The 576,716-nt window shown below is 40.8% G+C and overlaps 4 protein-coding genes, 1 long non-coding RNA gene and 3 other non-coding genes across 24 annotated transcripts; 4 read left to right on the top strand and 4 right to left on the bottom strand.

Moving 5' to 3' along the window:
• Window positions 1-93,149: 93,149 nt before the first annotated feature.
• On the bottom strand, window positions 93,150-172,945 carry FAM81A (family with sequence similarity 81 member A). 7 transcript variants are annotated; one of them, XM_043920745.1, is made up of 9 exons: window positions 172,848-172,945; window positions 148,345-148,441; window positions 146,979-147,252; window positions 126,859-126,977; window positions 112,065-112,194; window positions 110,365-110,471; window positions 101,646-101,781; window positions 99,887-100,082; window positions 93,150-95,431 (listed from the first exon to the last, which is right to left on the bottom strand). In XM_043920745.1, exons 2-9 carry the CDS (start codon window positions 148,362-148,364, stop codon window positions 95,307-95,309), a joined length of 1,107 nt encoding a protein of 368 aa, XP_043776680.1. In that variant the 5' UTR covers window positions 148,365-148,441; window positions 172,848-172,945; the 3' UTR covers window positions 93,150-95,306. The 7 variants fall into 7 exon arrangements, with proteins under 7 accessions (XP_043776680.1, XP_043776677.1, XP_043776676.1 ...); XM_043920742.1 differs by having other exon boundaries at window positions 148,374-148,441; window positions 172,848-172,923; XM_043920741.1 differs by lacking the exon at window positions 172,848-172,945 and adding an exon at window positions 165,322-165,546 and having other exon boundaries at window positions 148,374-148,441.
• On the bottom strand, window positions 147,857-147,929 carry TRNAG-UCC. Its single transcript has one exon. It is a non-coding gene; the product is annotated as a tRNA-Gly (tRNA).
• A 57,383-nt stretch (window positions 172,946-230,328) lies between the features above and the next one.
• Window positions 230,329-443,282, top strand: MYO1E (myosin IE). Its single transcript, XM_043918799.1, has 28 exons — window positions 230,329-230,722; window positions 324,199-324,342; window positions 334,199-334,288; window positions 337,410-337,504; window positions 355,173-355,260; window positions 359,347-359,436; window positions 363,566-363,697; window positions 366,802-366,936; window positions 368,865-368,997; window positions 374,369-374,565; window positions 377,991-378,071; window positions 378,366-378,452; window positions 380,739-380,825; window positions 381,964-382,131; window positions 383,117-383,202; window positions 385,605-385,686; window positions 390,880-390,986; window positions 394,926-395,024; window positions 402,226-402,370; window positions 406,290-406,404; window positions 406,611-406,780; window positions 408,145-408,290; window positions 417,236-417,382; window positions 419,033-419,190; window positions 421,513-421,605; window positions 423,979-424,180; window positions 437,767-437,936; window positions 442,215-443,282. The coding sequence occupies exons 1-28, from the start codon at window positions 230,720-230,722 to the stop codon at window positions 442,289-442,291; spliced, it is 3,327 nt and encodes a 1,108-aa protein (XP_043774734.1). The 5' UTR covers window positions 230,329-230,719; the 3' UTR covers window positions 442,292-443,282.
• Window positions 230,730-241,402, top strand: LOC122704304. The gene is made up of 2 exons (XR_006343828.1): window positions 230,730-239,282; window positions 240,754-241,402. It is a non-coding gene; the product is annotated as an uncharacterized LOC122704304 (long non-coding RNA).
• On the top strand, window positions 377,088-377,159 carry TRNAC-ACA. The gene has a single exon. It is a non-coding gene; the product is annotated as a tRNA-Cys (tRNA).
• Window positions 443,283-449,167: 5,885 nt separating the features above from the next.
• CCNB2 (cyclin B2) lies at window positions 449,168-473,550 on the bottom strand. Of its 2 annotated transcripts, none has more exons than XM_043918801.1 (9): window positions 473,378-473,550; window positions 471,362-471,490; window positions 471,144-471,257; window positions 461,096-461,266; window positions 460,636-460,794; window positions 458,771-459,007; window positions 458,334-458,474; window positions 450,900-451,010; window positions 449,168-449,454 (listed from the first exon to the last, which is right to left on the bottom strand). In XM_043918801.1, the coding sequence occupies exons 1-9, from the start codon at window positions 473,399-473,401 to the stop codon at window positions 449,428-449,430; spliced, it is 1,113 nt and encodes a 370-aa protein (XP_043774736.1). In that variant the 5' UTR covers window positions 473,402-473,550; the 3' UTR covers window positions 449,168-449,427. The 2 variants fall into 2 exon arrangements, with proteins under 2 accessions (XP_043774736.1, XP_043774735.1); XM_043918800.1 differs by having other exon boundaries at window positions 449,168-449,441; window positions 473,378-473,549.
• A 15,576-nt stretch (window positions 473,551-489,126) lies between these two features.
• RNF111 (ring finger protein 111) lies at window positions 489,127-572,071 on the bottom strand. Of its 10 annotated transcripts, none has more exons than XM_043919497.1 (14): window positions 571,694-572,071; window positions 540,387-541,282; window positions 524,708-524,834; window positions 521,620-521,783; window positions 518,573-518,767; window positions 511,142-511,461; window positions 506,957-507,218; window positions 501,876-502,224; window positions 500,360-500,512; window positions 498,829-498,955; window positions 495,016-495,108; window positions 493,691-493,786; window positions 492,542-492,669; window positions 489,127-490,775 (listed from the first exon to the last, which is right to left on the bottom strand). In XM_043919497.1, exons 2-14 carry the CDS (start codon window positions 541,261-541,263, stop codon window positions 490,658-490,660), a joined length of 3,009 nt encoding a protein of 1,002 aa, XP_043775432.1. In that variant the 5' UTR covers window positions 541,264-541,282; window positions 571,694-572,071; the 3' UTR covers window positions 489,127-490,657. The 10 variants fall into 10 exon arrangements, with proteins under 10 accessions (XP_043775432.1, XP_043775437.1, XP_043775441.1 ...); XM_043919502.1 differs by having other exon boundaries at window positions 492,542-492,645; XM_043919506.1 differs by having other exon boundaries at window positions 492,542-492,645; window positions 500,360-500,485.
• Window positions 499,896-500,002, top strand: LOC122706086. The gene has a single exon (XR_006344327.1). It is a non-coding gene; the product is annotated as a U6 spliceosomal RNA (small nuclear RNA).
• Window positions 572,072-576,716: the final 4,645 nt, after the last annotated feature.

Below are 576,716 nucleotides of genomic sequence, written 5' to 3'. Positions count from 1 at the left end.
GCCTCTACCCTAATGAATGAATCGTTATAAAATGTTTATGGTATGCTGTATTACAGTTATATTCATAAAATTGTATTGAAAACTGTTACTTTTTTTTAAGCCACTCACCTGTGATGACAGACTGATATGCTTTTTTTCCCTAAGGGAAAGAGAATGCTACACTATTCATCTGCTCACTTTTTCAAATTGTTGCTCATCTCCAAACAAATTTCTAATATACTTATTGAAAAAATATAAGTGGACCCACGCAGTTCAAACCCGTGTTGTTCAAAGATCAACTATACTGCTAGAATAGTTCCCTTGTGCTACCTAGTCTATCTTATAAGTTAAGAAACTACAGATTAGTTCCTCTTTTTGTTCCGTCTTTTTTCCTTACTACTACCCTTAGTCTTTATTACCTAAAAATTTAAAACAAACAAAAATATTTAAATCAATATGACCATGTTTGATCATGTTATATACGTATGTAATATGTATAGTTTTAAAATTAGATGGATTTATTGGTGAATCTTTTCCAGGCAATGTTTTCTAATGACAGTGAGAGAAATATATTCATGTTATATCAACTGAAAAAGAGACAGGTTTTTTTGTTTTTTGTTTTTTTATTGGCTGAGTCATGTGGCTTAGAGGATGTTAGTCTTCCAACCAGCGATCAAACACAGAATCTCCACGGTGACAGTGCCAAGTCCCAACCACTGTACTGCCAGGGAATTCCCAAGACAGACATTTAGCTTCATCAGACAAAACTGAGTATGTGAGCATTTGAGATTGGATATATTGACAGGCCATGTCAATAGAGGTAGACAAAATGACTCAAATAAACTGTGTCTTGTTTTATGTCATAATTTAAGAATATATTTACAGATAAGATGATATATCTTGGAAAGTTTCAAATTAACAGTAAATAGAGGTATAAAAAGGTCAAGATGGGCTAATACGTTAATAAATACTGAAGCTATATGATGGTTTCATCGAGGCTTGTTTTACTATTCTGTCCATTTTTATGCATGCTCAAACTTCTTCATAATGAAGGTTTTTAGGAATACATGTAATGTGAAAGGTAACATCCAATGTATTGATGCAATGCTGATGTGATTACAGCTGTCAAAAACTATTTCTTGGAGATTTATAATTACATGTACCAAAGAATAGAATAGGAATAGACAAATCTGAATTTTAACGTAGTCTCATTTTTAAAAAATCTAAAATATAACTCAGTCCAAGCAAAATTTTAGTAATACAGGTTTAAACTATCAAAGTAAAAATTTCAAGAAGTTTAACACATGACATAAATTAATAGGGAGCCTATGTCAAAGACATACTTAACTCATTAATAAGAGAATCAGTAGAATATCAGAGCTGATTCCAAGGAGGATAGGATGGGTAAATATATAATTAAAGGAAAAAAAGAATGCCAAAATAAACCTTCTGGTCAGTGTTGTAAAAGATAAATCAACTGTAAGCTTTCAGGTTATCTTTTCTAACAGACAAAATCTTTTTCATCTGTTCAAGGCAAAAATCCACAAGTTAACACTACTTTTATGGACTCTGGGCCCTAATCAGTAGGAAATAGCAGCCTAAAATCTTGTCTCTCAGTATCAGATGATTTAGCAGGTGTGTCAGACGATGCTTAAAGTGACTAATATGATTTTGAAAGGGTATACAGCACTCTTTGCCTCATTTCTCAGTTTTACATGGTTTTTCTATTTTTTGTTGTTTTTGAGTTTTGTTTTAAATTCACTTTTTCATTTTTTATTGGAGTCTGATTGCTTTACAACATTGTGTTAGTTTCTGCTGCCATAGTTTTTCTTAAGACCTCCCTCTCCAACAAACATGAAGCTCTACAGTTCTTTGGGTCATCAAGTCTCAATCAGAAAATTAGGGACTGGATTCCACACATTATCATTTCGCTTCAAGTTCAGTGAAACTGGCAAGGATTTATTCAATGTATTCTTTGTGCCCCAGTTTCTATTCCGGGTTCCAAGTTGCCAAAATAAAGAAAGCACTCCCCTAGCCAGTCTGGAGACGCAAGAACACACGCACCCGCATTCCACCTGCAGGGTCCCAGTGTGCACGTGAGTTGACGTTTCCAGCCTCACCGGGCATGGTTCCGACCTGACCTGCCTCACAGGTTGGTTCTCGTGCTCATTCGTGTCAAAGGTTAGGAAAATGCCTTGAAACAATAACAGACATGAGCATAATCTGGTGTTACTGTCATTACTCATTCATATTGGCCTAGAGTCTAGAACTAAGTTTGAAAGTGTTAGTCGCTCAGTTGTGTCCAACTCTCTCTGACCCCATAGACTGCAGCCCACCTGGCCCCTCTGTCCTTGGAATTCTTCAGGCAAGAATACTGGAGTGGGTAGCCATTCCCTTCTCCAGGGGATCTTCCCGACCCAGGGATCAAACTCACATCTCCCGCATTTCAAGGCAGATTCTTTACTGTCTGAGCCACCAGGGAACTACGTTTATCCCCACTACAAATATGTCAACGGGCTAGAGGGTCCCCCTTTACTAGGGCCTGGTAAGGATCAGCATCACCGACTCAATGGACATGTATTTGAGCAAACACTGGGAGACAACGAAGGACAGGGAAGCCTGGTGTTCTTGGGGTCACAGAGTTGGACACAACTTAGCAATGACGACAAAGGATCAGCTGCAGAATCTAGTGAACAGATCTGTATTGGAATTTACACTTTTCATGTGTCACACCTGTTTCCCCAGGCTGCACCAGTCTTGGGGTAAAAATAAAATTTTTAGAAGTCTGTCTCTGGTTCCAGTCCCACAGGCTTTGGGGACCAGGACCACCACTCTTGGCCCTTTAAAGTCATCCCTGGGGGTGTGTCCTGTGCTCACTGGGATGTCAGATTCTCCTTTCTTGAACTACTCTTTTGAACCATCTCCAGACTGAAGAGCTACCTGCAAGAACCTTACAGCTTCCACTGTAGCTAGAGTCACCTGTTAACAGCACTGTTGCCCAAGCCAAGTCCCTGTCACCCACTGCCTCTGAAGTTACTTGTGCCTTTAAAGACACAGACACCTTGCTGGTGCTGAGCTGAGAACAACCTGAGCCAACATTGTTAGGAGCCCCTGCCTCCAGTGTTTCACCAAGACCTCACATTTTGGCTACTGCTGGCAAAGGCAGTGCAACCGTGCCAGCACCATCCCTCTCTCTGATCGACACCCAGGACTGGCTACATAATTGCACAGCCTGGAGCAAAATGATAATATAGTGTCCCATGCGAAAAAAAATTAAGACTATCAAGACAAAAAAAAAAGACTATCAAGACAGTGACAGCATTAAATCAAGCACAGGGCCCTTTTGAGTGCAGGGTCCTAGGAGATGGCATAGATCACAGGCCCACATAGCTGATCCTGCTGACACTTTGAGACTATCTTAAAGATATTTCCCAAAGAATTAATTGCTTCCTTCACCAGCGTGCCCCAAGTGTTAAACTGAGCTTAATGCTAGCTCAACCTCTTCAACATTGTGTCTCTAACCCAAAAAATCCACTCTTTTGGTTTGGTTTGTACCATTGCTATAAATAGTTGCTGTTTCCTGCCATCACCCTCTCCACTGGACCCAGGCGCAATGTTGCAGTGTTGTACTCTCAACTCCCACGCCTCTTCGCCCAATCCCACGCCCAGCCACAACCCTGCACTTGAATTTCTCTTTCCTTGAGGTGAGTTCCTGTCAGCAAATCTCCTCAGCCTTCTGCATGTGAACTTACGGTGACCACGTGCACCCGCCTCCAGAGGAATCAAGCTCCCAAGACTCCCAACACAGTGACTGATGCACCCAACAATTCTGGTACCTTAATAGCTGGAAGCCGCAGAGACCACTATGTCAACACTGCCAGGAGTGTTACATTTAAAGGAAAGGCAGTATTCAGTTTTGGTGCTAAAGTTAATCTTTTATTTTGGAATACTTCGGGGCTATTCTGGAGTTGCAAAGTAAATAGACAGATCCTGCCCAAGAAGAGGCGGCTTGAATCTAAAGGGGTGTCATCCCTGAGGGTAGAGCTACATATCCAGAGGGATGCTGAGGATGGAAGGGGAGGATTTCTTCCTTCCTGAGTGTGGTACTGTGATTTATATTAAGAAATATATATTTGGTCTTCAGCCCCTTTTCTGGCACTGGGATCCTAAAACTCTTAGAATTTTCTAAGTTTTTAGAGTGGCAAAAGTGTCTTTCATTGTGTTAATGAAGTGACTTTTGAAAGGTTGGGGGCTGGGGGCCAGGAATACCAACCATAAGATTAGAGACAGTAAAATTACCATATGATCCAGGAATCCCACTACTGGGCATATACCCTGATAAAACCACAATTCAAAAAGATGCATGTGTATGGTTTTAGGAAGTGTTCTAATTTCATTCTTTTGCACATAGTTTTCCAATTCTCCCAGCACCACTTATTGAAGAGACTATCTTTACCCCACTGTATACTCAGAATGGACTAAAGACCTGAATATAAAACCAGAAACTATAAAACTCTTAGAAGAAAACATAGGCAGAACACTGTATGACATAAACCATAGCAAGATCCTCTATGACCTACCTCCTAGAGTAATGGAGATAAAAACGAAAATAAGTGGGACCTGATTAAACTTGAAAGATTTTGTATAATGAAGGAAACTATAAACAAGGTGAAAAGACAGCCCTCAGAATAGGAGAAAATAATGGCAAATATAACAACTGACAAAGGATTAATTTCCAAAATATACAAGCAACTCATGCAACTCAATACCAGAAAAAAATAACAACAACATAATCAAAAAGTAGGCAAAAGACCTGAACAGACATTTCTCCAAAGAAGACACATGGCTAACAACTACATGAAAAGATTTTCAATATCACTTATTATTAGAGAAATGCAAATCAAAGCTACAATGAGATGGTATCACCTCACACTGGTCAGAATGGCCATCATCAGAAACTCTACAAACAAGTGCTGGAGAGGGTGTGGAGAAAAGGGAACTTCCTTGCACTGCTGGTGGGAATGTATATTGATACAGCCACTATGGAAGACAGTATGGAGATTCCTTAAAAAACTAGAATAAAACTACCATACAACCCAGCAGTACCACTTCTAGACATATACCCTGAGAAAACTAATATTAAAAGACACATGTACCCCAGTGTTCACTGAAGCTCTATTTCCAATAGCTAGAATTTGGAAGCAACCTAGATGTGCATCAACAGATGAATGGATAAAGAAGCTGTGGTACATAAATACAATGGAATACTACTCAGCCATAAAAAGTAATGCATTTGAGTCAGTCCTAATGATGAGGATGAACCTAGAGCCTAGGTACAGAGTGAAGAGAGTCAGAAAGATAAAAACAAATACCATATTTAACGTATATATATGGAACCTAGAAAGATGGTGCTGATGAACCTATTTGCAGGACAGCAATAGAGACGCAGAGGTAGAAAACAGACTTATGGATACAGGTTGGGGGAGGAAGGAGAGGGTGAAGTGAAAGGAGAGAGTAGCATGGAAGCATATACACTACCATATGTAAAACGGATCAGTTCAGTTCATTCACTCAGTCCTGTCTGACTCTGCGACCCCATGGACTGCAGCACGCCAGGTTTCCCTGTCCATCACCAACTCCCGGAGCTTATTCAAACTCATGTCCATTGAGTTGGTGATGCCATCCAACCATCTTATGCTCTGTTATCCCCTTCTCCTCCCACCTTCAATCATTCCCAGCATCAGGGTCTTTTCCAATGAGTTCATTTTTCACATCAGATGCCCAAAGTATTGGAGTTTCAGCTTCAACATCAGTCCTTCCAATGAATATTCAGGACTGATTTCCTTCAGGATGGACTGGTTTGATCTCCTTGCAGTCTAAGGGACACTCAAGAGTCTTCTCCAACACCACAGTTCAAAAGCATCAATTCTTCGGTGCTCAGCTTTCTTTACAGTCCGCCTCTCACATCCATACATAACTACTGGAAAAACCCTAGTTTTGACTACATGGACCTTTGGTGGTAAAGTAATATCTCTGCTTTTCAACATGCTATCTAGGTTGGTCATAGCTTTTCTTTCAAGGAGCAAGGGTCTTTTAATTTCATGGCTGCAGTCACCATCTGCAGTGTGTTTGGAGCACAAAAAAATAAAGTTTGTCACTGTTTCCATTGTTTCCCCATCTATCTGCCATGAAGTGATGGGACCAGATGCCATGATCTTCTACAGAAGGACTCACAGGAGCTGAGTCAGAGAATGACTATTATCCTGTGAAAATGACTATTATCAAAAAGTCTACAAATAACAAATATTGGCCAGGATGTGGAGAAAAGAGAACCCTTGTGCATTTGTTGGTGGAAAGATAAAATTGGTGTAGTCACTATGGAAAACAGTATGGAAGTTTCTTATAAAAAAGTTAAAAATAGAACTACCATATGATCCAGCAATTCCACTTTTGGGTATTCATCCAAAAATTCATCCAAAAAGAAACTAAAAATATAACTGCAATCCCATGTTATTGCAGTATTACTTACAATAGCCAAGACATGCAAACAATCTAAATGTTCACTGTTGGATAAATGGATAAAGACAATGTACGATATAGCCATTCCCTTCTCCAGGGGATCTTCCCGACCCAGAGACTGAACCCAGGTATCCTGCATTGTAGGCAGATTCTTTACTGTCTGAGCCACCAGGGAAACTCATATATACATCACACATGATGGGAATATTAAGCCGTAAAAAGAAAATCTTGTGTTTATGACAACAGGGATAGACTTTGGGGGCATATACTAAGTGAAACAAAGAAAACTGAGAAAGACAGATACTGTATGATCTCACTTACATGTGGAATCGAAAAACAAGTGAAAACTCCAAACCCACAGATGCAGAGAACAGATTAGTGGTTATCAGAAGCAGGGAGTCAGGGATAGGCAAAAATGGATGAAGGGGGTCGAAAGGTATACACTTTCAGTTATAGAATAAATAAGGCCTGGGGATGCAATGTACAGCAGGGTGACTACAGTTAATAATACTGAACTGTATATTTGAAAGTTGCTAAGAGAATAAATTTTATAAGTTTTCATCACAAGAAGAAAAATTGTGTAACTATGCATGTCAACTAGATTGTTGTGATGATCATTTTCAATATAACATATAATAAATCAATGTTGCACACCTGAAACTAACATAATGTTCTAGGTCAATCATTTCTTAATTAAAAAAGAAAGATTTACACATGTTACTGGATCTGGAAAGAGCTTACGTATGTCCAGCTCCGTAAAGCAGGATTAAGTGGCGCTAATAGCTGTTCTAAGATCGGAGGTGGGAGAAAGCAACAATAAAACTGTTTACCATCTCTCTTTCTATTAATAATTTATTGACCAGAGATATATTAATATGTCTTTTGTTACCCAAAAGTTATTGGTCCAGAGTGTTTCAGTATTCACTCATATAACAAATCACTGGCCACAGGCATTAGCTTCTACAAAAATCCCACAGTCAATAAGGCGTTAAGGGGCTTCCCTGGTAGTCCAGTGGTTAAGAATCCGCCTTGCAATGCAAGAGACTCGGATTTGATCCCCAGTGTGAGAAGATCCCACATGCCTCAGGGCAAAAAAAACCTGTGTGCCACAACTACTGAACCCATGCGTCACAACTACTGAAACCTATGTGTCTAGAGCCCATGCTCCACAAGAGAAGCCACGGCAGTGAGAAGTTCACACACCACAATGAAGAATGTACCGCACTTACCACAACTAGACAAAGCCCACAGGCAGCAACAAAGACTCACACGGCCAAAAAATAAATCTTTTTAAAAAATAATAATGTATTAAAAGAAGGGCACACTCAGCAATGTTTTTAATGACCAAAATGTTATTTTTTGATAAACCAAATAACTTATAGCCATACCTTGAAAATTAAACTCTTAAGCACTACATGGCAATAAAATAAGTACAGACACTATTCTGCAAAGTAATGAAAGCAATTAAACTTTTTAATTTTTACCTAATTTAGCTACTTGATTGAGGATAGGGGATGGCAGTGAGATGGGCAAAGAGCAAGGCTGGCCCCTGATTCTGGCTGCTGCTTCTTTGGAAACTTCTCTGAGATCTGACCACAGTGCTTGCAGGTGCCAGCTCAAACCCCAGTGGGTACCGGCCAACCCTCAGGAGGAGTGGACCAGAATAGGAGATGCCTACTTGCCCATTCTCCTTTTGCATCAGCAGATCCATGCTTTTGTCCTGTTTTCTGCAGTGACTATGATAAACGTGCCCACTCTGAGCTGGGAGTGCTGCCCTCAGAACAAGCAGAGGCTCAGGGACATTGATGGTGCTGCCCAGTCTTGCCCCCACCCCCAAGTCAGGGGCTGGGCACCAGCTTCAGGATGTGTGATTCTGGGTACCCTGAAATAGAGTGGCATGGGCCTGGTTACAACTCTTGGACTTGAAATCCGCATTTAGTTACCCTGAGTTTCCCCCTGCCTGTCCTCTATCAACTGATTCAATGCTCCTCCATCCATGGCATTTCCCAGGCAAGAATACTGGAATGAGTTGCCATTTCCTTCTCCAGGGTATCTTCCTGACCCAGGGATCGAACCCACGTCTCCCTCACTGGCAGGCAGATTCTTTACCACTGAGCCATCTCAGAAGCCTGATCCAATGCACACAAACTCTAAAACAGGAATGGAAAAGGAAATGTATCTCAGGTTAGCAGATCTGCTCCTGTACCTGGAAGGGCTAGAGGAGGACAACCACAAGGGCAAGCCGAGTTTGGACTGAAGAAACTGATAAAAGAGGCAGCCCCAGGCTTTCTGACTTCAGCCCCAGACTTGGCCACCACGCCAGCTGGTGAATGGGCCCCTCTGCAGGAGCTCAAGACCAAGAAATGGGCTGGGCTGCTCTACGTCTGCTGGGGAGGGAATCCTGAACAGCCTCCCCTAAAAGAGTGGTTCCCAGAGGAGTGTCCCGTTAATTGTAAAGAAATAATCTGGCCCTGTTGAGCAGTTCTACAAACAATGAACAAAAGAACAAAGACAGAACAAGAAAGTTAAAATCATCTCTAAAGCAACTATCCAGGCCCCATCTGTTCTGTTCTCATCCTTTCAGGTGCATCATGGACTGAGGGTGAGACCCTGGTGTTCCCAGATGGATAAGGAACCTGGTTCCCAACATGAGCTGCTTTGGCCAGCTGACTTCTGCTGGGAAGAATGAGGAGATCTGGGAAGGCTTCCCAGGGAATATGACTGCCTGAGACATTGGAAGGCAGTCTGACCATGGGAAGGAGGGAAGGGAAAGGGCTTTCTCGACAGAGGGACAACATGTGGACATCTCTGAATGTATGAAGACAGAGGGAGGCTTTCAGTAGGACAGATGACAGGAGGCTGAAGATCTTGAGCTGGGACAACAGCCACAGATGAGGCTGGCAGTGTGAATCAGTAGCTTGTTCATGAGATACCTTTTAGGCTAAGGTGAGAGGTTTACCTTTTTCCCTCTGTGACAAGGTGACATAGTAGAAGCTATGTAACTACCTGCCTGTTGGTGGGGTGGATATACACCTGAGTAAGACTAGAGCAGAGGACCCAGGCAGGAGTGAGACTCCTCTCTGGAGTGAGACTAGCTCTCAGTGAAGTAAAGACACCTGGGAGAGCGACACTATCAGAACGTGCCTAACACACTCACAGAGCTAGGCATGGGGCCATGCACATTACATGTGTTGATCATTTATCCCCACAGCAAGCCCACGAGGAAGGCACCATTACTAGTATTTTGTTTACATTTGAAATGAGGCAGAGAGAAGCTGAACAATCTTCCTTTGCTGCCCAGCAGTGAGGACAGAGTCAGAATCTCAACCATTACATGTCCTCTCCTGAAGGTGGGAAACATGGCCATCAGATTCTAGAGATGGTTGTTAGGAGGCAGAATTGATAGGACTTTATGGTGGATGGAGGATGAGAAGAGGAAGAGTCAAGAATGACTCCCAAATTTCTAGCTTGGGTATCTGAATGGAAGGTAATATCTCTCACAGAAGATGGTCCACATGGAGGGGTGGGGAGGGACTTCAAGGAGGAGAAGCAAATGCTTCTGGAAAGTGATAAAAGTCTGAAAAGTCTGAAGGGTTTATGGGAGATCTTAGGAAGGGCAGAAGCATTGGATTAGCTGAGAATGGGTTAAGGGGAGGAAGCAAGGTAGAGAAATAGAGTGTGTAGACCACTCCATAGATAAGCTTGGCTATGAATAGGGAAGGGAGCGAAATGTCCCATGAAGAGGGATTTTGCTTTCACTTTTTTGTTACTATGACAAGACCCGAGCAGCTCCTACCTCATGACAAGAGGGACTATGAATGGGCTGAATGGGTCAGTACAGAGTGAAGGATTCTGTGCCGTGTGGTGATTCCTGTTTTATCTAGAAGAGGGGGGTGGTGATAAAGCATTTTACAGATCTGTTAGATGATCAAGATCATGGTCTGTGCAAGACCACACAGGCTTCTCAACCTGTGTTCTTTCTGTTACACAGATTAAAAGGTTTCTTTTGCTTTTTCTCAAACAATCAGCTTTGAAATGTTACTTTCCATATAAAGTGGAAATATAATATTTAGCCTGTAAGTTAATCTTGTTTCATGGATTGCTTCCTCTTTTAAGAGAGGACTTAACTTCAAACAGGTTTGGGGAGAAAGTGTACTGCACAGTATTTGAAATAAATTGTTCTATTCTGGAGATTGAAAGGCTTGTCTACTGAGGGGGATGAGGAATCACTTATGAGTTTTCGATTGCAATGCAGACTTTAGAAATTCACTTACAGAAGAGGTCAGTCAGAAAACAAATATCATTTATAAACACACATATATGCAATCTAGAAAAATGGTATTGATGAACCTATTTGAATGGAAGGAATGGAGATGCAGATGTAGAGAATGGATTTATGGACACATCTGGGGAGGGGAAAAGTGGGACGAATAGAGAAGGTAGCATCAACATATATACACTATCATGTTTAAAATGGATAGCTGGTTAGAAGTTGCTATATAATACAGGGAGCCCAGTCTGGTGCTCTGTGATGACCTAGAGAAGTGGGAAGGGGAGATGGGAGGGAGGCTCAAGAAGAAGAAGGTACATGTATCGTTACGGCTGATTTGCATTGTTGTACAGCAGAAACCAACACAACATTGTATAAATTTAAAAAAGAAAAAAAAAAAATTCTCTTACAAGTTGTGCACCAAAAAAACTCTAGAAAAAATTAGAAGTTTCTCCATTTTAGATTGTATTAAATAAAAAGAGAAAAAAGTAGAGAGTCAAACTAAAGATCATGGAGGCTATTGGTTTGGATGATGTTTTTAACCTTTTATAGTGAGAGTAGGGGACAGACTCAATGACCAAGAACCACAGTCTGTGTGGTAATATGTCCAAATATAGATAGATGTAACAGAATCTATCCTAGATTCCTAGAGTAATGGAAATAAAAACAAATAAGTGGGAACTAATTAAAATTAAGTTTTTGTACAATGAAGGAAACTATGAACAAGGTGAAAAGACAGCCCTCAGAATGGGAGAAAATAATAGCAAATGAGACAACTGACAGAGGATTAATTTCCAAAATATACAAGCAGTTGATATAACTCAATACCAGAAAAACAAACAACCCAATCAGAAAGTGGGCAGAAGACCTAAACAGACAGTTCTCCAAAGAAGAAATACGGATGGCTAAAAGACACATGAAAAGATGCTCCACATCACTCATTATTAGAGAAATGCAAATCAAAACTACAATTAGATATCACCTCACGTGGGTCAGGATGGCCATCACCAAAAATCTACAGACAGTGAATGCTGGAGAGGATACGGAGAAAAGGGAACCCTCTTGCACTGTTGGTGGGAACGTAAACTGATACAGCCACTATGGAAGACAGTATGGAGATGCCTTTAAAAACTAGGAGTAAAACTATCATATGATCCAACAATCCCACTACTGGGCATACACCCTGAGGAAACTATGACTGAAAGAGACACATGTACCCCAGTGTTCATTGCCACACTATGCACAATAGCTAGGACATGGAAGCAACCTAGATGTCCATCCGCAGATGTGGTACATATATACAATATACATATGATGGAATGTGACTCAACCATAAAAAGGAACACATTTGAGTCAGTTCTAATGAGGTGGATGAACCTAGAGCCTATTATACATAGTGAAATAAGTCAGAAAAACAAATGCTGTATATCAATGCATATATATGGAATCTAGAAAGAAGGTACTATTTGATGAACCTATTTGCAGGGCACTAATAGAGATGCAGCACAGAGAACAGAGTTGTGGACACCACAGGAGCGGGGAGGAGACGGTGGGACAAATGTAGAGAGTAGCATGGAAACATGTATACTACCATATGTAAAATAGACAGCCAGTGGGAATTTGTTATATGCCTCAGGGAGCTCAAAGCGGGGCTCTGTGACAACCTAGAGGGGTGGGAGGGGAGGGAGGTGGGAGGGGGTTTCAAGAGGGAGCGGACACGTTGGTGTATGACAGAAGCGAAAGTTGCTCAGTTGTGTCTGACTCTTTGTGACCCCATGAACTATAGAGTCCATGGAGTTCTCTAGGCCAGAATACTGGGGTGGGTAGCCTTTCCCGTCTCCAGGGGATCTTCCCAACCCAGGGATGGAATCCAGGTCTCCTGCATTGCAGGCAGGTTCTTTACCAGCTAAGCCATAGGTATGACAGAAACCAACACAATATTGCAAAGTGATTACCCTTCAGTTAAAAATAAACATTTTAAAGATAAAAGCAAGGAGAAACTAAAGTTTAAAAAAAATAACATTTTTAAAAAGTCATTCTACACATAATTATAAAGCCTGATCTTTTCGCTTAGAACTAAATGCTAGGCAATTCTTCACAGCCTGGGGGCCACTTTGTAAACATTATTTGAATGACAGTATGAGATCCCAGGTCAGAGACGTCGTAGCTCATTTCCTCATTCAAAGGGCCCCTACTGAGCAGTATCTGCCATCTGCTTGTTTGCATAGTCAGGTGGAGACCAGGGGCTTGCAGCTGAGAGGAGTGGGGGCCTCATCCTCTGAACAATACAGTTTCTTTGACTGACTGGTCTTAAATTTTACTGGGTTAAAGCAATTAAAAAAAAAAAAAAAAAGTCAACCAGCAGGAAAATGCCAGGTTTGATCATTCAAGGACTATAATGTCTCTTTTTTTTTTTTTTTTCCTGTCTTCTAGGTTTCTGATACAACAATTATTTGTTAAAGCTCCCATGGGCTTGGCCTGGCTGATAGTTTTGGACAGGCTGAAGTATTTCCCTTCACAGCTTTCAGTAAATAGGGTAATAGATTTACTTTCCCTATGTTGTCCAAGAGGAAAGAGTTAGACACGGTCAAACATGTCAAACTCCTGGTCAAACAAATTATAAAGCACCCTGCCAGATGCTACCTCCCACTGCACTGCAGGAATTCTTCCTCATCCCCCGCCTCCCCCCCACCCCCCCCCCCCCCCCCATCCCTGCCAAAATAGGCTGGACCATGCTTAGTCATAAAGCCTAGTGCTCCTGTATTGAGCCTTGGACTTGCTAGGCTACCCTTCCTCTCCATTTTGTAGGCTTCCTCCAAGTTCAAGCCCTTCCAATGTAATTTCACCAGGCTAACATATCATAGGATTTAATTTAATTGCTGGGAGCAATTTTTCTGAGCTTCCATTTCTTAATTTATAAAAAGGGAAGAATGTTACTCAGTCATATTATTCCAGGGATCTGAAATTACGTTTACTTCTGCCAAGAGAAACGATGATGATAAGGAAGTGTTTCCACATGAAAGTGACCTTGATATCCTCAAGTGAAGGAGGTTGACGTTTCTTATCATACATTAGTTTCAGTACTTGGCCTCACAATGCCGAGATAAGGACACTGGACCACTAAGAAGCCATGCCACTCCATCTAAAAGGCTGGTGTTAGGATGAACTAAATCCAATGAGAAAGGAGCCACTGTACCACTTCTGATGCAGCAACTGTGGGGTTTTCAGCGCCCTGGCCACACAGCACCCACTGCAAGGCACCCCCTGCTGGCCCAATGCTGTATGACAGGCACCAATGCAGGATCAGAGTCCCTGGGTTCAAATCCGGATTTGCTACTTCTTAGCAGTATGACTTTCTTGGAAGTGTTACTTAACTTCTCTGTACCTTGTGAAAAAATGGAATATTTCCTGCCATATCAGTAAGCAAAGGATGTCACAGTCATCAGCAATTGCAGCCCTTCTCTATGTGAGCCTTAAGGAAACTCAAGATGTAAAAACACAGAATACTGACCCCAGATAGTTGAGGTGCATATGAAAGGAATGATTTCAGTGAGCACAGACTCTTGCATCTTTCCATACATAGAAGAGTGCTAAGTTCCTTGAGATATCTGGTTTTCATTAATTAATAATAATCCTTTGATGTTCCAACTACCTGCCCGTTGTTGCAATACTCCTAGTTCTTCCCCTCACCTCCTTGGAGCAGTTTCTCAGAGCTATATGAATCACTGTCTTCCCAGGTTACAGTCCTATTTTGCCTCAAATAAAACTTAACTCACAACTCTCACATTGTATATTTTTTTAAGTCGACACTTGGTTTCCTCATTAAGAATGAGTTCTGGACTTCCCTGGTGGTACAGTGGATAGGAATTTGCCTTCCAATGCAGGGGACATGAGTTTGATCCCTGGTCCCAGAATATTTCACATGTTGCGTAGTAACTAAGTTCATTCACAATTACTGAGCCTGAGTACTGAAACTACTGAAGCCTGCTCACCCGAAGCCTATGCTCTGCAACAAGAGAAACCACTGCAATGAGAAGCCCACGCACTGAAATGAAGAGTTGCCCCTGCCCACCACAACTAGAGAAAGCCCATGTGCAGCAACAAAGATCCAGCACAGCCAGGAATAAGTAAATATTTTAAAAAGAATGAGTTCTACTTCACAGAGCTACAGTGAAAAATGAATATATGTGAAACCCTAAGAGCAGTGCAAACAATAGCTGGACACAAAGAAATGCTTTATAGATGTTAGTTTCTAATAATTAGATGCTGTTTTGAAATCTAAGTCAACTCTTTCCTTCTCTTTGAAGAAAAGTCCTTTTCTAGAGAAGCAGCAGTGAGTAAACCATGTTCCAGGGAAACCACCATTTACTTGGCCATTCAACAAATCAATATTGAGCACTGAGCGCTCTCAAACTTTAAAAATATGGAGGGGTTATGGTGGAGATTACTATCTTGCTAATAAAACTTGCTCTAAATCTAATCTGCTTAATGCTTGTTTAGTGCTTTTTATGGGCTAGACATTGCAAAATGTTTCACTCATTTAGTTCCACAGCAATCCTATGAATATGTTGCTGTTATTCCCATTTCACAGATGATAAAATAGAGGCTTAGAGTTCTCAAGTAAACTGCCTAGATCAGTCAAGGAGGTGAGAAGAAAGGGCCACTTCAGTGTGTGTCTATCTTTAGCAAAGGGAAGCATATCTTATCCCTGTTTGTACCACTCAGAGCCTTGCATATAGCAAGCTCTCCAAAGTATTTTTGGAGTCATTAATTTTGGATAGTGCTTTAAGAAAACCTAAACTTCACAAATTTTTACTTTTGAATAATACTTGTCAATATATCCAGCAAAACGCTTATTTAATAAATAGCTCTAGCATAATTAGTTATCCACCTGGAAGACAAAGTTAGACCCATACCTCATTCCATGTACAAATAAATCAAAGTTGATTAAAAGTTTTAATATAAAAATGTTAGAAAAACAAAGGATATTTGTATTGCTTAAAGGAAAGGTGAATAAAAAAAAAAGAAAGATAGGTAACACAGATGCTATAAATAAAATCTTAAAACCTCGAGACTTAACAGTCTAGAAGTTAAACATTTTAGTATGGCAAAATACACCACAGGCAAAGTTAAGTAACAAACAGTAAGCCAGGGAGAATATGTTCATTTCACATCCATAAAAATTATCTCTTCTCCATGACAATTAGAGGTTGCTGTGTCCTGCTGAAATCTGCAGGTGTATGTCTTGTGACCAGTCCATGGTATCTTATCAGGTGGGTACAGAGATGGCGGAGTAGAAGACCATGCACTCATCTCCTGCGAGAACACCAAAATCACAAATAGCTGCTGAACAACCATAGACAGGAGAATGTTCGAACCCACCAAAAAAAGATACCCCATATCCAAGGGCAAAGGAGAAGCCACAACAATTGGTAAGAGGGAGCAATCGCATTTAAAATCAAACCTCATACCCACTAGAGATGCTTGGAGGGCACAGACAAGACCTTGTGTGCACCAGGACGGAAGGCAAAGAGCAGTGGCCCCCATAAGAGACTGAGACAGACCTGACTTTGGCTGTTTGAGGGTCTCCTGCAGAGGCATGAGTCAGCAGTGGCCTGCCATGGGGACACAGACTCTGGCAACAGCAGTCCTAGAAGGAACAGTGTGTGCATAAGTCTTCTTAAAGAAGGTCGCCATTAGTCCCAATATAGAACCGGGGTGGGCGACTCACAGACTTGAGAACAATTATACCAAAGAAGTTCTCACGCTGCTCTGAAAGTTCTAGGCCCCACAGCAGACTTCCCAACCTGGGGATCTAGCAAAGGACTGAGTATCGCCAGGAATCTGACTTTGAAGGCCAGCAGGATTTCATTACAGGACTTCCAGAGGACTGGGGAGACAGAATCTTGGAGAGTATGAACAAAACTTGTGCACACCAGGACCCAGGAAAAAGTAGCGTGACCCCACAAGAGACTGAGCCAGATTTGCCTGTGTGCTTAAGAGTCCTTGGCAGAGGCGTGGATTGACAGTGACCTGCCCCAGAGTCAGGGCACTGATTACAAAGGTCTTGGGAGGCCCAAGGTCAGGCAGGCTTAACTCCTTTTGCCAACCCCTATCATAGTCTGGCCTCAGGCCAAACTACTGGGAGGGAACACAGCCTCACCCATCAGCAGTAAATTGGATTAAAGACTTACTAATCATAACCTTGCCCACCAGAGCAAGACCCAGATTTCCCCACAGCCACTCCCTCCCATCAGGAAGCTTGCACAAGCTTGCAGTGAAAAATGAACCCTCCTCCCCTCCCCCATCAGTGGGTGCCCAATATGCTACTGGAGAAGAACAGAGAAATAGCCCCAGAAGGAATGAAGAGGCTGAACCAAAGCAGAAACAACACCTAGTTGTGGATGTGTCTGGTGGTGAAAGTAAAGTCTGATGCTGTAAAACACAATATTGCATAGGAACCTGGAATGTTAGGTCCATGAATCAAGGTAAACTGGAAGTGGTCAACAGGAGATAGCAAAAGTAAACATCAGAATTTTAGGAAACAGTGAACTAAAATGGATGTAATTGGGCAAATTTAATTCAGATAACCATCATATCTACCACTGTGGGCAAGAATCCCTTAGAAGAAATGGAATAGCCCTCATAGTCAACAAAAGAATCCAAAATGCAGTACTTGGGTGCAAAAAATAATCTCAAAAATGACAGAATGATCTTGGTTCATTTCCAAGGCAAACCATTCAATATCACAGTAATCCAAGTCTATGCCCCAACTACTAATGCCAAAGAAGCTGATGTTGAATAATTCGATGAAGACCTACAAGATCTTCTAGAACTAACACCAAAAAAAAGACGTCCTTTTCATCATTGGGGATTGGAATGCAGAAGTACGAAGTCAAGAGATACCTGGAGTAAGAGGCAAGTTTGGCCTTGGAGTACAGAATGAAGCAAGGCAAAGGCTAATAGAGTTTTGCCAAGAGAACACACTGATCATAGCAAACACACTCTTTCAACAACACAAGAGACAACTCTACATATGGACATCACCAGATGGTCAATACCAAGATCAGATTGGTTATATTCTTTGCAGCCAAAGATGGAGAAGCTCTATACAGTCAGCAAAAACAAGACCAGGAGCTGACTGTGGCTCAGATCATGAATTCCTCATTGCAAAATTCAGGCTTAAATTGAAGAAAGTAGGGGAAACCACTAGATCATTCAGGTATGACCTAAATCAAATCCCTTACAATTATACAGTGAAAATGACAAATAGATTCAAATGATTAGATCTGATAGACAGAGTGCCTGAAGAACTAAGGACGGAGGTTCGTAACACTGAAGAAGAGGCAGTGATCAAAATGATCACCAAGAAAAATAAATGCAGAAAGGCAAAGTGGTTGCTGAAGAGGCCTTCTGAGAAAAAAGAGAAGTGAAAGACAAAGGAGAAAAGAAAGATATAGCCATCTGAATGCAGAGTTCCAAAGAATATCAAAAAGAGACAAGAAAGCCTTCCTAAGTGAACAATGCAAAGAAATAGAGGAAAACAATAGAATGGGAAAGACGAGATCTCTTCAAGAAAATTAGAGGTATCGAGGGAACATTTCATGCAAAGATGAGCACAATAAAGGACAGAAACAGTATGGAACTCAGAGAAGCAAAAGATATTAAGAAGAGGTGACAAGAATACCCAGAAGAACTATACAAAAAAGATCTTAATAACCCAGATAACCACAATCGTATGGTCACTCACCTAGAACATGAAGTCAAGTGAGTCTTAGGAAGCATCACTACAAACAAAGCTAGTAGAGGTGATGGAATTTCAGCTGAGCTATTTCAAACCCTAAAAGATGATGCTGTTAAAATGCTTCACTCAGTATGCCAGCAAATTTGGAAAACTCAGCAGTAGCCAAAGGACTGGAAAAGATCAGTTTTCATTTGAATCCCAAGAAGAGCGATGCCAAAGAATGTTCAAGGTACCACACAATTGCACTCATTTCACATGCTAGCAAACTAATTCTCAAAATCCTTCAACTTAGGCTTCAACAGTATGTGAACTGAGAACTTTCAGATGAACATGCTGGATTTAGAAAAAGCAGAGGAACCAGAGATCAAATTGCCAACATCGTTGGATCATAGAAAAAGCTAAAGAATTCCAGAAAAACATCTACTTCTACTTCATTGACTATGCTAAACTCTTTGACTGTGTATATCACAACAAACTGGAAAATTCTTAAAGAGATGGAAATACCAGACCACCTGACCTGCCTCCTGTGAAACCTGTATGCAGGTCAAGAAGCAAAAATTAGAACCAGACATGGAACAACAGACTGGTTTCAAATTGCGAAAGGAGTACGTAAAGGCTGTGTATTTTCACCCTGCTTATTTAACTTATATGCAGAGTACATCATGAGAAATGCCAACCTGGATGAAGCACAAGCTGAAATCAAGATCGCCAGGAGAAATATCAATAACCTCAGATATGCAGATGACACCACACTTATGGCAGAAAGTGAGGAGAAACTAAAGAGGCTCCTGATGAAAGTGAAAGAGGAGAGTGAAAAAGCTGGCTTAAAACTCAACATTCAAAATACTAAGATAATGGCATCTGGTACCATCACTTCATGGCAAATAGATGGGGAAACAATGGAAACAGTGACAGACTTTTATTTTCGGGCTCCAAAATCACTGCAGATGGCGCCTGTAGCCTTGAAATTAAGAGACTTCCTCCTTGGAAGAAAAGTTATGACCAACCTAGACAGCATATTAAAAAGCAGACATTACTTTGCCTACAATGATTTGTATAGTGAAAGCTATGATTTTTCCAGTAGTCACGTATGGATGCAAGAGTTGGACATTAAAAGACTGACCACCAAAGAACTGATGCTTTGAATTGTGGTGCTGGAGAAGACTCTTGAGAGTCTCTTGGACAGCAAGGAAATCAAACCAGTCAATCCTAAAGGAAATCAATCCTGAATATTCATTGGAAGGATTGATGCTAAAGTGAAGCTGCAATACTTTGGCCACCTGATGCGAAGAGCTGACTCATTGGAAAAGACCCTGATGCTGGGAAAGATTGAAGTCAGGTGGAGAATGGGATGACAGAGAATGAGATAGTTGGATGGCATCACTGACTCAATGGACATGAATCTGAACCAACTCTGGGAGACGTTGTAGGACTGGGAAGCCTGGCGTGCTGCAGTCCATGGCGTCACAAACTGTCAGACACGACTGAGGGGCTGAACAACAATAGAGATTGTAGGGCAACGCACTTCAGTGGATATATAAGATACACAGAGTAAATTGTTTCCTATTTTAATTAATTTATTTGATACTTAAGGAACTTAATTCTATTTAAATCATTTAGAAGCAACTGGGATTTTCTTAAGTGTTTTAACACACATGTTGTCTTTAACCTGGTTGATCAGCATGGCTATCCATCTCTGGCTCTATCTGCAACAATTTTCCTCTCCCTCATTCCTCACCCACTAGCCTCATTGCTATTCCTAGATGTTGTTCTAGCACCTCCTGCCTCAGGACTTTTTCATGTGCAATCCCTCCCTTTGGATACTCTTGCCCCACATACTCTCTTGCTTGATGCCTATTCCGTTTATGTCTACTTTCAAATGTCCCCTTCTCAGTCAGCCCTTCTGCGTCCACAAGGGCAGGGACTCTGTTTGCTTCTGCTGTGTCCCCCGTGTGTAAAGCAGTACCCTGGCCATAACAGGAACTCAAACAAAAATCTGTTAAGTCATAGAATTATCTTTTTCACTTAATTTGATTCTTATAATAACAAGATCTGTTTATCCAGGATATTTACATTTCTTGATTTGAATGTAATACACACCCTCTTTTTTTCTTTTACATCCCTCCAGCTCAACACACCTGTCTCCCTGAAGCATATAAAGTTTCATCCTTGCCAAATGTGCCAATGTGAATCAACCACTATAGAGATTTCGCTGTCTAAATAATTCTCATGAAGCCAGCACTTGCAACAAATACTATTGCAATATGACTCATTCTCCTTTCCTCTGGTTGATGATAAAAAGCAGTCAATATGGAAATTTTAGCAATTTACCATCTGTTAGCAAGTTGTCTCATAATATTCTGTCCCGTGATGATTCCAGGTTAAAGAGGCACTTCATTACCATTTCCTGCAATAATTTCCACCAAAAGGTGAAGTTATCCTGCCCCATTCCTGTGCTGACCTGCTGGCATACCATGGGCAGGACTCACAGCAAGCCAGCAGGTCCCAGTAGGACACAGTGACCTGCGTGTTTTACATCAGATTGGAGAAGGATAAATGCTATTTTCATCATCCAGCCCAGGACAAGGTGTAAATAAAACATACAAAGTGGTTTAAAATCCTTGTTCTCAAGATGTAAAAATACAATAGGAGATTCAAGTTATGAAATCATGAGGCTGCTTGTTATAATGAAAGTTAGAATGAAATAGATGTTAAATAGAAGTTCAAACACTGTGCTGGGGAAAGGTACGCTGAGGGGAAAGGAGAAAAAGTTTTGTGCTTAAGGATGAGGACGCTTGGGTTAAATTGTGGTAGACTCAAGGGTGTGGAGGGACTTCCCTGGCAGTCCAGCAGTTAGGACTCTGAGCTTGCACTGTGGGGTGAGGTGAAGGTCTGAAACCTGGTTGGGGAACTAGGATCCTGCAAGTCATGCAACATGGCCCAAAAAGGGGAGGCTGGAGAGGAATTTAAGATACAATAAAGAAGGGATGATTATTGGTGAAGTGGATGATAACAAGTGCTGGGGTAGACAGGACAGTCTCGGGCAAGGGGGAGGATGACTTCCTCCTCTGAGACATGGGGGCATGAGTTGAAAAGAACGCATGGGGATGTGGTGACCTCTTCTTGAGGAACAGGAAAGTTTATGCCACAGTCTTCTCAGAGAAGTGGAAGGCTAGGTCACTGAGAGAATGAGGAAGGAAGGAGTGAAGAAGGAAGGCTAGGTCACTGAGTGAATGCACCAAGAAGAATGAGGTTGCAAATGAAGATCTCCCGAACAGCTGAGGGGAATAAGAGAGTAGCTGAGGGTAAAGAAATGAACCCAGCTGCATTGAGGGGTTAGCTAAAGAGTGATCACCTAACTGTGTAATGAAATCAAGCCATGTGGTTATGTTTTGGGTTTTGGTTTTGTGTTTTGCCAGCACTATCTCATCAGTTTGTGTGCAGCTAGGCTGACCTGGAGTGAGAAATCGACTAGGCTCCTGAAAAGAAAATTAAAGGGTGAGAAGAAAGGAGGAAGTTCATGAGAGCAGAAGAAATGAGCATGAGGTCCACACTGGACAGGGAAGCAAACTAAGCCAGCAGGGGCTCAGGCTTTGAGAGAAAAAGGAAGACTTTAAAGGCACCGGAAGTTGAAATGCTATCACAGAGCAGGTCTAGGGGGAAGCAGCATGTAGAAAAGAGAGAGGTTCACCTTTGCAGAAAGGGGCTTCAGGGTTTGTAATTTCAGATTCTGCAAGGGGATCTGTCCAAGCAGTGACCTGCTAACATGGAGAAGAAGAAATATGGTGGGGCCAGAATGCTGGATGAATGAGTTACTCCTCCAGTCACTGGGGTCACCCAGGATGACTGGTAAGGACTAAGTACCAGGCATGCCTGAGATCCAGGGGCCAAGATGCTCGAGGCATCTGGAGGAACCTGGAGGTATGAACAGCCTGCAATACAGCAAACTGGTGCTGTCATAAGAAGTGGTGATCAAGTCACCATCTGAAAGCAGAAATGAGGAGCAGAGACAGGGTGCTATCTTCCTGGCTTCAACATGCAAGGACTATGAGGTTGGGGGAAATTGTTTTTGTTTTTGTTTTTTTTAATGGCTGAGCACACAGGGAAGAGGGAGGACAGTGACCATAGTGGAAGGGTCAGCTTGGGTAAGGGACCCAGACCGCAAGGAGAAGCCCTTCACCTCGACACTTCCGACCCTCATAAACACGCCCCTTTCCCCCACCACCACCTTTAGCTCCTGACTCCAGCTGCATCACGGGGTTCCTTCAAGATTCCCTTTGGTCAGAGGATTTCAGTGGTTGCATCATGCTCTTTGCCCAACAGCCCCCAGCATTCACGTTTTGGGTCCAAGTGATAGATTTGAACTCGACAGAGAAAAACTTTCAAGTAAATACAGCTGTCCAACAAGGATGAACTTTCCCGGAGTAATAACCAGAGGTGTCTGGATACCACTCCATGACCTGTAGCCCCACTGTTGGGCATAGCTCTTAATAAGTTAACTATGAACAAGGAAATGTTCCTGAGAAAAAAGCCTAGAAAGACTCAGAGAACCACCTGTCCTCAAGCACCTCACACCTCTTCTCCCGCACCCAGGGACTCCCTGCTGCCTCAGTGTGTCCACACGGCCAAGGACTGGAGACTCTGGCAATTAAGGTGCTAACAGGCTGCAAGGAGGTCATACTGGCTAGCATTTATAAGGATCAGCTTTGATCTCAAATGCAACTGTGCTCTGATTCTAGCTCTGCCACACCCATTCTTGAGCAAATTTCATCATTTCTATAAGCTTCTGTATCTGTACCTCTAAAGTAAGAAAATTAAATACTGTTTACTTCATATAGGGTTTTTGTGACCATCAAGCACAGTTCCAGAACCAGACATACGGTCAATAATCAGTAAATGTTGAGTATTATTATTGATACTATCCCATTAATATCAATGTTGTTATCATAGTGAATACACATATCTATATGCATTAATACTCATACATGTATATACATCACACAGCAGACCTTCTGGGAATGTCTGCAAAATGAATGCTCATGTCCTCCAGGGACGCATTCATCTAGCCATAGATATTAGTGATTCTGAGAAAATGTATTTCCTCCATTTGCACATGAAAATTGAGTGTTTTCCATAGATACCTCATTTTTCCATTGGACAGAAGAGTCAAATAGGTCACCCGTCTTTGCCCTCACAACTAAGATCTATGATAAATTCTGCCACAGTTGCTTGCTGCCTGGTTCTCATACCTTTGGACCAACCACCAATCATCTCACTCTTCACAGTCCTCACTACAAGGGTTCCTTTCTGAAACAGCAGGGCTATCAGTCTCTCTCTCCAGTACCATGTTGAACAAAATTGTTAGGAGTACAGTAAGTCCCCTACATATGAATGAATTCTGTTTCGAGAGTACATTCATAAATCCAATTTGTTCATAAGTCCAAAGTCAGCCTAGATACCCAACTAACACAATCAAAAGGCAAGCAGCAATTTCACTCACACCTGATATTGATGGAACACATGTTCCCATCTCTGAAAGTCTGCAACTTGAAGGTTCTTATGTAGGGGCTTACGTAGATATTCTTGACTTGTTCCTAATCTTGGGAGATAAACATCGAATCATCTGCCATTGAGTATAATTTTAGCAATAATTTTAGTTTTAGTTTGTTTTTTTTAAGAGGTTTGAGGATGACTAGTATGCTGAGAGTTTAAGCAAGAATGGATGTTGGCTTTTGCCAAATGCATTTTCTGTAGCTATTGAGATGATAATGCTTTTTCTTTGGTCTTTTAACATGATGAAATACACTGATGTTCAAATGTTATTCAAACATTAGGCCAAACATGAATTTCTAGATAAACATCACCTGGTCACAATGTAGTATCCTCATTATATACTGTTGAATTTGTTTTTCTAACATCTTGATAAGAATTTTTGCATCAATATTCATATGAGATATTGCTGTGATTTTTTTTCTTCTAGTGTTTTGTCTTGTTTTGTAGAAATGCTAGCCCTACAGAAATTTCAAGTATTGCCTTCTCTTCAATTTCTGAAAAAGAATGTGTATGTGTGTGTTTACTCTTCATAGCCCCACCTGCCCCTGGGAAATTCCAGGCATTAATTATCAAGTGTATTGACTGAGTTATTAGAGGCATCAAGAAGAAGAGTCAAGAGCAAAGATCATTGCTGTTTATTGGTTTTACCTAAGATTCATAAACATTTTGAGAACTTTATAATTCTTTCTGATAAATCAGCATTTCTGCATGTCTTTAATTTGGGGCAATATTCAGGGACCTCAGTTTCTGATACTGACCAAAATCCCACCATCTATAACTCACAACTCTAGCATTCAAGGTTCAGAAAAATGGCAATGCTGGGAACCTGTTGAGCAGTAAGTCTTGCTCCCTTGGTCTCCCTTCAACTCTCCCAAAGGCATCCAAGACTTTAGTACAGGGCTAAGGATGCAAGAAAAGGACACATAGCCGCTGGACAACCTCAGTTCCAATGTTGAATCCCTGAAAACTCACATCATGTGGAGCAATTAACGTTTACCAGAATTTCCCATCCTTTGTTTCATGTACACACATAAGCCCATCCCAAATGTTCTGTGACTGGTTGAGGGACAAATTTCTTCAACTCCCAGCCCCTCTCCTTTGGAATTCAAATCTGTGCATTCCTCTCTCATCAGGTGTCTCTTGCAGTCTAAAATGTCTCATGTTAGCATCTTGATTTCCCCTTCATTTACAAGCCCCTCTCCCAACCAAATCAGCCTCTCTTCCAGATCTCCCATCACTAACGGGTACCAGTGGCTTTTAAGAGAAACCCAAGTCATTCCTGGAACCCACTTTTTCCTAATACCAATGTACCACCAGGTCCTCTCAATGCTACCAATCAATGCCACATTTCCTCAATTCTAAAACAATGAGATATTCCTAGAAACAAAAGTGTGGTGAAGATTAAATTGAATAACAGAGAAATTGCTTAACAAATTAAGTGTTCAGTATCTACTCTATTTTTTCACCACACACATCAAATAGCTGTTAGGCAAAGGGGTGGGCTCCGTCACTGAGGTTGTGTCACTGATAACTGTCACTGCTCTGCAGCAGTTTGGCTGGGCAGCACAGATGTTCCTACAGCTCTTACCACATTTGGGGGACACTGCACAACAGAATTTCTAATTTGGATTCTTCATTCTGTCCTAAAGTGTCTTCGACACAATTTACTTAAAGGAAACTTGCAAAAATTTAGTGTTAAGAACTCCCTTACACCCTTCTTAAGATTCTCCAAGTTTAATATTTTGTTTGCTTTTCTGAACCATTTCAAAGTCAGTTATAAACTGGTGAGATGGTGCTTCTTTACCCCTAAAGGGATCTTCCCAACGCACGGACTGAACCCAGGTCTCCCGCATTGCAGGGGATTCTTTACCAGCTGGGCAACCAGGGAAGCCCCGGTATTACCTGAGAGTCCTCCAAACCTGGTAAGACAGTAATCCACAGATGTAAGAAGCCTTACCAACCTTTAGCAGAATAAATTTTAAAAATTCTTTTCTAGACATGTGATTGAATACTGCGGAGAACCGAAAGCAGAAAAAATCTTAAAATCTAGAAGCAGTCAGAAAAAAAAAAAAACTTATTGTTTTCCGAATCAGCTAACATGATAGAACCTAAGGGTTAGAAACCAAGAAATAATGAAAAGATATCACCAAGCTTCTGAAAGAAAACAGTATCTAACCTAGAATGTTGTAATCAGTGAAAGTATCCTTCAAGAATTAAAAGAGTTTTTTAAAACAGCACTGAGAATGTTATTGGGTGATCGCTCTAAAGGAAACATTAAATAATGATATTAAAGCTGAAGAATTCAGTCCCAGGTAGAAGCAAAGAAATGACAAGTGGAACAAGGAAGAAAAAAAACAATAAATCTAGATGAATATAAAACAGTAAAAGCTACAACTCATGGGGTTTTAAATGAACTAGAACTTAAATATTTGACAAAAATAGCATGCAAGTTAGGTGGGATGTAAATGGACTCAAAGTGACTTGAAGGTCCTAAGATTACCAGCAATAAGGTAAAAGCACCAATTACCATTAGTTTTCCAAATTGATATATAGGTTCACTGAAATCAATCCCAATAAATAAATCTCAGCCTTTTTTTTTCATAGAAAGTATCAAGCTGATCCTAAAATTCATGCAAAGGACTCAAATTAGCCAAAACAACTTTGAAAAAGAACAAAATTGAAGAGTTCACACTATCTGATTTCAAGATTTATAAGGAAGCTACAATATTGAAAACAAGCTTAGTATTAGTATGAAGATAGAAAGATGGATAAAGGGAACAGAGTAGAAAACCCATGTACATATGAACTGATTTAAAAACAACAACATATGTCAAGCCAGTGCATTGGAGAAGGATAGTCTTTTCAATAAATAATCCTCAAATAATTGAATATCCATATATCAAAAATAAATAAATAAGCCTGGACAAATACCTCAAAATCATACAAATGTAAAGTCTAGAACTATCCTATCTACAGGAAATCACAGAAAATCCTTGTGACTCTGGATTAGGCAAAAATTTCTTCAATAGGGCATTGAAAGCACAATGTATAAAAGAAAAATGATAACACTGGACTTCAAAATTAAGTATTCCTACTCTCTGCAAGACACTGTTACACTGTTAAGAGAATAAAAAGACGAACCACAGACTAGAGAAAAGATATTTATGAAGATATTTTAAAAGGATTCGTATCCAGAAAATGTTAGAATAAAGTTCTCAGCTCAGAAATAAGAAAACCACCTAATTTTTAAAAAATTTAAAAATAGGCTGAAGATTCAGACACTTCACTAAAAAAAAAGATACACAAGTGGCAAAAAAAATAAAAAGCATATTAAGATGCTTAATCATTAGGAAAATGTAAATTAAAACCCAAATACCACTGTACCCCTATTAAAGTGGCCAAAATTAAAAACATTGGTCCTATTAAGTGTTGTTAAGAATGTGGAAAAATTGGAACTCCCAATGGGAATGAAAAATAGCACAAGGAAAACAATTTGGCAGCTTCTTTAAAAAAAGAAAAGTAGAATTCTGTATCACCAAAACTACCATTTAATAGAAAAACCTGTGATCACTTTTTAAAATCCAGATGCGTATCAGAATTATCTTGAAACTTTTTGAAAAATACAAATGCCCAGTTATTGCTTTTTTTCTCCAAAGCTACAGATATGTTTCTAATGAGCAGCTATGTTTAAAAAACTGGACTATATGATGATCTTTTATCTAGTTTTTTTATTTGTTTTTTTCATATTCAGTGCTCCCATTTCATTTAGTTTGTGTTTTCCAATTACTGCAACTCTTTTTTATGTCTTTATCAAGTGTAGTACAAAAGCTTTCAAATACATACATGTAAATAGTATGTATAAAGTATGTTTTTCAGAAAACTTATGAATTTTTGCCTAACTGAAAAATTCATGACATTTTGATTCCACTTCTATGACTTAGCATGAATAGAATGCTAGATTTCTAATTTTTAAAAAAATAGATATGCAACAAGCAACAAAGATTTACTGCATAGCACAGGGAACTACAGTCAATATCTTGTAATAACCTATAATAGAAAATTATCTGAAAAATAATATGTGTGTATATGTATAACTGAATCACCCTGCTGTGCACTTGAAACACTCTTAAGTCAACTAAACATCAATAAAAATATATATATTAAGCAAAAAACAAGAAGCTTATATGTATTAATGCTAATGGAACAATTTTTTTTCCTAAGACCTTGCACAAATCTAAAAAAAAAACCAAATTACTATGCTGAACACTTGAAACTAATGTAATATTTTAAGTCAACTGTGCTTAATAAATATTTTAAATGCAAAAAATATATATATATATATGTTGTCCAGACCTTAGAGTTCTATGTAGACCTTAAGACCAGGGACTGAGTCCCTCTGTGAATGTGAAGGGCACCAAGATGAGTTAATAAGTGAAAAACTCAAGGCACAGTAGGATGTGCTGTGTTCACCCTGTTTGGGTGGGGCCATAAATGACATGCTTTTATGTGCCAGAGGATTTCTCTATAGATTCAAACTTAGGCAGTGTGAAGGAAACGTGGTTCACGTGAGCAAACTGTTAGGGGAAGCACACTGATTGAAACCACCCACCCTGGCCAGGCACCGTAGTAACCATTTGCATGAGTTGTCTTATGACAGGAGATCCTGATAAGGAATACAGAACTAATAAGCCACCGCCAACCGGAAGAGTTCGGGGAAGGTCAAAAGGAAACACCGCGTGTCTGTCCACTTCCCAGAATCCCTCTTGCTAGCATCCATCTTGGCTGAGCGATGCGTGCGCCACCAGGAAAGACTGAATTAGAATCATTGGCCAAAGACTACCTGGAAATGAATCCCATCACCATAAAACCCAAGACTGCGAGCCATGCGGCAGAGCAGTTCTCCTGGGTTCCCTTACCCTCCTGCTCTCCACCCGGGTGCCCTTTCCCAATAAAATCTCTTGCTTTGTCAGCACATGTGTCTCCTCGGACAATTCATTTCCGAGTGTTAGACAAGAGCCCAGTTTCGGGCCCTGGAAGGGGTCCCCCTTCCTGCAACAAAACCAGCTCATGAAAGAAGCTCATGAAAAAAAATTTTTCATTTTAGTGCCATTTTGTTCAGTCTGAATTTTACCTTCTACTAATCTTCATACAATTTAAGTCAAAATAGATAATGCTATCTACCTCATGAGCTAATTAAAAATACTAAAAGAAGTTGTCTGTATACAACTATTCTGTAAAGTCTGACTCACCAATATCAATGTTATTATTCTTAAGAGAACCAAATATTTATTGGACTTTAATCTAAAAATAAGAATCACCTGAATTAGAACTTTCACCTTTAATATTTTTGATGGTTTGAGACAGGAGACCAGTCACCATCTTAAAGTGCTGTGTGGGCCACCAAAGGTTTGCCCACTGCCCAGGTCACCACCCTGAGGCCATATTACCATCTAACCAGGCTCTCTGCTCCCTTGACTCTAGCTCTTCTCACAGTGGTTACAGGGAACAGCTCAAACTCAAGCCACATTATGTCACTGTTCTGCTCATGACCTTCTAATGGTTCTCACATCAGTTCAGTTCAGTTCAGTCACTCAGTCGTGTCCACCTCTTTGCGACCCCATGAATTGCAGCACACCAGGCCTCCCTGTCCATCACCAACTCCCGGAGTTTACTCAAACTCATGCCCATCGAGTTGGTGATGCCATCCAGCCATCTCATCCTCTGTCGTCCCCTCCTCACATCAGCCAAAGTCAAATTTCTTACAAGGCCATTCCACCATCCACCTCATCCCTTCCACATTTCAAATCACTTCTTCCACTCCTTTAGGCGTGGCTCCAGCCATGGGTCTCTTGGCTGCTCCTGGTCTGCCAACACTCCCTTCCTCAGAGCCTCTGTTCTTACTCATATTCCATTACCTGTACCTGCATCCCTGGTTACCTTCATGGCTCACCCCTGCAACTCAGGACTCAAATGTCACCTTCCCAGTCACTTCCATGTTATATCCCTTCACACACACACACACATACACACACACACACACAAATATACTCACTCATGCCCTGAGCCTCTTTCCTAGTTTATTTACCTCCCTAACCCTTACTATGGATTTCCCTTGTGGCTCAGATGGTAAAGCATCTGCCTACAATGCAGGAGACCCGGGTTCAATCCCTGGGTCAGGAAGATCTCCCGGAGAAGGAAATGGCAACCTACTCCAGTACTCTTGCCTGGAAAATCCCATGGACGGAGAAGCCTGTTGGGCTGCAGCCCATGGGGTTGCAGAGTCAGACACGACTGAGCGACTTCACTTCACTACGCTTACCACCATATCTTTTACACTTTTTGTTTATTGCCTCTCTCCTCTTACTGCAAAGTTCACTCCATGAAGCAAGGAAAGTTTGTTTGTGCCCAGTACCTCGAAAAGTCTGTGACATGTAGAAAAGAAAAAGTGAAAGTGTTAGTTGCTCAGTGGTGTCCGATTCTGCCACCGTATGCACTGCAGCCTTCCAGGCTCCTCTGTCCATTCTTGTCTCCAGGCAAGAATACCGGAGTGGGTAGCCATTCCCTTCTCTAGGTTATCTTCCTGACCCAGGAATTGAACCTGGGTCTTGTGCATTGCAGGCACATTCGGTGGCTCAGAGGTTAAAGCGTCTGCCTCCAGTGTGGGAGACCAGGTTTGATCCCTGGGTCGGGAAGATCCCCTGGAGAAGGAAATGGTAACCCACTCCAGTATTCTTGCCTGGAGAATCCCTTGGAAGGAGGAGCCTGGTGGGCTACAGTCCACAGGTCGCAGAGAGTCGGAAATGACTGAGCGACTTCACTTTCACTTTCTTTCCCATCTGAGCCACCAGGGAAGCCTGATTGCTCTATGAGATGAAAATATCTCCTGCCATATTAATAAACAAGAAATGTCACAGCCATCAGTGATTTCTGGCCTCCAAATGTGAATGAGGGCTCCCAAAACTGGAATCCAGGGAATGCTGCCACTCCCCGGGGTGATTTCTGAGGAACTGGGGGAATGCAGAAACAAGGTGAACAAGGAAACAAGGTTGGCCCCGGGGAGCTGAGGTGCATATGAAAGGAATGACTTCAGTGAGCTCAAAGGTTTGCATCTTCCCATAGGTAGAATGCTAAATTCCTTAACTTGATATCTGATCTTTGATGTTCACACTGCCTTCACCCTTTGTTGCAAACTTGTCTGTGGTCTGACCGCCCCTCCTGCCTCCTTGGAGCAGTTTTCTCAGAGCTGCTGAGATGCTATCTCCAGGCTCAGAGTCCTAAACATTCCCCCCAAATAAAATAACTCTCTGCTTTCAGGTTGTGACCGTATTTTTTAGTCGACAGTTCTGGCAACCAACAAGAAGTGACCCAGAGCAGGTTTCTCTCCTCCATTATTCTGAACTCTATTAGAAACCGGAGCCATGGTACCAGCCCCTTGTGTCCATCCGCTTCCTTGGGAGTTTGGAATGGATTTGAGTACTCTCCTGGTCCTTGGATGTCCTATATTGGTTGAGATCCTGAAGTTTTTATATGGTGGGGTATAGCAGGTACCTCTCTAAGGTACCTCTCAGGAAGGTACTGGGAGGAGGGGCCACTGGGAAGACACTGGGAAATACCCATCCAGGATCCAGATACTGGGTGGGGCTCGGTTGGAAGATACCAAGACAATTCAATTCCCACACAGATGAAAGACACTAGGAGGGGTACAGACTCAGTTAAGAACACCCAGGGCAACCAGGGTTGAAACATACCAAGAAAATACCCGCCTGTGGAAAGGCACAGGTGGGGACAGGCTGGGTTTTACCAACAAACACCTGGGGCTCGGTTGAAAGACAGAGGTGGCTCCATTATAGAAAGACATAGGAACAGAGCTCACACTTGCAAGTACCTAGTTAACTGAGGAAATGAAATCTTGCCCTAAATATTGAGGGGGCACTTTAATGCATATACAGTTAAAAATTAAAAGCTGGCTTGGTAACAGCTTAAATAAGGCCTTCTATGGGGGAAGCTCATATTTCTCTGTGTCTCTGAGCTGTGAAGGTCCTATCTGATCTTCCTAAGTTGTTTGATTGTGTGTGTGTTTGTTTACTGCTGTTCAATGTATCGGACTCCTTTTGACCCAGTGTACTGCAGCATACCTGATTTCATGGCTGGCATACCGTGAAACACAGCTGGTTTGTTTATTAGGCCTATAAGACATCTTTCTGTGTTCTTAATTGGTGATCAAATGATGGATCCTTTTAAAGTTAGAGAAACTAACAAATTATTAAATCTAGAGCACTCTCATTGTAAACAACTCTTTTGTTGGTACCTAGAAAACAAAAGTCTAATTAACCTAAGAACTTTTCTTTTTTTTTTTTTTTTAATTAAAAAAAACTGGTTTAGGAAGCATCATAGAGGCCTTCTCCTCAATGGGGCTTACAGATGCTAATAAGAAGGATTAAAAAAGTCAACAAAAAACTTAGGGAAAAAACAAAAAAGGTCTATTATTTCAATGAGGTAAAAAATTTTCTTTTTAAAAAGGAGTTACCACAAACAAATTTTAAAAAATTCTTTGGATGGTTATTTAGAATGGGATAAATAAAATAGACATTTATGTGATTAAAGTAAGATTTGATATCACTATACTAACTAAAGTTAATGAGCCAAGAGGGACCCCCTACTGGTCCCCAACATTAAAAGCTAAACAAGTCTATTCTGTTTACCCCAGTTTTAAGTTATATATTTTAGGGGCTAGAAAAAATTTACACTGAGATATCTGATCAGTTATTTTGGGACAGTTAGGCTAAGGGCCTGACTTCCTCGTCTCTATGGGACTCTGGGGATCCCTGAGCCTTTTATATAAAAGTACGTAAAATAGGGAACAAAAAGAAAAAGGCTTCTAAACTCTCCCCTAAGACCAAGCTTGTTGATTGGATCCTTATAAAAACCAAAGGTATAGAAGTTGGCAGAATTTAGATAAAGACATGAAATTAGAAGATGCTTGCACAGCACTGGTTACAATAGCCAGGACATGGAAGCAACCTAGATGTCCATCGGCAGATGAATGGATAAGAAAGCTGTGGTACATATACACAATGGAATATTACCCAGCCATTAAAAAGAATTCATTTGAACCAGTTCTAATAAGGTGGATGAAACTGGAGCCTATTATGCAGAGCAAAGTAAGTCAGAAAGAAAAATACCAATACAGTATATTAACGTATATATATGGAATTTAGAAAGATGGTAATGATGACCCTATATGCAAGATAGCAAAAGAGACACAGATGTAAAGAACAGACTTTTGGACTCTGTGGGAGAAGGCGAAGGTGGGATGATTTGAGAGAATAGCATTGAAACATGTATATTACCGTATGTGAAATAGATTGCCAGTCCAGGTTCGATGCATGAGACGGTGCTCAGGGCTGGTGCACTGGGATGACCTTGAAGGATGGTACAGGGAGGGAGATGGGAGGGAAGGTCAGGATGGGGAGCACATGTACACCCATGGCTGATACATGTGAATGTATGGCAAAAACCACCACAATACTGTAATTAGCCTCCAATTAAAAAAAAAAAAAAGGCTTGCTCCTTGGAAGAAAAGCTATGACCAACTAGACAGCATATTAAAAAGCAGAGACATTACTTTGCTGACAAATTTCCACCTAGTCAAAGCTATGGTTTTTCCAGTAGTCACATATGGATGTGAGAGTTGGACTATCAAGAAAGCTGAGCACTGAAGAATTGATGCTTTCCAACTGTGGTGTTGGAGAAGACTCTTGAGAGACCCTTGGACTGCAAGGAGATCCAACCAGTCCATCCTAAAGGAAATCAGTCTTGAATATTCATTGAAAGGACTGATGCTGAAGCTGAAGCTCCAATAGTTTGGCCACTTGAGACAAAAAGTCAACTCATTAGAAAAGACCCTGATGCTGAGAAAGATTGAAGGCAGGAGGAGAAGGGGACGACAGAGGATGAGATAGTTGGATGGCATCACCAACTCGATGGACATGAGTTTATGCAAGTTCCGGGGGTTGGTGATGGACAGAGAGGCCTGGTGTGCTGCAGTCCATGGGGTCACAGAGTCGGACAGGACTGAGTGACAGAAGTGAACTGAAATGACTTATATAAACCTTTAAAGATGTGATAAATGAAAACTCTAAAGTTATAAAACAGAACTTTGTAAATTACATTTCAGTTTGATAAAAATCTTGCCACTGATTTTAGTAACTTTAGGTGACAAAACCATACTTGGAAAAACTAAACAGCTGCCTTTGCCTCACAAATATATAAACTAAAATAGAATAAAGGCCACAAGGACCTAGACTAAGCCCAATTAAGAAGGCAAGACCTGCAAGATCAAGGAAAAAAAGAAGTGGCAGTTTTAAATCTAAACTGCTGAGAATGTTTCCACTGCTGCTGCTAAAGTCACTTCAGTCGTGTCCGACTCTGTGCGACCCCATCCCTGGGATTCTCCAGGCCTTTTAAGATAGTATGCCTTAATACCTGAATGATCAACTGAAGGTATGTCAACTGTTTGTCACTAATAAGTTTATATCAATATTGTAATACCTAAAAGCTTCATATCTAAGCTTTTAGTAAAGCCATGAGATCTCTTGTTTATGTCTATGTACACATTATAAATCTCTCTACTTCTAAAAGGTATTATTAGATTTGGATTTATAAAGACCTCTTTTTAATTTTAATGAAAAATGCTTACACTTAAAGAAAACTGGCCAAGATGACTTACAGGTTCACATGAACTGGGAAATATTCAATATTACGTTAAAACCTGATATTAATGTTTAAGTGTGTGGATCTAAATTAATATAAACTTCATTAAGAGTCATCAAAATTAAGTATAATACTTTATTGTACCTAGGTTTAATAAATAAGACCTGACTAATCCCTTGCAAAAAAGTAACTGGACATGATAAAACTTCTAGGTAAATGTAAACGAGATAAAAACTTTGGGATAAAAACTTTAAACATATTTTATAAATGTCTAATTAATATGATCCTTCCAGATGTTTAGTAACTTAAGATTCTAAAGCTGTGCCAATTTAAGCTAAGTGATGAAAATTTATTTATTTAAAAGATACTGAGACATTAATTACTAAAAAAAAAAAAAACCCAAGAAAATTAAAAGTATTTGAAAATATGAATGAAAATGTTTGGTATCACCTAAGATGTTCTCTATAAGAAAACAAATGTTTTTAAAAATTATCACTGATGTTCAAGCTCACCAATTTATAACATGCCAATGTAAAGACAGTGCATAATTACTTATTTCTTAGTTTTATTAAAATTAAGGTTTTAAGAGTTGAGGATTCTAATTTAAACATATATTAAAGCTATTAAAAATAATACAGTAACTTCAGAATACCGAAGAAAATTAAATGTATGTTTTCAATAAAAAAGATATGAGAAGTGAAATTACATTTTAATTGAAAATAAACTAGTTAATTTTCTTCAGGTAAAAAAATGAAAGACAGGCTGGATACAAAAAGTGATTAGAGATTATAAGAGAAGTCCTGAGGAAAAAATTCTATACATAGTCAGGATTAATTAAATTTAGACTGAAGTTAACTAAGCTAATACAAGACTAAAAATGTTATTTCTAAGTGCTCCTTTTCATAACAGATTTTGTGAGTTTCTGTGCCCTTAAATGATCTATTTTCTTTGTGACCTTGGTTAAATAAATAGGTATTGTTTAAGTGACATATGATCCTATATTTTAAAATCTTTTTGCTATTTCTAACAAACTTTCCAAATATCAAAATCTAACAAAGCTTTTTAGCCTCCAGCTGACTCTGGGATTGATGCTTCGAAGAAACATCTTTTAGGAACCTCAGAGACAAATGTCAATCTAAGTTTATTTGGTATTTTTAATTCAAAAACATTGTCAAGTGATTAAAAGTAAATTTTAGGTTGTAATATATAGATAAATATCATTAATACAGAATTTCAAAATTTGTATGAAATTCCTAACATCTGACACATCCTGATAAAATATTATCAGTCATAATTCTAGTGATTATACTAAAATGTTTTATGTTGCAAAAATATCCAAGTTACCTAACTGCACTATATTCAAATCTTTAACCATGAAAATGGGCCGTGGCACAATTGGTAGGGAAGCTGCTTTTAGAAAGAGTGATTCCCATCTGGAAAATCCCCTCTGAACTACATAGTGACAGAGGGACCCATTTTTCTGGATAAATTGTTAAGGAAATCTGTAAAATCTGGCCAATTATGCAACATTTCCATTCTGCCTATCACTCTGGCTCTTCTGGGTTAATGGAAGGAGAACTGGGACAATTAAAACTCAGTTGGCTAAAATTTTGGATGCTTATTCTTTCCCTAGGCCTAGGGCCCTCCCAATGGTTCTCCCTCAATCTCAGATCCACTCCTTTGACAAACATCATTTGTCTCCCATTGAAATTATTATAGGGAAACAAGTGAGATTAGATAAAAGACTATATAATCTTATATTACTTAAGGCAGATATATTGTATTATTACAAGAGTTTAATCAAATTATTGACAAGTCATTCTAAACTAGTTTCTAAAGCTTATTACTGTAAGCTATCCTCAAATAAAGATCAGATGTCCCATGATTTACAACCAGGAGATTATATGTTCAAAAAAAAGACATCATTTAAATGAGTCCCTCAGACCTAGATGGAAGGGCGCTTATCAGATTCTTCTGACTAGCTCATGCATAGTAAAATGGAAGGGCTTTGACTCTTGGATTCATATGTCCCACCTAAAAAGGGCTTCTGCACCAGACTGGTCTGTGGAGAGAACTGCTGACATTCAAATCACCTTAAAACAATACTCTGATAATAAGGAAACACCAACGCCAGGATGACAAGAAGATGACATCGGAAACAGACAACTGTCCCAAGATACTGGACCTGACCCATATGATTGCTCTTAAGTTTTCCTCTTAGTTTCTTGGACTCTTACACATAAGTCATGGGTTTTTTTTCCCCCTATCATGGGCACAATCTTATACAAATTTTAGAAATCAATCAAATTGTTGGGTTTGTGGCAATTACCTGCATCCAGTACTTCTGGTTTACCATGATGGTTTTCTCCCTTCCAAGGCTCTGATTGAATGTTGCTTAGAAAGTTTATTTTAAAAGAAAGGAATTATAGTTCTGTCTGTCTGGGCTACTACTGATAACACTAAATGGGAACCACTCTCTCGGCCAATCAAACATACTTGTTATAACCCTAGCCATAAATATGAATTTTCCCTTAAGTTTACTCTAGCTCAGTCAAAACAACAGGCTAAATTGCAGTCAAATAATATAAACTCTAGACTAATAGCAGGGACACGTCCTCAGTTATGGGGTGGATTTATCTGGCTAACACCAGGCTGGACGGAGGTTCGTGACATTGTACAGGAGACAGGGATCAAGACCATCCCCATAGAAAAGAAAGGCAAAAAGGCAAAATGGTCGTCTGAGGAGGACTTACAAATAGCTGTAAAAAGAAGAGAAGTGAAAAGCAAAGGAGAAAAGGAAAGATATTTCCATTTGAATGCAGAGTTCCAAAGAATAGCCAGGAGAGATAAGAAAGCCTTCCTCAGCGATCAATGCAAAGAAATAGAGGAAAACAACAGAATGGGAAAGACTAGAGATCTCTTCAAGAAAATTAGAGATACCAAGGGAATATTTCATGCAAAGATGGGTTCGATAAAGGACAGAAATGGTATGGACCTAACAGAAGCAGAAGGTATTAAGAAGAGGTGGCAGGAATACACAGAAGAACTGTACAAAAAAGATCTTCATGACCCAGATAATCACAATGGTGTGATCACTCACCTAGAGCCAGATGTCCTGGAATGTGAAGTCAAGTGGGCCTTAGAAAGCATCACTACGAACAAAGCTAGTGGATGTGATGGAATTTCAGTTGAGCTATTTCAAATCCTGAAAGATGATGCTGTGAAAGTGCCGCACTCAATATGCCAGCAAATTTGGAAAACTCAGCAGTGGCCACAAGACTGGAAAAGGTCCGTTTTCATTCCAATCCCAAAGAAAGGCAATCCCAAAGAATGCTCAAACTACTGCACAGTTGTGCTCATTTCACAAGCTAGTAAAGTAATGCTCAAAATTCCCCAAGCCAGGCTTCAGCAATACGTGAACCGAGAACTTCCAGATGTTCAAGCTGGTTTTAGAAAAGGCAGAGGAACCAGAGATCAAATTGCCAATATCCGCTGGATCATCGAAAAAGCAAGAGAGTTCCAGAAAAACATCTATTTCTGCTTTATTGACTATGCCAAAGCCTTCGACTGTGTGGATCACAATAAACTGTGGAAAATTCTGAAAGAGATGGGAATACCAGATCACCTGACCTGCTGCTTGAGAAACCTGTATGCAGGTCAGGAAGCAACAGTTAGAACAGGACATGGAACAACAGACTGGTTCCAAATAGGAAAAGGAGTACATCAAGGCTGTATATTGTCACCCTGCTTATTTAACTTATATGCAGAGTACATCATGAGAAACGCTGGGCTGGAAGAAGCACAAGCTGGAATCAAGATTGCTGGGAGAAACATCAATAACCTCAGATATGCAGATAACACCACCCTTATGGCAGAAAGTGAAGAGGAACTAAAAAGCCTCTAGATGAAAGTGAAAGAGGAGAGTGAAAAAGTGGGCTTAAAGCTCAACATTCAGAAAACTAAGATCATGGCATCTGGTCCCATCACCTTATGGGAAATAGATGGGGAGACAGTGGAAACAGTGACAGACTTTATTTTTGGGGGCTCCAAAATCACTGCAGATGGTGACTGCAGCCATGAAATTAAAAGACACTCCTTGGAAGGAAAGTTATGACCAATGTAGATAGCATATTAAAAAGCAGAGACATTACTTTGCCAACAAAGGTCCATCTGGTCAAGGCTATGGTTTTTCCAGTGGTCATGTATGGATGTGAGAGTTGGACTGTGAAAAAAGCTGAGTGCCGAAAAATTGATGCTTTTGAGCTGTGGTGTTGGAGAAGACTCTTGAGAGTCCCTTGGACTGCAAGGAGATCAAACCAGTCAATCCTAGAGGAAGTCAACTCTGAATATTCATTGGAAGGACTGATGCTGAAGCTGAAACTCCAGTACTTTGGCCACCTCATGTGAAGAGTTGACTCACTGGAAAAGACCTTGATGCTTGTAGGGATTGGGGGCAGGAGGAGAAGGGGACGACAGAGGATGAGATGGCTGGATGGCATCACTGACTCGATGGGCATGAGTTTGAGTAAACTCTGGGAGTTTGTGATGGACAGGGAGGCCTGATGTGCTGCGATTCATGGGGTCACAAAGAGTCGGACACGACTGAGTGACTGAACTGACTGATGAAAAGAAGAGAAGTGAAAGCCAAAGAAGAAAGGGAAACATACACCCAACTGAATGCAGGTTTCCAGAAAATAGCAGGGAGAGATAAGAAAGGCTTCGTAAGTGAACAATGCAAACAAATAGAGGGAAACAATAGAATGGGAAAGACTAGAGATCTCTTTAAGAAAACTGGAGATACCAAGGGTAAATTTCATGCAAAGATAGGCACAATAAAGGACAAAAACAGCAAGGACCTAACATAAGTAGAAGAGATTAAGAAAAGCTGGCAAGAAAATGTGGCACTGAAGTATTAATGCTTCCAAACTGTAGTTCTAGAGAAGACGATTGAGAGTCCCTTGGACAGCAAGGAGATCAAACCAGTCAATCCTAAAGGAAATCAACCATTAATATTTATCAGAAGGACTGGTGCTGAAGCTCCAATTCTTTGGCCACCTGATGCAAAGAGCTGATTCACTGGAAAAGACCCCAATGCTGGGAAAGGCTGAGGGCAAGAGAAGGGGGCGACAGAGGATGAGATGGTTGGATGGCATCACTAGCTCGATGGACATGAGTTTCAGCAAAGTCAGGGAGATAGTGAAAGACAGGCAAGCCTGGCATGGTGCAGTTCATGGGGTCGCAAAGAATCAGACATGACTTAGTGACTAAACAATATGGTAATCTAATCCTAAAGGGGCCCCTATGCTGGAAACAAATAGATCATACCAAGAATGCTACTGCTAAGTCGCTTCAGTCATGTCCGACTCTGTGCGACCCCATAGACAGCAGCCCACCAGGCTCCCCTGTCCCTGGGATTCTCCAGGCAAGAACACTGGAGTGGGTTGCCATTTCCTTCTCCAACATACCAAGGATAATCAACCTAACAACCTTAGAAAATTAGGCTAGGCATCTTATAAAAACTGCCAAGGTACCACTTCTCTTAAAGACAGTGATTGACATGGAATAGATTGGATCAAATGTACAGAAATATACCCGCTGGCACCTAACAGGCTTCAATGACATTGTGGGTCTGGTCTATGACCCTGGCTTCCACCAGGCTGGCTAGGAAGGTGTACTTTAGGATTCCTTTGGGCTCAAGGCTACTTATGTACAAACTTAGATGTGATTCCAGCAAATTTACTGTCAATACGAACCCAATGGGCCAGGGGATTTGTATTTCACTGGTATGATCACTTAGCAACTATTTTTGTGTCTTTAGTAGGACTGGAAAGTGTTAGTTCTCACGTTGAAACCTTAACAAATTTCTCTCAAAAGGCATTAACTGATAGCAACCAGATTATTAGTCTACTAAATTCTGAAATCACTATGATGAGAAAAGCTGTCTTACAAAATCATATGGCCCTTGATATCCTTACAGCACCTGATACCAGATAAGTCCTCTAATGGGTGATGTTTTAGGAAGATGGTTTGGTTCTGAAACTTCATGGCTTAAATCCCTATTTGTAACTTTAATCACATTACTAGCTGTATTACTTGTAATTTGTTTATTTTATAAGGTTGTCTCTAGTATTATATGAAATATAACCAAAAAAGACCATATTTATAACATAAAATAACTGAAATAGTGTGGTTGTAGATATGGGAAGAGGCAACAAGGGAGATATCTCCTGGATCCTATTAGGTTACAAGACAGAGGATCCAGAGAATCTTTTATTATTTATTAATGGGCCTAATTCAGAAATTAACACCTGGAGTGACTTATCAGTGAGGAGCTTCATCTGATCTGGGATGAGGCTCCCAGCACCCTGGAACCAAAAAAAAAAAAAGAAAAAGTCATGAAATATCTCCCAAATGTGGTCAAATTTATGACTATGGGGAGGGACTATAAAAATATCTCCTGCCTTATTAATAAACAAGAAATGCCACTGCCATCAGTGATTTCTGGCCTCCATATGTGAATGAGGACTCCCAAAACTTGGATCCAGGGGATGCTGCCACTGCCCATGGTGACTGCTGAGGAGCTGGAAGGAATGAAAGAAAAAAGGTGAACTAGAAAAGAGACTGGCCCCAGATAGCTGAAGTGCATATGAAAAGAAATGACTTCTGTGAGCACAGAGGATTGCATTTTCCCATACAGAGAATGCTAAATTCCTTAGCTTGATAACTGACCTTTGATGTTCACACTGCTTTCTTTCTCCCTTTGTTGCAAACTTGTATATGGTCTGACTTCCCCTCCTGCCTCCTTGAGGCAGTTTTCTCCAAGCTACTGAGATGCTGTCTCCAGGGCTCAGACTTGTAAACATTCCCACCCAATAAAATAATTTTCTACTTTTGTTAGAGGAAGCACACTGACTGGAACTGCCCAGCCTGGCCAGGCACCATAGTAACCATTTGCGTGAGATGTTTTACAACAGGAGGTCCTGCTAAGGAACACAGAACTAAGAAGCCACCACCAACCAGAAGAGTATGGGAAAGGTCAAAAGGAGACGCCACATGTGCAACCACCTCCCAGAATCCTCCTCTCTGGCATCCATCTTGGCTGAACAAGGTGTGCACCACCAGGAAGGACTCTGAGTCAGAATAATTGGCTAAAGACAACCCGGAAACTAATCCCATCACCATAAAACTCGAGATTGCAAGCCATGTGGCAGAGCTGTTCTCCTGGGTTCCCTTACCCGGCTGTTCTCCACCCAGGTGACCTTTCCCATAAAATCTCTTGCTTTGTCGGCACATGTGTCTCCTCGGAGAATTCATTTCTGAGTGTTAGACAAGAGCCCAGTTTTGGGCCCTGGAAGGGGTCCCCCTTCCTACAACACTTTCAGGTTGTGACTACATTTTTTAGTAAACAGCTCTAAAAAAAACATTAAAGAATGATCGTAAAGCTGGAGAATTCAGTCCCAGGTAGAAGCAAGAAATGAAGACAGGAACAAGGAAGAAAAAAACAATAAATCTAAATTAATATAAAACAGTCGCAGCTACATCTCACGGGGTTTTTAATGAACTAGAACTTAAACATTTGGCAAAAATAGCATGTAAGTCAGGTGGGATGTAAATGTACTCAAAGTGTCTTAAAATTTCTAAGGTTATTAGTATAAGGTAAAAGCACCAATTACCATTAGTTTTCCAAATTGATATTTAGGTTCATTGTAATCAATTCCAATATAAATCTTGGCCTTTTTGTCAAAGAATCAAGCTAATTCTAAAATTCATGCAAAGGACTCAAATTAGCCAAAGCAACTTTGAAAAAGAACAAAATTGAAGACCTCATACTATCTGATTTCAAGACTTATCTTGAAGCTACAGTACTGAAAACAAGCTTAATATTAGTATAAAGATAGAAAGATAGATCAGGGAATAGAACAGGAAAACCCATGTACATATGAACTAAGTTAAAAAAATAATAATAACATATGCCAAGCCGGTGCACTGGAGAAGGATAGTCTTTTCAACAAATAACCCTCAAACAACTGAGTATCCATATATCAAAGAAGAAGAAGAAGCTTGGACACATACCTCTAACTCAAAATCATATAAATGTAAAGTTTAGAATGATCCTGTCTAGAGGAAATCACAATCTTTGTGACTCTAGGTTAGGCAAGAATTTCTTCAATAGAACATTGAAAGCACAATATATAAAAGAAAAAATGATAAAACTGGACTTCAAAATTAAGTATTCCTTCTCTCTACAAGACACTGTTAAGAGAATGAAAAGACAAACCACAGACTAGAGGAAAGATATTTACAGAGGTATTTTAAAAGGCTTCATATCAGAAAACTAAACCAAAAAATTCTCAGCTCAGCAGTAAGAAAACTACCGAATTTAAAAATAAGATAGGCTTAAAATCCAGACACTTCACCAAGAAAGATATAAAAGTGGCACACTAAGATGCCTAATCTTTAGGAAAATATAAAATAAGACCACAGTACCTCTGAACTCCTATTAAAATGGTAAAAATTAAAATGATTGGTCCTATCAAGTGTTGTTAAGAATGTGGAAAAATTGGAACTTCCAATGAGAATGAAAATAGTACAACTGATGAGAATGAAAAAAAATGGGGCAGGTACTTCAGAAAACAATTTGGAAGTTTCTTTAAAAAGTTATATACCTATGATATAATCCATCCATTTCATTCCTACATATTTACCCAGAAGAAAGGGAAATACATGTCCATACAATGATTGTACACAAATGCTGATAATAGTTTTTGTAATAATAAAGAAAAAAAGAAAAGAACCCTGAAAACAACTCCAGTGTCCATCAACAGGTAAATGGACAAATTGATAAATCCCAACTGATATATAGTGATGGGCTTCCCTTGACCCATGTTGTCCAAGGGTCAAATGTGTATCCTGAGGATCTTTCCATTCTCAGAAAATAAACTCCCTCTTGCTTTTTATAGCTATAATGTATTCTTACAGCAATTTACCATAATTGATTTTAATTAGCTTTAAACTCTACTGATGGACATGGAAGTATTTCTATGACTTGGCAACAATTTACTGCAAGCAATGCTTTAATAAATCTTATCCAGCTGATGGCTCAGCTGGTAAAGAATCCTCCTGCAATGTGGGAGAGCTATGTTTGAGCCCTGTGTTGGGAAGATCCCTTGGAGAAAGGAAAAGCTACCTACTCCAGTATTCTGGCCTGGAAAATTCCATGGATTGTATAGTCCATGGGGTCACAAAGAGTAAGACACAACTGATTGATTAAGTACCTCACTGTGTATCTATAGTGACAGGGGCTTCCCCTGTAGCTCAGTGGTAAAGAATCTACCTGCAATGAAGGAATCACAGGAAATGCAGGTTCAATTCCTAGTTGGGAAGATCCCCTGGAGCAGAGTATGCAACCCACTCCAGTATTCTTGCCTGGAAAATCCCCATGGACAGAGGAGCTCAATGAGCTACAGTCCATACAGTTGCAAAGAGCTGGACATGACTGAAGCAACTCAGCACAAACAATGCAGTCTACAGAGACTGGTATCTTAGGGAGGGAAGGGGTGAGGAGGGAAAGTGAAGCGATTACCAAGGGACAGGAGAAAACTTTTGGGCGTGATGGACATGTTCATTCAATTGATTGTGGTGATGGTTTCACAAATGTTGACAATCAAAATTTAAATTGCACACTTTGAATATCTGCACTTATTTTATGTCAGTTATCCCATAGTAAAGTTGCTTAAAACTACATTAAGGTATCATTTGTTCCCTATTAGATTGTTAAAAATTAAAATATGACAAAACACACAGTTCAGACTGTCCAGAAGGTAAGGAACTCTCTCTACAAAGAGCATGTGACGCTAATTATCAACATAAAAATTATACCTCATCTGACCTGAAGTGCTACTTCTAGGAACTCATCCTATGGAAGGAAGTATGTCAATATGCATAACAGATGTATTAGGATAAGATTTATTGAAGCATTGCTTGCAGTAAATTGTTGCCAAGTCATAGAAATACTTCCATGTCCATCAGTAGAGTTTAAAGCTAATTAAAATCAATTATGGTAAATTGCTGTAAGAACACATTATAGCTATAAAAAGCAAGAGGGAGTTTATTTTCTGAGAATGGAAAGATCCTCAGGATACACATTTGACCCTTGGACAACATGGGTTTGAACTGCTGAAGTCCACTTGTAGGTGAAGTTTTTTCAAGAAATTTAAATACCTGTTTTTTCATTTTACAAATGAACACACAAGTCAACTGAGTATGTGGCAAAGTTTGTTTGATGAGAGACCACAGTATGTGGAACCACAGAACCAGAGTTTGAATCCTGATTCTGTCAAAATTACTTCAGCTTCCTGCCCTTGAGTGAGTCATTTTTCAATTCCTTCATTTTTGAGACAGATTTTCAACTGGGGAGCAGGCACCCCTAATCCCTGCAATGTTCGCAGCTCAATTATACTTTTAAAGGACAAGGTACAGAACAATATGCATATGTTACCAAGAGAAGAAAGGGAGGCTGGAAGAATGAGCGTGAAGACTAGCCACAAAGGTGAAGATAATATTTGCAATATAACATGACATTTCTTTGCACAGTGAGGGAAAAAAGACAAGAAACTCAGAGGAACAAAATGATAAGAGACCAGGTATTTACAAGAGAGGATATCCAAATGGCCAATAAACATGAAAATGTGCTGAGCTTCATGTGTGACAGGAAAATCCAACTAATATCACCACACTGCTGATTGGCTTCAAGTTTTAAAGAATAACAGCAAGTTTTGGTGAGGATGTGAAGTAACAAATTCTGCTACACTGCTGGTTGGACTCTAAGTTGATGCAACCACTATAAAGACACTTTGGTAGTATCTACTGAAGGGAAGATATTCACACTCTGACTCAGCAATTCCATTCCTAAGTATATAACCACCAGAAATGTTTGTACATGTTCACCAAGATACACATACAAAATTATTCTCAGGGGCCTTAACTTCAACAGCCCCTGTAAATTCTGCACACTTAGTTTCAGTGCAAGGGGAGGGTTTTCCACACACCACCAAGCTATTCTCCAATCCCAGCTGTGTGTCCTACCACTCAACTCAATTCTGACACAATCTATCCAGTGACAGTATCTAATTCCACAGGTTAAAGACTTAGTCCCACAAGACAGCCTTCTACATCATATGATACTTAGAAGCCCACATTAACTTCTGACCAACTGGCTATAAATTAGAGGTTCTGCAACCCCTTCCTTGGGTTCAATTAATAAACTGGCTCTTAGAAATCAGAAAACCAGTTTACTCACTAGATTTCTGATTTATTATCAAGGATATTAAAGGATACAAATCAAGAACCAAGTGAATAGGTATACAGAGTGAGTCTTCAACAAAGTAGCTTCTGTCCTCATGGAACTTTAATGCCTGCATGGTGGCATGTGGAAAATCTCTGATTGCCTAACCTGGAAGCTCTCCAAAACCCCTCCTTTTGTGTTTTTGTGGAGGCTTCATTGCGTAGGCACTGTTGAGTAACTTATTGGCCATTGGTGATTGAGTCAATCTTCAACCCCTCTCCCCTCCCTGGAGGTCTTGAAACATGGGAGGTGGAGAGGAGACTGAAAATTCAAAAGCTCTAAATACATGATTTCTTGCCTGACAACTATTCCCTATTCTTAAGGTTCTTCCCAAAAGTCAAGTCATTAATGTAAAACCAGTTGTGGTAGAAGGGGTCTTGTTATGAATAATAAGACACTGATTTTGCCTTTATGAAGCTACCATGAACAAGGGAACAAATATTAGAACAACAAAAAAAATGCTGCCATTGTTCTTATTCCTCAGAAAATTCCAAGGGTTTGGAAAACAATGAGCTAGGGACCAGAGACAAATACCAAATACATATTTGTTATATATCACAATATCATAGCCTTAAACAGGAAACAACTCAAATATTCACCAAGAGTAGAATATATAAATTGTAGCATATTTACATAGTGGAATAGTGTACCCAGCAATAAAAATGAAAAACCATAGCTATGTACAATATGATCTTAAATAAAATGAGCAAAGAAGCTCATTATAAAAGGATATATAACATACCCATAAGCATATGATGCTATCCAATAATTCCACAAACACCAGTGTTTAGAGATGCATGTGTGCTCAGTCACTGAGTCATGTGTGACTCAAAGTGACTCCATGGACTGTACCCTGTCGGGCTCCTCTGTCCGTGGAATTTTCCAGGCAAGAATACTGGAGTGGGTTGCCGCTTCCTACTCCAGGGGATCTTCCTGACCCAGGGATGGAACTTGCTTATCTTGCATCTTCTGTACTGGCAAGTGGATTCTTTACCACTAGTCCCACCTGAGAAGCCATGTGATGTATACATAGGTGATAAAACTATAAGGCAAGGATGTGTTGACCAATTAATTAGGATACTAGCTACCTTGAGGGACAGGTCATGATGTGGAGGAGAGGACTGACTCATGTGGTGTTGCAGTGTTCTATTTCTTGACCTGGATAATAATTTCACAGTGTTCACTTTGTAATAACTTACCAAAGCATTATACATTCTGCTCTTTTCTGCATGTCACATCACAGTACAAGTGGTTAAGGTATACACTGAAAAATCCTACTGCCACCCACCCTTTTCCTCTGCCATGCAGTTCCCATATCCTCTCTGATGTGGAACTTCTCTAATTCCTTTCCTAATATAGGAGCATTTTTTACATGGATATACAGGTCATGTCCTGGTAGCTCATTTGGTAAAGAATCTGCCTGCAATGAAGGAGACCCTGGTTTGATTTCTGGGTCTGAAAGATCCACTGAAGAATGGATAGGCTATTCATTCTAGTAAATTTGGGCTTCCCTAGTGGCTTAGTTGGCAAGGAATCTGCCTGTAATGTGGGAGACCTGGGTTTGATCCCTGGGTTGGGAAGATCCCCTGGAGAAGAGAAAGGCTACCCACTCCAGTATTCTGGCCTGGAGAATTCCATGGACAGTCCATGGGGTTGGAAAGAGTCTGACATGACTGAACGACTTTCACTCACAGGTTATATCAATATTTTATTATTACAAGCCTAGTATTGAACCCTACCTTGATATTTGTCACCTGGGTTGTTTGCTCTTTTAATTAATAGATCTTAGAGATCCCGCCACATAAATATTCTCTTCTACAGCTGCATAGTTTTACACTGAATCTGTGTACCAGGGCTAATCCTTTTCTGAAAGACATTGGTTTGTTTCTAATCTTTCTCTATTGCAAAGAATGCTACAGTGAGAATCTTTGTATACTAAATTTCACGTGAGTGTGCATATATCTAGAGGCTAAAGCCCCCCAAAAGTGAATTGCTGTAATGAAGAGTGTGCATTTGTAACTTTGATATTGTCAGCATGGAACCTATTTGCACTTCTACCAGCCATGTTTAAAAATGCCCATTTCCCCACTGTCTTGTCAATACTGTGTGTTACTCAATGTGGTAATTTCTGCCAGTTTGGTATATCAGCATTGAAGGAGTCCTTGGGCCTAGAGAAGAAAACAACGGTCTCAAAGGCCCTTGCTGAATCATCTAAATTTGGGGAAAACAAATCCAAATTTTAAATCCCGCCCTGATGCTCCAGCCAGTTGCATCTACCTGGGACTTATCAGCCCCTGCCCAAAACCTCCCACTCCCCTGTTCAACTACAAATGCCAGCTCAACTAAAGATTACCCAAAACATCCCACCCGACTAACGTTTCCCTTATCACTTCCACAAACCTCCCTCTAAATATGAGGCCTCCCTGATCCCTCTTACACTCAGCCTGGTCGTTAGACCGAATGTCACCCCTCCTTAGCTGAAAAAAGGTAACCTACATCCGTCTCTCCTTCTTTTCTGCTTCAGCCCAAACTAGGGCAACCCACTCCAGTATTCTTGCCTGGAAAATCCCATGGATGGAGGAGCCTATTAGGCTACAGTCCAGGGGGTTGCAAAGAGTCAGACACGACTGAGCGACTTCACTTTTCACCTCCGTCTCTCCTTTTCTGCCTCGGCCCAAACTATACCTTACAAGCATAGTGTTATTCTCTAATTATGTGTAAAGTTGAGCCTCATCTTTCCATGTATTTTAGAGCATTTTTGTTTCCTTTTCTGTGAACTATTGTTCACTGTTCATGTTCTTTGCACATTTTTCTTATGAGTTTTATTTCTTTTCTTCTTGGTATCTAGGAGTTCTTTCCATACTGGGGAAATTAGCTCTTTACTCTTATTCTGTGAAATGAGTTGGAGCTATTTTTCCCCATGTCGCTATTTGCTTTTCTTCTTTTCTTAGTGTGTATGTTTTGCCAATTGCAGATACTCTCTCTTTCTCCTACTCTCCCTCCCTCAAAGTTATATACCTTCTCCTTATGGATTCTGACTTTTGAGTCACATTTACAGAGATCTTCCCCACTCTAGACATATAAAGGAACTTACCATATGTTCTTCTAGTACATTTATGATTTCTGTTTTTAACGTTTAAATCTTCAACCCACTTAGAATTTATCTTCATGAATAAAGTGAGTTATGTATCCAACTTAATAGTCTCCTAGATTATCCCCTACTATCTTCTGTTTAGTCAATAATTCATTGTTAACTACTTCAGTTCCAATTCAGTCACTCAGTTGTGTCTGACTCTTTGTGATCCCATGGACTACAGCACGCCTGGCCTCCCTGCCCATCACCAACTGCCGGAACTTGCTCAAATTCATGTCCATCGAGTTGGTGATACCATCCAACCGTCTTATCCTCTGTCATCCCCTTCTTCTCCTGTCTTCAATCTTTCCCAGCATCAGGGTCTTTTCAAATGAGTCAGTTCTTGCATCAGGTGGCCAAAGTATTGGAGTTTCAGCTTCAGCATCAGTCCTTCCAATGAACACCCAGGACTGATTTCCTTTAGGACTAACTGGTTGGATCTCCTTGCAGTCCAAGGGACTCTCAAGAGTCTTCTCCAACACCACAGTTCAAAAGCATCAATTCTTCAGCACTCAGCTTTCTTTATGGTCTAACTCTCTCATCCATACATGACTACTGGAAAAACTATAGCTTTGACTAGACGGACCTTTGTCAGCAAAGTTTCGCTTAATATTTTAAGTCTCCCAAAGTAAAATAAAGAATTTATTGTACAGAAGAGATTTTAACTTATCCACATTCTATGCCCTCAAAGTGCCAAAGATACACAAGTATCTCTTCATCTCTAAGTGAAATGAAGGAAAATCACACAGATTCCCCTGCCAAGTGGCAGGAAAGGTGTAGCCTGAGTGATAGGCCAGCCTCCAAAGCCCTAAGAATGCCAAGTCAGTACTGTTTTCCAGGCTTCCAGATGAATCAACTGAGGTTGCACCTGCCTTTCACCGAAAACTCATGGTTGAGAAGTTCCACTAAATTCCTCACAAGATTATGGTAACCAAGAAGCTGGTTTACAACACCAAACAACTCATTTCAATTCATTCTTGCAATGCATTCCTCGCCCCCCAACCTCCCCCTTCCCCTACCCTCCCACTGAGTTATTCAAATCCATCAAAATATTATACAATGGCCAATCTCCATTGAAAATACATGTAGTTAAAAAAGGTTGTGATGACATCATGAATACATTGTTCTCCCATGAGCTTAATAACCATACCAGGGTCACAAACAAAGGCAATATCAACAAGGTTAGATGACAAGATTGGGAAGGAATGCAAGAAAATAATCTTGAAAGAGGCCAGATAGCCCAGAGTTTTATTTTCTCCAAAAATATTTTTTACTTATCTCCCTCTCTCTTGTTTAACCAACAATGTCGTGAGGCAAATCCATGCTATCCTCTACTTAGGTGTGGTTGGATCTTGTTTGAAGGACATGTCAACTAAGAGGTAGCTAAAGTGAAATGCCTTCTTTCATTTCTGTGGTGTAATGGGAATGACAATGATGGAATAGTCCAAAACTTGGGTTTTGCTCTTTACTCATTGAGTGACCAAGAACAAATCACATAATCCTTTGTCTGGTAAGAAATTGCTCAGTTTTGTCTGACTCTTTGCAACCCCATGGACTATACCCTCCAGGCTCATCTGTCCTGTCTGTACTGGAGTTGAAGAAGGAATTCATAGGGCCTGGACTCCATCTCAGGCCTGTCTGTGCTGATCGTGCTCGGCCACCTCTCCAGTAGACTCTGAACTCTCTGCTTAGTGCCTGTGGGAACGACAATGGAAGGGTAAGACCCTCTCCGGACAGGGGAACCTTGAAGATCATATCCAGGTTACTCATCATCTAAGAGAAAACAGACACTAATCACCCCTGCCTCCGGACACTATCTATCAGAATGTAAGCACAGGCTTATCAGTTATTAACTATTTGGAGTGTAACTTCGAGCTTATTGATTATTGACTGTTTGAACACATAACATGTGAATGATGGGGTTATTGTAGTTGTATTTACCCTTCCTTTGTTTATGTAAGTCTCAAGGGAATTGGGGTAGTGGGTTTGGACACGTACATATGGGGTATAAAAGATTTTCACAAATGCTGGTCGGGGCCCTTGGCTAAGAGGAGACTCTGCCTTGGGCCCGCCGGTGTAATAAACTGCACTCCACTATCTGCATTGTCCTTCTGAGTGAGTTTGTTTCCCGGAAAGCATGGCTATAACAGAGCGGGTTGCCATTCCCTTCCCCAAGGGACCTTCCCAACTCAGGGATTGAAGGCAGGTCTCCTGTATTGCAGGCAGATTCTTTACCATCTGAGCCATCTGTGCTACATGGTAAGTGCTATGTAAGTGTAAGCTAATCCTTGGGTTTTGCTCTTTACTCTGTCAACTTAAAATATAGTCACATCCTGAAGTAGAGAGTATTTTATTTGTTGAAAAATCTTAGGACTTCAAGCCCAGCAGACAGAATCCCAAGTAGCACAAGAGGAGGAGGGAGAAGGAGACAAGGCTATATATAAATCTGCAACAAAGGGGGCAGGTAGTCTAAACATCAATAATTATTGTTAAGTAAGGAAAACCAGATAGCAGGTTAAGGAATTTTGCGTTTCCTATGTACGGGAAGATGCAAGAGTCTGGGGTTATTAAAGTCATTTATTTCATATGCATCTCAGCTATCTAGGGCCAGCATCCTGCATTTTTACAGAAGTATTCTCTTTCTTGAATTGCCTTCAGTTCAGTTCAGTCATTCAGTCGTTCAATCATGTCTGACTTTTTGCGACCCCATGGACTGCAGCACGCCAGGCCTCCCCATCCATCACCAACTCCCAGAGTTTACTCAAACTCATGTCCATCAAGTCAGTGATGCCATCCAGCCATCTCATCCTCTGTCGTCCCCTTCTCCTCCTGCCTTCAATCTTTCCCAGCATCAGAGTCTTTTCAAATGAGTCAGTTCTTTGCATCAGGTGGTCAAAGTATTGGAATTTCAGCTTCAGCATCAGTCCTTCCAATGAACATTCAGGACTGATTTCCTTTAGGATGGACTGGTTTGATCTCCTTGCAGTCCAAGGGACTCTCAAGAGTCTTCTCCAACACCACAGCTCAAAAGCATCAATTCTTCGGTGCTCAGCTTTCTTCACAGTCCAACTCTCACATCCATACATGACCACTGGAAAAACCATAGCCTTGACTAGACGGACCTTGGTTGGGAAAGCAATGTCTCTGCTTTTTAATATGTTATATAGGTTGGTGATAACTTTCCTTCCAAGGAGTAAGCGTCTTTTTATTTCATGGCTGCAGTCACCATCTGCAGTGATTTTGGAGCCCAAAAAAATAAAGTCAGCCATTGTTTCCACCGTTTCCCCATCTATTTCCCACGAAATGATGGGACCAGATGCCATGATCTTAGTTTTCTGAATGTTGAGCTTTAAGCCCACTTTTTCACTCTCCTCTTTCACTTTCATCAAGAGGCTCTTTAGTTCTTCTTCACTTTCTGCCATAAGGGTGGTATCATCTGCATATCTGAGGTTATTGATATTTCTCCCAGCAATCTTAAGTCCAACTTGTGCTTCTTCCAGCCCAGCATTTCTCATGATGTACTCTGCATATAAATTAAATAAGCAGGGTGACAATATACAGCCTTGACATACTCCTTTTCCTATTTGGAACCAGTCTGTTTTTCTATGTCCAGCTCTAGCTGTTGCCTCCTGACCTGTATACAGATTTCTCAAGAGGCAGGTCAGGTGGTCTGGTATTCCCATCTCTTTCAGAATTTTCCACAGTTTATTGTGATCCACACAGTCAAAGATTTTGGCATAGTCAATAAAGCAGAAATAGGTGTTTTTTTTTTTTTTTTTCTGGAACTTGCCTTAGGGCTCTGTAATCACTGATGACTGTGACATCCTTAAATTCTGTAAGAAGTGGCCGGCTTGTCAGGATGGCTCAGGAACTCATGGCTACTGCTTGCTGGCATGGCTCAGAAATTCACATTTGGAGGGTGAGAATCACAGACAGCTGTGACATCCTTGTTTATTGATATGGCAGGAGATATCCGACTTCATGAATGTGAGTTTGAGCAAACACTGGGAGTTGGTGATGGACAGGGAAGTCTGGCATGCTGCAGTCCATGGGGTCGCAAAGAGTTAGACACAACTGAGCAACTGAACTGAACTGATCCCATTTCACAACTCATTGAATAGCCTAGAATAAGGCACTTAATCCTTTTCCAAACCCAAATTTCTTCTGTAGCATCAAGTAAGAGCTCTTTCATCTACAGCCACTATTGGATTGAGTTAAATGAGCTTCTGTGGAACAAAGGGGCTTTTCAAAACACAGAAGGATTTAGACTGTGTGGATAGAGAAGAAAAACAAGCCATATGCCCTAACCCAGTAATTCAATATAGAAACTGCCAATCTTGGGAGAGTATGGAAGTCATAGCCAGGGCAGAGTTGGAATCGGAAGCCTGACTTCCCAATACCAAGCTCAGTGCTTTTTCCAAGCTGTCATGTTACAAGCCTTCAGCAGGTTGACAGTGAGGGTGGAGCATATCAGTCAGTCACACAGCTCAGGCGTGTCTCCACACCTGCACCTGCCACTAACATTGTACCTTAGAACAACAGCCTCACTCTCTCTGGGTCTTGGTTATCTTTTCACAGGAAAGAGTTGGGCTACATGCCTCTTTAGCAATGACATTCTAAGGAGTGACCCAGGGCCAAAACACACACACACACCCCCTTTACCTGGCCACAGAAAGGTCTTTGCAGTTCTATGAGTTCCCAACCCAACCTCATCTTCTAGGACTGCTCATTGCCTTAGATCAAGTCAAGTCCAAATACCTCTTTTTAACATTCAAAGCCCTGCCATTACCAAACTGCCTTTCCCACCTGAACATAGCCTAGTGTGATCCTCACAGTCCCCATATGTTCCTGCTACTTCCCACCTCTGTGTTTTGATTTATTCTATTCTTGAATTGCCATCATTTCCACACTGTTTTCAAGACTCTGCCTTTCTTTAAGGTCGGAGGATGATGGAAAGGATCCTGGTTCACCTGACCTACCACATGCATGTGCCATGTCACCAGGGTGTGATGCTGTGGGAGACCCTGTCCATACCCTGTTCCTCTCACTTTGCCCATAGTGTTCAGAGACATGCCTCCAAGCACAAAGCAGGGGCTCCACTACAAACACTTTCTGCTTTTGAGTTTTAATTTTTTATGTGTACTTGGGGGAAATAAGGATCCAGAGAAGGGATGGGATTGGCCTAACATTACACGACTGATCAAGGACATATCCAAGATAGCTGAGCTGGAAAGGAAGCCTGGATCCCCTGACTTCTAACCAACAAACTTGATTTGTTTTTTCCCCCTATTGATGAGTTGAATAATTTAGCATTTAAATTGTGTGCATGTATGTTTATTAGGGTTCTATTTTTAAGAGTAAAAAAGTCAAAGCCACCAAAATAAGAATATAAATGGAACCATTAGACTATAAAAGCTTATGAAGTCATTAAAACATTTTAATAGAGTTATCTGGAATCTTTAAAAAATTATTTAAAAAGTGATTTATTTTTAATCTTTTGGCTACTTTGCATGGCAATGGGGGCTTTAGTTTCCCAAGGGATAAGAACCGTGTCCCTTGCATTGGAAGTGCAGTCTTAACTTCTGGGCCACCAGGGACGTTTCTAAAAAGGATTTGGAGCATAGGAAAAATGAGATAGCATGCATAATTAACCAGGATATGTTGTCAATGAAACAAGTGTAGGGGAATGTGTGAAATAATTCATCTGCATAAAAAAGAAAGCATACACATTCACACACACGTATGCAGGCACACACCAAACACCTGTATTGGAAACCAATCTAAATTATTATCAGAGCTTTACTGCACTGGGAGAAGTACATGGATGCCAGGGTCCAGCCCCAGCAGGATCCAGGGGTACCCTCAGGATGAATGGCGTCAGCAAGAGAGAGAGAGAGAGAAAGACCAGACCAGGGTGTGCAGCAGAGTCTGGCAATGCTTTATTTTTTACTGTAGCTTTTATACCCTAAATTAGTACCTTTTAAAGGGGAAGATAGTTTAACATTACATCAACTTGTCCTTCACGAAGCCAGGGTGTTTCCTGCATACTTCTTTGTTTATGAGGGTCTTGTACATTATCTTCTGGCCTTGGGTCCTATTAACATTTTATGCAAGTCAGGTGAATGTAAACCAATTTTCCATTTCTGTGGTGATCTTAACAGAAAAGTTACAGTCTCATATGGTAACAGTACAGCATATCACAACATAGCAGAAGTATAAACTTGTTAACATAAAAGTCAATTCTTCTGCAGAAGTTGTCAGTTGAATTTATCTAAGAGGTTTACCCCACACAGACTCTGCGACTTCAGTGAGGCAGCCTCTGCCTAGCACTCCTGGCTAACAATTAACAGCCATCTCATTGTTACCACACTGGGGCTAAGCATTTATTTTTCTAGATCTTTAACTATATTAACAATGGTTTCCATAACACAACCTTAGCACATAAAGAGCAAAAACACAACAAGCAAATGTTAACCCAATAGCCACTTCTGGAATAATTTTTCTTGTGTTTTCTAATAGGGCTTCCTCACTCCCCAAAGGGCTCTATGTCTATTAGGGCCTTTATATTATCAGGTTCTTTATGCTGTTTTATGATTAGGGTATTATATGCAGTCATGCATATTAGTACTACGGGCATAGACACATTTGCTAAACAAACTAGAATGTCAGCAAAGGAGTTTAAATTGAAACACTCCTTTCATCCTGGATAATCTCATAAGGTACCACCACCTGGGAAACTTATTTAAAGTTCTAAATTGATTCCTATTTGTAAAGAGATCAGGGAAGGCCTTCTGCCTGTGTCACAGAAATTAGGGAGTAGTCTGTTGAAGCAAGCATCAGAAAGACAGATATCATCTTTAAGGTGAGTGCTGGGGGCACCTTTTCGGAATCCCTGAAAACCTGATCAGCCTTGTCTGTCATGTTTTCTCCTTATGATCTTGTCATGGGTGGGATCTCGTGAGCTGGCTCCCAGCACATGGAAATTTTTGCCATTTTTTGTACTTGTGTAGAAGGAAATGGTAACCCACTCCAGTATTCTTGCCTAGAGAATCCTGTGGGAAGAGGAGCCTGGTGGGCTGCTGTCCATAGGGTCACACAAAGTCAGACATGACTGAAGCAACTTAGCATGCATGTGTGTATTGGAGAAGGAAATGGCAACCCACTCCAGTATTCTTGCCTGGAGAATCCCAGGGACAGAGGAGCCTGGTGGGTTGCTGTCTATAGGGTCAAACAGGGTTGGACACAACTGAACTGACTTAGCAGCAGCAGTATGCATACGTGTTTTATAATGAACATGCACTATCTTCATAGTCAGAAAAAATAAGGATCCATCCATTTGGAAAGTTAAAATGCAAAAAATCTTAAAATCCATTTGGAGACACAAAAGACCCTGAATAGGCAAAGCAATTTTTAGAAAAATGTAACCAGAGGAATCATACTTTGACTTCAGATTACACTACAAAGCAACAGTCATCAAAACAGTATGACACTGGCATAAAAACAGAAATATAGATCAATGGAACAGACTAGAAAGTCCAGAAATAAACCCACACACCTACGGTCCATTAATCTAGGAAAAAGAAGGCAACACTATACAATGGAGGAAAGATAATCTCTTCAATAAATGTAAAACTGGACAGTTCCATGAAAAAAATTAATGAAATTAGAACATTCTCTAACACCATACACAAAAATAAACTCAACATTCATCAAAGACTTAAATATAAGACTGTATACTATAAAATGGATACTATGTTTCCTTAGAGGAAAACATAGGCAGAATACTCTGACATAAACCACAGAAAAATCTTTTGATCCATTGGAAATAAATGGAAATAAAAGCAAAAATAAACAAATGGGGCCCAATTAAAATCAAAAGCGTTTGAACAGCAGAGGAAACCATAAAACAAAACAGAAAACTCACAAAATGAGAGAAAATATTTAGAAACAATCTGACTGACAAGAGATTAATCTCCAAAATATACAAACAGCTCATGCAGCTCAATACTAAAAAAAAAAAAAAAGGAAAAAACCCAATCCAAAAATCAAGCAAAAGATCTAAATAGACATTTCTCTAAAGAAGACATACAGATGGCCAACAGACACAAATAAATTGCTCAACATTAGAGAAATACCAATCAAAGCAATGGAAAAAAAAAAAAAACAGCTACAATAAAGTATCACATCAGTGAGATGGTCATCATCAAAAAGTCTACAAATAATAAATGCTGAAGAGAGAAATGTGTGGAGAAAAGGGAACACTCCTACACTGTTGGTGGAAAATTAGATTGATACAGACACTATGGAGAACAGTGTGGAGGGTCCTTAAAAAGACTAAAAATAGAGCTATCACATGATCCAGCAATCCCACTCCTTGGCATATATCTGGATAAAACCATGGCTAAAAAGGATATGTGCACCCCAATGTTCACAGAAGCACCATTGACAAAAGACATGGAAATAAACTAAATGTCGATCTATGAGTTAATGGATAAAGAAGATGTGGTACCTATATAATGGAATATTACTTATTGAAAAGAATGAAATACTGCCATTTGCACCAACTTGAATGGACCTGGAGATTATTACACTAAATGAAGTAAGTCAGACAAAGACAAATATCATAATATCACTTATGTGCAGAATTTTTTAAAAAGCTATAAATGAACTTACTTACAAAATGAAAACAGACTCAAAGACTTTGAAGGAAATAACAGTTACAGGGAAGAAGGGATAAATTGGGAGTTTGCAACTGACACCTATACACGGCTACATTTAAAATACATAACCAACAAGGGCCTATTGTGTAGCACAGTAGCTCTGCTCAATATTCTGTAATAACCTAAGTGGGAAAAGAATAGATACTTGCATAAGTATAATTGAATCACTTTACTGTACCCCTGAAACAAATACAACATTTTTAATCATCTATACTCCAATATAAAATAAAAAAATTTTTGAAGAAAATATAAAATGTATAAAGAGAGAGAATTCTTTGATAGCTGTACATCCCACCCAGTAGAGGAGATAACAGAGAGAATGCAAACAGGCGAGTGCCTCAGCATCGAGACTGTCACAATCTCTCTACTAGGTGAATTCAGAACTGACAGCTTAATTGCTCCCCTAGTTTAAAAGCTTCCCCATTAAGCCCTTAGCAACTGTGTCAGAAGATCAAAGCCATCTTTTAGTGATGGAACCTGAGGACAGCAAGGAGGAGAGGGCTACAAATTTCCTATGTGGCCCCTGGAGAGTCTGAGTGTCCTTCCACATTATTTCTAACAGATCAATTTGCTTTCTGCTCCTCTTACTCTTAAGGATGATTTCTTAGTTATGGTGGGAATTATTAACACAAGGAACTGACCCAACACTTGAGGCTTACTTAGTTCTCTCACTGATTGCAAAAGAAAGGAGCAGTTACCTTCTCTTACTGAACCAGTTTCCTCTTTTACAAAACGGCACTAACTCTGCTTATCCCCTGAGATTTCGTCATGTTATTTATAATATGTGCAAAAGGATTAATCTCCAAAATATACAAACAGCTCATGCAGCTCAATATAAAAAAAACAACACATAATCCAATAAAAAAAAATGGGCAGGAGACCTAAATACACATTTCTTCAAAGAAGACATTCAGATGGCCAACAGGCACATCAAAGGAAACTCAACATCACTAATTATTAGAGAAATGCAAATCAAAACTGTGATGAGGTATCACCTCACACCACTCAGAAAGACCATAATAAAAAATTCTACAAATAATAAATCCTAAAGAGGTTGTGAAGAAAAGGAAACCTCTTGCACTGTTGGTGGGAATGTAAATTGATACAGCGACTGTGGAGAACATTATGGAGGTTCTCAAAATATTTTAAAATAGAACCAACATATGACCCAGCAATCCCACTCCTGACCATATAACCTGAGAAAATCATAATTCAAAATGACACATGTACTCCAATGTTTATTGCAGCACTGTTTACAATAGCCAGGACATGGAAACAACTTACATGTCCAATGGCAGATGAATGGATAAAGAAGATGTGGTACATACATATGATGGAATATTAGTCATAAAAAGGAATGAAATCGGATCATTTGTAGAGATGTGGATGGACGTAGAGTATGCCATACAGAGTGAAGTAAGTCAAAAAGAAAAACAAATATCATATATTAATGCATACATGTGAAATCTAGAAAAATGGTACAGATGAACCTAAATGCAGGGTAGGAATAGAAATGCAGACATAGAGAATGGACATGTGGACATGGGTTGAGGGAGGAGAGGGTGGACAAATTAGGAGATCAGGACTCAAATATACACACTATCATGTGTAAAATAGATAGCTAGCGGGAAGCTGCTTATAACACAGGGGGCTCAGCCAGGTGCCTGTAGTGACTTAGGTAGGTGGGGTGGGAGGGAGGCTCAAGAGGGATGGGGTATATGGATATCTGAATATATATAGCTGATTCACGTTGTTATACAGCAGAAACATGACATTGCAAAGCAATTATACTCCAATTTCTAAAAATCTAAAAGAAAAAAGAAGCTGGCTTCTGGTTCAAGATGGCAGAGTAGAAGGATATGTGCTCATCTCCTCTGTGAGAGTACCAAAATCACAACTAGCTATTGAACAACCATCGACAGGAGGACACTGGACCCCACCAAAAAAAGATACCCCAGGACCAAAGACAAAAAAAGAGGCCACAACAAGACAGAAGGAGGGGAGTAATCATGATAAAGTCAGGTTCCATACCCACTGGGTGGGTTACCCACAAACTGGAGAACAATAGTACCAAAGTAATTCTTTCACTGTCGTGAAGGTTTTGAGCCCCACGTCAGGCACCGTAGCCTGGGGATCTAACCTTGAAGGCCAGAAGGATTTAACTATAGTCAACCAAGTCCAGGAAGCACAGAGTCCTAGGCAGAATAAACCCAAGCAGAAACACACCAAGACACATAGTAAAATCAAACTGGCAAAAATTAAAGACAAAGGTAAAATATTAAAAAGCAACAAGGGAAAAACAAATAACATGCAAGGGAACTCCCACCAGGTTATCAGCTGATTTTTCAACAGAAATTCTACAAGCCAGAAGGGAATGGCATGATATATTTAAAGTGAGACCTACAGTCTCACCATAGATGAGAAGACCCCAGAGCCAAGACTACGCTACCCAGCAAGACTCTCCTGCAGATTTGATGGAGAAATCAAAAGCTTTTGAGACAAGCGAAAGTTAAGAGAATTCAGCACCACCAAACCATCTTTACAACAAATACTAAAGGAATTTCTCTAGGCAGGAAACACAACAGAAGGAAAAGACCCACAGAAAATAAACCCAAATTTTCTTAATTGTTTTATTAAGAAAATGGTAATAGGATCATACATATCAATAATTACCTTAAGTATAAATGAATTAAATGCACCAACCAAAAGACATAGACTGGCTGGGCAATGAAAACCTAACCTGTGCATATATGTACTTTCACTTACCACATCACTCTGCTTGACCCTCCAAATTGTATGTAATTATTTTATATTGTAGGTTAATCATGTTCCCATTATGGCTTGCATTTGTAATTATCTTTTTTTTTTAATCTAGCTCCTGATTGTGAAAACTGATATCTTTTACTATTGTGATTATGTGACTGTTATTCACTTAATACCATTGTACCATGATCTGTCAACAGAAAACTAGACTTCTGTATCACCAAAACTACCATTTAGTAGAAAAATCTGTAATCACTTTTTAAAATCCAGATGCATATTAGAATTATCTTGGAATTTTTTGGAAAATACAAATGCGCAGGTATTGCTTTTTTCCTCCAAAGCTCCAGATGTGTTTCTAATGAGCAGCTATGTTTAAAAACAACTGGACTATATGATGATCTTTTATCTAGTTTTTTCACTTTTTCTATTTCATAGCCAGTGCTCTCATTTCATTTGGTTTATGTTTTCCAATTTCTCCATCTCTTTTTTTTTTTCTGATGTTCTTTCTCACGCCTTTATCAACTGTAGTAGAAAAGCTTTTGTGCGTGTGTGTGTGTGTATAGTATGTATATATTTTAAAAACTTATAGAATTTTTGCCTAACTAAAAATTTGACATTTTAATTCCACTTGTTTAACTCAGTATGAATAGAACGTTAGATTTCTAATTTTAAATAAATAGATATGCAACAAGCAACAAAGGTTTACTGTATAGCACAGGGAACTATAGTCAATATGATAATAACCTGTAGTGGAAAATAATCTGAAAAATAATATATGTGTGTATTATAACTGATTGACCTTGCTGTGCACGTGAAACATTGTAGTTCAACAATACCTCAATAAAATACATATATTAAGAAAAAACAAACAAAAATTAAAAGCAGCTTATACAGATTAATGTTAATGGAATAACAAATTTATTTTTTAAGACTTTGTACAAATCTGAAAAAAAACAACGAACCCCTGTGCTATCCACTTGAAAGAAATGTAACATTTTAAATCAATTGTACTTCAATAAATAAGCTTTTTAAGCGCAAAAAAAAAAAAAAATATGTTATGTCCAGACCTTGGAGTTCTGTGTAGATATTAAGACAGGGGATTGATTTCCTCTGTGAATGTGAAGGGCACCAAGATGAGTTAATAAGTGAAAAAACTCAAGGCCTAGAAGAATGTGCTGGGTTCATCCTGTTTGGGTGGGGATATAAAAGACATGCTTTTATGTGCTAGAGGATTTCTCTATAGACTCAAACTTAGGCGGTCTGAGGGAAACATGGTTGACGAGCAAAGAAGCCTTTTTCATTTTAGTGCCATTTTGTTCTGTCTGAATTTTATCTTGTACTAACTTCCATACAATTTAAATTAGATAACACTATCTACCTCTTGAGCTAATTAAAAAGACTAAATGAAGCTGTCTATATACAACTTTTCTGTAAAGTTCTACTCACCAATGTCAATTTTATTCTTCTTAAGAGAAGCAAATATTAATTGGAGTCTAGTCTAAAAGTAAGAATCACCTGAATTTGAACTTTCATCTTTAATATTCTTGATGGTTTGAGACAGGAGACCAGTCACCATCTTAGGGTTGTATGGACCACCAAGGTTGGCCCATCTCCTCCCACCTCCCCTCCACCGAGGTCACCACCCTGAGGCCATATCACCATCTAACCAGGCTCCCTGCTCCCTTGCTCCTAGCTCTTCTCCTCACAGTGGTTACAGAAAAACAGTTCAAACTCAAGCAGTCACTGCTCTGCTCATGACCTTCTAATGGCTCCCATGTCGGCCAAAATCAAATTCCTTACAAAGGTCTTACATCATCCACCTGCCCCTTCCACATTTCAAACCACTTTTCACACTCCTTTAAGCATGGCTCCAGCCATGGGTCTCTTGGCTGCTCCTGGCCCACTGACACCCCCCTTCCTCAGAGCCTCTGTTATTGCTCGTATTCCACTACCTGTACCGGTGTCCCTGGTTACCTGCATGGCTCACTCCTACAACTCAGGACTCATATGTCGCCTTCCCAGGGCAATCTTCACTGATCCCCAACGTCCATGTTATATCCCTTCACACACACACCCGACTCTGCTTTCCTGGTTTATTTACCTCCCTAACATTTACCACCTTTTTTTTTTATACTTTTCATTATTACCTTTCTCCCCTTACTTCAAAGTTCATTCCACTAAGCAAGGAAAGTTTATTTTGTTCGTCCCCAGTCCCTAGAACAGTATGTCACACATAGAAAAGAAAAAGAGAAAATGTTAGTCACTCATTCCTGTCCTACTCTTTGCAATCCCATGGACTATAGTCTGCCATGCTCATCTGTCTATGAAATTCTTCAGGCAAGAATTCTGGAGTGGATTGCCATTCCCTTCCTCTGGGGATCTTCCCAACCCAGGGATCAAACACTGGTCTCCTGTACTGCAGGCAGATTCTTTACCCCTGAGCCATCAGGGAAGTCATGACACATAGGAATTGCTTGATAAATCTTGTTTTACCTAATTATGGCCATGGGGAGAGTAAGTAATGAATTAAGCTACCGGTCAGAAGAAAAGATAAGAACTCAAGTAGTTAGTTCAGACATCGTCTTGGGCAGGGGAGGGGGATTCTTTTTAAAATTGGCAGGGGGTGTTACATGATGAAAGCAGGAAGAAAACCATCTCAATGAGATAATAGAACTGTTCACTTAATTGGTAAGATTTTAAGGTCAGACATGAGTCGTGCAGTTGCTGAAGTTCATAAAGGGCTTCCAGACAATATCCAGAGTACAGTCCTCTGGAGTGGAGATAAGGAAACATTCTTACAACAAGTAAACACAGAATCAACACAGTCATTAGGATAAATACCGATACTGTGTGCTGATTCATGCTGAGTATGGCAGAAACCAACACAATATTGTAAAGCAGTTATCTTCCAATAAAAAGAGTAAACAAAAGTAATAATTGATAAAACAGGCAAGGTTAAACATTTACTCTGCGCTCACAATAAATGAATTAACAGATCATAGATCGGGAAATATTGGGGCATTTCTTGAATAAAGTCAGATTAGAAGCAATAATTACTTCTCTTTTGATCACTTCACTGGGGTGGTTTCCCCTGGTGTCAGGGTTGCTATCAGTTTTACTGACAGTTTACTGACAGTTTACCCACCCAGCTAGTGGCTCAGGCATGTGATTTTATTGCCCTGATCACATGAAGTTCCTGAGAAATGAACAATGGAAAGACCTCTAAGACTCAATGAGTCTTCTTGGGACAGTATAGTCAGTCACAAAGAGGCAGGACCCCTACTCTTGTGAGTCATGAGGAAACCAGAGGGGCCTCCAGAACTTGAATGTGAGATAAGACCATTAGATATTCCCAAACAACCCAAGCCAAGAAGCTGCACTTCCTTTAACACACCTGTGCAAATCACCTATGGTCATCCAGGCCACCGTGGGAATGTTCTTTATATTTCATGAGGTTGGATATTGTAAATAAAAGGGGTGATCTCATTCTTGGAGAAGAGTCATTTCATTCTGCTGTGAGCAAAACTCTACTCCTCTTGCCACTTATTTCCAACCTTCTCTTCAGCCTCTTCTATCTCCTGCCCTTCCCTCTCTGTTAGATCCCAGTTGTATTTCTCTCTCACTTATACTTCTCTCCCAATTCCCAATGACTATCACACAGTACATGACACCTTTGAGTTGGAGGGTCTTAGTAGGAAAAAAAGAAAGGTGGGGGTTGGGGGGCAACTGGTCTATTTATTCTGGATGTCATTCATACCTAAAAGCCTGAGCAAGTCAGTGATCAGTTCATTTCTTATTGGAGGATCAAGTAAGAAAGGTGATGCAAAGATATGAAATGGACAAGACGTAATGTAGAACTGGAATGGAAATATAAACCGATCTGAATGCAGAGCTCCAGAGAATAGCCAGGAGAGATAAGAAAGCCTTTTTAAGTGAACAATGCAAAGAAATAGAAGACAATAGAATGGGAAAGACTAGAGATCTCTTCAAGAAAATTAGAGATACCAAGGGAACATTTCATGCAAAGATGAGCACAATAAAGGATAGAAAGAGTATGGACCTAACAGGAGCAGAAGATGGTTAAGGAGAGGTGGTTAAGAATACAGAGAAGAAGGTCTTAATGACCAGGATCACCAAGATGGTGTGATCACTCACTTAGAGCCAGACATCCTGGAGAGTGAAGTTAAGTGGGCCTTAGGAAACAACACTATGAACAAAGCTAGTGGAGGTGATGGAATTCCAGCGGAGCTATTTCAAATCCTAAAAAGTGATGGTATTTCAAACCTTAAAAAATGCTGCATTCAATATGCCAGTAAATTTGGAAAACTCAGCAGTGGCCACAGGACTGGAAAAGGTCACTTTCATTCCAATCCCAAAGAAGGACAATGCCAAGGAATGTTCAAACTACAGCACAATCACACTCATTTCACATGCTAGCAAGGTAATGCTCAAAAACCTTCAAGCTAGGCTTCAACTGTATGTGAACCAAGAAATTCCAGATGTACAAGCTGGATTTAGAAAAGTCCAAGGAACCAGAGATCAAATTGCCAACATTCCCTGGATCACAGAAAAAGCAAGAGAAATCCAGAAAAACATCTACTTCTGCTTCATTAACTACACTAAAGCCTTTGATTGTGTGGATCACAACAAAGTGTGGAAAATTCTTAAAGGGATGGGAATACCAGACCACCTTACCTGCCTCCTGAGAAATCTATATACAGGACAAGAACCAACAGTTAGAACCAGACATGGAACAATGGACAGGTTCTAAATTGGGAAAGGAGTATGTCAAGGCTGTATATATATAAAAATATATAAAACTTTAAATAGAAGGAAAAAAGACCAAACATTTTATAGAAAAATAAAAGTCACAGAGAAAAATCAATTGATATAAAATGATATAAAAATGACACTTAAATATGTGAAACCTATAAGCAGAAACCTGAGAAACTGTATGCAGGTCAAGAAGCAAAAGTTAGAACTGAACATGGAACAACAAACTGGTTCCAAATCAGGAAACGTATACATCAAGGCTGTATGTGGTCACCCTGCTTATTTAACTTATATGCAGAGTACATCATGCGAAATGCCAGGCTGGATGAAGCACAAGCTGGAATCAAGATTGCAGGGAGAAATATCAATAATGCCAGATATGCAGAATACACCACCCTAATGTCATAAAGCCACGAAGAACTAAAGAGCCTCTTGATGAATCTGAAAGAGAGTAAAAATGTTGGCTTAAAAATCAACATTCAAAAAACTAAGATCATGGCATCCAGTCCCAACACTTCATGGCAAATAGATGGGGAAACAATGGAAATAGTGACAAACTTTCTTTTCTTGGGTTCCAAAATCACTGTGGACAGTGACTGCAGCCATGAAATTAAAAGATGCTTGCTCCTTGGAAGAAAAGCTATGATAAACCTAGACAGTCTATTAAAAAGGTTTTAATTTTTCTGACAAAGGTCTGCATAGTTAAAGCTATGGTTTTTCCAGGAGTCATGTACTGATGTGAGAACTGGACCAAAAAATTGATGCCTTTTAACTGTGGTGTTGGAGAAGACTCTTAAGAGTCCCTCGGACAGCAAGGAGATCAAACCAGTCAATCCTAAAGAATACCAACCCTAAATATTCTTTGGAAGTACTGCTGCTGCAGCTGAAGCTCCAATATTTGGCCACTTGATGTGAAGATCTAACTCATTGGAAAAGACCCTGATGCTGGGAAAGATTGAGGACAGGAGAAGTGGGCAACAAGGGATGAGATAGTTGGATGGCATCACCAACTCAATGGACATGAGTTTGAGCAAACTCTGGGAAATAGAGAAGGACAGGGAAGGCTAGCATGCTGCAGTCCATGGGGTCACAAAGAGTTGGATATGACTGAGTGACTGAACAAACCATCTATTCAAGAAGTTCCTCATAGGTAGAGTTTCTTGCAGACTTTGTGGCAAAGAGCAGACATGTTGCTAGCCCAGGACAAGCCATGATATTTAATCAACAGCAGGGCTGAGAGTACAAACTTCAGAGGGCGACTGAGATGGGTACTGGAGGAGACAGCTGCTCTCCTCCTCCCATAGGAGAACCAACAGAGCCTTCAGAAGTCAATCTAAGTCAGCATAAACAGGGGTGACTAATACCCACTGGAGCTGGGCTACAACTGTTGCCTGGAAACTCCAAGCAGCAGGTGCAATAAAATTTTTATCAACTTCCTCCTAAGAACAAGGTGCCCAGGGAACATGGAGGTCTGAGTAAAGCTACTTCCTGGTGAACCTAGACTGGGAGGTAAATGAAATCTAATGCTGCCTTCCTGGGATCATAATAATCAGTTAAAACATGATTAAAAGCAAAGGCTTTTGAAGGAAAGTTATTGTCTGGAGAACAATAGCCCTTTCTTCTGGTCTGTAAGGGTTTCTACATGTCCTAGCAGTTCAGGCACCTGAGCAGGAAGAGCCCTGCCCCCGCCACCCACCCCCCTCACCACACACAAATGACCCAAGCCTCTGTGAGGCACCTGAGGGCAATGGACAAGCACTCTGGGTGCCCCAAGGCTGCACCTTGTAGCGGGGAACCTCAAGCAAGTCGTGTCTCTGAGGTACAGTGTCATCTCCAAATGGGGAGTTTCATGAGGATTTGATGAGATTATAAATGAGAGGAACAGAGCACAGTTCATCATGGGAATTCATTCAAATCACAGGCTCCCTTTGCCTGCCCCTGATCTACAAAGACCAGAAGGGGCCCCAAGCAGGGCCCACAGCACCTCTGACTGCTTTTCCACGTGACTTGCATTTCCCAAGTGCTGGCTAGAGAAGTCTGAAGCTCCCCAGTCTGTGCGTAAGGCCAGGGAAACCCAGCTCAGCCCACACACTGCTCTGGCCCAGGGCATGCACAACCTAGGCGAAGGCCCTGGGCAAGCCTCCCTGAGGAAGGTTGGGGCAGCTCCACACCAGTATCACCGCAAGGCCTGAACACTTAGTGCAAGTATTTCTGTCTCTCTACTAAACACAGAACATGCAAGGTTGCCTAAGAGGTTTCGAGAAAGATACACAGGAGCTCCTTCAAGGAAAAGGAGAGCTTTTCTGGGTGTTACACAGGTCAGCAAAGTCCCCTCCAGGTCTCAAGTAGAAGACCAAAGAGGGAGGGCTCAGGCTACAGCCTCCTGGACACAGGATCCCCACCCTCTGCGGCCTCTGCCCCGTGTGGCTCTTGGCCTCACTCACAGCCACCTCCCAAGGTAGTAGAAGCCAGATTCAACTGGCAGATAGCAGGACAGAGAGGGGAACCAAATTGCTGCAAAGATGAAGCCCAAGAAATAAGATCCAGAAAGTCAAGCTGCCAACACCTGTAAAGCCACCTGGTGCTCAGACCTCTCCTTCCTTCCAGGTCTCCCTGGGTGGCTTCACTCAGCTTCTCCTGCTCACTTCACAGGAGCAATGAACCCACACTGCTTGAAACAATGGACTCTAGTCCTTCCACACAAAGACCTCGTGGTGCTACCGTGTACCTCCCCTTTCTAGAGCTGTTTCTATCTGAAGCATTAGGACACTCCAATCCGAGCTCCCCTTCTCTGGCTGGTGTGATATAACCACCTCGCAACTTCACTCCAGTTCTTGGCCCCACCTCCCATTTCTTGCTCCTCATGTTCACACATCGTGCCCCAGGTACCAGAGCACAGCAGGATGGGCCTCAGGACTTTGGGGTCACCCCTGCTGGATTTGGAGGTATCCAGAGTCTCCTCTCACACTCCTGTGTGAAATATGTCTCTCCTGTAAGGAAGCTGAATTTGCCAACCTGTAATACATCTCTTTGACATATTAATTGTTCTAAGCTTGTCATTTTCTGAGAAATAACATGGGAAGGGCTCTGAAAATATATAGGAGTTTCTCTTTTGTGAGAAACTCCATTTTAAGGGGAATCTCCATTTTTAAGGGCAACTGTCTGTCTGTACCTGGAAGAGAAGGATGACCAATTCTCTAGAAACTGATCAATGGAGAAGGCAATGACCTAAATCCATATATCTTGTCCCTGTTTACTGTGCTTTTCCTGGTCACCTCCCATAACTGACTCTCCCCAACCTCCACATCCTCCTGCTGTTCAAGGTGAGGGTTTCAGCCATTTTGATGAGTTATTAATTTTTCCCAGTTTCTCTCACATACCTATGTTATTAAACTAAAATTTATTTATTTTTAATTGGCAGATAATGGCTTTACAATAGTTGTGTTGGTTTCTGTCATATCTCTTATTATTAAACTTTTATTTGATTTTTCCTCTGTTAACCTCTCCAATCTCAATTCAATTCTTAGACCAGCACGAAGAACCTAGAAGGGCAGAGTAAAAGACCTTCCTCCCCAGCACCACTCTTTGGGCATCTCCTGACACAGGTCTGGTTTTTATCAGTTTCAACCCAAAATACTGCACCTCTCCAGACTCCAAACTCAAGTTCTGATACGTCCCGCCTCAGCTCCACAGGGACTAGGTCCCCAGGTGACGCAACAATCCTACCACTTCAACTCCACAGACTCACAATCTCAGAGCAGCAATACAGCTCAGAAGTCATCACATCTTTACAGTCTTTGAATTTCTTCTGCCATAATGGAGGGTGACCTCCTTGAAAAGAAGTGTAGCCCCCACAGTCCCAGGGGGAACCAACCAACCACCCTTGCTGGACAGAAATGAGTCCCCCTGATATCCCATGTCATCCTTTGGATGACACGTTGTCCCTCAGTCCCCTCCTCCTCCTGAAGCAGCCTGTCCAGTGTCCAAGTGCTTACCTGCCTTCTCCTGTTCTTTCTCCTCTCCTCCTGGCTCCACATCCTCAATTTGTTTCACACCTGCTCAGATGCCTGTTTTGAATCCCCTCATTAGCTTCATTTCTCTTTAAATATACCCTGAGCTCCACATGCTACTTGCACCTTGACTGCATGAAAATCACCTGGCCTCTCCCTAGCATTCCTGCTTGGGTTCCAAGGTCTGGGATCTCACTTGGGATGTTTCTATTCAGAATCAGCTGGAGCTTGTTAGAAATGTAACTGCTACAATCTGAGAACTGGCTTCAAGGAGATGGAAACCAATTGACTCTGAAACTAATGATTAACTGTACTTTAAAAAAATCAAGATAATGCTGATTAGACCATTGGATGATCAGTTTCAAGATGACCATCAGAGTTAACTGTGCTGTTTCTGAATGTAGCTCCCTCCCTCTGCCTACAACCTTGAGACTCTACTTTAAAAGCTCTTGCCCACTGATTGTCAGGGGGAAACTAGCCGTTGGACATGAGTCTGCCGTCCTCCCCATCTGCCCACCTCTGAAATAAAGCAACCCTGACTCTTAAGTATTGGCTTCTGAGGAGCGAGCAGATGGACCCAGTTTTGGTAACAACAATGCTGACTCTTTTTGAGGCAGTACAGAGAAATTATTAGAAGCGCTATTCTGCAGTCAGGCAGACCTGGAATGAATCCAGAGTCCAACTTAATTAGCTGCATGATCTCAGAAAATGTACCTAATTTCGCTGGGCCTCATTTCTTTGTGAGTAAAGTGGAGCCGAGACAACTACCAACTAAAGTTGAATTAAATGAGAAGAGGCATGCACAGTTCTTAGCACAGCACCAGCCCAAGTGATAGGCAGTGGTTCACTGCAGTTACTAATACTGACGTTAAAACTTAATATTTTACATGTGCAGCTGCTACACCACAGGGACTCGAGGTATCCATGGAGGTTTCCCTTCACAAGGAACTCCAGTTTAACCAATTCTGGCTAACCTAGGCAGAAGAGAAGTGCATCACAAGACATGCCCAAAACTAAACACAGGAATGGAGCCAGCTCCAGGGGTCTCACTGGGAAACTTTCAGTGGTGTCCTGGGAAGGATTCAGTCTCAACAGCATCCATGAGCCACTCAGCTCAGGGTTCAGGTTTTCAAGCCAGTGTCTGCTCTGGTCAGCCAGGGTCACCTGCCCTCTATGTGGTAAGCAAGGGTCCCTGTAACTTAGACTCCCAACAGGACCACCAATAGGAAGCTCATTCTCCAGAGAAATCAGACTGTCACCTAGAGAAGGTGGAGGCTGGCCAGACAAAAGGAGATGTCCACTTCATCCCATTAAATCTTGGATCCAAAGGCAACACCACACATTTATCCTTACTATATTTTTATATTATTTTAATATTTATTTTATTATAGTTTTTTGGCTGTGGAGCAATTGGGATCTTAGTTGCCCAACCAGGGATTGAACTGATGTCCCCCAAAGTGGAAGCTCAGAGTATTAAATACTACACTATCAGGGAATTCCCACTACATTTTAAAGATTTTTTTTACTTATTTATCTTTGTGCTGGGTCTTGATTGCTGCAAGGGGGCTTTCTCTAGTTGCAGAGAGCAGGGACTACTCTCTAGTTGCCATTCAGGGGCTTCCCACTGTGGTGGTTTCTCTTGTTATGGAGCACAGTCCCTAGGCTCACCAGCTTCTGTACCTGCAGCACGTCAGCTCAGTAGCTGTGACCTGTGGACTCCAGAGCAGGTGCTCAATCGTTCTGGCCCACAGAGCTAGCTGCTCTGCAGCCTGTGTTATCTTCCTGGACTAGGGATCAAACCCTTGTTCCCTGTACCAGCAGGAGGATTCTTATTCACTGAGCTGCCAAGGAAGTCACCCACTACATTTTTTAATGGAAGTATTTCTTTCTTCTTTGAGTGTTTTCTAATGACAGTTTTCCTGAGATCTAATTCGCTCTTAAAGTGTACAATTGAGGGGACTTCCCTGGCAGTCCAGTGGTTCCACTACAAGCGGCATGGGTTTAATCTCTCCTCAGGGGAACAAAGATAGTGCATGTTTTGTGGCACAGACAAAAAAAGAGAATGAAATGACAATTCAGTAGCTATTAATATATTTACTGAGTATCACCACCATCCAATTCCAGATCATTTCATCACCCCCCAAAAAAATCCCACCCCATTAGCCATCACTCCTCATTCCTTCTTCCCCACATACCCTGACAACCACCAATTTATTTTCTATCTCTAAAGATTTGCCTACTCAGGACATTTCATAGAGTGGAATCATATTTGTTTGTCCCTTTGAGTATCAAAATTTCATTCCATTTTTATGGCCAAACAATATCCCATTGTATCAATATACCACATTTTCTTTATCCATTCATCACTGGATGACCATTTGGATGTTTCCAAATTTTGTCTTTTATTAATAGTACTGTTATAGGGGACTTCCCTGGTGGTCCAGTGGTTAAGACTTTGCCTTCCAATGCAGGGGGTGCAGGTTCGATCCCTGGTCAGGGAGCTATGATCCCACATGCCTCATGGCCAATGCCAAACAGAAACAGTATTGTAACGAATTCAGTAAAGACTTTAAAAATGGTCCACATTAAAAAAAAAAAATCTTAAAAGAAAAAATTAATAGTACTGTTATGAACATTATTGTACAGATTATTGTACAATAGAATGTACACTAAGCAACTATAAATATCCACATAAGACAGATATTAATTTATGTCAATCTTATTTCACCACCTCATCCCCTAGCAAGTGGAAGGGATTACGTGCAAGTTTACATAGCTATAGACCCAATTCAGCTTTTTGTACATATGAGTGGCTGTCTTTGATAGCGTGTCCACCTTTGTCCTATCAGCTGTGACCAGGGGCATAAACCATCGGGGCAGAAGATTGTGGGCAGAACCGTATCATGTAAAGAGTTGTGGCAAAGACGACACCCAAACTGACATTTCTAGAGTAATTCAGAGGTGATCAAGCTACAGAAGGACTCCTGAATGTAAATTTTTCAATAATGAGTGTTTCATATATTTAGTGTTGTTAATTTGCTGATGCTTCAAATAGAAACACCACCATCCACTTTTATATTTCAATACACGTTCAGTGGGCAAAGGCCCATCTAATCAAGGCAATGGTTTTTCCAGTAGTCATGTATGGATGTGAGAATTGGACTATAAAGAAAACTGAGCACCAAAGAATTGATGCTTTTGAACTGTGGTGTTGGAGAAGACTCTTGAGAGTCCCTTAGACTGCAAGGAGATCCAACCAGTCCATCCTAAAGGAGATCAGTCCTGGGTGTTCATTGAAAGGACTGATGTTGAAGCTGAAACTCCAATACTTTGGCCACCTGATGCGAAGAGTTGACTCATTGGAAAAAGCCCCGATGCTGGGAAAGATTGAAGGCGGAAGGAGAAGAGGACGACGGAGGATGAGATGGTTGCATGGCATCACCGACTCAATGGACATGAGTTTTGAGTAAGCTCTGGGAGTTGGTGATGGACAGGGAGGCCTGGCGTGCTGCAGTACATGGGGTTGCAAAGAGTCAGACATGACTGAGCGACTGAACAACGATTTATCCAATAATACTTACTGATTACCTATTAATTACTTGTCCTTTTTTAGGCATTAGAACAAATTTATATTTTAAGAGGGATTCAGGGGGCTTCCCGGGTGGTTCAGTGGCTAAGACTCACAGCTTACAATGTAAGAGCCTCAGGTTCAATCCCTGATCAGGGAACTAGATCCCACATGCGGCAACTAAGAGTTCGCATGCTACAATTAAAGAATCCCTCATGTCCCAACTAACACTCAGTGTAGTCAAATAAATAAATAAATATTTCCTTAAAAAAATAAGGGAGTCAGGACTAAGGGGATGGGGAGGATCACCAGAAAGAAAGGACTTCTTACTATTAAAAAGCATTTTGAATCTGAGACTAATGACTACCTGCGAGGCTTTATTCAAAGGGCCAAGCACCTACAATGAGCTTCCCAGGTGGTTCAGTGGTAGAGAATTTGCCTGCCAAGCAGGAGACTTGGGTTAGATCCCTGGATTGGGAAGATCCCTGGAGAAGGAAATTACAACCCACTCCAGTATCTTGCCTGTGAAATCCCATGAACAGAGGGGCCTGGCGGGCTACATTCCATGGAGTCTCAAAGAGTCAGACACAACTTAGTGACTAAAAACAACAACAAAGAGTTTTCCTGTTTGTGTATAGCTCAGCAAAGTCCCCTCAAGGTCTCATGTAGAAGACCAAAGAGGGAGGGCTCAGGCCACAGCCACCTGGACACAGGATCCCCACCCTCTGCAGCCTCTGTCCTGTGTAGTTCTTGGCCTCACTCCCAGATACCGCCCAGGCTGGTAGAAGCCAGATTTGACTGGCAGACACCAGATCCACACCAGGACAGAAAGGGGAACAAAATAGGTGGAAAGAACGAGTGTAAGAAATAAGATCCAGAGAGCCAAGCTGCCAACACCTGTGAAGCTGCCCAGAGCCCAAACCTCTCCTTCCCAAATCTCCCTGCGTGGCTTCCCTCAGCTTCTCTTGCTCACTTCACAGGAGCAATGAACCCACACTGCTTGAAACAATGGACTCTAGTCCTTCCACACAAGGTCGTCATGGTGCTACCGTGCCCCTCCCCTTTCTAGAGCTGTTTCTATCTGAAGCACCAGGACACTCCAATCCGAGCTCCCCTTCTCTGGCTGGTGTGACATAACCACCTCGCAACTTCATTCCAGTCTTGGCCCCACCTCCCATATCTTGCTCCTCACGTTCACACATCATGCCCCAGAGCACAGCAGGACGGGCCTCAGGACTTTGGGAGTGGCTTAGAGGGTAAAGCGTCTGCCTGCAATGCAGGAGACCCGGGTTCAATCCGTGAGTTCGGGAAGATTCCCCTGCAGAAGGAAATGGCAACCCACTCCAGTACTCTTGCCTGGAGAAGGAAATGGCAACTCACTCCAGTACTCTTGCCTGGAAAATCCCATGGACAGAGGAGCCTGGGAGGCTGCAGTCCATGGGATCCCAAAGACTCGGACACGACTGAGCGACTTCACTTTGTGCTGGATTTGGAGGTGTCCAGAGTCTCCTCTCACACACTCCTGTGTGAAATGTGTCTCCCCTGTACGGAAGCTGAATTTGCCACCCTGTAATACATCTCTTTGACATATTAATTGTTCTAAGCTGCTCATTTTCTGAGAAATAACATGGGAAGGGCTCTGAAAAACAAATAGGAGTTGCTCTTTTGTGAGAAACACCGTTGTAAGAGAAATCCCCATTTTTATGGGCAACTGTCTGTCGGTACCTGGAAGAGGATGACCAATTCTCTAGAAACTGATCAATGGAGAAGGCAATGACCTAAGTCCATATACCTTGCCCCTGTTTACTGTGCTTTTCCTGGTCACTTCCCATAACTGACTCTCCCCACCCTCCACATCCTCCTGTGTCTTCAGCTGAAGATGCTACTCAAGGTGAGGGTTTCAGCCATTTTGATGAGTTACTCAATTTTCCCCAGTCTCTGCCACTTACACGTGTTACTAAACTTTTGTTTGATTTTTCTCCTGTTAATCTCTCCAATGACAATTCAATCCTTAGACCAGCCTGAAGAACCTAGAAGAGCAGAGTAAAAGGCCTTCCTCCCCAACACTGCTCTTTGGGCATCTCCTGACATTGGTTTGGTTTTTATCAGTTTCAACCCAAAACACTGCACTCCTCCAGACCCCAAACTCAGGTTCTGACATGTCTCATCTCAGTTTCACAGGCACTAGGTCCCCAGGTGACCTAACAATCCTACTCACTTCAGCTCCACACTGACAATCTCAGAGCAGCAAGACAGCTCAGAAGTCATCACATCTTTACAGTCTTTGAATTCCTTCTGCCATAATGGAGGTTGACCACTTTGACAAGGGTAGCCCCCACAGTTACAGAGGAAACCAACCAACCACCCCCACTGGACAGAAATGAGTCCCTCTGACCTCCCAGGTCATACTTTGATGACACGTTGTCCCTCAGTACCCAGCCCCCCCCAAAGCAGTCTCTCCAGGATTGAAGTGTGCACCTGCCTCCTCCTGTTCTCTCTCCTCTCTTCCTGGCTCCACATCCTCAATTCCTTTCACACCTGCTCAGATGCCTCAGTTTTGAATCCCCTCATTAGCCTCATTGCTCTCTATTTAAATACACCCTGAGCTCCGCATGCTTCCCACTCCTTAACACGCATGAAATTCACCTGGCCTCTCCATGGTGTTCCTGCTGGGGTTCCATAGGTTTGGGTGGGGCCCAGGAGTCTAAATTACTAACAAGCTCCAGGCGAGTCTGCTGCTGCTGCTCACCACTCTGATTAAGAAGACTTCTACTTGGGATGGCATTTCTACTTGGAATTATCTGGCACTTGTTCGAAACCTGACTCCTGGACCCCATCCAGATCTCCTGAAGCAGAATCTGCATTTTAACAAGATCTACGCGTGTACAGTATGCCCTTCAAATTTTGAGAAAATAGAAGTCAGCAACCACGCCTGCATAGTAGAATCACAGGAGAAATTGGAAAACCATCCGTGGCGCAGGAGTACTGCTGACACATTACATCACTGTGTGGGATCCAGCCATCAGTGGTTTTAAACCTCCTCGGGTGGTTGTAACATACAGCCAGGATTGATAACTCTGCCATCGGGTGTCCTAAAGTGCAGGCTCTCCCTTGAGACCACTGCCAGGGAAAGGCTGGAAGTGCTCTGCCACCATGAACTTCTTGGGTCACAGCCTGAGGTCCCATTTGACTAGGGCAGCCCTCCACACTGAAACAGAACAAGACCCAGTGGTCCTTCCTCCCCAGTCCTCTGCCTGCCTTTTGCCTATGGAAAAGTGTTAATCAAAATAATTTAATCAGAGAAATGAGAAAGTGCAGAAGCAAAGCAAACAGTCAAACAAGACCAAATAATAAAAGTTTAGTCATTAAGCAAAGTATAGGATCTTTAGTTCTTCTACAAGGGCCCTAGATAATATTCTGTGCCATACGCTTTGAGCTATTTAGTAGATACTGAAAGCAGGCAGAAGTTAACTACATGATAACAAAACTGTATCCATGATGTGTAATTCTCAAAACTCCAACAAGTTGGGCTCCAGCAGTACGTGAATCGAGAACTCAACAGACATATAGGTTTAGTTTAGAAAAGACAGAGGAGCCAGAGATCAAATTGCCAACATTCACTGGATCATAGAGAAAGCAAGCATATTCCAGAAAAACATCTGCTTCTGCTTCATTGACTACAGATATGCCTTTAACTGTGTGGATCACAACAAATGGTGGAAAATTCTTCAAGAGATGGGAATACCAAACCACCTTACCTGCCTCCTGAGAATCTGTATGTGGGTCAAGAAGCTACAGTTAGAACTTTACAAGGAACAACTGACTGGTTTAAAATTAGGAAAGGAGTACAGTAAGCCTTCATATTGTCACATTGTTTATTTAACTTTTATGCAGGGTACATCATGCAAAATGCCAGGCTGGAGAATCACAAGCTGGAATAAAGATTACTGGGAGAAATATCAACAACCTCAGATACGCAGATGATATCACCCTGATGGTAGAAAGTGAAGAGGAACTAAAGAGCCTCTTGATGGGGGTGAAAGAGGAGAGCGAAAAAGTTGGCTTAAAACCCAACATTCAAAAAACTAAGATCATGGCATCTGGTCCCATCACTTCATGACAAGTAGAAGGGGAAAAGGTGAAAGCAGAGACAAATTTCATCTTCTGCGGCTCAAAAATCACTGTGGATAGTGGCTGTAGCCATGAAATTAAAAGATACTTGCTCCTTGGAAGAAAATATATGACAAACCTAGACAGTGTATTAAAAAGCAGAGACCACTTTGCCAACAAAGGTCTATATAGTCAAAACTATGGTTTTTACAGTAGTCATGCATGGATATGACAGCTGGACCATAAAGAAGGCTGAGCGTTGAAGAATTGATGTTTTTGAACTGTGGTGCTGGAGAAGACTCTTGAGAGTCCCTTGGACTGCAAGGAGATCAAACCACTCAATCCTAGAGGAAGTCAACTCTGAATATTCATTGGAAGGACGGATGCTGAAGCTGAAGCTCCAATACTTTGGCTACCTGATGGGAGTGAAGAGTAAAAGTTAAAATTTGACATAACCTCCTGCTCATTCTGCCTCTGTAACTCAGCTTGCTCCTTGCAAAGTCTGGATCACGTAGGTCACATAGTCTCAGAAAGCAGGGACTTACAATACTAGGAACTGGAGTTTATCTCACTCACCCTTGTCCTGTTCTTTACAATTGCCCAGCCCCTGCAAACCTGCTTAATCATGACTGTTCATGTAAAGGTCAGGCATCCCCCTCTGCAATTTGACTGCTTTTCCCTCATGCATGAAACCCCTTAGTTTAAACCAGTGTATTAGCAGCTAGTGTTGCCCACTATAGTCTGTCTATAAGAACTGTTAACCCCTTTGTTCAGGGCTCACAGCTTACAGTGTTAACTCCTCTGGGCCCACCAGCGTAATAAACCTGAGTTCTCCAACTCTCCGAGTGTAGTGCTTGGTTTCTCAACTACTGGTTTCTACAACAGGAGGGCCAACCTACGGGAAAAGACTCTGATGCTGGGAAAGATCGAAGCCAAAGGAGAAGAGGGTGGTAGAGGATGAGATGGTTAAATAACATCACCAACTCAATGGACATGAATTTGAGCAAACTCTGGGAGGTAGTTCATAACAGGGAAGCCTGGCGTGCTGCAGTCCATGTGGTCACAAAAGAGTCAGACATGACTTAGTAACTGAACAACAAAAACAACAAAAAAGCTGCAACAGTTCTGAGAACTGTCTTCAAGGAAATGAAAAGAAATTGACTCTGGAACTTATGATTAACTAAACTTTAAAAAATCAAGATGACACTGATCTGACCATTGCACGATCAATTTCAAGATGACTGTCAGAGCTGACTCTGCTGTTTCTGTATGTAGTCACCTCCTGTCTACACCCCTTGTGGATGCGTGCCAGGTAGCTTCAGTCGTGTCCCACTGTGACCCCATGAACTATAGCCTGCAGCCTCCAGTCTCCTCTGTCTATGGGATTCTCCCAGCAAGAATACTGGGGTGGGTTGCTGTGCCCTCCTCTAGGGGATCTTCCTGACCCAGGGATCGAACCCGAGTCTCTAATGTCTACTGCACTGGCGGGTGGGTTCTTTACCACTAGCGCCACCTGGGAAGCCCTCTACACTCCTGAGTCTCCCCTTTAAAAGCTCTTGTCCATTGATTATCAGGGAAAGTTAACCTTTGACATGAGTCTGCTGTCCGCCCCATCGGACTGACCGTCTCTGAAAAAAAGCAAACCTTCCTTTCTACCAAGCCTGCCTCTCAAGTATTGGCCTCTGAGCAGTGAGCAGCCAGACCCCACTTTCCATAACAACAATGCTGATTCTTTTTGAGGCAGTACAAAGAAGTGGTTAGGTGCACTACTCTGGAGTCAGACAGACCTGGATTGGATCCGGAGTTCAACATTAATTAGCTGCATGATCTCAGAAAAATGTACCTAATTTCTCTGGGCCTTATTTCCTCGTTGGTAAACTAGAGCTAAGACAGTACCTACCAACTAAAATCATTGTGAATGCTGAATTAAATGAGAAGAAGCAAGCACAGTTCTTAGCAGAGCACCAGCCCCACATGTGATAAGCAATGGTTCACTGCAGTTACTAACACTGATGCTAAAACTCCTGGTATTTTGCATGTGCAGCTGTTACACCACAAGGACTCAAGGTATCCATCGAGGTTTCCATTCACAAGGAACTCCAGTTTAACCAAATTTGGCTGATCTAGGCAGAAGAGAAGTGCATCATAAGACATGCCCAAAACTAAACACAGGAATGGAGCCAGCTCCAGGGGTCTCACTGGGAAACTTTCAGTGGTGTCCTGGGAAGGATTCAGCCTCAACGGCATCCATGAGCCACTCAGCTCGGGATTCAGGTTTCCAAGTCACAGACTGCTCTGGTCAGGGACAGAGGGAAGGGGCCCTGTAACTCAGGCTCCCAACAGGACCATCAGAAGGAAGCTCATTCTCCAGAGAAATCAGAGACTGTCACCTAGAGAAGGCGGAGGCTGGTCAGACAAAAGGAGATGTCTACTTTATCTCATTAATTCTTGGACCCGAAGGCAGGACCACACATTTACTCTTACTGCATATTTATATTATTTTTATTATTGTTTTTTTGACTGTGGGGCATTTGGGATCCTAGTTCCCCAACCAGGGATTAAACTCATGCCCCTGCAGTGGAAGCTCAGAGTCTTAACCACTGAACCACCTGGGAAGTCCCACTACATGTAGGAGGGAGGGCTGTGTTGGGTTAGCTGGGGCACATGGGCTCTTCTGTTGCTGTGAGCTGATCAGTAGTTGTGGCTTGAGGGCTTAGTTCCCCCTCGGTATGTGGGATCTTAGTTTCCCAACCTGGGATCAAACCCACATCCCCTGCATAGGAAGATGGATTTTTAACCAGTGCATCTCCAGAGAAGTCCCCCCACTACATTTTTTAATGGAAGCTATTATTTCTTTGAATGTTTTTTTTTTTTTTAATAATTTTATTTATTTATGATTTGGCTGCACTGGGTCTTAGTTGTGGCACATGGGATCTAGTTCCCTGACCAAGGACTGAACCCTGGCCCCCTTCATTGGGAGCTTGGAGTCTTAGCCACTGGACCACCAGGGAAGTCCCTGAATGTTTTTTTAAATGACATATTTATTGAGGTCTAATTCACTCTTAAAGTTTACAATTCAGGGCACTTCCGTGGCAGTCCAGTGGTTAGGACTCTGTGCTTCCACCACAGTGGGCACAGGTTTCATCCCTGATTGGGGAACTAACTCCTGTTTGCCAAGTGGCACTGCCAAAAAAAAAAAAGGGTAGAATTCAGTGTTTTAATATATTTACTGAGTATCACCACCATCCAATTCCAGAACATTTCATCACCCCAAAAAGAAACCCCATTCCCATTAGCCATCACTCCTCATTCCTTCTCCCCAACAGCCCCTGACAACCACCCTACTCTGGACATTTCATATGAATAGAATAAGAATATTTGTCCTTTCATGTATCAAAATTCTGTTCCTATTTTATGGCTAAACAATGTCCCATTGTACGGATACACCACATTTTGTTTATCCATTCAGCACTGGACAGCCATTTGGGTTTTTGTCCACCTTCTGGCTATTATGACTAATACTGCAATGAATATTCTTGTACAGATTTCTATACAATAGAATCTATACTAAGCAGCTGTAAATATCCATATAAGCCAGATATTAGCTAATTTATGTCAATCTTTCTTCACCACTTCATCCCCTAGCAAGCGGAAGGGATTACATGCAAGTTTAAATAGCTATAGACTCAACTCAGCTTTGTTCACCTGTGGTTGACTGTCTTTGATAGGGTGTCCATCTTTGGTCCAATCGGCTATGACCAGGGGCACAAGTTATCTGGGCAAAATATTGTGTGCAGAATTATTTCATTTAAAGAGTTGTGGTCAAAGTACTCACCAAAACTGACATTTCTAGAATAATTCAGAAGGTGACCAAGTCACATAAAGATTCCTGATTGTAAACTTTAGGATAATGAGTGTTCCATATATTTAGTGTTATTTGTTAATTTGCTGATGCTTCAAATAGAAACACTACCATCCAGTCTTATATTTCAGTATGTGTTCATTTATCCAACAGTGCTTACTGAGTGTCACTTGTCCTTTTTCTAGGCATTAGAATACGTTTATATTAAGAGGGATCTTCCCTGATGGTCCAGTGGCTATGCTTTGAATGCTTTGAATGTAGGGGGTCCTGGTTCAATCCCAGGTCAGGGAGCAAGATCACATATGCTGCAACTAAGAGTTCATATGCCATAACTAAAGATCCCCTATGCTGCAACTAAGACCCAGTGTAGTCAAATAAATAAATAAATATTAAAAAAAAAAAAAAAAAGGTATTCAGGACTACGGGAGTGGGGAGGATCACCATGCAAAGAAAGGACTTCTTACTACCAAAAAGCATTTTCAATCTGAGAGTAATGAGCACCCACGAGGTTTTATTCAAGGAGTCAAGCCACCTACAGCTACCTACAACTGGCAGGAGAAAACTAGCAAAAGGAGGTGTTACAAAAATATCTGAGAAAGGCAGCAGGAAAAGTGAGACAAAGGGAGAGGAATTTTTTTTCAGGCTGAACCACCTGTGTTTTTCACACTGATGCTATAACGGAAACTTCTCCTTTTTCATTCTCCCTTCCTCCCCTCTACATGTTTGCAGGGCTGTGAGATGCAGAGCTAAGTGAATCTGTGCAGAAGGCTCTGACACACGAATTCCTCCCCCAGAAGCTTGAGGGATGTAATAGGTTGTAGTAGGAAATGCATTAAACCTGGCATCAAAGAATGTATGGGTGCTCAGCCTTCCTCTGCCAGCTGTATGACCTTGACCAAACTTCTCTGAGGTTTATTAACAGGTTCCCTATTTGTGAGATGGAAATAGTAATCTCTTACTCATTAGATTGTGGTCATAATAAATGCGACAAACAATTTTAAAGTGTCCAGCACATAGCAGATGTTCAATTAAAATGACCAACTTTGCTCTTTTTTAAATCTAAGAATGAGGATAATAATAGTAACAGTAATACAGGGGAATTATGAGGGCTAAGTATTTTAGACAGTGTTTTGTAAATTACGAAGTCCTACACATGTAATCAGGTCATCATTCTTTAAGAAATTTGACAGTTGGGGTGGTAGTTATGGGGTGTTAGTTTTTCTTTGTTGCTTCTTTAAAATCTACCTTATTGCTCCATCTAGTAATAGATTTTACAGCTCTATAATTTCTATAGTTTAGAAAAAGAGCCAAAATGAGGTTGAGCTGAAATGATTTCTTGAGTCTTGAGCCAGAGAAATTTATACTGTCTGGCTTTCAGAATGCCTGTTTAAGACAGGTCTGCCATAAAATTTATTTTTCACAGTGTTCAGAAATAACAGTAAATGAGATAATGTTCAAAAGTCACTTTCCATAGAGCAAGTGCTCAATGAATGACTAACACAGTTGATCCCCCAAATTTTTGCCTTCCATTTAGAATTTTACCCCAGACACAGACCCTTTAGAAAGACTAGGTTTTTAAAAGTTCATTAGTGTCCAGTGGTAAAGAATCTACTGCCAATGCAGGGGACACAAGTTCAATCCCTGGTCCAGGAAGATGACACATGCCTCAGGACAACTAGGCCCATATGCTGCCAACTAGAGAAAACCCACGCAGAGCAACAAAGATCCAGTGCAGCCAAAAATAAATAAATGTTTTTTGAAAAAAGAAAGATGATTTTAAAAGTACATTAATTAAAGTTAATTCATTTCACTTTTCATTCATCAAAGACCCTAGCCCATCTGGAACTATTCATTGGAATTTCTTAACTAGTCTATAGCAGGAAGCTGCCCTACAAGGAGCTGTTATAATGGGAGACAATATAAGAAAGCCGAAAAAGTTAGTAAATCCACACATCTTCTCATAATTAGCATCTGACTTCTCTCAGACATTTTGAGGTATCTGGGGAAATGTGACAATGCCTTCAAGTAGATCAAAGTCTGGAGTATATCCAGGTATATGTAATGGGATAATACTCTGAAATAAGCTAATTTACTAACTGTGTCATTTGCATATCCTTACATTTCACCTGTCCCCTCTTCTACAGAAGTATCCATTGGCCAAAGAGGGAACTGGGACAGTGATAGCAAGGATGCCAAGAGAAAGCAGTCCACATTGAGTTTTGAGACCCAGAATAGCTATCTCGAACACCCAGACAACTCTCAAAAACCAGGCTTTGTTATGAGAAAGAGTTTTCTAAATTTAACTCTTAGTAGGAGCATGGGCCATGGACTTGGTCATAAAGCAAACTGGCCTCCATGGCACAGAAAGAATATGCCTTCTACCATCTGGCCTGGAGTGAGGAAGATGAGGCTGAGTGGGGACCCGGTCCGGATAGGAAGCAGATACAGGAAGCGCAGCGCTCTCTTTCATCCCAGGGTTGGGGGGTGGTGTGAGGAGGAAAGGGGACAGCTAACAAACATGCCATCCCTTTTCTCCCTCTTGGGGTGAAACCTAGAGGTGGAAAACTGGCCCAAATGCCCACATGTGTTTGAGGAAGCTGAGAACACTGTGGGGATAGCAGACGAGACTGAGGTCTGTGAACTGAAAAAAAAAACCCACAACCTAAAATTTATGTTTTTAAGTGTTGATTTATTTACTTATTTTTGGTGTGCTGGATCTTCATGCTGCATGGGCTTTTCTCTAGCTGTGGTGAGCCAGCTTCTCATCACAGTGGCTTCTCTCGTTGTGGAGCACGGGCTCTAGGACATGCGGGCTTCAGTGGGTGTAACACAGGCGCTCAGGACTTGAGCTTCCCCGGCTCTAGAGCACAGGCTCAGTAGTTGTGGCACAGAGCTTAGCTGCCTCACAGCACATGGGACCTTCCTGCATCAGGGGCTGAGCCGTGTACCCTGCACTGGCAGGAGAAATACCACTCAGCCACCAGGAAGCCCAAGAGTTACGTTTTACTTGGTGGACAAAACTGAGGACTTAAGCCTGGGACATAACATCTCAGATAACTGAGAGACTGTTCCAAAGAGGCAAGGAGGGGAGCCAGGATATATAGGAGTTTTTGACCAGGTAATCAGGACATCAAAACATTACTGTAAGTTAAGGAAAACCAGGTATCTCAAAGGAATTTAGCACTTTTCTATGTATGGGAAGACACAGAGCCTGGGCTTTTTGAAACCTTTCCTTTGCTATGCACCTCAGCTCTCTGCAGCCAGGATTCTGTTCGTATCCAGACTCTCCTCGGGGTGCACTGACAAGGACACCCCCAGTGGCCGACTGCTAGACGGGGCTGGGGGGGGGGGGGGGGTCGTGCCTCCTTCCCGAGTCCCGTCAGGGCTCTCCTTCTGGGTGGATGCAATGTAAAGGTTTGGTGGCTGCAACATTCTGACATGGCAGGCAATATTTTTCAATCACAGGTTCTTCCATAAGAAACTCATCATGTGGCCCTGTCCAACATGGTTTGGGAAGCAACAGAGCAGCTGTTGGACAGCTCCTGGCTAGATGCTAGAGTGCTCAGCTGAGGGAACTGCTGGGAGACCTGCCGCGGGGGGCAGGGACATAGGGACTGCTCTGTCCAGACTTCTGGGCAGATACAAGCATCAGCCTGATGTGGGACACACCCAAACAATCTTAGCTAATAGAGGTGGTGTTGGCTTATCAGCAAGCACAAGCCCGGAAGTTCCAAACGTCGATGCAAATACTCAATCGACGATCTATGAAAGAAACAGAAGAAAAGAGTTTCATTCAGCCTGACTGAGGACTACAGCCCAGGAGTGCAGGCTCTACCTAGAAAGACAGCCCTCTGGAGAAGCATGGTTTTCTGTAGAGCTTTATATCTTGTCAGAATGAAGAACATCAACGATGGTAGAGGTATTAACATATTCTTTAAAGGTTTCAAATGAAACAGATTAGCACATATACAGCAAGTCAGTGTGATCTCGATACCTGGGAAAGGAATCTTGTCTTTGAAGGAGTACTAGCCTGGACACTGTCTGGGGGGCATTCATCCTTACCTTCACAGTGGACATACTTTAGTTCCAGATCACACATTCTTCTCTGAATGGCTAAAGCAGATGTAGAATGCATTATAAAAAGGCTATAAGACAGGCCATTCTCAATACCCGAATTCAATGGTAAACATTTCTTCCATCACAAAGATCTTCATGGCACTGGAGGAGAAGCATACCTGAATTCAAGCCAGACCATGTGTAAACCAGAATGAATTCCCCATACCTCACTGGGTGAACATTTCTTCCATCGCAAAGATCCTCATGGCACTGCAGAAGCACATCCAAATTCAAGCCAAACCATGTATAATCCAGAATGAATTCCCCATATCTTCAATGCGTGAACACTTCTTCCTTCACAAAGATCTTCATGGCACTGGAGGAAAAACACACGTATGATGGGGCAGAGCACGTAATGATCCCAGGTGCAATTTACTCCTTACACATTACGTCAGCGTGGCACCATTTGGGAAGACAGAAGCCTGCCTAGGATATATATTTCATGCACAGAATTTACTACAGAGAACTGGTCATCCATGGTATGGAAACTGAGAGGCCAAAATAGGGAACAATGAGGCAATCAGAGATGATAAAGCATGAAAAATAAAAAAGCTACTATTTAGCCAGAAGGCCAACACATTAGTAGCTAGATGGGTATGGAATGCCCGAATTGTATAAAAATAAGAAGATATAGGTGAATTCTTCCCCTGGGTAGCTGCCTGGCTTCCTGCTTATTTCCATCAGGCCTTTGCATCTGAGCAAGGCCTTCCCTGGCCATCCTCTTTTAACTGGCATCTCCCTTCCTGGAACTCCCTATTCCCAGCCGCTGCTTTATTTCCCTCCAAAGTGCTCACCATCAACCGACCAGCTTGGCATTCACTTGCCTGTTGTTTTTTTTCTCCCCAGCCTCACCACACACTAGGCTTGAAACTTTATAAAGGCAGAATTTTTGGTCTGTCGCATCCACTGCCACATCCCAGCCAGTGCAGAGTTGGCCCTGAGTCACCATTAAGGTTACAGCTTGTCTACAGGAGTCATGTGTCCTCACCTGCAAAGCCTACTTCTAATTTCTCTGGTTTCCTGTTCTAGAAAATGAGCGCTGAGCTCAAGGATCTCCAAGGGCTCCTCCACAGAGGCATTCCTTGGTTCTGGGTTCTTCCGATTGGAACACATTCCCTACGTGTGGAATCTGAAAAATAAAACAAACATGACTATAACAAAGCAGAAACAGACTTACAGATATAGAGAACAAACTAAGCAGTTACTAGTGGTGAGAGAGACCAGGGAATTCCCTGGTGGTCCAGCGGTTATGGCTCCATGCTTTCACTACTGAAGGCCCAGGTTCAATCCCTGGTCAAGGAACTAAGATGGGCTTCCCTGATAGCTCAATTGGTAAAGAATCCGCCTATAATGCAGGAATGTTCGATTCCTGGGTTGGGAAGATCTGCTGGACAAGGGATAGGCTACCCACTTCAGTATTCTTAGGCTTCCCTTGTGGCTCAGCTGGTAAAGAATCCGCCTGCAATGCAGGAGACCTGGGTTCGACCCCTGGCTTGGGAAGATTCCCTGGAAAAGGGAAAGGCTGCCCACTCCAGTATTCTGGCCTAGAGAATTCCATGGACTGTATAGTCCATGGGGTTGCAAAGAGTCAGACATGACTGAGCAAGTTTCACTTTCATTTTCAGTGGGGAAAGGGGAAGGGCAAGATAGGGGTAGGGAATTAAGAGGTACAAACTACTATGTACAAAATAAATAAGCTACAGGGATATATTGGACAGCAAGGGAATACAGCCAATGTTTTATAATAAACATAAATGGAGTATAATCTTGAAACATTTTGAAACACTATGTGTACACTTGAAACTAATATTGTAAATAAACTATAGTGAAAGTGAAGTCGCTCAGTTGTGTCCGACTCCTTGCGACCCCATGGACTGTAGCCTACCAGGCTCCTCCGTCCACGGGGTTTTCCAGGCAAGAGTACTGGAGTGGGTTGCCATATACTGCAATTTAAAAACAAAGTTTTCCAAAAGTTATTCTATTAGAAAAGACCATGATGCTAGGAAAGACTGAAGGCTAAAGGAGAAGAAGGCAGCTGAGGATGAGATGGTTGGATAGCATTACTGGCTCCATGGGCATGAGTGTGGGCAAACTCCAGGAGATAATGGAGGACGGAGGAGCCTGGCCTGTTGTAGTCCACAAGGTGGCAGGGTCAGACACAATTTATCAACTTATCGGCAACAAGAAGTTTCTATTCCTTCCACATGGAGGCAGCAAAGGACAGTGAAGGGCTGGCCAGGTGGTAAGCTCTGTCTAGGATGCCAGCAAGTGATGAGACAGCAAACATTTTCATCCCCTTCCATCCCGCTCCCCTAGGGCCTCCAGAGTCTCAGAAAGGAGTCAGAGCTTAGCTTTCTTTGTGTCCCCATCCTATCACCAAGGAAACTGGGTCACAAGTTTAAAAATTAGACCAAGCATGACAATTAGGGATAAAAACAGACCAGAGCCCCCTAAAGCAATCAGACGAGCCTGAGATAAGCTAATAACAATCTTTGAGAAGTGAATTTAGCCACAAATTTCTAGACATCTGGGCAGGGCTGGGCTTAGGATGAGGTAAGTGAGCCCTCATCTCACTCACCAAATGTAAGGAGAAGAGCAGCCCAAAGATAATAGTACTTTTGTGCAATATTTCTAAAAATAAAAATTAACCAAAAACAACAAAAACACCATGATGCACAAACGTAAAATATTTAAATAAAACTACATAAAACATGTATATGGGGCACATAATTTTCTTTCTGCCTTGGTTCCAAAATAGCTTCAGACAGCATGGTTTGAGAGGGCTTGAAATTTTGTTCATTGTGCATTTTTTGGCATTATTTTTGACTTTTAAAAAATATTGCATTAACATACTATTTATCTTAATTACAGAGATTTTGGTTTCCCTTTATATTTTCCACTTTGGCTCACCCTAATTCCAGGCCTGCCAGGGGCTTCCCAGATAGTGCTAGTGGTAAGAACTAGCCTGCCATGCAGGAGATGTAAAGAGATGCAGGTTCCATCACTGGGTCAGGAAGATCCCCCTGGAGAAGGAAATGGCAACCCACTCCAGTATTCTTGCCTGGGAAATCTCATGGACAGAGGAGCCTGGAGGACTACAGTCCTCGGGGTCACAAAGAGTTGCAAACGACTAGAGCGACTCAGCATCCATGCAGGTAAGCGAGGCCTGCCAGGGCTGTCTCCCTAGGGGGCATCAGAGTCACTCAAGCCTCCTGGCTGGCAACTCTTGCAGCGCATCCTCCATGCCTGGGATGTCCTGGTGAGGACCTGTCAGAGGCGCAGCACCCAGACGGCAGCCCTGTCCGTTGGCTCACATGCCTTGCCTCTTCCCCTAGAGTCCAGCATCAGCCTCTGGATCCTTCTTGACTCAGTCCAGGCAGCAGTATCTACTGATCAGAATGGCCAGATGAGACAAAACCTTAAAAGGACCTGGGAAATCATCTCTATCAGGGACAACTGACATAACGTTGTAAAGATGAGGCTGGAGGAAAGTTCCAGATCCAAAGCTCATTTCAGGCTGACCAATGAAGGTACAGAGTTGTGGACAGAGATGTCAGTTGAAAAGATGAGGAAATTATTGCTGTAGATCAGGGCTGTCTGATAAAACTTTCTGTGACAATATAAATATTCTATATCTGCACAGGACAATACTACAGCCACTAACAACAGGCGGTTACTGAGCATGTAAAACAGGGCAAGTGCAATTGAACAACTGAGTTTTTAAATTTATTTAATTTGGACTAATTTACACTTAAATTTGGGCTTCCCTTGTGGCTCAGCAGTAAACAATCCACCTGCCAATGCAGGACACTTGGGTTCAATTCCTGGGTCAGGAAGATCCCCTGGAGAAGAAAATGGCAACTCACTCCAGCATTCTTGCCTGGGAAATCCCATGGACAGAGGAGCCTGGTGGGCTACAGTCCATGGGGTCACAAAAGAGTTGCACACAACTTAGCAACTAAACCACAACACATTTAAATTTAAATGGTTGACGTGACTAATGGCTATTGTATTACAGCGCAGTTCTAGAGCAGCGATCCTCAAACTTCACTTGCTTTGGATCTTCTGCAGGACTTTACTTAAAGTAGACTGCTGAGTCCATCTTAGAGTTTCTGATGCAGTAGGAGGTCTGGGGTGGGGCGCCGGAGGTTACATTTCTAACAACTTCCCAGGTGATGCCAGGTGATGCTGCTAGTCTGGAGACACATTGAGACCACAGACCCAGAGAGAATTATGATTCCAATAAGCTATGGGATTATTAAACCAATCACATTATGTTGTGGGTGTTGGCTTGCACATGTGCGTGCTAACTCGCTTCAGTTCAGTCACTCAGTCATGTCTGACTCTTTGCAACCCTATGGACTGCAGCACGCCAGGCCTCCCTGTCCATCACCAATTCTCGGAGTTTACCCAAACTCATGTCCAATAATGGAGAAGGCAATGGCAACCCACTCCAGTACTCTTGCCTGGAAAATCCCATGGATGCAGGAGCCTGGTAGGCTGCAGTCCATGGGGTCGCGAAGAGTCGGACACGACTGAGCAACTTCACTTTCACTTTTCACTTTCATGCATTGGAGAAGGAAACGGCAACCCACTCCAGTGTTCTTACCTGGAGAATCCCAGGGATGTCAGAGCCTGGTGGGCTGCCGTCTATGGGGTCACACAGAGTCAGACACAACTGAAGCGACTTAGCAGCAGCAGCATGTCCAATAAGTCAGTGATGCCATCCAACTATCTCATCCCCCGTTGTCCCCTTCTCCTCCTGCCTTCAATCTTTCCCAGCATCAGGGTCTTTTCAAATGAGTCAGTTCTTCGCATCAGATGGCCAAAGTATCGGGAGTTTCAGCTTCAGCATCAGTCCTTCCAATGAATATTCAGGACTGATTTTCTTTAGGATGGACTGGTTGGATCTCTTCGCAGTTCAAGGGACTCAAGAGTCGCTTCAGTCGTGTCCAATTTTTTTCAACCCTATGGACTGTAGCCCGCCAGGCTCCTCTGTCCATGGGATTCTCCAGGCAAGAATACTAGAGTGGGTTGCCATTTCCTCTTCCAGGGGATCTTCCTGATCCAGGAATCAAACCTGTGTCTCTTACATCTCCTGCACTGGCAAGCGGGTTATTTACCACTAGGGCCACCTTGGAAGCCTTGGAGCAAAATGGCAGCCTGGGCTTTGGAGAAAGATAAGACTCAAATCCCTGCTCCTGCTCTAATAAGCTGTATGACCTTCCATAATCACTCCATCACAAATGGAAATAATAGTACATACCTAATAGGGTAATTACAAAGATTAAACACGATAAGGTATATATGTCATTTGAAGTTTTCAAGGTCATTCCCTGCTCTGAAAGATACTAACAAGATTATATATGTGGACAATGCAATTTGTAACATAATTTGTGACATTTCCACAAAATAATTCTGTCAAGATTTCTGAGTGTTGTTAATTATTGTGTAAAACAAATTACCCTAAAATGCAGTGACTTCAAAAAGCACATATTTATTACCTGGTAGTTTCTGTGGGTCAAAAACTTGGATGTGGTTTAGTTGGGTATTTCTGACTCACTGTCTCCCTTGAGACTGTAATAAAACTGCTAGGGCTGAACTCTTACCTGAAGTCTTTATTCAGTGGTTGAGGAATCCATTTTTTTAAAAAATATTCTTGTGGTAACTATACATAAAATTTACTATTTTAATCAGCTTTAAGGGTACTGTTCTATGTCATTAAATACATTCACATTGCTGTGTGACCATCTCCACCATCCAACTCCAGAACTTTTTCATATTCCCCACCTGAGACTCTGTACGGATTAGATATTAACTCTGTTTTCCCCACCGCACCCCTCAGCCCCTGGAAACTATGATGCTACTCTCTGTCCCTTGGACTTTGACTTCTCTAGGTGGCACAGTGGTAAAGAATCCGCCTGCCAACGCAAGAGATACAGGAGACACAGTTTCAATCCCTGGGTCGGGAAGATCCCCGAGAAGGAAATGGCAACCCACTCCAGTATTCTTGCTTGGGGAATCCCCATGGACAAAGGAGCCTGGTGGGCTACAGTCCATGGGGTCACAAAGAGTCTGACATGACTGAGCATGTACACAGGTACCTCAAACAAGTGGGATCATAGGATATTAGCCCTTTTGTGACTGGTTTATTGCAGTTAGCAAAATGTCCATGTGGTAGCATGTGTCAGAACTGTCTCCCTTCTTATGGCTGAATAGTATTTCATTGTCTGCAAACACCAGGTTTTACTTATCCATTCAAGTGTCAGTGGACACTTGGGCTGATACAATCTATATACAAACAAGTCTCAAATGCCAACCAGCCATCTGGGCGCAGCCCCGCCTGTTCTGCTTCTCAATTCCCGACTAGAACTCTGGGCTCTGCACCCTCAGCCTCCCCATCTACCTTCACCCTTCCTCACCTGGAGTGTGTCCTTCCCAAGCTCTGATCCATGGGTAAGACCAACTAACTTAAGGATCTGCCCAGCCCTTCCCTACATTTAGAGATTGTCCCTATGCTGATCCTGGGTACTTAACATCTTCACCCTGGTTGTACTGTTTTTTCCTGTCTCAGGCTAGGATATCACTTTCTTTGGAGATTAATCACTGCCCATACAGTCCCCACAGATAATAGGACACTTTGGACCAAACAGGGATCCCCATATATTTCCTGTCTCACCACCAATATTAATCCCCCAGGCCCATTCTTCACCACTTGATACCCAATGTTGCATAAATTACTTCAGCATTTTGAAAGTGATAAACCAGCTCCTTCTTTTAAATTATTATAATGCCCACTCTACAGATAAGAAAAATGAGGCTCAGTGAGGTTAAGAGACCTGCCCAAGGTCACACAGCAGTAACAGAAAAACTCCACATAGTTACCACTGAGTTTCCAGGATGTCCTGAGTGGTATGTGATCTTTTTTTTTTTTTTTTCCAGGCTGAAAGCCTACTGGGATGACCACAATTTACAGGGATCTGTCTTTCTTACTCTGCTCTGTACTCACCCAATACAACCCATCCCCAAATGCACAGAGCCACTACCTAGGACAGCTAAAGACAGGAGATGAAATGCCTGTGATACTATAGTCCTGTGGCATCAACTACCCCACCTTCACTGAAACAACCAGAAGAAGATATCTGACCAAGCAAAGGTAGTAAGACTGCCTCTCTTGTAGGCTCTGCTCTTCGAATCTGTGACCCCCATGGACTGGGGCCCACCAGGCTACTCTGTCCATAGAAATTTTCTAGGTAAGAATATTGGAACAGGTTGCCATTTCCTACTCTACAGGACCTTCCCAACCCAGGGATCAAACCTGTATCTCTTCCATCTCCTGCATTGGCAGGTGGATTCTTTATCACTGAGCCACCTAGGAAGCCCTTGGAATTGGAGCATTAATATGCAAAAGGACTCAGATGGCAGAACTGTAAGGTTACACAGAGATGGGGTTGGAGTTAGTGGTCTGGCAAGTCCAAGTTATGTGGGAAGCAGGGCTGTATCTTGATAGAGGTACGGGAGTGCACTGGTTAGGTATCCAGACTGTGGAAGTAAGCTGCCTGGTTTGGATCATGGCTCCCACTTACCAGCTGCAGGATTTGGGAGAGGTAGCTTCGCCTTTACATGACTCAGTTTTCTCATCTGTAAAATGGGGAAACAAACAGTATTCAACTCCATGCACTGTTGTTATAATGAAATGAATGAATACCCACCAAGGTCGCAATGTGGGCACACCACACACGCTGGGAACGCCCACTGCCATCATTCCAGAGCTGAGATGGCACCCCGAGCTCCGGAGACCCAAGGATGGAGCAGCTCCCTGCGACTTTCCAGGTCCCAGCAGGTCTGCCAGGACTCAGAGCACTTTATTTCAGCCACCAAAATGTTTCCCCAGAAAGCAAGAGATTTCCTACCGTATTTTACCTAATTTACCTCCCACGAAAGGGCTTTTAAGAATCATACACCACATTGATTTGGAAGTTTTATTCTTTTTATTGCAAATTTCTGGTAAAGGAAAGTACAAGGAATCTGATTCTCATTTAAACTTTGGTGAAGAGAGGACATGGAGCTTGGGGACTCAACACGTGAGTCACCTGGGGGCCTCTGACACGTGAGGCTGCCTGCATCCCCTTCCAGAGGTTCTGACTTAGTTGGTCTGGGGGAGCAGCCCAGGCACTGGTAGCTTTTCGAAGTGCCCAGGTGATTTCAATCAGCCAGAGGGGAGAATCCCTGCCGAACTCCCGACATAGGGGGACAGAAGCATCACCCAGTCACGTCACCCCTTGACCTTAGTCCTGCCAGTTCCCCTCCTCCCAGATGTGACATGTGCGAATTCCTCCTCCTCAGGGCCCCCAGAGGAGAGAGATGCTTGAGGAGCCGTGGCTGTCTGTGCTGTGGTCTGTGCTTAAGCCAGGAGAACTATATAAACACGGTTACTCGATCACAAAGAGAAACTCACTTTCTGATTGCAAAAGAGCATTAACCTTTTTGTTTTTTCATTGTTAAGTGGAAGCAGTCTTCCTGAATAGAGATGGGGAGATTTGTGACAAAATAAGGACATATATGTTGGATGACATATTCTTTGTATGACTTCTCAGGTACATATTAAAAAAAAATTTTTGTCAAGCCAATGAGGGTAAACTATTATGTACTTTAGCAGCATAATTTATATGGGTAAACAGTAATAGCCAGTTACAGATTTCATTTACAATTTATTCTAAAATAGAAAATGCTTTAATTTTCCTGAGTCCTTGGCAGACAAAAAAAAGTTTTCAAAATTTTCAAAGTATTCCTGTTTCCTTCTTCTTGGGCACCCTCACAGTTTGGAACGGCATGTGTCTCACTGTTAGTTTTTACATATATAGGTGAACAGATACCACTGGTGCCAATTTCCAACGACTAATCAAATATGGCGATTGAAAATAAAACACCCATCATCTACGAAATTGCTCAAAAGGAACATTTCTTGACATCATTATAAATGCAGTATCAATTTGATTTTCTGGACATACAAAAGTATGAATTTCTATTCCATTAATGATACTGAATGATTAACATCTTAACAGTGATAAAATTTTTAAAACATTTAAAAAATACATAGGATCCCATTTTTACATCATAATTCTGATGTACTATTGTGCCTTCTATTTTGTCTGCAAAACTTCTATAGGGTACAGTGCACTGATGTGATAAAACCAAGGCACAAGAATACAGTTACAATAATTGTATATAAACCTTTAGCACTCTGTGCCAATTTTGGAAAAATTTAGAGAGGAGATCAAAAAGCTTGAAAAATTTTCACATCCCATGTGATTAATGAACAATCAATTACATAATAAACAAGCTATTACCACCATTCCATTATTGAATATATGGCTATCACTATATAGGCTGTGGATAATTGAAAAAAGCTTTCAGTATTAAAACCTGGTATAACTAGGTGGTTGATACAGATAATTGTGCCTTGCATTATCTAGATAACTGTCTTAAGTTTCCATTTTAATTTGTAATCTATATGGCAGTTATCAATTTTTAAACTATTTTCACTGCATAAGTGGTAGATTCTTTTCCCAAATGTTAAATCCCCTCCCTCTACAAAAGACAAAAGATTTACAAGAAGAGAACCAATATAAGAAATGCAAAGACAACAATAATAAAATCCAAATATGGACTCAAAGGTTGAATTCTAATCCATCAAAACATTCTCTTAATTTAGAGTGAGGAGCAACACATTCCCAAGATGATTCATTAGTTTCTTAATTTAAAAAAATCACCATGACATTTTCAAGAGTAAAGTCTTGGCTAGAGAGCATCACGAATCAAAGGGAAACTGTTAAGTCTTTTCATTCATAAAATGAAGGGGATAAAAGCCTTTTAAAATCCAGGGAGGGGAGGCTATTTGCTTGAATTTAGGTAAGTGGAATAAAGTGGTAAAAACTGTATGTAATACTTTTAAAGAAGAGTGTTTTCAAGACTCAAGGTAAACATTTAGACCCATGAAAACACATTTCTTGGCACATGCACGCCATGAACGGAACAATCCTGAATGTAGTGACAGCCTGGCTACAGAGGTATCCAGCTTCTGGCCCCACTGGCAAAACCACCTTTGAAGTCCATGTCCCGAGTCCCTTCACATGGGAGCTTCTGGCTTCTGCATCTGTTGGATTTGCTTCTGTAGCTGGTCCTTGTCCAGCTTCATCTTGGCTTCGAGAACTTGCCTGAGGGATCCTATGCTTTCATAGATGGCGGTAAACCCTTTAAGAAAGGGTAAATTTCACAAGAGTTAATATTAAAAAAAAAAAACAAAAAACGCTGTATCAAATCCTATAGCAGATAGCACTGCTTGATTTGGGCAAAAATTATCAATAGATTCTCAAAGTACTGGAATAAAAGGTTAATAGGAAACAGGATAGTTACAGGGTTTCACAGTGTCTCCCTACAGATACAAAGGGAAACATGAAATATTACCATAGAGAAATATGACAGACACCACTTTAACCAAGGGTCAAAGCTATCTTCACCAACACTGGGAGGATCCAACATTATGTACCCCCGATGAGAAAACCCCAGGAAGAAGCCCTGGGCTCTGCACGCTAACACAGATCACTTCAGCACTGTCTGCACATAAGTGCTCTCTGACCCAAGAAGCTAAATTCTGTGACTCCATTAGTAGGATGCTCATGGTTTTCTTTCTTCACATTGATTTTGGAGGAGGGATTTCAGTACTACCTCATGACATCATTACTGGAAGCAGAGTCCTTCAGTTTCAATCTGCTAAAAAAGATCAAGTCCTGAGCCTCTGGAGTGGGGGCACTGACTCTAAGACCCTAGACTATCAGAGAACTCCTAACCCTAGCGAGTATCAAATAGTGAGAACTCCCACAAAGGAAACCACTTGAACACAAGACCTGACATCACCCAACCACCAGTAGCACCCTGTGCAGGACGCCTCATCCAAACAACGGACAAGACAAAAATACAAACCCAATCATCAGCAGGCAAGATTACCACCTCACTCAGCCCTGCCCATCACAGAGGGGGAAAAAAAAAAAAACCAACTCAGCACAAATCTCACCCTATGTGAAGCTTACACAAAACACTGGACCAAACTTAGGAGGGGAGAAACCAAAAGGAAGAAAGAATTCAACCTTGAAACCTAGGAAAAAGAGACCTCAAACAATAAGTTTAAAAAAAAAAAATAATGAAAAGCAGAGAAATACCGCACAATTGAAGGGACAAACATGAAACAGAGAAGTCCAAATAAATGAAGAGGAAACAAGAAAACTCCCTGGAAAAGAACTCAGACTAACGAGGGTAAAGATGATCAGAAACCTTGAAAACAGAAAGGAGAAAAGGCAAGAATCAGTTAACAAAGACCTAGAAGAACTAAAGAACAAGCATACAGAGACAGACAACACAATTACTGAAATTAAAAATTCTCTAGAAGGAATCACTAGCAGACTGTCTGAAGCAGAAGGATGGATTAGTGAGCTGGAAGATAAAATGGTGGAAATAACTGCTGAAGAGCAGAATAAAGTAAAAAGAATGAAAAGAGCTAAGGATAGTCTCAGAGACCTCTGGTAAGATATTAAAGGCACCAACATTTGAATTATAGGGGTCCCAGAAGAAGAAGAGAATAAGAAATTGTATCAGAAAATTTTTGAAGACATTATAGTTAAAAATTTTCCCAACATGGAAAAGGAAATAGTCAGTCAAGTCCAAAAAGCCAAAGAGTCCCATACAGGATAAACCCAAGGAGAAACACGCCAAAACACATACTAGTCAAACTAACAAAGGTCAAACACAAAGAAAGAATATTAAAAGCATCAAGGGAAAAGCAACAAGTAACATACAAGGGAAACCCCATACACTTAACAGCTGATCTTTCAGCAGAAACCCTGCAGGCCAGAAGGGAATGGCAGGATATATTTAAAGTACTGAAAGAAAAAACCCTGGGAAGGACATACCACTTCTGCAGCATGTCTGTCCAAAACACACAACCTGAGTCGAATTAAAAAGAAGCAAAAAGACCCAAACGGTGGGACGTTTTACAAAATACTGGCCTGTGTTCTTTAATGATGACAACCTTACTGTGAAACTGATCCAGATTAAAAGAGACTAAATAAGAAACATGGTAACTAAATACAATGCAAGTGATTCTGGATGAGAACCTGGACTGGGGATGGCTTGCTGTAAAGGAAACATGGTGAAATTTGAAAATTTAATATTGAAAAATGTTTCATAAATAGTACATTGTACTATACTTGTTTAGGGCTTCCCCTAGTGGCTCAGTGGTAAAGAATCTGCCTGGCAATGCAGGATATGAAAGTTCCATCCCAGTGTTGGGAAGATCCACTGAAGAAGGAAATGGAAACCCACTCCTGTATTCTTGCCTGAGAAATCCCATGGACAGAGAAAACTGGCAGACTACAGTCCATAGAGTCAGAAAAGAGTCGGATACAACTTAGTGACTGAACAACAACATAGTTGTTTAAGAGAATGTCCTTGGCTGATTTATGTTGATGTATGGCAAAAACCACCACAATATTGTAAAGTAATTATCCCCCAATTAAAATAAATAAATAAACTTTTTAAAAAAGAGAATGTCCTTGTTCTGAGGGTATATACTTTGAAATAGTAAAGGGGTAAAAAGTATTCTGGTTTCTGCAACTTACTCACAAATGATTCAGGGAAAATTATATTCATTCACATTCACACATACATATACATTAAGCAAATTTCAAAATGTTAACAATTGCTGAATCTCCACTCCAGTGGGAGTGCAACCCACTCCAGTATTCTTGCCTGGAAAATCCCATGGACTGAGGAGCCTGGTAGGCTACAGTCCATGGGGTCGCAAAGAGTCGGACACGACTGAGCTACTTCACTTCACTTTACTACGGTTTTTATAAATTTGAAATTACTTCAAAATAAAAAGCAAAATAGAAAAAAAAATTCTCAATAAAATTTATATTATTCTGTATTTCTATTGCTTTTTAACATCTTATTTACTAGAGAGGTATTAATATGTCTTTTGTTACCCAAATATTACAGACTGAAGACATATCAATATTCACTTACTTAACAAATCACCAGCCACAAGTGTTAGTTTCTGCAAAACACTCCTGGTCAATAATATGTTAAAATAAATGTCAAAATTATCTTGTCTTCCTTAGCAAATTCAGAATTTTCTCTCAGAAAATTTTCTTTATGCAACAATTCAAGAAAAAGAAGTATAAAAATTACTTATTAAATATTCCCTAGCAGACCCATAGTTAGGACTGGACACTTTCACTGCAGAGGGCCCCAGATTAATCCCTGGTCGGAGAATTAAGGTACCCCAAGTCATGTGGCACAGCCAAAATAATATATATATCCTTTATGTATAGAAAGATAATATACATAAAAAAGACTTCTGGATAATAGAAAGGTTTTTTAAAATACACTTTGTGTTTTAAGATTTTCCACTAAGAAATCTGTTTTCATAACAAGAAAATGTTTTTAATTTTTAAAAGGCTCATATGTATTTCTTATCACCATCTCATTAACCACCAATGAAATAGTCAAATATCATATTCTACTAGCCCAAAATACCAAGAAAGAAAATTCACTTTTATCTCCACAAAGTTCTAAAATTCATAAATTTAATGGCAGCTTCTCCTTAAATAAAATAATTAACCTGCAATGGTTAAATAAATATTAGCTGTTTAGTTGTGCCCAACTCTTTGAGACCCCATGGTGGTTACAACAAAATTATTCTTGGGATGGGGCTACTTTTCTTCTTATGGGGCCAAAATAGAACAACTCCATGAAGAAAATTCACAGAACCAGAGGGACAGGAAGGAATCAGGAGATAATTTAGCTCCCCTTCCCACACTACCCAACTGTCTTCTCTTTCCTGACCATGGTCAAATGGCCTTCACTTAAATACTTTCAGTAAAGAACTCCCAGGCTCACAAAGCACCCGTGTCTTTCCAAGACTTCTAATGGTAGATACTTCTGCTTCATAATATGTCTTCAGGTAACTTCTGATTATTGGTCCCAGTTCTGTATTCTAGAGTTCAGAGTATAAATCTAATCCCTCTTGGGACTTCCCTGATGGTGCAGTGGCTAAGACTCCGAACTCCCAATGCAGGTGGCCTGGGTTCAATTCCTTGTCAGGGAACCGTATGCCACAACTAAAAGATACTGCAAGCTGCCACCAAGACTTAGGGCAGCCAAGTAAATACATATTTAAAATGTAAATCTAATCCCTCCTTTATCTGGCAGCACTTTAGAACTTGAAATCAGCTCTGACACTGTCTTCCAAACATGTGTGAAGAATGAGGCCTGTGGGCTTCTGAGCAGAGGAACACCATTCACTGCCATGGTGGGATACTGCCAGCAGTATAAAATAAGCCTTCAAAGGCCTCTCAAAGATATATGCTTATTTCTGAGGCATACTGACCTTGGTTATGATCAGAAAAGAATCTGCAGATGGTACTAAAGCTATGTATGCAAGCTAAGCGATTTTAGGTTTGTTCGCCTGTCTCTAGAGGTCTATCTGTCTTCATGTCCTTGCAGTTGAAGCAACATTTTAGTCCTACTTGGAAAATTACCTAAGGACATTCCATTATCCAGGTCTGTAGGTAGTTATAGGGGGATACTAATTAGCTGACTTTGAGATCATACAGAAAATGAAGCGCGAGAGCTGTTTTCTTATCGACCTACCCGCATCAACCTCGGCTTTCATCTCCTTCAGGTCTTCGGTCATCTGTAACTCAAGCTTGCTGATCCGCCCATGCACCTTCTCCTCCTCCTGTTTTGTCCTCTGTACCTCCATATTTTTCTTCTGACTCTCTTCTATTTTGTCCAGTCTGGCTGACATCTGGCTGAGCTTTTTCTCCATGTCCCTTTCACTGGCTCCCTGAGATCCATGATAAGAATGGCATGTGATTACTCCAAAGGGTCTGTATTGCATTCACATCAGTCATAATATCATTTAAGAGCAATCTGCAGAGAACAGAATCAAAAAGGTTGCTTGATGCTCACCCCAATATCCACTCTCCCCTTTTTCCATAACAGATCTCCAGTTTTCTGCTGGGTATAAGGTCACTCAGAATACAGATTACCTTTTCTATTGTCTCTTGAGTTTGGTGTAGCCATATGATTAAGTTATGGGTAATGAGATATAAGTATAAACATATGTGGCAACTTCTAGGAAAAGTTAAAAAAACACAAATAGCTGAGACATAAATAAAAAACCTCTTTCTTTCTTCTGTTCCTGGAATTCAGATGTAATGGCTGGAGCTCCAGCAGCCATCTTGAACTATGTATGCGAGGGTCACTCTCTAGCACTGGTAGAGACTTAAGCCAGAAAGATCATGGGTCACTGAGGATTGATGAGCTACCATAACAGCCCTGCAATCCCTGTACCCAGACTTCTTTTATGTGAAAGATAAATAAGCTTCTATCATATTAAAGTCACCATTATCCTGGAGTTTGCTAGTTATTAAGCCAACTCAGAAGTAAAAATAGTGAACCAAAGACACGGAAGACTACAAATCAATCAGTAGATCTGACAAAAATATGGAGACATGTAAAGAAATAGTTGAAATAGAACATTTTCTTTCCTTTTCTCTCCATCATGCTTGGTTCTTATGAGAATCTGGGTCTGCAGGCAAGCTTTAGAGGCCAGGACTACAAACACCAAGCTGTAAGTGGGCTAAAGCATAACAAAACTCTCGTGATGCGCCCAGTGAACAGTCTGCAATTCAACAGCTCGGCATCAAGAGACAGCAGAGCCAGAGATACAATCTACACCAGTCACTTATGCTCCATCCAAGTCCAAGGGAGAGGAAGCAGTGCAAGAAAAGAGAAGGAGAGGGAGGTCAGGCTAGATAACCAAATCAAAAAACATTTGCTTTCCAAGTACTGACACTGAACACTATAAATGCAAGGCTTTCTTGGTATGGTTTTTGAGGACTTCTGCAAACCTTAGGCCTACAGGAGAGTGGGGTGAGATGAGAAGGAACACAGAAAAGAAAACTGGATTCTGCTTAGATATTGTCCTGTGACACCTCATGCTGGGTTTATTGTGTGATGGAGGGGCCTAGAGGGAGAAATCTAGTCAAAGCGGCTTTTACCAGACCATGAAATTAAAACTAAGATGAAGTATGTAACTGCTATTTTTATTTAGAAATGCAGCTGGACAACTTGGTTCTTTAAGATCTTGATTTGGATTTGTCTTAGTTGAAAGTACTGAAATTTTCTATTATTTTTCTTTGTTAACCAAAACAAGTCAAAGTGCTCTCTCTCTTTTTAACAAAGAATCAGTATGAACCATGGAGAGAGATTATAAGGCAAGAAACAACCATTAACAGCTTAATGTAATGCTAAATAAATCAAACATAAGTTACGAGGTATTATTCAAACATTGCAGGTCTCACCGAATAACTTAACTATGTTATGGTTGAACATCAACACCTACACTGTTTTCCTTAACAACCAAGGAAAGCTGATCGATTTTCTGCAAAAGTTCTTTTTCTATCCGTTCTTGTTCCTGTTGCAACCAATTCCGTGCAGATAAAATCTGGTTACTGAGTTCCTCAACTGTACCTTTAAATCTAAAATAAGAAAAATTAGCTGTTAGATATAAAACAACTTTAAAATGACATCAAACAACCTCAGTATCTATCAAATCTCTTGGAAATATGTAAGCATTAAATTCACTTCACTCAGAATTACATGTTTACCTTTTTCATAGACTTGCACTTGGCACTAAATTGAGAAGGAAGGAGAAGAGGAGGATGTAACAGAAAAGCACCTGATAATACTCCCACCTATATGGACCTGGTAGCGTGAGTACCAAGGTATCACATACAGAGCCACTCCGAATGCTGACGTTTGCAGTTTAAAAGGTCAGGCTACTCCTGGCTCAAAGGACACAGTAGCCTGGCTCTCTTCTAGGCTCCTCCTTGCCCAGGACTCTTCCTCCTTCTCCGTCTTTTCTCCCAGGACTGGAGTCTGGATCCCTTTCTCTCTTATGTTCTGCAAATTGCTCTTGGCCCATACAGATATTTCTTAGTTTAAATCAAACAGAAAATTTTTTAAAAACTCAAATTTCCATTCCTATAGTCCTCTCCCTTTCCAAATATCTTAAAATAACATCCCACACTTGCTGCCTCCCCATTTAAATTATTTTTATTATGAAAACAATAAAAGTACACAAGAATATATGTGACTTAACAATAAAAATAATAAAATGTACCCCCTCCCCATGGTTCAGTTCAGTTCAATTCAGTCACTCAGTCGTGTCCGACTCTTTGCGACCCCATGAATCGCAGCACGCCAGGCCTCCCTGTCCATCACAAACTCCCGGAGTTTACTCAAACTCATGCCCATAGAGTCAGTGATGCCATCCAGCCATCTTATCCTCTGTCGTCCCCTTCTCCTCCTGCCCCCAATCCCTCCCAGGATCAGGGTCGTTTCCAATGAGTCAACTCTTCGCATGAGGTGGCCAAAGTACTGGAGTTTCAGCTTCAGCATCAGTCCTTCCAATGAACACCCAGGACTGATCTCCTTCAGGATGGACTGGTTGGATCTCCTTGCAGTCCGAGGGACTCTCAGGAGTCTTCAACACCACAGTTCAAAAGCATCAATTTTTCGGCACTCAGCTTTCTTCACAGTCCAACTCTCCCATCCATACATGATCACTGGAAAAACCATAGCCTTGACCAGACGGACCTGTGTTGGCAAAGTAATGTCTCTACTTTTTTTTTTTTATGTCTCTGCTTTTTAATATGCTATCTAGGTTGGTCATAACTTTCCTTCCAAGGAGTAAGCGTCTTTTAATTTCATGGCTGCAGTCACTATCTGCAGTGATTATGGTATTAGTCCCCAATTCTCTGCAATATCTGTTCTCCTCTTCTTCCCTACTAAGAAACCCTCAAATGTGATCTGAGTCTGCAACTACCTAGTTAAGACTACACTTTGCCCTCCTGGCAGCTGTGTGTGGCCATATGACTAAGTCAGGCAATGGAACATGCATTAAAGTGATAAGTACACTTTCTGGTCATATCATCAAAAACAAAGCTTCTCAGTCTTACATGGGCAGGAAGTCAAGCCAGCAGCCCTGCCCAACTGTGGAGACCCACCTGACCTAGGGGCCTGACCACAGAGCACAGCAACTTTTATAAATTCATTTATTCTAACAGTTCTTTGAGGGAGTCTTTAGAGTTTTCTCTATAATATCTGCAAGCAGGGATAACTTCGCTTCTTTTTTTGTTTTGAATGTCTTTCATTTCTTTTTCTTACTTAACTGCTCTGGCCAGGACTTCCAGCATGATGTTGAACAGAAGTGCTGACAATGGGTATCCTTGTCTTCTGATATTAGAGAATAACTTTCAGAATATCATCACTGAGTATTATATTAGTTGTGGGCTTGCCATATGTGTCTTTATTATGTTGAGATACGTTCTTTCTATTAATATACTCAAATTGTTGAGAGTCTTTATTATGGTGTTGAATTTTGTCAAATGCTTCTTCTGCATCTGAGATGATATCGTTTTTATCCTTCATTCTGTTAATGTGATGTATCACACTGATTGACCTGTATACATTGAAACATCCTTGCATCTCAGGAATAAATTCCACTTGATCATGGTGTATGATTCTTTTAAAATGCTGTTGAATTGGTTTGTTAGCATTTGCATCTATGTTCATCAGAGATATTGGTCAGTAATTTTCTTTTCTTGTAGTGTCTATCTGGTTTTGTTATCAGAATAATGCTCCTCATAAAATGAGTTTGGAAGTGTTTTCTTCAACTTTTTGGAAGAGTTTGAGAATGATTGGTATTAATTCTTCTTTAAATGTTTGACATAATTCACTCATGAAGCTATCCAGTCCTTGACTTTTTCTTTGTTGAGAGGTTTTAGATTGTTGATTTAATCTCCTTACTCATCATTGGTCTGTTCAGATTTTCTATTTCTTCATGATTCAGTCTTAGAAGGTTGTTTCAGAAGTTTATTCATTTCTTCTAAGTTATCCAGTTTGTTGACATACAATTGTTCATAGCAGTCTCTTATGATCCTCTGTATTTCTGTGTTGTCTGTTGTAGTATTTCCTTTTTCATTTATAATTTTATTTATTTGAACCTTCTTTTTGTTTTGGTTAGTCTAGAGAAAGTTTTGTCTGTTTGGCTTGATCGTTACTTTTTTTAATTTTCCCCCAATTTTTTCCTGTTGTTTACTATTCTCTCATTTATTTCTGGTCTATCTTAATCATTTCCTTCTTCCAGCTATCTTGGGTTTAATTTGTTCTTCTTTTTCTAAAATTCCTTGAGGTATAAAGTCAGGTTGTTTATTCAAGGTCTTTCTTTTTTCTTAATGTAAGGATTTAACACTGCAGATTTCCTCACAGAACTGCCTCTGTGGCATCCCATAAGTTTTGGTGGACTTCCCTGGTAGCTCAGATGCCTGCAACGCAGGAGACCTGGATTCAATCCTGGGGTTGGGAAGATCCCCTGGAGGAGGGAATGGCAACCCACTCCAGTATTCTTGCCTGGAGAATTCCCCTGGTGGGCTACAGTCTATATATGCTGGGTTTCCATTTTCATTTGTTTCAAGATTTTTTAAAATCTCCCTTTTGATCTTCTTTGACCCACTAGTTGTTCAGGAATGTGTTGTTTAATTCCACATATTTGTGAGTTTTTCAAATTTACTCCTGTCATTAATTTTTAGTTTCATACAACTTTAGTTTGAAAAGCTACTTGACATGATTTCAATCTAATTTCTTAAGACTTGTTTTGTTGCCTAATATATTATCTATCCTGGGAATGTTCTATGTGTACTCCAGAAGAATATGTATTCTGCTGCTGTTGGATGAGATGTTCTATATCTGTCTGTTAGGTCTCTAGTTGGGCAGGGCTATTGCCCATGCTCTGAAGTACAGGTGGAAGGAGACTGTTGGCTGGGCTCAATGGTCAAGTGATTCTACTAGCTGGACTCTGAGGGTAGGCAGGGCTGCTGGCTGGGTTGCACAGTCAAATGGAGCCACTAACTGAACTCTGCCATTCCCTCTGGTCAGGTGGGGTCACTGTGTTCCCTGGTAGGGTGGTTGGACCCCCATGATAGGGCTTCAGGCTCCACAATTGGGCAGCCTGCTAGTTGTGCACCACTGGTAAGGAAGGTCACTGGCCAGAAGCCCTGGTCAGGCAGGGCCACCAGCTGTCCTGTGAAGTCAAGTGAATCTGGAGGCTGTGCTTGTGGTCGAGTGGGATTGCTGTCTGGGCTCCCTAGTCAGGCAAGGTCACAGGCTATGCTCTGCTTTTAGGAAGTGTTGTTTGTTGAGTTCCTTGCTAGGGCAAGGCCAAAGGCTCTGCTAAGCAATAAAGTGGGGTAATAGGCTAGGTTCCACTTCTAGGTAGAGTTCTAGGCTGGACTCCAAGGCACCTGGGTCACTGTTAGGCTCCCTGGTCAGGGAAGTTACATTTTATTTTCAATGACTATATTTTCTATAGTCATTTGGTTGTTTGTCAATTCTGACTTTTTATTTTTTGGCCACACCATGTGGCTTGTGGGATTTTAGTTCCCCAACTAGAGATTGAACCCAGGCACTCAGCAGCAAGAGGACAGAGCCCTAAACACTGGGCTACCAAGAAATCGCCCTGACTGTTCATTTTTGGTAAGCTCTTATTCCTTAGCCATATTTTCAAAAAGTGTGTGTGTGAATACTCACACATACACATACATACATATATACACACACATCCATTTTATCCTATAATTCCTATATATGCAGTATTTAAGAGTCTGATTCTGCTTATTGTTGCTTCTTCTCACTCTATTACTTATGTGATTTTTTTTTCCTTGTGTTGGTCTATAATTTCTGATTTACATTTATGTTTCTTAGAACTTAATCTGCCTGTGGGGAGCCTTGAAGACTGCATATTTGTATTTGCTTCTGCCAGGCATCTTAGGCTACTACCAAATAGAGATCATTCTAAGATAAAAATATCTATTCTGGTTTCTTCAAGGTGGTTGGGTAATGTGAATTCCAAGTCTAAATCCACATAAAGGTTGTACTGTGGTTTAGAATTTTTTAGAAATATCTCTTATACTTCTACTCAGAATCAAGACTAAGACAGGTAAGCTTCTTTATGAATTCTCTGCAGAATGTTTTTTTCCCCTAGTTCATCCAACCAGGGTTCTATCTTTGGGTCTCTAATCTGTCTTTCTCCCCCACAAAGGCCCCAGGCTTAGTAACCTTTCCTCTGTGAACAGCCTTTGTGTCTAGACTTCTGGACTTTAAATTGTAAGAAGAAAAATGAAGATGTTCATGTCTGCTGACTAGTAATATCTGCTAACGAGAGAATTCACAGAGAAAAAAAATACTAATATGTTTATTTTCTTCCTGTATGAAGGAAGGAAGGGGACGGGAGATCATTCTGCACTTGGGAAGCTTGTAGGATCTATGAGAAAGAGTGACATAACTCAGGAATGATATAAATACAGACAAATAGAGGAAAGGAAACATGGTTTCTGTAAGGGAATTCCTGTTAAATCATCAATGACCTTGAAGTAGTATTAAGCATGGAGATAATGAGATAGAAGAACCACAGAATGATTAATTTAAAATTTCCAGAGACTTCCCCTGGCAGTGCAGTGGTTAAGACTCTGAGCTTCCACCGCAGAGGTAACAGGTTCGACCCCTGGTCAGGGAGCTAAGGTATCATATGCTGCATGGTGTGGCCATAAAAATAATAATGATAATAAAAAATTGTCACAAATCTCTAACAAAGTCATCTTCTAAAAACTATAATAGTCAAATACAAACACACACAAATAAACATATATGGTCACTAGGGGCTCTGCTTTGGCAGGAAATTTGCCAAGCTTGCGAAGATTCATGACAGGGAAAAGTTTATGGTTCTATGATTGAGCAGAAGAGCAGCAGATGAGTTTCACTGGGGGCAAATCCAGTTTAAAGTGTCACTGAAACACAATGCAAAGTATAACACCATACAGTGTCCTAACTAGACAGCTCAGCTTCCCCGAGCACAGACCTCTCTCATCTAAACGCCTACAGTGCCCCCAGTCCACAACTCGGCTTCAGCCCTTGTGATCCATCTTCCAACTGCAATCAAGACCATTTTAAAAAATAACATAAATTTGACTATATCACCCTACCTGCTTAAAATCCTTCAATGGCTTCTTGTTGCTCTAGGGAAAGAAACAGGAAGTCCTGACTGTGTGAAGTCCTGTATGCTGGCCTGCCTCCTCTCTGGCCTCATTCCCCACCCTCAGGCTCTATCCCAGCCCCCTCTACACTGTGCATATCCTGCACGTCACACTTCTCCCATGACAGGCTCTTCTGCCTCCTGGGTCCTCACTGCACTGTTCACTTTGTTGTTCAGTCACTAAGTCAAACCCAACTCTTTGCGACCCTATGGACTGTAGCATGCCAGGCTCCTCTGCCCTCCACTGTCTCCTGGAGTTTGCTTAAACTCTGTCCATTGAATTGGTGATGCTATCTAACCATCTCCTCCTCTGCCGCCCCCTTCTCCTTTTGCCTTCAATCCTTCCCAGCATCAGGGTCTTTTCCAGTGAGCTGGCTCTTCACTTCAGGTGGCCAACTACTGGAGCTTCAGCTTCAGCATCAGTCCTTACAATGAATACTCAGGATTGATTTCCTTTAGGATTGACAGGTTTGATCTTGCAGTCCAAGGGCTACTGAATGCCATTCATTCTTCAGCTCTCACTCAGACCACCACCTCCTCAGGAAGGCCCTACAACCAGGCCTCTGTCACTCACCCCAGCAGCACTACTATATTCGTTTCCCCCAGCTGCTGTGACAAATCACCACACACTTGGTGGCTTAAAACAACACATTTATTCCCTTTTGGTTCTGAAGGCCAGAAGTCTAAATTCAGTCTCACTGGACTAAAGTTGGGGTGTGAGCAGAGGTGGTTCCTTCTGAAGGCTCTGAGAGGAGAATCATTCCCTTGCTTTCTTCAGCTTCTAGTGACTGCCTGTCTTCCATGGCTTGTGGCCCTCCCCCATCTTCAAAGCACATCACACTACAATCTCCGCTTTCATTGTCACATGGCCTTCTCTCCTGATTCTGACCCTCCTGCCTCCCTCTTATAGGGACTCTAGAGTTACATCAATAATGATGATATAGATAACATTGTATCATCTACTCATCTTAAGACCCTTAATCACATTTGCAAAGTTCCTATTTGCCATTTAATGTGCCATAATTCAGCAGTGGCCACAGGACTGGAAAAGGTCAGTTTTCATTCCATTCCCAAAGAAGGACAATGGCAAAGAATGTACAAACTACTACACAATTGCACTCATTTCACATACTAGCAAAATAATGCTCAAAATTCTCCAAGCTAGGCTTCATTACTACGTGAACTGAGAATTTCCAGATGTTCAAGCTGGATTTAGAAAAGGCAGAGGAACCAGAGATCAAATTGCCAACATCTGCTGGATCATAGAAAAACCAAGAGAATTCCAGAAAAACATCTACTTCTGCTTCATTGGTAATGCTAAAGTCTTTGACTGTGTGATTCACAACAAACTGTGGAAAATTCTTAAAGAGATGGGAATACGAGACCACCTGACCTGCCTCTTGAGAAATCTGTATGCAGGTCAGGAAGCAACAGTTAGAACTGGACATGGAACAAAAGACCAGTTCCAAATCGGGAAAGGAGTACATCAAGGCTGTATATTGTCACCCTGACTATTTACCTTATATGCAGAGTACATCATGAAAAATGCTGGACTGGATGAAGCACAAGCTGGAATCAAGATTGTGGGAGAAATATCAATAACCTCAGCTATGCAGATGGCACCACCCTTATGGCAGAAAGTGAAGAACTAAAGAGCCTCTTGATGAAAGTGAAAGACGAGAGTGAAAAAGCTGGCTTAAAACTCAACATTTAAAAAATAAAGATCATGGCACCTAATCCATCACTTCACGGCAAATAGATGGGAAACAAAGGAAACAGTGACAGACCTGATTTTCTTAGGCTCCAAAAACACTGCAGACGGTGACTGCAGCCATGAAATTAAAAGAAGCTTGCTCCTTGGAAGAAAAGCTACAACAAAACTAGACAGCGTATTAAAAAGCAGACATTACTTGCTGACAAAGGTCTGTATAGACAAAGCTATGATTTTTCCAGTAGTTATGTATGGATGTGAGAGCTGGACCATAAAGAAGCTGACGGCAAAGAATTGACACTTTCAAACTGTGGTGTTGTAGAAGACTCTTGAGAGTCCCTACAACTGCAAGGAGATCAAACCAGTCAATCCTAAAGGAAACCATTCCTGAATATTCACTGGAAGGACTGATGCTAAAATTGAAGTTTCAATACTTTGGCACCTGATGTGAAGAACTGACTCATTGGAAAAGACCCTGATGCAGGAAAAGATTGAAGGCAGGAGAAGGGGACGACAGACAATGAGATGGTTGAATGACATCACCAACTCAATGGACATGAGTTTGAGCAAGCTCTGGGAGATGGTGAACAGGGAAGCCTGGTGTGCTGCAGTCCATGGGGTCACAAACAGTTGGAACGGTTGAGTGATGGAACAACAACAATGCCATAACATATTCACAGGAATTAGAACATGGTGATATTTGCAGGAACCATTAATCAGCCTGCCGCAACCATGTACCTTTCCTTTAAAGCATGTATCACCGTTTAGTAATAACATAGCATGCACTCATTTAAGTGATTATTCCATTGCTGCTGCTACTCTAAGTTGCTTCAGTCATGTCCGATTCTGTGCGACCCCATAGACGGCAGCCCACCAGGCTCCCCCATCCCTGGGATTCTCCAGGCAAGAACACTGGAGTGGGTTGCCATTTCCTTCTCCTGATTATTCCATTAACAATCATCAACTCCCTAGACTATCAGCTCCACAAGGGCAAGAACAAAGCCTGTTCTTCTTCAGATTCTCAGCACCCAGGCCATGTTCATCTAGGCCCAGAAATATTTATTGGATGAATAGATGGATTATTATCCAGTCACTAAAAATAATAATTAGGAAGGTAAAGTGGTAACAGGCTACAAGGAAATCTTCCCTGTGAACTTCCATTATGGTTTTCACCTTGTACAATAAATAAAAATCAAAAGGGAAAAAACTATAGTAAAAAGAACATCAACCAAAACAGATTTTTCTAGGTTGATTACTCACTTAGTATCCAAAAGCTGAAGTTGGTGGTTACTATCTCTGTGGGACATCTTCAGTTTGGTGCTCTGCTCTGATATTGACAAGTCCACTCTGTTTAAAAGCTGAGAGATCTGGAAAAGAAACTTTGCTTGTAAATACCACATCAAACCTTTTCAGAGGTAATTCCAGAAAACATTAGTGATGTGTATTCTCATCCATGGCATTAAATTCAATCTAATGTGATATTCATTTAGGAGTCCACCTAATCGCACCACTTCCATTTCTTTATACAAACCCATCAAAAATCAAGACCAGGGGAGTTCCCTGGTGACCTAGTGGTTAAGATTCTGGGCTTTCACTGCTGTGGTCCAGGTTCAATCTTTGGTCAGGAAACTGAGATCCAAACAAGCCACAGGGCACAGCCAAAAAAAAAAAATCAAGACCAGAAGCACTGCCAAGCTATTCATCATGCAGTGAGCACTCAACCACAGGTCTCTGTTGAGCAAGCCCAGCTCCTGCCCAGGACCAATACTTCCACCTGCTGGCACAAAATAGAAGTCATTTTTACCTTGGAATTTCTATCATTAGTGTGGCTACTAGTCATAGAGGATGGAATTCTTATCACTTACAAAACCCATTAGGTCTCAGATTTACCTCCAGATGCAGGCTAAGTTATCAGGAAACATAATTTTTCGGCTTTCCAGGTGGAGCTAGTGGTAAAGAACCCACCTGCCAATGTTGCTGGCATTGGCATGTAAGAGATGCAGGTTCAATCCCTGAGTCGGAAAGATCCCCTGGAGGAGGGCATGGCAAACCACTCCAACATTCTTGCCTGCAGAATCCCCATGGACAGAGAAGCCTGGTGGGCTACAGTCCATGGGGTTGCAAAAAGTCAGACATGATTGAGTGACTAACACTTTTTCTTTTTCTTTTTTTTCATTCTAATAAAAGGGGGTACCTAGTCAATTTATTGGATTAGACATATTTGTGTCCTAGCTGCCTCCGATAAGGATCCAAAGCTGTTTCTGTAAAAAAATTAATTATTATAAAACTATGAAGCGGAATTCTCCAGGCAAGAATACTGGAGTGGTCTCTCTTCAAATGAAGAACAGCAAGTAAAACAGACATTGTAGAGAAAGTCCTAGAAGACAGGCCCCATTATGGCAAAGGAAAACTTCTAAGTAGCCAAAAAACAAACTGTGAAATGCCAAGAGTTTTGCTTTAAGAAATTAACCTGTGAATTGCAAGGTGGAATACTCTGAAATTTATTAGCTAGCCAGTCCTCTAGCTTTGTTCTAATCTTTCCCCGTATACAAACTATGCGATGAGGCAGCCCATAAATCCTATGACTAAACTATTTTCTGAATCAAAAATTGGGATTAGTGGCCTGTAAAAGCCTGTAAAACAACACTTCTATCACTTACCTGTCTAAGACATGGTTTTGGAGATATAAGTTAGAATTTCTGGAACATATTGTTTGAAGAATGAGGGAAAAGAATACTTAAAATTAGGAGCGTACTGACAAATCTTGGCATTTTGGTTGCATTCTTACAAAGGGCCACTCCAGTGAAATAGAAGGAGGAAGAAGAAGAGGGATGCTTATGCTGAGTGCCCTGACTAGTTTCTCCTGCAGGAAATAATTAAACCCATGTTATTCTTAGATAAGAACAAATACCCACTTTCAAAAAGCTACCTAAAAAAAAGCTACCTGAAACAGGTCATACCTGTCCCTCTGCGTCTTTGATTTTTGTTTCCAAGATAAGTTTGGCAGCTTGCTGCTCTTTGTTCAAGTGCTGGAGGCCCTCATAGGTCGTTTTGTGCTCGGCAGAGAGTCTGGCTATGCTGGCGTCACATCTATCCAGATAAACAACAAAGGAAATTCTTATCAAAGTTTTAAAACATGTGTTGAAGCTTCCTTGCATACTATAAAGTGTATGACCCCACTGAGAGAAACTACACTATGAATCATCCCTTTTAACAGAGATTTGGATGAATTCAGAGAGCTGCTCACATTATGGTTTTTAAGTTAAACCACAGGGATGTTGCTCAATAAGACTAGAGATGTAACCACTAACACAACAAAGGCTTTACGATGCTCATCAGTACAAAATTGAATATGCAGTGAAAGCCCAGTAACAAAAAGCTTACAGAGTGAGCCAGATGCGGTCTGTCACTCTATAACGCCACCTCCACCTCTCAAGTTCGGGGTCTCTGGATTTTGGAGGCAACTTCTACCACATCTGAAAGTACTATTCCCATTTTACCAAACCACCTATAAGGCTGTGTGCTTTGAGTGTGCTCCAGAGCATGGGAAAGTTCTGCAGCTGGTCCCAGGTGCTCTGCCCTTGAGCCTTATGACTCGGCAGTTCTAAAGGTATGCAAGGTATCTGTGGTAGATAATCTAGGCTATGAAGCCTCTGTCAAACCCTAATAGGGGAGTCACAGAATGACCTCCTAGGAATTGAGAGCAAAGTCATGTCCTGTTCCAACACAATCATTCCTGCTTTGAGAAAGACCTGCCAGCTTGCTACTGGGCTCCAGTAGACACGACACCCCTAAGCAGGGGTCACTGGGGGACCAGGCAATCTGGGCAGCCCATTACGAACACCAAGCCACAGACGTGAGCACATGGGCAGGACGCCATCTTGGAGGGGAAGGGATAGGTAGACATCAAGCCTAATGGTCCTAAAGGCAGAAGTAAATTACATGAGCCTGGACTCCTGTGGCTTCTATTCTTACTACTGCCAGTTTTCCTTCAACTCACATGTATGGCCTCGGACCAAATGACCTTAAAATATATACATGTTAGGTACTCAAAAATGAAAAATAGATTAACATCCATCAAGAGAACTCTATTTTTTTTAAGTAGAGATAAAAAAAGAACAAGGGGTTAAGAGAAAAAAATGAGAAATCCTAAAAGTAAGCTAAAATTTTCTTAGTAGACCTGACAAACTCTAGACTAAACATGATTGAAGATAAAATCAGCAAATTATAAGAAAGTAGCAAGGAGCCTGCTCAGAATGAACCAAAGCCAGACAGAGATGCAAAACATGAAAAAATAGTGAAGGAAGATAGAGGAAAAGCAAAGAGATGCTAACATAAGTCAAAGGGAGGTTGAAGAATTTCAAAAGAAAAAATGGAGAGAATGGCAAAGAAGCAATATTTCAGGTGTGAGTGCTGTAGATTTTCTAAGACTGAAGAAAGACATGAGTTTTAAAGTATTCAATGAATACCAAGTGGCATAAGTAAAACTAAACAGACTATGGTGAAATTCATATAACCCAAGATAAAGATAAAATCTTAAAAGCTACCAGATACCAAAGACAAAATGATTTTTTTGACTGACTATAAGATTGATAGCACACAATAGACACCAGAAGACAATAAATATCAGAAGATATTGGAGAAACAGCTTCTAAGGATTGAGGGGAACAAATCTATCATCCAAGGATAAGTGCAAAATAAAGACGTTTCAGACATACAAAGATTAAGAAATGTATCGCCCACACACTCATATTGAAAAAGTCATTAAGTAATGTACTTCAGTAAGAAGAAAAGAACACCCAGAGAGAAGGAGTAGGATGCAAGAAACAACAAACTGAGAAAATTTCTGGAAAATTTAATTTTTTGTAGACTCTGAAAAAAGTAAGCTACCAGCTCAATTACTTCAAACTTGTTGAGATTTTACTTGGTAATGACTCACATTTTCTCCAAGTTGAACAGCCTGTTTAGTAATCATTTGGCTAAAATGCTATAATCCTCTTTGGAAATAACAGAAAATGTATTAGGATAAAAAATTTTTAATATTGATGGAAATATTTTTAATATTTTGAAATACAACCTGAAAAACTGCATATATACATGTGTAAATTTCAATATTCATAATAAAATAGACACAAAGCAGCAATCATGTCACTATCCATCTATACTGGAAATATTTTTAACATTTACTGCCCAACATTGGAGTTTGTAGAATTAAGCTACATCACGGATTGCAGGTGAATAGTGAATTTTACAAGCTTTCTTGAGGGCAACTTGGCAGTATATACTGCAAATCTTGAAATATGAATATATTTCAATGTACCTTGTAATCTAGGTATTAACCCCAAGGAAACAAAAGTGTGAGCAAAGAAAAATCAAACTAAATTCTGTATAAACTCCTTGTACAATTTCCTGCTATTCTAGGATAAAACCAAAATCCTTTAAAATGCTTAGAAAGAGTCGGTCCCAAGCCACCTACCTCTCTGCATCATCTTATATATTCTGTCCCTTTTTCCCTCTGTACTCAGCCACACCATTACACTGCAGGCCTTTGAACTTACTTCACTCCTTCCCCACTTTAAGGCCTTGACCCAGGCTGTTCTCTCTGGATGAAGTCTTCTTCCTTGACCTTGTCACCTGATTAGGTACTATACATTCCTCAAGCTAAGCACAATAGTCACTTCCTTACGGAACCCTTCCTGGAGATCAGGTATAGCAATTAAACACTTTCCAGATACCCCACATTTTTCTTTTGCTGAACTTCTTATAATTAAAAGGTATTACTATTACTATCACTATTATTATCATTTTCTACTTGCTGTTGTTGTCCAGTCATTCAGTTGTGTCTGTCTCTTTGCAACCCCACGGACTGCACCATGCCAGGCTTCCCTGTCCTCCACCAACTCCCAGAGCTTGCTCAAACTCATGTCCATTGAGTCCATGATGCCATCCAACCATCTTATCCTCTGTCATCCCCTTCTCCTCCTACCTTCAATCTTTTCCATCATCAGAGTTTTTTCTAACAAGTCAGGTCTTCGCATCAGGTGGCCAAAGTATTGGAGCTTCAGCTTAAGCATCAGTCCTGCCAATGAATATTCAGGACTGACTTCCTTTAGGATTGACTGGTTTGATCTCCTTGCAGTTCAATGGACTCTCAAGAGTCTTCTCCAACACCACAGTTCAAAAACATAAATTCTTCGGTGCTCAGATTTCTTTATGGTCCAACTCTCACACCCATACATGACTACTGGAAAAAACATAGCTTTGACAAGATAGAATTTTGTCAGCAAAGTAATGTCTCTGCTTTTTAATATGCTGTCTAGGTTGGTCATAGCTTTTCTTCCAAGAAGCAAGTGTCTTTTAATTTCAAGGCTGCAGTCACCATTCATGGTGATTTTGGAGCCCAAGAAAATCAAGTCTGTCACTGTTTCCTTTGTTTCCCCATCTATTTGCCATGAAATGATGGGATCAGATGCCATGATCTTTGTTTTTTAAATGTTGAGTTTTAAGCCAGCTTGTTCACTCTCCTCTTTCACCTTCATCAAGAGGCTCTTTAGTTCCTATTCGCTTTCTACCATGAGGGCGGTGTCATCTGCATATCTAAGGTTATTGATATTTCTCCCAGCAATCTTGATTCCAGCTTGTGCTTCATCCAGCCCAGCATTTCCCATGATGTACTCTGCGTATAAGTTAAAGAAGCAGGGTGACAATATACAGCCTTGATGTACTCCTTTCCCAACTTGGAACCAGTTCATTGTTCCACGTCTGGTTCTAACTATTGCTTCTTGACCTGCATACAGGTTTCACAGGAGGCAGGTAAGGTCGTCTGGTATTCCCATCTCTTAAAAGAATTACTATATTATCATTTATCTCTAATTCCTGTTTCATGACATGCACTCATCATTGGCCCCTGTATGGCTCACTTTCAGTTCAGTTCAGTTGCTCAGCCATGTCCAACTCTGCAACCCCATGGACTGCAACATATCAGACCTCCCTGTCCATCAGCAACTCCCGGAGTTTACTCAAACTCATGTCCATTGAGTCGGTGATGCCATCCAACCATCTCATCCTCTGTCGTCCCCTTCTCATCCTGCCTTCAATGCTTCCCAGCATCAGGGTCTTTACCAATGAGTCAGTTCTTTGCATGAGGTGGCCAAAGTATTGTAGTTTCAGCTTTAGCATCAGTCCTTCCAATGAATACTCAGGATTGATTTCCTTTAGGATGGACTGGTTGGATCTCCTTGCAGTCCAAGGGACTCTCAAGAGTCTTCTCCAACACCACAGTTCAAAAGCATCAGTTCTTCGGCACTCAGCTTTCTTTATAGTCCAACTCTCACATCCATACATGACTACTAGAAAAACCATAGCTTTGACTAGACAGACCTTTGTTGGCAAAGTAATGTCTCTGATTTTTAAAATGCTGTCTAGGTTGGTCATAACTTTTCTTCCAAGGAGCAAGCATCTTTTAATTTCATGGCCACAATCACCATCTGCAGCTCACTTTATTCATGGCTCACTTTATTCAGTTAATTATTTTTAAATAACTGCTCCTATTTTAAATCCTGTATCATCATTCCCTTGTTCTCCTTTTAAGACTGTATTGCACACACATATACATGTCTATGTATCAATATATATACACGTATATATTTCTTAAAAGTATGTGTATGTATTAGTTGAATTCAACTTTTACAAAAGCCCTTATGTCATATGTAATATTTTGATACTTATTGTTTTCACTTATTGCTAAGCTTCAACTATATTGTTAAACACTACAGTAATTACTCATTTTAACTACAAAATAACATTCTATTGTTTGTTACAATTTATTTTCCAAACTTCCACTAATGCGCACTTTGGGTTATTGCAAGACTGCTATTTTGAACAATGCTGCTATGAACATACCCTCCTGGGGTACAAGTTCAACAATTTATCTTGGGCATAAACTGATGGATCTCAAAGTATGTGGATGTTCAGCACTGAGAGGCAATATCAGACCTCACTAGTTTATACTCCCACTAACAATAGGTAAGAGATCTTGGGCACCTACACCCTCTCTGATGCTTGGCATTTTCAGATATTTTAGATGCTAATCTACTGGGAGTGAGAAAGCATATATTGCTGCTTTTTAAAATTTTTATTTCAATATCAACCAATGACACTGAATCTCCTCACATGTTTATTGGCCATATCTGTTTCTTCTTTGGTGTCAGTTCATGTCTCTTACCCATTGTTACATTGGATTGTTTGCATTATTCTTAACTTGTACATATATTCTTGATACAACTTTTTACTATACAATGTCTTCCTCCATTTGTAACTTCTCATTTTCTTATTTCAGAATGATGAGCAACACTTTAAATTTTAACATAATCAAACTTCTGAATGCCTTTTATATCAAGAAGAAATCCTCCCCTACCAAAAGGTCTAAAAGATATTTCTCTATATGTTTCTATTAAAAGTTTTAAGTCTTATGTTTAGCATTTAAGTCCTTTAATCATCTGGTATGAGATAGGGAAAAAAATGAATCTTTTTTGAAATGGACAATAAATTTTCTAGCTCCATTTACTTAACAGTCTCTCCTTTCTCCACGGATCTGCTATGCCATCTACGACATATATCAAAGTCCCATACATGTGTGATTCAATTCCTGGACTTTCTATCCTATTCCATTGTTCAATTTCTCTATCGCTAAGCCACCAACATAACATCTTAATAACTACAGTTTCATAGCAAGTCTTGGTATCTAGTAGGGTAATTCTCCCCTCTTTGGTCACCTTCATAAGTATCTTGAATGTTTCTGACTCTTAACTCTGATCACAAACATTAGGATCATCTTATCAAGTTTCTCTATAACACTCTGGGATCTAATTGGAATTTCATTGATTCTAAAGATTAATTTGTGAAAACTGATATTTTTAAATATATTAAAGACTTTCTAACCTTGAATATAATACCTGTTTCTATTTATTTATGTTTTCTTCTTATTTCTTAACCAATTTTTTTTTAATTTTCAAGAAGTCTTGAACAATTTTTGTTAGATAAATGCCTAGTTATTATACATTCTCTGATTTTATTTTAAATAACATCTTCATTTTAAGTATGTTTTCTAGTTGTTTCCTATTGGTTTATAGTAAGGAAACTGATCTTTGTACCTTAATATAAGTAACCACCTTGCCAAATTTACATTAACAGATTAAGAGAGAAAAATAATCTGTGATTTGAATAGATGCAAAAACATTTGAGAAAACTCAATACAAATTATAAAGATTCTTAGTAAATCTGGAGTGCAATAAAACTTCCTGAATCTGATGAATCCATGATTAATCATCATCCAAAAAATGGAAAAACTCTGGGAGTATTCTCATTAAAGTTGAAAACAAGAGAAAGATGCCTATTGTTACAATTTCTAATTAACTGTACTGAAGATTTTACCTAGTACAAGATGACAAAAAAAAGAGACTAAGGATATGAGGATCAGAAAAGAAGAAATTAAACTGCCAATATATGCAGATGATGTGATTATTTCTATAGAAACGTCCCCAAAATCTACAAACCAGAATCATAAGTGAAATAAATAATTATTTTGCAACAATTTGCTTAATGTCTATCTCTCCTATTAGAAGGAATATAAACCACATTTAAAGAAGAAGGGCAACTGCCTTTTCTATCATTAAAACCCTAGTGCCAAGCACATTGCCTTGCTTGTAGGAGGGGCTCAATAAATACTTGCCAATGTATGACTATAAGGAATATTTACCATGTACCATGCACTGTCCAAGACGCATAATATTATGCATGAATTAAACATGAATTTATGCACGAACTAAATGTTAGTTCATTTAGTCCTCAAAATCATCCCCACTCACAAATGATGCTTAAAAACAATATCAAATACAGACCCCTCTTTTTAATTTTGAGCTCAAAATTTTTAAGCAAAACATTATCTAAATTATATTTGGGGAAATCTGAAGTTTTAAATTACCATGAAATAAAAAAATATTATTTTCCAATTCAAATAGCAGCTTATTGGATGGAAATTCATCAGGTTGGAAATCTGTCACATGGAAATTTACATCATACCAGTTCATCATCTTCACAAAGCAGCTCAAGGGACAGACTCTGTTTAAAGAAGTTACTTGAAAAGGTCTCAAAATGATCCTAAAGCCCACGGCTCACAGATTTGCACCAGCTTTAGCTTGGCTGCCATATTTTGTCTCACTTGGAAACACAAACACTACAACATTGTTGTCGTTCAGTCACTCAGTCGTGTCCGACTATTTGCAACCCCACGGACTACAGCACACCAGGCTTCCCTGTCCATCATATCCTGGAGCTTGCTCAAACTCATGTCCATTGAGTCGATGATGCCATCCAAGCATCTCATCCTCTGTCTCTCCTTCTCCTCCTGCCCTCAATCTTTCCCAGCATCAGGATCTTTTCCAATGAGTCAGCTCTTCACATCAGGTGGTCAAAGTATCGGAGCTACAACATACATTTCCATTAATACAGGAGTGGCTAAATATCTTAAATTATGATACATACATGGAACAGAATACCCCATATCTAATTAAAAAGTAAGTCAGATCCATGTGCATACTGGAAAGAGGCCCACAATATACTGTCATGAAGAAACAAGTGACAGAATAGTATGTAAAAGTGCAGGTGCAGTAGTTGTGGCACACGAGCTTAGTTGCATGTGGGATCCTCCTGAACCAGGGATCAAACCTGTGTCCCCTTCATACAGCACATTTCACAATTCATATGGAAACACCAAAGACCCCGAATAACCAAAGCAGTCCTGAGAAAGAAGAATGGAGCTGGGGGAATCAAGCTTCCTGACTTCAGATTATACTACAAAGCTACAGTCATCAAGACAGTATGGTACTGAAACAAAACCAGAAATACAGACCAACAGAACAAGATAGAAAGCCCAGAAACAAACCCACACACCTATGGGTACTTTATTTTTGACAAAGGAGGCAAGAATATACAGTGGGTCAAAGACAGCCTCTTCAATAAATGGTGCTGGGAAAACTGGACAGCTACATGTAAAAGAATGAAATTAGAACACTTCCTAACACCACATACAAAGATAAACTCAAAATGGATTAAAGAGCTAAATATAAGACCAGAAACTGTAAAACTCTTGGAGGAAAACATAGGCAGAACACTTGATGACATAAATCAAAAAAAGATCCTCTATGACCCATCTCCTAGAGTAACAGAAATAAAAAGTAAACAAGTGGGATCTGATTAAACTTAAAAGCTTTTGCACAGCAAAGGAAACACTAAGCAAGGTGAAAAGACAACCCTCAGAATGGGAGAAAATAATAGCACATGAAACAACTGACAAAGGATTAATTCCCCAAATATACAAGCAGTTCATACAACTCAATACCAGAAAAACAAACAACCCAATCAAAAAGAGGGAAAAAGACCTAAACAGACATTTCTCCAAAGAAGACATACAGATGGCTAACAAACACATGAAACATCACTCATTATTAGAGAAATGCAAATCAAAACTACAATGAGAAATCACCTCACACCGGTCAGAATGGCCATTATCAAAAATAAATGCTACAAACAATAAATGCTGGAGAGGATGTGGAGAAAAGGGAATACTCTTGCACTGTTGGAGGGAATGTAAACTGATACAGCCACTATGGAAGACAGTATGGAGATTCCTTAAAAAATTAGGAATAAAACCACCATATGAGCCAGCAATCTCACCCCTAGGCAGATACCTTGAGGAAACCAAAACTGAAAAAGACACATGTATCCCATTGTTCACTGCAGCACTATTTACAATAGCTAGATGTCCATGGAAGCACGCTAGATGTCCATCAACAGATGAATGGATAAAGAAGTTGTAGTACATATACACAATGGAATATTACTCAGCCATAAAAATGGATGCATTTGAGTCAGTTCTAATGAGGTGGATGAACCTAAAACCTAATATACAGAATGAAGTCAGTCAGAAAGAAAAAGATAAATACCGTATTCTAAGGCATATATATGGAATCTAGAGAAATGGTACTGAAGAACTTATTTACAGGGCAGCAGTGGAGAAACAGACATAGAGAATAGACTTATGGACATGGGGAGAGGGGAGGAGAGGGTGAGGTGTATGGAAAGAGTAACATGGAAACTTACATTACCATATGTAAAATAGATAGCCAATGGGAACTTGCTGTATGGCTCAGGGAACTCAAACAGGGGCTCTGTATCAGCCTAGAGGGGTGGGATGGGGAGGGAGATGGGAGGGAGGTTCAAAGGGGAGGGGACATAGGTATACCTAAGGCTGATTCATGTTGAGGTTTGAGAGAAAACAACAAAATTCTGTAAAGCAATTATCCTTCAATTAAAAAATAAATAAATTTTTTTTTTTTTTTTTGATAGTGGAGTGCAGTTTATTACACCGGCGGGCCCAAGGCAGAGTCTCCTCTTAGCCAAGGACCCTGACCAGCATTTGTGAAAATCTTTTATACCCCATGTGTCCAAACCCACTACCCCAATTCCCTTGAGACTTACATAAACAAAGGAAGGGTAAATACAACTACAATAACCCCATCATTCACGTGTTATGTGTTCAAACAGTCAATAATCAATAAGCCTGCAGTTACATTCCAAATAGTTAATAACTGATAAGCCTGTGCTTACATTCTGATAGATAGTGTCCGGAGGCAGGGGTGATTAGTGTCTGTTCTTCAAGATTCCCCTGCCCAGAGGGGGGTCTTATCCTTCCATTGTCATTCCCACAGGCGCTAAGCACAGAGTTCAGAGTCCACTGGAGAAGTGGCCAGGCACGATCAGCACAGACAGGCCTGAGATGGAGTCCAGGCCCTATGAATTCCTTCTTCATTCGCCCCTCTTGATGCTCTTAGTTTCCATAACAAGCATCATTTATTGAGATATATTGTACCTTAGCCCTCCTGCCACCCACATGAGAGAATGCTGTCAACCTCTGGGTTACAAAATTCACAAGGCATTGTAGGAAGCAGGGCCCACAAAGCAGTATGATCAAGATTACTATAACAACAGTTCATTAGACATGGCTTTCACTTGATTTTGCATATCCTCCAAGGCAGCAGATACATCTTCAGACAGGTCAGGGATGTACACACCATTCACCAAAGTCCCTCCTTGGGCTGCTGTGAGTATGTCTAATGCCATCCTATTTTGAATTACTGCCTTCCTCATCTGAATCTGTTCTTCGTTCAAAGCTTGAATGGCTTTACTACTGTCTAAGAGGGCCTGTTTAATAAAATTAGTTAAGGCCTCTACCTTAACCATGATATCCGTTGTCCCTACAGAGGGTATAAACAAGGCAGCAAGATAGTCATACCATTGGAACACAGATCGTGTCCATCTTGCATGCAGATAAGGCAGGTTTACTGGAGGCTGGTGTAGGCCAGGCTTAATTCTGCCATGGGCGAAAGCAAATCGTAATGTGCAACGCCGCACCCAGCCAACTGGTAACCATGGCCATAAGTTAACATTACAGCATACTAACACATATATATGGAATTTAGAAAGATGGTAACGATAACCCTATATGCAAAACGGAAAAAGAGACACAGAAGTACAGAACAGACTTTTGAACTCTGTGGGAGAAGGTGAGGGTGGGATATTTCAAAAGAACAGCATGTATACTATCTATGGTGAAACAGATCACCAGCCCAGGTGGGATGCATGAGACAAGTGCTCAGGCCTGGTGCACTGGGAAGACCCAGAGGAATTGGGTGGAGAGGGAGGTGGGAGGGGGGATCGGGATGGGGAATACATGTAAATCTATGGCTGATTCATATCAATGTATGACACACAAAAAAAAAAAAAAACTTAAATTCCCAGGTGCCCATGAATGCATACATACTGATAGAGTGCTTTGGGTTTTGGGGTTTGGCTTTGCTTTCTGCTAGTTATTAAATTGCAGTGAAAGGCATTTGCATGAGCTCTAGTTCCAGTTTGATCTCTTTCAATCAACAGCAATAAAGCTAATGTAAAGTTGAAAAAAAACAAAGGCAATGAAACTTAAAACACTGATTTCCCATCATCCATGTTATGGTAATTATTATATATAATTATTATATGTATACATCATTAGCCCTTAAATGCTGGTGATGATTTAACTGAATCAGACTATACAGCAATTTACATCCTAGGACATTGTCAAAAACAGTAGAGCATAATGGATACATACTACTATATATAAATAGGGCGCCCCTGGGGACTCAGGTGGTAAAGAAACTGCCTGCCAATGCAGGAGACTCAAGAGATGCAGGTTCGATCCCTGGGTAGGGAAGATCCCCTGGAGAAGGAAATGGCAACTTATTCCAATATTCTTGCCTGGGAAATTCTATGGACAGAGGAGCCTGGCAGGCTATATATAGTCCATGGGGGTCACAAAGAATCCCACATGACTGAGCACGCATGCATCGAGATATATAAAATAGATAACCAACAAGACCTACTGTATAGCACAGGGAACTATACTCAATATTTTGTAATAATCTGTAAGGGAAAATAATCTGAAAAATATACATATATATATACACACATATGTATAACTGAATCACTGTGCTATACATTTGAAACCAGCATAATATTATAAATCAATTATACTACAACTTAAAAAAGAAATATATTGGGGATACTGGGTTGTATAATAATACAATAAAAGCAATTTTTAAAATGATTAAATTGCAAAGAAGAAAAAAGTAAGTAACCAAAGGAGAGAAAAAAACAGAGCAATCTGCAAGGAATCAGTGGAGCCTAAGATTTGGGTGTGTTACCAACAGAGGCAGGCAGCTTAAATAAAATGTGAAGGAAAGAGATGGTCACAGAGAGCCTTGTGAAAACTGCTATCATCACAGGCTGACTGTGCAGCCTCTGAGGATCGGCATCAATCCTGACGTGAGAGGCTTCATGTTGTGGGAGAAACAGACATCACTAACATAGTGCAGCTAAGTCACTTAACCAAACAAACAAAAACAAGCCCAAGGGCATCACCTTCCAGGACTGCTACAATATACTACCTAAACGTCCAGTTTTTAGTAAAAGTTATAATATATACAAAGCATATTACTCAACAGCTATACTCCTAGGTATACACATCCACGAGAAATGAAAACATATAACCACACAACCTCACATGTGAATGTGCATAACAGCATTATTTATAACAGCCAAAAAATTTTAACTTGATGATGTCCAATCTGTTTTTTTTTTCTTTGCACCTGGACTTAATCTGAGGGAACCTGCACGCCTGCCTCCGTACACAGGTGTTTTTCCTCTAAAATTCTGATACCATGCAAACAGATCTCAGAGAAGAAAGTGGAGGGAGCCACTGAGTCTTGGACAAATAAAGATGGTAAGCCAAAAAATGGACCAAATGTCCCAGTAGGAACAGAAAAGCTAGACTCCAGGCTTTGGCTTAGGGAAGAATGGGAAACTCTGAGAGAGTGCTGCTTAGGTGTGTTCTGCTTAGTGAAGTAAGGGTGTCTATCATTTCCGTAGAGAATTATCTTTGCTCTTTCCTGTTGGCTCTCCAGGGAGGTTATCAGGGTCTGTTTCGTATCAATTACTTCACCAGTGGATCCATGAACACTATAGACTAAAACCTGAAATAATACTGCAGCCTGGTAATCCAAGACTATCACTTAAAGAGTTCATATCCTTTAACACCATGACACAATTATAGCAAGAAAGTTAAAACTTTCCCAAGGAATTATTTCACATGAGTTTGTTTCAACAATCAAAGTCTCATTAGCATTCCAGAAGAAAGATGAATAGAGCCACAAAATAAAGCAAAAATATGTGGTGCTCACAACACATTATTTTGACTGTTTCAGAGTAAAAGCATTTGTTACAGAGAAGGAACAAGCTGGGTAGAGATGTTAATAAGAAACTGCAGAGGAAAAATGTAAAATTCCTGAAAGTATTTCAAAACAATTTCTCCATTTTGTAATTAGAACCAGTGTTGCAAGGATAATTTCATGGCCACTGCCCCTGAGACAATAACAAGTCCTATCTGCTCTATATTCACTCCATCTCACGTACACACTAAGCCTCCTCCATATATCACCTCACTCAATCCTTATCTGCAACTCAAGTGACTAGGAAAATTTCTAGAGTTCTGAAGTTCCTACTCTGCCTTGCAGCTCTGAAGCTCTTTAGATCCTCCCAATTCTGAGAGGTATAACTGAGCTGGGGTTTCTTTTCAGCTGATCGCCACAAAAAAAAGCTTCAAGTCCAGTTAACAGTGATTTTCCAAATCTTTAATTCATCCAAATAAACATTTATTGAGTATCTACTGTCTTCCAGAGACTGTTCTATGCACTGAGGTTACAAAAAGATAAAGTACTCCACCCCAAGGTAAGAGAGAGACTCAACAGCACAGAGAGTGGTAGGTAAGTTCAGGAGAAAGGGATCTGGGAAAACTTCCTGGAGGAGGTAAAACTTAAGCTGAACTTTAAAGGCTGACTAGAAATTAGAAAAGAAGGGGAGAGGGCAGGTATAAGAACAGCAATCACAAAGGCACAGATGTAGGAGAGCCTGATCCAATCAGGGAATAACAAGCAGTTGATTACTGCTGAAAAATACAGTGCAAGGGGAGAGAGACATAAGGTGGTCAAGGGGGTGTCTGTCACCAAGGGCCTTTACAGAGACTGGAGTTCACCCAGATGAGGAGAGAAATCACACAAAAGTGGCAACCAGGAGCCCTCTGCTATAAGACTGACGTTCATCCAGCAAACCTGAATTCACAGGCCCAATATTCAGAGTCCTTTAAGTTTTGTTGGCACAAATACCCCCTAAAACCCTGCCTGGTCCAAAGAGACCTTGGATCCTTTCCTCCCCACTCTGCAGACCACCCTCACTTTCACGGCAAGCTGATTCAAATTGCCTGTTAACTCCACGGCTCCCGTGTACACTCATGCTTGACTCTTAATATCAGCAGAGGGCAGAAGAGGCCCGAGAATGCTTCAGAGACTGTGCATTTCTGACAAGCCCCCGGTGACAGGGACGCTGCTGGTCAGTCCATGGGGCACTTTTTCAGTAGTGAGTCCCTGGAACAGCACTCTTCCTACTACCTTAGAGGAAACGTCTCTTTTTCAAGTGTACAATCTACCATGGACCAATACTTTCAGAAAAGGTAGTAAAAAAGAATAATGAAAAGATTAAAAAATTTTATTTATTTTTTATTGAAGGATAATTGCTTTACAATATTGTGTTGATTTCTGCCATACCTCAGAGAAAGTGAAATTTTAAAAAGACACACCAACTACTGTAAAGCAACTATAGTCCAATAAAAATTAATTTAAAATAAGAAAAAATAGATGTTAGATTTACTTTACTAATAAAATTTTTTAAATCAGTTAGTCCTGATCATCTTAGCTAATAAATGAGATATGTAAAACGCCCCCCTCCAAAAAAAAGACACACAAACTTTAAGTTCCAACATTGTATTATTGGGCTCAATAAATATAACATTAATCTAGCAAATAACACAGGTCAACTGAGCCCTCCGCTCATCACCTCCCATACACACAGCTCCAACTACAGAAGTACAGTTGAATCAGGGCTACTCAAAACAAGGTCTAACTTCCACCAGTAGATTTTATGGGCAAAGGAGACAATGTACTAGAAGACAAAGACTCTGCTTTGGCGCTTCATAAATATATTCCCTATTAAAATGAAGTTGATGGAAAATCACTCGATACACAGAGATACAAATACCTGACTACCCACCTGGCCACTCTTCCCCGGAGATCTCCCAGGCCAGAGAGCTGCCTCATCTCCAGGGTCTTTAAGGCAGAATTAGTTCCGTAGCTAATGTTGTCCCGGGCACGGATCTGCTCCTGGAGTACCTGGGCAACACACAAAAACACCAACGAGGTCAGCCGGGAACTCACAAGGTACCACAGACGCATTTGATACTCCTGGCAAAAATAAGAATGTTTAACTCCTTTCAGAAGAGGCTCCTTGGTAAGCATCACCTGATGTACACATCCACAGAGAACCAGGGGCTTAGAAAGAGACCTCAGAGATGTCACTCAGACCAAGGTCCTGCAATTACCAGTAAAAACACTGAGACTCAGATGTCAGGTGACTGGATGGATCTCCCACCATAGGCAGAAGCAAAGCTGAGACTAGGAGCCTGGACTCGTGGAAGGTGGTACAGAGGTCTTACCCCACTCCAGTGTGCTTTTTGACTGTCGTTGTTTTAGGCAAACAATCCCTAAATCTGCGAAGTAATGAATCAAGAAAAAGGGGCAAACAGTAACAGCAGACAAAGAGGTTCAAATGTCAGTCCCTCTAGCTGTGTCATCCTGAGCAAGTGTCTAGAGCTTTCTGAGCTTCCTTTTCCTCATCTGTTGATAGTAACGGTGACTATACTCTTAAGGCCACTTTATGGGAAATTACATAAGATAATGCATATAAAGCACTTAGCACAATGCTTAATACACGGTAAATACAACAAACGCTAATGATTCTTTCTAGTACCTATTCGGTAACAATATTTATACTGGAATGGTAGAATGCATCTCAGAGAAAAGACATTAAATGAAAGCAGAACTGCTGAAAGATGGAGTGACCCAGCACAAAAGCATGACTTCAAGGAGCATCCATCCCGGGAAATCTGCAAAGGAATGATGGCGATGAAGAGGACACCCCTGAAGTTTATTGAGCACGTCCTGGGAGGAGCCTGGGGCCGCACTACATGCTGATATGCACAAATCCACACAGAGTTATGAGGGAGGTACCCTCAGGATCCCCGTGCTATCCACCAGGAAGTGAGGCATCAACGGCTGAACTGATACATCTGGAGAGCAAGTGGCTAGCTGGGACTGGCCCAGGCCTCCTGGCTCCGGAATCCATGCTCCCAACCATGCTGCAATGCTGCCTGCCAAACCAGCAAAGAATCTTGAGACTGAAGCACTAAAGAGAGACAGACAAGAAAACTTGGATCCGAGGAACAGGAGATCCCTCAAAAGCAAAAGCCTCTATCAGATGTTTCTCTGAACATTTCGTTATCCTTTTGCTCATCCCTTTCTTTCCCTTCCCTCCTCCACTCCCCACATTCTGTCCTCCACACTCCCTGCCCCACTAACCACTCTCTTTCTGTCTTTCCAGAGAAAGCTTTTGACTTCTCAGAGTATCCTTCCCCTTTCAGTCATTTTTTAAAAAATTTCCAATTTGTCTGATGTCAGCCTAAGTATTTATGAATTCTCTTTAGCTTTCTTTTTTAACTTTTGGTTTTAAATTTTAAAAGATGAGCACCACGTTCCTTTAACTATTTCTTCCCTAATAATGAAGATATTTTCCCTTTAGTATAGCATTTGCTGTGTGCATAGTTTGGGTGTAAAGTGTTTTTACTCTTTTAATTTCAGTTTTGAATTCCTCTTTGGCCTAAGGATATCTAAGTACCTTTAGAATTACTTAGAATTTCTTCATTTTCAAGTTTTCTTTTCATCACTTTTATTATTTATTTCTAATTGTATTAGTTTATGATCAAAATTATGGTCTGTAATATAACTAATTTTTTAATGTATTAAAATTTTCTTTGTCACATATAACTGATTTTTCAAAAGTTCCAGGCAAAAAAAACTACTCGAAGAACAAAAGTTTCAATATTGCATATTAGACTGAGTTTCCTGATTCCATTACTCATTTTCTTTTTTTGTTTTAAAGTTTTTATTTATGTGGCTGCACCTGGTCTTTGTTGCAGCATGTGAACTTTTGGTTGCAGCATGTGGGATCTGATTCCTTGAGCAGGGATGGAACCCAGGCCCCCTGCACTGGGAGCATGGAGTAGTCTTAGCCAGTGGACCACCAAGAAAGTACTCATTATTCATTTTCTCTAAATCTTACCTATTTTTGCCTACTAGATCTTGAATTCTCTCACTGTAAAATGTCTTCCTCATGTTCTCCTTTCATTTGTAATGCCGTTTACTTTATTTAGCTGCCATTTTATTTGGCACATACAGATTTAAGATCAAAGTGGCCATGGCCATTATATAATAACCTTCCTGATCTGATTTAGGTATGCAATATTGCTTCATCTTACCTAATATTAAAATTGCTACTATACTTGATAAATAATAAAGCAAATACTTGCTTGGTCTAATTACACTAGGCACTGTTCTAAGTGCTGTAGGTATGTTAACTCGTTTAATCTTCGCAACACCCTAGGAAGGAGGGACTGTTATTCTCATTTCACAGATGATGAAATCTCTAAGTGGTCAAGTAACTTGCCCAAAGCCACAGTCAACACATGAGGGAGCTGGGATTGGCACCAGGAGTCTGGCCCCACTGACTGTGCTCTCCATCATGACGTTACGCTGCTTTCTGTTTTTGTTTCTCCCTCCATCTCACTTAAAAAAAAAAATTGTAGTTGATTTACAATGTTACATTAATTTCTGTTGCACAGCAAAGTGACTCAGTTATACAAACATACATATATACATATTTATACATATTAATACATACACACACATATATAACGTGTTCATATTCTTTTCCATTATGGCTTATCATAGGATATTGAATATAGTTCCCTGTGCTATACAGCAGGACCTTATCGTTACATCTCACTTTATATTTACAATTTACGTTGCTTTTTGTTGTTGTTTCCTTTCTCCTTTCCCCTGTTTGGCCTGGTTTAATCAAGTTACCAAGCATTACCTTTTCTCCCCTTGTTATCTGGGGAGTGTCCCTGGCCATCGATGGTCATGAATGGCTCAGCTCACCTTTCCCAACCTTTGTAACCATATCTGTACCTACTCCTGGCTCCTTCCCTGCACAGCACTGCTCTCCTCCACATAAGGCACACCCACCCTCCTTCACCCTTCACCCAGGATGACTTACGTGGAAGGATTCTTACTTTTGTCCCCTCTTGTTCTTCCCCACACCAACCATTCTTTGCTAAAATAATTCAGTACTTCTAGTTGTGATACAATTAGAATTTTGCTTGAATGGCCCTTCTTTATTATCTTTTTTTTCTTCTTCTTTCTCTTTTTAAGGCTTCTGTTAAATTTATCAATACCCATTTACATGAAATGATACGGGTTTGGGGTTTTTTTGAGTATAGTTGCTTTACAATGTTAGTTTCAGCAAGATGAATCAGCCACACCACACAGCATTGAGTAGAGTTCCCTGTGCTATACATTTAGTTCTCATTAGAAATGATAGGTCTTTTTCTAAAGATCACCAATTATCTTTCGTGTTTCTCCTTTTCTTTTCCCCCATCTTAGGATCTCTGAGCACCATCAGAGATGTGTTTTGGTTAGAGCCCTTCCTCCAGCATTTTCCTTAGACCAGACACTTGGATGAAAGACCCTCTGGATCCCTGCTGTGTCTGTTCTCTTCCTCCCTCATGGTGAAGGATGGGTGATAAACTGAAAGGGTATGAAATTCTTGACATAAATGCCTTTCCTCCTGGTGAACTGTGAAGCTGACAGGAAGTCTAATGCTTCGTTCCCTAAAAGTACCTTGGCTCCTTATGCCTAGATGCTCGTTTTTCATCTTCGGAGTTGAGGATTTTTATCAGGAAAAAAACTGTGGATTTTTAAAAAAATTCATTTCTACCTAGAACTCATTGAACATTTCAGTTTGTAGTCTCAGATTTACCTTCAACTCAGGTAAACATTCTTCTTCTATTATTGTTTTTTCTCCCTCTGCTTTTTGTCTCATTCTGCAATTCCTATTATTCACATGCTGGCTGTCCTGGATCCGTCCTCCAAGTCTTGTATCTTCCCCCTCATGATTTCTCTCTCCTTGTGTCTGGCACTGATTTTTCAGCACTTCATCTACTTTTCCTTGTAGGCAACTAATTCAATTCATAAAAGCAGTATCTGTGTCTCTACTGAGTTTTACAAATTTAAGTTCAAGGAAGAAATTTTATGTTGTATTCAGATCTCCTTAATCTCTGTCTTCTTACTCAATTGGGGCTGTTATAACAAAATACCTTATAAATAATAAACAGACTGAGTAACTTATAAATAAACAATAAATATATTTTTTTTTTGCAGTTCTGAAGACTAGGAAGTCTGAGATCTGGGTGCCAGCATATACTATGAGGGCTCTCTTCCTGGCTTCCTGACAGTTACCTTCTCACTGGGTCCTCACATGCCAGAAAAACGGAGCTCTACTTCTTCTTATAAGAGCACTAATCCCATAAGGGCCCCACACTCATGATCTCATCTTAAACCCAGTTACTGCTCAAAGGCCCCACCTCTAAATACCATCACGCTGAGGTTAGAGCTTCAAACATGAATTTGGTGGGGGCCACAAACATGCCCTGATTATTTTTCACTCAAGATCCACCTGTTTCCTACTTCATTTAGGTCTGTTCTAATGACTGCGCTTATTCTTCCTCCCTCTGGGTGCTGGGCCCCCTTAAGTGTGACATCTCTTTTTGTTCTCCACTCACTGGAGTAAGGTTAGTGCAAGGGTATGGTGGAAGAAGCTGAAGAGCTAGAGGTGCAGCCAGGGCCCTCACAGAGCCAGCATCCAGGTGAGGAGCCAGGAGGAAGCATCTCTGCATCCTCCTCTCCGAAGCCTGCTTAGCCTGTGAGGGCAGAAGACCAGCTCAGCCACAGGGTGCACAAGCCCAGGGAGACTGGCCTTCTCTCTCTGACTCCTAAACCACCGTGTCCAGGACCTCACTCTCGCGCTCTCTCAGGCCAGGTCTCTACTGGCTCCCTCAGGCCTTCCTGCCTGCCCATCCCAGCTGTTCAGGAAGGTGGCCCTAAAATTGGGGATAGGAAAGAAGGCACACCAAGTCACTGACCTTCCTATTACCTCCTGCACCAATCTAGACATTTAAAGATACATTCATGTATAACTACTCGGTTGCTACCATTTCTGGAAATTTGATGGTTTCTGGTATCCTGACAATTTGCAGTCTAATTTGCAAGTAAACAGGCAAGCTTCATTAGAAAATATGTTTATGCCTTGCATAAACTGCTTCTGTGCTCCCTTCTATCAACTATTTTTTAAATTCAATTTATTTATTTATTGGCCACACCATGAGGCATGGGAGATCTTAGTTCCCCAACCAGGGATCAAACCTGTGCTCCCTGAAGTGGAAGCATAGAGTTTAGCCACTGGACCACCAGGGAAGTCCCACTATCAACTATTTTTCAAGTATAACATATATGCAGAAAAGTACACTTACATACATGTTTTTAAGGATTTTCAAACTTCCTTGTAAAAACAGAAATAAGGAATATAAGGATTCTGCATTTTCTTTATTGGAAATCTGGCTGAAGTCACTATAGACTGAGTAACACTGATAGTGACAGTAAAAAAAATTTTCACTGAAAGGAATTTGGAACTGCTAGACCTATCTTATTTGCTGTAGCTTCCAGCTTTTTCTGAATGAACCTGCTCAACAGAATAGAAGAACGCAAACCCAGTTACAATCACCTGTGAATAATAAAATGTTAGTCATCAGAACACATTCTTGCAAGAAAACTTGAGATCTGACTAATCTGGATCTGACACTCTCCCACTGATGAGAATGTGCTGGTAAGCTCCTTCTCCTTTAAGAGGAAATAATGCTTATTGTTACAGTTAATAGAAAGTTAATACTTATTTTTTGGTACATAATGCTTCAAATCTTTGCTTCTAATAAGGCTTATGACCATGGATTCTCAGCCATCTTTGGGGTGTGTAAGGATGCCCATGTGGCCTCTTAAACACACATGTTTCTGGACCCCACTCCCAGGAAACCAAAGCAAGGGCCCAGAAATGTAGAAGGTCATGGTTCAGAGACCCCTCCTGGAGAAACACTGCTTTAGACACTGTACAAATGACAAAGGCTCCAACCAATAATTTTATTTGTTTCTCAATCAAAAAAGTCACCAAGCAGGGCTTCCCTGGTGGTCCAGTGGCTAAGAATCTGCCTTGCAATGCAAGAGACACAGGTTCAATCCCTGGTCTGGGAAGATCCCATGTGTCACAGAGCAACTAAGCCGCTGTGCCACAACTACTGAAGCCTGTGCTCCACAACAAGAGAAGCCACCGCAAGGAGAAACCTCCACACCACAATGGAGAGTAGCCCCACTAGTCAAAATTAAAGAAAGCCTGTATGCAGCAATGAAGACCCAGCACAGCCAAAAAATAAAACACATAAATAAATCTTTTTTAAAAAATCACTAAGCAAAGAACATGAGTGCAATTCGCAAAACAGGTGCTAAAAATAAATGACACTTTTTTTTTAAACATCCAGTCTTTCCTTAAGCAAAGAAACAGGAAATAAAACCATACCATTATCATGCACCACTATGCTGCCGATAAGGACAGTGCAGGAGGCTGTGCTTATGCGGGGACAGGGGGTATGTAAGTCAGAACTCTGCACTTTCTGCTCAAGTTTGCTGTGAACCTAAAGTGGCTCTAAAAAGTGATATCTACTTAAAAATAAAAAAATTTAAATCATACCATTTCCATCTATTAAAGAAGTAAATACTTTAGTAAATTTATAATTTTAAAATGTATATCAAAAATTGAAAATGCACAGTTGGCCCTCATGCTACAACTTTCCCAGAGCACAGTCCTTCAAAAATATATTCATAATGTTCATAATCTTTGACAAGTTCTTGAAATAAATCTTAAAACAAACAATCAGTATTATGACAAAAATGAATGCACAAAGATGTCTTTATGGTGTGATGCACAGACCAAGTACTTTACAAGGTATCTACACGGTATATTATTATGCAACCGGTAAGAGGTTCATGGAGTGCTCTTAGAAACCAGAGAAAATGTGTACAATTTACTATTAAGCAAAAAGAAAGAGTATACATAAATACACAGCATGATTCCTGCTGTGTATAAGGTACATAAAAAATAATACTAGAATATTAACACCTCACTTATCTCTAGGGTTAGATTATGGGTGATTCCTTTTTTTGTGTTTTCCACAATGTGCTTACATTATTTTTATAACCAGAAAAAAAGTGAGTGTATGTGTGTGGGTGTTAATGCTTAGAGTATATGTGTGTGTGCTTTAATGCTTAGAAAAGCCCATTTAACTTTCATAATTCTTATGCAGATGAATATTATATTAGAAGTGTTTTCTTTGAATAATACAGAGAAGAATTACGTCTGAAATTAACACAATATTCACATTACTGAAAAGTTAAGTGAAAACAGAAGACATTTGAGAGCTTATTACTTAAAAAAATTTTATGATGAAGTCTAAGAGTCAGACATGACTGAACAACTGAGCACCCACACATGATGAAGCCTTAGAAAAACAATCCTTCTGTAAAGCCAGAAACATTCTCTAATTTGTCATTTGGGGACAATATATCATCATGATATGTTTACTTTAAAAAGCATATCATCAGCTCTCCATTATTGCCAATTCAATTCAAGAAACTCTTTTCTGCAGGCCTACTATGTGCTGAGCACCAACCCTGTCTTCAGGAAGCTCAGTTGTAGCAAGTAAGACTACAGGGTGGGAAGTACATGGCCTAAATCCACATGAGTAGAGAGAAGAGGCCAGTCACCTGGAAAAAGTGATGTCCTGAGTCTTCATGTATTTTTTCTAATATGTGGCCTATCTTTAAGGATGATCCCTTGCCAGAGGCAGTAGGAAAGGCCTGCCCTCACAGCATTCTATCATGCCTTTTATGCAAAGGAGATACAGACCCCTGACCAGGGATCTCACCACAGACGGGCTAGGGGTGCCTAGGAATGACCAAGAAGAACAGCCCTCCATGTTTTTCTTTCTTCAACTCTCCTCAGATTTGTGACAACTTGGAAATGAAAATATAACTCCAAAATCCCATGAAGAAGGACCCAATTACAGTAGTACAGAGCCTTATAAGACAGCATCTCCTGACAATGGCTCTTTAATTTTCACACTAGGACTTAAAAATCCCCAGAGTTCCAGCCTCGTATATCAACTGCCTTCTTGGCACGTCCACCCGGATATCTGATGCGTGTGTGCTCAGTCAGTCATGTCTGACTCTTTGTGACCCCCACGGACTGCAGCCCTCTAGGCCTCTCTGTCCATTCTCCAGGCAAGAATACTGGAGTAGGTGCCATTTCCTCCTCCAGGGGATCTTCCCGATCCAGGGACTGAACCTTCATCTCCTGCGACTCCTGCATTGCAGGCGGCTTCTTTACCACTGAGCCACAGGGGAAGCCCTGATGAACCCCTAAAACTTGCCAAGTCCTAAGCAGAAGTCTTTCTAACTCTAATGTACAGGAAGTCCTATCAGCGCCACTTCCAAGACAGACACAGCACCCATCCACTTCTCTCCATCTCTACCCTGGCTCCCTAATCCAAGCCACTCTGGATGCCCCCTGCCCCCATTCTAGCTTCCCTACATTCCCTTCTCCAGGCAGCAGTCAGAGTGATCTTTCTGAAACACAAATTAGTCTGTGAGCAACACGAGGGCAAAGGTTTTTCATCTGTTTTATTCACTAGTGTGTCCTCAGTACCAAACATATGAATGATTTCTCTAAATTCTTTTGTTTAAAATTAAGTAACGGCTTCCCATCGCCCACTTCCTCCCACCCCCCACCCATGACACTCCAGTCGCATTGGTCCTCTTTCTGCTCCTCTAACATGCCAAGCTTCTTACACCTTATGCCTTGGAACCTGCAGCGCCTCCTCTCTGGAATGTCCTCCTCTGTGGGTGTCTCCTCCCCCCACCCCATCACCTTGGCTGGGCTGGCTCTCCTGTCAGTCCAGTCTCAGTTCACATGTCACCTCATACCCCCACCTAAAACAGCCCCACCATCACTCTCCACCAAATTACCTTTTCAGAGCCCCAGACTCAGGCTGAAATTACCTTGGCCACTTAGGGTTTACACCTATAAACCCCACTAGAATGTGCAGCAGGCCTAAAAGCAGGGGTCTTGTATGCCTGAGTCACAGTTTTAGCCTTAGTCCCTCACATAAGGCCTGGCTCCCAGTAGATGGCTGAGTAATTTATTAATTATTTTACCTCCATGTTCCAGTATTTGATCATCTACACTGAAGGCTCAAAGACTCTATCTAACTTGTGCCTGGAGCTGATTAGGCCCTCAAAGATGGAGACAGACAAGCTAAAATGTATTACAGACAGGGCAGACACCAAAACACCAATTTGTTAATTTACATGGAAAATCTCTATCAAATATTCAGAACTAAACAAATATTCAAACTCCATTCACTATCTTCTCCCCCTAGAGTCAAGCCACATGACAAGCCAAGTCTAGTGGGTAGAGTTAAAAAAAAAAAAAAAAGAATTTGGATAATGTGATAGTTAATTATGTCAGCTTAACTAGGCCAAGGGATGCCCAGATAGCTGGATAAACATTATTTCTGGGTGTGTCTGTGAGGGTGTTTCCAGAAGAGATTAGGATTTGGATTGGTGAACTCAGTAAAACAGAAGGTCTTCCCCAACTTGGGGAGGCATTATCCAATCCACTGAGTGTCATAATACAAAAAAAAGGAGAAGGAAGGTGGAATCTGCTTTCTGCCTAACTGAGCTGGGATACTGGCCTGCCCTCAGCACTGCTGACTGTCAGGCCTTCAGACCTGGACTGAAGTGAATCCACACTACTGTCTCTCTGGCTCCCGAGCCTTGGAATTACACCACCATCCTTCCCGTACCCCAGCTTACAGATGGCAGATTGGTGGAACTTCTCAGTCTCCATAATCATGAGAGCCAATACCTTATCATAAATATATGCTACTGGTTCTGTTTCTTTGGAAGTCACATACTAATACACATGACAATCATCAATGCTATTCTACTAATATGTCTGTTCCAATGGGACAAGACGATAGAGCTACAAGCCGAAATTCCCTTTTTAGGTAACTATATGAGGTCCAATGGCCAAGGTTCTCTCCTGTGAGGAGGTACACTAGTGAGGAGACGGTACACTAGATTCACAATGAACCAAGTTCCTGTCTGTTCATCCAACTATACGTTAACATCATTTGTCCACACCTCTGCTGTGACATGTTAATAAGGGCCCCTGTGCACTCATCACTTGACTTTAGCAAACTCTTCAACAGCCCATTTGCAATTTATTAAGACAGAAAATTATGTATCATCTAGTGAATTAAATGAGGGTTTGATACATTTTCCCATTTCCCAACTCAGTCAAAGAGAAACACTCCAAGTCAGCAGGACATTATGAAACCTGAGCACATGGAAACCAGAAGGTCTTCAGATTCTAACCAGCTGGGTAGCAGACCCCACTGCTTGGCTCCCCAAAGGCCAAAGACACAATGAAAGCCCCGAGGGGACACAGGGATCCCAAATACTTCCCTAAGCCATCAAATCAGCAGGAAAGGGAAAGCTCACCCTCCCCTCCCAAAAAAAGGTCCACGGACTGCTTACCAGGACTTGGCTCCCAGGGACTGATTTGAGCTTAAATCAAAAACAGTATAGATAATCCAGACATGTATAATTCATAGTTGACTACATTACCTCTTCTGAATTTATGATGATCATAATTTGTGGAAAGTTTCTGAGGAATACATAATTGATAACATACTCCATATAGCAATGCAAACTGCCAATGGAGACAATGAGTCAGGATATATTAAAACAATAGATCCTTTTAGTCAATATTTATCAGGCACCCACTAGATACTAGCCCACAGGAGTCATCTGTTTTGATATTGGTATCTGCTGAAAGAAAATGGGCAATAACTATAGGGTTCTCAAAGAACCAAGGACCCCAGAGCCTTTGATTATGAAAGATTTCTTGAGCTCCTACAATGTGCTAGACACTATAGAGGTGCTAAAAATAAATTAAGATTCATTTCTAGTTCTTGAGGATCACATAAGCCAGTGGTTTAACAATATATTTTACTTTTCTTCTTGTATATAACTGTGTACAGAGCCACATGATAATCATAAAGACTTATTGAGCCAAACTTACCAAGATAGAGTATTTTCTTAATATTTATTTATTTATTGGGTTGTGCTGGGTCTTGGCTGCAAAACACAGAATCTCAGATCTGCATTGCAGCATGTAGGATCTTTAGTTGTGACATGTGGGATCTAATTTCCTGACCAGGGCCTCTTGCATTGGGAGCACACAGTTATAGCCACTGACCACCAGGGAAGTCCCAGAAGGCAGTATTAACATATCTCAATTCAACTAGCTCCATCAGGAGCCTGAAGTGAGCTGTACCTGTTGAGAATGGTTTCAGCTTTAGTTTTCTAATACAAAATCACTCTGTGGGACATATTTTTACAAAACAAATACCCAGTAGATTTTACTGAGTGAACTGGAAAACCAGTGTGAACCAGTGATGAAAATAACCTAAAAACCAGGCAAGGACTTCCCTGGTAGTCCAGTGGCTAAGAATCTGCCTTCCAATACAGTAGTGGTTGTTGTTAGTCACTAAGTCATGTCTGACTCTTTTGTGACCCCATGGATTGCAGCCCACCAGGCTCTTCTGTCCACAGGATTTCCCAGGCAAGAACACCAGAGTGGGTTGCCAAGCTCTCCTCCAGGGGATCTTCCTGACCCAGGGATCGAACCTGTGCCTCCTGCTTGGCAGGTAGATTCTTCAACACTGCGCCACAGGGGACATGGGTTCAATCCTTGGCCCAGGAAGATCCCACATGCTTGGGGTCAACTAAGCCCATGCACCACAACTACTGAGTCCATGCTCTAGAGCCCAAGCTCTGTAAACAAGCAACTACCGTGAGAAGCCCGTGCAACACAACTCGAGATCTTGTAGCCCCTGTTTGCAACAACTAGAGAAAACCCACACACAGCAATGAAGACCCAGGGAAGCCAAAAGAGTATTTTTTAAAAAGGCAATTTACAGAACAAATTCATTAAGGATCTACAGACAAAAAATATACCTTTCATATCATTTAAATACAATTTGAGTATCTTCACATCTCTTTGCTTTAAATGTGCATATCGCCTTTACATAGCCTCCATGCTTCCAATTTTATGTTGCTTATAAATAAAGACTTACTTTTAGTACTTTAAAAATTTTAATCTACACTATGATTTCATTTTAACAGAGTGTGGCTACAATGTGGCAATTCTGATGTCTCATTAAGCATCTTAATTTTAGTTATGTTTGGGTAAACATGCTTAGGCTCACAATATATAAAAACTGTGTAATTAGTGTTTCATATAAAAGTCTATTAAATTTCCAAACTATCTTCTGTTACTTCATAATGATATACAGTTATTACTAGTTATAAAAAAGTAAGTGCTCATATATGCAAAGTAAAATTTTTTTCCAGAAATAGATTATCTTCAGACTTCCCTCTCTAAAATGGAAATCATCTATTCATTTGCAAACTACACACTCCAAAAATATATGTAAATGGAAGAGTGCTGTCTGGTTAAGGAAAGAATAATCATTACTCAAAATGTGTTTCAGATGGAAAAAACAGAAGAACTGAAATTACCATAAACCCCCATTGTAAATTATTTAAAAAATCATCTTAAATACACATTAAAGAAAAATCATGTTAAAAACATATCTTAAAGAAAAACAATTAGCAAAAGCCTAAATGATTGATGATTTTGGATTTCTAGGTATGCTTGCTATTAACTCTAATTATCTAAGCAGTTCAATGAACTCACACCAAAGGAAAGAGAGGGTAGGGTATAACTCAGTGAGAACTTCATCTTTAATTACTTAGATTTATGAAGAAATTCTTCCTGGGGGTGGGAGGGGGAGCCAAGGGTAGAAATACTCAGAAACCAAAAAATGACTGAATAGCACTGCCTGTCACATTTGCGAGTTAGTTACCTAAGATCAGAGTTTTAGAGGAGCTTTTAAGAGGCAAAGTAGAGAAGTGAAAGGAGCTCATTTTTAGAGTTTAACAGTCTGGGTTTAGATCCTGAGATCTAAGAGAAAGAAAGGCAGAGGAACCAGAGACCAAATTGCCAACATCTGCTGGATTATAGAGAAAGCAAGGGGATTCCAGAAAACATCGACCTCTGTTTCATTGACTACACTAAGGCCTTTGACAGTGTGGATCATGACAAACTGTGGAAAACTCTTGGAGAGATGGGAATACCAGACCATCTTACCTATCTTCTGAGAAACCTGTATGTGGGTCAAGAAGCAACACAGAATCTTATATGAAACAACTGACTGGTTCAAAATTGAGAAAGCAGTACAACAAGGTTGTTTACTGTCACCCTGCTTACTTAACTTATACACAGAGCACATCATGAGAAATGTCGGGCTGGATGACTTACAAGCTGGAATCAAGGTTTCCGGGAAAAATATCGACAACCTCAGATATGCATATGATACCACTTTAATAGCAAAAAGTGAAGAGGAACTAAAGAACCTCTTGATGAGGGTGAAACAGGAGAATGAGAAAGCCAGCTTAAAACTCAATATTAAAAAAACTAAGATAATGGCATCCAGTCCCATCAGTTCAGTTCAGTTCAGTCACTCAGCCGTGTCCAACTCTTTGTGACCCCATGAACCACAGCACGCCAGGCCTCCCTATCCATCACCAACTGCCGGAGTTTACCCAAACCCATGTCCATTGAGTCTGTGATGCCATCCAACCATCTCATCCTCTGTCTTCCCCTTCTCCTCCGGCCCTCAATCTTTCCCAACATTAGAGTCTTCTCAAATAAGTCATCTCTTCACATCAGATGGCCAAAGTATTGCAGTTTCAGCTTCAACATCCGGTCCCATCACTTCATGGCAAATACAAGGGGAAAAGGTGGAAGCAGTGACAGATTTCCTCTTCCTGGGCTCTTAAATCACTGTGGATTGTGATTGCAGCCATGAAATTAGAAGATGATTGCTTCTTGGCAGGAAAGCTATGACAAACCTAAACAGTGTATTAAAAAGCAAAGACACCACTTTGCCAACAAAGGTCCATAAAGTAAAGGCTGTGGTCTTTCCAGTAGTCATGTATGGATATGAGAGCTGGATCATAAAGAAGGCAGAGTGCTAAAGAATTGATGCTTTCAAACTCTTGAGAGTCCCTTGGACAACAGGGAGATCAAACCAGTCAGTCTTAAAGGAAATCAACCCTGAACACTTAATGGAAGGACTGATGCTGAAGCTCCAATACTTTGGCCGACTGGTTAGAAAAGACCCTGATGCTGGGAAAGATTGAGGGCAGGAGGAGAAGGGGGTGACAGAGGATGCGATGGTTGGATGGTATCACCAATTTAATGGACATGAACTTGGGCAAACTCTGAGAGATGGTGAGGGACAGCGAGGCCTGGCGTGCTGCCTTCCATGGGGTCACAAGAGTCGGACATGACTTGGCAACTGAACAACAACAGAGATCTCAGAGAAGTCTCTTCACTTCCCAGGGCCTTGGATGCATCACTTGAAAAGGACACAGTTTGCACAAAGGACCTCAGGGTCTCTTCTAGTTCTTTTTGCTACCAGAAGATCTGCAATGGGCTTCCATCTGAACTGGGCATTTATTCACTTAAAAAGCATTCATGGCATTTTGTTCCAAACATTGTGCTGGACAATGTAAAGATGAGAAGACAAAGTTCCTTTCTTTTTGAAGGGCTCCCACTCTATCAAGTGATATAGACATGCAAAGAAACAATGCCAGACTTATTCAGTAAATGCTGTGATAACAGTGCCAAGTGCTGCATGCCCAGGGTAAATTAAGGGAAAAAGAATTGAGGCCAGGGAGGGAACTGGTGGTGAAGGCTTCCTAGAATGAAGAAACTATTAAACAGCACCGGGGGCTCAGCTGAGGTTGGAAATTACATATTTGAAATGGTTCTGATTGTTGGATTAGTACACAGCAGCTACCAAAGGGGAAGTTATCCCCCAGATATCCCATAGCTGCAGCTTAAGTACTATCACCTCTTTTGCAGACAGAAAAAAATTCTAATGGTAGAGTTATACTCTCTGCTTTTACCTGAGGATAGTACTGCAGAATGGATGGTTTCCAGTCTCTGGTCTGTCCACCACCCACATAAGCAAAGAGAACCAAGCAGAGTACCCACAGCAAAATGAGGGGTATGGGAAGAATGGGGAGGTCACACCATCTTCTAACATGAAACATGAGGGTTTGCAATTTTTTGCAACACATTTCTCACCACTGGTAGAAGGATCAGGGATCTGAGCATCATTGTTTCTCCCCAATCACTTTGATTTTATCCATCACCCTTTATAGAATGGAGTACAGCAGGGCAATCAGCCTCCTAATATATCTCTCTCTTTTCAAAATGGAAATGTTTAAGTTGGGGTTCTTCAATCTTGAGAAGATGCCAACTTGGGCCTGCCAAATTATTCAGTCTCAGGGATAAAACTGCTTTAGCACTCAAATATAATACTGGAAAGATCATTCTAAATATAGACACCACTTTCTGAAAACAAGTAAATTATCTGCAGCAATCTCTTACATGTTCTATGCCTCTTGGATACCATTAGCGTTCTTTGGCTGCCAGCAACTGAACCTGATTCTGGCTTAGGTAAAAAATCTGGAATTTACTGGAAGGCTATAGGGGAGAAGTGCATACAATCAACAGGGCAGCTGGGGATCCAGACTGAGAAAAAGACACAAAAGGCAACTCCTAGGGCCCAGGCAGTAGGACCACTACCTAGCATCCCACAGGTACAGCTGCTGGAAAGATACTCATGTCCTTGGAACACTCTGTTCAGGTTTCAGACTCCAGGAAGTGAGAGTCTCAATGCTCTGGTCTATGTTATGGACTCCAGTCCTCATTATCTAAAAATGTGATAAGGCACTCTGATTAACAGCCATCTTAGCCTGTATCCAATGGAATAAAGGTAAACTCCAAAGGGAAAATAAAATGCTATGATCCAAAGAAATTGAAATGGATGCCATCAGTCACCAAAGCAACAAAGATCAACTCCATCCCCTTATAAAAAAAAACACATGGTCCTTTTCTTTAAACATCAAAACCAGCATAGACCAGAAATTTTAGAACCCTGAAGACAAATGTACTCCAATAGGATACAACTCTGAGTAAACCTCTGTCTTTAGTAAAGGTGTGCTGTAATCTGCAAAGACAGTGAAAATTGTTAATCATGTGGTACTCTAGGTTCTCCCTTGGGTATAAGCTGAGTGAGACGTCTCAAAAAAGGAAATCAACTATGCACACAATAGTCATAAGGAGCTGGAACCGCTATATTAATATCAGACAAAAGAGACTTGAAGACAAGAAATATTGCTAAAGATAGAGACATCTTATAATGACAGAAGAATCACTGTATCAGGAAAATGTACACATTATAAATGCATGCACATATAACAACAAAGCCCTGAAATTCCTGAAGCAAAACTGACAGAACTGAAAGGAGTAATAGGCAATTCAACAATAAAAACTGGAAAAAGTCTCAGGACTTCCCTGGTGGCCCAGTGGCTAAGACTTCACCTTTCAACGCAGGGGGTGCAGGTTTGATCCCAAGTCAGGGAGCTAAGATCTCACATGCCTTGTAGCCAAAATACCCAAAACATAAAACAGAAGCAATATTGTAACAAATTCAATAAAGACTTAAAAAAAAGAAGATGCACATCAAAAAAATCTCTAAAAAAAAGTCTAAATAAATTTAAAGAGATTAAAGATATACAAAGTTGTTCTCTGCCCACATTAAATTAGAAATCCACAAAATATCCACTAAATATAGGGAAACCCCAAACATTCAGAAATTAAATAACATACTTCTAAGTAACACATGTACTAAAAAAAGAAATCACAAGGTAAATTTTATGATACTTTAAATTGAATGAAAACAAAACCACAAAATACCAAAACTCATGGAAGCAGCCAAATCAGTGCTCAGAGGCCACATTATGGCTTTTAACACCATTATCAGAAAAGAAAGATCTCAAACCAATTCTCTAAGCTTCTACCTGAAGAAACTAGAAAAGCAAACTAACCTAAAATAAGCAGAGAAAAATGAAATAACCTAGAGTTGAAAGCAATGAAATAGAAAACAAAAAAGCAAATATGAAAAAAATAAAACCAAGAGCTGATGCTTTGAAACACTGAAGACAATATTAACACAGCAATTCTCCCCAAACCGATCTATACATTCAAAGCAATCTCTGTCAAAATCTCGGCAGAGTTTTTAATGGAGCTAATCCTAAAATTTATAAGGAAATACAAAGGACCTAAAATAACTGAGACAATTTTGACAACAGCAAAGTTGGAGGGCTTACACTGTATGATTTCAAAATGTACTCTTAAGCTAAAAATTAAGGCAATGTGGTATTGGCATAGGAAAGCCATACAAATCAATGGCATTCAGAAATTAACCTTTAAATTTCATGATCCATTCATTTTTGACAAAGGGGCAAACAGGAAAATGATCGATTTTCCTTGGATACCCATGTGAAAAAAAAAATTAACTTAGATCTTTAACCTCACTTCATACATGAAAATTAATTCAAAGTAACTCACAGACCTGAAAATAAAAACTAAAATTAACTTTTGAAGAAAACAGAGCACAAAAGCCTTATGACCTTGTGTTAAGCAAACAGTTCTCAAGACACACCACCAAAAACGTAAACCTTTTTTAAAAAAAACTTGTAAGTTGGACTTCATTAAAATTTGTGCTTCAAAAGACACCATTGGGAGAATGAAAATAGAAGCCACAGAATGGGAGAAAATATTTTGCAAATCTCCTATCTGATATGGGACCTGTATCTATAATATACAAAGAAATCTTACAATTCAATAATAAAACAAATAACCTAATTTTAAAATGGGTTCTGACAAATGTTACAACATGGATAAATCTGGAAATCATTATGATAAGTGAAATGACCGAGACCAAAAGGACAAATACTGTATGACTGCACTTATGTGATATACCTAGAAAAGGGACAGAAAGCAGAATAGAAGTTACCCAGGGCTGAGGTGAAAGTGCAGTGGAGAGTTATTGTTTATATTTACAGAATAGAGTTTCTGTTTGGGATAATCAAAAAGTTTTGAAAATCGACAGAGGTCATGGTTTGCATATAACATTGTGAATGTAATTAACGTCAGTAAACTGCACACTTTAAAATGGTTAAAACAATAAAAATCTTACCACAATAAAAACTAATTTTAAAAAATGGCAGAAGACTTGGGTAGACCCTTCACCAAAGAAGACGCACAAATGACCAATAAGGACATGAAAACATCATTAATTATTAGGGAAATGCAAATTAATAGCACAATGAAATACCACTACACGGCCACCATAATGACTACAATCAAAAACAGAGATGATAGCAAGTGCTGAGGATGAAATAGGGAAACTGGAATCCTCACACATTCCTGGTGGGATTGTAAAATGGCAGAGCCACTTTGGAAAATTGTTTGGCTACATTTTAAAAAGTTAAACATAAGCTTACTGCAAGACCCAGCAATTCCACACCTAGTCATCTACTGAAGAAAAATTAAAATACATCTCCATACAAAGACATGTTCACATGTTCACAGTACCTTTAGTCACAACAGCTAAAAACTGGAAACAATCCAAATGTCGATCAGCTGATAAGTGGAAAAACAGAAAGCTGTATATCCATATAATAGGATATTATTAGGTAGGTTTAGTCACTAAGTCATTTCTGACTCTTGCAACCCCACAGACTGTAGCCCACCAGGCTCCTCTGTCCATGCGATTTCCCAGGCAAGAATACTGGAGTGGGTTGCCATTTCCTTCTCCAGGGGATCTTCCTGACCCAGGGATCGAACCCAGATATTGAACCCAGGTCTCCCACATTGCAGGCAGACTCTTTACCATTGAGCCACCAGGGAAGTCCAATAGGATACCACTCAGACATAAAGAGAAACGAAATACATATTTCAGATACATGCGAGAACATGGTTGCACCTCAAAAAGATTATGCTAAGTGAAAGAAGCTGGATGCAAAAGACTTCATATTGTAAGATTCTATTCATAGGAAATGTCCAGAAAAGACAAATTATCTATAGAGACAGAAAGCACACTAGTGGCTGCCTGGGTCTGGAGTAGAAGGAAGGATTACCCGCGAACAGGCTGATAGAAATCTGGGGAGTGATTGAAATGTTCTATAACTGAACTGTGTTGATGGTTGCACAATTCTATTAATTTACTACAAATCATTGAATTGTACACTTACAATGGGTAGACTTCTGTGGCTTTTAAATTGTACTTCAGTAAAGCTCTTAAAATAAATAAATACAAATCTGAAACTGAAAAAAAATCTTGATTTCAGGAAGCATAATTAAAATACTATCTCCATGACATAATACAAAGGTTTTCCTTAATCTAGCCATATAACTTTTATTTGTATATTTTCAAACTACATGTGTAAGATACTGACATTGCTCAGTGATGTTAGCCCGGGCCCTAAATGATCTTAAGCTTTCTGAATTAAATTCTGTGGTCCCTGTGATTGCTCAATAAATAGCAGTAAATTTACAAACTCTAAAAATAGACAATACTGGCCTTTTCTTGGGCTCATTTCAGAGAAAAATAGAGCAATAAAAGCGAGCCTGAGAAGCAATTCAAATCCCCAGATTGTCTGAGTAATCAACTGTATTATATATAATCATTATGACCTAGAAACATTTCATCTGAAGCAGCAAAGGCTGACCCAGTAATTGATTTAATAGCTGTCTTCAACGACATGAAGGGTTTTACAGGGAAACTATCCGACGAGTTCTCCTCTCTTTCCATTGAGAGCCAAACAAAACAAAGTGATTTAGTAATCAGCAAGGTACACAGAGATTAAACACAAATAACACTGACAGTAACTGCTACCAGATACTGGAATATACTTAACATATTTGTTCAAGCTGTTTCCTTGGCAATCATTAAGACTGGACAAGACAGATGGCTGTGGTGTGATGGCAGAAATGCCTGTGAGGGGTCATCAGGTGTGGGCAGATCTGTCTGTGGGAATGCACCATACTTCCGCATGCCATACCTCGATATCCCGATTCAGTTGCTTCACTATGGCAGTGATGTTTCTGATGTGCTCCTCCAAGAAAAGCCTGGCCAAGCGGTCGCCTCCCCCTTTGTTCTGCATTTTCTGCAAGCTGCTGACGATGTCGTCTTTGATCCGGAAGGCGTGCTCCACGAGCGCGGCCGTGGTTTTCTCGTGGCAGAGGATCCTGTCTTCCAGTTGCTCCACTAGGCTAACGGATGAGTAAGGTGCCATGGTCAGGGACTGGCTGTGTCGGGGCATCGTTCGAACTCGCCTACAGAAGGGAGCCCCACATTACTAGGTTGTCAGTTGGGGAAAAAGTCATTTTTAAAGCCAGATTCAAGACTTCCCAGGAAAGGCAGATTATCTATCCTTACAAACTAAATGAAGATTTGCAGCAGAGTTTCTGCCCCAAAGAGTTTTCTTTGTGAGACAGGCAGCATCTTTAATCAACGGTCCACAGAGAGTCAAGTGTGCTGGTAGCAGGCTCCATGCCCTCCCATGCAGCAAGAGGCTGCAGGATCAAAGCTTATTAGCAAAATCACTGGACCTGCTTTCCTTCCCCCTTCCCCTAGAGCAGTGGCTACAAACTCAAATGCCTACAAGGGTCAAGCTGCGGATATAAATGAGTGAAGCATACCACACAGGATACACTAGGGCATGGCAGGGACTTTGGAAAACTGAAAGGGGCATTCCTCACCTAAGGGAGCCACAATTCTGTTCCACCTGTGAATAACCATTTGGGAATGCAGATTCATTCTTCCAGATCATCTGATATTTCAAGAAGAACAAGGAAATTTGGGCTTGCATGTGAAGTCACCTGATTTTTATTTTATTTATGTATTTTTGGCCACGCCACAAGGCATGTGGGATCTTAGTTCCCCGACCAGGGATCGAACCCGTGCCCCCTGCATCGGAAGCACAGAGTCTTAACCACTGGACCACCAGGGAAGTCCCCACCTGATTTTTAAAATGTTAACAACTCATTTAAAAAGTATTTAAGATGATCCAGGCCAAAAAATGTATTACTTCTATGAGCCAGTTTTGGCCTATGGACACCCAATTTGCAACTTCTCATTTAAAAGTTTTAGTGGAGATATCAGCCCATAAGCCTCCAGAGGTACATTTTATTGTTAATCAGAAGTACGACCGTAACGCCGGGCTGCCGTGAAATCTCCACCGGTCACAATCACTGAACGGTCCATAGTGTCCTACAAGTCAGAAGCTGGGGAGGGGACACAACAGTACTACTCTTGCCCTTAAGAAAACTCATTCTTGGATATAAAAGAAGCTGCAAGGCTTCTTTTATGATGACCATCATGCCCACTATCAGCCCTCATGGAATTGGTGGAAAGAAAAAGTATACCTTAGATGCATATTTTCCATATATTATACCTTTCCTCGGTGACAAGAGAAGGAAATACAGTGCTCCGTTGGGCCATTTTCTTTTTAATAATTCACATCTGTTGAAAAAATAAGCATTAAATTATTTAACAGTTTATATCTAGAACATAAATGACCTTGGAGATTTCCCTGGTGGCTCAGACAATAAAGAATCTGCCTGCAATGCTGGAGACCCAGGCTCACTTCTTGGGTGGGGAAGATTCCCTGGAGAAGGGAATGACAACCCACTTGCCTGGAGGTATTCTTGCCTGGAGAATTCCATGGACAAAGGAGCCTGGTGGGCTATAGTCCATGGGGTAGCAAAGTGTTGGACATGACTAAGTGACTAACACATACATACATACAAATCTTATTATTAAGTTACTAAAGGCATCAAAAATTATGCTGACATGCTGATCAATTATATTATTAAATATCTTACATATGATAGAAACAGAAGATGTCCTAAAATTAGGAGAAAAGAATCAAGAATCAAAGTACTTTTGAACTTAATACCATAAGCCCTGCTGGACAGATCAACATGCGTGCGTACATGCTAAGTCAAGTTTCCTAAAGTTTTCTCACCCCCATATCTGCATCTCAAGTTTGAAAAACCACTTTTATAGATACAAGATAGTTTCTTCAACAGACTTAAGTCAATCTTGTACTTCTCCATAGAGCCATACAGAAAACTATCTTAGGAATTTATCTCAGCAAATTTAGTAAATTCCATAGCAAATTACAAGCATTATTTTAAAAAATAATCTTAATAGAATAATGCATGATCAACGAGGTTTAATTTGGGCGAATTTATCTATCTACTAAGAGGATGAAATGATACTCTTCATTAAAACTTTAAAGCTGTTATAAGATATGATCATTCACATTACATCAGGGGTATATAAGGAACATTTGATCATCACAATGCATTAGAAATCTGAAAAAATTAGAGGTTTTAAAAATATTTCATTACTTAGGTTTCTCAATACTGCTGTTAATTGCCTTAAAACAGTGAAAGTCTAGTAACTATGATAAGATTCAGTAATTAGTTCTCATTTAGATGCTGGATTGAGAAATGCTTTTCTGATTAAAATCATTGTTTTGGCATCATCTACCCAGTATGTTATTTTTAGAGTTTCAAAATGTGAACTTTTCCCTTTCCTGGACAAATAACTTTGAATTTAAACAAATTACATTTAAGAAAAAAAAGTGTTCAATGCCAAACAAGCTATGATGCCAAAAGAGCTCTTCAGTATTAAAGAAAATAATTTGTCATTTAAACTACAAAAATTATGCCAGTGTGAAATATGTAGAATCACAGAATCTTTACAATTTTAAAGTTGTAAAATATCTTAGTTGAGATATTAATCTAAAGAATAACCCAACCTAAGAGACATTCATTCATCAGAAGGACTGATGCTGAAGCTCGAATACTCTGGCCACCTGATGCGAAGAGTCAACTCACTGGAAAAGACCTTGATGCTGGGAAAGACTGAAGGCAGGAGGAGAAGGGGATGAAAGAGGATGAGATAGTTAAATGGCATCACTGACTCAATGGACACGAGTTTGAGCAAGCCCCAGGAAATGGTGAAGGACAGGGAAGCCTGGTGTGCTGTGGTCCATGGGGTCGCAAAGAGTCAGACAAGACTGAGCCACTGAACAACAACAAAAAAGAGACATTTGGCATCTACTATATAGCCAACTAACCTAGATAGAAACAACAAAAATCCCCTCCCGGAAGGGCTGTCTAGGCTACAGAAACAGTAGACATCTAAAGCAACTTGGAAACAAAGAAGCAAGTGGCCAACTAACCACAAGAACAAAAAAGCACAGGTAGAAAACACTAACTCATAACGTTATATTCAGGGACTTCCCAGGTGTTCTAATGGTTAAGAATCCACCTGCCAATGCAGGGGACATTGGTCGATCCCTGGTCTGGGAAGATCCCACATGCCTTGAGGCAACTAAGTCCATGCAACACAACTACTGAAGCCCATGCACTCTAGGGCCCACAGGCTGCAACTATTAAACCTGTGCACCCTAGAGCCAATACTCTACAACGAGAGAAACCACCGCAATGAGAAACTCACACACCACAACTAGACAGTAGCCCCCGCTCAATACAACTAGAGAAAACCCCTGCAAAGAAGACTCAGCACGACTATAAATAAATATATAAACAAATATTTTTAAGTTATAGTCACTGTCATGTTTAGTTCAGTTTAGTTGCTCAGTTGTGTTTGACTCTGCAACCCCATGAACTGCAGCACACCAGGCCTCCCTGTCCATCACCAACGCCCAGAGTTTACCCAAATTCATGTCCATTGAATCAGTGATGCCATCCAACCATCTCATCCTCTGTCATCCCCTTCTCCTGCCCTCAAATCTTTCCCAGCATCAGGGTCTTTTAAAATGAGTCAGTTCTTCGCATCAGGTGGCCAAAGTATTGGAGTTTCAGCTTCAACATCAGTCCTTCAATGAACACCCAAGACTGATCTCCTTTAGGATGGACTGGTTGGATCTTCTTGCAGTCCAAGGGACTCTCAAGAGTCTTCTCCAACACCACAGTTCAAAAGCATCAATTCTTTGGTGCTCAGCTTTCTTTATAGTCCAACTTTCACATCCATAGGTGACTACTGGAAAAACCATAGCCTTGACTAGACTGACCTTAGTTGACAAAGTAATGTCTCTGCTTTTTAATATGCTGTCTAGGTTGGTCATAACTTTCCTCCCAAGGAGTAAGGGTCTTTTAATTTCATGGCTGCAGTCACCACCTGCAGTGATTTTGGAGCCCAAAAAGATGAAGTCTAACACTGTTTCCATTGTTTCCCCATCTATTTCCCATGAAGTGATGGAACCAGACGCTATGATCTTAGTTTTCTGAATGTTGAGCTTTAAGCCAACTTTTTCATTCTCCTCTTTCACTTTCATCTAGAGGCTCTTTAGTTCTTCTTCACTTTCTGCCATAAGGGTGGTGTCATCTGCATATCTGAGGTTATTGATATTTCTCCCAGCAATCTTGATTCCAGCTTGTGCTTCTTCCAGCCCAGCGTTTCTCATGATGTACTCTGCATATAAGTTAAATAAGCAGGGTGACAATATACAGCCTTGACGTACTCCTTTTCCTATCTGGAAGCAGTCTGTTGTCCCATGTCCAGTTCTAACTGTTGCTTCCTGACCTGCATACAGGTTTCTCAAGAGGCAGGTCAGGTGGTCTGGTTTCCCATCTCTTTCAGAATTTTCCACAGTTTATTGTGATCCACACAGTCAAAGGCTTTGGCATAGTCAATAAAGCAGAAATAGATGTTTTTCTGGAACTCTCTTGCTTTTTTGATGATCCAGCGGATGTTGGCAATTGGATCTCTAGTTCCTTTGCCTTTTCTAAAACCAGCTTGAACATGTGGAAGTTCTCGGTTCACATATTGTTGAAGCCTAGCTTGGAGAATTTTGAGCATTACTTTACTAGCGTGTGAGATGAGTGCAATTGTGTGGTAGTCTGAGCATTCTTTGGGATTGGAATGAAAACCGACCTTTTCCAGTCCTGTGGCCACCTCTGAGTTTTCCAAATTTGCTGGCATATTGAGTGCAGCACTTTCACAGCATCATCTTTCAGGATTTGAAATAGCTTAACTGGAATTCCATCAGCTCCACTAGCTTTATTCATAATGATGCTTCCTGAGGCCGACTTGACTTCACATTCCAGGATGTCTGGCTCTAGGTGAGTGATCACACCATCGTGATTATCTGGGTTGTGAAGATCTTTTTTGTACAGTTCTTCTGTGTATTCTTGCCACCTCTTCTTAATATCTTCTGCTTCTGTTAGGTCCATACCATTTCTGTCCTTTATTGTGCCCAACTTTGCATGAAATGTTCCCTTGGTATCTCTAATTTTCTTGAAGACATCTCTAGTCTTTCCCATTCTGTTGTTTTCCTCTATTTCTTTGCACTGTTCACTAAGGAAGGCTCTGTTATCTCTCCTTGCTATTCTTTGGAACGCTACATTCAAATGGGAATATCTTTCCTTTTCTCCTTTGCTTTTTGCTTCTCTTCTTTTCACGGCTATTTGTAATGCCTCCTCAGACAGCCATTTTGCTTTTTTGCATTTCTTTTTCTTGGCAATGGTCTTGATTCCTGTCTTCTGTACACTGCAGTATTATTAAAATAATGAAGATATGGACACTACCTAAGTGTGATTAATAAATAAAATGTGAAGTACACACACACACACACACACACATATATGTATGTGCAGTGAAATACTATTCGGCCAGAAAAAAGGATAAAATCTTGCCATTTGCTACAACACAGATGGACTTTGAGGGCATTAAGCTAAGAAATAAGTCAGAAGGTGAAAGACAAAAACTATATGGTCTTTAAATCTTAAAAAACAAAACACATAAAAATCATACCAAACTTACAGATACAGAAAACGGAATGATGGTTGCCAGAGGTAGGCACTTGGGAGCAGGCAAAATGGATGAAAGGGTCTAAAGGGTCAAACTTCCAGCTATAAAATAAATAAGTCATAGGAATGTAATGTTAGCATGGTGACTGCAGTTAATAATACAGTACTGCATACTTGAATGATCCTAACAAAGTAAATCTTAAAAGTTCTCATCACATACATACAAAACTTTGTAACTATGTGTGTTGATACATAAGACTTATTATGGTGATCATTTTGCAATATATACAAATACCAAATCATTTTATTATGTACCTAAAGTTAATATAATGCTCTATGTCAATAAAACCTCAATTTGCAAGTTTTTAACAACAACAAAAAAAAACCATGGGGAGGAAAAAAGGGAGAGCTCTTTGTTTTCTTCCTGGGTAGCAGCCAGGTCAGCAAAGAACTGATGAGAATGGATAGGATTTCCCAAAGTAGAGAACAGAGAGACTGTGCCACACTTTCTCTCCTCCACATTCCAGCATTATCTCTATGTCCTTTATTCTCAACATACTCTGGCTTAACTCCTTCTTCAGCCTCATCCTAGGCCACTTCATACCATAGTCGTCTCCTCCAGCCAACTCTAACCTTCTGCATGGCCACACTCCCCACCACTGTCCTTTAGCATGTAATGCACTTCACTACCACCATAACTTTGCCTGTGTGCTATATCAGAAATGCCCTTCCCATCCCTGCCTGCCTAGAAAACTCACCCCCATCCTGAAAGATCCCACCTGCCGTTCAAGTCATGAAATGGCTTGTCTGTATTCTTCAGCTCTTTATCCTATGAGTTTTATGTTTTATTATTTTCAGCTGTTAGGCAGTCTGTCTCCCCCTACTTATATGCCACTTAAGGGCATGTATCAAACCCTTTTTTCTTTTTTAAAGATCGTTTGATGTGGACCATTTTTAAAGTCTTTATTGAATTTTTTGCAATATTGTTTCTGCTTTATGTTTTGGTTTTCTGGCCATAATGCACGTGGGACCTTAGCTCTCCGACCAGAGATCGAACCCGAATCCCCTGCATCAGAAGGTTAAGTCTTAACCACTGGACCACCAGGGAAGTAAGTAGCTGACCTACAAGAATCTACACAAAGAGAGTATGACTAGCACTCCAGTATCAGAAACTGCAGCAAGTAAGGCATTAGAGTGGAGGTGATGGCAATCCACTCTAGTATTCTTGCATGGAGAATTCCATGGACAAATAAACCTGGCAGGCTACAGTCCATAAGGTCGCACAGAGTCAGACAGGACTACAGCAACTTAGCGGGCATGCACGCACGCAAGGCATTAAAGAATACGGTTCAGTTAAACGTACAGTTGGCTTCTCTGGTGGCTCAGTGGTAAAGAATCTGCCTGCAATGCAGGAGACCTGGGTTCAAACCCTGGGTCAGGAAGATCCCCTGGAGAAGGAAATGGCAACCCACTCCAGTATTCTTGCCTGGAGAATTCCAAGGACAGAGGAGCCTCACAGGCCTCAGTCCATGGAGTCGCAACGAGTCGGACATGACTGAGCGACTAAAACATAACACACACAGTCCTCAGGGCTCCCCTGGTGGTCCCCTGGAAGTTCCCTTCCAGTGCACTGGACTCAGGTTTGTTCCCTGGTTGGGGAACTAAGACCCCACGTGCCATGGAGCAACTAAGCCCACTCACAACTACGAAGCCCACGCACCACAACGAAGACCCCGAATGCCACAGTGAAAATCCCGTGTGCCGCGGCCAAATAAATAAATATTTTTTTAAAAAAAGAATCGTCCTCTACTGAGACTCCACCCCCAACATTAGCCACTCAGTATATTACCTGTGAATGAATGGAGACCTTTGCAAGGCCCTTTTCCGAAGGTCATTTCATTCACCTGGAATTATCCTGCCTGAGCAGACCCCGTCCATCATACACCCTTTCCGAAAAACAAGTCTATCCACCACTCATTGCCTGAGATTGCTTTTCAATAACACACCTCCCTGTAACAACCCAAGCACTGTGCACTCTCCATGACAGAAAATGTCACGAGGCATGAGCCTACAACACATACTGGGGTCTGTTCAGAACTGGGGCCCCTTTCATGAGTGTGGCAGATGTGTTTATCTGTCAGGTCTCTTGGTTGGTTACTGTTCTTTTTGGAACAATGCGATCTGTATTGCCAATAAGTAAGAATTCAAAATAAACACTGGATTTTGAATTGGATTCAAAGTCATTGAATTGTGACATCTCAAATATTCTTCCCAGATCTTCCCACTGTCAGTTCTGCCCACTGCCTGAAGTTTTCAGCTCCTGTGCATTTTATAAATCTGCCCTCTGGCACCACGAGTGGGTCTGCAATATGAACAGGCAGGTCTAGGTGGTACACTGTTTTGATTGTGCCATGTTTCATTGTTACAGTAACAAACTCCAGTTTATGAGGTTAGAAACTTGGGAAAATTTAGGGAAGGGACAGGTAGGTGAAGCAAGGACAGGAGAATTAAAAGAAATAAGAAAAAACAAATGTCACTGCCTAAAATGTGCAATATATCAATAGAATTTGGAGGTTCACACAAGAGTAAAGGAAAATGCTGTTATCTAAACCAAAACACTTACTTGTGGTTAGGAAGATTCTGGGTATATACATATGTGTATATAGTCTCAGATACATATATATGATATTTTAATGACAAAAGGAGACATTAATGCCAAGCAATAGTTCTATTTTTCTAAGCAAGATGACACTAGAGTATTATTTTAATGCAAAATGATACATGAACAAAAATGACAATTTTTACAGAAAAATTAAGTTTTTCAGTTTACTATTAAAATACAGCACTGATATGTTCTACCAAGCGTCAGAATTTTTTAAAAAAAAAGGGCAAAGCATTTATGAATAAAGTGGTTGTAATGTGGTGGTGGAAAAAAAAAAAACCTGATTTTCTTATAGTTAAAAATAGTGAAAGGATAGAGGGCGGAGAACAGTGGAAGGCATGTCTAGGCAGATAGGTGGGAGTATTCCCTAACTGATCTCAGAGGCCAGGCTCAAGCAAGGACTCTGTCCTGGTGCAGCGAGGAGTGGTCAGGGACAGAAGGCTCAAGGGTGGTGAACGGGCAGCTGCGAGAGCATCTCAAATAGGGGAGAGGTCACAGTGGTAGATGCTGTACCAGAATCCAGACTAGGAGGCATGGGATGGGGCCAGGGAGGGAGCAGGGATGGAGGATCCCCCCAGAGCCCCTTTCCTCCTTTCTCCCCTCTGCCTCCTGTCCTTGGATTTTCTTTCTCTTTTTTCCCACTCATTCCTCTCCCTTCATCTTCCTTGCTTCTCTTTCCCCCTTCTTCACTTCCCCTTTCCAGGGGCCAGTTTCCTCCCCTCCATGTCTCTCCTCTCCCCTCTCCCTTCCCACAACTACAGTCTGACATACCTTTCCATCACGGGAGACAAGAGTGATGGGGTCAGGATGGTCCTTACTTGAAGCCTGGCTCCCCCAGTAACTATATGATCCTAGCAGGCTGGCCTCCGCTTATCGGCTTGGGGACACAGAACAGCTGCTCCCTTTTGGGGGTGACCCCTAGTCAAGCACTCAAGCAGCGTGTTTATGGACATTAATGGAATTCACCCTAACAATCACTCCTGAATGGACTGATCTTATCACCTCCATTTAACCAGAGGGAACTGAGACCTACAAATGTTCAGCAACTGGCTTGAAGTCACAGGAAGGAAGACACCAGGGATCTGGGCCTAAGGCCCCCGCCTCTTCATCAGCAGGCATCATCCACAAAGAGGTGGCAGGGTGTCAGGAACAGTCTGGCCTCAGGGCACTTGATATGCTTCCAGAAAGGGCTCTTCCTTTCTCTTCCACAGTTAATATCCCTTCATCACATCTGATAGAAAACATATCTATCTTTAAAACTAAAACATATAAAAAGTTCAGCAAATAGTATTCATATGCTTAAAGTAATGCTGATTATTTTGGGGAGATTGTGGGGGAAATCATCAGGTACTTGCTATCACTCTTTCATTTGGCCAAAGCTATTTATTTCTCCTGGCACAAATATATGCTGAGGTTACAGCTGGACAGACACCACGCCACCATCACTTGTATTTTCAAAACCAGACCAATACACACACACACACACACACACACACAGAATGCCATGCAACACACATACTTTCTGTGAAGAAATTTGGATAATTTCAAAGAACATCTTTCCTTAATGTGAAAAAATGCTTTTCATGGTTAATAAAATAATTTTAAAATATCAGTTCAGTTCACTCAGTTGTGTCCGACTCTTTGCGACCCCATGAACCACAGTATGCCAGGCCTCCTTGTCCATCACCAACTCCCAGAGTCCACCCAAACCCATGTCCATTGTATTGGTGATGCCATCCAACCATCTCACCCTCTGTCATCCCCTTCTCCTCCTGCCCTCAATCTTTCCCAGCATCAGGATCTTTTAAAATGAGTCAGCTCTCTGTATCAGGTGGCCAAAGTATTGGAGTTTCAGCTTCAGCATCAGTCCTTCCAATCAAGATTCAGGACTGATCTCCTTTAGGATGGACTGGTTGGATCTCCTTGCAGTCCAAGGGACTCTCAAGAGTCTTCTCCAACACCATAGTTCAAAAGCATCAATTTTTTGGTGCTCAGCTTTCTTTACAGTCCAACTTTCACATCCATACATGACTACTGGAAAAACCATAGCCTTGACTAGATGGAACTTGTTGGCAAAGTAATATCCCTGCTTTATAATATGCTGTCTAGGTTGGTCATAACTTCCAAGGAGCAAGTGTCTTTTAATTTCATGGCTGCAACCACCATCCACAGTGATTTTGGAGCCCATAAAAATAAAGTCAGCCACTGTTTCCACTGTTTCCCCATCTATTTCCCATGAAGTGATGGAACCAGATGCCATGATCTTAGTTTTCTGAATGTTGAGCTTTAAGTCAACTTTTTCACTCTCCTCTTTCACTTTCATCAAGAGGCTCTTTAGTTCTTCTTCACTCTCTGCCATAAGCGTGGTGTCATCTGCATATCTGAGGTTAGATATTTTTCTTGGCAATCTTGATTCCAGCTTGTGCTTCCTCCAGCCCAGCATTTCTCATGATGTACTCTGCACATAAGTTAAATAAGCAGGGTGACAATATACAGCCTTGACGTACTTCTTTTCCTATTTGGACCAGTCTGTTGTCCCATGTCCAGTTCTAACTGTTGCTTCCTGACCTGCATACAGGTTTCTCAAGAGGCAGGTCAGGTGATCTGGCATTCCCATCTCTTTCAGAATTTTCCAGTTTATTGTGATCCACACAGTCAAAGGCTTTGGCATAGTCAATAAAGCAGAAATAGATGCTTTTCTGGAACTCTCTTGCTTTTTCTATGATCCAGTGGATGTTGGCAATTTGATCTCTGGTTCCTCTGCCTTTTCTAAATCCAGCTTGAACATATGGAAGTTCATGGTTCACATATTGCTGAAGACTGACTTGGAGAATTTTAAGCATTACTTTACTAGCGTGTGAGATGAGCGCAATTGTGTGGTAGTCTGAGCATTCTTTGGCATTGCCTTTCTTTGGAATTGGAATGAAAACTGACCTTTTCCAGCCCTGTGGCCACTGCTGAGTTTTCCAAATTTGCTGGCATATTGAGTGCAGCACTTTCACAGCATCATCTTTCAGGATTTGAAATAGCTTAACTGGAATTCCATCGCCTCCACTAGCTTTGTTCGTAGTGATGCTTCCTAAGGCCCACCTGGCTTCACATTCCAGGATGTCCGGCTCTAGGTGAGTGATCACACCATCGTGATTATCTGGGTCGTGAAGATCTTTTTTGTACAGATCTTCTGTGTATTCTTGCCACCTCTTCTTAATATCTTCTGCTTCTGTTAGGTCCATACCATTTCTGTCCTTTATTGTGCCCATCTTTGCATGAAAAGTTCCCTTGGTATCTCTAATTTTCTTGAAGAGATCTCTAGTCTTTCCCATTCTGTTGTTTTCCTCTATTTCTTTGCATTGATCGCTGAAGAAGGCTTTCTTATCTCTCCTTGCTATTCTTTGGAACTCTGCATTCAAATGGGTATATCTTTCCTTTTCTCCTTTGCTTTTCACTTCTCTCCTTTTCACAGCTATATGTAAGGCCTCCTCAGACAGCCATTTTGTTTTGCATTTGTTTTTCTTGGGGATGGTCTTGCTCCCTGTCTCCTGTAAAATGTCACGAACCTCCGTCCATAGTTCATCAGGCACTCTATCAGGTCTAGTCCCTTAAATCTATTTCTCACTTCCACTGTATAGTCATAAGGGATTTGATTTAGGTCATACCTGAATGGTCTAGTGGTTTTCCCCACTTTCTTCAATCTAAGTCTGAATTTGGCAATAAGGAGTTCATGATCTGAGCCACAGTCTGCTACATAAATGCATGAAGAACAAATTGAAAATCACCACTCAGTAACTGCCGATGTTTATATCAGCTTACCTTTTTTTGAGATCTATTTTCAGGATATATATAATTTTTCCTTTTTGAAAAAAATGACATCCTACTCTATAAGTACCCTGAATTTCCTAAATGATACTATATCCTGAACATTTTTGTATCAATATATGAAGATACATATCAAAATTTCTAATGCCTGCATAATATTCCATTAAATGGACATACTGTCATTGTTAGGCAGCTCCTGACTGATGGATATTTACACTGAAATACTATTTCTAATTAGGGTTTGTTTCAACTTTTTGGTCTCTTATTTTCCCTTGTTCTATGAAATAACACAGTTAGTATTAAAAAGTCAGTGGGGCAAATTGCAAGCTACTTCCAAAACTGAAGTTTAGATGAGACTCTGACCATGAAACCTGAAGAATCAAGAAGGGATGAAGTCAGCAGATCTGTCAGAACAACCCAAGATCTTGCCAACGCTTACAAGTGAAACATGGCAAACAGTCACCACACCTGTGATCACTGGCTCACTATCAGTCTTGGGCTCTATGCTGTGAGCTCCATGGGAAGCTGTGCTGTCCACAGCTCAATCCCCAGCACCCGGCGCGTAGCTGATCAATAAGTGTTTGCCGGGTGAATGAATCTCAAGGATAGGGGACTAAAACGAAGTCATTTCAAAATGCTGAATTTAATCAATTGAATTATATTCTGACAAAAGAAGGAATGTGCAACCAGAAAGGGAGATGGTACACACAGCATGTCTAGGAAAAGCAGAGTACAGAGGCAAAACTGATCAGTGTTTCCAAGAACCTGGGGCAGCAGGAAGAACCCTCTTATGGAGAGGGATGCATTAAGCTCTCAGGGCTCAGTGACATGGACCACTAAGAAGATCCTGCTCACTCCTCCTGCCCTGAGCCCACACTCATCAAGCACATCATTTAGTTTCCAGTGTGGACGTGCATAAAAGGAAAAGACACAGGAATCAGCAAACTCGAGGCCCAGGCTAACAGCCAGTTACTCTTATCATGAATTAATACTCTGACATGACACCTTTGATGAGACTTGGACTTGGGTAAGTCAGTCGTCAGTCTTCTGAAATCTGAACGTCTCTGACTGTCCTAACAGGGCTGAATATTTAAACCACGATGCTGAAACATGCTGATCACAACATGGTACCTATTGTGAAAGCCAGGCTTCAATGAAGGTGGCCCCCACACTCCTCACTTTCAGGAATTCATACCAGTGTAAACCCTCCCCTGAGTGTGGAGGAACCTGGGACTTGCTCTTAACCAACAGAATACAGCAGAGACCAGCTGAGTGGCAATTACCTGGTCTCCACCAGCAGGTGTAGTCACCTGGGATTATGACACCAAATTATATAGGGTGTGGTTCTGCTTACTGGGAAGAGAATAACTATGTCATAATCTAACGTTTAAGTCTGTTAATAGATATCTAAATGGTTTCCTTGCTTAGAATAATCTCAAAAGGATACTGTAGAAAGAATAAGAATTTTAACAGGTTTTTTTTCTAACATTGGCTCTGTTGTGGCCAGTAGAAGCAAATTATGAAATAAATCTAGTTTGCTGCAAGAGATGAAAACACAAGAAATACCAATTTATCCCATCAGATTGGCAGGTGAAGTGTGAACAGGAACACATGGGACACACTAGGGACAACGGGAACACCAGGTGGGAATATGAGTCAGTACCATGACTTTGGAAAGTAATCTTCAAGATCTAGGAAAGCTGAAGATACACAAACCTCATGGCCCAACAATTTCACTGCTAAGAACTGCCCCAAAAGCTTCTCACACATGTCCACAGGAGACCTTTAGAAGAATACTTAAGGCAGCACTGTCTTCTAAAAGCAAAAAAGTGGGCAGAGAGGGGAACTAAACACCCATCATTAGGCAAGTGGATGGATAAACTGTGATAGTCATGGAATGAAAGAACTAGTAGTTGTGGAAAAATTGGATTACAATGACAAGTCCAAAATGAGTGAATCTCACAAGCATATTAAAAAAGCAAGCTGAAGAAGGATATGGACACGATGATGACATTTTAAAGGTTGACATTTATGACATCATAAAGGTTTAAAATGTGCCAATTAACCTGCCAAATCTATAATATCTAACGATGAACATGGAAATGACCAACGCCAAATCAGGGTCATATTCATCTCTGAGTGGGAGACAGAGGACGACAGGAGGCTTCAACTCAATGTATAACATTTTACTTCTTCAATTTATTTGCCATTATATCACTGAAAAAGAAAGTACTTCCTCCTGCCCCCTCCTTAAAAAAACACAAATCTGTAAAGATCATGAGCTTGAAGGGAGTCAAACTGTTAGTCCTTCAAGGACATGCACAGAACTCAAACTTGCCCTATACATTCTGGGGAGCACCAGATTAGAATTACAAGGCAATGGTATCTAATCTCCATCAACTCTCTACCCTTCATGCCTTTTTCCATACTTAATATGTGATCTTATTTAGACATTAACATTTCTATAAACACCTATTGGTTAAATGTCCACCTATAAAAGAGCAGTAAATTAAAATGAACTGTGGTGTTGGAGAATACTCTTGAGAGTCACTTGGACTGCAAGGAGATCCAACCAGTCAATCCTAAAGGAAATCAATCCTGAATATTCATTGGAAGGACTGATGCTGAAGCTGAAGCTCCAATACTTTAGCCACCTGATGGGAAGAACTGACTCACTGAAAAAGACCCTGATGCTGGGAAAGACTGAAGGCAGGAGAAGGGGATGACAGAGGATGAGATGGTTGGATGGCATCACCAACTCGATGGACATGAGTTTGAGCAAACTCTGGAAGCTGGTGATGGACAGGGAAGCCTAGCGTGCTGCAGTCCATGGGGTTTCAAAGAGTCGGACATGACTGAGCAACTGAACTGAAATGAAAATTAAAATATGGCACATCCACACAAAAGGATATCTATAGCTATTTAAAATAATGGTTACAAAGAGTATGAAGTAACACGGAAAAGATTTACTACCTATCATGTTAGGGTTTTTTTTTTTTTTAAAAAAAGAACAAGATTTGAAAATGGATTTTCAGTACCATATAGAACCATAACCAGGGCCTAGAAACCGAGCTTTACTCCATGGCACCACAATTTAGGTGGTGCAAACAGTTTATTTAGAGGACCCCATAAATTTTTAAGTTCTACCCCTGCCACCTCCCTCTCCTCTACCTCCCCAAAGTGGGGCACTTGCCCAACCTGGGGCCAGCAGAGATAGATAAGTCATCAAGGACAAGACACCTACTGCCCCTCCCGGTGCACAGGCCACCCTCACCTGCCTCCATCCCTCTCCCATCGGACACCCCGGGCCCCTCTCTGCACGCCTGCATGCTCCTGTGAATTGGGGCTGCTTTCCCAACCCACACCTGTGGCCACCCTGTGCCACATCACTAATACTGTTCTGTGGTGTGAAGAGCCCGTATCTGAGCAAACAAAGTGTTTTCAGTAAAAGGAAGAGGAAGAGGGCTGTGCAACTGAGGCCAGAGATTATGACTTTCAAAGCCAAAGTATCCAGATTGATAGGAGGGTCAAAGAGCTTTCCATAAATTAAGACAGGGTGCAGACTGGGGGAATGTCTCTGAATTATGTGCATAAATAAGCACCCCCTGTCTCCTACTTAAAGACAGGCAGTTTCCCTCTCCCAACACCTGGCCAGAATTTTGGAGAAGAAATGAGCATCTTTACTAAAATATACTGGGTTGGCATACTTTAGGAGGTAGATGCAATATGGTTTTGAGATGGATCTGGGGGAAATCTGGGTAAGTCACAAAGGATGGAATGTTATAAGGCTTTGCATGTGTGCATGCTAAGTCACTTCAGTGGTGTCTGACTCTTTGCAACCCTATGGACTATAACTCACCAGGCTCCTCTGTCCAAGGATTCTCCAGGCAAGAATACTGGAGTGGGTTGCCATACCCTCCTCCAGGGAACTTCCTGACCAGGGATCGAACCTGTGTCTCCAGCACCTCCTGCATTGGCTTGTGGGTTCTTTACCACTAGTGCCACCTGGGAAGCCCATCAAAAAGCCTTACATAGCCTCTAGGATGCTGGGCATCCTCACACCAAAACGTCCCTCTTTGGACACATTAGGTCAAGGGCAAATGAAGCTTACCTTACACAGCCTAACATTTTTTTCAATAGCACATTACCCCAGCAACCCAGAAATCCCTCAGTCATTCTGGAGACTGTGGCAGGGGTTCCAATTAGAAGTCCTATTGCAATAATGTTTTGTTTTTTTTTTTAAATAGTGGAAAGAAATAAATCAATATATAAACAATGGCACTGGGTACATTTCTATTCTACTTTTCCTTCTTTTCAAAATACTTCAATGAGTATGCTATTTTCAAGACAAAACTTTAAGTAAAAATTTGTTGCATAAAAGAATGAACCAATGAGAAGACACACAGACAAAAACTGCAGAAATTGCCCATTTCCAGCTATCAAAACCAAGGAAACATACCTGATCCTGCATTTAAAAGACAAAATGGTTTAGTTAAAGTAAGTTTACTGTTAAATTTTTATTGTGGTTAAAAACATATTAAAAATTTACCTTAAACATTTGTAAGTTTACAGCACAGCGTTAACTACTCACACAGTGCTATACAACAAATCTCTAGAACTTTTTCATCTTCTAAAACTAAAATTCTGTATCAACTGAATAACTCCCAGTTTGCTAATTTGTACCCATTCCCTGTGGGCCAACGCAGGAAACTTAAGAGACCTGGCTCAATTCCTGGGTTGGGAAGATCCCCTTGAAGAAGGAAATGGCAATCCACTTCAGTATTTTTGCCTAGAGAATCCCACGAGAGGAGCCTGGCAGGCTACAGTCCATGGGGTCACAAAGAGTCGGACACAACTGAAGTGACTTAGCACACACCTGTGGGCACCAAATGAGACTTGAGCCCAGGACCCTCATTAAAGCCCTCATGGAGCCCATGATCACCCGTATTTCAGGCTTTGGGCTGCCCAGGGAGAACCACCAGCACAGCATTCCAAATGCATTAGGCTCCAGGGAGAGGATGAGATTTCCCCCCTACCTAACTCTGCCACAGGGTCCCAAGGCAGATATTTCCAATTGCTTTTGTGCAAAAGGCCTTGATTCCACTTCGCAAGAATTCTTCCTTTCCCCTCCACGCTAGTGCATTCACCAGAATTCTGTTGAGAGTGGAAAGGTGAAACGTGGCTGTATTTCTGACCCCTGCAAAAACGAACTTCAAAATGTTCAAAGCATTTACAGTGGCCTTCTGGTCAAGGCAGGGACCACTGCATAACTGATGGGATCCCGTAAATATGCAGCACACATGTGACCTCTGGCAGGTCCAGTGGGGATTATGAGTGGAAACTGAAATCACCAGGACCCCTGGAACCCAAGGAATGGCCATGATGCTGCTCTAGTCACTCTGCACAGCTTAAAATGATGCTAACAATTTTAGGAGATCCCCTGCAAAAACAGATTGGTTTCTGTTCCCATCTATTAATAACAGCTATTTTGAAATGCTATTTAAATCTTCTATTGTTATTTGAACTTCTCCTGGATTCTGGCTCCCCAGCTGAGCTGCTGGGGGGCACCAAAGACTACATACCCTGTAAGTCTGTAACCCCCGGAAGTCCAGTACAGTGTCCCTCCACAGACGCTGATAAACATTTCTTCATTTGCTGGTTCCTCCTTTGTAAGGCCCATCGTTCTAATTAGCCGGTGGCCCTGCCCAAGTGACATATCGATTGCTGACTCAAGATCCCTTCCAGCTGTGAGCTCGGCAGGCTGCTCAGGGTGCCCTGCAATGAGGATGGGCTCTCACCCATGCCCACACCCACACCACAAGTGCGTTCGTATCACCTTTCAGGTGTTTTAGTATGATCAACAGCTATATTTGGCAACTTTTCTTTCTAGCATTACAGAAGGCATTAGAGAAGACACATTACCAAGTGTTAAAAAGGGAATCTGCCAAATGCACCAGCTAGAACAGAAAAAGTATTATTAAAAACCAGCGTAAACTCCCTCCCTCCTAAACCACCTCCACCTCCGATGCATCCAGGATCGAACAGAAGAAGGGAAGGCATCATGACTCTATACTCACGCAGACACAACGCTAGTCGTGACTCCAGGGTTCTACCCGACACGAATCTCTGGCTGAAGAGCTAAGGATTGGGGATGGGAAGAAAGATCCAGCCTCCGGTCTCTGCCCTTTTCCTCACACACAGCGGGAAGGGGCTGGACTTCTCTGCTGAACACAGGGGTCTGTGAGAGACTCTTTTATTTTGAGGAATGACTTGAGTTCAGCATATTAATATTATAACTATTTTAGAGAGAGCATGGAAGGCCTCCTGAGCTCTTCTAGAGATAATTAAAACCAGGGGGGGGAAAGAAAAATGAAATAAACAAAAAACGAGCTGAAGGCACCAGGGGTTTCTGAATAACATCTTCCTGGTAAAACAATTTTAAGAATTTCATAGTGCAAAAGCAACCCTACTCATTCTCTCCCACATAAGCACGCCTGTTATTCCAGCCCCACTCAGCCAAGCCGCAGGATCTCTTGCCTTCACTTCTGTAGCTACTCTGTCCAAAGACGTCATCCACACAAAAGCATTCTTAGGACAGAAAAAAGGCTGACCGCAGCCAGCCAGTGAGGCACACCACAGGGAGGAATCCTGTGGTTCCAGTAACCTCCAACTCACCATCCTGCAATCAGATTGTTAAGCACAAATACCAATTTTGCCTTAACAGAGACTGAAAACTTCAGGTCTTTCAATGTTTATCAACCAGTATGTTCCCGGTAATCTTCTTGCTGTAGCAGAAAGATAATCAAATAAACCATTTTTAGGACTTTCCTGGCAGTCCAGTGGTTAAGACTCCGTGCTTCCACTTCAAGGGCACAGGTTTGATTCGTGTTGGGGGAACTAAGGTCCCACATACTGTGTGGCAAAGAAAAACCAAAATTTCATTATCACTGATAACTACATTTTCAAATACCAAGAACTACCGACGCTTGGGGGTGTGTGTGTGCTCAATCACGTCCAACTCTTTGTGACCCCATGGACTGTAGCCTGCCAGGCTCCTCTGTCCATGGGATTTCCACTGAGTGGCCATTTCCTGTTCCTCAGGATCTCCCTTACCCAGGGGAAGAACCCGGGTCTCCTGCATTGGCAGGTGGATTCTTTACCACTGTGCCACCTGGGAAGCCTGACCCTTGAAGAGGAGGGGATTAAAAAAAAAAAAAAAAAACCCCACTGAAGTACAAAGCCATTGTTTTATCCTTTTTCACCTGTTTTTATGTTAAAAACCCACGGAATGTCAAATGGTATCCAAGAAGTCAAAAAATAAAATCATCAAACTAGGGAGAGGGAAGAACACAGAAGATTTATTAAGAGATAGGAACAGGCAGAAAGAGTGAAATAAGGAAGAGGAGACAGTGAAGGGAGTGTGGAGGGAGAAAGCCAGTGCTGGCGGGAGCAGGGGAAAAGAGTCAGCCAGACAATAGGGAGGAGAGAACAGGTGGTTCCAGGGCTCGAGGGAGGATGTGAGCCTGAGAAAGTGCTCCTCACACATTCCGCTGCTCACTTGGGGTGTGAAGAAATAGATGGGCCATTTTTAATACGCTGGTAGGTTTCTCTACTCTTTTTCAAGCCAATCTGCCCTCTGTTTGTCTTGACACGTAGATGCAAAGTTAAGATGTCATCGGGAGAGAATCATTTACTCCACTTACAACATGGAAATACCTTTCTGAATTATGTATCATTTTGCAAAGAGGCCTTATTTTGAGCCCACACCCACCTGACTCCTGGAGTAAAGCAGAGGTTTCACACCCACCACCGTGTACCACATGGCAGATAACTCTAAGGTCAGCCTGCGCCTTCACTTAATGATTTTAATCAAGTCAGTTAGTCCAGTCAACAAATACTCATTGAGCCTCTGCAGTGCTGAATAAGACACAGCCCCCGCACGCAAGAGCTTCGCTTCAACAGGGAACTAGAACAGACAAGCCACCGCGCAGGAGTGAGGAGGCTCCTACTAGCTGAGGGGTGGGGCTGCCTCCAGGCAAGAGGCAGGATGGGTTTGAACTGGGCCAGCCAGAAATGCATTTGAGAATCAGGCAGGTGAGTGGAATATTCAAAGGGGTGGGTCAAGTGAAGGCAGGACAGGCTGAGAAAGGGTGGAGGGAGGAAAGAGCAGAGGAAGTACTGCCTGGTGAAAACTACCACGGACCTGGGCTCCTGGTGGTAAGCCATGCTAAACGGTCACCACGACCACGTACAGAGGCCTTGACTCCACAACAGGATGGAAAGGAGGAATGGAAAGGAGGGGACACAAGGAGGGAGATGCTGCAGGGAGCACTGCAACACTCAACAACCGGCTGGATGTAGGGGTGTGAAGAGCAGAAAAGTCAGAATAACCCAAGAAAGCAAAAGCAGGTCACAGAGAGCGTGATGACAGCACGGAAATCATGTCAGTGCCCCAAGAGGGAGATGGTAAATCCCTTTAGGATGCTTCCCTGATGATGGATAACCTGGATCTACCCCCAAGAGAACTCCAAACCCAAGTTAAAGGATATTCTACAAAACCACCAGCCTTGCCCTTCCAAAGTGCCGAGATCACGAAAGACAAGAGAATGACTGAGAAACTGTCCAGAATAAAGGCAGTGAACAAGGCAAGACAACTAGAAAAGCACAGGGTCCTGGAATGGACCCTGGACAAGTAGGAGGCTTTTTTTTTTTTTTTCTTAAGATTTTTCCCCTTCTTTTGCTCTAAAACATGTTATTAGGACTTTTGGTGACACTTGAATAAGGTCTATAGAATAGACAATAGTACCAATAGAATCAATGTTAATGTACTAATTCTGATGCTTGTTATGTCAGAAAATGTCTCTCTTTTAAGGAACTATACACTGACATATTGGAGAGGGACGTAAAGGGGCATCATGTCTATAACTTACTCTGAAATTTCAGGAAAAATGACATATATGTGCGAGTCTGTGCATGGTGTGTGTGTGTGTGTGTATGTGTGTAGAGAGACAGTGACTGCGTGAGAAAGAAAAAGCAAGTGTGGTAAACAGTTATAGAATTTTGGATGAAAAGTATACAGGAATTATTTAAATCTTTCTTGCGACTTTTCTGTAAATCTGAATTATTTCAAAATAAAAAGTTAAAAAAGGAAAAAAGATTAAGGAAGCTAGGAGGAAGAGCTCTTTATAGACAAAATAGCTGGGTTTCTGGGTATTATATTCTGAATGGGGCTTCCCTGGCGGCTCAGTGGTAAAGAATCCACCTGCCAATACAAGAGACACGGGTTCCATCCCTGATCTGGGAAGATTCCACATGCCGCGGGCAATTAAGACTGTGAATCACAACTACTGAGCCCGTGCTCTAGAGTCTGAAAGCCACAACTACTAAAGTCCGCACGCCCTAGAGCCTGTTGCTCCACAACAAGAGAAGCCACCGCAATGAGAAGCCCATGCACCGCAACTAGAGAGTAGCCCTCGATCTCCGCAACCTGGGAAAAGATCGTGCAGCGATGAAGAACCAGCACAGCTAAAAATAAACAAATAAAATCCTTTTTTAAAATTCTGAATGAAATTCAGAAGGCAGGGCTGGAAACGGAAGTCTGAAGGCATCTGGGGGAGCTGAGCAAAACCTGGCTAAAAGCGGAACTGGAAGGCTGGGACTGAGTAAGGAGGGACCAAAGAAATCAGAGAAAGGGAATAACAAATGGACCAAGTTCCCAAAAGAGGCAAGAAGGAATGGGGAAAATCCAGAGGATGGAGCATGCAGAGTACACAAGTTAATCGTGGGTAAGGGACTGATAGACATTTTCTTCCTCAGATGAAGAAAATAAAGAAGGTCAAAGAAGAATTAAGAAAGAATGCTTAAGGACTTCCCCAGTGGTCCAGCGGCTAAGACTTCACACTCCCAGTGCAGGGGGCTCAGCTCAGGGAACTAAATCCCACATGCCTCAATTAAAAGATCCCGCATGCTTCACTAAGACCTGATGCAGCCAAATAAATAACTAATATATATATATATTAAAAAAAAGAATGCTTGGGGTAGTGAAGAGGGTACAGTGGAAACTTACATTAAAGCAGAGGGCAGTTAGCTCCAATGTAAACATCCTTAATCTCATCAATGAAAAAAAAAAAAAGGAAGGAAACCGACTGGATGTTTAAGGAATGGAAAAGTCTGGCATCACCTCTAAAGAAATGCAGCTGGGATTTTATAAAAGATGGATTTCTTTTTTAGCAGAAAAGTAAGACCTAGGTGAAATTAGAGCTAGCATAAATCTGCAGTGGAACCAGTGCAAAGGTCTTTGTGATAACTTGGAAGATAACATGGCAGACTGGGAGAAGAAAAAGCAGATGATGAGGGTGATTTTGGACTGACGACTGGAATATGAGAAGCCCAACATGTTAAGAGAAAGGATTTGGGATTCCAGACAAAACCAAAATGGCTGGAAAGTATATCCTCCAAATAGAGAAACAGAGCCATAAAGGATTGGAACAGCAAGTGGCCAAGGGACCAGAGTCCTCAGTGATGGTTAGTCTGGTGTAGTAGGTGGGAAAAATCAGCCAAGAAAACTGACATCCAAGTTGCAGATCTTGAAGGTGGAAAAAATTCCCCTGACTACACAAGTCCAAGAAGTGAGCCACTGATATGGAAACGAAAGCCACAGGAGTTGATATGAATGACCTTCAGGAACTCAGTGAATTAACAGAACCTCAACATAAACACCAAAATCACCGGCAAGAGACAAGGTAGAAAAGAGAATCAAGTAATTAATCATGTTTGTTTGTTAATTTTTTTGTAGCATCAAGTGAAATGATTCTGTCGACTTAGAAAAAATGTACAATGTGAGAGTTTCGAGTTGAGTTTTATTTGGCACAGAAAGAGGACAGCCCGGGAGACAGTACTTCAGATAGCTTTGAGAAACTATTCCAAAGAGGTAGTGGGAGAAGGTCAATATATGTGACTTTAGTGAAGTTTTCCTGGTGGTTCAGAAGGTAAAGGATCTGCCTGCAATGTGGGAAACCTGGGTTCGATCCCTAGGTCGGGAAGATCCCCTGGAGAAGGAAATAACAACCCCACTCCAGTATTCTTGCTTGAAGAATCCCATGAACAGAGGAGCTTTGCAGGCTACAGTCCATGGGGTCACAAAGAGTTGGACCCGACTGATCAACTGGCACATCAGTTCACTTTTTGGTAAAGGAGGAGTTCACACAAACAAAAACTTATCTTTGCAAAGGTTTTCTGCTAGTCACAAAGAGTTGATGTCACCATGAAGGGATTAAGTGCTTTTCTAAATATGAGGAGATGTAAGGATTAGGCCCATAAAATCAGTTCCTGAAAATATCTAACTATCCGAAGACCTGTTCTGCTAGTTTTCCCAAAGCACAGACTGCCTCATTCCTGTTCTCCACCACCACCACCACCACCCGCCCCCCCCCACCAACTCCCTTTAGGGCATGTCGGAGGTCACATAGTTGCAGCAGCACTGGTTTCAATCCCTACAGCAGCCGATGGCAAGTGCCCTTGGCAAGCACCAATTTGTAGTTAATTCCCAAACTCCGGTGTATATCAGAATCACCTGGGGAGCTTTCTTTTCCCCTTCCCATCTCTCCTCCCCCTCCTCTTCCTTCTTTTAAGGTTTTTTTTTTTTTTTTTTTTTTTTTTAAGGTTTGTTTTTAAAATTAAAATGTTTAGGTCCTCCCAACCTTGATGATTCTAATGCGCTATGTTTGGGAGAGTCTGCAGTGCCATGTTTTTCAAAGTGCTCCAGGTGATCCTGAAGAGCCACTAGGCTGGGCAAGCACTGACCCAGACAAGAAGGAGGGTATGGAGCACAAGCATATGGCAGGAACTGTAGACAGAAGACTGTCAGGGATGGGTTAATGGTTTGGAGGCAGCACTGGGAAGCAAGAGAAAACCCAATCCCTGCCCCAGTGAGATGAGAGAGGGATGTTCTGAGGGTAGTTGTTCACTCAGCCTCTGGAGCTAGGGAAAGGACAGGAAATGGACTCAGCTGCAGCAAAATGACCACAAAGGCAGGTGGCTGCAGGAGGTACAAAAACAAGAGACTGAAAGGCAGGCTGGAGAGACACACAGGCTAGCAGCCTCAGGACAGGAGGCTGAATAGTTTGTTACTAAGGGATCCAAGGGTAATGAGGTGTGATTCATTTAAGGATTCCTAGGGCTTAGTGGCAGGATTCTTGGGCAGTAATGATTTGGTATCTGAATGCTATCAGATTTCTAATATGTAAACCATTTAAGATTACTAAACCTTCGGGTAAACAAGCTCGCAGAAGCATATTCATTAACATTGAAAAATCTGTCTTCCCAGACCACATTTTTATACAGATGAAATCACACTGGAAGGAATATCAAGGTTTGCTTTGGAGCAGAAAGCCAGACAGGGCACTGCCTCCCTTCCCTCTCCCAGGAAGAGAGAAATTCGTGAACTGAGAATATAGAAAGGGGCCCCAGCCAACGTCAAGGACAGAAGAGGTGATAAAACTGACTGAGTCTCGGGAGCGCTACTACCCACCCACCCCCAACATACCCCGGTGGGCAAATGCTAGGGAGGTTTCTCAGTAAAAGCCTAGTTACCTTCACAAATCCAACTCATTAAAAGAACAAGCAGCAAACGTTCACCCTTGCTTCTCAGAGAGCTGCACTTTTGTGGATTCAAATCATTCCAGCATTATTTCTGCTTACTCCTATGAAATAATTTCTAACACTGACACACAGACTTTAAGATGAGGGCGTGAGCGCAGCCACACAAGCACGCGCGCGCACACACACAACCTCGTGCATACTGAACAAATGACTCACTTAATTTGCTGCTGCCTGCCACTATTGGGTTTTGATTCTACCTGTTCAAATACAAACTTTCCTATTAGATTAACTACAGGAAACAAGAACTCAGGAGCTTTAACCCTGCTTTTCTTCACGACTTTAGAGCACCCAAGAGGCTACCCGGGCATCATGAGAAGCCACTCTCTAATCAAGCCACTGCTTTCTCTCCACAATCTTTCACAAAACGATAACATATCTTACCACTGTGAGAGCAAATTAATGGAAACTCCTGGTAGAATTAGCGTGGCTAAGGCTTGTATGTCCGGCACCTGCAGTACTTGGGGGACCCTTCTCAGCTCACAGTACCATGGCAGCACCCCGGAACTGCAAAGAACCCGAGCCCCTCCTTTTAAAGATGAGAGAAGGGTGGGGAGGGGGCAGAGAGATGAAGCCACTGAAGGTCACTCAGCTCTGAGTAGCGGGACAGCTGACTGGGAACACTGCCCCCTGGCAATGTGTGCTCCACCCCAGCGCCCCCAAACAGTCCCTCGGGGCTTCTGCTGGTGTGCCAGCATGCAACCTCCCCCGGCCCCCGCAAAAATGCAATGCCAGTCGCGCCCGGTGCCCAACTTCATCCATTCGCGTCAGCATGCAGTTAACCCTCTCGGCGGCAGTAGGTCACATGGGCCACGCTCAGCTCTCTCTCGCCCAAGCCTGGCCCACCTCACCCCGGGGGCCGTCCCAAGGTCACCGGCGGGCCCCGGGCGCTCCCGCCACGGGGGACGGGAGGCGGCCGGGCGGCGGTCCGGGACGCCGCACTCACCGGCGCGGGGGGCGGGCGCGCCGCGGCTGCCCATGTCCTCGCCGGCGCGGCTGGGTGCGGCGGCCGCTGGCGCGGGCTGAGCGGGGCGCCCGGCTGCGGGCCCGCGCCGCGGGGAGCGCCGTCCAATCAGCGCGCGCCTGCCGCCTGGCCCGGCGCGCGGCCCGGCCGGGTTCGCGGCTCCCGGGGGGCGCGAGCCGCCGCGCGCCGCCCGAGCGGCTTCCGGGCGCGTTGCCTGGACGCGGTTGCCGTGGCAGCCCGAGCTGGAGGCTTTCCCCGCGCCCGCGCCCGGCCCCGCGGCGCCGCCCCTCCTCCCTCCGCGTTCCCACACCCAAAATAGCCTCTCCTCCGGCTGCTGTTTCCCACCCAGCTCGCAGCCCAGCGACTCCGAGTCGGCGGGCGGGGATTTCGCTTATTGGAAAATAAATCCTGTTGTAGGGCTGCTTGACTTGAAGGCAGAGGTGTTGAAATGGTGCCTGATTAAGATAATAGCCGTGGTGGCTGCAGTGTAATTCTCTTCAGAGCCCTCACGTCCCCTCTTTAAGAAACCTCTTTCCCACAAACAGCGTTATTATCTCCCCCCACCCTCTTTCTTCCACATCGGGGAGAAGTTATTTTATGAGGCCACTGTCTGGGAAACAGCTTGTGCGTTGACGCCCCACCTGTGCAGGGGAGCTAAGTAACCCTCGAGGCGGCCAAGTGACATCTTAATGAATCACCCTGACACTCGCCACTGGGACCAGGGATGGTGTCTCATTGCAGCAGACGCGAACCCAAGAAAGATCTGTCACCGCCCGTCTTCTTCACCTCCCTTCCTTCTCCCTTCTACCTCATCCCCTTCCCAGGGCGTCCTAACTCTTTCCAACCTTCCTCTCAATGTGGATTCTAAGCAGGATGCACAAGCTGATCCACTCAGAATTTTGCTTCCTGTCCGTGGGCGGGATGTAGCGGAGTTGGGGACCCCCACCTATGCCTGCCTCGCCACCTCCGGTTCACCTCTCTTTCGCGTCGCTAGTATTTACCTAGTACGGGTGTTCCTATCCGTCTACCCCACCAGTCGCAGCCTCTTCAATCCAGGGAAAGGAGTAGGACTTGGTAGACAGACCCTGGGCTGTGGAGTCAGGCTGGGCTATTCTGGAATCCTCTCTCCAGCAGTGATTTCTGTGTGGTCTTGGATATTCCGTTTCCGTACGTATAAAAAGGAATAATGTCCCCATAAAGGGTTAATGCATCCGTAACATTCAGGGAACAATGTTTATAGGATGCTTGTCAAATGCTGGAAACTGTGCTTAGTTAGCCCTGATACATAATGGTGAAGAAGAAAAAGAGAAACAGATTTCTGTTCTCATAGAGCCTACAGCAAGAGACACATCAGTCAAATAACAACAGACACCCTTGAAACTGCTATTGCCATAAGGAGAGTGCATGACCTTGAGACCTGTGGTGTGGAGATCTGACCTGGGAGAATTCTTTTAGCTCAGTGATTCTTCTTTCCTTTTTTCCCTTTGATTCCCACTGCCTGGCACATGGTATGTACTCAGTAAATACATATGGAATTCAATGCTATGTCATGGTGATAACAGTATCACGCAGTTTCACACTACGTTTTTGCCACTGAAAATATATTTGAAACATACATAACTGGCTGCTATGTCTGGAAAGATGTGCAGGTCTTATCGGAAAGTACTCATTCAAACCCAGAGCCCATCATGAAGAGTCTCAAGAAAGGTTCAAAGTGTTTCTCGCCTGTCCACATGGGGTTACCCGTAGTAAGGTGTGCATCTCAGATGGGCACTTGAAAGTCCTCTTTGCCTCATCCCTCTCCCCTTACTATTCCACTCTCTGCCCTGGTCCCAGCTCCATTCTACCACTTCCCTTTGATACAGAGCTGCAGGACACCCATTCCTGACTTCCTAGGAGAGAAGCTGCATCCTTAAAATCCTCAGAGTAGAGCATCTATAAAACAGAGAAAACTCTCTCCTGTACTTCTGCTGCCTTTGAAGTGTAACTGTGTTTTGTATTTGCCACAAGACCATCACTCTCAAGGGTAGAGAAGAGGACCTGGTAAGTGAGGGCCGTTGCTACATATAGACACCATTTTATTCTGACTTTTTAAAAATCATATCAATTAGCATAAATAGAATCCAAAATTTTAAAAGATTCATTAGTAAGAAGACACTTAATTGTAGCTCTTTCAAACTCTGAATTCCTCAATAGGAATCCTGAAGTTTCATAGTAGCCTTGAATTAGCACCATGACTTCCCACTTCTGACCTTTTTTCACCCCTGTTCAGGTGACATGTTTTGAATCCTGAGGAGACACAGTGCACAATGATTTAAGCCTACCTTATTTTTTTCCCAGCTCAAATTATTTCTGTAGGATAAATTTCAAAGAACTATCTGTTTTTCCAGAATTGTTTGATTGTGACTCACTACAGGAAATGGATTTTTTGCATTAAAAAACTGTGTATTACAAATTATTTAATACTGGCAAAGATTACCAAAAATAATTTCATCAAAGAGGACAGTTTTATAAACTTCATGGCTAGCGTACTGTTCACCAAACAGTTATTAAATACATATAACAAGTGCAATATATTTTGCTAGATGCTGTGGAGATTTTTTTAAGTGACTCATGGGATCTGAGTTTCCTGACCAGTGATTGAACCCATGTCCCCAGAAATGGAAGCGTGGAGTCCTAAACAGTGGACCACCAAGGAATTCTTACAACTGAGTTCTGGTCCTACCTGTGTTTTAGCATCCGAAAAAGTCATGAAGATACAATATAAGGGGCTTCTCTGAGGCCAGTGAACAGGCTCATCCAGGGACAGGTCACGGGATTGTATAGGTCAAAATTGGTATTTGTAAAAAGGCTGGAAAACCCGCCAAGTATATGGTGAGCCCTGCAGGGCGATTAACATTTTTATCTTCTAGGCAGCAATTCTCAACTAAGGCTTATAACTCAGTGGGGTGACAAGATCCATTGTGAGGTGTGTCACACAGTATTCTTCACCAATAATAAAGTGCCAAAGGATTTACCCACAAGCAATGGTCATATGTAGGAACCAGAAAGTGGACGAGGGTTCCCACAAAAAGAACAATGAGGAAGAATAAGAGACATTAGGGATGATCTCAGAGAGGCTCTGGGGGGAAAGGTTCAAGGTGACAAGTCCCGCAGAAGTCAAGAAAATTTAGGGACTAGAAGGTCACTGATGACCTTCATGGGTATTTTTGAGTTATCAGACTGCTGTGGGTTAAGAAAAGGCTGGCTGCTAGAAAAATGCAGGAGCAGGTGTGGGTCACACCTTAGAGAAATTTGAAGTGCAGGGAGGGTGAGAAATAGGTCAGGAGAAGGGTTTTTGGTGCTAAGTGAACATTTTCATGATAGGAAAAAATAGTCTTTGCATATATGTATTATTGGACTCATGAAGAAATAGCACAATACATCACTTTGCACTAACTCAATCTAAATTCTGCCACTAATTTCATCATCACCATATCCACTTCCTTGTTAAAAATCTTTCATCAAATAAGAAAAATCTTACATTGAACAAAGGTGGGGTTCAGACCTTGGGACATTATTCTGTTAATAACCAGTTAATAAAATATGTGTTATTCCTGATGGCTTTTCTTTGGTGGCTTTCCTTGTTGATAATAATAACACCTTAGAATTAAGGAAATCCCTTGTTTTCCTCTTTTATATGTAAAAATAATGGATTTTTTATATGCTTTGAGTAAATTGTAACTGACATCTTTATTGCTAATAACTTCCCTTCATATGTTGGCTAATTCTCTCAAATATTATGTTTTGCTTCTGAATTCGTTGGTACCTATCCATCTCACAAGGGTTTTTAAAGTAATTATAATTAGAGTACAACCAGCAAGGAAGCATAAAATATTGGAAGATTCTTCCTAATAGTGTTAACTTAGGAGATATCATCTTTGTCTTAACTTAAGTAATTGCTGGTATACATAGAAGGGCAAAGGCAGCCTGGATTGTGTTGAAATAGCAAACAACTGAGCTTTAACATGATACGAACTCACTAGAAAGTGAAATCTGGAATAAAGGAAAATTTATCTAAAGAATTTATGGCCAGAAGCTCTACAATAATTCTATAATTAAACTGATTCATCCCAAACTCACTTCAGTGGCAAAGGGAGTCCTATAGAAAATTCCATCGCAAGGACTTCCCTGGTAGTCCAGTGGTTAAGAATCTGCCCTGGCAAAGGAGACACAGACATAGAGAATAGATTTATGGACACTGGGGCCAGGGGCGAGGAGGAGAGGGACGAGTAGGGAGGAGAGGGTGGCACAAATGGAGAAAGTAGCATAGCAACATATACACTACCACGTGTAAAATAGACAGCCAGTGGGAATTTGCTGCGTGACTCAGGGAACTCAAACTGAGGCTCTCTGATAACCTACAGGGGTGGGATGGGGTGGGAGGTGGGAGGGATGCTCAAGAGTGAGGGGACATATGTATAACTATGGCTGACTCATGTTGAGTGTATGACAGACACCAACACAATATTGTAATTATCCTTCAATCAGAAACAAACAAAAAAGAATCCACCCTGCAGTAGAGGAGACACAGGTTCAATCCCTGGTCAGGGAACTAAAGTCTCACATGCTATGAAGCAACTGAGCCCACACACTACAGCTACTGAGCCTGGGTACCAGACATGAAAATCCAACATGACGGGGTGAAGACCCCACAAGCCACAACTCAGACCTGATGCAGCCCGATAAATAAATCAGTTAGGTTCAGTCACTCAGTCGTGTCTGACTCTTTGCAACCCCATGGACTGCAGCAGGCCAGGCCCCCTGTCCATCACCAACTCCCAGAGCTTGCTCAAACTCATGTCCATCAAGTCGGTGATGCCATCCAACCATCTCATCCTCTGTTGTCCCCTTCTCCTCCTGCCATCAATCTTTCCCAGCATCAGGATCTTTTCCAAAGAGTCAGTCCTTCACATCAGGTGGCCAAAGTATTGGAGTTTCAGCTTCAGCATCAATCCTTCCAATGAATGTTCAGGACTGATTTCCTTTAGGATGGACTGGTTGGATCTCCTTGCAGTGCAAGGGACTCTGAAGAGTCTTCTCCAACACCACAATTCAGAAGCATCAATTCTTCAGTGCTCAGCTTTCTTTACGGTCCAACTGTCACATCCATACATGACACTGGAAAAATCATAGCTTTGACTAGACAGACCTTTGTTGGCAAAGTAATGTCTCTGCTTTTTAGTATGCTGTCTGGGTTGGTCAGAGATTTTCTTCCAAGGAGCAAACATCTTTAAATTTCATGGCTGTAGTCACCATCTGCATCTCCATGCACCATGCACCAGTCACCATGGTGCATCTCCAAAAGCACCATCTGCTTTTGGAGCCCAAGAAAATCAAGTCTCTCACCATTTCCGTTGTTTCCCCATCTATTTGCCATGAAGTGATGGGACCCGATGCCATGGTCTTTGTTTTTTGAATGTCCAGTTTTAAGCCAGCTTTTTCACTCTCCTCTTTCACCTTCATCAAGAGGCTCTTCAGTTCCTATTCGCTTTCTACCATGAGGGCAGTGTAATCTTTAAGCTTTTCTGAAGTTTCGAGTCACAATGGTTCAGTTAAGTATAGTTGAGCAAACATGTTTATTTACTGTGTATTAACCAGTCAGGACAGCATAGTTAAGAAAATGGAACCCCACATAAGCTGACACTTGTTTCAGCTTCTCTGCCAAGTAGTACATTACTAGACAGTGATCCTCACAGGTAGGAGAATTAAGAGACAACTTTCGGTTCTGTTCAACAACGAAAAAGAAATGACAATACCTACTACTATATAACAATGCACACCACATACATGATACATTATACAGTACCATGCTAAGCCACATTGAAACGAGGCAAAAGAAAAATCAAGACTACCAATCCTATACTTGTTGAAATTTTTGATATTTTGTTCATCACTGATTTTTGGTGTTAATTGTCAATTTTCAAAGCATTGCATTAAAATTTTATTTATCTTCATTACTGAGTGTTTTGGGCATCCCCTTAAATTTCACACTTAAGTGCCTTACCTCACCTGGACACTATCTAGCTCTGATGCTATAATAGCCAGTGTTTATGTGTCAGGCCCTAGGCTAAATGCTTTACCTATAGTATTTAATTTATTCCTTGCAACAGCCATGAATAAAACTGAGACTTAAAGACATTACTAAGTCTTGTCCAAGTCCCAAAGCTGTTTACCACTAGAAAGAACAAATACACAGATAAAGATACGGAGGCTCTGTTTGCATGTAAGTTTCAGATAATTCATCTGTAGCTCATGGGTAGATAGGAGTCATGGCTGAAAAGGTAGTTACTGTGTCTAATGTTTAGAGTATAACTAGAAAGACTCCTGTTGGGATTTGAAATATTAGATTTCTAACAGTGGAAATTTCATCATAATAAAATATTTGATAGGGCTCATAGATCAATAAATTAATTGGCAATAATCGTGATTCATGGGTGGGATTTTCAGATGTTGGTATTTGATGTTCCTTATTTGAAATATAATGACAATTTTTCATGTTATTGACCATAGTCAGATTTCATGTAAAAATAGTGATAGAGAAAACTAAATAGATACAGTATACATTTTAAGTACTATTTGTGTGGAATTTGAAGTAATATATGGTGGAATTTGAACCTGGGCACTTCTGATGCCACGGCGTGTTCTTTAATCAAATTCTGGATGGCCTCCCGATGACCACATCAGTCTGGAAGGGAACAATGCACCACAAACTTCAGTACATAAAGCATATGGAAAAGTGAATCATGAACAAATGCTGTTTTTGTTCCCCTTTTCTTCCCCCAAGGATTGCACATATTAGAGAATATGAAGAGTAACATATAAAAAATTGTATTTGGGGGAGAACAAATTAATTTTAACACTCTAATTTCTTACACCTTCACCCAGGTCTACGCTGGAAAAGAATGAAGATTTAGTGTCATTTTCCAAATGAACCTGATAAAAGAATCTTTAGTTTGATATACAAAGAACCAAAAGCATTTTGGGATTTGAGCATCTTCTTAAATAATGAAACTCAACCAAGAGCTTTATGAGTGCATGCTTGCTAGCAAAAGGTACACAGAGTGATTTTTTTAAGTCCTAATTGATAGATAATACACATTCTGTACTTTAATATTATCTGATTGCTCTTAAAAGAGAAATATCAAGTATAGTCCTCTTTGTTTCCTCTCTAGCATTTAGATACTTTGTTTTCATGTACATATAGCAGATTTCCCAAGGTAACATAAATGAGTTTTAGGATTTTCTAACAAAAGCTGTAGCTCCCCCCACCCCACATAGTCATGTAGCAGGTTTTCATCACTACAGACTCAGGAAGCAACTGTCTACTCTCCTTAGAATCATAAATTGTAAACTTAACCCTTTTTTTCTTTAGGAGGATTCATGCTGTGAACTTCCTGAACACTATTGGTATGTGTTTAGACTAGTTACTTAACCTCTCTTTGACTCAGTTGCATCATCTGTAAAATGGGGGTAATGTAGTGCTTACCTCATTGGGTTCTAATTGAGATCAAAAGCACTAATTTATGTAAAAAAATTTAGAACATTTAAGTTACTATTTTAATGTTGTTTATTATACTTAATATCATACAAGTTTTATTATTACTATTTTTTCCAAGGACCCAATCAGAAGAGTGGAAGTCTAATTAATATTGGCTCAACTATTTTATCTTACATATGCAGACAGAAGTTGGTAATTAATCTGGTTGACTCACACCCCACACTGTTTTCTGATGTTGCTTGTCTTGGAACAATTCTAAGTTATCCTTCTAGTGTCAGCCACATCCCAAACCATCTCTTTCCCTTGCATGAAACTATCAAGCCCTAGTCAAGTGGATGGACAGTTCTAACATCCTAGATCATTTTTGGCTGCACCTAACACAAATGCCAAGGTCTCCTCTAAGAACAATGAGTGAGATTGTCACAGTACAGTTTCTGCCTTATTTATCTGAATCCTTCCTGCCCCACCTATATGATTCAACCAAATTAAGCACACACCCAGGCCCTTGAAAATGGAAAGAGGCCTATGTATTTGGTGCCGTGGGAAAAGTACAAATGGCATCACTAGTCCATCCTCCTTCCTCCCACTGCAAATTGAAATCATTCTGCTCACAATGGACATCTCTGAGGCTGAATGTAGCCAGCAATGACTGAGGAGTTGACAAATACAAATTTCTTGCTAATTCATTATAAGTTTAAGACACAAGCATACATAGTACCGGATCTATTTTTTTTTTTTTAGTGCTCCCAGTTTATTACTACCAACCCATCTCCCTCCACCCCCACGCACGCATGCTCAGTCATGTAACCCCATGGACTGCAGCCCACCAGGCTCTTCTGTCCATGGACTTTTCCAGGTAAGAATACTGAAGTGGGTTGCCATTTCCTTCTCAACATAGTACCTAATCTTAATATAATAAGTTTGACATTTCTTTTTCCAAAGAAGAGCTTACTCTCTTTCCAAGGGGAGGAAATAATAATGGTATCTGTAGAAAATTTTTCACAAGAAATATCAGCTCTCCTTTTATTAAATTGAAAGAGAGAAAATTATAAGTAAAGCTTTAAAAAAAAACTTCAACACAGGCATTTTTATGACCAGTATTGGATGACAGGCCAACCAATCAGATATCCCATAGCAAGCCCTTTAAAGTTGCAGAAGTTACACAAGAAAATGTCTTATAACTGAAGGATGTGATCATCTAGATGAAAAGAGTCACCAAGTCCCTCCAAAGGCTTCCCTTGTGGCTCAACTGGTAAAGAATCCTCCAGCAATGCAGGAGACCTGGGTTCCATCCCTGGGTTGGGACAATCCTCTGGAGAAGGGAAAGGCTACCCACTCCAGTATTCTGGCCTGGAGAATTCCATGGACTATATATAGCCCATGGGATCGCAAAGAGTTGGACATAACTGAGCAACTTTCACCAAATTCCTGGGACAGTGAATAAAAAAAGACTCATATCAAGGCAATTCATTGTGAAATATCAGGCCACCAAAGATAAAGACAAGATCCTAAAATCTTCCAGGCTGTAAGAGCCACATACAAAGAATCAGAAGTCAGAAGCACATTTTGGTAGTACTATTACCAAGTCCAAGCTCATTCTGCTCACCACATGACAGGCCAATAAATTGGGAGACTCTGTTATTGGAACAAGGAATAACGACTTTAATTAGAAAGCTAGCAGATGGAGAAGATGGCAGACAGCAGCTCAGAAAACCATCTTCCCTCAGTCCGAATTCAGGCAACTTTTACAAACAAGGGGGGAAGGGGCGGGGCCCACTACGGCACCAACCAATGGCTGAGCAGGACCGCTAACGGTCACTTGTTGACAGTTGCTCACTAACTGTCGCTTACCTGGGGGAGGGGCCCACTGTGGCGCCAACCAGTTGCTGAGTGAGGCCGCTATAATAGCTGCCTCATTGCCTCTGCAGGACAAGCAGAAAGATGCAACTCCAGAAAGCGGCTGGTCTGAAGGACCCTGCTGTTGCAGAACGTCCTCCTCCCGCCCTCCGTGGAGAGAGGCATGCAAGCGGCAGAGACCACAGTGACCATGCAGAGGCAGTTGACATGCTTGTTAACCAGGATCACTGTCTGAAGCTGCAGGTGTCGTGGGATCAGCTCACCAGTGGCCCCAGCGGTCAGCTTGTGCCAACGAGGAGGCCTGGAAGCTGGTGCCCTGGAGCAGAGCTCCCACCTGCCCGTTTGCATAGTGGGTGGGTGGTGGGAGCAGGTTGGCCTAGTGGGCTAGGTGGAGCCTAGGGTCAGCAGCTCCTGCCTCAACAGAGCACTGAGAGTGGCACCAGGGAGGGAGGAGGGAAGGGCCGTCACATCTGGGTTCAGGCTGAGGAAGCCACCTCTACAGTAACACCGGAAGCAAGATCAGTACCTGTAAAATTCTGAGAGATGCATATTTCCACTCTAGAATTCTACATCCAGATAAACTATCCATTGAGTCTGAGGGCAAGACAAAGACATTGTCATACATGCTTCTTCCCACAAATGTACCCCATCTGCACACTTTCTAAGGACTTTACTTAGAAACGTAAACCATGTGAGAAAGTAAACCAAAAATTCACACTATATATAAAATAAACAACAGGGATTTACTGTACAGCACAGAGAACTGTATTCAATATTTTGTAATAACTTATATGGGAAAGGGATCTAAATATATATATATATATATACACATACATATACACACACACATATATATATAACTGAATCACTTCATTGTACACCTAAAAAATTAATCAAATAAATAAAAATAATCTTAAAAGAAAGTAAACCAAAAAGAAATAGACATGGGTCCAAGAAGTGGAAAATCCACTCCAAAATAAAATTCTTAGGATTATGACAAAAGTTATCCCAGGACTGATGTCCACTGGGTCTTATGGAGACCAGTTAGTGAAGACTGAAGCAAGAAGTAGAACACCACAGGGAAGATATTTCCAAGAAAATGAAAGAGAGCTAGAGAGAATGTGTGAGAGAAAGACAAAACAGATTACCTAGTATGTTTGTACCACAGTGAAAGGACTTATAATTCTATCAAAAAGTTTATAGATGAATTAGAAATGCAAAAAGAACTAAAGCAATGGCCAAAGAAGGCAATTATTAATATGAAGAGAAGAAAAAAAGTTGTACAACCATACATAGCTCAGCTGTGAACAACAGACATAATGTAAACTTTGATTACCAGTTTAACCAAAACCTGGTACATTGCCAAATTGGGAAGATTGGAGGAAAAGCATATGTGGCAGAAAGTCCATAGACAATACCTAACTGTGAATAACCAAGAAACATCATATAAGCAACTTTTAAAAATTATTTTTATTGGAGTATAGTTGATTTACAATGTTGTGGTAGTTTCAGGTGGACAGCAAAGTGAATCAGTTATGCATATACATATATCCCCTCTTCTTTAAATTCTTTTCCTATATATGTCATTATAGAGTATTGAATAGCGTTCCCTGTGGTATATAGTAGGTGCTTATTATATATTTTATATATAGTAGTATGTATATACCAATCCAAATCTCCCAATTTATCCCTCTCTTCCTTCCCCTCCTGGTAACCAAAAGATGGTTTTCTACATCTGTGACTCTGTTCTGTTATGTAAATAAGTTTATCTGTACCATTTTTAAAGATTCCATATATAAGCGATATCATCCAGCCTGACAATCTCTAGGTCCATTTATGTTGCTGAAGCATCGTTGACTTTATAAACTAAATACATATATTTCTTTGATGCAAAAAAGTTAAAGGAAAAAATCCAGAATTATGAGAAGAAAATTATATGGTATTTTAAAAATACATGTACCTATTATTTTGAAAATCTTCAGGTTATTTATTTAAGAGTCTTATTACCGCCTTTCTTCCTAGGACATAATTTCTGTATTTCTATTTCAGACACTTTCAAAATGTGTGGTTAGCAAACCACAATTCTCCCCTTTAAGAATGGCATTATGAAATCTTTTTCAGAGGACGTAAGACACTAATTTAAAAGCCAATTTTGTTCAAAAGAACATAAACCCATTGACTGCATAGTAAATTGTTTCAAATTTATTTTAATAACTTTCTGACAAAAACAATCAGTATATGGCTTTTCCTATCAGTTTTAGCCCATTAAAAATAGGCTAGTCAAGGTAAGACCTATTTTATTAACACAAAAACATTTTCCAGATACATAAGAGTATTCATTTAAGGTGTGTGTGTGAATATAATAATGTTTTACAGCAAAGAAAAAGGAAAAACTTATTTTAGTTAGCTTTTTATAAGCTTTACAAATAACAAAAAGCTAGGGGACTTTTTTCCATTACTCAGATAATGAAAATAATTGTGTTCTGAATGTATATTACATGCATTATCATGTAATAGAAGGGTTCCAGATTTCCATGTGAAAGACTTGGGTTCAAATTTTGGCTTCATCTCTTACTCACTGTATGATTTTGGACTCATCATTTAATTTTTTTGAGCCTTAATTGCTTCATCTGTTGAGAACCTAGACTGTAATAGGTACTATTTTAAGCATGGGGGTATAATAGTCATGTGTATTCTATACCGTCATGAAGTTTATATTTTAAATGGGGAAGATACTAAGCAAGCAAAGCAATTTTAGAGTAATGAGGCTCCTGGAGAAAATCAAAAGAGCCATAGGGAGACTTCCCTGGAAGTCCAGTGTCTAAAACTCTGCACTCCCAATGTAGGCCAGGGAACTAGATCGCACATACCTCAACTGAAAAAAAAAAAAGATTCCACATGCCACAACTAAAAATCCCACATACAGCAACTAAGACCTTGTGCACCCACATATATAGATTTTTTTTTTAAGAGCCACAGGATAGTGACCGCTGTAAAGCAATGTCAGCCAATTTAAAAAGGAGGGCTAGCATGGCCTTCTCTGGGGAGCTGGTATTTGACACCTGGATGATCCAAAGTCGTGATTTCAAATCCTGAAAGACGATGCTGTGAAAGTGCTGCACTCAATATGCCAGCAAATTTGGAAAACTCAGCAGTGGCCACAGGACTGGAAAAGGTCAGTTTTCATTCCAATCCCAAAGAAAGGCAATGCCAAAGCATGCTGAAGCTACCGCACAATCTCACACGCTAGTAAAGTAATGCTCAAAATTCTCCAAGTCAGTCTTCAGCAATACGTGAACCGTGAACTTCCAGATGTTCAAGCTGGTTTTAGAAAAGACAGAGGAACTAGAGATCAAATTGCCAACATCCACTGGATCATAGAAAAAGCAAGAGAGTTCCAGAAAAACATCTATTTCTGCTTTATTGACTATGCCAAAGCCTTTGGCTGTGTGGATCACAATAAACTGTGGAAAATTCTGAAAGAGATGGGCATACCAGACCACCTGACCTGCCTCTTGAGAAATCTGTATGCACGTCAGGACGCAACAGTTAGAATTGGACATGGGACAACAGACTGCTTCCAGATAGGAAAAGGAGTACGTCAAGGCTGTATATTGTCACCCTGCTTATTTAACTTATGTGCAGAGTACATCATGAGAAACACTGGGCTGGAGGAAGCACAAGCTGGAATCAAGATTGCCGGGAGAAATATCAATAACCTCAGATATGCAGATGACACCACCCTTGCGGTAGAAAGTGAAGAAGAACTAAAGAGCCTCTTGATGAAAGTGAAAGAAGAGAGTGAAAAGGTTGGCTTAAAGCTCAACATTCATAAAACTCAGATCATGGCATCTGGTCCCATCACTTCATGGCAAATAGATGGGGAAACAGTGGAAACAGTGGCTGATTTTATTTTTCTGGACTCCAAAATCACTGCGGATGGTGATTGCAGCAATGAAATTAAAAGATGTTTACTCCTTGGAAGGAAAGTTATGACCAACCTAGACAGCATATTTAAAAGCAGAGACATTACTTTGCCAACAAAGGTCCATCCAGTCAAGGCTATGGTTTTTCCAGTGGTCATGTATGGTTGTGAGAGTTGGACTATAAAGAAAGTTGAGCACCGAAGAATTGATGCTTTTGAACTGTGGTGTTGGAGAAGACTCTTGAGAGGCCCTTGGACTGCAAGGAGATCCAACCACTCCATCCTAAAGGAGATCAGTCCTGGGTGTTCATTGGAGGGACTGATGTTGAAGCTGAAACTCCAATCCTTTGGCTACCTGACGTGAAGAGCTGACTCCTTGAAAAAGACCCTGATGCTGGGAAAGATTGAGGGCTGGAGGAAAAGGGGACGACAGAGGATGGGATGGTTGGATGGCATCACCGACTCGATGGACATGAGTTTGAGTAAACTCTGGGAGTTGGTGATGGACAGGGAGGCCTGGCGTGCTGCTGTTCATGGGGTTGCAAGGAGTCGGACATGACTGAGCGACTGAACTGAACTGAACTGAACTGATCCAAAGTCAGTTATGTGAAGATCTAGGGGAAGAGAATTCTAGGCAGAAGGAACAGACAGTCAAGAGGGGGCTTGGCAAGCTTGAGGCTAAAAGAAACCTGGAATGGCTTAAACGCAGAATGGGGGTAGGGGGGCAGGGAGGGTTGTTTACTGAATGAATTCAGAGGGCATTGTGTGCAGGAGCTTGAAAGCCACAGGAAAGAATTTGAGTTTTATCTGAGAAGAGAAACAAAGGACAGTTTTAAGTAGGGGAATAACCTGATATGATTTGCTCTGACGGCTGTTCTGAAAATGAATTACAGGAGGGCATAAGAGAAAGCAGAGAAACTATTTTAAGCTATTGTGTGTATTGTAATGAGGTAGGATGATGGGTGGATTACAATGGTTGCAGGGGAGATGGAGATAGGATTGTACTGATTTGGAATATAATGTAAAGATAGAGTTAAACTTATCATGAATTAGGGATGAAGGAAAGAAAAATTCAGTTCAGTCACTCAGTCATGTCTGACTCTTTGCGACCTCATGGACTGGAGCACGCCAGGCCTCCCTGTCCATAACCAACACCCAGAGCTTGCTCAAACTCATGTCCATCAAGTCAGTGATGCCATCCAACCATCTCATCCTCTGTCATCCCCTTCTCCTCCTGCCTTCAATCTTTCCCAGCATCAGGGTCTTTTCCAATGAGTCAGTTCTTCACATCAGGTGGCCAAAGTATTGGCACTTTAGCTTCAGCATCAATCCTTCCAATGAATATTCAGGACTGATTTCCTTTAGGACAGACTGGTTGGATCTCCTTGCAGTCCAAGGGACTCTTGAGAGTCTTATCCAACACCACAGTTCAAAAGCATCAATTCTTCAGTGCTCAACTTTCTTCACAGTCCAACTCTCACATCCATACATGACCACTGGAAAAACCATAGCTGTGACTAGATGGACCTTTGTTGGCAAAGTAAGGTCTCTGCTTTTTAATAGGTTGGTCATAGCTTTTCTTCCAAAGAGCAAGCATCTTTTAATTCTGAAGGAAAAAAATTAAGGTTTTTTTTTTTTTCCCCAAATCTGAGCAGATGGGTAAATTTTGATGCCATTTATAAGATGGATATCTCTGTGGGAGGATTAAGTTTAGGGGTAGAAATCAAGAGTTCAGTTTTAGTCATGTTAAGTATGACAAGCCTATTAGATCTCCAAGAAAGAACTATGCTGGAACTATGAGTTTCAACTCTGGGGGAGAGTTTGAGCAGAAAATATAATTGGATTAGCATTAGCATATGGGAGGTACCCACAGTCAAGGGACCAGATAAGATCATATAGGGAATACTGACAGGCAGATGAGGAATTGTCTGTGTTCTGGAACCAAGCCCTGAGACAGAGAAAAACAAACTATATGCTGGAATCAACAACCAAGAATCCAGAAAGGAGACTGAGAAGGAGGAGCCTGTGTAGATGAGAGTCAGGGAAGGATGGTGATGCAGAAGGCAAAGAGGAGTTTCAACGAGGGCCAAAAAGTTTCAGAAGGTGCCAAAAGAGAATGAGTTTGGCAACATAGAGGTCAAAGGAGAGAGACCTTGATGAAGGCTGTTTCAATGGAGTCAGGGGGATGGAATCTATTTGAGCAGGCTGACGAAAAGATGGGAGATGATTGAAGGAGTGACCACAGACAATGCTTTGAAGGAGGCTTGCAGCGAAGAGGAGAAGAAAAACAGGAAAGTAACCAGAATGACTTTTTATTTTGTTTTTTAAAACAGAAGACATTAGAACAAGTTTCCTTTCTGATAGTGGTGATCCAGGAAAAGATCACCTGGATGATGCAAGAGAATCATGATTTTAAAATCCTGACAGGACTTCCCTGGTAGTCCAGCTTAACCACTTCCCAACACAGTGAGAGTGGGATCAATCCCTGGTTGGGGAATTAAGATCCCACATGCTGTGGGGTACAATCAAAGAAAAGTTAAAAAAAAAAAAAAAGACTCCTAACAGTTGAATAATTAAATAGAAGTCCAATAAATTGTATGAAAAACCTCCAGCAAAACTCCCTTTGAACAGTTCCATGAAGATTTCTAGGGCTTCCCTGATGTCTTGCTGGGTAAAGAATCCACCTGCACTGCAGGAGACACAGGAGACTCGGGTTTGATCTCTGGATTGGGAAGATCTCCTGGAGGAAGATATGGCAATCCACTCCAGTACTTGCCTGAAAATTCCCACAGACAGAGGAGCCTGGAGGGCTACAGTCCAAAAGGGTGGCAAAGAGTCAGACATGACTGAGTAATCACATGCACACAAGAAGATTTCTGGTGTTTTGTTAGCTTTTTCTCATTCCTTGTTTTTAAGCATTTAAACTTGAGTTTACATGTATCTAGTTTACATGTATCTAGTTTTTTTGAGAGTTTAACTTTCTTTATAATCCATACTTGTCACAGATAATAAGTCTGTGTCCACATGAGGTATTATTTTGTTGTGATTAAGAGATCGAGTCCTGGAGTGAGATTGGCTTGGATTAAGCCTCAGCTCTGCCACTTGGTAGAAAGAGGAGCCTGGCCGGCTACAGTGCATGGGGTCACAAAGAGTCGGACACAACTGACCAGCTAAGCACAACACAGCACTGGACTGGGTAGCTGTGTGGCCTTGACACACGTTAACTAAAATCTCTGAGCTTCAGGGGTATTTTCTATCACTAATAATAATACCTAGTTCATTAGGTTATTCTGAGCTTAAATAAGAAACTATATGAAAAGTGTCTGGCATGTAGTAGGCATTCCATAAATAATAGCTAATATTATCATTACCACCTAGGCAAATAAAAAACAAAATGAAAAAATATTCATCTAGTTAAAATGTTTACAATATTCAGAGTTAATAATTTGCCTAAAGAATTCAATAAATGACAGGAATTTCTTCTGAATCACCCAAGTAATCTTTACTTTCACACAGCTTTCAAAAGGTAAGTGTTAATTGTTTTGGGGACTAGACAGAGGTGGTTTCACCAAGCATGAATGTACACATATATTGTACACTTTAATACATGAATCACACACTTTCAAATGCTTGATTTTGCTTTCATGAATTTTACCTCAATGTTTTTAAGAGTGTGCAGTGAATACCTGCTATGTGCAAAGCACATACTGTGTGCCTCTATCTTATTTTGTTTATGAAAATGTAGCCACAATGTGGGCTTCCCTGGTGGTGGCTCAGATGGTAAAGAATCTACCTGCAATGCGGGAGACCCAGGTTTGATCCCTGGGTCGGGAAGATCCCCTGGAGAAGCCACAATGAACTTTCTTTTCCTTTCTTGGTCAAGAACATCAAATAAAAGCAGAGATGGGTGATACATAGGTGGATGGATGGATAGATGGATAGATAGGTAGAAGATAGACAGGAGACAGACAAATGATCAGGGTTTAATGGTTTAGAGTCTATCCCCAAGGAAAGAGCTGAAAGACCTCAATATTTTTTTCCCAGGCAGGACCAAAGGCCCCAGATGTTAGCTAGAAATAAACATGAGGGATAGTCAAGCATAAAGTCCAAGAAGGGCACATTTTCAAACAAGGATTTAGATTGATGTTTTGGATAAGAGCTAAAATTCAGGAGGGAATCCTGCAAGGAAAGGAGACTTGGGAAAAGTCTCAAGCAGCACCAGGGAGAGCTCCCAGCCAGTAGGCACTTCTGCCTACTTAAGAACAAGCTACCCATTTTCCTTCAGAAACTCAGGTCTTCCTCAGCTTGCTCTGCTTTCAGTACAGGGCTATCCTTAAATGGGAAGGAAATCTACAGAAGAGGGAATATATGTATAAGTATGACTGATTTACTTTGCTATATATAGCAGAAAGTGACACAGCAATGTAGAACAGCTATACTCCTTTTTTTTTTTAATGGCAATTAAGAACAAGCTACCATTTTTTTAATGGCAATTAAAAAAAAAAAAAAACTGGGTCACCTAAAACCTTTCTGATCTCCAATCATAGGGACCACATCTGCTTGCGCACAAGAAACTTCAGTCAAGCTTTCAAGGACCTGCCTCTCCACAGAGACCTAACTCTATTTAGAACATTGCTTCCATGGTGTGGTCTGTGGACCAGGAGCACCAGCACCATTTCTGTGTTAGAATGGAGACCCACACGCCGATGAAACTGAATCTGCATCTTAACAAGATTCCCAGTTGATTCACATGTTATCTCAAACACTGAGAAGCATTTGTCTGGCAAACATGACTCCAGCAGAATCAGGGAGACTCTTGAAGACCTTTGCTTTTTTCACTGGATAAGAAACAGTGGTTCAAGAGGCAGGAACCCTGGTCATTGGAACCACTGGAAAAAATCTAGAATTTTTGTTCCAAAAGAATCCTAGTGATGTCTTGCCATTTGGAATTTATAAGGAATATCTATTTGATTATATAATAACTCATATAAACAACCAGGAAGACATGATTAAAAGGAAGAAACAAATGGGAAAATTCTCTCTAGGCTGATATTCAGCATGCAACAATATGCAACAGATATTCAGTACAAAACATATTTATTTTTCCATTAAACTCAGCTGTACTAATTTAAGAGACTTTCCAAAAATATCAGTTGCTATTTAGCCTCCCTTGGTTAAGAGTTGTTTAATTTTTCTATAGACAATGGAGTTGATTCTCATCACCACAGAAGGGAGAACAGAGTGTCATAAAGTTGCAGAAGGATGTCCCCACTTACACATGGTTACAGTGCTATGAGTAGGGGACACTGTGACTAAAGGCATGTTCTGGTCATATAAACTTAGAGGGATATGATGGGGATTGCTAGAATCTGAACCAGAAGCTGTATAAAGTGATGTGTCTGCTGCTTGTGTTTGCTTTTTGCATTTCAGTTTCCCAGCAGGAGCATTTTTGTCCTGTTTCTTAGATGCCAGTCCCCAAGGAGTGATTCTCCATTTTTATCTTGCAATGGACTTTCTAGGTCATCATTTCAGGGAAACTCTCTGTGAATCAATCAAATATGCACCAGGCACTTGCTCTGAGTCCAGTTCCAGGCTGAGGAGTGTGAAGGAGGGAGAAGGGGTTTGGGGAGTGAGACCAAAAGTGTATTTGAGTTCCACGATTCCTAGCCTTGACAGGTTTCTTGTCTTGCTGGATTGAGTTAAAATAAAAAAGATACACACACACACACACACACACAAATGACACACACAAACAAAAAAACCCAGAAACCACTGGGAAGAAATGAAAGAGTAATACAGTACTAAATTACATGGTTCACACTTTGAGTGCTAGAGAAGGTCAGAAACGATGGAGTTCTTTTCTTCTGAAAAGGGAAAAAGAAAGCTTAAAGTGGGCTCTGATGAATGCGTGGCATTTTAGTGTATAGAAGTGGGATTAGAGAAGTTCCTAGAGAGAAAAAAGGAGAGTAAAAATGAGCTATTTAATATCTCTCCATCTGCCTTTTCACTTCCCTAAATGGGAAAAAAAAAATGATAGTATTCGTTTTGATTGATTCTTAGGTTTTTATGTGAATTAAATGAGATTATGCTTATAAATGTTTACATCCAAATAGTTAATCAAACAGATGAAATTATTTCAGTAACTGAATTATCAGTGGTGATTTGAAACCAGAATATCAATTTCTCATGACTAACTAGAGAAAAAATAACCCAAAGACTTGTATCAGTCTTCTACACAAGGTTTTTTCCTGCAGTCAGTATATCCAGAAATCAAATTACAAATCAAAAGGAGAGTGATGATCCTGATAATATTGACCACCATTTATTGTGTCCCAGCGTCTTGGGCTCTTTGTCCTCATGACCTTGCTGATTCATCACAGCAGTTCTGTGAGGAGGAAGCATCACCACTACTCTGCGTTGGCCAAGTTTCACAGCTTGTAAGTGATGGCCCAGTGGTTAAGGCTCTGCACTCCCAAGGCAGGGGGCCTGGGGTCAATTCCTGGTCACTGAACTAGATTCCACGTGCCACAACTAAGAGTTCATATGCCACAACTAGGACCTGGCACAGCCAAATAAGTAAATAAAATAACTTTTGAAAGGAATCATTGAAAGAAATGGGCTTTCCTGGTAGCTCAGCTGGTAAAGAATCCACCTGCAATGCAGGAGACCCCAGATCAATTCCTGGGTCAGGAAGATCCCCTGGAGAAGGGATATGGTACCCACTCCAGTATTTTTGGGCTTCTCTGGTGGCTCAGCTGGTAAAGAATCTGCCTGCAATGCAGGAGACCTGGATTTGATCCCGGGGTTGGGCAGATCCCCTGGAGAAGGGAAAGGTTACTGACTCCAGTATTCTGACCTGGAGAATTCCATGGACTGTTTATTCCATGGAGTCGCAAAGAGTTAGACACAACTGAGCAACTTTCACTGTATTTCATAGAGAAAGAAACATTATTTATTAAAGTTTTCCCTACCTTGCCTCTTGTTAGCATAAACAACATTTGGAGGAAAAAATAGCTGAAAAAGTGAGGTGGTCCTTATACTAGTCTTGAGAAGCACTTTTGCAGCTTATGAGCTATCAATCAGACTACATTCTAACAACCTGTTTCAGCTTTCTTAACTCACTCTTGGCAAGACTAGATTCCAGAGAGATCACAGAACTACTGTGCTTCTCCCTGTGAAGTAGAGAATATTGTTTTCTAAAAGAGGAAACATTTTTAAGTTACAGCTCATGAATTTGATGGATTGTGAAAATCAGTTTGGGTAAGTTACCAGGCACCTTTTCCCTGCATTAGGTAGGTTTTCTGTTGCCACTGTTCACTGCCTCACCTCTGCAACTAGTCCATCAGCCCAGTCTTAGAACTACCTCCAAGCTCGTATTGTATCTTCGATGTATCATGAAGTTTATTCTAGAATGTTCATTTGGTTCCCTAGCAGAGAAAGGCTTAATGGCTTTCTGGTAAAGCAGAATGAGTTTTTGGCCTTTTTTTTTTTCCTATAGCTAGGTTTATCACAGAATAAATTTAACACTTAGAACTTGAGGAGATGATATTTAGAAAATCAAGTAAATATGAAAGGGGAGATGAGGGAATTCTCTAGTGGTTCATCGGTTGGGACTCCAAGCTTCCACTGCAGGCGGCACGGGTTTGGTCCCTGGGTAGGGGGACTAAGAGCCTGCATGCTGCACTGCTTGGCCAAAAAAAAGTGGAGAGGGAGATGACAAGTTGAAATGATGATGGAGCCACTAACTCATCATCCACAGAATTTGGGGGATGGGAAACTACTGAATCGAGATGCTGGAGATCTCAGCATTCATCCATTTGGAACTGCAGTGAGCTCCACTCATGTTTTCAACCTATAAAGTCTCCAGTTTTGATTTTCCTTTAAGTTATTTCCCAAGATTCTTCAAGTGTAATGACAGAAGCTCCTCTAGCCGCTTCACTACACACTCCCCGCCCCACCCCCCATCAACTCTTTCAGTGGTTCTGGGCACATCACTTGGGAAGACACACATGCAGAAGCCTAGGACAGTGGTTTACAGGCTCTTCAACTGCTTACAAAGAATTTTGAAAAACTACAAACCCCCACATACATTTTAAAGTTGACATCTCAAAATTTTCACCATAAATTCAAATAGTTGCAAAAGATATAATTTCTGGCACAATAACATTTTAGAACTGAACTGTTCCAACACACTTTGGAATGATTCCAATATCCTCTAAGCACTAAAGCTGTTTGAAATGTACCCGATAGGGTCATTATAAAGACTCAAGGACTTAAGAGATGACAGTGCCCTGGACATGATGAATACTATGCATTTGCTATGTGTATGTGGGTGTGGAGAGAGGTGGAGAGGGGTGGCAAGATGTTAGCTGTTAGTCTTAGGAGGGGTGGTAGCAGGTGATTTCGATGTTTCACACCACATCTCCTCAGCCCATGTTTGAGTTCATGCACTCCTGTGGGGCATAGTGTGCTGTGCTGAAGACTTTTATCTCTCACATGGTACACAGCTCTGCTTCACTACCAGAAAGCTCTTTCCAGCTGAAAGGAGTTTGCTAAACTGATGCTTAGACACAACCTGCAACCTGAGGCTGCTGACTTCCTCGGATTCAACATTCAACCAATGGGAGACAGGAAGCAGTGGAACAAAGCCCCAGTCCCCCCCTCCATTCTCTGATGAGACAACTGTGAAATGTGTTGTACAATTTCCCAGATGGTCCCCCAGCAGGACTGAGCCCAAGTGGCCCACTGTCTTATTAAAACACACATTATTGCTATTTTTCCTTTCCTGTCTTTTCAAAGTAAATAAATAGATTTTTAAAAAATGTTTTAGAAAAGCAGCCCCATGGTATGGTTGGGCATTGTTCCTGGTTGTATGCTCTCTAGCCTGTTCTATGGCCCTCCTAGAGTCTCTGTAAGCTACAGAATGTCTGTTTATAAATCTATTTCTGCTTAAAGAGAAATCTTCGGTATGTAGTAACAAGAGGTACAGAAGAATGGTTCTGAAGGAGTAATCATTCTGTCATTTAAGGATACCTCCTCTTTCCACCATTAAAAAGTTACCATGAATTTGGTGGCTTATCATGACACAGATTATTATCTCACAAGTCTATAGGTAAGAGGTCCTATATAAATTTCACAAATGGAGGTGTTGGCAGAGCTGCATTCCTTTCTGGAGTCTTCAGAAAAGGCTCCCTTCCATTGTCCTTTCCAGCTTCTAGGGGCTGCCCACACTCCTTGGCATGTGGCCACTTCCTCTACTTTCAAAGCCAGCAACAAATGGGTTGAGTCTTTTTCACATGACACCTCTCTGGTCCTCTCTCTGCCTCCCTCCTTCACTTTGAATAACTCCTATGACTAGATTGGCCCCATCTCAAGATTAACTGACTAGCAATCTTAACTGCACCTGCAACCTTAATTCTCTTTTGCCATGTAACACATTTTAAAGTTCTGGGATCAAGAACATCTTTGGACATCTTTGAGAACACCACTGTTCTACCTCTCAGAGCCTCAAGACAGCTTGATCCCCATCTCCCTAAGAATGACAGGATCACCTGGGAGGAAGCTGTGGCTTCCCAAACCAATGAGTTTCCAGGTCTTTTCCTGAGAAATGAGCATAACCATCTACCTGTGACCTAAGTAAGAACTCCTGCATGCAAATAAGGAAGAGCAGGTAATGGCTTAGAACTCTTCAAATTTAGGCTTAGATAGAGAGATTTTGGGGTGTTCTCAGGTAACTCAGTGGTAAAGAATCTGCCTGCAATGCAGGAGACCCAGGTTTGACCCTGGGTAGGGAAGATCCCCTGGAGGAGGGCATGGCAACCCACTCCAGTATTCTTGCCTGGAGAATCCCATGGACAGAAGAGTCTGGAAGGCTACAGTCCATAGGGTCGCAAAGAGTCAGACAGAACTGAGCAACTAATGTGTTCACTTCTTTCACTTCAGAGAGACTTCTGTATGCTTCCAGGTTTATATGTCCCCTAAAATAAGGAAATTAAGCTTGCATCCTTAGGTTCATAAAGTGTAATATGGTTTATTCAAATACTGACAAGTCAGTTTTGAGGGCCTGGCTACAGTTCAGTCACCTCCTCTCTCTGAGCAGTCAATTAAGTCCACACCCCAACCACTTCCCCTATCAGGTGTTCACGCTCCAAGCTGCTATGTACCATACTAGTCACTCCAGGGCCAGGTACCAGACAATCAGGGACAGCCCCTGTGCCCCAGAACCTGCTGAAATTATTCACGTCAGCCAATGTTAGCCTCGCTTGTTCCTTCTCACAGAATCCACAATAAGGTGCTTGCACATGGTTCTGCTTTCCTATGTCTGTGGCCGGCCCCAGTATTTCCCCTGAGTGGCCCTGGAACGGCTTCTCATTTCTCCCCAGGGAGCTGTGAGTGCAGCAAAACTGTAACACTCTTTCCAGTTGCTCTCATGATCCCTGTCTGGCTTCACTCAAGGTAATACAGTTAAAACAAGGGGTAAGTGTGTTTAATCGATTTTTATCACTTTAAATTTTGATTGGGTCTTCCTTGGAAATCCAATGCAGAGGGGACAGGTTCATCCCTGATGGGGGAACTAAGATCCCACATGCCGCATGGCTGAGCCAAAGAAAAAAAAATTTTTTTAATTGATTTTTCTCTCCACAAAACGTTCAGAAAAGATCTTTCTCACTGGGTTCAAGGCAAATTTTAATACCAAAAAAGGGAAGTCCAGAAAGCCTCAGCAGTTCTGCTGAGGGCACCCGTCTGTTCTCTCACCCCTGATGCTAGGAGATCTGCTCAGGCCACTCCATAGCAGATGGCAGGAAAGAAAGGGCAGGGAAGGATACTGACTGCAAAGCGGTTCTTTGGAACTAGCTTTTAATTGGTCCACAAATCAGCCTCCAGGGTAGGAACAGGAATTCTGACTGGAAGAAATGTCTCCTCCTCACAAAGAACCCAGACTGCTTCTAAGATCCACGATACTCCAGCAAGTCTTTCCAACAAAACTCCTACAGTTCCTTCCCCATCACAAATGCTGTACCATCTGCCCCAAACTTCCAACCTTTTCTCTTCACCTTGCATATCACAGGCCTCTTTCCACTCAGGAGCCCTAACTCTCTCCAACATCATCTCCATACTCAGGGGGCAGCAGAAAGCTAAATCCGTGTACACGTCTAGGCAACCAGGCCGTGAATTCAAAGCCCTCCCCCTGATTGCTCCCCTCCTATCTCACTCTGTCCCATTCTCCTCCTTCCTCTTCCTCAGTGTAGTCTCTTCTCTCTCATTTTTCTCCTACCCACTCAAGCAAGGGCAGCAGCAGATTCCACCCAGAGGCAGGGACCCAGGAGGGACACAGACAAAGCACTTGATTCCTCTGGTGGAGAGAAGTAGAGAGATGGTCACTTTTCCTACACTTGTGTCTCTACCTTGCTCTGAAGGAGACGTGGTGCAGTTGTGACAAATCTGTTATGTTTGAGGACTGCTATAGAAATTCCCTAAGGGACTTCCCTGGTGGTCCAGTGGCTAAGACTCCCAAGGCAGGGAGTCCAGGTTTGATCCTTGGTCAGGGAACTAGATGCCACATGCTGCAATTAAAGATCTCACAGGCCACAAGAGAAATGGTAGATCCCACGAGCTGCAACTAAAACCTGTCGCAAATAAATAAACAAATATTTTTAAAACAAGAAATTATCATTAATACTTGGAGTAATTTCCCTCCCCTAGTCTTGCTTCCAGCTGAATTCTTACTGGGAATGCCAGTGTTCTCTATGGGAAGATACATACATAACACTATTTCTGCTGAGGACCTAGGTTCATTCTGCTTCTTCCAGGCCTCCAAATCCAGTTCCGGGCTCCCCACAACCTCACAGCTCCAGACACCCCTCGCTCCCGTGTGTCCCCTGCCCCAGTTACCCTTCCCAAAGCAAATCCCAGCCATGTTCTGTGCTCTGTCCATGCCCCTCCCTACCTGTGGGACTGAGATTTGTGTTCATTCATACAGCAGAACTCATTTCTAACTTTCAAGATGGTTTCTTTCTTCCCAACACAGGATGTGGGAACATTTCCCAGGTTAATTAGTTACCTATTTCACTGCAGGTCCTGGGTTACCAGAAAATACCTGAAATTCTTTCTCCTTCAGCTACTGTGATGGATTCTCAAAGTCCCATCTCAGATCCTCCTTCCCCTGTGCACATTCATCCCCTGCCCTGGGCAGGGGAAGCTGGAGGTGGGGAGAGTATTGCCTCACCCTGCTTATTTAACTTATATGCAGAGTACATCATGAGAAACGCTGGGCTGGAGGAAGCACAAGCTGGAATCAAGATTGCCAGGAGAAATATCAATAACCTCAGATATGCAGATGACACCACCCTTATGGCAGAAAGTGAAGAAGAACTAAAGAGCCTCTTGATGAAAGTGAAAGAGGAGAGTGAAAAGGTTGGCTTAAAGCTCAACATTCAGAAAACTAAGATCATGGCATCTGGTCCCATCACTTCATGGGAAATAGATGGGGAAACGGTGGAACAGTGGCTGACTTTATTTTTCTGGGCTCCAAAATCACTGCAGATGGTGACTGCAGCCATGAAATTAAAAGACATTTACTCCTTGGAAGGAAAGTTATGACCAACCTAGATAGCATATTAAAAAGCAGAGACATTACTTTGTCAACAAAGGTCCATCTAGTCAAAGCTATGGTTTTTCCAGTGGTCATGTATGGATGTGAGAGTTGGATTATAAAGAAAACTGAGCGCTGAAGAATTGATACTTTTGAACTGTGGTGTTGGAGAAGGCTCCCTTGGAGTGCAAGGAGATCCAACCAGTCCATCCTAAAGGAGATCAGTCCTAAGTGTTCATTGGGAGGACTGATGTTGAAGCTGAACTCCAATACTTCAGCCACCTGATGCGAAGAGCTGACTCATTTGAAAAGCCCCTGATGCTGGGAAAGATTGAGGGCAGGAGGAGAAGGGGACGACAGAGGGTGAGATTGTTGGATGGCATCACCAACTCAATGGATATGAGTTTGAGTAAACTTCAGAAGATGGTGATGGATGGGGAGGCCTGGTGTGCTGCGGTTCATGGGGTTGCAAAGAGTTGGACATGACTGAGCAATTGTACTGACCTGAACTGAAGAGCTGAGCAGGTTCAGCTAGCTCCATTGCCAACTCTGTAACCTTAGATCAGTTCACTTAACCTTTCCAAACCTCACTTTCCCAAAAAAATGGGGCCAGTGATAATAGTACTGATACTATTTTCTGTACTAATAACAGTATGATATTGTTTTTGTAATAATTTATGTCCTACAGTAATAGTATTTTTTCACACCGTGTGACTTGTGTGATCTTAGTTCCCCATCCAGGGGTCACAGCAGTGAAGGTACCGAGTTCTAACCAGAGGACTGCCAAGGAATTCCCCCACTACAGTAACAGTGAATAATTTCTGTACTATAGTAATAGTACTGATACTATTTTCTGTACTAAGAATTTCTACTCTTACAGATATAATTAAAAGCTGCACTACTATTAATTTAATAATAATAATTCTATATAACTTCTATGCTAATAATATCTGTACTAATAATACTGTTTTCAGTAGAGTGGGGCTAATAATACCACTGATTTTATACAGTTATTCTGAGCAATATATGAGATATACAGAGCATGACAGAGTGATGCTTAATAAATGCCAGCTACTATTATTGCTGTTCTTGTTAGGCTTCTAGTCAGTCTCCCTGCAGTTCCTGCACTAGAGAAGCTTATGAATAAAACTTAAAACTGCCTTGTTCATTTGAGCAACATGGATGGGCCTAGAGATTATCATACTAAGTTAAATAAGTCAGATAGAGAACACAAATATCACACGACCTTATATATATAGAGCCTCAAAAAATAATACAAATGAACTTATTTACAAAGCAGAAAGTCTCACAGACTTAGAAAACAAACTAATTCCCCAGAAGGGGAATGAGGGGGAGAAACAGTCAGGGAGGAATGAGGGGAGGAATGAGGAGGAGATACAGATAACAAATAATAAATATTTGTTATTTGGGGTTAACAAATACACAGTTCTCTATATAAGATAGATAAACAGCAAGGACCTACTGTATAGCACAGGGAATTATATTCAACATCTTATAATAACCTATAATGGAAAAGAATATATTCTTTTTAGAGTCATTCCATTATAGTTTATTATTAAGACATTGCATATAGTGTGTGTGTGTATATATGTGTGTGAAGTGAAGTGAAGTTGCTCACTCCTGTCCGACTCTTTGCGACCCCATGGACTGTAGCCTACCAGGATCCTCAGTCCATGGGATTTTCCAGGCAAGAATACTGGAGTGGGTTGCCATTTCCTTCTCCAGGGGATCTTCCTGACACAGGGATGAAACCCGGGTCTCCCACATTGTAGGCAGACGCTTTACCATCTGAGCTACCAGGGAAGCCCATATATGTGTGTGTATGTATGTATATATATATATATATATATGTATGTATTTAGTCATGTCCAACTCTTCACAACCCCATGGACAGTAGCCCACTAGGCTCCTCTGTCCGTGGGATTCTCCAGGAAAGAATACTGGAGTGAGTTGCCATTTCCTTCTCCAGGGGATCTTCTTGACCCAGGGATTGAAGCTGGATCTCCTTCGTCTTCTGCTTTGGCAGGTGGATTCTTTACCACTCAGTTCAGTTCAGTTGCTCAGTCGTGTCTGATTCTTTGCAACCCCATGGCCTGCATGGACTGCACTCCAGGCTTCTCTGTCCATCACTAACTCCCAGAGCTTGCTCAAACTCATGTCCATCAAGTTGATGATGACATCCAACCATCTCATCCTCTGTCATCCCCTTCTCCTCCCTCCTTCAATCTTTCCCAGCATCAGGGTCTTTTCAAATGAGTCAGTTTTTTGCATTATGTGGCCAAAGTATTGGATCTTCAGTTTCAGCATCAGTCCTTCCAATGAATATTCAGGACTGATTTCCTTTAGGATTGATTGGTTGGATCTCCTTGCAATCCAAGGGACTCTCAAGAGTCTTCTCCAACACCACAGTTCAAATGCATCAATTCTTCAGTGCTCAGCTTTCTTTATGGTCCAGCTCTCACATCCATACATGACTATTGGAAAAACCATAACTTTGACTAGACAGACCTTTGTTAGCAAAGTAATGTCTCTGCTTTTTAATATGCTATCTAGGTTGGTCATAGCTTTTCTTCCAAGGAGCAAGCGTCTTTTAATTTCATGGTTGCAGTCACCATCTGCAGTGATTCTGGAGCCCAAAAAAATAAACTCTCTCACTGTTTCTACTGTTTCCCCATTTATTTGCCATGAAGTGATGGGACCAGATGCCATGATCTTAGTTTTCTGAATGCTGAGCTTTAAGCCAACTTTTTCACTCTCCTCTTTCATTTTCACCAAGAGGCTCTTTAGTTCTTCTTCACTTTCTGCCATAAGGGTGGTGTCATCTGCATATCTGAGGTTATTGATATTTCTCCCAGCAATCTTGATTCCAGCTTGTGCTTCTTCCAGCCCAGAGTTTCTCATGATGCGCTCTGCATATAAGTTAAATAAGCAGGGTGACAATATACAGCCTTGATATACTCCTTTTCCTATTTGGACCAGTCTGTAGTTCCATGTCTGGTTCTAACTGTTGCTTCTTGACCTCATACATATTTCTCAGGAGTCAGGTAAGGTGGTCTGGTATTCCCATCTCTTGAAGAATTTTCCACAGTTTGTTGTGATCCACACAGTCAAAGGCTTTGGCATAGTCAATAAAGCAAAAGTAGATGTTTTTCTGGAATTCTCTTGCTTTTTTGATGACCCAACAGATGTTGGCAATTTGATCTCTGGTTCCTCTGCCTTTTCTAAAACCAGCTTGAACATCTGGAAGTTCACGGTTCATGTACTATTGAAGCCTGGCTTGGAGAATTTTGAGCATTACTTTACTAGCATGTGAGATGAGTGCAATTGTGCAGTAGTTTGAACATTCTGTGGGACTGGAATGAAAACTGACCTTTTCCAGTCCTGTGGCCACCTCTGAGTTTTCCAAATTTGCTGGCATATTGAGTACAGCACTTTCACAGCATAATCTTTTAGGATTTGAAAGAGCGCCACTGGAGTTCCATCACCTCCACTAGCTTTGTTCGTAGTGATGCTTCCTAAGGCCCCCTTGACTTCGCATTCCAAGATGTCTGGCTCTAGGTGAGTGATCACACCATCGTGATTATCTGGGTCATGAAGATCTTTTTTGTATAGTTCTTCCAGGTATTCTTGCCACTTCTTAATAACTTCTGCTTCTGTTAGGTCCATACCATTTCTGTCATTTATTGTGCCCAACTTTGCATGGAATGTTCCCTTGGTATCTCTAATTTTCTTGAAGAGATCTCTAGTCTTTCCCATTCTATTGTTTTCCTCTAGTTCTTTGCATTGATCCCTAAGGAAGGCTTTCTTATCTCTCCTTGCTATTCTTTGGAACTCTGCATTCAAATGGGTATATTTTCCTTTCCTCCTTTGCCTTTAGCTTCTCTTCTTTTCTGTCTTTTTAGCTTCTCTCTTTTTTGTGAGGCCTCCTCAGACAACCATTTTGCCTTTTTGTGTTTCTTTTTCTTGGGGATGGTCTTGATCACTGCCTCCTGTACAATGTCACGAACCTCCATCCATAGTTCTTCAGGCATTCTATCAGATCTAATCCCTTGAATCTATTTGTCACTTTCCCTGTATAATTGTAAGGTATTTGATTGTAAGGGATTTCAGTCATACCTGAATGGTCTAGTGGTTTTCCCTGTTTTCTTCAATTTATGTCTGAATTTGGCAATAAGGAGTTCATGATCTGAGCCACAGTCTGCTCCCAGTCGTATTTTTGCTGACTGTATAGAGCTTCTCCATCTTTGGCTGCAAAAATATAATCAGTCTTATTTCAGTATTGACCATCTGGTGATGTCCATGTGTAGTCTTCTCTTGTGTTGTTGGAAGAGGGTATTTGCTATGACCAGTTCATTCTCTTGGCAAAACTCTGTTAGCCTTTGCTTGCTTCATTTTATACTCCAAGGCCCACCTAATCACTTTTCTGTTTACCTGAAATTTTGTAAATCAATTATACTTCAAAAAAACTGGCTTGTTTTCAGGTCTTGGAAAAGAAAGGAACACCTCTGAGAGATGGGGGAAGAGGAGAGCATCACCTTGCCCTGAGGGCTTCATGAACTCACTTCCTTTCCACCTCTGGAGAGAATTCATTCTTGGAGAGAGAAGTGGATATGAGAGGGGGTCGGAAATGACTAAGTGGTCATTGGCAGGGTTTTTTTTCTCTCCCTGGGGGGAACGGAAGTTTCATTCAGAGGAACAGGGATGGTATTGGGAGAAAGGAAAGGGTTCAGCTCCCTCGTTTCTCTCTCCACCCGGGAAAGGAATTTAGGTCTTCGCCCCAGAGAAAGACGTCTCAGGAGTAATGGAGGGTCTGGAAGCAGTGGAGCAAGATCCCTAGGGAGACCGAGGTCTGGAGTAGAAATAAACGTTACAAGTGTTTATGGCCATAGTGGGTGGGAATTGGGGAGAGAGTCAGAGGAATTGACTCTTTGCTATTGTCTTTCATGCTTCCGCTTCCAGGGAGGAGCTTCCTTACTGGGTACAAGCTGGGCTGGTGCACTGTAGTTTGGTCCCCTGGATTATGTTTTTCCAATAAGATTTGTAGGGTTTCATTTCACTCTCTGCATTTTATTTAAAATGGAAACTTTCCTGAAACTGTTTCGAGTAGAATTTCATGAATTAAGATCAAAGATTCCACTTGTTTGAAGAAATAAGAAAACAGAAAAATCAACACATATGATTCCCCTACTTTGATTTTCTGCTCCCAGCCTGGCAGCACCCAGGTCTGCCTCCTTAGAAGCCAGGACCAGTTAACAAACATACACTTCCCCTCCAGGCCTGCTGCAGAAGTGGAGGTACCATGCCTTCCTTCTTGGGTTTATCCTCAGCACACCTCTGAACTGAATGTTGAGAAATGATAACCAGTCTTCACAAAACAAGTGTGTTTTTTCATAAAAGATAATGCAGGATGATTTCATTTATACAAAGTATCTAGAGAAGCAAATTTTTAGAGATGAAAAACAGATCAGTGGTTGCCCAGTGCAGAGGGTGGGAGGGGGATTACCTGCAAATAGGGATGAGGAAACATTTGGGGCAGTGGAAACATTCTGAAACTGTGGTATGGTGATGGCTGCATTCAATTGCCAACTTACAGTGGGTGAATTTTATGATATGCAAATCTTACCTCAATAAAGCTGTTTTTAAAATAGTGTAGGTAACTGATTTAAATTAGTGTACCAAATAACAGTGGTTAGTATCCATATTACGGTCCTGACTACTTGCAAACCATGTGAGTTGGAGAAAAGTAGTTCACATCCCTCAGCTTCAACCTCCCCACGGGTAACCCAGAAGGTGACAATGCATGTCTCTTAAACAGAACAGCAATTAAATGGGATAATTTGCAGAAAACATTTAGTTCTGCAGCTGGCACAAAGCTACTGCTTTTTTTTTCAACCTTTTATTTTGTGTTGTTGCTGTTGTTCAGGTGCTAAGTCACATCCAACTCCGAGACCCCGTGGACTGCAGCATGGCAATCTTTCCTGTCTTTCACCATCTCCCAGAGTTTTCTCAAACTCATGTCCGTTGAGTCAGTGATGCCATCCAACCATCTCATCCTCTGTCATCCCTTTCTGCTCCTGCCCTCAATCTTTCCCACCACCATGGCCTTTTTTTGTTTTGGGGTATAGCTGATTAACAATGTTGTGATAGTTTCAGGCAAACAGCAAAAGATTTCAGCCATACATATACATGTATCCATTCTCCCCCAAACTCCCCTCCCATCTAGACCGCCACATAACACTGAGCATAATTCCATGTGCTATATAGTAGGTCCTTGTTGGTTGCCCCATTTTAAATATAGAAGCCACTGCTTCTTGAATATTATATGTTATCCAGAACTAGAAAGGTAGGGAATGCCCTACAGGTAAGTGTGAATATTAATCTCTTCTTGACTTGGGAGGGAAGTTCATTCTGGATAATTTAATGAGAATGATCTAGAAAGATCTACCATAGCATTGTCTCCAGTCTCTTAGGCCCACCAATGCCTCTGTGTCCAATGGTTCCTCAGTTCCACCCTCCCTTTCCAGGAGTACCTGGACATTCTTTCACTTCGTCGTGGGTCATGTTGTGAAGGAGACAGGAACGAGATTTCTGACCAGGCATGCAGAGAGAGCAGATGCTCTAGGTTCCTTGCTGACTATCCCAAGCTGTTTGCCCTACCAGGTGCTCTGAGGGAGATGAGATTGAGGCAACGAGATGTGCACAGAGTCCTTATCTCCTGAGAGATGCCTAAAGGAGCCCAGAAAAGTCATATCTGATTTGACTGCTGAGCTCAAAATAAGATAACTGGAGTTTGCCTCTAGAAGAGGCAGTGCAGGAGGAAAGTGGGTGGTCCCAAGACCAGTTGGGAGGGCTTGTTCTCTCCTTGCGTGTGGAGGACACTTTTTCCTAAAGTTCTTAGGGACAATGGACAGAATGAAGCAGCAGACATTCTTGGACAAAAGAGGCATATGGTTGCATCACGCACACCTTCACGTTTCTCATTCCCACTCTGCAGCTAGAGTGGAGTAAGAGGAAGGCATGGTGACAAGAGACGAGTTTGGGGCAGTGGTCAGGGCCCAGACCAGTTGGCCTCACTGGCCACAGGAAACATGAATTTCATTCGCGGTATGATGGGAAGCCATTTGGAGGAGTGTTTTGGGGGCAGGGGAGACAAGTGATGTGACGTATAGAAGCTCATTCTGGCTATGGAGAGAACAGACTTCTAGGTGCCGGGATATTCTCACGGAACTACTAGTACAGAATTCCACACCAGAGTGGACAGCCCCTTCTACCAAGAAACCCTAGTGACTCTCTCTGAGGGGGGAAGAAATATGAACCATGGGTCTCACATTGCTGGAATAATGAGATCTCTCCTGCTTTCTTGTCCCAGTGGGTCTTCCATTTCCTATTTAGGTTCTCCAGTGGATGTGTCTCTCACCTCCTCTCCAGCCTCAAGAATAAATGGGTTATTTGTTTGTAAAGATTTACCTTTAGAAACAATCTAATCCCCATTAATTCTCTGGTATTGAGTCTTGAAGAAATTGAAGAAAACTTTTATTGTGATTTGGAGTAAATTTACCATATAAAATGTTTTAACATGGAAAGAATTAATTTTTTCCCCAAGTGCCATGCATGCTAAATCTTTCCTTTTTTTTTTTTTTTTTGAAACATCTCTACAACTCTAATCAGATCTTCATTGCTGGACTAAAAGAAGACCGTGGGTAAGGTTTCCTGTGGATGTGTGCTAAGTCACTTCTGTCATATCTGATTCTTTGCAACCCCATGGACTGTAGCCACCAGGCTCCTCTGTCCATGGGATTCTCCAGGCAAGAATAGTGGAGTGGGTAGCCATTTCCTTTCCAGGGGATCTTTCTGACCCAAAGATTGAACCCTAGTTTCTTTTGTCTCCTGCACTGGTAAGTGGATTCTTTATCACTAGCACCCCTGGGAAGCCCAGGGCTTTCTAGCCAGATGCATTTGTCCATAAAATAACCCAGAGAAAGGTGCCTGTTAGTTTGCTAAGGTGGCCATAACAAAATACTGTGTGGCTTTAACAACAGAAGTCATACAAATATACATAAAGGCATACAAACTGTGTGGCTTTAACAACAGAAATTTCTTTGTTCACAGTTCTAAAGGCTGGAAGTCCAAGATCAAGTTGCCATCATGGTTGGGTTCTGGTAAGACCTGTCCCCTTCACTTGCAGATGGCCGCTTCTTGCCATGTCCTCACATGATCTTTTTTCCTATGTACAAGCATAGAGGGGGAGCTCTGGTATCTCACCTGGGGACCCTATGTCTGTGGCCTCCAATTTTCAACCACATTTTCATCTAACCCAAGGTCACATGCCTCACACTTGAGAAGTCCTCATGTTGTCAATGCCACCTCCATGAGGGTCTCAAACTCAGTGTTCCCAAGGGAACAGAAGACATATATATCAACAGAAGTGAACTTTATAAGCCAAAAAACATTCAAATGCATTTAACATTTTCAAATGGTAAAAAATGTTGAACATCCTTTTAGCCAAACAAAACACTTTTAAAGTACTAATGCGGACTGTAGGCCATTAATTTGTAACCTCTGATGGGCATAATGGATGTGAAGCTTGTTTCCAAGTGTAGGCTGTTGGAACAGAAGAATTCAAGCAAACCCGTCTTCCTGAAGGTAGCTCTCCATGGGCAGCTCGCCTGAGACCCTTAACCCTCAAATCCCTGCTGGAGCTTGAGGCAGAAATGTTCTGGGTCTGCAAAACAGTTAAGAGATGTTAAGATAACAGCACCACTGTTGATGTTTAGTTGCTAAGTCATGTCTGACTCCTTTGCGACTCCATGGACTGTAGTATCCTGAAGACCCAAGAGACTCCAGCACAAAAGCTTTTATTGCCTGACTAGAGTTAGGGGTTGAGATGAAAAACTGGTCTGAAGTCCCTTCCTGCTTGTCTTCCTCAAAAGAAGCAGACTTCTTTATGTTCTGCGGATTTATCTCTGTCTTTATAATATTAAATTCTCCCTAGTGCCTCCCTAGTATTTCCATTTTTCATTGTGGCCACATATTGAGACACAGAGTAAACTAGTTAATGAAAAGGTAAAATCAGGAAAAACTCCCCCAGTCTTAGGGTTTCATAATAAATAGAACCAGATACTTTATCACATTATATTTGACCAGTGGTACAGAGCACAGTTTTGAGTACTACTTTCTTTGTCATGATTTGATGCTTGTGCTTCTGGTTCTAGAGCAGGGGTGGACTTGTGGACCCCTATGGGTGATCCAGCTGGGGAGACTGTTGATGGAACTGCAGCAAGTGTGAAATCACAAGGCAACACGTGTATAAAAGGGAAGAAATAAGGGAGGATGGTTCTTGGCAGACTGAGAGCTTAGGAACAACCTCCCCAAGAGAGCCACCAGAGCAGAGAAGGGAAAGATGACGGGCATCCACCGGGAGAAAGCAGGAGCACACAGCTTGCAGGAAAGCGCTGAGACAGGAGGCAGGGCAGAGGGTTGTCCAACCCAACTGCTGACCTAAGTGGCTGGACTGAAGGGAGATGGGAGGGAATGGCTCTTGGGTGGTGGGAGTGGTGTGGACTTGAGAACCCAGCGCTGCACTGAACACAGGAAGAAAACCCCAGCAGGGACAAAAGTGGCGAGGAAGGGGGACTATGATCACTTCATGCTGTGAATGATGACAGTGCCTGTGACATGTTCGGGTAGTAGAGGGTCCAAGTAGGTTCAGGGCAACCAGATTGATAAGCACTGCAGTAAGTCAGGAGCACTTGGCAGTAACTTGGACTAGCCTGGGGTAGTGAAGCTGGAGAGGAGGAGGCAGATGTGAGAGCTATGGGGTGGGTGAGCTGTTGGATGTGAGGGGCAGGCAAAAGTGGGGAGCTCAAGTAACTCTCCATTTTCTCACAGAGAAACGGAGTATCTCAAGTGAGGAGACACTTCGAAGGTACATTCCTGGATACAGGAGACATTGAAGAGGAGTGAACTTGGGCAGTAAAAGCATGAGTCAGTCTTGGACAAGTTGACTGGTAAGTGGCTTTGCATCCCCCAGTGACCCCTTGTCACCCAATTCACAGATCCTGTTGGTCATGGCTGTGACAGTAATGGAAGGAGGTTATCTCCTAGGTGTGGAGGGGCAGACCAGAGCCTCTTGGGGAGCTCTCTCCCTCAACCCCTCACACACTCTGGAGCCTTGTCAAGGAGTCCACTGAGGACTCACTTCTCATTCTTAATTTTTCTGCTCTGAAGGGAAAACAAAAGTCCTTCACAAGGATATTGTGTTTTGTCTGCTCTTCCGTTTCCTGCCCTGGAGGGGATGGCCACTCAAGGCAAACTTGGAGAATCAGACAAAGCAGGAGACACGGGAGAAAGCCAGGCCTCTGGGAACGTCACTGGAGAATGAGGACAGGCCTGGGGGTGGAGTGTCTTTCAATCCCTCCAACATGACCAGCTTCCTCTCCCTTATAGCCTCTTACATGCAGTCCCTTCCTCTGAAACACTCTTCCCTTCCTCCTCTCCTACATCCCTTTTGTCTGGAAGAGTCCCTAATCATATTTCATTCACTCTGTGCTCAGACATCCTCTTTTTCAGAAGGCCTTTTGTGATGTCCATGGTTCAGTGTCTGTGGCCAAGACTGCTAATAATATCACCCAGTATCCATTCTCTTCTTTCTTTCTTGGTCCCAAAACCCCTAATTTTTAAGTATAGGGTGCTTGGGCTAAAGACTATTTCCCAGCATCGTTTTGCAGTTAGATGTGGCCACCTGGCTAAGTTTTGGCCATGGACACGAAGGTGGAAATGTTTGCAACTTCCCAAATGTGATCTTATAGAAAGGGAATATGCCTTTCTTCTCCTCCCTCCATTTGATGGAGGGTATGATGGCTGATTCTGTGCCACCAAACTGTACCATGAAGACAAGTAATACAGGCTTACTTATCCAAACACAATGCTGAGAACCACTTCAAAGGCGGCTTTCCAGTCTTGGGTTCACAGCGTCTAAGTGAGGTACTGATTAAGACTAGGTCCATTTCTTCTAGTGCAATTTCTCTCTCATAATATCTGCCTGCAATGCAGGAGACATAGGAGGAGTGGGCTTGATCCCTGGGTTGGGAAGATCCCCTGGAGGAGGGCATGGAAACCCACTCCAGTATTCTTGCCTAAGAATCCCACGGACAGAGAAGCCTGGTGGGCAACGGTCCGTGGGGTCACAAAGAGTCAGACAGGATTGAAGCAATTGTGCACACACAGCACACCACCAATAAACCCACAGACCCCGAGGGGAAAAGTGCACACACAAATGTTGTTATAACTGACATCTCCTACTCTACATGTCCTGATGTAGCATTTGGCAGATCAAAAATAATTTTTAAAACTCTGACGGTTTGGCATTTGGGACATCGAAAGCAATCTGGAAAATCCTGGTAGCGTTTGTGTCTCTATCACTAGCTTCAGAAACAGATTGTCAGGATGGTGTTCAGTAAGATCAGAGGAGTGAGTGTCTCCAGTTAGATCAGCTCAGCGGTAGCAGCGTTAATGAGAGTTTGGTGATACACTCTTTCTCAGACTCTAGCAATAAGTCTATGCTGAAAATTCAGCTTTTTCCCGCAGAGCCTTTCAGTGGTCAAATACGATGTAATGGTGTTTCACACCCTTACACCAAGGGTTTATGCTTTAATTGGCTCACTTGCTATTGATGAAGGCTTCAAAGCATAAGCAAAAGTAGTAATGGCCAAGACCTAGATAGAAGCACTAAACCTGGAGACTATCTTAGAAATCTGAAAAATAATTGCACATTATCAACAGAATAATGCCCAAATATCTAGACAAATCTGATAATCTTAAAGGTTGAGGTCCCAATTATGCTGCATTTTGGGGCTTCCCTGAGCCAGCAGAAGCTTCAATAACTCTTATCAGAGGACAAATGTTTATTAGCTTAAATGACTAGTTAATTCAACATGTAATAGCCCATCTGATTCTCCTTTTCCAGCTCCAAAACCATAGTCACATGCCATGGCTTGGAACAAGCATCTCTTGTTTACAGCTCTGGCCAAAGGACCTCCCTAGTAGCCTCACTCCCCAGAGTATGGCCACGAGACTTTTGCAAGTTTATCCTCGAGCCCAAGGGTCAGAGAGTCCAACTTGGCAATATCTACTGATATACAGTCATCAGAAAATTCAAGTAAAAATAAAAAAAAGGAAGGCAAAATAATAATGCTGCAGGAACCCAAATAAAATGACTTATCTCCCTTACATTACATGAAATCTTCCTTTCCCCAGCAACAGATTGTGCTCCTATTACTCTGGTTAACAACCCTCTGCCTACCTGGCTCCAGAGATCACCCTGTAACCCTTGCGACAGGGCTCTCCTTTCCCCATAACTGATAAAGAGAAAGTGGGAGGGTAGAAGTTTTGTGCTCATTCCTCCATTTATCTCTCCAACCTTGAATTTGCAGTGAGGCAGTGGGGCGGGCGCTCCTCTCTGTGAGGGATCTATGGCTTCAGCACCACTGAACAGAGACTAGATTCACCATAGTGGTACAAAGGCCAGACGTGCCTATTTGACTGGCTAGAAGTCTCTCTTAGAGCATGCTCAGCAAGAACCAAGTGTTTCCTGGAGGTAAGATTGAGATAGTTTTGGCTAAAGCTGTTTCTCTGGTTACATGTCAGCTCCTGGGAGTAATTTGCATGAAACTTGTAAGAAGTGCATTTTCAAGCCCTGAAAACACAGTATTTGCCAGATTTAAGGTAAGGACTTTGGTCAACCAGATTTCTGCCTGCTGAGGCTCTACCACCACCACCTTCTAAGAACCAATAAGTCAACTCCAAGGTTAACATTTCAGAAGAAGCTGGGTCTACAAAGGCATTCAGCAACCTATGCTAGGAGGACTGGGAATGGGATGTCAGGACCCATGGGGTGGAGAGGTAAGATCGAAGGCAGCATTGGTTAACTAGAGAGTCAGTGTCCTGGAGTCAGCAGACCGAAGGTGAGTGAGTTTCTTCATCTTTAAAATGGAGTTAATGAGAGTACCAATCAGAAAAAGTGATTGTGATAGCTGAATGAGTTAATGAATACAGCTCAATCTGCATATTGGCTAGCATACAGTATATTCTTGACAAATGTTAACTGTCTTCATCATCACCATCTTTATCCTCATGGTCATCACCATCATCTTGGCTTTTCTGCTTATTATGTATGTGACCTGGAACAAATTTCTTAATATCTCTAAGTTTCATATTTTCATCTTTACATTGAAGCTAAAAAATACTTATCTTCAAAGATACAGTGAGGGTAAAACTAGATGATGATGCACATAAAGCATCTAACACAATGCATGGCACATAGTAGGTGTTCATAGAGTGGGTATTATTACCTAACTGGCTGTAAGATTTTTTAATATTATTATTATTTTAAATATTATTTTTATTTATTTATTTATGTGGCTGCACTGGGTCTTAATTTCTGTACTCTTGATTTTCGATCTCCGTTGTAGCATGCAGGATCTTTAGTTGCAGCATTGGAACACTTAGTTGTAGCAAGTGGGATCTAGTTCTCTGACCAGGGATTGAATCAGGGTCCCCTGCACTGGGAGCTCAGAGTCTTAGCCACTGGACCAACAGGGAAGTCTCAAAACACTTCCTTTTTTCTTGCCATGCCTCTCGCAGCTTGTGGGAACTTAGTTTCCTGACTACAGGTCGAACCTGGAACCCAGGCAATGAAAGTGCTGAGTCCTAACCACTGGACCACCAGGAACTCCCAAGGTATTTCCTTTTTTGATTGGTAGTGAAGAACAGGGATTCTGACACAGATGTGTCAGGAAGATACCAGAGTCTGCCCAGTGGGAAAGTTCTACTGGAAGAAACATTCTAGTTTTCAATGAGAGTCTTTCTTTATATTATCTCCATGGCACAATGTGACATCTCTCTAAGGCTTCAGACATCCTTGAGTGTTCTGTCTCACACATTATGGAGATTTTGTATTTGAAGAAATCAAAGAAGATTGAAGATCTGAGGACTCACGGATATAGGGTGGCCAGGTTTAGCAGATTTTTTTTTAAGTGTCCTAGGGACTTCCCTGGCAGTCCAGTGGTTAAGACTTCACCTTCCAATGTAGGGAGTGTGGGTTCAATTCCTTGTCAGGGAGCTAAGATCTCACATGCCTTGCAGTCAAAAAGTCAAAACATAAAACAGAAGTAATATTGTAGCAAATTCAATAAAGACTTTAAAAATGTTTTTTAAAAAGTGTTTTCTATTTTATCTGGCAGTCCTACATGGATGTCAATTTATCTTCTTGTAAAATCCAACCTAGGGGTTGACATACATTTTGTGACTTTCTGTGATGTCACAAAATTCATATTCCAAATCTTTTCAGAGAGACAAAGATTCTATAGAACTTGCATTTGATTTCTCAGGGTTCATGACTATCAGGGGGCTCATTTACCAGGAATCATGTTAGACATGATTGGAAAAGATCCTGATGCTAGGAAAGATTGAAGGCAAAAGAAGAGGGTGACAGAGGATGAGATGGTTAGGTAGCATCACCGACTCAATGGACATGAGTTTGAGCAAATTCCGGGAGATGGTAAAGGACAGGGAAGCCTGGCATGATGCAGTCCATTGGGTTGTAAAGAGCTGGACATGACTTAGTGATTGAACAACAAAATGTTGGGCACACGTAGAGGCAAAATGGACCCTGGAGGTTATACTCCAGTACAAAGGTCCTGAGATAATTTCCTCAAGATTTCTCTTCATTATTATTTCTTGTTATTATCAGTCAGTTCAGTTCAGTTCAGTTCAGTCACTCAGTTGTGTCTGACCCTTTGCAACCCCATGAATCACAGCACACCAGGCCTCCTTGTCCATCACCAACTCCCGGAGTTTACTCAAACTCATGCCCATTGAGTCGGTGATGCCATCCAGCCATCTCATCCTCTGTCATCCCCTTCTCCTCCTGCCCCCAATGCTTCCCAGCATCAGGGTCTTTTCCAATGAATCAGCTCTTTGCATGAGGTGGCCAAAGTATTGGAGTTTCACCTTCAGTATCAGTCCTTCCAATGAACACCCAGGACTGATCTCCTTTAGGATGGAGTGGTTGGATCTCCTTGCAGTCCAAGGGACTCTCAAGAGTCTTCTCCAACACCATAGTTCAAAAGCATCAATTCTTCAGCGCTCAGCTTTGTTTATAGTCCAACTCTCACATCCATACATGACCACTGGAAAACCCATAGCCTTGACTAGATGAACCTTTGTTGGTAAAGTAATGTCTCTGCTTTTTAATATGCTATCTAGGTTGGTCATAACTTTCCTTCCAAGGAGTAAGCGTCTTTTACTTTCATGGCTGCAATCACCATCTGCAGTGATGTTGGAGCCCAAAAAACTAAAGTCTGACACTGTTTCCACTGTTTCCCCTGTTTACCCATCTATTTGCCATGAAGTGATGGGACCGGATGCCATGATCTTAGTTTTCTGAATGTTGAGCCTTAAGCCAACCTTTTCACCCTCCTCTTTCACTTTCATCAAGAGGCTTTTTAGTTCCTCTTCAATTTCTGCCATAAAGGTGGTGTCATCTGCATATCTGAGGTTATTGATATTTCTCCTGGCAATCTTGATTCCAGCTTGTGCTTCTTCCAGCCCAGCGTTTCTCATGATGTATTCTGCACATAAGTTAAATAAGCAGGGTGACAATATACAGCCTTGACGTACTCCTTTTCCTATTTGGACCAGTCTGTTGTTCCATGTCCAGTTCTAACTGTTGCTTCCTGACCTGCATACAGGTTTCTCAAGAGGCAGGTCAGGTGGTCTGATATTCCCATCTCTTTCAGAATTTTCCACAGTTTATTGTGATCCACACAGTCAAAGGCTTTGGCATAGTCAATAAAGCAGAAATAGATATTTTTCTGGAATTCTCTTGCTTTTTCGATGATCTATCGGATGTTAGCAATTTGATCTCTGGTTCCTCTGCCTTTTCTAAAACCAACTTGAACATCTGGAAGTTCATGGTTCATGTGTTGCTGAAGCCTGGCTTGGAGAATTTTGAGCATTACTTTATTAGCGTGTGAGATGAGTGCAACTGTGCGGAGCTTCAGCATGCTTTGGCATTGCCTTTCTTTGGGATTGGAATGAAAACTAACCTTTTCCAGTCCTGTGGCCACTGCTGAGTTTTCCATATTTGCTGGCATATTGAGTGCAGCACTTTCACAGCATCATCTTTCAGGATTTGAAATAGCTCAACTGGAATTCCGTCACCTCCACTAGCCTTGTTCATAGTGATGCTTCCTAAGGCCCCCTTGACTTCACATTCCAGGATATCTGGTTCTAGGTGAGTGATCACACCATCGTGATTATCTGGGTTGTGAAGATCTTTTTTGTACAGTTCTTCTGTGTATTCTTGCCACCTCTTCTTAATATCTTCTGCTTCTGTTAGGTCCCTACCATTTCTGTCCTTTGAGTAACTACCAAATTAATGCTATTCAGCTCAAAATCAGGATAGTATACTGACTTCCAAGTGTTGTTTTTGGTGGAGATGACAGGAATAGACTTAAGAGAAGGGTAAATATTATGGACTTTCCATCTCACCAACTGCTGTACCCTGAAACATTGTCTTCCTCAGAGTAGGTCTTGATGTAATGCCTTAGTATTTATGAATACCTCTCTAGAATTTTTGTGTCCAGTCCTTATACCATTCCTGGCTGAGATCACATGACTGGCCTTCACAACAGAGTCTTTCAGAGCCTAGTAGCTAAAATGACAGTTTGGCAATCCTTATTTTCAGAATAGCATATGGGAACCCCAGAATCTCTGCCCAACCATCCCCAAGCTAGCTTTTAGGCTCAGAGCAGGCCTTTTCCAGGTCAGTCAGTCCTTTCAATGGTGACCCCAAGCCCAGTATGTACACAACAGGCTTAAGGAGTTTTAACAAAGAATAGGTGTCGAGGGCAGTGAAGGAAATTGGGTACATGGGTTGAGGAGTCCATATGAGTATGCAAGGGATCCCTGCTGATGTGAGGAAGGTCGGAGCAGAGAGTGGGAAGAGAAAGGGAAGCAGGATGAGGACTGAAGTAAGGCCTGGCTCTCCCTATGCCGCCATGTTCTGGCAACAAACTCTGAGGAGTCCAAAAATTCTAAATTCAAATTTGGACTTCCAGGTTGTCCTGAGGTATTTTTGTCAAGGTAGGAGGACAGAACATATTTTATTTGTTAGCTTGCTTTATAATATTTAGACATATGTTTTGTGAGCCTCCATTTGTGCTCTTGTCTTAGGGCCTACCACACCCCTATACCCTTCTAGAAAAGCCTTCACAGCCCACACAGCTCAGTGGTCCAGCTGAACCCACATGCTGAATAGCCTTGCATCTGTCTTACTTTTCAGACTGCCCTATTTTAGCTCCTAAGAGTGGTTAGCTCATACAGGCCTTTGAGTTAAGGATTCATCCTTATGGCCACATTTTTTTGTGTGTGTGTGTTTTTTTTAGTTCTATCAGTTTATTGCTACCAACCCATCTCCCTCCACCCTCATTCACACGTGCTCAGTCATGTAACCCCACGGACTGCAGCCTGCCAGGCTCCTCTATCCGTGGACTTTTCCAGGCAAGAATACTGGAGTGGGTTGCCATTTCCTTCTCCTCGCCACATGTTTTGTACAAACCCTGTATTAATTTCCATGTCCGTGTCACTTAGGACATTAAGAGTATAAGGTTTATCTGGCTTCCAGGGGCCATTATATTAATTCAATTGAACTAGGAGCCTTGGAAGGGGCTTCCCAGGTGGTGCAGTGGTAAAGAATCCACCTGCCAATGCAGGAAATAAAAGGAAATAAGTCAGAAGGATCTCTTGGAATAGGAAATGGCAACCCACTCCAGACCAGAGGAGCCTGGTGGGCTACCGTCCATGGGACTGCAAAGAACTGGACACGACTGAGCACACACGCACCCAGGAGCCTTAAAGACAGGCCTGAAAAAGATGAGGCAGTTCATATTTGGCTGACAACCTGATTTTCTTTTTACTCGGCAGTGTTGTGCTGGCTGAAGAAGAGAACAATGTCTGGCACAACAGGCCCCAGGAGGCAATTTGAGGGGGAAAGAGGATGAAGCCACTGCTAGGAGAGAGAATTTTGTTTTTTGGCCAAGCCAAGTAGCATGAGGGATCTTGGTTCCCAGATCAGGGATCAAACCTGAGCCCCCTGAAGGGGAAGCCCAGAATCGTAACCACTCTCCTTAAGAAAGAGATTCTGAAGAAAAATTAGAAGTACACACAGGTATTTTTAGGGAAATTTTCTATATGTTCTGAGGAGCTTGCTGAACTTTTCTAAGAAAAGTCAGTGAACTCTCTCCACTATTCAAGACAGTTTATGGATTTGGATTTGTTGTTTTGGAGAAGGTGACTGAAGGATGGGACCTGGTGCTGAGTATAGCGTGAAGACGATCTTGGAATGACAACAGAAGCTGTGAAGGGCCCATTCGGGTTAACTAAGTAAAAGGAATATTGACCATTCGTTTCTCTTTCCCCAGAGCTGATTGTGTGAAGGCTTTAAAGGACCTATGTGATGACCACATAGCTGCGATTGAACCCAGGGGCAGTGGCCACAGGCTTACCCCGGGCTTCCTGGAAGATGAACTAAGAGCGGGATGAGCAGTGTGCTTGGCCCTTGTCCACCACACTCTCTGCTTTTAAATATATGCTTTGGTTGTTTTCTGTTTTCCCTATAAAAGTAGTTCAGGGTCATGAAAAAAATTGGGAAATATAGAAAAAGTTAAAGGAAAATAAAAATCATCCATGGTCCTGCCATCTGAATCCCGTCAATGTAAACATTTATTATACTTCCTTCAAGGCTTTTTTTCTTCTTTGTAAAGATGGTGTTTGTATGTGTGTGTGTGTGAGAGAGAGAGAGAGAGAGGAAGAGAGACTGATTTTAACATAATTGGATTCAGTTCCCTAAAGCACTGTTTTCAAGGCAACTGGATTAATGTGATTAATGTAAGTTCTAAAATGAGTCATTTTAGGATTACTGAGCAACTTCATGAGGTTTGGTGAAAACAAAGTTGATTTTCCTTTATCTTGTCATCAGGAATCACCTATTCTAATCTTCATCTGCTTTTTCATGGTCCAAATTCAGTAAAACATGAACATGGATACAAATTAAGAGATGTAATGGTGAGAAATACAACTGAGGCATGATGAGCTGTTATGACTTTAACACTTAGCAAATTATTACACAAATCCGAGCCCCTTACTCACAAGAGACCTATTTATGATTAAGGTTAAGGGGTTAAAAATCAGGTTTAATCATTTGAATTTTCTGCTAAGTCTTGCCACAAAATGGATCAGGATTAGATTTTTGTGGCATAAGTTGCTTCATATTTCTTGGTGACTTTTCTCCAAGATGAGCAGTAGATGAGATCTGACAAACCTGAGAATGGAATATCAGTAGTATATCAGAAGTTGCATTTTATATTGAGCACAAACTGGGAAATCAAATTCATTTTGCCATAGTTTCTAAGAGACAAAAATGGACTCTCAGCTCATTTTCTCAGAGAGTGTGAGAAAATGTCCTGGGGAGAAACACTGCCAGTCAACTCTATTAGCTTTCATACCCCTAGGCTTTTGCTTGTGTGTGTGTGTGTGTGTGTGTGTGTGTGTGTGTGTGTGTGTGTGTGTTCTCAGTCATGTTCAACTCTTTGTGACCCCATGGACTATAGCCTACCAGGCTCCTCTGTCCATGGGATTTTCCAGGCAAGAATACTGGATTGGGTTGTCATTTCCTTCTCCAGGAGATCTTCCTGGTCCAGGGATCAAATCCAAGTCTCTTGTATCTCCTGTATTGGCGGGCAGATTCTTTACCACTGTGCCACATCCTAAAACCTAGATCTGTGCTAATGCACCATCTTTCTAAATCAACACTTAAGGCCAGCCAGCTCAAATGCCAACACTCCAGGAAGCCCTTCTATGTTTTCAAAATCTTTTGTTTCTATGACCCCTATTTAGCCTTTGTATTATTCTGCCATGTGGAACGATGTATTTTGCTTGATGATATTTTAAAACATTTCTGAGTAATATGTTTACAGTGGTTCAAAAAACAAACCGCATAGGCCATCATTAAAAAGTCTACAAATAATAACTTCGGAGAGGGTGAGGAGAAAAGGGAATCCTCTTACACTGTTGGTGGGGACTGTAAATTGGTGCAGCCATTATGAAAACCAGTATGGAAGTTCCTCAAAAAAACTAAAAATAGAGTTGCCATATGATCCAGCAGTCCCTTTCCTGGCCATATACCCAGACAAAACTATAATTTGACAAGATATATGCACCCCAATGTTTATAGCTGCACTATTTACAATAGCCAAAACATGGAAACATTGAGAATTTGGCGTTAGTAGATGCAAACTAGTACACATAGGATGGATAAACAACAAGGTCCTACTGTATAGCACATGGAACTATATTCAGTATCCTGTGATAAACCACAGTGAAAAAATATGAAAGAGATTATATATGTATAACTGATTCATTTTACTGTACAGCAGAACTTAACACAGCATTGTAAATCTACTACATGTCAATAAAATAAAATAAAATAAAACGCACCCCTCCCCCAAACAAAAAATCAAGTAATATGAAACATATCCAGCATACAGTCTTTTCCCTGCCCCTGATCCCACATCTCACAAACACGTCTGTAAGTTTCTTGTGTCTACTCCACATTTTCTTCACGTGAATCACATTTTCTTCATGCAAACATGAACAAAACCTATTATTTCCCCATCCCTGTTTTCTTACACAAGAGGTAGCTTGATAGACATCCTATTCTTGTTATATTAATACATTCTATTCTTAGATATACATAGATTCTTTAGATATACATACTATTCTGTACTTTGCTCTTTTCATTTTAACTTATCAATGCATCTCGGAAATTATTCCTTATCAATTCAGAAAGAAATTCCTCTTTCGGTTTAAAAAGCCTTTTATTTATTTTTTATTTATTTATTTATGTCTGTGCTGTCCTGTGCTTAGTCACTCAGTCGTGTCTGACCCTTTGTGACCCCATGGACTGTAGCCCTGCCAGGTTTCTCTGACCATCGGGATTCTCCAGGCAAGAATACTGGAGTGGGTTGCCATGCCCTCCATCAGGGGATTTTGCCATGCCCTCCTCCAGAGGATCTTCCCAACCCAGGGATCAAACTCAAGTTTCCCGTGTCGTGGGCAGATTCTTCACTGTCTGAGCCACAAGAGAAGCCAAAAATACTGCAGTGGGTAGCTTATCCCTTCTCCAGGGGATCTTCCCAACCCAGGGATCGAATCGGGGTCTCCTGCATTGCAGGTGGATTCTTTACCAGCTGAGCTACCAGGGAAACCCGATTTTTGTTTGCGCTGGGTCTTTGTTGTTGCAATGGTTTTTTCTAGTTGCGATGACCAGGCTTTTCATTGTGGTGGCTTCTCTTGTTGCGGAACATGATCTCTAGAACACTTGGGTTCAGTAGTTGTGGCAAATAGGCTCAGTCACCTAGAGGCATGTGGGATCTTCCTGAACCAGGATCAAAACCCATGTCCCCTGCATTACAAGGTGGATTCTTAACAAATGGGTCATCAGGGAAGTCCTTTAAAGGCTTTTAAAATTTTAAAAATTCTATTATATATGTCTCCTAATATATTTCACCAGTACCACGAATGATGGACAATTTGGGTTGTTTCCAATCTTTTGCTACACCAGTGATGCTTTGAAGACATATGTTAATTTGCATTGTGTATGTACATCTTTGGATAAATTCCCCAAAGCAGAATGGCTAGGTCAAAGATTGTACAGTTTTGTAATGTCGCTAGATAGTGCCAAATTGCTCTCCATAGGGTTTCTACCTATTTATACTCTCATCAAAAAAATAGAAGAAACCTGTTTTTCCACAGCCTTGCCAACAGAGAGACAAGGAAGGAGAGAAGGTTTAGGAAAGAATGGTTTGGTATCGAAAACAAGAAGACAATTAGATGAAGACTGCAAAGTCACAGACAATGTCAGACCTGACCTCTCCTCTGAGGTTTAGCCAGTCTCTCTCAGAGATACCTGGCGATCTCTCCCAGAGATCTCTGTTAAGTCCAGCTGAGCATGTCTAACTTGGAATTCACTAAAACTGAAGCTTCCTCTTGTCTACCAATGGACTCACCATTTTCTCATATTTAAAACTTTGTAGGAGGAGAGGGTATGGGTGACTAGGTTTTCACTTTTTCCTTTAGAAATTCTGAATTCATATGCTTTATTTTATAATGTGAAGCATGTATTTCTTTTGTAATTTAAAACCAGTGATAACGTACTGTGAACAAAATTATGAGTCTAGTTATCTTTTAGTCTTTATTTATCTATTCAACCACTTTTTATTCTGCCAGCTGTTTTTTTCCCCTTTTTCTTTTCTTGCCGGGTGCTTATGGTTTTAACTAGCTTTACAAGGCAACTGGCTTCCCAGGTAGCATTAGTGGTAAAGAAACTGCCTGCCAATGCAGGAGACATAAGAGACCCAGATTTGATCCCTAGGTCAGGATGATCCCCTGGAGGAGCACATGGCAACCCACTCCAGTATTCTTGCCTGGAGAATCCCATGGACAGAGGAGCCTTGGTGGGCTACAGTCCATGGTGTTGGAAGAGTCAGATAAGACTGAAGTGATTTAGCAAGCATGCATGAGGAAATTAATCAAGAAAAAAACCATTATTCCTACTTTATAAGTATTTCTAAGCACCCTCTTCCCTGGCACCACTTTCTTACCCACTCCCAGTTTTTAAACTGAAGAGAAATTAAGAAAAAAATCTCTTAATGATGTGTTTAAATAATAGTTATTAGACCTGGGATACTATTTTAGGGCAAATTTATAAAGTTAGAATTTATAATAGCTACATGGTATTTTAATGTGCTATAATACTCTGTGGACTGTAGCCTGCCAGGCTCCTCTGTCCATGCGGATTCTCCAGGAGTGGGTTGCCATGCCCTCCTCCAGAGGATCTTCCCCACCCAGGGATTAAATGTCTCATGGCTCTTATGTCTCCTGCATTGGCGAGGGGGTTCTTTACCAGTAGCGCCACCTGGGAAGCTCATAATATATATTAATACTTTTCAATCCACTGAGGTCCTTTAGGTAACAAAGGTGCACATTTATATCCATTCTATACCACTTGAAGCAAAATTGTACTTACTATCTTAAATTATAGAAACTTACAACTGTCACATTCTTGGTCAAATATATAATTCATTTGTTATCAATGTGTTATTAAAACATCCTTAGATGGAAAGCTATCATCGGCTTTTATCATGTCTGGCTTTATTTTGGGATTTCCAAAGATTTAATATAGTAAAAGGGAAAGTCCATTTCCTAGTGCCCTTGATCTTTGTACATTCACTTTTGTACAGATAAGGACACCGTACATTAATGTAGCTGACCCACGTTTCCTATATGGCACCAGGCGATAAGCCAGGTAACAAAGGAACATGTTGATGGATCTCATGTAGTTGCTTCCTGCTAGCTCAGCTCACAGTTGGGTTCCCTCTGTACCAACATCTTTATCAACCTTGTAGCCTTTATTCAACTGTGTTCCTACTAAGTTTCATTTAGCTGTGTTGCTTCATCAAAATGTGTGAAATATGAGGAAAATACAAATGCAAGCAGCAGTCAGTGGAAGTGCAGTTCTCATAAACGTAAAACAATTGAGATACAGAAGGAAATCAGGTGGTGAATCTTTAGCCTCAATAATGAGGACTCATACTGAGAACTCCCTATGCCTTAGTCACTATTCTAATCACTTCACATGACTTAGTTCATTGATTCTCACAATATGTGGGATACAAATGATGGAGGCATTATCATTCCCTGTGTGTTTTCTTTTTGTTTTTTTGGCCATATGGCATGTAGGATCTTATTTTCCTGACCAGGAATGGAACCTGGGGCCCCTGCAGTGGAAGCACAGTCTTAACAACTGGACCACCAGGGAAGTCCCGCATTCCCTCTGTTTTTACAGATAGGGAAATCTATCCACTATCCATAGGGAAGTAAACAGCCTGACCCAAATTGGAAAGCTGCCTTCCAGACTTTGATAGTCAGCTCCACTCAGCTGGGATGTGCTGTGCTTAGTCGCTCAGTTGTGTCCGACTATTTGCAACCCCATGGATCATAGCCCACCATGGGGATTCTCCAGGCAAGATATACTGGAGTGGGTTGCCATGCCCTCCTCCAGGGGATCTTCCCAATAGGGATCAAATCCAGGTCTCCCGCATTGCAGCAGATTCTTTACCAGCTGAGTCACCAGGAAAGTCCAGGAATACTGGCGTGGGTAGCCTATTCCTTCTCCATGGGATCATCCAGGAATTGAACCAGGGTCTCCTGAATTGCAGGTGGATTCTTTACCAGCTGAGCTACCAGGGAAGCTGGGATGGAGAAACTTAAATTTAAAGAACATCCACTAGATTTTGGAATCACAGATCTAAGAGACAAGACACAATTAGGAGTTTTAGACTATATTTTAGCTCTCTGGAAATGGAACTCTCTCCTTGAAAAACACAAACCTGTTTTTGAATTTGATACATCTAACATGGGTGTGTATTTTCTGGAGCATGTTGTGTACTGAAGTAGGAAGCCCTTGTGGTGTTGTATATGTTTTTGATGCAAGTAGAAAGATGTGAATCCCATGGGGACAGAGTATTTGTCTAACAGTTCTCCAGCACCTACAATGCTCAGCAAATGTTTGTTGTGGTGGTGGGTGAACGGAGTAGTGGTTTGGAAACCATGCCACCAACATGTGGAACACCAACATCAAGAAGCACTCTACTGGGACTTCCCTGGTGATCCAGCAGCTAGGACTCCATGCTTCCACAGCAAGGGGCCAGGGTTCAATCCCTGGTCAGGGAACTAAATCTTGCACATCAGAACTCAAATATCCTGAGTGTCCCAACTAAGACCTGGCTCAGTCAAATAAATAAGTAAATATTTAAATTTTAAAGAAGGACAATTTTTTTTTTTTTTTAAAGAACCACTCTACTGAAGTAAATCCCCCTGTTGATAATGGGGGAAGCTATGCATGTGTGGGGCAAGTGTATGGAAAATTTCTGTACTTTCCCCTCAATTTTGCTGTGACCCTAAAGCTTCTCTACAAGATAGTCTGTTTTTTAATCTTTTTAAGACAGTCTGTTTTTAAAAAATGAAATCCCCCCAAGTGTTTGTAACAATATCTTGAAAAATATGTTATCGTAAACACACACACATCTATGTGTATATACAAATAGTTATAAGCATACATAAACACAACTTATAAGTGCATGATAATAAAAGCAAAACATATGTCTCATCTTAAATATGTAACTACATTTATTTATAGGTCTATGACAATAAAATTGAAATAATGGTTGTTGTAAAACCTATGCATTTTTTTTTTTTTGCCGGTTTCCTGAAGCTTGTGGAATCTTAGTCTCCTGACCAGGGATTGAACTCAAGCCCATGGTAGTAAAAGAACTGAGTCCTAAACACTGGACTATGAGGAAATTCCCTCTATGCATTTTTTTCTTTTGAAGAGGTGAGTAAAACTTCCCTCCTGGCTTCACTGAGACAACTGTGTATGAATTAAAGGAGCAGTCAGTTGTGGGTGGCAAACAGCTGCATGCCCCAGAGTGCGGGTATTCTCTCCTTAGAGACTGTCCCCATTCACCATCTCCTCTTTTTTATATATTTATTTACCTCTGCTGGGTCTTAGTTACGGCACACAAAATCTTTTTAGTTGCAGCATGCGGGATCTAGTTCCCTAACCAGGGATCGAACCCAGGCCCCCTGCATTGGGAACGCAGAGTCTTAACCACTGAACCACCATGGAAACCCTCACCATCTCTTTTTAATAGGGCATAGCTCCAGGGCACCTCCCTTGTGACACCACTTGCTTGGAATGTGATTGTACAGATACCTGGTCCAAGCGGAGCTTCCATAGGCTTTCCAGTGACCTATGGACAGGGTGGTGTGGTTTGAAAGGTTGAGCTGGTTGAGTTGGATTCTTTGTCTCCCTCCCTTTCTTTCCCTGGAACTTGAATCAAGAGACCAAGAGGGAAGTTTCCAGTCAGTTGTGGGCAATACAGCTGAAAGGTGGTTTGGGGGGCTGAGCCAGGATCACGACAAACGAGAGACACTTTGCAAGCTGAAATTATGGAAGGAGGAGCAACCATGAGTAAGTGGGAGAAGCTAGAAGAGACACAGAAGAACATCCACCCTTGCTGAGAAGCCAGGAAAGGACAGACAGCATATACAGCCCTACCTTTCTTTGTGTTTTTTCCCGGACTCTGGGGCATATATACCTTTAAAATATTTTTCTCACAAAACAACCCGTGTCCCTTTTTTTTTTTTTTTTTTTTGCTCCTTGTTACTAGAGGAGACTAGATTGAAACAGCAGATAGCAGGAGAAAAAAGTCTCTGACATGGAGGGTATAAAATAAAAACTAAAAGACAGGATAACTATACAAGTACAGCAGTCCAGGGACATAAAGTATAGTGGCAAACAGTGGTTCCATTCAATAGTCCCCAAGGACCTCAGCTCAGTACAACCCTGTGAGATAATCAATATTTATAGTGATGACCTTGAGTCTTCAAGCACAGGCTGCTTCACATTCAGCATATTTTCAAAAGGCAATAAAGCATGTAGAAAAATTTTCCTTCAAGTTGAAAAAAAGTTTTGGGGCTTAAACAAGGCAACGCTCATGCAGTTATGTGTCATTTTTCAGTTTGTTAAAGGCATATACTTATTTACATATGCCTTGCCTTTTCCAGCAAAGATTAAAGATGACGTAAAAGAAAACACAAATTTCAACAAGATAGCATAAGTTGACAGTAAGCAGGAAGACGAAAGAAAACCAGGCTGTGGTCACATTGTTGATCCAGGAGATTGAGTTATCAGCAAAGTTCCCTTCTGTGGATCACCTCACTCCTTGATAGATCATGGGACATCATAACTAGTATTACTCATCATTCAATCATTTAAAAATCTGGAGCAAAGTCAGGACTTACCTTCCGAATGTAAAAATCAAATTGAAACTGGGAGAAAGAAAAAGAGGAAAATATTGGCTTGTATCAGAGAAAATATAATCATAAATTTATATAAATGTGCATTTAGTAAGCTGTCAATTTAAATGTATGTTTAAGTAATTACTGTTCCTTTATTTTGGTAAAATAATTGTTATATTATAGTAAAAATTATATTAATCAGAAGTAGCATCATATTATATTATCCCACTGTTGAAATTCTCTGCTATATCCTTTTCACAAATCAATATTAATATATCAGAAGAACAAAGAATGTTTGAGTTAAACTCTCTATATAAAGGTAATTCATATTCCCATAAAAAAGCAAGAATATTTTTAGAAAACAAACTTATGGTTACCAAAGGGGAGGAGGGGGGAAGGATGAATTAGGAGTTTGGGATGAACATATACACACACTACTATACATAAAATAAACAACAAGGACCTACTGTATAGCATAGGGAACTATATTAAACATCTTATAATGCCTATAATAGAAAAGAATCTGAAAAAAAATAGATAGATAGATATGTATAACTGATTGACTTTGCTCTATACCTGAAACTAACACAACATTGTAAATCAACCATATCCCAATTTAAAAAAATAATAACAAATAAATAAGTAACCAGCAAGAATTTTTCCAGGATCCTGGTTTGGACAGGCTCCTAAGGTGGTGCTAGTGGTAAAGAACCCACCTGCCAATGATGCAGATATAAAAGATACACGTTTGGTCCCTGGGTCAGGAAGATCCCCTGCAGAAGTGCATGGCAACTCACTCCAGTATTCTTGCCTGGAGAATCCCATGGATAGAGGAGCCTGGTGGGCTACAGTCCCTAAGGTTGCAAAGAGTTGGACTCGACTGAATTGACTTAGTACTAACATTTTAATATGTGCTTCCATTCATACTGGACCTGCATAAGGGGAAATTTTTTCTGATGTTCATTCCTGTTACAGAGTTGCTGCTTAGAAGATAAAAGTTTCAGAATTAAACAAATTCATATAGATTTGACGCACAGCAGCTGAGTGATGATATCTTGGGCAAGTTACTTCAAATTTTTACCTTAGCTTCTTAACTGCAAATGAAGTTGACAAGGTTGTATGGAAGATAAAATAAGATACAGTAAGTACTTAGCTCAGTATGTGATACCACCTGAACCTAATAAATGATGCCTGTTATGGTAGAAACACTGATAACCCAGGAGATCTCACATTGATGTGACACAAGCCTCTTATTAGCGTCTTATTAAAGAATTCTGCCTTCATTTTCCCATTAACACATTTTTTTCTGTGCTGTGAACGCATTCTGATGTTCTTTTATGAAACTCATTTCATTGCCATATATTATCTTCTTACTAATTATTTTCTAAAATACATGAGCAGTGATTTTTCTTTCACTAATGGATTTGTCTGGGGATCTGCACTTTGTATTCATCTCGATTTTTTCCTTTTGTTCCTTTTCATTTCACCCCAGATAAAATGCAGATAATCATGCCAACTTCTGTATAAAGTCTTATCTGACTAGCTCCATCATGTGTCTAGAATGAGTTTTACAATTTTGAAAGTTTTCACTTCATTGCTATTATGATCTCAAACAAGAATAAATATCTGGTGAGATATTACTGAGTCCTCTAAAAAAAAAAAAAGGCATAAATGAAGGAAATTGGAAAACCCTTCATTTTAAAAAGTGAGGATTTTTTGGGAGGTGAAATTTGGCCAAAAATCTATGGTGACCATGAAAAGTCTGACATTTCATTTCAGACTTAACATCAATTTATTTTATAATTAAGGGAACTGAAGCTCAGAGAAATTAAGATCTTACAGACAGTTGAGTGGAAAAGCCAGACTACAGATTCAAGTTTATGTGCATGAAATCTCATATTCTAAATACTGCCTAGACATAAGCATTAATCTATATATTTATATTTCAATCTGGAAAGAATTATATTACACAATCATGAAAAACGAACACAAGCAGATATCTTCATTGAAGTTGCACCTACTAGAGCTGGGAATTCTTCTTGAAACTGGAAAGAGACTATTAGGGCAAATAAAAGTAAGCACTTACAAAAAAAATCTCAGGGACTTTTCTGGCAGTCCAGTGGTTAAGACTTCGCCTTTCAATGCAGGGGGTGCGGGTTCAATCCCTGGTCGGAGAGCTAAGATACTACATGACTTCTAGCCAAAACATAATACAGAAGCAATATTGTAACAAATTCAATAAGGACTTTAAAAATGGTTTACATTAAAAAAAACACTTAAATGCTAACACAACTGAAAAACAGTTTCAGGGTAGTTTTAGATAAATCTAAGGCTGATAAATTGGTGATGGATTCCTAATAAGCTCAAATTTCCCTTTTGGTAACCTCTGTTCATTAGTGTTGTGTTTTTTTTTTTGTTTTTTTTTTTGCTGCTCCACTTGGGGATCTTAGTTCCCGGACTAGGGATTGAACCTGGCCCTGCAATGAAAGCACAGAGTCCTAACCACTGGACTGCCAGGGAATTCCCTATTCATTAGTTCTTTTTTTTTGTTTTTTTAAGGCTTTTAGAATGGCTTTATTCAAATATTATATGCAAATAACACATAAAGAGTAATATATGGATTGGTTGTATGAAAAGAAGGACTATTCATAGAAAATGAAAATTAAATTTAACAAAATATTTAAGTTGAAGTGAAATAGTTCATGTTTGGAATAAAAGTTTTAGTGTTCTTTTTCTCTTTGAATTACTATACCCTGTTCATTAGTTTTTAAGATACTTGCTCATATTTTGAAGCTGACATGCCCCTGAGACATGGATTTACCTGAGAATAATGAATCATATCTGAATATACTTAGCCAATGATCACACCTGTACGGACCTAGTACATAATGAGTGCTCAACAGATGCCTCCTGGGTTTCCTGTCCAGTCTGTGCTACAGAATGCTTCCAGATCAATTATCTAACCTATAGCTTCAAATATGGTAGTTCCTTGTACAAAACTACTTTTACTTCTTATTATATTTGTATCTTTCCCGTAATTATTTATCATTTTAAAATTTATCTTTTGTCTCCCGCCTTCTAAAATTGTAAGCTTGATAAAGTCAGAGACCACTATATTCATAGTGGCCATGATTAGGTCATTCAATTACATCTATTTGCCTTCCTGTGTAGATGAGGACAAGAATTTGGTCAATGATCTTTCAATTTTTAAGACAGAGATATAATTCACATACTATAAGGTTCACCCTTTTAAAATGCACAATTCAGTGGTTTGTATTGTAGTATATTCACAAAGTTGTGCAACCATCACCACCATCTCCAGAATATTTTCACCAATAAGGAAACACACAACTATTAGCAATTATTCCCACACATGACTGAGTGACTTTCACTTCACTTCACCTCTCTCCCCAGTCCCTGGAAATCAATGTTATCAATTTCTGCCTCTATGGATTTTCTAATTTCATATAAATGGAATCATATAATACGGCGTCTTTTTTCCTGGATTCCTTCACTTAATATTTTCAAGGTTCATGTTGTAGCACGCGTTAGTACTTCCTTTTTAATAGCTGAATAATATTCTATTCTGTGGATATACTACATTTGGTTTACCCATTCCAGACAAGAGGATTTTTAACATCCATTCCAACTCGAGGATCCTTTATTCAAGTGAAGGGTTACCACCAAAGTTCATGAAGCAAATCACAGTGAATCATTATGCTTGGTAGTTTTTCTGTGCCCTGAAGTTTTCAAATCGTACCTAACACAGATCCAGAGAGGACTGTCTTGTTATGACCCAGCATGTTTACTTCCTGAACCCAGAAAACAACATCAGGTTCTCTAATTTATTTCAGGATTCTGCTTCCCACCCCCACCCCAACCGTCTCCTCACTGCCCACCTGATTTCTTGATTGTAATGCAAATTATCATCAGCAGATCTGTGCTGACTGAGACTGGGTGGGCGTTCTTCCCACGCCTCTATCCCCTGTCCTTGGGCTTAGAGCCTGTGCAGTTTCTTCGCCATCAAAAACGCCCCCTCCTCTCCTCCCCCTTAAAAAGCCTTCCTTTGTTTTCCAAGGAAATTCAGGTGAAAGAAAGGGTGGGGGAAACGATATTTTTGACTTTCCTCACAATCCAGACGTTGGAAAGAAAAAGGATTTCCTTTGGGCTGCTGCCATGACTCTGATCTTTTATGCTGATAAAATATTTCCTTCTTCTTCTAAAAAAAAAAAAAAAAGCTATGGGAAAAAATACACTTCAACTATACTTACTCTAACTTTAGCGTTAAAAAAAAAAAAAGTTTTCCAGTTTACTCTTCTTTCACAGAGCGGTTTTCTTCCTACCAGTTCAGGGATTGCAAGAGCGAGCGAGCCAAGTCAGCAGCGCTTTTTGGAGGCTGGCGTGGAGGAGGACTACAGGATCCAGAGGGCTTTGGAAACTCCAGCAGCTCCAAGCTTGTTGGCTACTACGGTTTCCCTGAGGAGTGACGCTGTGAAAACAAACCCTGATTGGTCAGGCCAGGGCTGACTTCTCCATTTATGGACAGATTGCCCTGCCCGAGCCGAGGCTCAGCCAGAGGAGTACGGAGTAAGTGGCCGAAGAAAGAGGAGCAAGGCAGGGCAGCTCGTGGGACGCGCGGAGAGCATTGCACTCACCTAGGCGGGGCGGCGAGCGCCGGGTCTGGGTGGACCCTGGTCCTCCACAGGATGCGCCCCGCCTGCTAAGCAGCCTCCTGCTCGCCTTCACCTACCGCCGCCGATCCCCCCTGGATGGAGTGCCCCCAGGGTTCCCATTGGTTCCTGTGAGTGCTTGGGTTGTCGAGAGCCTGTTTTTTGGCGAAGGGAACCAACTTTTGAAGTTCGCCCAGGAGACTGCGTTCCAGCCCCAGCTCCCCGGCAGCCGGACCCGGCAGAGGCGCGATCGCGGCGCGAGTCACCATGGTGAGTTGGCCGCGCGGCGTCCCGGGACGCCGGACCCGGGGATGGGGCGGGAAGCCCGGGCGCGGGGCACCCACCTTGGGCGCGCTGCCGAGGCCGGGAGTGGAGAAGGTGGACGCTGGAGTCGGCACGTCGCGAGTCCCGATTTCCTGCCGCTTTTCCTCCACCCGGGCTGGGGGAGAGGGAGTGGGGGGCCAAGGAAAACTTTCTTTCAAGTCGCTTTCGGCGTCGCCAAACTTTTCGAGGTCGGTTGGCTATGGCTGCCAGCTGTCGGAAGCCGGGGAGATCCGCGTTCAGGGGCACGGCCCCCCGGGAGGGGGTGGGCATCGCTTTCTCCAGGCTGGGAAGGTAGGAGCGGCCCCCCCGCGGCACCGGCGCCACGGACCCCGCTCCTGCCCGGCCGCCCGGCAGCGCCGCAGTTGTCCCGCTGGCATCCGCGCGCCGGCGGGGGCGACGCGGCCGCACAAAGGCAGCGGGGCGCCAGGTAGGGCGAGCACCTGGCGGTGGGCAGGCGGCGGCGGGCGAGGGTGCCTCGGGGCAGCGAGAGCCGCGCCGGCCTGAGCTCTCCTGCGCGCCGGCCCGGAGGGTCTTTGCATCGAAAAGGCCGAGTAAACACCACCCTCCCCTTTCTCCAAGTGCGAGGTGGCTGGCACTTTTCGGGTGTACAGCAGACGGTTTCGCAGGGGAGGAAGTCGAGTTTTTTGTTCTTTTTCCTTCGGTACTTGGGAAATTGATGGAAGTGGCTGGCTCTTTTTCTGACGCGTTTCTGACTTTTCCTCTACCCCCCAACCTCCCGCCTCGACTACCCCGCCCCCCATAACCTTAGCCACATCCCTTGGGCTTTGCCGTGGTGTGTACTTTCTTTCCAAAGCACAAAAGCAAGGGCTCTATTTTGAAGAGATTGGCAGTCCATCAGCGGAGGGGAAGGGGGAAGTTCTACCCCAAGGCTTCATAGTTTCCACACTTGCTTCTTTTCAACTAATCCGACTTAGGACTTAGCTGGTCCTCTTCTGGTTGTTGTTTTTTTTTCTAAGTGACTGTGAAAGTGGCGCTAAGTAAAAATGATAACCCGTGCAGGACTAATTTAAAAATCTCTATCCTGCAGGAGTTGGGGGAAATTAGCGAAGGCACATAGAAACTTACACACAAGTAAAAGGAGCACTTGATCCAGTGCTGTGTTTATTCCAAAGAATGATTAAAAACAAACTCACAAAAATCTTTAAAGGGGCACCCTTGACCAAAGCTTTTTTTTTTTTTTTTTCCCACTTAGTCCAAAGTTATGTCACCCTTGTTTCTACCTAAGAGGATACTTTATCTGTAAATAAAAGTTCCCTTTCAGTTTTAGGGTTTAAGAAGTCAGCCCACCCCACATTATTTTTGGAACCTTTATAGAGAACCATTTACTTAAACTGTGTGTTAGGGTGGAGATACCTAAATTGGGCCACAGCCTAATTGGCTACTTAAATTTAAGGAGTATGAGTCTTAGTACTTTAGAATTGCTATAATTATTTTCCATGGTTAAATATTTCCAAAAAAAAAGAGAGAGAGAGAGAGAAATCAATGTATTTTATGTCAAGAGCTTAAAGAATCTTACTGAATTTAAAGAGCTGAGTGGTACCTTGAGAAAATTAACTTTACCTTAGTTGACTCATTTTTCTGCTGTAGAGGCTAAAAAGTACTGTGTGTGTGTGCTTAGTCACTCAACCATGTCCCACTCTTTGTGACCCCATGGACCACAGCTCGCACGCCAGACTCCTATGTCCGTGGAATTCTCCAGGCAGGGATACTGGAGTGGGCAGCCAACCATTCCCTTCTTGAAGGGATCTTCCGGACCAAAACCCCCAGGGATTGAAGCCGGGTCTTCTGCATTGCAGGTGGATTCTTTACTGTCCAAGTCACCTACTGTAGGATGCCTTTTCTAGGGACCTTAGAAACTGGTCGCTCAATTCAGTCCATTGCTGTTGCAGTAGGTGGATGGTGAAGTGGATGCAGAAGAAACATGTTCTAAGGAAGAGCTGTTTCCAGAGTGTGTAGGGTGTCGGTTGAAGGATGGGGTGTGACTTACCTATTGATGGGTTCCCTGCCAGCAGCACAGATGGCAGTACTCTAGGCCGCCAGGAGACTATCAGTGCATCAGATACGGTTGCTGAGGCCACGATGCCCTGACGGAAAAGTTGAAACAGCTGGCTGTCTTGAAATAGGAGCTGTGCCATCAGTCACTCCATCTACTGGATCTAGAATAACTTGGCGAAAATGAAATGAATCATTTCTTCACTGGCTTGCAAAATTAAGTCTGTGTGCTAGATTTGTGAAATTGCCTTAGAACAGAGCATAGGCAGCTTCGATAGAAACTTTAGTTATTATGTTTACGATTTATGTAAGACCCCCTTCCAGCTAAATGAGGCATTGATTTGTGTTTCACATCTGTCTGCCCAGCTGCATCCCTCAGCTGCTTAGAACAGGAAGAGAAGGGACATTGCCTCCAGTGGGTGTGGCTCAGTATTAGGGAGAGTATAATTGACCAGGAGCTTGGCACCTGTACTGTGGATTTTCTCCCTCTCTCCCTCTCTCTCAGATATCTTAGGAAATCTGGTAGCACTTTAGGAAGGCTTTCCACTTGTACCCAAGACCCTCCCAAGGCTCACTCAGTTGTGACTCAGGGTGAGTGCCATTTTCTGACTCATGAACAAGGTATACAGCTTACAGTTTATCTCATATCTTCCTCCTGAAACCTCACTTTGGGACACTTTTCTCCATCTTTGGAGAACCAAGAACAGTACCAGGCAATAGCAAATTTGTTTCTTTTTTTCTTAGGTGACTTGAATGGGGAAAAAGAAGATAAACACCAAAAAATCTCGGCATGTCTCTCTATTTATTTTGTACACATTGGTTAAGAGGGCACAACAGTCTCCTTTGACTTTAATCAAAATACCCATCTAAGATTTCCTTTGTAGAATCTGGCTTTATCATCAGCCACAAAGGAAGTTCTGCTTTTGGACTGTCTAATGAACTAGACCCATGTGTGTGCCTCTGCTGTGTACTTCAGAGCTAGAAGCTATAATTCATAAGGCTTTTGTGACTTAGATATACTGACATATTTAAGTACATCTGAATTGGCCATCACCTCTGAATATGTTCAGGATACATTCCCTTCTCTTTGCTTGCATATTACTTCTGAATAAATTGCAGACATTATACATAAAAATACATAGGAATAGACTTATGAACCTTGAAATCTGGTGAAGCTGACTACAAGTTAGGTAAGTTCCTTTGAGTGCAGGCATGGCATGTTTGACATTTAAAAAGTCTGGAATCCAATCCAAACATGTTTTCTGGGAAGGTAACCTAGTCCATTCCCACTGATTAGTTTATCAGATTTCTTGTAGCCTCCCAGCCAAAGCAATACAACACTCAAAAAAACAAAAATAGAAAGGAATGGAATGAAGCCCAGAAAAGTTGTTTTTTTTTTTTGGCTGCACCATGCATCATGTAGGATCTTAGTTCCCTGACCAGGGATTGAACCAGCATCCCATGCAGTGAAGTGTGGAGTCTTAACCACTGGGTCACCAGGAAAGTCCCCAGAAAAGTTTTGATGGAGGTAGATTAGGGCAAGAGTGGATGCAGAGATTGTCTACAGGCTTCTGTGGATGGGCCTGCCTAGTAGGAAATGTTTGGCTGCCCAGTGGGGCTATGGATGGAGGGGATGGAGAAGTGGAGGAAGCAGGCTGTTGCAGAAGCTGAAAGCCACTTCCTCCTTGGTTTTGCTGGGGATTTCAGCTTTGTCAGTGGATGCAAACTCAAATGTCTGCAGAGGCCAGGATATGGTTTTTGATGGGGTGAAACTGGCCTCTGGAGAGTAAATATAGAACGTATGCCCATTGGAAGAGGCATCATTACTTGATCCTAGGCTGTGGTTACATTGACCACATCACCAAATTGTCTGCTTTTTCAAGATAAGCTGAAAATCCAGATTTTTATGCCAAACCTGCTGGTTTTTAAAAGTGTGCTGATGGTCGCTGAGAGGCCAAACAGGTCAGCTGTTTGCAGCCACTCTGTCGTAAATCTCAAAGCAGTGTTCTTACAAACCACCATGCTTCCTTTCATTCACTTACCAGTGGGAATGTCTAAACTTTAGCCACATTCCCAATAAAGGCATTAGATTTTTACTGACACATCCGCAACTTCCCACTCCATTTCCCTTAAGAGAGGGAGTTTCCTGGTGTTTTCAGCCCGTGGACTCTCTAAGCTATCAGGCAAGGGCAATCTGCATTCAGCTGCAACCATTTGGAGCTAGCTAAAAACACCTGTGTAGAGCTATGAGTGGTGAGGCTGTAAGTTGTCTTAACACTTCAAATCCCTTCTCCAATGGAAAGGCACTACTATCTCCATACTATGTGATGGACCTCTTTTATCACTTCTTTCCCTGTTGCATCTCATGAATTCGAGGTCTGTTTCAGGGATTCTTGAGTGTGTGTGCATGCTCAGTCCTATTTGACTCTGCGACCTTATGTACTATAGCCTGCCAGGCTCCTCTGTCTATGGGATTCTCCAGGTGAGAATACTGGAATGGTTTGCCACTTCCTCCTCCAGGGGATCGTCTTGACCCAGGAATGGAACCCGCATCTCCTGCTTTAGCATGTGGACTGTTTACCACTGAACCACATGGGAAGCCCAGGTTTCTCTTTGAGGCTAGATAATGAACATTTTCGTAAATATAACTGGAAATACAGCCTTTTGCCCTTGACTTAATTTCACAAGCTCATGTGACATGAAATTAAAGAGTACCTCGAATTTCCTGATGAGGAGAGGACTGAGTCTCATTACTTGGTAAGAACCTGAGAAAGGTCTTTTCATCAGCTTCAAAAAGCAGAAATATTTTGAAACCTCTGTACAAATGCAGAGCTTCATTGTGAACTTCATTAGGGATCATATAGAAATTATGTACAGTTGTAATTTTCCAATTTGACTCATCTACTATTTTTTTTAACAAGGATACAGCAACTTGTGTCTTAATCAGTATGTGATTAAAATGAGTTTCTCCATGGTCAGGTTTTAATATTTTACTTTTTTAAAACATGCTGGGACTTAATATTTACAGAACAAATAGAGGGTTAAACGTTAAATGCCAAAGGTATTAAAAATAAACAGCTTGGCCTTGTAAGCACATTCTGTAATAATAGTAAGCAAATTTTGTGTTTTGAATTTCAACTTACAGAATTTGTTTTGGCAGAGATGAAAGGTTTGGGGGCATCTTAGTGAAGTATTTTTGTACATATCTTTATGACAACCTTACTTCAGAGAAGTAGAACTATGAGCGGGTTCTACTTAGACAGATTGTCCCTAAAAATAAGGACATGGACTTGGACACTATGCATCTGGGTAAAGTCAGCCTTCCTTTCTGAGTTGCCACCGTGGGAACATTGTTTAAGGCATTTCCAAATGGTCATTTAAGAAAAATTTTTTACTTTCTTTAAGACCTAAAATATTAGTATCCAGCCTGATCACCCATCTTGGTCCCTCTTAGCTGTTGCCAGAAATTACATTCTGCCTCAAAGGGTGAATAAACTGATCCTGGAGATGTGCGGTATCATGTAACATAGGCTCTGGGGCCCTGAAAGGAGGTGGTTCCTCCTCCTCAGTGCTGTAAGAACTGCTCCAAAGGAGGCCACACTGTCTTGGGTGTTTTGAGTTCTGATGTGTTTGTTAAAAATTCATCCATGTGACTTTATAATCATACTCTGCATTGTAGAAAGTGAAACACATTTTACATTGTAGAAAGCCCAGGAGAGAGTTGGAAGAGTCTATCCTAAACCCTTTTGCTTGGCTTCACAGAAAGATCTAGAGGGGTTAGACAGCTTCAAAAATCTCAGAGCTAGGTTTTGGCTGATCTGGTGCCAGAATCCAGGTTTTCAGATCCCAGCCTAATAAGACTTTCTCCACCAAACCACTGTGGTGGATTAGAGTCTAGGCATGACTAGGTAATTTTCTTCCTGGGACTCTTCAAAAAAGCCTGCTTGGAGATGGAAGATTGCTCTTTATTTTTGATTCATTACTGTATCAACTTTAAGAGATTATAAAAAAATTAATTTAGAGGAATTCTCCATAATACCAGTACCCTAAAGGTAATGATTTTCATGTCTTTGGGTTTCTTTCCAAACTATCCAAAGGCACATTATTTTTATGTAGTTGTAATTGTGGGGCAAATACACAACTTGTGTTCTGTATTTCCCCATTTATTATATACTATAAATTCTTTTCCTTGGTAAGCATATTGGTCGTATTTTGGTGGTGGCTTGAGAATCCCAGGTAGCCTGATTACCCAACTTGAGTCCTGACTCCAGAGATCTGTCTTCCAGATCCACTGCTGACTGTTCCTCCCTGCCCTCATTAGAACTGCCCTGGTCAACGCTGGGCGGCTCAGCCTCCTGACCTGCTTTAAACCTAACCTGCTGTATAGTTCTCTTTGGTTTTAAAGTCTGAAGCCAGGATGGGCTGGCTTGGTGTATACTCCATACTTGGTGCTCTTGACCCGAGGTGGGTACCATTTGTGTTCCCCTGAGATTGTGATGCTGGCACTTAAATGTGCCACAGCAGTGGGTGCTCAGGCCTCTGACGCCTGCTTGGCAGCTATGAGTTCCTCTGTCAGAGGACCCAAGTGGTTGAAGACAAGGAGCTTTGAAACCCAAAGTAGAGAAGACCAGTATTTGCATAGGAGGTTAGCATACATGCTTGATAGGTAGGAATCCTTATCAAATACATTGGTAACCCTTGGAAATCAAAGATGAGTTAAGCTCTGCCTCTGCTTCTGAGATACTCATAGACCAGTGGATAACAAAGTGTGCTGTTTTTATTTTCTTTTTAAAAAAATATTATTTGTTTCCTGTGCTGGGTCTTATTTGGGGCATGTGGGATCTAGTTTCCTGACCAAAGATTGAACCCTGGCCCGCTGCATTGGGACCTCAGGGTCTTAGCCACTGGACCACCAGAGAAATCACACAAAAGACTTTCCTATAGGTGATTTCATCTCATTCTTACACCAATGATGGTTTTTGTTGCCATTTGACAGTAAGAAAACCAAACTGTGGTGAGGGAAAGGGAATTGTTTAGGACCATTCCACTTACATGTAATGAGCCGGGTCTGCTAACTTTATGCTCTTTCAAAAGCAACTGAATATATTGTCTCTGAATTTGAAATTTCTGGGTCCGGATATCTGTATAACACTTCATTATTTTACATACTCCTGAGGAAAAACAAGGTTGATTTAAAATCCGTTTTAAATGTCTGAGCTGCTTAATGTCCTTGTTTGTGGATGTTTGTATGTCACCATGTTTGAGGACTAGATGATACCACACTGGGATCAAGCATAAAAGTAAAAGAGAGTCATACTGGAAAGTTGTCTGATCTCAGTTAAAAAGTAGAAAATAAGGGAAATAAGCAACTATATTCCTAACTGAAAGAAAAAAAATTTTTTTTTTTAAGAAAATAATGGAAACAAGATAACCACAAGAAATTTAGCCCTGGAATCCTTACGTACATGACAAACAAAAAAATAGGATAGCATATTATTAGTTTTAGTAATTTAATTGGTGTGACCAATATTCGATGTTGACAGTGATTTAGCACAATATTACTTGGTAATAGAATGATTTGGACAGTATTGTCTAAATCTAAAATTTTCAACAACAAAAAAATTAGGGTTGTTTTTAGTGTCTCAATTAGATATGGACCTTTGCTACACAAAATTTTGGATTTGAATGAAGAAGCATCTATTAAGCTACTTTGAGTATGATAAAGATAGCACCTCCAAGACTTGGGAGTGCTCTGATGCAGAAATATGTCTGCCAAATTATGGCAGTTCTCCTTTCTCCCATCAGATTGTCAGAGATTCTTAACATTTGGGGGTGTTCTGAGGCCCTCTGAAACTATGTTGGAAACTATTGATGTGTTTCCTGACAGTGTTTGTAGTAACAAGAACAACAACAACAAAACCCAACCAAACAAAAAGACAGGAGCAATCTAAATGTCCATTAGTAGAGAAATGCACACATGCTGTGACTTATTGATAACAGGGAGTCAATATGGATAGATATCACAAAGGTAGTATGTAGCGAAGAAGCAAATTGTAGAAAGATACATGTAAAGTCGTTTAAGAAAAATTTCAGAACACAAAACAAGGCTATCTATATTGTTTGGGGATATATATTCACATATGTATATATTTATGTGTATGTTCTTTTAAAAATGTAAATTGGACTAGAGAGATATCAAATTCAAGCTGCTGAAGTAGGGAAGGAGGAAAGAAGAGAACTGAGATGAGTAGACTAACATTAGAAATGTTTTATTTGCTTTATTAAAATATAAAGCAAATGTAGAAAATAGTATTAATTCTGGACTGTATGTGCATAAATACTTTTTTAATTCCTCAGAGTGTCAACATCTTTTTACAGTTAAGAAGAAGAAAACCTACATAAAACAGAATTCTTCATTTAATTTTAGGAAGTTCATACACCTCCAAAGTCCATACAGTATCATTCCCAGAGTCTTAGCAAACTTTGTCTTGAGGTGAGTATTTGGGAAGAGGCATTTTGGAGTCTACGTCAGGTTGTTTTAATGACAGCTGACATACAGTCAAATCAATACTGAATTATGTAAAGTTCGTTAGGAATTTTGTCCCAGGATATTCAGCTTTTCTTAAGCATCTCTTTTTCACCTCTTCAACTTAGTGTGTCTGCTAAGTTTTAATATAATTAGCCACCCTGAACTTGGTGGTTGAAGTAGTAAAAGTTTATTATTTTCCATGATTCTGTGCATCGACTGTGGAGTTCTGGGCTAGATTGGCTCATCAGCTCCCTGCGGTCAGCTGGTGGCTTGACTGGGGATGGAGTAGCTGGGATGGCCTCACTCACATGTCAGGTACTTGGCCCGGGTTCAGCTGGGGCAGTGGAGATGTCTTGGCCACCTGTCTCTTTCACAATGGGCTAGTCCTGGCTTGTTGACAAAGCAGTGGTCACAAGGTTTCCAAGAACAGCCAGAGAGAAAAGTGAGTCACAGTGCACCAGCATTTTTTAACCTCTGCCTGCGTCATGGTTGATACTGTCTCATTGGCCAAAGCAAGTCACACGGCTACCCTCAGGGTTAGTGTGGCTGAGGACTGCCCCGGGGCTCAGACACTGTTCCTACCCTCCACTTTTTCTTTTACCTTGTCTCAGTTAGGTGAATACATTGAGGCAGGAATAGATTCAGTGCAAATCCAGCTTTCCCTGCTGATCTGCTGAACTCTTGTGTATGACGGAAGCCCCCATTGCTCCTGATAACATCCACTGCTATTTTCCCAGAGTTGTGGTTGTTGTTTAGTCATTAAGTTGTGTCTGACTCTTTGCGACCCTGTGGGCTGTAGCCCACCAGGCTCCTCTGGCCATGAGGTTTCCTAGGCAGGAATACTGGAGTGGGTTGCCATTTCCTTCTCCAGGGGATCTTCCTGACCCAGGGATCAAACCCTCATCTCCTGCATTGGCAGACAGAGTCTTTACTGCTGAGCCACCAGGGAAACCCTGTTCTCCCAAAGTACAAGGAATTCAAGCTTGTATTATGGAGTCTCAGTATGATTCTTTTAAAGTTTACTTTTGGCAGTGCTGAGTCTTCGCTGCTGCGTGGGCTTTCTCTAGTTGTGGCAAGCAGGGGCCACTCTCTAGTTTCAGTGCATGGGTTTCTCATTGCAGTGGCTTCTCTTATTGTGGAGCGCAGGCTCTTCTAGGCACATGGGCTCGGTAGTTGCAGCTCCCAAGCTCTAGACTGTGAGCTCCCTAGTTGTGCCTTATGGGCTTTAGTTGCCCCCCAGGCATGTGAGATCTTCCCAGACCAGGAATAGAACCTGTGTCCCCTGCCTTGGCAGGTGGATTCTTAGCCACTGTACCACTGGGGAAGTCCCTCAATATGATTTTTTAATTGGTATTTCTTTTTAAAAAAAAAGCAAAAGCAGAAACTAACAACAAGAAGAAAAATTAAAAAAAAAATTTTTTTTTTTCTGTTAAAGGGAGCTTTGTGAAAAATAAACATTTCACAATTAAGGCCAAACTTGGAGAGCAGTGAATCATGCCAAACCAGACTGGATTGGATGGCCTGTTGGAAATAACAGTGGACGATACTGTTTGGAACAGGTGGGGACAATGCTGTTCACTGCCTAATTCTGCCTTTTTGGCCAGCCCTTCGTTGTCCATGTGGTGAAAGACATTCTTCACACATAAAAATACTTTTTTTGTCTTGGATGAAAGTCGTGTCTTCTGGATTATATGATGGTTCCCAGAATAACCCATATTGGTGTCACCTCCTTATTCTATGTGCCACAGACTGTGCTATATGGGTGCCTCAACAAGCTGTGAATCGAGTAGGATTAACTTAACTTTGTGCACAGATTTCAACGACAAAAAAATCCATTAACCTGTGACACTTTCACTTTGATTTTTCTCTTCTCTTTTTAAATGGAAAATTTTTAACTACACTAATGGGGAGAAAATTAACTGCCTAACTTATTTTCTCTACTTTGTCAATGCGATGTATCACATTGCTTTGCAGATGTTGAACCATCCTTGCATCCCTAGAATAAATCCCACTTGATCATGGTGTATGAACTTTTCATGTATTATTATTATTTCTTTTTTTTATTCTTCATCATTTTTTTTTTTTCTCACAGCTTGCAAGATTTTAGTTTCCCAGGGATTGAACCCAGGTCCTGACAGTGAAAGCACCAAGTCCTAACCACTGGACTGCCAGGGGAATTCTCTTTTCCTGTATTACTGAATTCAGTTTGTTAGCATTTTGTTGAGGATTTATTAGCATAATGCTGGCCTTATCAAATGAGTTTGGAAGTGTTCCTTCCTCTTCTATTTTTGAGAAGAATTTGAGAAGGATTGGTATTCATTCTTCCTTAAATATTTGGTAAAATTCACCAGTAAAGCCATCTGGTTTTGGAAATTCTTTTGTTAGGTTTGAGATACTGATTTAATCTCCTTATTAGTAATTGATCTGTTCAGATTTTTTGTTTCTTCATGATCCAGTCTTGGTAGGTTGTATGTTTATAGGTTTCTTCTAGGTGTCCTCATTTTTTGACATAATTATTCCAATCTTCTTAACTATCTCTATCACACTGGCATTTAAATAAAGGAAAACTCAGCTCTCAGCTCTTGGTACTATCTTCTCTTCAGGTTGGAAGAAGGGGTGTATTTCGTAACCAAAGTAAGTAGCTTTCTTTTGACTCTTTTGGGCTTTTTTTTGGGGGGGGGGGAGGGGGGGCTTTCTTTTACAGAATAATGTAGACATCTCCAGTCGCTGGGTGGCCTCATTGTATCCACAAGAATATCTTGCGCTGATATCTCAGCATTCATAGTTTTGGTGTGCAGGGCAGGGGTGGCCCCCCACTCTACAATCCTAGCTCTACTCAGGCACTACCTAAATTTAGATAGGATTTGCAGGGTCAATTCATGCTTATTTGTCACTTCATTTTTTCTGATATGTGCCTGTGTCATGGTGCTGGCTATGCAAATAATAATTGTTTCTTTCAATAATTAGATACCTTTAAACTTAGAATATCAAGATGAGAGTTGTCCCAGAAGGAGTTGAAGGAGAAGGGAGGAGGGAGTCTAGGAAATTGTACACTGAAGTTTGTGTCTATATCCATGTGTACATTTCTTTTCCTGGGAAGAAGAATTCTTAAGTCCCTAAAGTGGTCCATGGCCCACCCAAATGACTTTCTAAGGTCCAGGAATTTAAGTAGCCTGACCAAGTTCACCTGGCAAGTTAATAGAAGAGGTGGCCTTAGAGTACAAGTCTCGTGTCTAGGATCTTGCTCCTAAACCTGCTTTTACTGGAAATGTTTGAAAAGCTAATGTAATAATGCTTTAGAGAGAAGGAAAGTTGAAAGTACTGAGTTAAAATAACTTTGTAAGATTCCTAGAGATACTTTCCCAATTTACTGAGATTAAACCAACATAAGTTACCATGAAATAATGTTCGGTATTATTTGTTGGCAACTAATTTGATTTTTCAGAATGGTTGTAAAGCATAAAAATAGTTACAGCATTAGTCTTTTATTAGATTTTTATATTCTCTTGTGATCACGAAGAGAAATATGTCCAGCACAGACCTCAAATATAAATCAAGGGCATAATGGTTTGACATTTATGTAAACACTCAAATGCTTATTGTTTCCCTGATGAGGATTCATTATTATTATAAAATTAATATTAGCTAATTGAGGACACATAAGAAGAAATTGCTGGACTCTAATAACTTGACTCTGGAGCAGAGTTCTGTGTTCTGTTTCTGTTTTGTAGGACTAGCACTTGGGGTGTAAGAAAAAAATTGGAATTGTGGTAGCCTCTTCCTTCTAGCTTTCTCTTCCCTGCCCCCAAGCCCTAACCACATTCTCCATCTATCTTGCATCCTGAGCGGAGGAGGGTTGCAAAGAGCAGAAATGTAAGCAAGTGAAAACTATATAAACGAGCACATGTTATTGAGGCTGCCAAAAGAAGGGGAGCACTCTCCTCCCATCTTGGAACCCTCTTGCTCCTCCTCGAAGGAGAAAGAGGGTTTAGCACTCAGCAGCCAGTGGGAAATGAGCATCATCTGCTCTACAGAGACAATAAGGCACTGTCCTCTTGGGGCTATGAATATGAGTCTTCTTCAGTTTTTGCAGTAGTTCTATTTATGACCTTTGGCAAAGGTGTGTTTTATGTAGGCTAAGATGTAATGAATTGCAAAATTCTACCCCCTGCCGAGTCCTATGCATTCCACCTGTGCAATGTGGCTTTCACCTGCCCTTTTTGCCTTGTCTCTCACTGAGGTCTCCTGGCCAAATTCTTCTACTTGCTGTGCCCCTTGCAGACTTGGATAATCTCACCTTTCTCTGGCTAATGTGTGGCAGCCATCAGTTCCTTCCCCAATGGTTTAAATCTCCTTGGAAGTCAGCCCCACTTCCACCTTCTTGAGTCTCCTCGTTGGAAGATATCTTCAAAACCCCAGAAGTGTTGATCTGCAAAGATCTCCTGACTGTTTATGGACATTTAATCTTCCCTTCTGATCAGCCACTTCTCAGGTAGAGTTGTTTCTTCTTCATCTTTGTGTTCCACCTCCATTTTGGGACTTGGGATACTCAGTGCTTCCCTCGTAACTCAGTCAGTAAATAATCTGCCTGCAATGCAGGAGACCCAGGTTTGATTCCTGGGTTGGGAAGATCCCCTGGAGAAGGAATGGCAATGCACTCCAGTATTCTTGCCTGAAGAATCCCATGGACAGAGGAGCCTGGTGGGCTACAGTCTATGGGGTTGCAAGAATCGGACACGACTGAACGACTAAAGCACACACGCACACATACTTGGTGTATATAGTACTGTTTTTAAATGTAGTATTGGAGGAGAAATGCTTGCATTTCCTTCTGCTGTGAGTTATACATTTGTTCAAACTGCTCCCTAGGCTTTTATCTTGAGGGACAAAAGTAGAGTGCAGAACTGCCAACACAGTGAAGCAGTCTTAAAATGCATGCCAGTGAACTGCAGCTCTTAGCCATTCAGCTAATGGAATGAAACAGGGGAGGAAGGGATCCATGAAAGAGCCGTGCCATTCAAATGTCACTGGAGCTTTGATTTTAGTGTGAATGCTGAAGTTGTCTGATGTGTCACTCCTCACTTCATTCAGCATGTCCTTTGGAAGATGGAATAGTGAGGACAGAAAGGGGAAGAAGCAGAGAGATGCTTCAAAGGGCACCTGAAAGGAGAGCCACTCATTCACCAAAAGCTGGGGAGTCATTCTGCCCATCATCATGGCTTTCTTCACTCGCCAGCCAGCTATAATGTTGAAACCAGGGCAGACAGCCTTCCTCCTGCAGCTCTTTCAGAGTCTGTGAAAATAGTTCTCCCGGAAAGCTACATCTATTGTATAGGTTACCAGTGATTTTCCTAAGTGTAGATGTTTGAGAAACAGGCAGAGATAGTAGATGGGAGAAGGAATTGAAAAAGTTGAAATGGGATTTTGAAGCAGACAATAGGCTTTTTTTTTTTTTAATTGCAGGTGGTTTTGGAGGATGGTCTGAATGAGGATATTTGAAATTCATGGGGCCTCCAAATTCAGACTGTAAATTCAGACTGTCCTCATGAAATCTTTGTACTGGAACTCATCAACCAACAAAATGGACAGATAGGCACCTTTTGAGCTTTGTGGAGTATAAGTTTTCCATGTTCAGTCAGCTCCAGGTGGATGGGTGAGGTATTCTAAGCCTTCCAGAGTGTAGAAGGGACCTCCAAGATGGGGCAGGAGAGAAGGGGAGAAGTCCGGTAACTTACAGAGTCTGGGAACATATGTATTGTGATCACCAGTTAAAACACTTGGAGTGAGGAGATTTGGGTGGCTTGCAGACCAGGAACTCCGTGGATGAGACAGGCAAGATAAGTTGGGGCCCTTCTACCAATGGGAGATTTTTTAGTGATATTATTTCAATAAATATACTTATTGTTCTGTCTTACTGGGCTGTAAACTCCCTGAGGGGCCACTGCATAACGCTTATTTTTTTATGTTTTCACTACCACTCTTGATATCTGGCAGGTAGTAGCATCAGAGACTTTGTTGCACAAAACCAAACTTCCCACTAGGCCAAAATGGTACAGAGGGTTGAATGGTTGTAGCGATGCAGGTGCCAATGAATTGATGAGTGATTTAAAGTAGGTGATTAACTCATTGCAAACTAGCAATGTTTCCAAGATAAAAATAGCCCCCTGGAATAAAGTCAGTAGGGCTTCCTTTTGTATTTTCTTTTAATAGAACAGGATATTAACAAGTTGAGCTTGGTTTCTGTAGAAAAAGCTGGGTGGGCGTCTTCACCTGACCCTCACTCCTTTTATTCTAGCCTTCCTTCAGCTGGCATCAGAAGAGGCGGGGTGATTGCCTAAGGCCACACAGCCAGTCCCAACTTGTTCCCTTAGGGGCTGGTGCAACTTTGCAGCCAGAAATGGGGACAAAATTCACCAGGCCCCTTTCTAAGGAAAAGTTCCCATCTCCAAATGGAAACTTTTAATATCAGGTGTGACTGGTGACCTCTGTTTAGGGCTTTTCTTCACTGTTGCACGAGAGTGGTTAGGCAGGTTTTGGTGATATCAGATTAACATAGGGTAAGAAGGATTTTCTTGTTCAGCTATGTAAAATTTCTTGAGAAAGTTTTTGTCTATCCTGGTTGAAAGAGGAGTATTTAATGCCTTTGTTTTTCGATAGTCAAACTATAACCACTCACCTTGCCCAAGAGGGATCAGGCTTTGCTCTTCTCCAAAGGCCAGATTGTCTCCTAGGAGACATGCTAATAGCTTAATTGTTTTGTTTATTTTGCTCCTTACAAATTCCAGTACCTTCATTTGCATTGAGAGTTAGAACTTTCCAGTGCCCTGGCATTTCCTTGGGGTTTAAATGGCTCTAGATATTTGCTCTTAAAGTTTTTTTGAAAGGTTGGTCACCCTTGGTGATAGTTGTGGCTTTCTCTAAATATGAGTTTTTCTGGGTATAGGGTGGGGAAAGTGAGAAAAAGGGAGAGAATTTAAAAAAAAAATTATACACTATATATGTTACAACAAACTGTAGATTATTTTGGAGCCAGATATTTATGTAATTATGTTCACTTGGCTCACTTACTTTGGTTTTTGGGGTTAAAAGATGAATACTTGCCAGGGAATGTTGATATTTATCCTGGCAAAACCAAACCTGTGGTTTGCTTTTCAAAATGTAGAAATGTAGAGAAGCTTTGCCTCTTCACCTGAGACAAAGAATTCCAAGTGTAAAACTGTTCTGGTTCATGTAGTAAATACATTTTTCTAAGTTTATCACACAGCTGTATGATGTATTTCAGGAGTCATTGTCAATGCAGGGTGGAATCTGACTTTTGGGAAAAGGAAATTTGATTGTTGAAGAAGCTTAAATACACTGGTGTTGGTTAAACCTAGGTATACTGGCCTCTTTAGAAAAGAAATGGTTTCTTTCCCTGCAGACTGAAGTTTGGGAATTTCAGAGCTGGGAAATCATGTAGTAGATCTTAATGTTATAAATCACTTGGACAAATAAAGGATAATGCCATTTTGGGATGCATTTGTAGTTATGCAAGATTGTTGTTGTTCAGTCTCTAAGTTGTGTCCGACTCTTTGTGACCCCATGATCTTCAGCACACCAGGCTTCTCTGTCCTTAACTATCTCTGAGCTTGCTCAAACTCATGGCCATTGAGTCAGTGATGCCATCCAACCATCTCAACCTCTGTCACCCCCTTCTCCTCTTGCTGTCACTCTTTCCCAGCATCAGGGTCTTTTCCAATGAGTTATCTCTTTGCATCAGGTGGCCAAAGTATTGGAGCTTCAACATTAATCTTTCCAATGAGTACCAGGGTTGATTTCCTTTTGGATTGACTGGTTTGATCGGCTTGCTGTCCAATGGGACTCTCAAGAGTCTTCTCCAGCACCACAGTTCGAAAGCGTCAGTTCTTCGGTAGTCCGCCTTCTTTATGGTCCAATTCTCACATCCATACATGACTACTGGAAAAACTATAGCTTTGACTACACGGACCTTTGTTGCCAAAGTTGATGTCTCCACTGTTTAATACACTGTCTAGGTTTGTCATAGCTATTTTTCCAAGGAGCAAGCATCTTTTAATATCATGGCTGCAGTCACTGTCCACATTGATTTTGGAGCCCAAGAAATCTGACACTGTTTCCACATTTCCTCCATCTATTTGCTATGAAGTGATAGGACCAGATGCCATGATTTTTGTTTTTTGAATATTGAGTTTTAATCCAACTTCTTCACTCTCCTCTTTCACCTTTCAGAGACTCTTTACTTCCTGTCCTTAGAGTGGTGGTATCTGCATTTCTTTTTTTTTGCATTTCTGAGGTCATTGATATTTCTCCTGGCAATCTCGATTCCAGCTTGTGATTCATCCAGCCTGGGATTTCTCATGATGTACTCTGCATAGAAGTTAAATAATCAGGGTAACAATATATAGCCTTGATGTACTCCTTTCCCAATTTGGAACCTGTCCGTTGTTCCATGTCTGGTTCTAACTGCTGCTGCTTGTCCTGTATACAGGTTTCTCAGGAGACAGGTAAGGTGGTCTGGTATTCCCATCTCATTAAGAATTTTCCACAGTTTGTGGTGATCCACACAGTCAAATGCATTGGTGTAGTCAGTAAAGCAGAAATAGATGTTTTTCTGGAACTCTCTTGATTTTTTGATGATCCAGCAGATGTTGGCAATTTGATCTCTGGTTCCTCTGCCTTTTCTTAATCCAGCTTGAACAGCTGGAAGTTCTCAGATCATGTAGTGCTAAAGCCTGGCTTGATGGATTTTGAGCATAATCTTGCTGGCATGTGAAATGAGTGTAATTGTATGGTAATGTGAGCATTCTTTGGCATTGCCTTTCTTTGGAATTGAAATGAAAATTTACCTTTTCCAGTCCTGTGGCATCTGCTGAATTTTCCAAATTTGCTGGCATATTGAGTGCAGCACTTTCACAGCATCATCTTTTAGAATTTGAAATAGCTCAGCTTCAATTCTGTCACCTCCATTAGCTTTCTTTGTAGTAATGCTTCCTAAGGCCGACTTGACTTCACAGTCCAGAATGAAGATTATGCAAGATTACATGATGATAAAGACTTTTTTCTAAGGCTTTTCTAGTTTCTGAGGGTTTTCTGTCTTCTGCATTCTTAGTAATTCCTTCTAGAGACCTTAGCACTGGGGGGATGGGGCAGGTAGGTAGGCTGTGAATTTAACAGTTATCTACACCATTGAAGAGTAGGGAATCTGCTATTGAAATTAACAGTTATTGTGGAGCCCCTCTGGATCATCCAGTGTTTGTACCTCTTTTGAGTTAAGTATTATTTTCCTTGGGCTTCCCAGGTGGCTGCAGTTAAGAATCCTTTTTGCCAATGCAGGGAGTGCAACAGATGAGGGTTTGATCCCTCGGTCGGGAAGATCCCCTGGAGAAGGAAATGGCAACCCACTCCAGTATTCTTGCCTGGAAAATCCTTTGGCCAGAGGAGCCTGGCAGGCTATAGTCCACAGGGTTGCAAAAGAGTCAGAGACAACTGAGCACACATATAGACACAGATTATTTTTCTTGGTTTACAGAAGAGGAAACAATATGTGAGTGAAGTAACCTACTCAAAGTCATTCATCTGAAAAGTATCAGAGGAGGGATTTAAATTCAGGGTCATCTGAATCTGAGATCTGCTTTGGAGAGAAGCTGTCTATCCTAGACACGTACTCAAGTACATCAAGGCAGCCTGGGCATCACTTGGGATGTTAGAACTGCAGAACTTCAGCCCACCCTGTCCTCCCACTCCCCAGACCTACTGATTCTGAATCTGTATTTTGGTAAGATTTCTAGGTGATTGCAAAGCACTGCATTGGAGCACTGCAACCCAAGCAAGGTCACGTGATTGTAAACCCCCCCCCCCCCCCCACCCCGGGAAATCCTGATGGCTGTCCTCCAGGACATCATCTCCCAAGGTTAAGGATGCAGTTGAACACCTTCAGCTTTCAGGAATGTAATCAATAGTCTCTAATTATCCTGCTGAAGCAAAAATGTCAGGGTTATGCTCAGGGGTGGGACTGAGGGAAAAGGTTTTTCCCAGGCAGTTCCGGAGATGGCTGTCCTGAAGTAGACACATGGGAATGGTGGTTCTCTGCAAAATGCCTGGAATGTCTCCTCTAGGCCTGCTGTTGATGTTGAGCTTACTGCTCTTACTGATTGCTTTGAGGACCACTGCATTTGTCAGTTAATGACATGTCACTATGAATTAGTCTGTCTAATCTTCTAAAGCTGCCTGAGAGCAGATTTTATCAGGCTGGGGAAGGAAGAAAGAGACCCTGACTGGGGAATATCAATAGCACTGAAGAGAGCCTGAGGCAGGATATAGATGGGCTCCAGGTTAGAGTGCTCAGCCTCCAGAACATTCCAGCCCTGAGGCTGGAGGAAGTGTACCTAACCTTCCCCTCCTAAGTGGTTTCGCTTTTAGAATTCCCTCAGACCCCTAGACTGGAGACATTGTCTGTTGTCCCTCTCCCTTCCAGATTCCTGTTGGTTCCCAAGCCCCATAAGTATGTCTTCACATGGCTCTGTCTTCCTCTTCACAGCTGTTGTGCTAGTTTGAATCTGCATTGTCTTACACTGGGACCATCCAAGAGTTTCTTAAGTGGTCTTCACTCTTCTCCCTGTAATTCGCAGAAACAGCATTGCCAGAATCATCTTCCTGGTAAATAGAGCTTTGCACCTGTCACTCTTACTCAAAAATTCTCAGCTCCTGCTGAGAATAGGCTTTAGCCCAACATTCAGTTCTGTCTCAAATCTATTCCAGGCTGCCTCTGTCCAAGTCTTATTTTCCAGTAGTCCTTCTGGAATATGTAAACTTTATAAGGGCCACCCAAATGCCTAGACTGCAGTATTAGCTCCTAGCATAGTGCCCACATTCAGTCGCTCAGTTGTGTCTGACTCTCTGCAGCCCCGTGAACTATAGCCTGCCAGGCTCCTCTGTCCATGAAATTTTCCAGGCGAAAATACTGGAAGGGTTGCCATTTCCTCCTCCAGGGGATCTTCCTGGTCCAGGGATCCAGCTTCAGCCTCTTGCATCTTCTGCATTGCAGGTGGATTCTTGACCACTAGTGCCACCTGGGAAGCCTGCCTGCATGCTATAGGTGCTCAGTAAAAATTGATTGGATGAATGAATGATGAGCTGATTTTCATGTCCATATTGTATAGCCTGGCTGGAATATACTCCTTGGTCAGGCCAGTTTCCATGATTGGACTTCCTTTCCCTTTCTTGTCACTTATCAAAAACTTTGAGGTCCAAATAAAGCCTCATTTCCTGGAAAACCTTTGATTTGGCTCACCAGTATCACTCCTTCTTCTCATGCTCGCCCAAGTCTTGGAGTTATTTATTTGGTACTTAATAATATGTAATCTTGCATTGCTCTCTGTGTGTATATGAGTCATACTCTCCAGAGAGACTGTAAGTCCCTTGAGATCAGAAATGATTTATGTTTCTTTGTATACCTCAGAGGGGCTTCCCTGGTGGCTAAGTAGTAAAGAATCCCCCTGCTGATGCAGGAGATGCGGGTTCGATCCCTGGATCAGGAAGATCTCCTGGAGAAGGAAATCGCAACTCTCGTATTCTTGCTTGAACCATCCCATGGACAGAAGAGTCTGGTGGGCTACAGTCCATGGGGTTGCAAAAGAGCTGGACATGACTTAGCAACTAAACAACAACAGTACCACTCAGAATTTACCATCTTTCCCTTTGTTCTTTTGTGTTCCTGTCTGCCCTCCTCATTCCCTGGTCATTCACAGCTTTTCCACAGCACTTGTGTGGAGTATTATGGTTGCTTGTGGATCAGGCATACTCTCCCGTGAAGGAATGCCTATGATCCCTGGGGGCAGAGATGGTATCGCCTAGTTAGTTTCTCTTTCTGTCATCTATGGTTTTTTGACTGATGGATGCTATGAACTTTGTCCTTTTTGATTTTTATGTCCCTTCTGTTTCTTCTGCTCAGTTCTTAAAACTCCAGTTTTCTCTTTTTGTTTTTTTTGGCCGTGCCAAGACATGTGGGATCTTGGTTCCCTGGCCAGGGATTGAACTCATGCTCCCTGCAGTGGAAGCGTGGAGTTTCAACCACTGGACCACCAGGGAATTCCCAAAACTCCGGTTTTCATACTTCAAGTATGCTCCTAGCAGTTAATGCCACCGTGACTCACTGTGTCCTCTAGCAGGGGTGTGGGGATGACTCAGGAGCCACCTCAGGCAACTGAGGTAGATTTGTTCCACCCTGAGCCAGAGGCAGGAGCCTGCCTGGTGATCGGGAAAGAGATGTTTTCCCCCTCATTGTTTCCTGGCACTGAGGACAGAGGAGCCTGGTGGGCTACAGTCCTTGGGGGGGTCACAAAGAGTCGGACACAACTTAGCAACTGAACAGCAACTACTTCAGTTTAATTTATTTTAAAAAAGGAAATGAGAATAGTTTTCATTCTCTTTTCTGGTGGTAATACATTGAGTATTACTTAAAAAATAATTTTATTTATTCATTTTTGGTTGTGCTGAGTCTTCGTTATAGGCTCCTCTCTAGTTGTGGGTTTCTCATTGCAGTGGCTTCTCTTGTTGCATGGCTCTAGGGTGTGACCTTCAGTAATTGCAGCTCTTGGATTCTAGAGCACAGGCTCAACAGTTGTGGTGCATGAGCTTAGCTGCTCCGAGGCATGTGAGCTTTTCTGAACCCAGGGATTGAACCCATGTCTCCTAGCAAATTCTTTACCACTAAGCCACCAGGGAAGCCTACATTGAGTATTAATAAGAACATTGCTGGGGGATGAACTGGGAGTATGAGATTAACATATGCACACTACCAATACAACAATTTTACCAATACAGGGATTTTTTTCTGTACAGTGCAGGGAACTATGTTCAATATCTTGTAATAAACTATAATAGAAAAATCGAGGAAAAAAGTGCAGATATATACATACGTATATAACATCTGAAATTAACATGATATTATAAATGAACTATGTGTGTGTGTGCTCAGTTGCTCACTTGTGTCTGACCCTTTGCAACCCTGTGGACTGTAGCCCTCCAGGCTCCTCTGTCCATGGGATTTCCCAGGCAAAAATACTGGAGTGGGTTGCCATTTCCTCCCCCTGGGGGATCTTCCCAACCCAGAGATCAAACCCATGTCTCTTTGGTCTCCTGTATTGGCAGGTGGATTCTTTACCATTGCACCACCTGGGAAGCCCCAAATGAACTCTGTTACCAAAAAATTGAATATTATAGCATGCTTCGAATCCAGTCACCAAGAGTATGTGAAGTTTCACAACCCTATCAAGGCTGAAGCTTGATACTAGATACCCCTTCTCCTGGCTCTCCTGCCTCCCCCCAAAGCTAGAGACAACTATCCCCAATATAGTTAGTACATTAGCATTTTTCAAGTCTTGGCTGACTAGACTTTAGGGAAACCATACCACTTATCTCCAGTCTCTTAACAGGCAACATATAACTCAGAGACAGTTTGTTAAGGAAATACATCCAAATTGGGATCAATTGAGTAAGGTTAGAAATGTTTCAGGGAAACAGGCACATCTCAACTTCCTCTGCCCAGCTTCAGACTTTGACATCTACTGATTTGGGGAGGAATGAATGGCAGGGAAGAGAGATCACAGAATGAAGTTTATTAGTAATGTATTTGTTGAATTTGGACAGGTCAGCTTGGCTGTTTGAAAAGTTCTTGGCAAAATGTCTCATCACCCTCCTCTCTAATTGGCTGGGTAATATAAAGTAGGCTTATTGTATTTGAATTTTCTGAGTAGAATGAATTCAGTTCACCCTTTTGTACCTGATGGATTGTTGGAAGTTCATTACCAGCGTGGGAGAAAGACATCCTTCTCTGCTTTATTCCCAGGCTGGGAGAAGGAAGCACAGCCTTGTCTAGAAGCATGATGAACACATGATTATTTCCATTTCATACACATGACAAAAGTCTTATAAGTTGGAAGATTATAATTGCAAGAAATAGTGGGAATTTGCTGTCTGACATAAGGAGCTCAAATCCAGTGTTCTGTGACAATGTAGAGGGGTGGGATGGGGTGGAAGGTGGGAGGGAAGTTCAAGAGGGAGGAAATATATATATAGCTATGGCTGACTCATGTTGATGTACAGTAGAAACTCAACACAATATTGTAAAGTAATTATCCTCATTAAAAATAGATTAAAAAAAGACAAAAATAATTGCAAGAAATAATAAGGGAGGCATATATGTGTATATAGTGTATGTGTATATATACATATATATATATGACATATAGTATTTACTATAGTATTATAGTATACTAAGGGAGTTTCCCAAGTGGCGCTAGTGGTAAAGAACTTACCTGCCAAGGCAGGAGACGTGGGTTCAATCCCTGGGTCAGGATGATCCCCTGGAGAAAGAAAGAAACCCATTCCAGTATTCTTGCCTGGAGAGTCTCAGGGACAGAAGAGTCTGGTGGGTTACAGTCCATAGGGTCGAAAAGAGTTGGACACAACTGAAGTCACTTAGCATGCACGCATGTGTAGTATAGTAAATACAGTATGTATAGTAAGTACATATATATATTTAAATGTTCATATGAGAAGTTATGGGGGACGATGCAGTAGTTACTAACCAAGTAAGGTTTCTGATGATCCTTTTTTACTCCTCTGCCTGGGTGCCCCCTCTCCATACCCAAGTCTTAGACAACTTTCTAGGTCAAGGCTCCACAAAATCCCATTCCCTTAAAGAAGTCTTCCCCAGCAGACTCCTCTCTCTCCCATATATCCACGGCACGTTGCCTGGGATGCTCTTATCTCATACAGTGAGTTTACCATGTATTAGAACAGTCAAGATTCTGTGTCTTATTAAGGTGTGAAACTCCAGAGAGCAGGGATTGTTTCTGGGCATGGCCAGTGATCTCAGTCCAGTTAAGAAGCACCTGTGGATCTTTTTAAAAACTGTCAATCCTGGACCAGTTGAAATCGAGGTTCCCTGGGGGTGGAACTCAGGTGCACTGTATGACTTTTCAAAGCTTCCTGGGTGACTCTAAAAGAAGCCAGTGCTGAGAGTCACTGTGAATAGATATTTAAGAATTGATGACTGTGCCATAATTTGATGCAATGTCTAAAGCTAACTGACTAGGCTGTATTTTTGCCATGCTGCAGCAAATGACTGAAATTAAGAGGCTTGGGGCCTTTTTTTGGTGTGAAGGAGAGGGATGGGGGAGAAATTTGTTTAATACAGCTGACTTCCTTAAAAAGGAAAATAGTTCCCAGGGGACTTTACAAAAGAGGAACCATTGTGTGTACAACACCTGGGAGCCTTCAGTGATGGCAAGGCTGTTGTAGCCTGGTGAATGCCTTGTAACCTGAATCTTTCATCCCCCCTCTCCACTTTGGTGGTGTACCCTGGACCAGAGGCCTCTGACATATCGTGGGGTATCACATTCACCTGGGGAGGTGATCCAGCAGGTTTGGGATGAGGCTCAGGAATGTAGTTTTCACAAGGGTTCCAAATGATTCCACTTTCCCTGTGGCTGATCTGCAACTCTCTGGAAAATACTGGAGGTCTGGATTCACAAGCAACGGGTCTTTTTCTTTGTGGAGGTGGTGGTGGTGGTTGTTTACCCTGTTGTCTTTCTTACCCCCAAATTATATAATCATGTACATATTTTCTCTAGAATGTTTCTGTATTTTCGAAGTTGAACTCCTTGTGTCATCTGAAATTTACTAATCTGGCATGAGGGGTCATATAACTTTTTTCAATGGATATTTAATGGTTCTAAAAATAAGTTATTAAATAATGCTGTCTTCATGCTGTGTTCTGAAGTGCCACCTCTATCCTATGTTAAATTCACATGTGCAATTTGTTTCTGGCATCTTCTGTTCCTTTGACCCTTTTCTGTATTCTTGAGCCAGTTACCAATACCAGACTATATAATTACTCTAGTTTTAGAATATGTTTTCATGTTTGTTTGGGCAAGACCTCCTTAATTATATTCCTTCTTAAATGAATTCTTGGCCATTCATCTTCATTTACTCTTCCAGATAGAATTTATGATCAACACGTCAAAGTTCCAGAAGAAAATCTCTTTAGAACTTAGACTGTAGTTTTATAGGCTATGGAGGGAATTTGGAAAGGTGAACATTTTTATAGCCACATCTTTTTAAATCTATAAACACAGTGAACATTTCCATCAGTTTTTTTCTTTTAAGATCTTCAGTAGATCCTATGTTTTTTCATACATGGTTCTATCACATTTTTTTTTTTTATATATAATTTTTCTGGCCATACTGCATGGCATGTGGGATCTTAGTTCCCCGAGCAGGGATTGAACCTGCATCCCCTGCATTGGAAGCACCAAGTCTTACCAACTGGACTGCCAGAAAAGTCCCTTACATTTTTATTAAGCATATTATTGGTATTTTACAACTTTTGCTCCAAGTTTGAATGGGATCTTTTCTATAACATTGTCTTTTGAAAATGCTAATAATTTTTTTCATTTTTCAAAATAATTGAATGGATATCATGTCACAACCCACAAAATTAAAGTAAGAATCTCATTTACTTGAGTAAGTAGAAATTGTAGCGTTTGGTTCATTCTGTTTTTAATGAATGTATGTTGTTGTTAAAAAATGAAAATACCAGCCACCAATGTCTTAGGTATACTCTTTTCTTAGTTCTTTTTTTTCATTAATAGAGTGGCTTGGACCATTAGGTCATCATTCTGAAGACTCATAGTCTATGGGTGCAGAAGGGGCAGAAGAAGCTGGACCAAGTGTTTTGGTAGCAGGACATACTCTGCAGTTGTACTTCTTAATAGATCCCTGATAGTGGCCAGATGCTCAATGATGCACCTCCTCTTCCTAAAGATCTAGAAAGCACAGTTAAAAGTGAAAAGAGGAGAAATATTGCAATTCTGCTTAGCAGAATGAGGGCTTTAGAAGTGGGAGCCAAACTTTTGCTAAGAATCTCAGTAGGAAAAAAGACTCCAGGAATCAAATAATTCTAATTATATAAAAGTGTCTTGCGTACTATAAAGTGATATTCAAATGTGTTAGGAAGTACTAAGACCACGTGTTTTTAGCTACATTTGAAAGACTTTCCTGGTGATCCAGTGGTTAAGACTTTTTTCTCTCTCTTTTTAAAATTTATTTATTTAATCAGAGGCTAATTACTTTACAATATTGTGGTGGTTTTTGCCACACATTCACACGAATCAGCCATGGGTGTACATGTGTTCCCCATCCTGAATCCCCCTTCCACATCCCTCTGGGTCATCCCAGTGCACCAGCCCTGAGCACCCTGTCTCATGTATCGAACCTGGACTGGTGATCTATTTCACATATGGTAATATACATGTTTCAATGCTATTCTCTCAAATCATCCCACCCTTGCCTTCTCCCACAGAGTCCCAAAGTCTGTTCTTTACATCTGTGTCTCTTTTGCTGTCTCGCATGTAGGGTCATCATTACCATCTTCCTAAATTCCATATACATGCGTTAATACACTGTATTGGTGTTTTTCTTTCTGACTTACTTTGCTCTGTGTAATAGGTTCCAGTTTCATCCACCTCATTAGAACTGATTCAAATGCATTCTTTTTAATAGCTGAGTAATATTCCATTGTGTATATGTAGCATAGCCATCTGCTGATGGACATCTGGGTTGCTTCCATGTCCTGGCTATTGTAAACAGTTTGCTTCATGCTTCATGGCTTCAATCTCTGATAAGGGAACTGAGATCCTGCATGATGCAGGGTGTGGCCAAAAAAAGGAGGGGGCGGGGGCTTTCAGAAAATAAACAAGCCAGTTCTGGAAAAAGCCTGGTCCATCTACCCCAGAATTATTGTCTTAGTTTTAGAGGGAGTTTTATGTGAAAGCAGAGGAAACTGCAATATAACTCTTTAATCCAACTATTTGTCTGAACCATGAATAACACTTAGGAAGCCTTGGGATTCTGGTAATTGGTGAATGTGCTATCTGTTCTTAGCGTCCACGCAGGATAAATTAAATACCCCTCCAATTGCCAAGTGAGGGCATGGGAGAATAGTGTCCCGTTATCAATAATTAGTCCCATTCCTGGTGCCTCTCTTTGCCTTCCCTTGTTTTTCCTCAATCATCTTGTATTGTAGGGAATAAAAAGTAGTTTGGCCATTCTTTTTTCTGATATTAAGATAAAAGCTGAAAATTAATGTTTAACCAATTGGGCTCTGACAACTAGTAGAATCAAGAGTTTCATGTGTAAGTAGTAAGTATTCTTTGTACCCAAGAAAGTACTTTTTTTCATCTTCATATTTCACATTATATTCACCTGCTGTGAAATAAGTAATGTCAGATTTTGTTTTTGAATGTTGATTTTCTTTTTAAAAAAAATGTTAGGAGAAAATAACCTATAAAAGTATTGAATCGCTATGTTGCACATCTGAAACTAATTGTATTTTAAGTCAACTATACTTCACTTTAAAAAAAAGATTTGTAAGGAACAGAAAATTTTAAAAATCATTGATTAAAATGCTAGGATATATTTTAGGAATTTAAGAATAAAAAAGGAAAGTTTAAGAAATCATTACAGAAACAATGTATGCATTAAAAGATAAAATTGGTCCAGGAAACTGACAACCTATTTCTTATTACTGGGAAACTTATGGGGAGGAGAGGGTAACCATTAAAGACTTCCTAAAACAGAAACAAAGAGTTCCTGGAACTTATATTTTATTTAGGATCTTTGATTCTATCCTTGAATAGACTTCTACTGTGCATCTCTACTGAAGTGAATTTAGATGTCAAGATGGTTATAGAACTGGTGAGTTCTATAACACTTTTAATGGATACACAGTTTTTCTAAAAAGCAGTTTCAGAGCAGAGAAAATAATTTTGATTTTTTTCCTATGGGGTTAATGAATCTCAGTTAAACATAAAACTAGAGGCATTTCACTCATGAATATAAATGCCATCCACTTTAGAATTTTTGAGGTAGAAGATACTTTCGAGACACCTACATCACACCTATCATTTTTTAGGTGAGAAAACAGGTTAGAGTGGCCGAATGCTTTTATTTAAGGTCGTAGTTTGGTTGCACCTCTTCCAAAGGTTGTTTCTTTACTATGCAAAGTCAGAATAGCGCCCCCTCAGGAAGGGTGGGAATTAATAGTAAGTGAGGGTGTGCCTCTGCCCACCATGGGCTCTGTGTGGATTATCTTCTCATTTTATATGAGAAAAGAATCTGAAAAAAGAATGAATATGTATATAACTGAATCACTTTTCTGTACAACTGAAAGTGACACAACATTGTAAATCAACTATAATCCAATCAAATAAAAGAATAAAAACACCCTGCGTTTGCCAACTGAAGGATATTTTGTTGTCTCTGTTGTTCAGAAGAGAAAGCTGTAGCCCAGGGAGATTACATGGTTTGTGCTAAGAGCCAGTTCTAGTTCTGTTTATTTTTGCTTTTTTTATGCTACTTTTCTTTTGCAAAGTTCTGTGCTCTGCTCGGGCTTTCCTGGTGGGCTAGTGGTAAAGAACTGCCTGCCAATGCAGGAGACCCAAGAGACTTGGGTCTGATCCTTGGGTCCTGTCCTTGGGTTGGGGAAGATCCCCTGGAGCAGGGCATGGCAACCCACTCCAGTATCCTTGCCTGGAGGATTCCACGGACAGAGGAGCCTGGCGGGCTACAACCCATGGGGGTGCAAAGAGTCAGACACAACTGAGGCAACTGAGCGTACACACACATGTCCTGCTTAGGTTTTTTTCAAATCCAAATACTGCATTTTTGAGTACCATTCCCTGATTGCTTTAGGGAGAGCGCTTCCAATGGACTAAACACATTTAATAATGCACTGTGGCTTCTAAACTCCCCTCTCTATGGGGGAGAAGTGTCTCTTCTGTCCACTTAATTAAGCCTCTCTTAAATTTTTTTTATTTTTAATTTTTGTATTTAAAAAATGTAATGGAGGTACAGTTGATTTACAGTGTAATATTAATTTCAGGAGTACAAAGTAGTGATTCAAAATTTGAAGTTACTATAAAATATTGGCTATATTCCTTGTGTTGTATAATGTATACTGATAACTTGCTTATCTTTTACATAGTAATTTGTACCTCTTAGTCCCCTACGCCAATTTGTCCCTCCTCCTTCCCCCTCTCCATTGGTAGCCATTAGTTTGCTGTCTGTGTCTGTGCATCTGTTTGTTGTATTCATGTTTGTTTTATTTTAAAGATTCTGCATGTAAGTGATGACATACAATATTTGTCTTTCTCTATCTGATTTATTTCACTAAGCGTTATCTCCTCCAGGCTGATATATGTTGTTACCAAAAGAACAAATTTTATTCTTTCTTTACGGCTGAGCAATATTCCATATATATACCACAACTTTATCTGTTCATCTGTTGATGGATGCTCAGGCTGCTTCCATTTCTTGGCTATTGTAAATAGTGCCATGTGAACATTGGAGTGCATGCAGCTTTTTGATTTAATGTTTTCATTTTCTTGGGATAAATACCCAGGAGTAGAATTACTGGATCATGTGGTAGTTCTATTTTTTCTTCTGTTCTGATTTCCATAGTGGCTGTACCAATTTACATTCCCACCAACAGTGTACTAGGTTCCCTCTTTCTCCACATCCTCTCCAACATTTGTTATTTGTGGTCCTTTTGATGATAGCCATTCTGATAGGTGTGCGGTGATATTTCATTGTGGTTTAACTTGCATTTCTCTGATTAGCAATGTTGAGCATCTTTTCATGTGCCTGTTGGCCATGTATATCTTCTTTGAAAAAATGTCTATTCAGGTCAGCCCATTTTTTAAATCAGGTTGTCTGCTTTTTTGATATTGAGTTGTATGAGCTGTTTATGTTTTGAATGTCAACCCCTTATTGGTCATTTCATTTTGCAAATATTTTCTCTCAGTCTGCAGTTTTGTCTTTTCATTTTGCTTATGGCTTCCTTTGCTATGCAAAAGCTTTTAAGTTTAATTAGGTCCCATTTGTTTTTTCTTGCTTTTGTTTCCTTTGCCTTAGGAGACAGATCCCAAAAAATATTTCTATGATATATGTCAGAGGGTGTTCTGCCTGTAATTTCTTCTAGGAGTTGAATGGTTTCTGTTCTTATATTTAGGTCTTTAAACCATTTTAAGTTTATTTTTGTATATGATGTGAGAAAATGTTCTAATTACATACTTTAACACATAGCTGTCCAGTTTTCCCAGCACCACTTATTGAAAAGACTCTTTTTCCCTATTGTGTATTCTTGCCTCCTTTTTCTTAGGTTAATGAACCATACATGCAGAGGTTTATTTCTAGGCTTTCTATTCTATTCCATTGATCTATGTGTCTGTTTTTGTGCCAGTACCATATGTTTTGATGACTGTAGCTTCGTAGTATGGCCTAAAGTCAGGGAGCTTGATACCGCCAACTCTGTTCTTCTTTCTCAAGATTGCTCTGGCCACTCAGAATATTTTGTGTTTCTACACGGATTTCAAAATTATTCAAGTTCTGTGAAAAATGTCATTAGTATTTTGATAATGATTGCATTGACTCTGTAGATTGCCTCGGGTAGTATAGACTGGGCCTCTTTTTTTTTTTTTTCTTGATTGTCTGTCATGAAAAGTTAGACATTTTAGAAATTTCTTTTTTCCCCCAAATAAATTGCTTCAAATTATTTTGCAGACTGTGGTCATAGCTCTTCAGTATGAAAATAGATGAACTGATGAATAAAAGTGACATGCTAGTTTGTGTTCTTGGTTCTTTCATGTCTGTTGATTCTTCTTGCCTATTAACTGGCTGCTCTCAGGCCTGCTAGTATTTATTGAATCTAAGCATTATGTTCCTTTAAGGCTTTTCTGAAACACTCCCTTGATTCTTATCCCCAAGTAAAAATTAAACAGTATAAAATTAGCTGTAACTTTACCTTAAAGTGTCCAAGTAAATAAGAAGAAAGAAGTAGGAAAAGGGCAGTTATTTGCAAAGATGACTGTAAATATATTATCTTCTCCTTTCATTTGATGCTACACTGTAAAAAAGCAGTGAGTTGAGGTCATAGAGATCCACCCGAAGTCTGACCTTTTCCTGTCTGGGGAATTTTCCTCCTCCCTCCAATGGTGCACAGAAAGTAGGCTACCGAGAGAAAATGCAACAACACAACATTTTAGAGAACTAAACCTCGATGAAACAGGTTTTATGTGAAAGATTTGCATTCCTTAATTTCAATATTAGGCTAGATTTTTCAGATTCTTAACCCCAAGGCCTCTGAGTGATACATGAAGCCAAGGAAAGCCCTCTTTCCATATTTCAGCTTAGCCCTGTCCACGTCTGTCTGTACTTCCGCCTCGCTCCTCGGGCTTTCATGTTCACCTCTGTGTGTCCTTGGCACTGAGTCTGGTGTATATAGCAATGACCTCTTTTTCCTCTTGCAAAAAGATACTCTGCAAGTCCAAGTACATTTATTCCCACTCAACTAATGTAAATACCATACACTGAATTCCACATCTTTATTTTTTGCACATCTTTATTTTGGTTGCTCTATATTCAAATTTCATCTTTCTCCAGGTGAACATATTTTAAGGGAGGAAAAAATCCTGGATGTTGACCAGGAAGTTGCCTGGAAAGGCAAAGAGAAAAATAGATGAATCAAAATAAGGAACGCCTGGGAAGGGAGCCTAAAGTCCCTAGGCCCGCCCTACAGTGTCTGTTGGAAGAGGCGTTGGCCTAGAGGTCAAAGAAAAGCTTTACAACTTGAGAAATACTAAGCCCGCAGCACAGAATAGATCTTGTCAAAGATCTTCCACCTCAAGTAACTAAGTGACTTTCTATCTCTGACTGCACTTGGGAACCAGAAAGTCAGTTGAACATTTGGTTAGAGAATCAGTCACAGGGGAACAAATGTCTCTTATTACACATAAAATCTATGTTGGAGCACAATTAATTCACAAATACTCATTAGACCCACTGGAGGGGAAGACCCCAGAAAATTTTGATCTAGCAAGCAGTGATAAAATGGAAGTTGAGTGTAGTGCCCATTATTGCTAGTTCAAGATGTATAAAATGCCACTGGCATTTTAAAAATAGGGTGTTTAAAAAAAATAGGGTGTTGTCTTTATTACTGGGTGATCCAGTGGCTAAGTGCTGCACTCCCAATTCAGAGAGCCCAGGTTTGATCCTCAGTTAGGGAACTAGATCCCACCTGCCACAGCTAAGAGTCCACATGCCACAACTAAGATCGAAGATTCCACATGCTGCAACTAAGACCTGGTGCAGCCAAATAAATATTAAAAATGTGGTTCATGCCCTGAGAACTCCCCCACCCTCCTCTATACCCCGAGGCCTAACAGCCAACTGGCCAGGGGTCAGCCTGCCAACAGTGCACCCACAGTAGGTACCCCACCACAACAGAAGGGCCCACCCAGTCCATGTAGGGAGCACCCCAAAAGCATATGGCTTTGGTGACCAGAGGAGAGAGTGGAGGTCTCCTATATATGGCCACTCCTCCAAGATCCAGACACAACTGACTGACCTGCCCCGGAGAGATAAACACTGAGAACTGGGCAATATGAGGAGACAGAGGTGTATGTTCCAAACAGTGGGTCGAGACAAAAGTTCAGAAAGAGAACTATATGAAAGTGGAGATAAGCAATCTACCCAATAAAGAGTTCAAGGTCATGATCATAAAAATGATTACCCAACCCAGGAGAAGAATGGATTAATGTAGTGACAGTGTCAACAGACACAATATAGAGGAGAACCACAGGTGAATTAATAGAGTAACTGGAATAAAAATGCTGATGAGATTTTCATAGCTACACTCCTGGCTTTGGTCCCCTTATATGGCTTTTCCCTGGCATCCTAAGTTTGTAGCCACAGGATTTTGGGGGACCTTCCCCCTTCTACTGGGCTTCCCCAATGGCTCAGCTGTAAAGAATCTGCCTACAATGCAAGAGCTTCAGGAGACGTGGGTTCAATTCCTGGATTGGGAAGATCCCCTGGAGAAGGGCATGGCAACCCACTCCAGTATTCTTGTCTGGGGAATCCAATGGACAGAGGATCCTGATGGGCTACAGCCCATGGGGTCGAAAAGAGTTGGATATGACTGAAGTGACTGAGCATACACACACAGACCTCCTACTAGAAGGAAGTGATTACAGGTTAGAAGGGATTGAAACTCCCCGTTGCCTTTCTCTGGTCAGCAGGCCAGGTGGGAGTTGAGCACAACTTGAGGAGCAGAGTTGGCCCAGTGCTTTTTGGAACGTGCTTAGAGAGAGGGTTCTGAAAATAGAGAGGGAACAATTTTCTGTTTCCCAATTCCCACTTCATAATTCAGCAGATGGTGTGCCTTCGCCATCTGAGGTTTAATACAGTCCTCTCACTGACCGACAGGTTGAAAAAGAAAGTTCGCTGGGCACCAATCTGGGAGTCAGGAATGGACTGAGTACATTTCAACTCTCCTTTGAAGCAAAAGGAAAGTTTCGACGCTGACCTAGTTTACATGGCTACTGTTAAAAAAAAAATTATGTTAGTGAAAATAGAAACAGATGTAAATAAACGAGGCTACAAATTCCTAAGTCATCTCTTAATTTTTTTTTTCCCCAAACTTCATTTTATTTGCTTCACCTCACAATGCAATGGTTGCTAGAGGCCACTTTAGTTACACTTAGTAACTGAATCTGCAATACCACAAAGCATTACTTCCTTCAGAAGGACTTAATTTGATTAATTTATGCTGTGACATTTCTCAGTTGAGTAGGAGGGGAAAAGCTAGTGTACTTTATCCGTATTACCCACATCATGGATGGAGAAATGTAAGGAGAGTAAGTGATTTATGTGCCTTACTACTTGAGTGAAGATGTTTCTAAGCTTAGGTTTTACCTTGTTCTCTAAGAACTTTATGAGCAAGATATTTTGGATTATGGTGGTTGATGTTCTTTAAGTCTGGTTGCTACTGCTGAGTCGCTTCAGTCGTGTCCGACTCTGTGCGACCCCATAGACGGCAGCTCACCAGGCTCCCCCGTCCCCGGGACTCTCCAGGCAAGAATACTGGAGTGGGTTGCCTTTTCCTGCTCCAATGCATGAAAGTGAAAAGTAAAAGTGAAGTCGCGTCTGACTCTTCGCGACCCCATGGACTCAGCCTACCACGTTCCTCCGTCCATGGGATTTTCCAGGCAAGAGTACTGGAGTGGGGTGCCATTGCCTTCTCCAATTAAGTCTGGTACTGCAGGCTAAAGCTCTATTTTCTGCCAAATGTGCAAGAGCAGAATGAAACCATGTGCTTTACATTATAAAAATGGTACTGATGGATGTTCATGTTTAGAAAAACCATCATCAAGATCACCATCTGTAGATATGGATAACAGAACCCTTTGCTGAATAAAGCTGGTTTCATCATAACTGCTTACCTTTGTGTGTCTTATTTTTCATATCTCTAGTAAACTAGATTTGGTTAGACCAACTATTAGGTGGAAATTTGTAGTTTGGCGCCTGGCTCTTGTCATCTTAGAGCAATTTCCTCAGTTTTCACGTCTGTAAAGTAGAAATGTGCATAGTATTCATAAAAATAAATCATTTTCTAGAGTTGTTGTAAAAGTCAAATCAAAGTATCTGGAAGTATATTGTAAGTTGTAAAAAAAAATTTAATAATTGTAAGGATTTTACAAGCATGGATTTGCTTTAAAACAGGAGAATTCTTAGGAAATATGCTATATGAATTACTGAAGGTACCAGAGAATTTTCCAGATGGTCCAACATGTGTCCAAAATTCAAGTCCTATTAAGACACATATTTTAAAAATAAAAGACATTTGTCATGGCATTCCCAGATCTAGATTTAAAAGGATATAAGTAAGCGTTGAATAATTTTTTGTTTTTGTTTTTAATCCAGGAAAGAGCTTCAGGATTTGCTTTTTCTTTTGGTATTTGCTGGATGTATTTGGGAAGAGGAATAGCAAATAGAAGTCACTGCAGGACTGATCTTTTTGTGTCATCAGTGAGATTCCCACACCACAGAACCAGGAGATTTTCACCAGAGAAGGCACTGTAAGCCTGTGTGCAGAGAGCACTGCATATATTTTAGATGACAACTTGAAACATTCTTCCATATAAAGTAGGGCCATTCATCATTTCAAATGATGAACTTTTTCCCCCCACATTCTCAACTCATTCACATTTATTAGTTTCTCTGCACCCCCCCCCCCAATTATATTTGCCAAAGTTTGTTAGTAAATAAATACTCAGGCTGTTGAGCTGTGGCTGTGCTCCGGGGCATGGAGTGTGATAGTTTTAAGTGCAAATCCATCCTAGCATCCAAGCAGCCAGGAAAAACAGGTGCTGGACTTCAAAAAGATCTGAAAGCAAGCCTGACTGGGTGTCATCTAGTTTTGCAGCCCCAGTCATCATGAGGCATGTGGATGGGACTGCAGTAAAAAGCAGCCCACTTTCAAAACTAAGTGGATTTTTTTATTATTCATATTCAACATAGGTCTGTTGATGCAAAAAACATGCTTTCCTGATGTGGCCACTGAATCATCACTTGCTTCTTTCACAATCCCTAAAATCTTGTGTTCTGGTGGTATTTGGCAGATCCCATCTCAAACTGCAGCAGCTAGTGCTGGCCAGTGAAGTGTCTGAAAATGGTTTCAAGTAATTTCAACAAACTCTTTTGACAGTCCACCTGCTCACTATGTAGAAAGAATAGTACGTGTGTCTACCAAGTTGTGCCACATCTCGTTGTTCTTTCTTTTTTAATTTTAACATCAAATTTAAAAAAGAAATACTTTGTTTAATAACAAAAGTATAAAGCCATGAGCCAGGCAAGAAATGAATAAAGGTTATTCTACTTGTGTCCTACGTAAGTGCCTTTTTTTTTTTTTTCTTTTATAGTTTGGCCATTGTGGTGTGAATATTCTCTTTGTATTGTATTTTTCTTATAAGAGATATTAAAGGTGGTTAAATCTTTATACTAGTAGATGTGTCAAGACTTCCTCAGCAGTGTTCACAGCTGGGAGGTGTTGGTAGATGTGTTTTTTTGCAAATAAGCTTCTTATGTCTGCTTAGTAATTTCCAGGTTTCTGAAAGTATAACCCATAGATGACATGTATGGGTGGCTAGAGCAAAATGATGGAGTTATTTGTGCCAGCCTGATAAGTCAATAATTCTAATAGGTAAGGTTAACGAGTTGGCAAGTTTCTCTCAGATTCCCTACTATTCTTGACCCTGCCAACTGGGCCGAAAAGACCTGGCAGTGTGAGGAGAAAGGGCTGCTGCTTTTGCCAAGTGATTTTTTGTCTAGTCAACTTACAGAGCCCTAACAGGCTTTGGAGAATATTTGGATGAAATTGGTGGCAGTTTTATTGCTACCATCTGATCCTGCTTTGGGCATGAAACAGTTTCTGCCACTTTGTGACCAATGGGAAAAAAATGCTATTCAGTTCAGTTCAGTTGCTCAGTCGTGTCCGACTCTGCAACCCCAGGGACCGCCTCACGCCAGGCCTCCCTGTCCATCATCAACTCCCAGAGTTTACTCAAACTCATGTCCATCAAGTCGGTGATGCCATCCAACCATCTCATCTTTTGTCGTCCCCTTCTCCTCCCGCCTTCAATCTTTCCCAGCATCAGGGTCTTTTCAGATGAGTCAGTTCTTTGCATCAGATGGCCAAAGTATTGGAGTTTCAGCTTCAACATCAGTCCTTCCAATGAACACCCAGGACTGATCTCCTTTAGGATGGACTAGTTGGATCTCCTTCCAGTCCAAGGGACTCTCAAGAGTCTTCTCCAACAGCACAGGTCAAAAGCATCAATTCTTCGGCGCTCAGCTTTCCTCACAGTCCAACTCTCACATCCATACATGACCACTGGACCATAGCCTTGACTAGACAGACCTTTGTTGGCAAAGTAATGTCTCTGCTTTTTAATATGCTATCTAGGTTGGTCATAACTTTCCTTCCAAGGAGCAAGCGTCTTTTAATTTCATGGCTGCAGTCACCATCTGCAGTGATTTTGGAGCCCAAAAAAATAGTCTGTCACTGTTTCCACTGTTTCCCCATCTATTTGCCATGAAGTGATGGGACCAGATGTCATGATCTTAGTTTTCTGAATGTTGAGTTTTAAGCCAACTTTTTCACGCTCCTCTTTCATTTTCATCAAAAGACTCTAGTTCTTCGCTTTCTGCCATAAGGGTGGTGTCATCTGCATATCTGAGGTTATTGATATTTCTCCTGGCAATCTTGATCACTTAAAAATGCTGTTACTGTAATGGAAAAAGTTGACATTCAGTAGCAGTTTCCTATCTTATCTCAGAAATCATCTAAAGTGTCATAACTTTGAAGAGCAAAGCATTCTACTGATGTTGCTTGGCTCTGAGGCATTGATTACTTATTTTCAGTTGAAATGATACTGTCCATCATGAGCGTGAGCAAGAGGAACTAACAGAAGGGAGCAGTGAAGGCATGTGGAGGTCCCTGTGACCCCGACTTCCACTGGGGTCTTATAGTTCTGCCACTCTATGGGTCCAAGGGAGACAGAGGGCCTGTCCTGTTAACCACTTTTTCTCCAGAACTTAGAGTAGCACCTGGCGTAGACTAAGAGCTGAGTTTGTTGAATGAATGAATGGAGAGAATGAAAAAAACCAAATAGAAAAGACATTCTGGAAGCCGCTGCAAGAATAAGCAAGTCACATACTCAATTGCATTTTATGTTTTTTTTGTTTGTTTGTCTGTTTGGTTGGTTGCTTGGTTGGTTGCTTGGGTTTCAAAGGCTGAGAAATATAGGGAAAAGCTCACCAGACTCTAGTCTTTTGGTTTTGTTTTTATTTATTTACCTTTATTTATTTATTTCTGGCTGGGCTGGGTCTTTGTTGCTATGTGAATTTTTATCTAGTTGTGGCAAGGAGGGGCTATTCTGTTGTGGTGCACAGGCTTCTCATTGTGGTGGCTTCTCTTGTTGTGGAGCACAGTCTCTAGAGCATTTGGGCTTTAGTAGTTGCAGCATCTGGGCTCAGTAGTTGTGGCTCCTGGGCTCCAGAGCACAGGCTCAATAGTTGTGCCACACAGACTTAGTTGCTCCACGGCACGTGGGATCCTACCCAACCAGGGATTGAACCCATGTCTCCTGCTTTGGCAGGCAGGTTCTTTATCACTGAGCCTTGAGGGAAGCCCCCAGACTCTAGCCTTCGCGTGGTGGTTGTTTGTGATGTGGATGGAGTGAGGGCATCCTTTCTCTATTCTAGCATTTCTTTTTTTTAATTAATTTTTAAAATTTTATTGACTTTTTGAATTTATTTTTTATTCTAGCACTTCTCATGTTGTGTCTTGAATGTCACCATCGGTCACCACTTCGTCCCTTTGTTGCTGCTGTTCTCTGCTGCTCAGAGATACCCAGCATTGGTGGACATTTAGATGATGTACATTTTTGTTAAACACTTCTGCTAATATTCCTTTTTTTTTTTTTCTCTTAATATTCCTGTTCAGTAGATTCTGTGAGGCAAGATTTGCTGGTTCATGCCTGTTGCACTTTTTAAAGATGTTTCATAGTTGTTTTCCAGAAAGGTTTTGCCTATTTACATGCTCACCATGGGCATAAGTGAATAGTTATGAAAATAAGATAACACTTTGAAATTATTGGAGCAGAGTTTCAAGTAACTAAAAACTACTTGTAAGCTCACAAAAATTTTGAGGACGAGAGATTCTTTTTATTTCATATTCCCTACCATACAGTTAACTGATGAGTTGTAATTGATCTTTCTTTTTTTAAAAAAAAAAAAAAGAAATTTATTTATTTGGCTGTGTCAGGTCTTAGTCACAACATGTAAACTCTTAGTTGCAACACATGGGATCTCATTCCCTGACTAGGGATTGAACCTGGCCCCCCTGCATTGGGAATGTGAAGTCTTAGCCAGTGGACCACCAGGGAAGTCCCTATAATTGATCTCTTGAGTCAGGAAGCCTCTTTTATCCTCTTCCCCTTTACCTCAGGCATATATCCAGGGGATTTCAGAGGAAGAAAAAGTAGCCCTTTTCTATGAGGATGTGCTGATTTCTGTGTTTACTTAGATACATGGTGAAAGCTTAATAGGTATTAAACTTGTTCTTGTGGTTCAGCTTTCAACAACTAACACTATAGAAATAAAGAAAAAAAAAGTAAGAAAACTAAAGGCTGACATTAAGGCAAGAAGAGAGTACCTCTAGAAGGAAGTGGGAAACCAGGTTGTTCAGAGGAAGAAGGAAGGACACACCACCAATGGCAAATTGGTCTAGTGTGTGGGGTGGTGTGGGTTTGGTAGCAGGAAGTCTTAGTGTAGAAAATTGGTAAGTGGATGTACTAGAAAGGAGATAGTGATGCACTCAATAGGTAAAACAGAAACTTGTAAGGCGAGATGTGGGCTAGGAAAAGAGGATTTCAAATTTGAAAGATATGTGACATTTCTTAGAAGCTTGTACATCGGTTGTTGAGGTTACCATGTATGGCCAGTCCAGATAAATTAGACCACTAAGTCATCATGGAAAGGAAAGAAGAACTGGGGACTCGTATGTCTGCCCAGCTTAGCTCCTTTCTAGGGTACCGTGGTGAGGGGAGCTTTCCCGGTGGCTCAGCAGTAAAGAATCCGCCTGCAATACAGGAGACACAGGAGATGTGGGTTCAATCCCTGGTTTGGGAAGATCCCCTGGAGGAGGGCATGGCAACTCACTCCAGAATTCTTGCCTGGAGAATCCCATAGACAGAAATGCCTGGTGGGCTGCAGTCCACAGGGTCACAAAGAGTCGAACACAGCTGAAGAGACTGAGCATGCATGTCCGTGGGGGCTGGGTGGACAATAAGGTTAGGTTTGTCTACATAATAGGAAATACTCGATTAAAAAACAACATGGAGCTACTCTTGACAATCAAATTGGCTGTATTCAGTAGGATGCCAAAAGAGTCAGTTCCTGAAATCTCTTCTGTTCTGTGGTAACATGAGTGATGGGGAAGTTTAGCTTATGTGACTTTAGCATTAGGGTAATGACAGTTCTGCTGTGGATTTACAGGACAGGGGCTACTATAACCAGAAGTACCTGTAACTAGACTTCTGGTGCCATTCAGGTTCATCCCAGTTCTAACGAGAGTGAACAGCACCACCCCAGTGACAACCCAGTAATGGCAGTCCTGAATCCGCATGTTTAGTCATTTGGGCCTGTGAGTCATAATAGGAATATTGAGTTTACTTTTGATTTTGAGAAGGTAAATGTGTTTGTTAGAGCTATAGAAAAACCCAGAACTCATTTCCACTACATTGGCTCAATTCTTGGACATTGTAATCCTATCACACACTCTGTCTCACACGAGAAGCAGCAGCAATTAGGAGACTTTGAATTCTTTACCCGTGACTTTGAGGCAGGTGATTTAACCCCTCTGAGAACAGTTCCTCATCTGCAACATGGAAATAATGTCTCCTTCTGCTTCCAGTCACAGGGTTATTTGCCTGCTAAAAATGGCAAAGGAGGTAAAAGTTAAAGTACTGTAAAATTGACAGGAACTTTTTGATTTAAGTTAATTTTTACTCATTTGTCAGTTTTTTATTGAGAGCTTAGATTCTGGGCTAATAAAAGAGAGCTCTTAGCTTCATTCCATGTGAATTATCCCTGTGTTATCCTTACTTTAAAATTAGTTTTTGTGTTTCCTTCCGCCTTTTTTGAGAATCACTGTATCCTTCAATAATAAAATAGAGCTGGCAGTAGAGAAGTGAGGCCGTGAAATTATAGACTGGTAAAGCTGGAACTAGCTAGCTGTGGGTGAAGAGAAAAGCAATTGGATTAAAATAACTCTCATCAAAAAAAAAATAATAATAAATAAAAATAACTCTCATCAAGTTGAAAATGACCAACAGGTCTAACTCTAACAGGATTATTTACATTTTTTTTTACTGTTACTCTAAGTAAATTTCTAATTGTGGAGGATATGATGTGTTGATAACTTGGGACTCAAATTTCTTTCCAGCTCAGTGTTTTGGGGGATAAGGAAATGATGTGTCTATACAGTTTTCCACTAAGGAACAATTTGGGGCTGACATTGACATTCAAATAGATTGCAATTCATCCAAGAGGAAGTCTCTCCCATCTTTTTCTTGCCATTTGAATAAACTGTACCTCCTCTTTCATCTCATCCTAAAATATGAGGCGATCACTGGGTTCCAAGGCACTCCTCTTCTGACATGTTGCTGACCTCTCGTTACACATATCAGAGTTCTTCCCTTAGCTTAGGGATGTGCTTCTATTAATTGTGGACTGGAGTTTGAAATGAAAGGTGGCTGTGATGTAACAGGCTTGCCACTTCTCCAGGTATTTCAGTCTCCCCACAGTGCTTCCACAACATACTGAGCACCACGGTGGACTGTGCAAGGCCGCATGCATACCTTTGGGATTTTCCTTTTGGGATTTGGATTTCAATTTGTCCTTCTATGTCAGTCAACAAACTTCTTTAAAGAGTCAGCTAATAAATATTTTGGTAAACAATATGGTCTCTGTCGGAGAAGGCAGTGGCACCCCACTCCAGTACTCTTGCCTGGAAAATCCCATGGACGGAGGAGCCTGGTGGGCTGCAGTCCACGGGGTCTTGAAGAGTCGGACTTGACTGAGTGACTTCACTTTCACTTTTCACTTTCATGCATTGGAGAAGGAAATGGCAACCCACTCCAGTTTTCTTGCCTGGAGAATCCCAGGGACGGGGGAGCCTGGTGGGCTGCCATCTATGGGGTCGCACAGAGTCGGACAGGACTGAAGTGACTTAGCAGCAGCAGCATGGTCTCTGTCACAGCTTCTCAAGTCTGCCACTGTACATGAAATCAGCCATAGAGACTACATACATGAATGAGTGTGACTATGTTCTAATAAAACTTTATTTACAAAGATGAGCAGTGAGCCATTTGACTCACATCTTGAAATTTGCTGACCCCTGTTCTATACATTTCCATGAAGATAGAACAGATGCACTTATAACATTAAACACAATTCATTTATTAATTTGGGGTATTAATTTATAAATATCCTAACCTTGACTCAAAATTTTTTTAGGAACTTAACTGTAAAAGACTGTAATAGTATTATTTCTTTACACTATACTTTTGACCCTTGAACAAAATGGGTTTGAACTGCATGGGTTCATCTACAGTATGTGAAATATATATATATTTTCCATAAATATATATATTAGAAACATTATTTTGAGATTTGTGACAATTTGAAAAAGCTTGCAGATGAACTACCTAGCCCATAAATTTTGAATAATTTTTTTAAAAAATTTAGATATGTCATAAAGGCATAAAATATAGATAATAGTCTATTTTATCATTTACTACTATAAAATATACATGAATCTATTCTAAAAAGTTAAAATTTACCAAAATTTATTCACACACTTACAGACCATACATGTGCCATTTGCACTTGAGAGAAATATAAAAAAGATGCTATCTTCAATCATAACTGCGTAAAATTAACTGTAGCATAGGCTTTACTATTGTAATAATTTTGTAGCCAATGTTAATCCACTGTTTATGGGTAACAGGTAAGGCTTCCAGTCAACAGTAGGCTACTCCTAGTTAATTTGATGGGGTGAGGGGGGAGTCAAAAGTTATATGTGGATTTTTGACTCTGCAGGGGTCAGCACCCCTAACCCCTGAGTTGTTCAAGGGTTCACTGTAAGGCCTGGCTATGGATTTTAGGAACATTTACTTTTCTCAAGTATTTACTTTTCCTCAGATACTTTCTCAAGTATTTACTTTTCTATGTGCTTAGCCTAGCATTTTTCATGCTGCAGTGTCATTTTAAATTAAGGCCATGGACCTAAGGCCAGCTATATACTATTCAGCCAGAAACTGGTAAAAGGAAGAGTGAAAAAGGGATGAGAGAGAAAAGTTAACCTTAAATGATCCTTGAAGTCAGCATCAGATACCTTGAGAAAGAAGCCACCACTGCTTGATTTTTAAGATCTTCAATTACAGTTCTTTGATTCTTAACCTTGAAAAAAGAATTCTACTGCAACCATTTCAAGCCATGTGGAATATCTATTACTGCTTAGGAATTTACTGTGGTTTTTCATTGATCGCAGCCCCAGACTCTGGAATATGTATTAATTTATTTGGGCAAAGAGTGCAGGAATCCACATGCAAACTAAAGTGAACTTTCTGCTGAAACAGAATATTGAAGCTGGGAATGATTAATTCTTCAAAAACGAACCATTGGCATGAATAAATATTGAATTCAAGACGGTTATTTTGGGGAGTGTGCTTTTTAAAGTACGGAGGTATTCTAACCAACTTCCCATTAGAAAGGGAGGGTATGTTCCCCCCATGAACAATATTTGTTTAGCATCATTAGTAAATTATTAATCTGCATTCCAGTGTTACATGTTTGAAATACCAGTCCTGCCTGTCTGTGCTGGATTTGATCTCATTAATCAGTAGAGTGTTCTGGGAAGAGAGGGAATGACTGTGGTTTGCTCTTTTGAAGACCTTAAGATAGAATCAAAAAGCCTTGGTTATACAGGAAGGAGGCCTGTCTAGTGCTTGACAGCTGGCAGTTTCCACATCGAGTCATGTGATGCCATGAACTTGGAAGGAACACTAGATTGTGGGAAAGTTTGGGTGGGCTTCCTCCTCCCTCTGATTTGCAGATGTCCTAGAATGTCCTTCAAAGTGTTTCTGCAGCTCTTTTGAACAGATGTCAAAATCTCTTTTCGTTTGGAGCTACCCCAGATATTTATATTCTTTGGTCCGTTTTCTTCCAACTGTGCATGTGTAGGGTTGCTATTGGGGCATCTAATGAATTGGACTGGTAATAAGATTCCAGGGAGCTCTGCCTCTGGCTCCACACCACTTTCTAACTGTGGCACAGTGGGTGGGTCACTTATTCTCTCTGGTTCCCTCCCTGAAGGGAGGTTATGACAGTATATACATCACAGTGTTATTTGAGGGTTATAAGGAATAACTCGTGCCATTTGGCCTGAGGTGTCCTCCACTAGAATGTAAGCTCCTTGGGGAAGCTGTATTCCCAATGCCCATAGCAGTGCCTGGTACACAGTAGGAGTTCAGTAAATATCTGATAAATAAATTAATACTGAGCACTCAGTAAATGCTAGTTATTATAGTCATTATTGATAATATTCTCATACTTACTATTACTCATCTTAGCCTCATATTTAAATGTCATTTTGAGTCCCTCCTTACCGTCTGCTGATGACAGGAACCTTGATGAAGCAGCTGTGGTGTTAGCACAGTGCTGGGTTCGGATCCTGATCTGCCCTATGTGCAAAGTTGCTTAATCTCTCTGAGCTAGTTTCTTCATCTGTCAGTTCAGTCCAGTCGCTCAGTCATGTCTGACTCTTTGCGACCCCGTGGACTGCAGCATACCAGGCTTCCGTGTCCATCACCAACTCCCAGAGCTTGCTCAAACACATGTCCATCGAGTCGGTGATGCCACCCAACCATCTGTCTCATCCTCTGTTGTCCCCTTCTCCTCCTGCCTTCAATCTTTCCCAGCATCAGGGTCTTTTCCAGTGAATCAGTTCTTTGCGTCAGGTGGCCAAAGTATTGGAGTTTCAGCTTCAGTATCAGTCTTTCCAATGAACATTCAGGACTGATTTCCTTTAGGACTGACTGGTTTGATCTTGCAGTCCAAGGGACTCTCAAGAGTCTTCTCCAACACCACAGTTCAATAGCATCAATTCTTCAGTGCTCGGCTTTCTTTATGGTCCAACTCTCACATCTGTAAATGGGGAGAATGGTGCCCTCACAGAATTTAAGTGTGTGCTGTATCTCTGCCTTTGTTTTCATGACTATATGGTCATAAACAATCTAGTACTTACTCCATTTCTTGGATGTTCACATGCCCTACTGCTTAATCCTGTAGGCGCTATAGACTCCACACTGGAGCCCACTGTAGACGGCCCAGTGTATGGAGGTCTAATGAAGTCCTTTCCCCGGGAAGAGCCATGTTGAGATTTGCCTCAAGTGGCCAGGGATTTGTCTCTCCACCTGGCTCAAAATATCTATGTTTGGATCAGACTCACCTCTGGGCAGCTGAAATTGTGTATGTCCTTTCAGTTTCCATGATTTGTTTTCATAAGATACTGACAATAATGCTACTTCATGTTCTGTGGGTTGGAGTGATACGAAAAACACCACCACCTCTAGGGGTTCCCAGAGGTTGTAAAATGAAGTTTCTCACACCCTTCCCAAAACGTCTGGTCAACGTCTTACCAATCATCAACCCAGTGCAGGTTGGTTCCTTTCCAAAGCCTGAAGTCTTGATGGTTTGAGCCTGGGAATGGGATCAAGTTCTCTCTCCTCCTACGGAATCTTTTCATCCAGGCCACGCTCTGGGAGGTAGCCTACGTCCAAGTTGAAGCCACTTCGCCAGTGTTAGCAAATGCACAGCTCTGCTCCTACCTCTGATCTTTGGTTTGAGCAAAGACCAAATTCCACAAGGCCTTTTAGTGCCTGACTGATACCCAGGGGTGAACTTTCTCTCACCCTCTTTGTTGATATCTCTGTCACCTGGACCTTTGCCTGCTGGATATAGTGTGACAGAATTGGACATCATCACAGCTGCTCCTGTTGGAACCAGCCCATCACCCCACAGTCCTACCACCCTGCTTCCTCTCCTTCAGAGGTAGGAGCCTCCAGGAGGCTTTGCCCTCTCTTCCTCTGCCTCCTTTCAGCAAGGGGTGAGCTCCCGCACTCTTGTCCAAAGTGCCCATGCTGTTGGGCCCACCCCCATCCCCTCAAGAAAGCTCCCATGTGCTGGGGAGGGACAGGAAAGAGGATGTCCCTGTGGCTGACATTCCTTTGTCTGCTGGCCCAGGATGTGTCTAGAAGTGGCAGCCCTCCCAGCCTTTCCCTGACTTCACTCTTTCCCGCACCCCTCATGTCCTGCCATCAGCACACCTTCTTCTGCTTATAAAGATACTGCAAATCTGACAGCTCTGTTGTCACTCCATAGCTGCCACCCTAATTCATAGACCATCACTTCTCAGCTAGAGTGGTGTAGGATATTTCTAACTGGTCTTTCTGCCTCCATACCTGTCCTCCTGAATTTTCCAGAGTGTATTCTTTTTTTTTAAATAATTTTATTTATTTTTGGCTGTGCTGCATCTTCGTTACTGTGATGGCTTTTCTCTAGTTGCAATAAGGGATGTTCTCTTTAGTTGTGGTGTGTGAGCTTTCTCACTGCTGGCTACTCTTATTGTAGAAGATGGGCTCTAGGGCTTGGGGCTTCAACAGTTGTGGCTCCCGGGCTCTAGAGCACAGACTAGTTGTGGCACACAGACTTACTTGTTCCATGGCATGTGGAATCTCCCTGGATCAGGGATCGAACCCATGTCTTCTGCCTTAGCAGACAGATTCTTTATCTTAGAGCCACCAGGAAGGCTCCCAGAGTATACTCTTTTTACAGTAAATAAATGCAAATATTTATATAATGCTTACAATGTGCCAGTATATGAGTAATACTTAGGACTGCTGCTGCTGCTGCTGCTAAGTCACTTCAGTCGTGTCTGACTCTGTGCGACCCCATAGACGGCAGCCCACCAGACTCCCTGTCCCTGGGATTCTCCAGGCAAGAACATTGGAGTGGGTTGCCATTTCCTTCTCCAGTGCATGAAAGTGAAAAGTGAAAGTGAAGTCTCTCGGTGTCCGACTCGTAGCGACCCCATGGACTGCAGCCCACCAGGCTCCTCCAACCATGGGTTTTTCCAGGCAAGAGTACTGGAGTGGGGTGCCATTGCCTTCTCCAAATACTTAGGACTGCTGCTGCTGCTGCTACTAAGTTACTTCAGTCGTGTCCGACTCTGTGGGACCCCATCCCTGGGATTCTCCAGGCAAGAACACTGGAGTGGGTTGCCATTTCCTTCGTCAATGCATAAAAGTGAAAAGTGAAAGTGAAGTCGCTCAGTCGTGTCTGACTCTTCACGACCGCATGGACTGCAGCCTACCAGGCTCCTCCATCCATGGGATTTTTCAGGCAAGAGTACTGGAGTGGGGTGCCATTGCCTTCTCCGATACTTAGGACTAGATTTCCTTAAAAATTTTACAAAATAACATCGGTGAACAGGCATTGAGTTTGGCAGTGCGTGGCAGTGACCCGGGACTGCACTTGTATTGGGTGCATGGGGATGTGAGGTAGACCCTTGTCCCCCACAGGATGAAGGACCAGACTGGGGACTCCCACATAGAGCTGTATGCTCCATGAAAGAGAGAGGTGGAAAAACAGCTCCCCTGCAAAGGGAGATGATCCCACCATGGCCGTGGTAGTTCCTTTCCTACTGAGACGCCGTGCAGCAAGCTTCCCCAGCCCCAAGTGCCAGTTCCTAAGGGTTGTTTAGTCACTAAATTGTAGCCCGCCAGGCTCCTCTGCCGTGGGATTTCCCAGGCAGGAATACTGGAGTGGGTTGCCGTTTCCTTCTGCAGGGGGTCTTCCTGACCTAGGGATTGAACCTGGGTCTCCTGCATTGGCAGGTGGGTTCTTTACCACTGGGCCACCAAGGAAGCCCTATGTGTAGATGATTGCTGAATCCCAGTGCTTATAACCTTCCTGCTGTCCTCTTCTTTGTTCTCTGAGGAGTTCCCTGACTTGCTGTCTTACAAACCCTTTTTACATCAATGAGAAGTGGGCAGAATCTGAGCCACCCAGCCAATAAGAGGTGGACTCTCAACTGGATGCTTTTGAATCATTTTCCAGTGTCCTTTCTAGCATATTGATGAGGGAGGAATTTATGCAGTGATAACATCTTTAATTAAAGCATAGGTATAAAATAAACAAGTAGCAGTGAATATTTTATTATTATTTATTTTATTTTAGATTCTTTTTCTTTTGTAGCCACACTGTGTGGCTTACAGGATTTTAGTTCCCCTGACCAAGGATTGAACCTGGGCCCTTGGCAGTGAAAACACCAAGTCCTGACCACTGGACCAGCAGGAAATTCCTAGCAATGCATATTTTAACACAAAAGCAAAGTCCACAGACAAAATCAGAAGGATAAAATAAAAATGTAAATCCGTTGTGTAAGATTGTGTAGGAATCATTTAGACTCAGAGAATTATTTAAAAACCAACAGATATCACCAGCTGATGTGATGTTGAAAAACATCTTGTGACTTGAAGTTGGAAGGTGGGTTCAGTCTGACCACCCAACCAATTCTGTGCAATTTTCCAGAGGAAGTGAGAATTATTTGTGTGCTGAGAGAAATACATAGCTGTCTGGGTTTTTCTTTTTTCCATATAAGCACTTGATAATAAAAAAATATACCCAGTAGAAGAGGAATGAGATCTTTGAGTTTGATGAGAGTTTGGTGTTTAAAGTATCCGACACCATGAAGAACGTGTGGTGACTTTTTTCTTCCTGTTACTTGGGAAGTTCCAATTGTTTTGCTTTTAGAAGATTCCTGATGCTTCCACATTCTGATTTCCTGGACGGCCCTGGTCACAGGTCACAGAGGTCAGAGCTGGAAAAGGTTGTGAGTGTCCATCCATGTCCCCCTTTTGACAGGAGAGAGGATCAAGGCCAGATACCAGGATACCAGGAGATCAAAAACTTGCCTAAGCTGATGCAGGGTCAGGACAGATTTGGTGAAAACAGACACCAAGCTTCCTCACTCGGCAGCTTTCCCCCAGCCTCAATCAGGTTAATTTTAACTAATTTTATTAATTTACCAAAAAATAAGGAGGGTATGATAGGTTAGCTTTAAAAATGACTATTAGTATGCTTTCATGTTAAGAAGCTTACAAAATGATTGGACATGTGCATCTTAGTACCTGTTTTCTAAAGGCTGTATTACTAGATTGCACTGTCAGACACTAGGAAATCCGAGTTGAAATGGTAAATCGTCTCCAGTCATGGTTTCTCTGGGAGCTGGGTGCTGATCAGCTGATCTCACACCCTGCTGACTGGGACTCACTACAGGAATTTAAGGCCTTCAGTCAAGCTTTGATCGTTTCCACAAAATCCCTGGTTATGTAATTTGTAGATTTCCCCCCCCCCCCCAGTAGAAAAGGAAAACTGAATTAGTTTAGATTGTGAAACCCTGCTGAAAGGGGAAGATATTAATAATTCTCCAGGCTAAAGTGATATCTTTGTAAAAAGTCTTAGAATGCTAAAAATAAAAGCAAATCCAAGTATTATTTTAAACTTGTAACTTGCAGTTGAAATAACCTGGATTGTCCTCAAGACCTTCCTTGCTCCCTGATAGAAGTAAAGCCCTAGGAATCTTTTAACATCTTTGGGATATAAGACTCCTTCTTAGTCTGAAAGTTTACTCAGCAGTCAGACCCAAGCAGGTGCAACACTTGGGCATTCGTTCAACCAATAATTCTGAGGCTCTGGTCCGTGTTGCTTTCTGTGTGAGTTGCTCAGATAGGAATAAACAGTCAGGACACAGCTCTCATCTACCTGGGCTTCAGAGAGAACACTCATGGTTTGGGGAACTTGGGGAACTCTGTGTGTCTGCATCTCTGAGATGCTTCTTCCCCACTTCTCACCTCGAACCAGCCCAGATTCTCCACTCTCCTGATCACTCCCCTAAACCTGCCAAATTCCCAAGATAAGACATCCTGAGTTTCTAAGACTATTCTCTCTTAGTCAACTCAGGATTAAACATTTTTTTTTCCCTTTTAAAATTTTCAACTCTTCTATCACAGTTCTTTTATTATTATTATTAGGCCATGTTGTGTGGCTTGCAGAATCTTAACTCCCTAACCCGGGATTGAACCCAGGCCCACAGCAGTGAAAGCATTGAGTCCTACTAGACCTCTAGGGAATCCCCTACAATTCAGGATTTAACTTATTTGACCAGCACTTGCATTTTTGTGTGTTCACAGTCTAGGGACACTACATGGTAACTTTAGTGTGGGTTTTCTAGTGGTTTGGATGTCATATACTCTGCCTCATTGTCCACATAGATATATGTACTTATCTGACTTTGTGCTGTGTTCTTTGACCTCAGAAAATATAGTTACCCTACCTTCTCCCAACCAAGCCTTCTTTTCCCATTTATCATTTGTAGCCAACACGGGTCCTGTCTTTTCCCACTATCTGTTCAAGTCTTTTCCACTTTTTATAACCTCAGCCAGTGTGAGGTTGGTGATGTTGGTGCCAAGACTTGGTGATGTTGAAGCCAAGCTATGAACTCCATGAAGAAAATAGGGTGATTGACATTATACTGGAGTGGGTAGCCTTCCCTTCTCCAGGGGATCTTCCTGACCTAGGGGTTGAATCTGGGTCTCCTGAATTGCAGGCAGATTTTTTTACTGAGCCACCAGGGAAACCCTAGATATATGTACTTGTCTGGCTTTGCGCTGTGTTCTTTGACCTCAGAAAATCTAGTTACCCTACCTTCTCCCATCTAACCCTTCTTTTCCTACTTATCATTTGTAGCCAACGTGGGTCCTGCCCCCTAGGACCAAGGCCATGGGTCTTGCCCCACTTCATTCAAATGTACAGGTGGGACAAGGGGAGATTCCCTCTCCTGCCCCTTTACATGTTGACCACAGATGTCTCTAGGATTCTGTTTTCATCCTGTTTTTGGAAGCTTCCTCTCCCTCCAGGCAGCCAGCAGGGGCTCCTGGGGTCAGAGAAGTCACAGTGGGCACACGATGTTCTGAATTCAGAACACCAGAGTCCTGGAAGCTTAGTAATAATAGAAGGTGACAATCACATCTTCTTTATCTATTCCTCTAAATGCCCACAAACAGAGGAATAGATAAAGAAGATGTGGTACATTATACATTGGAATATTACGCAGCCATAAAAAGGAATGAAATTGTGCCCTTTGCAGAGACAAGAGTGAACCTCAAGATTGTCATATACAGTAGAGTAAGTCAGAAAAAGAAAAACAAATATCATATATTAACACATATATGTGGAGTCTAGAAAAATGGTGTGGACAAACTTATTTGCAAAGCAAAAATAGAAATACAGATGTAGAGAACAAACAAATGGATGCCACGGAGGGAGGGGGTGGGATACATTGGGAGATTGGGATTCACATACATACATAACTGTATAAAACAGGTAACTCATGAGAACCGACTGTATCACACAGGGAACTCTATTCAATGCTCTGTGATGACCTCAATGGGAAGAAAATCCAAGGAAAAAGGGATACATGTATACACGTGGCTGATTCACTTTCCTGTCCAGCAGAAACTAACACCACATTGTAAGGAACTATACTCCAGTTAAAACGACAACAAGTAGAAGGCGACAACCTCCCAGATACTCTTGTGGGCCAGCCAGATCACAACCCTGCTACTTTCCCTTAACCGTGAGTCCCCGTCCTCCATAGCACACACCAGAGCTGATGCAATGCACACGGCTCTTAGCCGTATCACCCTTAATTCTTTTTTGTAATTTTATTGAAGTGTAGTTTATTTACAATGTTTTGTTAGTTACTGCTATATAGCAAAGTTACTCAGTTATACATGTATATATTTATACACATTCTTTTTCAAACTCTTTTCCATTATGGTTTATGACAGAGTATTGAATATAGTTTCCAGAGAGTGGGTAAACAATAAGGTCCTACTGTGTAGCACCCTTAATTCTTGAATGGGAATTTTAATTCTCATGTTGAAACTGTTTATGTATCATGTTCAGAAATGACCACATTTCATCAAAACTAAGTCTCCATTGGTTTATTTTTTTAAGAAACTGATGTTTATTTTCTGTCAACTGTTTCCATTTTCTGTTGCAATTGATTTTTAAGAAGCACCATTTAAGATGTATATTTAGGAAAGAAAAATGCTACTGACTTGTCATCAATTTTAAGGTACAGTCTGATTTCAGCTATGTTAAAAAGCAAAGACAAAACAGCGTGCTTTTCTCCCTTCCCTTCCCCACCAATGTGCTTCTTACAATCAATAAAATCTGGGTCAGGACTCACTTAGATTTCACTTTCCCCTCTGACAGAACTACTTAGATTGTTAAAATAGCCAGGTAAGCAGGACAGTTTCCTTTCAGCCTATCACAGACTCTCTGACTTCCTTCTCAACTGTGCTCTGTAAGTACTTTGAACTTGAAGAACACTTAACTGTTCTCTCAATTGGTCTCGATTGTTTATTTAACCACAAAAGGTTTGGATTTTTATGTCTCAAAGTGCTGTGGATTTTTTTTCAATTTCACCTTTTAAAACTAAAAAATAGCTCATTAAACTAAATAGCTCACTTAGTTTTTAAAACTAAAAAATAGCACATCAAGGTCAAGTGAGCTTGACCTTTGACACGACCTTTGACCTTGTCAAAACCACTTGTAGGTATAGATACAGCTTCACTGTGACAGTTTCTTAAGCTGTAAAGGTAATGTGAGCTATGTTTAGTCACTCAGCCGTTTCCTACTCTTTACAACCCCATGGACTGTAGCCCGCCAGGCTCCTCTGTCCATGGGGATTCTCCAGGCAAGAATACTGGAGAGGGTTGCCATACCCTCCTCCAGGGGATCTTCCCAACCCAGAGATCGAACCCAGGTCTTCCACATTGCAGGTGGATTCTTTCCCATCTGAGCCACCAGGAAAGCCCAAAGGTGACATAAAGGACACCTTTTCTCAGTAAAGACCAGTAGCATCATCCAGGGAGCGGGGTAATACTGAGAAGTGACCAAGCAGTGAAGGGAAAAAGGCAGGAAGTTAAGAGAGATCTGTTATGTGCCGTTATGTTGCTGCTTTCCCTTGTCCAGAAACCCTTCTGACAATTTCTGACAGTATTCTTAAATATGTGATTAGGAACTCATTGTCTTAGAAGGGAGCCTATTTATTTTTGAACAGCTACATTTATTAGAAATGTGAGGGTGACTGTTTCTTTTTTCTCTTTTAAAAGAATTTTACATAATCCATTTTTTAAAATTCAAATAAATAACAGGTTACCACAGAAACCTGATGTTGGAGCTAAAATTTACTTTTTTATGACATTTATCCATTCATCCTGGTTCTACTCCTCTAGAATTACCCAGCCATGAAAGTCTTTGTAATCCATTATCATGTCTTCTTTCTCCTCTGAGACAGAAGAAGTGCAGGAAATGTCCAGTTCCTATCAGAAATGAAGTTAATTTCAAGTTGAGCTCTACCATTTGCTCACTGTGTGATCTTGGGTAGCTTACTCATTTTTCTCTTCTTTAAAATGGGAATAATAAAGAGTTTTATGAGAAGTAAATTAGTTGGTACATGTACAGTACCTGGCAAATAGTAAGTGCTCAGTGTTAATATTCTTAGTCACTATTCTGGCCGGCTCCTATTATTCTCTACCTCCCAGATTCTAGAAAAACATCTTGATACTTTTAACTTCTTAATTTCTATAAATGGCGTCACAAGTGTTCCAGTCTTGGAATTTTGAAATCCTGATGTCATTTTCTTTTTTTTCCTTCAGTCTTCCCCTTGATTTCAGTGTCTGATCAGTTATCAAGTCTTCTACCTACCCCTTCCTCTAATTCTCAGGACCACTCATCTTGACAGTTCTAAGAATCTACCGCCTGGTTTCCTTGCCTCCAGCTTTCCTTCGACAGTGTGGTTGGAACAGCAGGGGCTTTCATGATAGTCTCACTTGAGTTCATAATCTGATTCCACCACATACAGCAATGAATGGACACTTTGAGACTTAGGTCCAGTGTCAGTGAGATGGGAATCTGTTTCTTTCAGAGTGAAGATTGTTAGGTAATGAGATAAAATAATAAGTCTGAGGCGATCTGGACACACCTGAGTCATTCATTAAGTGCCAGGTACCCTCCCTAACCTGTCCAGTTCATTCTGCATTCAGTGACTACGTGAATTCCTGATATCAGTGTTTAAATTACATAGTACCTTGCTTAAAAACCCTCTGTGACTTCCTGTTTCCTATTAAGGCATGTCTAACATCTTCAGCACACATGGAATGTGGAACAGATGTTCTCGAGCCAGGCTGGGTGTGCCTGAATACTGGCTTCGTGACTTGCTAACAGCCTTGGACAAGTTTTGTGACTTCTGCCTCAGAGTTTTTTCTTTTGTAGAATGGGAGTGATAATAACATTACTACCTCATGTTGTTGTTTAGTTGCTGAGTCATATACAATTCTTTGTGACCTCATGAACTGTGTAGCCTACCAGTCTCCCCTGTCGATGGGGATTTTTCAGGCAGGAGTACTGGAGTGGGTAGCCATTCCCTTCTCCGGGGGCTTTTCCTGGCCCAGGGATTGAACCCGCATCTCCTGCATTGGCAGGCAGGTTCTTTACCACTGAGCCGCCAGGGAAGCCCCACCTACCTCACAGAGTTAAGGTCCCTGATGCCAGTACTCACAGGCCCTTCCCAATATCCCATCAGCTTTCTTTCCTGGCACTTTCTCATGACTCTTCTGAACTCTTAGTCTCCTACTAAGCCAGATAATTTGTTATCCCAAATCTGTCTCTCACTTCTGCCTCCCTTCTCTTAAAGGTTTCTCTTGCTGCTTTCTTCACAAATTATCTCCTCTGTTGGTTACCTTGATAATGATGAGTTTAGAGTTCACCCCAAGACTCTGGACTATTTCTATGATTCATATCAGATTAAATTCTCTCAGCTCCCTTCTTCCAAGTTTCTTTAGGGAAGAGGATGAGAAGAACATGCCTTACTGTACATGACTCTTATCAAACTCTTAGAATTGTTTGTTAGCCTGTCTTTATGCCTCGTTGGACTATAAGCCCTAAGGGAGATGAGAGAAGAACCTGTCTTGTTCATCTCCAGCTCCCAGCTCATAGCAAGGTGTCTGGACGTAATAGGTATTCAATACGTATTTATTGAAAAGATGGATGGAGAACATTTTGGCATTTCCAAATTGCAAATATCAGATGCTCTTCTTTTCCACCTAGGACAAAACCACTTCTAGCAAGAATGCAGTCCAGTGCTGTAGAATACTCAGGTTCCTGAAGTTATCTGGGGAGCTTTGCTACTGATAAAGCCATGGGAAGTTGATTATTAGCATATACGAGTGATATCTTAATCATATCAACTTTAACAAGTACTTGGACCGAATTCAGATTTATTTTCCTAGTATAGTTTTAATGTACATTATTTGCTTTATATGATACCTTATTTACCTAGCATGGTGCTTTCATAGAAATAATGAAAAAGAATTGCTGATGAACTCAGAAGAACTCACATAAATCCTTTGTGAAATCTGCAGTGGAAAGCAACAGAACCAGTGTTTGATATACACGTGATGAAATGAACTTTGTCATTGAAAGACCAGTTTATTTGGCAAAAAGTGATCAGAAATAAAGTAGGAAGGACAAGTGTAGAAAAGCATATGCAATCATTTGGTCTTAATATCAGAATTCTTTCTGGATTTTATTCACTTCCATTCCATTCCTTTCTTTCTCTTCTCTAATACTGCTGGAAAAGGAGAGTACTACCCACAAATTTTTTTTTGGCAGACTAGGGTAAAAGTTAATTAACATTTTGGCCTCCAGTCTGGAGAGCAGACCCTGTTCTCTTTGTAATGGGTGCTGTCAAGGAAACTTTTTAAAGGCAGAGGGAAAAAATGGTGCCCACTCCACTGTTAAGGATTTTTATGAGGGTCAAGGAGACTTGGCGAGGATTCAGGCCAGAATGACTTGGCTGCTGCAAAGAATGCCACAGCCCTGTGACAGGTTAGATTTGCAATAAACCTGCATTCACTAAATTCTTAAGACAGTGAGAGATTGCTACACTCTGGCCCAAGAGTTTCTTGTATACTTTTTTTATTTTTTTGCAAGTGCAGGTTGGGTAGTTTGCTGCTCTCTCTCTGCTCACTTTCCCTCTTGCTATTCGTGCCCCTTCTTAGAATCACCGTAAGCCAAATCACCTTAAGACTTGTCTCTCCAGGCATCAACATACAAAATATTCTATGAGATTCACACAGTGTTCCAAAAATGTGTCTTAGTAACATAATGTGTCTCAAATAAGCGGATGAGACACAGCTTATTTGTTCTGGGAAAGTCTGATTTCATGCTCAAGTTCCACCCTGTGTGAGTTTTTATGCTAAGGGTCAGACAGATGTTAACATTATTCTTGACCTGTGCATGTGTACTAAGTTGCTTCAGTCCTGTCCAACTCTTTGTGACCCTGTGGACTGTAGCCCCCCAGGCTCCTTTGTCTATGGGGTTCTCCAGGCAAGAATAGTGGAGTGGGTTGCCATGCCCTCCTCCAGGGGATCTTCCTGACCCAGGGGTCCCACCAGAATCTCTTACGTCTACCTGCGTTGGCAGGCATGTTCTTCACCACTAGTAGTAACCTAAGGTGTACTAATGTTATTACTTTTATTAATAGCAACAGTAGCATTGGAGCATTATTTCCAAAGGCAAAGGATTCAGGGAGAGATTGAGGTGATAGTATGAAGTCATTCAGCCTTGTTAATAGCTCAGTGAAGTACCATTATCATTTGACCGATAAGGCAACTGAGGCATGAAGAAATTAAGTATAGTAATTGGCCAAATGTTTTTCTTAGAAGGTCAGGACTAGATTTTTTTTTTCTAAGATTCCTTTCAACCCTGAGAGATTCAAATTCTTATTTGGGTGGAGATGCTGCATCAGGTCAAAGATGTAGCAGAAGGGACTTCCCTGTGGTTCAGTGGCTAAGACGCCATACTCCCAATGCAGGGGGCCCAGGTTTGATTCCTGGTCAGGGAACTAGATTCTTCACACCACAACTAAGACCTGGCACAGCCAAATAAAACAAACATTTTAGAAAAGATATAGCAGAAGAAGTGAGAGAGGGAGAGAGAGGTGCAGGGGTGTCTACTAGTAAAAATCTTTGGGAGACAGATATAACATCCTGTGCTGCCTCACAACATCCAGGGAAGTAAGGGGAGAAGCTGTTTAGCTTCACAGAGTTGTGAAGGAGACTTTGGATCTTCTTCCAGGTCAGAGGTTGAAAACTGTTGACCCCTAGCCTCCATTGGGTCTGGAGATACATTCATTTGGTCCATACATTAAAAAAAAAAAATAGAACTAGAATTTAAAAATCAAAGGTTTCATGTGAAAATCCAGATTTCCAGCTTCTCTAGAAAAAAATGGAATCTGGCAACCTTGAGTCTTCATTTCCTGGGGTGACATAGAAACCGCATAGTGGCTGCCCTCTTCTTCAGATCCCGTCCCTGCAGTCAGCATAGCTTCCCCACTGCCAGAGTCATTCCTTCATTATCTGTCTGGACCCTGTAGGCATTTGCCTCTCAACCACCTCTTTGGAGTATGGTTTCTCATCCTTGCTACTGCCAACATTTTGGTCCTGGTAACTGTTTGTTGTGAGGGGCTATCCTACATGTTGCGGGGGGTTTAGCAGCATCCCTGGGCTCCACCTACTAGATGCCAATAGTATGCCTTCCTCAATGTGACATCTGAAAATAAGCCCAGAGTACCCAGTGCCCCCTGTGGAGTAAAATGGCCCCGTGAGAGCCACTGGGGTTGTATAATGAGCCTGTGCCACTGGCAACTCCATCTCTAAGCCTCTCTGTTATCAGTTTCTGGATATGAGAATCTGATTGGTCTTACTTGGCTCAGGGGTCTCCTCCTGGGGTCAGGTGGCAAGATGGCATTGACCATCATGACTACCATCTCCTGCAGAGAGGGAGCAGATCAGGCAAACCAATAGGTGTCCATTTTAAGAAGAAGGATGCCAAAGATGCTATGTGAAACCAGAGAGTCCAAGTGTAACTCTCAGTAGCATAACAGTCTTCACTTTTCAAAGGATGTTCTTTGTACCCGTTTCCTCATTTATTTTTCTGTCATCCTATGAAATAGCCTAGGCACATAGTTTGTCCTTCTCTTTCAGCAGATGAGGAAGCAGAAGTTAAGGTTGCTACCTCAGGGCCCTAGAGGGACTTCCCTGGTGGTCCAGTGATTAAGAATCTGCCTTCTAATGCAGGGGACTCAGATTCGATCCCCTGTGCTACGGGGCAACTACGCCCAAGTAGAGCCACAGTTAAAATGAAGCCCACGCACTGCAGTGAAAAGCCTGCCTGCCACAACTAAGACCTGGCGCAGCCAAATAAATCAATATTAAAAAAAAAAAGCCATTAGATAGAGGAAGGACCAGAACCCAGGCTTTTTGAAGCCCACCGCCCCTCCAGTTACCCCTGAACTGGCAGTCCCTGGTCTGCTCGAGGGGTATTGAGGGAGAAGAGCAAAACCAGCCATCACCAGACAACCCAGCCCTGCAAACATGAACGACTCAGTCACTCATGTCTGCAGAGCAGGTTTCTTTGGCAGGAGGCCACCCTGTCTAAGTCCTTCTCCAGTCCGTCTGGGTGTAACCCAACCATTATGGTCTCTCTCGGGTTTCAAATGCTCAGGAACAATTAAGTCATTCTCATAATTTCATGTGGTACAGAAAGTCCCAAGCCAAAAATACCATCCTTGCTTCCTACTTTTAGACTTCCAGGGAACTTCCTCCTTCTTCCCTCCCTACAATTCACTTTGATTCCTTCTATTTTCTCTTGGATGCATTGGCCAGATGCAGAGTTCTAGTTTATTTAATGAGGAGCTTCAGACCCAACACAAATCAAAATAAACCCAACCTCCACTTGGCAGGAGTGGTGAAAATAGGGAATTGTCGGTGGCCCTCAAGTACAGAAGGTTAAAACACAAAAGAATGTTCAGATCTCATCTCCAGTGTATGGAAATAGAAGAGCTGATGACAACATGATCACAAGAGAACGATGGGGTGACAAGGGAAGCAGTTGTGTCTAGCATATTCCTATTATTTTTCTGGCTCCTAGGTAACCATAATCAAGTCACATTCTTCATCTTCAGTATATAAAATTTCTTGTCTCATAGGACTGTGACATCAGTCCTGTGTTGCTTCCTTATATATATAAGGAAGTGATAGAGGAATTATATATAATTTTTCTAGGTCTTTCTCAGATGCATTTAATAGTTACTTGCCGACAGACAATGGATTGGTCTTTGTGTACACACACATACTCGGGTGTACACGCAGTGTCTCTGCCTTGGTGCTTATTACACATTGCTGGACCACCATTTAAGTTATGTCAAGAAGGAAGTAAATAAAATGAATTCCAGTTACAGATGTTTTGAAAGTTTCCTCTGCAGGAATAGATAATGATAAGCTTATTTGTAACATGTCTTCTCCCGAGAGCAAAAAACTTCTCAGAAAACTTTAGCCTGCATCAGAATCACTTGGAGAATGCATAAAAACCCTGATTGCTGGTCCCACTCTCACCCCCAGAGCATCTCATTTGGTAGGTCTCAGGTGGGGCCAAAACTTTGTATTTTTGATAAGTTTCTAGGTGTTGCTGGTGTTGCCGTCTGGAGGTCCCTTTTGTGAACTAGACTAATCACGAACGGTGCTTTGGGGAATTCCCTGGCTGTCCAGTGGTTAGAGCTCTGCACTTTTACTGCCAAGAGCCTGAGCTCCACCCCTGGCCAGGGAACTAAGATCCTGCAAGACGTGCGGTACAGCTTTAAAAAAAAGGCATCAAAGTGGCACCCTACAGATGAATGAATAATTCCTTAAAAAAATGTACCTTAAAAAAAAAAAAGAATGATGTTCTGATTATTAGGTTTCCCCAGCAGTGGTGCTGACCTGCTGCTTCTGCGCCTTCATTTGTGTTGTCCCTGGAAAGCCCCCTCCTCCCAGTGACCAATCAAACCCTCTGCATCTGCCAGGCCCAGCCCAAGTTCCCATTCCTTCACCTACCCTTTCCTGACTGCTCCAGTTCACACTTGTCACTCCCCTTCTCTGAACTCTTCTCGCTGTAGAATTGAACCTGTTGGCCTGCGTCATGAGCACATTACTTGGTAGTCCTTTCCCCATCGAGACTGAACACGTTTGATGAATGAACATGACCCTGGCTTACGTACTCTTCTGTGTCGCTGCACCTCGCAAGGGCTAAGCACACTGTAGGTAACTCAATACTTATTGATTGGTGAAGGTTCCAAGTGCATTCAGAGAAGAAATAGAATGCCACCAACTGATGCTGCTTGAGACACCCACCAAATTATGTTTCTGAGGTGTGACCCCTGTGACTTCTGTGCTCAAAGCCCCAGATCCTTCTGCTTGATTCAGCATTGCCCAGACTTAGATCTTTATAGGAAGGACATTTTGGCCTGGCTCAGGATGGTGGATGCCCAGGACCACTGTTTAGACCAGCTGGGTGGTTGTCCTCACCACGCCTGCTGTCAACTGTGCATGAAAATCAGTCACTGGACTCCAGGGCGGTGTGATGGCTAGAGGGGTCAGCCTGCAAGGAGAAGTGTCAGGAGGAGCAGGGACGATGGCGATCGTGCTGGAGAAGTAGGTTGAGACCAGGCTGTGAAGGCCTTGTATGATGTATTAGGGGCTTAGAGTTTCTCCTATAGAAAATAAAGGTTTGTTTTTTGTTAAAGAAGGACGTGATCAGATTTGTCCTTTGGAAACATAATTGTGGAGGCCCCTGGCTTCTTATGGAGACAGCAAGAAACTGGCAGAGGCAAACTTGTGAAGAACAGTTGTTTTGATTTGAAGATTTTCTTTATGACTATGCGGGGAATTCATTGGTGCACTTGGACTTTCTCTAGTTGTGGTGAGCAGAGGCTACTCTCTAGTTGCGGTGCACAGGCTTCTCATTGCAGTGGCTTCTCTTGTTGCAGTGCATGGGCTATCGGACGTGCAGGCTCAGTAGTTGTGGCACATAGGCTTAGTTGCCCCATGGCATGTGGAATCTTCCTGGACCAGGGATCAACCCTGTGTCCCCTGCATTGGCAGATGGATTCTTAACCACTGAACCACCAGGAAGTCCTGAAGGCTGCTTTCTCGATGGTCAACTCTCACCTTTCTTTGGGTACTGTTCTAGTTTCCTAGGGCTGCTGTGACAGATCATCAAAAACCAGGTGGCCTAAGACAACAGAAAGTTATTCTCTTCCATCTTAAGAAGCTAGAATCCAAACTCGGTAGGATTGTGTTGTATCTGAAGGCTCTAGGGGGCCTGCAACCCCTGCCTCCATCATCGCATGATCATGGCCTTCTCCTTCTCCCACTGTGTCTGTCTTTAAGGACATCAGTCATACTAGATTAAGGTTCACCTAATAACCTAATAACCTCCTCTTAGGGTTATTAGCCACCTCTGGTGGCTCAGTGGTAAAGAATCCACCTGCCAGTGAGATGCAGATTCGATCTTTGGGTCAGGAAGATCCCCTGGAGGAGGAAATGGCAACCTGCTCCAGTATTCTTGCCTGGAAAATCTCATGGACAGGGGAGCCTGGTGGGCTACAGTCCATGGGGTTGCAAAGAGTGAGTCACGACTTAGTGACTAAAACAACAACAAACTCCTGTTAACTTGATTACCTCTACAGAGACCCTTTCCCAAGTCAGATCACATTACAGATCCTAGGGGTTAGGGCTTTGACATATCTTTTCTTGGAGACAGACATGATTCAACCCATGGTGGACACTTCCTACCCCTTATTATTTTAGGGCTGAAGGAAGCAGTGGGCTTGCTGCTGTATCCAGCTAGTCAACTCACCTGCATAATGTGTTCCTGAGGAGGGTTAAAAAGTTGACTCCACCTCCAATAATACCAACCGTTCACTTAAGTTATACAGGGAGGGTACACAGGACCGAAGCAGCAGCAGATGAGGAACAGATTACAAAGACCAGTTAGGGTGCTCCTGCAGGTGAGAGATAATGAAGTCAAGTACGCCATGGCCATGAGAATAGAGAGGGGGCGAGTAGAGTGGAGGAACAGGTCCATTGTGGAGCCAATAGGATTATTGTGAGCTTGTGAGCTCACAAGGACTCACGTGTCGTTCTTAGCCTGTTGGAAAATGTGTCTTTATGTGTGTATAAGTATACAATATCTATCTATATATTATATGTGTGTTCTTTTGGCAAAGATAAAGTCTTAGAAACAAGTTTCTCTTTCTTTGTCTCTTCTCAGTGAACTCAAATGATGCTTTCTTGTGCTGGAAAGGGGAGTAATAAACTGGAAATGATGTGGAAGAAAGTGAAGAGCCACCTTGGAAATCTGTAGGGAGTGATTGTCTCAGGGCGTTGCAACCACTCACCTGCCGTATGGGCACAGCCCTGAAGGCCCTTCATTCAAGTCCATTCCCGGCCTGAAACTGGGCCACTGACTGACCGCCAGGGAGACCCAGATGTTCTTTGTGAACATAAGTTGCCAGGTCCTGGCATTAGCCTCATAATTTTCTCTTCACCCTTCAGTAGACGCTTTTGCATCTATTACCTCATTTCGTTTTCACAACCTTGGCCAGTGGAAAATCCCTTGACAGGTCGGAAGAACTGAATTTAAGTCCTCCTGGGTTTTTTCTTCCCCCCTGGGAGTGGGGTTAGTGTTTACATGAGACACTCAACTTTGCAGAGCTCTGTTTTCTCATCAACAGTGGACCAATAACCCCCCTCTTGTAAGATCATTGTGAGGATGAACATCAGACAATGTTCATTGGCAGTGCGGAGTCTTAACCATCAAACCACCAGGGAATTCCCTTCTTCCTGATTTTCTGGTCTTGGGGCCAGAGCTCTTTGCCATTCTATTCCTCTGGAAATAAAGCATAAATAAATAAAGGATAAGTTATGGGATTCCCTAGTGATCCAGTGGTTAGGACTCCAGGCTCCCACTGCAGGTTCTGATACCTGGTTGGACTACTAAGATCCCATATGCTGCCTGGCGCAACCAAAACCAAGATAGATTACAACTAAATTCCTGTAGAGGGTTTGCTTCAAACTCACTGGAATCCATGATAAGTTGCATACTCATCCAGAGGGCTAGATCAGGGGTTTGGGAGTGCTTGAAGCAAAGCTTTGAGAGTGAAGGTGAAATGGAAATGTCAGCAGTATAATTGGGGTGAACGTAGATCAGATTGAGGAGGCGGTGGCTGCTGCTCCCTCTGTCCCTTTCCCACGCTGGCCTGTCCCAGCTGCTGTTATCTGTCAGCTGGGCCTCTGCTTGTTCTCCTTCCAATAGAAAGCGACTCGGCAGAACCTCATCTTCCCAAGGTATTAATGCAATTGCTTGTGGGTCTCATTGGCTCACCCGGGAGCCAGGACTACCCGAGACGCTGGCGCGTGGCCACTGCTCTGGTCCCTGTGGCAGTGCCCCTGAGCGACATCCGCTTGGATTTAGTTTCCCTCTGAAGTTAGAAAGCAGTGGCCTACACTTCCAGCTGCATAAAACTGGGAATGATGCTCTAGTGAGGCCTGCCCCTTTGCCTTCTGTCTCTGTGCTCTCCTGCACTTCCCCAGTAGCCGTGCTTTCCCAGGGCCCCTTCTACCTGCTCACAGCCCATCCTCAAGTCCCTGATTGGAGGTCCACGTCAGGGTCCCTCCCATGGAGATGTTAGCTCAAGGTGCAGATGCAGGTACCACAAAGCTTACTGTCACATTGCTCATAACCCGAAGGGCCATCCCCAGAGTTTTTTAGATGGATGGCTTCTTGAGCAAGTAACTCACTCACCCTCTGAGAACTTCTAGCACCTTGTTTGTTCCATGTAGATTACAAATATCCAGTCTGATTATAAGGACTTTGAGATGATGAGTATGAAAGCACTTTCTAAATTGCAGATGGTTTTACAAATGTGAGAGGGGATATGATGACTTAACAGTGAAGAGTCCTTTGAGGCCTTTTACAGACAAAGGCATTTTTATATATTTAAACTCTTGGCACTCACAAATTTACATTTGAGGGTTTGCCAATCTGGGGAGCAATCTAATAGTAGTTTGCAGTTTAGCTGAGGTGTATATATTTTCATCCATCCACAAATGTGACTATCTCACAGGAAGATGACAAGTGAACAGATAAAGTAGTAGAGGTTATAAAACACGATTGCATTACAGAGTCTTTCAAGGCTCATTAAAACATATTTGTGTAGTATCTTTTATGCCCCAACCGAAGGGCTCTGGATTATTTGAAAAGAATGAGGCAAAAAGGTAAAAATTAGAAATACACTATGTAATAAGTAAACCATAGGTACACTCACAAAACAATTAGTAAGCATAGGAAAAAAAAGAAAATAGCAATATACACCATTATTATAAACAGATTCTGTATCCTGGTGTTCTAGAAGAACTTCTGGGGTTAAATTTAATTTTATTACATTTAAATGTTGGCTGGGGCGGGGGTGTGGAATGCCCCGCCTGAGAATATGCAGATGCAGTTACCAGTGGGTTACAGTGGATTGTTACAGGTGTGAGTATTGACTTCCCTCCCACCTCATTCTGGGATGTAGACAGTGCAGGGTTGGTGTGGAGCCCTCCGGCTATCTAGGGTGCAGGCTCCCTCCCATTTTCCACTCTGTCACCCCTCGGGTGTGGCACTGATCTTTATGGACTCTGGCCACCACCTGCCAATTTGGAGCAAGAGAGGGAGGGGGAGGGGGGCCACACCCACTCCCTTCTTTATGATGTGTCCTAGGACTTGCACACATCCCTTCCGCTTCCGTCACCTGCCCACACCTAGACACACAAGAGTCTGGGAATGAATTCTTTATTGTGAGCAGCTGTGTGCCCAACTAAAAGCCAGAGACTGTATTACGCAAGAAAAGGAAGCCTAGTGCTGGGGAACAACTCGCTGGAGCCAACACAGTTCAGCCTCCTGTCTGCCCAAGAGCTGATGGCTCAGGTGGGCAGAAATCTGCAGGGAGGAGGAGACGAGTCCATGCAAGAAAACTGTGACTCAGTGCTTATCCAGTCTGCTGGGGAGTTCCTTGGCTGTCTTTTTGGTTTCACAAGGAAAGGTTTCATTTGAATTAAATTATCATTGAGCGATTTTTGGACTTTCCGTTTGATATGAAGGCTGCTCAGAGGCAGGTGTTTAAGAGAGGAAAAAGCAAGTGCTGACTTCCTGGCATGATACAGCTCATCCTCTGTGCTGCTGAAGCCAACCTGGCACTCGGAGAGGCTGTGTTCTCCTGTTGGACACGAGCAAGTTCACATAGCACCAGCCTCAGACAAGGTTCCTCTGAAACCATGTTCAGGTGAGGCCAAGTAAAGCCACTGCCTAATTTCCTCTAAGCACAGACCAAAATACAGCTCCTGTACAACCCACTACACCCACCAAGCATCCTCACCGACTCCCTGCCCCCCACTCCCCCGACTAATAGCAAGCCACTGCTGCTTTACCGTTTTATGATCTTCTTGGTCATCTCATCACTGCTCACTGTAAATAACATTTACTGAGATACGCAACCCTAGAATCACCACATTTTCTGACAGCACCCAATCTAGAGCAAACCCTTGCCTCCTTGCTGCTGCTAAGTCACTTCAGTCATGTCCGACTCTGTGCAACCCCATAGACGCCAGCCCACCAAGGCTCCCCCGTCCCTGGGATTCTCCAGGCAATAACACTGGAGTGGGTTGCCATTTCCTTCTCCAATGCATGAAAGTGAAACGTGAAAGTGAAGTCGCTCAGTCATGTCCGACTCTTCGCGACCCCATGGGCTGCAGCCTACCAGGCTCCTCCATCCATGGGATTTTTCAGGCAAGAGTACTGGAGTGGGGTGCCATCACCTTCTCTGCTTGCCTTCTTAGAGCTCCCTAAAAACCACCCAACACAAGCCCATCCTGGAAGAGATTCTGGTGCCTTCTTTCTGAGAAGTTCCTTCCATTCCCCATGGTGCCCACCCTTCCCTCCCCTCAATGAATAATGAAGCCAGCTTGTGCAACCATGTATAATCTTGGTGGCCTCTGATTTTAAGGTGTCAGCATATTGTATAGTGGAAAGAGTAATACTGCCCTGTACATTTTGAAAATCTGTGTTCATTTAAAGGAGACCGGACTGCAACCCTAGGCCATTTTCTTAACGTCTGAAAGCTTCAGTTTTCTGATCTATAAATTGAAGATGGTAATATCCACTTCACCAGGCTGTGAAGGTTAAGTGAAAGAATATATGGGCAAGTGCTTTTAAAATTACAAAGCACTTTACAAATCTAAGGCATTTAATTTTGATTATGACAGGGAAAATAATGACAAATTTTATTTTTTCTGAGATATGATTTGAGCCGGGGTCAATGAATAGCTCAGTTTATAACTTAATTATATCAGTAAGTAATTTTGCATTCATAGTCCTCATGTATCTGTATGTGGGAAGGAATTAGCAACCAAGAGGCAGATCCCTTGGCATTTCTATCCAAACCAGGGCAGTTTCAACAGAACCCTCTTGAAAAGAAAGTTTTTCTGAAAAGAAGAGAACAGCAGTCATTTGAATAGAGAAAATGAAAAAGGAGAAAGTCAAATTATGATATGTTTTGTCATACCTAAGTAATTAGAAGATAACCCTTTTTCTTAATAACCTTTATAAAATTTTCATTGGGCTTCTGAAGCACAAAGGAAATCTCTAGAACCAAGACATATTTCAGCTTGTTATTTCTCAGGATCACTATCACCCCAGATTTGTGAAGAGATGAAAAGAGGTTACCTGAAGCAGTGGAATAAGAATCCACTCTGTCTTTTGTTTTATGTGTGACTTTGACCAAGTATGAGACCATCACTTTCCTCATTTAAAATGGAAGAGATGCTTGCCTTACAACTGCAGTTGTCTTGGGTATCCTTGGGGGACTGGATCTAGGACCTCTGCAGATACTAATATCCTCTGATGCTCAAGTTCCTTTATTTAAAATGGCATTGTATTTGCATATAACGTAGCACATCCTCCCATGTACTTTAAATCATCTCTAGATTGCTTATAATACCTTGTACAGTGTGCATGTTATATAAATAGTTGCCAGTAGTTGCAAATTCAAGTTTGCTTTTTGGAACTTTCTAGAATTGTTTTTTCCCCAACATTTTTGGCTTGCAGCTGGTTGAATCTGTGGCTATGGAGGACTGACTGAACCTGAGCCACCACTCCAATAGGAGCGTGTGAAAACTCTTAGCTGTGAAGTGCCATATATTCAGGAAAGGAACGATTATATTCCTGGTTGTGTTATTTTGTTGGGAATGGGCCCAAAGGACTGCTTCCGTATAGCAAGCTGTATTTGAGTGCTGATTTTGTGCCATTCACATGTGTTTTTGTACCACCACTCTTGCGACCCACATAGAGAACCAAATTAAAGGATATGTTTGTGCCTCAGCGGCAGTACTTGGAGTCATAATCTAGCTGTGAGAACAGTGCTTACTCCAGATAGAAGCCTAGAAGGCACCCTGGCCTCTCGCTTCTGTACTTCAGACAATAGATGTCATCAAGTTGGCAGCTGATTCTACCAGTCAGAGTTAGACTTGATTGGAGTCTGAAAGTCTTGAAGGCTTTCTTTGCAGCAGGAGTTTACCTGTTAAGCTGGTTTCTAGAAAAACCAACCAGGATGTCACATTTTCTTTTATGTGAGAATCAGTTACTATGGTAGGTAGCTTGGAATGATGCTAAGGACTAGTCTCACTGGATATCAGGTGAGAGTGTTTCCTTTCTCCACTTTAGAGATGCCCTAGGGTGACAGACTAAAGTCATAAGTGCCCTTACTACAAACATTCTCTCTTGGGCAGAAGTAGAGTGTTCTTACCTTCCAACATCATTTTATATTTTGGGTTGGCAAACATCTTTTATTTGCCTTCAATACCATACCTTTACATACATAGACCTTGTGTATTCAGTTTATAATGCACTGTACACCTCTCAGTCATTTATAAATTTAATAAGATCAATCAAGAACCGAGGAGTGCTAAGCACTGTGCTTGGTAGGTTCTGGAAGCGCAAAGAAAAACGGACAAAGTGCCCTGTCCACATAGGACTCAGCGTTGAGTCAGGATCAGGGAGAGCTAGACAATAAAAGAGGCTAAGCGCCAAAGAACTGATGCCTTCGAACTGTGGTGCTGAAGAAGACTCTTGAGAGTCCCTTGGACAGCAAGGAGATCAAACCAGTCAATCCTAAAGAAAAGAAAAAAAATTCAGCCCTGAATATTCATTGGAAGGACTGATGCTGAAGCTCCAATACTTTGGCCACCTGATGCGAAGAGCCGCCTCACTGGAAAAGACCCTGATGCTGGAAAGAAAGGCAGGAGGAGAAGGGGACGACAGAGGAAGAGATGGTTGGATGGCATCACTGACTCAATGGACATGAGTTTGAGCAAGCTCCGGGAGGTGGTGAGGGACAGGGAAGTCTGGTGTGCTACAGTCCGTGGGATTGCAAAGAGTCAGACACAGCTGAGCAATGGAACAACAACAAAATGTTGAGACAACATGTCCAACCCAGCCATTGAGATGGGTCCTGGGTTTTGCACCTTTCTCTTCATGGCCCTGGGATTCCCAGATGGCTCAGTGGTAAAGAAGCCACCTGCCAGTGCAGGAGATGTGTGTTCAGTCCTTGGGTTGGGAAGATCCCCTGGGGGAGGAAATGACAACCCACGCCAGTATTCTTGCCTGAGATAATCCCATGGACAGAGGAGCCTAGTGAGCTGCAGTCTATAGGGTTACAAGAGAGTTGGATACGACTGAATGACTGAGCACACTTAATGGCCCTATCGTCATTTTGGTTGGCTGGTTTTGAGGCTCTTTTCATGGATGAGGAAAACGAGATTGAGTGATCTTACGTGACTGCTGTGGTCTTTTCGCTAAGGTGACCTAACTTGTAAACACTGGCCTTTTCCGCCATCCCCCACCCCCCATCAGTACCCCACACACCACCCTGTCACTCTTTCCTTATCAGTGTCCTTTCATAGCATGCTGCCATTTCATGGTGACAGATTAATTTCTCTGTTAATGGACAGAGGAGCCTGGTGGACTGCAGCCCACAGGGTCGCAAAGAGTCAAACACAGCGACTGAATAACAGTTATACAGAAATTGTATTTGGGGTTGACTGTTCTCTCCAGACATTTAGTGAAGTGCCTTAGTTATCTGGACATGTACTGAGTCTTATTTCACTAGCAAACGGACCTCTTCATTGGCTGATGTTCTGTTCACTTCAAGGTGTTCCGTTTTTAACCTTTGCCGGCTTTACCCTTCCCACATAGATGCTCATTCTGTCCAGGATCTGCCTGAGGTGTGAGCCAGATCCCATCCCCATTCCCTCCAATGGAAGTTTTACCTTTGCCGGGAAGAAGTTTATCCTTCTTTTAGGTGTTCTTCGTGTTTTCTTAGAAACAGCTTTGAAGATGGGGGAAGGTACATTTTGCAAAGTATTTATAGTGTGAGAGCATAAATAAGAGAAATTAATGAATTAAATGGTATCCCCATTCTCTCTTGATGTTATCACAATAACTCATTTATAAATATCACACCACCAGTTTACAAAGGACTTCCTGTCTTCTATCTCACTGATCCCTCACTAACAGCCCTGAAATGGTGGGAACAAGGTAGTTTTAAATAAGTCCTCAGGCCACCCAGCCAGTAAATGGCAGAAGAAGAATCTCAGTCTATTCTTGAGGTTCCCACTCCTGGGCTTTCCCTCTCTGCCAGGTCATGGCAAAATATGGACTTAGTAACCATAGAGTTGGCCTAAGCGCTGAGAGGGTTGTTACTTACTTTATTCCTTCCAGCATCCAAGAGAATCTTCTCAATTATAAATGAGAGCCTCCAGCTTGAACCCTGAAAACACTGCCTAAGAATCCTAAGTGCCTTCCCCCACTTCCAGAATCCTGTTAAATCTCTGAGGATCATGAATGAATCACAAATGAAGGGTGGCCTTTCAAGGCTGCAGCCAATTGTGGTACGATTTCCTAGAAACAAGGGCATTTCAGAGAAATGAGAAGGTAAACCCTAGTGACTGCTAGGTTGTCATAATATAAATGGGGTACTTACCTATTTTTAAGTACTCAAATGTCAATATACATAGTAATTTGGAGTCCACATTTTCCTCCAAAGAGAATGCTTCCTAGACTGTTATGTACATCAACTTATGTAGGTCCTTAATTAAGGATATAGATATTGAGGGGTAAGTAGGAGGGTTGTGCTGCCTTGGCATGTGGGATCTTAGTTCCTTGACCAGGGTTCTGACCTGCACCCCCTGCATTGGAAGCTCAGAGTCTTAATCACTGGACCACCAAGGAAGTCTCAAGGAGAAATTTTAAAGAAATCCCAAGGATTTATATGCTGTCACTGCTAAAATGAAGGGGGGGGGTATAAAATAAGCCCTCTCAAAGAGTTTATTTCTATTACTCTTATTATGATTATGATTTTGTCATTTGAATATTCCCTTAAAGCTGGTCTATGAGCACTTCAAAAAAAGTCTGCCCCAGTTCTTGAAAACCATACCTCCAACCCAAGATGAGCTTTTTTGAAATTTCTTTTAAAATTAGAACCCTGGAAGATTTATAGCTAGTAAGCCAACACAGGTTTCTAGATGTGCCAACTAGCTTATTGTCTTTAACCAGCATCAACTTCCTTTTACATCATGTGACCCACTTCCAGATTTCAAAAACTGTGACAGCGTCAGGGGTAGATTCCCTTCCTCCTGTGATTAAGTCAGAGAAAGGGGTGGGTGGGAAGGATGGGTGGGTGAGAGTGGTGGTAAAGACATTAACGCTTTAAACTTTTGGTATAGTCTTCTGCCCATAAAGACATAGGAAAAGGGACAGCTTTCGGTGTGGGCAGAGTGGCCAGAGCCCTGAGAACAGGAAAACCTGGACACTCTCAGCCTACCTCCAAGGACTGGTCTTGCCAGACTTACTGGTTGGAAAGCGCCGCCCTCCATTATCTAGGAGAGATGCATGGGGAGCCAAAGCCTGGGTATTTAACACTTGGCACTTCACCTGGGGATAAATTATAAAGTAGCTAACTGGTCTGTAGGAAACAGTTGCTCAAAGGCCTGTTCAGCTCCTCAGTGGCAACAAAGTATATGCGACAAAGCTCTTACATTAAAGATTTAGGGATTCTAGTTAGGATATTTAAAACCTCATGCCAGGCAAGAGACAGTATCACATACCTCACACCAAATTGCTGAGTCTTACAGCTGAGCATTATGTTTTTTTTTAAGCAATATTTGAGGTGAAAGAGCAATTTTTACAAAAAACCTGGTCAACTTCACTTAATGGAATAGATTAGAGCTGATTGTTGTTTGACAAGGCTTGGGTTGGTGTTTCTGAAATGAAATTAACTACAGAATTCTTGAAATGAGGTCATCAGATTAGAATTCAGTTGTCCACAAAGATCAATGATTTGTGGCCTTTCTCAGCTTACCTGGCAGCCAGGGGTAATATTTCACAGTTAGGTGTGCTGTGCATTCACATTCTTTTTTCTGGTAGTCACGTGCCCATTTTGTATTTTTATGTAATGAAAGAATTGAACGTTGTGTCAACAAAATTCATTCTTCACACTGTAACTACTGCTGCTTACTTAGGTAATTAATTTGTAAACCTTTCTATCTTAAAAAAAAAAAAATTAATGTATCCCCAGGGCTTGACACATTACCTGGCACAGCTATTATAGATGGAGTTAAAATGATTCAATCAGTGAATGACTGAATAAGTAAAAAATGTAGAATGAGGTTCAAGGAAAAGACTATACAGCAGTTGTTATCAAAAGAATGCCATCTCTGAAATTACTGTTATCGATGCCAAATCTCATTTATGTTTATGAATCTTTTAGAAATTTTAAAATATCTATCAATACTTTATAGCTCATTACTCATTAGGAGAAGCAAATTCTTAAATGTAAACTTTTTACCTAAAAGGTGTAAAACTTTTATTTTTCTAGTGGTGTTTCATCAGTCATTGTTAAAAATCACTAGCCTACATGTGCATTTCAGGTATGAGCTTGTGTAATGTTGACAGGATGAAGAGAATCCTTGGTCACCACATAGGTTCCCTGGTCTTCCTTGCTGTGCTAATTTGCTGTAGAGATGGTTGGGGCTCCTTCCCAAGGTTCTGTCCCAGTCACTCCAGTTGTGGAAGTGGCCATCTACTGGTGGCTCTTATATGATAAAGTCCTCTGAGGTAATCGCGAGTATGTGTATGCTCAGTCGGGTCTGATTCTTTACGACCCCATGGACTATAGCCCACCAGGGTCCCCTTGTCCATGAAATTTTCAAAGCAAGAATACTGGCGTGGGTTGCCATTTCCTACTCCAAGGGATCTTCCTGACTCAAGAATCGAACCCAAGTCTCCTGAGTCTCCTGCATTGGCAGGAGGATTCTTTACCAAGGGCACCACCTGGGAAGCCTCCTGGGATAATTATTTCCACACAATGATTTTTAGCAAAAAGAAAATGTTGGCTGTCTCGGGTGGTGTAGCCGACTCCTTCATGGGAACAGGAATGCCTGGAATGGGAGGTCAGGCCTAAAGAAGGTCTGCCCTCTTTGTGGCTCAAGAGCAATTGCTGGCTACTTCTTTGAACTGTCGGGTTGGGCTTCATCCTTTTTACACACATTCTTTGCCCTTGACTCCCTTGTCCCCACCTTGCTTTAAGCTCTCTGGTCCAAAAGGACTGACCCCACTTCCACCTTTTAAATAGTAATTTGTTCAGTGGCACTGAAGCTAATGAGAGGAGGGGCGGGATTGGGGCGAGGACGAGACGCACAGGCACCTTGATGGCGGGAACCAGGGACACACGTCCCACATATAGCAGCTTTGCATATGGACAGGCCTGATTTCTTTGTATGCATCTTTCCATGGGGCTGTCTGGGCCAAGAATCACCTCGACTCATACTTCTGGTTTCAGTTCAGCTTCTAGGAAGGCATTATTTCACACCCTGTGGGGGTGGAACTGGGTTCACAGGTGGAAGACGACAGCCACCTCAGCCTGTCTGGAAGCCAGCCAGTGGGAGGAAGCCAGCTACCCCATCTCTGAGACACCCATAGAGATACACCCACAGCAATACTCGGTAGCCCTTGTCTGTCTGAGATCCACAGCTTCCGAGAGCAAGACATTCTGAGTGCCAAATAACTGGGCTTGAAATTTTAATTTTGTCAAAGCTGATTGTCACAGTTTGATGAGGAACAGAATATTTACATAGTCTCAAAGTATCTCCCCACGGGGGTGTGAATAGAAATTAGTGGAGAAATGGGACAGTACTTAATGATGTGATATAAATGAATACCGTCCACAAACATGATGTCCATCCAGACGTGATATCCCAAGAAGGACACAACAGCACAGGACTTGAATTCTACTCCAACATGCAAAAGCTGAATCTAATTATGAGGAAACGTCACACAAACCCAAACTGAGGGCCATTCTATAAAATAAGAATTCTTTAAAATGTCAACATCATAAAAGACAAAGGAAAGCTAGAAAGCTGTTGGAAATTAAAGGAAACTAAACAGATAGGAAAACTAAATATAATACGTGATCCTGCACCAGGAAAAAGAAAATCTTGTCAAAGGACATTATTGGGATAATTGATGAAATTAGGATATTGACGTGGATAAAAGTATTGTACTAATGTGACATTTCTGGAAGTTGTTTCCTCTGATTATATAAGAAAATTTCCTTATTAAGAAATACTGATGGAGAAGGAAATGGCAACCCACTCCAGTACTCTTGCCTGGAAAATCCCATGGACAGAGGAGCCTAGTAGGCTACAGTCCATGGGGTCGCAAAGAGTCAGACACGGCTGAGCAACTTCACTTTCACTTTAAGTAGCAGTATCTTTTCTTTCCCTTCTTGTTTCTCTATTTTTCCTAAGACTTCTAAAATAAAAATGCTTTATTTTTAACATCAAATGTTTAATAAACAATTATAAATTAAAAAAAATACTGAAGCATTAAGGAGTAAAAGAGCGTGATGTATACAATCTATTTTTAAATAGCATAGATTTTTAAAAAAAACTATACATACATATATATATAGAGAGAGGAAACAAATTAGCAAAATATTACAAACTGATAGAGTATAAGAATTCTTTTTTAAAAAACTTTTCTGAAATGTTGAGATTACTTCAAAATGAAGGATTTTTGAAAACCATACTTTTGTGATCCTATCATCAAAACAAACTGAACAAAATGCCCAGTTGTCTCATTTACCCTGGGATGGCTTAGCAATCAGCTGAAAGGACTGGAAGGCGACTTCTAGCCCCTGCCTCTCCCCTGATCCATACTTCTAACTCATATGGGTATATGTGGACAATTCCTGCTGAGACACCACCCTGCAGGTCCGGAAGGGCAACAAGTCTGGGGAACTGCTAGGCGAGGTTGTTCTCCGCATCACGGCCCCAAAGAGCCAAGAATTCTCTCAGCCACAATAATGGTGGCCGCAGATTGAGGTCAGTAGGAAAACAGATCTGTTTTGGGTTGTAATGTTGCACATAATGCGATGAGTGAACAGAAAAGAATGTACCCCAGTGAAGGGACGGCCTGTGAACTCCCGGTCTGGTTCTGAATATTCTTATGATGCCCAGCGTAGAAAACAGGAAACATCAGTTAAAATGGGAAATGGCTGTGGGCTGAATGACTGTAATTCCTCGTCTTACTTAGAAGTTGGCATGGAATAGGCCTTCATCCGCAGCCTGACATCTCCTGAGCTTCCACGCCTTGATAATTTTGCCCTTTCTTAAGGGTGGTGCATTACCAAGCAGAGAGGCTTTTAGGCTGGAATTGCTACCTTTAAGTATGCTGAGAGATTGTGTTTTTAAAGAGCTGTTTGTTTTTCTCGTCTCTCAGTTAAAAGCAGCCTGGCTCTGCCTCTGGTTCTGGTTCCCTCCTCCTGCCCCCTCTTTCTTTCTTAAGTAGGCGAGATCCAGCACACAGAACGACTCACAGCCCAGCTTAATAATAACCCAGCAATAAATGACATAGCCATTATCATGCTAGACAGATAAACAGAGGGACAGTCCCCAGAGCTGGGGAGCCCAACCTGAAATTTACTTTTCGGTCTTCCCTGTGTCTCCATCGCTCCTTTGGGGTTCTCTAAAGTGTCATGAAAATGTTGCAGACTGTCCAAGCTGTAAAATGGAGATAATTACTCCTGCTCCCTGCCTGCCTGGCTGGCTGAACTGCTTTAGAACTCACACGGGATGATAAGCAGAGAGGTAGCGAGACTCTGAAAGCAACCTACAAATAGGAGGCGGTGTTATTTCTCTTACTGGATGGGGATCTGACTAAAGTAGTCTGGGGCTCATTTTGGAAGGAAGACAGTTTTCCTGTGTGACCTGGGCTGCACCCTCTGATGGGCAGTCCGATCTTGACTGCCTGTTTCCTGTCTGCAGTGCCAAGTGCCTGCCCTTCTGGCCTTCCCGCAGCCACCTCTGTTTTTCCTATCTCTCTGTTCTATCTGTTGGTTTTCTGCCTCACCAATAAGAAAGGAAACTTGATAAGAGCTGGAGTCTTGTCTGCAGATTCTACCCCAGTGCTTAGAATAGTGCTTGGCTCCTGGTAGGCACATAACTATTGGGAGGAATGGATGAATGAACCAATGAATAAAATGTTTCCCATCCTCTGTTTTCTTAACTCTTGTTGGCTCCCTGTTCTGTACAATCCTGCTCACACCCATGGTGAGAACTTATAGTGCCAATGGTGGACTCCTGGCCCATTTCTTGCTCCTGAGCTCCAGAACTCCAGATCCAAATGCCCAATGCCTATGTGAAAAAGCTGAGTAAAAAAGGGATTATGAGTATAGATTCTGGAAGCAGAATATTTGTTCACTGGTATTGATCTGGGGCAAAGGTTATAACTTCTTTGTGCTTCCTCATCCTTAAAATGAGGGTTAATAATAATGCCGACCTTTTAAGTTTGCTGAGACAATTAAATGATTTAATGCATGTAAGGGCTTCCCAGGTGGTCCTAGTGGTAAAGAACCCACCTGCCAATGCAGGAGACAAGAGATCCCTGGGTTGGAAAGATCCCCGGGAGGAAAGAAAGCATGGCAACCCACTCCAGTATTCTTGCCTGGAGAATCCCATGGACAGAGGAGCCTGGTGGGCTACACAGACCATAGGGTCTCAAAGAGTCGGACACCAACGAAGCAACTTAGCATACACACACGCAGTGTGTGTAAAAGAGCTTAGAACGTTGCTTGGTATATAGTGAGCCATCTGTAGAGCTCACTGGGGTTTTCATTCGGTTTAGTGTTCCATCTGGAAAATTGGGGGTGATTGTCTTTTTTTATATAAAGGGGGGCTCTCTCTATATACTGAATCCTGCACTGTTTTCTCCCAACCAAGTGCAGATTCCTTCTTTGCTTGTGGTATTTGGACTATGGGTACCCATGCCCCTCGGCTCAGCACTAGAAAAGTGCGTTCTCCATCCAGCAAACATGGCAGCTAAAGCATCCATGGGCTGTGCAGCCCACCTTGATCCACAAACTCCCATTCCCTCCCCTCCTCTGCCGCCCCCACCCCAGCCCTGGGACGATACTGTACAGGTTGACTCCTCAAGCTCTGACTGCTGGAAATTCAGTCCCTTCTTTGGCTATGTGGATATGCTTTAGGCAGCAGGTGGTGGGTTATGTTCAGATAAGAAGAGACCCCCCCTCCTCGGGGGAGGCCCCTGTTCATGTTGCAGTCTTATTTGTAACTGTAGTCCTGTCACAATTCAGTGGAGATTTTCATCACCCTGGGCAGGAAATCCTCGTTGAAGGTTACTACAGCAACCTTCCCTCTGCTCGGGAAAGCGTATCACTTACAATGGGGCCTTTCAGTGGCCGGGCCCTGAAGCCGGGCAGTGATTCTGTCTGTTCAGAATACAATGGGGCAAAACAGAATAGAAAGGAACCACACAGTGTTTTAGGTTCCCGATGCCATCTGTGGCATTGCATATTGTTGTCCACCCTTGCATCCAACTTCAGTTTTGTTTCTTCTGTAACAATACACTTTTAATTTCGCAACTTACATGCCTGCCAGTTGAAGTGCATTTCATGGAAGTTTAAATAATAGTAACAATGCTATAGGGGTGTACAAACTCGGCCAGGAAGTACTGTGGAAATATCTTTGAGAAAAGATGATACAGGCTTTTGATTTAGAGACAAAGGAAACACAAAGTGGGTTTGTTTAAAAATACTCAAACTCCTCTTTAAAACTGATTCTTTTGCCTTGGACTCCTGTAGATTTCTTTTAAGGGAGAAAAATTTAAATGACAGAAAATCAAGTCACCCTTGCCTTTATTCACAGCTACTCAAAATAAACCCACCCACCAAACAGAATTTACCCAGCGATAGAAAACTATTGGTTCACTTACATTTTTTTAAAAAGCAAAAACTAGAGAATGTTACAGAGGTATTTTCAAAGCTGAATTTATATATTAAGCATGTGAGCTATAGTTGTACCACGCAAAAGAATTGTGGTTTTCTTAGAATGGAAGCTGAAAGAAAACTCTTCCTTAATTTTTTTTTTTTTCCTTTAGAGCATTCATGGTATTTTATTTATTCACACGGCTTGCCCTCTGATCAAACAACTTTTCTTTGTTGTATGTTTATATCTCTAGGGTTGTTTTATGTCCATGCCTTCTTTAATGTTTCCCGTATGTTTAATGTAAATCATTTGCCTTTTATCTTTCTCCGGGTTGCAAGCTCTTTCTCTCTTTTCTAACCTTTGTACTCTTCTTGCTGCACTGAATTAAAAAAAAAAAGAAGTGAGATTTTTTTTCTAAGTGCAAAGCTAAGATACTTCTGTATCTTCAACCCAGCCAACCTCCGTCAAGCAAATGGTGATTCCATTTTGCTTTTGATTCCAATGAACCTTCATTGATGTGTGTTCACTCCCAGGTATCTCTGGGTGTTGGTTATTTGATCAGTAAGTAATACTGTGCTTTTGGCCCAACTCCCAGGAAGAGAAGGGGTCACAGCCAGCGAGAACCTTAGAACTGCTGGCACTACATTTCCTCATTTTTTGGGTCTCAGGGTTCAGGTAGAAAGGGACTTTTGTGCACTTGGGAGCAAAGCATAGTACAAATCCTTTCAGGGTTTCTGCAACCAGAAACCATGCAAATGTTTTTGCAAATCCACTTGTGGCCTTGCTGGCAGTTTTTGAGCATAGCCCTCTTTGTGAGGCAGTGATGTTGACCTCTATTTTATTCACTGTCCTGCCCCAAAGTGAGCACACTGTTTTCTCTATAACTGAGTGGGCGTACTTGTCTCTACCTAAAACAGAGCCGCCAGCCTAGCTTTGCCTGAATTCTTGCAGAGTGATTTTGGTTACTCCTGCTTTGGGATCACTTATGTGTCAGCTCCAGCGCCCTTTGACCCTCATTCCCATCCCTGCGACAAGGAAGAACTTTGCAGGGCTGGGAGCTGCTGCAGCCTGGCTTGGGAAGCTCTGGAGCAGGTTCCCCCAGCGGATCCCTAGCTGGGGCCGTTTTGGCAGTTCATGTCTATCTTGCCTATTTTGTCAGAGTGAGGATTTCTGTGAGGTTATTTTTAACCTGAGTGGCCTTACTATGCTGAGAGGCACCTTTGTCACACAAGGAAACCATGCCTCATTTATCTGCTCCCCAAAGAATTTTGAACGAGAAGCCTGAAGACTTACTGAATGTGTGGGGCTCTGGCCTTGAAATTGGCTATAGGAAGTCCTTTGAAGGCAGAGGCAGTGTCGCGGGATGGCTCCAGCCCTTTGGCCTCTCACAACACCTGTTATCTTTGTAGCCATAAATCCTGTGAAAGTGAAGTGAAAGTGTTAGTCAGTCAGTCGTGTCTGACTCTTTGCAGCCCCATGGACTATTTCTGACTCTTTGCAGCCCCGTGGACTTTACAGCCCCAGGAAGCCTGCCGGGTTCCTCTATCTGTGGAATTCTCCAGACAAGAATACTGGAGTTGGTTACCATTTCCTTCTCCAGGGGATCTTACCAATCTAGGGATCAAACCTGGGCCTTCTGAATTGCAAGCAGATTTTTTATACCATCTGAACCACCAGAGAAGTCAGGGAGTCAATCCTATCTATGCCTAAAATGCCCCTGTTGAGAGTGGTGATCTCTGTTCCTTCATCCATCTTGCAAGGGGGACCTACCTAAAAGGCAGTTTCAGGTGCTACTTTTGAAATCTTGTTATCAGAGAACAGCTGCCTTGACACACTTTCACACAGTGGGGAATACATTTCGTTTGACTTCCAGGGCCTCCATGGAAGCTGCTCTGGGTTTGTAAACCCACCAGTACAGATCTGGACTCCATGACTGCCTCTGGCCAAATTTTTCATCTAGTACTCCCCATCCCCAATTCTGCAGTTCTTTTGAAACCAGATGAAATGAAGCACCTAACAGTGTTTAGCACATAGTAGGTTGTTAAGAAAAGCCATGCTTATTCCCTGCTCCTGGACACTGTGGACCACCCCTCTTAATGAGGTGGGCTGCCTTTTTGATTGCTGTAGTGTATTTCACGGAATACAATGAGCAACGGGTAGCGATCACAGAAACTTTCTTGGATTTTCTATGGAGTTGTGAATTTTAAGCTGGTATGATTCCCCCTGACCTCATAATCAAGTCAGATATTGTTAACTTGTGTTTTGATTTCAATTTTAATTGTTCTGGCAGAAGAAAGTTACTATTAGGAGTGCCATAGAAATCTCCAGGGATCTCTAGTTAGATTACGGCTTTCCAATTTCTGCAGTCATTTCCCCCCATTTTCTGGAGATTGCCTTTCTCCTTTACCTACTTGTTTAAATTTTTTAAGCCAATGCTTTGACTCCCCCCCCCCCCCATATCTTGGGTGGAAGGCAGGGGTTCTAGGAAGGTGGTCCCCAAAGTGTGAGGTCTGTGCACCTTTACCTGCAAGGTAAATCACTGGAGAGAAGGTTTTAAAACTTTGATTCACATTTATCTTAATATTAAGAAGTTTACTAAAAAGAAATTAAGCTCTTCAAATATTTACCATGTGGATGGATACCAGTGGCCTGATGCAGTCTTGATTGCTCAAAGGTCATGGTTCACAAGTGATTGTGTTTATTGGTTGAGAGTGTTAAAATATTTAAATACCTAGATTCATTTGATTGTTTTTCCTGGAACTTCTGTGGGTGATGAAAACCTTTGCTACATATAGGTTGCTGGGGAGGGGCTGGTGGTAGAGGGCCAGCCACTGACCGGGAGCTGGAAGGCCTGAATTCTAGCCCTGGTTCTCTCACTAAGTACCTAGCACCACAGACATGTATCTCCTCTCTGGCTTTATTAGCCTTCTTATCTGCACAGTAAGAGCTCTGGACTGGTTGATGGATAGACAAGGCCCCTTCCAGCTATAAAGTGTTCAGGTCAGAATGTAAATGTCGAGGTATTGTGCCCCGTCCTTATGCCTCTTCATTTGTAGTTTGTTTCAACCCCTTCACTTTTTTACCTGTAAGCCATCTGTTCATGACTCAAGCCATCCAGTTTTTTAATTAATTTTTTATTGGAATGTAGTTGTTTTACAGCGTTTTTTAGTTTCTGCTGTACATCGGAGTGAATCAGCTACATGTATAGATGAAAGGTGAAAGTGAAGCTACTCAGTCGTGTCTGACTCTTTGTGACCCCGTGGGCTGTAGCCTACCAGGCTCCTCCGTCCATGGGATTTACCAGGCAGGAGTATTGGAAAGGGTTGCCATTTCCTTCTCCAGGGGATCTTCCTGACACAGGGATCAAACCCATGTCTCCCACCTTGTAGGCAGACGCTTTACTGTCTGAGACACCAGGGAATTCTGTATATGGACACACATATCCCCTCTTTTTTGAATTCCCTTCCCATTTAGGTCGCCACAGAGCATTGAGTAGAGTTCCCTGTGCTGCAGAGTAGGTTCTCATTCGTTATTTATTTCATACATTCGTGCATGCGTGCTTAGTTGCTCAGTCATGTCCGACTCTTTGTGACCCCATGGACTACAGTCCACCAGGCTCCTCTGTCCATGGGGTTTCCCAGGCAAGAATACTGGAATGGGTTATCATTTTCTTCTCCAGGGGATCTTCTCAACCCAGGGGTCAAACCCATGTCTCCTGCATTGCAGGTAGATTCTTTACCGCTGAGCCATCAGGGAAGCCCGTCCGGTTTGTACCCTAGACCAACACTTTATGGCTGCATTTTGCCCTTGGAGGAACATGACATCTCTGTGCAGCAGGTCAGGCCAGATCAAGCAAAGAGTCTAGATATGCCCTTGCCAAAACCAAGAAGATGCTGAAGGCGTTTCTCAATTGTGTATTTCTTTCTTCGTTGTTGGCTCGTGACTGTGGTGCTTGGGGGACGCCTGTCGTCCCTGAACTTGGCTTCTATCCTGGACTCAGTCTCCCCCATGGCTAATCCATGACAAAGACTGTCCGGTGCCCCCAAGATACCTTTGATCACACTCCAGGCCCTTCCCTCCACCTACCACATTCTGAAACACTCATCCTGGGTGTTTTCTTAATTATATATGCCCAAACAGTTCATTTTTCAGAAAAAGTAAATTATACTTAAAAAAAACACCAAATGAGTTGATTTTCTTGTGTTGTCATACCTCTACCATTTTGCATGACATAAATAATACATGTTTTGTAATCAGTGCAGAAAGATGCTGTGAATGATAGTGAGTCCTAGAAGACTGTTTTTAATCAGGTCGATATCAATTCTACTGAAGTCTTCTAAATCTTTGCACATTTTTCTTTTTCCTCAAAACAGGGTTTGAATTAGAATTTCTTTCATAGTACAGAGTAATAGTTCATTTTAAGTGACAAGGAATTGCTCAATTATCTCCCTGGTTTTATTTCCATTTCAATTAATAGTATGAACAAGAGCTGTCAATGCCAGTATTTCTAGCTGGTCTGCCTGCATCATTACTTTTAACTTCTTAATTCAGTTTAAGAAATTTGCTTTTGAACTCTGTGGGAGAAGGTGAGGGTGGGATGTTTCAAAAGAACAGCATGTATATTATCTGTGGTGAAACAGATCACCAGCCCAGATGGGATGCATGAGACAAGTGCTCGGGCCTGGTGCACTGGGAAGACCCAGAGGAATTGGGTGGAGAGGGAGGTGGGAGGGGGGATCGGGATGGGCAATACGTGTTAAGTCTATGGCTGATTCATATCAATGTATGACAAAACCCACTGGAAAAAAATAAAGAAATAAATAAAGGAGAAATTAAAAAAAAAAAAGAAATTTGCTGAACAGTTACCATTGCTTCAGGGACTATCATTTTCAAACCAAAAATTAGGATACATTGTCTGATAGGACTTTTGGTCATAGATTCATTAACCAAGAAAACAAAATCCTATCAGTAGAGGTGCAAAAACTAAATCATACTAACATGTGTATTTAATAGACGACCTGAATTGTGAAGAATTAAATTCCATGAAACTGACCTTGCCAAAGGTCACAGAGGTAGAGCCTATACCTGAACCCAAGTCTCTTCATTGTAATCAACTCCTTGAAAACAGGAGTAATGACAGGTAAGTCCCTGAAGGGACTGATGAATGCTTGACGTGTCGTCAAACTAGCAGAGCTGTGGCTGAAAAGACAGAGACTGACATCAATGTGACTCTTCATTTGTTTGATTAAAATATAAATAGAGATAGAAGTAAAATGAGCATTTGTCACATAATGGAATTTTAACCATTTGGTTTATTTTGTAGCTTGAAATGTCCTCACCCTGTGGTCAAAAGTAGCCTGTTTTCCTTACCTGGATGACAGTGGACAGTTAAGAGAGAATTGTCTTTAGGGGCAACTTCTGGAGAAGGAACTGGCAACCCACTCCAGTACTCTTGCCTGGAAAATCCCATGGACGGGGGATCCTGGTAGGCTACAGTTCATGGGGTCACAAAGAGTTGGACACAACTGAGCGACTTCACTTCACTTCACTTCACTTCTCTTCCCTTTGATCTTCTGGGCCGGGGGCATTAGGAAAGCTTCAGAAACTTTTTTGCTTGCCACCCACCCCTCCTAACTCCCCTCCCCCAACTTGTCCCCCTCTAACTGCTGCTATAGTGAGATATTTAATTCCTTATTTATTTATTTGTTTTTGGATTTGTCCTCCTTGGCTGAGACTTCTTTATTACTTTTCTTTTTCTTTTTTTGCATTATGGTTCATTTTTATTTTTTTAAAGTTTTTATTTTGTATTGGAGTATAGCGATTTTGTTCACCTAATTATCACAACATTGTTAATCAGCTATACCCCGATACAAAATGTTTTTGGTGTTAAAAAATAAATAAAAATAAAATTCAAAAAAAGAGTCAAGGAGAATCCGTACCCAACCCTCCCCAAAGACTGCCATTGTTGTAGTTTGGAAAGAAAAAAAAAAAGCAATGTTGTTATAGTTTCAGGTGGAGAGCAAAGGGACTCAGCCATACACATGCATGTATCCTTTCTCTCCAAACTCCCCTTCTATCCAGGCTGCCACATAACATTGAGCAGAGTTCCCTGTGCTATATAGCAGAGATACTGTTTAGTTCTGAGATGAACCAAAGCTGCCTGGAATTCACTGGCCCAACTAGTACTGATTGAGCATGCCTACGTGCCAGGCACTGATCTGCAGCCTGGGGACATGGCCAGGAGTAGATGTGTTCTCAAGGCCAATGACCAGACTGCTTCTCTGTGGACTTCTAGGTGCTGAGCTTTGCACAAGGTACCCTGTGTACCAGTAATAAAAGTATCCCCTTCATGCTGTTCTGTGGAGGAAAAAAAAGTTGATATGTGGCAAGTAGTAAATATTCAATAAAACAATTACTATGGACACTAGCATTATTGCCTTTCCAGCAGTCACTTACCTTATTACAAGATGCAGTAGGTATAATGATTAAATGCAAAGAGAGCTGATTGGCCCGGGTTTGAAGCCCAGCTGCTGTGGTTGGGCAATTTATTAATAGTTAACTTCTCTGTGCTTCAGTTTCCTGCCTGATAAGGTTGTGAGGATTAAATAAATAATAAATAAATTATACGTATACCTATGTATACATAGGGTTGACTCATGTTGATCTATAGCAGAAGCCAACACAATATTGTGAAGCAATTTTCCTTCAATTAAAAATCTATGCTTGGGGGAAAAAATGATCATGTATGAAATGTTTAGAACAGTGCTATTATGTAATGAGAATTAGCTGTTGTGTGAGAAGAGTATTTTTCCCAGAGGAGAAACCCACTATCCTAGCTTACCCTGGAGACTGAAGGGGAAAAGGATAGAACAGTGCTGGTAATCCTTGCAGGAAGCACTTCCCAAGAGAGAAAGAGTAACTTGTAGGTGCCCAAGAGAGAACTTCCTTGTTGGCCTCTGGACAAGCCATTACTCTAGGGGGCTGATCAAATGTCCCATAGATGGCTGTTTTCCCAGGTGAGAGGACTAGAAGAGGGCTCTGGGAACCCCTGATGGAAAATGCAGGGGATTTGGAACATGAATACAAAACAGTTTCTACTTGTATCAGTGAAACCTCACCTCTCATCTGCTGTCAAAAGGGGGACCTGGTCTTGCCATGTGAAATTGTTCACAGCAGAGAAAAATACATCTAGAAAATAGAAGTCATTTAAATTCTTTACGGCTAAATTTGAAATTGGTGGGAATAAGCTCAGTAGAGAATGGCAGTGGGACCCTCATGTGAGGGACACGGCAGCAAGGTATACTGTAAGGTCCCTGTGTCTATGTGTGTACTTATTTTCTTAATTTTCATTATTTTTTGGCCATACCACTCAGCATGCAGGATCTTTGTTCTTCAACCAAGGATGGAACTGGTACCTGCTGCAGTGGAAGCGCTGAGTCCTAACCAATAGACCAGCAGGGAAATATTGTTAATCTTCATTATTATTTTAAGACATCTAAGAATAAAACTGGTGATGTTAGTTTAGGATTTAGCCAGATTAAAAAGGACAATTTATACAAAAATTTGAAGCATAGGACTGGTGACACTTAGATGTAGGAAAGTTGTTAGAGGGGTTGAAAATGAAGTTTCGGAAACACTGGAGTAGAGTGTATGTGGATGAAGGCCGGAGCTCATTGTAACCCCCTGAGGTGGACATACCACTGTGGGCAGTGGTGAGGGAGGCGGGGTTCCTACTTTAATGATCTTAATGAAAGTGAAAGTTGTTCAGTCATGTCCGACTCTTTGCGACCCCATGGACTATACAGTCCATGGAATTCTCCAGGCCAGAATACTGCAGGGGGTAGCCTTTCCCTTCTCCAGGGAATCTTCCCAACCCAGGAATCAAACCGGGGTTTCCTGCATTACAGGCGGATTCTTTACCAACTGAGTTATCAGGGAAGCTTTTGCTTTCATTTTTTAAAAAAATACTGAAGGGATCTTTAGATTGGAAGAGGTCCAATTTGAACATGACTTTACAAACTGATAGAGAAGGAAATGGCTACCCACTCCAGTATTCTTGCCTGGAAAATTCCATGGACAGGGGAGCCTGGCGGGCTGCTGTCCATGGGGTCACAAAGAATTGGACACCACTGAGCGACTAACATACATTTACAAACTGAAGAGGAGGTTACTTTGCTTTGCAAATTTGCGACCTGATGTGGGCAGTTTGATATGAGCTGCTTGTCAGCCAGGACACTCACCTGTATCCTGTTTGGGATGGGGGTGGAGAAAACAGCTATAAAAATTGTCACAGCAAACCCTCTAGAACTGGGCAATTGATCAACCTCACCAGTAAAACCACTGCACAGTTCCTAACGTGACATTAGTACATGGTACAATGCTTCCAGAATAACCGAAAGCTTCATAACCTCTTTGATGATTTAAGCAGTGACCTCACATTTGTAAAGGGCATAGAATGGGGCCTGGCTCCTCAGAAGTGTCTTGTGCCATAATCCATCAAACCTAAGATGCCCCTGATTGTAAGAGTTAAGTGTGATACAGCATTGATTATAGGACACATCCTAATGTCACATTGTAAGAATATGAAAAAATGAATCTTATTGATAGAATTGATGGAATATGTTAACTGTTCATTTATACCATGTTAGGTTTGAGCTGTTCACTGATATAAAAAATGATCTTTTGGGAGCCTCATTTCAGGCAGAGTAAGTGAAAGAAAGGGTGTTTCTTTTCCTGATGGGAGCCAAATGTTATTTAAAGAAGAGTTTACTATAGCTGCAAGCCGGGATGAACAAACTAACACAGAATAACAAGAGAATATGGGAAAAGTGTCATTTATACATGGATTTCATTTCATTGTACAAAGTATTTATCCCTTGTTTGTATCTTATATTTTCACCGAAAAGAACTGTATATGTGTATATACATTTTATAAATTGTGTACTCAGCAGAGAAGTAAAACCATACAGAAACTACACTTACATAAGGAACCACATCATTTTAACAACTGTTTTGCCATACAGAGATATCATTCTGTATTAATAATATGATGATTGCAATTAAAACCAAATTTGGGCACCTTGCCATCTTTCTCTCTTCTTTTTTTTTCCTCCAGACCTTTTTTTCTCTCCCCTACTCAATTAGCCCAGACACTGTTGCCAGACTGGTCTGTACCATTCACACTTTGCCCCTGATCATGTCATCATGTAAAACCAGCTCTACCCCAAGAAGGATTTGAGGTTGGTGTGATTATCCTCTGGGGCAGTGCAATATCAGGAACCTCATTCTCCTGAGCAGGCCACTGAGAGGCCCTGAGAGCCTCAGAGAGGCTTATTGATTTGTGGGAGACCCTGAGGATCTTGCTGGGAGGGCTGGTCTCTGAGAGTTGCCTGTGATTTTTCTGGGATCAGGTTGGTCACAGATGCAGCCATGCGGCCTGAGACGGTCCCAGTTGATGCCTCTTGTTCCAGCTTTATCATTAACAGCATCCCCTTCTGCACTCAGTCTCTTGGTTTGGATGATAAATTGGGTTTGCTGTAGTGACTCTGGCCAACCCTGACTTAGAAACCACTGGATCTAGTGATCCTGGAGCCAGTGTCCACGCTTGGCCTTGACAATGGTATTGGAAGTGAGCTGTGGTATAGCAGAAAGAGTGAAGAAAAGGAAGCCAGAAATCCCCATGACAGGTTTCAGCCCTGGTCCTTTGTCATAGGGATTAACTGAGGCCATGTATGTGGAAATGCTGCACAAATATTCAGCTTTTGATCAGCTCACATGTACCTACATGAGTGAAATTAAGGAACACATCTTCTACATTCATTGGGCCTCCTACTCTATGTGCTAATCTCCCATGGACTTTCCCATCCTCAGCTTCTCCAAGCAGAAGCAACTTGGTATGTTATAATCCCAGTCCTCACTTTACCCATTTGTAAAATAGCGGTGGCATGATTGTAATATTCACATCTTATGGGTATTGTGAGAATCCATTGAGATACCATAAAGCTTCAGCATCTATTTATGGGTTCAGTAAGTGTCAGTCCCAGTTACCTTAAGGACAGAGGGGATTAGGAGTTTAGTGGGTTCCTGACTGCCCGTGCTCACCCTAGCCCTCAGTCTTCCAGAAACACCCCTTCCTTGTGCTTTGTTCGTTGCAGCTTAGCACCGACACATACTTGCTTCAGACATCCGTCTTCACACCACCAAAATAGTGTGTGTGTGTGTGTGTGTGTGTGTGTGTGTGTGTGGAGGCGGGAGAGAGGGCAGTGATCTTTTCATGAAGTTGAAACACAATGCTGGCTGACTGTGCCCAGTACATAGACAAATATTTATGGTTGATTTTTCCATCATTTGCAATGGAAGTGTTTTATTCCAGTCAAACAGCAGAACTGCAAAAAGTAGAATACCCAGACTGTCAGTTAAAAAGATTGGACCATCTACCAGAGAATTAGATGTCCATGCCTTTCCTGTTATGAGTCACTGGGTCAGAAAATCCCATTAAAAAACAAGTTCAGCTCATCCGCAGGCCAGAGTATTGCCCATTGTCCATTGTTGACAATAAGAATATGGTTTCTCTCTCTTTGGGGGTGATTTGCTTATAACATCGGGTGCATTCTAGTCCCAGGTTTTTTGGAAATCACCATCCCCGGAAAATGCTTGATTTCACTGGCATCATATTCAACACTTCTATTTTGTATTAATTAATTAATTTACTTATTTTTGGTTGCACTGGTCTTTGTTGCTGTGTGGGGGCATTTCTCTAGTTGCAGTGCACTGGCTTCTCACTGCAGTGGCCTTTCTTGTTGTGGAGCACGGGCTCTACGCACACAGGCTTCAGTAGTTGCAGCATGCATGCTCAGTAGTTGTGGCACATGGGCTTAGTCGCTCCACGACATGTGGAATCTTCCCTGACCAGGGATCGAACCTTTGTCCCCTACATTGGCAGGTGGATTCTTATCCACTGTAGCAGCAGGGAAGTCCCCAACACTTGTTTGTTTTTAAATTTTACTTACACATACATGTGGTTTAAAATAGCAATAAAAAACTTCACTGTGCTGCCAAGTTTAAAATGGAGAGTAAATGTCACTTTTTCTCCGGAGGCCTTCTCCCTGATGGAACCTTGTGTATCTTTCAAGAAAACAATTACAACACATGTCTTTTAATGTGTCATTCAATACTTAATTCACATACTGATTGCTGTTTTCATACATCTGTGGGTCTTGAAGAACTTTCCAAGTCAGCACAGGCAGATTTCTTCCAGTGACATGGAACTCCTCTCAGGATGTGCCATGATCTGATAGGTCTTCAAACCCTGTGTCCACCTTTCCCCATTACACACTTCACTGCAGTGAAGAACCCTTTATATACATCTTGGCATCCTTGGTAGATTTTAAGGTGAATTCTTTAAAATAAAGGTGCTGGATCAAAGAGAGTATGCCCATTATTTCTGTTTAGTTAACAGCATTTGTATTGGTCTGTGTGACTTTAGTTTCTGTCCCTAGTCCCACACAACTCTCTTCATGATACCTCGCCAAAGAATCGATGTTTTCACACTGTGGTGCTGGAGAGGCCTCCTGAGAGTCCCTAAAGCCTCTGACTGTGGTTCAGAACAAACTGGAAAATTCTTACAGAGATAGGGATACCAGACCACCTTACTTGCCTCCTGAGAAATCTGTATGTGGATCAAGAAGCAACAGTTAGAACCCGACATGGAACAACGGACTGGTTCAACATTGGGAAAGGAGCACGTCAAGGCTGTATATTGTCACCCTGCTTATTTACCTTACATGCAGAGTACATCCTGCAGAATGCTGGGCTGAATGAAGCACAGGCTGGAATCAAGATTGCTGGGAGAAATATCAATAACCTCAGATATGCAGGTGACACCACCCTAATGGCAGAAAGCAAAGAGAAACTAAAGAGCCTCTTGATGAAGGTGAAAGAGGAGAGTGAAAAAGCTGGCTTAAAACTCAACATTCAAAAGACTAAGATCATGGCATCTGGTCCCATCACTTCATGGCAAATAGATGGGGAAACAGTTGAAACAGTAACAGACATTATTTGCTTGGGCTCCAAAATCACTGTAGACGGTGACTGCAGCCATGAAATTAAAAGACACTTGCTCCTTAGTAGAAAAGCTATGACCAGCCTAGACAGTGTATTAACAAGCAGAGACATCATTTTGCTGACAAAGATCCATATAGCCAAAGCTATGCTTTTTCCTGTAGTTGTGTATAGATGTGAGAGTTGGACCGTAAAGAAGGCTGAGTGCTGAAGAATTGATGCTTTTGAACTGTGGTGCTGGAGAGGACTCTTGAGAGTCCCTTGAACTGCAAGGAGGTCAAACCAGTCAATCCTAAAGGAAATCAACCCTAAATATTTGTTCAAAGGCCTGTTGCTGAAGCTGAAACTCTTAATACTTTGGCCACCTGATGCAAAGAGCTAACTCACTGGAAAAGACCCGAATGCTGGAAAAGATTGAGGGCAGAAGGGGACGACAGAGGATGAGATGGTTGGATGGCATCATTGACTCAATGGACATGAGTTTGAGCAAACTCCAGGAGATAGTGAAGGACATGGGGTCACGAGACTGAACAACAACAAATATTCTCCCTACAGGAGAGCAAGGGTGAGTGTGGCCACCCCTCCCCTAGGCCCTGCCCAACACTGAGCCTCTTGTGTTTACACAGCATGCTTGGTGGCCTCCCTTTCCTGGGCATCTTAAGGGCACTTGAAGAAGTCACGTTACCCAGGATATGATCATCTCCTCCCTCCAGGATGAACCAAGGAAGGAAAGTGCTCAGAGACACCAGTGAGAGTGTGGCAGCGCCCTGGCTGTGGGCAGGGCTGCCCCGGGGCCTCTCTGTGGGAGTGGAGGTTGGCTTTCAGGACAGTACCTGCCTTTGTGCGCTGACTCATCTTTGCTCATCCTGGTCCCCACCCTGCTAAACACACACCAGTTCGTGACACTCCGCCTTTTAAAGTCAGTGCCCTGGCTTCTTCCTCCGCATGAGGTACTTCTGTGTCTTGGTGTCACCTCTTAAATGTGAGGAGTATGCCAGGCATTATGTGGATGTGGGCACACCCCACGTTTTAAAACTTGAATATGAATCCATGCTTTTTAATCAGCTGATTCATAGTTAGAAAGTAACTATGGACCTGAGAAAGTCTGCACTCAATCTTTACCTAGTGGGAGGTATCTCGTTCATATTTTCTTTTTTTTCCCTTCTTGGCCACACTGTGTAGCATGTGGATTCCTTGTTCCCACACTGGGGATCGAACCCATGCCCCTTATTTTGGAAGTGTGGAGACTTAACCACAGGGCTGCTGGGGAAGTCCTTCTCTTTCAGAACTTGTCATTGTTGTCAGGGTTAGGAGTAACCTTTTATCATCATCATCATTATCATTGTTATTATCATTATTATCATTTCTTTGCTGGGGCCTCAGCAACCACATTCCTGTCCTTTGTACAACAGTGCTTCACCCACCAAGAGCTGTTAGGAAATGAAATACCTTGCTGAGTGCCCCTACTTATTCAAATATTTCCTTTTCTGGTTGGGAAACAAAAAGGTGTTACCCACCCAGAAAGCCCATAGAAGAGAAGGAAGCGGAGTCTCGTGCAGGTGCTGGCCTGGTAGCCTGGACCTTGGCCATGAGGAAAAATGTCCCTCCTCACCCAGATGGGGACGTCCCTCAGGTCCTGCCCCAGCAGGTGTGGCAGCCTGTCCTGCCCCTTCCCTCCCAGTTAGGGGCAGGAGGAAGAAGCAAATGGGTTGGGGTTCTGTGCCACCAGGAGCGCCATTCTTATCCACATAATTCTAGGACCATAGTTTGTGATCTGATGGCAACTCTCAGCTTCTGCTTCTGAGGATATTGTCCAGGGTTGTAAGATGACAACCACTTCCCACTGTTTCCCACTTACTCACTGTCTGTGACTGTTCCAAGGAAGGCCTCTGGGAAAGTCACTGTGTGATCAAAGTCTGTGGTCCCCTACAGGAAAACAGAAAACTGTTGTTCTTTTTCGCTGTGGGGAACATTTAAGCTTCCCTGGGCTGGACTGGAAGCCTGTGCATCCCTGTTTGGTTTCCAGGCTCCCTGATCCGGTTCTCACCCTCTGCTAGAACTGCCCCGCCCAGCCCTCTCTCCGAGCTTTTATTTACCCATGCGTGGGTTCTGACCTTGCCCTTGGCACTCTGGGCAGGTCAGCCTTCCCCCTCTGAAGGCCCTGATTGCTCCCTCTCGCTCTTGGTGTTGTTTGGAATGGCCAAAAGAGCATTCGCCTCAAATCAAATGACTCACTGCCTTGCTCATAGCAACTGTCAGTCATTCTGTTGGTTTCCTTATCCTCTTGTAGATAGAAGTCTGGAGAACCAGCCAGCGGAATTTTTTTTGTGTGGAGGAATATTTGAAACTCCACACAAGGAGTTCTGTTGTACTGGGGAGTAACTGCCAGGAGAAAGAGGACACTGCCTTTGAGTTGGGACAGACAGTAATGTATCACTCTGCAGTGAGAGAGAGGGAAAAGACAGTTAGATTGGACACCAAGACGGACTTGGGTTGCATTGAGAAGGCATTTCTGTGGATCTGTAGAAACACATCACTGTGACATAGAGCTCCCCCATTTCTTGCCCTTTGTAGACATTAAATAACAACTTATTAGTAGCCCTCCTGTTTTGTTCAACTGTGCTTCTATTTTTAAAGAGAAAATAACATTTTGGCCCCCTTTTAAGTAGAAGGATATTTATTGGTGTCGAAAAGAAACACACATACTGGTTAGTTACTCCAGGACCTTAGATTTCTCTGCATAGCAAGTTTTGCAGGCGTCCAGAAAGAATATTCAAGCTGGCAAAGGAGGGAGGGCAGAGGAGTCTCCAGGAATCTTTATCTGGTTGGAAATAGACTGGGGACCTTCGATTGAGACCCAGTGAGTCATCCTGTGGCCAGTGCTTTCTGTTTTGCCACAAGAGGAAGGAGAATGGTGAGGTTTGAGGTAATTTTGTAGAACTGATGCTGCATGTGGTTCTGAGAAAGTCAAATATATCATGTAATGGTTTCCCTCTGCAAGGCAGCATGGGTGGCAAGCCTTCCCGAACGCCTTTTTGGAGCTTGAACCCATGGCGCTATGCTTTTCCCACGATGGCCCCTTCCTTGGCTGGTTTTATAATAGTTTCTTTCCCAGAAACTCTTAGAATTTGCTGTTATCAAAGGACCCATATCTCCCGCAGAGAAAACATTATGCAGTTTTTTAAAGGGAAATTTAAAATGTTACCTATCCTGTTTCCTTCCACCTCCCCCTTCTCTCAAAGAGCCTATTGCCTTTTCTCATCCCAGTTTTGACGTTTGACAGGTGGCCTTTCTAGATACCCTTGTTCAGAATTTTTCTTCTTCTTTATTCAGACTCCCTCCTCCAAAAGGATGCTCCCCCCAAAACTGAATTCCTGAGGAGGGAGAGTAGCCAGTCTTGTTCAGTTCAGGGCCCACCACCCTCGTCCAGTGTGTGACAAGTCCAGTAGAATGTACAGAGAACTCCAAGGGAAGAAAGAGCCTTCCAATATCTTGTCATGTGTTATTTGTCATTATTTCATATGCATTGACTTTTTTTATTGCCTGTGAGTGTAGATTATAATGAACGTCCTTCTTTGTCTAGTCTTGTCTGGCAAATTCAAAATATTACAGATCCATTTCTCATGGCACCTTCTCCAGGAAGTGGTTTCCGTCTCTCCCGGGGCAAAGGACTCTCCACCCACTCCTGGAACACCCATTTTACACATGTTTACAGATTGACTGTTGCTGACACACAAATTATGAATAATTTGATGGATATCTAGTGTCCTTCAGAAACTCCCCAAGTGCAGCCACCGTGGTATTCCCATCTGCCCTTAATCCCAGGGCGTGGCGAATAGCCCAACACACGGGGATCCCATGGCAGAACTGCCAAAGTGATAGGAAATCCTGTCTGGTGCTCAGAGCCACCCCTGGTGTTAAGTTGTAAATCCAGTAAGCAGACAAGGGCTCTACCTAGCCAAGGAGGCCGTGGGATCAGATGAGGTTCTTCTGTCTATAGCATGTTCTGTGTTCATGTTTAGGCCATCCTGTCTATTTCCATGTATGATCAGTCATCAAAATGTAGCTTATCTTTTGAATGTGTGTGTGTATGCTCAGTCACTTCAGTTGTGTCCGACTCTTTGTGACGCTGTGGACTGTAGCCCACCAGGATCCTCTGTCCATGGGGTTCTCCAGGCAAGAATATTGGAGTGGGTTGCCATGCCCTTCTTCAGGAGATCTTCCTGACCCAGGGATCGAACCTGCATCTCTTATGTCTCCTGCATTGCAGGCAGATTCTTTATCCACTGAGCTACCTGGGAAGGCTGATCTTTGAATGTGGAAAGTTAATATTGCATCAACAGTGATAAGTTTATGGGTGGAAAGCAATTCAGATGGCTTAAGAAATTATGACCACATGACATAACCATTGTGGGATGCATATTCTTTCCACTTCTGAGTTCTGTCATGTAATTTGCAAAACAAGTCTGGAACGTTTCTATTTCATTGCTTATTTTGCCAGTTAATTCTACGGTAAGTTTGAAGGAATTATCCAAGCCTATTGATCATTTACTGTGCCATACTCTGGATATTGCACGGTGCTTTATGTGTTGTTTTATTTAATCCTCACAGCAACTCTGTGAACTGGGTCTTATTTTTCCCATTTTTTGTTAAGGAGAGAAGCTTAAGTAACACAAAAGCTTAGATCACCTTTCCCCACTTCACTTAGGTGGCAAAGCTGAAATCTGAATCTAGATAGCAAGATGCTTGTTTGCTTTGCGTGTTCTTATTGGATATAAGAATATTTGGAAAAAAAAAAAAAGAATATTTGGGAACTTAGTAACAGTTTTTTTTTCCCTCCAGGAGAAAATGAACCATCCTCATAATTGTGTGTCTTCTGTTTGCAGGGAAGCAAAGGAGCCTACCGGTACCACTGGCAGAGCCACAATGTCAAGCACAGTGGCGTGGATGACATGGTCTTGCTCTCCAAGATCACAGAGAATGCCATCGTGGAGAATCTAAAGAAGAGATACATGGACGACTACATTTTTGTATCCTTTATTGGTTCCTTCCGACGTGTCATCTTAATAAGATGACATCTAAGTAAGAGACCATCTGAAATTCCAAACTGATGCTTATGTGTTCAAGTCATTTTCACTATTTCAGAATGTGGCTTTGTACTTTTTGCTGCTTGATTCAGGCTATGGGAAGGGCAAAGATGGTGCTAAAGTTGTTTTTCTTTTTTTAATTTATTTTTAATTGGAGGACATTTGCTTTATAATACTGTGTTGGTTTCTACCATACAGAGCAACCTGAATCAGCCACAAGTGTACATATATCCCATCCCTCTTGGCTTCTTTCATGGCTCAGATGATAAAGAATCTGCCTGCAGTGCAGGAGACCGGGTTCAGTCCCTCAGTTGGGAAGATCCCCTGGAGAAAGGAATGGCAGCCGACTCCAGTATTCTTGCCTGGAGAATCCCGTGGACAGAAGAGCCTGGTGGGCTACAGTCCATGGGGTCACAGAGAGCCGGACATGACTGAGCGACTAACACACCTCCCTCTTGAATCGCCCTCTTCCCCTCCCCTCATTCCGTCCTTCTAGGTTGTCACAGAGCACTGGATTGAGCTCCCTGTGTTATATAGCAACTTCCCACTAGCTGTCTATTTTACATATGGTAATTATATGTTTCAGTGCTACGGGGCTAAAGTTTTTTCCTGGTGTTTTTAGTTTAAAGTATCTTCCTGCCTCAAAATCATGATTGCAGCCAAGGACTTCCCTGGAGATCTAGTGGTTATGACTCTGTGCTTCCACTGCAGGGAGCACAGGTTCAATCCCTGGTCAGGGAACTCAGATCCCAAATGCCACACTGTGTGGGGAAAACAGAAAGATGAAGCCAGTATTCTCTATTTCAGTCCATGGCACTGTACCTTTGATGTGCTCTAGCCACACACGTGGTGTCTAAAACCTGTGCTCTTCCTAAAGAATGTCCTGATCTGCAGAATTCTATCAGTAATGTTCCCTAATTGCAAAGCAGAGACTGATAAGTCCAGACTTAAAAGGTTTAAAAAAGATTGCCTCATGCAAAATATATGCCATTTTGCCTGTTTTTCTGCATTCTTAGTTTAGTAAAAGAAATAAGAGAAGCGAAGATCAATTACTGAAAATGTCTGACATTCTGGAGTTGTGCTTTATGTTTCAGTCTTAGCTTGCCAGATGCCATTTTGGGTAGGACTGGAAAACATTCAGAACGGAAATTTGATTCAAATGTGTGTTGACTTCATTATAAACTTCATAGAGAGATAGTTGCTTAAGTTCCTGCAGGATTCAGGAGTTCTGTTTGGTGCAACTATGTAAAGTTATTTTAGTATAATTATTGTAGAATTGGTCATAGACAAGCAGGAGTCTGTGAAAAGCTGTATAGTAGTACCAGAAGGTTTATGCTCTTGGTGGTGATGCCGTTGGTGGCTTCTGAGGGTACGGTGTTCTGGATGGCCATTAAAAGTGGAGTCTTTGCAACCACTGTAACATACCTTTTTAGGTTTTAACCTCTAAACCTTGGGGAGGTAAAGTCTTCACATCCATAGCTTCTGTGTATTATTTACACCGCTCCTCTTACTCTTAGATAAAAGCATCTATAAACATGTAGCAGTAGTTTTGCATCATTTCCATCATTGATGAGGAAGGAGCTCAACTTAGTAGGTATTTATGCTAATAAACATTCCAAGGTACTTGGATGTTTCTAACCAATACTGTGCTGTTTCTTGTTTACCATAGGAAATTTTACCAATTATCTGGATAGTTAAATCCCTAAACCCCTGCTTTTAAGTATTAATAGATATATTTGGATTCACTAAGCACATTATAATAGCATCTTGATCAGGTGTGGAAGCCCACTGCCTACAGAGAAAACCCCACCCACCGCAGGATTTTATTGGAATGCAGCCATGCTGGTTGTTTTACTTGTTTTAAAGTGTTGTCTGACACTGCTTTTACGCTACAGTGGCAGACTTGAGTATTTGCAACAGACCCTGTGATCCACAAAGCCTGAACTAATTATTCTCTGATCCTTTACAGGGAACATTTGCTGACTCCTAGATACCTGTGCAGAGCTTCCTTTAATTGTATGGAAGCAGTTGTATGCGGTTGTAAGTTTTCGTTTTATTTGGCAAAAAAGTTGAAATATGCTCACTTTGTCTAGGCTTATCATTGAAAGGTTTCAATAACTTTTGTGTGCGAGACCCATGGAAACTGGCCGATGATGGACCAGAGAAAGTTGGAATGAATCTGGACAGCCTGGCTTTGAGCCTTAATCTGCATGAACTTGGTGATCTTATACAAGTTTTGTGATCTGTGTTCCTTGATTTCTTGACCTGTAAAATGGAAGTGATGATAAAAACTCCTACATGAGGCTGTTTAGGGTGAAATGAAATAACAAATGCAGTGAATACATGGTTAGTGTTAGTTATTATTATCACATATTAAGGCAGGTGTACAAGTTCTCTCATATTTCTGAATTATGTTCCAAAAACTCATTTATAAAGTTGCTTTTGGACATTCAGATGCATTTTACCATAGAAACTTTTATTTTTATTTTTTTTCCATTTATTTTTATTCATTGGAGGCTAATTACTTTACAGCATTTTACCATAGAAACTTTTAAAGGGGAGAATTGGTTTATTGACAAGCCCATAAAAGGCTAATTTCCAATGAATGTAATTGAACTCACTATTTATTGTAATGTTCTTAGAACATGGGCTCATTATTTATGTAGACATGGTTTTTGATCAGCTGGGTAAGAAAAGAAAAAAATGTCAGTGGTTATCAGCAGCTGTCCATCATCAACTCAGACAGACTCGCTTTTTCCCCTATGGTCATTTACCCCTAAAACACTAGAAATTCCTTAAGAACAGGGATTGTGTCCTTTACATATCTTTTTAAAAGTGAAGTTTAAAAACAACTTTAAAGCAATAAATGTTCATTTAACATGATCTACAAAATGCAGTTAACTAGAAAGAACACTAAAATCCCTTGGAATCCCACCATATAAAGTTTGCTCCTAGTAACCTAATGTATTTTTCAGTTTAATCACATATAGACATATATGTATGGGCTTCCCTGGTGAACTAAACAACAGCAAGACATGTGTATACATGCATGTGCCTTTTTATTAATTTTAGCTGAACAATGGCACCATCCTGCATTGTTTATTTCTTTTCCACATAATTCTTGGCATGGTGCATTATATTAAGTGTTTGTTGAAAATCTGTTGACTATGAAGTCTTGCTTTTTATATTCAGACAGCAGAATTCTAAAATGACTCACACAGAGGGGGCTGATTTCTTTGAATTAATGTCTTTGAATCAATGACTGACTAATCATGTGTTCTACCAAGGAAATGAGTTAGTTGACCACTAATAGACTTTGTGTTGTAGAAATCTCTTCCCACTCAGTATATGAGAAATTCGACATCAGTGTGCTTTCCGGCAATAGCACAGAGCAGCTTTCAGCTTTGAGGAAGCTTGGTGGCTCTTTTGGATGTTTATGAAATAATACCAAGGGTCTAACTGCGAATCTTTTCCTCTAAATAGGAGATAAGAGCCTCCTTTATCAGTTCAATGCCAAGGGAATATTATTATGATAGGATCGCATTGGTATTGTAAATGAGTTTCCCCTCCCTCTCTTCTAAGCTCAATAGTGAAGACGAGAAGAGATTCAATTTTAGATTAAGTTATAATATTGTTCATTTGACCTCTTCTGCATCTAATAGCAGCGCATTGTCTTGTGCTGAAGGTCAGCCTTTGGAACAATCAGTGGTTAATGCATTCAGGCTGACTGCACATTTCTTTGTTCCACAGTGGAAAAAAAGATCTGCTTAGAAAATGCAAACATTGTCAACCAAGGAAAACCCATTTTTTTCAGTTATTTATCCTAGGACCAGGAAGGTTTCATTTCCTGTCTATTTTTCCTAAGTGTTGCCACCCTTACAATTTCAGTTCTAAAATATAGGAGGGACCTTGCTGTGTTCGCCCTCTGCTTGATGAGACATCACTTACAGCCACTTGGCTGACAAAAATAGTTCTTGAACAAAGCACCATGGCCTCATTGGGTCCAACTTTCTCCAAACTTGTTTTTCCTCAAAGACCACACTCAAGTGTGCTTGGCGTTTTCAACCCTACAATTAGGAGTTGAGACACTTGTGCCAGACCAACCAGAGCTCAAAGCAGTGCCCTTGTTCCAAATGAGGTTTGGCCCTTTGCTGCCAGTTCATGTTGGGGATGGGGGGGGATGTTGCTGCAGTGAGATGAATGTGGGTCTGATGGCCAAAGCCAGGGGCTCAAGTTCCATCATTTCCACATATGTGACTTCACACATCACCTCACCTCCCTGCCCCACCTCAGTGATGAATCCAGGGAGGTTGACTAGATCAGTGTGGACAGTTAGAGGGAATACTGGCTATTAAAATGTTTTTTAAAAATGTTAAACTCTTGTTACAAAACAGAGACTCAGAGACTTGGAAAACAAATTTATGGTTGCCAGGGGGAAGGGATAGTTAGGGAGTTTGGGAAGGTCATGCACACACTCCTATATTCAAAATGAATAACCAACAAGGACCTGTTGTATGGCACATGGAACTCATAACTCATGGAACATAACTCAGTGTTATGGGCCAGCCTGGATAGGAGGGGAGCTTGGGAGAGAATCGGTACATGTGTATGTATGGCTGAGTCCCTTCATTGTTTACCTGAAATTGCCACAACATTGTTAATCGGCTATACCCCAAAACAAAATAAAAAGTTTAAAGTTTAAAAAATAAAATAGAGTATGAGCTGTTTTAAATATTAAAAAAGTTAAAACTTTTCCTTATAAGACCATTAAAAAAAATTTATAGACGCTGTGCTACCATCACATTTCATAAAAGAAAGAATATTTTAACACCCCCAAAATAGAAAGGAAATAGTTTAAGAGTAAAGGATGGCCCTTTATACTGAAAAAATTGGACTTTATGAAAAATTGAGGGCTCTGTTTCTCTTTTTGTCATTCTTTTTGCAGATCAATGAAAGCTTATGGATCCACGGACAAACATTTGGGAGCCAGTCAGTTAAAGATCTGTTGGCTCTCTTCTGTCTTGCATATTCTGTTGGCAATAGTAAAATGGCATTTATTTTATTTCTTTTTTTTTAAATCATAGCCTTGTGTATCTCCATACAATTTGAAAGTTACCCTTGGGCCACACCTTTCTAGCCAAAAGTTATGTGGGTGGAGACAGTGATGGAACAGCTTTTTCCAAAGGCACACCTGAATTATGCAGCAAGGAGTGGGAGTGAGTATTGGAGTTATCTGGAAAGTGGCCCAACCCAGGAGGAGACCTGTGCTCTCTTGAAAGTAGCTGAGGTATCTGCAGACCCAGGCAGGTGGGAAAAATACGTTTGTTTCCTTTAAATTCCAAATAAAATTCTCTTGTCTCCATTCTGATTTAAGTAAATTTGTAGCTACTTAGTGTAGATAGAAGATACATTATCCATTTCAAACCAAACTTTGCTTTTCAAGAGTCCCCCCTCAAATAATACTTCCCATGAGAAGCCCTACTGAGATCCTTCTTCCAGTCTGACTCACGACTGATTCATGATTGGCCTAGAATACTCCAAAAGAAGTTTTTTTTTTCTCTGAACATCTCCTTGTCAGAATTTATATAGACTACTTAGTGAAAATCAAGACTTTGTCTTTTCACATAGCAACATAGCAGATTATTAACAGTAAAAAAAAAAAAAAATGTTGCCTCCTATAGGAGTTCTTATGTTAACCCAATCCAGATTTATTTACTGGAGAACCAAGGTTGGGTTCAGTTCAGTTCAGTCACTCAGTTGTGACTGAGTCACTCCAACTCTTTGCAACCCCACAGACTGCAGCATGCCAGGCCTCCCTGTCCATACCAACTCCCGGAGTTTACTCAAACTCAATGTCCGTTGAGTTGGTGATGCCATATAACCATCTCATCCTCTGTCGTCCCCCTCTCCTCTCGCCTTCAATCTTTCCCAGCATCAGGGTCTTTTCAAACGAGTCAGCTCTTTGCATCAGGTGGCCAAAGCATTGAAGTTTTAGCTTCAGCATCAGTCCTTCCAATGAACATTCAAAACTGATTTCTTTTAGGATGGACTGGTTGGATCTCTTTGCAGTCCAAGGGACTCTCAAGACTCTTTTCCAACACCACAGTTCAAAAGCATCTGTTCTTCGGCACTCAGCTTTCTTTATAGTCCAACTCTCACATCCATACACGACTACTAGAAAAACCATAGCCTTGACTAGAAAGACCTTTGTTGGCAAAGTAATGTCTCTGCTTTTTAATATGCTGTCTAGGTTGGTCATAACTTTTCTTCCAAGGAGCAAGCATCTTTTAATTTCATGGCTGAAGTCACCATCTGCAGTGATTTTGGAGCGCCCCCCCCCTCAAAAAAAATAAAGTCTGCCACTGTTTTCCACTGTTTCTCCATCTATTTGCCATGAAGTGATGGAACCGGATGCCGTGATCTTTGTTTTCCGAATGTTGAGCTTTAAGCCAACTTTTCACTCTCCTCTTTCACTTTCATCAAGAGGCTCTTTAGTTCTTCTTCACTTTCTGCCATAAGGGTGGTGTCATCTGCATATCTGAGGTTATTGATATTTCTCCCAGCAATCTCAATTCCAGCTTGTGCTTCATTCAGCCCAACGTTTCTCATGATGTACTCTGCATATAAGGTAAATAAGCAGGGTAACAATATACAGCCTTGACATACTCCTTTTTCTATTTGGAACCAGTCTGTTGTTTCAGTCCAGTTCTAACTGTTGCTTTCTGACCTGCATACAGATTTCTCAAGAGGCAGGTCAGGTGGTCTGATATTCCCATCTCTTTCAGAATTTTCCACAGTTTATTGTGATCCACACAGTCAAAGGCTTTGGCATAGTCAATAAAGCAGAAATAGATGTTTTTCTGGAACTCTGTTGCTTTTTTGGTATTCCATCGGATGTTGGCAATTTGATCTCTGGTTCCTCTGCCTTTTCTAAAACCAACTTGAACATCTGGAAGTTCACGGTTCACATATTGCTGAAGCCTGGCTTGGAGAATTTTGAGCATTACTTTACTAGCGTGTGAGATGAGTGCAATTGTGTGGTAGTTTGAGCATCCTTTGGCATTGCCTTTCCTAGTGATTGGAGTGAAAACTAATCTTTTCCAGTCCTGTGGCCACTGCTGAGCTTTCCAAATTTGCCTCTATAGCTCAGGTCCTCTAGGAACTCTTTTTTTTTTTTTTTTTCAAGATTTTTTTTTTTTAATGTGGACCATTTTTAAAGTGTTTATTGAATTTGTTATAATAGTGCTTTTGTTTAATGTGTTGGTTTTTTGGCCATAAGTCATGTGGGTTCTTAGTTTCCTAACCAGGGATGGAACCTGCACCCACTGCATTGGAAGGCAAAGTCTTAATCACTGGACCATCAAGAAAGTCTCCTCTCTGTTGTTCAGTCACTAAGTTGTGTCCGACTCTTTACGACCCCATGGCCTGCAGCATATCAGGCTTCCCAGTCGTTCACTATTTCCTGATGTTTGTTCAAAGTCATGTCCACTGAGTCAGTGATGCCATCCAACCAGCTCAACCTCTGTTGCCCCCTTCTCTTCTGTGCTCAATCTTTCCCAGCATCAGGGTCTTTTTCAATGAGTACACTCTTGCCAGTCCCCCTCTGGCAGCTCTGTATTCTCTGAATGCAGTGATCAGTTCATTCAGGTGGCATTCATAGTAGTCCCATTACAGCTAAGGAAGAAGCACCCATTCTCCAGATGTAGGCGTAGACATCGCCTTCTTCTGAAATGAATGTGATCATAGCAATGCTGTATTTTCTGAATATTGAAAATTTCTCATGCCTCAGTTTCCTCCTAGTAAAATAGGATTAAAATAGTATCAAGGTTTTCATCGGGAACTTAAATCAATGTGATCTATACATGTATGTGTTCGATCAGTGTGTGTTTTTATCAACGCTTGTTGAGTCTTGGCTGTAACACCACTCACACTTATGACCTGCTTACTAAATCTAACAATAAATCTGTTCTAAATCTTACCTCAAAAAAAGTCGGCTTCTAATCTGTTGTTGGCCTCCTCTGACTTTGGCACTTGGAACCATGTTTTCTCTTGGCCCTTCTTCCTTGATTCTGGGGTGATTTTCAGTTACGATTCACTGCCTCATCTGCATTTTCTTTCAGTGCCATGGTCTGCCCCTGCGCCTGAGCAGTGCAGGGTGCATCTGGGTATGCTGTGAAAAGGGACCTATCTTCTCTGCTGCTACTGGGTTGGCTGAACGAACTTTTTGGCCAACCCAGTATTTCACGCAAAGAGTCAGACACGACTGAGTGACTAAACTGAACTGAGTATTTCATGTTCAGCCCTTTTGAGTCTGAAAATCTTTCTGTTTAGTGAAAAAGCAAGCAAAATTGCAGCCAAATCATTCCCCATTTTTCCCTTCATGTATCAATATTATTTTTTAAATATTATATGATCCATTCCACACTTGACTCATTTGTATTCAATAACACTAACACTGCTTCTCAGAGGTGACACAGTGAGCATTTTGAAGTATGTGAATTAAGGAAACTGCCTCTACTACATATCAGACATTGTACTGAGCATTTGATACTGTATTGCTTAATTCTCATAACAAAACCTATCAAATAGGTTCTATTTACCCCATCATCCAATCACCACCACTTAGAGATGAGACTTGCCCAAGGCCAGAGTAGAATAGAACTGGGCATAGGGAGCTTGGTAATCTGATCACACTTTCCTGTGTTGCTCTATTTGACACTCAGGTCCTAATATATAAATGTCCCCTTGGGGAAGGAAATCTCACAGCTTTCAGAGATCGAACCTGTGTCCCCTGCATTGTGAGGCAGTCTAAACCGCTGGGCCACCAGGGAAGACCTAGCTTTACATTCTTAACTGCAAAATTTCTAAACATTTTGAAGTCATTGATTAAAAGAAACAGTTTTGAGTATTGTGTATGTTTTGGTTTTTGTTGATGTTTGCATTTTTTAATGATATTTTAACATCTGTTCTGTTTTGTCCACTGCTGTATATCCCCAGCATATGTAACAGTGCCTGGCAAGTTGTAGACATCGAATTCGAACTAGTTGATTATTGAATGATAAATAGAAATATTTTGTATGTTATAATAGCACTTCATTTTGGAGACATAAGTAACACATTTTCTTCTGAGGGGCCTTTCAGAATTTCCCATACATAAATAACACCTTCTTCCCTAAACTTGATCTATGCTCAGATGCTCAGTTGTGTCCGATTCTTGGAGTCCTCCATGGACTGTAGTCCATCAGATGCCTCTGTCCTTGGAAGTTTCCAGGCAAGAATACTGGAGTGGGTTGCCATTTCCTTCTCCACAACCTGATCTATATGCATTTGTAATTTTCTGCTCTGAATTCTACTTATGGATACAACTCAATTCTGCATGGCTTCTAAAGAGCAGGACTGTTCAGTTCATCTTATATCCCTCTATTTATTAAACAAGTAAATGAATATGTTCTCAGTATACCTAAGAGATACCAAGGAAAAAAATATTTGCTCTTTTTAGTCCTTGATCATTTGGTTTTTTACCCTAGCCATGCATGTCACCAGTCTTGAGAGAATGTGTTTCAATTCACTTAAAGTAATGATTTATTTTTGTAATACCTTGGTAATTAAGTTCATTACTCTTCCTGAAGAACAAAACCTGAACTACTTGGTAATTGTTTTTGTCTTTATTTGTAATCTTTTAGAAAACAAACCCATGAGCTTTTCATTGGGACAATCATTATGAATTCTTGATAACATCTGGTTGCTTAATGTGTAGCTGTGAAGATTAACGATAGACCTTAACTGGATTTAAATTCAGACATATATAGGATCTGTATTAATCTCAGTCAACCCTTTCAAGCAGATGCCATATTTTGGGGAAAAGGAAATTGAAATGTACCAAGGAGCGGTAAGTTACATGCCACATAAATTACTGTAGTGTTTGGGGGTTTTTATGATGTATGGGCAATTGAAGTTGGCAATACATTTGCATTTTCTTATATAAATTTATTGGGGAAGCTTAAATAGGTTACATTGTTTGATTTTTTTAATGATGTGCTGCTCCTTAGAGTAAAGCTCAAAAAAAGCTTAGGACTATTAGTATTGGAATGTTATATACAATATTAGTTTAATGGAATGTAGGACTTACAGCTTTAGGCATCTTCTTCCTTCCACATATGTCACAAAACTCTAAAGAGTAAAAAATTAAGTAATCGGTAAAAAAAATACATTGGGCGATGGGAACCATTCTCTCCAAATCACTGAAACCGTGGCTGTGACTGGAACATGAAAAGCAAATTTTTTTTAATTTCACTTATTAATGTGACACCCTCATCCCTATTCAGACCCAGCTCCATAGCCATTTCAGTTGTGACATAAAAATAGAATCTGTAATCCTAATTTGTATATTTCATTCTCTGGCTCCTCACTTCCCCAGGCCTCCCCATCTCTACATCTTTTTCCTTCCCTCTTTCCTTTGCAGCAGAAGCACAAGAGCGTCCATTAATCCTGACCCCTGGAAAACAAACAAAAGGGAGCCCACACAAATTCATCAGTTGAAGTGGAAGGCAATTTACCCAGAGCAAGAGCCCACCCCATTGTTGCCAGATGAATGGTGCTGGTAGCTGGAGCCGAAGGAGGCTGCCACGCGAAAGACCTTTGATAATGCTGCCTTTATGGGAGCCCAGCACAAGGGAAACACTGTCGGCAGAGCCTGGCCCTGCCCTGGCGCCCTGATCAGCAGGGCCCGGGGCCGCCAGCACGGAGCTGGCTTGGAGTCCGCAGCGACGGCCTAGGCGGGGTGGATGGAAGCGCTGTGTATTCCTGCTGTTTCCTTCCAGTGCTCTGAAAAGCGTTCTTACATGAGTCCCTTTTAGACCATTCATCTTTTGAAGAGTTCTTTTTAAAGAAATGCCCTAGAATTTTAAAAAAATACATTTATTTTTAACTGCTGATGGCAACAGAATGTTGTAAAGTTGGTATTTACTTGGTGCCAGGTACTATGTTTATATTTGCAACAATAATAAAGCAGCCCTGGATGCTGGCCGTGTATTACGATGCATGTCTGTTTCATAGATGAGGAAACACAGGCTCATAGAGGTGAAGTAATTGAATCTATTGAGTGTTGGAGCTAGGAATTGAGGTCAGGTCTCAGTGACTTTCAGGGGTTTCAGGCAAGGGCAGAGTCAGGTAGAGGAAATGGCTACCCTACCGTTCTTATCATGCGTGCTCAGTCGTGTCTGGCTCTTTGCGACCCTATGGACCATAGCCCACCAGGCTCCTCTGTCCAAGGGATTCTCCAGGCAAGAATACTGGAGTGGGTTGCCATCCCTTCCTCCAGGGGTAATTCTCATCAGTAGCTGAAAAATACCATGAGCCCAGAGATGAGAAACCAGTTGGAAAAATAGAGTGATGCACAGAGGTCAAGTATAACTAGTTAAGTGACTTTGAGGCCTTACTGGACAACGACTTGCCCACTCCTTTCCCTCCACTGTTCACAGCTTTCTCTCCACGCTATTTCCAATTTTTGTTTTTATTTTTGGCTGTGCCGTGTGTCATGTGAGGTCTTAGTTCCCTGACCAGGCATTGAACCCGTGTCCCTGGCAGTGAATGCATAGAGTCTTAACCACTGGACTGGCAGGGAATTCCCTTGTTCTCTTTTCTTTTCCTCTATTTCCAGAGAAGTGTTAAATGTAATCGTGAATGAACATCTTGCAGTCCCATCCATGCATCCCCTTGACTGTGAAGTGAAGGCAGGAATGACATATTTTTGTTACTATATAGAATTATCCAGTTCATCAGTCCCAGGGAATGAGTTTTAGACCTCGCTGAGCAGTTTCCCTCCTGGGACCCCTTCTCACACATAGGGAGCCATGGGCGCTGGATACATCAGTGCTTAACTTGGGTGCAGACATCAAAGCAGTCACCCCTCCTCGTCACTCAGCTCTGATCCGCCAGAGCTTGCGATGAGCGGCCATTTCTGGGGCAGGCCCCATATGATATAGTAAGTTGTTGCATAATAAGACTCAAAGTTGGGATGCAGTACATTCTACTTTAGCTATGTGTTTCACTAACCTTTTCTAATTACTTTCCCATGTGTCATCTCAGTGGCCTTGTGAGATGTGGATACCATGGACCTTGTTATCCCCACTCTAGAGATGGAGAGCAGAGAAGGGAAGGACAGAGTCTAAATATCTTCTCACTCTGGATGTGACTTTCTTCTCACTCTTCTGTGTTACATAGTCTTAAATTTAAGGAGTGTTCTTTCTCCAGCTTTCCACCATATGAAGTATTTTTCTTTTTAGTGACTTTGGTGGGAGTGGTAGAAGTGGTGCCAAGAAACTGAAGAAAGCAGGGCTGAAGTCGTCCTGACACAGTGAATTTACTGGTGAATTTATATTATGCATAGCTTAGATATCCCATGAGACTCAAGTACAAATCCACTCTCTTGGTGTGGTAGGAATTTTTGTTTTTCCATGTTGAGATGGAACAAACTGGTCAAACCTGTTTATCCCTCTAAAGAACCACACCTCCTGCCTTCTTCTTATGGAAAATAAGTTTTTTTCCTTATTTTCTAGTAGTCTCAATTTCCTCTAGGGTCCCAAGATCTCCAACTTGCCTCTTAGGGAAAAAAAATAGTGTAGAATTTCTGATTTAGTACAAGTCAGATCCAGGTTTTTAGTAGGCCTCTCTTAAGACCTGTTGCCCAAATGCCTTTCAGAGACCTTTAGAAACGGAATGTGGCCTGCAGAGGCATGCTGCGCGTAGAAGGGTGTGGTGTTGGAGTACCTGAAGACCATGGGTCATGTCTGAAGGCTGAATCATTCATAGGCCTACAGAAAAGTCCTTCCAAATTCCTTCCATCTTCATTGTGTTAGGTGTACCTCCTCAGGATCTTGGCGACTTTATGATTCTTGTATTACGCAGCCTTTAAGATGGGGACTATACAGTGGCATGTTCATTTCCAAAGCCAAGAAAAGAAATGTGTTGCTTTTATCTGACCATGGTTTTGTTTTGTTTTGCTTTTCCAGGCACAGTATGAGAACCCACCACATATCTATGCTCTTGCAGATAATATGTTCAGAAATATGATAATTGACAGAGAGAACCAATGTGTCATCATCAGGTATGGAAAAGAACATTTTTAGGTCCAGGGAACACAGGACCATGCTATACATAGGATGCTGTCAAGGAGCAATGCTTCTGCAATAGTTTCTCATTTCAGAGGCTGGTTAATGTATCTGAGTAACAAGTAGCCTATTAGCTTTGCCTTGGTGTATTTTATAACCTCAAATCATAAAGCTCTGCGCTTCCATGAGGTTGCTTTTTGTACCCATGTCACTTGAAGCATTAAGGCTTTAGGGCACATGGTTCTAGCTCAGTCTTTCTCTGATTGTCATCAGGCCCGGAAATAAAATCTCAAGACACTTCCCCTCCCATTTTTGGACTGTATTGTGGTTTTACTCTGAATTGGAGATCCTTTATGTTACAAGTATAGTAAGCATGTGTTACTGTTTTGTCAGCTGGAGTCCTTTTTTCTAGGTCCTTTTTCCTTAATATTTCAAGTTTGAACTTTTTTGGGGTTTTTTTGTTGTTGTTATTTGCTTTTAATTTTCTGAAGGCATTACTGGTCAAAGCCAGCATTAGGCGTCCACAGCTATATTTCGCAGTCCTTTTAACCTGACCCAGCTCTGAGTCTTTGCTGGCTTGAAGTGCTTTTACAATTTTGTTTACTGTTACAAACATTTTCAAACATACAGAAAACACAAGCAATCCATATTTCCATCACTTAGAACTTGACAGTTATTAACTGTCATCTTTGTTATTTTTGTTCATCTTTTTTAGTGCTTTAATTTTTTAATTCTTAATTTTTTTAATGAAAATTAAAGGAAAAAATCCTATTTGTATTTACAAGCATACACAAAATTACAAAAAGTATTATAATAAGCCCTGTGTATCTGTCATCTACTTTGTACATTTATTAATATATGGCCAACCCTGTTTTACCTAGTCCTCCCACTCTGCCCTAGGATTGATTCAATCCTAGGCAGAAAATAATTTCATTTGTCAGTAATTCAGTGTATACCTCTAAAAGACCATTCTTATCACAACTGAAAAAAAATGAGTACTTCCTTCAGTATGATCTAATATTATCAGTATTCCAATTCCACGATTGTCTTATAAATTCTTTTTTTTTCTTTACAGTTGATTTATTTTTATTTGGGTTTCAAAGGCTCATGTTTCATATTTAGCTGTGTGTCTCTCAGGTCTTTTAATCATTAATAGTTCTCTCTTATTCTTTTTGTTTTCTTGGTGTTTATTTGTTAAAGAAAAAGTTTTGTCCTGTAGAATTTTCTGCAGTCTGATAATAGCTAGTTGCATCCCATGACTTTGCACTGTCCCCTATATTTCCTGTAAATTGACAGGCTTTGAAAGCTTGATTAGATTCAGTTTCAATTTTTTAGCAAAAAATGCTCCATCATTGATGCCTTGCCCTTAATGCCTGTTTGGCTAACTTTTTGTGATGTTCAGATTTCCAGTGAGTCCATCCATTATAAATTCTCATTTCACAATCATTTAATTAATGGTTGAAAAATAATTTTCTAATTGTGTTCCTTCTATATTAATTTATTAATTAGAGTTTTCTTTTGTTTATCATAAAATACAATCTATATGGGAAAATTGGATAAAAAGCTTCATTTGTTATTTTCATTTACTAATTTTTGAAGCAATAAGTTGATGCCCTAGCAGCCTCGCAAAGTATAATGTTTTTGTTTTCAGTATCATTCTATACTGGTGGGTTTTAAATACCTTACCTGTTTAACTACATTGCAGTTTTTCTTTTAGGTTCAAATAGTCCCACCTTTGGTTTGTGAGAGTCCTTTGTATTGGCTCCTTTGTCCCTTTGATATGACTCCAGTAGTCTTTGATAGTTTTCTTGTATAAGATGTTCCAGGCTCATCTTGTACATTTTCTGCCAAGCCTTAGGTTCAGCCGTTTCATCAGAAAGCCCTGGCTCATTTTAATGGGAAATAGTATTTAGAGACTATCAATCTAGTGATGAAGAGTGCTCACTGCTGTGTGTTAATGGTGCTTCTTGTTCTTTTCAGAGGACAAAAGCAAGGAATACGAACTTTTTAAGAAAAATATGAAACATCAATTCACACTGATAATGTTCAGTTCATTTGTAAGATTTTATTTCTTTGCATTTTATATTTGAATGCCATTTCTCTTATTCTGAAAACCTTGGTTCCTGATGACATCATTAGAATTATTTGCGCTATACTATGCCTGTGCATAAAATTATAAATAAATAATTAAGTATATACTTATACTTAAATAAGTATATATTTATAAAAGATATATTGCATAGTAAATAATGGGGTAAAGCAAATAAATAATTCTATTAATGCTTTAAGATAACAATACCAACATTATTTGTAGCAATACTATCTCACTTTAAAATTTCTTTGTTCTTTTTTGTCCTTAGGATGTACAGTCAAAATATTGGATTTTAAAAGTCACTTGACATAATACTTTTCTGTGTCATTAACATGCCAATTTGACCTATAGTTAGGTTCATGTATTTCATTTTGGATTTTGGAAGTTTAAATTTTTTATTTTAATTTTGTTTTAAAACTGTTTAAACTATTTACATGGCTCCAAAGTCAAAACTATAAAACAGGAACACTGAGGCATTTTAAGAGACTTCATGATATTTTATCTCCAAATATTTCCATATACATCTCAAAATATTTTCTTAGTCCCAATACCATTATCACAACTAAATAATAAATAAGTAATCCATATTTAAATTTCTCTAATTGTTGCAAACATGTCCTTTCTTGCCAGTTTATGTAAATCAAGGAACACTGACTGCATTTGGTAATGAGTCACTTTTTTAATCTTACCAGAGTTCCTTTCTCCCATTTTTTTGTTTTTTTTCCCATTGACTTGGTCAAGAGAAGAAAACCCAGTTTTCCTATAGATACCTTTCAGATTGGTCCAGTTGCTTCCTCATGGTCTCATTTCTCTAATTCCTTCAATTTTCTGTAAATTGAAAGTTAGATCTAAATTCTTAATTAGCTTCAGGTTAAGCCTTTTGGAAGGAACACTTGTGTGTTGATGAGTTTGGTTGCTGAATTGGAAATGCTTCTGTTTGTTCCCAAGTGGAAGTCACTGGCCAGTAGAGAGGTGGGACATGTTTTCATGACTCAGATTAAATGAGAGAGGATAGGATGACTTTTCTAACGTATTCCCTTGCCCTTTCTCCTTTCTTCTGGGCCCCTAGTAAGATAAGAAGAAAGGGAATGGTCTTGTTGCATGGGTTTCATCAGTTTGGAGCTGCTTCCGTTTTTCCTAGTCCACCTTTCTCCCTCTCTCGGATCTCCTCAGTAGGTCCTACAGGAGACACTTGCTCTGAGGCAGGACATGTGCCCACTTCTAGGAGCCTTCTTTTCAGTGTTCAGGTGGCAAAGACTTGAAGGCCCTGCTCCAGGGAATTTTACTGCAGTCTCTTTGCTGGTGGAGATACAGGAGATGGTAGGACAGGGAGCTGCTTTGACCTCTGACATTAACCACCCAAGTCAGGCCAGACTTCACATGTGAAAGGCACAATTCTCCATGAGACACCAGCTGCAAGTTGGAAGGTTCCCACCACAGCCTCGGTTTCATTACTGCAACAACTCACAAAAGTCATGAGAGCCCTGAACTTATGGTTACAGTTTTATTAGAGCAAAAGGATACAAAGCAGAACCAGGAAAAAGCAGAGACACAAGAGCAAGGTCTAGGAGGGGCCCAGATGTGCGGCTTCTAGGCCTCTTCCCCCCATGGAGCCATCGACAGTGTTATGTCCTTCCAGTTATGGTGTGGGAACTGACAATACTATTGCCAACTAGAAAGTTCACCTGAGCCTTTGGTGTTCAGAGGTTTTATTTGGGCTCAGTCATATACTGCCTGCATGACTGACCTGTAGCCTCTACCCCTCCTGAAGATTTGGGCTAATATGTGTAGTCTCCATGTCCTCCAGGAGTCAGAACTTAGATGCACCTTTCCAAAGCTCTTTTCATGAAACTTTGTCCAGTTCCCAAATATCCCAGGCAAATAGAGACTCTCCTGTCAGGACGGATGTTCCAGTTCAGCTCAGTTCAGTCGCTCAGTCGTGTCTGGCTCTTTGCAACCCCATGAACCGCAGCACGCCAGGCCTCCCTGTCCATCACCAACTCCCGGAGTCCACCCAAACCCATGTCCATCGAGTTGGTGATACCATCCAAACATCTCATCCTCTGTCGTCCCCTTCTCCTCCTGCCCTCAATCTTACAGCATCAGGGTCTTTTTCAGTGAGTCAGCTCTTCGCATCAGGTGGCCAAAGGATTGGAGTTTCAGCTTCAACATCAGTCCTTCCAATGAACACCCAGGACTGATCTCCTTTAGGATGGAGTGGTTGGATCTCCTTGCAGTCCAAGGGACTCTCAAGAGTCTTCTCCAACAGCACAGTTCAAAAGCATCAATTTTTCGGTGCTCAGCTTTCTTTATAGTCCAACTCTCACATCCATACATGGCCACTGGAAAAACCATAGCCTTGACTAGGTGGACCTTTGTTGCCAAAGTAATGTCTCTGCTTTTTAATATGCTGTCTAGGTTGGTCATAACTTTTCTTCCAAGGAGTTAAGTGTCTTTTAATTTCATGGCTGCAATCACCATCTGCAGTGATTGGAGTCCCCCAAAAAAGGCAGCCACTGTTTTCCCATCTATTTGCCATGAAGTGATGGGACCGGATGCCATGATCTTATTTTTCTGAATGTTGAGCTTTAAGCCAACTTTTCACTCTCCTCTTTCACTTTCATCAAGAGGCTCTTTAGTTCTTCTTTGCTTTTTGCCATAAGGGTGGTGTCATCTGCATATCTGAGGTTATTGATATTTCTCCCAGCAATCTTGATTCCAGCTTGTGCTTCATCCAGCCCAGCATTTCTCATGATGTACTCTGCATATAAGTTAAATAAGCAGGGTGACAACATACAGCCTTGATATACTCCTTTTCCTATTTGGAACCAGTCTGTTCCATATCCACTTCTAACTGTTGCTTCCTGACCTGTGTACAAATTTCTCAAGGGGCAGGTCAGGTGGTCTGGTATTCCCCATCTCTTTCAGAATTTTCCACAGTTTATTGTAGAATTTTCCACAGTTTATTGTGATCCACACAGTCAAAGGCTTTGGCATAGTCAATAAAGCAGAAATAGATGTTTTTCTGGAACTCTCTTGCTTTTTCAATCATCCAGTGGATGTTGGCAACTTGACCTCTAGTTTCTCTGCCTTTTCTAAAACTAGCTTGAACATCTGGAATTTCACGGTTCATGTATTCCTGAAGCCTGGCTTGGAGAATTTTAAGCACTCCTTTGCTAGCGTGTGAGATGAGTGCAATTGTGTGATAGTTTGAGCATTCTTTGGCACTGCCTTTCTTTGGGATTGGGATGAAAACTGACCTTTTCCAGTCCTGTCCCACTGCTGAGTTTTCCATATTTGCTGGCATATTGAGTGCAGCACTGTCACAGTGTCATCTTTCAGGATTTGAAATAGCTCAACCGGAATTCCATCACCTCCATGAGGTTTGTTTGTAGTGATGCTTCCAGGGCCCTAGAGAATTACCTCCTGGTATTACCTCCCAAAGGCCTGACCTCTCTCTGTGTTAATTCTGTATTACCCAAGAGCTGCGCTTTGTCTGCTTTGAGGAAGTAGCTTCGCTATCTCTGGCATGCCATGGTTCACTCTCACCCACTCTGTGATACTGGGCAGCAAATTCAGCAGTTGTCTGGACCTCTCTTCCTTCATTTATGAGTGAACTGATTGACTTCTGAGGTCTCTGAGGTTTGGGGGTTTTGGAACTCTTTCTTCCAAATAATGCCCAGGAAACTGGAAGGCAGGGGAATGCTGTCTGGGTAGAGAAGCCCAAGTTTGCAGCCGTGACACGGCAGAGCTGGGTGTGGGTTCAGCTAGGGCTGAGTTCAGTGCTGCCTACCCGAATGCCTTTGTGAACAGAAAGTAAAACCAGCCTTCCTGGAGGCTGGAAAAGAAGTCTGCTCGTTGTGCAAAGGCCTTCTGCCATAACTGGAGAGACTAGGAATTTTTAGTATCATTTAATTAGAAAATTAAAAATTAATGATGCTCTATTCTCTCTGGTGTTCCGTTTAGACTTTGACCTTCCGATTTCCCTGCTATACGACCTTATCCACATGATGAAATGAATACGCTTTATTTTTTACTTATCTATTTTTAATTTTAAAATAAATTATTCATTTATTTTAAAATCTGATTTATTAAACATTTTATTAAATAATGTATGTATATAAATATTTTTTGTTTCATGCATTTCACTTTAGAGAGAAATATTTGGGATTTCCATGACAATACATATTTTATGCATTTTTAAATCTTGCTATAGAAGAAAATGAAATGAAGATCAGATACATTTATAGTAAAGAAGTATTTTAAAAGAAAATTATATTCAAGTGACAAGAAAAATTTTTATGTATTTTTAATTAATTTATTTTAATTGGAGGCTAATTACTTTACAATATTGTAGTGGGTTTTGCCATACATTAACATGAATCAGCCATGGGTGTACATGGGTTCCCCATCATGAACCCCCCTCCCACCTCCCTCCCCTATGATTTTTTTTTAAGTTGAAGTGTGATTGACCCACAGCACTATGCTAGATCCATATGCACAGCATAGTGATTCAGTATTTCTGTACATTACAAAGTGATAACCATGAAATGCATACTCTTAGATGGGACAATGCCGCACGTAGAACCAATATTATCAGTTCCTCCCAATCGTATGTTTTCTAAAGAGGTGGATGCAGTGATAGGATGGACTGGCAGCTGACTATTTCTGGATAGAAATCAGTGTAACAGATTGAATTTTATTTTTATTCATTAAAAAAAATTGTTGGCTGCACTGGGTCTTCGTTGCTGTGCTTGGGCTTTTCTCTTGTGGGGGTTACTCTCTGGTTGCCGTGCACGGGCTTCTCATTGTGGTGACTTCTCTTGAGCCCAGCTCTAGGCACGTGGGCTTCAGTCGTCATGGCCCATGGACTCAGTAGTTGCAGCTTGCAGGCTCTAGAGCACAGCCTCAGTAGTTGTGGCGCACAGGCTTAGTTGCTCCAAGACATGTAGAATCTTCCCAGACCATGGATAGAACCCATGTCCCCTGCATTAGCAATGGCATTCTTAACCCCTGAACCACCAGAAAAGTCCCAGCAAATTGAATTTTAAGAGAAAGAAATCAGGAAAGAAGACAGGCTGTTTTGTCAAGTAGAGACCTCCATCCAAGCCTTGGCTTTGAGTTTGTGTTTTTAAGGTGAAGTATAGTTGATGCACAGTAATATATATATACATATAGGTATATTACATAGTGATTTACAGTATTTAAAGGTTATGCAGTTACTATAAAATATTGGCTATATTCCTGTATTGTACAATATATCCTGGTAACTTACTTTATACATACCAGTTTGTACCCCTCGATTCTCATACCCCATCTTTCACCTCCCCACTTCGCACTGATCCACTAGTTTGTTCTGTTTGTGAGTCTGTTTCTTTTTTGTTATATTTACTAGTTTTTTTTTTTTAATTAGATTCCACATGTAAGTGAGATCATACAGTATTTGTCTTTCTCTATGTGACTTATTTCACTTAGCATGATGCTCTCCAAGTCTATCCATGTTGCTGCAGAGACAAAATTTCATTCTTTTTGTGTAGCCGAGTAGTATTGCATTGTGTATGTATATCACATCTTCTTTATCCGTTCATCTGTTGACGGACACTTAGGTTGTTTCTGTGTCTTGGCAATTTTAAGTAATGCTGCATTAAACATTGGAATACATGTATCTTTTTTCTTTTTCTAATCAATGGTATATATATGTGTGTGTTAGTTGCTCAGTCGTATCCCACTATTTGTTACCTTATGGACTGTGGCCCACTGGGCATCTCCATCCATGGGATTCTCCAGGCAAGAGTACTGGAGTGGGTTGCCATGCCCTCCTCCATGTGTGTGTATATATATAGGGCTTCCCTGGTTGCTCAGCTGGTAAAGAATCTGCCTACAATGCAGCAGACCCCGGTTTGATTCCTGGGTTGGGAAGATCCGCTGGAGAAGGGATAGGCTACCCACTCTAGTATTCTTAGGCTTCCCTCCTGGCTCAGCGGGTAAAGAATCCACCTGCAATGCAGGAGACCTGGGTTTGATCCCTGGGTTAGGAAGATACCCTGAAGAAAGAAACAGCTACCTACTCCAGTATTCTGGCTTGGAGAATTCCATGGACTGTATAGTCCATGAGGTCTCAAAAGAGTCAGACATGACTGAGTGACTTTCATTTCACTTCACTTCATATATGTATACTCTCATACACATATACACACACACATGTATATACATACATATACATACATACGCATGCAGGAATGGAATTATGGAATTGCTGGGTCATTTTATTAGAGTTGTTCTATTTTTTAGCTTTTTGAAAAATCTCCATATTGTTTTCCACAGTGGTTGCACCAACCTACATTTCCACCAGCAGTGTACGAGGGTTCCCTTTTTTCCACATCCTTGCCAACACTTGTTATTTGTGTTCTTTTTGATGATGGTCATTCTGACAGGTGTGAGGTGAAATCTCATTGTGTTTTTGATATGCATTTCCCTGATGATTAGTGATGTGGAGCATCTTTTCATGTTCCTGTTGGCCATCTGCATTTCCTCTTTGGAAAAGCATCTATTCAGTTCCTCTTCCCATTTTTTTAAATCAGGTTATCTGGTTTTCTGATATTGAGTTCTATGAGCTGTTTCTGTCTCTTGCCCAGATTGCTCTCCCTGTCTTGAGTTATTTTCCCACCCAAGGCTGTTCTCATCTACTTCAACCCAGTGGTTCCTTTATCCTTTGAATTTCAGTAGCAGTTGATATACCCCTAATTTTTGCCACCTGTTTAATATATATTTTTAAATTTTATTGAAGTATAGTTGGTTTACAATGTGTTAATTTCTACTCTACAGCAAAGTGATATTAAAAAATATATCCTTTTAAAAAATATTATTTTCCATTATGGTTTATCACAGAATATTGAATATAGTTCCCTGTGCTATACAGTAGGACCTTATTGTTTATCCATCTGATTTATACTAGCTTGCATCTGTTAACCCTCAGTCTCCAATCTTTCCCTCTCCCACCTCCTCTCCCCCTTGGCAGCCACAAGTCTGTTCTCTGTATCTGTGAGTCTGTTTCTGTTTCATAGATATGTTCATTTGTGTCATATTTCAGATTCCACATATAAGTGATATATGGTGTTCTCTTTCTGACTTCACTTAGTATGATAATCTCTAGGTCCATCCATGTTGCTTCAAATGACATTATTTCATCCTTTTTTATGGCTGAGTAATATGCCATTGTGTGTGTGTGTGTGTGTGTGTGTGTGTGTGTGTGTGTGTGTGTATGTGTATACACACACACACTTGCCATATCTTCTTCATCAATTCTGTTGATGAATACTTGTTTCCACAGTGGTGCTATGAACATAGGGGTTCACATTTCTTTTAGAATTATGGTTTTCTCTGGATATCTATCCAGGAGTAGGGTTGCTGGATTATATGGCAACTCTGTTTTTAGTTTTTTGGGGAACCTCCATACTCTTCTCTGTACTTGCTACACCAGTTTATATTCCCACCACCATCATAGGAAGGTTCCTTTTTCTGCACACCCTCTCCAACATTTGTTATTTGTAGACTTTTTAAATGATGGCCATTCTGATCAGTGTGAGGGGGTACCTCATTGTAGTTTTGACTTGGATTTCTCTAATAATTAGCAACAATGAGCATCTTTTCACATGTCTGTTGACCATCTGTACGTCTTCTTTGGAGACATGTTTGTTTAGGTCTTCTGCCCACTTTTCAATTGGGTTGTTTGGTTTTTTTTAACATTGAGCTGCATGAGCTGTTTGTATATTTTAAAGATTAATGCCTTGTTGATCACACCGTTTGCAAATATTTTTTCCCAGTCTTTTTGTTTTATTTATGGTTTCCTTTGCTGTGCAAAAGCTTGAAAGTTTAATTAGGTCACATTTGTTTAGTTTTGCTTTTATTTCTATTGCCTTGAGAGACTGACCTAAGAAAACATTGGTACAATTTATGTCAGAGAATGTTTCACCTATGTTCTCTACTAGGAGTTTTATACCACCTAGTTAATATTGTTATCACTTTTTAAAATGTGCATGCACTCATTTTCAGTAGTTTTTCAATCCTTGCTCAGTAGAAATTTATGTTTCTCTTTGCACATAATACATGTTTATCATTTTGAAGCTTGAAATAAGCTCTAAGTGCTGTTTGCATTTAGAAAAAGGAGAGATTGATTTGGACTGAAATAAATAGCATAAGTGTCACCAAGGTGTTGGGACTTGGGTTGAGTCTTCCATATAGGATGGGTGGAATGAAGAAAACATTGGTGGCTTGACAAATTCTGAAACCCAAACCATATAATGGGGAGGACATCAGTGTGGTGGTTAAAGAAGATCTCCATTGACAATGGTCCTTATAAATTACTTGAGGGCCAGAACTGGGTCTCTCCCTTCTGTTTCTGTCTGACAGCCATATGGCATTTGTGCAGTAATGCAAGAATGGTTGATTTGGGGAAATATGGTTGATTGGGTGACATGTACCTCCTTGAATGGCTGGGTAATCTACAGATAAGCTTTTGAGCCTCAGTGATGTCTTGCAGGCCTCTGAGCAGAGACATGCTACCATAGGAGGCTGGTTCACAAAGATGAGTCTATGGGTAGAAAAGAGATGGACTCTTGAGCAAATATGAAGGTCTAGTAAGAGGATGAGGACCTGACCTGAGTTGGAAAGGCAAAGAGGAAACTGATGTGTGACCGTCCGTAACCCTGTGAAGGAATAAAGGAGTAGAAAGTGAATGTGGACCCCAGGCAGTGCCAACAGAAAGCTACAAATAGCTCCCTTAGTTTCATCCCTTGTCAGTGATGAGCACCTTAAAACACAGGCAGACACCCGTGAACCCAGTAGATGAGCACCCAAATCTGCTTAGCCCAGTAGTCTTCTGTTCCCTGGAATCCAGAATTTGGATTTGTGTTTTAGAGTCACGCCTGTGGTAGCTTTGGACCTATTGGAGACATCTATGCAAATATATTTAATAAAATAATACAGGGAGAGAAGGGAAAGTGGCAAGTTTTTCTCTTATTCTCTACTATCTTTGTATCATCAGACTAGACCTTGGCACTGTAGCCAGAGGCATTTCTGCAGCCTTTGCCAGCTGACTTCTGTAAAGACTTAGGGATCTTGGAGAACATTTATGTGGCAGCTTTATTGCTGCCATCAAAAGTGAATTCCTATCACTTTTGGCCTGCATCAGCTATCTTAGTGCATTAAAAATATATATGATGTTGATCTGAGAGCATCACATTTGGTACAGTTTCTTTTTTCTTTTCTTTTTTTTTTGCCACATGGCGAGGCTTGCAGGATATTACTTCTGTGACTAGGGTTCAAACCCAGGCCTGTGTCAATGAAAGCACCCTAGCCACTGGATCACCAGGAAATTCTCCAGTTTCTAATATTTTTGCTTGAGATACTCTTAAGCAGCTGTTTTTATTCTGTCCTTAACGTATCCAATACCAGTTTGCAAAGTCTTGTTAGATTGTATCCTGAACATGTGACAAAGAAATATTTTTTAAAGAACAAATAAAGACATGAGAGATGTTTTGAAGGCACATCGATAAGATTTAGTGGCTGAATTTGGGAATTTTCAGAGAGGAAAAAGAGACAGTTCAGAAATCTTAGATTCAATTAGTGACAATGTCTGCTTCAAGAAACATTTTGAGTTTGGAATTCCTAAGATTTGCAGGAGTAAAGATTAAAGACTTAAACAATTTAAAAAATTAGATCACTTCTAATATTTGACTTATGTCTTATCTGTGCTATCTGCCTCAGCACTGTCAAATGTCTCATGGATTCTCAAGCTGTCTTCCTGTCTTTGATGTATTTCAGGAGCCTTTTATTATTAGCGTTGGAACTCTTTCCAATTTCTTGTTTATCCCAGCACCAGCATCCTTAGAAACTCCCTGTCCCTCTGGCCTAGCTTTGGGACGCCCAGTCATCTCACACCCTGACTATGGGATCTGTGTGAGGACTGCCCTCTGTCTGCAGTCTTGAAGAACTGTGGCTCAAGTTTACCCTTTTATCCCAGATTCCCTGAAAATCTTACCTACCGCCGTGAATTGAAGAGTGTTATTCAGGAAGCCCAACTCATTAGCTAGTTTATATATTATCTATAATCATAATAGTAACCCCCTTTCAAGTACTTTCTGTGTATCTCAACATCCTTTACTTGTGCCATTTACAACCTGGGAAACTAGATATTTGGGCTTCCCTGGTGGCTCAGCGGTAAAGAATCCCCCCGCCAATGCAGGAGACATGGGTTTGATCCCTGGGTTGGGAAGATCCCCTGTAGAAGGAAATGGCAACCCACTCCAGTATTCTTGCATGAGAAATCCCATGGACAGAGGAGCCTGGTGGGCTACAGTCCATGGGATTGCAAAGAGTCGGACACGACTGAGTGACTAAACAACAAACTAGGTATTATTACCCCCTTTATTGCAGATCAGGTAACTGAGCCTCAGAGAGGTAACGAAACATGTTAAGCATCTCAAATTTGAGATGTGACAAAGCCATGTACCATGGTACATGTATCATGAAACAGGGCTGCCTGATGCCACTGTTATACTCTGTCCACTTTGCTGCTTTGAGCCAGAAGGTGTCAGGTTGTCTGGTTAGTCATCTGTTACCACCCATCATGGTAATGTGGTGCAGTGAAAAGATCTCTGGTGTTGAGTCACAGGGCAAACTCGTTATTCTGTTCTGTAGAAAGCGTGTGACTTCTGCAAGCCTCAGTCACTTCATCTGCAAAATGGGATTAATGTTGTTCAGTTGCTAAGTTGTGTCTGACTCTTTATGGCCCTGTGGGCTATAGCATGCCAGGCTTCCCTGTCCTTCAATGAGGAATACAGGGAAAGTTGTTGAATAAGAAATACACATAAAAGAATTTTTTTTAATTGTTAAGGAGTGATGTATTAAAATATCTGTTTTAATAAATAATTCCTTTTACTGTAGTGACAGTAAAAGGAATTGTAGAGCTAACAAGTAGCTGAGCTGGGGCTCAAACTTGATGTTCAGACTAAACACTGGGTTTTTCCTATTGCATCAGGCCTGGGCCAAGATGAGCGTTGCCCTGGGGCCATTTTCTTGGCAGACGCTTGGTGATAATTTTGTCTGCTTGACAATACTAATTGATTTGGAAGAAGTCAGTCTTATTTGTCTTCATTATGTTAATGAATTTTTATCATTTGCTCAGTCATTTCTGTTTGATTTTGTATTTTATGCATTTGGCCATTGCATGTACTTGAGGCTTATATTTTTCAGTGTCACTACAGGCTCTGACAGATCACCCCTTTCTCTCTAGCCCTGGAAACCTTCAGATAGGCAAACTAAAACTGCAAAATTTTAGTTTGCTTTCTAATCTCCTTTGGAATTTGTGTTATTTTCTCATCTTCTGGATTCTTTTAGTCACTAATATGTCTATCCTTTATAACTCTAGAATTACAAAAAATTTTTTTTGACTATCGCTGTGTTTTTTACCCTTGGATTATACCTTCTGAAATAGGAGTCAAGTTTAATAATAATATGTATATGCATATGCATATGTGTGTGTGTATATATATATATATGTATATATAAAGTCAAGTCTAAGAAAGTAGGACCTAGTGGGAATTTTTGTAACTTCATTATCTTATCAATCATGCATTCTAGACAGGAATGTCGCCCTTTAATGCTTGCCTACACACACACATCCTCCCTCCCTCCCTCCTTCCCCTACCTGGCTAACTTTAACCTGTCTCATTGAGATGTAAGTAGTGTGACTTGACTTAGCTTATGAATTTCTTTAGGAATCTTTTCCTAATACATACTCAGAAATCCCTAAAACTATACCCATATCTCCATGGTGTTACCACAGCATCAGTGCATTTGACCTCCCCTGGTGCAGTAGGCTCCTCTCATTCCAGGAGACCCATCTCATTCCAGCCCCAGCCAGCCCTTAGCATGAGGAGGCATTTAGTGTTTGTTGGGTAAACAAATGCACATACAATTTCTGTTTTAAATTTGTATCCTTTATAAAGTGCAAATAAATGTGAAGTTGCAGAGCAACATTTCAGTTACATTAACTTGAACAGTTAGAAGGGAACAAAAGCTAGTGTGGTAAGAACCAGAAGAAATTTTTTGAGACTAGCAAGGGGGAGATCAGAGAAGGCAATGGCAACCCACTCCAGTACTCTTGCCTGGGAAATCCCATGGACGGAGGAGCCTGGTAGGCTACAGTCCTTGGGGTCGCTAAGAGTCGGACATTACTGAGCGACTTCACTTTTACTTTTCACTTTCATGCACTGGAGAAGGAAATGGCAACCCACTCCAGTATTCTTGCCTAGAGAATCCCAGGGACGGGAGACAGGAACCTGGTGGGCTGGCGTCTATGGACACGACTGATATGGCTTAGCAGCAGCAGCAGCAAGGGGGAAATAGAAGGAATGGGTGACTACTTATTCTATGAGATGTCTCCCCTCAAAATAAGGCTGAGATATTTTTAAATTTGCTAGAATCAGTTGAAGTGAGTTGAAAACACCATTCATTTTTAAGCGAAGAATAACTTTCAGACTAAGAATAGCAATTATAGTCTCTGAATCCGATTATTAGTGTATCATTGTAAATAGTCCCCCCTCACCCTGAACATTCTTTCCATTTCTTTGATACTTTAGTAAATGTTTCCATTTGTATATTGAATGCACACAGAAACATTACATTATTTCCTCTTTGAATTGATGTTTCCTGTGAAGTCTGTCTTGACTTTGTTTTACATTTGTTTAGCAGATTCCCAGCCAGTAATATAAGAACTCTAGGGGGTTTGTTAGAAATTATTTCTAGGCCCTATCCTTGGAGACTAGGATTCAGCAGGTCTGAAGACAGACCAAACATGAGCACTTCTTTAAGTACTTTGAGGATTGTGGTAGGCTGCTGGACTTAGGGACCACTGGGGCATTTTTCTAATTTTAAGGCACATTCACGTCTAGAGTATTTTTTGGTCCACTTTGAAAGTCCAGTGAAGGCAATTAAGAAAGGTTGCTTATAATCATAAGCAGAGCAAATTGCTCTCATTGCTGTGAGATGCAAAGCAGATAATTTCAGGTATGCCATATAATCTGTCTGATAACTTCACATTCCTTTAATGTGGGTTTTTAGTCCAGGGAAAGAAAGTTTTTCTCTCAAAGGGACAACATAATTACCGTTTTATATATATATTGTAAGCTTCAAGTAATTGTGTAACATTCCATTCTTATACCATATTCTGAGCAAAGTACTGGCCTCTGATCAATAAAACTTCTTTTTATGGGTCTGTAAATTGAAACCAAGAAATGAAAATTCCGATCAGTGTTCAGCCAGACTAATTATTTTAAATCTTCTGAAAAATATCACAGTTACTGAGAATGTAGATGTTCTATTATTGTACTCGGCCTACTTATTTTAATATATGAAACGAGTCACTTTCATTATTCTTCCTTTTTTTTCCCCTTCAACAAAAGACACATAATATTTTATGTCTGATCACAGCATTAGCCAGAGAAAGAGTGGGGGCATCACTATATGAAAGTGTACAGTAATTCTAATAGGATTTTTTTTCTTTCCTCTTTCACATACACACAGCTTTCTCTAAGGAATTCTGAATATGAAAGTTGTTTACTTGTGACAGAAATAATCTAAAGAAATTAATCCTGTTGATTATCATTGTGATGTGTAATCTCACTTTTTCTGGAAATGCTGTTTTTAAAAATATGAAATATATGGTTAACTACTTCTTCCAAAACTTTAAACATTAAGTCACATCAAAAGAAACAAGAGTCACCCAAATACCAGCTGCCCAACAAGTCAGAACTATTTTTTGCCTTGTTCCATTGTGGTTCTTGTCCATACATTATTTTTGCATAGTTGTAAACTTGTCATAGGTACAGTGTCTTCTGCTTATGTTGCCACTTAACATTAACTGCATTGCTTTTGTGTTGCCACATAGTTTTCTATTTATTTTATATGTCTGTGTAATATTATATGAGCTTCCCAGGTGGCGCTGGTGGTGAAGAACCACCTGCTGATGCAGGAGACATAAGAGATGTGGGTAGGCTGGTTGTACCATTGTACTCTTGGACTTTCCAGTATTCTTAAATGTTCATGTTATTTACAACATTATAAAATTGTTGTTTTTATTGGAGTTTCATTGTTGATAAAACCTATGCTTCAGATGAGTGAGAATGCATGTTTTGACCTTGGATCTAGGGTATAAATCCTCTGATCACATGGGCCATTTGAACAGATAACTTCCTCATGGCACTGAAATATTTATTATACCTACTTGTGCCTGTGAGTAAGCATGGCTTCTGTAATTGGCGTGACACATCATCCCAGGCTCGCTGGCTTTCTACTTGCCGCCATATCTTATGAAATATCAGTTTGGTTTCCGTATTCATGTGACCTGGAAGTCAGGAACTGAATATTAGGATGCTGAATGAGTTTGTTGATGGAGTTAGACCTTTAGAGGGCCTCACAGAGGACGGTTCTCTCATTCTTTCCCATAGTCTCTCTAATTAAACATATATTAGTCCAAAGAAATTCAAATACAAAAAGTGTCTTTTGAACTCACAGCACCCTCAATTTTTCATACAGAATTTCACCATTATTTTACACAATACAGGGTTTTTCCTCTAATTAATTCTATCATGGTAACACAAAGGCCACCTGTAGAGAGATGAGAAATCTGACTGACTTAAGCTTGTTTTGAATTGAGGTCATCATCAATTCAAGGGGATTTTGAAGGAAGAAACGGGGTTTTGAAGATCTGACTCTATGGTGCTAACAAAAGGCTTTCCCCATGCAGTAAGGCCACCAAGAGGAAGCAGTCTTTGTTATGCAGGATGTGATTAATATTACCTCATCATTTAATTTTAGAACTTGAAAATAAAGTTGCTTGCATCAGTTCTCAGTTCATGGCACATGGTTTGAAACCTGAGCATATCTACTTTTTTTTTTTAATTAAGAAGAAATACATGATTACTAAAAGTTTAGAAAATAATGAACTGAAAGAAGTCTCCCAGGGTATCTTTTCCTTTGCCAAACCTCTGCTAATCTTTTGTGGTTCTAGTTCTAGCCTTTGTTTTTTTTTTAAATGTGATTTTTTTCTTTATAGTTTTTTACATATAATTTGAATCTGGTTTACTTCACATAACTACTTTGTGTGCTTCATCCACCCCTCCCCCCATGTTTACAGTCTTGCTGTCAGTTGTAATCTGTTTAGTCTGTCCTTCTGATGTTCTGTAATGTTCCTAATCATGTCTCCTATTATTGGGCATTTAGAATGCTGGACGGTCTCTCCCAACACTATGGTGCTTATCAGTCCCCCAGCCCACACACCGTGTTAATAGTGATCATACAAGTCACAGAGGTAACCTGATCCTGCTGTGATTTAACTGTGATTAAATCATTAGTTGTGATTTAGTCTCAACCAGTTCTGTGATTTTTTAACCGAGTTCCTTTCTACCAGTTTTCTTCTTCAGTTTTATTTGGGGGTGGGGAGTCTTTTCAGAGGAGAGGGAGCTGGTCATGAGCCACTTCATAGGTGAGTCTTTTTGTCTTTCTTTCTTTAGTGGTGAAAGTGGTGCTGGAAAGACAGTGGCTGCCAAATACATCATGAGTTACATCTCCAGGGTGTCTGGGGGAGGCCCCAAAGTCCAGGTGAGTTGGTGCTGTGGCCCATTTTGAGACTTGATGCTGGGCCAGAGGACAAGGCTCCATTTGCTGTTTGAAAAAGAGTTTTTCTCCCACAGAGAAGACACTGGTTTTATAACCAAGAAACTTGAAATCTGCAGAGAAACAGCATATTATGAGATGGAGATGCCTAATATATAATTAATATTGTATACAGTCTAGGAGAAGGTCACAAATCCAAAAGGAAAATAAACACAGGGCATAAAAGCCATCTCATAGAAAAGGAAATATAAATGACTCATGAAACATGTGGCTTCCCTTGTGGCTTCCCTGGTAAAGAATCCGCCTGCAGTGCGGGAGACCTGGGTTCAATCCCTGTGTTGGAAAGATCCCCTGGAGAAGGGAAAGGCTACCCACTCCAGTATTCTGGACTGGAGAATTCCATGGACTATATAGTCCATGGAGTTGCAAAGAGTCAGACACAACTAAGCAACTTTCATTCACTCAGAACATGAAAATATGCTCATCTCCATGATAGTAAGAGAAATGCAAATTAAAACTACATTAAAAAACTGTTTCTTAACTGTCAGAATAACAAAATTTTTCTAGTGTTTAAAACACTCTGTTGTTAAAAATATAGGGCCATTGGCCCTCTCACACATTACTAGTGGGAACATGAACTAGTACACGTCTGTGGAGGACATGTCGGCAAAGTTTTTCAAATCTATAAGCAAACACCCTTGACTCATCAATTCTGCTTGGGAGAATTTATCCTTTAGGTGTCCTGAAATGTATGCAAAATGATACATGTATAAAGTTCTTTGATGTGGCATTTTTTGATGATGGAGAAGACTGGAAACAAATGTTCATCATTTGGTGATTGGGGAAATAATTTGTGGTTCATGATAAACTAGAATATTATGCAACCATAAAAATGAAGCTTCATGTACTGATAAGGATTGATCTCCAAGATACATCATGAATTGCAAAAAGCAAAGCTCAGAATGGTGTATATATTGTGCTACCACTTGGAGAAAAAAGAGCATGTATTTATAAAACATTTGTTTAGATATGTATAACATAGCTCCAGAGGGATACATATGAAATCAATAGCAGTGATTTCTCCAGGAGGAAACTGGGAGACTAGTGGAGAGGCATTTCTCCATGTCGACCCTTGTGAACCTTTTATTTTTTATTTTATTGACAGGTAAGAGGTGGATTTATTTATAAAGATATATACTCCATAGGCAGCATGCTGGCTATCTCAGAAAGTGGGAGTGGCTGTGAACCTTTGATTTTTGAATCATGTGAATACATCTCCAATTTGAAGAATTTGCAAAAACTTTAAAATACAGAAAGGAAAGAAAGAAAGAAGGATTAGAGTATTAACAGAAAACATTAGGAGAAGGGGGGAAACCCAGAAGAATGAGGACGCAGGAGAGGGATAAAGAAAAGGATGGGCTTCCCTTGTAGCTCAGATGCAAAGAATCTGCCTGCAATGCAGGAGACCCGGATTTGATCCCTGGGTCGGGAAGATCCCCTGGAGAAGGGAATGGCAACCCACTCCAGTATTCTTGCCTAGTGAATTCCATGGACAGACCATGGGGTCGCAAAGAGTCGGACATGACAGATCAACTAACACACATAGTATGGCAGAGAAGGGGCAGATTCAAGAGGACAGTATGAAAAAGGGGTAGATGTAGCCTCATCGGTCTTTAGTTTTACTCATTGTGGTAGTGAAAGCAGCATAAGCAGGACTGGGGAAGCCTACCCCCAGAGAGCAGCGGATGATGGTGATGAAGGGTAAGGTCAACAGGAACTGCCCAAACACAGTACTCATCACTAGCACAGATTTCTGGGAACTTTTTTTTTAATTAGAAATCATGATCCAGGTAGATTTCACCCTAAAGATTAATTTTTCAGTTGGAACCATTTAATATGATGTTATTGCCATAGTCAGCTGTACACTTTAAAAAGACACATTGAAATTCTCTTCCTTATGGCTTTGTTCACTAAATCAATAGTGTTCCATTCTGTCCTGGGTGATCAGAATGCTTCAGGCAGGGGCCAGTATTCCTTACGTAGAGTAGAAAGGTCTTAGAGTGGCCTCCTTTACAGATTGAAAGGAAAATCCAGAGCAGCACCATCCAGTAGAAAGATGGTGGGTGTCACATGCATAATTTTAAATTTTTGAGTACTCACATAAAAAAAGTAGAAAGCATATGAAATTAACTTTTAAAATATATTTCAGTTAACCCACTATATCCCCAATACTGTTTCAGCCTATAATTACTGATGAATTAGTGAGATACTCTACATTCTTTTGCATCCTACATCTTTGGACTCCAGTGTGTGTTCTACACTTACAGCACATCCCAGTTGGAATTGGCCATGATGCATGGGCTCAGCAGCTTCCATGCTGGACAGCGAGTACAACTCTAGGACTTAAATTGATGTGGTCCATATGCTTTTCTCCATTTGTGTGACCATACCCTGTCTCTAGAAGATGGACATGGAGCTAGAAATCCAGGATATTCTTTTGTGTGTGGGCTGGTCTTTTAATTTGCTCTTTCTTTTTTTCCCCCCTGTATGCTTACCACATGCCACAAAATTCTGTTGGCCATCTTGATAGTGGATGGATGGATAGATGGATGAATAGATAGATGGATACGTGCAAAAGGTTTTCAGTTTAAAAGTCAGTAATTAAGAGGGAAAGAGACAAAGAAGAGCTTTTCTTTTTTTTCTGTCCCTACAAGGAAGTGGAGTGTTGATAAGTGGTGTAGGGATGTTTGGCCAGCAAACAACAACTACAAAAGATTTACGAAGACCCACAAAGTCAAAGTTATATTACAAACAAAAGCAAATTTCATATAAATCCATGAGTTTTTAAAGGAAAATAGGCTGCTTAGAAATATCTTTCTAAACTCTGAAATGGATTCCATAGAGGAGCCACCCATAATTTGCTGTCTGTGCCCATTGTTAATGACATGTGCCCAGTGGATGGAATTCCAGTTCTCATTGCTCTTCAGAATATTCAGGGGGTGCCAGAGAAGCGCTTTGGCTGTTGCAGAGTCAATTAGTGGTTAGTGCCTTCATCTCATCTGATTTGCTATGGACGATGACCTAGGGCCCAACTGCAGACATTTAATGTTGATTTTTCTCTTCCTGTTTTCCTATGAGGACAATGATACAGAACTCTTGGCTTGAAATTAGTCAGTAGCTAAAGAGCACAAGCCAGACTTGTTATTTCTGGAACATGTTTAACCGTAGCATGTGAATAATTAGAAGTACAAGGAATGACTCACTGGTTCAAAACCTTCTCCAACATCAGCTCGTATCTGTGAGCTCTCTTGCCCATGGGGTGTTTTGTACTTTTCAGTCTGACACTGAATTGGGATATATGAAAACCAAATTCTTCCCCTCCAACAGGCCAGGAATTGTTCCACCCAATGCAGTGTTGATCCTTGTTGCTCAAATGGGGCTCTATATGGACAAAACCAGGAACACCAGGGCTAGAAACGTGGACTCTTGGGCCCCACCTCCGACCTACTGAGTCAGTATTTGCATTTTAACATGATTTCTAGGTGATTCAGGCACGTGAAAATTTGGGAAGCACAGGTCTGTGTGTCTGTAATGTTGTTAAGGGAGGAGAAACTATTTAATTTCCCTCAAGGTAACTCTCATTTGCAGTGAAGAGGGGGATGCAATAGATGGGGACAGAAGTTGAGTAGAACAGGAGTAGTGATGATTAAGAATCTGGTCAGAAGACAAGAAGATACCCCTTCTTATGTTCCCCGATATACCAGGGAGCACAGGATAAAGCTACACCATTCAAACTGGAAACCCAGTCGGGGAACATTCATAGATCCTGATTTGGTGGCACCCTGGCTACAGGGAATCCTGTATCAAGCCAGGGGAGCTGGGAGACATGACCACACCAACAGGGCCAGGTCTGTTGAGAGGAAAGAGTAAATCCTCCAGAAATCCCAGGGACTTGGATTTGAGTCCTCTCACCCTCACCGCATTCAGAAACCAGGCCCTCGGGCAAGTCTGGTCTTTCACTGCCGGGTAGGTGTTCGCGTCTTCCTAACTTTGGTCTTTCTGCTGTAACAGCACGTCAAGGACATCATCCTGCAGTCCAACCCGCTGCTGGAGGCCTTTGGGAATGCCAAGACAGTCCGGAACAACAACTCCAGCCGATTTGTGAGTTTCTTTCCTGTGATAGAGAGTGCCACCTGATTGATGTTGTTGACATTCCTGATTTAAGTTCTGTGTCCCCAAGGAAATAGGGGTTTTTTCCACATTATCAGGAGGCTGCCTTTTTGAGCTTGTTTTTTACTTTTCTCTAGTGGTGAACTGTCAGACTTCAATTCACCCTTTGACTCAAGTTCTTTTTGAGCCTTGGGGATATAAATAAGATCATTTTTGAAACCAGTTCTCAAGTTGACTTCCTAAGGAAAGTGGAAGTGTCAGCTTTGGTCTTGGAGAAGTTTCTTTGCTTTGGGCACTGGAGAAAAGGCCTTCTTTCCCAACTGAAGAACCCAGGAGACTAGATCCCAGGTCTTGTCACCTTGTTTTGCTTTGTAGATCTGTGGACCCTGGAGTGGACACTTTGATCCGGCACCTTGGAGAGAAACTTCTTCCTGTCTGTCGGCCAGAGGGAGCTGACTGCTTACCCTACACCTCTTGGCTTTGTGTGTGTGTGTTTGGCATGTTCTTGTAACATAATGACATGCCAGAGTGACTGACCTTAGCCTACACATTGCTCCTAACTGGCCTGCTTACCGAAAGTAATGAAAACATCAGCCGAATGCCTTGAATGCCTAGTTAGACGTTTTTCTGTCTGAGTGTCTCCTGAGGGGGTGAACTGGAAGGCTGGCAAGGATGAATATGAATATATTCCCTTTGACAAAAAGCCACGTTTACAGAGAAATGAATGTTTGCTCAGTAGCTTTGATTTATGTAGATTTTGTATCTTATCTCAACCATAGATTATGTCTGGCAGTAAAGCACTTAGGATACCATCTGTGATGTGGATTCTGTTCCATTTTAAAATAAATAAGTGAGAATTTTGGAGAAAAGCGATTTCTTTTTTATCCTTCTGTTTTAGAAGGAAGCTTCTATTTCCAAGAGATTTCTTACTAAGTTTTCATGGAGTAATTGTTAAGCTCCCTGGTGAGTTTTATCTGTCAGAATTGCCCTTACTTTCCTCACTGTTTAATACTATTTGAACTATTTACTCATTTGTTCTCTAATTTTTCTGCTCAATGCCAGGGCTATGTTATCTTGAAGTTTCTAGGTAATGAAATAAGAAAGAAGATGTGAATGAATTTTTCACTGGATCTTTTCTTCCCTGATTGTCAATCTCAATCTGCCTTATAAAAATGGATTTGAGCAAATTTAACTCTCTAGCTACCCAACTTCCTTCTTTTGCCTTCCTTACTGAGCAGAAGAGTAACCAAATCAATATTTCCCTTGATATTTCCAGTGTAAATTATTCTTTTGTCTTTGGACAAGGAGGCTATAGCAGTCAGTTTTTGTAAAGAAAAGCAAAAATACCCAGAATTTATTATTTTTCTGATAACAGAATTTCATACAACCCTGATGGAATGGTGGGAAAAGTGTACAGAAAGGCAGTACACACACACACACACACACACACACAGATACACACATATGCACATGTGTATACACACAGCAGAATCTGATGGGACATCAAAAGATGTCCTCATTAGTAATGAGAGAAATGTAAATTAAAACCATATATCATTTTCAGTCTCTCAGATGGTGACACATTAAGGAGGAAGACACTGTTAGTTAAAGACTGACATCTTCTCCCAGGAGAGAAATTTGGCAGTTCTTATCAAAGTTTAAAATGCTCATTGTCTTTGACCCAACAATACTTTTAAGGTATAATATCCTTGTTCCCTATTAATAATAGTTTATTTTAAAAGATATCCATAATATATTCTTAATTTTTTTTGTAAAGTTTATAGGACAATATCTATAATATGGCCCCATTTTTATTTTAAAATGCACATTTATATAAAGCATAATTAAGGTATCTACAAATCGATGTTTGAATATACTATTATAGTGATTAGCAGGAGGAGGTAGAAGTGCTTCAGGGTGGGATTATGGGTAATTTTACTTCAAATGGACTTGCAATGGGAGTCATAAAAATTCATCTATTTCCACTTACAAATCTTTTCAAGTTTCAAGAACTGTATTATGAAATATTTCAAACACTATTTTAAAATAAAACAGTGAACATTGAGGTACCCAGTACCTAATTTAAGAAGTAAAATATTACCAAGACCTGAGGTTTCTTTTCATTTCCAAATTAAAATATCTTATCCTCTCTTTATATAGTTTCCTCCTTCCCTCAGACTGCTTACAACAAGACCAAACTTTTTGATCTCTCATTAGGGATTTTTGCCTTTTAAATTACAATTTTGAGTTGTGTATAAGCATTCCCATTACATTAGAGCAGTGATTCTTAAACTTGGCCACATATAAAAAACACCCAGGTGGACTTCCCACTGGTGGTCCAGTGGTTAAGGATCCACCTACCAGTGCAGGGGATACAGGTTTGATCCTAGATCTGGGAAGATCTCATGCCACGGAGCAACTGAGCCCATGTACCACAACTACTGAACCTGTGCTCTAGATCCCAGGAGCCGCAACTACTGAAGTCCACACACCCTAGAGTCTGTGCTCCCGAACAAGAGAAGTCACTGCAATGTGAAGCCCTTGCATCGCAACAGGAGAGTAGCCCATGCAGCAGTGACGATCCAGCACAGTCAAAAAACACAAACCAGCCAGGCCTCTTAGAGCTACTCATGTCTGGGTGCCAGTTCCTAGCAACTGATTGACTTGTCTGGAATGGCATCAGGCAGCATTTCTTAAAGGCTCCCAGGATCTTTCTAGTGGGCAGCCAAGGTTGTGAACCATTTCCAGAAGGACTTGAGAGTTTGCCGTTTACCAAACTGCCCTTCGTGGCTTTGACATCCTGTTTTGTTTAATTTCTCTCCCTAGATTGATAGGGAATGGCGGTGGGGTGGTGGGGTCAGACACAAACGGACACTGAATTATTGCCTGCAGAACATGCCCAATGGGAAAGATGGAGAAGGATGGCCACGGAAGGAAGCATGAGGGGTCTTGTTGAGCAGACTTTGTCGTGAACCACTGTGGTTCGGGATAGCAGTCGTTTGTGGTCCTCCTCTATGTCTGCTGCTTCGGGATGTTTGTCTTGGGGTTTATTTTTGGGAGAGGGAGAGGCAAGAGTCAGCAGATTAAGACAAATAGACAATTAGACTGTGGCTTTCTTTTGTAGCCTTTTTGATACCCAGAATCGACATTAACTTAGCAGGAACATAGCAGGTAGTAGGTGCTATCCACAGGAGGAAAAACACGCAGTGTGTTTTTCTTCTCCTTAGTGAGTTAATGGTTCTGGTCAGAGACTTGTGGCTTGGCAGGCTTCATCCCTGAGATGGTGGACTTCATCAGCATACACATTTAAAAAATATTAAATGCGAATGCAGTTAGGCTGGGCATGCTCTACAGTCTGACCCTAGGTCACACCACTCCCTAAAACCCACATTCTCATCTTTTTCTTCATTTAAATTTGTACTCCTGGACCCTTCTAGGACTGAAGAGACGCTAAATTGTAGTTTAAAAAAAATTATTTACTTAACAAATCTGGACACCTTTTCAGCTACAGTCCAGGGTTTTATTTTTTATTCTCTTTTGTTCCCTATTAGCAGTCATTTAAAAGGAAATGTTAACAAGAACAACAGTGACAAAAATCCCCACACCCACAGCTAACTGGAAAGAACTTATAAAAGTATTTTTATTTCATGTTAGCATATTAGATGCTCCTGGGATAAAAGAAATTGCTTTTGCTCAAAGCCATGAAAATAAGTCTCTCAGAAGGAAAATTTGATTCCTTTGAAAGAGGCTGGCAGAGTTCACTCTTGTTGGATCAAGAAGACCATGTGATTTTTTTTTTTGTCTTATTCTTTACAGCTTCTGGTTTAGCAGACAAGCACCTACTAAGGGAAAAGGGGAAGGAATATAGTGAGTGTGTCCATATTTAGTCTGGTTAGAATGATAGAATTCTCTCTTTCAATACAGAATTGTATGATTGGACAAAGGCACAGGTTATTGTCTGATAGGAAACAGTGAGGAAGTCTAGACCAGAACTGGGAATAATTCAGAACATGTCTTTCATTAATGAATTTCCTTGAATTATATGCTGTGTCCCGAGCCTGCTTGGAACATCATGTTTTTGTTCACCGACCACTAAAGGAAGTCCCTAATTTTCTTGCAGGGAAAATACTTTGAAATCCAGTTCAGCCCAGGTGGGGAACCAGATGGTGGAAAGATCTCCAACTTCCTTCTGGAAAAATCTAGGGTGGTGATGAGGAACCCTGGCGAGCGGAGTTTTCACATATTTTACCAGGTTTTCCTTTATATTATTTCTTTCCTACTTCTCTATTCCTTCTCCACATTTAAAATGTTCTTCTCTTGGTCCTCACGTCCTCAGGGTGAGATAGTCTAGTCTGGCCAACCCTTGAATCTTTATTAATGCAGGATGTGCAAATCAGTGTGCAAAGAACTGTGAGGATGCCCTTACCTGCAGGCAGGATAAGGTCTAGCTGGGTGAGAAGACAAAAATTTCCCTAAAGTAAAACAATCAATAAAATATTGATACACTTCGGAACAAAAGTAGGGATGTTTGATTCTTGGCTAAATAGGAGATCACGAGGGGAGATATAGCTGGGACAATAAGGAGAGCTTTTAAGGGGGCACAAGATGGTGTGGAGGAGAGGTTGACTCAGGTTGAGTCTGAACAAAGCAAGAAGGGAGGGATGAGAAGGTGGGGAGATGGGAGAGGTGGAGGGGAAGGGATGGGTAAGCTAATGAATGAGCCAGGCTCCAGCCAGATTGCAAGGGCAGAGGTCTCCAAAAGGTGAACTGTGGGAAGAAAGACTTGAAAAAGACTTGAGGTATTTCTTGCTAGGTCAAAAAGTTTTGGCTTAGACTCTCAGAAGCAATGGAGAGTTTGGGGTTAGAGCAGTCGGCCAGATGCTTTTAAATTATGTTCCAGGCTTCAGCAATCATTTGTTTCAACTGTTTTTTTAAATGTTTTTTAATGATTATTGATTTTTATTGGAATATAATTGCTTTGAATGTTTTTTAAGTATTTGAAAGTGTAATGATACCATAAACAATTTTTTTTAATGTATAAATTTTTGTATTAGTGCTTCATATACTGGGGACCCACATTATATTTTCTTTGAAGAATCAGCTGCAACTGTTAGGTGTTGTTTTGTTTTTTGTTTTTGTTTTTAATTTTTTGTTAGAGTTTGATGATTATTGACTTTGAAGGAAGTTAAGCTATGTTGATTGCTCCCATTTCAGTCTTTTCAATTACATAGACATGCTAGGTGATGGCAAACAATTCTTCTGGTTAGAATCTATTGGTTTAAAATATCCATAAATGACCAAAAGCTTCTGTCAGTTCAGTAATGCTTCTAATTGTATTAATCAAAGCACCATGTACAGGTCTTTGAAAAGTAGTTTCATGTATCACACACACTATATTATTTATTGAGCACTGGACAGAAGTTCATCATTATTTCCCAGACGCTGTACTATAAATGCCAGCCCTACCCCCCTTCAGAATCCTCTGCCCACAAGTTGGAAAACCCCAGCCTGGGGACTGGGGAAGTGATGAATTCAGGGTAAGACAGAGTTTAAGATTCTGATATAAAAGTGATAGTAGAAGCTGTGAAATAGGTGAGACTCCTGTACGAGTGAATGTGGAGAGAAAAATGGTCATTTAGGACTTGGGGACCTGGAGACCACCTGTGGGATAGGGAGGCATTGAGGAGCCAGGAAAGTAGTCAGAGATCCTGCAGTGTCACCAAAGCCAGGGGGAGCTTGCGGGGTGCAGGGCAGGATCACATATTCAGAGCTTGGGGGAGAAGGATGAGGCAAGGGCCTGGGGACCCAGCAAGGACTGGTAGCTTCAGCCTCTGGAAAGCAGCAGAATAGTGAGGGGGAGGAAAAAACCAGATGAGGAAGGAGATAAAGGAGATTGTGCATCTTAAAGGATTTCAGGGTCAAGGAAAAGCTTCTAAAGAAGACAAAGAAGCGTGTGACTGTAGATTGGAGAGAAAGAAAGGGATGTTTGAACATTCAGGTGAAGGGAGTGCATGATCTGGGGGGGAGAACACTGAGACAGATGGGAGGAGTTCTTCCCTAGACAAAACCAAAACCAAACCAAGAGGAAAAGGAAGAGAGTGGTACAAAGATTTTAAGGAGATAGGGGAAAAACCAAGGGAACCTGATGTAATAGGATGACCGAGAACTTCTCCATAATGGAGAGGAGGTTCCCTGTTTTAAGGGTGTGAAGCTGGGATGCCATGAGGAACTAAACCAAGATGAAGACGTGTGGATAGGGGTGGGGTCAGTGGTGGCTGGCGCTGGTTGCATGCACTGTGTGCATTTCTTCCTTCAGTGACGTCTCAGTGTGAAATCAGTCATGGCAGGAATATTTACACCACCAAAGTTAGCAACTGCTGCAAATTCATTCCCCACCCCTACCTCAAGAATGGATTGCTTAAAAAAAAAAAAAAAAGAATGGATTGCTGAGGACTTCCCTGGTGGTCCAGTGGTAGAGAATGCACGTGCCAACGCGGGGAACACAGGTTTGATCCCTGGTCCGGGAGGATTCCCCATACTGTGGGGCAGCTAAGCCCGTGTTGCCACAAACTCTGAGCCCACGCTCTGCAACAAGAGTAATCGCCACAGTGAGAAGCCCACAACTAGGTAGTAGGTCTGCACTTGCTGCAGCTAGAGAAACCCACACAGCAGAGCCAGAAAAAGAGAGAGAGAGAAAATGGGTTGTTGAACATTTTCTCACACACCTATAGGGCCCTTGCTCAGAACTAAGGTAGATACCAGAGACAGAACAGAAAGCCAAGGCACAGGACACCAGCATGGGGGACCTGAGGCTGCACTTGAATATGCGCCGTGCTGTGAGAAGCATCGAGAGTCCAGCTGCCCTTTAAAAAGCCTTGTATACTGACTCACACTGTTGTACAAAAAAGCTAACACAAGGTTGTAAAACAAATATACTCCGACTAACAAAATAAAAAATAAGAGTTGGACTCCACCAAAAATAAAAAAAGAGCCATGTGCAAGTTGAGCAGGAACAAAGTAGTTATAATCTAGCTTGCTCTCCACTGTTCCAAGGGATCTCACTAGTGTAACTGCACAGTTCTGTGTGTCAGATAAGGGAAAATTCTCAGTCCTTGCAGGTCTAATCAGAGTTAAGAACTAGAATTTGCAGAGATGATTTAGGGCTACTACACAGAGAGCAGATATTCTGAAGCCCCTTCATATTTTTGAGACCAGGAGCATCCATCCATTTAGGAAGCAGGGGTAGAAGGTCTGATCGCCTGGACTCCAGGGGTGGTGGGTGGTCGTGGGACTCGTGTGGTACCTTTGCCTGATCCATAGGCTCCACCACACACTTGCCACTTTCTCTTGCTCCAGCTTATTGAGGGCGCCTCCCCAGAGCAGAAGCATGGCCTGGGCATCACCACCATGGACTATTATTACTACCTGAGCCTCTCGGGATCTTACAAGGTGGATGGCATTGATGACAAGAAGGAGTTTCAAGAAACTCTGGTAAGTGCTGGTGCAGGCTGGGCACAATCTGACATCTAGACCAGGTGTTGTCTATGGCAGAAAGGGCAGGGGAGGTGAACAAAGCAAAGAGCAACCTGAAACATCACCTCTCTCTGCTGGAAGCACTCCATTTCTTAAAACACACGTGTAAACACCCTTAAATAGCCATCAGCCTAGTTGCCAGAGGACTACTTAATGATTAAACATGGGTAATAAAAAAGTTCGTCATTACCCCCCTCTAGGTGTTCTGATTCACATAAAAACTATTTTCAGTAATGCGTTTACCATACCTGTTTGCTGAAAGCTTACACAGTTGTTGAGCTGTTTCCTTACAAAGACAAACCAAAAATTATGATCTTAATCAGGTTTAGAGGGACTTACCTTGTGGTCCAGTGGTTAAAACTCCAGGTTCCCAATGCAGGGAGCCCAGGTTCAATCCCTGGTCAGGGGACTACATCCCACATGCCACAACTAAGACCCAATACAGCCAAATAAATATTAAAAAAAAAAAAATCAGGTTTAGGAATCTTAGAACACCTTCGATCTCATCTCCACCTCAGTATTTGCAGGTCAGAGGGCAAGCCCAACTCCATTCTTCTCACATTGTGTATACATTTTGGTACACACTGTGAATTCAGGTAGATTATTGAGGGTTCACATCCTTGCGGAAACAACTTACTAACTCAATCAATCTAGAACTTTCTGGGATCTCCCTGGTGGTCCAGTGGTTAAGACTCCATGCTTCCACTGCAGGGGGCACATGTTTAAAACCTGGTCAGGGAATGAACAGCCCACATGCCATGTGGTGCTGCCAAAAGAAATTTTTAAAATAAAAAATAGAACGTTCTAGAGGTGGACTATTCACCCATTTAGCCTCAAGGAACTGCATCACCGCTGTCCTTTAAGTTAGGTCCCAGCCTGGCTCATCCCTCAGCCCGGATCCAAAACCAAGTGGGAAAACTGAATGGGCAATTGGAGGTACAGTTTCCTGTGGCAGGGGGGCTGACATTTGTGCTTGAAAGGGGCAGACTGTGTCCCAGGTGTCAGGAAAGAAGGTGGCATCAAGGGGCCACGTGGCCTCAGAGGAGGTGGGAGAAAACGTGCAGACAGGCCTGAAGCGGTCTTAGAAAAGAGCCCCCTTAAGATATGGGTGTCTAAGACTCAGGCCTTTCATCTCCTTTTATTTGAATTTAGTGGATCTCAGAAACAAAGCTCTTCTAATGATGCTTCTATTTGGTTTTCCTGGAATTTTTCAAGATTCTTTTGCAAGTACAATTTATTCTCAGCCCTCCCAGTGAAGAGAAAAATCTGTGAGAGTTTGGAGTGGCTGGAAAGCAGCACTGGTGCCCTTAGAGGGAGAGGGTGGCAACAAGGAAAAATTAAGAGACAAGAACAGACTTGTTGACTGGGCAGCTGCCTCTGCATCTGAATATCTTTCCTCCAGAGCCTTCTCACATGTATTTCTAGACGATTACATGTTCACATTGGGCAGGTTATTTATTGGGCTCCCCCGGTGGCTCAGTGATATAGAATCTGCCTGCAATGCAGAAGACGTGGGTCAATCCCTGGGTCAGAAAGATCCCGTGGAGAAGGAAATGGCAACCCACTCTAGTATTCCTGCCTAGAGCATCCCAGAGACTGAGGAGCCTGGTGGGTTACAGTCCATGGAGTCACAGAAGAGTTGGGCATGACTGAGTGACCAAACCACAAAAAAGATATTTTAAGACTAAACTGCCTTTCCAGCACCGTGTTGAGACTTGAACATGTGAGAGGGCATTGGTCAGTGAAATTGTCTTATGGTGACTTCCAGCTACCGTTGCAGACTAAGCCAGGTGTAACTGCAACCCCATCCAAGCTTTGGTCTCTTTCTGATATGCTTCCATAGCTGGTGACCGACTTGTCTGGGCCGTTTCTCTCCCCTCTTCCAGCATGCCATGAACGTGATTGGGATCTTTGCGGAGGAGCAGGCACTGGTGCTACAGATAGTGGCGGGGATTCTCCACCTGGGAAACATCAGCTTCAAGGAAGTTGGCAATTATGCGGCCGTGGAGAGCGAAGAGTGTGAGTGATCTGGGCACACGGTTGCCAAATGAGGGGATACAGTGTTTAGTTCTGATCAGAATAACTCATAACTTTCCTATACTTTGGGTTTTTGGGGAAGAGAGGCTGAGAAGACTGGCATGTCTTGCTGTGGCAGAACTGAAAGGCCTCATGAGAGTCTCTGCCTCTTCTGTGCACCCAACCTAGGGACCACTGATGAAGTTATTCTGGTTTATCTTTAACCTTGGGGAAACCTGGCAGAATTTTACATGTAGGTTTAAAAATAAAGTGATCCTTAATGAGAATTAGAATTGTTTCCTACTAAAAATCTTTTCTGTAACTGATCTTTAGGGTTAATAGTCACCTGAAGTTTCTCTCAGGATGTAAGTAAATATGGATAGCTCACAGGTTGGTAAGTTGCCCCGTGGGTTGGATTAGATTGGGTTTCTGAAAACAAAGGTGGGGGGGAATGGACACTGTTGTGTCGATCTTGCTGATGATGTCTTTAATGGCCCCTCTGCAGCAGTCAGAAGACCTAAACGATTGCTTTTACCCTTCGAGAAGGAATCAGGTGCGCCCTGCTGAGGCGCACTCCTGGTTCTGTGTATGCCGCTGTGTTACAGCCGCTGAGGCGTGTGACTTTAGCCTCTTTGTCATCGGTCAGCTTTCCAGGCTGCTCTCAGAACCCACACATCCTTTAACCACCCAGGAAGACGTTTCTTCCTTTCTCAGCATTCTTCCAAGATGATAAATTTAGATGCCCAGTAATAAATAGTATCCTACTCATTGCTGACAGTGCAGTGAGGCTCTTTCCATTCCAAATAAGGTTCTTTTTTTATATTTTTGTTCTCTTTGGTGATAAAAGAGGGAAGTTCTGCTAACTTTAGATGTCTGTCTGATAAGGAGAAACATGAATTATGTTTACCAGGGAAGGGAGTGGGGTGGAAAACAGTAAATGCACAGTGTATCCATAAAGTCTAGAAGCACAACCCAATAATAATAACTATGTTTTCATACTTTATGTGCTTTATCCTTCACATTTAACAAATGCATGTATGTGTCCAGGAGGGTCATGAACACTTGCCTTTCAACACTGACCTTTCCGATTTCTTGAGAGTTTCTATAGACGTACATTGGAATTCTCTTGCTTTCTTATAATCCTTTACTGACCCTTTAGGCTGGAGGAAAAGGTCATGGCTTTGACACAGCAAGTATTTTCCTGGCTGCTTGAGCCAAGAAGCCTCCTCAGCCAACTGGATAAAACCCAAGATTGGCAACTGCCGTGAGATCCCCTGATTGAAAGTGGTGTGGGGCTATTGCCATCAGAGAAGGCTATGCTTGAAGCCAAAGAGCTTTAACAGAGAAATAGGTCCTTCTCCCAGTCATATTGTTTTCTTCCAGTTGGTAATACCTAAACATGGTTCAGGGTAGTACATGATCACAGGTCTCACATCTACCCATTTGCTAGTCAGAATCTGCCTGCAATGCGGGAGACCTGGGTTCAATCCCTGGGTTGGGAAGATCCCCTGGAGAAGGGAAAGGCTACCCACTCCAGTATTCTGGCCTGGAGAATTCCATGGACTGTATAGTCTGTGGAGTTGAAAAGAGTCAGACACGACTGAGCGACTTTCACTTTCACTTTCACTATTCGCCTCTGTAGTAGGAACCACTGTTTCCAATCTGCTGTATTCCTTTCAGGGGAATATTGTGCTCCTAAGAAACTGCTCATATCTCTTCTTTTTTCCCCTACTATTCTATTTTAGTGGGAGTTTATAACATGCTCTACAGTTGATTTTTCCTTCCACATTGTATCTTGGAGATTATTCTATAGCAATTCATTAAGAAGCTTCATTTAAAATATATATATATATATATAAAATATATATATATATATATTTGTTTTATAATTGATTTACAATGTGTTAGTTTCAAGTGTACAGCAGAGTGAATCAGTCATGCCTACACATGTCCACTCTTTTTTAGATTCTTTTCCTGTATAGGTCATTACAGAGTAGACCTCCCTGTGCTACACAGTAGGTTCCGATTGGTTCTGTTCTCTGTGTAGTAATGTGTATATGTCCATCCCAATCTCCCAGTTTATCTTTCCCCCTCTCTTATTCCCTGGTGACCATAAGTTTGTCCTCTGTATCTGTAACTCTGTTTCTAATTTTGTAATTTGTACCCTTTTCTTGAGATTCCATATATAAGCAATATCATATATTTGTCTTTCTCTGGCTGACTTATTTCACACAGTATGACAATCTCTAGGTCCATCCACATTGCTGAAAATGAGGAAACCCCATCCTTCTCAAAGCTGCATTAGCATTCCACTGCCTGACTGTACTTTAGTTTATTGAACCCATCATCTGTTGGTGGACATAAAGATGGTTTCCTGTTACTCTTCCAATTACTTAAAGTGAATAAGCTGGTTTGTGTTATCTTCCTCATATTTGACTTTAATATATGGAATACAGTTATAGAGGGAAGGCTTAGCCAATGTTTTTATAAAGGAAGAAAGCAGACTTTTCTTAGCTATTGTATTGTAGAAAAAAAATTGTTAAGACTTTGTAACTGGTCTTCTAAAGCAGAATATTAATTGCAAATTAGCTTAAGAACTTTGTTGAAGGAAATAAAAATACTACTTAAGTAACCACAGGCGTAGACTAACAGTGCCCCTTCTTTGCCTATTATCAGTAGGTTAGAAAGCACAGACCCTCAACTCCCAAGGTTGACAAACCACATTTACTTTGCCATTTCTTTTAAATTTGTAACAGGGAGTTTTGTTTTGCTACATCTTTTTGGTTTCTCTCTATTCCCTATACTTAAATGGAAAAATTCAATCCAACTTTGCTTTACACTTGAATGCAGTAGTAGAAATCTATCCTCATTATCAAAATGTGCTAAAACATTCTTTTCTAGCGGGTTCTTTTATGCCCTGCATAATTCTGTTTAACTCTACCAGAGTTATGTCAGCATTTTTAAAATTAATCAGTGCTTCCTCCTTGCTCTCTCTTTCCCAACCCATTCCCCCAGCCCCTGAACTTCCAAACTGCCGCTCCTATCCAGCCATTCTTGCATACACCTTCATAGAAATTCATAGCCGGAATGAAATCAATATGAGCAGCCCTACAGTTTCAGCACCAGGGAAGCCGTAGAAGAAGATACTATACTTGAAAAACATGGCAAGCATATTTTGGAAAAACAAGTACTAGATTTCCTCTCTAGACTTCTCAGCTGTGTCCCTAAGCTTGTGACTCTGATTCTTGACCAAAACTCCCTGCCTTGTTTTTCGAATGCCTGGGGTCCTTCACTTTTGCCCTGTTCTACTGAAGAAATACGAGGCCTGGAAGGATATTGTTTTCTTGTCAGTCTTGTCTATTTCATCTCAAGGAGCCTAGGACTTATGCCATATTGTTTTATTTCTTTAGCTGTGGCTGTAATGGTAATGCCATAAACATTTTTACCAACCATTTTAACTGTGTCCCTAGTTTAGCATGGTTGGGGGCTTGGGAGAAGCCCATGTTTCATCTATGTGTTATCTGCCTGGTGAGAGTGATAATAACCAACACTGTAGTTTCTCCTTCATGAAGACCTCCTCGCTAAGTGTCTTTTGATTCTCACACAAAGCTGCACATGTGATTTACAGGCATCTTATGTCCTTGTTCTGTGCAAGGTAATTTTCATTTTGGCAGAAGACACATCCAGATTCCTAAACATATGTGTGGTGAAACTAAACTTAAAGGAAACTGGCCATTGGCAAATTAGCGTGTTTAATTTTGTTCACATGCCCTTTGAAAAAGGAAGCCCTCTCCCCGTCAGAGCATTTCTGTGCAACAGTCACATAGATGATAAATACCTTGTTCTAGCATTGCACTTTTTCAAAATGCTTTGCTTTCACTGACTTAATCTCATTGGAAGGTATATACTGAGAAATGTCAGCCTGTTACATTCCAATACCATCTGTGAAACTCAAACAGATTATCTTTATTGGGAGCTTTATGATTTTTGAGCATTATCATAAGGTCTTTAATAAAAATTCCTTTATCAGAGAATTTTGGCAAAACTTTATGAAGAAAAAGAGAATTCATATCCAAGTCCAGAATTTTGATTTCTGTTCATAAAAATCTTTCATTAGTACTGGAAAAAATCTGAGCATTCTTTCACGTCCAGGAATCTCATGCTTGTCATTTATTCATATTAGAGTATTTCGACCAAAAAGTCAAGAAAACCTGTTTGTATCTCTGGGCCCCCTCTTGGTGAGTTTCTTGGCTTGAGACAATTTACTGAGCTGTGAGAACCTCACCTTTTCTATCTGAAGGCCACAAGCTGTGCCTTAGTATGTCCTTAGTATGGGATGTTTGTTCTGTGGTATGACTACTACAGTCCCCTCCATCGCTTGTACTCTGCCCCAGGGAAATCTGGTAACATGTGTCTCTAGAAGCCATCCAGGCCCCCTTTGACTCCAGACCAAATATCCCCTACCATTCAATTCCACCGTCAGAATTCATCCTAATCTTTTAATCACCTATCTTGACCTTCATCTCCAGCCAGTTTTCACCTCAGCCGTGTCTCCCCTACCCAGGGTCCTTGCCTTTGCACATCCCACTCCCCTCTCTCCCTCTTCTTTCTTCCTCTGCATTTGTGCAAACCCTGTTCAGCCTTTTAGCCCCTCACCTTCCCCCCACCAAATCCCACATCTTCCTTGACCACCCCAGCAAACAGTAATATCTCTCTGTCCTAAGTTCCTCCAGGGATTTTATTGCCTGTCCATGTCACATACTCAGCTTTTTGTAGGCTTCTTTATTTGGTAAACTATCTTTGCCCCATCTAAATTGTCTTCAAGATTTCTTAAGTATTTTATATCCTGTCTTCTGTCTTTAGTAACCCAACACATGGTAAGTACTCAATAACTATGTCATTTGTTATCATTATAAGTTTGATGGAATCAGGTGCTTCAAGCTGGGAATGATGATTCTATGAAAACACTGTACCTAAAAGGAAGAAAAACAGTATTTCGAGCCAAAAAAATGTTTCTTCATTTAGTTCCTTCCGGGCTGTCTTGCTGCAGACTTGGAAAGATGTCCATTTTAGGCATTTGGCTGTGATCTCAGTAGAGGGGGGTTGATTTGCCACCCTTCTTGGATCCCTGATTTGTATTATTGAAAGTCTCGGTCATCATAGGAATTGACTCATGTAATAGAAAAATTGGGAAAAGTTAAAATGGATGGATGTGTGTGAGATCTCTGATAAGCAGTCTTCATTACAGTGAAAGATCTTGGAGGCTAATGATGGTTGGTATCTTGCATGTGTGCACACACATGTCTTCATGTATTTGTGAGAGGAATTGTTAAAAATCTGAAAGACAGTCATGTTTTTGTTTTGTTTTGTGTAGTTTTGGCTTTTCCTGCCTATCTCCTGGGGATCAACCAGGACCGGTTGAAAGAAAAACTAACAAGCCGACAGATGGACAGCAAGTGGGGAGGCAAGTCAGAGTCTATCCATGTGACCCTCAACGTAGAGCAAGCCTGTTACACCAGGGATGCACTTGCCAAGGCCCTGCATTCCCGGGTCTTTGATTTCTTGGTAGATGTAAGTAAACACAGATTGACATTGTTGGGGCTTCATATTCTAATGTCATGTAAAGAGTAAAACATCTCAGAGGTTTGTTTTCACGTTTTGGCTCATTCCTTATGTGATCATCACTTTACTCCTCCATGTTTTATCCTCACACTGGAACCATTTTTTACTTTTCCACTTTTACTTCTAGTATTGTCCAGCAAAAAAATATGGTAACAGCTTTTTGTGGACAAAATATTTAGTAAAGCCAGAACTACAGACCAGAAAAAGGGGAGGCCCACTGTCGTAAATCTTTCAGCTTAAAGGTTTAGAATTTTGTATTTGTCATCTATTGTTATGTTACAAATTAACCCAAAACTTAGTGGCTTAAAATAGTAAGCATTTATTTTTTCACAGTTTCTGTGGGTCAGCTATTTGGAGGTGACTTAGTTTGGTGGTTCTGGCTCAGAGATGAGAGGGCAAAAAGATGCTGATTAGAACTACAGGGCTTGACGAGGGTTGGAGAATCTGGTTCCAAGATGGCGTCTTCATATGTCTATTGGCAGGATGCCTCAGTTCCTTGCTACATGGGCGTCTTTTTTGGAGCTGCTTGAATATCCTCACAACATGGGAGTTGATTTCCCCTAGAATGAGTAAGAGAAAGAGCAAGGAAGAAGCTGCAAAGATTTTGATGTCCTAATCTTGGACTCAAATATTGCCACTCTGTCAGCTTCTGTTCATTAGAAACAAGTCACTAAGGACAGCCCACAGTTAAGAGCAGAGGATTTAATTTCCAATTTTGGGAGGAGAGGAGTGTCAAAGACTTTTTGGACGTATTTTTTAAACTACCACAGACTTTTAAAATGATGGTGTAACCATACAGATATTATATCTAAATATGCATATACATACATATTTATATATGTATATAACTTATAGATTCTGAAAAGTAGTCTCTCAGCACTGCCACTGACAGTGATAGTCTGTGTTAATCACTGTAGCTTGTAAATGGTTAGAATAATAATAGCAGGCACTTATATAGCACTTACTACATGCCGGATACTGGTCTAAGTATTTTAGAAAAAAAATAATTCTTATAACAACTCTGTGACATAGGTATTATTATCTTTATTAAACATATAAGCTAACTCTGAGGCACAGAGGGGTTCGGGAACTTCCCGAAGGTCACACCACTATTAAGTGATAAACCTAGGACTTAAACCCAGGTAATTTGGCAGAGCTCCAGCTATTTCACTCCTCTACCTTTTATATATTTCAGCCAGAAAGAACCCCAGGGGAACCCCAGTCAACGGACAACAGGCTGGCCATTAGGTCCAGAAAGTCTGTGTTTCACTCCAGGCAACATCTGTAAGGCTTAAAGTATTGTTGGGTGTGTTTAGGGTTGAGTAGGTCAGAGCAGGGTAGGGTAAATATTCTGTGTACTTCTTATGGTTATATTAATGATAAGATTGCTTAGAAAGGTCAGGGTTATACAAAACATTAGTCATGCTTTTAACTTGTCCAGGCCCATCATTATACTGACAAGGGAATCTTAGCCCAAGAATTGGTGATTTCACCCAAGGCCATTCAGCAGGAGGATTGTAATGAACTGGGATTAGAACCTACATCTCTTGTCTCTGTTCAGTGAACCTTCCAGTGCTGGCCTTCCCACTTTATTTCCTTTCTGTCTTCCCTTGATGGTGTGGTGTAATGGGGCAGATGCCCTGTATAAGTGATACTAATTGGAGCTGACATTTATTAAGCCCTGAGTCTGTGCCAGGCACTGGGCTAAGTGCTATACATCATTACCTGTTGGCTGATAAAAGATGAATGTCATTTTCTTTGCCTGGAAAACAACTCTGGTACTTAAAAATTCCTCCAGTTATTCTCAACCCCCAGGAATTTTTCTCTTACATTCCTCCCTCCCCTGCAGGCCTGACTGACCCCCTCTAACCTACACCCGCCTCCTAACATTGTCTGTTTCGTTGATAACACATCTCTTTTCACAGTGGTCAAGAACACAGATATAATCATCATACTACTTAAATTGAATTCCAGACCCTTCCTCTTATCCAGTGTGGTTTTATACATTATGATGTTATCAGTGTCATTAAGAGGATTGTAGCGAGAACTAAATGAAACAACACTTGGGAAGCCCTTCCCAAAGCCTGGTGAATGTTGAATCCATGTAAAGTTGCTTTTCATTAACATTGCTTTAATACTAATTAATGGCATTACTGTCCACAGTTGCCTCTAAGAATAAAGACTGTCTTGTTGACATTTCCTGCCATATTATGTTAGATGATCATTAACTGACTACAGGGCATACCTTGTTTTATTATGCTTTGTAGATACTTGTTTTTTTTTACAAACTGAAGGTTTGTGGCAACTCTGTTGAACAAACCTATCAGTGCCACTTTTCTGACAACATTTGTTCATTTCATGTCTCTGTCACATCTCGGTAATTCTGGCAATATTTCAAACTCATTATTATATTTGTGATGATGCTCTGTGATCAGTGATTTTTGATGTTACTACTATGACTTGCTAGGGCTTCCCTGGTAGCTCAGACGGTAAAGCGTCTGCTTACAATGCAGGAGACCCAGGTTCAATCCCTGGGTTGGGAAGATACCCTGGAGAAGGAAATGGCAACCCACTCCAGTACTCTTGTCTGGAAAATCCCATGGACGGAGGAGCCTGGTAAGCTGCAGTCCTTGGGGTCGCAAAGAGTCAGACACGACTGAGATGTTTCAAACTTTTTCGTTATTATATTTGTGATGGTGCTCTGTGATCAGTGATCTTTGATGTTACTGCTATGACTTGCCAAAGGCTCGGGTGCTAGCTTTTTTTTTTTTTAGCAATAAAGTAATTTTTAATTAAAGTATGTACTTTTTTTATATGTAATGCTACTTAAAAGACTGCACTTAATAAACTACATACAGTATAGTATAAGCATCTTTTATATGCATTGGAAACAAACAAAAAAAAGGTATGACTCACTGTTTGTGATATTTGCAGTATTGCAGTGGTCTGGAACCAAACCCACGGTGTCTCTTATGTATGCCTATACTGGATGGGGTTAATGGAAAGAATATTTACAAATCCTGCAATATTGGTTCTTTTTGTGAAACAGGTTTTGCTTCAGTCATCCAAGATGATATTTTCTTCTAATTCTCAAGACTTCCTGAGAAAAACTAGTTCTGCCAGAAATGAATGATTTTCATCATGAAGCAAAGTTGTTTTTTCTACCATGCTACTTTTTTTTTTTTTTAAGATTCTGGTGGTTTTCCCACAAATTTGACATTGCACTGAGGCCTTTTTTAAGGGGCAATTCATCTGTCTTCTTGTCTGCTTCCATTTCCATAGGCAGTAGTATCTGCTTTTCTTATCCCCATGCATGCCCATTTTTAATATGACTATGAAAGGAGTTAATTACCATGCTGGTTACTTTCTTCTAGTCTATCAACAAAGCAATGGAGAAGGACCACCAGGAATACAACATTGGCGTCCTAGACATCTATGGCTTTGAAATATTTCAGGTAAGACCAGCTTGAGTAATTAAAGACAAAGAAGGGTAATGCTTTTTACCTGGCTTGAAAGAAATAATTCTAGGCAATGAAAAAAAAAAATCATTGTGGCTCACTTTTGCCTTTTTGAGTTCTTCATGTACCTATACTAAATTAGTATCTCCTAAATATAAACTATGCTGTTTCTACTGATGCCGCCAACATTTCTGTTAAGCTTTTTCACTAAATCACTCAAGAAGTGACTTTAAAATGATTTTGCAGAAACAAGTACATAAAAGTAACACTTTGTCTTTTTCTTTTCTTCAGAAAAATGGCTTTGAACAGTTTTGTATCAACTTTGTTAATGAAAAATTACAGCAGATTTTTATTGAACTCACATTAAAGGCAGAACAGGTGAGTAGTCCCTCTTCCTTCATCTTCTTCTGTATCTAATTTGTTTCGAAGGGTATAGATCTCTCTCTTTTGGTAATAGGTTCATACTATAGTTTTTTTATTAGAAAATGTACTTAATAGAGTCAGGCAGAAAAACCATATGCCACTGTGACATTTTAGTCTGAAGTATAAACACCATCTGCTACATTTTCTTTCTCTGTAAGTAAATGATGCTGTGAAGTTGGACTTATGACTGGTTGTTTTTACTACTCTATGACTCGTTGACCAAGTGGAAATGGAAACCTATTCCAACCCCAATTGCCTGTGGCATATACTGTGTTCCAAAGGAAAACTTGGTTTTCTCGGATTTGCTCTGCTCCCAATCTAACATAAAAATAAATGTGTCTTTAACAAAGCTGGTATTTAAATTCTGACTTGAGGTTACTTATCTTGTTTATACTACCTACTGAAAGTCCAGTACAAGTTCCCTTTTATTCTGGTGCCTACTGTTTTTTTATTTCTTAGATTGCTATAAGGTACGACCAACCAGATAGCTTAAAACAATAGATATTTCTTTCTCTCCCAATCCAGGCGGCCAGAATTCAAACTCAAGATGTTGCTAGGGTAGCACTCTTTCCAGAGGCTATAGGGGAAATTCTTCCTTGCCTCTTGCAGCTCAAGGTGCTCCTGGCATTCCTTGCCTTTGGGCAGCATGCCTTCAGCCTCTGTCTGTGTCTTCATGTGTCCATTTTCTCTCTGTGTCCAAATCTCACTCTCTCTTCTCTTACAAAGACACCAGTCTTTGGATTTAGGGATCACCCTAAATCCATGATAATTTCATTATGAGATTCTTAGCTAATTATATCTCTAGATATCCTATTTCCTGACATTTTGGGGTTCTAGATGGACACAAAATCTTGGGGGACACATTCAACCCACTGCACATATTCGAGGTTGTTTGAAGAATGCTTCTTCATGGAAGTGTTCATGTGTCTGCTTAGGAACACCAGTGATGAATAGTTTTCATAGAAAACTCTGCCCTGGAATTCTTCCACTCCTCAGAGTAGCTAGAGCCAAACCCCAAGAGTGGACGTGGTAGAGACTGAGATGGGAGAAGGCAGAGGTTGAGTCACAGAGGAACTTTGTAGGGCACGGCCAAGACTTCAGAGTAAGAATGATGGGAAGCCATTGGAGGATTTTCAGTGGAGTGTGATGCCATCTGATTTGTTTTTGACCAGTTGGCTTTGACTCTGTGCACTTAGACAGGGCAGGCTGAGGCAGGGGAGGACAAACAAGAGTAGAAGTTTCAAAAGCAGACTCCCGGGGAGACTAAGCAGGAATGGTGAGGCGTAGACAGTGACAGCTACAGTAGAGGTGGGGACATGGTGAGAGGGGATCAGATTGGGTTTATATTTTGCAGAATGAGTCAGTGTGACTTGCTCTCAACATAATTAGCTGAGGAAAGAGGAGTCGCAGATGATTTTATCTTGATTGCAGCTTGAATAACAGGACCAGTGGGGAGACTGTTTACTGAATGGTAAGATGATGAGGAGAGCAGTTGGTTGGAGACAGTGGAGGGATGTAGGGCCAGAGCACTGCTGAATGTGGTAGATATGAGAGGCCTGTTATCCCTGAGTGGAAATTCCAGTATGTGAAAAAAAAAATGTGACTCTGGAACTCAGGGGGCCAGTCTAGACTAGAGAAACACTTTCAGGTGTCATAGCCTATAGGTATTATTTTAAGCCACGGAGTTGATTGGAATTACCTAGAGAGAAAAGGTTGAGAAAATAAGGCTGGGAAATTGAGCCCTGAGAGCCCCCATCATATAAAGATCAGGGGGTGGAGGGGAGAGCCAGCACTGGATGCTAACAAAGCAAGACTGATGAGGAACGAGGGAAACCAGCAGAGTGTGATGGTGTTCATGATGTTTAATGAGCAACTGACCTGAATGAGGGGCCTTCCTTTTAAGTACCTAGATGCTAATCTGTACTTCTGTTCTATGTTAGGTTCAAAGAGATTATTTCATAACTGGACCTATGGGTTAAGCCATTTTTAATTGCCATCTTTGTATGTCAAAAACAATTGTAAGGAAGCAATTTTATATGGTTCTAACCAAACATAAAAATTACCAAGCAATGAAATTCTCTTTTCCTCTTCCTCTTAGAAAATATTAGTATTGCTAGTTTTTATGGGAGGGATCCAGGTTTTTCTTTCCTGATGATTTATGTGCCTGTGATATCCATCTGTGCTGAACTCTAGCTGGTCTTCACTGAGTCATAATGAGAATTCCTGCTTTCTGTCCTATAGGAAGAGTATGTGCAAGAAGGCATTAGATGGACACCCATCGATTACTTTAATAACAAAGTCGTATGTGACCTCATTGAGAACAAAGTTGTAAGTATTGGTCTGGTGTGTCTCTTCACTGTTCACAGGTTTACACTAAGTGACTTTTTGTTCTCTCTGTCATTGTGTTAGAATAGAGAGAGTGAGAACTCTGATTGAAGAGAGGTTTTTTGTTTGCTTATTTGGCTGTGCCTGGGTTTTGTTGTGGTATGTGGGATCGAGTTCCCTGACCAGGGATTGAACCCAGGCCCCCTGCACTGGGAGTGTGGAGTCAGCCACTGGACCACCAGGGAAATCCTCGATGCAGAGAGTTTTAGCAATTACATTTATTTTGCTTTTATGTATATGCATGAAAACAGGGTTTTATTCTTACAGTTAATATATACATGTGTATATAAGTACATTATCAATTTATGAATGGAAGTTGTTACTGAATTTTAAAAAGAGACAGTTATCACTTATGTTGATGGTATAGTGTATGAAGAGATACAAAATTGGCCCTGCCTTCCAGACCATTTATACAACTTCTAGGACTTTAGCCCTAGAAATTATTCAAAAGAAAATAAAGGGGCATAGACAGATCTGTACAGTACTATTTTGTTTTGTTTTTTATAAAAGTCCCAAACTGGCAATGGTAAAACCATTCATAGAGAATTCAGTCCTTAAATAAATTATAGCATACAAGAACAAGGAAACATAGCAATCAAAATAATAAGTATAAAGACTGTATAAAACAGGAGGATTATTTATAAACTAGTGCTATGCAGAAAAAGTGATATATGATAGAATGTGTCCAGTATGTATTATCCATGTCTATATGGATAACAAGCTGAAAACAAACATTAAGAAATGAATTAGGATCAAAGAAAAATGGCTTTCTTCAGAGTTTTAAAAATCAACTTAGTACAATAAAAGTGAGCAGGTAATGATCTTTCTGTGTGTGACTTTGAATAGAACTTTGGGAAATTAAACTTTTCTTTTTGAAAATGGACTTTGTTCCATCGTTAGATCTAAGAGGTGGCTCCCATTTGGGATTACTAATAGCATCCTTCCTCAAAGGGAAAGACTGACTTCCAAGATGGTATCTTAAGTCTCGGGAGCTGTTTCCTTGCTTAAGGAAAGTCCTAATGAACATGGTATGTTTTAGAACAGTCAGTGAACTGGGGCTTTGCTTTCTTGGTCCTATCAGAACCCTCCTGGGATCATGAGCATTCTGGATGATGTATGTGCCACGATGCACGCGGTGGGTGAGGGGGCGGACCAGACGCTGCTCCAGAAACTCCAGATGCAGATTGGGAACCATGAGCACTTCAACAGCTGGAACCAAGGCTTCATTATTCACCATTATGCTGGGAAGGTATGGCCAGGGAGCGGGGCTTCAACAAAGGGGAAGTTACCTGTGTTAAGCCTTTGGGCATGTAATCTGTTTTCTCATGAGGCAACTGAAAAGTGTCCATATAGTTTTATCTGCCTCACTGTGTTTTATTGATCCATCATTCATTCATGCAACATGGGGCTTATGAAATATTTGGAGAGACAAGCAAAAGATAGTATACACTGCTGTGTATTTTTTAACATGAATCGCCCTTATATAATGTAAATATGAATCAGCATATATATTAACTGCTGAAGGAATGAGCTTTCGTCTTGCCTCTTATGCAAGCCTGCATTTTTTTACTTGCCCGTCTTCCTTGGGAGTATAAATAAGGACCAGGGGTTTGTTCTTATGAAATGCATGAGAACTGGGTGTTACTGCGTTACCAGGCTTTGTGTGGGTGCTGGTGATACCCAGATAAGTAAACTGAGGTCATGATATTTGGAGACTTCACAGTACTATGGAAATTCACTGGTCTCAATCTTCATCACAATTAATCTCTTGTTAACCAGGGAGGATCCTTGAGCATGAGGTTGTAGCTAAATTGATCTAACTCTAACACCATTCATAGGAGAAATCAAAAAGCCTCAGATGACATGGCCCACTGCAGTGGATTAGTGTGCACAGTTTCATTTTATTCCATCTTAGCTAAAATTTAGGGAAAGAATTCAGTGTATTATTTACACACCTGTATATCTGTAGAAGAAGGGCTATGTAATTGTGAGAGCTGGGGGCCTGGTGATGTATTTTTTGGATTGTGTATGCAATCAGCATCTCCAGACCATCACCAACTAAGTCATCTAGCAAGTAAAACATGCACAGCCTTAATGTGACATATCGAGATGAAAGCCCATTTGTTACATCTGAAAATATACATATTCCATGAAAGATAGCCATGCTGGCTTGGATGTTTTGTTCAATGAAATAGTTAAAAGATAAAATTTGATTTCTTTCCATTCTTGGTAAGGTATCCTATGACATGGATGGCTTTTGTGAGCGGAACCGTGATGTGCTTTTTATGGATCTGATCGAGCTTATGCAAAGCAGTGAGCTGTAAGTGTGTTTACCTTATCTGACACAGAGGTTTGATCAGATTTTTAGTTTTAGGACAAACTTGTGATGTTTGACTGATCAGCATTTTGCTTCCTTGTGCTGTTGGGTCGGAGTTATCATTAGACAATTTGACTTCTTAAAATAGTTATCCCCCCAATCTTAGTCTCTCTCTTATCCTTAATACTTCCCACCCCACATTCTAAGTGTCATCTACAAGCCCTTCAGGGTCTCCAGCTTCATCATGTTCAATGGTATTATCTAGAAGAAGTGCCCATCCTGGGACTGGGTTGGGATAGCCATGTAATCTACGAGTGGAATAGTCTGGTTCTGTGAAACTTGGCCCTTGGAATATCATCCTAAGAATTCTCCTCAGTTGCTCAGTTTTTAAAAATGCTGATGGCTTAGCTACACCCAAGTTAACATGAGTTGCTAAAGCACTTGAGAAACGGCTCAAGAACTCAGGGAAGGACACTCAGAGATCCATTTTAACTCCCCAGACCCTGACTAAGCTGTGGTCATAGAAGCAGTGGGAACACCACACCCCCGCTCCCCGCCCCCTGCAAGCTGCTGGAACACTCAGGACCTGCTTTGCCATGTCCTTTCCTTCCCTGTTACCTGCAAAGGTCCCCATGGTCCTGGGTCATGGATGTCAGGCGTCATTTACGTGATCAAGCGTCTCTATGCCAGGCAAATGCAATATTGCACAGTCTTCCAGTTTTTACAAGTTTTAGAGCTTCCTCCAAGTAATAGTGTCCTTTTAGTCTCTTACTTCAACTATCATAATATCAGGGTTAACTGCTTTAATCAACAGCTGCAAGCATGATTATTTTCTAGAAAGGGCCTGTCTTCTATGAAAGCAAAATTGAGTTTCATTTTTGTCCACAGTTCAAATTTCTGCTCTGTTTAATCCCCTTCTCCTCCTGCCAGCCTCCACTTCTCCCCAGCCTGCATCTTCCCAGGCTTGTACTTCCTTGGCACTCACACCCCTCACTTCAGAGATTTCTTCATTCAAAACATAGAAATCTATTTGCTCTTAAAAGGTCAGGTAAACCACAAATCCTGGCTTGTGGGGTTTATGATAATCAGGTGCAGACATGCTTTCAGAGATTTTTTTTTAATTATTAAAATTACTGCCAACTTCAAGAGCTATTGATGCTTCCATCTAAAACTCGTGTCGTGTAGACATGGTCTATTGTTTAGAAAACACATGTGCTGTAAAAATCTATAATTGTGTCTGGTGAGGTTTAAAGTAGATTATTACTGGGGAGACTTCCTGGAAAATTCATGATGCCCAGTAAGTCACTTGGGCTTCCCTGGTGGCGCAGATGGTAAAGAATCTGCATGCAATACAGGAGACCCGGGTTCAATCCCTGGGTCGGATAGATCCCCTGGAGAAGGAAATGGCAACCCACTCCAGTATTCTTGCCTGGAGAATTCCATGGACAGAGGAGCCTAGCAGGCTAACGTCCACAGGGTCGCAAAGAGTTGCACACAACTGAGCCACTAGCACTATTACTACTACTAATAAGTCACTTAGGAGGAATTTACATGGATCACATTCATTCCATCAGTCAGTCAGTCAGCAAGTATTTATTGAGCACCTACTGTGTTCAAGGTAGAGGTTATGTTCCAGACACTGGGTACACTACATTGACTAAGACATTGTCCTTGCCCTGTGTCCTTTGAGGCAGGCATATCAACAGATGCAGCTCAGTTACACTTACTAACGAAGATACATTCAGCCAGCAAAGCATTAGTGAATTAGCTTCACTTAAAATTGCTCATACTCAAAAGCACAGTTCGTCAGGGTCTTTTGCTTGAAGGGAGGGATGGTAGAAAGAGTGGCCTATTGGCATCTAGTGGGCAAAGGCCACTGATACTGTGAAACATCCCATGATATGTAAAGCACCCCCACCCCCACCTCTGGGGTCCCAACACAGAATTATCCAATCCCAAGTATCCTTAGCACCAAGCTTGAGAAACCCTGCTTTAGAGCAAAGCAGAATCTGCATTGAATTTGGACAATTCATACACATTCCTGTGTTACGGCCTATCTTATTTAACTCAGCAAACTCACACTCAGCCCCCTCTGATGTGTCCTGCTGCCGAGGTGTGTCTCAGTAATAGTGGGTGGGAAAACATAAAAGGCAGAGTTTAAAATTTTATTTTTCCAATTTTATTTTCCAAGATGCTTCTATCTTAGAATTCTTCTCTGTGTTCCTCTTGTCCACTGCTTTATTTTTTCTAAGTCTTTAACTTGATGGATTGTGCTTTGAGTCAGGTGGCCGTTCTGTAGTCAAGGTTCTATGCTTCTGGATGACTCTCACTTCTCTATGGAAGAAGGTGTTCCAGCCCCCAAGGTACTTGCTGATTGCTAATCCATTGTCTCTCTTTTTTTCCAGACCTTTTATAAAGTCTTTATTTCCAGAAAATCTGCAAGCTGACAAGAAAGGGCGCCCAACTACTGCCGGAAGCAAAATAAAGGTTTGTTCTATTTTGGAAAATTTATGGATTCCTGTAAGAGGTAGGATTTTCTGGGACTCAGGAACCATAGCCCTGGGCCAGGCTAAGGTCAGTGAGATGCAACAGATTGGTTACAGAAGATGGCCAGAAGTGATGTTGCTGCTCGAGAAAGGGTTACAGGATACTAGCTGGATTTGACTTGGCTGTACTAAAACCCCAAAGGGATATTAAGTACCACGTAGCTTAATAGTCAGCAGATGATAATCAGCTACTTTCTAAGAGGAAATGGCTTTGCGCTGAGTCTAGGAGAATTCACATTAATCTATCAGAGAAATTTTATGATCTAGAGCCATATTTTGGATTTTGGTGATGGTTTTCCACACCAGACCCCAAAACTCCACCAAATACTTTATACATACCTAAAATTCTACTGGGCCTTTTAAGGGGAATTTCTGCACTTTCCTCACTGGACCTTGCAGGCCCTTCTTTTTGTGAATTACAGGCACCTTGGCCCCACAGTATCTCAGAATCAGAGGAATTCTTAGTATCTTTTGTTCTTTTTTTTTTTTGGCTGTGCCTTGCAGCATGCATGATCTCAATTGCCAGACCAAGGATCAAACCCATGCCTCCTGCATTGGGATCTTGGAGTCTTAATCACTGGACAACCAGGGAAGTTCTCTTACTATTTCTTGGAAGCCTCTCGTGGGGTGTGCACTGAATTATCAGAGGCCTTGTGTGGTAAAATTGTCCCTAACAACACTCTGAACTTAAAGGTTGTGTTGAACACACTCCATCATGTAATTTTTTGAAAACCAGTCAGTAAACTTCTTTTTTTTTAATTATACCAGATGAAAACACTTTTAAAATTATATATTTATTTTTAACTTTTATTTTATATTAGGGTATAGTCGATTTACAATGTTGTTTTAATTTTGGGTGTATAGCAAAGTGATTCAGTTATACGTATCCCATATAGGTTATTGCAGAGTATTGAGTAGAGTTCCCTGTGCTATACAGTAGATCCTTGTTGATTATCTATTTTACATATAGTAGTGTGCATATTAAAAATGGTTTTTTAAAGAATCATACCAATAAAATACCACCCTGTCTTTATAATCAATGGTATCATCAAGTGATTAACAGTAGGGGCCTGGGGTTCGTCGTAAGTGTTCAAATCTCTCATCACATGGATTGCCAAAAAATTACCTAAATTCTCAGTGCTTCTTTTGCCTTCTCTGTAAGGTAGAGATTTTAGTACCTAATCTCAGGAGGGATCCTGTGGTAATTAATTTCATAATCCATCTAAGGCACACACTGCCTGAAACATAAGAAACACAAAAGTGTATGTTCTCACGTTACATCTACTGCCTCTGTCCCGTCCTTCTCTCCCGTGCTTCTTCATCTCTGGTTACTTCTCAGTGGGCACTTGATGCGCCCATGCTGACTGCCCGCCTGGACTGTCCTCCCCCCCCCACCAGCTGGGCAGCCAGGTCCTACCTGCCCTTCTCACCCTTCTCGATAACCTGAGCTCTATGGATACGGTGGTTGTTCCTGTCTGTTCTGTTCACTGGCTTTTTCTTCTCTGAACATTTCAAGAAAATGGAAGCCGGCCTCCCCGGCCTCTGAGGACACAAACACTGTAATGTCACAGCAATAAGACAATCCCATCCAGAGGAGCCTCAGGTTTTGTGGAGGAAGTCAGATGCAAGCTGGGTCTTGAGTTAGAGGGTAGAGTCCCCTAGGGGATGAAGGCAATCCTGTTCAAGGAACTGGAGACATAGAATGTCCTGGGACAGAGTTTGGATGGAGTTCCCTGGGGCAGAGAGGAGATGCAGTTCTCACAAAGCCCCAGATGTTGACCTCTTCACGGCTCTGACTCATGCTATCACTTCTGGGTCCTGGAGGAGGATTCGCTTTAGGCTGGAAACTCTGGTCACAAGACTGTCACACATTCACATCCAAGGGGCCCAGATCATCAGGGCTGCAGTGACTCACTTTCAAGTGGTCTGGGTCCTCAGTCCAGCTTATTTCCTGTAAAAAGGAGGGCAGGAGCAGGGGCATTTCTCTCCTCCTCGGAAGACTTGAACCCTTTGCCTCCTTCTTATTCTTATCTAGTTGAATGCTCAGAGTTGCCCCCTTCCAGGCGTACTCAGAATGTTCTGGATTGCTATGGTTGGGGGAGTTAGCAAGCTTGTTGAGGGACGCTGGACTCTACATATTCTCACCTCCAATGGTCCCTCCTTGGTGAACCATGCGGCCTCTGGCTGTTTGACGTTCTGCCTCCACATAGGAGTGAGTCTCCCTGTTTTATGTCTCCTAAGTCACCTCTTAGAGATGCATAGCTCTGGCCCAATCTCTTACATCTTTCATAGCCTCAGTATTTTGCAGATGCTAAGCATCATCTTTTTTTTTATTAAAGTATAGTTGATGTACAATGTTGTGTTAGTTTCGGATGTACAGCAAAATGATTGTTATACATATATATGTATAACTTTTTTAGGTTCTTTTCCTTTATAGATCATGACAAAATATTGAGTATAGTTCCCTGTGCTATACTGGAGGTCCTTGTTGGTTATTTTATATATAGTAGCTACATATCATCTTAATGATATCTTGGAGGTATAAGTGTTTAAAGGGATCCTGTATTCCTTAGAAGAAAAATTAATGTTCAAGGTAGCTTTAATATTGGGTATTTTACATATTCTAATTCTTTAAAATGTGAAAGTGTTCTGTAGAATTTAATTTATAGAATATTTGGTGAGAACTTCCATTATCTTTGTTTATAAAGCGTATTCTTTATTTAATAACATGTGATTGTTGAGGCTTTCCTAAATTCTACATTGTCATGACTAAAAGGGACCAGTTTTGAAATTAGAGCCAAAGGTTGATGCTATTGGGCGAAAGAATGGAGCTCAGAGTTGGCAAAGTAGACTGGGCTGGTAGCTTTATCTAAGTGGGCCTGGCCTCTAAAGGAGCAGATGTGACAGGAGATGCAAGTGCCATGAGGTGATAGGACCAGTAGACATTAAACATCTATTCCAACCTGCACATTGAGATAGTAGTAATATTCTAGTTCTGCTTAGTTTATAGATGGGAAACTGTGGTCCAAAGAAATTTAGTGATTTGTCAGACAGCTTGCAAAGAGCAGAGCCAGGATCCTAGTTCAGACTTGCCAACAATCTACATGGAGGGTAGAATGAGGAGCTATCTCCCTAAGGAGTATCACCTTTGCTTACTGTTTGGTCTGCATATCTTGATGGCCACTTCTGCTCAGTAGAAGTAGCTTTGGTACTTCTACCAAAGTACCAAGTAGCTTTGGTAGCTTTATGTTCTAAGTCATGGGCTTTTCTTGTCTGGAGTCAGAGTAAATTCAAACTGTGGCTTCCCCACCACCTCAGGGGGCATCTATAGTTGACCCATAGCTAAGTACAGGATAATTGTGATGGTTAAGATAAATTATTTTTTGCTCAAATTAATCATCCCACAACCTAAAGGCTTCTGTCTAATCCTAACCCTCCCAGTTAATTCCTTTTGGTATTACAATAAATTATTCATTGTCTTCCTTAGGAAGGAGGAAGGCATTGTGTGGTTAGGGAGAAAACTTGCTAGCTCACAGACTTGGGTTCAAGCCTCACTGCTGTTGCTTACTAATTGTGTTATCTCGAGCAATACTTTATTTAAGGCCCCATTTTCTCATCTAAAAAAATGGGAATGATAATCTTGAGTCATAAAAAAGAAAATCCGTGTGTCTAGTCCATGAAGCATTTTCAGTACATTACTATTTTGAGCTGGAAAGAACTGTGTCAAGTGGCATATAAACTTAAGTCAAACTTGCCCCTGTGTTTTCAACTTGCTAGGTTGAAAAGAGATGCTCTTAAATGCTTAGGACTCAATAGTGTGCCAAGTTATTCTTAAAAATAAGAGTTTGGAATTAAAAAAAAATACAATCTCTCATCAACAAGGAACTTAAGTCACTGTACATTTTCATCATGGAGCTTTGCTTTGCTCGTACAACCTCTGCACCTCTGCTCTGAATTCCAGGCCTTGCAAATAATGCCATATTCTGCATATCTAAAATGGAGAACTTTTGCTTTGAAAACACTGGAGTTTTTCTCAAGGGTTTCGGATTTCCCAAACCCTTGAAAATAGAAAAATCCTAATTGAAAGAGGGTTGTCTATTGCAGGCAAGTCCCTTCTGCTGACTTGGTAATGGTTTTCTGGCTTTAGAGATCCTTTCCTCTATTTTCTTTTAGAGGTTTTCTCTCTTCACGCTGATTTGCTTGGAATGAGAGTTTGTGTGTGCCCCATTCTTGGATCCATGGGGTGTGCTCAGCTGTGGGGATAGAAATGCTGATGTGGGTTCTGATGTATTTTTCATTTGAGATACTCATGATTTGAAATATGTCATGAGCAATTTTAGCTTTATTTATGTAGCTTTTTCTGCTTGAACCCAGTTCCATTGTGGGTACCCAATGTGCAGGTAGTGAGGAATGATTTTACATCGAGTATTTTAGTTTGTGAAGGAGTAAGTTTCCTGCTACACTGAAAGGGCTCCAAGTCAGCAAGTCTGTAAAAAGACATGCTGAGGAAGAAGGTGGATGAAATGGCATAACAAAGGTTTTTGAATTCTGAAATTTTTATGTGTCTCCCACCTTTTAATTGTGACTTTCCATCATTTTATTAAGATGATTCTTCATTGGTTGGATTGCCTGGAAAGAGTACAGGGGGTTCTAATGATTTATTCTTGCACATAATTTTGTGCACCACCTCTCCCTCCAAAGTTTATAAGAAAAATGTATTTTCAATAAATCCTTTTGTATAAAAAAAAAAGAAAGAAAAGTGTATTTTCAAAAGCCCTCAGTTGATATGAAATTAACTAAAGTTGTTAATAATTAGCATGCTTTCTTATTTCTCCTAAAAATTATGTGTCTGGATATACTGGGTTTGGGGGATTCTTTTTTGCTTTTATTTTATTTAACTATACTAAAAAGGCCTCATTGTTGTCAAAAATTTAATTTCAAATGCACTTGTGAGTGTTCAGAGCACCATAACAGTCAGTAGAGCTTTGAGAAAGTATAGTAGCCCTGAGTTAAATCTAATGAACAAACTGTCATGAGGATGGATTTCTGGCTGTACATTTGCACACAAGTCTCCTTGGAAAGCTGATTTAGAGCAAGTTCCATGTTTCTAAATGATGTTATTCTTCCTTTCCAGAAACAAGCCAATGACCTTGTGAGCACCCTGATGAAATGTACCCCTCACTACATTCGCTGCATCAAACCCAATGAAACCAAGAAGCCCAAAGACTGGGAGGAAAGCAGGTATGGCAAAGGCACAGGTGGAGGTCGAGCTCAGCTCACATCAAGGGCAGCCTCAGCCTGTTTTCCGACTGCTCAAGTCAGGCCATCCGGCCTCTGCCCAAGGCAGGGGCAGTTTCAGTTGTCTTCAGATGTGTTTTATGTCTCTGTGTCTTGACTTCAGGAAGAAACCTATGTATATATCATTTTTCCCTCCTTGTTTTTTCCTGAAATGTTGGCAGTGCCCTTCAGTTCAGAATTAGCGATTTATAATGTTGATCTTGGCTGGTCTGGGGGCAAATGGAAAAAAGAAAGCAAACCCCAGCACAGCAGAGTCAGGATGGTTTTCAGATTAGTTTAGGCCCTGTGTAGACATTCTCAGTGCACTCGGCTCCTCGTCAGCACCCACAGGATGTGGCCTGGAATGCTGAGCTCAGGGTTGCAAGTGGGGTTCTGCAGAGCTGGTTAAAAACGATCTGTCGTTTAGTTGCTTATGTGGGCAGAGGGGCTGTAAGCTCTGTAATCCCCAAAGCATGGAGCTGATGAGCAGCGTGACTCTCGAGGAGGGAACCAGCCCAAGGGAGATGTGTGGCATATAAGCAGTGAGCCATATCCTCCCTGGCTTCTGAGGAGTCCTACATCACATTCCTCCTACACCTGCCATTTAGGGATGTGGCCTCTGCAGGATACAAGGGGGATGATTGAGTAGGAAAATGTTGATAATGACTGGAGAATATAGTTTTTGTATCCAGCTGGGGAAATTCCTCATAGGAACACAGGAAGCAGAGCTGAAGAGAGACCCTGTGAGTGACTTGGACTAAAGAGAGAGCTTCTACCTACTTACCACTGTCACCAGATGAGATGGACTTGAGTATACAGGTGTTCCTGTTCATACTAGAATTCATGCTGGAATGCCTATCTTTTTTTTTTTTTTCTTTTCTCTCTTGGAAAAAAAAATAGACTCTTCTAGGTATCAGCTGACTTAGTCAAGGTTAAACTCCAATAGGAAACCCAGGATGAAAATTCCTAGCTGCTCATCACTTCCCCCGAGGGACCTAGAGGGTTCATTTCCCATCTTCCCAGCAAGACCCTTTCCAACCCACAGTAGACAGACAATGCTTGGTCATTTCTAGGGAGGAAAAGGTAAATAGGAAGGAAAACGCCCAGGTGCGAGCATTTGCTGTCTGCAAATCTTTCTTTGTATTTTCACACTTTGTGGTGCAGCCTAAGACTGTTTTCTCACCTTAAGGTGCTGCTGGGATGTGGCAGCCTTCTGTTTGGTTATCTCACAATTTTCTGAACAATCTCATCAATAAATGTGGATTCCTAAAACATCTTTTTTATAGAATTACTCAAATTTTTCAATTTAAAATAATCTAAGACTCACTTACACTATTATCTGTAGATGACATTCATGCTCTGATGGGAAATCCATTCCTCTTGGGTCATCAGCTCACCTTTGGATACCTCTTGCCACCAGCTGGCACTGCAGCCCTTCTCTAAGTTGGTTTTACTCTATTCGGCCGTAAGAAGCATTCTTGGGACTCTTCTGTGTGATGGCTCTTCTGCTAGTTCAAGGCAGTTGCCGTGTTTCCCTGGGATCTTCTCTTCTGTGAACCCATCACTTAGCCACTCCAGCCATTTCTTTGAAGGAGCTGGATGTGGAATCCACCCTTGCCCCTTCTTGGTCATTCCTCTGGATATGCTTAAATTGCCCTCTGCTTTTCTGAACTGTGTCACACACTTTCTCCTTTGATGTCAAGAGGATAACAGATGGAAAATGTCTGGGGTTTTTTGCCTTCTGACACTAGTTCTCGAACTTGAGTATGCATCAGAATATCCTCTGGAAGGCTTATGACAGGGCCTCTGGGTCAGTGAGCCTGGGGTGGGGCCTGGTGGTGTGTATTCTTAACGAGCCCCCAAGTGATGTCAGTGATGATGGTGTGGGCTTCATATTTGGAGAGCAGCTGATCTAGAGCTAAGTTCTAGCCTAGGATTTGAAAGAACTGTATCCTGTCCTGGTCTGTCACCAACTAGTTTAAGTGAAACACTTCATCTCCTGGGTCCTCAGTCTCTTCCTTTTTAAATAAGAGGGTCAGGCCAGAGAGGGACTTCTTCAGTCAGACAGAATGCACACCCCCAGATCTGTTCCCCTGTGTCTGTTATCCTGCCTCTGCCTGTCTCTTCGTCACTGCTATACTCACTCACCCACACTCACATCTCATGCACATATACACCGAGTAGAAGCGTGGTGTCATCGGCAGCCTCAGAGTCTAGAAAGCAGAGCTATTGCTAAGAAGTGCTGTAGCCCTCCCTTCCCCCTACTTCAGACTCTCCAGCTTCCCTTCCCAGCAAACACAATCACAAATGAAAACATCTCACTCATCCTCAAATGCAGTACCTCCCTGGCACGCCCTCCCCTGCCCCCTGTATTCGGCTCTGCTGAAAGTCACTCTAATGCGAATATCTTGCAGTAGCTCCTGGCTGGAAGTTCCTCAGTCGTGATGCCACCTTCTCAAAATCCAAACTGAGTCATTGCAATATCAAAGACTGGAGAAATGAAGACAGTGGTACATTTTATTCAGTAAATTTTCATAGAATTTCTCCCAATGGTGTCCCCCTCGCCCACTTTTTTTTTTTTTTAAATCACATCCCTTATTTGAATTTCAGTGAGGAACTTCCTAACATACACTCTTGAAAACTGGTGTTATAAAGACTAAGGTATTCCTTAGTTGAATGTTGATTTGTGTTTCCAGTAGGATGGCATCCTGGGATCTGCCCTCAGGGCTTGGTTCGGGCTTACTGTGACAGATGGTTTCACTCTGGGGCTTTCCTGGTGGTTCAGTGGTAAAGAATCTGCCTGCATTGCAGGAGACATGGGAAATGTGGGTTTGATCCTTGGGTCGGGAAGATCCCCTGGGGAGGAAATGGCAACCCACTTATAGTTTCCTTGCCCAGAAAAGTCCTATGGACAGAGGAACCTTGTGGACTGTGATCTCTGGGGTCAAAAAGAGTCGGACAGAACGCTCATGGTTTCACTTCATCTGTGAGCATGAAACGTCAGGGTCCGTGGAAGGGCAGTGTGCTTCATTGGCAGGGATCACACGGTCAATTGAAGTTCTCAGTGGACAGGGTTACTCATTCCACAAGTTTATGGCGTGTAGTTTATTTTTTTTTTCCTGTTGGAAATGTGTCTTCATTTGGCTTTGGGCAAGCTGCCTGCCCTGGATTCTGAATTACTGCCCTGGTGGAGTTCTCTGGCCCTAACCTTGGGTTAATGGCTGAGAACAGTCTTGAAAGAGGACTCCTTCTGAAAGGAGACAGCTTACACAGGAGAGCAACAGGTATTGCAAGCCTGGCTGATGGAGGCTGTGATGGTGTGATGGTGCTGAGGAGTGATGGTGCTCCAGGAATATGTAAAAAACATGGAATTTTAAACATAACATAATATTAATACTTTGAACCGGTTGTCCGGTTGACAAAACTTTCCTAATGACAGAAGTTATAATGAATGGAGCAATGCTTTCACATGAAGCATGTTGTTTTCCATCTGATTCATGAGGAAGGAACATTTCTTCTTGAATTAATGGGTAATGCATTCCCTGCCTCAAAGTTTGGGGTGTAGCCATTTGTGAAAAAGACTTTAAATGAGCGGATATCTCTAATTGACGGCATCATGTGTAATTTCCTTAATGGAGAAAAGGTCGATGGTGAGTTTGAGATTTGGAGGATGGGAAAAAGGAAAGTTATTTTCCTGACTCAGGTTTCTACTGCTTTGGTTTACCAGATATGTGTGAATATTATAAACCTGAGGACCAGCTCAGACTCAGATTATTATAATTTATGATCTTTTTTTAGTATGCTTCCCTGGAGTGTGAAATTGGGAGTTTGTGGGTATAGTGGGTAGGGGAACAGGGTGAAAAGATTACCCAGTCCCATCCTGGCTCCCTCTCTCCTTTATAGGGTGAAGCATCAAGTGGAATACCTGGGCCTCAAAGAGAACATTCGAGTGAGGAGAGCTGGTTACGCCTATCGGCGTGTCTTCCAAAAGTTCCTGCAGAGGTAAGACTGGTGACTTGGGACTCTTTTATGTTTTAAGCAGGCTTATTGAGATATAATTCACATATCATACAATTCACACATTTGAAGTATACAGTTCAGTGGCTTTTAATAAATTCATAGAGTTGTACATCCACCACCACAGTTAATTTAGGAATATTTTCATCACCTCCAAAAGAAATCCCACTTTCCTAGTATTCCCCACCTCACCCATGGCCCTAAGCCGACACTTTTTTCTGTCCCTATAAATTTACCTATTTTGGGTATTGCTTATAAATAGAACCATATATGTCTTGTTTCTGGCTTCTTTCATGTCACAAAATGTTTGCAAGGGTCATTCTATAGCTTGTACCTGCACTTCATTCCTACTCATTGACAAATAATATTCCCTTGCATCAGTGTTCTAACATGCCACATTTTATTTGTTCATCCATCAACTGATAGACATCACATTTGGCTATTATGAATAACAAATAATGTGTCTATCAGTGTTCACATACACATTTTTATGTAGGCATATGTTTTTATTTCTCTTTGGTACATACATAAAAATGGAATTGCCAGGTCAAATGGTAATTATGTTTAACCTTTTTGATGAACTGCTAGATATTTTACAAAGTGGCTATACCATTTTACATCCTCACCAACAGTGTTTGAGGGTTCCAGTTTATGTGCATCCTTGCCAATATTTGTTATTATCCGACTTTTTGGTTCTAGCCATCCTGGTGGGTATGAAGTAGTTTCTCACTGTGGTTTTGGTTTGTACTTCCCTAATGGAAAATAATGTTGAGTATCTTTCCATGTGCTTATTAGCTATTAGAGAAATGTCTGTCCAGTCCTTTGATCACTTTTAAATTACTTGTCTTTTTAGTATTAAGTTATAACAATTATTTTTAGCATCATTTATTGTGAATAAATCATTTTAAAGCATCATTTATTTTAAGTAAAATCGAGTATTTTGTCTGTTTAGACTGATACATCAATTCAGAAATTCATGGTAATTGTGACATGGGGAGGGACTGACATCTAACTGACTGAGCAAATTAATAGTGTGGAGACAATTTCACGAAAATATTTAATAAGCTTAAAGTATTTAACCTCAAATTTTTTGTCCAAACATAAACTGATTTTTATATTTCTATTAAAGTACATTTGGCAGGATCTGTGCTAAATTTTTCTTACTTTGTGTTGTCTTTAAAAAGGATAAAATTTAGTGTTCTTAAAATACTACATGATTCTAACTTCTCTAGTGACTCTAAATTAGTGGAGTTTCACTGATGTTCTACATTTATTTAATTTCCTTTATGAAAGAAGGAAGCCATATTTACTGGTTTAATCAGAAAATAATTATGTCTTCCTGGCATATGATACAGGAGCAAGATATAAGAACATTTTTTTAAATTCAGACTTTATGTAACAAAGAGGTTTAGGAAGGAGAAGAACTTAATTGCCATCTTTGAAATCCAGTGTTTCTGATAGAGTAGCTTTCCCTCTGAGGATGTTGTTTCTTCTGCCGGGAGATAGGGATGGCTGATCTACTGCTTATCAATGTGGGTCATCATCTGTGGAAGGTCATTGATGTGGAAGGTCAGGAGAGGCTTGGCCAAAGGGTGGATCATTCCATACAGTAAAACTTCATTGATTTTTGTCCCCACACATTCAAGATCGCTGATGATTTTGGAGGCTGATTAAACTAGGAATAAAATTCACCATCAGGGCTCTCTGAATTAAAAGGCCCACTAAACCTCTAGCGTAAGCACGGCAATATGAAAAGAAGTCTTTAGGAAGGTTAGAAAACAAATTTGGAGCGCTCTTGCATCACTGTAGCAGCATCCATTTGCTGACAGACAACTGGGATGTTAATTATGAAAGACTTTGCTCTTCTTTAAACAGATGGCCGGCACTAGCTTAGGACAGGATTTCTCAGCCTCAGCTATTGACATTTTGGTTTGGATGAGTCCTCGTGTGAGGCTGTCTTGGACATTGTAGGATGTTTAGCAACCTTCTTGGCTTCTACCTACTAGATGCCAATAGTACCAATCCCACCCTTATTTTCCCCCAGTTGTGACACCCAAAACTGTATCTGGACATTGCCCCATGTGGCCTGGTAAGACAAAGTCAGTTGAGAGAACTGTGGCTTAGATTATCATTAAGGTTTTTCATAGAACTGCATTTCTTTGAAAATACCCTTTTTTAATTAAGAGGGAAGAAAGTTAAATCCAGAAAATAGTGAACAAGAAGTATTTCCTCCGACTTGCCTTAATTTCAAAAGGCTTGCCCTATGGGAGGGGGGATCGGGATTGGGAATACATGTAAATCCATGGCTGATGCATATCAATGTATGACAAAACCCACTGGAAAAAAAAAAATTAAAATTAAAAAAAAAATTGCCCTCAACAATTCCAAAATGTTTCTAGTTTTATTCTCCTTCAATATTTTTTCTATACTTAAAAACTTTTTCTTTTTTATTTTAAGTTCTTTTTTAAGATTAATTCATTTTTTGGCTGCCCTGGGTCTTTGTTGCTTTGCACAGGCTTTCTCTAGTTACAGAGAGTGGGGGCCACTCTTCATTGTGGTGCATGGGCTTCTCATAGCAGTTGTGTTTTTGCAGAACACAGAAGAATCCAGGTGTGTAGACCTTGGTAGTTGTAACACACGGGCTCAGTAGTTGTGATTCACCAATTCTAGGGCACAGGCTCAGTAGTTGTGTTACATGGCCATAGTTTCTCCGCAACGTGTGGGATCTTCCTGGAACAGGGATTGAACCCGTGTCCCCTGCATTGGCAGGCAAATTCTTTACCACTGAGCCACCAGGGAAGCTCCTGTACTTAAAAACTCTTTATTCAATATTATTAGACTCTCTCTAATTGGCATTGCTATTGAGAACGGATCAGATTTTTTTTTTTAATTTTACCTTAATTTTTTTTTTCTTTTGAGAAACCAATTCCTTCCTTCCATGTTATTTAAAAATAAACTGACAGACCTGACTTCCGTAAGCAGTACTGTGAACTCCGCCACTCTGTGGGGAGCAGGAAGTTCACACTCTTGGCCAAAGTGTCTGGGGTGCCCTGAGCAGGCTGCGTTATTTGTTTGCAGCAGCTCCTTAAATGAGCTGTGAAATGACCTGGTTCTAATACCCGGACCTCTCTCAAGTACCAGGCTAGCTGCGTGGCTGCACGGCTGGCACTTTCCAGAGTCAGCGCTGAGTGCGTATCTGTTATGCCCTTTGTGTCGAGGGCCTTTTTCGGAAATGGTTTTATCCTTAGATGCCTTCCTGCTTAGCTCTCCTGCTGTGGGCCTTTCCTTTTAGAAGAGACAGACGGGCCTCCCTGTCTTACACAAAGCAGACTCTTTTGATGTTGTCATATTTTTGTTTTTTGTTTTGATTTGAAAGTACTGGGAGGATAATACAAAGTTCAGAAAGAAAATTTGTTTTTCAATATAAAGTATGTGTTTAGCCTCCTACTCAAAAATGGCTACAAGGCCACATATCTGTCAGTGGGCAAGGAATATTTTTCCAGAGACAGTGCTGTTTTCCATAAGGTGTATGAGTCTGGGATTGTAACAGGATTTGTCCAGGGTCTGTCAGTGACTTTCTCATCCTGTGATCCACTGTGAGTAATTGAATCAGTTTATACTTTTATTATCTCAAGCATGGAGTGTCGCGAGTGTCCTGCTGGCTCCCAGGACTTTTTAGTGTCCTTGGGGGTCAGACACATCCTTAAATCCAGTGCCAGAGCTGGAGGTCACAAGTTTGGGCTGGCTTTCCTCTGAGGAGGAACCATTGGATTGGTCATCTGGGCAATTACAAGAAGCCTTGCAGGACTTTCCTGGTGGTGCAGTGGTTAAGAATCTCCATGCCAGTGCAGGGGGCACAAGTTCGACCCCTGGTTTAGGAAGATCCCACATGCCTCAGAGCAGCCAAACGTGTGGCCCACAGCTACTGAGCCCATGCTTTAGAGCGCCTGAGTCACAACTGCACAAGCCCGTTCACCCTAGAGCCTGTGTTCTCCAACTAGAGAAGCCACCGCAATGAGAAGCCTGCGCACCATACCTAGAGAGTAGCCCCTACTTGCTGCAACCAGAGAAAGCTTGTGAGCAGCAACAAAGACCTAGCACAACCAAAAATACATTAAAAAAAATTTTTTTGAAGGAGCCTTGCAGACTAGGGGCAAGGAAGGGAATTCTAGGCAGCAACAACAGCCAGTGCAAAGGTCTTGGGATAAAATATTGGTCTTAAACTGAAAACACTTGATGAAAGGAGGGTAAGTCATTATGCTCATCTCTTTTTTTTTTTTTCATCTCTGCAAAATTATCATAAGCACCTATTAGGCAGCATCCCTTTGCCTTATGAACCCATTCCCACCAGTATGTCCTGGAGAAACAGGAGTGAACTTACATAGTGAGAGAATATTGTACTGGAATTATGCTCTGGTCTCTCCAGTGAAGTACAAAAGAAAGCGAGGAGAATGCTGCCAGTCTTCCTAAAAGCAAAGGGAACCACAAGTGGTCCGTGGTCAAAGGGACAAGCAATTCCCACGTCTTACCCAGACCCAAACTCTTACAGGTCTTGTCAGGAAAAAGGAGAAGAAAAAGTCTCTGGAAACCAAGTTCCTTTCTATTAAAAAAAGAGAGAGAGAAATACAGTATTATTTTAATAGGGGATTGATGTGAATTACAAAGAGGTACCTATTTGTAGTTGCACAATAAAAATACTTTGGTTTATTATTTTGATTGGATTAAATCAAGCCAAGCAAAATCTCACTCTTAGAAGAAACATGTCACCTTGGTCTCTTCTTTCCTTTTGCATCCATGCCCTGCATGAACTTTCTCCCTCCTCCCTTTAGATTGCGGATATATTACTGCTTCTTCACCAGTGAGATCCCCCAGTAGCATCTCTGCTGTCAGTCATTTCTATGAGGCTTAATTGGTGTAGCCGCCTTTATTATGCCACGTATGAAATGTACTCGTGCTAATATGTGGCTTCAGGTAGACATTTTCATTTTTAAGCTTTTTATCTCTAATTAGTGAATAGGAGGATTTGCTTCTCGAGGAAATTTATATTATCAGGCAGAATGTGGGTATTTAGGAGGAGCAGAGAGGGTCCCTAGAATCACCTTAGTCCCAACCAGCTGGCTCTAAGTGTGTGATGTGCCTGCTGTGTCCTCTTAGAGAGTCCTGGATCCTGAAGGCAGAGCCACTCTCCTTGTCAAGGTTCCCTTCTCCCTTTGATGCCATTAGTGAGCCTACTCCTCGTAGCAGCTTCTGAGAACAGAGGAGGATGGGGGCTTCTTTAGAGGCCTGGGGCCCATGCATTGCTTGTCTTCTAGATGTGCCTGCACATAGAATATACCCTCCAATTTCTCACCCATACTATCCCCTAATTTCCCCTCCCTCCCTCCTTCCTCCTCTCCCCTCCTTCCACCTCAAGTCTTTGGTACCTTTTGTATCTGACATTCTATAATAGACTTCTCTCTCCCCTATGAGGTTAGCCTCTTAATAATTGGACTTCCCTCATAGCTCAGTGGGTAAAGAATCCGCCTGCAATGCGGGAGGCCCTGGTTCGATTCCTGGGTCAGTAAGATCCACTGGAGAAGGGAAAGGCTACCCACTCCAGTATTCTTGCCTGGAGAATTCCATGGACTGTATGGGGACCATGGGGTCGCAAAGAGTCAGACACGACTGAGCAACTTTCACTTTCACTTACATAATTATGATGTTTCTAACATAGACAAATGTAGTAGACTGTATCATCTGTAAAGGAAAGGTTTACACGTATACCAATCCATGTCTTGTATGTACTGCCATGATGAAAGAAACAGTCTGGGGTTCAAATCTCAGCTCTGACATCTGCTAGCTGAGTAGTCTTGGGTAGTTCTCTATTTTCCTCTCTTTCCTGTTTTGCAAAATGGGAAGACCAGCTGACAGAGGTTGCTATAGAAATAAAGAAATCTACTACACCAAGACGGAGAAGGCAATGGCAGCCCACTCCAGTACTCTTGCCTGGAAAATCCCGTGGACAGAGGAGCCTGGTAGGCTGCAGTCCATGGGTCTCGAAGAGTCGGACACGACTAAGCGACTTCACTTTCACTTTTCACTTTCATGTATTGGAGAAGGAAATGGCAACCCACTCCAGTGTTCTCACCTGGAGAATCCCAGGGATGGCGGAGCCTGGTCGGCTGCCGTCTGTGGGGTCACACAGAGTCGGACACGACTGAAGTGACTCAGCAGCAGCAACTGCACCAAGAACAACACCTGATGCAGAGAGCACGTTTTAGTTACAACAGGTGACTCTTTCCTGCCGTGTTCCTGGCATTGTATCAGGTGCCAGATGTGCAGGGTGAGCCCCACAGATATGACACCCCCTCATGGAGCTCCTATCCCCATGGGGGCAACATAAATTACCTGAATAGGTACAGACATGACTATCGTTACAAACTGATATATACTCTGAAGGCAAAATATTTTCTATGAGAGAAAATAGCAAAGGGGACAGTTTTTGCATGGGTCATCCAAAAAGGTTTCTATGGAAGCGTCGTTGAAGGGGAGGACCCTCCCCGCTACACCCCCAACCCCTGGGTAGGAGCCAGCCCCTTGAGGGGTTTGGAGACCAGCACATCTGGCAGAGCGAATAGCGTGGGCGAAGGCTCTGAAGCGGGAAAGTATGCAGGAAGAGAAGGCCATCCTCCCAGGAGCGGAGTGAGCCAGAGGAGAGCAGAGATGAGACTGGAGAGTAGCTGAGGACCAGTCACCAGGGCCTCCTGACTCAAGATGCAGAGAACTCCACAGATGAAAGTTGATCTGTCGTAATCATAACAGCTGCTTATGGGGAGCTTCATAAAACTCTTCACGTTGACTGTTAAGTGCTCCCAAGAAATCAGGGGAAATCAGTGTTGAGAAAAGACCATTTGATTTTGCCAGAAGAGTGTCGTTGGTGACCTTCAGCGATGCTATTTTTAGACAGTGGTAGAAAGGAAAAGCAGATTTTCTTCAGGGCGTTAGCATGGAAACGGTTGGAGAAGGAAAGAGTAGGTGGCGGCTCTGAAATGGGCATACCAGACCCAGTGGGTTTTTGCAGTTGTCAGGGTCTATGCCTGAGTCTTGGAAGGGAGGTGAGGGGATGGCTAGGACTTCAGCAGCACTAGGTGCCTTTGGGGGGCGTCCAGGCCAAGCCTTATTCTTCTCTCCCTTGTTTTCCTCACAGGTATGCCATCCTGACCAAAGCCACCTGGCCCTCATGGAAGGGGGATGAGAAACAAGGCGTCCTGCACTTGCTGCAGTCCGTCAACATGGACAGTGACCAGTTCCAGCTAGGGAAGAGCAAAGTGTTCATCAAAGCCCCCGAATCTGTGAGTTTTCTCTGGGCCACGCCTCTCCCTGCGGCCCCCTCTCAGCCCCCTCCCCACCATGTGCCTGGTTTCTTTACTTCATCCCGTGGTTCGTGTCTTAAATGTCAGTTCCTCAAAGAAGGCTTTCCGCTGCTCCGAGTCTGTGTGTGGTTCATGCCCCGCACCCTAGCACCTTCAGAGTCCTCAGCTTGGATACAAAGCTATTATCACAAGAGCTTTTCTTTTCGTACTTTCCTTCTCTCCCATTTTAGACGGTCAATGCCTTGAGGTCAGGGTCTGTTTTGTGTGCCTTTGTGTACGCAGAGCTTCATGAGGAAAGTGGCTCAGAGGAGGTGCCCGATAATTATTTTTAGTGTGCAGTAGTGGCTCAGCTAATAGGTACTTCTTTGCCCAGAAAGGAGGCTTGGGTTAACCTACATCCTCACCTGGGTGACACCCAACAAGTCATGTCACATAAAGGTGGAGCAGAGCCTGGGAGTGAGAATTCCCAGGACTATACCTTGAAGACCGTGAGGAAACTCAGAAAGGACTTTGAGGAGATCAATAGATAGCAGGAGAAATCTCCAGTCTTAAAGGATACAGATATTTACCAGTAAGGAACTCAAAACACATAGGTTTTACAATTTATAAACTTATCAGACCTCCACAGATTAATTTAGTGGAACCTCTTAATCTTTCCTGTGGAGCATGTGGTCACCCTGAGCTGAATGATTGTTCACAGGAAGTTCTCAGTTTGAGCAGGAACCCAACACAGCCCCTCAGGCCTTCTGCCCCACAGCTCTGGGGCTGTGGAATGAAGATAATTCCAGATTAAAAATGAAGACAATTTTTAAGCTGGAGAAACTACTGGAACTAACCGGGGGTGGGTATCACCATTTCTTGAGGTTCCTGTAATAATCACAAGACTATTTTCAAGAGTCTATGGAGACAGACTTCCCTGGTGGTTCAGTCATTAGGGCTCTTTGCTTCCACTGCAGTGGGGTACAGTTCTGATCCCTGGTTGGGGAACTAAGATCCTGCATGCCATGTGGTGTAGCCAAAAAAAAAAAAAGAGTTGGTGGTGAATTTGGCAAAAGTAGTCACCATATCACCAAGAGAACCTGCAGTGTTGGTCATAATGGAAACCCTTGACCTCTAGGCAAATTCTGGTCCTGCCATGCGTTTTCTCCACTAGAAGGGGCCCCATCACTGCTGTTCTGCCTGCCTCCCAGGATCAGCCTGAGACCAGAAATGCTAATGGTTGTAACTGAATGACTTTAAAGGCTGTTAAATAAGTAAGTGGCACACATCAATAGAACCCATATGAAAAGTTTGTGGTAGCATTTTCCACTTTGAGTTATTTGGAGCTTCACAGCAATTTCATTTCCAAATATAAAATGAAAATGTTGTGTCATACACCATTAAGCAACCCACAGAACAGTTCCTGTTCTTTCTAAAACAGGATGGAGTGATTTATCGGTACAATGGAGAACTCTTCTGTTTTATACCCGCTCCTCTGTTTTTACTTTTTCGACATGCTGAATTTTCACAGAAACAGCCTCAATGTTTTTCATGCTTTTTTTTTCCTGATTCAGTTGAGCTTTGAGATTTTACTTTCAAATCAAGATTTATTTTTGGTCTTTCTTTTCCGTGTTTTCTTCCCAGTTGCTTTTTTACCTTCACTTGACTCTTCCTCTCCCCCATTTTTTCACACACACACCCATCATTACTACTCTCTCCCCTCCCCGCATTACTCATCCATCCATATGTAGCCCTGACATTGCAAACAGTTTTACAAAAATTGTTTTTTAGGGACTTCCCTGACGGTCCGTTGGTTAAGACCCCACACTTCCACTGCGGGGGGCATGGGTTCCATCCCTGGTTGGGGAACTAAGATCCCACATGCCATAAGAAAGGCATGGCCAAAAAAAAAAGGTTTTTAAAAATCTAGCCTGTGATTTTGCTTTAACTTTTATACTAAATGTGCTGAATTTACAAAATAACCCATTTGCTTTAAGAACCCACATTAGACATCAGGTATCAGAGAGTTTGGTTTGGTTTTGTTACATGTGTCCATGCTTTTTGCTTTTCTCTCTTCTTCTCCCTCTCTCTCTCTTTCTTCTTGAATCTCCCTGATTTCTAACCCCTATGGCTTTTGGAAAGAACCTAAAAACCAGCTCATCTTTGAATTAGTCTATAGGAAGTTGGGAATTGGTTGATTCTTCATCCTTTCTGAGTCACAAGTATATTTTCTATGACGCTTTCAAAATAGTTCTGGGAAAGAAGAAAATAAGACTTACTCAGAAACCCAACACAGAAGATAAGAAAACACCAATGGATAATCTTCCAGGCAACTGCTGGGCTCAGATTTTTAAACATTCTGTCCAGTTGTTGAAAAAAATCTTTTGTTCTTGAAATATGCACCTTTGTTTATTGTATATGGCACTGACGGCTGCGAAATGAAGTGCCCCTCTCTTGATATGTTGAGTTTGAGGTGGAGCTGTGAGAAGAAGTTGAATGTTAGGAGGAGAGATCACTGGCTCCAGGGTACAAACCCAGATAAACCAAGACAACAAATCAAGCCCAGCTGTCTTCAAACCAAATTTGCTTGTTTAGTTCTGGAATGTTTTTACAATGACATCCATCATCATTACTTTGGGTTTTTATTGGTCTGTTTTTTTATTCCTAGAGAGTCATGTAAACTACTTCCTAGGTGAATAAGAGTTTCCCACCATTTTACGAGTTGATTAGATGCAGATTCTATGTCCAAGTGAGGAGGAGCCTGGCAGAACCTGAAAGACCTTGGTTCACTTTCCAGCTCCACCCAATCTTAGTACTGATGTTCTCCTCTGTTAGTTGGAGATAATGCAAATAAGTGGTATATGTAGTTGTTGAGTGGTTGAATGAAGTAATGTGTGTGAAGCATCTAGAATGATTCCTGATCCACTGAGGGCACTCAGTTTATTACAGCTGTTTGCTGTCATCTTCATTACTCTAGAGCTTTGGTGAGTGGTGTACAACAGTACTCATCATTAAGATGACTTGAGTGCCAGCCCCATTTGGTGAATCCAAGTCCTTATTAACACATCATAAGTCCAGCTCCAATCACTGGTTATTATCCTCTGCCCAATGACTCACTATAGATTTCTGTGAGGCAAGAAGTCTGTACTTTCATGGAACCAAAAGTTGGGCAGCCCTCTTTCCACAGCAGCATGCGCTTTCTGCAAAAGCTGGAAAATTCTAGTAAGAGGCTGTATGCAACACTAAAGCTGCCTCCATGAGCTCATTTGATCTAGCCACTTAATATCCTCTTTGGATCAAGGTGTGAAATAAATAGGTATGTGTTGAATCACTCATTTGATTCTTAGAGAGGTTAGGAACAGGGTTTGGCAGACACCATCATTAAGGTCCAACTAAATATACTCAGATCCAACTATTTTCCACTATTTTTTAATAAAAGAATATATATAAGGACTTCTGTGATGGTACAGTGGATGAGAATCCATTGCCAGTGCAGGCGATGTGGGTTTGATCCCTGGTCCAGGAAGATTCCACATGCTGTGGAGCAACTAAGCCCATGTGCCACATCCACTGACCCTGCGTGCCTGGAGCCCATGCTCCACAACAAGAGAAGCGCGTGCAGCACCAGAGTAGCCCCGCTCAACACAGCTAGAGACAGCCTGCATGCAGTGACGAAGACCCAGGGCAACCAAAAATGAACTCATTTTTAAACAAACTTTTAAAGTATGTATAAATATCTTGTCTCTGTATATTTATATATAAAAGTTATAGTGACCATAAGCAACACATTTTTTTCACCTTTGTTTATGAGTCTGAGAAGCTGCTTCCCATTGTGTCCTTGACTAAACTGAGTGTCCTTGGAATATCCAGTGTTCAGGTGCTGTGAACTGACTCACACTTGTCTTCTCCCTATTCACAGCTCTTTCTTCTAGAAGAAATGAGGGAGCGAAAGTACGATGGGTATGCTCGAGTGATACAGAAATCATGGAGGAAATTCGTGGCCCGGAAGAAATATGTCCAAATGAGAGAAGAGGGTATTATAGTCATTTTATTGCATTCATTTACCAAATCTCAAGAATATTTTTGAGCTTAGATGAAGTTACAGGTTCATTGTACTTTGCACATACTGTGCGTTGCAGCCTTGCATTCATTTAGAGTCTCTGTGTCTTTGCACACGGAGCATTTTCCGCTTTGTAGGGGACTGATCCTTCTCCCTTCTCTATCCTTTTGGGAACTGCAGCCTCCAACCTTCTGTTGAACAAGAAGGAGAGACGGAGAAACAGTATTAACAGGAACTTCATCGGGGACTACATTGGGATGGAGGAGCACCCAGAACTCCAGCAGTTTGTGGGCAAGAGGGAGAAGATCGATTTTGCAGACACAGTGACCAAGTACGACAGGAGGTTCAAGGTACGTGCTGACTGCCCAGCCCTGGGAGTCACCAAACGGATTCCTTAGTTCTAAAAATAGCTCATCATTTTGCTTTTGGGATTACCAAAACAGAACATGTCCATTGTAGATAAATGTGGAAAATGCAGATAAGCCAAGAGAAAAATAGCCACCTATACCCAGAAACAATCACTGTTAACATTTTGTGTGCATCCTTTAGAATGTTTTTATGCAGACATACATTTGTATATTTAGTTTTACAAAACTGAAATCTACCTTACATGCTGGTTTGTGTTCTGTGTTGGTTTTTTCCTAAAATACACCAGGGAGAACTTTCTGTATTAATAGATATGTCAGTATAAATTGTTTTGTTTAGCTGCATAGTATCCCATTCAACAGTTGCTTCACTATTATTTTGAGCCAGTCTCTTATTAATCTCTTCTCATGACATTTTTTTTTTTTTTACCATCATAAATAAAAGGATACTCAAGAGCATTCTTTCACATGGCTTTGTGCATTTGTCTGCTTATGCTTTTAGAGTAAATTGTTAGGAGTAGACTCATTGGATCAAAAGATTGAGAATATAAAGTGAAGTGTTCTTATCCATTTTCCCTGGGCAAATGACTACGCGGGGCCGCGGGGCTTTGACAGAACCACTGGAGGACAGCTGGGGTTTTTTTTAACCTCTTTCTTTAGACATTGTCTTTTTTCTTTTGCCTACTAAAATTTTGACCCTAATAGTGAAATCTGAAGCCATAATAGATTATGGGCCATTAAGAGCTTTTTATGTGAGTTATTTCTCGTTTGGTTTTTGGTCAGGGAAAAAAATAAAGAACGAACGATATTAATTTCACAAGAAGGATAATGCTGTTTTGCCAAAACCGAATCACTCCTTACAAACTGAATATGGTGCCAGCTGCTCTGGTGGCAGGTTTGAATACAAACATGAATGTTAAGTCTCAGTATTGTTTGGATATAACACAGTACATTTATATTAGATTTTTAAGGATTACCATTGAAATGAAAATGTATCACTTTTAAAAAGTAAAAATGTAATGGACTCACAAAAATTACATATGCAGAGTCCTTTGAGGGATCCCTGTATGAGAAACATCCTGGAGCAGATCACTGGTGGGGCCATCCTGTGTGCTGGCTTGCCCTGATCCCTTAGGTGGATCCATATGAGTCTACCATTTTTATAAGTTAAAGAGCGTCAAGTAGCAGCAGTTTTGTGTATGTCAGCCTAACAAGCATAAGCAACATGTTCACCATCCGATCGTAGTGGAAGTTCACTGCCTAAAGCAGCTTCCTTCCACCTGCTCACCAGTGCCCTGTGTGTGGACTACTGCCACTCTGACACTTTTCTAAAACTCCTGTCCTTACAGAGCGTAAAGCGAGACTTGCTTCTGACTCCAAAATGCTTATACTTGATTGGACGAGAAAAGGTCAAACAGGGTCCAGACAAAGGCCTGGTGAAGGAAGTGCTGAAGCGGAGGATCGAGATGGAGAGGATCTTGTCTGTGTCCCTCAGGTGAGTGGCCAAGGGTGGGGGCAGGGGAGCCCCACCTCTGCATGACACTGCCATCTGCTATTCCAAACACAGCCTGGAGGGAGGCCCCGTCGGGCTCCCCAGTTGTAAAAGTGATGATGAAGAGAACCCAGTTTTCTCTTCTTCCCTAAGAAGAGCTGATCTTCTTGAGTCTCGGGGAGTACTGCAATCACAAGAAAAAGTTACCTTCTGATCTGCTCCTCTAGTCAAAGGATACTCAGATCCTTTGCTCCCATAAAATCTGAGGGGAAAAAAATGTAGTCTGTGAAACAAACAGGGTATAATTGCTGTTATTGAAGTGGGGGGTCACCATTCTTGAGTCCTGCCCCCAAGCCCACCTTGCCCCTGATGAAGACCTAACCCATTCCACCAGGAAAAGTCTGAGCAGAGGTGGCCACTAGGTCATCAATGCTGCTTTTTAATTGCTGTGACCTTGGATTGTCCTAGATAGGAAATATCTTTGGACTCCTTGAGGCTCCTCTGCCTGTTCATTCCCCCGGGGGTGAGGGGGAATACAAATTGGTCTCCATAATCTGTAACCCTGGAGTCATTGCCAGATGCTTCCTTCAACTTCAGGTTCACAGGTAGGTACCCTTGCTCTTCTCGTCAGCACTCAGGTTTATGAAATGAGTGCAATTGTACGATAATTTGAACATCCTTTGGCATTGCCTTTCTTTGGAATTGGAATGAAGGACCTTTTCCGGTCCTGTGACCACAGGACCTTTTGCAGCCCCGTGGCCACTGCTGAGTTTTCCAAATTTTCTGGCATAATGAGTGCAGCACTTAGACAGCATCATCTTTTAAGATTTGAAATAGCTCAGCTGGAATTCCATCACTTTCACTAGCTTTGTTTGTAGTAATCTTCTTAAGGCCCACTTGACTTTACACTCCAGGATGTCCATACCATCATGGTTATCTGGGTCATTAAGAACTTTTTTGTAGACTTCTTCTGTGTATTCTTGCCACCTTTTCTTGATCTCTTCTGCTTCTATTAGGTCCATACCATTTCTTTCCTTTATTGCAAAAAGGCTGACTGGTTGTCTGAGGAGGCCTTACAAATAGCTGAGAAAAGAACAGAAACAAAAGGCAAAGGACAAAGGGAAAGATACACCCAACTGAATGCAGAGTTTCAGAGAATAGCAAAGAGATAAGAAAGCCTTCTTAAGGGAACAGTGCAAAGAAATAGCGGAAAACAATAGAATGGGAAAGACTAGAGGTCTCTAAGAAAATTGGAGATACCAAGGGAACATTTCACTCAAAGATGGGCACAATAAAGGACAAAATGGCAAGGACCTGCATATGCTGAGACTTCCCCAAATCCTCCCAGCTAATATCTCCTAGACTAAGTTCCCTGTGATGAGAGGAAATCATCAGGCCACAGAAAGCAAAGAAAAGAGGAAGAAAGGCCCCTTTGAGGCTTCCTCCTTGAGTCATGTCCTGGGGCCCTTCTGGGGATGCCTTAGCCTCTGCCAGGGCAAGCATCGGGCTGCCATTGTATTAAAATATTAGAGATGTTCTGGTTACCTGTGGATGTGTCTTCTTGGAATTAGGACTCCTCTCCACTCTTACTCCACACACAAGACAAAATCGCTGCTCTTAGACAAAAAGCAGGGTTTTTGTGCACACAGGAAACTGATTTACCAGGCTAGAAAACCCTGGCTCTGGTGCAATCATCCAAAGCAGATTTTAAGTTGTGTCTGTTCTTGCCTATGTCACTGTGGTTTCTGATTTTGTCTGTTCCCAATTTTCCTGATAAAGAGCCAGGCAGGGCAGTGACGTTAAGTGTTTAAAACATTTCAGTTCAAGATGTGGTAGAACTGGTAAGCAGATGTGTTCAGCAGCAGCTCTTTGCAGCGCACCTCAGGTGGTTCTCAGTGCCATGGATTTCACAGACTAGAAACTGTCCAGTTTCCCAAAGGTCTTTCTGATCATTCAGCTCGCTGACCAGGCCATGACCTGCCAACCACACTCTCCTGGTTACTGGGCCCTGAGACTGCCCTTGCTGGTCCAAGGAATCCAAGTGGAAGCTTCTTTTTTTACCTTGCATGGGAACAAGCTATACCCGGGCTAAGTTGAGTGAGCTAAAACGTGCTGGGCACACTTGACAGTTGAAAGCCCAGGAGTCACAGCTCTGGGGCACAACTGCTCACTACTCTGAGAATGAGTGTTGTTCTTACTGTTACTACTGCCTAGGTGTGTCTGCAGCCCTCAGAGGCCTTAAGCAGCGCTTAATCATTGTATATCTACATGTGTATCTAGCACTTTGACACTCATTGCCTTGTTGATCAAGTCTCTGAGGCTTATCAAGGTGTGGGATATTCACACTCAAGTTTTTTCCCCTCTGTCTTTTCCTTTTTTCACAGCCTCTGGGGATACTGTGTCTCACAGTAAGATCAGATTCTTTTTCCACTTTCTTTTTAGTATTCATGGTCTGGATGTTTGCGTCCTTGTGGCCTTTCCTTGTTGGAGGATGTAATAAAATGAGGTACTTAGCCTGAAATTTATTCTGACTCTAGGAGGGAAAAAGAGCCCAAGTCATTTAAAGGTGTATTACAGTCACTGAGCCCCAGTTTGCCAGGATTAATAACCATTGCCTCATTTCTTTCAGCCATAGGGATAGGCTAGTAATCTAAACCAAGTTAGAAGTGCAATCAGATAGAGTGTGCAGAATCAAACACAGAAAAGAAATCGATTGTGGTACCAGGAGAACGTATCTGTGTGGATATGTGTACACGTGCATTCTCAATATATTTCAGTGTTAGTATAGAGAAAAATTTGAACAATTGTCTTGCACTTTGGGAAGAGAGTCATAATGTGTGTTTTGAAGACTTTATGGGACTTACTTCTTGACTGTTAGCTAGAATGATCACCTGATGGCTTCTTCTAATTCAGACTATCAAAGTGTCCTACAAACCTGATCTTTCAGCCCGTCCCTAACTCTTATAACTACTGGGGAGGCCAAATTGGCTCATAGCTGCCTATTCAAACCAACCAACCATACAAGAAAACATAGAGGACAATTTGGGGAAATGTAAAATAACGAAGTATTTTACAAGTGTGTTATGAGTGTTAGTCGCTCAGTTGTGTCCAACTCTTTGTGACCATGGATTGTAGCCTGCCAGGCTCCTCTGTCCCATGGAATTCTGCAGGCAAAAATACTGGAGTGGGTTGTCATTCCCTTTTCCAGAGGATCTTCCCGACTCAGGAATTGAACTCAGTTTTCCTGCATTGCAGGCGACTTCTTTACTGTCAGAGCCACCAGGGAACGTGGCAAATATTTTATATGAAGGATTTATTGTTTATTCCTTTAGGTGTGATAATGATATTGTGGTTATTTTTATTTAAGAAGGCTTTATCTTTTAGAGATAGACACTGAAATGTTTAATGATAAAATAATATGATTATACTCTGCTATAAAATAACCTAGCCAGTGTGTGGAAGTGGGGGGAATGAGACTGCAGATGAATTTGACTGTGGATTGATCATTGTTGAAACCTCCTGACATGTGGTGGTTCATTCCGCTACTCTACTTTCTGATATACTTGAAATTTTCCATAATAAAAAGTGTTTCCTAATACTTTAATAGACATCATATTTTTAGAAGTCTCTACCCTTTTTAAGTATACTGAAATATATCTAGTTGAATTATAATTGAAATTTTTTAAAAACTTTTTTTAACTTATAAGGAAAAAAATAGATTAGGCCCAATAGCTCAGAGAGCTGTGATGACAACAGTCACTCACAGGGAAAGGAAAACTCCTTATCTAAATAAAAGACTGAACACTGACAACCTACATTTCTGCCTTCGTGGAGACATGGTGAGAATATCAAGAGGTGACAGCACTCCTGATGTCTGATGTCTTTAGGGCATCATATTTCCAAGCCTTTGGGGGGACTGCTGATAGAAGGCCAAGCATCGTTTCTGAAGGCTCCTTCAAGAGCTGCTTCTTGTCCAAATACCGAACTGACCTGTGTGTGTGTGCTTAGTCACTTAGTTGTATCTGACTCTGCAACCCTTTGGACTATAGCCCACCAGGCTCCTCAGTCCATGGGATTCTTCAGGCAAGAATACTGGAGTGGGTTGCCATGCCCTCTTTCAGGGGCTCTGCCCAACCCAGGGATCAAACCCAGGTCTCCTGTGTCTCCTGCATTGCAGGTGGATTCTTTATCCACTGAGCCATCAAGGAACTGACCTCATCTTGCTCTTATTTGAAAAACTCAATTTCCTGGAAGAGTGGTCAGAAGGTACAATGGCCTGTATTCTTTGCCTTCCTATTGTAGCTGATGAGGTTTGAAACATAAAATCTCCTATATGGAGCTCTCTCTGATGAAGCTTCTAGTAGTCCTTCTGTTTCCTGTTGCTGACCCCCCAAGGCCTAAGATCAAAAGCCTTGGGGCTGCCTGCCTGGGTCAGTAGATTTTCCTTGTACATACTAGGAAAGTCAGACTAGAAGGAGTGGGCTTTAGACAGAGGCCCCAGCCCTCCTGGGCATGACTTTCTTGCCTAAAAATGGTTTGTTGCCTAATTGCCCTAACCCTCTGGCAATAAGAACAGCCTACTTCACTAGGGCCCTTCTCCGCTGACCTGATGCTTTCCTGAAATCTTGACTTGCTGTGGATTTTGAGCTCTGGGAACCTGGAAGTTTTCTGCATTTTTGGACTGACCACCAGCGTTGTGTTCAACTCTGGATTTGCAGTGGGTGAGACATAGTCCCTGCCTCAAGGCGTTCCACCCCATTCTGGAAGGAGGAGCCATGCCCTGTGTAAGCATGGGCACACAGCTTACAAGTGTGGAGAGACTGGTTTCCAGGATGTTCCTGGGACACAAAAGGTGGGAGTGGGCCTTTCCCCATGTGGCTGGGTGAAGCTCTTCCCGGGAGGCCTGACACGACGTGTACCTGCACTTTCTCAGAGAAATTAGGTAGGCTCCCAGACTGGTGCTACGGGTATCTGTGGGTGGTAGAGTTCTGGGTAAGGTTTGTTTCCTTCTGCTTTTAATTTTAACTACCTTTGTAGTTCTCAGTTTACTGAAAGGAGCATTGGGGACTTCCCTGGTAGTCCAGGGTTAAAAATCTGCCTTGTAAGGCAAGCAACTCTGGTTTGATCCCTGGTCAGGGAACTAAGATCCCACATGCAAATAAGCCCGTTTGCCACAACAAGAGAAGGCCCTGCACACTGCAACTAGAGAAAGCCTGAGTACTGCAGCAAAGACCCAGCACAGCCAAAATAAAGAAATATAATTCTTTTTTAAAGGAGCATCTATTTCATAAGCAGGAAACATTTCTTTTTGAGACTTTAAATAAAAGCAGGGGCCATCCTAGCTGAAATTGCCTTTTCAGCTTAAAAAAGAAGAAAAAAAAAAAAAAACTCCTTTAAAACTTTACCCAGGGTTTTGTAACTAACATTTTTATGAAGAAGATCTTGGTTAAGGGAGTAAACCAAGCATTTCTAGTGTGGTCAGCAGTACAACAATAAGCCACAAAAACAGAGGATAAAGAGCCAATCAGAAGCCAAACCAGGGGCTAGTTAAGCTTCTTTCAACATAGGCTCCTACGTCAAACATCTGTAAGGAATTGCAGCTTGAGCATATGAAGACGACGGAGGTGAAGTCCAAAAATAAGTCTGATTTTTTTAGGGAAAAAAAAACAAGGTGTAAAAGCTTTGTTTTCAGACCTAGGGACCTGGGCTGAGGCAAGGGGAATGAGCTGAAGCTCTGGCCTGGGTGAAGAGAATTTCCTGACTTTTTGACTCCAGTCACCAAAGGGAGGAGCTCTTGAATTTGATGGTTGAAGTCCTAATGTCCAAACAGTCTCTTCTCATTTCCAGACTCATGCTGATAATTGACCTTGATGTTTTGGCCTGCTGGCTTTATTTCTTCATGATCATGAAACTCCTAATAGTCTGCACACATTAAACCACTCAAGGTTTCTTGTGTTGGACTCCTTTAATAATCCAGTTGAATAATTGCTGTCCCGCCTAAAGGCCAGCCAGGCAAATGGACATGCCCAGACATGAATCCAGCAGCTGAAACAGGAGTTTCACTCCACCCCATACACCAGAGTGGTGCCTCTTGTTCACCTCTTCCCCCTCTGTATACTCTCCTTCCTGACACAGAGGTGGTCTTAGCCCTGTGTTAGGATGCTGGGACTTTATTTCATTAATTCCAAATGACTTGGGAGAGTTGTTTTGAGCAGCTTTTTACACAAGTGCCTTTTGGAGTTAGAATTGCTGACGTTGAAGTAGTTAAAACAATTCCAGAGTTTTCATCTACCTAGAAACAGGAAGATGATAGGAGTGTTGTGGCCACACCTTCTGAGGTATACTGTTCTCAGAAAAGATTCCAGTTCCAAAGTTGGGTAAGTTTGTGAACAAGGAAGAAGAGTGGAAACTGTAAGCTGTCCTGTAATACCCATTCTCTCCTCTCCATGATAATAGCTGACAGCCCAACCAAAGACTACATTTCCCAGGTTTCCTTCAGCTAGGTGTGACCATGTGACATATGCTAGCCAATGAGCTGGAAGCAGAAATGACTCTATGACTTTCTGATCATACCTATAAGGAGTAGACGCCTGGCTCCCAGGCGCTGTAGAACTGTCATGTTGGCCTTGATTGCTTTTTCTTATGCTCCTGAGTGCCAGAGATAAAAACACTAGGTTCTTTAAAAACCGCTGGTTGTGAGGGTCTTCAATCACAACAACACCTGCATCCCAACTGTTACAAGAGTGTGCAGATAGCGTGGTTGTGACATAGGGATATTTGGAAACACTGTTGAGGTAATAGTAATGACCACATGCTCCATCCAAACGGCCATTATCTGCCCCAACATGCCTGTAAAGTGTTCTGACTTCACATCCAGGGAGAGCTGTTTGGTCTACTGGTTTGCAGTAAACAGGATGTGAAGGGCCAGGCTCCTTCCCTGGTGATGGTATCTTGCTGCTAGTCTACTCCATTCCGCCCCCGAAGTTATGTATGCTGTCATACTCTGCCTTTGCAATCCAACTGTGTTGTGGTCCTACCTTATACATTTTTTCTCCTGTGGACTAAAAGCTCCTGTAGAAAGACTGTGGGGCTGAGGTTTTAGAGTGAGGAGCTGTAGCTGTAGCTTGATCAGGTACAAGTCATTCGCTCCCTGCCTTGGAACAGAGAGAGAAGGTTCCTAACAAGCCCAGGATCATCCGCAAAGGCTCTCTCTGCTCCAGGAAGACTTCTGGTCCCATGGACTGCCCGTCCTCAGCTTGTCATATTCCTATGACTGAACAGAGAGACCACAGGAGTTGCTATTTTGTGTGCTTAGTCAGTCAGTTGTGTCCGACTCTTTGCAACCCCATGGACTGTCACCCGCCAGACTCCTCTGTCCATGGGAATTCTCCAGGCAAGAATACTGTAGTAGGTTGCCATGCCCTCCTCCAGGGAATCTTCCCAACCCAGGGATCAAATCCAGGTCTCCCACATTGCAGCCAGATTCTTCACCGTCAGAGCCACCAGACAAGCCCAGTTGCTGTTTCGTTGGATCAGACTCCATGGATGAAGGCTCCCCACTCTCAGAGATTCTTTTTACCCCAGTCCTCTGTACTTGCCTCACTGTCTGGTCATGTCACAGCACAATAATCCTACTGATGCCCTGGTCCTGGGTTGTGCAAGACATAGGAACAGCTCCTGTGTTACTGATAGAACCATGTCATTGGTATTTCCTGCATTTGGAGAGGTTAAAATTTAATCTCTGTGGTCAGCTTACTGAAGTGAATTCACTTACTTTGTTTTTAGTACCTGGAAAAACACTTATTGTCCCTAATGAGACGTCATTCTTAGGAGGGTTGTCTTAGATGTATGACAGTGTTGCTAGGAGGTAATGGTAGGGTTGTATATAATGAAGCCTTTGGGGTGGCGGCCTCTTTCAGCTGAGCAATTGAGCAATACATCTAGCAAGTAAGGAAGACAAGTTCTCAAGTGTATATGTGTTCTGATTTCCACAAACTCTGGCTGGGCCTGGAGAGGAACTATAATCAGTCCCCTTAGCACTAAGCATATTCCCCGAACTGGCTTAGCCCCTCAGGCTCTCTCTTCCATTCTTCCTGCAGCTCCTAACATCCACTGTGGGTATGAATTTCCCCAACAGCCCTACCCTGTCCAAACAAGGAGCTCCCACAAAGGCATGTCCTTTTCCTGACCCACCCTGAAGGTGGGGATTATGCTTGCTGTATGTACACCTGTCTCTCATTTCTCTGCAGTTTGATGTGTTTGTGCATCTGGCAGGCAGTATAAGCAGAGCACCGAATATCTGAAGGCTCCCGACTCGTGTCTATGAAGCCTAGGACTGTGGCTTCTCTTTTGATAATGGAGCTTACGGTTCTTCAAGTTAGGATGTATTACAGTAGCTGCAACCATATCCTAAATTCTGCTGACTTGGGACTTAGGGGGAATTGTCCCTTTTTTGCCACATTCATAACATTCTGGATTTTTATGATTTTAAGAACATAGAAGTTGAATTTGAAAATGGATTTTTTAAAATACAGACTAAATTGTCCTTAATTTCCTGATTTTAAAAGTCATGTGAGAGAATATTTTGATTATGCTGTTGGTGGACTGTAAACCTCTTTTAAAAGTAGATCTTAGGGATTTTATTTTTGTACTTCATTGTTGTTGTGTTTTGTTTTAAAGATTTTCAGTAGCAGAGAAAGATGGTGGAAATTTAGTGCTATCTTACAGGATTAAAAAAAGAGTAAGGGAATTCCCTGGTGGTCCAGTGGCTAAGACTCTGCGCTCCTGATACAGGGGGGCTGGGTTCGATCCCTGGTCAGGGAACTAGATCCCACATGCCACAACTAAGACTCTGTGCAGCCAAATGAATAAAAATAAATGTTTAAAAAAAAAAATCATGGAATCAACAAAACTGTAACTTTCATTGAGTCTTTACAATCTCTTTGCAGTACTATGCAGGATGACCTTTTTATTCTTCATGAGCAAGAATATGACAGTTTGCTTGAATCTGTCTTCAAAACTGAGTTCTTGAGCCTCTTAGCAAAGCGTTACGAGGAAAAAACCCAGAAGCAACTACCTCTGAAGTTTAGCAACACGTAAGTTGGGATCTGAGGCTTTGATCTCACTGCCGGGGTCCACTGCAGAGTAGGGGTGGGGTCTGACTGGCTTGGGTGGCTCTAAGGAGCTCTGGGGCCTTGGCTTCTCCTGTGGACTCATAGGGCCTGCAGAGGACAGTCAGGGTGATTGCCATGGACTTTGGAAAGGTTACTTTTGCATTTCTGTGAGATGACTTCATTGAATGGTATATTTTATCCCTTGGCCAAAGGTCACCAACGTGAGGCCAAGAAAGGCAGATTTTTATATCTTACCAATGCAGGAATATTTTATTTCGCAGAGCAGGTGGAAGTAGTGTAAGGCTGAAGCAGAAGAAAGTGATTGGGGCTTAAGTCCCCAAGATGAGTGCATGATACAACCTGCTAGTGGGGCATTTGGAGATTGGGGGCTGTGGACGGCCAGTGTCTTATGTCTGGGCTCACCTTCATTCACTTTAATAACATCTTCTCATGTACCAGACACTGGCAGACTATTGGATTTCTAGTCTCATGTTTGCCAAGTGATTTATTTGACTTTTTGATCTTGTTCAATTTCCCCATCCATAAAACGAGGTTACCCTCCACTCTTCCTACTCACAAGCAAGGGGCCAAAGTAAAGCCTTCATTCCAGGAGTTGGGGAACTTAGCATAACTCATCCTGCTGTGGTTGAAGTGAAATAGACACTAGAAGTAGAATGAAGTCATTACAGCATTTTCAAACAACAATTTGGCCATGACACCAGGGGCAGTTGTTTTTGTCTGAGAATTGGTGATAAGGGAGTAACTCAAAAAAAGTAAGAATATGTATAAGCCCAACCTGCTAAAAAGAATAGGCAGCTACTGGCAATTATGATTTTTCTGTCTTACAAAATAAAAATACAAGGTTAAAAAAGCAGAATATGGAATTGCATTATGTAGGCATATGGGCAACATAGGAAATAAAAAAAAACTGGCTGGGGAGTTTTGCATTTGTGAGTAAACTTCCCTTTTATTTGGGTATTGGTTGCTAGTGTCTTTTCCTCCCTGGGATGGGGGTGAAGGTGGAGGAATAGAACTTAATGAAATAGTAGCCACATTCTCAGCCTAGATGGGAGGGGAGTCTGGGGAAGAATGGATACATGTATATGTATGGCTGAGTCCCTTTGTCATCCACCTGAAGCTATCACAACATTGTCAATCAGCTATACCCCAATACACACCAAAAAAAAGTTAAAAAAATAAAAAATAAAAAAATAAACTTAAAAATACTAGCTGCATTCTGTGCAGAGGAGACATGAGCTCTCTGTCTGGCTTCTCTCAGTCCTCCTCACACAGAGACCTGGGCAATCAGAGAGGACACGGTGATGCAGCACAGCAGGTGTGGCCTGGAGGGCAGCCTCTCCTTCTGTCCCCACCTGTCTCCACTGGACAGTGCTCCGATCCTGGGCACCTCCCTTACCAGCTATTATCCCCCAGGGACTGGGCCCCCAAATGCTCTGCCTCTGGTTGGTGGCTCAGCCCGCGCCGTGCCCGTCCACTGGGCCCCAGACTGGTTCCCATGATCCAGTCTTGTCTTGTTTTTACAACACAACTCCAGGCTGGGGTCTGTGAACACCACTTTCTCCCTGCTTCTCTCCCTTCCTTTGTTAATTCCAACATATACGCTTGTCACAGGCTTGAAATCAAGTTGAAAAAGGAGAACTGGGGTCCCTGGAGTGCAGGGGGCTCCCGGCAAGTACAGTTCCACCAAGGCTTTGGCGACCTGGCCATCCTCAAGCCCAGCAACAAAGTGCTGCAGGTCAGCATTGGACCCGGGCTGCCCAGAAACTCCCGTAAGTGTGCATGGGCCCCACGGGTGGGGCCGCTGCTGGGCTGCTGGGCTCCCTGCCTGGCTCCAACTCACCCTCTCTCCAAGCTAAACTCCTTTCCCACCAAATGCTCTTAACACTGCACAGACCTGCAGGCCAAAGAACTAGTACACTGACTGCTTCCTGTGGCTGGGGTTTTCTTCTGATTGAAACGTTTCAGACTAAACCAACATCAAGGCAAATGGGCAGGTTAAACTTTTCTGAATGATCTAGTAGTTATGAGTAGTATTCCTGGCATTACAGTGTTAATTATGTTTAAAACAAATCTATTTGTTGGCTTTATATTTCCTAGCCCTTTCCAGTCCAGTCATGTCAACAATACAAACTTCATCCTTTGTGTCAGTGTTAAAGAAACTGACCACACTTACCAACTCCTTACAAGGGTTCACTCTGTTGCAGAGCATCACGTTTAATATCTCCCTCCTTCACTTTAAATTGTTTCATTAGGAGACACACATGCACTAAGTCACACTCTGTAGTTTGACTCCTTTTACTGGGCCTATGATCCTTTTTTTTTTTTTTTTTTTAATATTTATTTATTTATTTGGCTGCACCAGGTCTTAGTTGCAGCATGTGGGACCTCGTTCCCTGACCAGGGATCCAACCTAGGCCACCTGCATTGGGAGCACAGAGTCTTAGCCACTGGACCACCAGGGAAGTCCCTGGCCTATAGATTCTTATTCTATACTTTTTCTGTAAGTGATATTTATAAATTATATTTAGGATGGACATTATAGGTAATCATAGATGCCATGTATTCATATAATGTATATATCTTTACAGAATATAGTCCACATGTATGATCAATGAAGAGTATGCCAAGTATAAAATAGGTCTTTATGGCTTCTGTCTACCAGGTGCATACTGGCATGTACTCATGTAACTCACTAATACAGTACAGAAAAGTAGCCACTCAGTAAATGGTGTATGTCTGAGTATCAGTTAGTACTTGCAGAAGACAGCACATTTAGGTGGGATTTTTGAAGATACTTTTACACAAAAGGACTCTTTACAGAGATGTGGGCAGGATGAAGGGAACAGGGTTGGGGCTCAGGCAGAGAAAACCAAGATGCTACTATTATCCTAAGGATGTAGGTAGAGGAGACCCCAGAAATCTAAAAAAGAACATGTCTCAGAATCACTTTGCTATACGTCAGAAACTAACACAATAATGTAAACTAAATACTTAAATTTGAAGGGGAAAAAAAAGTACCCCAACTCCTGTCCCCTCTGGCACCCCGGTCTCCTGCCAGTGCTTCCCAAACGGCCAACCCCAACTAGAGTGCAGAAGCCTAGCAGTCCACTGGCTCAGACCCCCGGGCACAGAGCCAGGCCAAGGAGAGCTATGGATAACCAGCAGGATGAGTCAGAGCCCTGCTCAGTGGGCCTCGAAGTGAGACATTGTCTAATACGGTGTTTTATCACGTCTCCGTGGGATGCGGGGGCAGGCGGGGGACACCCACACCTGGCCTCCTCCCCTCACCCCAGGACCTGATACCCAGCTCCTCTGCTCTGCGCTGTTCATGCCTGACTATTTCCTGCTCTTCTCTTTACTAGGAATTTCCTCTGCACCCCTGTTCCAGCTGGCTTAATTGTACACTCCTTCATGTCCCACTCGAGACCTTGTTGACTGTTGTCCTTTCCAACACATAGTCTCTGCAGAGGTCTCGCCTGGCCCCCAGTCGCCCTGCCTCCCCAGGCCTCATTCTGGCCCCACGGGGCTCCATTTAGCACTGCTCGTTTTCTGATGCTTGCACATCTGTGTCAAGGGTACCAGTCTGCTTCTCCCCTTCAGCATCTCTGTGTTTCCTTCAAAGACTAGAGAACACAAACTCTGGTGAGGACCGCCCTGGACAACAGCAGAGGTGGGGGAGCTGCGGCATCTACTCCAGGGACCGTGGTATGCGGCTAACACGGCCTCAGCTTCTGTGCTCTGTGGTCGGAACATGAGTGCGAACATTCATTTGACCCATCTGTCTCTTCGCAAAGTCAACAACAATAGAAGCCCCTTTGTATGCTTATTAATAATTCTTTGTAAAGCCATTGTCTCTGACATTTCAAATCTCTCATTCTGCCAACGTGTCCTCTGGCCCCTCCCATCCAGTAGCTGCCAGGACAACATGCCCCTCACATAGCCTGTTTACCCTGCAACCAGTCTCTTGCAGATCCCACGGAGACCTGCCTTCCAAACTTCTCAAAAGTTTTCCACCAGCAAAAACCCATCGGGAGCCATAAAAACCAGCCAGTAGCACTGGTCTGAACTTTTATCTTGCTCGTCTATTTCAGGTCCTACCCGAAGGAATACGATTCAAAGCAGAGATTACTCCAGCAGGACTCACAATGCCAACTACCCGATGAGAGCTGCCCCTCTGCCCCCAGGTGAGCCTAGCATGCGCCGTAGGCGAGACCCAGATGTGTAAAATGCATCGAGGAAGAAGCACATTAGCCAACAGATGCCAACATAGTAGCCAGCCGTGAGCCGTTTCAGTGCCAGATGTCCTCCTCCCAACACGATGGCCCTACCTGTGGCCCTAAAATTCATGGGACTTGTGTATGAACCAGTGAGAACACACTATAGCTGAGTTAGCGATTTGCATTTCATTACCTGGAAGTATTACTTCCTTAGGAAGGGCTTCCTACATCAGTAAGAGGAAGAAGAGGTTGCTGCCCATGGCAACCAGAATGTCATCAGTTTTTAAGATGTAGGATGCTGCCTTAATGGAAATTGGAATTTGCAGATATGACCCCACCATCACTACCCAGCTCCAGCCAAACGCTGACAATGCTTTTGCATCTAGTTAACAGCTGAATTAAGAAATAGAAAGTCTTTATTCTTAGTCAGATAGGAGCTAGGAGATTGGCTCCAAAAAATAAAGTAACATCTGAAAGAATTGCAAAATTGATACCAAAAAATTTTTAGATCTTATGTTACGTTTTTCTCATTGTTTAACTGATAAGCATATAGCATGCAAGTCAAAATCCAAACCCAAATAAATGTAAGAAGTTTTGCCCTGAAAAATCTGTTTAGTATTGGAAGAGTACTCTCCAAATTCACAAGTGTTTTTCCATCACTCACAATTCAGTTAATAAGAAACTGCCTCCAGAATGTTTGACGTTAATAAGTTTAGGGTTGTAGGTCTTAAAAGGGTCATCTTTGGACCACGCTTGACTCAGATCATGCCAAACAAGGCAATCTATTTGTAGCAGTATCCAAAATAAGCAGTAAGAAGCATTTCTTTTGTCTCCTGCCCTGAAATCTCATAGTTGCATGCTAAAGTATGGGCAATGGTGCCTATCAGTGAGAAGCCAATTCTCATCTCTCTTGGAATCCCCATCCTGCCTGGCCCAGCTGTCTTTCCTCCTCTCTGCCTTTATTCTTGAAGAAAATCCAAGCACAAAAGAACCTAAGAGAACCAGTGTAGTATTGTGTTACTTCTTATGCGCCAGCCGCCGTGCAAAATCTTGGCCAGACCACCTGGAAAGTTCACTTGCCTCAACTACACTGGCCAAAGTCGCCTCAGACCAACTACCTGACCTTGAGCACAGCTCCCAACCTCTGTACATGACAGTTTCTTCATCAATAAAATGAGGCAATTAGACCCAAGTCCCTTATGTCAGTACTTACACTTTCTGTGGTGAAGGATCAAGGGCTAGGGGTTTATTTTAGCTTTGGTTTAGTTTTTTTGTGTGTTTTTTTTTCCTTTAATTTTTAACCCATCACAAAATATACTTTTGTAAGATATAATAAAAATTACTGAATATGTCCCACTCTGAATGTCCCTTGGCTGTCCTTGGCAACTTGGGCAGCAAGTGGGGTCTCACCAAGCTCCTCGTTTCTTTTTTTTTTTTTTGGCTCCTCGTTTCTTTAATGAAGAAGTTGACATTCTGAAAGATCAAGTGTCTTGCTCAAGGTCATGTAGCTATCAGAGGCAGGCAAACCTGAACCTCAAGTCCCCTTTGTAAACTAAGTGTTATCCCACTGGTACCAAAGAGTTGTTCTCTTAATTTGGATGGAAGAGGTTTTGTGGTGGGTTTGCCGGTGTGTGCCTTGGGGAGCCTTGTTCCCCTTCATTCTTGCCCAAACCTGTCAGTGAGAGAAGAGATAAGGGCTTCTGCATATATAACATAGAACAACAGTTCCCCTTTCGGGCAAGGTGTGCGGCTCGGAGCCCAGCACTGTAATCCATTACTTACCGGATAATGTGATCTTGACTAGGAACAGTTGTTTGACTAGGAGAGCTTGCTCTGTTCAGATTAATCCAACCAGTGGGCACATTTCCCCTGTGGTGGACTCCTCTCTCCATCTCCCATGACTGGCTCTCACAGAGTACACCCGGGACTGACTCCTTGAAAATGGATGTCCAGCTGTTTAAACAGCTGCCTGCCAGCCCTTTTGAATCATAACCTCATCATTTTTCTTAGACCCAAAAATGTGCCTTCCAAGTAGTCAGAAGCTTACCTTTCTTTGACTGTTGGCTTTGAAACCCTGAACATCTGGTAGTTCTAATGTCAAGTTCAACAAACACACATGAGTGTCTGCTATGTTCCACACATTTGCCAGGCAGTTTACGATGTCTTGGGTCTATTCTTCACAATGTATGATATTAGCAGTTATGCCCTCGGATGAGGAAACTGAGGCCTGGCAAAGCTAAGTAACTCGCTCTTGGCTAATAGAGGGGAAAAGTTTGAAGAGCCTTTTAGCAAAGCATCAGAAATTTTCAGCTTTGTTATCTCCTCTTTTCCTCTTTCTAGGATTGCATCAGAATGGAGTCATTAAAAACCAGTTTGTGCCATATTCCCATGCTGCTGGAAACCAGAGGTCAAATCAGAAGAGCCTGTACACATCCATGGCACGCCCGCCTTTGCCACAGCAGCAGTCCATCGGCTCGGACCGAGTGTCACAGGCGCTGGAGAGCTTGGATTTCCTCAAGGTCCCAGACCAGGGTGCTGCCGGGTAAGAGAGCCACCTCCTGTGAGTGACCCTTGTGACCTCCATCTCCATCAGTCACACCAGGGTTCAGGAACTCGGGGCGTCATCTGTGTGCGATTCTGAAGCTCAGTTTTGCACCCACATGTGCTACAGCCAAGTTGATGTCAAAGGCCTTATCCTGGAAACACTAGAAAAGGGGTTCCCTTCCACCCTGAGGTTGAATCACTCTGTGACCTGTTTTGCTCTCTGGGATGGTTGAGGAATAATGGGGGTGTTGATTTATGTCTCTGCTAAAGGTGCATAAACACAATGGCTCAAAGAGTCATTAGAAACATAAGGTATACCATCCCAGCATTCTATGAGGTATAGATGTTTGTTTATGAATACAGACTGTCAAGGATTTAAAATAAGAGCCTGTCTACCTTTCTAGAACAGAAGAGGGGAGGAAAGAAACCAGCTTTTTAGTTGAAAGAAGTAAAGATTCATGGAACTCTGTGCAGATAGAGTTATCAGTGGGGAAAAAGGAGTTGGCTGTGTCCTGTGGAGTCACCTGGCGTGTAACTAGGGCCGGCTTCAAGACAAGGGAGTGAACTCTGCCAGGAAGTAGATTTTGGCACTGATAAACAAAAAAGCATTCCAGTAGCCTAAAGATGAACTGCCCTAGGATGTAAGGAGCACCTTGTCCCTGGAAGTATTTAGTCATAGGGCAGATGGAAACCACAGACAGGAGTATTGTAGACTGACTGTGTCATATGCCAGAGAAGGGTGAGAATCCTGTCTCAGCCCCTGTTAACTAATATTGGACCTGCTTCTTACCTTCTCCGGGCTGCATTTTGCTTATCTGTACACTGGTGTAATACTACGAAACTTGCAGGGTTGCTGGGAGGCCTAGAGAGGATTTAAATAAAACATCTACTGCGGTTCCAGGCACGTAGCTGGCTGCTTGGTCAGCTGTAGCTTGATGATGAAGATGGTGGTGACGGTGATGGTGGCGATGAAGCAATTTTTGGCTCATGGTGGCCGAACTAGTGACTTTTTAAATTTTTTTTTAATTGGAGGATAATTGCTTTACAGTGTTGTGTTGGTTTCTGCCGGACAACAACGTGAATCAGCCATGTGTATACATATATCTCCTCCCCCTTGAGCCTCTATCCCCTCACCCCCATCCCACCCCTCCAGGTCACCACGGAGCACCAGGCTCTGCTCCCTGTTCTATACGGCAGCTTCCCACTAGCTGTCTGTTTCCCACATGGTAGCGTATGTAGGTCAGTCCTACTCTCCCAATCCGTCCCACTCTCTCCTTCCCCTGCTATGTCCGCAAGTTTTCTCTTTTCCACATCTGCATCTCTATTCCTGCCCTGCAAATAGGTTCATCGGTACCATTTTTCTGGATCCCATATGTATATGCATTAATAACCAATGTTTGTTTTTCTCTTTCTGACTTAACTTCACTCTCTATAACAAGCTCTGGGTTCATCCACCTCACTACAACTCAAACGTGTTCTTTTTATGGCTGAGTAGCATTCCACTGTATATATGTACCACAGCTTCTTTATCTGTTCATCCGTTGATGTGAACTCTTGGCAAGAATCTCTGACATGATTCTCAGTGGTGGAATAGTTCTCTCTGCTGAACCCCTTAGCGGGGCTGCTGCAGCCCACTCTTCCCTCCCTCTTGCCCACCTCCATTACCTAGTCTCTCCGTGTCTGTAGAATAATAAAGAGCTTTTGAATGTGATCAGGAGACTCGTGTACAAACTAGAGCCGTGCTGGGTGAGAAGCGACAGCTCCTTCCTTTGGGCGGGGAGCCACCCATTCCCTTGAGGCCTTACCAAAGGCCACAGACTCTTAGGAACTTTCCCAAATCTCACCAGGTTCTCTCCTCACGTTCCTTTTCCCCTGGCAAGTCTTCCCTCATTTGGGCTTCAGAGAGGAAAGCACTTTGGCTTTAAATATTTATTTATTTAGCTGTGCTGGCTCTTAATTATGGCATGCAGGGCCTTAGTTGTGTCATGTGGGACCTGGTTCCCTGAGCAGGGATCAAACCCAGGTCCCCTACATTGGTAGCTTGGGGTCTTAGCCACTGGACCACCACGGAAGTCCCAGCACCTCGGTTTTATACAAATGGCCATCAGGAGAGTGGCCGCCACGTTCCATTGCATCTCTCTGCCTGCTCCCACCACTCCTGCATATGTAGCTCTGTCCCACCAGTTCTCATGGTCATAGTTTGCCTGATTGGCTTGGTCTGAAGAGGTGGTTCTCACACTTTAATGTGCTCCAGAATCACCTGGAGAACTTACTGGCCCACTTCTAGCGTTTCTGATTCAGTAGGACTGGGATGGGACCCAAGAATTTATATTTCTAACAAGTTTTGAGTTGGTGATGCTGCTGATCCAGGGACCACATTTTGAAAACCACTTTTATCAAATCATTTTTATAAAGACGGTGAAGCTTCTGTGTAGAGGTGAATTGAGGGGTGCTGTTGCAGCAACAGGATCCTTAGTCCATAATCCAAGACCTACACTACTCAGACAGATGAAACTAAAATAATCAAACAAGCCTTCCTGGGCCCAGTTTGAGTTCCCAAAGTAGGCAGGGGATTAAAACCAGTCAGCAAAATGCACCAAATCTCTGTCTGCTAGCTTCCTACTTGCTTTGGTTTTGGCAAGCAAAACCATCTTTCCAGGCTGCTTTGCAAGTTACAGACTTGCACACCAGCCAGCTCGGAGCATCTGTCAGCCAAAATGCAGGCAATTTAGGAACATTGTGTCTTAACCGAGGCTGCTCCCTTCCAGCCCGCAGCTGTGCTGTTCCCTATGTAAGTCTTATCACACCTTTGCCACCTTTAAGCTTAAAGATCAGACATACGTGATGCTATTTTGGCAGTGGCTGTGAGGCTGGAAGGAGGGAACCTTCACTCCTGTCTACTAGACAGTGAGATTTTCCTCTGTATAAAACTTGTGTATAAAACTCACATGAGGCACAATGAATCCTATAGCTATAACATCTCAGCCAGCCTCCTCTCTGTACACTTAAATCTTCAGTGATGCAGATTCTTCCTTAAGAAGTCATACCCTGATCAAACAGCTGAGCTTTTGCTTAGTATTTATTTTCTAAAACACATCAAGTCCAAGCTAAAATAATTTCTAATGTGGCCAAAGACCTTAGACAAGCATTTCAGGGCCCTTGTGATTACCTACATTTAACAGTTCTTCATTGCCAAGAAAACATGAGTTGTGTTTCCCATGGGAGGTGGTTGAGCAAACAGGGAACTGTGGGTTCCCTAGCTGGTTCCTTCCACAAAGACATTCCTGTTTACATCACTGCCCCAAATGATGCCCTTGGATTTACCAGCCTATAAAAGGGAGGTTACCTCTAGGTCTTCTTGGACTTTCAACTCTTAGGTTCATCTCTCCTTTCCCCTCCCCCACCCGCAATGCACTTTAAAATTTTATTTATTTGGTTGCACTGGGTCTTGCTTGTGGCAAGAGGGATCCTCAAGTCTTCATTGCAGCTTGTAGAATATAGTTCCCTGACAGGGATCAAACCTGGGCCCCCTGCATTAACAGAATGGAGTCACTGGACCACCGGGGAATCCCCAATGTGCTTTTCTATATAGACATATTTAATATAGGCAGTCATTTCTTTTGGATCACGTAATGTGGATAAAATCAAATGGTGTAATTAGCACCTCAAGTTAATTCAGGAAAGCCTTTGTCAGTTTGCTTTGGGTTCAGTCAGTTGGGTTTTTTGGTATGTGCTTTTGGAGAGAGCATGAAGCCTGCATGAAGTTACCGCCCCAAGTGGATTCTTTATCCTTGCCATGCCATGCTTGCTGTTGTCGTTGTCATAATCATTATCCAAGAAAACTAAGACACAGAAGGAATTATAATCTTATAGTCCCTTAGCGTACCTTTTCAGCAGTCTGATTCAGGTTCAAGATCTGTCCTGATTCTCAGGAAAAGAGGACAGGTAACACAAGAATCATACAAACATTTCATTCACCAGGCTCTGCTCTGACTCCATAGGAACACTTGATTTACCAATCAAATGTTCCCTATATTTTCCCTCCTGTAACTGAGATGTACCTAATCCACCTCCAGTTCATTACTGAAGCATTAAAACCCAGACTGGAAATTTTCTTTTTTTTTTTTTTCTGTTGGCCTTTTTAATCCTGTGGTCCATTTCAGGGGAGGATCATTTCAGGAAATTTCATGATACTCCAGAGATGAATCCAACTGGAAGTTGGAGAAACAGAAAAATATTGAAAGTGCTCAGTGGTTGGGCTTCTGGCCATGCCACAAAAGAGAGATCGATCGAAAAATGTAAATGCTGCCTGGGTGTCTCCTGACAAGATTCTCCTAATGGAGTCATATTTTTCAAGGGGCTTAAAATTTCCAACAAGTGTCCAATAGCAATATTTCTTAACCCATAATCTGCAGGAGCAGCAGCCATATCCTGGCCCAGGCAGACACGAAGCCTAGGAATTTCTGGCATCCATTCCCACATTTCCAGTAATGTTTATAGATTCAACCTTTTGGAACAGAGCATATTTTAAAGAGCCAATGAAATAAAATGCCATTATTTTCCTTCTTGGAATTTCAGGACATAAATCTCACATCTGCAGAACAAAGACGTGATATTTGAAAGCTTAATCCCAGCTCTCACTGGCATAATGACATAGGCACACCCGGGTGCCCCAGAGGTCTGGCGGCTGCAGGGAGGTTCACAGAATGTGGCCTGGCCGTTTGCAGGGCACCCAGTTTCACAGTTGCCAGGACCGGGTGTGAGTCCTGGGTCACTTGTTCCTTCCTCTGTTGATTTATTCATTGAATATTGACTGAACTATGTACCTTCTATGTGCCACCTGCTGGGCACACAGATTGTCTCACTGATTACCAGCTGACAACCTCACATGTATCACTTCATCTTCCCACACCTTGGTGTCCTCACCTGGATCATAGAGTCAGTTATCATAGAAATTTAAAGCCCACTCAAGATTTTGTGAAGATCAAGTAAGGGCTTTGTGAACTATAAAGCACAATGCCACTTGAAAGTTTATTTGTATTTTTTTTTTTTTGCTCCACTGGGTCTTCATTGCTGCATGCAGGCTTTCTCTGGTTGCGGTAAGCAGGGGGTACTCTCCAGCTGAGGTGCACTGGCTTCTCATTACGGTGGCTTGTTTTGTTGCAGAGCACAGGTTCTAGGGTGCATGAACTTGGTAGCTGTGGTGGCACACAGGCTTAGAAGCCCCAAGACATGCGGCATCTTCCTGGACCAGAGATTGAACCTGTGTCCCCTGCATTGGCAGGTGGATTCTTAACCACTGGACCACCAGGGAAGTCCTATTTGTATTTATTTTATGACTGTTATTCATGTGATTTGGTCTTACAGAGAAATATTAATATTCTGCCAAGAATGAAAAATGGGTATCCCCTCCCAGTGGCTTTATCCACAGGAACTCAAACCTCTGGCCTGCATAGAGCTCTAGACTACGGAGGGGGTAAGCTTCAGGAATTGCTGGCTTTAATGGGGGAGGGTGATGGGGCAACCTAGGGAAGCCAAGACAAGGGGACTAGTCAGGAAGATAGCCTCTCTCACTCCCCCTTCTCTGACCATCACACATGTAAAGCCATGCTGCTCTCTGCGGTTTCAGACCAAAAGCAGAACAGAGAGCTAAGAAATTATACTGTAGCATATACTAGTTGTGTTTCAATAACAGAAATAAAATCCAAAATTCCTTCTTGTGCTATGCTATTCTACAGTCTTTTTCTAGTTAAACCTCCTTGTTGCCAGTCACCATAACAACTCGCATCCCATGAAGAAAGTGAATGAACAGTCCCTGTCTCTACGTCATTGATGTCACTTGGCGTTTTGTGTTCTTGTGGGCTTCCGGCCCCTTGTGAGGTTGGACAGCTGTCTGCAAGGGCTTATAGGTCGGTCAGCGCCCTGATGTCTCAGGGCATAGCCCCACTTGGTCTCCCCAGGCGCTGAAACAGGGCTTCTCTGTCAGCGCAGGTTTTCACAAAGCCAGCTGGGTGGGATGCGCCTGATGACTCAGGACACTCTGTGCCGTGAGTTATGATGTGACTGCATTAGATGTCTAACGCCCTACTCAGAAAAAGACCTGACGTAAAAGCAAGGTGCTGTAACCGAGCTTCTTCATGTGTTGGCTTTTTTAATGAAGAATAAACACAGTAAAGTGGTAAATGTGTACCGTCCCTTGGTATCCATCAGGGATCAGTTCTATCACACACACACACATACACACCAGATACAAAAATCCATGCATACTCAATTCACTTACATAATATGGCATGGTATTTGCCAGGGCTTCCCTGGTGGCTCAGCAGTAAAAAATCTGCCTGCAATGCAGGAGATGCGGGTTCGATCCCTGGGTCAGGGAGATACCCTGGGGAAGGAAATGGCCACCCACTCCAGTATTCTTGCCTGGAAAATCTCATGGACAGAGGAGCCTGACAGGCTGCATAGATCTCCTTGCTCAATTATCTGTGGTCCATAAGAAATATACTTACTATAACTTCCCAGCTGGCTTAGTAGTAAAGAATCCATCTGCCAATGCAGGAGACTCAGGAGACACAGGTCCAATCCCTGGGTCAGGAAGATCCCTTGGAGTAGGAAATGGCAACCCACTGTGGTATTCTTGCCTGGAAAATTCCATGGACAGAGGAGCCTGGCGGTCTACAGTCCAGGGGATTGCAAAGACTCGGACACAGCTGAGTGACTGAGCACGCACATAGTATTTGCATATAACCTATGCACGTTCTCCTGTGTACTTTAGATCATCTCTAGGTGACCTATAATACTGAATACAATGTAAATGTTATGTAAATAGTTGCCCTGACCAGCAAATTCAAGTTTTGCTTTTCAGAACTTTCTGGAATTTTTTTTCCAAATATTTTCAACCTGCAGTTGATTGTATCTGCAATCTGGGATGCAGAACTCCTGGATGTGAAGGGGCCACTATACAGATTACACTGAAATGATGGGTCACATGGTAACCACAAAGCTACTTTACATTGTGCCAGAGTTACATATAATGAAACAACTGGATTTGCTCCGTGCTCCGTGATGTGGAGTTTTATAACTACATACAAATCTGCATACAGTGAACCTTTATTATTGAAATGGCAATAGGAAAAATAACTTTGTCATTTTGATTCAGAAATTCTTGCTCCAACCCCCATTAACAGAGTTTTCGATCATGTGAGGTTTAATTGGAATACAAATATCAAAATATGAGCACTACCAAAAACTATCTAACTATTGCATTGTTGTTGTTTAGTCACTCAGTCATGTCCAACTCTTTGAGACCTTGTGGACTGTAGCCCACCAGGCTTCTCTGTCCATAGGATTCTCCATGTAAGAATACTGGAGTGGGTTGCCATTTCCTTATCCAGGGAATCTTCCCAACCCAGGGATCGAACCTGCATCTCTTGGGTCTCCTGCATTGGCAGGCATATCCTTTACCGCTGAGCCAGGGAAGCCCCATAAAATCCTGCATATCCATTATAAAATAAAACTAGTCTAAGTGCTTTCAGACGAGTAAAAGTGAGTTATTATGAGGGACAGTGGTATGCTGTGAAAGACTAGCTCTCTCTGGGGATGAGAAGGCAGAGCTGTAACATTTGTTAGTTTCTGCTCTCTATGTGGCTGATTTCAAGCTACTAGGGTGACTTTCCCACTGGTCGCAGGGCTGGGAGGAGAGGCAATCTCCTACCATTATGCAGGCAGCAGACATTAATAGCATGGATAGATGTACAATGTGGTAAAATAATTAGGGAGGGTCAAATTATGAGTATTTGTTGCCTTTGCTTTTAATTTAACTTACTCAGTTAGATGTTCTTGATTTCATCTTTGTTGTTCAGTCACTCAGTCATGTCCGACTCTTTGCAACCCTATGGACTACAGCATGCCAGGCTTCCATGTCCTTCACTATCTCCTGGAGTTTGCTCAAACTCATGTCTATTGAGTCCAACCATCTCATCCTCTTTCGCCCCCTTCCTCCTCATGCCCTCAATCATTCCCAGCATCAGGGTCTTTTCCAATGAGTCGGCTGTCTGAACCAGGTGGCCAAAGTATTGGAGCTTCAGCTTCAGCATCAGTCCTCCCAGTGAATATTCAGGGTTGATTTCCTTTAGGATTGACTGGTTTGATCTCCTTGCTGTCCAAGGGACTCTCGAGTCTTCTCCAACACCACAGATTTCATCTTTAACGATTCTTTAACAACTGACCCACAAAATTTCTGAAAGTATGACAGCCTGCGCTCACAGGCTGGGTTGAGGCCAGTTCCTGCATCCTGGGCACAAGGGTCTTGTTTGCTAGGTAAGAAAGTCTGAATCCCTTTTTCATGACTGTGAGTGGTGTCTGAAGACACCCAAGAGACCTTGTTAATTTCTGGTAGCTGGTAGAAAGGAGCCATCATCTCTTCCTTATTGACTGCACAGGATCGCCACCTAGTGGTGGAAGGAGATAGTCTGGGTTGAAGGCTGAGTCTGTCCAACCAAGCCAGGAAAATGGCTGTTCTGACTGATTTGTGTCATGGTTTCCAGGTCCATACTGCAGTGAGTAAAGAGCCAGTGATCACCCCATCGGGGCAGGTGTCCTGTGTTCCGTGGTAGGTCTGACAGTAGAGATCTTAAAAGCACTGTGGAAAGCCGTCTTAGAATTAGGAAAAGGGCCTGGGCCATTGCCAGAATTCCCTCTTTTTAACCCATGAAGACAGATCCCTAAAGATGTGAAGTGATGGATCCAAGTCATGTACCAGCCAGTGTCAGAACTGGGCCTCCAACCCAGTACACTGACTCCGATTCAAGCCACAGTCCCTTATACTCCTGCAGGACGTGCAGATTGAGGCCACACAGTCTTCCTGGGCCTGACACCAGGTCCAGGGATTACCGTGGCGAGAACAGCCACCCCTGTCTGTTGTCAGAGTCCACCCCTAGACTCTGCTGTCCTGCTAGGGAGACAGGTAGCCCAGGCCCCTGTCCCCAGTGCACCCACCCCCTGCTCGGAGCAGGCACAGGCTACCAGAGGATGCTGCCAGGGTCTGAAACAAGATCCAAAGGCTGAGCAGGAATTAGCAGTGCTCTGTGTGGGCTGGGAAGCATGGGGCCAGAAAAATCAGTGTGGCTGGAGTTCTGGGAGCCTGCTGTATATGCATCATGCCATTCGCTGATGAAGCCAGCAGGAAATTCCAGGAACCCACGTCAGTGATCTCGTGGGAGTGTTGTGAGGCTAAATGAAGCAACATTTGAAAATGCCCAGCATGGTATCTTGCCCAGAGCTCCAGGCAGGGGTTCCCAGACCACACCCCCTCTGTTGACACAAGAAGGACATGATTAGATATGAGAATGAGGCAAAAGTGACCGGAGAGGAGGAGGGCTTACTTGGCAAGGTGCTGCCCTACTGGACATTTGTCCCCTTTCCTGGTTACAGAGGACGTATAAACAGGAAAGAGCCAGACAGTGGTGACCTTGGGATTGCCTGAACAGCCCCTTTCCTAATGAAGAATGCTGAGCTGTTCTCCACCCCACGTCCATTCCCCATCAAACACAGCCCACCTCGTCGATACTGCTGCTCCCCAGCAAACAGTGCCCCATTTCAGAGCTGCCTGGAATCTCCCCCTCCCAACTGTGGAGCACTGTGAGCCCCATTCAGCCAAGGGATACACGACCAGATGACTTTACACTGCATGTTAACCGTTGTCCAGGGCCTGGGACAATCAAGCCAATGTCCACTGTACACGGGAACCCAATGCCCCAGTAATCCCTGAGGTTTTACTTTGACTTATTCTGAGAAAGTAGGCTCTGATGGCTTGGAATCAAAGACCACACAGTGTCTGTGTTCACACAGGTGTTTAAATGGTCCTCCATCCCCTCCTCCACTGTGTCCCAGTTCCTGGGTGGGACACCCAGCAGCTGCTTGTACACAAGCTGGCTGAGCTGACTCTGGGTATCAAGAGTGCACTGCAGAGCCCAGGGGGTCCATGCAATTTACTTATTTTAAAAATATTTTTTATGCAAGTATCTTTTAAAGAAATATTTATGTACGGCTGTGCTGGGTCTTTGTTGCTGTGCGGGCTTTCTCTAGTTGCGGCAAGCAGGGGCTGCTCTCTAGTTGTCACGTGCAGGCTTCTCGTTGCAGTGGCTTCACTTGTTGTGGAGCACCAGCTCTGGGGTGTGAGGGCTTCAGTAGTCATGGAGCACAGACTCCAGAGCACAGGCTCAGTAGTTGTGGCACTCTGGCTCAGCTGCCCAGCGGCATGTGGGATCTTCTCCGACCAGGAATCAAAGCCGTGTCCCCTGCATTGCAAGGCAGATTCTTAACCACTGGACCACGAGGGAAGCCCCTTACTGTTTTTAGTTTTGAATCAGCTTTCTTGAGATATAATTTACATACCATAACATCAACCCATTCAAAATACAGTTCACCAGCTTTTAGTAAAGTCAGGGGTATGCAACCATCATCATAATCTAATTTAGGAAGATTTGCGTTATCCCAAAAGGAAACCTTCTTCTCCTTAGCAGTAATTCCTCCCTCCCCTGGCCCTCAGCAACCACTAATCTACTGTCAGTATAGGTTAGTCTTTTCTGGACATTTCATGTGAATAGAATCATCCTTCTTTTGTTAAATTTATTCCTAAGTAATATTCTCTTTGTGTATTGTAACTGAAATTGTCTTCTCAGTTCCTTTTCTAGATTGTTCATTGCTAGTTCATAGAAATATAGCTGATTTTTGTATATCGATCTGTGTTCTATAGTCTTTCTGAATCTTTTTATTCTAATAGTATTTTTTAGCGTATTCCTTGGTCTCTTCTATGTGCAAGCTCATCTCATCTGCAAATTGAGGTATTCTTCACTTCTTTTCCAATCTATATGCCTTTCATTTTTCTTGACTAATTGCCCTGGCTATAGCGCCTCCAGTGCAAATTGATGAGCTGACATCTCTTTTGTTCCTGATCTTAGACGGGGAAGTATATTTGTCACCAGCAAATAGGATGTAGACTAGGAGTATGTGGACAGGGGTCCTAAACCCAGCCAGGGCTCAGACTGCATGGAGAGAGGTAGGAAGATGCCAGTGTGGCCTGCAGCGGGATGAGAGTCTGGGAGCAAGTGGGGCCACGCCTGGCAGGGACTTGGTAAGCCAAGGGCAGGGGGAAGCTGTTGGAAGGATCATCAGTGGAGAGTGAAGTAAACTAATAACACACTGAACTGATGTTCGGGGAGCCTTGAAAGAAAGCAACTGGCAGGAATGACATGAAGGGGAGGAGCTGGGTGACCTCAGTCAAAGCTGGAGGCAGGTGGGCCGAGGAGCAAGGAGGGAGACTCCTGGGAAGGCTGCAGGCAGGCTGGCCCTTCTTTTCATGGAATCATCCAGCTTTGCCTCTACGCTAAGAGGGCTCCCTGCCCAGAGAATGCACCCAAGTCCCAGTACTCTTGGGCTCCAGACACCCCAACAACCTGCATTAATGGTGGTAGGTTTCTCCCCATGGACAAAAAAGAGGCCAGCTCTCCATCTATGAATATTTGGTGAGTGTATGTGTGTGCATAAGCGCACATAACCCTCCCAACTCCACTCCCTGAAAGTGCCAGACTGCAGGCTTCCTCCCTCCCAGGGTGTTCTAAATGCACACACACACACCCCCCCCACCCCCTCCATTCCTTGTTGCTGGGAAATCAGATGACTTCTGGTATCGAGGCTAATGGCTCTTATTAACCAAATGCTGACACATCTCTAATATATAGGTTACTTAATTAAAAACCTGCTTATCTAGCCAGCCTGCTTTCTCAGGCAGGCAATGGGGATTTCCAATAGACTAGGAAGGAAATGATGTCATGCTAACCATCTATACGATCTTTCCTCTTCGATAAAAGTGCCTGGTGGGGGTAGGAAGGTGGGCATGGGGTTGATGTGAGAAGAGTGGAACCTGAGTTACCTTGGGGTTTGCTCCCTTCTACACAGGGAGTCCCAAGAAGCACTCAAGGAACCCCACCCTGCTGAGGACAGCTAGCAGCCAGTACCCCCCGACCCTCAGCCACCCCCTTATGATCTGACTTGCTCATCAGCACCCAGTAGCATCTATTGTCACAGGACCTCAGTGAGGACAGTGAGGCTCTGGCCTCTTCAGAACACGGCTCAAAACTGGGCGTGCTTTTTCTCTCCAGAACTCAGGCCCCAGGAAATACCCTCCCTTTTCCTCCACCCTCCCACAGATGTTAACAGGCCCGGCCAGACCTAACAGCCAGCCCCACTGTGTTGAGTTCAGTCCGCCCCTCTTAGAAGAAGTCTTAAGTTTCTTTCAGAAGCAAATGAACATAGGCTTCACTTTAGTTAGTCTTTAAAGGGGGCATGGGGATGTTTGCTATATTTGTTTCCTAAATGCATTCTCTAAATGCTTTTGATGAACATATTTAATAAAGAGTTATTCCAGACATGTTTCAAGATCTCACTAACTAGGACCATGCCTTTGAGACAAGGTATGAATGGTGACTGGAGGAAGCATAGTTTGTAGAAGGAATACATTTAAAGCTAGAAGACATTTAAATACATTTAAAACTGGATTAGGGCCTCAGCACTGGAGATATTTTTGATGATCATCACCAGGTAGAGGAGGTGGTACTGGCATCTGTGGGGTAAAGGCGAGGGATGTTGTTTAAACCCCCCCACCCCACAGGGCACAGGATACCCCCTGCAACAAAGGATCTTGACACCCACCGCATCAGGAGTGCTGATGTTGAGAAATTACTTTGGATAAATTTTCTGCACAAGAACATTCATAGCATTTTTCTGTAATGAAACTGGAATTATCTCAAATGACCATCAACAGTGGACCAGATAAGTAAATGGTGACATATTCATGGAATGGAATAGTAAATATAAAGCCGTGAGAATGAATGAGTCAGAACTACATGCATCAACAGTGTTCATCTCAAAAATGGAGCGAGTGAGGGAATTCTCTGGTGGCCCTGTGGTAGGCACTTGGTGCTTTCACGGCCGTGGCCTGGGTTCAGTCCCTGCTCAGGGAACTCAGATCCTGCAAGCTGTGCACCATGGCCAGGGGGGGAATAATGGAGCAAGTTACAGCAGTGTGTGATTTTTACAGGTAAACTATGCCTATTGTTTAGGTATACTTATGTGCATGGTAAAACTACAAAGCAAAGCAGAATTATTAATATAAAATGCAAGCTAGGGGTTCATTCTGGGAGGGCTTGCAGTTGAGAAGAGGCACCTGCAGGCTTTTGTGGCAGAGTTCTGGTTTCACAGTTGGGGGTGAGGGGAGTACATACATGACTGTCATATTATCATTTAGATGCGTAAATATGTTTTATAAACTTGTCTCACATATTTCTTCTAGGCTGGGAACACTGCAACAGCAGCTAACATTTATGCAGAATTAACCACGTGCTTTTGCACCAACCTTGTCAGGAAGGGTGTTTTATTCTCCAAGAAAGTTTAGAGATTGACATGTCCTTCTAAGGATGGGGCTAGATTTGAACTTGAGCAGTGTTGGCTCCAGGCGCCAAACCAGCACACAGTGCTGCCGCCTCCTGTTGGGTCCACTCTCACCCGCCTCCACTCTCTCCACAGGGCCCGGAGACAGACAACCAGCCGGCCTCCCCCAGCAGGGGGCAGACCCAAGCCCCAGCCCAAGCCCAAGCCTCAGGTGCCGCAGTGCAAGGCTCTCTATGCCTATGATGCTCAGGACACGGATGAACTCAGCTTCAATGCCAATGACATTATCGATATTATCAAAGAGGGTAAGTGCATGGCTGGCTGGAATAGGCTCAAAGAGCAGACAGTCACAAGGCTATAAAAGCTAGTTTAAATGTGAAGGGAATTTATGGACTCCTCTAACTGAAATTTGAAGAGGTAGGTCAGACTTCAGGCTGATTGAACTGAAATTAAACTCCAGCTTAATTTTTTAATACTTCTGTCAGCTCTGCTCTCCTTTGTATTTCTTCCCTCCTCTGGCTGTTTTTCCTCATGGTAGCAAAAAGACTGCATCAGTTCTAGGCCAACAGATCAAACCACGTCTAAAATCCATTTTAACTTCTGAAACTTCTTCTCTTAGCCATTGGATAGAAAGCCTAGGTTTCACTCTGATTGAATGGTCATGTGCCCATTCCTGAATCAGTCTCTGTAGCAAGGCAAATGCTGTAATCCCAAGTGGGCTAGACCTGGCAGGGATTGCCCTAGGAAATGGTAGGTAGGTCTATCCCACCCAGATTTCATGGCCTCTCATACTGAAGGTAGATGGAATGGAAGCTAGGGAGACAACCTGTAACGTCCACTATAAAAATGGTCTGGTCTGTGGGCATGGCTGAATACTTTATTAATTTTGTAGAGAAGATACGTTAGCACAAACACTACTGCTTATGGAAGCATGAAAAACAAAAAATCACTCCTGACTTAGGATGTTAGAAAAAGTACCCTGATAGAAATGACATCTGTGGTGAGGGTTGGGCAGGGACAAAGAGAGGAGCCTTGGAGGCTAGAAAGAGCAGGTCATTTTAAGATGAGCTGACACTTGACCCCGGTGAGGAACCCTCAAGGAGATGTCACAGGGGATGAAATGAAGCCAGAGTGGCCTGGTCACGGAAGCCCTGGGTGTCAGGCTTAAGACAAGTTGTCAGGACAGAGCAGAGCCATCCAAGGTGCAGGAGCAGAGCAACAACAGTCCGAGTGGATGGGGGTTCCCCGGCAGGGGCCGCTTTCCTGAAGAGGTGGCCAATTCTCACTCCCAGGAGAATTCTAGCTCCCCAGACCAAAGTCCTTCTAAGCAGCCTCTGGGTGCTATTTTTAATCTCCTTTTAACCACCTGGTTTTCTACAGGTGTTAATATTTTAAGCCATTTAATAGTCTTCAAAAAGTTGAAATAAAAATAAGTATTGAAATGAAAAAAAGAAAGAAAAAAAAAATAAGTATTGAAATGAACTTTTAGTAACACAAACAGGATTTTTATCATCAGCATTGTTCAGCAAAAATATGGGAAATGACCTAATATCCAGTGACAAGGATTAGTTAAATAAGCTTTGCCATATCCACTCAGTGAACTTAGATGTGAAAATTCTTGTGTTAATGATGCAGAAGTACAGTACATTTATTGAAATGGAAAAATGTTCATGAAGAAAAGGAAAAATTAAAAGGCTGAACTAGGCTCATTTTTGTAAAAATATAAAACACATGGAATAGGAAAATTTTTTTAATGTTTTTAAAAGTAAAGAATGTTGAAGTGTTCCCTTAAGAGTTGAACTTTCTTTTCAGTATTACTTTCTTTTCATTTCTCAATATTTTCAAAGTTTTGTAGAAATAACACAGTGGGTATAATTAAAACAATTATATATTTGTGTAAAATGTAGAGTCCTAAAAGTTATCAAAACATGCTATAAAGTATTGCTTTACTTTAAAGTATGATGTGAGTGCAGGAATTGACATACAGATACAAGGGATAGAATAGCATCCAGAAACAGACCCCTGTGTGTATAGGTATTTAATAGATGATAAATGTGGCATTTGAAATCAGGGGAAAGAATAGAGTTACTTTCCATTTTGAAAAGAAAGTTTGCTGTATGCTTCTTATACAAAACAACTATCAGATGAATTAAAGATCTAAAAATATATGACTAAACTATAAAAGTCTTAGAAGGAAACCTAGAATATTATCTTCGGGTGAGAAAAATCTTCCTGTGGAAGATGTCAAACTCAAAAACCATCTAGGATTTAACCGCATAAAAAGGCTACATTGAAACCTATGTGTATTTCACCTATGTGGTGAATAGCACTGGGAAAGTTAAATGATAGAAAACAGACTAGGAAAAAAATGTTTTACATATATAAATAACTCCTCTATGTAAATAATACAAATAATCAAGCCCCAAAGTGGACACAGGCTATTGGGGCAATCAATGCATAGCAGAGCCTCCTATGATGTCAGCAAAGATTAAAATGTGAGAGAATCCACATTCCCTTATCCAAATCCTTTCAGTAAATTGAGGTTCAGAAATCAGAGCTTCTGCAAAGTTAATAATGGAGTATATATAAACATCATGTAGTATATATACACATCATGTAATATATAACACCCCTTCCAGTTCCCAGGGCAACAGCTTAGATCAGCCAGTTTCTGCTGTGGAAACTAAGAGCCTACACGCCCAGTCAAAGACATCATCAACAAGCCCACGTCAGTTCAGGTCAAGTTTGGCTAGCAGATGGGTTATAGAAAAGTTTCCATTTTTATAACTTTCTGGACTTTGTCACTGCAAATAAAGTATGGAGTGTAATGTCTGTGTTTAGTCAGGGAAATGGGTACCTTCTTTCACTATTTACTGCTGAAATAGACTTTTGGGAAGGAAATTTAACAGTATTTATCAAAATTGTTATTTTGGATTTATATATTAACCCCTCCCCCCAAGGTCAGTTCCAAATAAATTAATACTTACATGCATAAAAGAAATACAGAAGTCCTTGATGTAAGTATAGGACAGTTTTCTTTTCTTAACAGTGTCAGTGTGGGAAAGGATTTCTAAAAGTGGTAGAAAACTAAGACTGTAAAATAATCTTTTGATTCAACTGCTCAAATATTATGTCAGAGTAAATAAAAATGGGAAGAAGGACATTTGTAACTCATGTGACAGATTCACTAGTATATTAAAAAAACTAATCAACAAGAGGCCAACATGAAATAAAATTAAGCAAATGATATGAACAGTGGGCATATCTATAGAATACAGAAGCTCTTTATATACAGATGTGAAATGATCTTTAGTCTATAGTATTAAGGTTAAAGAGCCTAACACATAGTATGCTATCATTTATATACAAAAGGTTGTTGACTTTTTAACAAATACTTTATAGACATGAACTATATCTCTGGAAGAAAGGGCAAGAAATAGGTAATACTACTGGCTCAGACGGTAAAGGATCTGCCTGTAATGGGGAGACCTGGGTTTAATCCCTGGGTCAGGAAGATCCCCTGGAGAAGGGAATGGTAACCCACTCCAGTATTCTTGCCTAGAGAATCCCATGGGCAGAAGAGCCTGGCGGGCTACAGTCCATAGGGTCACAAAGAGTCAGACACGAATGAGCAACTAACACTTTCACTATCATTTGTATACAAAAAGGCTGTTTGTTGTTTTTGTTTTTTTTTTTAAATAAATACTTGCCTTTATAGACATGAACTATCTTTGGAAGAAAGTGCAAAAAATAGGTAATACTGCTTGCCTTCCAAGAAGGGATCTGGGTGGTTGTATTCACTGTTAATACTTTCACGTGCACTTTCAAAAGTACAAAAGGATAATCTATCACAAAAAGTAAACTAGATTTTCTTAAAGGATTATAGAAGGTCCATATTCTTTGCTCCAAGAATCTGTCCTATAGAACTGCTTGCACATGGGCATAAAGATATATGTATGGACATTTACTGCCTGAACAGCAAAAAAATAAGAGAATGGCTCTACAAATTTTTGTTTACAATGCAGCTGTTTAAAAAATGAGATGCAGTCATGGAAAGATGATTGAGTACTGAAAAGCAAGATGCAGAAGAGTAAGATATAGAATGACCTGTCTAAAATGAATGTGTGTTTATAATCACAGAAAAAGGTCTGGAAGAATATATACCAAATACTTATTACTGGTGAGGGACTGGGATTAAGCTGGGAAGTAAGGATGGTGAAGTGGTGCAGATCAGTTCTCCCAGAAAGATGGTGAGGTGGAGTAAGGCGTGTGAAAGGTGAGTCGGGAAAGAAAAGGGGGGACACAGGATTAGAGTCATCAGACCGCAAGCCGACGTCACAGCCTGCCAGCCCAGCAGCTGGCCCGTCTCACTGGTGGGAAGATCCCATGGGGCCAACCACTAGAGACAGGCAGCAAAACCTCACATCTGGGCAGTGGGTTCTTCTGGAAAGGGGCCTGTGAGGCACATCCGCACGTCTGATTTTCATTAAAAGAACATGGATGGAGCCTGGTCTCCTCTGCCTGTGGGTGCACTATGGGAGCAGAGGCCCTGACTCACCTTCACCATCTCCGTTTCCCTGCAGATCCTTCTGGCTGGTGGACGGGGCGACTGCGCGGCAAGCAGGGCCTGTTCCCCAACAACTACGTGACTAAGATCTGAGGCGCGCAGAGACTCTGACGCTAGGGACGAAGGAGCTTCAGGCACACGTGGGGAGGGGACGTGTGGGGGCCCCCGTCCTGATCCATAGCGAGCAGCTGCTTCTGCGAGGCCTGGAGCTCCTCGGCCCCCTGCCCGTGGAGGACTTCACAGAGCTGGGTTGGAGACAGGGAGTGTCACTCCACAGGAACCCAGGAGGGCAAAACAAGCACCCACTAAGATTTATTTATTCTATTTAAACCTGGTGAGAGGACCAGGAGGTCCACGCAGACCTTGCCAGCTCTATCAAAACAGCACCTGCTCGCTCACCAGGCCCAGGGGACGGCCCTGGGTGGCCACTGACAAGTGCCTTTAGTTGAAGAAAACATCACTCTCATCCCTCTCTTGTTACCTGACATGCGCATTCCTCAGCCACCTGCCCTCCGAGGGGACCCCGCTCTCTGCAGGCGCCGGGGGGCTTGGTGGGAGCGGGCACTTCCCATGCAGATGCCAAGGGCCTACTGGGCCCACAGGTGCATGGGTGCTGCTGATTTTGCCAGGCAGCAGGGCGGCGGCTGGGCTGTGGGCCAGGCTCTCTCTGGGTCTTCAGTTGGTATGTGGCTGGCCCATGTTGGTTTTCGTGTTTAATGCTGTACCTATTATGAGAAGGATCTTTTTTTTTCAAGCTGTACATTTATAAAAAAAAAAAAAAAAACCACAGATCATATACTGTATATATAAAAATCTCCAGATGGTAGAAACATGTATGAATGTACTAAGCAGTATCCCACTGTACTTACTCTTAAGATAGGTTTTATGACAAGACTCACATCAGGTACTTACAGACGCGCACTACTCCTTTCTGACTGTAGAACCATCAGTGTTACTGCTTCCGAGCTCAGTCCCCGCACACCCTCCCAGCCCTCGCCTGTTGGGAGTTCTCCTCTGCCCCCACTCCGTGTCTCCTCTCCTGACCTCCAAAATAAAGGAATCAGTGAACCACCTTGCTCTTTCATGACCTGTGTCTGGGTTGTGTCCACCCCCACAAGAGAAGGTATGTTCAGGTCCTAAACGCCAGCACCTTACTTGGAAATCGGGTCTTCACAGAGGTGACTGAGTTAAAATGGGGTCATCAGCAGGGCCCCTAATCCAATATAAACCGCCATCCTGATAAAAAGAGGAGATTTAGACACAGATCAACAGAGAGAGAGGGAGAAGATGAGTGAAGAGTCAGCCACCTGCAAGCCAAGGGAGAGGGGCCTGGAACAGAGCCTCATGGTCCCCAGAGGAGACCAGCCCTGCCAACACCTGCATTGTGGACTTGCAGCCTCCACAATGGTGAGGCAGGAGATTTCTGCTGGTAAGCCACCTGGTCTGTGGTACTTAATTAAGGCAGCGCTAGCACCCCAAGACAGTGTTCACTGCAACAGCGGTGAGAAATTGGAAATAGTGTCATGTCCACTGACAAAGGAATGGCCTCAACCTCTCCTCCTGGTTGCCACAGCCAGTCTTAAGCTCCTGGGAAGGTAGGATTTGATGGCACATCCCTTTTTGTCATTTTGGGGTCTCCAAGTTGAAGGGAAAAAAATTATCGGGGATTATAAATTAGGGGGAAAATGTATTTGAATTTGGGGCAAATAATTCTGTTTTACTTCAAGAGCAGAGAGCAAATATCATTTGCTAACAAATAATGTTTAAAGTATATTTCGGTTCCATTTTGTGACCACTTAAGAAAGGAAAAGAAAGCTGTAACGTGATGACATAAGGAAAGGTAATTCTGCTGACACTAATAGTTTCTGTATTTCACAAGGGACTTTCAATTTCACTCACTTGGACTCAGTGAAAAGTGGGAGGAAGGAGACAGGAGAGCATCAGACTCCCCACAGCCCCAAGGCCAGGCCGCTTCCTTAGGAGCAGGACCATCCAGGTGGCCTTTGGTGTCACCATGAGCCCCCAACTCCCCCACGAGGCTGGGCCTGGGGCTCATGGTGACTGACACCGAAGTCCAGGGCCGGGCTCCAGGAATTCGGGCGTTGCCTGAATCGGTGACAGCATTGATCTTTCTAGGTAAGGACTTAAATACGGGTTTCTCTCCTCTGTGGATCCAGCCAGGCCTGCCATTGTTTAGACAGACATGAGCCTAGTACGGGAATCACTTAACCAGGGAGAACCTGGAGAGGGTGAAGGGCCATCCCTGCCTCCTAGAACTTGTCATCCTGTTTAGGAGAAGGGGCCTGTGTGTATCGCAGTAGAAACCGTTACATTATGAAAAGGTGACAGATCCCTTCAGCTGATGATACAAAGTAACCGAGAACCACAGGAGCAAGCTTGAACTTGGACCCTAGGGCAGAGGTGTTCAGACTGGTAGTGGACCAGCAGTTCCCAAACCCTTTGGCCTCAGAACTCCTTTACACGCTTCTATACTATTAACGACCTCCAAGAGCTCTGCTTTTGTGGGTTGCAGTCATCAGTGTTTACCATACTAGAAATTCAAAGTGAGAACATTTTAAAACACCAGTGAACACGCACATTCCATCATCACATGTCACATAGCCTCTGGAAGATTCCACCATAAACTACTGACAGAATGAACAGTAAAAAAAAAATGTTTTACTGTTCATCCTAGTATTAGGAAGTTTTTTTGGCCTCATGGCCACGTTTTGAGAACCACAGAGGGGTAAGTGCTAATAAGCAGAGGATGCCACAGGCAGGGAGAATGCCTGGCTTCCTGAAAACATTATGCAAAGGGTCAACTTTGCAATGTTGGGGAAAGCAAGACTGACACCCATGAAGAAGGCAAAGCTGAGTCTTCCTTATGAGCTTTGCTCCCCTATCAACAGGGATGCAACCACCCATACCCGCCTCCCCCCATCACACCTGACCCGTCACCAAGTCTGCCCCACAAAGGCAGTAAGGGGTGAGGAGTACAGTTTTCCCATTTAAAGGACATTCCCTCCAAAGTGCACATATCCCATCCACTCATGTTCTGCTGGCCAGAACTTAGTCCTATGGCCTCAGATGCAGGGGTTGGGAGTCTTGCTGGGGACAGCCTCTGCCCAGAGCAGCTGGCCCAGCGCTGAGAGCTCACTCACAGCCGTGTCTCCTTCCAGGGAGAGATGCTCACAAGCACAAGTGAGGGACAGCATGGCTGTGCACCCACAGAACTTAAGTCTCCAGGCTCGCTGCAGAGCAGGACATGTACACAACCCAAATCCTTTCCCACATGACTCCCCTTCAGCTCTCCAGACCTGTGTGCTGCTGGGCAGGCCCAGCTTGTCCTGCCTCTGGTACAGGTGATTTCCTGGGCGGTTTCATTGGAGAGTTCTGGGAGCAAAGTCCAGGTGTGGGAGCAGAGCATGCACAGTGTATCTTTGGTGGAGGACCTTACAACTTCATTGGATCCCTCACCTTTGTGGTCAAGAGAATGGGAGCCACTCTGCCCCAATCCCTCCTTGTTTTGTCTCCCAAGGCCTTGCCAGTCTCACTTTTACTCCTCCCGGCTCATCTTGATGCCTTCCCCTCCCAGTGTACGGGACTACCTACCCTGCTAGCCAGCATGTCCTAGCCTAAAATGTCCACTTTGCAAATGAGGAAGTGCAAGGACAATGCCCAACTAGAACCAGCCACCATTGGAACCCTGATCTGACCCCAAGTTCTATGCTTTTAGTCTTTGTCTTCAATTAAACAAATATTAAGATGCTTGATGGTCTGTTAATATCTTTCAAATCTTTCAAAATTTTTTCAATATCTTTCAAAAATCAGAAACCTAAAAACAAAAATAAAACCTTACAAATATGACTCAGAGCCTAGAAACAAACCCACACACCTACTGTCAATTAATCTTTGACAAAGGAGGCAAGAATATACAATGGGGAAAAGACAGTCTCTTCCCCAAGTGGTGTTGGGAAAGCAGGACAGCTACATGTAAATCAATGAAGTTAGAACACTCCCTCACACCATACACAAAAATAAACTCAAAATAGTTTACATACTTAAATATTAGACATAACACCATAAAACTCCTAGAAAAGAACATAGGCAAAAAACATTCACTGACATAAATTGTACCGATGTTTTCTTAGGTCAGTCTCCCAAGGCGGTAGAAATAAAAGCAAAAATAAATGGGACCTAGTCAAACACAAGCTTTTGTACACCAAAGGAAACCACAAAAAAAAAAAAAAAAAGACAGCCTACAGGATGGGAGAAAGTATTTGCAAACAATGCAGCCAATAAGGGCCTAATTTCCAAAATATACAAACAGCTCATACAACTCAACAAAAAAACAACCCAATCAAAAAATGGGCAGAAGACCTTAGTAGACATTTCTCAGTGTCTAGATGGCCAACAGGGTCATGAAAAGATGCTGAACACCACTAGCTATAAGAGAAATGCAAATCAAAACTATTCAATAAAATAAAGTACCACCTCACATCAGTGATTAGAATGGCCACCATTAAAAACTCTACAAACAACAAATGCTACAGAGGATGTGGAGAAAAGGGAACCCTTCTACACTGTTGGTGAGAATGTAGATTGGTACAGCCATTTTGAGAAACAGTATGGAGTTTCCCCAGAAAACTAGAGTTTGATCCAGCAATCCCCCTCCTGCACATATATCCAGACAAAACTATAATTCAAAGAGATACATGCACCCCTATGTTCATAACACACTGTTCACAATAGCCAAGATGTGGAAATAATCTGACAGATGAATGGATAAAGCAGATGTGGTACATATATATAATGGAATACTACTAAGCCAAAAAAAAAAAATAATGCCATTTATAGCAACTTGGGTGCAACAAGAGATTATTGTGCTAAGAGACACTCAAACATGGAATCTAAATATGACACAGATAAACCTATTTAGGAAACAGAAACAGACTCACGGACATAGAGCACGGACTTGTGGTTGCTAAGGGGGAGAGGCTTGGGGAAGGGATGGACTGGGAGGGTGGGATTGGCAGATATAAGCTATTATATATGGAATGGATAGATGAACAACAAGGTCCTACTGTATAACACAGAACTACATTTAATATCCTATGATAAACCATAACTGAAAAGAATATTAAAAAAAAGAATGAATATCAATATATGTATAACTGAATCACCTTGCTGTACAGAAATTAATACAACATTGTAAAATAAAATTTTTAAGAGCTTTGTACAATATATCTTTGAATGCCCAGAGTCCGTCTCTTTACAAGACCATCAACCCTCTTAAACTAACAGCCACTAACATTTGAGTACCTCCAAATACGTGCTTGATACACTTAGTACAACACTGTGAGGCAGATACCCTTTTTTCTGACCACACCATGGCAAAACATGGGATCTTAATTTCTCTGATCAGGGATGGAACCCACACCCCCTGCATTGGATGCTGGACCACCAGGGAAGCCTCGAGGTAGATGCCCGTATCCCCATTTTACAGACACAGAAACAAGCACAGAGGTCACACAGCTGCAAGTACACTTTCACCCAAGCAACCCAGCTTTTCAAATACTGGGGTTCCATCATCTTGTTGTCTAATTTCAGTGCTTTTATGATATTATGATTTCTACTTTTACAGCTTATTTCACATTTATAACACTTCAGTTTTAGGTGCCTGGTTGGCACATGAATATCTTAAAAGGTTTTTGGTTGTTTCTTTTTTAAGACATCCTGGAAGTATGAATTTCCTGAGTCAGGGTATTTTATTATTTAACTAAGCAAAATATGTAATAAAGAAGTTCTAAAATGTCTTTAGAATACGCCTATAAAAACCCATCCTTTCTTGATGAGAAGTTGGAGATCAAGCGTCCCCGGGAAATAACTGCTTTTCAGAGCCAGGAAATCTCCCTCTCATGGTCTCACTTCGTCACCATTCACACTGGTGACTAAGTGGGTCTAAGGCTGCCATGGGAACAAGCGTCACAAACTCAACAAGAGATATTTATAAAACTTTATACTAAGACACAACATATAAAGACACCCAGTTCCTCTCAATGCTCAAGACTTACAGGTTTACTGTCAGGTAGCCTGGCCTCCCCAGGGACAGGGGTGAGGCCTCTGCAGAGTCAGACAGCCCCCCGTGTCAGGGCAGTTGCACGCCATAGCTGAGCACAGAGCCAGGCACCTATGGACCTCAGAGCTGCAGGAGGCAGCTTTTAACACATTCTAGGTTGAGGAAACCGCATTAAATGAGCTTACTGCAAAGCTTCTGAGCCTTTATGAATCTTACATGAGTTTGCAATGTTTCCCAAATGTATCTAACTCCTGTCCCTCAGAAAACCAATTACCATCTTGTTGAACTAGTAGTTTAGGAAGCCGTTGCTATAAGAGACTTTTTTCTTTTTCAGGTTAGTGGTTGGAGACTGAGAATGTACTCCCTCTTGGAAAACAGTATTAAATGTAATCAAATGTCCACCAAAGGGAAAAAAAGTAAACCATAATGTAGTTAGAACAAACAAAAAAGCATCCTAAGTTTCACCTTTAACAGGATGTCACAGGCCTGCTTCCTTTTTCCAGCTGTGGCCCCTTGGCACTGCTATTCCTGGTCTCAACCCGTGCCTTCGAGTGAAACACATTAAGAGGGTTACTTCTGGAAGCCATCACCCTAGTGGGCCAGGTGCTCCTGTACAGGAATTAGAGGATAGATAAGTATGATCTTAAAAGAGAATGTCATGGTTATTCTCCCATTTTAACTTTTCTATGATGAACCAATCCTCTTATATTCATAAAGTTTAGGAATAGGTGAGTATTCACTGAAGCAAAGTTCTAGTTTTCCCTGAGAAAATGGTTTAAATCTTCCCCATGTCTACATATTACAATCATAACAGCTCGAAAAGAAATTAGACATAGAAAGGCTTCTGTTGACTTCTTCAGTGTAGAATACCCAAACACAAACACACAGGATACCTTAAGAAAATCAATAGCTTTATTTTTCCTCAATATACATTTAGAAAACTGGTCTAAGAGGTTTCATGAGATAGACCAGACGACTATATACAAACTCAGGAATTCCAGATCAGCAAGACAAAGTGCACAGATGACACAGTCTTCCCCAGGGCCCTGGAGCCTAGGACCGTCCCAGCAGAGGTGAGGCAAGCTCCTGGATGGCTTTTGAGTTCAACTGAGGAATCGTGCTGATCTTTAGGAGTTTGCTGCTTGCATACTTATTCTTGATGGCCTGCAGAAGTCATCTGCGATTAAGCACACGTCAGGAGCCCCCCCACAACGCCCCCAACGTCATACCTTATTCCTAGTCTAATTTACAAGTATCAAAGGGCCAGATCCACAATCTCCAAAGGGTATGATGATGCCAAACCACTAAAGTTCACAAGTGCTCTAGGCAGGGGTCCCCAACCTCTGGGATCTAATGCCTGATGATCTGAGGTGGAGCTGATGTAAAAATAATAGAAATAAAGTGCACAATGAATGTACTTGTGTTTGAGTCATCTCGAAACTATGCCCCCTATCCCATCCATGGAAAAATTGTCTCCTACGAAACTGGTCCCTGGTGCTGAAAAGGTTGGTGACCACTGCTCTACGGCAATTTCCTGCCATGCCTAGGAATGGATAAAACCCAGCTGGTAGCACAGGTAATGGGGAACAAATGATTTCAAGGTCCAGAGAACAGGCTTTCTCTCACGAGGGGTGGAGGTAGGAGCTGTTTATCATATCTAGTGCCATTGGGACATAACAGATTCACCAGCACTGGAGCAGTAACTGGCCATAAAGGTGAGCGGTAACTGGTGCTCAGGTCCCAGAGGACACTCTCAGGACCAAAAACACACTGCTTCCCTGGTGTGCTAAGTCATGCTGAAGCTACAAGGGAGGACGCACGCCAGACCGTGAGGACACTCGGTATACATGCCTTGCTCTCGTCACCAGACCCTGGGTGAGCTCTGATATTCGGCATCACACAGGCACAGGACAGCACCCTGTCTGGTTTCTCCTCTCAAGTGGGCCACAAAGAGACAGACGCCAGCCCCCAGGACACTTCCTGAATGGGCTGCTTGCCTCGCCTCCTTCACCAGGCTTGCTGTTCAGGTGTAGTGTAGTGTTAGTTGCTCACTTGTGTCCAACTCTCTGCAACCCTATGGACTGTAGTCCACTAGGCTCCTCTGTCCATGGGATTCTCTAGGCAAGAATAGAGGATCTTCCCCACCCAGGGATTGAACCCACGTCACTTATGTCTCCCGCATTGGCAGGTGGCTTCTTTACCACTAGTGCCACCTGGGAAGTCCCTCTCAGTCACTGTCCTAAAAGATGCTGGACAAAGGCCCTGCATGAGGTCACCCGAATACCCGAGGCTTCCACAGGGCCACTCAAGCTGGGCCCTTACATGCCGGCCAGCATTCCCTGCTCGTGGTGCACCCTCCCCAGAAAGCTGGGTGGAACACGGTTAATACACTGAACAGCTGCCTGGGGCTGGACACAGGGAACCTGTCTACCTTCTTGTAAAGGCCGTCAGCTCTCAGGGTTTATCAGTATGCTCCAGCCCGTGGTCTACTAGAGAAATATGTGTGAAACAGACTCACACACATGCCAAAGTATTTACATGAAGGCAAACACATACGCACCCGTCCTCTCATACCCTGAACCCATAACCTGGAGTCTGACCAGGTGCGGGAAGAGTACTCACGGTGAACTTGGTCATGTTCTCGTTGACACGCACGACGTTTTTGGCCATGTGCCGCATGACCTCCAGCACCTCGCTCTCTGTGTAGCCAGTGTAATACTGCTGCTTTAAGTTCTGGAACACAACGCAAAGCAGCAGTGAGATGAAACCCCCTCTTCTTTAGGAGAGCACATCTTACATATGCTGACATTAGTGATGTAAAAGCTATAAAAATATCCTTCCCTGCTGGAAATTCAGCCTCAGCCTCAACCACTATCATGCTATCAGCAAAGCTGCCAGTAAACGCAGGATAACTCTGCCTCTGAGCTGGACTAAGTTAAGACACTACAAAACTCTCAGCTCAATCAAATAGTGAAGGTCCCAAATAATTACGTTTTAAAGAAGGTTGCACAGGTAAGTAGGTTAGTTCAACTAACAAAGCTTTCAGGCTTGCCTCTGTCACCACACTGAAAGGGGAAGGAAAGAGGGACACAGTATAAACAGGCCCGAAAGGGTTGACAGTAAGGGCAGACCTCAGTCCCCTCTTAACCGCCCAGCCTGGCAGTGTCCAGTGGGGAGTTGAGAGCCCAGATATCCATACTGGCAGTCAGGGAAAAAGGTTCAGGATTAAGAAACAAACTGGGGGACTTCCCTGGTGGTTCAGTGGTTAAGAATCCACCTGCTACAAAAATATACAATGGAGAAAAGACAATCTCTTTAACAAGTGGTGCTGGGAAAACTGGTCAACCACCTGTGAAAGAATGAAACTAGAACACTTTCTAAACACCATCCACAAAAATAAACTCAAAATGGATTAAAGATCTAAATGTAAGACCAGAAACTATAAAACTCTTAGAGGAAAACATAGGCAGAACACTCTCTAACATAAATCACAGCAAGATCCTCTATGACCCACCTACCAAAGTAATGGAAATAAAAACAAAAATAAACAAATGGGACCTAATTAAACTTAAAAGCTTTTGCACAATGAAGGAAACTATAATCAAGGTGAAAAGGCAGCCTTCAGAATGGGAGAAAATAAAAGCAAACAAAACAACTGACAAAGAATTAATCTCCAAAATATACAAGTAGCTCCTGCAGCTCAATACCAGAAAAACAAACGACCCAATCAAAAAGTGGGCCAAAGAACTAAATAGATATTTCTCTAAAGAAGACAGACAGAAAAGAACAGCATGTATACTATCTATGGTGAAACAGATCACCAGCCCAGGTGGGATGCATGAGACAAGTGCTCCGGCCTGGTGCACTGGGAAGACCCAGAGGAATCGGGTGGAGAGGGAGATGGGAGGGGGGATCGGGATGGGGAATAAGTGTAAATCTATGGCTGATTCATATCAATGTATGACAAAACCCACTGAAATGTTGTGAAGTAATTAGCCTCCAACTAATAAAAAAATTAAAAAAAAAAAAAGAAGACAGACAGATGACTAACAAGCACATGAAAAGATGCTCAACATCACTCATTATCAGAGAAATGCAAATCAAAACCACAGTGAGGTACCATCTCACGCCAGTCAGAATGGGCATCATCAAAACGTCTACAAACAATAAATGTTGGAAAGGGTGTGGAGAAAAAGGAATCCTCTTACACTGTTGGTAGGAATGCAAACTGGTACAGTTACTATGGAGAATAGTCTGGAGATTCCTTAAAAAACTGGAAATAGAATTGCCATATGACCCAGCAATCCCACTGCTGGGCATACACACCAAGGAAACCAGAAGTGAAAGAGACACATGTACCCCAATGTTCATTGCAGCACTGTTTACAATAGCCAGGACATGGAAGCAACCTAGATGTCCACTGGCAGACGAATGGATAAGGACGTTGTGGTACATATACATGATGGAATATTACTCAGCTGTAAAAAAGAACACATTTGAGTCAGTTCTAATGAGATGGATAAAACTGGAGCCTATTATACAGGGTGAAGTAAGTCAGAAAGAGAAACACCAATATAGTATGTTAACACATATATATAGAATTTAGAAAGATGGTAATGATTACCCTACACGCAAGACAGCAAAGGAGACACAGATGTAAATAACAGACTTTTGGACTATGTGGGAGAAGGCGAGGGTGGGATGATTTGAGAGAACAGCATTGAAACATGTATATTACCATATGTAAAACAGATGACCAGTGCAAGTTCAATGCATAAAGCAGGGCACTCAAAGCTGGTGCTCTGGGACCAGAAAGATGGGGTGGGAAGGGAGGTGGGAGTGGGGTTCAGGGTGGGGGACACATGTCCAACTGTGGCTGATTCATGTCCATGTATGGCAAAAACCACCATAATATTGTAAAGTAATTAGCCTCCAATTAAAATAAATTAATTTTTTTTAAAAAGAGAATCCACCTGCTAGCACTATTTACAATAGCTAGGACATGGAAGCAACCTAGATGTCCACCAACAGATGACTGGATAAAGAAGTTGTGGTACATATGTACAGTGGAAAACTACTCAGCCATAAAAAGGAAAGCATTTGAGTCAGTGCTAATGAGGTGGATGAACCTAGAGTCTATCATACAGAGTGAAGTAAGTCAAAAAGAGAAAAAGAAAATATCGTATATTAACACATACATATGGAATCTAGACAGATGGTACTGATGAACCTATTTGCAGGGCAGTGATGGAGATGCAGACATAGAGAACAGACTTATGGACACAGGGGGAAGGGGAAGGAAAAGGTGGGACAAATGCAGAGCATAGCATGGAAACATATACACTGCCATATGTAAAATAGATAGCCAGTAGGAATTTGCTTTATGAACCAGGGAACTCAAACCAGGGTTCTGTGACAACCAAGAGGGGTGTGATGGGGTGGGAGGTGGAAGGGAGGTTCAAGAGGGAGGGGATATATGTATACCTATGGCTGATTCATGTTGATGTATGGCAGAAACCAAGACAATACCATAAAGCAATTATCCTTCAATTAAAAAAAGAAAAAGGAATTCACCTGCTAATGCAGGGAACACAGGTTCAATCCCTGGTCCAGGAAGATTTCACATGCCATGGGGCAACTGAGCCCATGCATTTTAACAAGAAAAGCCACTGCAATAAGCCCACGCATAGTGACTAGAAAGTAGCCCTGCTTGCTGCAACTAGAGAAAAACCCATGCTCAACCATGAAGACCTAGCACAGCCAAAAATAATTTTTTTTTAAAAAACAAATAAACTGGGCCATAAGCAGCAATCTAAGCTATGAAACCCAGAAGAATTATGACTTCCCAGGATTCTCTTGGGGCTTCCGCGGTGGCGCCAGTGGTAAAGAACACACCTGCCAATGCAGGAAACACAAGAGATGCAAGTTTGATCCCTGGGTCGGGAAGATCCCCTGGAGGGCAGCATGGCAACCCACTGCAGTATTCTTGCCTGAAGAATCCCATGGACAGAGGAGACTGGCGGGCTACAGCCCGTAGAGTTGCAAAAGAGCCGGACACGACCGGAGCAACTTGAGCACACAACGCACAGGGCTCCTTTGTTGGGCCCTCATCGTGAAGAACGAGAAAACCCACGGCACTCAGAAGCACATGCACCCAGCCTCCCGGAGAACACAATTTAAGCAAAAAACACAGCTGTTGACTGATAGTAAGACTTATTTTGCATGAAGATATGTAACCTGACGATTTCAGTTCATGATAAAATTCTAAAAGCTAAAACATACCACTTTCACATGCACAATATAATTGGGAAAACAAACCACAATATAACCTTAATCCTAAAATAGTTTAAAGGAAAAAAGAAGTAAGCAAGAGTGAATCTGATGTAACACACAGCTCCTGGCATTTTGATATCGCCTCCCAGTAAGCAGGGAGGCCTACAGCTGACAGGTTTAGAGCCAAGGAAGCAGCTCCAGTTGACTAAACTGAGCCACTGGTACCAAGACCATGTGCCCTGCGTGGACCGGCGGCCTTTCTGTCTCCAATTTTGTGTGTGCGTGTGTTTTTTTAATTGGAGGAAAATTGCTTTACAATGTTTTGTTGGTTTCTGCTATACAACAGCATTAATAAATGCTCAGTCATGTCCGACTCTGCGACCCCATGGACTGCAGCACGCCAGGCTTCCACGTTCTTCAGCATCTCCTGGAGTTTGCTCAAACTCATGTCATATATGCCCCTCTATTAAGCCTCCCTCCCACCTCCCCATCCTTGCCTCCTGTTTTTAAGTCAAAAAGTCTCAAATCTATAGAAAAACTGAAAGAATTCTGTATATTCTTTGTGCAGATTCATCATTTCTTAATAGTTCACCACTTTCTCTCCTCTTCTCCCCCGCCACTAACTCATAGCTTCTGCAACTCACTTTCACATCGTTCAGCAAAAGTTGTATGTGATTTCTGAAGCCATCAAATGGCTGAACCGTGTGAGAGTGAGTTGTAGGACTTCCCTGGTGGTTCAGGGGTTATGAATCTGATTACCAATACAAGGGATATAGGTTCAATCCCTGGTTCCAGGAAAATTCCACATGCTGAGGGGCAAATAAGCCCGTGTGCCACAACTATTGAGCCTGCGCTCTAGAGCCCACAAGTTGAAACTTCTGAAATGTGTGCACCCTAGAACTGCAATGAGAAGCCTGCACACCACAACTATATAGTAGGCCCCACTCACAACTAGAGAAAGCCTGCATGCAGCAACAAGACCCAGCGTAGCCAAAAATAAATAAAAATAAATTATAAAAAAGGAAGTGAGTCGCAGACACTATGACACATCACTTCTAAATGTTTCACAAGTATCTCCTAAAAAGTATTGATATTTTCCTCCCTAGCCACAATAACTTTATCACATAAGAAACATCAGCAGTTCCATAACATCATCTATTATACAGTCAATATTCAAATCTCTCCAATTGCTGCAAAAATATCTTTTACAGATTTTTTTTTTTTTTAATATATATCCAGGGTCCAATTAAAGTACACACAGTCCATTTATTTGGTTGTTGTTGTCTTTGGTGTTTAATTTCAAACTCCTATTTTCTTGGCTTTAAATGACACTGACTTTTTTTTGAAGGATCCAGGCCAGTTGGTTTAAGAATGTCCCACATTCTGGATTTGTCTGTTTCCTGATGGCTAGATTCATATCCAACATTTTGGACATGAATTCTATATAGGGGAAAATGCATATTTCCTACTGCATGAGGAGGTCAAGTCAGGTTGTCAAAGATACAGGTTTTCTTCAGAATCACTATGCAACTGAGGGGTGATATTTGGAGAATATGAATCTTGTTCTCTAAAATTATTTTACCTAAAGCTTATAAGCATCACTTGATGATCCTTGCTAGAATCAGTTATCACTGGGGGTTTAAAAATGGTGAGTTTCTATCTCTACCATTATTTCTAATTAGCTGGCTTTCTACTGAATTTTTTTTTAAACTCCCTCCCTTTGTCCTTATCTTCCTTCCTTCCTTTTTTATCATTATGGACTCATGCATTTTTTAATGTATTATAATCTATTGGATCATAATTCTTTTTAATGCTCAACTGCAGTCAGAAGGAACCCTTCCAAGCCAGTTTCTATGTCCTCTTTTGATGTAACCCCATTCATGTTTGAGAATTTGCTTGCTACCTGTTATAAACTGCTCTAGGCTCACCGTGTACTTCCCCTGCCATGGTTCTGAAATCAGATATTTCTCAAAGGAGCCCTAGGTTCCTAGTGGGTCATGCCTTGAGTATCTAAGATGTGAGCAGTAGGCATCTTCATTGCTACTGGATTATCACTCTTTCTGGTCCTTTCATTATGAATTTATTGATATTTCTAAAAAAGAATTAATATTACAGGGTTTTCCTTTTGTTTTGAATTGTTAACAATATTTTATCTTCTTACAGTGAGCGTTATCATCCTTAATAACATGAATGTTTATTTGCTTTGAGTGTTAGTCGCTCAGTCATGTCAAACTCTACACAATCCCATAGATGGTCTCCTCTGTCGAATTCTCCAGGCAAGAATACTGGAGTGGGTTGCCATTCCGTTCTCCGGGGGATCTTACCGACCCAGAGACCGAACCTGGGTCTACGCATTGCAGGCAGACTCTTTACTGTCTCAGCCACCAAGGAAACTTTACTCTTATTTGCTTTATCCTACAACATAAATAGTTTCAGAATTATAACAGACTACTATTAACCTCCTATTAACAGAAGAGTAAACCTCCCAAGCAAGCTTTAAATATGTGACCTTTTTTGGTCCTTTGTTTTGTTGACCTTCACATCCCACTATAGATGCATAGTCAGAATGCTGTGTTCAAAAGTTACCAGAATTAATTCTTCCCTCTGTTACCACTCTGAATATATAGTAACATTTTTTTTGCTTAATTCCAGTTCAGGATTTGCATAGAATGTCAATATTGTTCAAAAGTCAAAAAAGTTACTCAAGCTAATAAAAAATTACAACCAGGAGTCCTGCTTCCCTACCCTCAACCTTCTACTCTGATACCCACACCCAGAGGTATCGATCTTCATTCATTTCCATTTTTATGTTTTTTGAAAAATGAGCAAATACATCACACAAATACATATCCCCTCTCTCTTACTTCCATCCTTTCTTATGCAAAATGTAAACTCTATCGACCGTGCAGAGGAACAGGTCCACCATGGTGCCCCGGCAATCTTGCACGTATCCATCACAGGCCACGCAGACCAAGGCTGGAACCACATGGATCTGCCTTGCCTTTGTGATCTTGTGATCAGATGGGGTCTTATCGCCTCCTGGGTTCGGCCAATGTGTTTGCTCTGCTGTTTGTGGACTCTAAAACTGCTTAATAGGAACCTCCCTGGTGGTCCAGCAGCTAAGACTCTGTGCTCCCAATGCAGGGGACCCTTCATCAGGGAACTAGATCCCACATGTTGCAACTAAGACCTGGTGTAGCCAAATAAATAAGTGCTTTTTTTTTTTAAATATAAATAAATAAAACTGTTTAGAAGTGGTCAAGAGCGGGCTCATCCACAAAAGCGCTCCTCTGACTCTCACTGCAGGCAACAGCCGCCTATGTTTCACTGCTATCCTTTTCGGCATCTGAAACAAGAACCCAGGGAGCAGCTGACATCTTTGACTACTTGAATGAACCTGAAAGTGGCTCAATTCATCTTTACCCATCTAAACAAGGTCAGGCCTTGGCCCTACTTTGTCTTATGTGCTTGACAACTTGTTTGTTTCACTTAACAAAATAACCCAGAAATCTTATGATACAATAAGATACTGTTGATACAGTAAGATACAACTGATACAAGTTCTTAGTGGCCTTCCTCACTCTTGAGGATGCTGTAACACAATATGTGTAATATACCATGGCATAGTCACCCAGTCTCCACCTGCATCATTCCAGCGGCTCTTTTAAGCCTGTGGACTTTTAACAGCTGTTTCAAGGATAGCACTGTGAAAATGCTAATACATTTCATGTCAAGAGGCCCAAAAATATAGCTAATACATTTCTTCTTAAACTCAATACTCACCCATTTTCCTTGGCCTAGAACCTTCTGGGACAGGCAGGAAGCAGCTGCCGCCACCTTGGATGGGTGATAGTGCACCATGTCATAGTCAACGAGAGTCAGCTCCATCAAGTATTTGGCTAAAGTGTGCTGCTCAACATCAACCTACGAAAAAACAGGTGGAGGTGGAAAGAAGCACAGCTGTTATTACTCTCCTGCAAAATTCTGGGTGAAGACCTAGGAGCTCAAAGCCACTGAACTTTCTTTTCCTTCCCAGGCACTGCTCTGTTCCACAGCATGTTACAAACACAGAACATAAAGTCTTTTAAGAACTGACAAGTGTTAGGACTTATCTAAGAAATGCTTCTTATCAACTCATAAGCTTTCCTTTCATTGGATCATTTCTGGGATGAGACGACAAAGAGCAAAATAAAGTCTCCTAGAGAACTGGAGGCACTTACCTCCCCAGCTTTCGATGCCCGCCTTAAGAAATGTAGTGGCAACGGTCGACCCAGCTCAAATTTCAGTTCCTTCAAAATCAGAGTTTCCATTTCTCGAATTTGAGAACTGGTATAAGCATTGTCAGTGATGTAAACAAAGTCTTCGATGTTTGGAGAAAACATTTCCTCGTACTTGGAAGCCAAGAGCAGTGCCGTAATGCCAACCAGCTGAAGCTTCTTACGGGAGACTGGCTGAACCTAAAGAAGAAAAATGTGTCAGAAATCTTAGCCAAGGAGAACGGGGGCTCTGGGTGGAGGAAAGTGAGAGGAAACCAAATCCTGGAGAAGCCCACATCAGCCCTGCTCACACCTCTCTTAAGGCCCTGGAACCTCAGCACTGACCACAGTCACCACCACAGCCCGCGGCACCTGCCTGTCGTGGAGTGCTCGCTGTGTGCCAGGCACAGGGCTGAGATTCAATCATCTCATCGAATCCTCACAAAAAACCTGGGCAGTACGTATTTTTTCCCTCACAATTAGATGGCCTAAGAAGAGATGCAGACACCAGCCCAAGATCGGTCAATTGCTGACAGGGACGAATTAGCCTGATGACCAAGCTCCCAGGCAGTGCTCCGCTTGCATCGTCCTAGCTTGAGTGTCTGGGAAGCCCCGATGTGGCACTCAGCATGGTCTGAGTCACAATGAGACCAACTGAAAAAGCAGGAGTTTAACAGGTGAGGAGGGCCCAGGAAGGGGTGCCTCAAGCGCTCCTTTAATCCTCACCAAAAGTACACTCATTATTCAGCCTGAAGACCCTTCCAGAGATGCTTCAGTGTCAGAGGAAATCTAAATCTAGAGTGTAAGTGCTTCTCCTGACTTTTTTTTTAAACTAGGAATTTGCACGTTTTGCTTTAACTCTCAGTATTGAAAATCTGCCAAAAATATGAGAATGCTTTCTATACCATTGAGGATTTTTGGACAATGAAAACCAATGCCTCTATGGTTGCTTAGCATTTTGCAGACTCTCAGGGTCATTATTATCAACACAGTTATTACTGTATTGTTTGGGCAGCATTGTACTTGACCTACACCTATATTATAAATGTTGACTTCAAATAAATAAAACCTTGGGACTTCCCTGGTGGTCCAGTGGCAAAGACTCCAAACTCTCAATGCTGAGGGCCTGGGTTCAATCCTTGGTTGGGGAACTAGACCCCACATGCTGCAACTAAGACCTGGTGCAGCCAAATAAATTAATTAAAAATAAATCAATAAATCCTTACCTGCAGGACTACCAGTCGGTAGATAACACACTAGAAGTTAAGGTCTGGCATTTCTTCTCAGTCAGTGTTCTTGCATTATTGTTTGATATTTTGATGATTACTTCTGCCTCTCAGCTTCATTTCTTACCTTCCTCTATGCTTTAGACCTCACACTCTTGAGTATACTCCCCACACATACCTCCAACCCTTTTAAGAAAACTCTGTCTCCTCCCTCTTCTACAGTGATTCAATGCTACAACTGGCTGGAAACTATTAAGTTCTCTAGCCAAACTCTTCATTTTTCAGATAAGAGAGCTTAACACCAAAGAGTACTGAACTATGGAAATTGTGCAAGGGGGCCTAGAGAACCAGCCTCCAAAGGCACCACAGGCTTCAGATGGACTTTCAGACCATCTGCTGGTTTATCTCCTTCGATGAATGATTGTGGTGAGACAGCATCTCCTCTGGGCACTTTTCAGCAGGCTGACCTAACAGCAATGGTCAGCAATTCTGGAAGTGTGACATGCTTGAACTACCGCCTTTCCTAGCACTTGAAGTTCTTTGGCATCTCATAAACTGGCCTTTGGTCTTTTCTTCTGTGAAGAGTCCCCAGAGCATGCTCACCTGTAAATATCGGTCCATGACGGCAACACACATGTACAGCGTTTCCTGCAGCAGCCTGAACTTGGAGTGCACTTGCACCAGCCAGTCCACCAGGATGGCACGCATGCGGCCGTTTATGTCTCTCCCATCTAGGAAGTGTGGGCTTATGGACTGCAGCACCTGGTGGTGGAATTGAGAAGTTACAGAGCTGACCTCGGTGAACAAGGTCCTGCTGTCAAGCACAGGGAGCTACAGTCAGCATCCTGTGATAAACCATAACGGAAAAGACGACAAGAAGGAACATGTGTGTGTATACAACTGAGTCACTGTGCTGTACAGCAGTAATTAACACATTGTAATTCAACTATGCCTTCAATAAAAAATACATTTTTAAGTGAAAAAAAAAGCGAATTTCATTTCCTTCCCAGCTGTGTGGTACATTCCGCACTACTGTGCAACCAAACCACAGAGGCCCCCTCACCTCAAGCTGCCTTAGATACTGGTAGATATCCTTCACATAGTCGCTGCAGAGCTGAGGGTTCTCCCAGTCCTCAGTATCAATATCCTCAATTTTGCAGAGCAAGGCATCAGAAAAAGCTTGGCAGAGGTTTTCTTCCTTCATGGAGATGTCCTGCGGTGTGGGAGAAGGACCCTGCATCCACAAGGGAAGGCGCATGTATCACTACCTTAGGAGTAGACCTGATCACAAATGCAGCGTCAATGGGTTTAAAAGCATCATATGCATTTTTATAAATAATAAAGCTCCAACAAATACATTTCAGAGTAAGAGGTGAATAATTCAAGTAGATGAAGTGTTTGGAGATAAACTCTTCTGTTTAAAAATGGTCTCAAAAAAAAAAAAAAAAAAAAAAAAAAAAAAAAATGGTCTCCTCCTTCAGTTAAAAATGTACTTCAGGCAAAAAAAAAAAAAAAAAAGCTCCAATTTCACTCAAAATGGAAACCCAGGTCCTCACAGTGTAGGCCCATGTAGGGTCTATGGGCCCTACACGATCTGGCCCCTCCTTCTTCCCTTGCTAACCCATCTCTTACTTCCCTCCCCACTGTTTGCTCCTCACCAGCTTCCTGGTCAGGCCTCCCTCACCACAAGCAGGCTCCCTCTTCCCAGAAGGCTCAGTCCCTGTATCCACATGGGTAATTCCCTCACATTCTTCTTCAAGTTTTGCTTAAGTGTTATCTTTTCAATTAGATTCATCCTATTTAAAATTACCATCTGTCTCTATAGCACCCCCCGACCCCAACACACACACACGTTTCATCTCTCTAGTGTTTTACCCAACGAATCTATAACCTCCTAATATACCACAGAGGAGAGGCTGGGGCGCCCTCTGCTCCTGGGTGATGGAACGGCCTCAGGGTGGCCAATGGCAGCAGTGAGGCAGGGGTGCCCCCCACTCCTGGGCGTCCTCCAGCATCAGTCCCAGCCTTTCCCAGAGCCCATTCCTGGCGACTGCAGCAGGGCCTTTGCCTTGGCCCCCGGACAGCACACTGACAAACATTCAATGGCCAGTGAAGGTTTACACACTCCACGAGGACCAGCAGGGGGACAACCAGGGCCTTGGGCATGTCATCCAGCTACATGAAGTGGCTGAAGGGCATGTCCCTGCAAGTCAGGGCCTGACAAAATGTGGTCCACCAGTAAAGGGAATGGTAAACCACTTACTAGTCCTGCCTTGAGAACCCCATGAACACTATGAAAAGGCAAAAAGACATGACAATGAAAGACGAGCCTTCCAGATCAGTAGGTGTCCATTATGCTAACGGGGAAGAGCAGAGAAAACAGCTCTGAGAGAATGAAGAGGCTGAGCCAAAGGCAAACAATGCCCAGTTGTGAATGTGTCTGGTGGTGAAAGTAAGGTCCAATGCTGTAAAAAAACATTACACAGGAACCTGGAATGTTCAGTCCATGAATAGAGGTAAATTGGATGTGGTCAAACAGAAGATGGCAAAAGCGAATATCGACATTTTAGGAATCAGTGAACTAAAATGGACGGGAATGGACGAATTTAATTCAGATGACCATTATATCTACTACTGTGGAAAAGAATCCCTTAGAAGAAATGAAGTAGCCATCATAGTCAACAAGAGAGTCCAAAATGCAGTACTTGGGTGCAATCTCAAAAACAACAGAATGATCTCGGTTAATTTCCAAGACAAACCATTCAATATCACAATAATCCAAGTCTAGGCCCCAACCACTAGTGCCGAAGCTGAACAATTTTATGAAGACCTACAAGACCTCCTAGACCTAACACCAAAAAAGTTGTCCTTTATCATAGGGGATTGGAATGCAAAAGTAGGAAGTCAAGAGATATCTGGAGTAACACACAAGTTTAGCCCTGGAGTACAAAACGAAGCAGGGCTAACAGTCCTGCCAATAGAACGCACTGGTCATAGCAAACACCCTCTTCCAACAACACAAGAGACAGCTCTACACAAGCACATAACCTGATGGTCAGTACCAAACTCAGACTGATTCTAATCTTTGCAGCCGAAGATGGAGAAGCTCTATACAGTCAGCAAAAATGAGACTGCAAGCTGACTATGATTCAGATCATCAGCTCCTTATTGCAAAATTCAGGCTCAATTTGAAGAAAGTAGGGAAAACTACTAGGCCATTCAGGTCTGACCTAAATCAAATCCCTTATGATTATACAGTGGAGGTGACAAATAGATTCAAGAGACTAAATCTGACAGAGTGCCTGAAGAACTATGGATGGAAATTCATACCATTGTACAGGAGTGGTGATTAAAACCACCCCCAAGAAAAAGAAATGGCAAGAAGGCAAAGTGGTTGCCTCAGGAGGTCTTACAAATAGCTGAGAAAAGAAGAGAAGCAAAAGGCAAAGGAGGAAAGGAAAGATATACAAATCTGAATGCAGAGTTCCAAAGAACAGCAAGGAGAGATAAAAAAAGTCTTCCTAAATGAACAATGCAAAGAAACAGAGGAAAACAACAGAATGGGAAAAACTAGAGATGACTTCAAGAAAATTAGAGATCCCAAAGGAACATTTCATGCAAAGATGGATACTACAAAGGACAGAAATGGTATACACCTAACAAAAGCAGAAGATATTAAGAAGAGGTGGCAAGAATACACAGAAGAACCGTATGAAGAAGGTCTTAATGATCCAGATAACCACAATGGTGTGATCACTCACCTAGAGCCTGACATCCTGGAATGGGAAGTCAAGTGGGCCCTAGGAAGCATCACTACGAACAAAGCTAGTGGAGGTGATGGAATTCTAGCTGAACTATTTCTAATCCTAAGAGATGATGCTGTGAAAATGCTGTACTCAATATGCTAGCAAATTTGGAAAACTCAGCAGTGGCCACAGGACTGGAAATAGTCAGTTTTCATTCCAAACCCAAAGAAGAGCAATGCCAAAGAATGTTCAAACTACTGCACAATTGCACTTATTTCACATGCTAGCAAGGTAATGCTCAAAATCTTTCATGCTGGGCTTCAACGATAAGTGAATTGAGAACTTCCAGATGTTCAAGCTGAATTTAGAAAAGAGAAGAACCAGAAACCAAACTGCCAACATCCGTTGGATCACAAAAAAAAAGGGAATTTCAAAAAAATATCTACTGCTGCTTCATTGACTAAACTAAAGCCTTTGACTGTGTAGATCACAACAAACTGTGGAAAATTCTTAAAGAGATGGGAATACCAGACCACCTTACCTGCCTCCTCAGAAACCTGTATGCAGGTCAAGAAGCAAGTTAGAACTGGACATGGAACAACAGAGTGGTTCAAATTGGGAAAGGAGTACCTCAGGGCTGTATATTGTCACCCTGCTTATTTAACTTATATGTAGAGTAAACCATATGAAATGCCAGGTTGGATAAAGCATAAGCTAGAATCAAGATTGCAGGGAGAAATATCAACCACCTCAGATATGCAGATGACAGCATACTAATGGCATAAAGCGAAGAGGAACTAAAGAGCCTTTTTCTAAGAGACTTTTGATGATGGTGAAAGAGGAGAATGAAAAAGTTGGCTTAAAACACAACATTCAAAAAACTAATATTATGGCATCTAGTCCCATCACTTCATGGCAAATAGAGATAGAAAAAAGTGGAAACAGTGACAGATTTTATTTTCTTGGGCTTCAAAATCATTGCAGACAGTGACTGCAGACAGAAAATTAAAACACTTGCTCCTTGTAAGAATAGCTATGACAAACCTAGACAGTGTATTAAAAATCATACACATCACTTTGCCAACAAAGGTCCGTACAGTCAAAGCTATGGTTTTTCCAATAGTCATGTACGTATGTGACAGCTGGACCATAAAGAAGGCTGAGGGCCGAAGAATTAATGCTTTCAAACTGTGGTGCTGGAGAAGACTCTTGAGAGTCCCTTGGACAACAAGGTGATCAAACCAGATGCTGAAGCTCTAATACTTTGGTCACCTGATAAGAACAGCCAACTCATCGGAAAAGACCCTGATGCTGGGTCTTTGCCACTCACTGGACTATACCACTCGCCTCCTCTGTCCGTGGTATTTCCTAGGCAAGAATACTGGACTGGGTTTCTATTTCCTTCTCCAGAGGATCTTCCTGACCCAGGGATTGAACCCCGTGTCTTGTGTCTCCTGGTAGGTGGATTTTTTTTTTACCACTGCTAGACCTGGGAAGGCCCCCTGACATATAGTAGGTGTTCAGTAAATATTTATTGAGTGAAAGAAACTTAGACACCTAGGTTCAGAGATTCCTCAAGCTGATAGTTCACTTTGGCAGTGCCCTCTTGAGCAAGCATGATGTTTTCTTCTGATCAACTAATTTATTCTAAATTGAGAAATTGTTGACAACAAAAAAGCAGGAAAGCACATTCCAGCCTATGAATAAAACAGGAGGAAGCAAAGACTGAGCAAGTAGACATCCAGTATTTTATTTTCTTATCCTGACTGGGTGATTATTTTAAAAAAAATCACACAAATTAAAATTGTATGGAGTTAAAACAAGCAAAGCCTGGTAGGCTACTGTCCATGGAGTCGCAAAGAGTCGGACATGACTGAGCGACTTCACTCACTTCACTTTAGTAATGAAGCATAAATAAACCATTAATTTTTTCTTTTTTTTAAAGAATAAGAGGTACTTCTCAAAGTATAGCCTAGGACTGCTAGCTGTAAGAATATATATTAACATAATAAAATATAGAAAGAAGAGAAGGCAGGATAATAAACAAATTTAACTTACATAATAGCTCAACGATTACAGTTTCCAGTCTTAGAGAAGAAAACAGTAACAACCACAGGATATGGAGCAATTCAAATCATGCCCTTTCCTCTTAAACAAAAGGTCTTGAATTGAGGAAGGGCCAGGTGAGCAAGAGGTATACAGGTATACCTCAACTACTCAAGAATTTAAGAACTACTAGAAGGAATAAGAAAAGCTACCTGAGGTTCTAGGGAGAAACCTAGGAAGGTCTTCAGAGACCATAGAACTCATCAAGTAGGCAAAGGTACACGAGTACAAAGTCCCAGGGGAAGCCAAGAAATAAAGGCAAGTCTGGGGACTGAGCATTGATTTGAGAATGGAGGGGGTAGTGTATGAGGTGACAGAAATGGACTGGAAAGGTGAGTGAGAACCTGGCTAGGGAGTTTAGATTTTATCCAAAGGGAAGTGAATCCCCTGAAGGCACTGAGCAAGAGTGACTAGAATCAGATGTGCATTTTAACAAGTATGCGCAGCTTCAGTTTAAGGTTTCCTTTTTAGGGATAATCATCATTACTCTCCCCAGGAGGGGCAATCAGTACCAGGAAGCCTGGTTTAAGAAGACAGAAGTATACTACAAAGCTACAGGCATCAAGACAGCATGGTATTGGTACAAAAACAGAAATACAGATCAGTGGAACAGGATAGAAAGTGTAGAGATAAACCCACGCACCCAAGGGCACCTTATTGTTGACAAAGGAGCCAAGAATATACAATGAGAAAAAGATAGCCTCTTCAACACATGGTGCTGGGAAAACTGGACAGATACATATAAAAGAATGAAATTAGAATACTTCCTAACACCATACACAAAGATAAACACAAAATAGATTAAAGACATAAATGTAAGACCAGAAAATGTAAAAATCTTAAGAGGAAGACATAGGCAGTACACTCTGACATAAATCACCAGCAAGATCCTCTCTGACCCACTTCCTAGACTAATGGAAATAAAAATATACAAATGGGACCTAATTTAACTTACAAGCTTTTGCACAGCAAAGGAAATAAACAAGATGAAAAGACAATCCTCAGAATGAGAAAAAATAATTTTAAACAAAGCAACTGACAAAAAGTTTATCTCCAAAATATACAAGCAGCTCCTGCAGCTCCATATCAGAAAAACAAACAACACAATCAGAAAACGGGCAGAAGACCTTCTTTGGAGATATTTCTTCAAAGGAGACATACAAATGACCAACAAACACATGAAAAGATGCTCTCAACATCACTCATTATTAGAGAACTACAAATTAAAACCACAATGAGGCACCATCTCACACCAGTCAGAATGGCCATCATCAAAAAATCTACAAACAATAAATACTGGAGAGGATGTGGAGAAAAGGGATCCCTCTTGCACTGTTGGTGGGAATGTAAATTGATACAGGCACCATGGAGAACAGTATGGAGATTCCTTTAAAAACTAGAAATAAGACTACTGTGTGACCCAGCAATCCTACTACTTGGGCATATACCCTGAGGAAAGCAAAATTTAAAACGACATGTATACCCCAATGTTCACTACAGCTCTATTTATTAATACAGTAAACAGGACATGAAAACAACCTAGATATCCATTGATAGATGAATGCATAAACAAGCTGTGGTACATATATACAATGGAATTATACTCAGCCATATAAGGAATGAATTTGAGTCAGTTGAACTGAGATGGACAAACCTAGAGCCTGTTATACACAGTGAAATAAGTCAGAAAGAGAAAAACAAACATCACATATTAATGCATAAATATGGAATCTAGAAAAAATGGTACTAATGAAATTATCTGCAGGGCAGGAACGGACACAGACGCAGAGAACAGACTTGTGGACACAGCAGGGGAACAGAGAGGACAGGACAAATCGAGAGAGGAGCACTGAAATATATACATTACCATGTGTGAAAAAGACGGCTAGTGGGAAGGTGCTGCATGACACAGGGAGCCCAACCCTGCGCTCTGTAACAACCTGCAGGGGTGGGAGGGAGGGGGAGGTGGGAGCGAGGGGCAAGGAGGAAGGGATATATGTATACTTATGGCTGATTCACCTGTGGTACAGCAGAAACCAACAACACATCGCAAAGCAATTATCATCCAGTTAAAAACAAACAAAAATAAATTTTAAAGACGACGACGACAGAGGTATGTGCTTCAGATGCCTTAGCAGCTTGAATATTCACCTGTGTCTACTCAGAAGCACACCTAAGTTTAGTCATATCCAAAAGCCACCAGGATAAGACAAGGATAATTGCTCTGGGCCTTAATTTAGAATTTCTTGAAAGCATTCCTTTTGGACTCCAACATAATTGAATTACTATAAAATCCTTTCTAAGATCTCGCTTGCCTGTGGAGATAATAACCTAAGTTCTGTGAGCCAACTGTGCACTGGCCAAACTGTCCGGTGTCTGCTGCATGCAAAGAGAACATGCATCAACTAGTTGTCCAACACAAAAGTGGCCCTAGAACAAAAGCTTCACATTAGATTGATGAATGAGTTCTGTGAGTGGTCAGAGACAACTGAAAAGTAGGCTCAGAAACAATAAAGTCGTGAGACTGCTGAACGTGAGACGTGGTTCTTTGGTAAAGGATGTGTGGAGTGTGAAAAAAGGCTACCGGAGTTCTCCCAGCACCAACATTTAATGAGTCGGGTCTGTTGAGAGCAGATTAATATGCATATGCAGGGCTTCCCTGGTGGTCCAGTGGCTAAGAATCCGCCTGCCAGTGCAGGGGATGTGGGTCAATTCCTGGTTTGCAAACTAAGATCCCACATGTCAGGGGGGAACTAAGCCTGCCCGCCACAACTAGAGAGTCTGTGCGCAGCAACAAAGGATCCCACAAGCCACAACTAAGACCCAATGCAGCCAAATAAATAAAGAAAATATAAATATGCAAATATATAGGTATTTACACAAGTTTTGTTGAAACAGAGTTCTTTTTTAAAATTATTCATTACTTTCAGCTGTGCTAGGACTTTGTTGTACGGGTTTTTCTCTTGCTGCAGGAGTTAGGGCGGCTCTCTAGTTGCGGTGCTCAGGCTTCTCATTGTGATGGCTTCTCTCCTTGTTGGTGCACAGGCTTAGTTGCTCTGCATCACGTGGGATCCTCCCAGCCCAGGAATCGAACCCCCACATCCTGCATTGGCAGGAGGATTCTTCACCACTGAGCCACCAGCGAAGCCCCAGGGTTCTTTTACTTACTAGATTCGTAATAGATAATGTCAACTCAGTGCAATAAGGAAGGACTCCAAGAAAAACTGTTGACTTCAGTCAGAGAGTTCGTGATTTGCAGCAGTGACTGTGTATACACGCATACACAAGCATACTCAGTGGTAGAAAGGCAAAGTCAGTTACTGAGATTACCTTTAGGGAATGCAATGGAGTGGAATTTTGAGGGTGGGGAGAATAGTAAAAATGAACTGACCCTTTATTCAATGCACTCTACTATGTCTGAATTGTCTCGCTTGCTTATGCCTGTTTCTTGTATAATTAAAAATAAAAGACACTTATTTTAATATGAATAGTCATGCTCATTTCCTTTTATATATAGTTTTTGTTTTAGGGAAAGTTAGACCATAAAAGATTCTTATCCTTGAATAATGACTATCACTACATTTAGCGTTTCAAGCAAATTTATAAATCTAAAACCACGTCGGAATTTCTAGCTGCCACTCCCCAGTACGTGTCCTAAGATTGCATCCGACTCTGCTACAACGTATTACAACACACGCCTTCACTTTGATGTTCGGGTTTGATTGGGAGCCTCCTGGGAACAGAAAGCTGGTTCACTCACCTTGTTTTCCCAGTGCCCAGCAAAGAGACTAGCAAAAAGCCTGTTTCCTTCCTTCAAACTACTGTTTTCCAAAGCCTCATGAGTCAGCAAAAACATAGTTTTCTCCCAAAATTTCAGGATTAACTACTCTAGTGCTTAAGGGTCTCACTCCTCCACTCCAAGCAGCAGATCCAAAGGATTCCTTCTGAATACAGGACGATGTCCTTGAAAGGAGTTCTGGGACATCTCAGCATGTTGAGGTTGTTTCTTAGCACCCACATAGACACTGGTAAATGGGCGGGCACTTAGGAGAGATCTAGGCTTATTCAAGATACCCATCAGCCCTTGCTTAGGAAACTGCAGTGCCTTCTAACATGTCCCTTCCATGGTCACCCTACACCACTTTCATCACTTCTCTCCTCCTCCAAACTTTCCATACATTCTGCCTAATGGGATATAACCCAAATTCCAAGGCCTTCAAATCCAACTGCAAACTTCTGTCCAACTTTTTGCCTGCCTCCTCACAAAAACCTTCTGACCCAAATTAGACTTGCTGACTCTTTGCCCTGAAGGACATAACTTACAGGCCTATTCCCTCTGTGGTGCCTTGATTCCTATTGCTGCTTTGTTTCCACCTTTCCTATCATCTTTCCTCTATCCTTAAAAATCCCGCTTACTTCAGCAAGTTTGCCTTGACCACTCCATCCCCCATGATTCTCTCCCTCCTTTAGATGGGACACTGCATTCAGTCATCCGTTGCCTGTGGGTACCAAGCATCACGCCGTCAGATTACATATTTAATTTTCAGGTACAAATGCCCCTTCTAGATAAGTTTCCTCAAGGCAAGATATCTAAACACAGCCTTAACACAACTGGATGTGTGTAGTAAGTACTCAACCTATTTCTCGAATATGTCCAATGCTTTACTGAAAAATTTCAAGCAAACAATTATATAAATATCTTGAGCTAGAAAGAGTAGTCATTGTTGTATTATCAGCACTTACAATAGTGCTTGCTTCACTGTAATTATATGACTTTGTGTAATCTATGAATGAGAGCATGCATGAACTAGAAGACGGTGGAAGATGAAAAAGCCAGTTGGTCCACTAGCACTCTAACTATAATTGAACTGACCAGTCATGGAGACTACAATCTCTCAACACCATCCTGGCATTACTTTGTTCTTCCATGAGAGAAGGTCTCAGAATTGTAAGCTTTCACCACTTTCGTAGGCAAGTTCATTCTTATAGTGAATTATATTTAATAAAATCTATCAAATTTTCTTCTGAGATCACAAAATTTATTTAGGTATTAAGATATTTAACTTTGTGACTCAAGGTCATAACATTATGTTAAGGTACCATTACTACAAAGATGTTCATTTTCTACACTGTTGTCTTAAAGCAGAGCTCCTGCTATCAATGTTCTTCAAAAGCAGCAGTGAAGATAAAGGTGCCCTTACACCATAGCCCCAAACTGGCTACTCTGTTAAGTATGCTTGTAAATTCAGAACTTCCTACCTTTGGAGCCAACACATCCATCTGCACTGGTTTCACAGACGCAGTCGGTTTCGGGTGCTTGTTGACATTTGTTGTTTTGGTGGGTGGAACAGGTACTTTAGTGTTCTGGGCTTTCTGAAATGAAAAGGAAATGTGAAGAGGGCAAGACAGCCTGTGTTGCCGCCGAGCGCTCTACAGGATCAGCCTACTGAGCAGAGGAGCGGCCTCACAGTCGTTACCTTAGCTGCCTGTATGGCTCGGGTTGTAACCCGATTTCCAATTTCTTCTAAAACTGCCCGCCTGATAGTCACATGACTTTTAGGTTTAGAATTAACTCCTGTGTCATTATTCTCTAAATCAGCGGACACCTAAAAAAAAAAAAAAACAAGGAAAAAATATTACTGAAAGTTGAGATAATTTACAATACTTTGCTAGTGTCAGATCCTCAGGTTCAGAATTGATTTGGCAATGGTGAATCTACTGAGGTCTATCTGCAAGAGGGAAAAGGTAAATTTTAGCAAGTCTAAAAATGCTACTTTCAATTTATAACATCACTCTAAATTAGGCAAATACACTCATTCAATTTTTTTTTTTAATCCCACTAAGAGCTTCACAGATAAGTGGCTATTTACTATATGGATGCTGTATAAGAATGGCATCTATTTAAAAAACTTCCTGGACAGAGATGAGTAACAAGTGCAATTAAGATACAATATTAAAAAGCTGTTTAAAAGCTAGATGTTTAAAAACTAAAATAGGTTTTGATTCTGCAAATAAGAAGTGCTCAGATTAGGAACATCTTTAAAGACAGCCTTTTAGCTCTGAGGGGGCCATAGCATGTAAGCTCTCTTTTATCAGGGATATTTAGAAAGAAAAGTTTTAATGGATAAAATAGTTTTATCTCAAATTCAGAGAAAGTGTGAATTGTATGAAATAAAAATTGTTAGCTTACCTTTAACATGCGTTAGACAGAATGCACTTAGAAACAAAAACTTGTTAGTAAAAACAAGAAAAGTTTTACATAGAAAAGTTTATTTTATTATATGTGATAAACATTTCAGGAGAAAAAAACAGCATGTACTATTCTTGATAATCAGGGGTCCTAATCTTAACATATTTTCCAACAGAGGGTTTGAATGGACCTACCAGAATAGACAGATGGGCAGGGGAAAACGCAAGCCTTACCTGAATAGAGGGGAATTTTACTATGACAGCACTTTATGGGGTAGTTTAGACAAAATTACTTATCAGTTTGAGTCAGATTCACAAAAGGGTTACAGTTAAATACAGAATGTATTCAACTTATTAGGATCCTCAAAAGTCACACTGTTCAAGTCACTGCCAATTTTAAAAAGTTTGAAATTTCCTGTGGGTTGAAGTGGTAATCTAGGTCAATCCATCTGCAAGGGGAAATCAGCAGCTCTTAACAAGCCTACAGCCAGGAGGATGGAGATCAGGTGTGTCAAGGCCCTCTACTTTTCAGCAAGGGAAAAAGCAGATCCAGGTACAATTCAAATCCACAGAAAAAATCCAAAATACCATTAACACTTTGTTTTTTGCAAAGATGAAATAAATGAATTTGGACCTTCTCTCAGTCTGCCATATGGCTCCAAATAATATCTCTATTACACTTGAGTAAAGGAAATTATTTTAAAGGGACAAGCCCATACATTGGCGAAATTAGCCTTGTAAGACTTCGTGTGCAGAAATAAACAAGAAACGCATACAAAGTGAAATGTGCAAACATTTGAAAAATAGCCATAGCTATTGCTTGATTAAACATCTGAAATACTTTTCAGCCTGCGGAATTTCTTCGTCCTTCTCCCTTTCCCCACCGCTGATTCCTTAGCTAGCAAGGACTGAAAGAGGAAGAAAACCCCAGGGAGCTGTATTTAGATAACCCTCTAACAACAAAGAGCTCTCGGGGACCGCTTGCCCAGTCCTAGGCCCAACGCTCCAGGGACTCACTTGACAAGTGCCAGGCCCGAGGCGCTTTCCTACTCCCCTCGCCCCGCGGAAGGGACGGCCAGGCCAGGAGCCAGGCCCCGGAGAGCGGAAGCAAGGCAGGGAGAAGTCAGCCGGCGGGGATAGGCCTCAGGGCCGGCCAGGCCCCAGGGCCCAAGCCCCCCGCAGGAAGAGGAAAGCGGCGCAGGTTGGGACGAAGTTCGAAGCCGAGGAGAAAGAGAAGCGAAAGGCGGCGGAGCAGGCAGCGCGGCCGGGCCCAGGCCCGTGCGGAGGGTCGCCGGCCCACTCACCGTCGGGCGTCGGAGAAGCGCCATGAGGAAACGGACAGGCAAGACTGGCAGCCCCGCCCAGGGAAGGACGCGGACTGGACACAGAGCCCTAGCTTCCGCCGCGCCGTTAGGACTGCGCTCCGGGCCCGCAAGCTGGGGATCTTCGAGAAGTCGCCTAGTTCCAGGATTCAAATACCGCGCCGCTCGCGCCCCCATTGGGCGGCCCTACGTACGACGCGCTCTTCCCATTGGCTAGTCAGGAGACCCTTCCGCAGGCTGATTGGCTGAATTTGCCAGACCCGTTTGTTGTCATAACAACAGGTTTTTTTTTTTTCCTGCTTGGTGTATTTTAAAAAAAATCTCGGCTCGTAAGATAAACAAAAATAAAATGCCTCACTAGAAAAGCAGACGTAGGACGCCTTCTCTGGATGTTGACGCGGCCTCAATTACGGATGTCTGCGTTTGTACAGGGTGCGCGGAATTTGGTTCTAGGGAACACCCTAAAAATGCCATTTCTATTTACTCTTCTTCCATTAAGTTTTGCGTTGACGTTAGGTAGGATTGGCCTGCCTAGGTGGTGAAACAGGCGCCTATGGGTCCTTTAGGGCTGCGCTGTGTTAAGTGGTTGAGATGCAAACGTGTGCTTAAGGAGTGGGAATTGTGACGTTTACTCTAAAGCTAAGATTCTTAGGAGATGGGGAAAAAAATGATAAATGCGGTTTGTGTGACTTGTGATTCAAGTAAACTCTTCATTGTGTTGCGAAACCTGGAACATCGTTTCGGGTGTGTTGTGATCAGTGCTCAGTAAATATTTGTCGAATAAATTATGTGTCGAAGATTTTAAAATGAAAAAGACAACTGAAGTGTGATACAGCCTTGGGCAGCAGGGTGGGAGGATCAGGTCAAGACAAGAAAAGAAGAAAGAAAAAGTGAGAGCAATGGGAAAGAGGAGAGGAAAGGAAGGGTCGAAGCCCCAAAGTAAAGGTAGTGAAATGACTTCTGATGATAGGCTCCGTCTAAGAATTTGAGCAAGATTTCCCATCACTCCTACTCTTTAAAAAATGGTTTATCTCTCTGTTACTGGGGTACTAATGAGCCTTAAATAAAGTGATCTGAATTAAATTCCTTCTCTTGGATCTAACATGACTATACCTGTTTCCTCTTCAGTTCGGTTGCTAAGTCGTGTCCAACTCTTTGCGACCCCATGGACTGCAGCATGCCAGGCCTCCCTGTCCATCACCAACTCCCAGAGCTTACCCAAACTCATGGCCATCGAGTTGTTGATGCCATCCAACCATCTCATCCTCTGTCGTCCCCTTCTTCTCCTGCCAGTCTTTCCCAGCATCAGGATCCTTTCAAATGAGTCAGTTCTTCGCATCAGGTGGCCAAAGTATTGGAGTTTCAGTTTCATCATCAGTCCTTCCGATGAATATTCAGGACTGATTTCCTTTAGGATGGACTGGTTGGATCTCCTTGCTGTCCAAGGGACCCTCAAGGGTCTTCTCCAACACCACAGTTCAATAGCATCAATTCTCTGGCACTCAGCTTTGTTTATAGCCCAACTCTCACATCCATACATGACTACTGGAAAAACGTAACTTTGACTAGGCAGACCTTTGTTGACAAAGTAATGTCTCTGTTTTTTAATATGCTGTCTAGGTTGGTCATAACTTTTCTTCCAAGGAGCAAGCGTCTTTTAATTTCATGACTGCAGTCACCATCTGTAGTGATTTTGGAGCCCCCAAAAATAAAGCCTCTCACGGTTTCCATTGTTTCCGCATCTATTTGCCATGAAGTGATGGGAACGGATGCCATGATCTCAGTTTTCTCAATGTTGAGTTTTAAGCCAACTTTTTCACTCTCCTCTTTCATTTTCATCAAGAGGTTCTTTAGTTCTTTTTTGCTTTCTGCCCTAAGGGTGGTCTCATCTGCATATCTGAGGTAAAACAGAAATAATTGCAGCTACTAAGTGGCATGAGAAGATGTTAATGTATCCATCATCCTAAAACTAAAAATTAGATATCCAGTGAAGAAGTATTGGGAAGGGAAAATAGATGTTTAGGGCACTGGGGTTGTGAGTAAAATTATACTCTTTCTTTACTGTTATATTTTTGTGGTAATATCAAAAGCTACAACTATAAAACAATCCTTATCAACTATTAGGGCTTTGTAAACAGAAATGTTACGAATGGTAAAGTGCTTTTATTAACTGATTTGACACTGTTAAAACTTAATAATTTAATTCACATTAGACATACTGTATTTTCATTTAAAGTAGAGGTACTATTTCTTGTGGCCTATCCCTCATTGCAGCTAACCTAGAACCTTACAAATAAACTTTTTGATTCAATCTCTTGTTTAATGCATTGTAGTCCCATATTTTTATTTCCTATTCCCGTCTTATATAACATTGATCACTCTTCCTATGTACTAATTTAAATAAACTTTCTCATAGACTCCTCTTAGTCCTTAGATCCCAGTTTTTAGTATTATCCCAATTTGGGCGGCATTTTAAAATTTATGTATAATTGATATATATTAGCTTCAGATGTATAACATAATCATGTAAAATTTGTATATATCCCAAAAGGATCACAATGAGTCTAGCTAGCATCTGTCATGTGTTGTCCCAATCTAACAGATAAAGAAACTGTAAGATTCACAACAGTTTAATGTCTTGGCTGCAATCACAGTCCTTATGGGTTTCAGAGCTAGAGTGTGTACTCAAGTCTGATTTCAAAGTCTTTCCTCTGTATTTACCATTGTCCTCTCATTGGCTTCCCTCATGGCTCAGCTGGTAAAGAAACCACCTGCAATGTGGGAGACCTGGGTTCAATCCCTGGGTTGGGAAGATCCCCTGGAGTAGGGAACAGCTACCCACTCCAGTATTCTGGCCTGGAGAATTCCATGGACTATATAGTCCTTGGGGTGGCAAAGAGTCGGACTTGACTGAGCAACTTTCACTTTCCCTATTTACATTTGGCAGAAACAGTGGCAAAAGCTTGAAATAGTCATCAAAGGGAATTGAATCGAAAATTAACCAAGGATAAATTTCCTGAAGGCCGGTCTTTTGCAGTATGGTAAAATTCTACATGGTCAATTCACTTTATTTCATTTCTTGGTCAAGTACTGCTTCAAATACTGGAGTGAATATGGAGTGAGGAATATTGCAGGCATAGAATGCACCCTAAGCAAAAGCACAGACCACCAATATTGGACTGGCATGATTGAAGACATGGTGAGTGGTTTGGTTTGGCAGGAGTTATTACGTTTCAAGGTAGGTGTTGCCTAGTATCTTCCAACCATACAAAAGGAAGTCTGAGACAGATTCTGAGATTCCTACACAAATGTTTAGGTCCTGGACTGCCAAACGGGAACTCTTCAGACACGAAGATTCCTCAGTCTAGGATAGAGTCTTACAGTTTTGGCTGTCAGAACTATCCTTCTGAATCACCAGAGATTTGCTTGCTGTTGGTCAGACCCTCTTCGCTTCCAATTTCTTATTCAGCTACCAGCCTCATTCTCCTCCTTGGGATTCTTTTCTCAGATATCCAGGACCTTCTCCCATTTTGAAAACTTCACAGTCAGCCAGTCACTTTTGATGTGGAACTCAAGATCTTCAGGTGGAAAAAACTGTCCCTGGGCAGGTCAGAGCTAGAAACCCCACCACTCTCCTAGAAGACCCATAAATAGGCACCAGGACAATCTTGAGCTCAGCCTAGTAATTGCTTAATTTGATTACACGTTCCAGCATATAAGCTCCACAAGGGCAGGGGAGTTGGTTTTATGAACCATTCTAACTCTAGTGCCTGGAACAAATAAGACGCTTATTTATTATTGAATTTTATTAGGATTAATGTGGGTTATGTACTAGATTATCATAAAATTCCAAAAGCTCAGCTCATGATCATAGTCTCTACATCCCTGAAGAATACTTTTGTACTTCTGGGAAACTTTCAGCAGCTGTTGTTCCAGATCACAGTGAGGGTATAAAAGGTCCAATTTAATCCAGATCATTAACAATTACAATTTTCATCAGGTGACTTTTTATCAGAACCCAGCTATCTTCCTAATTACTACCATGTTCTCTTCCTCAGTTACTCTTATACCATTTCTATCCCCTACTGTAACTGCCTACCTCTTTCTGATTTCTTCTTCTCTCTCTGAACTACCTAGAAGATAAATTTGCTATATTAAAATGTCAGTGTTTGCAAGCACTGTAGGGAACACAGGGAAGAATAAAGTATTAGCCATGCCCTCAAGTTCAAAACAAGGAAAAGGAGACACATAGGAACAAAATTATTTTAAGAGGCAGAACCTATAAAATACTGAGCACAGTCAGATTAATTCAAAATGGGGGTAGAGGAAGGAAGGCTTACAAAAAAGGGGACATTTGAGCTGACTTTTAAAGGAGGGGTTAGATTTCAGCAAGCAGAGATAGCAAAGGCATTCAAGTAGAAACAATGAGAATCTACAGGAAAACTAAGTAGTCTGAGGCATTTGGATTATAGAAATGTTAACGTTCATCTCTATACTCCAGCTTGTAGGCAGCTGAGAGGAGCTACCCCAAGTCCAAGGTCAGAAGCAGAGGCCGGGAGGAGATATCCCACGTCTAAGGTAAGGAGCAGCAGCTGCGCTTCACTGAAGCAGCCGTGAAGAGATACCCCACGTCCAAGGTAACAGAAACCCCAGTAATTCAGTAGGCCCTGAGAGAGGGCATAAGAGGGCAGACAGTCTGAAACCACAATCACAGAAAACTAACCAATCTGAACACATGGACCACAGCCTTGTCTAACTCAAAGAAACTAAGCAGGGCCACCGAAGATGGACGACTCATGGAGGAGAGGTCTGACAGAATGTGGTCCACTGGAGAAGGGAATGGCAAACCACTTCATATTCTTGCCTTGAGAACCCCATGAACAGTATGAGAAGGCAAAATGATAGGACACTGAAAGATGAACTCCCCAGGTTGGTAGGTGCCCAATAGGCTACTGGAGATCACTGGAGAAATAACTTCAGAAAGAATGAAGAGATGGAGCCAAAGCAAAAACAACACCCAGTTGTGGATGTGACTGGAGATAGAAGCAAGGTCTGATGCTGTAAAGAGCAATATTACATAGGAACCTGGAATGTTAGGTCCATGAATCAAGGCAAATTGAAAGTGGTCAAACAGGAGATGGCAAGAGTGAACGTCGACATTCTAGGAATCAGTGAACTAAAATGGACTAGAATGGGTGAATATAACTCAGATGACCATTATATCTACTACTGTGGGCAGGAAATGGTTTAGAAGAAATGGATTAGCCATCACAGTTAACAAAAGAGTCCAAAATGCAGTATTTGGATGCAATCTCAAAAATGACAGAATGATCTCTGTTCATTTCCAAGGCAAACCATTCAATATCATGGTAATCCAAGTCTATGCCCCGACCAGTAACACTGAAGAACCTAAAGTTGAACAGTTCTATGAAGACCTATAAGACCTTGTAGAACTAGCACCCAAAAAAGATGTCCTTTTCATTACAGGAGACTGGAATACAAAAGTAGGAAGTCAAGAAACACCTGGAGTAACAGGCAAATTTGGCCTTGGAGTACAGAATGAAGCAGGGCAAAGGCTAATAGAGTTTTGCCAAGAGAATGCACTGGTCATAGCAAACACCCTCTTCCAACAACACAAGAGAAGACTTTACACATTGACATCACCAGATGGCCAACACCGAAATCAGACTGATTATCTGATTATCTGGTTGATTATCTGGTTATCTGGTCAGCAAATCAAGATCAGGACCTGACTGTGGCTCAGATTGTGAACTCCTTAAGCCAAATTCAGATGTAAATTGAAGAAAGTGGGGAAAACCACTAGACCATTCAGGTATGACCTAAATCAAATCCCTTATGATTATACAGTGGAAGTGAGAAATAGATTTAAGGGACTAGATCTGATAGACAGAGTGCCTGATGAACTATGGACAGAGGTTTGTGACATTGTACAGGAGACAGGGAGCAAGAACATCCCCAAGAAAAAGAAATGCAAGAAAGCAAAATGGCTGTCTGAGGAGGCCTTACAAATAACTGTGAAAAGAGAAGAAAAAAGCAAAGGGGAAAAGGAAAGATACACCCATTTGAATGCAGAGTTCCAAAGAATAGCAAGGAGAGATAAGAAAACCTTCCTCAGTGATCAATACAAAGAAATAGATGAAAATAATAGAATGGGAAAGACTAGAGATCTCTTCAAGAAAATTAGAGATACCAAGGGAACATTTCATGCAAAGATGGGTTCAATAAATGACAAATTGTATAGACCTAACAGAAGCAGAAGATATTAAGAAGAGGTGCCAAGAATACACAGAAGAACTGTACAAAAAAGATCTTCACAACGCAGATAATCACAATGGTGTGATCACTCACCTAGAGCCACATCCTGGAATGTGAAGTCAAGTGGGCCTTAGCAAACATCACTACAAACAAAGCTAGTGGAGGTGATGGAATTCCAGTTGAGCTATTTCAAATCCTAAAAGATCATGCTGTGAAAATGCTGTACTCAATATGCCAGCAAATTTGGAAAACTCAGCAGTGGCCACAGGACTGGAAAAGGTCAGTTTTCATTCCAATCCCAAAGAAAGGCAATGCCACAGAATGCTCAAACTACCGCACAATTGCACTCATCTCACACACTACCAAAGTAATGCTCAAAATTCTCCAAACCAGGCTTCAGCAGTATGTGAACCATGAACTTCCAGATGTTCAAGCTGGTTTTAGAAAAGGCAGAGCAACCAGAGGTCAAATTGCCAACATCCACTGGATCTTCGAAAAAGCAAGAGAGTTCCAGAAAAACATCCATTTCTGCTCTATTGACTATGCCAAAGCCTTTAACTGTGTGGATTACAATAAACTGTGGAAAATTCTGAAAGAGATGGGAATACCAGACCACCTGACCTGCCTCTTGAGAAATCTGTATGCATGTCAGGAAGCACCAGTTAGGACTGGACATGGAAAAACAGACTGGTTCCAAATAGGAAAAGGAGTACATCAAGACTGTATATTGTCACCTTGCTTATTTAACTTATACGCAGAGTACATCATGAGAAACACTGGACTGGATGAAGCACACGCTGGAATCAAGACTGCTAGGAGAAATATCAATAACCTCAGATATGCATATGACACCACCCTTATGGCAGAAAGTGAAGAACTAAAGAGCCTCTTGATGAAAGAGAAAATGGAGAGTGAAAAAGTTGGCATAAAGCTCAACATTCAGAAAACTAAGATCATGGCATCTGGTCCTATCACTTCATGGCAAATAGATGGGAAAATAGTGGAAACAGTGGCTGACTATTTTGGGGGGGCTCCAAAATCACTGCAGATGGTGACTGCAGCCATGAAGGTAAACAACGCTTACTCCTTAGAAGGAAAGTTCTGACCAACCTAAACAGCATATTAAAAAGCAGAGACATTACTTTGCTAACAAAGGTCCGTCTGGTCAAGGCTATGGTTTTTCTAGTAGTAATATATGGATGTGAGAGTTGGACTGTAAAGAAAGCTGAGTGCGAAGAATTGATGCTTTTGAACTGTGGTGTTCGAGAAGACTCTTGAGAGTCCCTTTGACTGCAAGGAGATCCAACCAATCAATCCTAAAGGGATTCAGTCCTGAATATTCATTGGAAGGACTGATGCTGAAGTTCAAGCTCCAGTACTTTGGAGTTCTTCGCACCTGATGTGAAGAACTGACTCCTTAGAAAAGACCCTGATGTTGGGAAAGGCAGGAGGAGAAGGCGACAACAGAGGATGAGATGGGTGGATGGCATCACGGACTCTATGGACATGAGTCTGAGCAAGCTCCAGGAGTTGGTGATGGACAGGGAGGCCTGGTGTGCTGCAATTCATGGGGTCGCAAAGAGACGCGACTGAGAGACTGAACTGAACTGAACTGAATCTGTTGCTGGCTTGGCAGGGTGTATGGTTATGTCCCAGTCTGTTGTCTGTTCAGTAGCAGGGAGACCCAGAGAGGTAGAAATAAACACCTTTCTATTATGAGCCTCCACTGAAAAGGATTCTTTAAAATCTGGACCTCAAGCTTGTGGATCATCCAAACTTCTTTGTTGTTTGTTCTTTTAATCTACTAAATGCCTTGTATAAGCAAGGCACTGCGCATGCTAATTAGAAGAAAAACAGGGGGGTCATTAAAAACTGCACCCCTGGGACTTCCCTGGCGGTTCAGTAGTTAAGACTCTGTGCTGCCAATGCAGGGGGTGCAGTTCAATCCCTGGTTGGGGAACTAAGATACCACATGCCACATGATGCTGCCAAAAGATTGAAACAAACAAACAAACCTGAGTTCCTGCCTTCATGGTGCTTAAAGTATAAGGTCCATGAAAGGATAACAGTAAAATTTACTCATCTTTAGAAGGTGAGTATAAAAATATGAGGTCCCTTGAGGATAATAAACCATTGACTCAAGTTTTAATATTATGCTATTCCATTATTCATGCATTTTCTCTTTTCTGCTATTCCAGATAAACATTGTAAGACACTGTAAATTTTGTCTCATATACTAATCAGCTTTGGTGAAATCTTGAGGAGCTACAGAATGCAGAGAATGTCCCAGTTGGCATATCAAGCTTTCTTTTCACTAACCAACCCCATGCTGAGCTAAACTGTGCCTGCAGGGTATGCAGGCCTATTGGGACATGAGAGCCAATCCCACTCTCACACAGAAGGTAGAGTGAAGACTATGTCTCATTTCACTTCAGTTTGTATTCCTTTTTCAACTCATTCTTTCCATTTTCACACCTGTTGTTTAGGAAACCTGTGCACCCTTAGAAAATACCATTCCAAGACCTAACTCATTAGCATGAGTAAGTTCAGATTAATTCTGTACTTCTTTAATGCTTAGGTCACATCCAGAGTGATGATCACTTTCAGGTATCATATTTTGTGTGTGTGTGTGGACTGTAGTCCACCAGGCTCCTCTGTCCATGGGATTCTGCAGGCAAGAATACTGGAGTGGGTTGCCATTTCCTGCTCCAGGGGATCTTCCCAACCCAGGGATCAACACTGTGTCTCTTGTACCCCCTGCATTGGCAGGCAGATTCTTTACCACTAGAAATATCCAAAAAAATAGTGACAATAGATAAGAGGCTTATGATCCAGTTTAAACAAAAGGGTTCTAAGGATAGTCTACTTGGAAAAGACCCAAATAAATCAAGATAGCTGTCCTATAGTATCTGAAGAGCTAGTATATAGCAAGAAACCACTTATTTTTACACTGCTCCAAAATATAGGATAGGATCCTACATTGTAGGAACATGTAACAAAAGAAAAGAATTAATGATTTTTTTAAATAATTAATGATTTCAACAGTTTACAAAAAAAAAAAAAGTGCTTCTTCAATAAGTAGTGACCTCATCAGCCCTGGAAGAATATAACTATAGGCATAATTGGATTGGTTGGGGTTCTTCAGAGATAGAAAGATAGGGGATTGGCCCACACAATTATGAAAGCTAACAAGTCCTGCAATCTTGTCTGCAAGCTGGAAACTCAGGAGAGCCACTGGAGTAGTTGCAGCCCAAAGGCTGGTAGACTAGAGATCCAGGAAGAGCCTAGATCTGTTTGAGAGCAGAGATAGGAGAAAAACAATGTCCTGACTTGAAAGTAGTGAAGAGGAGAATTCTCCCTTACTCATGGGGTGCAGGAGGAGAAGAGAAGAGTCTTTTTGTTCTGTTAAGACTTTCAACCGATTGGATGAGGTCCATCTATATTAGGGAGGGCAAACTGCTTTACACAGTCTACAGATTCAAATGTTGATCTCATCTAGAAACACCCTCAAAGATAGACCCAGAACAGTTTTACCAAATGTCCGGGCACTCAACGTTGCAGTCAAACTGACACAGTAAATTAACTATCACAATAACCGTCTATCAAGAACACTGCAGAAAGAATTTCTAAATTACACAAAGATAGGGCAGTCAAAAGAAAAGAAGCATCTAGCAATCTCCAATTTCTTTTTCTCTAATCTCAGCATAAGGAAGTCAAAGTTCCTCCACCACTGATTCCTCTCATGATTACACTTCAGAGAATAGACCGTTTGCATATATGGCTTCTCCATATGTCGGGCTTCCCTCGAAGCTCGGTTGGTAAAGAATCTGCCTGCAGTGCAGGAAACCTGGGTTCAATTCCTGGGTAAGCAAGATCCCCTGGAGAAGGAAATGGCAACCCACTCCAGTATTCTTGCCTGGAGAATCCCATGGACAGAGGAGCCTGGCAGGCTACAGTCCCTGGGATCGCAAGAGTCGGACACAACTTAGCAACTAAACCACCACCACATATGCTAAACTTCGACTTGGGGGGAAAAATAAATGTGTTCAGGAAGTTTGTACTAGGAATTCTAACAAAGCAATAGCACTTGTTTTATCTCACGGTGATAAATTAAAGATGGTCATAATTTTTTTGCTGCTGCTGCTATTAATAGACACAGTCTATTTCCCCTCCCCTTGAATCTGGACTAGCCTTGCTTTGACTCACAGAATATGGCAGAAATGATACTGTGGAGTTCCAGACCGAGGTCTTAGGAAGCCTGGAGATTTCTTCTTAGAGTTCTGACCCACTATGTGAAGAGCTCTAGCTATCCCTCACTAGAGAGACCACATCAAGAGAGAGAAATGCCCAGTGAGTCTTCAGCTATTCCAGCCAACCCTACTAAAGCATCAGACATCAAAGGGAGGCCACACTGAACACTGCGTCCCAGTAGAGCTCCCAAATGAATGCAGTCACATGAAGAACACAGAAGTCACACTACAGTGACATATGAGCTATGCTTGCCCAGCTCTGCCCACATTTTAAAACGATGAGCAATTATAAATTCTGTGTCTAAGTCACTAAGATTTGGTGTGGTTTGTTACATAACAGGTAACAGACATATTTACCTGGCGGTATTCTCAATCCTTACATCAAATAAGCTTTTCTGTTTGCTGGAATAGTCTTGTATCTTATTGCTTACTATGGTCTCACAGCTTAGGAAAACACAGCACAATAGGTAGGATTTACAGTTATTTGTAAAGGCTGAATCTCAAAAACATTATTCTTGGAAATTTTTTTCACACAGGAAACTTCAGTGCCTGAGCCATGTTCTTGCCTTTGGCTGTCTTCTGAGGGCAGTTTATTTAGTGCTGAACCATGGATCAGATATAACTGAGAGCCCTAGGAAGCCCTGAGCTGGTCTCATAGAATTTCTGGCCACAGAAGTCCAAGGTCTGGAGACTGGGTCTTGATATAGGGGATAAGACAGTTACTAACTGTATCATTTTAAAAATATGTACACAAATTCTTGCTATACCTTCCTTCAAATGCTGGAACCCAGTCAACTCCTCCTGAGTAGAGGCTATACTTAGTAACTTGCTTCTAATGAATATAATGAGTCAGAAATGAGAGTATATAACATCAGACTAGATGAAAAATCTCTCTGTGGCTTCCTCCTTGCTCTCTCTTTGTGGTCATTTGCTCTGGGGAAACCAGCTAGCCTGCTGGGAAGACATTTGAGCGGCCCTATGAAGTGGCCCTTATAACAAGGAAGTGGGGTGGGGTCTCTTGGCCAACAACCAATAATGAACCAAGTCTCCTATCATCAGCCATCTGAGTGAACCATCTTCCAAGGAGATCATCCAGACCCAGTAATGACTTCAGATGACTGCAGCCCCAGCTAGCACCTGGACTGTAACTTCATAAGCCACCCTGAGCCAGAAGTACCAAGCTAAGCTGTTTCCAAATTCCTGATCCACAGAAACTAAAATGTTTGTGCTTAAGCCACTAAGTTTTATGGTTACCAAGCAACAGAAGGTAATACAAAGCTTTGGGATTTGGGGCATGTGTAGCTAACAGTAAACGAGGAACCTAGGAACATCATAACTTATTCTCTAAGCAAATACTAATAGAATGGTAGTCTCTAGACAGTTCAATAAACACATCCATCTCTTTTTAAGGGCAAGCTGGGAGACTACCACATCTCTTCCAATTCTCTTGTCAAAACTCTTCTTAAAAGAGGCTCTTGAGAATCTAAAGAACAGAACCTTTAGGATAAAAGGTTTGGAGCATCCCATATTATGGGCCAGGTTGGAAATCTGAGTGTCTTGAGCTATTCTGCCAGCCACACAGGCCTTTGCAGAAGCCAAACTCTTTCTTTCTAAATAACACAATGGATCAGTAAAAATCCGTAGAATTTTATTTTCAAAGTCTCCCCACGCACCCCGCACACATATTGAATATTGCCACCTAAGGTAAAACTGACTTGGCGTAGCACACAATGAAAATTAGTGAATCTAAACATTCTGTTTTATTTCTTGATTATGCCAAAGCCTTTGACTGTGTAGATCACAACAAACTGTGGAAAGTCTTCAAGAGATGGGAATACCAGACCACCTTTACCTGCCTCCTGAGAAATCTGTATGTAGGTCAGTAAGAAACAGAACAGGACATGGAACAACAGACTGGTTCCAGATTTGGAAAGGAGTACATCAAGGTTGTATATTGTCACCCTGCTTATGTAACAATGCAGAGTACATCAAGCAAAATGCCAGGCCAGATGAAGCACAAACTGGAATCAAGATTGCCAGGAGAAATATCAATAACCTCAGATACGTAGATCTAAAGAGGAACTAAAGAGCCTCTTGAAATTGAAAGAGGAGAGTGAAAAAGCTGGCTTAAAACTCAACATTCAAAAAACGAAGATTATGGCATCCAGTCCCATCACTTCATGGCAAATAGATGGGGAAACAATGGAAACAGTAAGAGACTTTATTTTCTTGGGTTCCAAGGAGCACTGCAGATGGTGATTGCAGCCATGAAATTAAAAGACGCTTGTTCCTTGGAAGAAAAGCTATGACCAACCTAGACAGCATATTAAAAATCAGAGATATTACTTTGCCAACAAAGGTCTGTCTATTCTAAGCTATGGTTTTTCCAGTGGTCACGTATGGATGTCAGAATTGGACTATAAAGAAAGCTGAGTGCTGAAGAATTGATGCTTTTGAACTGTGATGTTGGAGAAGACTCTTGAGAGTCCCTTGGACTGCAAGGAGGAGTTTAGGCCGGTCAATCCTAAAGGAAATCAGTCCTGAATACTCATTGGAAAGACTGATGCTTGAAGGTGAAACTCCAATATTTTGGCCACTTGATGTGAAGGGCTGACTCATTGGAAAAGACTCTGATGCTTGGAAAGATTGAAGGCAGGAGGAGAAGGGGATGACAGAGGATGAGATGGTTAGATGGTATCACTGACTTGATGGACATGAGTTTGAGCAAGCTCTGGGAGTTGGTGATGGACAGGGAAGCCTGGCATGCCGCAGTCCATGAGGTTGCAAAGAGTTGGACATGACTGAGCAACTGAACTGAAATGAACCATTCTCTGTAGTGATGATAAAGGATTACAAGAGACATGCAGTTTGTCTGGGCTAATCAAAAGCTTCCCCTGGAAACCTACACCTTCTACACAGTCACAGCTCTCAGCCTAAGAATAAAGCTTAGAAGCAGCTAATACAACAACATACGCAGCTCAGTAGTGTGCTCAGTTAACAGTTAACGGGCACCAGATTTCTATATAACACAATTTGATGGGGGGGAAATTAGTAGAGATTGAGGAATTCTAACTGTTAATTTCTCCATAATATTTATTTTCTTTTAGCTCAGAAAGGGTGAATGGTTTCATATCCTGTGCCAACTCTGATCCACTGGCAGTAGCCTAAAACACAGCATTAGATGGTTTTTATGGGCAACTATGTGCCTCATGTGCTTTCACAGCAAAGGAAGAAAGCACACGTGCTCTGAATCTTCCATTCCTCTGGTAGAAGAAAAAAGGCCAACCTATCAGAGAAGGGCTGAAAATGATTGCTCATTCTTATCTAGTAATCAGTTGGTTGGACTCAGTAAGAGAAAGATTGCAGTAAACACTGATCTATGGTCCAGCACCTGCCTTTGCTATTATTTGTTATCAAGGGCAAGCGAATCTGGGTGGCGGGGTGGGACGGAGCAAGCATTGGGAGAACTTAACTTCTTAAGTATATCCTATATGCAAAGCTCTTTATACTCATCTCATTCAATTCTATTAACAAACTATTTCTATTATAGGTAAGAATGACGGAGTTCAGAAAGCTTACGTTTTTTAGTTACACAATTCAAAGCCCAAGTCTGTCTGACACCAAAGACTATATTCTTCTCAAAATTTCAAAAGATCAACTGTGTAGCCTGTGAATTTGTACAGGATACAGAGGAGAGAGATGAGATTGTGTCCAGAAGGCACAACCACAGAATTGGTAACATTTATTTTTTTTAAAAGAAACATGTTTTGGACATAACTCTTATTTCTAAGGAAATGAGTGAAATCTGTAACTGAGAGAAAATATTTCAACCTTAATACATGCACTATTGTGACATGTGAAGTCTTGAATAAGCAAGAAAATTTACTGTGTTTCCAGAAGTTTTGGAAGTTAAATTAGAAATCAGGATGCAGTAATAACCTAAATGGAAAAAGAACTTGGAAAAAGAATAGATACATGTAATACACATAACTGAATTCTTTGCTACACACCTGAAACTAACAAAACATTGTAAATCAACCATACTCCAATATAAAATTAAAATTTTTTAAAAATCTATTTTTTCTACATTTTCTACATTAGTAAACGTTACACTGAGTAAATTGTCAATGGAATTTCTGCATTTTCTACAAAACTAAGTTATTCTCATTTATGAAAAACTAATAGTGAAATGTCCACAGAGTCAACATTTTAATCTGTGTTACAGATATTAATAGCATTTTTAAAACAGAGCTAGTTTCCTGTCAAATTGTTATGATTCAAATGATGAAACATGCTAGCAGCTAAAAATTACCAGATAAGAAAAATGCCTCAAGTATCACTTTATCACTTCCATATTAACAAAAATGAACATTAGGATTTGCTGACAAAAGAATTTTAGTTTCAAAGAATTTGGATAGCTATCACTGAAATTTTCACTTTGACCTAAGATGTAGCAGGATATGGAAGACACCAAAACAAAACACAAAAAGGTAAAATACTAAAAATTTCCTTCCATATTTGGTTCATCACTAATCACATTTTCCTGCAACTGTAGTAGCTTAATAAGCTCCTACATAGTTCAGGTATATGCCACAAATACTTGCATAAAGTATTTTAAAGTAATGATAGTTTATATTTTAAAAAAATCAGTAGCAAATGTTAAACAAATCAACAATTTAGTTGTGCATCTAAATCTGATGTAATATAAAAAATAGAGAAATCTATATGTATTTGTGTTTTGGGGAGCATCAAGAGGACTCCGTTGTATAGAATTCTCCCCATCTTATCCCTTGGCCTGGACCATGGCTTTTCCAGTGCTAAAGTCCTACATCTAGGCTACCAGAATACAGGCTACTAGCTCTTCTCCTCAGTAAGATGGCAAAGTCTCTCTTTCTCTCTCTCATTCTGCCACCCCTCCCACAACCCTTCTACAACTGCTGCTAGTATTCTTATTAATTGTGTTATTTTATATCCAATTTTCTTAACCATAATCCACCCTTGATCTCTAACACATACTATGCTTAAGCATGTTGATACTGACAATTACTCAGTGTAACATTTACTAACACATAAAAAGGGCAAATACCCATAACTGAATGAATACAAACAAAATTAGGCAAATGTCAACCTGAGTGAGATCACTGTTTTTGAATCCCATAATGTTCAATGTAGGCAGTTTTATAAAAATGAATTATGAAACACAAAGACAATAGAAATATAAGTTATTTATTAATCAATCCACTTACAAAGCAGGTGGCTTAATGCAAGCTTATTGACATCTTCACATATGATCCATGGGAACATGTCTTCCACATACAGACAGTGATGTTACTGACTGATGCATTTGCAATCTGGGGCATATTAAGCATATTTAGACAAATAAAATTAGGCTATCCTGTATATGAAAGTATCTTGATAATATGCATCCTGAAGTGGATTAAAACTTTCTCCAAAAGAGAAATGTTAGTACATTAACTTAACTTTAATATTCTATATTATGCAGTAAATCTTAACTATAGAAATTAAAATTTTTAAATCAGTGATCGACTCTTGGTAATGTATGAAGTGGGAGTCTAAAACCAGAGCAACAGTAGGTTGACAGTATAATTTGTGCCTCACAGTATCTGCAGATTTACTGTTTTCAAGCTTAAAGAGAAATAAAACAAGAGACATGTAGATTCAGCTGACTTTATTTATCTTTAAACTAATAAAAATCCCTTTAAAAGTGATTCTGGGACCTTTAGAAGATCTAGGAATGCACAGATACCTGCCGATGACTGCAATTCTAAATCCTGACTAAATGTGTTTACAAAAATCAATGTAAGCAGATATCTTTACTATGCGTGCTTAGCAGAAGACTGAATGAAATTCTACATGTCTTCAATTTCCCTAAAATTTTGTTAAATCTGCAAGTATATACAATCCAGCTAATTGAAGTTAATATTTAGTGTTCATCAGAGCTGTTTCACAGCAGCAAAAATTGAATCTGGGAAATAAAGTTCTAAACGATGTAGGAAAAAGATAAATACAATAGGAACAGCAGTCTAAATGTATGGTATTAATATTCAACTCTATCTGTATTGTGCTAAAAGGAAAAGGATACACCAAGAAGAATTCTATTGATCGCTCTGGTGATGTGAGTACCACCTGCATCTGGTTGAAATGGTTGTATTCTGTCCCCGGTACCGAGGGTGGTGTTGAACTCAGAACTCCATATGGTAAATACACAGCAGCCGTTCTGTCCTAATTAAGGAATGTCTTAATACACAATATTATCATCTTCTAGAGGATCTTTATACATTAAACTAAAGTACATGATTGATTAAATTAAACGTTAGTAATGGATAAAAAAAATTCATAATTCTCAAGACCTGGTACTATGTAAAAAACAAAAAGACCACAAAATTCTACTTACTAAAGCAGCTAATCTTGCCTGCAAGTTTAGGGTCACAAGCCCATAATATGTGCAAAGAAATGCAATACAAGGAACCATGCAAAAATACAGGAAAATGATACAGGAAAAATGTCAAATCTAGAAAAAAAAAGCTTTTATAAATACATCAAAATCAACTGTATACATAAACTGTAGGTCTAGCATTAGTTGTACCATGTAGCAGAGCCAGCACTCTTAAGTTCAAGGCTTCCGAATCTGCGCAGGTAAGTCATGCCATCTTTGGTTGATGCAGTACCAGGAAGGTGGGAATGAGAGGGAGGGTAAGAGTTCTGAAACATGGTGTCAACTTTCACTTGGCAGCTGGGCCTCAATGTCCACTCTGCAAATGGGGCACTTCTTATTGGTGATCAACCACTGGTCAACACACACTTGGTGGAAAAGGTGCATACAGGGAAGGCGTCTATCATAAGCAAACAAAACAAAAAGCAAAAGTTAATTTTAAGACAAGTGCAGTGGCATTTAAACAAATGATACCTACAATACTTCAGTAATGTTCTGAAGTTACTAAACATTTTCTCTTCTGTTAAAAAAAAGAAACAAAAAACCCCCAAAACCCTCCCTACTCAAGATTATATACCTACATTAAATTAATACTTTGGGCAATGTAATGTATTAATGACCAAGATAATTAAATATCACAGCTAAAGAATCAAATTATATAAAATCTCAAGAATTTTAAGAACAACAACTATAGTAACAATTATTCCAGCTTTGTTTCTATACATGAGCTGCCAATGTATTGGAGTTGGCAATATGTTCCCCACAACATAATACTGTAAATATATTTTTAATATCAAATCACTGTATTTATGAAGCACTTGCAAAAAAATTCTCACTTAATTCTCTCTTGAAAGAATTATATAGACATACAGCAGCCATATCATACTAATTAAGGAATGTCTTAATATGCAATATTATTTTCTGTCTAGAGGATCTCTTTAACACATTAAAGTACATGATTGATTAAAGGTTAATAATACTGTTTCATGAGATCGTTTTCATGTTATATCATACTATGCTACTCTTTTAAAAGCAGATTAAACAGATATGTATGCTTTAGTACACTACACTATCAATTAGAAATAGAGAAATAAAGCTTCCATGCACTAACATGCTAATGTTAAATCTAACAGTAGAGTAAAGGTTACTGACTTAAGTGTCAATTTCAACTTCCACCACTGTTGAGTTGTCATACATTTCAGAATTCATATTTTGTAAAAATAGCTAAAAAGAGGTGTTCTAATTTCTCCCTGCACAGTATTGTCAATACTGTAAAAAACAGTTATCTATATTTATAAATCTTCATTGGAAATAAGTCAAAGAACCTTCAAACAGCTTCAAACCCTCAAACAGCTTCAAACAACCTTCTATGTGATATAGTAGACAATAAAAGTTTATAACTTTTCTCTCTCTCTTAGTCAACTGAAGAAATATGATACAGGTGTTATATATGTTATAGAACTTGCTTCATATGGGATTATGTTACATTAGAAAAAACAATAGGAATGAAACAGTTACTTAACAGATTATAAAAAGGAAAGTCTAAAATATTTGGTTAGCATAATAATATTTTCTAAATCACATAGTTGCAAGAAGAAAACAGTCTACAAATTGAGAGGAAATTTTAGGACAAGATCACTTTATAAAAGATGATGTAAAACAAACTGCATGGAGCTAATCTGGATCCCTCTCTTTAAGCTTTGGAGAAACATTAATATACATGTTTTGGCCTCCAAAGTCTCTCACCTCTCAAGTTCTCTGTCCTGCAAGATTCAGGTAAGACAATACTGACCACAAAATCTCCCTGGCCAAGTCTTGGTGTGGCCCTAAAACAGGTAGTATATTTCTCTTTGATGTTAATACAGAAACTTAATCTTTTTTACTGTTTAATTCACATTACAAGGCAATTCTACATATCAGAGACTGGTAACAGGGTACGCTAGGAGTAATCTTTATTTGGTTTCTGGTCTGCTTTATAATAAAATTCCTCTTTTTTTGGCTGTGTTGCAGGTCTGTGGGAGATTAGTTCCCCGACCAAGGACTGAATCAGCACCCTCAGTAGATCAAAGTGTAGAGTTCTAACTACTGGGCGACAAGAGAATCCCCTCAAATAAAATCTCTTGTACAGTTTTGACAACGAATTTTAGATAATTAGTGTTTAGTTACCTCACATCTTCACCTTCCTCTAAAATAGACAAACAGATAGTACATTTTTCCTCTGTGTCTTCCTCAGTCCCTTCTTCCCCATCTTGTTTGCAGTGCAGTTTCCTCTGTGAGAACCAATCAGTTGTTACCTTGTTAGTAGAGATGACATTATTGAACAACTGAGTAAAGTTTGTGTTTATTTTAAAAACAAAACAAAACAAAACCATACATTCACCCACAATATATTTCCCAGATAAAACTGCCATGAATTAAAGGATGAATTAAGTGACTATTATCAACGAAGTGTTCTCTTAAGACCCTTAAATAATCAGCATCAAAATTAAAAGTAACAGAAATTCATTAGTCTGAAATCTATCATTTCTAACCCACAATCAGGATCATATATACTATTTTGTCCCATCATGAGGCACAGCCAGATAAACTTCGTTTCATTAATAAATGTTTCAGATAATGTTCAAAAATGAACGTCAGTTACAGTATTTAGCTTAAACAGTTGAGAGGACTTACATTTAATGGTAATACCCCATTAATACTCTTAGGAAAAGAGTGAAAAATACAATAAACAGTCATTTTCACACTTCATTAGTCTCTATAGTATATAACAGTTTGTTGAAAGAAATTTATTTAACATGCCTACTCCACATCTTCTAGATGTAACACTACATAAGGAATATAAGGGTAGAATATAAGAAATGTAGGTCAATTAAGTTCCTATCCAAACAACTGACTAGCTAAATTATGGTACCACTATAGGATGGAGTTCTGTGTGAGCTATTAATAAGAATGCGGGTCATCTGTAGGTGCTGATATAGGATAAAAAGAAAATGGACAAAAACTGTATGTATATTATCCCCTTTGAGTTATTTTTAAAAGTGGAAGAAAAAATATATACATATGCACATTATTAAAAATGCGTGGAAGATTACCTAAGAAAATTTTAAGCATGATTTTTCTTCTGGGAAGGAAAACTAGGATCATTAGAGTAACATACTTCAATTTACAGTTTTAGATTTTTTAACCATATGCAATATATTGTTTTAATAATAAAAAAATATAGTTGATAGACTCCACAAACTTGAAAACAGTCCATGATATTAAATGTTATGTATTTCAACAATAATGTAAATGTTTCATAGAATAAATGCTTACCTTTTTGTATTTATGTGGATATGTACATCTTTCAATTGTCCCCTGGGATGCTCCACGATTAACATTTCCTAATCTTTCTTCTAAATGAATAAGTTCCTGAAGAAGAATAACTAGTATTAAAAGCCAGTATGATTATTCCTTGAACAGCACAGTCAGTATTGTAAAAGCAATAAAGTACCATATTTATAAACATGCAATGTAAATAGAGTATTCAAAAACCCATATATGGTAAGGCAAATGGCTGTCTGTAATTATTTCTCAGCTAACTGAAGTGGTATGGCAAAGTTATCTTTGTAGACTAGAGCAACGTATTACCACATGATCCTATATAAGTCAGTAAGCATGTATGCATCTAGAAGATGAAGTCACTGCAGTAAAATAGGGAAACAAGTCAAACAATAGTTCTTGACTCCAACTTCCAAACTGACATGAAGAAACAAAACATTAATCATATTTAAATGATCTGTTCTTCCAGAAAATTCAGATATTTAGCAAAAAACTGAATTACTTAGGTTTCTTTTTCTATAGCAAAGCTTCTCTAAAAACTAAGCTTAGTCAAAAAGCATTAGGCATTGATTATAGTAGAAAAATATTTTAAAAACCTAAATGTTTTTCTAGAAGAATGGTTAAATTATATTCATCCACCCAGGAGAATATCAGAACTATCAAAAACAATGTACTAGTCAAAAAACTTATAGTACTTATTTCCCAGATATATTGCAAAGAGTAAATTTATACAAAAAATGTTATCACTAAATTCTAATGTATTACAAGCATCACACGGGTTCAGTAAAGCATATAAGTCTAGTGCATTTAAAAATTTTCTTAACTTCTTATTTTGTATTGGGGTAGAGCCAATTAACAATGTTGTGATAGTTTCTAGTGAACAGCAAAGGGACTTGGCAACACATACACGTATCCATTCTCCCTCAAACTCCCCTCCCATCCAAGCTGCCACAAACATTGAGCACAGTTCCACGTACTGCATTTATTTAAAAAAAAAAAAAAAAAAAGCATTAAGGTTTTTCTTGCACATTTAACAGTATGGTTCTTTATCTGATATTTATATTTATTTAATAAATTTCTACATTCTTCTATTATTAGATATTTTCAATTACTCTTCTTCAATATTCGGGTAATTTCTGATGCTGATTAATATTACTTATAAATCTTTCTATAACAATCCTTAGAAGCAATATAGATGTGTTACTGCCTTTTGATCCCCAGTCACTGCAGCAATGCTATAGTTATAACTATTAATATTACATATACTCTCTTTTTGCATTACAGATACTGTGGCAAATATCATTAATGCTATTACATACCTCAAAATTGCCCCTGAAAGGACCTCTGAATGATGTTCCATCCAAGCCTGATGAAATGTAACGAATGTGAGGATAGCCTGCCATGTCAGGAACCTATTTGAAGAGAACAGGTAAGCTAAATGAATTAAGAACAGGCTCAAGTTTTACTGCTACCATCGAATAATTCAGATACTCAATTTTCTCCATCTAGCTTCTCAAAAAAATCAACTTCAGGAAGAATACATAACTCCAAAAAAGGCATTCCGTTAACAGGTTCCTCTTCAAAAATGATCTCGTTTATAATAACTTTTAAATTATCATCAGAAGGAAAAAAATAGAAACAGCAGTTCCATGAGATAACAGATTCTCTTCTACTTGATTTATTTTGCACAAAGAATCCTAAGTAGAGAATACTCAAACTTAAGAATGATGTTCTTAGTAGCCTAAACATACAAAGAGTAAAATTTTTATAAGATCTGGTCAATTTCAGAGAGCTTTATTGTACAGTATTAAGAAACAGAAATGCATAAAGTTTTCTAACAAAACTTAATTTCAGGATAAAAGTTTTATTTCCCTTTCTCTAACCCCCAAATAGCCAAAGGTACCTTTGGCTGCTCTTTTGGTTTGGTTCTATTAGTGAAGTTTTAACAGTTTTTAATTTTTTGTTAGCTAAGGTCAGTCTTCACAATCTTATTTGTGAGCTCACCTACTTGACAGAATTTGTTTGTAACTCCAAAATAAATAGCTGTGCTCTCACAAGTCATTCACAGACCTGCACAGAGCAGCAAAAAAATCTGAGCTGCCCAATACGTTCTCCCAGTTGAGGAAGAACAAGACCCTGCCCATTCGTTTCAGTTCTTACACTTTATAAACAAGTGTCTTTTTTGCAATGTATTAAGTGCAATGTTTTTCACATTTTTGTACTTTTTATAGGTCATTTTGTTGTTTAAACTGATCCCCAAACATAATGCTTAATTGTTAGCTAGGGTTCCTAAGTGCAAGAAGGCTGTGATGTGCCTTATGGAGAAAATATGTGCACATAAGCTTCGTTCAGGCATGAATTATGGTGTCATGAGCTTGGCCATATGCTCAATGTCAATGAATCAACAGTATATATCAAATAAGTTGTCTCTAAACAGAAAAATACATTAAAACAAGGTTATGCATTGGTTGTTGGGACTGGAGGCTTGCAATAACCTAGGGCTATATTCACCCTGGGAATAATGGTTCAATAATGGTTCACTTCACAATAACTCTATAGTACATTAACTACCATGAATAACAAGAGCTGACCGTAGTGTTAGGAAGGGGATATTCTGAGACCATTCTTGCATTTTTATAAACAAATCTCCATACTTATTTGGCTTCCACTAAATCATAATACACTTCTAGCATGTTTTACAACTTTAAAAGACAGTTCACACATGGAAAAGAATTTAAAATAAGCAATAATTTCTACGCTTTAAGTAGCCTATTATTTAAGTATCTGCAACTTTCCTTATAATCAAGATCAATAGTATCCAGCTCTAAGCAGATAACATATCTTCCTACACATCTCCAAGAGAAATGAAAAAATCAGAAAGGAACTTCTGCCTTCCAAATTACTTAAAGCTGCACTTCTCCTGTAACCCTCCATAGCCTTCTTTCTCTAACTTTTAGGGATAAGCTTCCTCTTTCTCTTACCCAAAGGTAAGCTCTATCATTTGCTCCCCTCTTCTCTTGTTTCCCCAACCTGGACCATCCCTAACTGCTACCCACCCTTTTCCTGGATATCGTCAAAACAAGTCCTCCCTAATGTTACCCTGTTTTGTCTTAAACCTAAAATTACCTTCATGTTTCTCCAAACCCAGGTTCTCTAATCCTAATAGTGAGAGACTGTTAGTCACTTAGTCGTGTCCGACTCTTTGCCACCCCATGGACTAGAGCCCTCCAGGCTCCTCTATTCACGGAACTCTTCAGGCAAAAATACTGGAGTGGGTAGCCATTCCTTTCTCTAGGGGATTGTACCTACCCAGGGATCAAACCTAGGTCTCCTGCATTGCAGGCAGATTCTTTACCATCTGAGCCATCAAGCAATAATCAATCCTGGACCAAATGCCAATGCTATTTCCCACTTTCCCTTCACAGCCAAGTTTATTAGGCAAGTAGTTTATATTCAGTTCCCACATATTTTAACTTTCCCTACCTTACTGTGATCTAAGAGGCACCCCAACCTCCATCCCTCATCATTACTGAAATCACTTCGACAAAAGCTGCCAAAAACCACTCTAATGCCAAATGCATTCAACATTTTTCAAACTTTACTTTTTTGTGATGAAACACTACTGACCATGTTATTTTGACATTATTCTAACTTTGTTTCTCCTCAACTACCCTAGCCAATTCTTGGAATTATTTGTTTGAAGCACAGTTGTTGTTGTTGTTTAGTTGCTAAGCTGTGTCTGACTCTTTTGTGACCACATGGACTGTAGCCCGCCAGGTTCCTCGCACCACTGAGCCACCCAGGAGGCCCTGAAATACAGTATTATCATTTAAATACAGTATTATTATTTGCCAAGGTTCTTTCAATCTCTCATCAGTCTGCACATTTTTCTTAGAAATCTAATCCTCTTCCATGGATTCATGTAATATGACAGACAAGTGACACATGTAATATTTTATATTGACAGATCACAACCTATCTTTAACTCAAAGACCAGTTTATTCTTTGGAGATTCAGACCATAAACCCAACTTCCTACTGGACAGTCCACCCTGACACACATGTATCTCAGATTCAATATGTCCAAAATCTAACTCACCTAACCCCTTCCCTAAATCCTCATCTAATATTCTCCAAACTAGTGAACGGCAGCGCCATACACCTAACAACCAAAGCTAGATATCTGGGAATCATCTTAAATATTACTCAAACAGAGTCCATCATTTTTAGGTCAACTGCCACTGCCCTTGTTCAAGCATTCATCAACTTTCATCTCTTCTACTATAATGTGTCCTTCCTTCCACCATGAAACCTATTTTCCACACAACTGAAGAGATGGTCTATTTAGGTACAATCTGATTAAATCATTCCACAACATAAACATGATCAAGACATCCCTCTTTCAATGGAGTCTAATTTCTAGTTTCCTGGCAGGGCATGTATTTCATTGCTGAGTGACCCTCACCCCTAAGATCTAGAAACAGCAACTAGGATTTTCCTGGCTTATGCTATCTGAAAGCTCTTTACATGATGTAGCCACTTTAAGAGCACCATTCTCTATTCCAAAGCTTGCTTAAAAGTTGCATGTATAGTAAAGTGTCTTGGAAACCTTCTCTGTAATACTTCTACCCCTACAAAACTACTCACTTCTCTGTACTATGCAATATGTATTATGTGAAAAGCAAACTCAATTTTTGCTGAATTTGCTCTTTAGAACTCAAACTGGTGTCAACAAAATCTGAATATGTTCAAATCAGTTACAATTAGTACAGTTTTTCTACTGATCAGAAAATAAAGTATGAATGCATTAGAACAGACCCATTAGCATTTATGATGATAAAGCACATGTCCCACTAAAAGTGGATAAAGATTGTCATGTCGATATAAAAGGAAAAAAATGTCATTTTTTACATCAAGAAGAGTATATGTAACACTGCAAATACAAACACATATTTTACTGCATCTAATATCTTCTTATAGCACAATTTCAATCTAATAATAATAATTCTAATCCTCTACTGAAACACCTATTAACAACTAATACATTAAAAATATTTCCAAAAAATAATTTAGAAAAGGAAGAACAGTTTTTGAAGGCAACTATGTTAGAATTTTGAAATCTTCCTATTTTACCATTAAAGGTAGAGCTCCTAACTGCAAGTGATGAAGCCGAGGTGGTGCATGGTAATGGGCCAAGTGAGGATGCAACGCTCCAGGTGTGTAAGTAGCTGCAGTTACTCCAGCTTCAATTCCCAGTTCCCTGACAAAAGAGAACAGTTTAAATGTTAGACATCCTTACAGTGTCTATTATCAATAGAAATGCAGGAGTATGTTTACATTTTTTAATGTCACCTGAAGATTCTTATCTTACTTAGCTGAGAAAAAAAGATAAGTTAGCCCCAAAGATATAACTAATAATTTCAAGTTCATTTTAGAAACTAAAATTCAAAGGTTCAATTTTGTGACCATGAGGAGCAAGGCATTTGTATCCAGGTACTTCTATCCTTACAAAGGAAGGACATACAATGAGTGTCCCTAAGTTTCCTTCCAATCTAAAAGTCTGATTTTTCATGAGAAGCAAATACAATTGAGTTTACTTTTTTGGTTTATATGAATGTTGCTCCCAGGTCTTTTGTTTGTTGGATAGTGCCTCTGGATTGTTGGCATCAAGGATAATTCGAAGAGTAAACACTTCTATACCTTATAAAGCAAGGGTAAACAAAATTTTAGAAAGTAAAACTGGTAAATATCAAATCTTCAATTATTTATTCTCATTTTATATTTTGTCTGAAAAGTGATTGTGGATCAAGATCTCAATAACTACCTACAGACAACAGATTCAGAAAGAAAATTAAAGCAAATTTGCCTCCATTTCTCTAGGAAACAACTCAAGCCTGGAGGATCCAGGCTTGATTTCCCTTGTCAATAGCAGGGGTTAAGGGAGGTACAGCAAACATGAGTAAAAAGGTGGGGGTGCTGGATAAAGAAGTTATGAAAAATTTAGGGGTTTTACTTTGATGGTAGATCTCTGAGAAACAACAACAACAAAAAAGCTCTACTCCAGTTTGACAGGGTTCCCTGCCCTACAACTCAAGCTGCAACTCTTTCCTCCCCAAGTCTCTTATGACTCACCCAGAGACAGTGAGTCACAGCTAAACTGGAATTCAGTTTCTCTGTATTATCCTTAAAAAAAATTTTGTGTGCTCGCTTCGGCAGCACATATACTAAAATTGGAACGATACAGAGAAGATTAGCATGGCCCCTGCGCAAGGATGACACGCAAATTCGTGAAGCGTTCCATATTTTTAAGTTGCTTTGTTACAATAAAACTAAATGTGTACACAAAAAAAAAAAAAAAAAAAAAAAAAAAAATTTTGTATATCTAGCTATTTGCAGTGCTAGGTCTTACTTGTAACACTCAGGATCTTCAATCTTGTTGTGACATGTGGGATATTTACTTGCAGAATGCGAACTCTTAATTGTAGTATGTGAGATCTAGTTCCTTGACCAGGGATTGAACCCAGACTCCCTGCATTGGAAGTCCAGTCTCAGCCACTGGACCACCAGGTAAGTCCCCACGTTACCCTTACCCTACAAAGTATCTCTTCCAACCTTTTCTACCACAAGAAACTGATCACAGCTCTGAAATAAACAAGATACTGACCAGGCAGATCTCTCCGGAGCCTGTCGAGGATGTGAGGACATAGTCTGAGGCACATGAATATGATGCCCGTGACCATAATTTGGGTGCATCCTATGTGGATGGGGTGGGGGGCGTTCATGTGCCCGCCTGGAAACACAGAACACAAAAAGACCACTGGAAATAATTGAATAATTGGTTATTTCTTAATGTAGAAAGAAACAATCTAGTATTAATATTATAAACATCTATAGATTAGCCTTGAAATTAACTCTGTAATAAATTATAAAAATGCAATATAAAATAACCTAATGATTAGCAATAAATCAAGAAACCATAGCCCCACAAATTCTCACTACTCATTTATTTCAATGTCTCCAATCCAAATATCATCCAAGGGAAAAAACAGTATCTTTATAATCTTTATATAGCAGATATTTTAAAAAGGATAACAGGAACTAAATGAAAATAAAATTTTAAAAATTAATACTCCAGCATATGCTACGGACACAAGGAAGTTGTTTTAAGAAATGGAAACTGTCTTGCTTCATCTTTTTGCTGTAATAATATTCATCCATTTTAATGGATAAAATTTCTAAGAGAAAAAAAAACTTCTAAGGAAAAAAATTTAACCTGTGTATTTTCTTCAAACACATGCAAATACATGTCAACACATCTGGGAAACTGGTATTACTTCTATTCACACTCTTTATTCATCAGTCCAGCTTACTGTATTTTCTCTTTCTAAAGTCTGTCAAATTTACAAATACAAATGGTCACAAAGTTCTAAACAAATGGCACTTGAGCAAAAACATTTCTAGGGATTCATTTCTATAGTCTAATTCTTATTTTCTACTAGTTTCAAACACATATACAGATTTTTCATGTTTAACCTTAATGATTCAGAACAAGCAATTTTCTAGATACTGGAAGATAGAAATATTAATTAGCAACTTTCTATATAAAGGGTCACTATATTAAAATGACAGAAATAGTCACAGATTCTAAATATAACCTTAAATTATATAACTAAAGAAAGAAGTTACACAAGTGCCAGATCATTGATTAAATCAAGAATCTGCAAACATTCTGTAAGGGCCGAATACTTAATATTGCTTGCTCTCTAGGTCACATGGTTTCTGTTGTAACTACTCAACTTGTGGTTTTTGTAGTGTAAAAGAAGCTACAGACAATATATAGATGAACCAGTGTAGCCATTTTCCTGCATAACTTTAATAGGCAGGCAGAATAAGACCAACAAAGTACACTGCCCCAAATTAGAACATCAGGTCCTGAGTTTTCCAAAGAAAACATAAAGTTCTTTTTGTTTTTATAGTCTTTTCACATGAAATAACCTGATATAAAATTTTTATGTCGGCACCTACAACTCAGGATAAGACCTTCTGGTTAGTAAAAAATTAATTTCCTAGTGAACTGAGGATTAAATATAGCTATATCACTTCTGAAGACTTTACAGTCTTAAAAACCAATGGAAAAAAAGAATAAAGGGTGATTATCTTTTTAAAAACATAAAACATACGTTGGATGCTGCATCATTCTCCTTCTTTGAACTTCCATCCTCTGCATCATTTCATGAGGATGCAGTCTTTGTGCTGGAGGTGCTGTGGCTGGAATATGATGTGAAATTGGCTGGTGTGTGGGAGGAAGATGCTGAGGGATTGGTGCAGCTGTACTGGCTAAGTGAGTTGGAGGTGGGGGTGCCACGGGGTGAGATGTTGCATGAGACGATATTTGAGAATGGAAAGCATGAACAGGATGAGGAATAACATAATCCACTTGAGGCGGAGGCTGAGTCTGAGGAGGAGGGTTTCCATGAGAGTGGGGGCAGGCAGAGGTTTGATGATGAAGTGGTCTTGTCAAAGAAGCATCTGTAAGAAAAGCACAAGCACCACAAGGTTAAACATATATTGCCATAATACATTTGTGTTATACTTTACAAACATATTAGTGTATTTTTATTTTATAAATTCTTTATCAATGCTTGAGTCTGCTTAGTCTTGTTTGGCAACCTGCTTTCTTCTTTGAGTAATCATAGGTATCTTCTCAAGTCAATATATATAGCTTTACTTCATTCACAGCATTTCATTACAGGAAGGCACCTAAATTTATTGATCGCCATTGATAAAAACTGGAAGCCATTATCAAATCGCCATTGATAAAAACTGGAAGCAAACCAAAGCTGCAATAAACATCTCTGTGTATAATTCCTCTTGTGCTCTCTTTCATACATGCATGTACATGAGTGTCTGAACACAAAGGCACACACTCATACACACCACTCACAGAAAGTTTCTATAGCATAAATTCCTATAAGCAGTTCTGAGTCTGAAAGAATAATTTAAATTCAGATTATTGTTGTTGATCATGTCCGACTCTTTGTTACTCTATGGACTGCAGCACGCTAGGCTTCCTTGTCCTTCACTATCTCCCAGAGTTTGCTGAAACTCATGTCCACTGAGTCGATGATGCCATTCAACCATTTCATCCTCTGTTGCACCCTTCTCCTCTTGCCCTCAATCTTTTCCAGCATCAGGGTCTTTTTCAGTGAGTTGGCTCTTCGCATCAGGTGGCCAAAATATTGGAGCTTTAGCTTCAGCATCAGTTCTTCAATAATATTCAGGGTTGATTTCCTTTAGGATTGACTGGTTTGATATCCTTGCTGTTCAAGGGGCTGTCAGAGTCTTCTCCAACATCACAGTTCAAAAGCATCAATTCTTCAGTGCTCAACCTTCTTTATGGTTCAACTCTCATATCCATACATGACTACTGGAAAAAACAGCTTTGATTATATTGACCTTTGTTGGCAAAGTGATGTCTCTGCTTTTTAATATGCTGTCTAGGTTTGTCATAGCTATTACTATGCTATACTATTACAGGTGCTTTAAGTTCCGTGGCTGCAGTCACCATCCACAGCAACTTTGGAGCCCAAGGAAATAAAGTCTGTCACTGTTTCCATTTTTTCCCCCACCTATTTCCATGAAGTGATGTGACCAGATACCATGATCTTAGTTTTCTGAATGCTGAGTTTCAAGCCAGCTTTTTCACTCTCCTCCTTCACCTCCATCAAGAGGCTCTTTAGTTCCTCTTTGCTTTCTACCATTAGGGTGGTATCACCTGCATATCTGAGGTTATCGATATTTCTCTCAGCAATCTTGATTCTAGCTTGTGCTTCATCCAGCCCAGCATTTTGCATGATGTACTCTGCATATAAGTTAAATAAGCAGGGTGACAATATACAGCTTTGATGTATCTCCTTCCCAATTGTGAACCAGTCAGTTGTTCCCTGTAAGGTTCTAACTGTTGCTTCTTGACCTACATACAGGTTTCTCAGGTGGCAGGTAAGGTGGTCTGGTATTCCCATCTCTTTAAGAACTTTTCACAGTTTGTTGTGATCCACACAGTCACTTTAGTGTAGTCAATGAAGCAGAAGTAGACGTTTTTCTGGAATTCCCTTGCTTTTTCTAGGATCCAGTGGATGCTGGCAATTTGATCTAAATTCAGATACTAGTTGACAAAACACCTTTCCCAAAAGTTTACCATAATTAATTACCATCAACAGTACATGAGAGTTCCTGACTGTCACATATTTTACATGCTAATCAGAAAAAAATTTTGTATTCATGAATCAATTATATTTCTTCCCAGAATTATCTATTCACATTGTTAGCTTATAATTCACCTTTTTCTTGATTTATAAGTATTCCTTGTCATAAGGTAGTATAAACATTTTTCCAAATTGTCTCCTGGTAATTTTACTCTGTCATAAGCATTTTGCTTTTGTAAAATCAAAAGTATAAATTATGTATTCATAAACACATAAATCATGTTCTCCTTAATCATGAATGGTTATACAGCACTATAGAGAGGACAGCATCCTGCAAGTCCGGCACGCCTGTAACATGTTATTAGTCCTAGGCACGCCTGTAACATGTATTTTCACCACTGCACTTCTCTCCCTGCCCCATGCTATTTTTCTTGTGCTACATTAAGGAGAGGGCATATTTGCTAGCTACTTGCCATGAAAAGCAGCCTTTATTAAGATGGTTTCACCCATTTCTTCGATCTGAATCTTTACGTTGCAAAATGACTGTTGAAAGGTCCCTTAAGGGAATACTTTTCTCTCTTACTCTTAAGAGATGAGCATCAGTTTGAGGTCTAAAAATAAGTTTGTCTCCTCCTTGGATTTCAGCCCTAATTTCATTTCACTTGTAAGATTTTCTTGGTAGTCTGGTATGGAGCCATAGCATTTCCCTAGTTTCTTACAGAAAGATTACCTTCAATTTTTAATTGCTTTGATTCGTGCAGCAGGGGTGAAAGTTAGGTAACCACAGACTCATTCAGCCATACGTCAAAGGAAAACTTGTTAACATATATTTAAAGGAAACTTTCACTGAGCTCAATTTAAATTGTAAGACATATTTTTAAACTAATTTTCTAAAAGTTGTATTTTCAAATCAATGTTTTACTCTAAGAAGTCACAAAGCTCAGTACTTCTTAGTCATCAAAAAAGAAGTTACTAAATTCTCTAACTGTTAACTATTCTTCCTCAAATTTAGAGCATTTTTCCCAGTTTCACAGCAAGGTTTTCTAACTATATAATTATTATACAAGAAATAATATTCACAAATACCACAAAATGCTAAAGTTTTGCTTTGGAATTAATCAATTTATTTAACTCTTCATCAATCATTTTTCAACTTTACTAAGGTATAATTAACAATTAAAACAATATATCTAAAGTGTATAATATGATAATTTGACACATTATACCATGTGAAATGATTACCACAATCAGTTTAATTAACATATACATCACCTCACACAGTTGCCAATTTTTGTGTGTGGTTAAAACTTCAGCCATCATTATGATGCAGTGTTTATCTAAACAAAATAATCACTAATCATTGTATAAAGGTGATATATTCTGCATTCCCACAGACCATTTCCCTTCTTCTCTGTATTATGTGTTCCTATCAGTAAAAATAAACAGACAAACAAAAAGTGTTCTTGATATTGTTTCTTAAAAGTTTAGCATGTCACTTTAACCCAGCAATCTCAGTCCTAGGAAGTTACCCTACAGACTAGTAGAAAACTACAAATAATTTAAATGTTCATCAATTGAGGACTAATTCAATATACAATGGAATATTATGAGGATATTAAAAACAATGAGCTAGAATTTTATGTACTACAAAAATCTGAGATGTATTGTTAAATTTTTTAAAAATAAAAAATGAAAGGCAAATACTATGTTTGATATGATCCCATTTTTTTAAAAAAGGAGAGATATGTCATAATAAGAGATGTGTCATAATAACACATGCAGAGAAAGAAAATTTCTGAAAGGGTTTATAATGAACTATAAACAGTTGCTACCACTGAGGTATTGGGATTAGTGGGAAGAATGGAGAAGGATTTTTAACTTCTTATATTATTCTGTGGTTTGAATTTCTTAAAGTGTACACAAGTTACTTTTATGATAAAAAGAAAACATTAACTTTTTAGATTAGAACATAAAAAAGCAAGGGATACACTTATAAATTGCTTCAATATATTATTTTTAAAGAGGAGGGGGAGAAAACCACACATTTTGAGTTCCCAATAAAAGATGATAAATGAAAGATGAATATCAACAACTATTACAGAACAGCCTGCACATCCTGCCAGTGTTCACACACGGAATTTGTCCACTGGTTAATGTTTTGCAAAAACTTGCACTCTTGAAAAGATAAATGATGTATCACCAGATTTCACTGTACAAATTCTGGGTTGACTCTAGCTGTGTATGCAGGACACAGATTTTTAAAATTATAGGGCTGGAATCGTAAGAAGATAAATAACTGAACATTATCCCTCATATGTAATCAGAGGACAAAAGCAAATTTCCTTGCCAATGTTTTGCTTTATTCCTGGCATGAATTTTCAGTGCTTTTTTTTAAAAATCAAAATATTTAATAAGTTTCCATCTGATTATTAGCCTATGATTTGACAAAGCAATAAATATATGCTACACAGCCTAAGGTTATTTCTCATTTCTTGTATCTTATAGATTTCAATTTCTTAGAAAAGTCATATCTGATTCTATTTTAACTGCTTGTGTGAAAAGAGTACAGAAAACCTTTCTACAATTGTCTTTCTGTCAAGGAATTTTCTCCTGTGTCTCAGTTAAGTTTCAGAATTCTTAAAGTTTAATTTCCTATGCATAGAAACAACTACTAAACCTTCCAATTTCTTTTTAATACTAAAGGATAAATATAAATTCCTTAAAATTTCCTTTTATAGGAATCTAAAGTACCATTCAATGTACGTCTAATAGATAGACATTAAAATGTAAATGTTAAAATGTAAATTAGACAAATATGATACTTTTTATTATTTTCCCAGACCTTTTAAAACAACATCTGCCGTTTTTGCTTAAGAAGACCACTTTAGGTATGTGAGGTGAAGGAAGGATGAAATGGGAAAAATACACTCCACTTTTAGGTCAAGGAAATACTAGAAATTTATAAATTAGAATTACTGAAAGGTTATTAAATGGAGGACAGTACAATGCTTCATTTATGTGCCTCTAAGTTCTTTGCCTATTAAATTTATACTTACAAGGAGGTGGCATATAATGTCGACAAGATGACAGTGAGGCTGGTGGAGGGGGCTGGGGCTGGGGCTGGGCAACCATGCTTGATCCATAACCATCTATGGATAATGGCTGACTCGGGGCAGCGGCAGCAGCAGCCTGATGGCCAAAGATTGCAGCTCGGGAAGAAGAAACAGGACAGCAGGGGTCAAATGCAGATGCTCCATGAAAACCAGCACTTCCATGACTTCTGATACCACTGCTGCTCAGGTCTACTGGCAATGCCTGCTGTATAAAGAGGAACTATGTTTTATCTTTCTAAAATTTGGTCAAAACATTGTTTATGGTATACTATAAAAGTACTCAATGTAATCTAGAAAAATAGAATCAATAAATTTGAAACTGGTAAAATTTTGAGTGTGAAGACCTACTGAGCACCAAAAAACACTACGTGTATCTTGGATTGTAAAAATTATAGTGCTTATCCACTTAAAAACTATAATCAATTTTAAATAATCAAGCATGTGATAGTGCTTGAACAAAAGTTAATGTATTATTTTAAGATCTATTTATCTTCCATATACTAGATCTTAAGAGAGAAACTTTTAAATCATACGTTGATATCCTCCTTTACACCAAAACTCTGACTGGTAATTTAGGACTCCTTCAGAAAACATATAATCATGCCACTGAAAACATTCAAGGTTTCAGGTAAAAATCTCATTTTTAAACTGTACACAGCAAGGATTCAACTAAAACTCAAATAGTGAAAACATTATCCAAGATAACAAAGGGTCTAAGATTATTCAAGCTAAAACTATTAGCTTTGCCTCTTAGTTACCTTTTTCACTTAAAAAAAATTAAACCACGATTACTTTTATTAGTAAGATAATTTTAGGGAAGGATCATTTACCAAGTTGAAAAATCAAAGAGTCTAAATTCCATCCCTACTAGAGCACTTTGAAAAGTCCTAAGGAAAACAAACGCTTTACCGTCTACTCTAGAGCAGATAACAGAAACAGAATTGCTTCTTTATATTCTTGAGTATTTTAAGTATAAGCCTTTGCTTAGTGTTCAGTACAGCTGCAATATTTTAAATGTGATTAAAGAAAATGAAGATGTTATATATGGAATAATATGTAGGGATTGTTCACTACTGAAAGCTGGGGGGCTAGAGGTGAGGAAAGCGAGGGTAATGCATTTAATAGAGGCCCAGGTCACTTAGTCCAGTGAGGAACCATAGCGGTCTTAGTATATTTTAAAAAATTTATTTTATTATTATTATTTTTAGAGACAGAGTGGTCTTTGTGGTTTCAATGGCCACCCTGTTCAGAGGATAAAAGAAACATAAGAAACTCTGGATATTAAAAGGGAAGGAGGAGGATGGTACAGAATGAGGGAAGGACAATAGAACTACTTTCCTCTTGTACATTATGTGTCTACAATCAATTAAGTAAATATCTGACGTCTTTCTTCAGAGTTGGCAAATACAATATCAGCTTCTAATGTGGATAAATAAGGTTTAAGAACAATATTTTAAGATTGTGAATTATTACTGATGACTCAAATCCTTTGTGTATTTCCTATTTATGTTAAAATCTGGCAAATGGACTGGAATATTAACATACTATGAAGGTGAGCAAATTTCCTATCTTCTTCTCCAGTCAGTGATTAAGAAAACTCCCAAAGAGTGAGTAAGGTGGGGTGAAGGTCCTCCTAGAAGCAACCGAGGGTAAAGTTAAAAGTAGAGAATAAAAAGGGGGGGAAAAACCAACAGAGAGAACCCTCTTCTTCACAATTCCAAGAGTTCACTCAATTCTTATTCTAGAAGGAAAAGTGGGGTTAAGCAAGATGGTACAGAAATAGCAAATATTACTTATTTGCTGTCCAGTCGCTAAGTCCTATCTGACTCTCTTGCGACCCCACAGACTGGAGCCCACCAGGCTCCTCTGTCAATTGGATTTCCCAGGCAAGAATACTGGAGTAGGTTGTCATTTCTTTCTCCAGGGGATCCTCCTGACTCAGGGACTGAACCTTGGTCTCCTGCATTGCAGGCATCTTTACCACTAAGCCACCAGGGAAAGTGAAAGTGAAAGTTGCTAAGTCGTGTCCAACTCTTTGCAACCCCATAGTCCATGGAATTCTCCAGCCAGAATACTGGAGTAGGTAGCCTTTCCCTTCTCCAGAGGATCTTCCCAACCCAGGGATTGAACCCAGGTCTCTTGCACTGCAAGTTGATTCTTTACCAGCTGAGCCACAAAGGGAAGCCCAAGAATGCTGGAGTGGGTAGGCTATCCCTTTTCCCGCGGATGTCCCCGACCCAGGAATCAAGCCAGGGTCTCCAGCACTGCAGGCAGATTCTGCACCAACTGGGCTCTTAGGGAAGCCCTTTACATAGATCATAAATAATGCATAACACTAATTAAACTATTCTATCAAAAGAGAAAGTTACACCCAAAGGAGTAGTATGATAGAGTCAAGTGACTACTAAAACTTCTCTGTTGTTAAGACTAATTAATCCTCCCCAATCTTTCTCTGCCTATCTACAGTCTGACAATGAGACACCACACAATTATAAATCCTAAGATTAGTCTCCTTCTCCTCAGCTTCCTACTATGTCCACACAGGTCTCAAATATAGACTATATGAGACTATCTCAGGTACATGTGGTTAATTTCAGAGTCCTACAAAGAGCTACACGAATCTCAAACTGTTCATATCTCCAAAACCTCACTCTTTAGCTTCATATCCATTATCACTATTGAATGCCTGATCCTGCTGATTTTCCTCAAGGTTTGTGTATACTCCAAATACTTCTACTTAGAGACAGATGTTAGAGAAGATCTCCTAGAGAAGGAAATGGCAACCCACTCCGGTATTCTTGACTGGAGAATTCTGTGGACAGAGGAGCCTGGTAGGCTACAGTCCATAGGGTCACAAAGAGTCAGACAGGACTGAGCAACTAACACTTGAGAGAGAGAGAGAGATGAGCAGGTCACACCTATATTTGACACAAAACAATAAGAGATTCTACCTACAATTAAGTCACTCAGGTTGCTTTTTTAGGCCCAAAAGGTAGAATAGGTGTAGTCAATCAACAGATGTTAGTACTTAGAACTGCTGTTAACAGAGCCAAAACATCATCTAAAATCTCTTTAATCACATTTCCTACTAAACCCTTTCAATTTTTTTTTTTTTATATCAGCAGCTAGTTTCTTCTTAAGGGAACACTTCACTTTCTCAATTTTAATTTGTCAGAACCAGAAGAGATAATCATCAAAAATTTAAAAGACGAAGCAAGTAATGTACTTGAGGAAAGGCCAGAGGGTACAGTGGAGCAGTTACTCTGAATTTCACTTTAACTTTTTCTAGCCCATTTTTTTTAGCACATGTGTCACTTACCATTTTATATTACCCATTTTGTTTTTTAAAGTATGCACCACCCAGGTTTACATCACAATTATACACAGAAACAATACAGCAAAAGTTAAAATAGCACATAATACCTCACTTTATTTACTCCACGTGATCACCAATATGAATTTAACACTATTTGACATTTTAAGTACTCACTAATAATATCAACCAATTTACTTAATTAGCAAAAAAAATTATCAGTAATTTAAAAATTACTGATAATTTTTTTTGCTGACATTTCAATTTCCCAGAAACTAAAAACCTAATCTGCTCCTGAGAAACAGGAGGTTCCTCCCTGTATGGTTTTGCAGCTGAGAAGTCTGTTTATTTCTAGATGAGTGGAGATTACCGGGAGGCTCCAGAAGAGGAGGTAGAGGAGGAAAAAACTGGGAGAATTCCCCAATTTCTCATGAATGAGGCTGACACTGCAGTTTCAACACCTTTGTTTGAAATGAAATCCTAAACATTAAATCCACCTATATTTAACTAAAAACACTGAAAAACATTCCAGAATAAAAAATAGTATCCAATTATCCACATCCCTGGTCCCCTCAATTGGTTGCAATCATTTACAACATGAGAAAATCCTAAATACTTAATTAAAGAAAAAATCACAGGTCATTAAATTATGCCACTCTTGTAGCGGCAAAAAGAATGACTTATTTGTTACATAAACTTTATCATTAGGTTTTTTTCTCTGGAAAGAGCTGCAATTTTAAAAAATTAAAGAAAAAAAATATAAATAAATAAATAAAAAATAAAAAATTAAGAAGAACTCATCAAATTCCACATACCTGGTCATGGTAGCTGGCACTGGAAGTACTATTTGCTCCACAAGGTGGCTGTACTTGTGGAGGTCTTTCCACAGGACACGCAGGGTCACTAAAGGAAGGAGACACTGGGACGGCTGGGTGGGGAGGATGATGATGGTGGTGATGATGCTGAAAATGGTGGCCATGCTGCTGAAAGCAACTTGTGTGTGGATGTCCTAATGCGTGGTGATTCTGCGATGGCCCTCCACAGGGCGAGTGCTGGGGACAGCAGGAAGGTAACCGAGGCATTGCAGGAGGGCCAGTTTCTGTTACAGCATTAGACGCAGTTCTCCTCGAGTCATCTTGAAATGAAAAAATGCACAGATCAATTAAATGATCAAGTATCACTGTGTAAAAAATATGTGTGTGTGCTTAGCTGCTCAGTCATGTCTGACTCTTCACAACCCCATGGACTGTAGTCCACCAGACTTTTCTGTCCATGGGATTCTCCAGGCAAGAATACTGGATGGAGTAAAGTAGCCATTCCCTTCTCCAGGGGATCTTCCTGACCCATGGACCAATCCGGGTCTCCTGCATTGCAGGCAGATTCTTTACCATCTGAGCAACCTTGTGTATAAATAGGTAAATAATAAGTGATTAGTGAATTCAAGTATCTGTAAATAATAATGTGATATAGTCACATTCTTAACATGTATATCCTGTAATTTTAGGCAGTGGTCTTCACTGGGATTTTCTTCCAAGCTTCAAGAGGCTTATATTAACCATGATGTTTAAATATGGCAATAAATCACCTTTTCCTAGGTCATGATAAATTATTAGTTTTTTAAAATAAATTATTAGTTTTAAATTGTATTTTAAAAACTCCAAAGTATCATGGGAGTCCTTTCACTATATACAACAAATGCTCTTAATACTATAAATCATTCCTATATAATGAAGACTACTATGTCATACTTCTTAAAATCTTAACTTCTTAAAGATATAACTATCCAACTCAGAGCATATCTGGCTAAGTCTCACTAACATCCAAAGTCTTTTCCCTTTCTCTAGTCTCTAAACTCAGACCCAATAGAACAAAAGAAATGATAAGATTCTACCTGGTTGAAAATTAAAAGTCTCTTGTAATAATTTTGTGACTCAAAGTTGAATAGTGGGATAAAAGAATGGAGTCAGATGGGCTTAAATTCTAATCCTGAGCCTGTCTAATTTGAGTAATGTGACCTTAAGAAAGTTATTTAATCTCTTTCTCACCTATTAAATGTAGCAGTAACTATCCTGCATGGTTGTTATTAGAAAAGATAATAATCTTCTAGGTACAAAACATCTGAGTCCTAATTATGCTCTGTCACATGCCCAGAGTTACTTTGAAGGTACATTCTCCCAGGCCAGAAGAAAAGCAAATGTGTCCCCAGAAGGTTTATCCTAGTGTTTCAAACTCCTCTAAGAAACAGTACCCTTTCCTCAAACTACATATGTGCAAATTAAAAAAAGATAAAAATGGAGATACATTTTCTACTTAAAAATAGAGGAATAGAAAACCCAAAGCCTGTCCTTCCTTTCCCCCACATGACTCATGAGGCATCTCCTCAGAATTCTTAGGATTCTAGAGTACACCTGTGTTCCAGCAATATTTCTAGAGTAACCAATACCAGGGATACCCTATTGCTATTTGGCTCACAATACAAAGCTATTCTCTTCTGGGTCAATGTACCAATTAGGAATCTTCTGGTTATTTACAAACAATACAAAAAATCCAACCAAAACTGGCTAAAACAATGAAGGGAATTTACAGACTCACATAAATGAATCTGGGTGGCTCTGACTGATGGGTGTGATTGCAGTACACCTCCCTGTAATTCTCCAGGGTCTGCCCTCCTATACATGTCCTATTCTGCTGTTGCTGATTCTCTTCTGGGCAAACCTAAACTCTTCCTAAACCCTGTTAGGCAGTATTTCTATTCTAAATCTCTGAATATTGTTGTTTTTCCCCCTCAAGCTCCTATTCTGGCCTATTTGGGCTAATTTCCTGAGCCCTTTTGTACAGGTTCTTAACCTGAGAACTAGAATTCAGGAGTCTGTAAACTCAGATAGAAAATAATTACACTAATCTCTAATAGCCTCCTGGAATTAGTATTACCTTCTTATCATAAGTTGAGAGGTTAAAAATCACAAGTAATTTATAACAAAACCAAAAAAGATAAAAAGTTAACAAGTTGTTCACTTTTAAAACATAAGTGATAGCAGATTCAAAGTCAGTTCGATAACTACACCCCTTTCATTCATTTGCATTTCAAATTTCTTGAATAACCTGGATAGAATCACAACTGGCATACTAGGAACTGACTATGATCAACAGCTATCTTAGTTATGCTGAATCAAAAGTAGCTATTTTCTATAGGCTATAATATTTATAGCAATATCATTATTATAGGATCTTCACTTCCTACAACATTTCTGAGGTTATATCTCAGTCCCCATGTCAAAATGTTACACAAGTAAATGTCATTTATTATGTGTTACTTCAGAAAAGAAAATAAAAAACCTTTAGGACACTAAATCCATTCAGTGGATGGACTAAATGACCTTCATGGTTCCTTCCAACTGTGACACATTAATTTTACAAATCCGAAAACTCTAAGACTCAGGAGATAAGTCTAACCAGAGCAAGAGACCTAGGGACTGCATGACCAAAGTGATAGATATGACATTTATCTGTTTAAAAATGACTTGCCCTCTTGGTCTTCAATTATTCCAAAAACAAAGGTCACAGTGAGAGAAGAGGAAGCACAATAACTATAATATCCTTAAGGCTGAATACATATTTAAGGGGTTAAACGATTAACAGTATGCCCCTCAAAAGAGGACTGACCTTATAGCTCTACTTCTTAGGGTACAGTTTTGACTTCCAATTAAATTAATATGTTTTCCTACAGTCCAGAAGCTCTTTGTTGCTCAAACAAGGTAGAAATCCAAAGTAAAGACAACTGAATATCCTCTTGTTCAAGAGTTAATAACCAAAGAAATCTGCCAGAGCAGGGTGAAATACAAAGATATCTGATTAAGCAAATAAACCCTGCCTTTTTTTTAAATTAAAATTAGACTACTGAGTGTCCACTAAAAATAGACCATCACAAATCTACATCAGAGAAATTAACTCCATATCCCAGTGACATCAAGCTGGTTAAAGTACTTTTACTGTAATTCTAGGAAGATTACCGAGATGTACTCATGCATTTATTCATTTATTTGGCAAGTCTTACATATAATAATAACATGGCTAAGGATCTATAAAGGTACTGGAAAATACAACAGTAAAAAGGAAAGTCTTGACCATTAAAATAATTTAGGGATACTGTCTGCCTTTGTTGTTTTATCTCTAGCAACTAGAAATAAGCTACAATGTAGGAAGATCAATAAGCACTTGCTAAATTTAAGCTAACCTCACAAGGGAAAAGAGGCATACCTGCATGGGAGCAGCTTAGTGCTAAAAAAAGGAAGACTTGATCTTTTGTCCTCAAGGAGCTCATCATCAAGCACAGAGAAAAATTTAAAAAGAAATCAACCAGTATTGTAACAGAAGCTCTGGGTTCTAGCACAGTATAGAGCAACACTGTCCCCCAAGGAGTATCCAGCAACAACCAGGGATACTTTCGGCTCTCACAACTGGAGGGGAGGGGGCACTATGGGTTATTCAGTGGGGAGAAGCCAAGAATGCTGCCAAATATCCTACAATGCACAGGAGAGCCTGCCCGCCCTTACAGGAACTGTCCAGCCCAAAGACAAGAGTACCAAGGCTGAGATATCCTGGCATAAAGAAGAATACAGGATTCAAGCTAGACTATGTAAGTCTGAATTCTGGCTCTACTGTCATATAACCTTCACCTGCAAAATGAGAATAATGTTACTTCACCTGCAAAATGAGAATAATCATAGAATCTGTCTCATAGGTTATTACAAAAGTCAGAACTACTATAAAGAAATTATTAACCAATATTATGAGTTCCACAGGTTTTAGCTAATATTATCCACTACAATTGTTAGCTCTTTTTATATTGTGTTACCAGTGCCTAGAACAGTGCATGCTACATAGCATGCAATCAATAAATAGTTTGCTGGATAAATGAATACACAAGATATGTATGCATACGCTAGGAACACATTGAGAAATCACACAGATGATAAATTGACTGGGGGCATGCTGAGTTTAGGTGACTGCAGAATGGTCCAGAGGAGAGGAAGCTGGTATGAAAATTTAAAACAAGGAGAGCAGTCTGGAAGCACAAAATGGTGAGTCATTGACTATTGGTGGCAAGTGAAAACACCTACAGTTATGAGATGGATCAGTGAAAACAGAGATGAGAATAGAGTTCTGGGAGAAAAGAAGATGAGGAGAAAATTTACTGCCAGATTTTTAAACACCCTGTTTGTTTTAAAAGGAGTCAAAGTTAAATGAAGGAGTTTAAGGTGAAGAAGATCCCTTAGGTGTACAGACTTAACACAAATGCACATGTACATGTATGAAAGGAATGAAACCAGCACAGATGCTGAACACACAGGCAAGATTAAAACAAGGTCAAGGACACAAAAAAGGATAAAGAGCAAAGATAAAGAAACTGGAAGCTACAGGAAGGGAGTTAAGAGACCAGCAGTTAGGAGATATGGATAGGTATAAACATACAAAAGTTTGTTTGTTTTTTTTACATACAAAAGTTTTTAATAAAGGGGCTGGAAGTTACACGTATTCATGCATGAGAACCTTTATTTATTTTTTTAATCCTCTTTCCACCCCCAGAAATAAGAGTCTTAAGAAAAATAAGACAATTTTGGAATAGACACTGAGGGGAAGGAAAGGGAAGGGAACTAACTGAGGTATATCATACTATCACAACTTATTACCAACAGCCCAAGATTTGATTCCATAAATTCAGGAGGCACCGATCTGCATGGTTCTATGATTTTTATCAGCCCCATTTAGAAACCTGGATAAGAAAGAAGCTAGATCGCTCAAGTGATTCAAGGTTGGACATATGCAAAAAGGTGCAAAGAAAAGACAGGATGTGAAGAAAATAGATAAATGATATTCTACAGTCCTGGAAGGAAATGAAGCCAGAAGAACTGAATGCTCCTAATATAGTCTGACTATCTGTACATGCTTTTATCAGATTTATACAGAGGAACAACTTGGTCTTGAACAAGATTCTCCTAGTCTAGAGAAATGTAACATGATTAAGTCTATCAAAAGGGCCATCATCAAAAGATAGAATAAATATCATGGAGAGGGTCTACTCATGCAATGATGTTACTACTTAATAGATTAAATGTGAATCCTAACTAAACAAGGGTGTTAAAAAATAAGTACATAAATAAAAGCACTGAGATAAAGTTTTCTTTAAATAAAGTTAGGACTGTTTCAAAGTTGTCTTTATTTCAAAGTTGTCTTGAAATAAAGTTGGGACTGTTTCACATAACATCTAGATAAACATAAGGTACAGAATGCAACCAGAAAAGAGTATGCAATCAATAAATGAAATAAAAACCCATTTCACTTCTGCCTACATTTTATTTTTCAAAAAATGCAGTATTTAAAAGATTCCCCTAGGAAACCTCCTTGTTTCCTCAAGGTTCACCTTAAGTTTCCAGGGAAGGGAGATCTAAACCAGACACAAGCAGTTTTCCAATCTGCTCAATGTTAAGTTATAAGGATAGAAGAATTAAACATATTATTAAAAGCAAAAAAAATTTTTGATATAAAATATATGGTGGTTTCATTATTAATGGTGATTACTATTATTACTGGTGATAGAGGCAATCTACGATCCATAGGGTCTATGATGTCTCTGTTAGTAAACAGCAAGTTCCTATCTCTGTGCCATCATTCAGAAGAGAAAAACGGCTAGTTTAAGACCTAGTCAAACAGCTGATAGGAAAGAACCAGAGACGGCACTGCTAACTGAAACTTAAGAGATAATCCATAAGCTAAAACTATAAAACTTGCTCTTTAAAAATTTTTATTGATATATAGTTGATTTACAATGTTGTGTCAGTTTCAGGTATTAAGTGACTCAGTTATTTACATATATACATTCTTTTCTGGGGGGTGGAGTGGGTGGGCTTCCCTGGTGGCTCAGATGTCTGGAGAATTCCATGGACAGAGAAAGCCTGGTGAGCTATGGTCATGAGGTCACAAAGAGTTGGACATGACTGAGCGACCAACATTTTCACACATCACTTTCACACGTACTCTTTTTTTACATTCTGTTCCGTTATAGATTATTACAAGATACCGAGTATAGTTCCTCTGAGGTATACAGTAGGTCCTTGTTGGTTATCTGCTTTATATATCAAAGTGTGTATCTTTTAATCCCAAACTCCTAGGGATGAAGGAAGAAACAACGTGTTGTTGCAAGAAGGAAACTGTTTTAGAACTATTGAGAAGACCATCAGCTTCATACTGCACACAATCAGCACCAGCATATTCCCTTAACTCCCCAGGGGGCCCTTCTTGCATTTATTTTTCCCTTTTTTTAAAACTATAAAACTCTTAAAACATAAGAGTGAATCTTTGCGACCTTGGGCTAAGCAATAGCTTCTTAGACACGACACCAAAAGAATAAACAATAAAATTGAGGAAATGGACATTGTCAAGCTTCTTAAAACTCCAACTCCTACGTTCAATTCTTTTGGATACATATTTAGGAGTCAATTTTTGGGTCTTATGGTAACTCTGTGGTTAACCATCAGAGTGTCTTCTACCATTTTAAACTCCTACCAGATGTTAATAAAGGTTCCAATTTCTCAATATCCTTATTAACACTGGTCATCTTCTGATTTCCTGTTTCTTGCCTTTGTTTTATTTAATTATAGGCATCCCGGTAGGAGTAAAGTGGAATTTCATTCTGGTTTTGATTTGCATTTCCCTAATGACTAATGTTTTCATGTGCTTCTTGGTCACTTATATAAATGACCTTCTTCTTTGGAAAAACGGCTATGTACATTCTTTGCCCATTTAAAAACTGGGTGGTTGTTCTTTTTACTGTTAAGCTGTGCAAGTTCTTTATAATTCTGGATACCAGACCCCTCTCAAATATATGATTTCAAATATTTTCTCCCATTCTGTAGGCTATCTTTTCACTTTCTTATAATTACCCTTAATGTACAATAATTTTAAATTTTGATCAAGTCCTATTCATTTTTATCTTTTGTTGACTGTATTTTTGGTGTCAGCCATTCAATTCTCCCCCATCTCTTTCAGTTGACCTATAATACTCTGGTAACATAGCACACAGGAACTCAAATATGAAGTCACAGTCTAATTCTAATAGAGAGCACTTTGTTAACATATGATGTTTATTCTAAGAATATACTCTTGCTAACACGGCTAAAATCTTAATAACAACCATTCTTTTTCTAACAAACAGTCTCTCCCCGCCCCTTTTTATTTTTTAAACATACCTCCTGTAGAAGTACCAGTCATACTATTGCTTGTGAGAGTAGTTGAAGTCTCTGACACTGTGGAGGGTTGGCTACTAGTGACAGCTGAAGCAGTATCAGAGGCCTGCTCAGAGGTAGATGGATTTGAATTGTTAATGGAAGCGCTTGTGGTTTGTGATTCCATTCTCGCAGAAGTGGTTGGCACTACAGTAGGTTCTACAAAATACAAAATGTTTATTTAGCATTTCAAAACAAATTAGGCAACGCGTTATATTTTAATGAAAGCTAATATTTTTATAGCTATTAAACTTAAAATGTGAACCCTCTGATAAGTACAACATATAGTTTAAAAAGAAAAGCTTTCGTAAAGTTAAATCAACATTAAAATGAAACGGTACTGTATTTTTAAACATATATGTGCATACTCCAATAATTCAAAGGACTAATAGTTTTTTTGGGTAAGGACTATGTAAGTTTTCTGATCACAGGTAAAGTAAAAGTCCCTCTGCTATGTTCACACACATTGTCACAGTACACAAATTGTACTTTCTCTGGTACCTATGGATTTTAGAGTCACACGGTTTGGATAGAAATTCTGATTTCACCACTGACAGATTGATCCAGGAGAAATTACTTAAATACTCTCCATTTCCTCATCGATAGAACTAGTAAAGCACAAAATTTTCTTCATAGAACTGTTGTTAGGATGAACAGAGATCACACATATGAAGCACTTATATATGATGCTTTAAAAATGGAAGTCATTTAATAAACATTAGCTGTGATTTTTAATATATTTTAATTTTTTACATGTCTTTTGTATGTTTTCCCCCAATTTTTTGCAAATATTTTTATCAGTGCTTTCTAATAAAAATTAAAGTTTCTGTAGTAGAAATTAAAAGAAATTTCAGGTAGACCTTAACTTATGAATGGGTTCTATTTTAGACTCTAATTATTAAATGACTTTAATAATTAATAATGGGAATAAATCTGTCCAAAGCATAGTCACAATAATTAGAATTGTAAAGAAGATATTTAAAAGTGATACAGAATAGAATGAGAAGACAACCATTCTATACAATGCAGTACAGGAGACTGATTACTGAAAAACAAATAGTGCCTGTTAGTCTAAACGGAACCCTATACTTCAGATGCTTAAAGAAATATATTTGCCTAAACTTAAAAGGGAGAGGAAAGAACTTCTGTTTATTTGCCAATAGTTTACCTGTTTCTCAGTCAGAGGTATTGAATTTTTTGGCTGAATAATTCTTGATTGGAGGTGGTGGCTTAGAGGTGGGCTATCCTTTGCATCATAAGATGTTTAGCAGCACCCCTGGCCTCCATCCATTAGATGTTAGTAGCACTCTCCCTCCACTCTGAGAATCAAAAGTGTGCAGATACTGCCAAAGGTCTCCAGGCACACAAAACGGCCACTAGGTAAGAACCACTGTTCTAACTAAACTTATGTTTTAGATTTATTTTTAGTAAGATGGAAGCCTTCCACTGAGAGAAGGGAGTCTTATCTACTAATCACTGGAATACTTTTAACATAAAAGTATTCTGTTTGAACTAAATTCAAGTGGATTAAAAAGTTACTTAGATGGCAGGTGTCACATGGGAAAACACAAAAAGTTTCCAAAAGAGTCATCGATATTTAATTGGATAATCTTTAATAAATCCCTATTATATTAACCACTTCTTACAGATGATTTATGGTATTTCCAAAATAAAAACCAAGACATTGTTAACTGAAATGTAGACATTGAGAATAAATTCTCTCTTCATAAACATCTTAACTCCAAAGTATTGGTACTCTGAAAGTTATGATCATCCAAACTGCCAACAGCCAATATTCGAGTTGATTGCACAAGGCCCCTAACTCTTCTGACCTAACAAATGTATTCTTTATCTAATTTATAGCTAACTGCCAAAACTAATGGACTTCCCTTGTGGCACGGATGGTAAAGGATCCAATCCATATATGGCTTACCAAATATTAAGGACATTATGATTGAGGGCTTCTTTTTAATTTATTTTTTATTGGAGTATGGTTGCTTTACAATATTGTATTAGCTTCTACTGTACAGCAAAATGAATCAGCCATACATATACATATATCTCCTCCCTTCTGGACTTCCTTTCCATTCAGGTTACCACAGTTCATTAAGCAGAGTTGCCGACCATTTCCTTCTAAGATGTAACTATCAGTATCTGAAGATAATTCTCAATTTGAGGGAAAATTCACAAATGTATTCATATATTCATACTTGCTTACCACATTTCCTAACCTCTGCTTTCCAACTCTAGCGTTGTTTCCTCAGTTACTTGGGTAGAGCTGTATGTAAGCCAAAGAAGTTAGGTGTAAGTCTTAGTCGCTCAGTCATATCCAACTCTTTGCAACCCCATGGTCTGTCCATGGAATTCTCTAGGCAAGAACACTGGAGTGGGTTGCCATTCCCTTCTCCAGGGGATCCTCCTGACCCAGGGATGGAACAGGGTCTCCTGCATTGCAGGCAGGTATTTTACCATCTGAGCTACAGAAGCCCTGTAAGCCAAAACGAAACACTAAAGCTAAGCAGCCCATAAAGTAACCATATTACACTGAAAGATAACGTAACTTATAAAAGCAAATTCAACATCTCAGATAACTAGTATTAATCATTTAAACTCAGTTACACTGCTTTTCTGTTCTGTATTTTAAAACTGTTGTTTCTATTTTTCATAGTAAAGTTAAAGTATGACAGCAATATTATAAATGAAAGTAACACATAAGTCTGAGGATAGATCAAACTACCACTTGTAAAAATAATTATTTCTAAGAAAACAACTACCAAGCAGTGAAACAATAACCAGAAACAACTTTTAGACACAACTTACAAACTGGAGTTATATTATCAATTGAAAAATAACATTAGGATATCTGCCAACTTCTCTGTAATTTAATAATATATTATTGACATATTATTATTATTACCAATAATAAGAAGCAATAAGGTTTCTAACATATTAAGATATTTCATTTTACTAAATTGTCTTCATAATTCCACACTGCTAGCATTCCAACTTACCATCTTCATCAACAGTAAGGTCCACAACTTCTGCTGCATTCTGCCTCAAGGGCTGTATAACAGTAGACATTCTATTGCGGTTCCGTGGCTCCTGTGGTCGACTTGTATGAGAACTTGAACCTTGGCTCCAGTGAGATCTATTGTGTCCAAGGGTTGACCGAGACCTAAATAACAAAATTTTTAGTCACCTAAGAAATCATAAGCCTTTCTTACAAAATAAGTTGTGAAATTCTTCATGCAAGAATTCTCCAGAAAGATAATCACAACAGAATTTAAAATTATGACTAGCATAATGCCGAGCACTCAATAAACATCTGTTGAATTAAATATTTAATAAATGTTCATCAACCAACTGACCTAAGAAAATGAAAAATATGCTAGGCCTATCATTGGTGTAAAATATAGGATTCTGTTTCAAGAGTGCTGCTCTCTTTTCAAGGTGTACTTTGAATAGTCACCTGGGTTATAATCAATCATTTACATTTTATGTTAATACCTAAACTTATTCACCATAGATATAGTAACAAAAATATCAACACCCTAAATATTTAATAACATTCACATGATCTTCAGTGTTGGGAGTCCAGAACCAAGTTGTTTCTGGGACTGTCCTAAAAGAGATTTGAAGTACGAGAGATTTCTTGCTATCAGGAGAAGTAAGGATAGTTGTAGCTAGTTTACTGCAGCTAACTATACTTTGGCAGCTATACATAACATCATTGTTTGAGCCACTTTATGCTTTAAAGGCATATAACTACAAACCCTCAACACTGAACGCCTTTTATCATCTTTTAATTATGTGTATTGTACTAAATTACTTACAGGCATATATTTTATTTTTACAAAATTGTAAAGAATTCACTGTAATGATCTGGATTAAAGGTACAGAGAAATGGTATATAGAATATGCAGTTCTCAGGAACCAAGGAGAAAAAATAAATGTTTTAGGAAGATGGGGTTTGCTACAAAGTTGGTTTTTCCTCCTGCCCAAAAATGTAAAACTGCCTATATCGAGGGTGGGATGTTCTGAGAGAATAGCACTGAAACAAGTATACTATCAAGGGTTAAACAGATCACAAGCCCAGGTTGGATGCATGAGACAAGTGCTCAGACCTGGTGCACTGGGAAGACCCAGAGGGATGGGATGGGGAGGGAGGCAGGAAGGGGGATCGGGATGGGAAACACATGTAAATCCATGGCTGATTCATGTCAATGTATGGCAAAAAACCACTACAATATTGTAAAGTAATTAGCCTCCAACTAATAAAAATAAATGAAAAAAAAAAAACCTGCCTATATGCTTATATGTATGTATGTCAGCATGTATGGAAAAAAGTGAGCCAGATCCACTAACATGTAGTCGTCTACATATGAAATTGATCACTCAAAGTTCATACAGAGAAGTTCAGAGAAGAAAGCCAAAGTTCAAACTGAGCTGAAAATGGCCTCAGCAATCACAGAGTCTAGAAGTTTAGAAAGAACTTCAAATTGTAAAATTAAATTTTCAAGTAATAGGACTACAGTGGTTAAATCCTCAGAAACAGATTAAAAAAAAAAAAGACAGTTTATTCCAGCAAGAATTGTACATATTAAGGCATGAGGATAAACAAATGCTTCAAGATGAAATAGTTTTAGATAAGGAGAACAATCACCATTTAAAATTCCTGAGAAACCAAGAGTCTTTGATGAAACTGAGCAGCCTATTATTTCTGAGAAACTGTTAACAGCTGAAGAAACTTCCAGGTCATTGCAGTACTTTGGTGAAAACTTCACAGGATGTACTAACTCCAAATATAATGTTTAGTGAAGTACCAGCAAAAATCCTGATGTATAAGGAACAGTTTCAGAGAGGCCTTAGTGGCAATTGTCAAATCCTGACACAAGGAGATCTGAAATATGGATACATTCTCTCTTAGAGGAGGGGCGAGGAGCCAGTTGAAGTGACAAAGTTATGTTCTAGGTAACCAGAAGGAAAATAAATATGAGTAATGAGCTTATATGTCTTTTTCAAGAGCACTGTCTACCATTATGTAAATGCATTTGCTTGAGTATTTAAACATCTGCATGGTAAGAAAGCTCTCCAATTCCATGAAAAAACAAGTTCTTAGTTTCAATAATCATTATAGCTCATAAAAACCAAGTTAATGTTGTATCAAGCATTATGGGCAGTCACAGGTATCTATGGCATATACCATGAAGTATCAATTTTCCTTCAAGTATGGGAAAATCATTTAAATTTAAACAAGGATATGTTATAGAGTGCTCTCTTCCATGCCATTAGAGCAGTACCCAATGAGAAAGTGTTAAGCAAAGCAGCATGTTCTAGATATGACTGTAACATGAACATTTTTTTTCAATCAATAATATTAAAATACAATAAGCAAATGCATTTCTAAATTCATTCCAACACAAAAATTAAGGTTCATCCATAGATTAGTTTTGTGCATGAAATGAAAGAGAGGAGCAGTTCACTGCTTCCTTTATCAGTATTTGTAACCATCTAAAGCCCAAAATGAATACAGTATTAGGGTCTCTCTCTCTCTTTTTTGGTCAAAGTGATTCTCAAAAGGACAATGTCATTTCAATTATTTATCAAAACAAACAAGGATATCCCATTCATTTTTCACTACAGAGCTTATAACAAATTACTGAGTGAAGGACAAAAAATTTTTAAAAGAGGTTTTATACAAAGTTGTCCTAATCTAAAAGCATAAATATCACTGGTATTAATGAGAAACCAGGAGTTTGTGAACTCTGAATCATAAAACAAACTCAATTTTATAAAACACCAAGTAAAAATCAATATTTACCTAGAGCAATGACTCAGCTCTCATTGTATACTTGGGGTGCTTAAAAAATACTGATTCCTAAGATTCTGGTTCAACTGGTCTGGGCCATGATCCAGCAACAATATGTATTTTATAATCTTCCCAGATGAATCTAACTCAGCCTGGTTTAACAACCTGGTTTAATACTCAAACTAGGTTTAAAAAAAAAAAAGTAAAACAATGAAGATATCTGCAGCACAAATGTGTCTAAATATTTATACTTAAAACTTCAAATATACAACTAGGAATTAAAATCTTACCGATAGCTTTCCCCAACTGTTACTATCTCCACTTCACTGTCAGTTGAGGTAACATTAATTTCTTCATTGGCAGTGATCTGGGGAGTGGAGGAAGCTTCTATCACCACGACATCTTCATCAATATTTCCTAGAAAGAAGAAAATATATTTGAAGGGTATATGAGATAAACAAAGTCCTACTGTACAGCACAGAGAACTATATTCAGTGTTCTGTGATAAACCATAATGCAGAAGAATATTAAAAAAAAAAAGAATGTATATACATGTGTAATGTTATCAACTTGCCAAACAGAAGAAATGAACACAACATTGTAAATACTTCAATTTAAAAAATTAAGGGCATATGCCTGTCAGCTAACTTATAGACAAAAAATTTTGACAGAAATTAGTCACAAAAGTAAAACTCTTATCTGTCAAAGTTTTTAAAGCCAGAGTTCACTACATATAGTGAAAAGTTACTTACTCTTTTTTTAAATTTTTATTTATTGTTTATTCTTGGTTATGTTGGGTCTTCACTGATGTGTGTAGGCTTTCTCTAGTTGCAGCAAGCAGGGACTACCCTCTAGTTGCAGTACACAGGCTTCTCATTGTGGTGGCTTTTCTTCGTGCAGAGGACAGGACTCTAGGACACGCAGGCTTCAGGAACTGTGGCATGTGGCCTCTAGAGTGCCTGCTCAGCAGTTGCAGATCACGGGCTTATTTGCCTTGAGGCATGTGGGATCTTCCCAGACCAGGAATCGAACCCCTTGCACTGGCAGTGCAGGTTTTTAACCAATGGGTCACTAGGGAATTTCCAGTACTTACTTAATCTGTACATATTTATTTTTAATTCTTCTTATGATTTTTGTTTGTGCTTTACAAACTTTTAGTAGTTTCCATATGAATTTGCATATCATATAAGGACATTAACACTGTAATATTTGGAAGTAGTCATTTAAGATCTTATGTAAGATATTCACATTCTGTAAGATATTAACATTTAACATATAAAATGAAGACACTACACTCTCTGCACACTTTCTTCAGGGTTGTTTTTATTTGTGTGATACGGTATTTTTTAAGAAATACAGTGACTGTTTAGTTTTATGCTACAAAATCTTTAATTTTTCTGTACACAATCTTTTTTTTTCATTTATTTTTATTAGTTGGAGGCTAATTACTTTACAATATTATAGTGGTTTTTGTCATACACTGACATGAATTAGCCATGGATTTACATGTATTCCCCATCCCTATCCCCCTCCCACCTCCCTCTCTACCTGATCCCTCTGGGTTTTCCCAGTGCACCAGGTCTGAGCACTTGTCTCATGCATCCAACCTGGGCTGGTGATCTGTTTCACCCTTGATAATAAATATACATGTTTCAATGCTGTTCTCTTGAAACATCCCACCCTCGCCTTCTCCCACAGAGTCCAAAAGTCTGTTCTGTACATCTGTGTCTCTTTTTCTGTTTTGCATATAGGGTTATCATTACCATCTTTCTAAATTCCACATATATGTGTTAGTATACTGTAATGGTCTTTATCTTTCTGGCTTACTTCACTCTGTATAATGGCCTCCAGTTTCATCCATCTCATTAGAACTGATTCAAATGAATTCTTAACGGCTGAGTAATATTCCATGGTGTATATGTACCACAGCTTCCTTATCCATTCGTCTGCTGATGGGCATCTAGGTTGCTTCCATGTCCTGGCTATTATAAACAGTGCTGTGATGAACATTGGGGTGCACGTGTCTCAGATCTGGTTTCCTCAGTGTGTATGCCCAGAAGTGGGATTGCTGGGTCATATGGCAGTTCTATTTCCAGTTTTTTAAGAAATCTCCACATTGTTTTCCATAGAGGCTGTACTAGTTTGCATTCCCACCAACAGTGTAAGAGGGTTCCCTTTTCTCCACACCCTCTCCAGCATTTATTGCTTGTAGACTTTTGGATAGCAGCCATCCTGACTGGCGTGTAATGGTACCTCATTGTGATTTTGATTTGCATTTCTCTGATAATGAGTGATGTTGAGCATCTTTTCATGTGTACACAATCTTTTCTAAAGTATTCTAAGTTTGGAAAATGCTTCCTTATCTAGAAGACATTATATTGGGTTCAATGTGTTTCCTTAGTATTTACTTCACCTAGAACTAATTTTTACTTCCAGCATTAGATAAGATTATTACTAGAATTTGGCCCTGCTAAATGAAATAATGTAGTCCCACGTGCACACACACACACACACACTCACAAAAACATTGTATGATTTCACTTATGGGTGACTATCTAAAGTAGTCAAATTCACAGATAAAGTTGAATGGTGGTTACCAGGACTGAGGGGGGAAGAAGGAAAAGGCAGCTGTTAATTGGGTATGGAGTTTCAGGTTGCAGGAAGAAAAAGTTCCAGAGATCCATTTCACAACAATGTGAATATTCTTAAAACTACTGAACTGCACCCTTTAAACTGGTTACGACGGTTAAACAAAAATAAGATAAAAGTTACGCTCCATTTCTTCTCTTGCTATATTTTCCACAAATCTAGGGCTAAACTATCTTTTTTAAAACAGTCTTTTCTCTTCATTACTATCACCTGTCTAAAGGGCAGCCAACAATTTCTAAGATATGCTTGAGATAAGAATTTTCCAATAAAAATTATATTGAGAGCTTAAAATTTCATCCACTTTAAGTGTACATTTCACTGACTTTAGTACATTCATGAAGCATAACCATCACCTCAGTTCAGTTTTAAAATATTTCCAATACCCTAAAAAGATCCCACGAGCCCTATTTCAGTCACTCACCTACAGCATCCCTACACCCCTACAACATGGAGAAGGAAATGGCAACCCACTCCCACTATTCTTGCCTGGGAAATCCCATGGAGAGAGGAGCCTGGTGGGCTATGGTCCATGGGGTCGCAAGAGTCGGACACGACTGAGCGTGTGTCCGACTGAACCACCCCTACAACAACTAACCTGCTTTCTGTCATTATGGATTGATTTGTATTTTCAAAAACTCAATATAAATGAAGTGATACATTATAGACACTTTCATATCTGGCTTATTTCACTAAGCATACTTATTTTGTGATTTATTCATCTTTCTGGCATATCAATAGTTCATTCATTTTTTACTGCTGAGTAAGTATCCTATCATATGAATATATCACAGTTTATCCATTCTTCTGTTATTGACAGACACCTAAATTTTTCTCACTTTTGACTATTATAAATAAATGCATGTACTTCATGTATACATGTGATTTCATTTTTCTTGGGTAAATTCCTAGGAATGCAATTTCTAAATACTATCATAAATTTATGTTTAGCATTTTAATGAAGTGCCAAATTGTTTTCCTAAGTGATTGTTCAATTTCACATTCTTGCCAGGAAAATGAGGGCTCCAGTTTGTCTACATCTTTACCATGAATTATTATTGTCTCTTTTTTATTATAACTGTTCTAGTGCATATATTGGAGACGGAAATGGCAACCCACTCCGGTGTTCTTGCCTTGAGAATCCCAGCGACGGGGAAGCCTGGTGGGCTGCCGTCTATGGGGTCGCACAGTCGGACACGACTGAAGGGACTTAGCAGCAGCAGCAGCAGCAGTGCATATATAGTAGTATCTTATTGTGGTTTAATTTTCATTTCTATAATAACTAATAATGTTGAGCATTTTTTCAAATGCTTATTAGCCACTGTGCCAAAATATCTATTCAGATTTTTCATTCATGTTTAACTTGGACTTTGGTGTTGAATTATAAAAGCTCTTATACATTCATTTTCTTAATGGTGTCTTATGAAGCATAGAAGTCTTTCATTTTAAGATGGTACCAAAGAATTTATTTGCAGGGCAGCAATGGAGAAACAGACATAGAGAACAGACTTACAGACATGGGGAGAAGGGAGGAGAGGGTAGGATGTATGGAGAGAGTAACATGGAAACTTACACTACCAAATGCACAACAGATAGCCAACAGAAACTTGCTGTATGTCTCAGGAAATTCAAACAGGGGCTCAGTATCAACCTAGAGGGGTGGGATGGGGAGGGAGGTGTGAGGGAGGTCCAAGAGGGAGGTCCAAGAGGGAGGGGATATACCTATAGCTATAGCTAATTTATGTTGAGGTTTGACAGAAAACAACAAAATTCTGTAAAGCAATTACCCTTCAATTAAAATAAACAAAATTAAAAAGAAAAGAAGTCTTTCATTTTGATGAAATGCCATGTCAGCAATTTCTTTAATGGATCATGTTTTTGGTGACTCTTTAAACCTCTACATAACCAACAGTGACTAAAAATTTGTATGTTTCTTTAGCAATTGTGTAATTTAGCTCTTAATATTTATGTCTGTGATCCATTATGTTAATCTCTGTGTCTGACATGATATAAAAGGTCTAAATTCACCTTCTGAGCATGTAGATCTATAACTGTGGGTTGAAAGGACTAAAATAATTCTATTTTGATACCTAGTACAATCAGGTTTTCTTAATTATTCTTCAGGATTATAAATCAAGGGGAGAGAAAAATTCCTGAGATTTGGACTGGAGTGGTGGCATTAGACATCACTTTAAAAGCCCTGATATCTCTAAAACATATGTACTTCCATCCAAGATCACATCTTGTCATCTACCAATATCATATTTATAAACCCCTAAAAAAACAGAGAATATGGTTTTATTATAAATGTAATTCTATAGTTACATAATTTTCTTCAGAGAAGCCAAATGTACTTCAATTGAGATTATTCTTAGACACTTTATTCTCTTTGCTGCTTTTGTAAACATGTTACCTTTTTCTCATTGTATTTTCTACGAGTATGTTGGCATTCCATTGATATTCAATTTTATCCAGTTCTGACAGAACGCTTGCTTACCACATGATAACAAATGGCTCAACTTTTTTCTCAGTGTGGAGTTGACACAGTCTACATTCCTTCACCTGAGGCACCATTCCCAGACATCCTGGAATTTCATTTGTAATATAGCTCTATCATCAAATATCTGCACTACTTCAAAAGCCAGCCAGTATTTGGAGGAGATTACATGTCCATGATTAGATATATAACATGTTCTCTGATACTGATACTCCAAAGAGGATAATAAGGCATGCACTAGTAAAGCACAGAGGCAATGAAAGATGTTATGATTTGAGAAATAGTTATTTTAAAAATATCCCCAAAAAAAAAAAAAAAATATCCCATAACATTTCTATTTTGGAATACTTATAAATTGTTCTATCCTCTAAATAGAAAAAAAATTAAGATTTAAAAACTATGAGATGTGCAAAATTTTAAAGTAGTTTCTAAGTTCTAAAGACTACACACATAGACATGTTCAGGTCAAATGTTTTTTTGTTTGTTTCTCGTTTGCTTGTTTTGTTTTTACATATGGGAAACCAGGAGATGCCTTCTCTGCTTTTTTTTTTTCTTTTTAATTGTTTTTAATTTATTTACTTAGATACACCAGGTCTTAGATGCAGCATGCAGGATCCTTTATTTGCAGCATGTCGGATATAGTTCCCTGACCAGGGATCAAACCCAGGCCCCCTGCATTGCTAAGGCATAGTCTTACAGCCATTGGACCAACAGGGAAGTCCCTAAATGTATTTTTAACATCATAAATATCTTAAACACAAAGAACAACAAAACTGCAGCACTTAAGTGTCTACTTAAAGTAATATTCTCAATTCAATTTCCAAATTACTTTTCTAATTCTTCATATCTCATACATGATACAGATTAAGATAAAAGCTCCCAGAAGTCATATATTTAGAACTAAAAGTATTATATATAAAAATAAAACACCATGGATTCAAAAAAAAACAAAAAACTCCCTTATTTTAACCTATCAAGTAGACATTACCATTTTACATGGAGAAAAACTACATCTGCATATCAACTTTATTGGTGATTTCCCTCCATGGTATGTATATATGAAATTTCTTTACAAGTCTGTAAAGAAATCACCTAATGTTGTTGTTCAGTCACTAAGTTGTGTCCCACTCTTTGTGACCCCATGGACTGCAGCCTGAAGGTAATATTAAACACCTTTCACATAGTTAAGCAAAGTCAAACATCAGTTCCAATGATAAATTATACAAAGCTAGCTTTGCTAATGCATTAAAATTCAATTTGTATCATTTTTTATGAATATAGAGGTTGTATAACTAAAAGTTATATAAGTAACTCATTTAGGCACTGTTCCTCTATTTGCTTAAATGTAATTTTTCCAAAAAGAATCTTTATAAGTATTACTTGAACACACTACACAAAAATTATGTAACTAAATAACTATCACAATTAGGCAAGATTTGGGTATCTTTAGAATGACTATTATTTAAAACAAAATTTAAAGGAAATATCCCTTAAATTATTAAGTTAACCCTAATATAGCTTTAAAAACATCAACAGGTCACTTCTTATTGGACCAATTTCATTTTTATGTTGTCTTTTACACATAGAAATATTAAATGACAGGAAACTTTAGTGTAACTAAAAGTGATGGGACTGCAGGTGACTTAGCTATTTCTCTTAAGATTACTTATTTTATTTGTACTTCGTGAGCAAAATAAAATGTAACAACCTGGATAGTGTAACAATGGTAAACAAAAACAATGGTTGCTCTCACAGACTTCTTCAAGAATCCCTCCATATCACTTGTTATTTTCGTTTCCCTGTGTCTTAAGTCTGGTATGATGCCAATAACAAGAAGAGCTTCCAATTTGTGAGCATATACTCTGTCCCACATTTAATATTCTACATGTCTAGCTCCATAAGAAACTGAAACTTAGAAAGTTTAAATGACTTGTCTAACAAATATAAGCAACACTTGGAATTAACACCTAATTCCAAATCTGAACTCAGACTCTTTACATAAAATATATCATCATGAAACGCATACTCAAGGAGCTGATGCCTGTTACTATCAAAAGAATCTTCCTGTTACAGTTGCCATTGCTACTGCCTCCATCTTCTGTAGTCACAAAGTTACTTAAGTTTTAATAGCTTTGACTCTTCTGTGGGATGCTTTTGTTGGGTATCTATTCAACAGAAATGAAAACATATACATACACAAAGAATCAGTATCCAAATGTTCACAAACAGTATTATTTACAATAGTCAAATACTAGAAACAATTCAATGTCCACCACCTGACAAATGGTAAACAAAATGTGGCTTATCAATACAGAGGCATACTATAAAGGAACTAAGTAATAAAATGAATAGAATTAAATAAAAACAAAATGAACCTAATTACTGATATCTGCTACAACATAGATGAACCTCAAAAGACTAAGGGAAGTGAAAGAAGCCAGATACAAAAGATCACTTATAGTATGATTTCATTTATATGAAAATGTCCTGAAAAGAAAGTCTGTAGAGACAGCAGCAGATTAGAGGTTGTATGAGGAGGTCAGTGCAGGACAGAGACTAACTATAAACAGGCAGGTGGGATCTTTTGAGATTAATGGAAACGCTCTAAAACTGTGCTGTGGCAGTGGCTGTACAGCTCTAAGGTTTACTAACCACTGAACTGTATGCTCAGTGTGGGTACATTTTATGATAGGTAAATTATACCTCAGTAAAGCTGATAAAAAATTTACAAAACATTCCCTGCAAGATCAAAACTACATTTCAGTAAATGAAAAGACATTCCATACTCTGAATAGGAACACCCAAAATCTTAAAGATGTCAGTTTGCTCTAATTTAGCCTACAAATACAATTCCAAAAAATATATCGTCATGTGTCTCCCCACTACCACCATCCTCAAATAAAAAGTTGATTATACGTTCACTTGGAGGAAAAAACAGGAGAAAATAATCAGGAAAATATGAACGAGTCTATAATTAAAACTGTGCTTCTAGTACATGGACAGACAGACTGCCCAATGGAATAGTAGGAAAGCTCCATAAATAGATCCAAATGCTTATGGAAATTTAACATATGACAAAGGTGGCATCTCAAGTCAATAGGAGAAAGAACATTTTAAACGGTTTGGTTTGGGACAGTTGGATAGTCACATAAAAAAAAAGGATCCATTCTCCACATCGTAAACATCAAACAGGTCTGTGCTTTGTAAGGGGGAAAAAAAGGTAAACAATACAGAGGCCAGAGGGAAATGGGTTAGTGGGAAAAACTTTACTAACTATGATTAAAAACACAGAAACAGTAAAGGTCAATAAATGTGACTAATCCAAAACAATTTTTGACACTGCAGAATCAAAAACTAAAGACAATTTTGAGGAAAATGTGCGATATAAAATACATCTCTCTAATATATACATAAAAAACTTCTAAAAATGGATGGATTCATGTCAATGTATGACAAAAATCACTACAATACTATAAAGTAATTAGCCTCCAACTAATAAAAATAAATGAAAAAAAAAATGGATGGAATAATGACCAATATTCTGAGAGAAAAATAGGCAAATGGAGTGACTGATCTCAAGAAAAGAACTGCAAATAACTTTTAAATACATGAAAAGACACACAAACATTACTCATAAAAAATGCAAATTAAAATACACTGATATACTACTTCTTCCCTATCAAATGGACCAAAAAATTAAAATCTAACAACAGATGCTGCTGGAAAGGCTTTGGGGAAATAGGCACTTTCACACAACGCTGATGAATCCAAAATGGTTACATTTCTTCACAGAGAAATTTGGCTGTATTTTTAAAATAACATACTCTTTTGTCTCTGACCCAACAATCCCCTCCTAGAATTCTATCCCAAAGATACAATGGCATAAACTATCAAATGACATATATAAAAAGCTATTCATTGCAAGCCAATTCATAATAGCAAAAATCTGCAAAATTGTTCATCAATAGGAGACTGGTTGAACAAATTAGGATATAACTATACAACAAGTACTGTGGACCTGTGGAAAAAATAAAAGAGGAATGAAAAAGAATGAATAGAGGAATGAAAGCCTACATCTCATATCCATTTTTTTATTCCTCTAATATATCTCTATACTCTAGCAATTGAATATATTGTTAAGTGAAAAAGAGAGCTATGTTGTGCCTAAGGGGAGGATGTGGGTATGTAAACATATATACACATACATATATATACATTTGCTAATCTTTTTGAAAAGAAAAAATGGAACAAACTAAGGCAAAAATAGTGAGAAATGACTATTAGTGAGAAAAAGACAAGAAGAGAGGGCAGAGGTGGAAAACTAGACCTCAATGAATGCACCTTATTTAAAAGTTTTGATTTTGTTCAGCCGCTTAGTCGTGTTTGACTCTCTGTGACCCCAAGGACTGCAGCATGCCAGGCTTCCCTATCCTTTACTACCTCCCAGAGCTTGCTCAAATTCATGTCCATTGAGTCAGTGATACCATCCAACCATCTCATCCTCTGTCACCCCCTTCTCCTGTCCTCAATTTTTCCCAGCATCAGGGTCTTTTCCAATGAGTTGGCTCTTCACATCAGGTAGCCAAAGTACTGGAGCTTCAGCATCAGTCCTTCCAATGAATATTCAGGGCTGATTTCCTGTAGGATTGACTGGTTTGATCTCCCCGCTGTCCAAGGGACTCTCAAGAGTCTTCTCCAGCACCATAATTCAAAAGCATCAATTCTTCAGTGCTCAGACGTCTTTATGGTCCAGTTCTCACATCCATACCTGACTATAGGAAAAACTACAGCTTTTACTATATGGACCTTTTTCAGCTAAGAGATGTCTCTGCTTTTTAATACCCTGTCTTGGTCTGTCACAGCTTTGCTTCCAAGGAGCAATCATCTTTTAATTTCGTGACTGCAGTCACTGTCTGCAGTGATTTTGACTTCAGAACCAGGTATGTGCTTCACAGAATTAAAAGGCAAAAGTAAAAATTTTTACAAATCCTTTAAAAGAAAAATACAAAATCCTGCAGCAACCATGAAACAAATGATCCTAAATGCATATTAAATTGGTGGCAATAACCACACAGAAAACCAGCCAAGGGCAAGAAAGAAACACACAGAAAAAATTTTGCATTATATTCAACAGAATTATTGTTAGTAATAAGTATTTTCATTTAAATTCACGTATGAATGTTTACTTGTCTATGTATTTATGATTTGTATAGAATAAAAGTTAATATTGTTAAGAATCAAGATTTTCAATGTAAGAGTAAACAGATCAAAAAGTAAAACACAAGCTTACATAAAAACCTCAATCCTAAATTTTCAGTGGAAATAGTCACGTGAATTAATGATTTATCTTTCTATAATCTTTACAAACTACATCCATTAAAAAAGATGAAAAGCAATGATAACCCAATAGAACAATGAGCAGTTTTGTTCCCAGTGTATAGTTTCCAAATATCATTTCTCAATAAAAAGCAATCAGGAGTACTTGGAATGATTAGTTCCAGGTTTGGGACAGGAAATGAAAAGGATGAATCTGGACTATCTTGTTATATCAGAGAGAAGGAAATTATCAAAGTTTACTTGAGTGGTATCAGAAGGACACAGACCAACTTGAAAATGCTCCCATTGGCCAAAGATGAAACTATTTGAACATCAAAAAGAATAAGAAGACTGCAACACATTAACTATGCCAAAATCCATGATCTCAAAATGGTACTTGAAAATGAAAAATCTCTTTAAATATTGCTAGAGTTTATTCTGAAAAAATAGTAAATGAATATAGATAAGATCACCAAAGCTGCTAAAAGTATTTTATGAAATGTTGATGGGAAATTTTATAGTGGAAGGATCAGGATGACACAATCTAAACCCTCTCATCAATTTTAACATGTGATACAACAGAAAGTGCACAGTGCCACCAAGGAAATGTTGCTAAACTGAACCTGAATCTAATCAAGCTTTTAGATCTACTAGTCTGTAGGAAATATGTAGTATATAAAACAAATTAAATGATATGATGTCAGAAACTGTTCTGAAACTCTCCATTAAAGAAAAATACAAGTGAGAGGTAAGAGATGAAATAAGAATGGCAGAATGTTGAAAACTGAAGTTAGATTCTGAATATGTAAGAGTTAATTGTGTATTTATACATTTTTATATTAAAAGTGTGAAAATTCCCATGCAAAAATTATAAAATAACAACAAAAACTGTTACTTTTAGAAAAGAAATATTCATGAATTTAGATATAATTCACAGTGGAAGGACTTTACAATTCCAAGGGTTGAGCATCTTTACAAGTTGAGTACACTTGTAAAACCCTTAAGTCAATACAGTATGGAGTACAGTCACAAAATATGAATATACACCTGTTGGATATATTTTTAAAAGCTGTAAATAAAGTGTACAGCTATGAGATATAAAACAAAACAAAAAACCTATGAAAAATGGATTTTCCAGTCATAATATAAGGAAAAAAGGTATATGTAGCTTGGGATAAAATTTCCAGTGACAGCATCACTCATGGAGTCAGCAAGTGCTATATCTTACACAAAGATGAGAATAATATGATCTTGAAAACTGTCCAACTTAAAATGTGGTTCTAGTAATTACCAAGTCACTGGTACCTAAGGTGTGTGTGTAATAAGTATTATTATTATTATAATTTCTATTATCAGGAAATGTGAGTACCAACATGCAATATTTCTAAATTGATATTTATTCAACATTTTATATATGCAAATAAATTAGTGATTTAGTTTTAAGACTAAAACTACTACTTTAGATAAATGACTTCTTTAACTATAGAAGTATAGTTAAATGTATATATTTATGTATACATAAATGTATATATTTCAAGACAGTCAAAACTTTTTTTTTCTCCTCAGTAGGCAAGTAGAACTGACATATTCTAGCTCTCTTATTTGGGGACATACATGGTATTTAAATTTCCTTCAAGTCTGGAAGGAATATAATCTATAAATATTTAAAGTTAGTAAAATAAGGAGGTCCTCAAAAGCACAGTTAATTGGGAGAAACCAAAGCCTATGATACTATATAATAAAAATCTAAACAGGAGTTCAGAGAAGGCACACCGAACAGCTCTCTGAAACTTAGCTGCCACTAGGTTATTTCAAAACATGAAGTTCTTGGCAAATATTGAGAACAAAACAGGATGTATAAACTCTACCCAATTGGCAAAGAGAAATAACTCAATGTCCAACAACTCAAGTTGTGTATCATTTTGGCTTTCTAGGCTTGAATAGAGAGCTCTAATAAATTTAAAAGACAATAATGATAAAGCAAAAGGCAAATAGGGATTACACAGAAATCTGCTGACTACATATGAACTAACTTGTTATACAATATAAAGTACTGACTTAAATAACTCATTCCTGGTAATCTGGCAAAACCCTTTAATTATCTACAAGAGTTTTGCCTTAGAGAGTTTGAAGGTTAAACAAAAGACTTTAACATGTAAAACATTCTTCCCATCAGTTCACTACAGTAATAATCAATAAGCGCTGATGAATAGCCTTATGAAAAAATTGTCCCAGTACTCCAGATAATGCCCATCCACATTACAAATCATATTACTAAAGTTTAGTAGATAAATCCTCCCCTGATCGTTTACACACACCAAAACACACTAGACCTGGAGTCAAAAAGCCAGTGCTAAAAACATATCTAGAAGAAAACCCTACTTCAAAGAACCTAAAGAAGTCAATTTTTTGAGAGCACTCAAAAATTTTTGACAATACACCATTCGCTGTTCACCTGAAACTATCTTAACATTGTTAACCAGCTATACCCCAATACAAAATAAAAAGTCAAAATAAAGATTAATAAAAAAATACAATAAAGTGGAATAAAAGAAAAAAATGTTTGACAATACAGGTAAGTCCCATCAATATTTAACTATTCTGTATATAAATTATTCTAAAATGGTCTTCTAAATGCTTCTCTATGATATGAAGATGATAATGACAGAATCTACCTCCAAAGAGTGGGAGGATTAAATGAGAACACATATAAAACACTTAAAACATTACTGTGCATGCGTGCTAACTTGCTTCAATCATGTCCAACTCTGTGACCCTATGGACTATAGCCCACTAGGCTCCTCTGTCCATGGGATTCTCCAGGCAAAAATACTGGAGTATGTTGCCATACCCTTCTCCAGGGGATCTTCCTGACTCAGGGATCAAACCCACACCTCTTATATCTCCAGTACTAGCCGGCGGGTTCTTTACCACTAGCGCCACCTGGGAAGCCCAGAACATTACCAGCACAGAGTAAATACCCAACAAATACTAGGTACTTTTTAAAATTTTATTTATTTATTTGGACTACACTGGGTCTAAATTCATTGTTACACATGGGCTTTCTCTAGTAGCGGCAAGTAGGTGCTTCTCTTTGTTGCAGTGTACAGGCTTCTCATGGCAGTGGCTTCTCTTGTTGCGGAGCATGGGCTCTGGGCCCTGGGCTTCAGTAGCTGCGGCTTGCAGGCAGTAGTTGTGGCTCACAGGCTTAGCTGCTCCATGGCATGTGGGATCTTACTGGACCAGGGATTGAACCAGTGTCCCCTGCACTGGCAGGCAGAATCCCAACCATGCGACTACCAGGAAGTCTCCAATACTAGGTATTTTTACTATCATGATATCCTCCACTGTTGGGGCGTGAAGAACTTGAGGCAAACTCCTTGGAGGGCATCCTGGCAACAACTGCTACCAATTTTAAAATGCATATACCCTGTGATATACTTTTCAAATTATTCCTTAAGATATGCTTACTTAGACATATAAAAAATGCATGCAGAACGCTGAATACTGATGAATGTAGCAAATATCAACAAAAATAAGTTGATTAAATAAATTGTGGGACATGTATACAAAGGGAATACCATGCAGCTTTTTTTTTTTAATGAGGTAACTATACATACTGATATTTTTAAAACCCACATTACTTATCTACATTTATATATACTTCCACATTTTCTGAAAGAAGTAAGAAACTGCTAACTGATTACTTTTGGGTAGCAAAACTGGAACCTAAGAAGAGGTAAACTTACTTTTTACTTTATAGTTTCTTGGTATTTTTAAAATTTCACACCAAATGAATATTATTATTAAAAACTAATTTAAAACAAAATTATGGTCTAGAAACGAGAAAACATCAAGAGTATTTGGCTTCAACTTTTGGATCTGTTTTCAGAGACAAACCATTAAGGGTAATATTTGAAAATAATGTAATTCTTACAAGAAAGTTTAAAAACCCACATGCTACAACAGTACTAAACAAGATTTTAAAATGAATTAAGAGTTTGAATTTATCTTGAATATTTGAGGATATACAAACTCCTTTCTTCCTAGATAAAGACACTGATCCAGACCTATATTTACTCTACTCTTATGCTTCCTTACAAATACCAGTTCCTTGGAACTTCTGCTTTACATAACCAACCATGCTGTCCAACTGATTTCAAGCAGACACTAGATTATGTTTCTCCTACTCCCCAAACCAGTCTTCACTTTCCAATTACCTGAGAAAAATGTAAAATGTGACACTTAAGCAAGACAATTCCTATTATCATTTCCCTCTTTCTTAAGAAACTTCAGGGAATGGCTGCTGTAACCTTCTTTCAAGTGATCTCAATGAACTTTTTTAAAAACAAGTATTTGGGTAGGTTTAAAAAAAAAATGAACTAACCATAGCTAAGACTAAAATTAAGAACAAGGTTGCTGATTTCAGTGTTCTGGCAAGGATGGAAAAATAAACATGGAAGAGGAGAGGGAGTCTTAAAAAAGGAAGGGACCCATATAGAAGGAGAGAAGAGGGAGAAATGGTCATCTGCAGAGAAGGCTAGTAGGCTTTGCCCTCAACAGGAAGACACCAGGCAAAAACCGGGAAAGTTCTGCCAGTAATTGGAAACCATGATCTCTGCCCCATAAAAATCAAGCTCTCTCAAATCCCATTTTCCTTATAATTTCACAAGAAAGTAATCTTTTACCTCAGTTCAGACTTGACTCCTCAATGCTCACTTCATCAAACTACCTTAAGTTACTATGAAGTGCAAAAATGGTTTATGTGTAACATACACTTCAGAGACTATACATAAACTTATTCCAATTAAATGTAACATTTACTGTGGTGAGGGGTGCACTCCAGCTAATGATTAATCTATTTTTAACTGACTAATCACAGGCTTGACTGAGTGCTGTCAGGACTAAAAGTTTGTGTTTCAGTATCACAATAAAAGCTACCTCTCAAATGCTTGAAATTATTTTTTGGTTATAAAGAACATGACAAAGGAATAGTAAACAGAAAGAACAGAGTACTTAAGGAAATATAAGTCTTTTTTAGTGACCAGAATTGTCCCTACTGCAGTTGAATGTAAAAGAAATCTGTCACATAGCTACCTAAAAAGGTACTCATAAAAGGTAAACATATTAAAGCAGCACTACAGGGAAAAAAAGAAACTATACCGTAAGTCAACAATTCATAAAATATAATCTGATATGTATAAAAAGAAAATTTTTTCAGAACAACCCTCAATAAAATCTCTTGCTTCATTTTCGTCAGAAAAATAGAAAAATTTACAATTTTCTATTTAAAATTTTAGAAAATTTAAACATTTGTATCTCAGAAGAGGGGTCATGGCTAAATAAATCTGGTTATTTATAGAGCTTAAACATAAAAGTTAAACATAAAAGTTAATAGAGCCTCATATTCCTTTTAAACATAACGAAATCACCAAATGTAGAAGAAAATAAGGACAAACACAATGCAATAGCTTCCATGCTATGCTAAATTTAAGGAACAAAATTTTTACCTGAGGGAACAGTTGGATTGTTTTGGTGGTTTTCACTGGTAGAAACAAACAAATCTTCTTCTCCTTCAGTTGATGAGCTGGAAGAGGATTCACTGCTGAGGTCATTCTCACTGGAACTACTAGAACTGGGGAGCAACGCATATTTTCTTCGGGCTAACACTTCTCGTTTTTTCCTCTGCATTAATATCCTCTCTTTTTGTTTCTGTGTCCTCTGGGAGGAATTATTTTTCACAAATCTCTTTCTGCATGGAAGTCTCCTTAATGAACTGCTATGAAAACAGGGTCTTTTCATTAACAATCCTGAAACGGATTCTGTCTCAGTCCGAGGCCACTTATGGGACCGTGAACTATGAGTTCTACTTTTAGCACTCAAAATTGCCTGGGAATGTCTTACAGAGACTTCTTTATCCTCATCCGAAGTCACAGTATCAGAATCTCCAAAATGTAGACTAGATGAAGGAGAAGAAAGACAATCACTAAAAGAGGAATCGTTATCTTCATCACTTGGTGTTTCTAGGTGTTGTCTCAATCCTAATATTCCCTGGTTCTCTTTAGCACAATTTTGCATGTATGAAGGGCCAGCCTGCTGGCTTTTGCGTTTCTTCCTCACAACACTTTTTTCTTGCTCTTGTTGGTTACCATTCATGTCCTTCTCTTGTTTTTGAGAATCATCACACAAATGAGAGAATTCATTCCCCACTTTACTATTAATCATCTCAACTCCAGCAGGAAAACTTTTGGCTGCCCCGATGGGCTCTGGATGCAAGAGGATCCCTTTCAGACTCTCCTGTGTCTTTGGTGCATCAGAAGGAATCTCACTCTTCATATCCACTTTTAAGGTATACAGCTTGTTATATTCAGGAGTCCATTGAGACATGGGAAACTTTAAGGAAGGCCTAGAAGACACAACACGATATTTAAAAGATTGTCAATGCGTTTTATTATAATATTTACAGAGCTCTCATATCCACTGAGAATATTCCTGTGCGTGCGTGCTAAGTTGCTTCAATCATGTCCGCCTCTCCAGCTCTTTGTGATTCCATGGACCATAGCCCATCAGGCTCCTCTGTCCATGGGACTCTCCAGGCAAAGACACTGGAGTAGGTTGCCATGCCCTCCTCCACGGGATCTTTCCAACCTAGGGATCGAACCCACATCTCTTAAGTCTCCTGCATTGGCAGGCAGGTTCTCTATCACAAGCGTCAACTGGGAAGCACGAATATTCCTGTTATAGGGCAGAAATGCCTTTTTCTCATCAGGATATAAAATGGCTATAACAAGTCATTTTTCTGATACCTCTTACAGATCCAATTTTTAGAAACAGAGTAAAGATCATAGAACCTAGAACTTAAGTCTACTTCAAAACTTATCTTAATCAAAAAGCTGATCTTATTGTATCTTCCTAACATCAGCAGCATAATATATTTGGTCAAAACCAATTTCTCCAAAACCTATTATAGTAAAAACAGATAAAAGGATCAGAATTCAAAAGACTTTGATTAGTCAATAATGTTTTTCTTTTATCACATTTTAAAGTGATAATTATATCAAATATTTTCTGTACATCTTGATGGTTACTGTGATAGATGATTACTATAAATAATGAATATAAATATAGCTTCTCTTTTGTGGTTCTTTCCTTCACACTAGTCTCTTAACAAGACTCAACTCACCAATAGACAGTAGACACAACTACTACATTTCATGAAGTTTTAGATACATATAGAAACAAAAAAGTCAAGACTGAATTGCTTCAGATCACTCAGTTAAAGCAACACAGCAGAACATAAAAATCAAACTCTCACCAGCCAATCTAAAAACCTAAATCATTGTATCTCTAAAATTATGAGCTGCACATCTGGGAAGCCCTAACAAGAGAACCTGAAATTAAAACATCTACATCAAAGCAGTGTATATACAAGAATGGTGATAATGTAAGGTATTAAATATCATGACTCAAAATGGAATACATTCTTGGGATGGGAGGTGGGAAGGAGGTTCAAGACGGAGGGGACATATGCATACCTATGGTCGATTCATGTTGATTATGGCAGAAACCAACACAATATTGTCAAATAATTATCCTTCAATTGAAAATAAATACATTTTTAAATGGAAATATACTCATTTAAAAGGTAGTTAATAAGACAAATGAAGACCTTTACTAGTGCTAAAAATGATTTAAACAATGTTAACAATTTTAACTTAAGATTTTATTGAGGTATAACAAAAACACATATATTCTAAGTTTACAGCCAATGAATTCTCACACTTATGTAACTAGCTCCAAGATCAAGAAACGTAAGATAACTAGCATTCCAGAAATCCCCTTCCAGTCACTCCACCCACCAAGAGTTTTAACTATTATCCTAACTTCTAACACCATAGCTGATTTTTGTACTTAACACCCACTTTGTAAACTACTTCCAAAAAAAGGAGGAAAACAAGATAGATATTTAGTAGCAAGATTTTTCTTCTCCACAATTGACAATTACAGGAATAAACAACGTCACAGGTATATGTTTTCGTTTGTAACTATTATCAAATAGATAAAGAGATGACAGTGATTAAAAATTGAAACAACCTATTTCTATACGAAGCTATCAAAATCTCTATCTTCTTCAAGGACAGGTAGTGTTGTATCCAAGATCAATCATCAAGCCCTGTCTGGAATTCAGCAGGATCAGCAGTAAAGGAGGAACAAAAGATGGGTTTACATATGTATAGAGCAATGAGCAAACTGTAAGAGGCAGCCAGTCATACAAGGATCACCAAAATTAAATGCAAGAAAAACAAGTCACAGTAAGGCACAGGTATATGTGATTCAAGATTCAAGTAGGTCTCATTAGGAGAGCTACAATAAAAACTACAGATAATAACAAATGCTGACAAGGGAGTAAAGAAACTGGAAGCCTCACACATTGCTGGTGGGAATGTAAAATGGTACATATACTTTGGAAAAGTAGTTTGGCAGTTCCTCAAAAGATTAAACACAGAGTTATCATATGATCCAACACTTCCACTCCAAGGCATAACCCAAGAGAAATGAAAATATATATCCACACGAAACTTTATACACAAATATTAATAGTACCATTATAGCCACTCACAAGAGCCAAAACATGTTAACAATACAAATGTCCATCTACTGATGAATAAGTAAGTCCACAAAATTGATTAACACTCAATCATCAAAAGAAATGAAGTACTGATTCACTTTACAACATTATACAGACCTCAAAAACACCATGCTAAAAAAAAAAGTCATAGAAGACCACTTATTTAAAGACTCCTTTGATGACTGTACAACTCAGTTCATATTCTAAAAACCACTGAGTCCAGTACACTTAGAGTGAGGAGATGTGTATGGTATGTGAATTATATCTCAATAAAGCTGTTGCCAAAAAATAAAGCCATAATCAAGATTTCTGGGCCTCAGATCATTACGATCACCCTCTGGGTCTTGGCAAAGCAGATCCTGAGAGGCAATAAAAATCTGCCAAAAGAACAAGATAAATTTTGAGAACTGGAATCCATAAGAGAATTTACAAAGAAATGATTCACTGCATAATTTACTAAATTCAATTTCTTTTCCATTAGTTTATGCCCCAAGGCCAAAATAATGAACTCTTTATGTTAACTCTGCTCTGATTTTTGGTGAATTTTGTCTGCCGAATTCAAGGTGGAAAGGGAGTAAGAGAGAGAAGTGTGGAGTAAGGGAGAGAAGTAAGTATGGTGCCGCATGTATGTGCATTTGTATGCCAGTAACTGTTCTCTCCGCTGTCACGCAGTCCTTAGATGCAATACTAACATCCTATATTACCTGAGATGTTCCCACCAAGGGAGTACAAATGTATGCTCTACTTTGAACTAAGAAGAAGAGGAGCAAGGTCATGAAAAGAAATAAGTATCAATTCTATATTTTTTAACTAAAAAAGCAACAAAATTGACACAAAGGATCAATACAGAATGCTCTGAACTACTTGCTATTTAATAAGATTACCGTCTAGTATTTTATTTCTGTAAAAATAATTGGTTGATCTAATTTATAAAGGTAATTTTGTACTAGATATATCTAGTTCCTTGGCTGTATTATGAATGGTTTGATATTATACAGTGTTTCAATACTGAAACCATAATACTAGTTCTTCTTTGTACTGGTTTGATTCAATCATTTTACTGCTATTCATAACAGCAGCATACCAATTACTCCTGATATTAGTTTAGGATACAGAATGAGTAGTAAATCCTGCGTGAAAGAAGATAACAGCTAAAAAGGCTAACTTTCAAAACTAAAAATTAGGGTTAGGATTTGGCAATTTACATTATAAATTAAGCTTATGTGATGTTATAAGTTTAATAATGGGGGTAAAAACCCACTAAGTTTATCAATACAACTTTCAGGAGCTGTTACTTCAATACAGTGATGCAGTTTAGAAAGAGTCATCATTATTGGTATGAACCTTCACTACCAATGATAAATATATTTTTATGATTAACACAATATTTTAAATTTTTAAATAAAAATAATTTTACAGAACTCTAAAGGAACAAGATTTTAAAAGGAATACATAAGATAATTTTAAACTTTCTATTAAAGTTTTAGAAGTTTTCAGAAAATGAACTAGAAATAAGTTTGCTCTTTATTTTCTTTCATATGTTAAAGTGAAAGTCGCTCAGTTGTGTCCAACTCTTTTCGACCCCATGGACTTCACAGTCTACGGAATTCTCCAGGCCAGAATACTGGAGTGGGTAGCCTTTCCCTTCTCCAGGTGATCGTCCCAACCCAGGTCTCCTGAAGTGCAGGCAGATTCTTTACCAGCTGAGCCACAAGGGAAACCCAAGAATACTGGAGTGGGTAGCCTATCCCTTCTCCAGTGGATATGCCCAACCCAGAAATTGAACTGGGGCTTCCTGCACTGCAGGATTCTTTACCCACTGAGCTATCAGGGAAGCCCAGAAGTCCCTTTCATATAATTAAATGGAAAAAAAAGGAAAGAAGACATAGGATAATGAAGATATAGGACAATGGAGCTTAGAACTGTCAGACTCTGAAAGTTGCCTTAGGAGAGGTCTGCTCAGGATCATTATCTCCCCTGAAAGGGTAAAGAGGAACCAAGAAGCACAGAGAGCACCAAGTTTACATTTAGAGTTCACATGGTCTGACTATCTCATCTCAGGTTTACTCTCTGAATGCAGAAGTCTTATGCCCCACCCTCCCAGTACAAACTTGACCTCAAATGACTTAGGGTAGAGAACTAGCTGACTAACCAAACCACCAAGAGGAAGATTTCAACACAACGATATTTTATATCTCCAAAACATTCTAGGAAGCTAGAGGAAATAAAGGCATTACAATAAAAACCAAAAAAGCTATAGTGAATTTAAGAACTTTGAGAAAATATTAAGGGAAAATATATACTCAAAGGATACTGAGATCAAATTGAGGAACCAGAGATCAAATTGTCAACATCCACTGGATCACAGAAAAAGCAAGAGAATTCCAAAAAAACATCTACTTCTGCTTCATTGACTATGCTAAAGCCTTTGACTGTGTGGATCACAACAAACTGGAATATTCTTAAAGAGATGGGAATACCAGACCACCTTACTTGCCTCCTGAGAAACCTGTATGCAGGTCAAGAAGCAACAGTTAGAACCAGACATGGAACAACAGAGTATGCCAAGGCTGTATGTCAAGGCTGTATATTGTCACCCCATTTATTTATCTTATTAGAAGAGTGAAAAGAAAGAAAGTGAAAGTGAAGTCGCTCAGTTATGTCCAGCTCTTTGGGACCCCATGGACTGTAGCCTACCAGGCTCCTCCATCCATGGGATTTTCCAGGCAAAAGCACTGGAGTGGGTTGCCACTTCCTTCTCCAGGGGATCTTCCCGACCCAGGGATCGAATCCGGGTCCCCCACAGTGCAGGCAGATGCCTTACCCTCTAAGCCACCAGGGAAATCAAGAGTACATCATGTGAAATGCCGGGCTGGATGAAGCTCATGCTGGAAGCAAGACTGCTGGAAGAAACATCAATAACCTCAGATATGCAGATGACACCACTCAAATGGCAGAAAACAAAGAGGAACTAAAGAGCCTCTTGATGAAGGTGAAATGAGGAGAATCAAAAAGCTGGCTTAAAACTCAACATTCAAAAAAAGAAGATCATGGCATCTGGTCCCATCACTTCATGGCAAATAGATGGGGAAACAATAGAAACAGTTAGACTTTATTTTCTTGGGCTCCAAAATCACTGCAGACGGTGACTGCAGCCATGAAATTAAAAGACGCTTGCTCCTTGGAAGAAAAGCTATGACAAACCTAGACAGTATTTTAAAAAGCGGAGACACCACTTTGCCGACAAAGGTTCATATAGTGAAAACTATGGTTTTTAGTCATGTACGGATGTGAGAGTTGGACCATAAAGAAGGCTGAAAGTGAAAGTCGCTCAGCCATGTCCGACTCTATGTGACCCTCTGTATAGTCCATGGAATTCTCCAGGTCAGAATACTGGAGTGGGTAGATGTTTCTTTCTCCAGGGGATCTTCCCAACCCAGGGATTGAACCCAGGTCTCCAGCATTGCAAGCAGATTCTTTACCAGCTGAGTCACCAGGGAAGCCCAAAGGAAGAAGGCTGAGTGACAAAGAACTGATGTTTTCAAACTGTGGTGTTGGAGAAGACTCTTGAGAGTTCCTTGGACAGCAAGGAGATCAAACCAGTCAATACTAGAGGAAATCAACCATGAATATTCACTGGAAGGGCTGATGCTAAAGCTGAAGCTCCAATACTTTGGCTACTTGATGCAAAGAGCCAACTCATTAAAAAAGACCCTCATGCTGGAGGCAGGAAGAGGAGATGACAGAGGATGAGATGGTTGGATGGCATCATCGACTCAATGGATATGAGTCTGAGCAAACTGCAGGAGATAGTGAAGCACAGGGAAGCATGGCGTGCTGCAATCCATGGTGTTACAAAGAGTAGGACGCAACTGAGCAACGGAACAACAAAAGGTACTGAGTGAAAGGGAAGTTTATAATCCACATTTAAGTGGGATCACTGACAAAACGGAGTAAATAGTCAACCAAAGTTAAGTGTTTTCATTTGTGTACTAAACAGACGTGGATTCAAGTCTCTGGCCGTGACTAGCTATGTAACCTAAGGCATATTATTTAAACTAACACTGTTTCTCCTCTATAAAATTGGGACAATAGTAGTACTGACCTCGTAAAAGTACTTGGGGTTAATGAGAGTACCTACCACAGTGCCTAGCATAATGGCTGTTATTCCTTTTTCAGAGCAGCTGTTATACACATAAGGTATACAATCTTTAAGGTCTTCCCTTATAACTAAAAATAAATGAAATCCTTAGAGTCAAAGAAAGGCATAAAATCATCTGTTTCTACAGAACCTTAAAGTGACAAAGGTTTTTTGGCACAAAACCTATGAACGCTAAAAATTCTATGATGCTGTATGGCAGAAACCAGCACAATACTGTAAAGTAATTTTGCTCCAATTAAAAAATAAATTTAAGAAAAAAATATTCTAAATTCTCCTTTACTATGGAGGATTAGCTGAGGAGCAAGACGCTTCAGCTCCCTAATTTCTAATACAAGACATACTACTTTTGGAAAAAGAGAAATTAAATGTCTTTCAAATAATAGGTTTCTATTACTCAGTGAACTTAATGATTTTCTTGTTTGTCTTGTTTAAAGTACTCTAAAATCCCTAAGTATTAGTCATCAAAGAAAAATTCAGCTAGCACCTATTTAGGTCTCCTATCAGTACAAACTGGGTGGAGTTCAACATATTATAAAAAGTCTACTGCTGTAGTCATGATTGTGTTATTATCATGGCCAGTAGCAAAACGAAGGGTGTATCTATCCTGCCAAGTCTGAAGAGTATCTGGCAGTCAATTTCAACTGGTTAGGAAGGCAGTATTACAAATTATAGGGTACAATGCACAAATGTCTAACATTTGCGCATTTGTGCATTGGCTTGGACTTTGGAGTTCATATTACAACATGAAAAGTGAGATATAAAGATATTGCTAATTACCTATTATATAAAATATATTCTATCAAGAAAAAAATGAAAGAATCGACAAAAAAAGGCCTATATGCAATAAATTATAGAACTGTACAACACACTCCTCATAAGTGGAGAGATACCACATTTCTGAATCAGCAAACACTCCAAATTGGCTCTGTTATAAATTAGAAGATAAATTTTTAAAATTTTATCTAAAATTAATTCAAATTCATACTGTCTATATTCAGTTTCTCATCACTTTGCTCACTAGAAACTTCAAATAATATTTAATAAAAAATAATAGCCCAGGTTGGATGCATGAGACAAGTGCTCAGCCCTGGTGCACTGGGAAGACTCAGAGGGATTGGGTAGAGAGGGAGGTGGGAGAGGGGATCGGGATGGGGAATACATGTAAATCCATGGATGATTCATGTCAATGTATGACAAAACCCACTACAATACTGTAAAGTAGTTAGCCTCCAACTAATAAAAATAGATGAAAAAAATAACAATAATAGCAACTATATGGCTACGTGTGTAACTGAGGAGGGTAGAAGTGAAAGGGCAAATCTGAACTCAAACTTTTTTTCCTTTTGTAAAATCAGGCAGTAATTTTACAACAAAGACAAAATTAGGGTATGTTCTGTTATCACTTATATGTAGAACCTAAAAAATAAAACAGAAATAAGACTCACACATACAGAGAACAAAGTAATGATTACCTGTGGGGAGAGGGAAGGAGGAAGACCAAGATAGGCATAGGGGATTAAAAGGTACAAAGTACTCTGTATAAAATAAATAAACTACAAGGATATACTGTACAGCACCAGGAAACACAGCCATTATTTTAAAGTTATTTCATAATAACTTTAAATGCAGCATAACCTATAAAAACACTGAACCACTATGTTGTACACCTGAAACCAAAATATTATCAATAAATTACACATCAATTAAAAATTAAGGGCATAAGCATAAAATAATCTGCTATGCAGCCTTTGAAAATGAGGCAGCTTCTGTACGATAATTTTTTAAAAGCAGATTGCAAATAAGTCTGTTAAAATGTTGTCCTTTTTTGTAAAACAACTTATGTTTATACATGCATGGAGAAAATACAAAAAAATATACACTTAGTTTGGGACTGTAATTGTGGATGGAGATTTAAAGCACAGGTTAGGAGCATATGTATTTTTATGTAACAAATTCCTTCATGGTTTGAATTTTTTATAAAATGATCATTTGCCACTTCTGAAATCAAAGTAGAAGAATTTTTAAAGGAGTGAAAAAAGAACTATGTTCTATTTTTCCTCTAGACTAGGACACAACTTTGTTATTAGCAGATTTCTATATAAATCAAATATATGATAGTATGATCTTTATGAGAATCTTGACTAAGCATAAAATTTCTCCTTAGTAACCAGAAATGACCACCTGTCCTAGACGGTTTAATGACAAAATAAGGCAGAAACTGATAGATGGCAATTAACTGTTGGCAAATTTGAATGAAGTTGTCAAATTTGAGAGATGATTATCCTTTTTAGTTAATGATACTACTCTATAATCCTAGGCATGTTGTTTCTGAACTTATCTCTATGAAGAAAATTTTCATGCTTGGAAAGTAATAATCTATTATCAAACCATTTCACAAAATCTTTCACCAATTAAAGTATAATAATTATTGAGTTAAATGAAAAGTATCAGTAAAAAGTCAAAAAATGTGCAAGGAAAACAAACCTCCACAATCTTGCATTCAAGTAATCAATCTGTCAAATTCCAAAAGGCTTCAAATTTACAAACTACTCTTAGATATTACTATTATTTAAACTTTCACTTTGCAAAACTGAACTTCAAATGGCCTCCAGGTTTCCTTGGTGATTGGAACTCAGTGAATTGAGAATTCTTTATTTTTAAAGTGACAGAGGCCAATAAAAAGACTTTTATAAGTGGAAAGGTATCTACTTTAACTAGCCTAATACCTTACCAAAATTTAACAATATGCAAGAGCTAAATGTAGAATTAAACTATACTGCTAAATAAGATCTGAAATCTTCACCGGAGCAAATTTAACAATTTGAACTAATTTTTGTCAGCCATTTTAAGAGAATTGGTCTTTTACTTATGAATAAACAGTCACATATGTTGAATGATGCCAAAGAAGTAAAGAGAAATAAAAAATACAAAAATAAAAATTACTGTGACTTATGCAAGACTCTTTGAAGAGAACAACCTCAACAAAGCAGTGAGCACATCCTTGTGAGAAGCAGGAAATACTATTTAAGATAGGTAGGGTGGATCCAAATGATGGTAGGCTGAGAAAGTCAAAATGAAAATTTCTCACTGATATAGTGTATGCCCAGTTATTCAATTAATTACAGAATGACTAGAAGTCTACGTCAAAGGCAAATGCAATGACCAGTTAAACTGCATACACAAGAATCACTACCTATAATGGGCTTTATGGTTCTGTGGGCAGAGTATAAATAGATACAACAATAAAAAATGTGCAAGGAAAACAAGAAGAGACCAGGGAGAAGGCTTTGCAGTGGTGGGGGCAAAAGGTGGTTTTAGGAGTGGAGGGTCGTGTGAAGGAAGGAGAACTTATTTACCAAATCAAGGGTTGCATATCCAGCATCAACCAAACTTAAGCCAAAATACCAAAATATGACCTTGAAGCCTTTAACATTTTTTCAGAGAACTACTCAACAAGCGAGCCAGAACCACAAACTGCAAAACACTACAGAATTATGCTGTTTCGGAATGAATGTTGTTTTTTGCTGATACCACACTTGGTCCTAAACTTCATACTCCCACCCAAGCAAACACTCATGTTAAAATATGTTATATCTTTTATGATTCAGTAACTTATAATTCCTTTGCATAAAATACTTCAAGTTTTATCATGTTGTTGAAAAAACTCCCCTTTTCTCTTTCTATAAGGCAGAAATAAATACTCCATTTATTTGGAAGTCAGATTTATATAACTTTAACTCCTGAGAACAGAACCTAAACAGAAATGAGTCTATGAAGGTTAAAAATAATTATCAGGAAGGTCACATGCAATTCAATACTCAAAAACTATTATTTCATATTTAATACTAATAAGCTTTTACATTATTTTATATTTAATGCCAATAAGCTAATACTGGTAAGTATTGTTTGGATTTAACAGATGTAACACTGGTGGCAGCACCTAAATATTAAAAGACAGAAGAACTAAAGCACTTGTCCCAATAACTAAAGAGTCAGCAGTTTGTCTAGATTAAATAACATTATTTATGTGAAAAGATTCTGAGGGCAATACTGAAATAAAGCAAAGAATAAAAGCTCATGTTCTGAATCATGATTCTGAGCCCTCCAGAAGACAGACTGTTCTCAATAAAAGAAGCATACCGCATGCTTCAAACATATTTATAATAATATGGGTAATTTTTAGTTGCTTACCATGGTTAACATGGTTACATGTCAACTGTGACTAACAATATCATCTTAATTTCCATTGAAAATGTACAAGATGACAATGTCAATAGTACAAAAAAACTGCAAATAAATTCACAAAAATGGTAAAAAGCATAAAGTTTTTAAAAATACAAAATATCTTCAAAATATGAAACTATATTCCTAAAATGCAAAGTTTCTTCAACTGATAAAGAAAACACAGGTGACTTCTATCTATAATGTCTTTATTTGAGAAATTCAAAGAGCAAAATAACCAAATAGTAAAAAAAAAAAAAAAAAAAGGAAAGAGATTCAGCTTTGTTATTTAAAAACTTTAATCCCTAGTGGGTATCATTCCTCAGATCTAAGTTGCTAAGTATAAATAGGAGAACATAGGCTGAACTATAGAATTTTTAAGACAAGAAATTGGAAAGTTCAGAAAACCTGTGAGTATCACTGACATTCTTTAACTGTTACAAGGATGAACTCTGCTGTTCTGACTAAAACCTTTTCAGAGCGCTACAGTTACCATTTCAAATCAGGTTTTCCAAGATAATTCAACAATAAACTCTTTGCATGATCCAGGTCCATCCATTTTCTAAAATATTTAATAAAGTTTCAAGGAAGAAATAGATTTAAAAGCTCCAATTTCCATTACTTGGAACCCAAGTCCAGCAAAAGCAATTTGGAAAAAGGCTCCAACCTTCCTAATCTTTTACCTGCCCTGACAGTCTGCAAATGATTACCAAAAATTTCAGCATTATAGAAAAGAAAGGTAAGACTGAAATAACAGCAGTTACAGCAAAATAATACAAATATTATCGATGATGACAGCAACAAAGATGAAAATGAAGGAGAGGAATAGGCTCTAAGAAGACCGCAATTTCTGTAAGCAGAAATTCTCAAACACACTTCTTTGTCCTTCGCAGGTTTCTTGATGATACCCTTTCTTTTTGCATCCAGAGAGTTCATTTTTTCTTAAGTTCAGAATAAAACAGAAGAACCTAATGACTCTTCCCTATCTGGATGTCCTACAACAAGCATGCCTTAAAGCTTTCTAACTTTTTAAAAAACACTTAGAAGTACTTTTGAAAAGCTGCTTTTATGACTTCACAGCAGAAGACAAAGTCAACACACATAGATATTACCAAGTGCATGCTCAGCCACACAGTCACATCCAACTCTCCAACTCCTGGTGATTCCATGGACTGTAGCCTGGCAGGCTCCTCTGTCCCTGGTATTCTCCAGCCAAGAATACTGAAGTGGGTTGTCATTTCCTTCTACAGGGGATCTTCCAGACCCAAGGATCAAACCCAGGTCTCCTGAACTGCAGTCGGATTCCTTACCACTGACCCACCAGGGAAGCCAAATACTTCAATTAATAAATGTATCTCCTGGGTTAAAATGTTCAGCAACCATACATTAACAACCAACATGTACACAAAGCACACATGCCCAGATGTGTGTGTGACTGTGTTTTAATATGCTTTTGGGACATAAAGAGTAAAGGAAGGGAAACTATTATATCACATGAGAACAGCTAGGTAGTACTTCCAAGCACTAAATGTTAAACAGTGTCTTAATCATTAAATATATACTGTGTGTGACTGTGTATTTTATCATGTTTTTGTGATATAAAGAATAAAGGAAAGAAAACTTATTACAGGAGAACAGTTAGGTGGTACTTGCAAGTACTAAATGCTGCAGTGTCTTAATCATAAAATATATACTACAATTACATTAAGACAAAACACCAGAATTAAGCCATTTCTTCTGATGCAAACTTGGAAATCTTTGGTCCCAACCTTGACAATCTTGGTTTGGTGTTAGACCATAACGAATCTTCTTCAGCTAGAATGTATACCAAATCAAAAAATTCATGTGTTATGGACTGAACTGTGATCCATCTACATTCATATGTTGAAATCCTAGCCCACAGTATCTCAAAATGTGACTATATATAGGGCCCTTTTACTTCTTTAGAAGCAATTAAGGTTAAATGAGGTCATTATGAGTGGGCCCTAATCCAATTTGACTGGTGTCCTTTATAAAAAGATGAAATCTGGACACTCATAGAGACACACTTGTTCTTGAACTTCTACTCTCCAGCACCGTGACAAAATAGATTTTTGGTGTTTAAGTCACCCAGAATGTGGTATTTTGTTATGGAACCCATAGCAAACAAATACACCATGCAATAAACATCTCCTAAATATCTTAATGTGCTAGACTGTCCCAAAAGATGAATAAGACATAGACTTGTCCTTAAGAAGTTCAGTCAGTTCAGTCACTCAGTCATGTCCAACTCTTTGCGAGTCCATGAACTGCAGCACGCCAGGCCTCCCTGTCCATCACCGACACCCAGAGCTCGCTCAAACTCTTGTTCATTGAGTCAGTGATGCCATCCAACTATCTCGTCCTCTGTTGTCCCCTTCTCCTCCCGCCTTCAATCTTTCTCACCATCAGGGTCTTTTCTGATGAGTCAGCTCTTCACATCAGGTGGCCAAAGCATTGGCGTTTCAGAGTCAGCATCAGTCCTTCCAATGAATATTCAGGATTGATTTCCTTTAGGATTGGCGGGTTTGATCTCCTTGCAGTCCAAGGGACTCTCAAGAGTCTTCTCCAGCACCACAGTTCAAAAGCACCAATTCTTCAGTGCTCAGCTTTCTTTATGGTCCAACTCTCACATCCATACATGACTACTGCAAAAGCCATAGCTTTGACTGTACTGACCTTTGTCAGCAAAGTAATGTCTCTGCTTTTTAATATGCTGTCTAGGTTTGTCATAGCTTTTCTTCCAAGGGGCAAGTGTCTTTTAATATCATGGCTGCAGTCACCATTTGCAGTGATTTTGGAGCCCAAGAAAAGTGCAGCAGATAGAGAAACCTATCAGTGGGTAATTAAAATACAAAGTCACTGAAACACACTGAAGTAGAATCTAATTCAATTTCAAAGGGGAGGCTGTACCAAGGAAGGTTTTTCAGAAGAATAAAAGGGAAAAATGAAATGGGAAGGAATGAGACTTGATTACCCTATTTTTCATAGCAGAAGTTCTCTGAATTAACTACATATTTAATGATGAAGTACACCTACAAAATTTTAAAACCCAGTGATCTGAAAGACAACACATGATCTTCTGAAAGACAGCATATAATCTTCAAAGATGCCATTTCACTTCAAACAATTATGTCTAGAATTATTAATACTGTTAAGAATAAAAGAAGAAAATAACATGACTTCATTTATTTATCTCCTTACTTATGACTGTGCTGGGTCTTCTGTGCTGCACAAAGGTTTTCTCCAGTTGTGGTGAGCGGGGGCTAGTTTTCATTGCAGTGCTTGGGTTTCTCATTATGGTGACTTCACCTGTTGCAGACCATCAGCTCTAGGTACGAGGGCTTCAGTAGCTGCAGTGTTCAAGTTCAGTAGTTGTGGCACATGGGCTTTGCTGCCACGCAGCATGTGGGATCTTCCCGGATCAGAATGGAACCCATATACCCTGCACTGGCAAGTGGATTCTCAAACACTGAACCACCAGGGAAGTCCAAGATGACTTCTTGGGATACTTATCAGCATATGAAAGAAGAGACAAAGGTCCACACAATTACAAAATTTCTCCCAGAAGTTTTCTGAATTTAATCTGAGACAGGAATCTACTTCACAAGAACTAAAGCCCTATGCTCTCCTTTAACCTCTACCTGTAACACTAAGCTCCCTACCACTCTCATCAGGCAGCACAGTCTCAACTTCATTACCCTTCAGTAGACAGAGAAGAACTGTAAGCTAGAACACACTTAGAAGTTAAAACAGAATAAAGAGCAGTCCCAAAACTTGTCTGGAAATGTACAGATAATCAGCAACATAAAATGAGGAGTAAAATTAAAAATTAGCCTACACCATGAATTCTAACAGCTGTTTTTAGCAATGATTTCACATGAAAGCATAAATGGAATGTTCACCATAGTCTCAAGTGACACAAAGTTGAAAAAGAATTACGTATAAACTGAATAACAAAAATCAAGACCTGAAAATAAAAGTTTAGAATGAGATGAGCAAAATTTTTTAAAAGCATAAACTTTAATATAAAGTACAACTAAGTTTACCTTATATATAGATTAAAAACATAGGGGAGGAATGTTTACATTTTTCACCAAATAATTTTCCTAAAGTCAGTAACTGCGTAATTCAGAGACAGTCACTTACAAATGCTCCAAGTTGTAATTCTGGTCTAGTTCTACGAAAAGTATATAAGATATAACCATCCTTTTTGGGGGCCTTAAATATCAAAGTTTTCTGCTCTGAATTGATCAAATTTAAAATTTTTAATTTATGATTTTCATAACTCATCACTATGTGGTCATTTTAATGAAAGTAGAATAAGAAAAAGTGAGTTCTACCAGCATCTTCCTCATCGATACTCACCTTCACAAGGATAATTCTCTAGACATCACTCTCAAATTTCAACAAAGAAATTCTCCCCAAACTAATAACATGCAAAAGTAAAATGTATGTCAATATAATAGCGCAAAGCACAGGACGGAAGCAAATAGAATAAACCACTGTAAGTTTCTTGTATTATATATGAAATAAACTATTATTCCTTGAAAGCAGACTCTGAAAAAACTCAAGTCAAAAGCAGGCAAGAAATGGGGAGAAAAAAGGAACAGAAGAGGTGGAACAAATAGAAAACAAACAGCAAGATGACATTAACGCCAACTGTATCAAAACAGGGTACTATTAGCATATGGATAGACTGGAAAGTCCAGAAATAGCCTCACACATATCATCAAATGATTTTCAACAACAGGTCCAAGAAAATGGGGAAGGAGACAGTCTTTTCAACAAACGGTGGTGGAACAACCAGTGAATTATGTGGGAGAAATTTCAACTCCTACCTCACATGAGACAAAAAATAAGTCAAACAGATCACAGACTTAAACCTAAAAGCATGTACATGATCACACCACAGGCAAAGATTTCATAGATCACAAAAAAGACTAAACACTTTAACTGATAAACTGGACTTTATCAAAATAAAAACCTTCTACTCTACTCCATTAATACCATTAAGAAAAGAAAAAGTCAAGATAGCATGCTTAAGACAGAGAAAATTACATGTACATACATGCAATTCAAAAAACTAAAATCATGGCATCCAGTCCCATCACTTCACGGCAAATAGATGGGGAAACAATGGAAACAGTGACAGACTTTATTTTCTTGGGCTCCAAAATCACTGCAGATGGTGACTGCAGCCATGATATTAAAAGACACTTGCCCCTTGGAAGAAAAGCTATGACAAACCTAGACAGCATATTAAAAAGCAGAGACATTACTTTGCTGACAAAGGTCAGTACAGTCAAAGCTATGGCTTTTGCAGTAGTCATGTATGGATGTGAGAGTTGGACCATAAAGAAAGCTGAGCGCTGAAGAATTGGTGCTTTTGAACTGTGGTGTTGGAGAAGACTCTTGAGAGTCCCTTGGACTGCAAGGAGATCAAACCCGCCAATCCTAAAGGAAATCAATCCTGAATATTCATTGGAAGGACTGATGCTGACTCTGAAACGCCAATGCTTTGGCCACCTGATGTGAAGAGCTGACTCATCAGAAAAGACCCTGATGGTGAGAAAGATTGAAGGCGGGAGGAGAAGGGGACAACAGAGGATGAGATAGTTGGATGGCACCACCGACTCAATGGACAAGAGTTTGAGCAAGCTCTGGGTGTCGGTGATGGACAGGGAAGCTTGGTGTGCTACAGTTCATGGAGTCTCAAAGAGTCGGACATGACTGAGCAACTGAACAACACAACAACACATAATTTATATGTATACATTACACAAATACACACCCAACTTGAATCCAGAATATATGTAAAACTCTTACATCTCAGTAAGACAAGCTCACCATTAACAGGTAAACAATATTTAACATTTTTCTAAACACATACATATACAAATGGCCAGTAAGTACACAAAAAAATGCTCAATAGTTTCCCGTATCAGGGAAATGTAAATTAAAACCACAAGATACAACTCTATACCCAAATAGGGCTAAAAGGCTAAGAAGATCAAAACACCATGTGTTAAGGGATGTGGCACAACTGGAACTCCACATACAACTCCAAGTAGCTTCAAATAAAGTCACGTTTATCTAACCTATGATTCAGTAATTCCACACCTAGGTTGAAAAATACAGGTATACAAAACTGTTTGTATGCAAATATTCACTTATAATAACCAAACAGTGGGAAAAACAAATCTCCAAGGAGTGAAAAGATAAAGAAATTTCCACATATCGGTACAATGGGATACCAAACAGCAACAATAACAGCAGCAAAGGAGCTACTGACACAAGTAAACATTATAGATGAATCTCAGAAACATCCTGCTAAGGGAGGGAATCAGATACAAAATATCTATCTACACTGATTTCATCTGCATGAAGTTCTAGGTTAGGCAAATTTAATGCAAGATAAACAAAATCAAAACAGTGGTTGTATTCTACAAAGGACTGGAAAAGAACTGAACAGAAGGTACATAAGGGAACTTATCTGAGGTGATGGTAATGTTCTATCTCTTCATAAGATTTTGATTACACAAATGTATAATTTGATAAGACTTAAATGGTACACTTAATATTTGTGCATTTAACTATATGTAAATTTTACTTCAAAAACAAAGAACTATATATAAATATTCAACTCTAGTTAATGACATGGAAGCTGAATTTGTTTAGGGGTAAAATGCACTGTTTGCAACTTAATTTAAAATACAAAGCCAAAAAAACCACCACAAACAGCAACTGACTTGACTGGTGAAAGATTACAGGAATGGATAGATGGAAGGATATGTGATAAAACAAAAAAGCAAATTGGTAACTGTAGAATCTAGGTAATAGGGAAATGGGCGTTTGCTGTACAATTCTTTCAACTTTAATATGCTTGAAATTTTCCACAGTAAAATGCTAGCAAGAAAACATTTGATGAGCAAAAGAAGCCAGACACAAAACAGTAACATTATATAATTCGTATGTATATGAGATTCTAGAGCAAACAAAACTAATCTATAATGTCAAAAATCAGATCAGTGGTTGCCTGGGACAGGAGCTAGGGATGACTTACGGCAAAGGAACAAGAAAGAACTTTCTGGGGTAATGGAATGTTTTATGTCCTGACTGGGGTGTTGGTTACATGGATATATGTATTTGCCAAAACTCACTGAACTGTACAGTAAAATATGTACCTTATACTTTTTATAAAATTATACTTCAATTAAATTGATTTTTTAAATGTGTTCACTATAAAAAAAATCTGAAATACACAGAAAAAGCACGTAAAAATTAAGTCCCTCATAATCACACCATCTTTCTTTCTCTTTTGACAATAGCCATGCCCAGTGGAGAAAAAATACAACTTAATGTTTTCCTGAAAGGCAATACAGAATGAATTCTGGAATTCCTTCCTTAGGTTGACTCAAAACCTAATGAACTTAAATCCCTTCAACCCCATCATTGCTATGAGCCTTCATCAAATTACTAACCATTCTGTGCCTAAATTTCCTCACCTGAATAATGGAAATATTTACCTCAAAGTTTTGTTGTAAATGTTAAGCAATCATCCTGGCAGAAAAAGCCCACAATCTTCCCCTGCCGTGAATTTTTTCTTTTGCAGGGCTTCAATTCTGTACGTACACCCACCTCAAAAGTCAGTCTTATTTGAGAGAACCTCAAATTCCTCTTGTTGATAAGACTAAAACCCTGAGTTGTTAAAGCCCAAAAACAAGGACTGGAATAACAAAATAAAACAGAAAACTAGATTAGAAAAGATGTCAGCTACCTTGAGAATGTAAGATCTAACATTCTGAGCAACAGTATACAAGGGTACAATTTCTCCCTGAGTGAATTCCAAGATGTATAATTTGATAAAAGTTGTTTCTGCTTTATCGATGTGATCTAGGTCAAAATATGTAACCTGGAGAATATTTATTAAAGAATGTGATGTTCCAAAGAATGAGAAAAAGAGTCATAAGAGAAAAACTGACATTTTACAAATGAAAGTAAAGATATACTGAAAACTGGACTGGGGAACACCTCTGGATAGAGTGTACACTCATATAAACTGAACCTCATGAAGAAAAAAAAATAATTTAGACCATGTAGATCATGCCTGCTATTCTGCTGAGTAAATACCCAAAATGAACACAAAAACGTAATATTTTACTACTCTCTAGTTGGTCTCACTTCCCATGCACCGCTCATGACATGAGCATCTTGTCAGATTCTAATATTTAGAGCCATTTATTTTTCCTAGAACGTGGACCACAAACACAGCCTACTACTGTCTACTACTTCATCTGGTGTTTAACAATGAAACACAACTTGTGCCAATACTGGAGGAAAAATATCCTTTTGGGGCTTTTAGAGACTGTGTATCTATATTTTACATTTTATGGGCAACTTTAGGGATTTCCAAGGTTATTTGGACAAAATGACATTTTTGTCTTCCTTGAATCTATGCATTCAGATAGCAAGTGAAAATCTTTTGTGGCAAAAAGCAAAACTGGCAAGCTATTAAACAATCTGAGGGTACTGGTTTGGAGAAACCAAGAAGTTACTATCCAGTATGCTGTCAGCCACTTTACTCAAAAAAACCTTCTGAATTTTTTTTGCTACCAGTATCTGCTCAAGGTGATAATTTAAAAGATAGTTAAAACACTACCCTGTTCCAAGAATTTCATGTTCTACATAAATACAGAAATCCTAACCCCAATATGGATTCCCATACATGTTAAGTCTAACCTACATTTACGCATATACTTTTGAGGCAATCTTCAGGATTTTAGTTTTAGTGTACATAAACTGTGACTTCTTCCTGTTAGGGAAGACAGTGGCAACTGACAAAGAGGCAACTAGGGATCAATAAAGATGACAGAAGACAAAAGAACAAAAATCTTTTAAATTGAAATTTGTTCCAAGATAAAGGCAGATGACTGAAAAACAAGTCCAGGCCTTATAACTGCTACCATGAGGAAAAATATTCACTTACACAGGAATAAAATGGGTAAATACAAGTCTAGGAAGAAGGTTTTAGGAAGATCAATTCAGTTCTAGCAGGATAGTAACAGATTAGGCTACCCAAACTTTTTCAATTCCAAACACCTGGAAGCAGATCAGGATCTGGAAACAACACTCAAGTAAAAGAAATTAAATTTAGAACAGTTTATTAACATGTTAAGAGATACAATATCACTGATTGTATATTAGATACCATTTACTTAAGTACTGTGGTCAGTCAATAAATATTTATTGAGAGCCCATTACAAGTTCTACGCACAGGGATCAGCAGGGAATGGGATACAGAAAGTTTCTCAAGGAAACTGCATGCAAATGAGGACAAACAAGACACAAGGAGACAAATAATCAAGATAATTTTAGAAATATGTGCTCTTAAGGAAACAAAACAAATAGTAAAGGTTAACCATCAACAGTGTCTTAGACAAGAAGCTAAAAGACACAATCATGAGAAGGAACCATCCACCAGTCAGCCAAGCTACACAGTTCTGGAGGAAGAGCACTCCTAGCAGGGGGAATAGTAAGGAAATGTCATGTGGCAGGAACAGACTTAACATGTACAAAGAACAGGAGTGGGAACAAAGGGAGAGGATGACATACAAGGGGATCAGAAGTGGTCAAGGGCCAGATCAGATAAAGCCTAAAACAAACTATGTGCCATGTTTTTATTTCACTTTATCCTCACTAAAAACTATTATCTCCAGGGAACTGAGAACTACGGAAGTCAAATGACTTGCCTAAACAGGTCTGACACAAACACTTGGATCTTAATTCCTACAAAAATTGCTGGATTTGGTCTCTCTTTTTAAAAACTAAATGTATAGTTATGAGGGCTTTTACATGTTCACTCAATACTTCAGTTCTGAGACCTTATTTTTATGTATAATCATTATGTTACTCAACCACAATTTCTTCTCTTTATAAGGAAGATTTTCAGAACTCAGCCTCCATAGTGAGGGAATGCTTAAGTTTTAATAAAATGAAGTAACTGTTAAATAAAGATAAGAAAAGCACAAAATATTACAGAAGAACAAAAGGGAAGGCTACAGATTCTGGAGGAGAAACCACAGACGCTTAAGAGCTGGTCCTTAAAAGGAAATGGCAACCCACTCTAGTATTCTTGCCTGGAAAATCCCAAGGACAGAGCAGCCTAGCGGGCTACAGTCCATGGGGTTGCAAAGAGTCAGACATGACTGAGCACACATGCAAAAATAAGATTTCCTCAAGTGGAGAATAAGGATAATGGCAAATAGAGGAATGGCAGGCAGGAAGATGGTTATGAAAATAAAATGACCACTTTTATCTGTTACTATATATAGGTCTTTAAAGAAACGTGATTTCAGAGAAATTATAATTAAATCCTTGATAATGAATCACAATATGCAGAAATTCTGTCATTAAAATTTTTTATCACATGATTTTAATAAGACTACTTTGTATTAAAGAACACAGATGTTAAAAGTAGAAAAAGGTTTTGTGAACATATTTACTGCAATTATTTTTTAAAAGATTTATTCACATATTTAGATATGATTTAACCAATAGAATTAAGAAAAAAGCCCATTTCCATACCAACAATATAACTTGCTCCTAGCAATACTACTATTATTTACCAAAGCAAAAGTTCACATTATATTTAAACCTAGTAAATTATACACATATCTGTATCTCAAATTTCCATGCAATCCCCACTAAACTGTCAGTAAAAGTATTTTTTAATACACACACACACACACACACCCAAAACTAACAGCAAGTATGGAACAGCAACAAAACGCAATTATCTGATTTGACAGCAATTATAAAAACAGAATAGAGGAAAAAAGTACTAAGAAGTTATTAAAGCTAATATTTCCTAAAATCAAAGGACATAAACCCTTGCTATCTTTGCCCTGTTGTTCAGTCGCTAAGTCATGTCTGACTCTCTGCAACCTCACAGGCGGCAACCCATCAGGCTCCTCTGTCCATGAGACTTCCTAGCCAAGAGTACTAGAGTGGGTTGCCATTTCCTTCTCCAGGGGATTTCACTGACCCAGGAATTGAACCCACATCCCCTACATTGGCAGGTGGATTCTTTACCATTGAGTCACCAGGGAAGTCCACCTTTGTCCTCTTAAACCATTATATTCTTATGGTAAAAGGTTAAACTGATACTTATACAATAAAAGAGGGAATATGAAGTATGTTCTTAAAAAAATAAAAACAATAAAGCAAAATAATCTAAAATTGTGATTCAACTATATTAGGCGAAAGAGTAAAGAAAGAAGTGTGAACTCCTTTTCCATAAGCAGTCAAAGGTAAGGCTTAAAACCGCTTAATCCTGGGACTTCCCTGGTGGTCCAGTGGTTGAGAGTTCACCCTGCAATGCAGGTGATGTGGATTTGACTACCGGTTGGGAAACTAAGATCCCACATGCCTTGAGGCAACTAAGCCACAACACAACTACTAAGCCTGCTAGCCAAAACTAGACAGTCCACACACCGCAACGAAAGCTGATGCAACAAAGCTCCTACATGCCACAATTAAGACCCAATGTAGACAAATAATTTTTTTTTAAAGGTTAAAAAAACTGCTTAATCCTCCGTGTTAACCAGTTGTAGCAGCAGTTTTCAAACTTTTTGACTTGTGAACCCCTTTACACTCAATAATTGAGGAACCTAAAGAGCTTTTATTATGTGGGTTGTATGTACCAGTATAATATTATAAAAGAAAGTTGGCAAATGTTTTAAAATTTTAATTCTAAAAACAGCAATAATAAACCCACTCCATGCTAATAAGTAACACTTATGAATATACTTTCCGAAAAAACTGCATGGCACTGCTGCTCATTTTTGTAAATCTCTTCAACAGAGAAACCTGGATTCTTATATCTGCTTCTGTATTCAATCTAAAATGAAAATCCATTTTCACACAAATATGTAGCTGAAAAAAGAAGAATTTTTTTAAATTTTACTATGTATTTACTTTTGGTTGCTCTGTGTCTTCATTGCTGTGTGCACGCTTTCTCTAGCGGCAGTGCACAGGATTCTCACTGCGGTGGCTTCTCCTATTGCAGAGTACAGGCTCTAGGGCATGCAGGCTTCAGTAGTTGCACTGCTGGCTTACCTGCCCCAAGGCATGTGGAATATCCCCGGGCCAGGGACCAAATCCCCGTCCCCTGCACTGACAGGCAGATTCTTAACCACTGGACAACTAAGAAAGTCACAAGGAAGAATATTTTTAATAGTATTTTCACGTAAGTGTGGATATTATCCTTCTTTGATATTAAGCCAAAACTTAAAAAGTATAATTCTAAAAAAAAAAAAAAAAAAGTATAATTCTGTAAAGATAAGTTGCAAAGGGGACTCTGAAACCATATCAATGAAACTTTGCAGACCATTTCACTTAAAATCTATTGCTCTATCTTTCACTTAAGAAGGTCTTACATCCACAACATGATTTTGTAATATCATGCATGGACCTTTTGAAAAAAGACGGTCCACTGAGTTATGCACATCTTCCAAACACTTCACTGTAAGATAGCAAAGAAAAAAAAAATCACATGTTAATATCATCAATTTCATCAGCAAGGTCTTAAGAAGTTGTGAAGATCATACTGGCAGATATGTTTTCCAAAATTCTAATTTCTGCTTGAAAGCCTTAATTTTATATGGCAATAAATTTTGCTGGTCCAAGTGAGAGGCTCATTTCACTTATTTTTGAGAAAATAGGTACAAATATCCATGTTTAAATAACCATAGTTTGTCACTCTTTAAGTAAAAATAGTGTTCCATGAAAAAAGCAACCAGCTAGCTAGTTTGGCTCACACCTCAATCACACAAATATTTTTCTTCAAGACAAACATCATAGTTTGGTATGGAGCAGTAGTGTCTTATAACATTCTTCTCATTTTGTCACAACAAATATTAAAAAAAACTACTCAAGCATCAGGATTAATGAAATTAACAAGCTCTACTGCTTCATGGAGGATATTCTTAAATGAAATCAGCTCCCCGCCCCCAACCAAAAATGTAAAGTGATGAAGAATATGACTACTGGTACAATTTTTGCCACTGTCTTGATATGCACTGCAGGGCCAGCAGATTTATGTATCACTGTGCTTGGACCACTAATTCAAATGTCAACACAGTAAAGCAGCAAAGAATACGTTAGCATTATTATGAAATAGTTTCAAACCAACAGGTAATTTGAAACATTTGATGATCCTCTCAAGACTCCACAGATCACATTTTGAGAACTGATGCTCTGGAAATATATATAAAATAAGAAGAGGAACTAAATCTCCAGGGGAAAGAACTCCATGGTAGGAAGACAGGGATGGCAAGGAGACATCTTTCCCTGTATACCCTTTGTACCATGTGAATTTGGTATTCCTTGTATGTATTTTATCTTAAAAAATTAGACAATTATTTTCTTTAAATGTAAACTGACATCTTACAGTGGCTAAGTATATATACAAGCATATTATTTAAATATAAAGGTCAATATAGACAAATAAAATTTTTTAAGAGCTGAAAATATTCCGATTTAGGAAGCAGAACTAGGAGACTGGGAGAAGTGGCAGAGGAGACTGCTGTTTTTTCACTATAAGCTATTCGGAACTTTTAAACCATGTACATTTTAATTGGCTCAAAAATAAAAAATCATTCAAAATATTGCATGGAAAAATACTTACAAGCTAAAAAGACAAATAAAGCAAATACCTACGCACAGGTGAGAGAATGGAATACATTCTCTGTGAAATACATCAAGATAACGGCAAATGCCTGGAATAATGTGCCTGTGAGTTTTCACTCTTACATAAAATATTACTGTATATTATAACAAAAATATTCATTTAAAAAGCTAGTTTAAAAAAATTAAAAGCTTAGTTCAAAAGCAATAATTTCCTTAGACCAGAATGTCTAACTCAGTTAAAATCAGTTAAGTATGTAAATCTTGTGTCATTTTTAACAGTTAAGTGGTTAAACTCTCCCCCCCAACATATCCACATCCACACACACACACAAATAACATAAAATAATCTTTCATTTTTTTCTTCTATTTCATTTTATCACAATTAAGATCAAATCAGAACTTATTTATTTGAAAAAGAAAATAAAAGAATTGCTTTAAGGTAAATATAATTGCTAATCTTATGTAATTACTTCATAAACCCACTATCAAAGTCAATCTTAAATATAGTGTCTCATAAGATGTCCTGATCAGAAAAGAAGCAATTATTTCTACATACAAATAAGTAACTCAAAAGCAAACTGCATTCCCCACTATATGGACCTTGGAGAAAGGACTGAGATAGAAAAGATGTAAGTTAAACTTGGAATATTTTGCTGTGCAAAAAGAGAATATACTCCAAAAAAATTTATGAGTATATCAAAAAAGACACAGAAGCCAAAGAAAGGCTCCCACAGGACAAATCCAAGACAATCTGAGCAACAAAATAAATAAAGGCAGTAACAGAGTATAAACCATTGAGTAAGACAGGAAGTACATAAGTCCATATCAATGAGATAAACGGATTTTTCTTTCTTAAAACAATGCCTACTGACATAAAAGAAGAGTCAGAAAATAATCATTCTGCAACCATCAGTGTAAACATCAGTACAGGCAAGAAGCATCAATGGATGTTAATATAGGAGGGAACTTTGATGAAGATACAGATCTGATTAGTAGCAGGATATCTGCACTATCTCAAAGTTATACCCACAGATTGCTTATTAGGTGAAGAAGAAAAATAATAACTATACATCCTTGTGAAGAAACCAGACAACACCATGATCAGAAACTAAAAAACTAACATCACCACTGAGGGGCAGGCCAACGGCATGTACTTCAGTATCATACCCCAGAAAGGATACAAAATCCCCAGTTGGGGAGGCATAGCCCAAAACTAATTATGGGGAAACATCCACAAATCCAACCTGAGAAATATTCTATGACATATATAAGCCTGTATTCTTCAAAAATGTTAACACAATGAAAGAGAAAGCCTAAGACACTGTTCCGGACGAAAGGAGACTGAAGCGATATGACAACTAAATGCAACTGGCAATCCTGACGCAAATCCTATGGGGGAAATGCTGTGTGTGTGTGAAAGCCACTCAGTCATGTCTGACTCTTTGCAACCCCATAGACTAGCCTGCCAGGCTCCTCCATCCATGGAATTCTCCAGGCTAGAATACTGCAGTGGTTAGCCATTCCCTTCTCCAGGGGATCTTCCCAACCCAGGGATGGAACCTAGGTCTCCTGCATCGCAGGCGGATTCTTTACTGTCTCAGCCAATGGTGCAAAGGTACAAATGTTATTACTGGAACAAAGGGACAAAACTGTAATAGAGGCTAGAGATTAGATAATGATATAGTACTATCAGTGTTAGATTACCTGAATCTCATTAACTGTATTGTGATAATGCAAAAGAATACAATACACAAAGAATATTTAGAGACATGGTTATAATACATGCAATTTTCAAATGATTCAGAAAAGAGCACTAAAGCAAATGAGACAAAATTTTTAAAATGGTAAATCTGACTAAAGGATACTGAAGAGTTCTCAGTACCATTTTTTTAATCTTTTAAGTGTGAAATTATTTCAAAATTAAAAAAAATTAAATAAAGGCAAATTGGATGTCAAAAGGTGGTTTAAAAAATTACTTATTCTGATGCCCTATAACACATATGAATAAGGGAAATGAATGCAACAGTGACTCAGACTGGCACAATGCTGCATATAGAACTTCCTAAACTCTCAATTCTCTAGAAAAACAAAACTGAACAAATTTTGGGGGGTTGAGGGGGAGGGGAGGCAGTTCTGTATAGCATGTGGGATCTTAGTTCCCCCGCCAGGGATCGAACTTGTTCCACCAACTCCCACCCTCAAATTGGGAGTGTGGAGTCTTAACCACTAAACTGCCAGGGAAGTCTCAAGAAAAATGTTTTTTAAGTAACCACATAAACACTAAGATGCTGATCCCATATACACTCAGGAAAACACAGAAATCTATGACTTCATGTCAACACAGACCACACTGAGGGATTCTCCATTCATCCAGCAAACCATAAGCTCCTTTGCAGGCAGGCCTTAAGGTCCTGCTCTTTGTTTTAACTCAAGCACTGACACAGGGCCTGAAATAGAGCAGACATATTTGCTGAATAAATGATGAATGTTTAGAAAGAGGAACAAAAGTCTACATTTTATCAAAATTGAGAGGAAGAGAAAGAAAAGGAGAAGACATCTAAATAGGGTATCAATTATTTCTAATGCATTTAAAAATATGAAAATTTTCAAACCCCACAAAAGCAGAGAATATTATTACTATGCATATACCTACCTCTCCAACACAATTATCAGGCTATTTCACAATTGCTTCATCTACACTCATCTCTCGCATCTTTTTTGGTTCTGAAATAACTTTTAAACAAATACCAGACATCTTATTTCTCTTCCACATTTTTCAGTTTTCATCTCTAAAAATGAGCATTTTCTTATATAAACATAATGCCATTAGTATTCTTCACAAAAACTAACAATAATCCTTTGATGTCATCTAATAGCTATCTACCTTCAAATTTCCTCCTAAGTGCTTCAAAAATTACTTTCTACAATTGGTTTGAGTCAGGACTTAAATAATGTCAACACATTACATTTGGTCACTATACATAAATTCTTTTTTTTACATAAATATTTTTAACCTTTTTACTACTACTAGTAATTATGAAAAAATCTATTAGACAAACCAATTAATTAATTCACACTTGTAGATTCTCTAGAATCAAACCCAATCTAATGTATTTACTATTCCCTCTGCAGCTATCTTCCTCCAGATTGCCACTATACCTGATTCTTTCCAATCACTGATTGCAAATCAAATATTACCTCTAAAAAAAGAGGCCCTTTCTAACCTCTCAATGCACAGTAGAGTCCCACTTTCATTCATTCTCCATTATATGCCCCTGTCTTCTTCATGGCACTTAGCACCACATAAAGCTGCTCTGTTTATTATTTCCTCTAATAAAACGTCCACTTCAAGAAGGCAGAGTGCCTTCTTCACTGAAGGCCAAGAATAATGTCAATAACATGAGACAATCAATAATACTTACTGAATGATTAAATAGCAATGCAGTAAAAGTTCAGTTTAGTATTTGTTTTTAAACATTTGTAGCTCACTGCTCACATCATGATGTAAATTGAGTACCTGCAGAAACTCAGGCCAGCTGTTACCAAGACACTATGGGATACAGCAAAGAAAGAATAGAAGTATAAGGCATTCAAAAGCATTTCTGGACTTTTACTGAACAATGATTACAGGTTTCTGAAAGAAAATTTATTCAGAATGATTTAAAGCACATTACCAGGAGTAAAATAAAGTTCCATTTTTTTTTTTAGTATCATATGAGAGCCATTAAATTAGGAGTAATATCTACAATGGGACAGAAGTATTATCTAGACTATGGCTCACTCGCTTTTTTCCTTCTCTCTCCCCCCAACCCAGTCTCTAATATACATACACCATGGGAGAATTTTACATTTTCAGATAGCATTTCTTTCTGGGGAATGGGTCATGATGAATATAATTAATACCCAAAAACACCTAACTAAAAATGCAAACCATTAAATTTGAGACCTGGAGAAAACTAGAGTTATCTGCCCCACACTTCTCATTTTTCAGCTGAGAGAGATCTGAAGCCCATGGTGGTCATCAACAAAGTCACAGACCTAATGAACAGAAAGCAAAGCTACATCTAAAATCCACATCTCCTGTCTCCAACCCTATACTCTTTCATAAGATAATGTCACTCATAGAATGCTAATATCAAGTTATAATATTCTTTACCATCATTTTTAGTAATGTCACTTCTTTTTTTCCTATTGAAATCCTAGCCACTAGAGGAAAAGTCAAAACAAGGACACACCTAATTATACTCTAAGTAAAGCATGTTACAGAAACCCCTTTTTGACAAAATAATACAATAAACATCTGAAAAAAACTAACTGGTTTGATTCAATGAGGTTTTTATTCCAGTTTACATTTTAAAGTGAAAATAACTATTTAGAAATATCTGCTGATTACTCCTTCATTTTAAACAAGTAAATTGTTGATCTCATATTAAAGATCAGTATAGTTATTTTTCAACTATTTGCAGAAATTGAGTACTGATGTGAAATCTGTGAAGATGAAACCTCCACTACGGTGCATTCAAAACAAAATTATTTCTTACTACATCTTTCTTCAAAAACCAACTCCAGTGAAGAACTAACATGCAAGTGACCAAAAAACACCAAACATAAGGGGGAAAGTGACAGAAATATCCATACACATAAGATACAGCAACCTTGATAAACAAGAAGAGACTCTACCCTTCCTAGTTTCCCTACAATATTATTCAGACCTATTCATAAATACCCTTGCCAGTTCTTAGAATACTAGTATGAACTGTAGAGGCAAACAAATGCACAGGAGAGATGTCATTTGTCCAAGGTTAAATGATAAGAGATGGACACGAGTAAAACAAAGCAAGGCATTAAAAAATAATTAAGATTCTTTTCAGAGTAAAAGGGTTTCTTTCTCATTCTGCTTGTTCTGTCTCATAAACACAACTAAATGTTACTGTTTAATATGAAAAATAACATTGTTTATATTTGACATGAAAATTTTTACCAAAAACATACAGTAACAAAGTATCAAAATGTAGACTTTCACTCTAGTGAAACCCTCATTTCAAAACGTCTATGTAATATCCAAATCACATACTAACATTTGAAAGCAATGACAAAAAAAAACAGAAATGCGAAAGGAAATGGAACCTTAGTTTATCTTTTCCCCAGTCTGTGCTTTTTGGTTGAAGAGATCCCTAAAACAAGAAAATTAAACATAAAACACCAAATGAAATAAAGTTTGGATTAAGTCAGGTTCAAAAAGCGTTATGAACTATAAAATGAAATCTATGTCAGCTGGCATCTTATCACCCCAGAGAGTTCTAAATTCATCCTGCACATAAATCAAGAAACAGGAAAGCATGCAATACAATGGAGTCACCCCACAGTACAAACACGAACAAATTAAACGAACACCCTATACTTCCTGGTATTTTTTTAAATGTTAAAACTTAGACCTGAGTTAAGAACTTATCTGTAAAGATCTACTCTAACCTATTTAAGAACTATGTGACAAACCTCATTTCTGCAGCACAGAACAAATATTTCCACAACAACATTGCTACCGGCTCTGATAAATTCTGTAAAAAAAAATAATAATAAATAAAAATAAAAATATCAAGCTTCTTTTATAATGACCAGCCAACCAACACTTTACAAAATCTGACGCGTCTGTATTTCTGCTGTTCCGCGGTCTACGTTTCCTTGATCACAGAAGAAGGCAACTCCCTAACCGTCAGGGCTGACTTAGCGCCCTCCAACACCCCGGGTGCGGGTTACCTTCATCACTCCATTGTCAAATCGCACTCCCACGCCTCAGTCCTCAGCCCCCGTCCTAAGACTCTAGAGAGTCAAAAAAGGGAAAGATATCCCCTCACCCACCGTCCTTTACTGAGGAGGGTGGGTGTGTCTGGAGACGAACGCTCTGTCAAACACAATCAAATCTTCCGCGGAAACCCAGACCCTAAGCCACAACGGAGCCAGCAGTAACCGGCCGGTCGCCGACCCCAGCCTTCCGCGGCCGCAGCCCTTCCTCTTTCTCCCCTCCAGCCCGGCCCCTCCCCCGTTGCGCGCACGCGCGGCCTCCAATCGATCCCCTCCCCCCTGGCCCCCCTCACCTGAATCATTAGCCACCCTCTCCCCAGGCTCTGGGAATCACTGGCCCAGGAAGGAAGACAGGAGATGTAAGCGGGGAAGAGGATGCGTCGAGAGCCAGTGATCTGCGCCTCAGATGTTGGCCTAAGAGGCCCCTACGGTCAAGAGCAGCGTCTGTCACCGCCACCAAAACTGTACCAGCGGCAGCGCCTGGTTCGGCCCAGCTGACCCGGCTTGGGTTCAGAATGCCTAATTTGGTCCCACGGGAACTCGTTCCCCGAAACTGCGGGCGTTTCTATGCTGCGCAGACCGAACACCTCGCCACCGTCGCCGCCACTGCTGCTGCTCTCCAGTCGCCGCCGCCTAACCAATCCCTCCTCTACCGAGGAAGCACGACACTCAAGGCTTTACGACAGTTCGCAAAGTGAGAGCGCAGTAGCCTTCAAGCCTCCATTAACATGTTTGTTTCTGCGCTTGCTCAGATGCCCGTTTCTCACCGTCCGGCCCCCTCTTCCCTGGCCCTCCCCCTTTGTACTCGCCTCATCAGTTTGTAGCCGAAACCTAGCGATGTCATAAAGCTCATTTTATGTTCATTTGTGAAATGCGTTCAAAATACTGACTACATCTTGGTTGATTTTTTTCATAACCGAAAGTTACAACCGCAGAATTATTAACTATACTTAAGGTAACGAACAAAAACGTCATGGTTAAGTCTTTCACGGCAAATAGTACTCAAATCATCCTTACCAATGAGTTCATCACCGTTGAGGTGAATTTGCTTTCAGAATCAGATAAAAAATGGTAATAGATATCCTGGGAACTAACTGTACAATCGTGTACGTTTTCTTATTTTATAAAAATCAGGAGACAACAGACGCTTCATTACATGCATTAATAGGCTGTAGGCAAAACGGATGTAGGCATTGGAATCAGTAAAACTTCCTTTCAAATTCCAGTGAGTGAACTTATAGGTTAGGGGAGGGGGTTCGGAGTAGGGATAGATGGGGCTTTGGGGGTTCACCTGTACACACCACTATGTGTAAAATGGATAACCAACAAGAACCTACTGAATAGCATAGAGAACTCTACTCAATATTCTGTAATAACCTAAATGGAACAAGAATCTTTCCCTTCAGTTCAGTTGCTCAGTCACGTCCAACCCTGTGACCCCATGGACTGCAGCATGCCAGGCTTCCCTGCCCATTACCAACTCCCAGAGCTTGCTCAAACTCATGTCCATCAAGTTGGTGATGCCATCCAACCATCTCATCCTCTGTCATCCCCGTCTCCTCCTGCCTTCAATCTTTCCCAGCATCAGGGTCTTTTCCAATGAGTCAGTTCTTCACATCAGGTGGCCAAAGTATTGCAGTTTCAGCTTCAGCATCAGTCCTTCCAATGAATATTCAAAGACTGATTTCTTTTAGGATTGACTGGTTTGATCTCCATGCAGTCCAAGGAACTCTCAAGAGTCTTCTCCAACACTACAGTTCAAAAGCATCAATTCTTCGCGCTCAGCTTTCTTTATGGTCCAACTCTCACATCCATACATGAGTATTAGAAAAACCATAGCTTTGACTAGATGGACCTTTGTTGGCAAAGTAATGTCTCTGCTTTCAAATATGCTGTCTAGGTTGCTCAAAGCTTTTCTTCCAAAGAGCAAGCATCTTTTAATTTCATGGCTGCAGTCACCATCTTCAGTGATTTTTAAAAATTAAAAAAAAAATTTTTCAGTGATGAAAATAGCAGGTGTCTAATTGATTTGAGCTTTGTAAATCTGTTTCCAAAAAGAAAGGAAGGCAGGGGAGAAAAGAAAGAAAATGTCAATTATACCTCAAGTTTTAAAGATCAAAAGCAGGTTAAAAATTTTTAACTACATTAGTAACTCATGTGATACTTCTGTTGCACAGTGCTAACTGGGATCCAGACCCATATGGCTGTTTACTGGTTAGTACACAGGCATTTCTAATGCATCTTGTCCAAAATAAATTAATGAATGTACATAAATAGTGTTTAAATCTCATCCATCTCAGGTTTCACTGTCTCTTTCAATAGGACCAAGTTATCTAACGAGGAATATAATGGTCATCTTTGATGACTCTCTGTTCCTCACTCCCTACCTCTAATCAAGCAGTAAGTACTTCCAATTCTGCCAATGAAACATTTCAAATGTTGCAGATCCACTCATTCCTCTCTGTACTCTGTACCAGTTCAGGTCTTTCATATATTTGGTACTATTCATTTGTTTAACAAACATTTATCAAGTACTTACTATGTGCTAGACATTGTGCTGAGCATTGTGAGTACCAGATACATGACCACTGTTTTACTTGAACTATTTAAGAAGACCCAGAAAGCAAGTCCACTATTTACAATATAATGTGGAAGGTATAGGATGGCATACTCATGCTCTGAGAACACATAGAATACTGTAGTCAAACCAAGAGAAGGTAACATTTAAATTTTGCAACATAAATAAGACAGTTACATAAAGCAAACAGGGCATTGTCCACAGAAAGATTAGCAATGCTAAGCTACAGAATCCTCTAGTTGAAACATCATGAAACAAATTCTCTACTAAGATCTACTGAATGTATCCTGCAAGGAAAGTCTCAGGAAATAAGGGAAGCAAAGTAGACAGAAATGTATTAAGAGTTTTGCTAGGAAAAGGAATTTTAACTATTTTATATTTAAAACTATGAGATGCTATTAAAGGACATCAATCAGAGGAAAAATAATCAGATTTGACTCTTAGAGACACCATTATATAAGGCAAGTAGAGGATAGACTGGAGAAGGGCAAGAGGAGAGGAGCAAAGACCAGTTGGAATTGCAGGTAAAAAGGGGTGAGGGTAGTAGAAATGAGCAGGAAGGGACAGAAACAAAAAATAAGAAGAATAAATAACTACATGGTTATAGGAGGTGAAGGAGGAGAATCTCAGAGACTTCCAGATTTATGGTGAATGGTTCGGTGGTGGCACCATTCAAGAAAGAGACACAGGCTTGAAAAACCCAACTTTGGGGGTCTGGAACTTTCAACTGGTTAGGATGAGGGAGGAGGTTGAGAGAAAGAAAATTATTACTTCTTATATTGGCCAAGTTGAGTTTACCCAGAGTGGAGATTCCAATAAGCTGTTGAAGTTACATGTGTGAAGCTTAGGAGAGAGGTCTAGGCTAAAAACAGAGATTTGGACTCATTAACTTATAGTGTGATAGTCAAAAGAATAGTTCCAATGAGGTCACACAGAGTATAAGTGAGATGAGACAGATACCTGGGAAAGTCTGCTATTTTAAAAGCTGAAGAATGAAAAAGATTCCCACAAGGCTATGCATGGGCCAGAAAAAAAGGGATCAACATGTAACAAACAGGACCAATGAGGAAAAAAGTTTCAATAAAGAAGTGAATGGTGAGGGATATGAAATGTCTGTTAGTTTCACAGTATGGAGATCAGTAAGTAGGAGCAGTTTCAGCAACTCTTCTACATTTTAGAACAGAGGTTTTCAACGGGTTGGTTTTGACCGCCAGGGATTATTTGATATATAGTATATATTGGTTATCACAACTAGGTAGATGTTACTGACATCTAGTGGTTTAAAACAAGGAATGCTGCTAAATGCACAGCACAGCCTCTCACAGCAAAGAATTATCTAAACCAAATGCTAATAATATTCCAACTTAGAAGTCCTGGTTTAGAAAGGACTAAATGGGGTAGTTATACAAGAATCAGTACTTTTTAATGAAATTTGTAGTAAATGTAAAAAGAAAGATAGATATCTAGCAGAATATGGAATTTAAAAAGGGGAGACTTGAATCATGTTGGTAATTGAAGGCACAGGAGAAATGAGAAAGGTGAATGGAAATCAAACAAATGCTCAGTGGAGGCAGAAGAAATGAAATTCAAAGCTCAGATGGGAGAATTAGCCTTGGATAAGAGAAGGGATATTCTTTTCACTGAAACAGGTAGGGAGGAGGAAGAAGTGATTGTATAAATGAATTAAGTTTGTTAGCGTCAGGGAACAAGTTGAGGGCTCGCTCAAAGAATGGAATTGATATCTCTGCAAAACATGAGGTAAGGCCATCTACTAAGACATCAGATTCGGAAGTTGCTGAGTGGAGAGTAATTAGAAGAGAGAGATTTAAAATAACTCAGAATAGTCAATAACATGATGACAGGGCAGACAATAGAGGCAACAGATCAAAGGCAGGAAGCCCAGAGCAGAAAAGGGGTGAGACTGACAGGAAGGACAGGTGCCAGGGGTTGTATTGAAGGGAAGAGTGGCAGATTATACCCACTTCAGTACTCTGGCCTAGAGAATTCCATGAACTATACAGTCAATGGGGTTGCAAAGAGTTGGACACGACTGAGCAATTTTCACATAGAGGTGGGAAATATCTCTCATCTGAATTACACACAATAGTTTCCTGGTTTCTATGGGTCTACTCTTGCCAGCATCGCCTCCACCTTCAACCACTATCAGAGTGGCAGAAACTGAGACACTAAGTTAAAATTCTTTAATAACCCTCCATCAGCTTCAAGATAAAATCCAAAATCCTTAACTTGGCAAATAAAGCTCTTCCAAATCCAGATTCTCCAGGGTCACATCACACCACCTCGTTCTATGACCCTACTCCTTGTCCCCGCTTAGACTTCAGCAGACTTCTCAAACTCCTTGCATTCTGTAGAAAAAGTATAGTTCTGATATCTTCCTGCCTTTGCACCTACTCTCCATTCTTTCAAAATATTCTCACCCTCTCCCCAACCCCACCCCCACTTTCATCTGCTCACCAAACTCTTACCCATTCCTCAAAGCCCTCCTCATGAAGAATTGCCATATCTCTCTCCCCACTCCCACAACAGACCTAATAATCATTAGAACTTTGGTACTGTCTTCAATCTTTGCATATATTTCTATTAGAAGTATTATAGTTATTTATATATACCCATGTCTGTCCAGAAAAACCCTAAGATCTATATATATATATATAATGTTCTTGCTTTAGCAGAAAAATATCACTTAAAATATTTATTGAACTTACTGAATAAGAAGA

The sequence above is a fragment of the Cervus elaphus genome, chromosome 12 (assembly GCF_910594005.1).
Source record: "Cervus elaphus chromosome 12, mCerEla1.1, whole genome shotgun sequence".
NCBI classification, from domain to species: Eukaryota; Metazoa; Chordata; class Mammalia; order Artiodactyla; family Cervidae; genus Cervus; species Cervus elaphus.
Note: the sequence above shows the minus strand (reverse complement) of the source record. Positions and strands in the feature narration are given on the sequence as shown.

What these genes read in the sequence shown, in the direction of transcription:
- FAM81A (XM_043920739.1), bottom strand. Translation starts at nt 147,749, where the DNA reads ATGATCTGGAAGAATGAATCTGCATTCCCAAATGGTTATTCACAGGTG. An exon ending in AACTGAATCGGGATATCGAG is followed by an intron (nt 126,978 to 146,978) that starts GTATGGCATGCG and finishes TGTGTTGCCCAG; the next exon opens with GTACTCCAGGAGCAGATCCG. An exon ending in GAAAGCCGAGGTTGATGCGG is followed by an intron (nt 95,432 to 99,886) that starts GTAGGTCGATAA and finishes CCTTTCTTAAAG; the next exon opens with GGTTTACCGCCATCTATGAA.
- MYO1E (XM_043918799.1), top strand. An exon ending in AACCAATGTGTCATCATCAG is followed by an intron (nt 337,505 to 355,172) that starts GTATGGAAAAGA and finishes TTCTTTCTTTAG; the next exon opens with TGGTGAAAGTGGTGCTGGAA. An exon ending in GGGGAGGCCCCAAAGTCCAG is followed by an intron (nt 355,261 to 359,346) that starts GTGAGTTGGTGC and finishes CTGCTGTAACAG; the next exon opens with CACGTCAAGGACATCATCCT.
- CCNB2 (XM_043918800.1), bottom strand. Translation starts at nt 473,401, where the DNA reads ATGGCGCTTCTCCGACGCCCGACG. An exon ending in CGCTTCTCCGACGCCCGACG is followed by an intron (nt 471,491 to 473,377) that starts GTGAGTGGGCCG and finishes TTTTTTTTTTAG; the next exon opens with GTGTCCGCTGATTTAGAGAA. An exon ending in TGGATGTGTTGGCTCCAAAG is followed by an intron (nt 461,267 to 471,143) that starts GTAGGAAGTTCT and finishes TTGTGGATGCAG; the next exon opens with GGTCCTTCTCCCACACCGCA.
- RNF111 (XM_043919497.1), bottom strand. Translation starts at nt 541,263, where the DNA reads ATGTCTCAATGGACTCCTGAATATAACAAGCTGTATACCTTAAAAGTG. An exon ending in GACTGGTACTTCTACAGGAG is followed by an intron (nt 511,462 to 518,572) that starts GTATGTTTAAAA and finishes TTTCATTTCAAG; the next exon opens with ATGACTCGAGGAGAACTGCG. An exon ending in AGAATGATGCAGCATCCAAC is followed by an intron (nt 500,513 to 501,875) that starts GTATGTTTTATG and finishes AATTATTTCCAG; the next exon opens with TGGTCTTTTTGTGTTCTGTG.